General features: G+C 46.5%; 1 protein-coding gene, 1 long non-coding RNA gene and 1 pseudogene across 19 annotated transcripts, besides 33 other annotated features; 1 reads left to right on the plus strand and 2 right to left on the minus strand.

Moving 5' to 3' along the window:
- Positions 13,303-14,167: an enhancer, noted in NCBI's record as "H3K4me1 hESC enhancer chr15:100456801-100457665 (GRCh37/hg19 assembly coordinates)". NCBI's record gives its function as "activates a minimal SCP1, AML or CMV promoter by ChIP-STARR-seq in naive and primed H9 embryonic stem cells {active_cell/tissue: H9 hESC(naive and primed)}" and the evidence as "EXISTENCE:reporter gene assay evidence [ECO:0000049][PMID:30033119]".
- Positions 25,071-25,365: an enhancer, noted in NCBI's record as "tiled region #10020; HepG2 Activating DNase matched - State 4:PromP". NCBI's record gives its function as "activates a minimal TATA promoter and a strong SV40 promoter by Sharpr-MPRA in HepG2 cells {active_cell/tissue: HepG2}" and the evidence as "EXISTENCE:reporter gene assay evidence [ECO:0000049][PMID:27701403]".
- Positions 25,087-25,146: a silencer, noted in NCBI's record as "silent region_6875". NCBI's record gives its function as "represses an Ori minimal core promoter by ATAC-STARR-seq in GM12878 lymphoblastoid cells {active_cell/tissue: GM12878}" and the evidence as "EXISTENCE:reporter gene assay evidence [ECO:0000049][PMID:35858748]".
- ADAMTS17 (ADAM metallopeptidase with thrombospondin type 1 motif 17) lies at positions 68,144-438,682 on the minus strand. 18 transcript variants are annotated; one of them, XM_017021973.3, is made up of 25 exons: positions 438,528-438,682; positions 437,746-438,116; positions 427,596-427,761; positions 377,936-378,108; positions 359,059-359,142; positions 358,186-358,343; positions 350,843-350,886; positions 332,329-332,460; positions 296,025-296,130; positions 251,887-252,027; positions 249,319-249,469; positions 229,921-230,022; positions 228,714-228,859; positions 213,554-213,720; positions 205,696-205,823; positions 193,063-193,183; positions 189,137-189,205; positions 160,386-160,466; positions 150,604-150,761; positions 148,279-148,438; positions 145,564-145,699; positions 94,092-94,296; positions 89,755-89,907; positions 72,752-72,929; positions 68,144-71,269 (listed from the first exon to the last, which is right to left on the minus strand). In XM_017021973.3, the coding sequence occupies exons 1-25, from the start codon at positions 438,604-438,606 to the stop codon at positions 71,109-71,111; spliced, it is 3,570 nt and encodes a 1,189-aa protein (XP_016877462.1). In that variant the 5' UTR covers positions 438,607-438,682; the 3' UTR covers positions 68,144-71,108. The 18 variants fall into 18 exon arrangements, 15 of the variants coding, with proteins under 15 accessions (XP_016877462.1, XP_011519614.1, XP_016877464.1 ...); XM_011521312.3 differs by lacking the exon at positions 332,329-332,460; XM_017021975.2 differs by lacking the exon at positions 189,137-189,205.
- Positions 72,399-72,994: an enhancer, noted in NCBI's record as "H3K27ac-H3K4me1 hESC enhancer chr15:100515897-100516492 (GRCh37/hg19 assembly coordinates)". NCBI's record gives its function as "activates a minimal SCP1, AML or CMV promoter by ChIP-STARR-seq in naive H9 embryonic stem cells {active_cell/tissue: H9 hESC(naive)}" and the evidence as "EXISTENCE:reporter gene assay evidence [ECO:0000049][PMID:30033119]".
- On the plus strand, positions 72,930-77,481 carry LOC105371022 (uncharacterized). Its single transcript, XR_001751713.2, has 2 exons — positions 72,930-73,298; positions 75,217-77,481. It is a non-coding gene; the product is annotated as an uncharacterized LOC105371022 (long non-coding RNA).
- Positions 72,995-73,590: an enhancer, noted in NCBI's record as "H3K27ac-H3K4me1 hESC enhancer chr15:100516493-100517088 (GRCh37/hg19 assembly coordinates)". NCBI's record gives its function as "activates a minimal SCP1, AML or CMV promoter by ChIP-STARR-seq in naive H9 embryonic stem cells {active_cell/tissue: H9 hESC(naive)}" and the evidence as "EXISTENCE:reporter gene assay evidence [ECO:0000049][PMID:30033119]".
- Positions 78,400-79,378: an enhancer, noted in NCBI's record as "H3K27ac-H3K4me1 hESC enhancer chr15:100521898-100522876 (GRCh37/hg19 assembly coordinates)". NCBI's record gives its function as "activates a minimal SCP1, AML or CMV promoter by ChIP-STARR-seq in naive H9 embryonic stem cells {active_cell/tissue: H9 hESC(naive)}" and the evidence as "EXISTENCE:reporter gene assay evidence [ECO:0000049][PMID:30033119]".
- Positions 80,357-81,334: an enhancer, noted in NCBI's record as "H3K27ac-H3K4me1 hESC enhancer chr15:100523855-100524832 (GRCh37/hg19 assembly coordinates)". NCBI's record gives its function as "activates a minimal SCP1, AML or CMV promoter by ChIP-STARR-seq in naive H9 embryonic stem cells {active_cell/tissue: H9 hESC(naive)}" and the evidence as "EXISTENCE:reporter gene assay evidence [ECO:0000049][PMID:30033119]".
- Positions 88,951-89,465: an enhancer, noted in NCBI's record as "H3K4me1 hESC enhancer chr15:100532449-100532963 (GRCh37/hg19 assembly coordinates)". NCBI's record gives its function as "activates a minimal SCP1, AML or CMV promoter by ChIP-STARR-seq in naive H9 embryonic stem cells {active_cell/tissue: H9 hESC(naive)}" and the evidence as "EXISTENCE:reporter gene assay evidence [ECO:0000049][PMID:30033119]".
- Positions 89,466-89,979: an enhancer, noted in NCBI's record as "H3K4me1 hESC enhancer chr15:100532964-100533477 (GRCh37/hg19 assembly coordinates)". NCBI's record gives its function as "activates a minimal SCP1, AML or CMV promoter by ChIP-STARR-seq in naive H9 embryonic stem cells {active_cell/tissue: H9 hESC(naive)}" and the evidence as "EXISTENCE:reporter gene assay evidence [ECO:0000049][PMID:30033119]".
- Positions 94,287-94,914: an enhancer, noted in NCBI's record as "H3K27ac-H3K4me1 hESC enhancer chr15:100537785-100538412 (GRCh37/hg19 assembly coordinates)". NCBI's record gives its function as "activates a minimal SCP1, AML or CMV promoter by ChIP-STARR-seq in naive and primed H9 embryonic stem cells {active_cell/tissue: H9 hESC(naive and primed)}" and the evidence as "EXISTENCE:reporter gene assay evidence [ECO:0000049][PMID:30033119]".
- Positions 94,915-95,542: an enhancer, noted in NCBI's record as "H3K4me1 hESC enhancer chr15:100538413-100539040 (GRCh37/hg19 assembly coordinates)". NCBI's record gives its function as "activates a minimal SCP1, AML or CMV promoter by ChIP-STARR-seq in naive and primed H9 embryonic stem cells {active_cell/tissue: H9 hESC(naive and primed)}" and the evidence as "EXISTENCE:reporter gene assay evidence [ECO:0000049][PMID:30033119]".
- Positions 95,543-96,170: an enhancer, noted in NCBI's record as "H3K4me1 hESC enhancer chr15:100539041-100539668 (GRCh37/hg19 assembly coordinates)". NCBI's record gives its function as "activates a minimal SCP1, AML or CMV promoter by ChIP-STARR-seq in naive H9 embryonic stem cells {active_cell/tissue: H9 hESC(naive)}" and the evidence as "EXISTENCE:reporter gene assay evidence [ECO:0000049][PMID:30033119]".
- Positions 98,620-99,468: an enhancer, noted in NCBI's record as "H3K4me1 hESC enhancer chr15:100542118-100542966 (GRCh37/hg19 assembly coordinates)". NCBI's record gives its function as "activates a minimal SCP1, AML or CMV promoter by ChIP-STARR-seq in primed H9 embryonic stem cells {active_cell/tissue: H9 hESC(primed)}" and the evidence as "EXISTENCE:reporter gene assay evidence [ECO:0000049][PMID:30033119]".
- Positions 113,317-114,516: an enhancer, noted in NCBI's record as "MED14-independent group 3 enhancer chr15:100556815-100558014 (GRCh37/hg19 assembly coordinates)". NCBI's record gives its function as "activates an origin of replication core promoter dependent on BRD2, BRD4, P300/CBP and CDK7 cofactors, and independent of MED14, by STARR-seq in HCT116 cells {active_cell/tissue: HCT116}" and the evidence as "EXISTENCE:reporter gene assay evidence [ECO:0000049][PMID:35650434]".
- Positions 113,348-113,870: an enhancer, noted in NCBI's record as "H3K27ac-H3K4me1 hESC enhancer chr15:100556846-100557368 (GRCh37/hg19 assembly coordinates)". NCBI's record gives its function as "activates a minimal SCP1, AML or CMV promoter by ChIP-STARR-seq in primed H9 embryonic stem cells {active_cell/tissue: H9 hESC(primed)}" and the evidence as "EXISTENCE:reporter gene assay evidence [ECO:0000049][PMID:30033119]".
- Positions 113,871-114,391: an enhancer, noted in NCBI's record as "H3K27ac-H3K4me1 hESC enhancer chr15:100557369-100557889 (GRCh37/hg19 assembly coordinates)". NCBI's record gives its function as "activates a minimal SCP1, AML or CMV promoter by ChIP-STARR-seq in primed H9 embryonic stem cells {active_cell/tissue: H9 hESC(primed)}" and the evidence as "EXISTENCE:reporter gene assay evidence [ECO:0000049][PMID:30033119]".
- Positions 117,011-117,305: a silencer, noted in NCBI's record as "tiled region #8829; K562 Repressive non-DNase unmatched - State 23:Low". NCBI's record gives its function as "represses a minimal TATA promoter and a strong SV40 promoter by Sharpr-MPRA in K562 cells {active_cell/tissue: K562}" and the evidence as "EXISTENCE:reporter gene assay evidence [ECO:0000049][PMID:27701403]".
- Positions 170,788-170,897, minus strand: RNA5SP402 (RNA, 5S ribosomal pseudogene 402; annotated as a pseudogene).
- Positions 180,993-181,493: an enhancer, noted in NCBI's record as "H3K4me1 hESC enhancer chr15:100624491-100624991 (GRCh37/hg19 assembly coordinates)". NCBI's record gives its function as "activates a minimal SCP1, AML or CMV promoter by ChIP-STARR-seq in primed H9 embryonic stem cells {active_cell/tissue: H9 hESC(primed)}" and the evidence as "EXISTENCE:reporter gene assay evidence [ECO:0000049][PMID:30033119]".
- Positions 205,267-206,114: an enhancer, noted in NCBI's record as "H3K4me1 hESC enhancer chr15:100648765-100649612 (GRCh37/hg19 assembly coordinates)". NCBI's record gives its function as "activates a minimal SCP1, AML or CMV promoter by ChIP-STARR-seq in naive H9 embryonic stem cells {active_cell/tissue: H9 hESC(naive)}" and the evidence as "EXISTENCE:reporter gene assay evidence [ECO:0000049][PMID:30033119]".
- Positions 207,668-208,867: an enhancer, noted in NCBI's record as "CDK7 strongly-dependent group 2 enhancer chr15:100651166-100652365 (GRCh37/hg19 assembly coordinates)". NCBI's record gives its function as "activates an origin of replication core promoter dependent on BRD2, BRD4, P300/CBP, MED14 and CDK7 cofactors, with strong dependence on CDK7, by STARR-seq in HCT116 cells {active_cell/tissue: HCT116}" and the evidence as "EXISTENCE:reporter gene assay evidence [ECO:0000049][PMID:35650434]".
- Positions 219,971-221,170: an enhancer, noted in NCBI's record as "P300/CBP strongly-dependent group 1 enhancer chr15:100663469-100664668 (GRCh37/hg19 assembly coordinates)". NCBI's record gives its function as "activates an origin of replication core promoter dependent on BRD2, BRD4, P300/CBP, MED14 and CDK7 cofactors, with strong dependence on P300/CBP, by STARR-seq in HCT116 cells {active_cell/tissue: HCT116}" and the evidence as "EXISTENCE:reporter gene assay evidence [ECO:0000049][PMID:35650434]".
- Positions 228,571-228,660: an enhancer, noted in NCBI's record as "active region_10165". NCBI's record gives its function as "activates an Ori minimal core promoter by ATAC-STARR-seq in GM12878 lymphoblastoid cells {active_cell/tissue: GM12878}" and the evidence as "EXISTENCE:reporter gene assay evidence [ECO:0000049][PMID:35858748]".
- Positions 228,701-228,770: an enhancer, noted in NCBI's record as "active region_10166". NCBI's record gives its function as "activates an Ori minimal core promoter by ATAC-STARR-seq in GM12878 lymphoblastoid cells {active_cell/tissue: GM12878}" and the evidence as "EXISTENCE:reporter gene assay evidence [ECO:0000049][PMID:35858748]".
- Positions 288,057-288,126: a silencer, noted in NCBI's record as "silent region_6876". NCBI's record gives its function as "represses an Ori minimal core promoter by ATAC-STARR-seq in GM12878 lymphoblastoid cells {active_cell/tissue: GM12878}" and the evidence as "EXISTENCE:reporter gene assay evidence [ECO:0000049][PMID:35858748]".
- Positions 296,357-297,123: an enhancer, noted in NCBI's record as "H3K4me1 hESC enhancer chr15:100739855-100740621 (GRCh37/hg19 assembly coordinates)". NCBI's record gives its function as "activates a minimal SCP1, AML or CMV promoter by ChIP-STARR-seq in naive H9 embryonic stem cells {active_cell/tissue: H9 hESC(naive)}" and the evidence as "EXISTENCE:reporter gene assay evidence [ECO:0000049][PMID:30033119]".
- Positions 297,124-297,889: an enhancer, noted in NCBI's record as "H3K4me1 hESC enhancer chr15:100740622-100741387 (GRCh37/hg19 assembly coordinates)". NCBI's record gives its function as "activates a minimal SCP1, AML or CMV promoter by ChIP-STARR-seq in naive H9 embryonic stem cells {active_cell/tissue: H9 hESC(naive)}" and the evidence as "EXISTENCE:reporter gene assay evidence [ECO:0000049][PMID:30033119]".
- Positions 298,661-299,198: an enhancer, noted in NCBI's record as "H3K4me1 hESC enhancer chr15:100742159-100742696 (GRCh37/hg19 assembly coordinates)". NCBI's record gives its function as "activates a minimal SCP1, AML or CMV promoter by ChIP-STARR-seq in naive H9 embryonic stem cells {active_cell/tissue: H9 hESC(naive)}" and the evidence as "EXISTENCE:reporter gene assay evidence [ECO:0000049][PMID:30033119]".
- Positions 303,851-304,145: an enhancer, noted in NCBI's record as "tiled region #9518; K562 Activating non-DNase unmatched - State 21:Repr". NCBI's record gives its function as "activates a minimal TATA promoter and a strong SV40 promoter by Sharpr-MPRA in K562 cells {active_cell/tissue: K562}" and the evidence as "EXISTENCE:reporter gene assay evidence [ECO:0000049][PMID:27701403]".
- Positions 337,805-339,004: an enhancer, noted in NCBI's record as "MED14-independent group 3 enhancer chr15:100781303-100782502 (GRCh37/hg19 assembly coordinates)". NCBI's record gives its function as "activates an origin of replication core promoter dependent on BRD2, BRD4, P300/CBP and CDK7 cofactors, and independent of MED14, by STARR-seq in HCT116 cells {active_cell/tissue: HCT116}" and the evidence as "EXISTENCE:reporter gene assay evidence [ECO:0000049][PMID:35650434]".
- Positions 361,805-362,306: an enhancer, noted in NCBI's record as "H3K4me1 hESC enhancer chr15:100805303-100805804 (GRCh37/hg19 assembly coordinates)". NCBI's record gives its function as "activates a minimal SCP1, AML or CMV promoter by ChIP-STARR-seq in naive H9 embryonic stem cells {active_cell/tissue: H9 hESC(naive)}" and the evidence as "EXISTENCE:reporter gene assay evidence [ECO:0000049][PMID:30033119]".
- Positions 375,647-376,337: an enhancer, noted in NCBI's record as "H3K27ac-H3K4me1 hESC enhancer chr15:100819145-100819835 (GRCh37/hg19 assembly coordinates)". NCBI's record gives its function as "activates a minimal SCP1, AML or CMV promoter by ChIP-STARR-seq in naive H9 embryonic stem cells {active_cell/tissue: H9 hESC(naive)}" and the evidence as "EXISTENCE:reporter gene assay evidence [ECO:0000049][PMID:30033119]".
- Positions 406,325-406,824: an enhancer, noted in NCBI's record as "H3K4me1 hESC enhancer chr15:100849823-100850322 (GRCh37/hg19 assembly coordinates)". NCBI's record gives its function as "activates a minimal SCP1, AML or CMV promoter by ChIP-STARR-seq in naive H9 embryonic stem cells {active_cell/tissue: H9 hESC(naive)}" and the evidence as "EXISTENCE:reporter gene assay evidence [ECO:0000049][PMID:30033119]".
- Positions 437,016-437,534: an enhancer, noted in NCBI's record as "H3K27ac-H3K4me1 hESC enhancer chr15:100880514-100881032 (GRCh37/hg19 assembly coordinates)". NCBI's record gives its function as "activates a minimal SCP1, AML or CMV promoter by ChIP-STARR-seq in naive and primed H9 embryonic stem cells {active_cell/tissue: H9 hESC(naive and primed)}" and the evidence as "EXISTENCE:reporter gene assay evidence [ECO:0000049][PMID:30033119]".

A 439,839-nucleotide genomic window follows, 5' to 3' on the forward strand; every position in this document is an offset into this window, starting at 1 on the left:
TGGTTAATTTTAGTCATCACCTTGACTGGTTTCAAGGAATATACAGATAGCTGCTAAAACATTATTTCTGGGTATGTCTGTGAGGGTGTTTCTGGAAGAGATTAGCATTTGAATCAGTAGACTGAGTGAAGAAGATCTGCCCTTACCAATCCGTGTAGGGACTAGATAGAACAAAACAACAGAGGAAAGGTGAATTTGCTGTCTCTTCTGGAGCTGGGAGCTTCTCCAGCCCTCAGACAACAGAGCTCCAGGTTCTCAGGCCTTTGGACTCAGACTGCATTACACTACAGACTTCCCTGGTTCTCCTGCTTGCAGATGGTGTATCATACGATTTCTCAGTCTCCGTAACTGGGTGAGCCAATTTCCGTAGTGTATCTCCTCATGTATCTCTATCTCTTTCCATTCTTTACACCTATTTATCTAATCCATCTGTATCACATTAGTTCTGTTTCTCTGGAGAAGCCTGATTAATATGCCATCCTATTCAATTAAAGTAGTAGGGCTCAAATTTGGTTGCTCATTGGAATTACCTCAGGAGTTCTGGAAACCAAGTTGCCTGCTTTTAGTGCTGTCTGGGGGTAACATACATAAAAGGGTTTCAATTGAGCCATGTCCCTGTTCCTCTTACCTTGACTGCCATAAGCCCAACTGCACCATTCACAGCAAAAAATAAGAATGCTTGTCCACCTCTACTACGAAAGGAGCTAGGATGAAATTGGGAGCCAGTGGTCAATCTCATGGTAAGTACATTCAGGATTTTGCACAGTTCTACAGCATTTGCAACCACCAGCATTTTCACAAATAAACCTTCATTGCGTATCTGTCCTTCCTGATTCCCAACTGCACATATGTGCAAAATCTTTTTAAAAAGTCTAAAATAATGCATGTGCCGATATCATTTTGACTAAAAAATGACATAATAAGGCCATTTCTGTATTGCCAATGTTTTTTATTTTTTTCTGCTCCTTGTTTTATTTTTCTTGTAACCAGACCAATCTCTTGCATAGTCTCTGTTTCTTATGTTATTTACTTTTTCTTCTGTAAACTTGCTCTCACATGACTTTTATTCACTGCTTTTCATAAGATTTTGTACTTTGTGACTTGCAGGATATTACTTAAATAAATAAAAGCAAAACTTATAAACTCAGGAAATCAAAGAGCTTTTAGTCCATTCCAGTTTTAATTTATCTTTGTAGGATCTGACATATGAAGCTTTACTAGCAAGGGAGGTGACTTATTGTAAACCACATGGATTTTGGAAATTGAGGTTTGAATCTTGGTTTAGTTAGTCTACAACCTTGAGAAAGTTATTTATGTATCTGCAAAACAAGGCTAATAATACCAAACTTTCAAGGTCATTGACATACATACATACATACATTCATGTCTGTGTTTATCTATCTATCTATGTCGTATTTGGAAGCAAATGGTAGCTACTAATAGCTTGCCAACTCTGGGTGAAAGCGAGATTGATGGCTGGGGAGATGGGCTGGTGAAAAGTAGGTCTTGTCAATTATTTTTTAGACATAGTTTCACGATTATTCTAAGTAAAGGGCACCAAAATCTCCAAAAGGAGAATTCGAAAGGAAGCATGGCAGGCAGGATGTGGATTTGAATATAATATACCCACATGACTTATGACTAAAGGCAGGTGACCTTTTATAGCTTTTAATATTGCAGATAAAATTACGCAGCCTAGTATCTTGCAAATTTGTTAGCTAAAATCTTAATGTGTCTGAATGATCCATTTTATTTTGAAGATTACATCACTTCAACTTTTTGAAAAAGTACTTATTGCAGGATACAAAAGAAGATTAAGATGTGGTTCTTGGCCCCATTGAATTGTAATTGCAATAGGAAAACAAGCTATGTACAGGTGAAGTAGTTTAGATAGTGCTACAAGATGGTATCTGATTTCAAGTTTATGATTGACAGATAAGTACAGATAAAGTCTTTGGAGAAAGAGATCAATGTGGGCTGGAATTGTCTGAGAAATTTTGCTAAAAGTCAGGTGACTTGAGCTGGCTTTAACATTTTGAGGTTAAGGGACGGAGGGTATTTTCTGATGTCAAATGATTTGAACTATGGTTTCCTATCACATAGGGATTCATTAAATTGTATTTCACTTGCTCTCATTTTTCTTAGAGTTGCAGGGTTATTCATTTTTAATGTCTAATTTTCAGGCTCTCACATCAAAGGGAGCTATTTAAGGAATATTCTGTGGCTTTAGTCCTGAACACCTTGCTCTATCAGAAGCGCCACATAGCCTCTCATTTGTAAAACTTGATGCATGTACAGGGCACTTATTGCAGTGTCAAGGTACAAAAATTATTTCAATTTAAACTATCTTCACACTGAGAACCAAACTTTAAGATGTTTTAATGAAGAAAAACCCATGCGACCGCCCATCCATTCCTAGGTACCATCTGCCTTCAAATGCCCTCCTCCCATTTACATATCTAATTCTTCAATGGCAGTAACAGATCACTGCACGATTTTTGCTGGAGGAAAGAAATAGTAGGAGCTTTTCATAAAGCACATTTATGTCTCTGAAGGTTTGAAGTCAAAAACTAATGTTATGAAGAGAACTGATTTTATACTTACTCTGACTGAAATTAAAATGAATATTGGTTATATCTGGAGGGATTTTGTGAAACAATGCCAGTGGAAGAATGAGAAACTGAATATACACATACACATAACACTTTTATGACTGAGATGGCATGGGGGCCACTGAAGCCGAGTAAGAAGCTGCCACACCCATCATCTTGATTGGCTTTCGTCTTAAATGCACTTGGTCTGACACAATTTCGTCAGGGAAATGCATACTCTATGTGCCAGGGAACCAAAAATTAAATCTCCTTTCTTGTAGCGGAATGCTTTCTCTTCAATCTAGCCTGAATCTGAATCTGGCTTCTAGGGCAAGACTGAAGATACACTGGAGTTAAATATTAAATATTATTTTAAAAATTTCAATGCAGACTGAAACTACCTCACTTCTGTCCTAGTCAAGAGAAACAAAACGAAATAAATACACAGCAGTACTGAGAGTAATATGGGCCCAGGGTTTACATGAGCGGCTCAGAGATTTCTGGAGGACTTCTGAAAGACAGGAAGTTAATGAGATTCTATTTATATGAGTTTCCTAGGGCTGCCATAACAAATTACTACACGCTTGGTGACTTAAAACAACTGAAATGGATTCTCGTGCAGTTCTGGAGGCTGTTATACGAATAAAAGAGAACAGAGTTGCTAGTTGTCCAAAATTTGCCCAGAAGGGAGCAGAAGAAGTAGGGAAGATGGATACTATTGTCAAGGGTAGGGCCTCAGGAGGTTTTAAGCTTCATGTGATCAAATGAGTAAAGCAAAGTTGTAATGGAACAAAAATCAGGGAAATCATTGAGGTTTTGTGGATGAATAGTTCTATGTCTTTCCAACTTCCCTTTCTCTTCCCTCCTTTTGGCCCATTCTGAGATAAAAGCAGGCAGAGTTGCCTTTACGCCTGACCTTCTTGCTAGCTACGACCAGCAAATAACACTCTCATGTAATAACCATTCTTCCTGAGTAGGATTAGTCCTTTGATTTATTATGATTCTCTGGCATTTTAGGGCAATCTTAGCTGCTCTCCTGCTCATGTCAAGGTTGTCTTGACATGCCTGTCTGCACATAGAGTTCAGAGCCAGCCTGCCCACTCAGAAGACAGACCTGCTGATGATGAAATCATTCACAACTGAAACAAAATCTTACAGAAGCTACGTGTGTCAGTCATCTAGTTCTTTCACATGAATATAAACAGAGAATCAAGGATCATCAGACACATGCAGCTCTCACTCAGGATTTAGATAAAAGTCACTTCCTTGGGAAAAAAATGATTTCTACTTTATCTGTATCGCTCTTGAGTTCAATCAGTAGAACATTCATGAGAAATCCACCCCATGATCCAATCACCTCCCACCAGGCCCTACCTCCAACATTGGGGATTATTACAATTCCACATGAGATTTGGGTGGAGACACTGATCCAAACTGTATCACCTGCATACACATTAATTCTTTTATTACTCGGAGCTAGAGCACCAGGAATGAGATTGCTAGATTGAAGGGTATATCTAGTTTTAATTTTAATAACTGTTGCCAGGTTGCTTTCCAAAAATGCCATAACAATTTATGTTTCAGCAACAATGTATTAGAGAATGCTTTCCCTGAATCTTTGCCCACAAACATATTAACACATTTCGTTTTTAATCAGTTTGATGGGTATAAAGTGTTGTGTTGTTTAATTTGCATTTTTCTAATTACCGACAAACTTCAGCACCATTTTCTGTTGGTCATTTGGATTTGAGCCTCTGTGATTTGCTGTGTTAATTGGATTAGGTTTATTTGCATATGGCAGAAAAACCAAAAACAACAGAGGCTTAAATTGGATAGAAATTTGTTTTTGTCCCTTGTAAAAGTATTCTGGAGGAAGGGAGTGCGGGATTGGTATTGTGGCTTTGCAAACTAATCAGGGACCCAGGCGTCTTCTAGGGCTGCATTTTGCTCTCCTTAGGGAATGGCTGTGGTCCTCAGCCCCACGTTCCAAGATGGCTGCTAGAGTGCCAGGCATCACACCCTCATTCCAACCAGCAGGGGAGAGGCAGGCACAAAGGAGGACACACTCCTTCCCTTTAAGGAGTCTTCCTGGACATAACACACAACACTTCTGCTTGCATATATTGAATCAGAATTTAGTCACATGGCTATACCTATCTGCAAGGGAGGCTGGGAAACATGGTCTTTCAATTAGATAAATGGCAACTCTGAGTAACATCAGGATTCTATTACTGAGAAGGATGGGGGTTGGGGGGATGGCAATTGAAGTAAGTACCTAGAAATCTCTGCTAAAACTGCCTTCCTTTTGCCAGTTTTTTTTCCATTTGGCTATTTGCCTTTTTTTTTTTTTTTTTTGTCAATACAGATGGTCCCCAATTTACCATGGTTCAATTTAAGGATGTTTTGACTTTACAATGGTGTGAAAGTGATATGCATTCGATAGAAACTGAACTTAAATTTGGAATTTTAGTGTTTTCCTGTGCTAGCCATGTGTGGTACAAGACCGTCTTGCAATGCTGGCCAGCTGCAGTGGCTACAGCTCCCAGTCGGTCACTCAAGTAGGAGGGTAAAGAACTGATACTGCGGCCGGGCGGGATGGCTCATGCCTGTAGTCCCAGCACTTTGGGAGGCCGAGGCGGGTGGATCACGACGTCAAAAGATCAAGACCATCCTGTCCAACATGGTGAAACCCCATCTCTACTAAAGAAATACAAAAATTAGCTGGGCATGGTGGCATGTGCCTGTAGTCCCAGCTACTCGGGAGGCTGAGGCAGGAGAATCATTTGAACCTGGGAGGTGGAGGTTGCAGTAAGCCGAGATTGCGCCACTGCACTCCAGCCTGGAGACAGAGCAAGACTCCATCTCAAAAAAAAAAAAAAAAAAAGAACTGATACTCCACAGTGGACTGCCTTGCCAGATGATTTTGTCCAGCTGTAGGCTAATGTCAGTGTTCCGAGCGCGTTTAAGGTAGGCTAGGCTCAGCTATGATGTTTGGTAGGTTAGGTGTATTAAATTCATTTTCAACTTAACAATCATTTCAACTTACAATGAGTTTATGTGGATGTAACCCTATCTTAAGTTGAAGAGGCTGTGTATATGTATGTATGTGTGTGTTTATGTATCATTTCTTTGGAGCTTTTTGGATTTTGGAATTGTAAACAAGAAATTGCGACCCATATTTTCACCCCTATTTTACAGAGGAGGAAACTGAGACACAGAAAAGTGAAGTAACCCGCCTGGGGTCACACAGTAGAGGTCTAAGTCAGGATTCAAAGCCAGCAGTCTGGCCCAGAGCTCCAAATCTTTGGCCTTACAATACTTTGCCACCGCAACAGCGTGATCGGTGACAGGCCCGCTGTCTGTCCTGGGACGGGTCAGCTGAGCCCCCATTCTGAGAGTGAGCCCTCTGGCTGCTTGTTGCACACTGGGCTTGGGTTGCAGGGCTGCAGGCCCCCTCGCTGGCTGGCTCCTGGAAGCGCTGTGCTCCCACAAAAAGCCAGCCAGGCCTGAGGGCTCAGGGCTCACAGGTCCATGGAAATCAGCCCCAGGTGACTCCTTCCCACCTCTGCCCATGAAATGTGCCTCCCAGGCTCCAGGTTTCCCCTGGAATACAGGCCCCTGGTGTTCCCAGTGCTGTACCTGCAGTGTCTGCTTTGCTCTGAGGCCATGGCATTATTGACTTAAAATAAGCTGCTTGGGCTTTTAAAAAACAAAGAATCTGCAGACTCTGTAGCCCTTTTCCTTTCCACCTGTGCTGGGGAGCATGGCAGTGGAGAGGGTGGGCAGGCCGCTTCCTGTTGCGTAGGTCAGGCCCCCCCCAGCCCGCCCTGCTCCACGCTCTGGCCCCTCTATCAAGAGCTATTTCTCATTTTTTCCAAGCATGAGGTTCAGGTGTCTCCATCCTCCCAGGCCCCCGGCCCCCTGCCCAGGGATGCCTTTTATGGGACCATGTCTGCCCTCAACTGGGCCGCCCTCCGAGTTCTCTCCATTTTATTCCCCTGATGCCTGAAGTGGTGTTTGTTTGTTTGTTTGGTTGTTTCTGGAGATCCGAATACACAACACTTGGGGTTGAGGTTTTTTTTTACTTTGCTGGCTGGAGTCTGCTTCTCTAAGGGTGGAGGAGGGAATGAAGAAAAGTCCTGAGCACATTGCTTTAGAAACCTAATCTAGTGTGGTCAAGTGGAAACTCAAGGGCAGTCTGTCTTGGAGGAGAGCGAGAGGGACAGGCAGACAGGTCGTGGGGCTCCCTCTTCTGGGCCTGCCGAATACAACCTGCTCCGCCCATGCCTCACTTGGTCCTTGCAACCCAGGACTCGTGCTTTTCCTCCCCCTAGTTAATTTAGTCCATTATTTTTTCATTCTCCATAGAATATTGGTTTTGTAACACTCAATACAGTTTAATATATACCATTTAGACAAAAGTTCCACCTTACGAAAGATCAGCAAAAATACATCAGCAAAGATATAACTAGTGCATTTATAAAATACATCATAACAAGGAATCCAAACGATCACACACAATAATCTTCACGTTTGACATACTGGTTACAGCCTAGGAGAGCTCGCTAAATGCCAGTGTCTTTGGCAAGTGATTCACATCTGTAAGCTGTAAACCCAAAAATATCTGAGACAGGTCTCAATCAATTTAGAAGTTTATTTTGCCAAGTTAAGGACATGCTTGGAAAAAAGGCACACAAAACCACAGGAACAATCTGTGATCCGTGACTTTTTCCAAAGATGATTTTGAGGGCTTCAGTATTTAAAGGGGAAAAGCGGGCTGGAGGGGAACGAGGGAGGGGACAGTTGCATTACTGAATCCACATGTTGCAAGAAAGAAACAGGTAGGGGAATGGTCAAAAATGTGTTCAATTTTTCTTTCTTTTTATTTTTTTTGAGATGGAGTCTCACTCTGTCGCCCAGGCTGGAGTGCACTGGCGTAATCTCGGCTCACTGCAACCTCCGCTTCCCAGGTTCAAGCGATTCTCCTGTCTCTGCCTCCTGAGTAGCTGGGATTCCAAGCGAATGCCACCATGCCCTGCCAATTTTTTGTATTTTAGTAGAGACAGGGTTTCACTGTGTTGCCCAGGCTGGTCTCGAACTCCTGAGCTCAGGCAGTCCACCCGCCTTGGCCTCCCAAAGTGCTGGGACTACAGTTGTGAGCCACCACACCCGGCAACATGTATTCATTTTGTGGTCAGTAAATTAGCACTTTACCCAAGATAAAGTGAACATAGAGTAGCTACCTGTGGAGATATCTGGCCTTTCATCTGTAGCAATCTGCTTACGAACAGAAGGAAAGGCAGTTTCTTGCACGGCCCAGCCTTCAGCTTATTTTTTTTCCTTTCGGCTTAGTGAAATGGAATCCTGAGATGTTATTTTCCTTTCACAAAGCAGTAACACTGATCAATCCTAACACCTCTGAAATGTTAGTTCTTGATCAGATAAACCCAAAATAAATCAACAAGAGTACTGAAATATGACGAGGATGAAATCCAAAGTTTTTGAAAGGGGCAATGTTTAATAATAAGAAGAATGTTGAATTGGGAGCTAGTATATTTGGGTTCTTGTCTTTTTCCTGATCTTGGGCAAGTAATCTAGGATTTACTAATCCTTTACTTTTATTTATTTTTATTTTTATTTTTTATTTTTTGAGGCGGAGTCTCGCTCTGTCACCCAGGCTGGAGTGCAGTGGTGCGATCTCAGTTCACTGTAATCTCCGCCTCCCAGGCTCAAGCAATTCTCCTGCCTCAGCCTCCCAAGTAGCTGGGATTACAGGTGTGTGCCACCGTGCCCAGCTAAGTTTTGTATTTTAGTAGAGATGGGGTTTCACCATGTTGGCCAGGCTGGTCTCGAACTCCTGACCTCAAGTGATCTACCCGTCTCAGCTTCCCTGGGATTACAGGCATGAGCCACCATGCCCAGCCTAAATCCTTCACTTTTAAAATGGGAGAGTTGGCTGGATGTTTCCCTATGGTCTTTCTAGGTTTAATTTTCCATGCTTCTAAAATCTTCCACGCTGGTTCATTTTGGTGTTGCAAAATGCAATCTCTAACAATTCTAACTTGGTAGTTGGAGTGAATCCAGCTCTGCCCACACAAATCTGCTCAAATAGTCGTCTGTCTTCTGAGCCGCGAGAGAGCTCAGTCCTCAAATTAACGAACTGTGATGACAGGCTTCATGAGGCTCACAGCTGGTTCTCCACTAGACACAAACTCAAGATAAGTAGTTTTAAAGGTCTCAAAGTCATGGTTTGAACTTCCTCACAGCTGGGGCAAAAAGGGACACACCCTAAGTTTCTCAATTCTCACTATGTACCACCTCACAAATTCCATCCCCAGCCTCTTTCCTTACCCCTCACTAAGGTTCTCAAGGCTTCAATAAGCACCTACTGTATGCCAGGCTCAGGGCAAGGAAGAGATAGCCCTGTCCTCAGAGGGCTCTCAGTGGAGGGGACAGTTTTCTAAACCCTTGTGGATATTCCAATTCCTGGGGCATGAATTAGTTGAGGGAGCTGCCCCAGCATCCTACAAAATGGAATAGGATGGGGTAGAAAACAGCAAAGGTCAACATCATATGTGGCGAGGGCGGGCCTTTCTGCCTTTCTTCCTTTCTTCCTTCTTCCTTCCTTCCTTCCTTCCTTCCTTCCTTCCTTCCTTCCTTCTTCTTTCTTTTCTTTCTTTTCTTCAGATGGAGTTTCGCTGTTACTGCCCAGGCTAGAGTGCAATGGCGCGATCTCCGCTCACTGCAACCTCTGCCTCCCAGGTTCAAGCAATTCTCTTGCCTCAGCTTCCTGAGTAGCTGGGATTACAGGTGCCAGCCACCATGTCTGGCTACTTTTTTGCATTTTTAGTAGAGATGGGGTTTTGCCATGTTGGCCAGGCTGGTCTCAAACTCCTGATCTCAAGAGATCCACCCTCCTTAGTCTCCCAAAGTGCTGGGATTACAGGTGGGAGCCACTGCACCCAGCCGGCGTGGTTTCTTTAAAGATGATTCTACTCGTTGGTGTGGACATGAGTCCTGGGACATGAGTTCAGAGCAAAATTGAAAGCTTAACCCAGAGAGTTAAAGAGTTAAAGCTTAACCAGAGAGTTAAGTTTAACTCTCATAGTTTAAAAACAATTTTATTAACATATTATATGTCAATTTTGTGAGACCTCATGTCCTTTTTGAAAAAAAAAATAAAAAATAAAGAAAAGAAATGCATGTGGCTGCTGTTGCTGGGGGAGGTTGTGGCTCTGTGTCCTCCAGGGAAGGGGACCCAGCACAGAGCACTGAGGTGCAGGCTGGACAGGCCAGGACTGCACGGCACGCAGCCTGCTATGTCAGCTGGCCCCAGATGAGCCCCATGCATTACAGACACTTAGGAAGCAAAGCCTTCCACCAGGACGCTGGACAACTCAAGACACACAGACTATGCCTAAGGCCGACAGCTGTGGGAGGAGGCCTGGCCTGGAAGAGTAGGCTGTTACTTGTCCCTCCTTTGTGATGGGAGCTGACACTGACAGAGGAAGCCATGGCACCTTTTCCAGCTAGCAGGAGGGTGGCCCCATTTCAGGCCTGTTGTTCTTTTTTTTGAGGTGGAGTCTTGCTTTGTTGCCCAGGCTGGAGTGCAGTGGCATGATCCTTGGCTCACTGCAACCTCTGCCTCCTGGGTTCAAGTGATTCTCCTGCCTCAGCCTTCCGAGTAGCTGGGATTACAGGCACCCGCCACCAGGCCCAGCTAATTTTTGTATTTTTAGTAGGACAGGATTTCGCCATGTTGGCCAGGCTGGTCTCGAACTCGTGACTTCAGGTGATCCGCCTGCCTCAGCCTCCCAAAGTGCTGGGATGACAGGCATAAGCCGCCGCGCCTGGCCCTGAGCTGTTGTTCTTGGCATTCTGAACGCTCCATTTGTCATCTGCACAAAGCCCAAGTCAAAAATGTCAGGTATCATTACGGATGGCACCTAGACTAGGCAGATACTCCCTTTTAGTGTCCCTTCCAGAGGCCTGTGCTGTCCATCCGTCATGGCCTCAGCCACTACACCGTCTACAGTCACTTCCAGTACAACCCTCTGCTTTCCACTCTACATCTCCAGGGCTCAGCCTGGTGCCTCAAACATAAACACATGGAAAGTTTGTTGACCCACAACCGACTGACTGTCCAAGTGACTGAAAACAGAGTTTCAGAGCTTCCTGTTGCTTCAAGAAATTCCTACCAGGAAAAGCAGGCTTTAACACAGAATCCTCCCCTGTATGCAGTTGCCTTTTCAATTTTTTTTTTTTTTTTTTTGAGATGGAGTCTCGCTCTCTCACCCAGGCTGGAGTGCAGTGGCATGATCTCGTTTCACTGCAACCTCCACCTCCCGAGTTCGAGAAATTCTCCTGCCTCAGCCTCCCAAGTAGCTGGGATTACAGGTGCTCCCAGCTAATTTTTGTATTTTTAGTAAAGACGGGGTTTCACCATGTTGGCCAGGCTGGTCTTGAACTCCTGACCTTGTGATCCACCCGCCTCGACCTCCCAAAGTGCTGGGATTACAGGTGTGTGCCACCGTGCCTAGCTGCCTTCTCTATTCAGTCGTCTCAATTGCAGGGCCCTTCCCTGCTCCCCAGGTGGGCTGGGTTAAGAAGCCAGGACAGAGTCTTCAGTGAGCCCTGAAGTGGGTTCTTTGCTCCCAGGTCTGGGTTCTTCTATAGTGAATTCTCCTGGCTGTCAGCTCCACCTTCCTCCCTGAGAGGTACTCGGACAACCTTCTTTTCCTCTTGCCCTGGGAGAATATTTGCTTCATTTTTTTCCCCCCTGGAGACCTGAATTTATTCTTTAATGGAAATTTAAGCACTTTGAATTTCATCTGGCTTCTGCTTTATTATCTTAGGGTTAAATGCTAATTTCTGTTTTTAAGAAAAGCCTTTCGGTTTTTTTAAAGTCTTGAATCCAGTCCCAGTGCAATCCAAAAAGATGGGTTTATTACATCAGGATCACAGACAGACGAGACTTTTGCCTTAGAAGGAAGCTAAATAGCATCTGGTTCACCCTCTGCATTTTGTTAATTTTAAAAAATCTCAGTTCCTCTTATTTCCCATGCCCAGCATTCAGAACTGGATCCAAGTTTTGGGGACATGAAGCTTATTATACAATTTTGGGGATAGGTGTTGTCCTCTTGATGAGAAAGAGACAAAGTTACAGACAGAATTCAATGCAGGGCCTTGGACAGGGCGGCTCAGGTGAGGGACTGCAAGCTTAGGCTTTGTTGCCTTCACAGTAAACCCGCCTCTGCAACAAGCATGTTCTGTGGATGCCTTGGGTGCTTCCTGTACATTCCTGTGTCATTTTACCTTCAACACCCGAACAAGAAATATTTCCTGCGTAGGTACTTTACACATATTACCTTGTTATCTCCAGGTAGTGCTGCGTCCATTTTATCATGTCTGTACATAAGGTAGGTACTTCATTCCCCAACAGGGGAAAAAAAGAGCTTACTGTTCCCAGTAATTCCAGGAAAAGGCATGGGAAGGGCTTCCATTGTCTGCCTTGGGTGATGTCGAGCTGCCTTAAGCTGACGGCTTGACAGTGGGGGTGAAGGGCGGTGACTCCCCCAGGGAATAGCAGGACATTGGAATCAAAGTGGGTGGCTGCTGGCTGCAGAAACAGAGGCCTGTGGTCCCCAGGGTTCCAGGCCAGTATGCACTCCATGTGCCCTGAGGGTTGGATCATTAAAGTTGGTGAAAGGCATTTGGCTAGGCCAGGGGCGGTGGTTCACGCCTGTAATCCCAGCACTTTGGGAGGCCCAGGCGGGTGGATCACCTGAGGTCAGGAGTTCAAGACCAGCCTGGCCAACCTGGTGAAACCCTGTCTCTACTAAAAATACAAAAATTAGCTGGGTGTAGTGGTGCACGCTTGTAGTCCCAGCTACTTGGGAGGCTGGGGTGGGAGAATCACTTGAACCTGGGAGGCAGAGGTCGCAGTGAGCCAAGATCGTGTCATTGCACTCCTGTCTGGGCGACAAGAGGGAAGCTCCCTCTCAAAAGAAAAAAAAAAAGGAAGGCATTTGGCTGAGTCTTTGCTAGAATGTGGGAGGGCAGGGCAGGGGCAGGGCTAAGACAATAATTTCAAGATAACTTCACTTGAGGTGGGGTGGAAAGTGCACTGAATTCATCCAACAGCCTTAGTTGTACTTTCAAGGTCGGCATCATCCTCCCCGGCAGGCAGGTGAAGAGAGGCTCCGTGGCTTGTCCTGGCCCAGCCCTTCCGTGACAGTGCCTTTGGCCTCATGGACTGAGGTTTCAGGAAGTTTGCGACAGTGTCTGCGGGTCTGGACACTCATGTGACATGTGGAGGACGTCCTGCAACATGCTGTGGAAACACCCTCATTTGTCTCCAGCGCTGGGGATTGCCCAGGGAAGAGCCGCCTGTTGTCCATTCCCCAGGCCTTGTAATACTTTCTCTAACTGTGCTTGGGGGTCCTGGAATTTGTGTGAGAAAATCCATGGGTCCACATCTGGGCTGTCCGGGTAGAGGGGCCATCCGTACCCCTCCCTCACTGTGATGGGTGGCACTGCATCCTCTGAGGACTCGTATGTTGAAGCCCCGTCCCCTGTACCGCAGAACTGGTCCCATTTAGGTTGTTGCAGATGTAACGAGTTAAGACGAGGCCATACTGGAGTAGGGTGGGTCCCTAATGCGGTGCAACTGGTGTCCTTATAAAAAGGGGAAATTCGGACCCAGAGACAGGCTCGCACGTAGGGAGAACACCAAGTGAAGATGAGGGCAGGGATGGGGCGAGACCTACAGGCCAAGGAACACAGAAGATTGTGACAACCACCAGAAGTTAGACAAGAGGCCTGGAGCAGTCCCCAGTCAGGGCCCCCAGGAGGAACCAACCCTGCCTCACCTTGATCTCAGACTTCTCGACTCCAGAGCTGTGACAAGATAAATGTCTGCTGTTGAAGCCGCACAGTTTGTGGTACTTCATGGCAATCCCAGGAGATTAATATATGCACATCACGCAGCCCAGGACCCCAGCAGGCCTGCAGGCTCTGGCAGCGGCTGTTGGAAGTGGCCCGTGGTCTGCCCGGGGGAGACACTGACAAGGCCTCCCAGGCTGCCGTTAGCCTCCTCCGGTCTGCCCTGGCTGACTTTTCCCCCTTTCTCTTTTCCCAAAACAAACCCCAGCCCTCTTGGGACTCATTCATTTCTGTTTACCAGAAACTTAGCATGTAACTGTCTCAGAGCTGTTAAAAGTGCCGCCTCTTCACTGCAGGGTCCTTGCCTCAAGTTAATTAGCCTGAGGAAATTTCCAGACGCTCCCTTTCCAAAAGGCTGTTTGGAAAAAGCCCTCCCTGGGTGACCTCTGGCAGTGTGAGGGGCTGAGGGCTACCCTCCTCCCTGGGAGCAGACAGCTCTGCCACTTCCCCATGTGCATCCTCCAGTCAGTGACTGGACATCTCCAGGCCTCAGTTTCCCCGCCTGTGCAGCGGAGGGCTGTTAGGAGGATTAACTAGAACACTGCGGTGCTTGGTGTGTAGAGAGTCCTCTCCATGTGTTGGTTACTAGACCCTTTGTTCATGTTGTTTCCATAGAGAATAAAACAAAACAGGAACACTTGCTTGGGGGAGGGAGGGTGCAGGAAAGGTTGTCCAGTTGCAAGCGTGAGAGAGATTTATGTGTGTCATTTTGAGCCTCTGAAATGGCAGATCCCTCCCGGGAGGGACAGTCCCTGAGCCAGCATCCCCAGCACCCCCAAGGAGTTAGAAAGGCCAAACCTGGAGTGCCGCCCAGGAACACTGCAACAGAAAATGCATTTTAACACCCAGAGATTGGGGGTGCCCCATTACAGAGGCACTGCTTTACTGCTGGGGCCACCACCCATGCAAACCCTTTGCCTCGGAAAGACCAGCCCAGATGCCTCCCTCCAACAGAGCCAGCGTCCCTGGCTGCCCTCTGGTTCTTTCCCAGGGGCACTCCTTGCATTGCTGTGACACTGCCGTCACTTGCACCCCCATTCATTGCTCTTTGCAGACACTTCCCTCCCCCAGCAATGTGACTGAGGAAAGAAGGAGGGTTCCATGGTGAATATGAGGGATGTGGGCATGGCATATCTGGGAAGGAAAGGGGGACCCCCGACACCCCGTCCCAGTTCTCCAAAGCCCTCGGAGCCTGCAGAAGAGCTCTGCACGAAGGAATAGGATTGGCAGAGGGACAGAGCCTCTCTGTCAGGCAGAAGTCAAGTTGAGTGATGGGCACCCACCTGGACAGCTGAGACAGGGTCTCAATGTCTGACCAGGCTGAAGGGGAACTTGGGAGGGCTGGTTCTTAGCAATGGAAAGGTTGGCGTGACACTGAACTCTGCCTCTCGAAAGCCCGACCCCACCTATGGGAGACGGCAGCGGTAGAGGTCACCAGCATTGCTTAGAAGCAGCCCCCTGCAGACGTCTCCCCTACCCCCACCCTGGGCACCAGAAGGGGAAGCCCGCAAGAAAGGGCAAGGCCAGCGCAGGATCAAAGCTCAGCCTCCTCTCCAGCTCCAAGACTGTGGCTCTGGCTGGCATGGGAAGGGGAGATGAGTTTCAAATGGAGCTTGAGAGTGAAGATTTAACCAGTGAACGGGATGGAATCCTAACTCCTACAAGCAGTAACCAAAAGAAGTCGAAAGCTTATGGCTCCCTAATAAGGACTTAGGGAGCTGCTGCCCAGTGGGAAAGGGGGGTTCTGCAGTTAAGAGGTAGATGCTGGAGGAAACCAAACCATATTGTGTATAAACCGCAGGGGAGAGACTCCTCAACCATATGGCTCTGCTGACCCGTGGTGAGGATGGAATGGATGAGGATGCAGGCCCTGTAACTGGATCAGTAAAAGGCCCCACCACTTGGAGCAATGAACCTTCTGTTGAGCTCCTTCACCCCCTGTTCTTCCTGCTCAATCAATTCGTAGGCCTCCATATAGTCCTTTCTTTCAGCCTGAAGAAAGGTGTCCATTACCACCCCCAGTGCCCCTTGCATTAGTCAGGTCTTTCAGTGAAACAGAACCAATAGGAGATTCATATAATAAATAATTGGCTCCTGTGACTGTGGAGGCTGACAAGTCCCAAGATCTGCAGTTGGCCAGCTGGAGACCCAGGAGAGCCGGTGACGCGGTTCCAGTCTGAAGCCAGCAGACCCAAGACCCAGGAACAGCTAATGCTTAAGTTTGAGTCCAAAGGTTGGGGGGCTTGGAGAGGGTGACAAATGTCCCAGCTTGAAGGCAGTCAGGCAGGAGGCGTTCCCTCTTACTCATGGGAGATCAGCCTTTATGTTCTATTCAGACCTTCAGCTGATTGGCCACTTTCGCCCTCTCCTTGTGGTCCTGTCAAACTCCTGGGAAGGTGGGGAACACTTGCCCTCCTACTTCCTTGCCTGCCTCAGCTCCTCGGCCCACTCCACTTGAGCTTCTGCCTCCTGCACTGTCATTGGGTGAGTGGCTGATGGCTCACTGACTGCCAAGTCCAGTGGACATGGGCAGCCACACCTTACTTGACCTCTTTGGGACTCTCAGCCCTGCTGGCCTTGTCCCATCTTCGGTCCCTCCCAAGGGCTTCTGAGGTGCCACCGTGCACTGCTGGTGTTTTCACAGCACTGACTGCCACTTTCTGGCTGGCCCCTTCATCTTGTTTGCTGACTCCTGGTCTTGTGTTTCAGCCTCTAACCCTGGTGTTACCAGAGATGTTGTAGGTTCTCTTTCATCCTTGACCTTTTCCGTGGGGTGGGTCACATCCTTTCTGCCCACTCACCAATGGCCCTCAAACCTGCCCCACATCCTTGACTTCTGCCTGTGTTCCCAACCTGTCTCTCCCACTGTTTCTGGACATTTCTGTCCACATGCCTCAAGACACATTGACACACAACCTTCCCCAAACAGAACCCTTTATCTTCCCACTCACACTCCCTTGATATAGCCTATGGCCCCAACACCAGCCCCACACCGTCCTATACTCCTCCCTCTCCTCATGGTCAATGGCCCACAGACGCTTCCAAGTGGACCTCTTAATCCCCATCACATCCATTCCTTCTTCCTCATCCTTAACAACACATCAAGCTGTCCAGCACCACTTCTTGTTTCCTTTCTAGCCTCCCTTTCTCCCATTTTCTCACATTGCTGGAATGATCTTGCTAAAATACAGTTTAGTTGTATCTGCCCCCACCCCCAGCTCTGGGGGCTATTACACAGAGCTGCTTATCATTTGCTGTAATTGTCATGCCCTTTCACATATCTATGGCTTAGCTCATATCATTCCCCTAGCCCAGAATTATTCTTTACCCTTTCTGCCTTATCACAAACTGCCTGGAAATAATAAAGCTTAGAGCAGGGTGAAAAATATAGAGAACAGAAGAATGATAGAGAAAATTAATGAAACCAAAGTTGGTTCTTTGAAATGATAAAAAAAATTTGACAAACCTTTAACTAGACTGCCAAAGGAAAAGAAAGATTCAAATTACTAAAATCAAGAACGAAAGAGACAATTCCATCTGCATATTTTTCAAATATAGACAAGTTGATCTTATAATTCATATGGGATTAAAGGAGCCCAGAATAGCCCAAACAATCCTGGAAACAAGGTTGGAGGATGCACAGTTCTCTAATTCAAAACTTACTACAAAGCAACAGTAATCAAAATTGGCACGAGAATAACCATATATATCAGTGGACTAGAACTGACAGTCAAAAAAAGTCCTCACATTGAAGGTGTCAATGGATTTTTTACAAGAATTCTAAGACCATTAAACAGATGAAAGAATAGTCTTTTTTTTACAAATTATAAATGTTCATCTCTAACACATACCACATACTAAAAATTAACTCAAAGATCTCAATATAAAAGTTAAAATTATAAAAATCAGAAGAAAACATAGGTTTGAAAATTTGTAATCTTGGATTAGGCAACAGCTTTGTGGATATGACACCAAAAGCACAAGCAATCAAAGAAAAAACAGATAAGCTGAACTTCATCAAAATTAAAAAAATTGTGCATCAAATAACACTATCAAAGTCAAAAGACAGACCACATACTGGAAGAAAATATTGCAAGTCATATATCTGATAAGTGTCTAGTTTCTAGAACATATAAAGAATTCAAAGAATTCATACAACTTAATAATAAAAAGACAACTCCAATTAAAAATGGAGAAAGAAATGGAATAGGCATTTCTACAAAGAAGACATAGAAATTACCAATAAGCACATGAAAATATATTCAGTATCACTAGTCATTAGGGAACTGCAAATCAAAACTACAGTGAGGTACCACTTCACACTCACTAGTATGGCTATAATAAAAAATAATAACAAGTATCAACAAGGATGTGAAGAAATTGGAACCCTTATACATTTGTGGGTGGGAATGGAAAATTGTGCAGCAGCTGTGGAAAACAGCCTGGCAGTTCCTCAAAAAGTTAGATGTCCGGTTACCGTATGATCCAGCAATTCCACTACTAGGCATACATCCAAGAGAACTGAAAACATATGTTCACACAAAAATGTGTACGTGAATCTTCATGGTGGCATTCTTCGCAATAGCCAAAACAGAAACAACCCAAATGTCCTTTGACTGATGAATATATTAACAAAATGTGATAAATCCATACAATGGAATATTATTTAGCCTTAAAAAGATGTGAAGTATTGATACATGCTAAAACATGGATGAACCGTGAAAGTGTTAAAGAAATGTCAGTGAAGGAAGAAGCCAGATGTAAAAGACCACATATCGTATGGTTTCATTTATTTGGAATATCCAGAATAGGCAAACCTATAGAGGCAGCAAGTAGATTAGCGGTTGGCAGGAGCTGGGAGGAGTGCAGAAATGGAAGTGACACCTAATGGGTAGAAGGGATTTTGGGAGGCGATGAAAATGTCCTGGAATTAGATCATGGTGATGATTGCACAACTTGGTGAATATGTTAAAAATCACAGAAATGCGTCCGTTAAGATGGTGCATTTTATGCTACATAGATTGTATCTCAAGAAAACCTGGAATCTAATCTGGGATCACACATTGCACTCATTCTTCATGTCTCTTTAATCTCATTTAGAACACCGCACCTCCTTTCCTGCTCCCTCTTTTCATGATATTGGCATGTTTGAAAAGTCTAGGCCGGTCATTTTGTAGAATGTCCTGCAGTCTAGATTTGGCTTGTTTCCTTATGACTAGATTCAGGCTAAACAACTTTTTGGGGAGAAATTAATTTTCTTAATGTTTGTTGTTGGTGTGAAGAAACGCAAATGATTTTTCATAGTAACCTTTAGCCAGTAACCTTGATAAATTATTTCATGAGCTTTGATGTTTTACCTGTTTTCTTTTAATTTTTTATGCATGCAATCATGTTATCTGTAAATAATGACAGTTTACTTTTTCCTTTCTAATCTTCACCCTTTAGTTGCCTTTCCTTGCCTCACTGCACTGAACAGACGGTTATCTCCCAAACCTCCTAACGTTCATCTCGGGCAACCATTAGTCTATTTTCCAGCTCTGTAACTTCATTATTCCAAGAATAATGGAATCATATAGTGTGTAACCTTTTGAGATTGGCTTTAAAAAAAAAATACTTCCCTTGAAGTCTATTCAAGTTGTGTGTCAATGTCGACATGATTTTTAGAACCAGACTGCACAGATCTATTAGAGAACTGATATTTTTAAATATTGAATATTCCAGTCTATTGCATAGTACATTGCTTACTTTATTTATATCTTTAAATTTTTTCTCTAAATGTTCATCTTTTTATTCTTTTTTAAAAAAGGTGGTACATAATTTTAATTGTATTCCCCTTTTCCTATGCTTTGGAAGATTTTGTGTAGAAGCAGTGTTCTTTCTTTCTTAAATGTTTGTAAGCATTCACTTGCAAAATTGTCTGCACCTGGTTTTCTTTGTGAGCAGATTTTTAATTACAATATCTTTTTTAATTTTTTTTGATGGTAATGTGTTTCTCAATGCTGTTTGTCTTTCAGCCTCTATTTCTCCTTCACTTTTTGAAGGATATTTTCACTGGGTATAGACTTCCAGTCTGGCAAGATGGCATCAAGATGCTGTTCCTTTGTTTCCTGGAGTCCATTGTTTCTATTTTAAAATCAGTCATCAGTCTTAGTGTTGCTCCTTTGAAGATAATTTTCTTTTTTTTTTTCCAAATGCTTTCAGATTTTTCTCTGTTTTTGCTTTTCATCAGTTTGCTATAATGTCCCTAGATATGGTGTTGCTTCTCTCCTTCTTGGGAATTATAGTGTTGCTTGTATCTGTGGTATCCCATCTTTTATTCATTTTTGAAAATTCTCTTCTTTTCAAATAGTACTTCTCCACTCTGTCTTCTCCTTTCCTCTGTGACTCCTCATAACAAATATGCTAGATATTTTTACCATACTCTAGACGCCTCTTATATTCCTTCTGTATTTTCCAACATTTTGTCTTTCTGTGCCTCAGCATGTATTTTTTTTCTGATTCCATCTCCCAATTCACTTTTTCTTCAGTTGAATTCAAACTCCTGTTAAACCAATCTATTGATTTCCTAATTTCAGTTTGTTCTAAAGTTTTAAGATTTAGGATTTCTATTTTGAATGCTTTCTCATTCTCTGACAAAATACTTCTGTATTTCTTAAACCAATTAATTATAGCTGTATGAGGTTTGTTTCTGATAATTTCAAATCCTGGATGCTCCAAGGATATGTCCCTACTGTTCATTGATTATCTTGAGTTTTGTTAATATCTTAACCTCTACTATTCCTGGCTTTTTAAAAATTAAATGCCGGGCATTATATGTAAACATTTAAGAGGTAATTTGAGGTTCTGGATAATTGTATCTACATTTTAAGAGGATTACTTTTTCTCTAGGCAATGAGACTAGAAGCCCCAGTTACCCCAGGTCATCTTAATATCATCAGGGACTGACATAATTTTGCGGTTGGTCTTCAGTTCCTTTGAGGGCTGATCCCTTTTTAGTATCCCCAGGTCAAAATGATTTCAAATTCTGAGCTAACTTTTCTGGAATTCCGTCTCTTTTCCATAATTTCTCACTCACTTGTTTGCTTGCCAATGATGTCAAGATTTTCTGTTGTTCTTGAGGGAGAGCTGTTCTGATTCACTCAGTCTACCATTACCAAGCATGGAACCTATTTCATGACAGTTTGTTTCTTCATGTGTTTTGTGACTTTTGATTATAAAATCATGTTCCTAGTCACTATCTTTGAGAAATCGTTAAGGCCTCAGCTTAAACCTTTTGGAGAGAACTTATATTTGCTTATGCTAGATGCCAGGAAGCACAGTCAACTTCAGATCACTTTAAACTAAAATTTCTGGCTGAGAGCAGTGGCTCATGCCTGTAATCTCAGCACTTCGGGAGGCTGAGGCAGGTGGATCACCTGAAGTCAGGAGTTTGAGATTAGCCTGGCTAACATGGTGAAACCCCATCTCTACTAAAAATACAAAACTTAGCCGGGCATGTTGGTGGGTGGCAGTAATTCCAGCTACTTGGGAGACTGAGGCAGGAGAATTGCTTGAACCTGGGAGGTGGAGGTTGCAGTGAGCCAATGCGCTCTAGCCTGGGTGACAGAGCGAGACTCCGTCTCAGAAAACAAACAAACCCAGGCCGGGCACGGTGGCTTACACCTATAATCCCAGCACTTTGGGAGGCTGAGGCGGGGAGATCACGAGGTCAGGAGACTGAGACCATCCTGGCTAACATGGTGAAACCCCGTCTCTACTAAAAATACAAAAAAATTAGCCGGGCATGGTGGCGGGCGTCTGTAGTCCCAGCTACTCGGGAGGCTGAGGCAGGAGAATGGTGTGAACCCGGGAGGCAGAGCTTGCAGTGAGCCGAGATCACGCCACTGCACTCCAGCCTGGGTGACACAGTGAGACTCCATCTCAAAAAACAAACAAAAAACACCAAACCCAAAACTTTCTATTTGCGAGGGGGCTTCAATTTTCACAAAAAGTGTAGATTCTTGCCCTCTTCCTAGTCAAATAGGGACAGATGGTTAGGAATGTGTTAGGGGAATGTTTTATTTCTTTGCTTCTGTGCTCACCCACTGAAGGTATTGAGTTCTGGGATTTCTGACTTTATGCAGGGGTCTCTGGTCAGAACTCTTCCTCCAGCCCAGCTCCCCTCTTACTTTGGTCATTTGTACCCAGCATAGTTCAGTGTAACTGTGGTTCTAGGCGACTGGAAACCAGCAGAAGCCTTCAGGACAAAATTCAGCTCACTCATACAGGATTTTGATTCCAATGGAATTTCTGCCCTCTCATTGTTTTCCTTATTTTATTGCTATCTCAGTAGAACTTTAAATAAATAAATAAAGCTAAAATTATTTTATTTGCCATTTTTATATGTAATGATCTCGGAGGGATTCTTGAACAGATGTGGTCTACAGTCTACAGCTAACATGTAGCTGCCTGCTTTCACTGTGTTCACTCTTCAGATTAATAAAATGAAAAGCAATGCTGATAATAGTGGTTTCTTTTCTTTCTGCTTTCTCCAGTAATTAGCTTATGGGGGACACTCAGAGGACAGGATTTAGGATCAGCAGACCTGGGTCTGCCTCCCATCTCCACTGCTAAGAGTTGAATCAGTCCATGCAGGCCACTCCCCATCCTCAGCCTTTTCTTCTGTCAAATGAACAATATAATCCCCTAGTTTTAGGGAATTTTGAGGAATACATCAGATTACCAAATCGTGAGTTCCTTGAGCTGATAAAGAGTGAGCACTTACTGTGTGTAAGGCAACTTTCCTAAGTGCTAGGGATACAAAAGTGAACAAAACACACAAAAAATGTGTCTGTGTGTGTGTGGGGGTTGGTGTGGATGTCCACAGGCATACATGTGTGGTAGCAGACAATAATATAAGAAAAATAAAGTAAAATATATAGTGTTTTAGGTGGTAGTAATTCCTATGTCAAACAACAGCGCCGACGAAGTAGAGGGGATAGGAATGCGTGTGTATGCCTGTGTGGGCACGTTCGCTACCTCTGCATCCCAGGCACCTAGACACGATCTGGCTCAGAGGGGAAGCTCAAAGAATGTTTGATGGATGAATTAACACTCATAGGACACTTACTACCATGCCTGGCGAATAACAGTAGCTTTTGGTTTTAGAATGGATGCAGTTGCTATTGGGCTCCCCTCTTTATGTCCAGTTGATGCAAGTAGGTTAGGGGGTCTCTAGAGGCTCACAAAGCTGTGCTTGGCTCAGAAGTTATCCAGATAAAAACTAGTATAGGAATCCAACTCCCCTCCTCCCTCCATCTTTCACCCCTGCAAATCTGGTGAGCTCCATGAAGCTTTCCTCCCCAGGTGACGTTGTTGCTGCTGTACTTAAGGGACAGCACAGGCCACCTGGGTGTGGGACAGAGCTGACACCTTCCTGTCTGGGCTCTTCCAGCCTTCACTCTAGAACGAAGCGGGAAGCCTCAGGTCCAAGGGGAGAGCCGCCGCAAAGGCCGCGTTGAACGCCGAGGTGCACGCGCAGGTACTGGCTAAGTGCGCGCCAGGGTGCTCGGGAGGGGGCGGGTGCGGGCCGCACTGCCGGGCGGGGTGCGCGAGTGAGGAGGGCGGGGTGCGCGAGAGAGGAGGGCGGGGTGCGCGAGTGAGGAGGGCGGGGTGCGCGAGTGAGGAGGGCGGGGTGCGCGAGTGAGGAGGGCGGGGGAGTGCGCGAGTGAGGAGGGCGGGGTGCGCGAGTGAGGAGGGCGGGGTGCGCGAGTGAGGAGGGCGGGGTGCGCGAGTGAGGAGGGCGGGGTGCGCGAGTGAGGAGGGCGGGGGAGTGCGCGAGTGAGGAGGGCGGGGGAGTGCGCGAGTGAGGAGGGCGGGGTGCGCGAGTGAGGAGGGAGGGGTGCGCGAGTGAGGAGGGCGGGGGAGTGCGCGAGTGAGGAGGGCGGGGGAGTGCGCGAGTGAGGAGGGCGGGGGAGTGCGCGAGTGAGGAGGGCGGGGGAGTGCGCGAGTGAGGAGGGCGGGGGAGTGCGCGAGTGAGGAGGGCGGGGGAGTGCGCGAGTGAGGAGGGAGGGGTGCGCGAGTGAGGAGGGCGGGGGAGTGCGCGAGAGAGGAGGGCGGGGTGCGCGAGTGAGGAGGGCGGGGGAGTGCGCGAGTGAGGAGGGCGGGGTGCGCGAGTGAGGAGGGCGGGGGAGTGCGCGAGTGAGGAGGGCGGGGGAGTGCGCGAGTGAGGAGGGCGGGGGAGTGCGCGAGTGAGGAGGGCGGGGGAGTGCGCGAGTGAGGAGGGAGGGGTGCGCGAGTGAGGAGGGCGGGGGAGTGCGCGAGTGAGGAGGGCGGGGGAGTGCGCGAGTGAGGAGGGCGGGGTGCGCGAGAGAGGAGGGCGGGGTGCGCGAGTGAGGAGGGCGGGGGAGTGCGCGAGTGAGGAGGGCGGGGTGCGCGAGTGAGGAGGGCGGGGGAGTGCGCGAGTGAGGAGGGCGGGGGAGTGCGCGAGTGAGGAGGGCGGGGTGCGCGAGTGAGGAGGGCGGGGGAGTGCGCGAGTGAGGAGGGCGGGGGAGTGCGCGAGTGAGGAGGGCGGGGTGCGCGAGTGAGGAGGGCGGGGGAGTGCGCGAGTGAGGAGGGCGGGGGAGTGCGCGAGTGAGGAGGGCGGGGTGCGCGAGAGAGGAGGGCGGGGTGCGCGAGTGAGGAGGGCGGGGGAGTGCGCGAGTGAGGAGGGCGGGGTGCGCGAGAGAGGAGGGCGGGGTGCGCGAGTGAGGAGGGCGGGGGAGTGCGCGAGTGAGGAGGGCGGGGTGCGCGAGTGAGGAGGGCGGGGGAGTGCGCGAGTGAGGAGGGCGGGGTGCGCGAGTGAGGAGGGCGGGGTGCGCGAGTGAGGAGGGCGGGGGAGTGCGCGAGTGAGGAGGGCGGGGGAGTGCGCGAGTGAGGAGGGCGGGGGAGTGCGCGAGTGAGGAGGGCGGGGGAGTGCGCGAGTGAGGAGGGAGGGGTGCGCGAGTGAGGAGGGCGGGGGAGTGCGCGAGTGAGGAGGGCGGGGTGCGCGAGTGAGGAGGGCGGGGTGCGCGAGAGAGGAGGGCGGGGTGCGCGAGTGAGGAGGGCGGGGGAGTGCGCGAGTGAGGAGGGCGGGGTGCGCGAGAGAGGAGGGCGGGGTGCGCGAGTGAGGAGGGCGGGGGAGTGCGCGAGTGAGGAGGGCGGGGTGCGCGAGTGAGGAGGGCGGGGGAGTGCGCGAGTGAGGAGGGCGGGGGAGTGCGCGAGTGAGGAGGGCGGGGGAGTGCGCGAGTGAGGAGGGCGGGGGAGTGCGCGAGTGAGGAGGGAGGGGTGCGCGAGTGAGGAGGGCGGGGGAGTGCGCGAGTGAGGAGGGCGGGGGAGTGCGCGAGTGAGGAGGGCGGGGGAGTGCGCGAGTGAGGAGGGCGGGGGAGTGCGCGAGTGAGGAGGGCGGGGTGCGCGAGTGAGGAGGGCGGGGTGCGCGAGTGAGGAGGGCGGGGTGCGCGAGTGAGGAGGGCGGGGTGCGCGAGTGAGGAGGGCGGGGGAGTGCGCGAGTGAGGAGGGCGGGGGAGTGCGCGAGTGAGGAGGGCGGGGGAGTGCGCGAGTGAGGAGGGCGGGGTGCGCGAGTGAGGAGGGCGGGGTGCGCGAGTGAGGAGGGCGGGGTGCGCGAGTGAGGAGGGCGGGGTGCGCGAGCGAGGGCGTCCGGCCGGCAGGTGGCACTGTGGCGTCGCCGTGGGCCGAGCCTGGCGAAGCGCTGCTCGCCCGAGATCGCGCAGCTTGGTGAGTGGCAGCGCCTGGCTTTATACTCGCGTCTCGGACACCGATGGTCATCTTCCCACGTCCGTGACTCAGTGGCCTTCCAATGCAGGCTGCGGCCTCTCAGCCCAGAAGGCCCTGGGTTCTGGTACAGGCCTTCCTTGTGGCAGACGGAAGGAAGGCTGACAAAGGGAGTTCACCGGGTTTGCCTGACTTGCCACGCTCTTCTCTCTCCGTGCCAACTTTAACCTGGGAAGCCACACATACCTCTAGGGCCTCTGATATCTTCAGTGTCCCCAAGGCCCATGCTGCTCAGAGCCTCACGTGGCCGCAAACCCAGGTGCCAGTACTTGAGAGTTGCACCTTGAGCGGGAACTGCAGAGGGTTTTAATGGCACCAGCTCCAAACATTTCGCCCACAGCGTCTGCAGTCCTCCACTGCGGAAGGCAGAATAAACGCCCCAAGGGTGTCCACATCCTACTCCCCAGAGCCTGTGAATTTGTCCCCTTACATGGCAAAAGGGAATTACAGTTGCGGATGGAATTAAGGTAGATTAATTGCACACACAGACAGAAACACGCATTTTTGTGTGTTTTGTTCACTGTCGTATCCCTAGCACTTAGGAAAGTTGCCTTACACACAGTAAGTGCTCAGTTAATCTTTATTGACTCAAGGAACTCACAGTTTAGTAATCCGATTTATTCCTCAAAATTCCCTAAAACTAGGGGATTATATTCTCCATCTGACAGAAGAAAAGGCTGAGGATGGGGAGCTTAATGGGTAAGGAGATTAGCCTGGGTCACCCAGGTGGGCCCAATGCAATCACCTGTCCTTATAAGGAAGAGAGGCGAGAGAAAGAAAGAGAGAGAACAGAGAACAGAGAAGGCCGACAGCACCAGGAGGTCTCAGCCCGGTTTTTCTGGCTTTGGGGATGGAGGACGGGCCACGGAACAGGGCGGCCTCTGCCTAGCAGCTGGAAAAGGTAAGGGACTAGGTTCTCCCAACGAACCTCCGGAAAGAAACGCAGCCCTGCCAGCAGCTTCATTTCAGCTCAGTGAGACCTCTTTTTACTCTTTCGACCTCCAGGACTGTAAGATCATAAACGTGTGTTGTTGGAAGCCAGCAAGTTTGTGGTAATTTGTCACAGCAGTCGTGGGCCCACTAAGACACCTGTCGTGGGCCTCGTGTCCAGAGGCCTCAGCTGAAATGCACTGGGGGCCTGGTGGTGTGTGTTAGGTCCACTTGGCTTGCTGTGTTGTTCAAGTCCTCTCATTTCCTTTCTTATCTTCTGTCTGGTTGTTCTTTCCATTATTGAAAGTGGGGGACTGAGGTCTCCGACGATTATTGTAGAACTACTTTTCCCTCCAATTCGCTCCCTTTCTGCTTTGCATATTCTGTTAAGTGCTAAATGTTTATAACTACTTATTCTTGCTGTATTGAATCTCTTCTCAATATATAATGTTCTTTGTCTCTTGTAACCTTGGACAAGATACAGACTACTTAGACTATTGAAAATCCTGACAGTGTATTTGAAACATGCACGTGGACATGGTTTTATTTTTCTCAGTTACTGCTTTCAACTGTGTGCTGATTGAAACTCCTTTCCCCTGGATAGAAGACCTATTAAAATAACCCAACTTTATTCACTAACTTGTCAACTACTTTTGGTCAGTCAGAATTTTGTCTTTGGCCAGAGTTAATCAGCTAACCCGTTGTCCCCAGATCATCAGTGCAGCTTCACCTGGGTACTTCTTATAAATGCAAATTCTCAGGCCCTGCCCCAGAAACTCTGGAGGTGGCCCTGCAGTCTGTGTTTAAGAAGCCCTCCAGGGGATCCTCAGGTGTGATAAACTTTGAGAATCAGCGGTAACCCATCTGCAGAGGTATTTCTATTATTTCAGTAATTATATTTTTAAAATTTTACTTTCTGGAAATACTTTTTAAAATTTACCTATTTTTTCATGTATCTTGATTCTTTTTTTCTGTTTTTATTTCTCATTTTAGGTCTTTAGTAATTTTAAGCCAATTTATCTTGTAGGCTCTGTTTTGATCATTCTACTGGCTTTCCATCCCTGAAGTTTATTGACTTGGAGTTGCCAGTGTTTTGTAATTTGGGATTGTGAGCTGGTCTTAATGGGGACTTCATCTATTGGAATCTTCTGTACCTTACATGAGAGTGGGTGCCTCCAGAGTGCTTTTGGGTTTGCTTCAGCCAGGTGCTTGGCGTTATCACCAGCCCAGGACTGCTTTGCATACCAATGTTTTGACCTGGGGATTTTCTGGCCCATGCATGTCATATACAGCCTAATCCCATCACATGAGTATGGGCCTGTGATGACAAATTGATAGGAGAATCATTTTCCCTACTCAGAGCCCAGGCCAGGTCTAATATCCCTGACATAACTGCCAGTGGGGGAACTTTCTCTAGATGATGATTACTGAGAGTGCATCCTGCCCTTGAAGGACCCCTCATTTATGAGTGTTGTGGGGCAGGTCCAAGGCTTCCTCTCCAATTCCTCACAGCATTAAAACCCAAGTCCCTAGGCCAGGGATGGTGGCACACGCCTGTAATCCTGGCACTTTGGGAGGCCAAGTTGGGTGGATCACATGAGGCCAGGAGTTCAAGACCAGCCTGGTCAACATGGCAAAACCCCATTTCTACTAAAAATAAATATAAAAACTAGCCAGGCATAGTGATGCACATCTGTAATCCCAGCTACTCGGGAGGCTGAAGCATGAGAATCACTTGAACCCGGGAGGTGGAGGTTGCAGTGAGCTGAGATTGTGCCACTGCACTCCAACCTGGGTGGCAGAGTGAGACTCTGTCTCGAAAAGCAAAACAAAACAATCCAAGCCCCTGAGTTAGTGAGAGGATGCCAGCCCTGGTGGGTGGGGAGATCATGAAGTTGTATACCTAATTGTTGGTTCCCAGTTCATCTTTTGGCCTTTACTTTCTGTTGAACTCTGCATTTAGAGTCTGTTCTATTGCACCAAGCAATTCTGAGCATATTGCGGTGGGTGTTGCCTTTCAGGTTACCTAGTTTCTCATATTGCTGTAAATAGAAGTCCCCTGATAGCTCATTTTGAAACGTCAATCTCTCTTCCCTTCTCCACCTAGTGCAGGCTAAACCTAGTGTTTCCATAGATGGAGAGTGGGGTAGGGGCAGTTGCACATGACTCTCCTGCTTCTTGGCACTTGCTGTTCTAATGTTGGGGTCAGGAAGAGGGGCTGGCAAGGCATGACTGTGGTGAGCTCTCCTCTTGCTTTTCGGGTGGTAACTGCTGGTCCAGCTTATTGTCCACAGCTCTGCATAGGTAGGAGGTGACCAGAAACCCTAGGCATGATGAGGTTCAGCTGCCCCTGTGGACCCCCAGATGGTGGCCTCATGGTGCGTTCTGGTGCACAGGCCTTCTGCTCCATGACGTGACCCCGTAGCCCCGGTCTCCTCTGCCGTTCAGGGCCTTCAGCCTGGGCCCTAGACACGCATGCCACATCCATCTTCTCCCCTCTTGGAACCCGAGGACTCAAAGCTCTACTGGCATCCCCTCTCCTCTGTCCTCATTTCCTGTTTCCCTGGCTACAGGAACACCTGACGATGCCCATTTGCAGCAAACCAACCATGGCTCAGAATTCCTCCAAGCTCAGTCATGCTCTGAGGGCATGTGAAAAGAATGCCCTGCAGAGGAGGAGAGATTTGTTTGTGGCCTTGATGTCATTTGAGATTCTGAGTGTCCAACTGGGGAAATCAACGTTTCCAGGTGGAAACAAAGGGGGCTGCAGAAAGCTGCCCACCCAAGCCAAGGGTCCCTGTTTTGCTGAGTCTAGCGAGGGACTTCCTGTCCCCACTGCTCCACTCCCTCCTCCAGCCCAACTCTCCCTGAGGCAGATGGCAGCAGAGAGAGGAGCAGGGGTTTCCAGGTCAGGCGAGAGTCCTCAGTGGGAGCCTGCTGGGAGGTGGTTTTCTGCCTGAAAGCAGAAGTGGTGGTGTGACAGTCCGTGGACACCAGAGTAGGGACAGAAAAATTGTCTCAGACCCCATCTACAATAAAAATGTATACAAAGGCCTCCCATCCTAGGGGCAGGTATGTGCCTAGAAAGTACCCCTTCTGGCTCTGCCAACAGCTGTACCAGCTTCATTTGCTGGAGGTGAAGAGGCGGCCACATGACCCTGGACTGGCCGGCGTGGTGGGGTCGGCACGCAGGTCTTGACTGCAGCAAGTTCTATGTGTTTGTGCACAATTAGCCAGATAGCCTCTCCTCTGGGGAACCAGTTCATTCCAAGCCAAGAGTAGATGAGTGGGCCCTGTGCCAGGGAGACAAATGACTGGTGACACCGTGGTGTTTCACTGAAGCTCTGCTGGGGGACCCATCACAGCCTCTGCCTGAGCTGCTGGCTTTCAAGTGCCCTGGGGCTGAGCCCTGGGAATATCCTTGTTTATCTGCAGTTGCTGGCCTGGCTCCTCTTCCCCTTTCTCTATTCCTCCCTCTCTTCTCTGGGGAGCAAGCGGCCCACCCCCACCCCTGTACCACTGGGTCCTGAATGTCCAAAAAGCCAAGGAGGTTCTGGCCTCAACTCAGCCTCTCCTTGAGGCAAATCACCTCACTTGGGAGTGGGGGTTCTTCAACTTTACACATCCCGGTTACCCAGGGGGCGTGGTGAGCATCGGATGAAAAACTGGGAGGGGGAACTTGAATGCTGCTTCTGAACGCGTATCCGGGGTGAGAGCTCATCTCCCTCCTGGATCCTGTCTTCCTGCACCAAATTGCCAAGGCCAATGCTCTGCCCCTTGGGTAGGCCAGTCCACCCCCCTTCCTGTCCACCCACCCCAGATGCCAAGTCTGTGGTGGGGTGGCCCATGCTGGGGCATGAGAAGTTTGGGGGATGAGGAGGAGAACCATATCCACCAGGGAGGACCCGGGGTGAGGAAAAGATGAGACAGGATGACACTCAGGAGAGGCCGCCTTTCAGGAGATGGACCTCAGAACGATGGCTTTTCCTTGATAACTCTAGACCTTGAGCTACACTGGCCTCTCTCTGAGCCTGCGCCAGCCACAGGGATGTGAAGGTTGAGATATTCCATACGTGGTTGGCTGACAGGTAGCTGAGTACAGCCATTGTAGAGGGGGATCTCGCTCTGCTTAGTGACATTGATACCTGTATCATTCAAGTGCTAGACATTTTGTTCCTGGGCATATGTCCCAAAGACTTGCACACAAAGCGACCGAGAAGTGATTTACCACAGTATTGTTTGGGGACAGTGGAGTTAGAGGCTGGCATCCATCACTGGGGAATGGGTGAGTAAAATGAGATTGTCACATGGATGACCCACAGCCACAAACAGGGTGGACACCCATCACTGTGGCTACAGCCTTAAAAATAGCGTGAGTGAGAAAAGTAAGAAGCAGGACAAAATCTCTAACACTGCATCATTTGTAGGAACCTGAAAATACATACCTATCAATCAACTTGTCAGGTTTCTCAAGTGTGCGGAGAAAAAGAAAGATAAACATTAAATGCAACAGTAGGGATGAATGTGCAAAGGTGGGAGTGGAGAATTGGGATAAAGAGGAATAAAGTAAAGCACAGTAGGAGCAGGACCTCACATGGAGAAATTGTGCTAGCACACCATGAACTGAGCAACTGGTTGACTCTGCCCCTGAAGGAAAAGGAGCAGTTAAAGCCCTAAAGAAGTGAATGTCAGCTGCAGAGAAGGGATACGCACTATTCATCACTAAAGCATGGGCAAAACTGTGATCACAGGGCCAGCCCCTCCCTCTGCTCCCATCCACACCAACAGCACCAACTGTTGGCTAGGTCTAGAGCAGAACTCTTCCCCTTTGCCTTCTAAGAACAGACTCTGAGACGTGGTGACTGCTCCAGGGCAACCTCCCTCTTCCCAAATGACACCAGAGGATCTCTTTGAGTGGTGAAGGCTCAGCATCTTCATTAGCTCTCCGATTTAGAGATGGCCAAGCTAAAATCTACAGCACCTAGCTCAGTGCCTGGCAGAAAGTTGATCCTCAAATGATGGATGGATGAATGACCATACCTGCTTGGCAGCTGCTTAGCTTTGGTTGGGCCAGAGAAGAATCAGTCAAATGATCCCTATGGTGTGCTGAACACTGCAAAGTTGCCAGAATAAGACCCTGTGCTTGCTCTTGAGGTGTTTGCCTAGTGTTTCTCAACTAGGTTACATATGTCGTGGTCCCAAAACTTGTCTTGGCCATCTAGTATGTGCTGGGCTTTTGCTACCAGTTGGGGTAAAGAAATGAGTACAATGGGTCCTAGATACAGACATAAAACAGATAACCTGCAATATGAGGAGTGACTGAGATACGCCAAGAGTGTGGGGAGTGCAGGGAATGTAACTGGCAGGCAGTGGACCTAATGAGTGAGTCCTGAAGGTGTCAATAGCCCAAAAAACAAAATTATGAGTTAGGAAGATTTGTTCTTTTCAACTGCATATGAAAATATTTGCCAAAGAGGATCTCTACAAGTTTGAGCAGTAGCTGGTTTCTTTTTTCTTTTTCTTTCTCTCTCCCCTCGACCTTCCTTCATGGGTGATTTGGGACAGAGACAATGCCATGGGCTCACCAAATCATATTTCACTTTCCTCTCCCTGGGCACATTGGAAGACTTTTCCAGCATGACTTGTAATTAAATTGGAGCTATATGACCATAGTTTGGCCATTGTGGTGCAGGAGGAAGTAAGGTGTACAACTTTCAAGCCAGCTATAACCTCCCTTGAACCATCATCCATTCTCTCTTGCCTTTCCACAGTGACCTCAGTGGGTATATATTTACATGGCAATGTCACAAGATGAAGCTTGGATCCCAAAGTCACCACTCAGAGAAATTGCCCAGGAGAGCTAGTCAGCCAGCACTGGGTGTGATATGAGTCACTGAGATGTGGGTTTATTTGTTCCTGCAGCAAAGCCTGTTATATCCTTACTAATATGCTAGGTACACTGCTTTCCAAAGTAGCTATTTTGAGGAACCACAGCTCTTCTTAAAAAATTATGCCAATTTTATTTATTTATTTATTTGAGACAGGGTCTTGCTATGTTCCCAAGGCTGGGTTGCAGTAGCTATTCATGGATGTGATCATGGATCACTGCAGCCTGGAATTCCTGGGCTCAAGCAATCCTTTTGCCTCAGCCTCTTAAGTAGCTAGGACTGTAGGCATGTGCCACTAAATTTATTTTATTTCTTAACAGCTTTATTGAAATATAATTTACATACCATACTATTGACCCATTCAGAGTGTACAATTCAGTGGTTTTTGGCATATTCAAATTTATACCACCATTACCAGTCAATTTTATAACATTTTAGTCACCCCTAAAAGGAAACTCCATCCTTATTAGCACCCAATTCTATACCCTACTACTAGGCAACAACTAATCTTCTTTCTGTCTCTATAGATTTGCCTGTTCTGTATATTTCATATAAATGGAAGCATAAAACATATGGTCTTTGTGACTGGTTTCTTTCACTCTTATCATGTGAATGAACCTTAAAATGTTTTTCTTTCTTTCTCTCATTATTATTTTGAGACAAGGTCTCAGTCTGTCACACAGGCTGGAGTGCAATGGCGCAATCTCGGCTCACTACAACCTCTGCCTCCTGGGTTCAAGCAATTGCCTCATTCTCCCGAGTAGCTGGGATTACAGGTGCACACCACCCCACCTGGCTAATTTTTTGTTTTGTTTTGTTTTGTTTTTTGTAGAGATGGAGTTTCACCATGTTGGTCAGGCTGGTCTTGAACTCCTGATCTCATGTGATCCACCGGCCTCGGCCTCCCAAAGTGCTAGGATTACAGGCACGAGCCACCATGCCCGGCCTTGTTCTGTCATTATTATAAGCATCCTAGTGTGTGTGAAGTGGTATGTTATTGTAGTTTTGATTTGTTTTTCCCTGGTGACTAATGATTAGCATTTCCTCTACTTGTCATTTTAAAATCTTCATTGAAGAAATTCTATTTAAATCCTTTACCCATTTTTTAAATGTGGTTGTCTTTTTATTGTTGTGAGCGTTCTTTAGATGTTTTTGATGTTAGAACCTTATCAGAAATATGTCTTGCAAATACTATCAAGAAAGTTAAAATGGGAGAAAAGTATCTTTTGAAGTGAAAAGTTTTCAAGTTTTATGAAGTCCAATAGATTAATTTTTTCTTTGGTTGCTTGTGCTTCTGGTATAATAGCCAATAAACCATTATTTAATCCAAGGTCATGAAAAGGTACCTGTATTTTCAAGGAGTTTTATTACTTTGGTTCTTACATTTAAGTCTTTTTTCCATTTTGAGTTAATTTTTTGTATACGGTATAAGGTAAGGCTCTAATTCATTCTTTTGCGTGTGGATGTCCAGCTGTTCCAGCACAACATGTTGAAAACAGTATTCTTTCTCCTACTTAATGATCTTGCCACTCTTGTCAAAAATTAATTGACCATAGATGTGCAGGTTTATTTCTGGACTCTTAATTTTATGCCATTCATCTATATATGTATCCTTATGCCTGAACCACACTGTGTTGATTACTGTAACATAACCCCACTGACACTGGGAAGTACAAGTCCTCCCACCTTGTTTCTCTTTTTCAAGATTGTTTTGGCTATTTTGGGCCACTTACATATCCATATGAATTTTAGGATTTTTCTTTCCGTTGTTGCCCAGGCTGGAGTGTAGTGGTGCAATCATTGCTTACTGTAGAGTCAATCTCCTGGGCTCCCACCCCAGCCTCCTGAGGAGCTGTGATTACAGGTGCATGCCACTGCACTGGCTAATTTTATTATCTCTATTTTTATATACATGGGTTGAGGGGGGGGATCTCTCTTTGTTGCCCAGGCTGGTCTTGAACTGACTTCAAGTGATCTTCCCACCTCAGCCTCCCAAACTGCTGGGATTACAGGCATGAGCCACCATGCCTAGCCTGAATTTTAGAATTAGCTTTTATATTTCTGCGCAAAAAAAAAAGGCGGTTGGAATTTTGTTAGGAATTAGATTGAATCTGCAAATCAATTAGGGATACTCAGTGTCCTTTGACCTACATCTTCCCATTCCCCTGCCCCATAACTCTGGTCTTGGTAACCACTGTTTTATTCTCTATATATTTGACCTTTTAAAAAAGATTCCACATGTAAGTGAGACTATGCAATATGTTTTGTGTCTGACTTAATTCACTTAGTGTAATGTCCTCCAGGTCCATCCATGCAGGGACAAATGGCAGGAGTTCCTCTTTTTTAAGGCTGAATAAAATATTCCATTGTATATATACCACAGCTTCCTTATTCATTTGTCCATTGATGGACACCTAGATTGTTTCCATATCTTGGTTATTGTGACTAATTCTGCATTAAACATGGGAGTGCAGTATTTTTATGAGGTGGTCATTTCATTTCTGTTGGGTATGTACCCAGAAGAGGGATTGCTGGGCCATATGGTAGGTCTATTTTTTAATTTTCTGAAACTTCCATACGGTTTTTCATAATGGCTATACCAATCTACATTCCCACCAACAGAGTTGATACAAGGGGTACAAAGGGTTCTCTTTTCTCCACACTCTCACTAGCACCCGTTATCTCTTGTATTTTTTAATAATAGCCATCCTAACAGGTGCGAGATGGCATCTCATAGTGGTTTCATTTACACTTCTCTGATTGGTGTTGTTGAACTCCTTTTCATGTACTGTTGGCCATTTGTATGTCTCTTTGGAGAAATGTCTGTTCAAGTCCTTTGCCCATTTTTAAATTGGGTTATATGTTTTCTTGCTATTGAGTTGCATGAGTTCTTTATACATCTTGGATATTAACCCCTTATCTGATACATGGATTTTTCTAATCTGTAGGTTGCCTTTTCATTTTGTTGATTATTTTCTTTGCTGGGCAGAAGCTTTTTAGTTTGATGTAGTCCCATTTATTTATTTTTGTTTTTGTAGCCTGAGCTTTTGATGTGATATCTAAGAAATCATTGCCGAGGCCAATGTCAAAGAGCTTTACCCTTCTAGGAGTTTTAGAGTTCCAGGTCTTAGGTTTAGGTCTTTTCTTTTATCCTACACAAAAATCAACTCAAAATGGATAAGAATCCAGTGTAGGGTAACAGTCCAGTTTTATTCTTCTGCATGTGGAAATCAGTTTTCCCAGGACCATTTATTGAAGAGACCATCCTTTCCTCATTGTCTTTCTTGGTGCCCTTGTTGAAAATTAGTTCACTAATTATGACTGGATTTATTCCTGTACTCTATTCCACCGGTCAGTATGTCTGGTTTTATGCCAGTACCATAGTGTTTGATTACTATAGCTTTGTAATACAATTTTGAATTGGGAAGTGTGATGCCTCCACCTTTTTTTTCCTCAAAATTAATTTGGCTGTTTGGAGTCTTTTGTGGTTCCATGTGAGTTTTGGGATTCTTTTTGCTATTTCTATGAAGAATATCATTGGGGTTTTGGTATGGATTGCATTGAATCTATATATTGCTCTAGGCAGTACGGACGTTTTAAAAACATCAATTCTTCCAATTCATAAGCATGGAATATATTCACTTATTTGTGTCCTCTTCAATATCTTTCATCAGTGTTTTATAGTTTCAGTATACAGGTCTTTCACTTCCTTGGTTAAATTTATTCCTAAGTATTTTTTTTATGCTTCTGTAATTAGGATTGTTTTCTTGATTTCTTTTTCAGTTTGACCATTATTTGCATATAGAAATGCTACAGATTTTTGTATATTGATTTTGTATTTTGTAACTTTACATAATTCATTTATTAGATCTAACAGGTTTTTTTTTTTTGGTGGACTCTTTGGCATTTTCTACATATAGGATTATGCCATCTTCAAATAGAGATAAGTTTACTTCTTCCTTTTTGATTTGGGTATCTTTTTATTATTTTTTTCTTGTCTAATTGCTCTTGATAGAACTTCCAGTACTATGCTGAAAAGAAGTGGTGAGAGTGGGCTTCCTTGCCCTGTACCAGATTTGAGAGGAAAAAGCTTTGTTTCTCCCCATTGTTTATGATGTTAGCTGTGTCTTTTTGATGACTAGCTTTTATTATCTTGAAGAACTTTCCTTCTATACTTAAACTGTTAAGAGTTTTTTTTATTATGAAATAACGTTGAACTTTGTTGAGTGATTTTTGTGCATCAGTTGATATGATCATGTGGTTTTTGTCTTTCAGTCTGTTAATGTGATGTATAACACTGATTGGTTTGCATAAGTTAAAACAGCCTTGCATGACACTTGATCATGATGTGCAATATTTTTGATGTGTTATTGAACTCAATTTGCTCCTCAAATTTTATTGTGGATTTTCACATCAATGTTTATCAGAGATATTGGCTTGTAGTTTTCTTTTCTTGTGGTGTCTTAGTCTGGCTTAGGTATCAAGGTGATGTTGGTCTTATACAATGTGTTAGGGAGTATTTCTCCCAGTTCTATTTTTTGGAAGTGTTAAGGAAGCGTTGATATTAATTCTTTGAAAGTTTGGTAGAATTCATCTGTAAAGCCATTTGGTCCTGGGCTTTTCTTTGTTGGGAGATTTTAAATTACCACTTCAATCTCTGCTGTAATAGCTCCAATTTCATTTCTTATTTTATGTATTTGAGTCTATTCACCTTTTTACTTAGTCTAGCTAAGGGCTTTTTTTTTTTTTTTCAAAAAACCAACTCCTATTATTATTATTATTATTATTATTATTATTATTATTATTATTATTTTGAGGGGGAGTCTCACTCTGTTGCCCAGGCTGGAGTGCAGTGGTGCGATCTTTTTTTACTGCAACCTCCACCTTCTGGGTTCAAGCAATCCTGCTGACTCAGGCTCCCAAGTAACTGGGACTACAGGCATATGCCACTACACCCAGCTAATTTTTGTACTTGTAGTAGAGACGGGGTTTCACCACGTTGGCCAGACTGATCTCGAACTCCTGACCTCAAGTGATCCACCCTCCTAGGTCTCCCAGAGTGCTGGGATTATGGGCATGAGCCACTGTGCCCAGCCTACTCTTATTATTGAATTTTTCCCTATGGTTTTTCTGTTCTCTATTTGGCTTATTTCTGCTCAGATTATTATTTCCTGCCTTCTGCTAACTTTGGGTTTAATCTGTTCTTTCTCTAGTTCCTTGGGGCATAATATTAGGCTAAATGTTTAGTGTTTAGTTGGAATCTTTCTTCTCTCTCTTTTTTTTTTTTAATGAATTCTCTCACTCTGTCACCCAGGCTGGAGTGTAGTGGCGTGATCTTGGCTCACTGCAACCTCTGCCTCCTGGGTTCAAGTGATTCTCCTGCCTCAGCCTTCTGAGTAGCTGGGATTGCAGATGTGCAGCACCACACCCTGCTAATTTTTGCATTTTTAGTAGGTGCATTTTTCTTGTGGCAGTTCTTGACTTGAAGTCTATTTTATCTGCTGTGATTATAGCTGCACTGCTTTCTTTTGGTTATCATTTGCATGAAATATCTTTTAACCCTTCATTTTCAGTCAGTTTGTCCCTAAGGCTAGTGTGGGTCTCTTGTAGGCAGCATATCCTTAACCTTATTATTAAAAAAAAATCCATTTAGCCACTCTGTCTTTTGATTAAAGAATTTAATCCACTTACTACATTCAAAGTAATTATTGATGGGTAAGGACTTACTACTGCCACTTTTTTGTTTTCTGGTTGTTTTGTAGATCCTTTGTTCCTTTCTCTCTTGTTCATCTTTGATTTGATGAGTTTCTGTAGCACTATTATTATTTCTTTCTCTTTACTTTGTGTATCTGCTATACTTTTTTTTTCTTTGTGGTTACCATAAGGCTTACGTAAAACTATAGACTATTTCATACTGAAAACACCTTAATTTCAGTCACATACAAAAACATTAGACTTTTACCCTCCCTCATTTATATTTCTGATGTTGCAGTTTACATCATTTTATATTATGTATCTCTTAATATAGCTTTTTTTTCTTTGACTATTTTGGTCTTTAACCTTTATACTATCTGTATCTATATATACTTTATAGAACTATATATAACAATATTAGAATATTCTAGAGTTGACTATATATTTACCTTTACCAGTGAATTTTATACTTTCATATGTTTCCATGTTAGTTATTAGTGTCCTTTTATTTCCACTTAAAGAACTCCCTTAGACATCTCTTGTAAGGAAGGTCTAGTGGTAATAAATTCCTTCAACTTTTGTTTGTCTGGGAAAGATTATTTCTCATTTATTTCTGAAGGACAGCTTTGCTGAGTATAGCAGTATAGTTAGCAGTTTCTTTTCAGCACTTCGAATATGTCATTCCATTCTCTCCTGCCCTACAAGGTGTGTGCTGAGAAATGCACTGATGGTCTAATTGGCATTCCCTTATGTGACTTGACATTTTTCTGCTACTGCTTTTAAAATGTTGTCATTGACTTTTGATAGTTTAATTATAATGTGTCTTAGAGTGGACTTCTTTGGGTTGAATCTATTTGGGAAAAGTTGAGCTTTGTGTATCTGAATATCCATGTATCTTCCAAGGCTTATGAAGTTTTCAGCAATTTATTATATAAGCTTTCTTTCTCTATCTTTGTCTCTTCTCCTTCTGGAACTTTCATAATGCAAATATTTGTTCTTTTAATGGCATCCCACAGGTCCTATAAGCTGTCTTCACTCTTTTTCATTCTTTGTTTTCCCTCCTCTGACTAATTTTAAAAGACTCATCTTCAAGTTCAAAGATTCGTTCTTCTCCTTGATCTAGTTTGCTGTTTAAGCTTTCTATTGTATGTTTTATTTTGTTAACTAAATTTTTTAGCTCCAAGGTTTGATTAAATTTTTATGATATCTCTTTTGTTGAATTTCTCATTCAGATAATGAACTGTTTTCCTAATTTCATTGAATTGTCTATCTGTATTCTCTTATATCTGAGTTTTCTTAAGGTCACTATTTTGAATTCCTTTTTAGGCAATTTGTAAACTTCCCTTTCTGGGGAGGGGGGAAGGTCAGTTGCCTGAGAATTATTATGTTCCTTTGGTGGTATCATGTTTCCTGGCTTTTTCTTCTTCCTTTTTTTGGGGGAGGAGGGGAGTGGGGCAGTGTCCCATTGTCACCCAGGCTAGAGTGCAGTGCATGATCATGGCTCACTGCAGCCTTAACCTCTCAGGCTCAAGCAATCCTCCCACCTCAGCTTTCTGAGTGGCTGTGATCTCAGGCATGTGCCACCATGCCTGAGTAATTTTTTTATTTTACATTTTTTTTGTAGAGATAGGGTCTTCCTATGTTACCCAGAGTGGGTAACATAGGAAGTTATGGGGAACATATTCAAACTCCTGGGCTCAAGTAATCCTCCTGCCTCAGCCTCTCAATGTGTTTGTTGGGATTACAGGCATGAGCCACCATGTCTGGCCTTTTCTGGCTTTTTCATGTTTCTTGTGTTCCTGCATTGATGTCTGCACATCTGATGGAATGATTACCTTTTCCAAACTTTACAGAGTGGTTTTTGCAGGGAAAGTCTTAGTATACCAGTTGGGAAGAATATGGTGGTTCTACTCTGCATCTGAGTAGACACAGTAGTATAACCTCCATGCAGCTGCTTCAGCTACGATCAACATCAGCAATGACTGGGTGCCTCAGTAGCCTAGGCTATAGCAATATGTGGCAGCAGCAGTGGCAGTGTAGGTTGTTAGGATCCCAGGTGGCAACAGCTTTTGGGGTCCTCCTGTTTTTCTTTTCCCCACAATGAGAAGACTAGCTGAGAGGACCCCTTTTGATGTTCTGACACAGCCCACGAGCAGCTGCAGCAGCGTGGGGTTCCAGGTCACAGGTGACAAGAGCAAATGTGGAGCTTGGGCCCTGGACTCAGGGTCTTGAGAACGAACTGTGGCACCTGGGTCTTGGGGTACAGGTTCAATCTCTGAAGGAAGGGTTGCATGCAGACTGCCCACAGAGCCAGAGTCTATAATCTGAGGCAACTCCCAGCAGCTTGAACCCAGGCGGCCGGGTTGTAGCTGTGACTCCGACTCTAGGGGTTAGGGAATAGCACTGGCCTAGCTTCATAGAAGAAGGGGAGCTCTGGAGGTGTGAGCCTGGGCATCAGGGGTACAGCTGCAATTCAGGAACCAGAGCCAATAGGGTACAATGGCAACTCAGGCGTAGGGGGGATGAAACACCATGTAGTCATGACTCTGGACCCTGGGATGGTGGGAAATGGGAGGCTCGGTAAGGCAAGGTGAGGCTGCAACAAGGATCTCAGATTAGCAGAGTTCAGCTTTCACTTGGGTCCACAGCGCCAGTTGGGGAGGGGGAGGCAGGGAGAAGTACGACAATGGCACTATTCCTTGTGAGTGAAATGTCTCAGCAGCTCAGACTCTAGGGGTGAGTCCAGTTCCAGAGAAGCAAGGTACTACAGTTATTTGCCCAGTAGGATGGGGTGTCGCAGCTTAGCCACTGCCCTATTTCCCTGGGACACAGGGGACCATGTCAGTTCATCCCTGGGATGTGCCACTGCTTAGCTTGGCCAAGGCATTAATTACACCGGAGGTGATGCACCATTTCAGCTGAGGCCTGGGGAGTGTGGCTGCTCTGGGCAGTCAGGGCACCATTTGCTGGAATGCAGGGTGCCACTTCAGTTCTGGCCTGGAGAGTATGGATGCTCTAGACAGCCAATGTAGCATTTCCCCAGGATGCAGTGTGCCACTTCAGCTCAGGCCTGGAGGGGCAGGGCACAGTAGCAACTGGGAGTGGTAGATGAAGTAGTTCTACAGTAGCATGGCCGCATGGGGTAGGGTGTAGCAGCAGCTCTTCTCAGGGATGGCAGACCACCAGGCAGGGATGGCCCAGTGGTGTCAAGGCCTCAGGGATGGAAAGGTGCTGAGGGTGCTGTGATCACTCACTCCTGGAGCAGGACACACTCCAGCAGTGATTCTGGTTCCAAGATGTCATAGCACAGTAGCCAGGCCACTGGAGTGGGACACAATGTTGACTCCTTCTCTTGGGGGAGCACAGCTGTGTGAACTCCAGGCAACTCCCTAGGCTGGCCTTAGTGCCTGTGAGAACTACAGGTGTCCAAGGTGATAATGGAGGCTGATGAAGTTCTTACCTTTTCTCTGTAGGAAATAGTCCCTCCTAGTTTTTAGTTGATCCCAACTGGGAAATGGGGTGGCAGAGGTGAGCTGTGTTCCTTCCTTTCTCCGTGGGGCAATAGTGGGTTTCTTTGCTCTACAGGGTTTCTGCTACTCCTTTGATGTACTTTGGTGCCCTCCTTTAGTTATTTTCATCAAAAAGTGGTGGTTTGTTTGTTGTTTTGGCTGTCTTTGTGGGTGGATGAGTGCGAGGGTCTTCAGTCAGTCATCTTGCTGATGTTACTCTAAAACTTCGCTTCTGTTCCTAGTGTGTTGTGTTTTTATCATGAAAGAGTGTGGTGTTTTGTCAAGTACTTTTTCTGAATCTGTTGATGATTATGCTTTTCCCCCTCCTTTTTTTGGTTAATATTTAGTTTCTCTCACTTCTATTGGTATCTTATATTATTAAATTAACATTATCTGATTAATATGTGGTATGCAGAATAATGACAACTCAAAGAGGCCCAAGTCCTAATCTTCAGAACCTATAAATATATTATCTTATGTGGTAAAAGTAACCTGTAGATGTTAGGTTAAGGTTCTTGAGGTGGGGAGATTTTCTTGGATTATCTGGGTGGAACTAATGCAATCACAAGAGTACTTATAGAAAAGATATAGGAAAATCAGAATCAGAGAAGATGATGTAATGATAGAAACAGAGTTTTAAAGATGCTATCTAGTTTGTGTCACCAGATTTATGGTAACTTGTTACAGCAGCCATAGGAAACTAAAGCAATTACATTGGTTGATTTTTCATATGTTGAACCAAGGTTGCATTCCCAGGATAAATCCCACTTGGTCATAGTGTTTAATTCTTGTAATATACTGCTATATTCTGTTTGCTACTATTTTGTTGAGGACTTTTGAATCTATACTCATAGGGACATTTTTCTTTTTTTCTTTTTTTTTTTTGAGACAGGGTCTCATTCTGTAATGCAGGCTGGAGTGCAGTGGCATAATCATAGCTCACTGCAGCCTTGAACTCCTGGGCTCAAGGGATCCTCCCACCTCAGCCTCTAGAATAGCTAGGACTACAGACATGTACCACTACACCTGGCTAATTAAAAAAATTTTTTTGTAGCGATGGTGTCTTGCTATGTTGCCCAGGCTTGTCTCAAACTCTTGACCTCAAGCAATCTTCCTGCCTTGGCCTCCCAAAGTGCTGGGATTACAGGCATGAGTCACTGTGCCCAGCCTCATGAGGAATATTGACCCATAGTTTTCTTTTAATGACTTTGTCTGATTTTGGCGTCAAGGTAATATCGGCCTCATATAATGAGTTGAAAAATGTTCCCTTATTTTCTATTTTTGGGTAACTTGGTCAAAGATTAGTTAGCTCATAAATAGTTTGGTAGAACTCACTAGTGAAGCCGTTTGGTCCTAGCCTTTTTCTGTGTGTGTTGAAAGTGTTTTGATTACTGACTCAATCTCTTTACTTGTCATAATCGATTCATATTTTCTATTTTTTCTTGAAGTAGTTTTGGCAATTTTTACCTTTCTAAAAATTTGTCAACTTCATCTAGATTATCTAATTTTTTGGCATTCAGTTCATAATATTCCCTTATATCCTTTTTATTTCTGTAAGTTTGGTAGTAATATCATCTTCATTTCTGGTTTTAATACTTTGAGTCTTCTTTTCTTTTTTGGGCAACATAGCTAATAGTTTGTCATTTGTGTTGATTTTTTTAAAATAATTTTTATGGTCATTGATTTTTTTCTCTCATTTTTCTATTTCCACGCTTATTTTTATTATTCAATTTCTTATGCTTGCTTTCAGTTTAGTCTGTACTTCATGTCCAGTTTCTTAATGTTGAAGGGTAGGTTATTTACTTTTTTTGAAGTGAAAGCTTGTGTAGCTAAAAATATCTCTTTGAGCACCGTTCTAAGTGCATTCAATAAGTTTTGGAATGTGTCTTCATTTTCATTTATCTCAAAGTATGTTCTAATTTTCCTAACACTTTCTCCTTTGATTCATTGGTTATTTAGGAGTATGTTGTTTAATTTCACATATTTGTGCATTTCCCAAATTTCTCTCTATTATAGATTTCTAATTCCATTATAGTTGGAGAACATGCTTTGTATGATTTGAATCCTTTTAATTTACTGAGACTTGTTTTATGGCCTAGCATATGGATAATGTTCCCTATGCACTTGAGAAGAATGTGTATTCTGATATTGTTGGGTGGAGTTCTATAAATATCTGTTAAATATAGTAGATTGATGACATTGTTCAACTGTTGTATTTTATAAGTTTGTAATTGTTAGATTGTCTTGATGGATTGACCCTTTTATCATTATAAAATTATTTCCTTGTCTCTAGTAACAATTTTTGACTGAAAGTCAATTTTGTCTGAAATAATTATAGCCACTCCAACTCTCCTTTGGTTACTGTTTGTGTGGCACATCTTTTGCTATCCTTTTATTAATTCTTTCAACCTATATGCGTCTTTGAATCTAAAGTGAGTCTCTCATAGATAACAGTCGGATCATGTTTTTATTTTAAATCCATTCTGACAATCTATGCCTTTTAATTAGAGAGTTTAATACATTTATATTTAATTTAATTACTGATAGGGTAGAATTTATGTATGCCATTCTGCTGTTTGGTTTTCTATTAAGTCTTATATCTTTTTCTTCTTCAATTCCATCATTACTGCCTTTTCTGTTAAAAAGATATTTTCTATGTACAATCTCAATTCCCTTGTTTTTTCTTTAACAATATATTTTTGAGTTATTTTCTTAGTGGTTGCCCTGGGAGTTTACCATTAACGTCTTGATTTATAGTAATCCAGTATGTAATAATATCAACTTAATTTTAATAGTATACAAAAACTTTGTTACTATATAGCTTTGTTCCCTCCTCCATCTTCATGCTCTTTTTAAAAATAATGTATTATATCAACTAGTCATTATATATATATATATATATATATATATATATATATATATATACATTTTTTTTTTTTTTTTTTTTTTTTTTGTCTTGCTCTGTCGCCCAGGCTGGAGTGCAGTGGCACAATCTCAGCTCACTGTAACCTCTGCCTCCCGGGTTCAAGCAATTCTCATGCCTCAGCCTCCCAAGTAGCTGAGATTACAGGCTCCCACCACCGTGCCTGGCTAATTTTTGTATTTTTAATAGAGCCAGGGTTTCACCATGTTGGCCAGGCTGGTCTCAAACTGACCTCAAGTGACCCGCCTGCCTCAGCTTCCCAAAGTGTTGGTATTACAGGCGTAAGCCACCACACCTGGCCCATTATAGGTAATTCTTAAAACAACCTGAAAGTTAGGTATATTTATTCTCATTTTATAGATGATGAAATTGGCAGATAGTGTAGTTAAGTACCTTCTCTAAGGTATAAATGCTTAAAAAAGGGATGACTGAGATTCAAGCCCAGGTTTTCCTTACTCAGTTTATTTTTACTTTCAACCACAAGTATCTCTTCCTCTATTTCCCATCTCTATCATAATGACTTGGCAAACCTTACCTCTTCAACTTCTGCCAGGCTATGTAAGGTTAGAAGTTTCTTTCTTTTTTTTTTTTAACACCAAAGTTTCTCTCTCATGTAATAGTGAAATGCAGGGTGTCTATAGATGATACAGAGTTTCATGATATTGGGGTATAGATTTTTTCTCATTGCTCTGGTAGTTTCTTTTAAATCTCTTTCCTTTGATATCTACTGTAATAGGAATTTTTTTTTTTTTTTGAGATGGAGTCTTGCTCTGTCACCCAGGCTGGAGTGCAGTGGCACGATCTTGGCTCACTGCAAACTTCGCCTCCTGGGTTCAAGCAATTCTTTGCCTCAGCCTCGCAAGTAGCGCCCACTACCACACCTGGCTAATTTTTGTATTTTTAGTAGAGATGGGGTTTCACCATTTTGGCCAGGCTGGTCTTGAACTCCTGACCTCATGATCTACCCACTTCGGCCTCCCAAAGTGTTGGGATTGCAGGAGCGAGCCACCGTGCCTGGTCAATAGGACTTCTTAAAAATGAATTAATATTTTATGTTGAAAATTATAAATATTTATGGTATATAACATGATTTGAAATATATACACGTTGTAGAATGGCTAAATTTAGCTAATTAACATGCATTACCTCATGTATTTTTTTGTGGTGAAAACACTTAAAATCTATGTTCTTAGTGATTTTTGAATATACAGTACATTGTTAACTATAGTCACCATGCTGTACAACAGATCTCTTGAACTTATTCCTAATGTATATCTGAATTTTGCATGCTTTGACCAACATCTCCCCAACACCCCATACCCCAGCCCCTGGCAAGCACCATTATATTCTCTGCTTCTATGAGTTCAACTGTTTTAGTGTTTTTTTTTTTTTTTTTGAGACAGGGTCATGCTCTGTCACCCAGGCTGGAGTGCAGTGGCACGATCTTGGCTCACTGCAATCTCTGCCTCCCAGGTTTAAGCAATTCTCCTGCCTCAGCCTCCCTAATAGCCGGGAGTACAGGTGCTTACCACCACACCTGGCTAATTTTTGTATTTTTAGTAGAGACAGGGTTTCACCATGTTGGCCAGGCTGGTCTCGAACTCCTGATTTCAAGTGATCTGCCCTCCTTGGCCTCCCAAAGTGCTGGGATTACAGGCGTGAGCCACAGCACCTGGCCTAGATTTCATGTGTGAGATCATGTGGTATTTGTCTTTCTGTGTTTGGCTTATTTCACTTAACATATCTTCCAGGATCATCCATGTTTTTGCAAATGACAGAATTTCCTTCTTTTTAAGGTTAAATAGTATTCCATTTTGTATACACAGCCACATTTACTTTATTCATCTGTTGATGGACACTTGGGTTGTTTCTCTATCATGGTCTTTGTGAATAATGCTGCTGTGCACATGGAAGTGCAGATATCTCTTTGACATATCGATTTCCTTTGTATATATATCCAGTGGTAGGATTGTTGGGTCATATGGTAGTTCTATTTTTAAGAAGCCTTCATACTGTTTTCTGTAATGGTTGTACTGATTTACATTCCCACCAACTATGTACAAGGGTTTCATTTTCTCCACATTACCAACACTTGTTATTTTTCATCTTTTTGATAATAGCTATTCTAACAAGTGTGAGATCTCACTGTGGTTTTAATTTGCATTTCTCTAACGTTTAGTGATGTTGCAAATTTTTTCATATATCTGTTGGCCATTTGTATGTCTCCTTTTGAGAAATGTGTATTCAGGTCCTTTGCTCACTAAAAACAAATAAGGTTATTTGTTTTCTTGCTATTGAGTTGCTTGAGTTCTTCAGATATTTTTGATTTAAACCATTATCAGATGTATGGTTTGCAAATATTTTCTCCTGTAAATTGTCTCTTTATGCGGTTGGTTGTTTTCTTTACTGTGTAGAAACTTTTTAGTTTATATAATCCCATATGTGTATTTTTGCTTTTTTTGCCTGTGCTTTTTGGGTCATATCCAAAAAATAATTGCCCAGACCAATGTCATCAAACTTCCCCCTATGTTCTCCTCTAATAGTTTAACATTTTCAGGTCTTACATTTAAGTTTTTAATGCATTTTATTTTTGTATATGGTGTGAGATAAGGATCTAATTTCAATCTTCCATATGTGGCTATCCAGTCTTCCCAGCACCATTTAATTTACACTGTCCTTCCCCTCATCATGTATTTTTGCCATCATTGTGGAAAAAATCAATTGCAAATGTGTAGATTTATTTTGGGGCTCTCTAGTCTGCTTCCTTGATTTATATGTCTGTTTTGGGGCCAGTGCCATGCTCTTTTGATTACTATACCTTTGTAGTGTATTTTGAAGTCAGGTAGTGTGATGCCTCTGGCTTTGTTCTTTTTGCTCAAGACTGCTTGGGCTATTTGGGTCTTTTATGGTTCCATATGAGTTTTAGAATTGTTTCCTATTTCTGTGAAAAATGTCGTTGGAATTTTGATGGGAGTTGCATTGAATCCATAGGTCACTTTGGGTAGTATGAACATTTTAACAATATTATTTATTCCAATCCAGGAACACAGGATATCTTTTCACTTATTGAAGTCTTCCTCAATTTCTTTCATCAATGTTTTATAGTTTTCAGTGTATAGATCTTTGCCCTCCTTAATTATTTCTATTTTTTGATAGATATTATTAAGTGGGATTGTTTCTTGATATTAAGTGGGATTGTTTCTTGATTTTTTTTCTCATATAGGTCACAGTGTATTTCTTTTATGCTCTTATTATAAATTACATTTCTATACATTATGTGTCCATTGACAGAGGCTTGTTTCATATAGTTTTCTCCTATTTTAAAACAAATAGGAGAAAAGGAGTTACAAAAATTCCAGTTGTACTGTCTTTTATATCTACCTATGTAGTTACCTTTATCAGTGCTGTTTATTTCTTCATGTGGATTCACATTTCATTGCCACCTGTCCCCCCTGTCTTCACATTCATTCCCTCTCACTGTCTGATGTATCTTCCTTCCCTACAGTTTCAGACATCCTTCCATTCCACCTGGCAGGCCTGTAAGAGTTTCACTTCCTGCCCATGCAGCCAGTGACCCCTGCTGCCTTTGGAAATCACTGGTTACAGGTTGCCTTTTCTCCCTGCCCTCATCCAAAGCACAATGTGAAGGCATCTATTTCCCAGTCTGTGGGAATATGATCCACTTGAAGGCAAACTGACTTTTTAAAAAATCATATTTCCCATCCTCTCACTAGGAGGCTGAAGCAGTAACCTCTAAAGTGTCTGTTCTACTCTAGCTAATTGCACGTGGCTAGCAACCATTAAACAAAGCAGTTGCCCCCATAAGCAGATATTGGGCTCCAGTAGGGATGCTGTAAAACACAGGGTGGACTTAGTAATGGGTTTCTGGTAGGAACAGACCACCGGGGCTGGCCATTAACACTACGTTACTCAGGGCTATTGTTCATGGACTAATCAATTGTGAATTAGAGTTCTGAGCCATGTATAACTTATTTGTGGCATGGCGTCACCATTAATCATGTTCTGGAATGCCAAGAAAAGACTGAATTGAGTTATGCATTGAAGGTTTAAGGTTTCTTGAAACCAAGCTCACTTAACAGTATTCATGAGTAGATGACGTACTGTGGTAACCGGTCCTTGGTATTAGTCCAATTTCGCAGTGATCCCAGGGGCTAGATAGCTGAGCAGATGCTGAGGTTTCTGGAAAACAGTGACTAGTGTTCGGCATGAGTCTGGGGAGAAACCATATATGGCATATCTTATATTTTCAAAGCTCCAAGTGAGACCAAATGAGAAGGAGAGGTTTAAGATTTCCACATAAAATTCAAATGTTGTATTGGGCTTGGGGGAGAGAGAGAGGTCAGATTTCCTTGCAGTTTGGAACTTCCTTGGAATTCCATAGTACTAGAAACTGACCTTAACATGAGAGTCAACTTTGGAGGGAGAAGACACAAAGCAAGCTCGGAGTTGCAGAGACTTCTAACCTCTAGGTACTTCTTAATGCTCTTGCTACACTATCACCAACAACAATCACACTGGCTACCATGTCTTTGGACCTACTGAGTGCCAGGTGCTGTCCTAGGTGTCTTGCAGACATTAACATATGTAGTTTAACGTTCAGAGCAATATTCCATGGCAAGTTATATTATCCCTATTTTAAGATGGCAAACCATGTAGCATGTGTACCTGTGGCATTGAACACACACAAATTCCAGGTCGGGGGAGTCCCCATGAAGCATGTTCTTGCCACCTCTTCACTGTCTCTATAAATCTATTCTTGGGGCTGGTTCTTCCCCTGACCCTGGATGAAAGTTTTGGTCCATGAATTTTTTTGGTCTCTCCAAGGTAATAAAAATAGTTTCCCAGTCAACTTTCTCAAGTCAACTTAAGTTGCAAAATATGGTCTCGATTCAGTAATAAAACTATCCAGTTTCGTGGCATAATACAACTCTGAATTTCGTTTAAAGTTGAATCTATTCTTTCTCTTCTGGCTTCAGGAGGAAGATTGCCTGGGGGAAGAGTCCACAGTAAGCCTGTTAGAGCTTTCCCCACCTGGGAATTCTTTGTCTTCCATGGGCTGGGGGCAGGTGGAGGGGAAAGGGGACCAGGAAGGTTCCTTCTTGGCAGATACTGATGTGACTATCAAATATGATTGTTCTCTGGGCCTTGCAAGTGCTCAGAGCTAACTTTGCCTCCTAGAGCACGTTCATAGGTGGCCTGGAGATACACATCCATCACCCTGTTATCTGCTGACATCTCTCTCCTGCAGGCTGATGTAGAAGATGGGCTTTTCTCTACTTGCGGTTAGTACTCCTTCTTCAGCTCCAGGGACGCTGGTGGATCACAGCTGGTATTCTCCTATTGTCTCCTCACCACACAGTCCCCTTGGACAGGACCTAAGCCACCGCACATCAGCTGTCTCTCGTACATGGCCCCCCACTGTCTCTACTCTGACACACTCTGAAAGTGCAGGCTGATTCTGGTGCAGCTACCTCCCTTCCTCTGCCATCAAAGTAGCTAGGTTGCCTGCTATAGACTGAATTGTCCCCCTGCCCCCCATTCATATGTTGAACCTTAACCCCCAGTGTGACTGAATTTGGAAACAGGGCCTATAACAAGGTAATTAGGGTTAAATGAGGCCATAAGGGTGGGGCCCTCATCCGTAGGATTAGTATCCTTATGAGAAGGGACACCGAGAACTCTCCTTCACTCTTTCTCCAAGAGTGCTCAGAGGAAAGGCCATGGGAGGACACAGCAGCTGTCTGAGAGCCAGGAAGAGCACCCTCGCCAGAAACCAAGCCCTGCTGGATCTTGATCTGGGACTTCCAGCCTCCAGTACTATGAGAAATAGAGTTCTTTTGTTTAAGCCACTTCTGTGGCTTTCTGTCCTGGCAGCCCCAGCCAACAAAGGGCCAATCTCTTTCCATCTGGATTTCTCAGCTGTGAGCCAGGTACCCATCCACTATGCTGCCTAAACATCTGGGTACGTGTATGGTATGAAGTCCCTTTTGAGGTCTCCATGTAGCCCCTCTTCTTTTCTAGGCCCAAGATGGGTGGGAGGTACCATCTCCTCATTGGCAGGGCTGGAACGAGGCACACCAGTGGCTATCTCCAAAGAAATATTTTAATCACCAAAGCCCAGCTTTTTTACATCCATACCCATGGGTAAGGGGTTTTGGTTTGATGGTTTGGGGTCAGGTATTGTCTTGGGCACATGGTATCTCTGCATATTGATGTCAGTCCAAACTTCCATTTTCACATTGTTTAGTAACCAGTTGGTGAGAAGCTAGGCCCGTGTCTTGAATCCAGGTCTCTCTGACTAGGATTTGTAGTCTTTCCAAAACTATATTGCCCTGACTCTCTGAAATACAACGATTTCAGACTGTAAACTCACGAGGGCAGGGCTGTGTCTGTCATGTCTACCACTGTATCTCTTGACTTCTAACGTGTTTAACACAGAGCCCATGCTATTATGGATGTGGAAGTTGCCACGTGCATGGTGGCCAGTGCAGTGCCTGGCACGTATGAGAACTCACTCAATATTTGTTAAAACTGTGGAATGGAGCGGAGAGGCCAGCTTTCTGGTGCCGGAATGAGAATTGGGAATCATATAAGCATGCTGGAGCCTTCTGGAGGTCAAGGAGGTCTGCTGGGTGAGGAAGCTTTCTGGTTACTTCCCAAGGGGCTAGGCCAGGCTCTTCCATTTGGGTCCAGTTTCTACCTCCTTCCTGCTTTCTTTCAGGCATACATGAGTCATCTCCTTCTCCCCTCAGGGGCTTGAATCTTGCCTGGCCCCCAGAGGTGACAATCACTGCAGGACAGAGCCACACCGTAGTAAGCAAGTTACACTCCGCTGTGGGGAGCCGGCATCCCAGCCTGGAGGAGGAGACCCTGTCCTGGGCCTAACCCGCAGATAGGAGCTGAGTCATGATTTGGTAGGTCAGCCTTGGCCCCTGGCTGAAGCAAGGGGGAAAAGCATCAGAGAAGAACATGGTTAGGACAAGGGGCTGAGGGTCATTGCTGCTTTCAGTTTCACCCCTCATGTGCTGTGTGACCTTGACAAAAATCTTCACTCTCTAAACAAGCCAGAGCTGGGAAATCTGCCCGCTAATGCTTTGCATATGTATGTTGCAAGGAATAATGAGACAGGCTCCACGAAGCATGTTCTGTCCTTGGGGGACAAACAGTACAAGCTATTTATTTCAAGAGCATGGCTTAACCAGCTCATCCAGCTTAGCCCAGAAACACCCCTGGCTATCCTGGCATGATCTCTGTAGAAGCAAGAAGGTCTAATTAGGTGTCCTTTTCTGCCTGGAGCCCAGTTGGCCCACTCTGAGCAGAAGGCAAAATGCTGTTGGTCTGGCATTCAAGGTCCCACGTCTCTGTCCATGGCTGTGTCTTAAACTCATTCATTCATCAGGAAATCTTTATTGAATCCTTCATCTGCACGAGGCCCTGTGGTGGGCCCTGGAGGCGGGGGGCAAAACTGGAAACATGCTGGTCTTTGGACCTCCGGTTTCAATTGCTATCAACCCCACAATGCTGCACCTCATGTGCCACCGATTTCCCACTCTCCTCTGTCCCCTTGCACAGCCTGTCCCTTCTGTCCAGAAAGCCCTTCCTCTCCTCTGCCTGCCAGATCCTCACTTCTCCTTCAGGTGTCCTCTCCTCTGTGAGTCTCCATGGACTGCATGAAGCAGAGTGAATCACTCTTTGCTATGTGGCTCTGAGAGATGTGACAGCCTCTCTGGCTTTGGTCTTCCTGGTGTGGAATGTGGCTGCACCCACTCTGTAGAGTGGCCGACAGTCCTGGATTACTTTCAGGGGGCTTCATGACTCAAAGCCAAGCAGGATCTCATTTTGAGATGGGTTCACCCATCAATCTGCCTCAGGACCCAGACCCTGCAGCCAGCATTCCATCCAGCCTCTGGGAGGCAGTTTTGGTTCAGACAAGGCCATGTGTTACATAGCCTTACAGAGAGAGGGCTGGAGGGCAGGGTGCATGGATAGAAGGTACAGAAGACTCCAGGATGCTTGCATTAGAATAAAATGAGAAGAAGGCATACTTTGGTGTTTGATTTATTGGTGTGCTCTCCTTTAGAAGAGAGCCTGGAAGAGTCTGCCTTATTTTCCAACCTGAGGAGGAAGTGCAGTCCACGGGCAGGCCGAGGGTGGGTAGGTGGGGCGTGGCAGGGCAGGAGGTAGCTGCTGACCACCTGCCTTGACGTAACGCATGACCCATCTGTTCCCCTCCCTTAGAACCCACCCGTCCTGGCAAATAGGCCCCATGTTCCTGTCTCTAATCCTCCCAAGAGTCCTGACCACTTTCTTCTTTACCCTCTGTTTTAAAATATACATTAAGAGAGAATGTGAGGAACAGCAGGACCAACAGATCAGGAGGCAGCTGCCCTTGAAAAGATGGTTTGTTACTCACAGTTCCCAAGACAAGGGAGTGTGCCATGGGGGGTCGTGCCAGGAAGCACAGGACTGGGCGGGAGGCAGAGGCAGCAGGAATAAAACATGGACAAGAGCCTCTACTGTGGTTCCATGGGAAGGACTGGGCAAGGCAGGGTAGACAGGCCAGGGATTGGCCTGTTTGATTAATTTCTGCAGGCTTTGGGGTGTTGGGCCTGTCTCTAGTTGCCTGGTACTCGCCCTGGGGCAACGCGGGGAGGTGGGGGTGGCTGGAAGGATGGGGGTGTGGCCAGGGGTGTGGCCTCTGGATTGGTTGGCTCACATTTGAGGAGCACGCTGTGGGGGTGAGTTCTTTATTCTCTCTAGGAAATAGTCCTGGGAGGGGCCATCCCTTCAGGGTTGGCAAGGCCCCAGATGTCAAAGCATCAGGAAACAGAAAATAAAAGACATGGTTATATCTCCTCACACCCAGGAGCACAGCTCTCTGGCCTCCACGTGGCTCTGCACCTCAGCCCTGGATTCTCATCCCTGGTGGGGCTGGGGGTCCTTTGTGGATGGGCACGGGCCTCATGCCACTTGAGAGGGGGAACCTGGACCCAGCCTATGTCCTGCCTAGCACCCACCAGGGTGTGGCATGAAAGAGACTGTGGAGAATGGAAGGGGAAGCTCTGGTGCCCACCAGGAAGGCATGTGGGGAGGGGTGGTGTGGGCTGTGGTATGGGGGATGCACGGAAGAACAAGGGCTCCGGGAAGGACTGGAACAACACGCAAGGCCACAGGAAAGAGGCTTTGTCCTTGCCTGGAATTCCTATGCCTTTCTAAAGGATCAACTTATACAGAGGGGTAGAGCAGACTGGATGCGATTCTCAGAGTAGTCAGAAGTGTGGCACCCAGAGTTACCTGCAGGCTTTTGCTGAAAGCGATCATGTGGCACAGCTGGGAATGACCCCACAGCCAGGGACTGGGCAGAGGGGGTATCCAAACAGTGTGGCCGGTGAGCCCTGGTTTGTAGACCCCTGGCTTGGAACAATGGGGATCCCAGGCATGGGCAGGGGGCAACAGGGGGAGCACATTGCCTGAAGGGTGAGCTGGGAGAGCTTTGAGTAGGAAGCAGTAAAGGGAGCCCCTGTTAGCGGTCTGAAAAGAGTGACTTTGGTATTGGTGAGGTGGTAGGGAGCAAGGCGAGCCAGGCGGCTCCTGCAACAGGCCTGAGCCGGAGCAGTGCCCACAGGGATGGACATGTGGGAATTTAAGACAAAGGACATGGGCTGGGTACGGTGGCTCACGCCTGTAATCCCATCACTTAGGGAGGCCAAGGCAGGAGGATCCCTTGAGGCCAGAAGTTCGAGACCAGCATAGTGAGATCCCATCTCTACAAAAAAGGAAAAAAAACCAAAGTGACAGGACTTGGGGAGGTTCTGTCTATGGGCTGGCTCTCAGGTTTCTCACTTTTGTAAAAACGGAGCAAGGTGGAGCCACTCATTGAGACACACAGTCCCCGGGCGGGAGCCGGGATTCTGAGAAATGTCCGCTGTCAATTGTGGGAGACTCTGGAGAAGGAGGAAGTGGCGCTCCCCACAGTCTGTTCCATGGAATGCTAATAGCTGAACTAAACAGCCACGGCTACGACCGCTCTCAGCACTTTAAGATACTATTCCATTCCCTCTGGCACCTGCTGTCAGACTGTTATTCCTTCCAGGGTGCCTGTCTTTTCTCTGGTTGCTTTTAAGATTTCTTCTTCCTCCTTGATCTCTGTAGTTTCAATATGATGTATGAGGTGTGGATTCACTTCTGTGCATTGTCACTCTTGTCTTCAATTCTTGCACATCCCCAGCCATGATCTCAATACATTTCCTCTTCCATTTCTTTGATTCTCATCTCTGGAGTGGCGTTTAGACAGAAGTCAACACCTCTCAAACTCTTTGCCTAACTACTTTTTTTTGTGTGTGTGTGAGATGGAGTCTTGCTCTGTCACCCAGGCTGGAGTGCAATGGTGTGATCTTGGCTCACTGTAACCTCTGCCTCCTGGGTTCAAGCGATTCTCCTGCCTCAGCCTCCCGAGTAGCGGAGATTACAGGCACATGCCACCACGCCTGGCTAATTTTGGTATTTTTAGTAGAGATGGGGTTTCACCATATTGGCCAGGCTGGTCTTGAACTCCTGACCTCAGGTGATCCACCCATCTCATCCTCCCAAAGTGCTGGGATTACAGGCTTGAGCCAACGCGCCCTGCCTACACTTTAATTTTTAAAAAAGTTCCTTTGCCTCTCTACACTGCCTTCTGGGTACAACTCTTCCCTCTTCCAAGTAACTTTCCCATTCACGAGCCCTGTGTTGGATTCCTTTGTCTCTCGCATTTACCCAGGGCTTCGAGGTTTTCACTGTAACCACTTTGCTTGTCAATTAGAATTTTTTTTTCTTGTTGGTTCTTTTCTCTATCTACTTGATTTTGTTTCATGATTTCCTGCTCTTTGATCTTTTTGAACATCCTAAAACAGCTGTGTAAGTCTAGCTCACATAAGCCACCAGCCTTGTATAGATAGACATGGCCGTTCATCCTGACCAGCCAGCTTGGTCTGGACAGAGAGAGCCACGCAGGACTCCTCAGTGGTCTGACCCATCAACACACTCAGAAAGCACAGGTCATGCCATCAGGAAGTGATATTTGGGATGAGTGCAATGTCAGAGGCAAGAAGTGCATTTGAGGGTGCTTATGCGGGAGGAATTCAAACTCTGAGAACTTGGCTTTGCTGAGTTAGATCAGAAAGACAGCGGATCTGATTTCTCTTTGGGCAGAGGTTTGTTTATTCTGTATTCAGAGCCAACAGCCGTGTTAGTTTTGAACTCACTTAAATATTTTCCACATTTGGGCAGAGTCACTCATTTCCAAGAGAAGGGCACAGTAACATATTGTTATGACTCTCTGAGGACAGGGGACTGTGTGCATTCATCCTTCACCCCTACCCTGTATCTGCCACACTGCTCAATAGAAGTTTATTGACTTACATTGTAAAACGGTTGTTGAATATATGAGTCATGATATAAATTTTTATATACCATAACTTAACATTTTCAGATGGGTGTTGCAGCCGCTTTGGGAGCCTCTGTCTTAATTGAGTAATGGGGCCATTGCTCCAGAGGTTGCAGGAACCTCATTGAAATTGCTCTATGGCCATTAGATATGAACCACAGTAGATTGTCCCACGTCAACTCTGTGGCCACACTTCACATGTATGCACTGTGTGTATGTATATATGTGAGTGTAGGTATCTATAGAATAAACATACAATATTCTAATGTGACATAGATATATTACATTATTATTTTGTTAGAGAAAATATTGGCAAAACCCACTAACATCTCAAACTAACACCACTGCGACATTTGCAACACTCTTCCTTTCCTGTATCCCAATTTAATAAAATGGCATTTGGCTCCCACTGAGGTTTCAAAATATTTCAGTATTTGATAGGTCAACAGTTACAATCGTATGTTGACTTTGCAATATACTATTTTGATGATGTGTTAATACAGAGCAATCCTTGGATGGGATTTCCAGAATTGCTGTTTTATAACTATCAGCTGGCATGTTAAAACTAACCTCAGTGGCGAGAAAGCCAATTGCTGGGGATACATTGTGAGCCAAAGAATTGTTGAACGTGTGACTGGCACATACAGAAATAAGTTGGAAGTGAGCACGCAGAGACCTCTAAAACTTCTAAAGAACAGTCTGCAACGATACTGGGTGGGTAGTTTGCAAGTGAATTTTTAAAGGGTACTTGGTATTCTAAAGGCTCAGTAGAAACACAGCCCTTAGGGCAGCCCCCGAGTCCCCAGGGATCTACGAGCTGACCCTCTGTGGAAGCTTCTGCATCTATGATGGGGCCAAGTCAGAAGTGGATAACCCTCTTAAATTGGAGAAGGTGGGAAATAATGCAGGAAATGGAAAGGGAGGGAAGAGCGAAGGAGAGATGGATGTAGGGAGGGAGGAGAGAACAAATACACGAGAAAGAGGCAGAAAAGTGAGAGGGTAGGATCAGGTGCGTGGAAAGAGAAAACTTTGGAGACAGAGACAGGGTGGGTAGGAAAGAGCTTGTTGGAGACTTCAGGGACCCTGTTATTTTCCCTGAGCCTCATCACAGCAGTGCTGGGCTGTAGGTAAATATGGATAACGGTGGGGTCTGTGGCAGCCCCTGTTAAGGGCTGACATTTATCCTGATGGCTCTGCCAGGAAGGAGTTTTGTTTTGGCTCTACTGGGCTCTATTTAACAACGAACTCTGTTTTTTTTGTTTTTGTGTTTTTGAGACAGAGTCTTGTTCTGTCACCCAAGCTGGAGTGCAGTGGCACCATCTCTGCTCACTGCAAACTCCACCTCCCAGATTAAAGCGATTCTCCTGAGTAGCTGGGATTACAGGCACATACCACCACGCCTGGCTAATTTTTGTATTTTTAGAAGAGACAGGGTTTTGCCGTGTTGGCCTCAAGTGATCTGCCCGCCTCAGCCTCCCAAAGTGCTGGGATTACAGGTGTGAGCCACCACACCAGGCTTCCAACAAACTCTGATTCACTGGGTCCTTTACCTTCTTTTTGCCACAATGGGATGGATTCCCCCAGACATAAGTGTCTAGTCTTTTCCAGAGGAAATCCCAGTGTTCTCCTGAGCAATTCTAGGAGGAAAATATTCCTATTTCTTGGTCTCTTTTTATTTTCTAGACAGGGTCTCTATCATCCAAGCTGCAGGGCAGTGGCGTGATCATGGCTTACTGCAGCCTCAACCTCCTGGGCTCAAGCAATTGATCCTCCCACCTCAGCCTCCCAAGAAGCTGGGACTACAGGAGTATACCACTACACCTGGCTAATTGTTTATTTTTTTGTAGAGGCGAGGTCTTGTTATGTTGCCCAGGCTGGTCTTGAACTCCTGGCTTCAAGCGATCCTTCTTCCTCCATCCTTCTCCTGAAGTGCTAGGATTACAGGTGTGAGCCACCGTGTCTGGCCTTCTTGGTCATTTTTTATGTGGTCCCCTGAAATGCTGTGGCTGCTCAGGCTCTGAAAGGGGATGTCTTTCTGAGGAGGGCTTCCAAGCCACGGGGATGACAAGTTCACAGTGCACGAGGCATGACAGTGGTCCCTGGTTAAGGAAATCCCAGAGTGGGCGAGCCCCCATGTCATGCTGGGTCCCAGCCGGCGCGTGGGCTTGTCCCGAAGATACCATGAACCGCGCGGTTAGAACTTTTATTCTAGAGACACCAGATGGTGGCGCCACATCAGGCTTTTCAAAGATCCTCTCCAGACCATGAATGTTCTCTGCCTTCTGAGTCATCACTTTCCTATTCCACAGATCAAATGAAAAGACGAGAAAACAGCTTCTATCACCATGACAGCCACCTGGACACACCTATCTCTGTTGGCAAGGGGGAGCATTTGGAAAATGGTAAGCATCTTTTCCTTATTGATGTACATCTGGTTGTCCAAATGTCTGTATCACTTGAGGTATAAGCCAAAAAAATTACTAGAGTATGTTTGGCCAGGTGCGGTGGCTCACACCTGCAATCCCAGCACTTTGGAAAGCTGAGGCAGGTGGATCACTTGAGGTCAGGAGTTTCGAGACCAGCCTGGCCAACATGGTGAAACCCTGTCTCTACTTAAAATACAAAAATTAGCCAGGGATGGTGGCATGCACCTATAGTCCCAGCTACTTGGGAGGCTGAGGCAGGAGAATCGCTTGAACCTGGGAGGTGGAGGTTGCAGTGAGTCAATATGGTGCCACTGCCCTCCAGCCTGGGTGACAGAGCAAGACTCCGTTTCAAAAAAAAAAAAAAAAAAAAGTTAGAGTATGTTTTTATTACCCAGTATAAACATGTCCTGGTACAGTCTTTAGCTTATCTGAACATAATGTAAGCAATAGAATGGGAACTAACAAAGGTTAAGTGTATTCACTTAGGGGGTGCACATGCTGGGCACCAGGGCTCCAGCTATACAAAAGTGCCACATGAGTTCTGTGTGTGGGGAGCTTGCTTTCTAGATGGGAAAGTGACACTACACAAGCAAAAACGTTAATAATTCTGGGTTGTGACAAGGACCGAGCGGTGCTTCAGGACAGCAACCGTGACTGGGAGGCCATGTTAGCTGGATGCTTGGAACAGCTGTGTGAGGGGTCATGTGGGAGCTGAAACATGGCGGATGCAGAGATTTCAGCAGGGGAAAGACCCGCGGGATGTGAGATGGCAGCGTTACCTACGTGGGGAGCAGCACCTGCTGAGGCCCGGTGGGGAAGAGGGCAGAAGGCTCGCAGACAGAAGGGAGACTGGCTGGGCGTCCTGTGCGGGAAGGACAGGGTAGGAGAGGAGGGAACGGGGGTCTGAGAGGACCACAGGGGTGAGAAGCTATCAGAGGATGTTAAGCAGGGAATGCCACTTAAGTTTTTATTATGATTTACGTTTTTCCGATATTACCCTGGCTAGGGTGTGGAGAGTGTGTCGGAGGGAGACGGTCAGGAAGTGTGATAGTCTGAATGTTTGTGTCTTCCCAAAATTCAGATGTCGAACTTAATTCTCAGTGCAGTGGTGTTGGGAGGTAGGGCCTCTGGGAGGTGATCAGGCCACGAGGGTGGAGCTCTCATGAATGGGACTAGAGTCGTTACTAAGAGAACCCAGAGAGCATGTTCGCCCCTTCTACCACCATGTGGGGACTCAGTGAGAAGGCAGAATCTCTCAAGTAGGGGGGAGCCCTCACCAGACACTGATTCTTCTGGTACCTTGACCTTCCAGTCTCTGGAACTGGGAGCAGTATGTCTCTATTTATAAATTACCCAGGCTAAGGTGTTTGTTATAGCAGCCCTAATGGACTATGACAGGAAGCTACTGTGGGGTCCTGGTGAAATGTCTGCGACTTGGCGCACAGCCACCGCGTGGCAGTGAAGATAGGGAGAAGTGGGCAGATTAGAGATATCCTTTGGAGGTAGAACCAATGGTATCTGTGGCTGAATTGGGTTGAGGACAGGAAGGGAAACTGAGGAAAGAAAGGTGACTTTGATGTTTTGATATCAGACATTAGTTGGTTAGTGGTGCCATTTACTGATTTGGGGAAGCCGCAGTTAATTGGGCATTTAATTTGTAACAATCTAAGTTTAAGGCATGTGGTGTATGGTGTGGTATGCCACACAGATCCCCCTTCAGGACTGAGGGCTGTCCCCAGCTGCCAGGAGTGGTGGCTGCTCACAACTGAGTCTGTCCCCAGTACCCTCTCAGCAGAAGACAGTGAACCCTCAAGATGGCATTCGTCCTGTGATACACGAAGGCCTGCCACCTTGCCTCTGTTTGAGACAACCGTTCCACTCTACAGCTCCCCATGGTACCTGCCTGTGCCAAATCCTTTCTTCCTCATCACAGGATTCCCGAGGGTACCTCCCAATCAACCTCCCCACAAGCCTCCATCTCAGACTGGCTCTTGAGAACCCAAACTAAGGCAGCTGGTGCCAGGAGTGGTCCTATAGGAAGCAGACCCTAAAATAGGATTTTGGAGCTGCCATCACCTGCCAGCTGGATACAAGGGCTCCCCCGCACCCCCCCCCCCCCTCACCAACCTCCCAGGAGGGAAGCCTCTGGCATCTGTATGGGCAATGATTAAGCCTTCACTGATGGCGCAATAGCTCAGTCATTTGAAAGATACAGGGAAACAGAAATTCCAAGGCAAAGAAATGAAGTGGCTGTTGCCAGTGTTAGTGATGCATTGGAGAAAGACAATAAAAATGCTACAGATGATTAATCACTAATTTAAGGGGAAGTGTGAAACGAGGCCCTTATGTCTTAAGAGGGCAGAAAGCGTTGAGGATCAGGCCAGGCTTCAATGGTAATGACTACAGAAGCTTCAGAGAAGGCTGAATCCTCAACCCCAGGAAGTTGGCTACATGCAGGTCAGAATCCTGATTACGAAGGAGTGGGATTCTGGGATTGGAAGGGGGGATAACTCAGTAAATGTCCTAAAAACTGTGAAACCCCACATTCTCTAGACGCTTTCCAGCCTGCGGAAGTGGCCCTCTCTTCCCTATTAAAGCTATCTATCACTGCTCCCTTGCTTAAAGATGATACCGAGTCCTGTGCCTTGTAAGATAATACAAATGCTGTGTTAGAATCAGGATCTCCCCCACCTCCCCTCCTGGCCACCAGACAGATTCCTAAGTCACAATGTAACTCAGGTGGAGGGGGAAAGGAACTAGATCCCGAAGGAGCTGCAGGCCCTAGCAAGAACGGACATGCAGATGCCAGGAGAGTGTACCAGACCGGATCTGAAGTGCTGGATAAGGAACAGTGGACATGAAGGTAGAAGGGGGAATTCTACCTCTTGCAGCGGGAGTTCTCTGCATGGATTTAACTCCCTCCCAAGGACCCTGGGAGACAGATGGCTCACAGAACCTTGGGGACAGTGATGGTCTCGCAAAGTGCAGTAGAAGTGTTATGGTAGGGGCCGGGCATGGTGGCTCACACCTGTAATCCCAGCACTTTGGGAGGCTGAGGTAGGTGGATCACCTGAGGTCAGGAGGTCAAGACCAGCCTGGCCAACATGGCGAAACCCCATCTCTACTAAAAATACAAAAATTAACTAGGCGTGGTGGTGGGCGCCTGTAATCCCAGGTTCTCAGGAGGCTGAGGCAGGAGAATCGCTTGAACCCAGGAAATAGAGGTTACAGTGAGCTGAGATTGCACCACTGCACTCCAGCCTGGGTGACAGAGTGAGACTCAGTCTCAAAAAAAAAAAGAAGTGTTTTGGTAGGTAGAGATAGAGGGTTCAGAAGAGTCAGAGGCTGGGCCTGCTAGAGAGGATATTCTTTCTAAGGCTGGAACACCTTCCCAGCCCCCATCCGATGTTCCATAGGAGGGTCTGAGGGAAACTCCTCCATTTCCCAAAGCAGTGAGGAGGTCCTGCTGAAAGGGCAGCAGCATTGTGGAGAAGTTCCAGCAGAACGGTTCCCTGTAGGTCATGGCTGACAGCAGGGGATGCTGTGCAGAACTGGGCTCCCTGATAGCCATGAGGCTAATAGGATCACAAAATAAAGCCACATGGTAAGCCCTTCACAGTCAGAAAAAGGGTGGGCGTAAGATCATGAGGGGCAGCAAGGTCAGAGAAGCAGCAGGGGGCCTGACCTACAGACAGGGGTTGGAAATAGTTAATAGAGCCCTACTAGGGCCAGACAGAGGAGCAGCCAACTTCCCACCTATAACTCAATTCATTGTACATTTATAGTATTACTCAGTTTACACATTGACTAAAAAAGGGCGATCACAAGAGCAACCATCCTGTCAAACATGGCGTCTTGCTCAGTTTCCAGTCTGAGCCGGTTTTCATGCCCAGAATCCATTGACTGAAGGAGAGGTTGGGTCCCAGGGAGAAGGGTATCAATTAATTGCCCCCAATCTTTCCCCAAAGGAACCTACAGCCATTGACTTGTTGGAGAGAAAGATACGCAGGCATTTAGAGGACTTGCACACAGGATCCAAGTTGACACTGGTACCCCGGCTACTGAGTGTCATTGTGGTCCCCGTTTCAGAGTGACGAGGAATGGAGTTCACATAATAAATGGGGCCTGGTCCAGGTTTGGTTCACAGTGGGTCTGGTGGGTCCGTGAAGCCTCGCAGTGATGGTTTCCCCCTCCCTAAATGTGTACTGGTAATGGCTGGACTTGGTCCTTGGCCTGTAGGGTAAAAAACTACTGTAATGGGGAGGGCCAAGTGGAAGTCTGTGAAACTACCTCCCTCTCCCCGGGTGTATATAGCACCCTTGACATAACTAACTCCATCTTAGAAAAGGACTGCATTATATATTTCTTTTTTCTTTTCTTGAGATGGAGTCTCACTCTGTCCCAGGCTGGAGTGCAGTGGCGTGATCTCGGCTCACTGCAACCTCCACCTCCCAGGTTCAAGCTATTCTCCTGCCTCAGCTTCCTAAGTAGCTGGGATTACAGGCACGTGCCGCCATGCCCGGGTAATTTTTTTGTATCTTTAGTAGAGATGGGGTTTCACTATGTTGACCAGGTTGGTCTCGAACTCCTGACCTCGTGATCCACCCGCCTCGGCCTCCCTCAATTGTATATTTCATAGGGCACTTTGCCAACAAGGATGAGATGTTTTGCTTAGGAAACAAATAAAAAAATTAAGACAGCATCCAACCAGATAAGGTCACAAATAAGCATACTCTTCTATTTAGTACTATCAGTTCTCACCAGAGGACTCTGTGACCATAAAAGAACAGCCAGCCCTTCAGCAGCTTCAACTGGCCATCTTAATTGACATGGTCTTGCAGTCACTTATGATAAGAACTTCACATCTGCCTCCAAAGGCTCTGCTATATCAAAGGCTCTTCCTTGCAAGACCGATGGACTGGCCAACCCAGTCCAGGACTCATTTTGTCTTACTTCCCCTGGCCTGGTTGATTAATTCTTTCAATCTTTTTCTCTTGATGTTAAATGTTACTTTGTTTACTGTGGAATGTTTAATCTGTAACATTTATATAGTGACTATGTATATTATTATTGAGACTGAGTCTAGCTTTGGCACCCAGGCTGGAGTGCAGTGGCGTGATCTCGGCTCACTGCAACCTTCACCTCCCAGGTTCAAGCGATTCTCCTGCCTCGACCTCCTGAGTAGCTGGGACTACAGGCACCTGCCACCATGCCTGGCTAAGTTTTGTATTTTTAGCAGAGACAGGGTTTCACCATGTTGGCCAGGCTGGTCTTGAATTCCTAACCTCAGGTGATCCACCTGCCTTGGCCTCCCAAAGTGCTGGGATTATAGGCGTGAGTGACTATGTATACTATTATGCGTGGTTTGCAATATTGACTGACCCGTGGAGGGGCTTGAGCCTGGTGCCCATGGCTCTGACTACCAAGTGAATGGGTAGTACTAAGGAGAACTGCATACTTGGGAACCCCATCGAACTTTGGGCTTCTGTGATTGAAATGGCATCAATAAAAGTCTGACATTGTAGAAAGATACAAATGTTTGTGGACCTGGTTATCTCTAATCTTGCACCACTCATGACACCAGGCAAGACAGTAAATCAATAGCAATGTTGCAACCCAGTGAGAATAGCATTATGAATGTCATTCTTAAAGACCTAAAGGATGCTGCTGTGGTTGTCCCCATCATATTCCCATGCAATTCCTCAGTCTGGCATCTACGAAATTCACAGTGGATCCTCTCTGACCACAGTGGACTACTGCAATTGTATCCAAGAATGAGCCCCACACAAACTGCTGTGCCAGGTGTGATGTCTTTGCTAGAGCAAATTAACGTGATTCAGATGCAAGGATGATGGCCAGTGGCTGGGGAAGGCATTCATTTCCATCCATATCAGAAAGGAGGAGTGGGGCCAAAGAAGTGTGACAGACACAAGTTTCCACTTGTCCTCCCCGAGGCTGATGTTAATTCTCTGTTATGATACTGCCTGAGAGGGCCTGGATTGTAAAGACTCTCCCAAGAACTTGGACTGATCCACTGTATCTGTGACATCATGTTAATCAGACCAGATGCACAGGAGTGGTAAGTAGACTAGAGGCTGTGGGAGGACACATGGACTCTAGGCTGGGGGAGAAAAGCCCTATGAAAATTTGAGGGCACCCCCCTCTTTTTTTTTTTTTGAGACGGAGTCGCGTTCTCTCCCCCAGGCTGGAGTGCAGTGGCACCATCTCGGCTCACTGCAACCTCCGCATCCCGGATTCAAGCAGTTCTTCTGCCTCAGCCTCCCAAGTAGCTGGGACTACAGGCGCATGCCACTACACCCAGCTAATTTTTGTATTTTTAGTAGAGATGGGGTTTCACCATGTTGGCCAGGATGGTCTTGATCTCTTGATCTCCTGACCTCATTATCCGCCCGCCTTGGCCTCCCAATGTGCTGGGATTACAGGCATGAGCCACCGTGCCCAGCCCAAGGGCTCATTTTATCAGTGAAGTTCATAGGAGTCCAAGTAGCTGGGGGCGTGTCAGAACATGCTCTCCAAAAGGAAGGACACTTTATTGAATCATGCCTCCCCTATCATTAAGAATGAATCACAATATGCCAAAAGCCTCTTTGGCTTCTGGAGGCAGTCCAAGGAGAATCGTTCCCTGGCAGTAGGACTGAGCCTAATGGAATTGGCACCATGTGCCAGACTGGACGTCAGCTGCTGGATGGTGCCTGTCACGTGCCTTCTCTGTCCCTCCTTTTAAAATAGGGAGTGTCTGCAGTGGTTGTCTTATGCCGTTGCCACCATCTTCTCTTGAGCCTCTGGGTGGAGGGGAGAGGATGTGTCTCTTTAGTTCACGGAATTTTAGAACCAGTGCTCAAGGGCCCGTGCCTGGGGAACCATGCTGGAGGAGCCACATCGGCACCTGATTCAGGGGATGCAGTCCCGAGCCTGATGCTGAAAGGAGATGAGACTTTAGGGCTGGGGTGGGGGAGGGGTGAGTGTATTTTGCATGTGTGAATATGAAGGTTAATTTTATATGTCAACTTGCCTGGGTAAAGGGATGCCCAGTTGGCTGGTAAAACATGATTTCTGGAAGTGTCTGTGAGGCTATTTCTGGAAGACATGAGTGTCTGAATCCATAGACTGAGTAAAGAAGATCCACCTCCACCAAGGTGGGTGGGCACTGTCCAATCTGCTGAGGGCCCGAATAGAACAGGAAGGCTGACGAAGGGTAAATCTGCACTCTGCTGGAGCTGGACCATCCATCTTCTCCGGCCCCAGAACTCCAGGTTCTCCGGCCTTTGGACTGAGACTGAATTGCAGTGGCAGCTTTCCTGAGTCTCCCGCTGGCAGAGAGCAGGTGGCAGGACTTCTTGGCCTCCAATCATCATGTGAGCCAATTCCCTTAATAAATCTCATCTATTCTCTTGGTTCCATTTCCCTGGAGAACCCTGACTAATACAGGGGATGTGTGTGAATCTCCTAAAAATGGCCCTAACAGTATTTCCCAGTCCAGTTGTTCTTCCAGAACCCTGACACCACCCCCAGCAAGAGGTGGACTCTTTGTCCCCTCCCCTTAAACTCAGGTGAGCCTTTGTGCCTGCCTTGCTCTTAGGGTATGGTGGGAGTGATGCTGTGGAACTTCTGAGTTGTCACAAGAGGTTGTGCAGCTCACTCTTGGGATGTTTGCCACCAAAATCCCACCATCCCTTGGAGAGGCCCCTTGCAGGTGTCCCGGCTGATGGTCCTAGCGGAAGTTCTGACTGACAGCTGTCATCACCGGCCACAGGTGCAAGACTATAGCCCTTCTGACCCTTCCAGTCTCTACTTGACCTTTGAGCCACCCCAGCAGAGGTGAGCTGCCCTCACCAAACCCTCTGCTGAAATTGCAGATTTAGGACAACTATGAAGCGCCATCTTAGTCCCAAACTTCCCGGGGGATTGAGTATATGCACGTGGAGAGTCATGCGTGAGTACAGAGGTGGGCCGGGATGGCTGTCAGGGCCCAAAATGTTCACTTGGAAGATAACAGAATGTACATGGTGTAAAAACTCTTGAGTCCAGGTAATATGACCTAGGGAGAAAGTACATAGAAAAGGGTGGAGGACTGAGCTTGGGGCACTCCATCACTAGCTGGATGGTGGGGAGAGGCGAGGAAAGGCAGCAGTGTGTGGTGCTGCAGAGGGGCTGTGTCAAAGGGGAGGGCTGCTGGGAGCTGGGGAACAGGACACTAGGATGTCCACGCAACCTGATGCCATGAAGTCATTGGTGACCTGTCAAGAAGAGTGTTACTGCAGAGCAGAGGGCAAAAGCCAGGGGAGTTCATGACCAGAGGTGAGGTGGTGTGTGGAGCGCTGCTGGGGAAGGGGGGAGGTCAGTGATGGTGGGAGGGCTGGCTTTCCAGGAAGGCTGGGCACTGCTTCCTTGTCAGGCAGAGAAGGTGGACACACATGCAGGCAAGTTTGTACCTGGGAGCAGAAATGCAAAGGCTTTTGCTGAGACCTTTTACAGAGAGAGGGTGCTGCAGTAAAAGCTTCCAACCCCAGCCCTTCTAATCTGTGTCCAGAAGGTCAGTCAACAAACCCACAGAGGACATCCTGACCTTTCCCTCTTCCGAGCTCTGTTCCTCGGGCTCATTCCCAGCTGTGCGCGTCTCCAGGTTTCTCTGCCCCGTGGGGCTGTGGGCTCCTGAATAAGACTTCTGTTCCTTTGCATTCTCTTTGGTTCTAGGAAGTGCTTGGTCCCCAACAGATGCCTACTTGACACTTGCTGATGGACAGCTTGTCAATTTCATCTAACAAACCGGAATCACTGGGGCCATCCAGGAATCACAGCAGCTCATGAAGAAATTCCACATGAACAGGGCTGTTAAAAGCCAACCCGCCAGAAAGGGTAGAACGGAGGAAGGACAAGAGGGTTCTAACACCTCCTGGAGGCAGGTGGGCGACGGTTCTTGAGAATTTACACAAACCACAGGTTTTCCAGTGTCCAGGGGGCTGTGGGCAGTGTGTTGTCTGTCAAATTATTTTTTTAGTGAGATTTCTGGGTGCTACACCAGTTTTTTTTTTTTTTCTTAGATAGGGTCTTGCTGTGTTGTCCAGGCTGGAGTACAGTGGCACAATCACAGCTCACTGCAGCCTCCAACTCCTGGGCTCGGGTGACCTTCTTGCCTCAGCCTCCTGAGTAGCTGGGAGGGACTACAGGAGTATGCCACCACACCCGGCTAACTTTAGTAGACAGGGGTCTCACTATTTTGCCCAGGCTGGTCAACTCTTGGCCTCAAGCCTCCCATGTCAACTTCCCAAAGTTCTGGGATTACAGGTGTGAGCTGCTGCACCTGGCCTGCTTTAGTCTTCATAGAGGGTTCTAAGGTTGTGAGTGTAGGGGTTTCTCCTGACTCCAGGAGGAGATGGACTCCCCATCCCTGTAAGCTGTGACATGTGTGTTCCATGTCAGGCCCAGATGGGATCCAAATGGCTGTGGTTGTTCCCACTGTGGTGGTGTGGAACCCCTGTCCTGTCTGCAGTGCTGGGGGATGTGCAGGGCCGGGACTTGCCGTCACATCTGCTGGCAGAGGGAAGCTGTGAGGGCTGTTGGCAGGGTTGTGGGGGTGGGGGTAGCGGCTGGAGAGTTCAGCATGGCTCTCCAGCCAGCGTGGCCAGGGCGTGCACTCTGCAGCATGGGTCTTGGAGCATGGGCCACTCTGCCAGTGAGGTGGCTGCCCTACATCAGATGCGCAGGCTCACAGCACAACTGTCAGACCCTCAGGTCCCCACCCAGGGTTTTGCAACCACAACGGGATGAGGCCAGGACTGAAAGAAAGATTTGTTAGCACTCGCTCAGGGAGAGGCAGCCATCCCCCCGAACTGCATTTCCCAGTGACCTCTGACACCAACTCCAGCTGTGGCCAGCAGGCTCCCTGCAGCCAAGTCCCTGGCAAGCCAGGTGGCCACCACAGTGGGGAAGGAGACAGCCCTTGGGGACTGGCTTATGTCTTTTACTTCACAGACAGCTTTAAACTGTTATGGAAAAACATTTTATTACACATATTCAACTTGCTTCCAATGAAATGATTAATTTTTCTATATAATTTTCATGTATAATGGCGTCCAATGTTTGTCTTCCGTTTTTTTTCCTTTCAAAACCAGCCCCAAAAAGTAAAACAAAAATTCCATGGGTACAGTATGTAATGCAAGTTAACGAATGGAAAATAGATACATTTGACTCTGAAACGAAAAAAGGACAATCGTATTGCCATAGAGGCTCTTTTCCTGCATTCTGATCCTATCCAGCAACGGTCAGCTGAGAGGGTTTAATTTTGCACCAATAAAAATAGCACCGTAGGGTCGTGAGACTCTGGTAACACGTGCGTTAGTGACACGTGTGCAAGCACAAAGGTACAGTACTCGAGGGACAGTACAGGGTATTAACACAGAAACATCACTGCTGTGATCAGCATCTAGTGGAACAAGAATGTTTATGATGGTTTCACTGAAATCACTGCTCGTGCCATGAACAGAAGGTAGGCTGGTGGATTTCAAGATAAGCTAAAAGGCCGGGCGCGGTGGCTCACTCCTGTAATCCCAGCACTTTGGAAGGCTGAGGCGGGTGGATCATGAGGTCAGGAGATCGAGACCATCCTGGCTAACATGGTGAAACCCCGTCTCTAGTAAAAATACAAAAAAGTAGGTGGGCGTGGTGGTGGGCGCCTGTAGTCCCAGCTACTGGGGAGGGTGAGGCAGAAGAATGGCCTGAACCCGGGAGGCGGAGCTTTCAATGAGCTGAGATCGCGCCACTGCACTCCAGCCTGGGCAACAGAGGGAGACTCTGTCTCAAAAAACAACACCGACAACAAAAAGATGAGCTAAAAGAGCTCTGCAGATGCAGACTTTAGGGGAACTAATGGGGGTATCTGACAATAACCCAATCAATCCTTTTCATTCTGAGGGTGTGGGGCCCTTGCCAGGGTGACAGTGGGCATATCTGGAGGCCCCGGGGCCCATGCAGGAGACCAAGCTAAGGCTTCCTTAGTGAGCTTGCCCGGCTCTGCTCCTTGGCTGCAAAAGTCTAAATGTCTTTCAGTGAATTAACAGTTCATTTGGGGATGAAGAAAATTGAACCTCAGCGCCCCCAAAATTTTGAGGGCTTTGTGAAAATGGGAATTCATGGGAGTCTGCTGGTGGCCAGGCCTGAAGGGGAGGACAGCAGTCTGCGCAGGCCGCGGGGCGAGGGTGGGCCGCTCCATCCTGACACCCTCGGTTCTTTCCACAGAGCACCCACGGAAGTTTCTCAACACTTCTCGTTGATTCAAGTGGAAGTGAGTAAATTCCCTGACATCCCTACCGCTTCTCTGCCTCTAGGGTAGTAAAAACAAAAACACAGCTCGTAAGACAGGGTGGAGAAGGCAGAGAGGCTTCTTTCTGATTTAAGCTAACTCTACGGTTGTGACATGTAACAAAACAAAACACAGAAACACAGCACCAATAAATCAAGAAGCACAGGGAGATGATCCCATGGAAGTCCAAGTGAGACCTTCCGTCTGAAATCAGGGAGGAGGTGTTATTTACGGTAAAGTCCTAGAACATAAGCACCCATGAAATGCCCACCAAGTTGGTGAGCAAAACAGGCCTCCTGGCATCTAGGGTCCCTGCCCGGCCTCCTTGCAGGTAGGGTGCTACCATCCTCTGTGCTCTCAAAGAGGCCACTCTGCTTGTCTGCTGCCAGGCGTAAGGGGGCTGCAGGGGGGAAGGACCTTCCTTCATCATGCATCATCCTTGCCCCACCAAGAAGATGGGTCAATGATGACAGGCGTGATGATAATGGGTACCACAAAGTCTGGGGCTACAGGAAGGCTCGGCGGGTGTGCAGCAGTGCCAGCCAGATGGCGTTCCTCCCCTGGTCCTGGCACATCAGGCTGCTCCGTGCCAGGATAGAGCAGTCAGGCCTTGCTCTACAGATCCTAGGCCTGGGCTTGTGTCCTCAGAGGTCCCAAATGTCGTCTTACCTTCAGATAAATGGCCACGGTCGGTAGAAAGCCACTGGGATGTGGTACAGCATCTCTAAGGTACAAAGCTTTAGGAAGTGCAGGCCAGAGTGGATGTTCCCGGAAGGCGGGGCAGGTGCCCATCCGCCCCAGTGAAGCTGGCCCAAGCTTACCTTTGCCTTAGGAAGCAACCCCATCACCGCAATTACCGTTTCTTATGTCACAGCACCTTGAAGAGAGGCCCTTCTGTTTCCCTACACGGTGGACAGCAGAGCTCTGAAAATTAGATGCTTCCCCAAACCCAGACTCTCTTGGAACATTCTTCCCATGCGGGTGGTATGAACTGCGTGGCACTGCTGTCCTCGCTGGCATATATAGATTTACACTCCACGCACGAGACTTCCAAGGCAACACCTAGGATTTAGAGACTATGTTCTCAGAGACGGGCATGGAGGCAACGTCCTGGTTCTCATGTGGTCAAGAAGGTAGATGGAGAGAAACGTGTGCTAAGCAGCCCGGCCCTCCCCAGAGAAGCCACGGGCAGAGGCTCACCAACACCTGCCCCTCCCTCCATGGTGTCGCCGGCTTTCAGAATAAAGCCTTTTCTAGCATGTCTCGTTTTGGGGATGTTTCCTCCATGATATACCAAGCACTGGAAATTCAAATGTCAAAAGCGAGTCAAGACAAGAACACTAAATGATGTCTCTCTCTTGACGGTTGTCTGCCAGAGGTGCTTCCCTTCGAGGTACCTGAAATCCTAGAAATTGAAGTTACTTTGTGACTCATGCCTACTTTCTCCTCACTGTAGAAAGCCAGCCAGTGGCTGTTAACAATATATTAAGTACGGAAGCACTAATGGCAAACGCCAAGTCCACGCTCATGTTCTATGTAGTTGGATTCTTGTGGCAGCCGGGTGGGGGCGTGGCCACAAGGCTGGTAGGCTTGCGGGTGGGTGGGTTTCAGACCTGAGTCTGAGCTTTGAGCGACCCTTGGGACTGCGTGTCACGAGTTCGGCGGTGGCTGGCGCATCTTGTTTGCATAGAAGTCCCTGCAGGTCTGGCAGCAGCGCTGGTACCACCGCATGTCCTGGCAGAGGTTCTTTTCTCGGATGACCCGGCAATATACCGTCCACTGGTCTCGTGTGCATTTGTAGGTCAGAGCAGCTAAGGGGATAGGAGAGAGAATACCCAGGGTCAGGGATGGCCTAGGCATGTCCTGATGCAGGCACAGGGAGGGCTTGTGGTCTGACCGTCTGGGCTCCCTCACCCTCGTGCACACGTCAACCCTTTGCACTGATTAGGCCATGCCTCCTGCCAGGGCACTGGGGGTGCCACTTTCTGTCACAGGGATGCACCTTTGCATCCAAACCCAACCACATGACAGAGTGTGGTGGTCTGGCTGCCTCTTCAGGGAAGAGGGCACAGGCCACCTTGCTTCCGAGCTAAGTGGCACTTACTATTTTGTGGCCAAGGGTACCATTACTGTAGGCATTTATAAAACAGGACAACATGGAACAGTGGACATCAAAGGACCCCAAAAAGCATGAGGTCCAAGTACATACAAGTGGCCCAAATATCCTTCAGGGTCTTGATTGTACAGAGAGAAGGCCCTGCTCAAGGGAGGTCCTGAAGTTCCCAAGCAGGCCGGTGCTTGAAAAGACACAACTATACTTCTGCCAGCTCAAAGGCCTCCCCCGGAACAAAGATACTAGAAATCCCCTTCATTTTGGTGAGTTTCCAGCCTCAGGTAGGAAAATATTTCTCAGGGACTTGTATTTAGCAAAGCAGAAACTCTGTTAAAAGGAATCATCATATCATTGTTTTTTGTTGAGATGGAGTCTTACTCTGTTGCCCAGGCTGGAGTGCAGTGGCACGATCTCGGCTCACTACAACCTCTGCCTCCTGGGTTCAAGCGATTCTCCTGCCTCAGTCACCTGAGGCGTGGGGACTACAGGCACACGCCACCACGCCCGGCTGATTTTTGTATTTTTAGTAGAGAAGGGGTTTCACCATGTTGGTCAGGCTGGTCTCGAACTCCTGACCTCAGGTGATCCACCCATCTCGGCCTCCCAAAGTGCTGGGATTTACAGGCATGAGCCACCACAACCAGCCAGATCTTTAAGTGCTCTTCTTCTCCTTGTATCACCACTGACCTGGGGCATGAACTGGTAAGAGGCCAGGTTCCGAGCACCCAGGGCCAAACCACTCACACAGTCTGCAGCCCCTCCAACCACGCCTGTCTGCTGCTCAAGCATCAGCCTGGGGTGTGCCCCATGTGTGCATCCTCATGGCATCATGAAGGATGCCCCTGGAGCTTTCATTTCTAGAAAGAAGCACTTCCCTTCACATTCCTCATGCACAGGAAACCTACAGTGTCTGTGGAACATTCTCCTGTGTTGGGCAAAGGGGTGAGGGAGACGCTCAGGTGCCTGTGTTGGAGACAGCAGTAAGCAAACACCACTTCCATAACAAGGAATGGAATCCATCTCTGAAACCTCTTCTACAGAACTGACAAATGTCAGCCTTATGTGACAAGTGAGGCCCAAGAAGGGGCTTTCTGGCTGAAAGAACCTCACCGTCAGGGAGGACTTACTGGGCAGGAGACACAGCAGCCCCCTGGGAACCGGGGCCAGTGAAGACACTCACCAAGGCGGGGGGAGGTGATGGTGTTGGCGTTGATCCTGTCGTTGCAGACCTCCTGGTAGCACTGTCTGTAGGGGGCAGGCTTCGAGAGGGCGGGGCACTCGCTGCCGTGGCGCCCTGTGACCTTGTGCATGCACTGCACCACCCGGGACTGCAGGCCCTTCCCGCAGGTCGACGAGCACTGCAGAGACAGGACAGCCTGAGTGGGGCTGACATGAGGTCAAGGGACTGGGATGATGGCCTCACAATGTGGCACTGCGGAGACAGGACAGCCTGAGTGGGGGCCTACACGAGGTCAGGGGGCTGGGATGATGGCCTCACAATGTGGCACTGCGGAGACAGGACAGCCTGAGTGGGGCCTACACGAGGTCAGGGGGCTGGGACGATGGCCTCACAATGTGGCTGCCCCTGGGCTGGGCACTGTGTGTCATGCCCAGGCACTTGCAATCATTCAGGGCAAAAACAGCAGCTGCCTGATAGAAGACTGTTTCAAGATGTTATGGAATACATGTTTGTGTCTCTGCAAAATGCAGATGTTGGAGCCGTGGAGGTGGGTGGCTTTGGGAGGTGAGTAGGGTTAGATGTCATGAGGGTGGAGCCTCCATGCTGGGAATAGTGTGAGAAGGGAAAGAGACCCGAGCTTGCTGGCTCTCCACCGTGAGAGGATACCGTGGTCTGTAAATCGGGGAGGGTCTTCACCAGGCACTGGATTTGTTAGCACCTTGATTCTGATCCTCCACCTCCAGAACTGTAAGGAATAAATGTTTAAGCCACCAGGCTTCGGTACTTGGTGACAGCAGCCAGGGGAGACTAAGATGTTAAGACAACAGCTGAAATATTAACTCATGCTAGCTGCATTCCACCGCTCGCCTCTGCTCCAGGCTCTGACGTTTTTGAGATGGTGAGCAGCATGGCTTGGTGGCCCCCAGGAAGGACCGGGCCTGATGACCACAGAGGTCTCCCAAGCACTGTCTGCTGCCTGAGGCTCCGGGGCCTTTGCCCAGTCTTGGGCATGGAGAAGAGCCCAGTAATGACTGGGGTTGAATTTCCCACAAGCCTGGAGGATTGGGGCTTAGAATTAAGTAAAAGAAAACAAAGTACAACCTTTCTTGCATACCAGAGTCACGCACTAACATGTGGCTGACGGTGTTGATTTAGACATCCCTGGCTGCTGGCATCTCCAGCCCCAGCATGAGGAGGTGCCGTGTTTGCTAAAACCTGGTCAACATAGTTGAGCAGAGGCCCCCAAATTCCCAAGGAGTGGACCCGGTTAAGACTTCGTGGTTCTGTTCTCCGTCCCTCCTCTTCATATATATATATATATATATATATATATATATATATATATATATATATATAATTTTTTTTTTTTTTTTTTTTTTTTTTTTGAGATGGAGTCTCGCTTTATCACCCAGGCTGGAGTGCAGTGGCGCAATCTCGGCTCACTGTGCAACCTCCACCTCCCTGGTTGAAGTGATTCCCCTGCCTCAGCCTTCTGAGTAGCTGGGATTATAGGCACCTGCCACCACATCTGGCTAATTTTTTTGTATTTTTAGTAGAGACAGGGCTTCATCATATTGGCCAGACTGGTCTTGAACTCCTGACCTCAGGCAATCTGCCCGCCTTGGCCTCCCAAAGTGCTGGGATTACAGGAGTGAGCCACCGTGCCTGGTGTCTCTTCACACTCCTTAAAGCATTTCCCAGGTAGGAACTGGCCAGGTATCTGAGTCCTCTACTCAGATTCTGCTCTTGAGCTTTTCGGCCCCTGCTTTCTCCCAGGAGCCCTTGGAATGGTCTCTTCTCCCTTACATTGGCCTCTTCCCAGGAAGACAGCCAGGTCCATGAGTATACTTTGGTGTCCACCAGAGCCCACACAACCCCTGATTTACAGGGTTCTGAGAGCAGTCAGCAAAACCGGTACAGCAGCCGAGCTGGAGCTAGGAATGGCACCTGGGGTGGAGAGAGGGGAGCAGGGCGTGGAGGGTTTGGGCGCAGCCTTGTTCTCTGAATGCCACACGTGGTGAGGGAGGCAGGTGCCCCGCAGATCCTGTGCTTCCCGTGTCCTCACTCTTGGTCCTGACCCTGGCCTTGCTGGAGAAAGGACCTTCCTGGGGGTCATGCGGAGTCTCCAGACACAGGCTGCGTGGGAGGCGGTGGTGTCCCATCTGTGCCTGGGAGGGCTGTCTGCTCCCAGGGGGGCTTCTGCAAGCCAGGTGGATTCCTCAGCTTCCTTGCCTGACAAGCAGGTTCAGGTTTTGTGTGTCTTTTTTCACTTTAGAGTGATAAACATTCAGAGGGAATGTTGCTCTAAAGGGGCACTGCTTTTTTCAGCTCACAAAGGAGGTGTGAAAACTATAAGCAGCTCCCTAGTGGGCCCCCGGCACGTTCAAACTGGAACCCGGGCTCTGACCCGAGAGGCCAGGCCAACCCTAGGGCCTCCCCACTTCATGCCTTGTTCCTTTTCTTAGATAAACCCTTCGGAGGCAGCTCATGGCCTTTCAAATTCATGCATTACACATGCAGATTTCAGGGCTCCATCCCAGACCTCAGGAGTCGGCATCAGGCGCATGGAAGTTTGAGGAGTGCTGAGGTTGAGGGATGAAGTCACACAAGGAAGTTCCCGCCTTGAACACAAGACAGGTGCTACAGCAACGCGACTCCCGCCCTGCTGGTGTTGGGGGCACCTTGGAGGAAGCTGGCTGCACACTGGGATCTACTGCATGCAGCTACCTGGTGAGCTTTGAAAAATCCCACACCAATACAATCCGATGGTGGAGGGGGTCCCAAGACCCAGAGCTCAGTGTTTATAAAGCTCTCCAAGTGCTTGCAGTGGGCATTCAGAACCGAGGGCCTCCGACTTAACCTGAACCTCCTCTCAGGTCCCTGTGGAGAATGCAAAGAGCTCTCTTTTCTTCCTGTTAAGGAGTAGTTGTGTCTCTGCACACACAAATATGTATAATTAAGCAAGAACAACATCCAGGCGCAGCCCTGACTGCAGTCTATAGCCAGATGACAGGTGTGCCTAAAGGTAAGGGAGCAAAGGCTTTCAGTCAAAATTCTTTTTAGAGGCCAGGTGCGGTGGCTCACGCCTGTAATCCCAGCACATTGGGAGGCTGAGGCAGGCGGATCACGAGGTGAGGAGTTTGAGACCAGCCTGGCCAACATAGTGAAACCTTGTCTCTACTAAAAATACAAAAATTAGCCAGGCGTGGTGGCGTGCACCTGTAATCCTAGCTACTCGGGAGGCTGAGGCAGGAAAATGGCTTGAACCCAGGAGGTGGAGGTTGTGGTGAGCTGCGATCGTGCCACTGCACTCCAGCCTGGGCAACAGAGCAAGACTCCATCTCAAAAAAAAAAAAAATCACTTACAAAAGCAATCTGGTAAGTAGTTGTACCCAGAAACTGAGAGTCCACACAAATGTGGTAGATGAAGGGAAAAGCCAACGTTCCCAATGCGGAACAAAGCCACGGAGCCGAACGCTAAACGCAGAGCGAAGTCACGCCAATCCCCTGCAAAACCACGCGAGTGGTCCACTGGGAGCGGGACAGACTGAAAAAAGGGCAGCATTTGAGTGAAGTCAGATACAACCACGTGCCCTCTGGCAAACCGACAGGCGACTCAAAGTGGAGCTGGTGACGATGAGACCAACACTACAATCACCAGGTTGCACCACACAAAACTGCTTCTATTCAACTGTTTTGACCTCAAAGCATCCATTTCATAAGGCTCCATTTTATAACATACCAAGGAAAATAGCAACATTTCTAAATTTGAATGTTTATAATGCATAACTTTAAATATGAATGTATAACTACATCAATAAGTTACTTAATGGCAGGCATTTGATGAGTCCACTTACATCACTAGAGACTTTTATATCTAAATGTGTTATGTAATTCAAAAGAAACCCTGCTTCCTGGGAAAACGGGATTACCATATAATCAGGGTTAATTTCTGTGACTATTTGGCACGTATGAGGCCCACTTAAGAACAGAGGGCTGGGTGCGGTGGCTCACACCTGTAACCCCAGCATTTTGGGAGGCTGCAGTGGGCAGGTCACCTGAGGCCAGAAGTTCGAGACCAGCCTGGCCCACATGGCAAAACGCTGTCTCTACTAAAAATATAAAAATTAGCTGGGCATGGTGGTGAGCACCTGTAATCCCAGCTACTTGGGAGGCTGAGACAGGAGAATCACTTCAACCCAGGAGGCAGAGGTTGCAGTTAGCTGAGATTGCACCACTGCACTCCAGCTTGGGTGATAGAGCAAGACTCTGTTTCAAAAAAGTAAAAACTAAAAACAGAGAGATACACCTGCTGCCTGCCGACCTGCAGGCAACACCAACATCCCTTTTCTCTTCAGATCTTTTCTCGGGCCATTGGCCACAGTGCCGCCTCTACTGCAAAACATGTACCCAGGAGGGAAAGGCAGGCAGCCTCCTATTCCTTTCTGGAGAGAGGAGCATGGGGCAGGGGGCTGTTGGATTTCTGGGGAGGAAACTGCACAGATGGATGGAGGAACCCGCCTCACTCCCCTGCATCTCCTGAAGAGGTGTCCGTGCCCTGCCAGCTGGGGAGTCAGTCCCACTGAATCACTGCTGTTAAGGGGCTCAGCCCTGCAGGAGTGCCAGGAAGGGCTTCCGTTTCTTCTGCGAGTGTTGCTGATATGTATGTGAAAATCACACAAGGGCAAGGGCTTCACCCTGTGCGTCTATTAAAACCAAGTGCAGCATTGGCAAGGTTTCTGCCTGGAAATGATCAATGACCATCGTAAAACTCAGGCATTTGAGGTGACCTTGCAGACGTGTCCCCTCTGAAAGGTCTTAGTCTTGTGCAGCCTGCTCTGGGGCCGAGGGGAAAAGGCTGACATGTGGCACGTCTCCAGCATATGCAGATGGTATGCCTGCTCTTCCCAGTGGACCCCTCGTAGGCCTCCACGGCAGCACGGAACGTTCCACAACAATCCTCAGGGCTGATGCCGGCCACTGAGGTTGGCACGGGTCCACGTCTTGCTCAAAGTTGCAGAGGTAGGAGTGGCGAGTGGTCCAGGGACCCCATCTCATGGAATGAATTCCACCCTCCTATGTGAATAAGAGGTTGTACTGAATGGAGCTTTAATCGGAAGCGGGAATCAAAGAACCAGGTCACTGCCCATCTCCACCATTTACTCATTATCTTTCCTAGCATGGGTCACTGGCTTTTAATTTTCCAGTCTATAAATAGAACTGCTCCATGAGATCATGGAAGGGTGTCTCCAAAGTCCTTCAACAGGGACAGGTGTCTGTTCTCACTGTTCACTAGTGCCCCCATGAGGCAGGGCCAGGTGTGAGGCAGTTCTGAGGGCAGGTGGTCCCAAGGGCTCTGCCCCTTGTAGGCATTTTACTCTCATCAGAATTAGGGTTTGCTTAATTCTAGCTGGAGTCCTAGTGGGCACTGTTCACACAGCTGTGGGCTATGAGTGGCTCTGACTCACCTGGGAGAATTTTTGAGAATTTTGGGGTGTTTGCTTAACTGCCTGGAGCTGTGTCTGGGCCAGCCCCCTAGAGGATGCTTCCATGTGTTAGGTGAGAAGACAAGTTACAAAGTGGCATGTACAGAAACCACCCCGTTTTTGTTTAATATAGATGTGTGTATACCTATGTAACAGTTTGGAAGACAAACCGTTATAAAAATTTACCATGTCATCATATGGTTTCTGGGACTAATTTTCCTTTTAGTGTGTTCTATAGTAAGAGCTACTTATATAATTAAAAATAAAACTGGAGAATTCTGCCAATGAGTCTGGTGTAACCTGCTGGTGGCCCACCATCCTAACCAGCTGCATTTTCATTTGAGCTGAGGTGCTGCCAGGCCTGCCCTGGCCTAAAATCCACAGGTAATATACTCTCCTAAAGCAGAGTTTTGATGGAGAGGCCATGCAGTGCGGGGTGTCAGGCGGCAGGGGGAAGGGGTGCCTGTTGGCATGCTACGTCCCCACTTACTAGCTGTGTGACCTCAGGCAAATGACTTAACCTCTCTGAGCCTCAGTTTATTTGCAGCATGAGGATAACAAACTCTTGTTTGTAGAATTGTTTCCTGCAGTAGAGGCAGTGTGGAATAGGAGCCTAGCCGGGGGTCTCAGATAGAGTGGAGCTCCACAAATCCTGCTGTTATTATTCTCAACAGTGAATGCACGGCCAAGCGCCACAGCGAGCTGGGCAGGGAGCTCCTGCAGCCCAGCAAGGCACACTGCGTCACCTGGCCCACTCCCTTAGCACTCCTTGGGCTGCCCTTCGGTCACCAGGCCCTCCACAGGCAGGTGCACACAGCCCTGTCTGCCTGGCTCCCTGAGTTGATCAGGCAGCCAGACCTCAGGGAGCACAATTAGAGGCTGTTTTGGCCCTGAAGACAAACATGATTCCAGACAGGTCTGAAGGGGCTGCTGTTGAACGACACCCTCGTAACCTGAGCTGGGCCATGGTGGGCGCACGGGGTGAATTCCTTCTCTGTCGGCCTCCCCTAAGGCTTCAACGTTAATTGAACAGTGAGGAGACTGTAGTGTCTCCTGATAGCATCGAATTTGCCCCAAGCATTGCTGTGAAGCCATTTTTCAGGCTTTAATCATCCAAGCAAACAGATCTATAAAAAACATATCTGGTCTTGTTTGGTCCTTTTGTCAAGGGGCTCATCACATCCAATTTCATGTGGCTTCCCAAGATGCAGGTAACTGAGAGAAATGGGGGCAGCAATAAATTTAGCTGAAAAGCTCCTTGCCGGGAAACCTGAAGTGAGTGGAGCCCCCTCCCCAGCAGGTGCCCACAGCTGTGCGTCGGAGCTGGCTGCCCGGTGGAGAGGCAGCCTCTGCATCTGTCCACCACCCTTCCCAGGCAGGGAGGGGGTGTCACTGGAAAAAACAGGAACAAAATTGTTGATGCACAAAGGGCAAAAAGAGGTTCAATTTGGATTTACTCATGTGCTTTTTTTGTGTGCAAATTATTTCATGAAGTTACTGTGTAAAAGAGATTTTCCTTTAGGTAGAGTTTCCGGCAAAAAGAGAAAAGGTGTTAGGTTCCCCAGACCAGCGTGATACTGAGACATTGTGCAAGCGTTACTAGCTTCTTTAATAATAACAGTAACGGCAGTCACCGTCGCAGCAGGGCCCACCACCTGCCTGTCTGCTGTGTACGGGGGACCGGGCTTACGTACGAGCTTGTTAATCCTCACACTGACAGCTGCCGTGGCCAGAGCTCAGAACACAGTAGGTGCTCAATAAGTGGTGTCTGCTGGGGATGCGGCGCCACCTTTCAGAGAGGCAGAATGTGAGGTTTCAGAGCGTCCATGTAAGTCTTCCCAAGCCACACAGCTAGCCTGCCCCTGCCCCCCACCTGCCCGTACCACCCCCAACAGGGGAGGAACCAGGTCTCCATCACCCCTACCCTGATGACATCCTTCCCCACAGCGGGATTCCCTTCCCCTAGCTTCTCCCAGCTGTAAAATCACAACTGTAAATAACACCAGATCCCAACAGGATGTTTTGAGAATTAGCGAGAGGAGGCTGTAAAGCTCTCAGGAAGAGGAAAACACTCCAGGAATGTCAACTATACACGCCTGGGCTCTGCTTCCTGCAGAGTGGCCCAGGCAGGGCTGCCCCCCACTGTCTCCCCGCACTGGGTCTGGGGTGAGCACAAGCCCAAGATGGGGTGAAATCATGCAAGGCTGAACTCTCAAAGCACAATGAATCCACCCCCGTCCCCACTGAGTGAGTCTCTGAGGGGCCAGCCTGCCTCAGGCTGGTTTTGGATAGCAAAGAAAGAGACTGACGGAATCCTGACAGTAACTGCAGTTTCTACTGAAAAGGTGCTTGGCTGGTGAAATGTCAAAGCTCTTCAAAAGCATTTTGAGCAGGTTTCTCCCCGAGACTTGGCATGAGCGAGGAAAACCTCGGAAGCGGTTGAAACCTGAAACAGCAGAGTGTTAGACAACAGTGAAAACACCCACTCCCTGTGCCGTCGCTGGGAAACAGGAAATGCTTCCCAGACACCCCCTCCCACGCCCCCTGCGACGCCTGCTTTCTTCCCGGCAGTCTCAGCTTCAGGGGTCCCTCCTTCCTCTGAATTCGCGGCCTGCTGACCTGCATATTGTGGCTGGGACCTTCTAGCCAGGGAACCAGGAGGCTGAGGTGACCCCCGATGGCCTGCAGGGGCCGGGTCGCCTCCAGAGCTCTTGGGGACTGAAGCGCAGAGGAGACTGCGGGCAGCTCTCATCCTCTTTCCTGGGGCTGGAGCTGTTCCCTGTGGGTAACTTTGCTTCCCACCATCCACTGCAAAAGCTGCAGTGAGACAGCTGCCCCACGCCATGCCGCCATCACGTGTGGGTACCCAACCACGGAACGCACCATTTATGGGGACTGAAGCACACTCGAGGGACTGTTCTTCGAACACGTGAACACTTTACAGGCCCATATAAGAAATGAGATTCTGATGAGAGAAGAGGCTGATGACTGCCCCAGATGGTGATTGTGAAAATAACGATGATCAAAAGCCCCTACTGGGCATTTCCCCTGTGCCAGCACTGGGGTGAATGCTATGCTTGGATGCCATTCACTCCTCAATCAGCCCTATGAGGGCTACCCCTAAACTCATCTGATGGCGGATGATGCCCACACAAGGTGAGATGGGGACAGCAGTAGGGCTGGGTTGTGAACCTGTGTTGTCTTAACCACCTGCCCTGCTCTGAGGTCAATGACAAAAAAGCACTCCTTAGGGATGATGTCTTCTGACTTACCAGCCACATGCAGGCAGTGATTAGAACCTAGACTGTGGTGGAGACGGGGCATGGGATGACCAGGCTTCCCCGCTCTCTGATCTCTCACTCCCTGCAAAGGCGGCTGGTTTGACAAGGGACACTGAGCAAATGGAGGGACGGCAGGGGACCCAGGAGATGGAGGCACTGGCCTTTGGACCATTCGGCATGGCCCTGCGGCCCGCCTCACTTCCCCGCGGCCACCCCTCCTGGCAATTTCCTGGGACCTCGCTGCTCTTCAGCAAGCTCACTGCTCTCATGTGAGCATGGCCCAGGTCTCGGACTTCTCTCTGTAAAGCACGGATGGCCCAGCGGCGGGCTCTGTGGACTCACACACAGTGTTCCACACCAAAGAAGTGTCTGTCCCCGCTCCTTTTTGCCCCTGCCCAGAAAAGCACTGAATTTTGGTCACTGCCTTTCACGGGCTGCTCACATTCCTGGGAGTGATGGTGAATGGAGGATCTGCCTCTCTTGATCTGGATGCAGAGTGCTGGCTGCTGCCATGGCACAGTTTCATGTGTCCCAGAAAAGGGCCCCAGGGTCCCCAGTGCCTTGTGCACTTGATTTTTGATGGTCAAATATTCTTCAATAAGGACTCAACTTTTACTTTCACAATTAAGGGGAGGCTAAACATGCAGGATCTCCTAGAGAGATAAGAGATTTACACTAAAGTGTAAACGACTGACTCAAAGCCTTTGGGGGAGCAGATTGTGATGGACGTCATGGGCTGGGGAGAGAGCAGACAGATACTTGACTTAATAACGACCACATGAGCATCTTAGAGCTCAGCTCCTTCTTGTTTCAAATTCGGAATCTAAGCCTCTGACATGATCTTGCACTTGAAGCCAAGGTGGATTACCAGCTCTGCCATTTTCTAGTTGTATGACTGTGAAGAAAGCCATATCACCACTCTGAACCTCAGCTTGCTCATCTGTAAAATGGGGACAGATGGGTGAGGGTCCAATGAGATACCCTGAGGGAACGTGCTTTGTAAATTCTAAAGCAACGGCAAATGTCACGGGCCAATATCACTGATCCCAATAAAAGTAGTCTTACCCTCTACCTGCACCCACCCCCAGCTGTGGCTCCCCAGGCAGGGGCTGTCTGGATCCCACAGTGCTGACTTCATACCTGCCCAGTGGGACTCAGCATGGGCCACTATAGCCAGCTCCTTGTCTGTCTCCCTTTAGGCCAAGTCACTGTCCACTCTTGTACCACCAGCACAGGGTCTGGCATAGAACAGTAACTCCAGAAATGCCGGCTGAACTGAAGTGGCTTGGCCACATGCCCACAGCAAGTGGGGGCCACAGCCAGGCAGGCAGGCCTTGCAGGGTGGGGCAGGGGGGTTCAGGCCCCACCAAAGCAAGTGCAGGCCTCAGAGATGGTGTGTCCACATTGAAAACTGTCTGTAACTACCCTCTCGCGTGATACAAGGTTCGTTCATTGTTAAGGTCATGGAACTCAAGCCTGTATCTCCTTGCCTAGAACACAGAAAGGCATCTAACAGCTGGGTTTCTGGGGAGCACACAGACATAGCAAAATACACATGAACTTGACCTCAGACTGATTCTCCCTGACTTCCTCCTAGGGCTCAGAGCACACAGATCCTTGAACATGTATTGCATCATTTGATTCGAAAGGCCTCTGAGGCACTGCTATCTCCACATCACACACAGAAAGAAGGCTGGCTTGGGCTGTCAGGGTGCTCAGAGGCCTTGCAAGTCAGATCAGCCCCTTCCACTGGCACCAGGGGGTCAACGATCACTTTCTTCTTTTCAGTATAAGGGAACACTGTTCTCTTCCCTTGGTCTGTTAAGTCATGGTTTTCTTTAAAAACATCATCCATTATAATCCCTCCAGAATGTGTTTTTCATTGGAAACATCCCATCATTTCAGTGGTGATTAATGCTCAGAAATCATGCTATCTAGAAAGAAAGGAGATTTCCTCCTCCCCAATTTTAAGGGCCCGCCACCCCCAGAGTGGAATACATAGACCCGGCATTCAGTGGGTGAAAACAACGATCAGCATTGTTTTCTGGAAAGAGCTACTATCCCGGGTGGGAAGGCAGCTGCAGGTCATTTTTCAAACATACCAGAGTGATAGGAGTGCCCTAGGCAGAGATGGGAACGTGATGTGTGTCCCTCATACACGACCCTGGTTAGGGTTTGGCTGCTGGCCAAGGTCAGGATGAGGGCTAGGGGCAGGGAGAGAGGGGCTCCATCTTCCCTAGGGGCCTGCCCACCTCCCCAAGGCTCTGAGTGGCAGGAGTGCTCAGCCATGCCTGGGCGTCCTCCCCCAGCTAGCACCTGCAGCATGCTCTTGGACTGGCCCATTCCTCACCTCCTTGGAAACAGTCTCATCTTTCTCAACAGCACCTTGGGGTGAAGTGAGAGGAGACTGCTTGGATGGGGATATCGAAGCTTCCATCTGCTGGAAGATTGCCCCTTTAAGCTCCCTCTACTGCAACACAGTGAGCGGAACACCTGCTTAGCATGCTGCTGCTGCTGCTGCTGCTGCGGTGTTTGCCTCCCAAGACCTCGAAACTGGACAACTGGTTACATTAACAACCTTCCACAACTACAGTGATACACGGATAGTGTTCAGCCTTCTCTCTGCTTTCCTTTTGGGCACTTTGTCTGCTGCCTTCAAATGCCAGCACATGATGAGGTTTGGTGGCTGGTTACAGGAAGGAAGCCCTGGGTGACTGGTTTAAAAAGGCAGTGGAACCCATGGGTGCAACCATGGCACCATCTGCAAGCTGGACAGCAAAGATGACACATAAACCATACGGCAAACGTAAACAGTCCGAATCAGACAAAAACGCTCGGGAAGCCTCATCCCATGGAATCTAATTAGAGAGGTCTGGTCTCCAGGGAGTAAGGACATGGGGTCCCCACCACCACCCTAGGGAAATGTATTCTTCCCACTTCTCCAGAGAAGGCAGAGAGGGAAAACGGGCAAGTTTCTCTATCTGGGGAGAGGGTAGTGAGGGGCAGGTGGTGGTGGTGGGGAGGTGCCCAGCCCCCAACTCTCCTGGGTGATGGCAGCAGGAGGGTGGGTGGTGAGGTCCACAGTTGGGGTCGGGGTCTCTTGGTTCATGTCTATGCAGCCCCCACTGGCATGCTCCTGGTACACCATACACACACATGGTGCCAACTCCAGTTTAATGTCCCTGCAGGCCCTCTCTGCTTGGTAAAACCAACCTTCCCCCAGCTCAGCCTCAGGCTCAGGCTCTGGCTGGGGGCCCTTGCTAAGACCTCTCCATAACAGCTCGGTGCACACAATGGGATGCCATCTGATGCCAGCTCCAGACAGTGGCTGATACAGTTTGGGTGTTTGTCCCACCAAATCTCATGCCGAAATGTGTCCCCCAACGTTGGAGGTGGGGCCTGGTGGGAGGTGTCTGGGTCACGGGCACGAGTCCCTCAGGAATGCCTTGATGTCCTTCCCACGGTCATGAGTGGGTTCTTGCTCTGTTAGTTCACCAAGAGCTGGTTGTTTAAAAAAGTCTGGGGCCTCTGCCCTCTCTCTCCCTCTTTCACCATATGACATGCCAGCTCCACCTTCTACTGCAAGTAAAAGCCTCCTGAGGCCTCCCCAGAAGCAGATGCCAGCATGGTGCTTCCTATACAGTCTGCAGAACCATGAGCCAAATAAACCTCTTTATCAATGATCCAGTCTCAGGCATTCCTTCACAGCAATGCAAAGTAGATTAATATAGCAACCAAGATGTCACAGAGGCCCTCACATCCCACAAATCCCTTTTGTTCTTACTGCAGGGACAGCTTGTCAAACGGGCTGTGGCAAAAGTGGGCACAGTGACTCCAATACCTCACTCTTCTGAAAGCCTGGAAGTGTTCTTCACAGCATGGCTGGTGAAGAGAGGACGGCCAGGCAAAAGGCTCCATCTTACCTGACAGGCATTCCCGGAAGGCTGAAGGTCCTGTCTGGGGAAACCTGCACAGTGTCCTTGGCCAGGGAGGGACCCCAAACAGCAGAGGAGGGAAGGCTCATGGGCTGAGTGAGCCACGTGATGCATGAGCACCAGGTCTTGGGCAGGGCTGCTGAGTGTCCCACATGTTATTCCCATTCATGTTTTGGTTGTTTTGCAGCTCCTTGTACCAGGAAGGTCAAGGTATGTACAAAAGCAAAAGTGTCCAGCGAGTCCTCAGAACAGGAATGGTGATGCTGAGGACAGCCAGGCCTTGGAGCCCAAAGACCATCTACAGGACGCCCCTTAGCTCTCCTACCCAATCCCTTCTTGCTTGGTTTCCACCAAGTAGCCTGAGCACTGAACTGGGTCCAGGAGCTTGGACTCTGCCGGGGGGTGTGGGCGAGTCACGGAACTGCTCTGAGCCTCTGTTCCCTCTTCTGTGCAGCAGGGGTGACAACCTTGGCTGGAGGGGACCAGTGACATGACGCACAGGGGTACCCCACAAAAAGGAAAGCAGTGCTAGGTGCCCCGACCCCAGATGGGCAGATGTGGCCCAAGCCTAGAACTGACCACTTCTTGCCTCCACTCCTGCCCCGGACCCCTGTGGGCACAGGCGCCAACAATAGTACAGGCTGCATTTAGGGCGTGACCGCTAGGACCCTTCCAATTCCCTGATGACAATGACAGCTTTATTCCAGTTCACATCTGAACACTCAGTGTCCAAACAATGCTACCCTGCCTGTTACTGTGCTGGGCAGCTTCCCCTTCTACACCTTCTGGACTCTCCGTAACCATGCAGGCATGAGGTAATCATCAGTTCTTCAGATGATCCCGAACATCTGCCAGTGTGTTACTTATGGATCAGAACCTGGTCTGTTGGTAGCTCACCTACAGTCTTTGGGCTAGGATCAGTGACCGTTTTCAAGCTAGGTCTGGATGTGCTTGGACAGAGAATTTCTCAGTGTTGTCTATAAAAGGCCAGAAGCCCTACTGATAAGACAAGGTGAGGTCAGATCAGAATGGGTTATAACCCTGGGGACTGTGCCCCAGAACCGTGTGAACATTGGGTGGTGGATTTTGGGCAATGAAATGAAATGGGTTTAGTTGTCCAAGTACTTAGACATATATATTAGCATCTTGAAACCTCTAAGCATCTCTGAGAAACAGGCAGGGTCAGTGTTTATGATTCCCATTTCAGAGATAAAGAGAGGTTAAGGCACACAAGTAGAGAGTCAGAGCTGTAAATCAGCCCCTTAATGTCTCTATTGTGTGAGTTCAAGTTCTCATGGTTCGAAGTGCATCTTTCTTTTCGCTCTCTTGACTGAGCTGGAGTGCAGTGGTGCAATAATGGCTCACTGTAGCTTCGACTTCCCTGGCTCAAGTGATCCTCCCGCCTCAGCCTCCTAAGGAGCTAAGACTATGGGCATGTGCCACCACGCCCAGCTATTTTTTTGATTTTTTTTTGTAGAGACAGGGTATCCCTATGTTTCCCAGGCTGGTCTGGAACTTCTGGGCTCAAGCAATCCTGCCTTGGCCTCCCAAAGTGCTGGGACTACAGGTGTGAGCCACCACGCCCAGCCAAAGCACACATATCTTTTGTGGGAGCTCTGAAGTTAAGTTTCTCTGCCAGTGAAAGATACATCCTGGCAGCTCCATACTAAGCTTTATTAACATCCAAGTAACTGTGTGACGTCCCTGTTTGGTTTTGGGGAAACTGGACTGACAGCCTCAGTTCTATTGCCTTGGTCAGATGTTTTGACCAGGGAGTAAATAGGAAGGAGGTGTTTTAGGTCCTTCTCAAATTCACTGTTAATCCAGAATAATAGGGTACCTTAGCACTACCAGGCAAACTGGGAATTGGGAAATTTGGCTTTTTTTTTTTTTTTACTCAAAGGGTTTGGGGAACTTTGTGTTCTGACTTGGGCTGATGGGAAGGTGGTAGCATTTCTGCAGGGATCAGATTCTGATAAATTTTGCCTTCCAATGGAAAACCCATTTTTCCTTCCGTAAAGCACAGGCAGAAGCAAAATTACCTGCCTGAGCCATGTTGCCACATTTTCATAGCGAAGCCAAAACCTAAATTTTCAAATGAAATTTCAGAAATAATGCCACACATCTACAACCATCTGATCTTTGACAACCCTGACAAAAACAAGCAATGGGGAAAGGATTCCCTATTTAATACCCGGTGTTGGGAAAACTGGCTAGCCATGTGTAGAAAACTGAAACTGGACCCTTTCCTTACACCTTGTACAAAAATTAACTCAAGATGGATTAAAGACTTAAACCTAAGACCTAAAACCATGAAAACCCTAGAAGAAAACCTAGGCAATACCACTCAGGACATAGGCATGGTCAAAGACTTTGTGACTAAAACACCAAAAGCAATGGCAGCAAAAGCCAGAACTGACAAATGGGATCTAATTAAACTAAAGAGCTTCTGCACAGCAAAAGAAACTAGCATCAGAGTGAACAGGCAACCTACAGAATGGGAAAAAATTTTGCAATCTATCCATCTGACCAAAGGCTAATATCCAGAATCTACAAAGAACTTAAACAAATTTACAAGAAAAAACCAAACAACCCCATCAAAAAGTGGGTGAAGGATATGAACAGACACTTCTCAAAAGAAGACATTTATGCAGCCAATAAACATATGAAAAAAAGCTCATCATCACTGGTCATTAGAGAAATGCAAATCAAAACCACAATGAGATACCATCTCACGCCAGTTAGAATGGTGATCATTAAAAAGTCAGGAAACAACAGATGCTGGAGAGGATGTGGAAAAATAGGAATGCTTTTACACTGTTCATGGGGAATGTAAATTAGTTCAACCATTGTGAAAGACAGTGTGGCGATTCCTCAAGGATCTAGAACCAGAAATACCATTTGACCCAGCAATCCCTTTACTGAATATATACCCAAAGGATTATAAACCATTCCACTATAAAGACACATGCACACATACGTTTACTGCGGCACTGTTGACAATAGCAAAGACTTGGAACCAACCCAAATATCCATCAATGATAGACTGGATAAAGAAAATGTGGCACATATATACCACGGAATACTATGCAGCCACAAAAAAGGATGAGTTCATGTCCTTTGCAGGGACATGGATGAAGCTGGAAACCATCATTCTCAGCAAACTAACACAGGAACAGAAAATCAAACACTGCATGTTCTTACTCATAAGTGGGAGGTGAGCAATGAGAACATATGGACACAGGGAGGGGAACATCACACACCAGGGACTGTCGTAGGGTGGGGGGCTAGGGGAAGCAGTACATTAGGACAAATACCTAATGCATCTGGGGCTTAAAACCTAGATGATGGGTTGATGGGCGCAGCAAACCACCATGACACATGTATACCTGTGTAACAAACCTGCACTTTCTGCACATGTACCTCAGAACTTAAAAAAAAAATGCTAGCCACTAATTCCAACATGTTTAAGATATTCTGCAGGCTGAGCAAAAACCAATGGCTCTAGGTCAGCAGTTGGCAATCTTTGAGGGAAGAGCTATCAGGAGAAGCAAGCAGGAGTTTTTCAGTTGCTAAGACCATACAGAAGGACAAACACGGTCTATGCTTACAGGAGGAGTGGTACAGATTTTGTGAGAAGAGTCTAGAAAACCCACTAGAAGGTTCTTACAGGTGGCAGTGGGGCTCACCTTGGTCCCCAGAAAACAGGAATCATTCAAATATATCAGATGAATGAATAAAAGAGGAGTTAAACAACAAAGCATTTTCTTACCTGGAGAAACATTCAGTGGCCCTTTATTCACCCTTGCTCTCGGGAGTGCTGACCCGGCGGTTCTGTGATACTCCTCCCTGCTACCACCCCATGGCCCCCTGCCCTGTCTGTCCCTGCATCTCCAGGCCCTTGCCCAGGGGTCCCGGGAGTGAATGGAAGTGATGTTTGCCCCAAGTGTCCCCATGGCAGGAGGCTGGGGCCTGCCAGCACACCGCACAGCATGGCAAGCCTGGCATCCAGGGCACCCGCGTCCTGCCTTGGGCTGCGTTTCGGGTTCCTTCTGCATGCACGTGAAGCAGTGGGGTTCTCCCAGTGAGCCCCAAGGGGCAGTGCTGGTGCAGCCTGTGGGAGAAGCAGGGGAGGAAGCACACGGGGTCTTGGGTAGTTGCAGCGGGTGGAAGGAAAATGAATTTGCCTAGTTACGCTGGGACTGCCGCGTAGAATTGGGACCCGTCACAAGAGCTGAGTTCCCGACCCTCGAGCCCCCTGCACTGCGGCACGGAGAGAAATGCCAGCAGGCTGCTCTCACCGTAGACCAGTCCCCAGTTTTCCACTCGTAGCAGCCTGAGTAGTCCTCGCAGGCCTCCTCGGCTCTCGGCCTCGTGGATGCGTCGCATTTCCCTTGTGAGTTGGTGCACGCCACGGTCCGTTTCCACACCCCTTTACCACAGCTGGCAGAGCACTGCAAGACACCATTCAAATATTTAACCGAGTTCCAATTCGATTCAAGTCCATCAACAGCTATTAACTCCCTCCAATGTGCCAGGTGCGGTGTGGGGATGATACAAAGATGAAAACCCACACTTCTGTCCTCAAAAAGCTCCTGGTCTGCAGGGTCTTACGCACGTGGTCCCAGCTGGGGCCCCAGCCGAGTGGCCAGTGTTGTGGAAGGGACCTAGGAATCAGGAGTGGGAAGAACCTGGGGTACTCATAAGGTCACATGAGGGGAGTGGAATTCAGTGGCCACTTGTCGGGTCCAAAAGCTCAAGGCAATACGTGAGCTCGAAGGGCAGGTGTGTGATGGAGCCATGAGTGGGGCAGGGAACAGGGGCCAGCCGGAGCAAGGTGAGGCCCTAAAGCTGAGTCCCAGGCCCCAGATCTTTCCAGCTGGCCTCCAGGTGCACATGCTGTGCTTGGACCAGCCTGGGACAAACTCCTCGATCCAGCCGGGAGAAGGAGGAGGAGGCGGCAGAAGGAAGGAAAAGCCACAGATGACTTTCTCGTGAGGCAGGTGGAAAGCCTTTGCAGAGAGCTCCAGTGAATGTCTGAATGCAGACACCAAGAATGGTGACAGACGCATGGCCCCTGTGGTAGTTTACTTACTTGCAGGAGACCTGGCAAGGGGCAGTGGGGATGGGACCTGGGCAGGGCCTGGGGGTGATGAATGATGTGCCTGCCCTCAAGAGTTCAGGATTCCCAGCAGCAAGAAGGAGCGAAGAGGCAGGGGGCATGACAGGGTGTCAACACAGCAGACAGGCACTCTGGAGTGCGTCTGGAGCCTGCTCCTGACACGCCCACCACAGAACTTGGGGAGGGACGGTGCCCGGGCTGGCAGGAGAACTTACCATCTCCAAAAGCAAAGCAGAAGGAAGCCCAGGCCGAGCTGACCCACAGCCTCGGGAAGACAAAACTCACAAACAAGTTGGCCCTGGGAGCCCTGTCCCTGACACAGGCGTAAACATATAACTTGGAAAGATGGTGTGCAGGAGGCTGCAGTCTGCTAAGGCGGTTTCATACTTGCTCAGTTTACCACAAATATGGCAGGCGACAGCACTGACTTTCTTGAGTTATAACAAACTCAACTTTAAAAAGTTCTAGGCCAAATGCAGTAGTTCACACCCATAATCCCAGCACTTTGGGAGGCTGAGGTGGGAGGATCACTTGAGGCCAGGAGTTCAAGACCAGCCTGGGAAACATACAGACCCCAATCTCTTAAAAAAAAAAAAAAAATCCCACTGTGTCCACTGGAAAAAAGGTACATAAAGGACAAATGTTATTCCTGATATTTGTTATTAACATTTATCCCAAGATATGATCTAGCTTTCTCTTTTTTTATTTTTTATTTTGAGACGGAGTCTCGCTCTGTCACCCAGGCTGGAGTGCAGTGGTGCAATATCGGCTCACTGCAACCTCCGCCTCCCGGGTTCAAGCGATTCTCCTGCCTCAGCCTCCTGAGTAGCTGGGATTACAGGCGCCCATCACCATGCCTGGCTAATTTTTGTATTTTTAGTAGAGACAGGGTTTCACCATGTTAGCCAGGATGGTCTCAATCTCCTGACTCGTGATCCACCCGACTTGGCCTCCCAAAGTGCTGGGATTACAGGTGCGAGCCATTGCGCCTCGCAGCTCTTTCTTACGAATTCAATTCAGCTCTTTGTCTAAAGATCCCATGGGGTTTTCTTTCAAGGCTAATTAAGGCTGGTTGGAAATGCACATGCTTCAGAACTGGCTGCAATGTCCCCTGCAGGGAGTGGGGAGAGTAGCTGTGTGTGGAGTGTAGAGCTGGTTTAAAGGGTCCCCGGATGCCAGGGGTCCGTCCATGGTGGGCTTTGCATGCAGGAGCAGGGGTAGGAGGCTGATTGCAGTGGACTTTACATGCAGGAGCTTGGGCAGGAGGCCCGGGGCACTGCACTGCAGGGCTACCCCTTGCTTCTCTGTGTGGCAAGGTTTCCTGACCATTTCAGCAACTCTGTCCTCACTGTCTGACTTGTGGGCTACCCCTGGCACCAGCATCCACACAACTTGCTCCTCTGCAACCAGGAACCCATGCACCATTTCTGCCTAAGTTCACTCTTGCCTGGCCTCTATTTTGCATTGCTCACCTCCTCCCCTTGAATTTCAAGCTCTGAATGTCCAGCCTATTTCTTAACCAAACTCTGACCAGCAACCCATTCTCCTGAAGCCTTTGTCTGAGCAGTGCTGCAGGCTGCTGAGGACGGCTCCAGCTCCAAAGGGGCCTAGGAGGGTGCCCTTCGGTCTCTCTCTTTGCTTCCCATCAGGGGCGGGGCCTGCAAGCTGAGGACAGGAGAAACGCACTACCTTTTCCTTCCTTCTGGATATTTGATCCTTCTTCTAATAAAGTCGGGAAGAAGCTGGGGAGTAGGTAGTGAGAGCAATCAACACAGCTGGTTGGATAAAAGCGACCACGTCAATAAAAACTCTCCCTTAAGAAACTGAAACCCATCTGCTTCCAGCGGAAGACAGTCTCACTTTGGGACTTCAGCACGTGGGAAGCGGCAGAAGTACCAGCTTCGCGAGCTTCCCATGGGGAATGATTTGATTCCAGGTTAAATGTTCAGAAGGAAGCATTTTGCTCAAGCCTGGGCTAAGCCAGAGTTAGGCTGACTGGTGTGGTGCTCGTTCGGGATTAGGATTAGGTATGCACATAGATACAGACACAGAGAAATTTCTTTAAATCTTGCTCCCATTGTCTCACATTTTCCAAACGTAGAGATCTTCAGGGCTGTAATGATAATTGATGATGTCAGACTTGGTGGGGAAGCATTGTTTTCCCCCATAAAAAGAGTCTGAGTGGATTTTTTTTTTTTTTTTTGAGACAGAGTTTCGCTCTTGTTGCCCAGGCTGAAGTGCAATGGCGCAATCTCGGCTCACTGCAACCTCTACCTCCCAGGTTCAAGCAATTCTCCTGCCTCAACCGCCCAAGTAGCTGGGATTACAGGCATGCGCCACCATGCCCGGCTAATTTTTTGTATTTAGTAGAGACAGGATTTTACCACTGAGTGGAAAATTTATGGTTTTGATCTGATCAAAGCACAAGTCTTACTTCGATCAAGAGCCAGGCAATTAAAACCCAAAGGCTCACCTAGAGTACTGGAAAGGGGAGGGGACTGAACACCTGCCTCAACCCTTCCAGCAAGGGGCCAAAAAAAATCCCTCTAATGTTAAACTGACAAACGTAAGCATAGACAAAGACAAAAAAATCAAACAACAAAATCTCAAACTCTCTTTTCCTAAAATATCATAAAATGTAGGACTAAAAATCCTGATCTATAAACAAATACATGCCAAGATCTGTTTGAAAATTAACCTTTGTTTTAGAGCAGCCAATGGCAGACTTTTCCTTCATTAAAAATGGGCGGAATACTTTTTTATTCAAAATAATTCCAACTGTTTGGCAATAGAGGGAACTTTAAAAAATTTTCCACACTGAAGAGTGTCTTGGATGAGCGTCTCTGAGTTTTCTAGACTACGCTGGTGGAAGACCTGAGGGAAGCCTGCCCTTTATTCAGCTATTTTTTTTTTTGTAGTTTTATAGCCAAACAGTCAAAATCATTAACACAAAGTCAATGCAAAGCCCTGAAGGATGACATCACCAGAGATAAAATTGTACTCCCAGGACCAACCTTCAAAGTTAAGACTTAAGGCTTAATCCACTTCTTTCCAAAACATTTTATGGCATGAGATTTGTAACTCCAACTTGCACACTAAAAGCTGTCCCTCCTGGCATCTGACTCTCGTAATCTACAAAGACTGCTGGGGGATTAAAGGCAAACCTTTGAAACCACCTTCCCAGCCTGAGCACACCACAGTTAAATACACCCAAAGGAGAATTAAAAAGTCGGTCAGTATCTGTCTATCCTATCTTGATGTGAGAATTTTCATAGGAAATGGGATCAAACAGTCCTTCACTGTGGTGTTGACATGTACATCATCAGAGACATGGTATCTATGTTTCCGCAGCCAGGCTGTTATCTGAGATGGAAATTAAGAACACATGAGCTATAACACAACTTCAAGCTGACCTGGGGGCGAGCGAGGGCTGGGAGGCACCAGAATGTCACCAATACCATGGCACCGTGTTGGAGTCCCTGTGGCTGAGTCCTGGTGGCAAGCCCAGGCACCCACCTGTGACCACTCAGACGCCTCCCAGATGGACAGGCAGTCCTGGCCTTCACAGCTCTGCACTGCCGCCGGCCGGGGGCCCGGGCAGTAGAGGGGCCGCGTAGCGACGTGTGTGCCGTTCTGCAGCTGGTACACGCAGGTCACCTCCCGGTGCTGGAAGCCTTTCTCACAGGTCGCCGAGCAGGGGCTCCACGGGCCTGCCACCCACCTGCCAGACGGGAGGAAAGAGAGAGAGAACGACTGGGTGAGAGGCCAGCCTCTCCGGAGGGCCTTCCGGCCGGATCCTGGAATTGCTGCCCTGTGGTGGGAGAGAGGGAGGCAGACTCAGGAAGCTTTTCAGCCAACCCTGGACATAACTCAGAGTATCGGCACAGAGGGAGTGACTTGAGTGGTCCTCTGGTTGGATGGTCTCCTCAGCACAGACATCTTTCTGCAACCAACACCCCTACGGCAGACAGAATTATCTGGTCACGGCCTCCCTGTAGGGAATTACGTATCTGCTTGTCGTCATAGGACCTGCTTCTTTCGACAGGGTGTGAGTGAAGAGGATGCTGGCGGCGTCCCGGCAGAAGCTCTGAATGTGGTTATGTGGTTTGGCTCTGATTCTCTTTACTTCTTACCCTCTGCTGGGAGAACAGTCCCAGTACAGGGAATGTCCCTACAGACAGCCCGCACCACTACCGCCTGCGCTACTGTCAGTGATGGAGATGTTGCAGTTGTTTGTTGCTGCGGCAATAGGGGATTGATACAGCCACTGACAAAGAACCCCCCAGCCCACACCGGTCCCAGCTTGATTAACCAGAACTAGGCCCTCCCTGCTTTCCAGAGCCTGGGCCCTCCGGAGATGGCTGTGGTGCCTGAGAGTGGCACGTTGTGGGCCATGGGAAGACAGAGGCTGTTGAGGTTGGCGTCTGAAAGTGTTCTTCTAAAACTTCGGCTCAGGCTGGGCGGTGGCTGACGCCTGTAATCCCAGCACTTTGGGAGGCTGAGGCAGGTGGATCACTTGAGGTCAGGAGATCGAGACCAGCCTGGCCAACATGGTGAAACCCCGTCTCTACTAAAAATACACAAAATTATCCAGGCGTGGTGGTGCACGCCTGTAGTCCCAGCTACTCAGGAGGCTGAGGCAGGAGAATCGCTTGAACCCAGGGGGTGGAGGTTGCAGTGAGCCAAGATCGCGCCACTGCACTCCAGCCTGGGTGACAGAGTGAGACTGTATCCCCCAAAAAATAAAAACAAAAAATAAAACTTCAGGTCCCTGCCTGATAGCCTGATGATCCGATGCATTAGGCATCTCTGTTGGCCTCAGGGCGCTGGAAAGCAGCTGAGCAGCTTGGGAATCATGCTTCCTCATGACACACAAAGGGCTTCCAGTGCCCTTTTGCGAACACTAAGGGATCTCCCCTGCTTGCTTTCTGGATGAGCCAACTGGCTTTGCCCTTTCTTGTCCTGCCTCATAAACTCCTCGCTTCCAAGAGTTCGCCACCTGACAAAGCAGCTTGACCTGTGCACTGCCAGGTCTGACAGCCACTCAGTTCCTCCTCATTAGTCAAAAACAGTCCTGAATCCCGCCCCAAACCAAGTCTGATCATGCCATGCCGGGCCATCCCACTGTTGAGCAATGTCTACCGCTTTTGCCCACTGGCAGGATCCTTTGAACGGGTACTGGACGGTGCCAGCTGTCTCTCGCTTTCCGGTCCCAGCTGAGTGGCTCATCTGCCCATCCAGGCACTGCAGATTTATCGAGGGCCTCCCACGTGCCAGGCACCTTCTAGGTTCTGATGAGGAAGCAGTGAGTGAAGCAAAGTCCCTGCCCTCTGAAGCTTACATTCTGAGGGGGGCAGACCATATATAGCCACTGAACCATATATATCACCATAGCATCTATAACAAATATACTAAATGAGATTAGAGACCGTAACACACAGTCACAAGTGCTCTAGAGACAAGTCAAGCAGCGTGAGCAGAACAGGGAGTGGGTGGGGGTGTTATCTTACAGCAGGATGCAGGGAAGGCCTCGCTGGGAAGTGGACATCTCAGGAGAGCCTGGGAGGAAGTGAGCCCCGTGACTACGTGGGAAAAGGCTTCCAAGGCAGAGGTCACAGGGGTGCAAAGGCCCTGGTGGAGGGGCACGCTGGCGGGGTGGAGGCGGAGTGAGGAAGGGGAGAGCGAGGGGAAAGGATGGGATTTGGGGGGCAGAAGGGTGAGATACCTAGGGCCTGGCTGGCCCTGGTGGCTCTTGTTCAAATAAGATGGAATACTGGAGGGTTTTGAGAGAGGAGTGACATGTTCCTTTCGGCTCTGAGAGGACCACTGGCTCGGTGTGGATACCAGTTTATAGTGGGCAGAAGCAGCGGCAGGGAGACCAGAGAGGAGGCTCCTACGGCAGTCCCAGTGACGACGGCACTGGTCTGAACCAACTGGGGTGGCGCCGGCATCTCTGGCGCTGAGAAGACAGAGCCACCTGGGCTCCTCCCTCCACCCCAGGTTGTCCCTCCTTGTCCCAGAGCACCTCCTCTGGAGCTAAGTTCCAATCCTCTTGGCAGAATCATCACTCTATCCTCAGGCTTCTGGGGCCTAACTCCAGTGAAGCCCTTCTTGGATCCATGGCTCGCATGGCAGGGATGGGAGCCACAGTGACTCCCTTGGGGTGCAGTTGTGAGGACAAGTGGCACATTGTCCATAAACTGCTTACAACAGTGTCTGGCACACCTGAAGCCCGTGTAAATGTAACTCTTAGCTATCATTGCTGTCATTGTCTCCTTGGTAGGAGATGGAGAACTCCTGCAGGGTGGCCATGAGCCTCCCATCTCAGCACCTGGCCACACTCAGCACGAAGAGAATTGAGCTAAATTCTACACATTTCTCCTAGTTCATTTCTCCTAGTTCTGGTCTTTGGAGTAACCCAGAGGCCTTCTTAAATATGTGAAGACAGTTCTTTTGTTCCCCTTTAAGTTTTCTCTTCTTTTGGCCAAGAGTTTGTGTGGCAGATGTTCAATCCCTCCCATTCATTTTCTACTCAGTCACGACTTTTCTTCCAGAGGACAACATGGCCCAGATGTGGCCTGGAAGCAGCAAGAATGAATGTGATGGATAGGGACAATAAGCACACACATACTAAAAAACAGCCACTATCTTCTTTATTTTTTGAGATGGAGTTTCGCTCTTGTCACCCAGGCTGGAGCGCAATGGCACGATCTCGGCTCATTGCAACCTCCACCTCCCAGGTTCAAGCGATTTTCCTGCCTCAGCCTCCTGAGTAGTCGGGTTTACAGCCATGCGCCACCACGCCTGACTAATTTTTGTATTTTTAGTAGAGACGGGTTTCACCATGTTGGTCAGGCTGGTCTCGAACTCCTGACCTTAAGTGATCCACCTGCCTCAGCCTCCCAAAGTGCTGGGATTACAGGTGTGAGCCACTGTGCCCGGCCCCAACCATACTGCTCCCCAGAATACACCTTAACACTAAAAATACAGAAGAGACATAGTCTCAAATAAAGGAGACATCTTTAAAATGAATAAAAACGTATGCTTATTTCTCTCATTGCTCCTGAGAAATGGTGAAAGCTTTCAGAACAGACTGGTTTCTAGAATCATCACTGTAGAAGTATTGGCTCCAGGACATAGACCTTATGCCTGCTGGGGGCTATGGTCAAGAAAATAGAGGGAAGAACACCAGAAGGTGCTCTTGGATGGAGATATGGAAAATATTCAGCGGGGCAGACATTTACTGAGCATCAGCCAGGTTCACTAGACTTCTGGGCCTTCAGAGGACCCAAAGCTCTCCCCAGGGTGAGAATGATGAAGGCCATGATCCAGGCATGCCCATTACCCCTGAATCTAGAATCAGCCACATCTCTCCTGAAGGAAAACAATGTCTGTACTTGGGAAGAAGAGGCACAGAATAGGAGATTGGTAGCTGTGTCATTTCTTTCTTTGCTCACAATCACAAAATAAACTGGTCTCTTTTCCTTTTTTTTTTTTTTTTAAAGAAGGAAAGTGGTTGGAGCACAGAGAATTTTTAGGGCAGTGAAACTGCTTTGTATGATGCTATAACGGTGGAAACATGTCATAAATCTGTCCAAACCCACAAAATGTGCAACACTGAGAATGAAGCCTAAGATGAACCATAGATGTGGGTGACGATGATGTCGTGATGTGTCAGGGTAGGTCCCTCAGCGGTAACGAATGTAGCACTCTGGCGGGGAGACCATGCGTGCCTGCAGCAGGCAGTGTGTGAGAAATCTCTCTGTACCTTCCTCTCAATTTTGATGTGAACCTACAAGTACTCCACAGAATCAAGTCTAGGCCGGGCACAGTGGCTCACACCTATAATCCCAGCATTTTGGGAGGCCAAGGTGGGTGGATCTCCTGAGGTTAGGAGTTCGAGATCAGCCTGGCCGGTATGGTGAAACCCCATCTCTACTAAAATACAAAAATAGCCCCCCGTGGTGGTGTGCATCTGTGGTCCCAGCTACTTGGGAGGCTGAGGTGAGAGAACTGTCTGGACCGGGGAGGCAGAGGTTGTAGTGAGCCGAGATTGCACCACTGCACTCCAGCCTGCCAGCCTTGGGGACAGAGCGAGACTCAGTCTCAAAAAAAAGGCCAAACCCAAAAAAAAAAAAAAAAAAAAAAGAAAAAGAAATTTGAATGTGATGATTTTCTTTTCTAAAATAGAGACTCTGACTTCATCAATGTTGTCCAACTTGATACTATTTCTATATTTTTAAGCAGCCAGATTAAACATATTAACTTCCCCATCCTGGGCTGCTTTTTGTCTCTCATGAACTGACTCCCACAAGATCTCCTTTGTCCTGCCCTTTTGCAGTTGACTTTGTGAATAAAGACGTCAGGCTTTAGGGTGAGACCTGTTTGGCGCTATTGTGCTGACCCCAGCTGTGAAAACGGCTTTGAGTCTGCTCCCGCCTTTGCTTGTGCTGTGCTTCCAGGGCCAAGCCTGAGAAGTGGGGCCCCTCTGTCTTGCTCATGGGGATGCCACTTGGCATGCCGTAGGCCACAGGGTGCATGGCCATTCCCAGCACGTGACCACGGCAGGTGCTCTAGTGGACGTGAGCAGCGACTCTGGTTGACACAGAGGCCACATCCAGGACACACTGGGGGGACGAGGGAAGAGCTGGGCGAGGCTCAGCAGTCCTGCCCTGATGTCTCTACATCCGCCGTCACCTCGCTGACTTAAAAAGCCAGATCTGCGGGGAAACAGAGTCAAGAGGAACGTGGAAAAAGCAAAAATGTCATTCAAAAAGTTTTGTAGATTTAAGAGGCTTCCCACAAAAGTGATTTCTTGATTTGAGCAATTTGGAGAAATGGCCCTGGGAGGGGCACTGTTTTCACATGGGAGATTCCTGCAGAGCAGTGAGGGGCGGCTGGCTGTCCTGCCTCTTCTCTCCTTTGCTTCTTGTGCCAGAATGGAACATACCTCATGCATCCCTCCTTCCTGCTGTCCAGCCCTTTCCCGCGGAGTTCTTACAATCTCCCTCCTTGTCACAGCCCAGAGCCTCACAGGGGGAGGGTTACACAGCCCCCAGCACATGAGGTGTAGGTGCAGCCCACGGGTGCCGCCCTGCTCCTCAGCCAGGGATGCTCTGCCATTCACCCCTCCTCTGGGGCTGCCCCTGCCTCCCTCCTATGGTGCAATGGGCATCGCCAGATGGACTGATAAACTCTCATGTCCTGGGGCCCCTGGAATTCAAAAACAAGCTCCACCTGCCGAGAGCACAGCCTCCCAACCCCACCATGGGGGACCTCGAGTCTCCCCATAAGAGAGGAGCACAAATGCACTCACGACCATGGGTCCCACACCAGGCAGCTCAGGGCACAGCCCTTGCTCCACGCCCTTCCTTCTACTTCCCAGCTCCACCTGGGGTTCTAGATGTATAGTCAGAAATACGGCTCAGCCCACAGGAGCCACATAACCAGCCGGATCAGCAGTATACGAGGCTCACTGCTGCAGAGGAGGTGAACACGGGGCTGTGGGGGCCCAGGGAGGCGACTTGCTCTGCCTCAGGGTTGGGGAAGTGATGTCTGAGCTGAGTCTCAGTCAGCAGGGTTGGCCGCGAGTAAGCGAGGCCACTGTATCCTGTTTTACTCAGTTTTAAACTCTATCATCCAGTGTTAGAATGATGCATAGCCACTGAATGGCTATGTGGATAGATTAAAAAACGGTATGGTAAGATGTTTGCACACCTGTGTTCACAGCAGCATTATTCACAATAGCCAAAAGGTGGAAACGATGCAAGTGTCCATCAAAGGATGAATAAAGTGTAGTATATGCATACAAGGGAATATTATTTAGTTGTCAAAAAGGAGATTCTGATGCATGCTACAACATGGATGAGCTTCATGCCAAGAGAAAGAAGCCAATAACCAAAGGAGAAATCCTGTGCAATTCCACTTATGTGAGATCCCTGGAGCAGTCAGATTTATAGAGACAAAGTAGAATGATGGTTGCCAGGAGCTGAGGGGAAGGGGAATAGGGAGTGAGTGTTTAATGGGGGCAGACCTTCAGCTGAAGAAGATAGAAAAGTTCTGTGTTTGGATGGTGGTGATGGCTGCACAAGGTGAATGTACTTACTGCCACTGAACTGTACATTTACAAATGGTAAGATGGTAAATTTTATGTGTATTTTACCACAATTAAAAGAATGATGTCAGTGGGTGGTTAGAAGCAAGTTGTAAATCAGTGAAGAAAAGTCGCAGAAGCGAAGTGTTTCTTAAGCCGCAGGCAGCCGAAGGGGAGAGCAGAGCGCTGTGCCCGGGGTGCACACGTTCACACCTGCAGTGCAGGAGGAGCCGTCTACGGGGGTTGCTGTGTGGACTTTGTGTACAAGCACTCCGCAGCGTATTTTAGCTGTTTTTCAGCTAGACTTTTTGCTTCTGATCTTGACAAATCTCAATGAGGTATGGGCAGAAAATGACTTCCTTAAAACTTCTTTTTTTGGTGGCATAAAGAAATCATTTCACCCAACCCCCCCTGGCTCCAGGAGCCCACCTACGACACTTGAACGACACTGTGCAACTCACCACCACAGTCAAATCACGTTGACTTTAAATCCAGTAATTTGGGAAAGGAACTGTAGTTCCGTAAAACAATTTATATTCCAATTACATTGTAAGCCCTATTTTTTTCCACTAGTAAGCCCCAAAAAACTTTAACAGCAATATTTATTAGCCAAGTTTGAGGTAGCTGCTCTTCTTAAAAGCATGATACTGTAATTCTTTTTTTTTTTTTTTTTTTTTTGAGTGGAGTCTCACTCTGTTGCCCAGGCTGGAGTGCAATGGCGCAATCTCGGCGCACTGCAGCCTCCACCTCCCGAGTTCAAGGGATTCTGGTGCCTCAGCCTCCTGAGTAGCTGGCATTACAGGTGTGCTCCACCATACCTGGCTAATTTTTGTATTTTTAGTAGAGATGGGGTTTTCCCATGTTGGCCAGGCTGGTCTTGAACTGCTGACCTCCAGTGATCCGCCCGCCTTGGCCTCCCAAAGTGCCGGGATTATAGACATGAGCAACCACACCCCGCTCATTTTTGAAGTTTTAGTAGAGATGGAGTTTTGGCATGTATGCCAGGCTGGTCTTGAACTCCTGGCATCAAGTGATCTGCCTGCCTCGGCCTCCCAAAGTGCTGGGATTACAGGCATGAGCCACTACGCCTGGCTGAAACTGTAATTCTTTAGGAAGTCACAGTTAACGCTTCTCTAATTCAGGGCACCCCTTCTCCTGATCCTCCTGCGACTCTGCTTCCTTTCCTGCCTAGCACTGACTCAGTTCCTCTGCATATGCTTCAAGTTAAATCATCCTAATGAGATGCCTCAGGCAGCTCAGTGACCATATGAGACCCTGTATTCTTAGTGCTACTGTAACAAATTACCCCCAACTTAATGGCTCAAAATAACACAGATTTATTATCTTACAGTTCTGGAGGTCAGAAGTCTGGCATGAGTCTCTCAAATCTAAAACCAGGGTGCTGAGAGGGCTGGTTCCTCCTGGAGACTCCAGGGAAGAATCTGTCTCCTGCCTTTTCCAGCTCCATGCTGCCCCATTCCTTCTTTTCCAGCTCCACGCTGCCCCACTCCTTGGCTTGGGGCGTCTTCCTCCATCCTCAAGACCAGCAGTGGTGGGGGAGTGTTTCTCACACTGTGTCACTCCGACCTTCTCTTCTGCCTCATCTCCTACCTGGAAGGACCCTTGTGATGACCCCAGACTCACCCAGATAATCCAGAATAATCTACTTTAAGGCCAGCTGATTACCAACCCGATAATCAGTTGGCCTTAAAATTTGCCGATAAAAGGACTGCTAATAAAAGCATCACAACTGACTACCAACCTGTATTAGTTTGCTAGGATTGTCGATAAAAGTATCACGAATTGGGTGGCTTAAAACAACAGGAATCTATTCCCTCACAGTTTTGGAGGCCAGAAGTCCAAAACCATGGTGTCAGTGTGGCTGGTCCTCCCAAGGGCCCTGAAGGAGAACGTGTTCTGTGTCTCTCTCCTAGGTTCTGGTGGCGGCTGGGAAGCCTTGGTGTTCCCTGGCATGCAGAAGCATCACTCCAGCCCCAGCCCCAGCCCCAGCCCCAGCCTGCATCTTCCCACAGTGTCCTCTGTGTGTCTGTGTCCTTACATGACCCTCTTCTTATAAGGATACCTGTCATATCAGATCAGGGCCCAACCCTACTTCAGTATGATATCATTTTACCTAATTACATCTGCCACGACCCTGTTTCCAAATAAGGTCACATTCTGAGATACTGGGGGTTAGGACTTCAATAAAAGAATTTTGAAGAGGACACAATTCAATCCATACCACAACCTTAACACCATCTGCAACCTTAACTCCTCTTGGCCACACAGGAGGCCACATATTCTCAGGTTCTACGGATTAGAATGTGGACACCTGTGGGGCCGTTATTCTGCCAACCACACACTCACTGCATTCCCAATTCTGAAAAAACTCAGCTCCTATTTAAAATTCAATTTCTATTTACATCTTGATTTGGCTGAGATTTAAACTAGGTAAAGGCCTTGTGAGGTCTGCTGATGTGACAGTTGTTGCAAAGAAACAATGCCATCATCAGGGTCACACTTTTCTGACACAGTTATTTTATGTTGAATATAGAGGGAATCTCAAACGCAGGTAGCCAAAGAGAGAGCCCTGGTAGGTCGTTATTTTCAACAACTTTAAATTATCAAAAAACAGCATGAGATGTTGTATTCCAGCACAATCTGGGCTAACAAGTGGTTTGTCCAGGGGTCCAGTGTTAACTTTGTGCCTCCTCAGAATGGGCGCAAAAGAAGGCGCTGGTATCGACTGAGTGTCTAATCTGTGCCAATCTCTGTGCTAGGAATGTTCCCCACATTCACTCAGTTAATCAAAGTAAGGAAACAGGTGCCTGTATGTGATTCTCTGAGCATCTGTTAGAGACAGGCCAATTCCAGGCAGGGCATCAAGAAGTCAATCATACAACATGGCAGCATAAAAAGGGTGGCAAACACCGCCCAAGCTCCAGAAAATGCAGGCCAGGCCAAAGGAAGCAGCCACTGGCACGGTCAACCCGCTCAGTCTCAGCCTCTTTGTTCCCAGATACGTGAGTGTCAACCTCACGTTGAGTCCTGAACCAAGGGCTGGGACACCTGACTCAGTTTCCCCACCTTCACAAACCTCAGGCAAGTGTGTGGTCCTCAGGGGTGGGAGAAACATAAAAACAGACAATTTCTTTAACATCTGACAAGTGCTGTGAAGGAACTGGAGCTTGGGTTGGGTCCTGAAGGTCAAAGTGGAGCTGGTCAACCAAATAAGCGGGGCTCAGCATTCAGACGGAGGGAGCCTGCCCTCACAATGTCCAGGAGGTGGAGGGACTGTGGTGCAACTGACAAGTCTGGGATGTCTGGTCCACACCTTAAGGCTGGGGTGGGAGAGAGGTGGCCTTTGGTACACTCAGGAATCATGTGCCAGAGGGCAAGATGATGGCTTTCCCCAAGGCAGTGGTGGCAAGGGGACAACATGCCTTGGTAGAAGACTTTTTTTTTTTTTTGAGACGGAGATGGAGTTTCGCTGTTGTCACCCAGGCTGGAGTGCAATGGCACGATCTCGACTCACTGCAACCTTTGCCTCCTGGGTTCAACCGATTCTCCTGCCTCAGCCTCCCTGGTTGGAAGACTCTTAAAGGGTGGAGATGACAGCGTCTTTGGTATGTGGGGTCAAAGAGAGAAAGAAGGCAAGAAATGTCAGGCTCAGGACTCTGAGCCCAAGAATGTTGGTGGTACCTCCACTGAGAAGGAGCACCCGGGGAGGAGCTGGCCTGCGGTGGAAGGGTGGCGCTGCTTTAGAGGCCGGGTTGAGGGGCTACCGGGTGCAGTGTCAGGCAGGTCGGCAGGTGCAGTCTGCAGCTTGGGGTGCGGTCAGGTTGGAGACATAGGGCTGGAAAGTCATGAGCAAAGGAGGTCAAGGGGGAAACCAAAGGTAAGAAGGGATCATCCAGACAGCGCAGACACAGAGAAGACAGCTTGGAGGGCAGGGGCTTGGGGAGTGCAAGCACCTGGGGGGAATGACAGCCTCCAGAAGAGATGCAGAGGGGGTGACCGCCAGGTCAGGGATGCCGGGAAGGGACTGCACCTGTAGTGCTGGGGCCTGAAAGGCATCTTTGGATTTGGCAGCAGGGAAAGGCTGCTGGCCCAGAAGAGGCCTCAGGGGGAAGCAGGGATGGATGGGTGAAGGAGAGGGTGGTCCCAATGCCTCTTAAGAAACGTGGTCTGATGCTTGCTGAGTGGGCTCTGCAGACCCTCCCTCTTAGAGGGGCACTGAACTTTGGAAACCAGGCCTGCCCAGAGGTGCCTGGGAGTCGGAGGGGGTGTGTGGGGGCCTGTGAGCCTCTGGCCTAGTGTACTGTGTGAGGAAGAGGAGAGGACAAGGGGATTTCTGTGGCCAGGGGAAGCACCCAGGGTGACCAAGAGGTAGAAGCAGCCACTGAGAACAGGCTGCTGCAGACACATGGGAATGGGACCCTGCCCACAGGTGGTGCCTCATGGAAGAGTCATCGTGGGCCAAACAGTAGAGCCCGTGACTCATCAGAGGCAATATCCAAGATGGGGCAGCCAAGGGGAAGGAGGCCAGGGCCCGGGGGCCCAGGAGGACACCTGAGGGGAAGGCTTGGCCTTGGCCAGCGCTGGACTGCCATCTCCCCTTGGGGTCTGGTGACGAGCCTGGGCTGGTGGATTATGGCATCCTGACAAGGAGCCCAGCCTGAAGAGTGATCTCGTCCCTTCCTGTCCCAGGGAGACTTGGGCATCTGATCTGGAAAGCGAGATGGATCAGAGTTCTCACTTCTCATTTATTGTCTGCCCTGAGCCAGCCTGAAAAAACAGGCCCACACCTACCCCTGGTGGGTCAGCCCTGTGACTCTAACACACATGTGGTCACCCCTCCAGTTTGTGCCGTTTTTGTTTGTTCGTTTGTTTCTGAGACTGGATCTCACTCTGTCACTCAGTGTAGAGTGCAGTGGTGCAATCTTGGCTCACTGCAGCCTCGACCTCTTGGGGCTCAAGTGATCCTTCTACCTCAGCCTACTGCATAGCTGGGACGACAGGCGTGTGTCACCATGCCCGGCTAATTTTTTGATTTTCTGTAGAGACAAGGTCTCACTATATTGCCTAGCCTGGTCTTGAACTCCTGGGATCAAGCGATCCTCCCTTCTCAGCCTCCCAAAGTGCTAGGATTAGAGATGTGAGCCACTGCGCCTGGCATACCCTGTCCTTTTCTACCCGCTGTCTCATTCTCATGCCCACTGTAACTCCCAGAGGAAGAGGCATGAGACCTGCTGGTTTCCCTTTACAGAGGGAGAAAACAACTTGGAGAGGCAGCAAGACTGGCCTCGGGCTCCCCTATTCCTATGTAGGTGGGTCCTCTGTGCCTCAGTTCAGGGGCTTTCTTTTTTTATTCATATAATCCTACTTCCAGCACGGGTGCACCTGACTAGCCTCATCATGACCCTGAAAGTTCCAGGTGCCCACATACTGAAGTCAGACCTTCTCAAATTCTCAGAAGGACCTGGACAGACCCAGACTCAAGTCCTCACCCCACTGACTCCCCAGCTGTGCCACCTTGGGGGAGTCTGTGCTCAAGCCTCAGTTTCCTTCTTTGTGAGATGTTGCTCTCATGTCACAGGCTTGTTGGAGGCGTGACTCAGGTGACCTCTACCGAGCACTCAGCCCAGGCCTGACACTCCACAGGCCCGATCAACCCCAGCTTATTACAACTGTTGTGCCCGTTACTCTCCATCCAGACATCGGTCTTGTTAAGAGGAGTTGCTGTTCCCCCAAAGCCCTCTGGAATGGACAGTCTATGTGGACGGTCCGAACCAAAACAGAGATGGTCACATTCATCTTAATTTTTTTTTCTAACTTTCAACAGATTTACATGATTTAGACATGAGGGACAGAACACTCACAGCTGAAGGCCTCTGAGTACTGAATCCTATTTTGGATTTACCTGCTCTGAGCTTTGAGTTTGATATGGTTTGGCTGTGTCCTCACCTGAATCTCATCTTGAATTGTAGCTCCTATAATTCCCATGTGTCGTGGGAGGGACCTGGTGGGAGGTAACTGAATCATGAGGGTGGTTTTTTTCCCGTGCTGTTCTCAAGATAGCGAATAAGTCTTGAGATCTGATGGTTTTATAAAGGGCAGTTCCCCGGCACATGCCTTCTTGTCTGCCACCATGTAAGATGTGCCTTTGTTCTCTTTTGGCTTCTGCCATAACTGTGAGGCCTCCCCTGCCACGTGCAACTGCGAGTCCATTAAACCTCTTTCCTTTATAAATTGCCCACTCTCGGGTATGTCTTTATTAGCAGCATGAGAACAGACTAATACAGGGTTCCTCACCCATAAATCAGGGGCAAGAGCAGTGGGCGTGTGTGTGAGGACTGAATGATAAGTAAATATATTGGGCATGGGGAAATCAGGAGGTGCCTGCACAGGGGATGCTCCAGGCATGCACATCCCTTCCTTCTCTCCGTGGTGCAGGACCAGGGAGAAAGCAAGCACTCTGTTCTGCTTTGCTGTGGGAGGCAAGGCCCTTCCCAGTGCACCTGCAACACTGTTCTCCACGTGTGCTGCGAGCCTATGGGTGAGAGGCTGTGGCAGGAGCTGGCCAGCCAAGAGGCCATGCTCCCAGGCCCTTCCCAAAAAAGACCAGCGTCAGAGGTTCCTGTCTGCCTGAGACTGGGTCCCTCTCACAGCTCCTGGCAGATGACAGCCAGCAACTCTGTTACGAGAACAACCAAAACACAGCTTTAACATGTGCCATGCATAGTCCTGAAGACCTGTGGCTGCTTTTATTGAACAGATGTCTGCAAAGGAGTGAGGTGAGGAGGTACAACTGGGACTTTACTAGCTGGGCTGCAATGTTCTCCCAGGGGACCCAGAGGGACGCTTTACAGGCACACGTGAGGCTTCCATGCAGCCTTTCTCCATTTAAAACTCGAGAATTATGAGTTCTCATATACATTTCCCTGAAAAGTAATATTATTCCCATATTTGCTTTTTGAAAGAGGAAATGAAAATCTACAGCACACTGTGAGGAGCACGGCACCATCTGTGAATGTGCGCGTCTCCGGAAGCCGGCGGTTCTACGTGCAGAGAGGCCCCGCGACGCAGACAACGTTGTCTTTTGCTAACAGTGAGGACTACTGAGAAACCACTTTCAGCCTTAAATCCTGTATAAAAAACACTGATTTTGAGGCTTCAGTTAATTAGTTCAACCCCAAGAATCGAGATGGGTGATCAGCCAGGGTCTTTCCATGTTTTCCTGAAAAAATTCTTGGGCCATGATGGTTAGTTCTCATTTGCTGGGGAAAGAGACAGAAAGGAAGGAAGGAAGAAGGGAGGGAAGTAAAGGAGGAGGGAGGGGAGGGAAGGAAAGGAGGGATGGGAGGGAGGGAGGGAAGGAAAGGAGGAGGGACGGGAGGGAGAGAAGGAAAGGCAGTAAGGACAGAAGGGAGGGAAGGAAGGAGGAAAGGAAAGAAGAAAGGGAGGAATGAGGAAAGGAAAAGAAGGAAGGAAGGAAAGGAGAGAACAAAGGCAGGCAGGAAGATTTTCAACACTTTGCTATTATAAAATATGGTTTAAGGGAAAGTATTTCTAAAATAGATTCTCTAGTTATTATACCAGCTAAGCCTTTTTCAGAGCTTCCTATGTGCCAGGCAATGTTCTAAGCACTTTATATGATTCAACTTATTTGATCCTTGCATTGATCCTATAAAGATCCATTCTATAGGTGAGGAAACTGAGGCACAGTCTCCAATCTCACTCAGGTTGCTGCAAATGCCATTAATTCGTTCTTGTTTATGGCCAAGTAGTATTCCATCATATAAATATACCACAGTCTCTTTATCCACTTGTTGACTGATGGGCATTTGGGTAGGTTCCAAGATTTTGCAATTGTGAATTGTGCTGCTACAAACATGCAAGTATCTTTCTTGTATAATGACTTCTTTTCCTGTGGGTACATACCCAGTGGTGGGATTGCTGGGCCAAATGGTAGTTCTACTTTCAGTTCTTTAAGGAACCTATACACTGTTTTCCATAGTGGCTGTACTAGTTTACAGTCCCATCAGCAGTGTAGAAGTGTTCCCTGATCACGGCATCCATGTCAACATCTACTGTTTTTTGATTTTTTGGTTATGGTCATTCTTGCAGTAGTAATGGGGTATCGCATTGTGGTTTTGATTTGCATTTCCCTGATCATTAGTGATGCTGAGCATTGTTTTCATATGTTTGTTGGCCTTTTGTATATCTTCTTTTGAGAACTGTCTATTCATGTCCTTTGACCACTGTTTGATGCAATTGTTTTTATTCTTATTGTTTTGAGTTCATTGTAGATTTTGGATATTAGTCCTTTGTCAAATGTATACATCGTGAAGATTTTCTCCCACTCTGTGGGTTGTCTGTTTACTCTGCTGTTCCTTTCACCATGCAGAAGCTCTTTAGTTTAATTAAGTCCCAACTATTTATCTTTGTTTTTATTATGGTTGCTTTTTAGTTCTTGGTTATGAAATCCTTGCCTAAGCCAATTTCTAGAAGGGTTTTTCCAACGTTATCTTCTAGAATTTTTATAGTTTCAGGTCTTAGATTTAAGTCCTTAATCCGTCTTGAGTTGATTTCTGTTATTAGGTGAGAGATGAAGATCCAGTTTCATTCTCCTACATGTGTCTAGCCAATTATCCCAGCACCATTTGCTGAAAAGGGTGTCCTTTCCCCACTTTATGTTTTTGTTTGCTTTGTCGAAGATCAGTTGGCTGTAAGTATTTGGGTTTATTCTGGGTTCTCTATTCTGTTCCATTGATCTATGTGCCTATTTTTATACCAGTACCATGCTGTTTTGGTGACTACGGCCTTATAGTATAGTTTGAAATCAGGTAGTGTGATGCCTCCAGATTTGTTCTTTTTGCTTAGTCTTGCTTTGGCTATGCAGGCTCTTTTTTGGTTCCATATGAATTTTAGAATTGTTTTTTTCTAACTCTGTGAAGAATGATAGCAGTATTTTGATGGGAATTGCATTGAATTTGTAGATTGCTTTTGGCAGTATGGTCATTTTCACAATATTGATTCTACCCATATGTGAGCATGGGATGTGTTTCCATTTGTTTGTGTCATCTATGATTTCTTTCAGCGGTGTTTTATAGTTTTCCTTGTAAAGGTCTTTTGCCTTCTTGGTTAGGTATATTCCTAAGCATTTTATTTTTTTGCAGCTATTGTAAAAGGGGATGAGTTCTTGATTTGATTCTCTGCTTGGTCGCTTTTGGTATATGGTAGAGCTACCAATTTGTGTACATTAATCTTGTTTCTGGAAACTTTGCTGAATTCTTTGATCAGTTCTAGGAGCTTTCTGGAGGAGTCTTTAGGGTTTTCTAGGTAAACGACCATACTGTCAGCCAACAGTCACAGTTTGACTTCCTCTTTACCAATTTGGATGCCCTTTATTTCTTTCTCTTGTCTGATTGCTCTGGATAGGACTTCCAGTACTATGTTGAAGAGGAGTAGTGAGAGTGGGCATCCTTGTCTTGTTCCAGTTCTCAGACAGAAAGCTTTCAACTTTTCCCCATCAGTACTGTGTTGGCTGTGGGTTTGTCATAGATGGCTTTTACTACATTGAGGTATGTCCCTCGCATGCCGGTTTTGCTGAAAGTTTTAATCATAAAGCGATGCGGGATTTTGTCAAATGCTTTCTCTGCATCTATTGAGATGATCATGTGATTTTTGTTTTAAATTCTATTTATGTGGTGTATCACATTTATTGACTTGTGTATATTAAATCATCCCTGCATCCCTGGTATGAAATCCACTTGATCATGGTAGATTATCTTTTTGATATGTTGCTGGATTCAGTTAACTTGTATTTTGTTAAGGATTTTAGAATCTATGTTCATGAAGGATATCGGTCTGTAGTTTTCTTTTTTGGTTATGTCCTTTCCTGGTTTTGGCATTAGGGTGATGCTGGCTTCATAGAATGAATGAGGGAGGGTTCTTTCTTTCTCTATTTTGTGGAATAGTGTCACAAGGAATGGCACCAATTCTTCTTTGAATGTCTGGTAGAATTCTGCTGTGAATCTGTCTGGTCCTGGATTTTTTTTTGTTGGTAACTTTTAAATTACCATTTCAATCTCGCTGCTTGTTATTGGTCTGTTCAGGGTATGCAATTCTTCCTGATTTAAGCTAGAAGGGTTGTATTTTTCCAAGAATTTATCTATCTCTTCTAGGTTTTCTAGTTTATGTACATAAAGATGTTCACAGTAGCCTTGAATAATCTTTCACATTTCACTGGTATCAGTTGTAATATCTCCTATTTTATTTCTTAATGAGGTTATTTGGATTTTCTCTCTTCTTTTCTTGGTTACTCTTGCTAAAGGTCTACCAATTTTATTTATCTTTTCAAAGAACCAGCTTTTTGTTTATCTTTTTTTAAATTCAATTTCATTTAGTTCTGCTCTGATCTTGGTTATTTCCTTTCTTTTGCTGGGCTTGTTCTTGTTTCTCTAGTTCCTTGAGGTGTGACCTTAGAATATCAGTCTGTGCTCTTTCAGTCTTTCTGATGTAGATGTTTAGGGCTGAGAACTTTCCTCTTATCACTGCCTTTGCTGTATTCCAGAGATTTTGACAGGTTGTGTCATTACTGTCGTTCAGTTCTAAGAATTTTTAAATTTCCATCTTCATTTCCTTTTTGACCCGATGCTCATTCGGGAGCAGGTTATTTAATTTCCACGTATTTGCATGATTTTGAAGGTTCCTTTTGGAGTTGATTTCCAGTTTTATTCTACTGTGGTCTGAGAGAGTGCCTGATATAATTTCAATTTTCTTAAATTTATTGAGGCTCATTTTATGGCCTACCATACGGTCTATCTTGGAGAAAGTTCCACAAGCTGTTGAATAGAATGTGTATTCTGCAGTTGTTGGATGAAATCTTCTGTATATATCTTTTAAGTCCATTTGTTCCAAGGTATAGCTTAAATCTATTATTTCTTTGTTGACTTTCTGTTTTGATGAACTGTCTAGTGCTATCAGTGGAGTACTGAAGTCCCCCACTATTATTGTGTTGCTCTCTATCTCATTTCTTAGGTCTATTAGTAATTGTTTTATATATTTGGAAGCTCCAGTGTTAGGTGCATATATGTTTAGGATTGTGATATTTTCCTGTTGGACAAGACCTTTTACCATTATATGATGTCTCACTTTGTCTCTTTTAACTGCGGCTGCTTTAAAGTTTTTTTCGTCTGATACGAGAATAGCTACCCCTGCTCACTTTTGCTGTCTATTTGCATGAATTGCCTTTTTCCACCCCTTTACTTTAGTTTATGTGAGTCTCCTGAAGGTAGCAGATGGTTGGTTGGTGAGTTCTTACCCATTCTGTGGTTCTGTATCTTTTCAGTGGAGCATTTAGGCCATTTACATTCAATGTTCCTATTGGGATGTGAGGTACCGTTGCATTTGTCATGCTATTTGTTGCCTGTGTACCTTGCTTTTTTTTGTTTTTCTTTTTGTTTTTTAACTTGTATTTTTGTTTTAAAGGTCCTGTGTGATTTATGCTTTAAAGAGGTTCTGTTTTGATGTGTTTCCGGAATTTGTTTCAAGATTTAGAGCTCCTTTGAGCAGTCCTTGTAGTGGTGGCTTGGTAGTGGCGAATTCTCTCAGCATTTGTTTGTCTGAAAAAGACTGTATCTTTCCTTCATATATGATGCTTACTTTTGCTGGAAACAAAATACTTGGCTGATAATTGTTTTGTTTGAGGAGGCTGAAGATAGGGCCCCAATCTCTTCTAGCTTGTAGGTTTTCTGCTGAGAAATCTGCTGTTAATATGATAGGTTTTCTTTTATGGGTTACCTGGTGCTTCTGTCTCACAGCTCTTAAGATTCTTTCCTTCATCTTAACTTTAGATTACCTGATGACAATGTGCCTAAGTGATGATCTTTTTGCGATGCATTTCCCACGTGTTCCTTGTGCTTCTTGTATTTGGATGTCTAGGTCTCTAGCAAGGCTGGCGAAGTATTCCTCCATTATTCCCTCAAATATATTTTCCAAACTTTTAGATTTCTCTTCTTCCTCAGGAACACTGATTATTCTTAGGTTTGGTTGTTTAACATAATCCCAGACTTCTTGGAGGCTTTGTTCATACTTTCTCATTCTTGTCTTTGTTGGATTGGGTTAATTCAAAGACCTGTCTTCGAGCTCTGAGAATTACTTTCTTCTACTAGTTCAATCCTATTGCTGAGACTTTCCAGAGGATTTTGCATTTCTGTAAGTGTGTCCAATGTTTCCTGAAGTTTTGATTGTTTTTTCTTTATGCTATCTATTTCCTTGAATATTTCTCCCTTCACTTCTTGTATCGTTTTTTGGATTTCCTTGCAGTGGGCTTTGCCTTTCCCTGGTGCCTCCTTTATTAGCTTAATAATTAACCTCCTGAATATTTTTTCAGGTAAATCAGAGATTTCATCTTGGTTTGGATCCATTGCTGGTGAACAAGTGTGAGTTTTTTGGGGGTACTAAAGAGACTTGTTTTGTCATATTACCAGAGTTGGTTTTCTAGTTCCTTCTCATTTGGGCAGACTCTGTCAAAGGAAAGGTCTAGGGCTGAAGGCTGTTGTTCAGATTCTTTTGTCCCATGGGGTGTTCCCTTGATGGAGTACTCTGCCCCTTTTCCTATGGATATGGCTTCCTGTGAGCCGAACTGAAGTGATTGCTGTCTCTCTTCTGGGTCTAGCCACCCAGCAAGTCTACCCGGCTCCAGGATGGTATTGAGGCTTGTCTGCACAGAGTCCTGTGATGTGAACCATCTCTGGGTCTCTCAGCTGTAGATACCAGCACCTGTTCCAGTGTAGGTGGCAGGGGAGTGAAATGGACTCTGTGAGGGTTCTTAGCTTTGGTGGTTTAGTATTCTATTTTTGTGCTGGTTGGCCTCCTGCCAGGAGGTGATGCTTTCCAGAGAGCACCAGCTATGGTAGTATGGAGAGGGATCAGTGGCAGGTGGGGCCCTAGAACCCTCAAGATTATATGCCATTTGTCTTCAGTTACCAGGGTGGATAGGGAAGGCCCATTCAAGTGTGGGCAGGGGTGGACGCGTCTGAGCTCAGACTCTCCTTGGGCTGGTCTTGCTGTGGCTGCTATGGGGGATGGGGTTGAGGTTCCCAGGTCAATGGAGTTGTGTACCTAGGAGGGTTATGGCTGCCTCTGCTGAGTCATGCAGGTTGTCAGGGAAGTGGGGGAAAGCCGGCAGTCACAGGCCTCACCCAGCTCCCACGCAATCCAAAGGGCTGGTCTCACTCGCAACGTGCCCCCTCAACAGCCCCGAGTCTGTTTCCAGGCAGTGGGCAAGCTAGGCTTGAGAACTTGCCCCAGGCTATCTGCCTCCCAGCTGTGAAAGAAAAGGGCTTGTTTCTGCCCCCACCTGTGGAATCTGCACACTGGATTTGTGCCCTCCCCCCAAGTTCTGGCCAGGAGGCTTCTTGCCCGGTTCAAATTATTACATAGTTCAGCTGGAGACTTCCTTCTCCCTGTGGTGTTCAGCCTCTCCTCTGGCCTCCCTCCCGATGGATCCCTGTGGTGCCAGGCAGGAATGGCCTGCTTGGGGACCCAGGGAGCTCCCAGGGCCTTTCCCGCTGCTTCCTCTACTTCTGTATTTCACTCGACTCTGTAAACTAACTCAGCTCCAGGTAAGGATGGAAACTTCCCCCGAAAACAGACCTTCATTTTCTCCAGTGGGGGTGTATGTTTGGGAGAGGATGCTCTCCCTTTCCCACTTCCACAGTTTGGGCACTCACAGTATTTGGAGTGTCTCCTGGGTCCTGCAGGAGCAGTCTGCTTCCTTCAGTGGGTCTGTGAGTCCTCTTGGGGTTGCTGGCTTGTTCTTGCAGGTTCTAGATTATCACCATCATCACACAGACTTCCTATTATGTCTTTTTTGATTATAGTCATGCTAGTAGGTGTGAAGTGGTATTTCATTATGTGTGTTTTTTTGTCGTGGTAAAATATACATAATGAAATTTACCATCAAATCCATTTGTAAGCTGTACAGTTCAGTGACATTAAGTATATTTAAATTATTGTATAGACACCAACCCCATCCATCTCTAAAGCTTTTCATCTTCCTACACTGAAACTCGGTGCCCACTAAACAATAACTCCCTATTTCCTGCTCTCCCTAGCTCCTGGCAACCACCATGCTACTTTCTGTTTCTGTGAATTCACTACTCTAGATGCCTTATATAAGCGGAATCATACAGTATTGTCCTTCTGTGACGGGTTTTCACTTAGCGTAATGTCCTCAATGTGCATCTGTGTCGTAGCCTGTGTCAGCATTCTTTTCTTTTGTAAAGCTGAACATACAAATCAACTAAGAGAAGACAAATTGCCTAATCAGATAATGGGCAAACAATAAAAGAAAAAAATCACTTAAGAAGAAATATAAATATCTCCCGATATGGGTTGGCTCTGGGCCCTCACCCAAACCTCATGCTAAATTGTAATTCCTCGTGTTGGAGGAGGGGCCTGGTGGGAGGTGATTGGATCATAGGGAGGATTTCCCCTTTGCTGTTCTCATGATACTGAGTAAGTTCTCAGGAGATCTGGTTGCTTAGAAGTGTGAACCACCTCCCACTTCTCTCTCTTCCTCCTGCTCCAGCCAGGTAGGAAGTGCCTACTTCTCTTTTGCCTTCTGCCATGAGTGTAAGTTTCCTGAGGCCTCTCCAGCTGTGCTTCCTGTACAGCCTGCAGAATTGTGTGCCAATGAAGCCTCTTCTCTTTTACATTATCCAGTCTCAGGTAGTTCTTTGCAATGTGACAACAGACTAATACATCCCCCAAACATCTGAAAATATTCAACCTCACCACAGAGCAGGGGAATTTAAAAACCAAATGAGGACGTGCCCTTTCACATCTATCAGACTGACAACACTAAAAATATGTGACTAAGCCACATTTGGCCATGATGGGAGAAATGTTCTCACACGGTACTGGTGAGATGCTATCTACAGGTAACCCCTTTGGAGTAAAGCTCAAGTTATGTATAACCTATGCCTTATTCCACTTCTAGGGATACAGTTTCTTACACATGTGCCCAAGAAAACCAGAAAACGACATTCACTCCATAATTGTATAAACCTCAAATGGCAATCCACCTACGTGTCCATCGATGGCAGAATGAATAAATGTGTAAGACGAAATCATATAGAAAACGAATGCCAAAGAGCTACAGCAGCAACACGGCGAGTTCCCAGGGGCAAGACAGATGTACATACCCTAAGAGACTATTTAAGACACAACAAACAATACTCTCTTCTGTTTGTGGATATATACATATATAGTGCAAGTTTGAAAATTTGGGTGGGATGAGATGCATACATACCAACAGGGGAAAGGAGGAGAACGGGACTAGGGAGGGTCAAAAAGGACTTCCAACGTATCTGTAACATATTATGACTTAACGGATGTGAAATGAATACAGCGATTGTAAAGATTTGTTAAAACTGGGAAGTGGAGACGTGTTTATTAGTTAATCTCGGTACTTTTCTGTACCATGAAAATTTTTATAAGAAAAATACTTACAGAAGCTATAGTCAGGCTGGTATGTACTAACTGACCTTGGCTGCAGTGAGTGGTTGAGACCACGGGCAACTGAACATGTGCTACCCGGTGTATGACCACACCTGCGCTCCAGCCCACTGAGGCCAAATGTTGCCACGCCGTTCATTTTTAAAAGTAAGGCTGAAAATCCAGAGTCTTACTGCAATCTCCTGATTTAAAAATGTTGGAAATGAATCCTAAAACCTTAAGACGCCTGTGTGGGCCAAGCTACGTCTGCTGTGGAATTTGGCCCTGTGGCCTCTAGTCTAGGACTTTACACTTTCCTATCCTGAAGCAGCAGCTGCCGTGGTTCTGAGCCTAAGCTCCAACAGCCAGATGCCCATCTCCCTCCAGCTCACACTTGGAGATGATTCTGCACCACTGGCCTGCACACGGGTCCTTGTCATTGCTTTCTTTGTTTTGATCACCAAATTCCTACTACTCACACATGCTAACTTAACAGGTTAGCCCCAAGCCTCTTGTCCTAAGATTTGGAAAAAAAAGACTCCCAAAGCATAATGACGTGGCATAGTTTTCCCAGGACAGCAGCCGGAATCGTACCCATCAGAAATAAACACCAAAGTCCTGAACCAAGTAGGCTGCAGAAAACACCCAGGGGACGGATTAACACCAGTGGGAGGCCCTGCCCTGCTGGCCCAGCTGCCCGGCCCCACAAAATTATTCAATGTGAAAACACACAAGCAGACCTCCCCAGCATTCCACCCCCGCTGCTGCTCCACTTTGGACATGAAAATATTCAGAATTTGACAAGGATCTCAGAAAATGTCCTGGGGCAAGGTAGGGAGGTGCTCAGCAGTCTGAGTGAGGCAGCTCGCTTGTCCTGTAAGGGCGACACAGGGGAAGCGCTCCCTCAGCAACTGTGTTCGAAGGGGCAGAGGCAGGGCTCCAACAGGACTGAGCTGGCTGCCTGGGGCTCTGGCATGCAGCTTTACGAGCAAGGGAATTCACAGCTCTGCCTGAATCCCCACCCACAACTACCTTTAACTGCAAGCTGCAGGTTCACTCCCTGACTCCCCCAGAGCCATCAGGAGCCAGCCAGGCCCCTGACAACAAGCTGCAAGGTGACCCTCCGTGGGTCTATTTTGAGTTCCTGGTGCCTCTCAACATGCTGCTGCTAAGTTAGAAGCAGTGACCCTGGTAGTTATGGCTTATAAAGTCCATGTTCATGGTGAACTTGAAAAGAGGTTTCCCAGGGGCAACAGACATCCAGGCTAGAGCCATGTGGAGACGGCTGAGGCCCAGGGCGCCCATCCTGACCCAGTGGCTGGCGTTCGGCTGTGTCTATCTCCATGCACTGACTCAAGTGACTAAGGGTGTTTGGAGACCATGACGTGTCATAATCATCTTTAGTACAGATGACAGCTTTGTCACTGGCAGCCTCTCCTCCTCATTTTCTCCTGCTTCCTCCTGGGCTTCTCCAGTGCTGGGAGCTTCGCTGTTCTCCCCTCCACTTCTCTATCTCCTTCCTCCCCCATTTTCTAAGCTAGCTTGGCTCTTTCCTTGGTTCAGTCTGTGGCTTCTTCCCTCTCATGGCTCACTTACAAATAACTGTTTGAGGACCTTATCTATGCCATGTTCCTTCAGATACTAGGGAACAGGGCATAGGGGACCCCTGACTCTCCACCTGGGAGGCTTCAGGCCGATGTGTTCACCAGCCTAGAGGATAGCAGGGAGTCCCACCAGGCCTGTGGTTCTGGGTGGGTGTGCGTGTCACAGACCACTCTGCTAGTCCCCATCACTGAAGCCTAGTGGCCACTTCCTTTCCAAAGACCAGACATGCAGGGTTAGGATCTGGGCGTCATCTTGGACTGCTCTCTGTGCCACGTTCAAGCAACCACTAAGTCCCACCAAGCCAACCACCACGAAGGATCTCAAATCTGCCTTCCCCTCCCCATATCCATGGCCACCCTTCGCTAGGGTGCCATAACAGTCTCCTAACTGCACTGCCTCCCCAAAAACAAACATGTAATCTCTTTTCCCTTCCAAGTAACCTATGCTTCTCTGCCACAGCTCCAGTCTGAAACTTTCGACGGCTCCCTAGTACCTAATGCCTTCCATATCCTGAGCCCAGCATTCCGGTCCCAGCCAGTCTGATGATTTACTCATTCGTTCAGTCCACGCTCCTTCATAGTGCCACCCAAGGACTGCAGCTGTTTTCAGGAATATATGCAGAGAAACAAAAATAAGACTCTGGACTAAGAAAAAGAAGTACCAGGGTAGATGAAGGTAAGGGGAACAAGCCTTGTCGCCCTGGCCCTGGCCAGCCACATGTGCTCCTCCCTCCCAGGCTGTTGGCTGTTCCTTCACTCAGACATGCTGGCACCGGTCCCTCTGCCTGCACGCCCTCCTCATTTCTCGGTTGGCCAATGTCAAGCGCCTGCTCCTCCACAGGTCCTAGATGTTCTCTCTTCCACTGCTGGCTCATCTGAGGCTCTCCAAATGGCCTAAATGATACCGTTCCTGCCAAGACTATCCTGACCTTGCTATGGCTTGGGTGCTCCTAGGAGTCAAGAGGCTCAGATCTAGTTCGGGCTCCCAGGCTAAGTCTTTGTTGACCTTGGCTACTAAACTTCCCCGGGCTCAGTTTTTCCATCTGTGAAATGGGTTGAAACTCATTTGTTTCTCACGTGGATGTGCCAACGATTGATCCTATATGGTCAATCTGTTATCACCCAGTGTCCCCTTCTGGATGGATGCAGGCCCCCAGCAGGCATATCACAGAGCAGTCCAGGAGCTGCGTGCACCACAACCCCATGTGCTGACTTAGCCACAGCCCCCACCTCCTCCTCGGCGGTGGACCCCACTAAGGCAGCGTGTGCTGAGTCCACCCTAAACCTCGGCTCTGGCACACTGGAGAGAAAGTTCGTATTAATGTTGCTGGCCAATAAAACAACCAGCAGTTTCCTATAAAAAGTGACAGTGGGATAAGTCTACATTAAAATATTCATGCCCTTTATTTCACATCACAAAAAGATTCAAACACCCCAACCAAACGCAGTTACAGCAGCTGCCGGGCAGATGTTCTTCAGGCAGGCAAATGAGACACAGTAATTAGTCTCAATTAAGTTACCAGTAAATTATGTAACGGAGACCTTTAGCCACCCAGCCCTGACAGGTTTGCTGAGCCAAAGGCAGTGAACCCGGTCCAAAACTATTTAGAAACTCTGGATTGCTTTGGATAATTCATGTTCTGAGTAAATTACAGAGAGTCTTGGCATGGGAGGAATAATGAATACCGTAACCACTTTCAACTGAAAATAATAATTTGTTAATAATTTTAATAGCTAATGAGCTACAGAAACCACGTCCGTAAGCCTTCCAAGCAGAAAGGAAGGAGATTCATTTTATTTCTGGCTGTATGAAGCTGATGGCATTCACTCATCCATATGCTTTTGAGACTTTTGCTCAGCAAGTATCTTGTCACATGATCTGTTTTCACCGGAGCACTGCTTCTTCTTGAATTTTCAAAAACAGTTTCCTAAAGGTCTGCTCTGCAAAGATGTTTCTGTCTAATCGGGCTTTAAGGATTTCTCAGCAAGAGGCACACAGGAGACTGGCTGGCTGCCATTCTGCCTTCAAGACCCTGAGAAAAGAGACTCTTCCATCAAGTCTTGTTGAACCAAGTTGTGTGATGTTTTCCCTTGTCAACTTTTGTTTTTAGGTGAACAAAATAAAAAAATTTTTTTTTTTTTTGAGACGGAGTTTCACTTTTGTTGCCCAGGATAAAGTGCAGTGGTGTGATCTTGGCTCACTGCAACCTCTGTCTCCTGGGTTCAAGTGATTCTCTTGCTTCAGCCTCCTGAGTCGTTGGGATTACAGGTGCCTGCCACCACGCAGGGCTAATTTTTTTTTTTGTATTTTTAGTAGAGACGGCGTTTCACGTTGGTCAGGCTGGTCTCGAACCTCCTGACCTTAGGTGATCTGCCTGCCTCGGCCTCCCAAAGTGGTGGGATTACAGGGGTGAGCCACTTTGCCTGGCCAAGAAAATTTTATTCACAGAATTGTAGAGAATATCCCACTCCCTGGTGAAATAACTGTATTTGGGGCCACTCAGAGTCCAGATTTCCTCTCTTCATCCACAAAAGCCTGGTCACATCTTGCTGTGGATGGTCCTTGTCCAAGTCCTTGCCTTCTCCCTATCTCTTCTGAAAGTCAGACTCTAGCACAGAGCCTCGTGCTTCTTAAGGACCTCATGAATGTCTTCTAAATTTAATTAAATTCCATGGTTCTCTATGAAGAAAACTGACAAGTGACCTGGAGCTTACAAAAATGATCTTTGCGCTGATCTCCAGGGCATCTTGGGCTATTCTCACTCACTTTAGTTTATCTCTTCTATTGCCGTATTTTCTGCTTAGTAGAACTTATAAATTTAATTCATGCACATTGTAGAAAATCTGGAAAGTACAAAAAATAGCGAGAGAACCAAAGGACACACATGATCCTAGTCTTTCTTCCTAAACATCTTCCTTTGATGTTGATGTCATACCACAAATCTTTGTATACTGTGCATCGCTATTGATAGCGAAGCAATTCCTATGCAATCAAAAATCTTTTCTAAAGGTTGATTTTTTTTTGTTGTTGTTGTTGAGATGGGGTCTTGCTCTGTCACCCAGGCTGGAGGGCAGTGGTACAATTCAGCTCAGTACAGCCTCGAACTCCTGGGCTCAAGCAATTCTCCTGCGTCGGCCTCCCGAATAGCTGGGACTACAAGCACATGTCACTGTAACTGGCTAATTTAAAAAATTTTTTTTGTAGAGATGTTGTCTCATTTTGTTGCCCTGGCTGGTCTCAAACTCCTGGCTTCAAGCAGTCCTCCCACCTTGGCCTCCCAAAGTGCTAAAGATTAACTTTTTAATGCTTGCATATTACTCTGTCATATAGATAGAGCCATACATTACTGAACCAGTGCATACCTGGTCATTTGGGTAGGTGCCCATTTTGTCCATATTTTGGATGATTTCCACAGGGTACAAATGGAAGTCCTGGATCCAAAGTGTTGAGCAACATCATTCAGAGGGCCAGGGAGGAGTGCTTGGATCTCTCCGTGATGGGGATCTCATTACACTATGACCCGGCCATGCCTGACCCACTAGCCTGTTGGGTATGCTTGTTCTCTAGTGACGATGCTTTACATTTGTGAAGGCTTTACATTGTGAAGGGGCAAGGTTTCCAAAAGTCCTCCTATGTATCCCTTGTGTCTTCTTTCTGCCTATGCATGTAGCCCTTCAGCTGTTCCTTAAGAGGCAGCAGTGTCCAGGCTACAGTCCCTCCACCCCACTCCCCTGCTTTGGATGTTCCCTGCCGGTCAATGTTTCCTTAGCACGTGACCTTGACAAATACATGTCTAGTTGCAATGTGACCTGCTTCAAGTAAATAAACAATAAGAACCACACTAACTGGACCCTTCTATATGCCAGATGTTGTGTGCTTTAGTCTTCACTTGATTCCCAATTAGATAAGCGGGGAGCTCCTGTGAAGTAACCTGCTCAGGATCACACAGTCAGGGAGATCGGTCTTGGGTTGAGAGTGGTACGCTAATGTTGTCTCCTATAGCCAATACATTTCTCTCTGTATCTCCTGTAGTTTATACTTTATATAAATGGCTGCTGTGTTATTTGAAGCATAAATATTCATAACTGTTATATTTTCATTATAAATTAAGACTTTTAATGTAAGTTTCCTTGCCACATTTAATGCTTTTTGGCTTGAAGTCTATTTTGTCTAAAGTTAGGATTGCTACCTCTGCTCTCTTACTGTTTTTGCTTCCCTGGAATACCTTTATTTTTAGCCTTTTTGAATCGGTTTCTTTTAGGTGTGTTTTTTTGCATACAGCATATAGTTGGGTCTTTGTGAGCCAATTTGACAATCTTTTTCTCTTCTTTTCTTTTCTTTTTTTTTTTTTTTGAGACAGACTTTCACTCTTTTGCCCAGGCTGGAGTGAAGTGGCGTGATCTCGGCTCACTGCAACCTCCACCCCCAGGGTTCAAGCAATTCTCCTGCCTCAGCCTCCCCAGTAGCTGGGATTATAGGCACTCGCCACCACGCCCAGCTAATTTTTTTGTATTTTTAGTAGAGACAGGGTTTCACCACATTGGCCAGGCTGGTCTCGAACTCCTGACCTCAGGTGATCTGCCAGCCTCGGCCTCCCAAAGTGCTGGGATTACAGGCGTGAGCCACCACGCCTTTTCTTTCAGAAAAAGAAAATTTTTTTCTTTTAACCAGTAAGCTAGGCCAATTCCAATACACTTGATCTCAACTTTGTAGTAGTATTTAATTATAATTACTGTGTATATTTTATTGTGTTTTCTGTGTTTTTTAGATGTTATTTCTTTACTGTTTATTTATTTTTTGGTATCTATAGGTTTTTGTTTTTGTTTTACTCCAACCATTTTTGATAGTTTTATTCAAGTATCACATAAATACATAAAAGTATATAAATTATAAGTATACAGCTTGATGAAATTTTCACAAAGCAAGGCTTGTAACTACAACTCAGATCAAGAAAAGGAACATTACCAGAACCTCAGAAGGCCTCCTCATACTCAGTTATGAGCCTCCCCCAACAATTCTGACTCCTACCATCACAGGTTTGTTTGGCGTGTCCTTCAACTTTATATAAATGAACTCACAGAGCAGGCACTCTTGTCTTTTGTGTCTAGCTTCTTTATTTGTGAGACTGATCCAAGTTTTGTAGAACAATAGTTTATTTTCATCATTGTGTCGTATTTCATTGTATGACTAGACCACAATCCATCCATTGTACTGTGGATGTGCATTTGGGTTGTTTCAGGTTTTGGCCTCTTATGACTAGCACTGTGCTGAACATTCTTGTACATGTCTTGTACAACTTGCTGGCATACACCTATGTGGAAGCTAAAGCAACTGCATCTTAAATGGGAGGCTAAAGCAACTCCATCTTGAATGCTTATCCGCCATGTTGGCTTAACTGACTAACTGTAGTTCCAGGAAGGCCTCCGAGATTTCCAATTTATCTACTGTTGCTTGTGTAAAAGCAGGCACATACCATAAATTGTGCTCTTAGGTCAAACAACCTTATGCTATCACACTTCAGTTGTCCTACAAATTGCATCTGAACCATTCCTTGACCTGGGTCTGGGGGACAATGGCATGGGGATCCACCATCTTGTCTTGCTGCTGCCCGAGGCACAGGCATGGCTTCTGTTTTTAAGTCCCTATTAAATGTTTCTTTCTAAGAAATTGGATTTGTCAGCCTCTTTGGCCTCTCAGCTTCCTCAGACTTTGGGGAATGTCTGCATAGCTCTGCCCACCTTGAAACAATCTAGGAGTAGAATTTCTGGGTCATGAGAATTTGTATGTTTAGACAAATAGATTTCCAAAGTGGTTATGCCAATTTACACTCACACCAGCAATGACAGAGATTGCCAATGGCTCCACGTCCTTGCCAAAACATACTATCATCTGTCTTTTCTATTTCAATCAGTCTAGTGGGTGTGTCAGTGGTATCACATTGTGTTTTAATGTGTACAAGTGGAGAATACAGGTGAAGGCATTATGGGCAGGGAGAACAGGGTGAACAACAGTCGGGAGGTGCAGAAGTACTCATACCTTTGTAAAACGCACTTTGTCTCTCTTTCCTAATCTTTTACTACCTGGTTTATCAGTTTTTAATGATATCTCTTGACTTCCACCCACTCTCTAAACAACGACAAATGTTATTATTTGATTTTCCTGCTTTCTGTTTTTTCTTTCTTTTTATTCTTTTATTCTACTCTTTTTTCTATTGCTTTTAGTTGCATTCTTTTCATTTTGTCAGAGCATATAACATTTACATATTATTTTTCATTCCTGTATCTAACTTTGTGTTAGTCTTAGCTCCACAATTAAACATCCTAAGATGCTCACCATCAGCCCTTTTACCGCTGACCCTAGTCATCTCTTGGTTAGATGAAGGGCATCCTATGATAGTAGTGGGATTGACAAACTATGGCCTGAGGGCCAAATCCTCCCTGATACTTGTCTTGGTGAATACAGTTTTATTAGAATACAGCCCTGTCTATTTGTCTATACATTGTTTGTAGCTGCTTTTGTGCTACAATAGAATTGAGTAGTTAAGACAGAGACTATACAGCTTGTAAAGCCTAAAATATTTAATATCTGTCTTTCACTGGAAAAGTTTGCTGATTCCTGCTCCGGTAAATTCCTCAAGAAGGGCTCATGGATACAGCGTCCTCAGCTCTTGTCTACTTAAAATTGTTTTTCTAAAGCTTTGATACTCGAAGGATAGTTTAGCTAGTTATAAAATCTTGGTCTGATCTGTGAGGACATCATGCAGACCCTGAGAACTGGGAGTCTGAGTCTCATGAGTCAGAAGGAGTGGGCTGGGGAGTAGAATGAGTGCCCCGTTCTGAGACGAGTCCTACCACTTGATAGCCACACATTTCTGTGGAGTCTCCTGACCCCATGGCAGTCCCCACTGGGGAGCCCTACCCAGAGAAGTCACATGACAGGAGGCTGCTGACAAGCTGTACAGGCAGAGCCACAGACAGACCCTCTAGGAACTGTAGTGCCTGGGTGATGAGCCATCAGCTGCCATCTGTGTCCCTGCTTCATCCATAATAATATCATGGGAAGCTTACTAAGTGCTCTGCTGACCTGACCCACCACCCCAATAACACTGTCAGACAGGCGCAGAATGTTCTCATTAAACCCTCGCACATTTGGGGCACTCATGCAGCCTTCTTTTCAAAAATGCATGCAAACCATCTGCCTAAATCATCCCTCATCCTCTAGTTGTGCCAGGGGTTGACAGCACTCTGAAACGGCATTCTTCGGACCCGGCCATTTATCTGTTTGGGAAATTGAGACCCAGCCCTCAGACCACTGGCTCTGCTCTTGTCTGCTGTGATTTCTCAGAACCAGTCAGCAGAGCCTCAGAGATGACAGCTGTAAAGTTCTGTAGCATCTTGGATTGGATTTTGTCCTGGAATGGGGTTTTGGACACTTCTAGAAAATCATAACAGTGATCATAAAAATGACAAATTTAGCTCTTACTGTGTGCCAGGAACTGTCCTGAGCCATTTATTTCTCTTAGCTCGCATCATTCTCATGACAGCCCTCTGAGGTAGGAACTCTCTCAGTCCCCTGTCGTACAGACAGGTTGAGTGGCCTGCTGCAGGTCCCCTGCTGGCAGCAGCGGGGCTGAGATGGGAACCTGGCTGCTGGAGTCCTCACTCTACTGCTTCTGCTTCTCAGGGTTCCCTCCTTAGTTTTCTTGAGCTGCCATGCTCTTTGCCTGCTTTCTTCTACCTTTGCCTTCTACCTTTACCCTCCTTCTCCTTTTTGAAAAGCAGCAGTGAACCTGCACTTTGCCTTTTGTCACTTTTAGCCTTAACAGGCATCTCCTTCTCAGTTTTCCTTATTTCAAGGGCTAACTTAAAACAACCACAAAAAGTTATCTTTGTCAAACCTTTCTTAGCAAGGCTGTTTGCGGACATCTCGCTGTCTGGCCCGAGCTGCCTGCTAAGGCTCCAAACTGTTTCCTCCCTCCCATTGCTGCATGCCTCAGTGCACTTGGGTCTTTCCATCTGGTTCACCCTGAGCCACCAGGGTGAACCCCTAGTCCTGAGTATGTCTCCCATCTTATGTCTTGTTGGGTCAGTTGTGATTATGGAGTCAGAATGGAATCTTCCCAGATTTCCGCTTGGTGCTGAGCTGTATTGACTTTCTGTAGCTGTGGGAACAAAACTACCTCTACTCTGACCTTTACTTATTCTATTAATATCTTCTCAAAACATAGGGATCTAAATTTAACCCTGCTCGGTTTCCTTTCCTGACTGTGGCAAACTGCAAAACAAAATGGCCGTTGCTTCCCAGGTTGTCACAAACCTTCCTGCTTTGTAAGAAATAAAGTCAGGGTGATGAGTCCTTTCATTCATCCATTTATGCCAGAGAGAGGAGAAATGGGGAGTGCTTTGTCTGTCAATTAGGGCATCCGGCTGCCTCATTTCCATCCCCAGCTCCAGTCACCAGAGCTGCTGCCATGCAACGCCTGGAGCCTCCTGCAAAGTCCTGCCTTCAGTCTCCACTTGGTTAGGTCTCTGCTTTGTGGCTCTCTCCCCTCAGTGGCCTGGGCTCTGGGCCCTGAAGTCTTCAGGAGATGAGGTAACCGACTACCTTTCCCTCCTAGATAAGCCCCATACTCTATCTCTACTGAAGGATTTTTGCATCTGCTGTTAGATTCAAGTCATGGGACCCAATTCACCAAATCTGGTGATTTCCACCATGCTTTCTGAGTTAAAATGTCAAGGGACCTTCGTTACTATATGCTGGTGGTTCTCAATGCAGTCCCTGGACCAGCATCATGAGTGCTATCAGAGCCCTAGCTAGAAATGTAAGTTTCCAGGTCTCACTCTGGATGTACTGAATCAGAAGCTCTGGGAGTGGGGCCCAGCACTCTGTCAGTTACCCAGTCTCCTGGGGATTTCAGCACAGTAGAGCCACTAGACATATTGGGAAAATAATCACCCGAGGCCTGAGCCTTGCTTCGGATCAGCTCTCTGAGAGGTGCTGGCCCCCAGATCACCCTTTGTCCTCCCTGACAACTCACTGGGCAGGTGCAGCTGAAATGTTTTTCCCTCCCTGTTCTCATGATTCAGGGTAAAGCTCTCTCCCCCTGGCCAGGGAACATCCTCTTCCCAGGAAGCGGATTAAGAGTCGTGGAAGGAAAACACGACTGAGCCATGTGCACGGTGTGGGCCAGGGCACGTTCATTACCTCCTCAGTGCTAATTTCTGCCCTTAATGTCGTAAGGAATTCCTTTTGGAAATTATGTACTTCAATTTCATCAGGCTCCTTCCTTCAGTGGTATTTAAACCCAAATACAGGTTAGCAGACAGAAGTGCTGGCAGGAACCAGCCTTTCACATCCACCCACAAATGCAACCTCCTCACGCTCCCCCTACCAGGGCTCCAGTGGTCTGTAATGAGCCACCTGGGCATGGCACATCTGTGAAATCTCTAGTCACGCGCTGAGCCTGAAATCCAATCTTCGGGTTTGAATGATGCTGAGACCCTCCCATGATCCTTTTTCCTTCCCTAGTCTTACCCCCATCCTGCTGATGATACTATCTAAAGTTCACAAGTAGAGAGCTCAGAAGCATTCAAGAGGTTAGAAATGAACCACTCAAGACTTTTCTGCTGTTGCAATTTACTCTGAAATACGTATAAATTATATGATCTTGTTCTGACAAGAAGGGGAATGTTAGTATACTCTGGGACCTGCCCGCAATCTTTTACTATCTGGAAAATACCAGCATGGGTTTAGATTATGTAGTTATAACTGTATTAAAAATGTGTGTGTGCACGCTCACATGTGTATGTGTGAGGAGTGTCTTACGAAATAATGGATAACCCACAAAATGTTGGGGTCCAACAGCTGGCTGATGTTCATCATCGATATAGTTTTGTAGTTGAGCAGTGATGATAGTTTTGGCTGGCGTTCACGGAGTGCTGACTCGGGGTGAAGGAATTTATAGGCATTACTTCACTTCATCTCCTCAAGACTTCTATGACAGATGTTCTCATTTCCCATGTTTACAGATGGCAAGATCATGTAACTTGCCCGTGGGTTTGCATGCAGCTAGGGGTGAGGTGGGGACCTGAGGTCAGTCTCTCAATGCCCACCATGTGAAGCTGCCCCTGGGTGAAATGGATGGAGCATTTCATTCTTTTTCTGGCTAGCTACCGAACCTAACAAATTGCATGTCTTCCTGCCTCTACATGATAAGTAGATGATGATCTTGCTATTGCTTCCAACTTTAAACAAATCCATTTCAATAAAGGCTGCTGTAAAGCATGAGCAGGTAAAGGAAAGATTTAAAATATGTCTGCAGAAACTGCTGCTGAGAGTGGAATGAGTAGGACTAGAGGAAGAAGTCAAGGTGGGCTATGGGTAGGACACAGCATGGGTAAAGTCGACCACAGGCTCTACCTAGAGAGGGTGAATGATTTAACTAGAAGACAATCCAACATACACCAGGGTCCTAAACCAGCCTCTGATTTCCACCCCTTCATCAACGGAGCATCTGTCCAGACCAGACATCTGTCCCCTAATGGGTAAATGCTCATGCCACCGGAATGAAATCTCATTTTCGACATAATGCCGCTAACCATAGAGATGAGCAATTCTGGGATGACTGAGGCACATTCCCTCCACCAGTATCAAACAATCCATTTATCTGTTCAAATGACTTACTAAGACCTACTAAGCTCTAGGCGCTGCTGGGCACTGGAGACTAAGCTGCACACCCAGTGATTTCCATATTTGTAGAGTACTCACCGTGTGGCAGCTTGGTTCTACAAATAAGTTCCTGACAAATATTTGCTGAGTGAATTGAGCACTGATAAGGTCCTTGCCCTTACGGGGAAGAGGAACAAGAAAAAGAAAGGGAAGACTAAAGAAACAGAGTCACACAGACCATACAGGAATGACGGAGGTGTCCTGTCTATACGCGGCACTTGGTACAGGTAGATGCATTACTTACCCATAGAGGACAGCATGGAGGTTTCAGAAGCTGTGGGTTTGATTCCTGAACGGGTATCAAAGGTTTAGTTCCTTATCCAGAAAATCTCAGGCCTGGGACACAGACGCACCTCTCCTCCATTGCCTGCCAACTTGCATCACTGGTTACTTGGGGTCTGACTGAGAGTCCCTCCCAGCCCCTCCAAGCTCAAGGTCAGCTAGGCATGGGTAGAAAGTGTGCTTGTCTCAGAGGTCCAGGAAGGCACCCGTCAGCACCTCTCACTGCCTCAACCCCAAATCTCCCCAGGTCTCCTGGGAAACCACCTTCATATTGAACCCCTTATGTTAGATATGTCCTGAATTTTCATTTCTTTTCTAGTATGGGTGCAGATAACACTAACAACAAGCCAGAAAACCAACTAACTACAGCATTCTGAAAAATTGCTCTAGTGTTTAATCCCAGAGCTTTGGGCCTTTGGGCTGCGAGTTTCACTTCCAGGGAAAGGAACCACTCCAGCTTCCCCTTGATAGCACTCGGAGTTAAATGCCACTACAGTACTGTCTGATGACTCTCTTGCCCCGCTTTTGGATATCAATTTAGAGCTGCCTTGGTCAAAAGGGTTCTTTTTAATGCCATGGCAGAAGCAGGCTGTACTGTTTTTAAAATGAGAACGAGAAAGCAGAAAGTATGTAAGATTTAAAGGAGGAAAACATTGTTTTGCATTCTGTTACCAGAATGAGCTGGGAAAGCTACTTAATGACTAAGCGTCTCGAAGTCTTCATCTGTAAAATGAGGTGAATACGTCGACTTTCCAGAGGGACTGTGGGGCTACCTAACCCACGAGACAGCCAGCAGCCACTTCCTCCTTTCTCTCCTTACTGCTGATGAGCAACAGTGAACTGGCCCATTCCCAAAGAGCTTTGCCTTTCTGCTGCTTCTGTACTTTACGTCTTAGCAAGAATACAATTTCTGAGTTTTAAAATTCTCTACTTTTACAATAATCATTTTCAAGTATTGTTTTGAGAGAAAAAAAATGGTTCTCTGGAATTTATGGGTCCAAACTAAGCTCTCAACGGGAAGCAGAAGGCCCAGTGAACAGGGTTGAACCAGCAGCTGATGAGTCCACTGCACCCATTTTTATTTTTTTCCCAAGCCATCACACCTGATCAAATTACACTCTGGGGACTGAAGATTCTGTTGGTACAATCTTGAGGTTAAAATAACCAGGATAAGTCTGGATTTGGTAACAGGTTGTACCACACCCAGTCATGAAGGGTTTGGAAAAAAAACTCTCATGCTTTGAGAATCACACAGCTGCTGATGTTGAAAGTTCCCATCCAAGAGTAACATTCCAGTTGGGCTGGCTTTTCCCAGTACACAGGGATTTTCCAGTACAGTAGCCCTCTTGCTAACAGACTTGCCTGCTCTCATTCTAGCTGAGAGCAGAATGGGTTGGACAGTCTTCATTTCTCAGTCTTGGTTAGATCATGACCTTAGCCTGTCTATAGGACTTAATAGTTTCTGCCTGTCTCACGTCATCTTCCTTCTTCTGGTGAGAGGTGAGAACACCTCGGTTTTCTTTACCATGCTCCCGTTTGTTGGCCAACAGGAGAGCACATGAGCTGAGAAAGACTGATAAGACTTTGCAGGAACCTGGGTTCTGAGCAGAGTGACCTTTGGAGTGGATACAGGAGCTGCTCCAGCCAATTCGGGGATCTTCTCTCCCAGACCAACTTTTCGGTGTCTCTTCAATTTTGGGAGCTACTCCACATTCTTTCTATATTCTCTTATCTTTTTGGGGCAAGTTCAGATCTGGTTTCTGTGGCCCAGCAAGGCCCAATTGTGCTCTAGAAGCCAGTGGTGCCACGATCACCTCCTTCCATTTCCACACCACAGCCATGGCTTCAGAGCAGATTGGGAGACTGGTGGGGACAGCAGTTTGATTGGCAGTGATGCCATCAGCTTATTGGATGGTCTCCTTACCTTCCACTATACACTAGCTCTATCCAATGGAAGAAAGAGGTTGGCTGTGTTTACTTTTCTAGTGAAGGTATAGGGTCCTCCAAGCCCTTGTGAGCCCACAGTGCCTTGACCTTGCTGCTGAGAGCACCTCTTTCTGCAGAAGCTCCAGGAAAGGTAGACTCCAGGATTACAATTCTCCTGGGAAGAAGCACAAGGCTGGGATTCTCAAAGTGGTTCACAGCACACAGTGGCACACCAACAGTGCGTCTGCTGGCAAGAGACCATGGAGGATTCAGACCTGTGGGGCTGTCTGAGCCAGCACTTCCCTACCTGACATGCCCACGGAATCCCCTTTCCCTCTAATCTTGGCACAGGCCGTGCTGTGGGAGGCAGTGCTGTGACCGTGGTCACTGTGTACACAGTGCAGAGGCCTGGCCGGCCAACAAGGAGGCTGCAGAGCATGCAGTCTGCAGCCTGGGAAGCACCTGCCACTACCAGGCTGGATGCCTGGCCTCACCTGAAGAGCACAGTGAGCCCCTGCAGAAAGGGGATGCCACTGCTGGGCTTGGGAAGAAGGACCCCGCGTGTACACCATTGTTTCTATCAGAACTGGTGTTTGTGACCTTGGCCGACAAGCAGTCCCAGACAGTCCACTTGCAAACTCTTTCCTTTGACATTTAAGCCACTAAGTCCCTCTCGGAAAATGTCCCAAACAGAACTGGAGAAAGGGCCACTGGTGGCTTCAGATATCTCCATCCTGCTCCCTCGTGTGCCCGACACCTACTTGTTCTCCTTATTCCTCCAGCATTAAAACCTCTCTTGGAAAAGGACCTGATAAACTCATTCCCACATAAGAAAAAGTTAAAACAGGTTCAGCCTCTTCCTTCCCAGTGCAATGCCCTTAGCTTACTGATAAATGTTTCATTCTATTCTTTCCTTAATAATCCCCTTAGCATAAACATGCAGGCACACAGAGCTGGAAGGCCACCTTCCTTGGAAAAGGAGAACCTGCCTGTCTCCCAGCAAATGCCCCATCACCCCGGGGACCTAAGATTAATGTCATACTCCATGGGGAAAACTCAAGCACTTGGAACATTTGTAAAAAGGCAACCCTCAGGTACTCAGGGTGCTCAGCTTTCAAAAGAGCAATACCTTTGAACAGAGGCCAGGCATGCAGTTCCCCAGCAATGCTCTAGATGGTTAGAAATGACCCAGGTTTCACCATATTAGCTCTGACAGGCAGTCCTGAATGTTTATGAATCCAGCCTATGTGAGGTCTTTCTAGAAGGTCTCAAATGGTTTCTTAGAAAGGAACAGATGTAAAACGTGATCATAAGGGATGTGCTCAGTTATTTTTAAAACATTAATTTTAATTCTGGAGTATTTCCAGAGTACATATATTATCGAGGAAAGACTTACCCTGTCTGTGTGTGAAGGGATCCTGGCCACGACTTTGGTTACGTTCTTATTTTCACTGTCTCACCAGTGTGTAATGTTTGCTCATTCTTATCCTTATGTTTCTGTTTTGGGGTTTGAGGCAGAGGTGCAGGGGATGAGGAGAAAAGGAGGATGGCACTTTTTTCAGGGTAGGATTTCACTGACTGGGGTGAGCAAATCTAAGCATTGATCCTCAGGTGTGCCGAGTCTCGGGGCTAGCTTGGGGCCACCAGGAGGACAGGCGGGTCTGCGTGGTTCCAGAGGGACCCCCAGAGACTGGCCTCCCTGTACAGTTTACAACACCCTTTTTCATCTTGTCCAGTACTAAGGTAGGTGGGCTCAGGCCGATATTAAGCAATGTCAAATCCTGCAAGAACCTGGGAGTAAGTAGTATAAATATGAAAAAGAAATAACCTAGAAAATGAAGAGACGACTCACCAAGTTATTGCTGAAATAACATGCAGAGAATACTGTTATTCTCTGCATGTTATGAGTGTACAAGCTACTGCTCAGAGACATAGGGGGTCCCGTCCAGGCTCCCTTGCAAGTGAGAAGCACAGAGAACATGGGGAAAGAAAATCCTTGACTCTCAGTTCCAAACCCAACCAGCCTATGGGAGGGTGTCTCCAATGTGATGCTCGGGATGGCTTTTCTATGAGGCTGCAAAGATGATGGCTGGCCCAGGGAGAAGCAGTAGGGCTTCTTTGTCAGAGTCTTTGGGAATGGCAGCCATGGTGGGTGCATGACTTGCAGGAAAGCCCCTCCAGGGGAAAGGCAAGGAGGGTGCAGAGAGGCAGCAAGGGGAAGGTGCACTGTGAAAGGGCCTGCCGAAGGGCAACGGACCACACTGGGCAAATTCTCTGTCTTAGGACAGAGGCGCTGGGAGAAGCCGGCACTGCGTAATGGGAAAGGACAGAGGAAGGGGTGAGAGAAGCAGCCCAGCATGATAAAGGCAGCCACTAAACAAGGTCCACTGATTCCTGCTTGAGAAGTGACAATTAGGACCTTTCTAGCACAGGCTCCTGACTGTCCCCACTGCCCCAAGTCCCGAGATATCGTGAGCTCTGGGCTGGTGTGTCAGCCTCTGCACTCACGGGAGCCTGCGGGAGGCCTCTCCTTAGCTCGAGAGCCTGCAACCGTAAGTGCGCACTTTTTTGTGAGTTCATTTTTTAATAGCTTTGAGACATAACTCATATACCACAATGCAACCATCTGAAGCGCACAATTCAATGGTTTTCACTACAATCTAGGATCTTTTTATTACAACAAAAGAAATCCTGTAACCCTTTAGTTATCAACCCTCACTTCCATCCCTCTCCCTCCTCATTAGCACTAGGCACCCACCCATCTACCTTCCATCTCTACCGATTTTGTCTCATCTAGACATTGCATCTCGATGGAATTTCACATGTGACCTTTTGTGTCTGGCTTTTTCCACCTAGCATGTTTTCAGGGTTTCTCTGTGCCAGAACTTCATTCCTTTTTATGGCTGAATAATATTGCGCTGCCTGAATCTACTGCATTTTGTCTATTCTTCAGTGAATGAACATGTGCCATGTTTCTACCTGTTAGCCATTATAATACTATGAACATTTGTGTACAAGCTCTTGTGTGGACATGTTTTCATCATTCTTGGGTATATACATAGTACTGGAATTGCTGATTTGAATAATAACTCAAGCAGAACTTTTTGAGGAACTACCAGATTTTTTTTAAAAAGCGGTTGTGTCATTTAGTATTCCCATCCCAGAGTATGAAAGTCCTGACTTCTCGACATCCTCATCAACATTTGTTATCATCTGTCTTTTCGATCACAGCCACACTAGTGAGTGTGATCATATGGTTTGATTGGCATTTCCCTGCTAAGGATGCTGAATATACCTTCTTTAGAGGAATGTCTGTTCAGATCTTTTGTTCAGTTTTCAATTAGGTTCTGTGTCATCTTATTATTGAGCTGTAGTAGCTCTTTAGGTATTCCTTTTTTTTTTTTTTTCTTCTTTTTGAGACAGAGTCTCACTCTGTAGCCCAAGCTGGAGTGCAGTGGCGCAATTTCGGCTCACTGCAACCTTCGCCTCTGGGGCTCAAGCCATTCTCATGCCTGTCCCCTGAGTAGCTGAGACTACAGACATGCACCACCACACCCAAGTAATTTTTTGTATTTTAGTAGAGATGGGGTTTCACCATGTTGCCCAGGTTGGTCTTGAACTCCTGAGCTCAGGAGATCCGTCTGCCTCGGCCTCCCAAAGTGCTGGGATTACAGGCATAAGCCACCATGCTTGGCCTAGATGTTCTTCATATAAGTTCCTTATCAGATATATAATTTGAAAATATTTTTCCCATTCTTTGATTGTCCTTTATCTTTTTTTGAGACAAGGTCTCACTCTGTCACCCAGGCTGGAGTGCAGTGGTGCAATCTCAATCTAGATTCACTGCAGCCTCGACCTCCCATTTCAGCCTGCCCCCCACCACCCAAGTAGCTGGGACTACAGACACACACTACCATACCAGGCTAATTTTGTATTTTTTTTTTGTAGAGAAAGGGTTTCACCATGTTGCCCAGGCTGGTCTTGAACTCCTGGACTCAAGCAATCCTCTAAAGTGCTGGGAGTACAGGTGTGAGCCAATGCGCCCCACCTCCAACTGCATTCTCTTGCATGTGGATAGCTAGTTGTCACAGCACCATTTGTTTGAAAAGACTATTCTTTCTCCACTGATTGCTGTTGGCACCCTGGTGGAAAAGCAGTTGACAGTAACTGTGAAGATTTATTTCTGGACTGTCAGTTATACGCCATTGTTCTTTATGTCTATCCTTATGCCAGGGCCACACTGTCTGGATCACTATAGTTTACAGTAAGCTTTGAAATTGGGAAGCATGAGGACTCCAACTTTGTTATTCTTTTCTAAGATTGTTTTGATGATTTGAGGCCCTTTGCAATTCCATATGAATTTTAGCGACATGTCCCCATTTGTGGAAGAAAGATGGCTTAAATTTTGATAGAGATTGCACTAAATCTATAGATCAATTTGTAGAGTATTGTTATCTTAACAAGTCTTCTCATTCATGAAAATGAATGTCTATTTGAGATATTTTTGTAGTTTTCAGAATATGTTTTAAAATTCTTTTATTAAATTTATTCCAAAGTATTTTATTCTTTTTGATGTTATTATAGGTGGATTTTTTTCTTAATTTCACTTAATTGATACTATACAGAAATACAATTGATTTTTCCTTATTGATCTTACATCTGTAAACATCCAGACCTTGTTTATTAGTTCTAATAGTTTTTAGAGATTCCTTAGTATTATCTGTATACAAGATCATGTCATTTGTAAATACAGACAGTTTTACTTCTTCTATTCAAACATGGATGCATTTTATTTCATTTACTTGGGTAAATGCCTAGGCTGGAATCTTTAATAAAATGTTGGATAGAAATAGTAAGAGCAGATACTGTGTCTTGCTCCTGATCTTTGGAGAAAAGCATTCCGTCTTTCACTTTAAGTATGGTGTTGGCTGTGGGTTCTTGGCAGATGCTCTTTATTCGGTTTCAGTAGCCTGCTTATGTGTAGGACTTTGTCCACTTTCTGTAAGTTATCTAACTTAGGGCATACGGCTGTTCATAGTGTTCATTCCCAATCCTTTTTATTTCTGTAAGGTCAGTAGTCACATTCCTGCTTTCGTTCTTTAATTTAGTAATTTACGTCTTCTTTTATTCTTGGCCAATCTAGCTAAAGACTTGTCCATGTTGTTGATTTCTTCCTATAGTTAACTTTTGGTTTATTATTCTGCTGTACTATTTTCTACCCTTTATTTCATTTATTTCTGCATGAATGTTACTATTTCTTTCATTCTGCTTGCTTTAGGTTCTGTTGCTCCTCTTTCCAGTATCATTACATGGAAGGTTAGTTTACTGATTTGAAATCTTTCTTCTTTTTCAGTATAAGTGTTTACAGCCATAAATTTCCCCTTAAGGCCTGCTTTAGCCACATTCCCTAAGTTCTGTTATATTGTGCCTTCACCTCGATTCATCTCAAAATATGATTTAGTTTCCCTTGTGATTTCTATTTGACCCACTGGTTGTTTAGGAAGGGTACTGTTTAATTTCCATGTACTTATGAGTTTCTTAAACTTCTTTCTCTTACTGATTTCTAATGTCATTCCACGGTGGCCAGAAAACATACCTAGTATTATTTCTATTGTTTTGTGCTTGTTAGATTTATTTACTGGCCTAGTGTATGATCTATTCTGAATAGTGTTCCATGTGCAAATTCTGCTGTTGTTAGGTGGAGTGTTTTATAGATATCTATTGGGTTTGGTTGGTTTATACTGTTAAGTCTTCTATTTCCTTGTTGATACACCTTGTTTTTAAAATCCACTACTGAAAGTGAGGTATTGAAGTCTCCAGTTATTACTGTTAGGTATTTATTCCTTCATTTCTGTCAGTTTTGCTCCATGTATTTTAGGGTCTCATATGTTTATAATTGTTGTATCTTCCTGATGGATTGCCCTTTTATCATCATAAAATGTCTGTATTCTAGTAGTTTTTTTAAAAAAATCTTTTTGTCTGGTATTAGTATAGCACTCCTGCTTTCTGTCTGCATGATATAACTTTTTCCATCTTTTTACTTTCAATGTATTTGTATATAAGTATACACTCAGAAGGAGAAAAGAATCATTCTTATCTGTGGACTGTTCATTGCTGTAAGAGTCAGCCAGCAGAGGAGTCCGCCAAGAATGACCTTCATTAGACCCCAAGGGGAAAGGGCCGTTTTGAGACGCAGCCACCAACATATCCAAGCTCATTTCTGAAACCCTCAGCAATTCCACAAGCTAGGAACCCTTCCACTGTTGCCCTTACTGCACAGCCATTTCTTCTGTGGGCTGATGTTTCTTCCAGAACCTGGAGAATACACAGCTTCCCTTCATTTCTGAGAGATCGCTTTGTAATCTTTTTTGGGGCAGCGGCTGTTGTTGTTCTTTCAGTATTCCTCAGACTAAATCTCACCTTTTCCCTTTACTTGTCCTTTCTTGTAACTGTGACATAAAAAGTCAAATGGAAACATCAAGTGCTTGATGGTTTTCATATTTTATTACTCAGAAAAATCAGGAAGAGAGAAGGATCTCTTTTGATGGGTTGCAGAGCCTACATGCAAAGCATTTCCCAACAGGAGAAATCCTGTCACCTGTGAACCTGGTACCAGGGCATTCTCTCATCCTCTGTAATGATCAAACGAAGGGATGGTCAAATGACCAAAAAAAAAAAAAAACCTCTGAAAATGCTTTCTTGTCCTCCATCTTGAATGTTTCTTAATTTAGATAAATAAGGTAAGGCTTTAAAACTTAACATTTAATTTAAAGACAGGTGACATCCTGAAATTTGTGTCAGAAAAAGTTCCAGCATCTTGGCAATCTAAATTTCTCCTCCCCACTCACATACCATCAACAAGGCATGTAATACACCACAGGTATTAGTCACAATTAGATTTACCTATTTTATTTTAGAAAAAGACAGGAAAGAAAATGTTTATGTTTCAGACTAGCAAGAAATTGATTAAAAAACCATATCTTTTCAGATTGTGGCAATAGCTAAAGATCCACGTATTCCAGGCTTCATTCTTAAGTCATGGTCTCTCTCTCTGTCTCTCATACATGCACGCGTGCACACACACAAAATATGCTTTAATAAAAAGGGATTCCATTCCATTTTAACCCCAAATAAGGCCAGCCTGATTAAGATAATTGAGGAAGGAGAACACATTTAAAAACCAAATACGCTTCCTTGCAAATGACTATTCAATTCAATTGCCAGTAAGATGTTGAATGTTCTTTTCTGAATCACTCTAATTCAATGTACAGTACAGCATGTACTGCCTGGGAAGAAGTTCAAATCATAAATACCATAGGGAAATATCTAATAACTTGGAATGGCCTTTTTCAAGTGGCTAATAAGCTCTTAAAGACTGCAAAAATGTTAAATCTGGTAAAGCACAAGGTCTGTGCTCCGGGACGTGTCCACTTCATTGGCAGCCCCTGCCTCCTTGCTCCAGGACCACCTGAGGCTGGGTCTCAAGGGTCTCGTCACACAGTACTGCTCTTTGGATGCTGAATGATGGGGAGGCCTCTTCCCTGCAGACTGTGGTTAGCAAGGTGAAGGCTGCTGGCCATGGCCATAACAGCTGGGCTGATCTGTGATTTCTGCCATGCCTGCCAATGTCAGGGTCAGGTTTGTCAATGTTTTTGTGTTGGTGTGTGAGATGCTGGGGAGACGCCATCTGCCATGCGTGTCAGACTCCAGATTCCATATGGTTACAGCAGGGTTTGGGAGAAGTATCCACAGAGCTAGGATTAGAATAAAGTGGTGCTAATGGTGTGCAGTTGGGAAGGCAAAGGAAACTGTCAGGAACTCAATGGAAAAAGGGTTGAAGAAAATTAAAGGGAGATCAGGAGAAATAAAGGAAAGTATAAAGGAAAAAGACAAACATCTCTGCCACTTTAAAGGTCAAAGAGTAACAATAACATAGAAAGGCTCTTTCACCTTGCCAGGTTCAACAGTGGGTTGCATTCTGGCTTCTTTAATAAAGTTCACACCATGGGATTCTTGGGCGCTTCTTCCAGGTTCCAGGCTCTGTCCTCCACTCATGCCACCCCATCTGAAACAGCCATTTGTAATCCAGACCCTCCACATCTCCACCTTACCCTGTTGCCCAGGTGCAGTTTTTACTTGTGTGTCCAATCTCCCCGATTTTCTGGCACTCATTTCCTAAGGTCAGGTTTTCTACTTTTCTTCACTTACTAGCATGAATCCATGTAACCATAGGTTCTTATGAAAGACTCATGACAACTAGATCGTGCCATGCAATAATTCAAATTTTGTTGTCCAAATATTTGTGTGTGTATAATAGCTGTACAGAAGTCCTCCCTTATCTGTGGCAGATATGTTCTAAGACCCCCAGTGGATGCTTGAAAATAAGGCTAGTACTGAACCCTGTATATACTATGCACAGATTTCTTTCTTCTTTTTCTTCACAATTTCATGGGTAGAAGATTCATTTACTGTAGATCTGAGCAACCTCAGCATACATTTGTTTTTCTTTCCTTATTAAGTTGAAGACGTTTACCTTTTCACTTACAGGATGCATTTTATAGCTTCTTTTTAGTACATCTGAGTTGCCATCATCACCACTCTTGTGCTTTGAGACCAATATTAAGTAAAACGCAAGAACTACGACACCCTACAGTTGATCTAACTGAGATGGCTACTGAGTGACAACCAGCAGGGAGCAGAGACACTGTGGATCCCCTGGACAAGGGGATGATTCACGTCCTGGGCAGGACAGAGCGGGATGGTGTGAGATTTCATGACACTACTCAGAACAGCAAGCAACTTAAAACTGATGAACTGTTTCAGAAATTTTCCTTTTAATATTTTTGGGCAATGGTTGACCACGGGTAACTGAAACCACAGAAAGTGAAACTGCAAATAAGTGGGAACTACTGTACATAATACATATATATATGTATATGGTGCATGTAGATACATTTACATGTGTGTATGTATATATGTATGTGTATGTATGTACGCACGGATCTATCTTGTTAGGAATTGCAAGAGCTTCAAAATCTATTATCAGATCATACATTTCTTTAGCCAAACAATAAATCCTCTTTGATGAGTCATGGCACTCGCATATCCAGTTTAAGAAAAAGTACAAGGTCAGATGGTTCAGAATAAACAAATCAACAAATGAGCAAACAAAACCAGCCTGGGGCAGGGAGCCAGGCACTTGCTGTCTACAGTCTCTAAGGCAGATCTTAGGTGCTATTTTCTCCTGTTTTTCAATTTCATTTTCTTCTCTGCTCTAAGTAATTCCACTCATTCTTTAAGTCTGATTCACATGATTTTACAGTCAGGAAGGGAGTGTAAGGAAGTGGGAAAGAGAAGTGGTGGGGAGGCAGAAATCGAATATTTATCAAGTTACACAATAAAAAGAAATTCAGAATTCTAACACGTCCTCCTTTGTATAATAAGAAAATACATTCCCTGAGCTAATACCTGCAGAGCTCTGGCTCATGCTGAGAGCGTGGTGCCAATATCTCAGTGGGCAAAACGGGAGTAAGCAATAATCCAAAACACAGGCCAGCAAACTCTTACGTGTGGGCTATGTCTGGCCTGCGGGGTTATTTTTGGACAACCCAAGGGCGAATAACAAATTTTACATGTTTTAAAGGATTATGACTCAAAATACAGAAAAAAATATGCCAGAGACCACATGTGGCCTGCGAAGGCAAAAATATTTATTCTCTAGACCTATACAGATGAAGTTTGCTGACCCCTGTTCTACGGAGATACTAAGAACTTGCTTCTGAAATTGCTTTTAGTCTGAAGTGTATTTGGCTTGAACTTGGCTCAAACGTGGCAACACGGCAGGACTGTGGTCCATCAAGCCAGAATGACTCTGAACTTTCTGTAGCAATACACACACTTGATGTTATCTATCGTAGGCTTAGCACAGCTCTGTGGCACTCATTAATAGAGTCTGCACTCATGTTTGTTTATGTCACTTTGTTTTGTAGGTGTTTTCCTACATGATCTTCTGGTTTCAGTTTTGCAGTGCAGCATGGTTCTCTCTTAGAAGATACATGGGAGGCAAAATCACGAACTTGATATACTTGCCCACTTGTTGCAATGATCAGAGGGCTCTGTTATGGCACTTTGAATTAATCTGGAATCTAGTTGAAACATGAAGATGTGATCTGATTACCTCTCATCTGTCTTTCACAAACCTGGGAAATTTTTGATCACTGTTTCTTAAATGATTATTTTCTGCTCCATTTTCTCTCTCCTCTCCTTCTGTGACTCCAATTACCCTTATGCTAGAATGCTTGATACTATCCCACAGGTAACTGAGTCTTGCTCATTGTCAACAATTTTTTCCTTCCCATTTTCTAGACTGAATAATGTCTAATCCTCTATCTTCAAGTTCAGTAATCTTTCATCATCTTACTCTGTTGTTAGACCCATGGAGTGAATTTTTAAAATTTCAGATATTGTATTTATTTTTTAGTCCTAAAACTGTGTTTTTGTAGAGTATATCTTTGTTGCTTCTAAGATCTCCTATATGTTCCATGACCATGAGCATAGCTTTTCTTACGTTTCTGAGCATAGTTACAATAGCTGCTTTAACATTCTTTTCTTCTAATTCCAACATACATGTCATCTTCCAGTCAGTCTCCATTAATGGCCTTCTCTTTTGAGTATGGATCTGTTTCCCTATATGACTAGTAATTTTGGATTGTACCTGGAACACTGTGAATGATACACTAATCAACAGCAGCACTGCTCAACAGAAAGAAGATGAGAACTGGATATATAATTTGGATTTTTTTTTTTTTTTTTTGAGACGGAGTCTGGCTTAATCACCCAGGCTGGAGTACAGTGGCGTGATCTCAGCTCACTGCAACCTCTGTATCCCAGGTTCAAGCAATTCTTCTGCCTCAGCCTCCTGAGTAGTTGGGACTACAGGTGCACGCCACCATGCCTGGCTAATTTTTGTATTTTTAGTAGAGATGGGGTTTCATCATGTTGGCCAGGCTGGTCTTGAAATCTTGACCTCAGTGATCTGCCTGCCTTGGCCTCCCAAAGTGGTGGGATTACAGGTATGAGCCACCATGCCCAGCCTGTTAATTTGGATTTTTTTAGAAGCCACATTAAAATAACCTCAAATTTAATTTTAGTAATATATTTTGTTTGTCCTAATGCATCCCAAATATAATCATTTGGGACGATTATAATCAAAGTAATCACGTTAAAAATTAAGATATTTTATAATCTTAAATATTTTATAAAATAATTGAGACTTATAATCTCTTTTCATACTAAATCTTTGAAACCTCATGTATATTTTATATTTATAGCAGATTTCAATTTGGAGTGGCTAGTGACCACCATATTGAACTATGCAGCTCTAGAGTTTCATTTTAGAAGAATATTGAATTTTTGTTTTAGTAGGCAGCTAATTTGGCTGGAATAAAACTCCAGGCACTGTCTCTCTTGTGGTGGGCAGCAGCTACAGTCTCAGTTCAGGTCTTCTAGCTTTAGCTGTGCTATGTGGAGTCTGGCCGGCCTGTCTTATTCTTAGATTTGGCCCTAGTCTCTAAGAATTCCCAGAGATTCTTGAGATATATGCAGAATTTGGGAGTCACTCTCTGTGGCTCCCTCCTTTCTGGAGTTTTTCCTTCTCAGTTTCCAGCTGCTATGGGTTTCCCTGAATATTCTCCTCTGATGGCTTAACCAGTAAAAGATGGCGGGTAACTATCAGAGTTTTAGCTAGTCTCAATGCAACTAGGGCCTTCCTTTGGTTGAAGAGCTGTCAACATGGGTAATTCAATTCCATGCCATTCTATTCCTCCATTTCTCTATTTCTCTTCAGTTTCTAACTGCTTTCTAGATTTAATTAATTAATTAATTTTTGAGATGGAGTCTCACTCTGTCACCAAGGCTGGAGTGCAGTGGTGTGATCTCAGCTCACTGCAACCTCCACCTCCCAGGTTCAAGCAATTCTCCTGCCTCAGCCTCCTGAGTAGCTGAGACTACAGGCATCTGCCACCACACCCAGCTAATTTTTGTATTTTTAGTACAGACAGGGTTTCACTATGTTGGCCAGGCTGATCTCGTACTCCTGACCTTAAGTGATCTGCCCGCCTTTGCCTCCCAAAGTGCTGGGATTACAGGTGTGTGCCCCCTCACCTAGGCTGCTTTCTAGCTTTTAAACAATTGCTTTTTATACTGTCTCCAGAGTTCTTAATTGTTATCTGTAGGAGGGCTGGTCCAATATAAGCTACTCTATCGTTACAGGAAGCAGAATCCTTTATTTTAAAATCTTATCCCTGGAGTTCCACAGAGAAGCCAGGGCGTACTGTGAGAGGTGGAAAAGGCGGAGTAGACTGGCCCACTCTGCCACATCGTGTGTGTGTCTCAATTCAGTGGTAGCAGTTCTCATTTCATCTGTTTCATTTTACTGGTTTCTGTGCATAATTTTAAAAAGACTTGGGTATAAAATAGCTTGAAAACAGAACTAATTTTAAAACATGTTGTGGGAAGTCAGGAACCCCGAACGGAGGGACCGGCTGAAGCCATGGCAGAAGAACGTGGATTGTGAAGATTTCATGGACATTTATTAGTTCCCCAAATAAATACTTTTATAATTTCTTATGCCTGTCTTTACTGTAATCTCTAAACATAAATTGTGAAGATTTCATGGACACTTATCACTTCCCCAATCAATACCCTTGTGATTTCCTATGCCTGTCTTTACTTTAATCTCTTAATCCTGTCAATTTGTAAGCTGAGGAGGCTGTATATCGCCTCAGGACCCTGTGATGATTGCGTTAACTGCACAAATTGTTTGTAGAGCATGTGTGTTTGAACAATATGAAATCTGGGCACCTTGAAAAAAGAACAGGATAACAGCAACATTCAGGGAACAAGAGAGATAACCTTAAACTCTGACTGCCGGTGAGCCAGGCAGAACAGAGCCATATTTCTTTTCTTTCTAAAGCAAACGGGAGGAAATATCACTGAATTCTTTTTCTCAGCAAGGAACATCCCTGAGAAAGAGAATGAGCCCCTGAGGGTAGGCCTCTAAAATGGCCCCCCTGGGTGTGGCCGTCTTCTATGGTTGAGACAGTAGGCATGAAATGAGCCCCAGTCTCCCATAGCGCTCCCAGGCTTATTAGGATGAGGAAATTCCCGCCTAATAAATTTTGGTCAGACTGGTTGCTCTCAAACCCTATCTCCTGATAAGACGTTATCAATGACAATGGTGCCCGAAACTTCATTAGCAATTTTTCGCCCCGGTCCTGTGGTCCTGTGATCTCGCCCTGCCTCCATTTGCCTTGTGATATCTTATTACCTTGTGAAGTACGTGATCTCTGTGACCCACACCCTATTCACACACTCCCTCCCCTTTTGAAAATCCCTAATAAAAACTTGCTGGTTTTACGGCTTGGGGGCATCACGGAACCTGCTGACATGTGATGTCTCCCCCGGATGCCCAGCTTTAAAATTTCTCTCTTTTGTACTCTGTCCCTTTATTTCTCAAGCCAGCCGACGCTTAGGGAAAATAGAAAAGAACCTATGTGACTATTGGGGGCAGGTTCCCCAATAAAAACATGCTTCTCGAATGGAGCCCTAAGACCTTTTTGCTCAATCATGCCCTTGAGCTCATGCTGACCTCTCCTCCTCCATCGTCTCTTACCCTATTTTCTAATCACTTCACCAGGGCCAGGCCATCTTTAGTTTCCAGAGAAGAGGCTGTAGCCTGTTAGACTGCTGAGTCTTTACAGTGGCAAATCCTCCATTCTGTGGCCCCTGAATATGACCTGATGGACTGATCGATAGGTTCGTGGTACAGCTGCTCATACCGAGGTGCTCAAGCAGATTTCCTGCAGTGAGCTCTTCCTCCAGGCCTTCAGCATTAGGGTGGAATTTCATTCTTAATTTGGCAAGGAGCACAGAAAATCATCACAGCAAGCCTCACCTTCTTTTTTTCCTTCCTGTCTCCTCTCTTTCTCACTCAAACACATTTTAAGAGTTTGACAAAACAAAGGGGGTCGGTGCAAAAGCCAAATATGTTGTGAAGCTCTTGTACTAGGCAAGCGGCACAAATTGAGTTAAGAAACCTAGAAAATGGAAATACTAAACACCTAGCCTAGTTAGAAAAGGTCAATATGCCTCAAATGATACACAGAACCACAAAGCAAAAACCATTCACCTCAATTCACAGCAGGACGGAAGGCCAAAGGGTGACATGCCACAACGTAATGGATTCATTATTAAAGTCCCGCTAAAATGACTCAAAAAGAGGAGGCTTAGCTGATGAACGCATTTCACACAATTCATCTCCTGACAACCCAAGAGAGTCCACAAGGGTAACACGGCCATGAAAGCTGGGGCTGGGACAGAAGTTCTGATGGATCCCGAAGAATAAACACCAAGATCCACACTCACTGGCATGAATTTCAGCCACTGAAACAGGTCACCCACAACATTAGCCTGTGTGCACCTTTCTCCTGGGCACTCAGACTCCAATATTTGTTTCCTTCTCCACCAAGACAAAGTAATTTGGGGAAGCCAATGGTTAAAAGTGTGTGGTGATGGCCATTTTTTTTTTTTTTTTTTTTTTTTTTGCCATGAGATGTTACTAATGGTCTCCTACACAATGCCTTCCAGTGAAGGTTGTATTTCCATCAGAGTCCTGGCTTAGTAGCTGGAAATTTGGTAATTTGAGCAAGCGGAAATCTCTCATCAACAATAACGGAACACAGCATAGAGCAGTACTGTGGCATTAACTGCATATCACTCCCCACCACTGATGGTGCTGCCGCCCCAGACTCTGGTGGGTCCAAGCTACAGAACCCAGCTTCTTACCGTGACTGGCAGGGGTGCAAGTTGCACCTTCGGACCTGGGGCTCTGGGCGGCTTGCTTGAGGGCAGTCACTGTCGTTCACCAGAGTTGTGGTCTTGTTGACAATCCGTGTACACGAGACGATGGTTCTGCGCTCCCCTGGAAACCAAACCACAGGGAGCTGAGAGACTGTGGCTGCACCCACGTGGAAAGGCTGGGCTTGCATGCCCATGAAAGCATGTTTGGGTGCTGCTGATGGTCACTTGGTCATTTAAAGTGACTGCTGTAAATGTCATGTGGGTTTTTAGAGAGGAAGAACTATAATCGTAGGGAGGAGAGTACAAGACACAGAAGGCAGAGTGGGGCCCTGGAAGATTCTAGAACAAGATAAGAAAGCAGCAACACCTCAGATCAGCGGTGTCCTTGGACAGCTTGGGGTTCGTTGATTTGGGCCTTTGATTTCCAAAGATTGCTCATCTTTTTATCTGCTTGTTTGATGTTTAAAGTCTATGGAGATCTGATCTCAATTAAAGACCTGCACATCAGCCCTCAGCAGAGTCTGGCTACCTATTACAGAATTCCTGCTTGCTGGGGAGAAGTGGGAGATGAGGAGTCTGGTCTGGAAGACACACAGACCTGCATCCTCTAGACAGGCATTCCAGAGCCATTCTGACTTGTCTAGCCAGCCAGCTGGTACTTATGGCTGAGCCCCCACCTGCTCTTGGGAAGCTTTGCTAATTCATTATCCCAAATAGATGTAGCCCTTCTTATAGGTGTTCCCAGAGCACCCTAAACACTGCACGGCCATGCCTTTGTCACCCTAAATACTGCACGGCCATGCCTTTGTCAGGCAGGCTGAGTGACTGGGAGTTAGGAGGGTGGCCCTTGGAGCCAGGCTGTCTGGGTTCAAGTCTTGGCTGTATCACAAATAGCATCACAGTGGCCATAGTGTCAACAGTTGGCCACCATACTTCTGTGTCTCAGTTTCCTCAAGCAGCCTGGTTTGCTTAACTTCCCTGTGCCTCAGGGTGCCTCAGTGATGATTAAAATAAACAAATATATATGGTGTCCATAGAACAGAACCTGGCAGGTGGCTAACACTTCATCTTAGCTCTATTGCTGTCATTATTATTATTTGGGAAGAGTGACAATAAAAGATTAATAGGGAGTCAAGCACAACTATTTGGATCCTGGGCTCCCTGCTGGGTCTGTGTCCTGGGCAATTTGTCATGTAGGGATGACTCGAAATCATGGAGACCTGAACTCCACTGCCAGTTGCTGCTGCCCCACATGGCAGCCTCGCATGAGTACAGAAAGCACGGAACTGCTTTCAGCTTTGGTGGCAGGTCTGACCACTGTGTTAGGAAGCTGGAAGTCATCAGTGTCATAAAAGGATTGCCACCAAGCCAACAGCAACAGAACAGCCTGCCCCTGACCCCAGGAGAGCCTGACTATTCCATGTGGGCTATGCTTAGTTTGTAACAAGCTGCCCAAGAGGAAAACCTGGCTGGAATCAGAGGTAGATGTGTCAGCTGGATTTGGAGGTTGAAAGGCCATCGGCACAAGCGGCAGCTAAGGGCTGAGGGGGAGAAGGCCCCCCGGGGAGAGGTGCAGAGTGGAGGATGCAGGGCTGATGGTGGTATCCGGAGGCTATGCCAACTGCCGCAGGGCTGTTGCAGGAATAGGCTAAGCACAGACAGTGAGGGTGGTTGGCCAAGATGCCCAGGAAGAAACTCCTGTGTGTCTATAACTCCTACCCATGAAAAATGGGATGAATCCCTTAAATGGTAAGCAATGCTTTACATATTGGACATCTAACAAAAGTTATCCAAGCAGTCAATAGGTGCTCAGGACTAGGGATGGCGGGGGCTATGCCCGGGGTTCCACTCCATTATCCAACTCTCTGGGTTGGCCTACCAGAGTCCAGGTCAACCTTCTGTCCCAACTCTTTGTCCACTAAAATCCACCCACCCTGTGTTCCATCTCCCATGACCCTTCTATGTGCCCTGCTAGGGTGACAAACAGCACTGTACTAAGAAACTGCTGGCTCAGAGTTCAGAATGGCTTCCTATTGCCCCCTCTCAATGACACAACAATAAACACAATGCCTTTTGGTCATATTGATTCTTGCTGTACGACAGGCTCTTTGGCTCACCCTGTGGACCCTGCAGTGTGCATGAGAGACAACCATCCTATTTCAGAAGTGAAGAAACATGGGGTAGAGAGAGGAAGTCATTTGCTGAGGTCAAGCAGGAAGTTGTGCAGTCAGGACTCATGCTCAGAACGTTTCACCCGACTTGCAGGACTTTTTCTTTCCATTGTATCCTGGAGTGAGGTGACTGTGGCCAAGAGGGAAGGGAATTTGGGAGCGGGCAGAGACATGCTCTGGTGCCCCTCCAGCAAGCAGCAGCAGTTGAAGGTCTATTCTGTTTATTCCCAGGGTCCACCTGTCACACCCGAGATGTAATCATACATCAGCCAAACCCCGCTTCACCCATAGGTCAGAGCTGTGGGGCCCTGGGCCCCAGGCAAAGCAGAGGTATGGGCATGACCCTAGTGTGGGAGTTGGGAAGACTCTGTCCAAGTATTCTGCAGAGAGATTTTCGGTGGGATATGGTTAAATTCCCATGGAGCTACAGGTTGCAGATGTCTCACACTCTGCGTGCTGGCCACAGATGCCTTTCTCCTTCCTTCAGCAAAACCCCACACCCAACAGGTCATGGACCACGGCCACTCACCTCCGCCGCACTGCACACTGCACCCTTCCCAGCCGCTGTGGGTCCAGATGAACAAAGAGTCCTGCGGTTTTTCTGGTTCGCTTTGATTTTCCGCAGTGCGGTTTACAGGAACAGTGTATTCATAATGAATTCCATAATCTTGGTCGTGAAATAACAACACCTGGATCAGCCGCAAAACAAAAGGCCATTTTGAAAAGGAAGGAAGGCCCGTGGGAATGCCGAATCTGCACACACAGGCACACTGCGGCTGTTTCTTTATGAGGGGTAACCAGCTCTTTTCTGGGGCTGAAAACAGGTTCCACTGAGGGTGCTCCTTTATCTCAGCCCTGGATTCCTCAGGGACTCAACTGAGGAGTGGGGTGAATGCAAACCATCGTGAGGGAGTTCTGTTCTTTCCTACCCAAGAGAGAGACCAGCTTAGACTAGGAGCTTTAGGATAAGTGACTCTGAAACCTCTCACTGCACTTTTGATGGAGAGCTGCGTCACGCAGAGAACAGTCCACATTCCTGCATGCTCACCCACAAAGCTGCCCTTGCAGACAGGAAAGACACAGATAAACTTTTACCTAGAAAGGCATCAGAGCAATTGGGGTGACTCTATTTCTTTGGAAATGAACATCTTCCTTCACTCCCCATCATCAATCACTGCTGTGTCAGTTGGTCCAGAGTCAGGAGTAAGGCAAGCTCAAGGGCAAAATGCAGCTCACTGGTGATACTGATTCTGCAAACAATGTGTACACCCCAGTTTGGGGACCATGGCTTTCTATATAGAGGCAAAGGGGCACCTCTCATTTTCAGTTTTAAAATCTTGAAGTGACAATCACATTTTGAAAGAAAAGCCATCAATATTAAGCGAGGGCTGAAACTTCAGTTACGGTAGTAGTTGCTTTCTCCGAGTTTTGTTCATCCTGGTCTGAATGAATCCAGGCTGGGGACTTCACTTTAACGGGCTAACCACTTGCTCAGTTTACAAAGGCTTTTGGTGAAAAGGGAAATACATTCACATTGGTGTTTGCTAGAGAAAGCAAATTCTCATGCTAACAGGTGAAGTTTCAGTACAGGTTTTATGTTTTGCCTCCTCTCTTAGTCCCTCTGAATAACTGCTTTTAACTCAGAATAGGAGGATTTGTTCTGACTGTGACTAGGGAACAATCTTATCCCAGATAAATGACTTAGGTACACATTCTTGGGTCCCAGAAACCTACTTGCAGGAACGTATTTGCAGTGGACTTAGCGGGCTGAGAGGTGCGCTGGCAGATTTCTACATGGTTTGGTTGCACATGAAAACTGCCTTACCTTTGTCTCCCCAGAAATTTTAACGGGGTTAACACCACTACGGGGCAACGCCCACCCTGGGGGCCAGCGCTCCCCGGCAGAGCCAGCCTCCTCAGGAGATTCCCTGGGCAATGGCTAGAAAATCTTTTGGGTGTCAACTAACCTGGAACACTTACAGGCTGCCAGAGATCACAAATTAACGGGGAAGAAGAACTTCCACGGAGAGACTCTGGCAGGCACTGTGGACAAAGCGTGTTTTGATTACAGGGGCACAAGCTGCCACAAATCCTGTTTTTTGGAAGGAGACCCGGAATCGATAATGATGAGCCATCAGAAGTTAGCCATGAGAACTCCTGGATCTTGAGACGGAAGCAGGGCGCTCCATTCCCTGGAGATCTCTGACATGTTTAAAAGGAGGCATCACTGATGTTTCAGTGGCTTGCATGGAGGCCTCCCTGAGACAACAGGTAAGACGGCGCCCTGGCCTGGCCCAATGGCTCACAGGTTTCTGGAGGTCACCTGGGGAGTAGAATACCCACATCATCTGATCCCCCTCCCTGATTCCCAAATGCTCGTTGCAAGCTGGGTCTGTGAAACCTGAGGGATTCCAGTTCGGACCTGGAGTCATAGTTCATTTCCGAAAGGTAATGATATACACTCTGTGCAGGCAGATCTATGCATCTCACCAACCGATGCAAAAACAGACTTGGAGTGGGGCTGTCTGCTTAATGAGGCCAAGTCTCCCTGGCTGCCATCCACGTGGCTAAGCATTTCCTTCTTTGAGGCAGCTCCTTTTGAAAAAGATAGGAGCTCGGCCAGGGAAGAGCCAGGGGAAGCAATGAGAGAATTCTGAAGCAAGTTGTGCAAGGGACTGGAAAAGAAAGGACCCAGAGAGGGGAGAGGACTGAGCAGCAGGGGACGGCATAAACCCCTGGAAGCCAGATGCATTTCCTGCCCCCGAGGTCCCAGGCAGAAGTAAACTGGAAAGTAACCTAGTAGACCTCTCGGAGCCACACCCCCTAAGACAAGTGTGGAAGCCCAGCAAGTTACCATCAAGTGCAGCGGTAGTTTGGTTGGTCCCTTGGCAGAGATCTTCTCCCACAGCCCCCTTCTCACATAGCGAACAGTTGTGCCTGCAATCTGGAACTCTCCGGGGAGCTCTATCTTCCAGTCACTGTTGATGGACCCCTTACCCGAGTCTTTGAGAGCTAGAAAGCAAGTTGAAGACCAAAGAATCAAGGGGCTGGGGGTAGGGGGATCCAGCCTGTCTTTAAACGGAATCTACAGCCCCTGAGTGGGGCAGAGGTCTCCCTTCCACAGGGGGAAGGAGGGAGGCCTGAAGCGAGAGAAGGCGAGTGCTCTGTATACTGAGAACAAAAGCCTGGATCGCAGGGAGCACGGAGATGCAGACCCCTAGGATCCCCAGGGAGAGCTGTGGGATTGATGGGCACCTTTCAGCCTGGGCTTCTGTCTCAAAACCAACTCAGATAGCTGGGGTTAGGGGTGGAGGGGCAGGGAATGGAGAAGACCATGGTCTGATATCATTTCACTAAACTTATCCAGCAGATGGTTTTCTGCCTGATGAATTCATTCCATTTTAATGTGTCCCAGGCTACAAACCAGGTTTTGCTGCTTTAGCAAAACTCATCAGTTCCCTTTCCTATTACCTACCTGGGGTTCCAGAAGGAGAAGAGCCCATCTCCAGCACCTCTTAAGGATCTGATATCCCCCCATTACTAAAGTGGACGTCCCTTCAATCAATAACCATTACTCTGTTAAGTATGAAGGTTTGGAAACCCTAGCCACCCACAGATGTGGTGGTCACACTTGGCAGCTGTGGACGAGCAGTGGTTGGGGGCTGAGCGTAGCAGGGGAGAGGCACTCTCACACCCTAGCTCTGTGGGCTTCAGGTTCTCACGTTTGCTCACCCACATCTCTACCAGGGACAGCCTGTGCCAGGAGGGGCTGAGAATCAACATGCTGCTGACGGGCCATAAGCAGAAACTTGGTTTTCCACACAAGCCATGTATTTACTATTTTCTGAGTCGCTCACCAGGATTTTTCTTGTGTCTTCCCACTTCGGGGTGAAGATCATGTGGTTCTCATGAGGACAGCACTCTGCAGTGACATCCTATTTTGTTGCTGCTGTTATTTAGGGAAAAAAAAATCCCAACAACTAAAACCTATTCTGGCATTTTAGGAGAAGTCGGCAGATGACAAGAGGTGACAGTAAGTCTGTCATTTCCCAAAATGGGAACTCCAGGGCACCCTCAGTCCTATGCCCACACTCCCTGTACACACAACTGGAGCCCCAAGGACACCCCAAACTGATCTACATATATCTCATTGGGACCCTACTCAGTCCATATCAATGAAATCAGATTCTACTGCATTGACTGTTCTCTGCTTACTGAGGCCAGAAATAAAATGCCCACATTTAATACTGATTTTGGAAAATGAGAGTTGAAACCCAAAAGGGGTTTTGGTTACTGCTGAATTCATCAGCCCCAGGCTGGAGCAGGCCACAAGCAACAGAGGGTCGCTGGGTAGTCACTGGCCTCAGTTCTTGTCTCCAGGACATTATGGTCCCACTGCTCGCTCCCGGCAAACACACAGACGCAGGCTCAGGGCTTCTCGTGTTAGAGGGACTGCCAAGAGAAACAGGTTCCTCGCTTCTAGGAACTTTCCAGCAGAGTGGCTTCCAGTGGGGTCTCGTATCCAGGGTGGCTATGAGAGGCTGAGGATTATAGGACTCCAGGGACAGCTTAGGAAAGAGAAAGCCCTGCCACTTGGAGCCGAATCTGTTTCCCTTCAAGAAATCCAACCCACAACTGAACTGTCCTGGCTATGAAAAGGAGGTGAGAATGTTGGGACACCCACAGTTTCCTCTCCTTTTTCTCTTCTTCTGCCACCATCTGCAAACTGCCATTTAAGGTGCATATTCTCTAGGTTGGCTCTTTCATATACTCTGACCCATTTAATCTTCTCAACAACCCTCTGAATTATTGTCATCACTTCATGGGTGAGGCAATGGGGGCAGAGAGAAGTACCTTGCCCAAAATCACAAAGCTATTCAGTTGTAGAGTGGAGACCTGAATCCAACAGACCAACCCTACTGCACTTATCACTCTGACAACTTTCAATTCCCATTTCTTTAGCATCAGTCTAGATTTTATGACTAATGCTGAAATGTGCAAAGGTAAGGCCTGTTTTCAAAAAGGACAAATTCTACGCTCTGTTACAGGGTTTCATATTCTATATACCCTTACAACAGTGACTGATTTCACGGATTTCCAATGCTTCTAGTGAGCTAATAATGCAAATACATACTTGGTTATATTAACTATAGGCAAATATAGGCAAAGGGTGCATGGACGTTCATCATTCTTTCAAGCTTTCTGCAGGTTTAGAAAATTGTCTCTTGCATATGCATGTGTCTATTTGGTTTTAGGATCCAGTGTGGGCTGGTGGGAAGGAGCAGATAGAAAAAACCAAGGGGCCAGAGTCCTTTAAGACAGCAGTCCCCAGGACTGCTTTTTGGGACTAGGGACTGGTTTCGTGGAAGGCAATTTTTCCACAGACCAGGGGGTTGGGGGAAGTGGGGTGGCGGGGGATGGTTTTGGGATGAAACTTTCCACCTCAGATCATCAGCCATTAGATTCTCATAAGGCATGCACAACCCAGATCCCTTGCACGTGCCATTCACAATAGGGTTTGCGCTCCTATGAGAATCTAATGTCCCACTTCTGATCTGACAGGAGGCGCAGCTCAGGCGGTCATGCTCGCTCGCAGGGCACTCACCTGCTGCTGTGCAGCCTGGTTCCTAACAGACCATGGACTACTGCTGGTCCGCAACCTGGGGTCTGGGGACTTCTGCTTGAAGAAACACCTCAGAAAGCATAAGTTGGGGGAACAGCAGATGTACCCTGCCATTCCCTCAGCCTATTTTGAGGGCCTCCTCACTGCTGGCTAAAGACAGACACAGCTCTTGCTCCCAGGGAGCTCACAGTTTGGAAGGGAGAGAGAGAAAAGATGAACACAACACAATTTCACAAGCTTTATGGTAAGGTGCCTCCGGGGCCTGGGAATGTTGTGGGACGGGGCAGATGGGGAAGGCTTCCTGGGATAAGCCCGCTTTCAGCTGAGCGTGTAAGACAGGGAGAGGAGACAACGCCACCCGCAGTGTGTGGCTCAGTGGTGTGTGGCTGCCTGCAGTGTGTGAGGCAGGACGGTCATTCCTGATCCTCAGAGGCCAGGACTGCTAAGATCAGTTCTGGGCGGGGTGATGGAGGGAGGAAGGCACAGCACCCCATATGGAGAAGCAAGTGGAAGGTAAAGTTTTTTCCACTTTTCAGAGGTTTGGCTGGGAAAAGGAGGCAAGAGAGGGAGAGTGGCCTCAGAGGGTGGGAAGAAGGAAGGGGCTCACTGTGAGGATAGAGGACACCCAGGCATGCTGAGGTGCCCTGTACAAAGGAGACAGAGATGAGCAAATGATTTCTTTGAAGCTGTGTGCTGACCACAGCCACACCAGGGCCTGCTCCGTAGAACCCATTTCTCTCACAAAGACCAGAGGGAAGCCAGGCAGCTGCTCTCCTCCTTGCTGGGCCACCAGCACGGACCGGCTGAGTCCCATATCCACACCCTGCCAGTGACAGACTCCAACACGGGCTGCCCTGAGCTGGGGCCCCAGGCTCGTCCCTGGTTTGTTGCTTCTGTGAACACCCACTGTGCCCATGACACGGCATCTGTTTCTCCCTTTAAGCAATGGTACCCAGGGTTTCTCCTGGGAACATGTTTTCCCTCCCGTCACGTGGGATTGAACCCCACAGTTCCAGGCACAGGCCCATCACCCAACCCCAAACAGGGGGACTTTTGTTCACCTTAGGAAAAGGCAGCTTTCTTCCCACAGGGTTTCCCAGAGACTGGATGTGAGCCTGGATCTACCAGCCCACAGGAAGATGTCCACAGAGAGGACAGGCAGGAGTGCCAGTGCGGAGAGAAACCGTTTCTCCTGTGACATCATTTTAAGCCCCTGGATCCAGCAGTGCCTGAAGCTGGTGCTCAGCAACTGAGAGCTGGGTTTGGCATTCACACATGCTTTTTGGAGGTTGGGTTAAAAAAAAGCTAATCACGATGAGGGCAGAACAGGCGAGGAAAGAAAATTACTATTACAGCTTCCTATAAATAGGCCCCAGATGTTTACCACCCAGCTGAGTACCCCTGAGAGGCAGAAGGCCTGGCACACTCCACCCCTGCCTCAAACTCCCTCCAGGGCCTCTGCCCATATCCCAGCACTAACACCTCTATCCCAGCTCTAACCCTCCTATCCCGGCTCTAACACCCCTATCCCAGCTCCAACACCCCTATTCCGGCTCCAACACTCCTATCCCAGCTCTGACCCTCCTATCCCGGCTCTGACACCCCTATCCCGGCTCTAACCCTCCTATCCCGGCTCTAACACCCCTATCCCGGCTCTAACACCCCTATCCCGGCTCTAACACCCCTATCCCGGCTCTAACCCTCCTATCCCAGCTCTAACACTCCTGAGGAGGTGACTCTTTCTCCACTGGCCTTGTTTATGTATTCCTCGGGCCCTTTTTTTAAAGATGTTTTAAAGTGACTCTGAATGACAACCTACAAACTACCCCACTTCCATGCCAAAAGTAAAACATCTGGGAAGTCAAGAGTGAAAAGGCCCAAAAAAGGGCAGGAGGGCACACCTGGAGACGGTTATAAGACCATCCTCAGAAACGCTGCACAGAGGTGGCGGCTGGCCTGGGGAAGCCCTGCTTCTGCCATCGGAGGCCCGACACTGGGCGGCAGCAGCAGCAGCAACTACAGCACGAGGTGGAGATAGAGCCACTAGGGCCCTGGAGCCTGCCATCCTCTGATCACCGGAGCGGGGTCTTGCTTGTCTGTAGCGGAATGGGTGGGAGAGGTGTCAGGAAGAGGGCTACTGGAGGCCACGGAGGAGTCACTGGGTATGGTCAAGGAATTGTGGGATAGGAAAGCGAAAGAGGCTGCGGCTGACGGACAAACCCAGGCAAGCTCAACTGCTGATGGGAAGGAACATACTGGACAACAGAGTGCTAGCGGCAGCCGGTTCTCTGGGGAAAATAGCCTAGAGTCATGGCGTATTTGCTTCCCAAAGTGTAAATACCCTCACCATGACAGATTTTGCTATCCACCTGGCATCAGTGAACAAGGAGTGGGGAAGAGATGCCTCTAATTGGCTCTCACAAGCCACACACAGCTGTGGGGGCACTCCAACGAATTCTGAAGATGCTTGTCTTTGCTTTGGAGGTCCTGGTCTGGAGCCGATGAGTTGGAGAACTCCTGCACAATCACAACTTGTTTGAGGCCAGGCGTGGGTTTGGGGTCAGCTCTCACAGCCCCAGAAAGAATACACTTGGCATGCCCACGCACTGCCTGTGGCCATCGCCGCAGTGGCTGCAAGTTCTGGCGCACTGCAAATGCAGCTTTCCAGCTCAGAGCCTGCACGCCTCTCCTCGGGACAGCGTGCTCCTAGCCACGCATTTGTGTATCTCCCGGGGAGAGGAAAACACAGGCAGAGTTATTAGCAGGAGGTCAGCAGAGCCAGGAGGCATAGGGGTTACTTCCAACCTTTTCACTTTGGTGTCACTTAGCAAGATTCCAAATTTGCAATTTGCCGTGGTCCATCTGAAAAATCATAACTTCCTGCTAAAATCAGAAGTTCGCGCCTGACATCCCTCAAAAGAGATGTCAGCCTCAGAGATTCCTTTGGGACGTCAAGATCATTTTTAACAGTGAATAAATAGGTTCATTGTGGAGTCCCAAGAACAATGACTTCATGGGGCCATGTCAAATCCAGAGAGACAATGCAGGTCACCTCCTGGCCCCTTCTGTGGCAGCTTGGGTTGCTCTCCTGCCTTGCGTTAGCTGCAGAGTGGGGTCTGCAAAGGCCTATGAGGCCCATGAGGCTGCAGCTCCAGGCACCTCTGGAGGAGTCCTTTCCACAGCCCTATGCATAATGTATTTTTTTTCCTGAAAGACAACCTTCCAAATTAAATACATTTTGGGCTCTACAAGTTCCTGTCCCCTCAAACCTTGGGCATCAGTGAGTATCTCCAAGCCCCCTTTGTCTCTAAGTATTTTGAGATTAATTAGTGTGCACTTGAAATCAGGATATTGTTGGACCCAGAAAGCACTCCATGGGGCAATTAAAATGATTACGAATGCTTTGATTTTATGGGCAATTAACAGAGTGAAGAACAGGGGACTCCCCCAGTGATTTGATTTTATCTGTGAATTCTGAAGCTCTGGTTTGCTGGGGAGATTTTCCCTTGCTCATTTCGCCTGGGCCAGAGATTGGAAGTCTTAAATCACTACCCAAAACATAACTATGCTCACTTTTGTGGGTTTTGCTCAGAAGCTCTCAACAGTTAGACTTCTGTGGGGCACCACACGGGTGGGTACACTTTCCTTTGCCACCAGGGCAGAACAAAACCTTTGCAATGAGCTGGAGTGTGAGGTTACATGCAGAACGTCCATTTCGGTCTCTGGCCCTTCTTCCTCTCTGTGGACACTTACACACCATCCTGGTCTTCCAGGCACTGTGGGAAAGACCATGAGCCATTCCAGGGAGCGAGGTGGGGGCATTCCTGAGGGAAGGGCACTGCTCCTTTTCAGAGCTGGCTGGAGGCAGATGCGAGCTCTGACCCTGTCCACATGCCCCTCTCTGGCATGGAGCTGCACAGAAGCCCGAGTGGGGTTCTTTTAGTCTCTCTCCGTCCTAGCTTCACTGGAAGACCTGACCCACAGTCAACCTACTTCTAAACCTGGCAGCAAGTCAGCTCCTTTTATTTCCACTCGGAGTTCTGCCAGCTCTGTTCTTAGCTATGGATACAAACTGCCCAGGCATTTCCTGTTCCAGGTGGTTTTGAGCAGAAAGCCAGCCAGCGTGGGCTGAAGGTAGGTGGGGTGAAATTCTTCAGGAATTGCTCCCAGCAAATGTGAGAGTAATTCAAAGTAATTCAAAGTTACACTGGGTTGACTTCCAAAGCACCCAGCCCCGAGTGGAGACAAGGCCTTTTTGAACTAACTTTAGAAACATAATGAGTGTGGACCACCTTCAGGCTTGCCCGAATCCATCAGCCAGGCCCTGGAGTCCTGGGATTATGCCTTCTGGGTAAGATAAGGCAGGAAGCCGGCTCCAACCTCCCACGGAGGCCCACTGCTTCTGGAGAGCTGAGCAGTCACCCCAAGACGTTAAACCAATCTCCGTGGGATGCAGGTTTGTTCCGAAGTGCATACAACGTAGTGGCAACAACAGGCAGGTTTAACTTGTGTTCTCCAATGAAAAGTCTCCATCCGGCAGTCTCTGGCCATGATTGGACAGAGTAATTCTGAGAGGCTCCATGAACGGCAGCGAAATCAGAGGAGGTGGAGACCCTGGATGAGACACCAAGCCCCCTGAAGCTTCAGCTTGCCCCTCTAAGAAGGAAGCAGAGCAAGACCTTGCAGCCCATTTAGGGAGATTAGGGATCGGCTCTCCAAGGCACAGCCGAGCTCCGTGACTGGGAGCCACTATCGCGGATGCTATTGTTCTTTTTTTGTATACATGGCCCTCAGGCTTCAGGAGCTGAGGGACGATCACAAGAGCTGGTTCTCCTGGGTGGCACCTGCTAGTTAGCACCTGTTGGCCTTAAAGTGAATGTGAGTGAAAGGTCCATTTGTGCCACAGGAATGGGAAGTTGAGGAGTGATCCAAAGGATTCTAACATCCTCTGTCATTCTAAAATTACCATGCAAAAGTGGAGATTAGGAAGACACTCCTATCGCCAGACACTCAGGGCTGAGCCAGGCGGAGCAGCCATGCTGGGAAATCTCAGAAGCCGGGGTCGGAAGCCAAGGGACTTACTCGCAGGGACACCTTCTGGGCTTGATGGAAGAACCACTACTTCGACCTCCAAACTGAGTACCTCTTGGAATACCCAGACTGCGAATTTTGAATTAGGATGAAAGGTAACATCAGCATCCCACGGAGGGCCTCCAGTACATTCAAATGCATGGGTTGGGAAGGGGAAGGGTAACTTTTTGGCATGATACCAGCTGGTGGGGCTTCCAATGCAAATGCTGGTGAGGTTGACCCAATGTCCTTTGATGGGCAGGAGAGGGAGTGGGCTCTTTGCGAATTTAGTAAAAAGAGGCTGTCACTTTGAAGCTGCCAAAAGCAGCAAGAGGCCTTGTTTTAGAATGCATTTTTAAGTGTTGTTCTATTTGCAGAGTGACAGCTGGGACAGCTGAGGAGGAGAGTGCCAGGCGAGGCAGGGACACTGTCCATGCAGGGGAGGTGAAAAACCATGGGGCTGATGAAAATGCACATGGATGTCAACTCCAGGGATGTCAAGGTCTTACCCTGGCAGCAGAAGCACGAGCGGCCGTCACAGCCTCAAGGAGGCAGGGTGGATGGCAGGTGACCAAGCTAGGAGGAGGTGGCAGGGCAGCTTGGGACAGGGGGGGATCCACAGAGTGTGGTGCCAGTGATACCCCACGTGGGTGCTTGGAAATGGGCATGCCTGCCTTCCCCAAGGCAGGTGTGCGAGGAGCATCTTAGCGTCAAAGCATTTCCTAACTCTTCAACAGGACTGTGGTCTTCATTGTAAACTTGCCTATTAGAGATTTGTTTTGTGTCTGTCTCATTAGACTTTGAGTCTCTCAAGCAGAGACCATTTCAAAGAAAGACTCCGACTTTTGCATAGTCTATAAAGGCAGGAATGTAGACAAAGATGTCATTTTAAAAAATCAGTGATAAAAATGGAAATAAAAGGGTTTCATGGGTAACTTCGATTTAGCTAAAATCATTTTTGAAACTAGACAAATCATGTCTTACTTTTTCTTTCTTCAGTCTCAATCAGCACTTTGCAACACAGGCTGAGAGATGATGACATGAAAACAGCTCAGAAGAGGGGTGCCTGAGGAAGATCAGCCACCTTGAGTTTAAGTTTAACCCAAGACAGGAACATGGGATTAAAGCTGGCAGAAGGGCAGGGGCCACAGCATGTTCCAAGCCAGGAAGGTAGGAGCAGAGGCACCCTCTGGGCACCCTGCTGTCTCCACTTCTGTGTCCAACTGAGAACTCCAACCACCTTGGGGCTCAAGTCCTGGGCTGACCTTTGCTGGGGTCGTCTGGGAATTGGGCCAAGGATACCCTCAGAAGGTCTTCTCTGGCTAGGAAGGGATTTATCAGAATGGCTTTGCTCCTGCATAGTTAGGAAAACTAGTCCAGAATAGAACCCAAGTCTACGGAAAGATGCAGGTGTTTGTGCTTGAAGTCAATGGAGCTGGCCACTAGGAATTTGGGATACACAGACCTTAGTGAAATTGGTATCCTTCTGGGTTTCCATTAGACTTAAGATTGTTGTTCTTTTTCCAGCTAAGAAGTCATCCCCAGAGCCACTGGCAGCCCAATGGGGCTTCCTGCAAGTTGGCCAATGGCCTGCACTGCTCAGACTCAAGCTGCTCTCAGCTCTCCTGGGGTTACTTTGGGGGACTGGTAACCTGCCCCAATTCCTCACAACTTCCTTCACTCTTCTATGATCCTCCTTCCTGTCCCAAGCTTGTCTTCCATCATTTTCCTTCCTGTTCCCGCCCCTAATCCACCATGGGGGTGGCTGCATGTTAGTCAAATATGACAGCACTGTGTGGTCCCCTCTGGGTGCTCATGTCATTACAACACAGGCGTGAAACCAGCCATAACCCGGGAGGAATGACACTGAACCAATTTACCAGACTGATCATCAAAATCGATTCTCAACACATAAATGGTGAGTCAAGTCATTTGTGTTTTACCCAGAAAGCTGTGGGCAGGTTTATCCTCCACCACACGGATCCTCCGAGCTCCAGCAGGAATGACGGCAGCTTCGATATAACCTGTAGCAACAAACGACACAGAAGTAAACCACACCTCCACCCTGCACCAGAGGCCGTGCAGCATCCCCCGGCCAAAATCTAGCTACCAAGCCCCCCACAGTGGCTTCAGAAATGGAGGGCTGGCGCAGAAGAAGGAGGCTCTCCTAAGGCCAGGACCTCCCAGTGGCCCCATTTCCAGAGAGCAGGATTTGCACGTGTTTCAGGTTGAGTGGTGTCCCCCTCCTCCAAATTCGTATGTTGAAGTTCTAACTGGGCCCCCCCTTCAACCAGAACATCAGCATGTGACCACTGCAGACATATTAAGATGAGGTCATCCTGGAGTAGGTAGGCCTAATCCAAAATGACTGATGTCCTTATAAAAAGGGGAAGTTTGGAAACAGACATGCACATAGGGAGAATGTCGCGAGAACATGAAGGCAGAGATGAAGTGATGCTTCTACAAAGCAGCCAAGGAACGCCACAGACTGCCAGCAAACCACCAGAAGTTAGGCAAGAAGCATGGAACAGATCCTCCCTCGTGACCTGCAGAAGGAACCAACCCTGCTGACACCTTGATCTCAGATTTCTCAACTCCAGAACCAAAAGACAGTAAGTTTCTGGTGCTTATGCCACCTAGTTTGCGGCACTTTGTTACGGAAACCATAGCAAAAGAATATAGCCTGGTATTCTGCGAGAATGGCACCTCCCTGGTGCATCAGTGAATAGTGGCCCTGGTCTCATTCATCTGCTGGAGGGCCTTTTGCTCTTTGTTGTATTTTGAACTTTCCCTGAACATCCGTGGGATGACAGCAGAAACCAAGCAATTTACCCTATGACGAAACTACAGTATTGCCTTAACACACGGTGCACCGTTTCTTGCTTCCACCACCTTTGGCCATTTCACTTGTATAGTTTTGTCCATTTCCTTGCATGTTTTTAAGCAGAGTAGGGGGCCAGGACGGCAGGTAGGAAGTGAAGACTCAGGGAAAACATGACGGAAGCTGCCAGGGCAGAAGCTGGCAACTGGCTAATGCCTGGTTAATAGGGTGATTGCCAGTAAGTGAGCCTAACATGACGGTGAGATTCTGAAACGTAGGCTGGTAATAATTTTGGTTTGATTTTTATTTGGGATTTAGACAAGCGTATTAGGCGTTTGTTTCTGCGATTCAGATGAGGATCTCAACTTAGATTACAAATCCTAGCCCTGTTGTTCCCAATGTGATCACCAGAATCATGAGCGGAGCTGTAAAAAATTAGAGATTTCTAGGTTCAACTATGTGGAAATCATGGAAATACCTATTTTGAGGGGTTTATTTATTCATTCATTTTCTCACAATAAAATGGATTTATTTTTATAATAAAAATAGTATACAAAAGTTCAAACAACATACAGCAGAAAACCAGAATTGACCTATACCACATCACAATGAGAAAATTACCCCAAGAAAGTAATATTTTGGTGACCAGCCTTTTCAACACCTCTTAATGCATATAAACATACATATATCATTTTATGTGAAAAGAATATTATATGTACTTTTAAAAGATCAGTGACAACTTCAAAATAATTAGTTTTGCTAGGTAATGTATGTATAAGGTACAAAATTCAAAAATTATAAAAGGATCAAGCAAAAAGTATATTGATCTATAGGCTATATGAGGTGTTCTGTAGCCAGCTACATTTTTAAACTATAATAATTTCTATATTTTGGCTGAGTTTCTATGTAGCTAACTCTACATCTGCTAATATGACAGTTCTGTTTCTTCCTTTCTAGTCTTTATGCCTTTAGTTTCTTCTTTCACTATTCTGGTTGCAATTTACAAAACCACATTGTATGCAAAATGCTATTGCGGCATACTCGTGTAATTCATGATGTCATAGGAGTGCTTCCGAAGTTTTCCCACCGAAAAAGATTGTTACTGTGAGAACAGGATAGGTATCATTAATCTATCAGGTTAGGGACATTCTCTTGTTTAAATTTTACTTTAAGTTCTGGGATACATGTGCTGAATGTGCAGGTTTGTTACATATGTATACATGTGCCATGGTGGTTTGCTGCACCCGTCAACCCATCACCTCGGTTTTAAGCCCTGCATGCATTAGGTATTTGTCCTAATGCTCTCCCTCCCCTTTTCCCCCACCCCTCAACAGGCTGGGGGGTGTATGTGATGTTCCCCTCTCTGTATCCATGAATTCTCATTGTTCAACTCCCACTTATGAGTGAGAACATGCGGTGTTTGGTTTTCTGTTTTTGTGTTAGTTTGCTGAAAATGATGGTTTCCAGCTTCATCCATGTGACTGCAAAGGACATGAACTCATTCTTTTTTATGGCTGCATAGTATTCCATGGTGTACATGTGCCACATTTTCTTTATCCAGTCTATCATTGATGGGCATTTGGGTTGGTTCCAAGTCTTTGCTATTGTAAACAGTGCTGCAATAAACACACGTGGGGACATTCTCTTTTTGAATACTTAGTGTGCTAATAGCTTTTATCATGAAGAGGTATTAAAGTTAATAAAATGTTTTTGTGCATCTACTGAAATCATCATACTGTTTTTCTCCCAAACCATACCAAGAACTCAGAGTTGAACTGTGATCACGCTTGTCAGGGCTTAGATGGCATATGGATACACGTCTTAGATTTTTTTTTTTAAATTATTTCATACATGTGGTGTTTGCTTAGTTTTACATAAACATTTATCATTTTTTTCTCACCATTTCTTCCCCACATCAGACCATTCTTCTGATATCTTTTTTTCTTCCTTAAATCCATGTGAAGGTCCTTTAGTGTAGGTCTCTTGGTTGTTGTAAACTCTCTGGCTTTATCTATAAATGTCTTCATTGACATTCTCTTGGCTTTGAGAAATGGTGTTCTTGGGCATTTGATTCTAAATTGGTTGTTATTGTCCTTTAACACTTGAAATACATTTTTCCACTGTCTTCCCTTATGATACAGAGAAGGCAACCATCCTTCTACGTGTCGTTCCTTTCTAAGTGGCCCATCTGTCTCAGCAGTATTCCTTCAACACTTGAAATACACTTTTCCGCTGTCTTCCCTTATGATATTGAGAGGGCAGCCATCATTCTAAGTGTCCTTCCTTTCTGTCTCAGCAATATTCCTTCAACGCTTGAAATACACTTTTCCGCTGTCTTCCCTTATGATATTGAGAGGGCAGCCATCCTTCTAAGTGTCCTTCCTTTCTGTCTCAGCAATATTCCTTCAACGCTTGAAATACACTTTTCCGCTGTCTTCCCTTATGATATTGAGAGGGCAGCCATCCTTCTAAGTGTCGTTCCTTTCTGTCTCAGCAGTATTCCTTCAACGCTTGAAATACACTTTTCCGCTGTCTTCCCTTATGATATTGAGAAGGCAGCCATCCTTCTAAGTGTCGTTCCTTTCTAAGTGGCCCATCTGTCTCAGCAATATTCCTTCAACACTTGAAATACACTTTTCCACTGTCTTCCCTTATGATATTGAGAAGGCAGCCATCATTCTAAGTGTCGTTCCTTTCTAAGTGGCCCATCTGTCTCAGCAATATTCCTTCAACACTTGAAATACACTTTTCCACTGTCTTCCCTTATGATATTGAGAAGGCAGCCATCATTCTAAGTGTCGTTCCTTTCTAAGTAGCCTATCTGTCTCAGCAATATTCCTTGGTGTTCTGCAGTTTCACCATGACATTTCTAAGCACGGATAACAGGGAAATACCAGTTGTCAAATTTTTCCAGTCACATTTTACCTTTAACGTCTAAGAACTATTAGACTACTCATAGTTTTGTGTCAACCTTTCTTGGGACACAAAGCTATATTATTAGTACACATTTTTTTTTTCTGATCTATTTGGTTTTCTTTTGAACATCAGAGTACATATGTTTATCTCTTTTGTCTTCTGCAGCACTTATCTTTTATTTACCCTGCTTGGATGACTTTGTGCTTCCCAGGTCAGATCAGATCAATCCCTTGGATTGTTTCCTACCTTTTATCTTTTAACCGTTTATTAATTTGTACAAAAAATGCAACTGGAAAAAAAAGAGCCAAGATGGCCGAATAGGAACAGCTCCAGTCTACAGCTCCCAGTGTGAGTGACACAGAAGACAGGTGATTTCTGCATTTCCAACTGAGGTACCGGGTTCATCTCACTGGGGAGTGTCGGAAAGTGGGTGCAGGACAGTGGGTGCAGTGCACTGAGCGTGAGCTGAAGCAGGGCGAGGCATCCCATCACCCGGGAAGCGCAAGGGGTCAGGGAATTCCCTTTCCTAGTCAAAGAAAGGGGTGACAGATGGCACCTGGAAAATCGGGTCACTCCCACCCTAATACTGTGCTTTTCCAACGGTCTTAGCAAACGGCACGCCAGGAGATTATATCCTGCGCATGTCTCGGAGGGTCCTACACCCACGGAGCCTCGCTCATTGCTAGCACAGCAGTCTGAGATCAAACTGCAAGGCGGCAGTGAGGCTGGGGGAGGGGCGCCCGCCATTGTCCAGGCTTGAGTAGGTAAACAAAGCCACCGGGAAGCTCGAACTGGGTGGAGCCCACCGCAGCTCAAGGAGGCCTGCCTTCCTCTGTAGACTCCACCTCTCAGGGCAGGGCATAGCCAAACAAAAGGCAGCAGTAACCTCTGCAGACTTAAATGTCCCTTTCTGACAGCCTTGAAGAGAGTAGTGGTTCTCCCAGCACACAGCTGGACATCTGCGAACAGAGAGACTGCCTCCTCAAGTGGGTCCCTGACCCCTGAGTAGCCTAATTGGGAGGCACCCCCCAGTAGGGGCAGACTGACACCTCACACAGCTGGGTATCCCTCTGAGACAAAACTTCCAGAGGAACGATCAGGCAGCAACATCTGCTGTTCACCAATATCCGTTGTTCTGCAGCCTCTGCTGCTGATACCCAGGCCAACAGGGTCTGGAGTGGACCTCCAGCAAAATCCAACAGACCTGTAGCTGAGGGTCCTGACTGTTAGAAGGAAAACTAACAAACAGAAAGGATATCCACACCAAAACCCCATCTGTATGTCACCATCATCAAAGACCAAAGGTAGATAAAACCACAAACATGGGGAAAAACAGAGCAGAAAAACTGGAAACTCTAAAAATCAGAGCACCTCTCCTCCTCCAAAGGAACGCAGCTCCTCACCAGCAAGGGAACAAAGGGACAGAGAATGATAAGCTGAGAGAAGAAGGCTTCAGATGATCAAACTACTCCGAGCTAAAGGAGGAAGTTGAAACCTATGGCATAGAAGTTAAAAACCTTGAAAAAAGATTACATGAATGGCTAACTAGAATAACCAATGCAGAGAAGTCCTTAAAGGACCTGAGGGAGCTGAAAACCAAGCCATGAGAACTACGTGACGAATGCAGAAGCCTCAGTAGCTGATTCGGTCAACTGGAAGAAAGGGTATCAGCAATGGAAGATGAAATGAATAAAATGAAGCGAGAAGAGAAGTTTAGAGAAAAAAGAATAAAAAGAAATGAACAAAGCCTCCAAGAAATATGGGACTATGTGAAAAGACCAAATCTACTTCTGATTGGTGTACCTGAAAGTGACGGGGAGAATGGAGCCAAGTTGGAAAACACTCTGCAGGATATTATACAGGAGAACTTCCCCAATCTAGCAAGGCAGGCCAACACTCAAATTCAGGAAATACAGAGAAATCCACAAAGATACTCCTTGAGAAGAGTAACTCCAAGACACATAATTGTCAGATTCACCAAAGTTGAAATCAAGGAAAAAATGTTAAGGGCAGCCAGAGAGAAAGGTCAGGTTACCCACAAAGGGAAGCCCATCAGACTAACAGTGGATCTCTTGGCAGAAACTCTACAAGCCAGAAGAGAGTGGGGGCCAATATTCAACATTCTTAAAGAAAGGAATTTTCAACCCAGAATTTCATATCCAGCCAAACTAAGCTTCATAAGTGAAGGAGAAATAAAATACTATACAGACAAGCAAATGCTGAGAGATTTTGTCACCACCAGGCCTGCCCTACAAGAGCTCCTGAAGGAAGCACTAAACATGGAAAGGAACAACTGGTAACAGCCACTGCAAAAACAAGCCAAATTGTAAAGACCATCAAGGCTAGGAAGAAACTGCACCAACTAACGAGCAAAATATCCAGTTAACATCATAATGACAGGATCAAATTCACATATAACAATATTAACCTTAAATGTAAATGGGCTAAATGCTCCAATTAAAAGACACAGACTAGCAAACTGGATAAAGAGTCAAGACCCATCAGTGTGCTGTATTCAGGAAATCCATCTCATGTGCAGAGACACACATAGGCTCAAAATAAAAGGATGGAGGAAGATCTACCAAGCAAATGGAAAACAAAAAAAGGCAGGGGTTGCAATCCTAGTCTGATAAAACAGACTTTAATCCAACAAAGATCAAAAGAGACAAAGAAGGCCATTACATAATGGTAAAGGGATCAATTCAACAAGAAGAGCTAACTATACTAAATATATATGCACCCAATACAGGAGCACCCAGATTCATAAAGCAAGTCCTGAGTGACCTACAAAGAGACTTAGACTCCCACACAATAATAATGGGAGACTTTAACACCCCACTGTCAACATTAGACAGATCAACGAGTCAGAAAGTTAACAAGGATATCCAGGAATTGAACTCAGCTCTGCACCAAGTGGACCTAATAGACATCTATAGAACTCTCCACCCCAAATCAACAGAATATACATTCTTCTCAGCACCACACCACACTTATTCCAAAATTGACCACTTAGTTGGAAGTAAAGTACTCCTCAGCAAATGTAAAACAATAGAAATTATAACAAACTGTCTCTCAGACCACGGTGCAATCAAACTAGAACTCAGGATTAAGAAACTCACTCAAAACTGCTCAACTACATGGAAACTGAACAACCTGCTCCTGAATGACTACTGGGTACATAACGAAATGAAGGCAGAAATAAAGATGTTCTTTGACACCAACGAGAACAAAGACACAACATACCAGAATCTCTGGGACACATTTAAAGCAGTGTGTAGAGGGAAATTTATAGCACTAAATGCCCACAAGAGAAAGCAGGAAAGATCTAAAATTGACACCCTAACATCACAATTAAAAGAACTAGAGAAGCAAGAGCAAACACATTCAAAAGCTAGCAGAAGGCAAGAAATAACTAAGATCAGAGCAGAACTGAAGGAAATAGAGACACAAAAAACCCTTCAAAAAATCCATGAATCCAGGAGATGGATTTTTGAAAAGATCAACAAAATTGACAGACCACTAGCAAGACTAATAAAGAAGAAAAGAGACAAGAATCAAATAGATGCAATAAAAAATGATAAAGCAGATATCACCACTGATCCCACAGAAATACAAACTGCCATCAGAGATACCATAAACACCTCTATGCAAATAAACTAGAAAATCTAGAAGAAATGGATAAATTCCTTAACACATACTCCCTCCCAAGACTAAACCAGGAAGAAGTTGAATCTCTGAATAGACCAATAACAGGCTCAGAAATTGAGGCAATAATTAATAGCTTATCAACCAAAAAAAGTCCAGGACCAGATGGATTCACAGCCGAATTCTACCAGAGGTACAAGGAGGAGCTGGTACCATTCCTTCTGAAACTATTCCAATCAATAGAAAAAGAGGGAATCCTCCCTAACTCATTTTATGAGGCCAGCATCATCCTGATACCAAAGCCTGGCAGAGACACAACAAAAAAAGAGAATTTTAGACCAATATCCCTGATGAACATTGATGCAAAAATCCTCAATAAAATACTGGCAAACCGAATGCAGCAGCACATCAAGAAGCTTACCCATCAAAAAGCTTATCCACCACAATCAAGTTGGCTTCATCCCTAGGATGCAAGGCTGGTTCAACATATGCAAATCAATAAACGTAATCCATCATGAAAACAGAACCAAAGACAAAAACCACATGATTATCTCAATAGATGCAGAAAAGGCCTTTGACAAAATTCAACAACTCTTCATGCTAAAAACTCTCAATAAATTAGGTATTGATAGGTATCTCAAAATAATAAGAGCTATTTATGACAAACCCATAGCCAATATCATACCGAATGGGCAAAAACTGGAAGCATTCCCTTTGAAAACTGGCACAAGACAGGGATGCCCTCTCTCGCCACTCCTATTCAACATAGTGTTGGAAGTTCTGGCCAGGGCAGTCAGGCAGGAGAAGGAAATAAAGGGTATTCAATTAGGAAAAGAGGAAGTCAAATTGTCCCTGTTTGCAGATGACATGACTGTATATCTAGAAAACCCCACCATCTCAGCCCAAAATCTCCTTGAGCTGATAGGCAACTTCCGCAAAGTCTGAGGATACAAAATCAATGTGCAAAAATCACAGTCTTTCTTATACACCAGTAACAGATAAACAGAGAGCCAAATCATGAGTGAACTCCCATTCACAATTGCTTCAAAGAGAATAAAATACCTAGGAATCCAACTTACAAGGGATGTGAAGGACCTCTTCAAGGAGAACTACAAACCACTGCTCAATGAAATAAAAGAGGATACAAACAAATGGAAGAACATTCCATGCTCATGGGTAGGAAGAATCAATATCATGAAAATGGCCATACTGCCCAAGGTAATTTATAGATTCAATGCCATCCCCATCAAGCTACCAATGACTTTCTTCACAGAATTGGAAAAAACTACTTTAAAGTTCCTATGGAACCAAAAAAGAGCCCGCATTGCCAAGTCAATCCTAAGCCAAAAGAACAAAGCTGGAGGCATCACGCTACCTGACTTCAAACTATACTACAAGGCTACAGTAACCAAAACAGCATGGTACTGGTACCAAAACAGAGCTATAGACCAATGGAATAGAACAGAGCCCTCAGAAATAATACTGCACATCTACAGCCATCTGATCTTTGACAAACCTGACAAAAACAAGCAATGGGGAAAGGATTCCCTATTTAATAAATGGTGGCGGGAAAACTGGCTAGCCATATGTAGAAAGCTGAAACTGGATCCCCTCCTTACACCTTATACAAAAATTAATTCAAGATGGATTAAAGACTTAAATGTTAGATCTAAAACCATAAAAACCCTAGAAGAAAACCTAGGCAATACCATTCAGGACATAAGCATGGGGAAGGACTTCATGTCTAAAACACCAAAAGCAATGGCAACAAAAGCCAAAATTGACAAATGGGACAAAATTGACAAAATTAAAGTATAGGGCTTCTGCAAAGCAAAAGAAACTACCATCAGAGTGAACAGGCAACCTGCAGAATGGGAGAAAATTTTTGTAATCTACTCATCTGACAAAGGGCTAATATCCAGAATCTACAATGAACTCAAATCTACAAGAAAAAAACAAACAGCCCCATCAAAAAGTGGGCAAAGGATATGAACAGACACTTCTCAAAAGAAGACATTTATGCAGCCAACAGACACGTGAAAAAATGCTCACCATCAGTGGCCATCAGAGAAATGCAAATCAAAACCACAATGAGATACCATCTCACACCAGTTAGAATGGCAATCATTAAAAAGTCAGGAAACAACAGGTGCTGGAGAGGATGTGGAGAAATAGGAACACTTTTACACTGCTGGTAGGACTGTAAACTAGTTCAACCATTGTGGAAGTCAGTGTGGCGATTCCTCAGAGATCTTGAACTAGAAATACCATCTGACCCAGCCATCCCATTACTGGGTGTATACCCAAAGGATTATAAATCATGCTGTTATAAAGACACATGCACACGTATGTTTATTGCGGCACTATTCACAATAGCAAAGACTTGGAACCAACCCAAATGTCCAATAATGATAGACTGGATTAAAAAAATGTGGCACATATACACCATGGAATACTATGCAGCCATAAAAAATGATGAGTTCATGTCCTTTGTAGGGACATGGATGAAGCTGGAAACCATCATTCTCAACAAACTATCACAAGGACAAAAAACCAAACACCGCATGTTCTCACTCATAGGTGGGAATTGAACAATGAGAACACATGGATACAGGAAGGGGAACATCACACACTGGGGACTGTTGTGGGGTGGGGGGAGGGGGGGAGGGATAGCATTAGGAGATATACCTAATGTTAAATAACGAGTTGATGGGTGCAGCACACCAACATGGCACATGTATACATATGTAACAAACCTGCACGTTGTGCACATGTACCCTAAAACTTAAAGTATAATTAAAAAAAGGCAACTGATTTCTATGTATTAATTTTGTACCCAACTTCCTGAATCCTTTTATAATATGTCATATTTTCAAGGTTAATTCTCTTAGGTTTTCAAGATAAATAATAATATCACAATAATATCTACCACAGTAATAGTTTTACTCTTTTGAACTGTTTATGGTATAAACATATATATTTCTCACCCATCCAAGTACTAACCAGACCTGACCTTGCTTAGCTTCTGAGATCAGACAAGATCAGACACATTTGGGGCGGTGCGGCCGTAGTCATTTTTCTTTTCTAAATGCATTGGTGAGCACCATCAGAAAAATGTCAAATATTCCTGGAGAGAATGTACACCTTTGTTTTGTTTTTTATTACAACAAGAATGCTTACAGTGTTTTGCTGTTGAATATAATGCGGGCTTACGGTTATATAGAGTGTATAATAACATCTCATATATAACATATTTTATGCATAATATAATCATATTAAAGACATATACATTATTCTCATATGAAGAGTTTTGTTAGGAATAAAGGTTGAATTTTACTGCATGCTCTTTCAGCATCTAAGGGCATAGTTTCCTCTTGCTCTCACACCTTGTTCTATTAACAGTATAATTATATTAATATATTTTCTAATATAAAACCATCTTCCCATCTCAGAATAAACCTCACTTGGTGATAGCATATTATTTTAATATGCTGCTGAATTGTTTGCTAATATTATATTTAGAACTTTTGCAAAATTATTCCTAAGAATGCTCTGTAATTGTTCTTATGCTTCCTTTGTTGGATTCGGTTTTGGTATCAGTATTATTCTTGCTTTAATTAGGAGTATTTCTATGCTTCTATAATAACTTATCTGTGTTGATTTTATATAGAGGCACGATTGGGAAATTTTTTCAATCATTCATTTCAAACAGGTTTTAAACTTATTTACAGAACCGAGCAATGTAATCTCTTATGACTTATTAATTTCCTCTATACTTTATTTCCCTATTCTCTATTATTTTACATATTTGTACTTTCCTACCCCCATTTGGTTCATTAAATGAGAAAACAGTGGAGCTGTATACTATTTAGTTGGATTTCTTCATCCTGTCCCCTACCAATAAATTCTAGTTGTTATTTTTGTTTTATTTAATGTTCTTCCATAGGCCCGTATATTTATACTTCTATTGTGTAACTTATGAGATGCAATTTTGTCCCTGGATATTACAAAATAAGGAAATGAGAATAATTATGGTGCATCCTACTTTCTCACATCCCATTTCAACTTTTATTATATCATTTTGACATTGTATTAGTTTGTCATATTTACTTTTTACTCTCTAAGGTAATTCCTATAGTTGTTTTAGTTTTCATCCTAAAAAGGAATTTAATGTTTGTTATGCATTTTTCTGCCAGTTTCTCTAATAAATTCTTGCTGGTCTCAAATGTGTTCCCTTTGAGATGGGCTTATGGGAATTCCATTTTCTGAAATATGATACTGTACAGCAAAAAATAACTGTTCATTGTCCTTATCCTTGAATGTCAATTTGGCTGCTGTAACATGTTGAGGTCATACTTGCTTTCTCTGAGGCTGTTGTATGAGTGGCTCCATAAAATGTGACCGTGGAGAAGTCTGAGGACTGCTGGTTACTGCCCTATTATTAGGTTCTCTAAAATTTAGATGGGATGCTCAAAAGAGTCTTACCTTTAATGTCTAATAACTATTAGGCTATTCATAGCTTTGTGCCAACTTTTCCTGGGATACAAGGCTATATTATCTGTACACATATCTTTTTTCTGATCTATTTGCTTGGTTTTCTTTTGGGGGGGATATCAAAGTATATACATTTGTCTCCTTTGCCTTCTGCAGTGCTCATTTGATCTTTTATCCTGGGACTTTTTGTTTATTTCCATTTTCCACTGCTGTTTTTCTCAATCCTGTCCTCCAGGTTTCTTACTGCACTCTCATAGTGCTGATTTTCTCTGTCTGCTTCCACGTAGACCTGGTTTCTGTGATGGATTCAGTGACCTCTCCTACGTATGTCCTCAATTCTGCTAAGTCACGTTTCATCTCTCTTTCTTGCTTCATTGTATCACTGTTTCTTTCTTGAGGTTTTGTATCTTAGCTATGAATTCTTATTTTCTTTCTTTTTTTTTGTTTTCGAGATGGAGTTTTGCTCTGTTGCCTAGGCTGGAGCACAGTGCCGTGATCTCAGCTCAATGCAACCTCCACCTTCCGGGTTCAAGCAATTCTCCTACCTCAGCTTCCTTAGTAGCTGGGATTACAGGCGCCCACCACCATGCACAGCTAATTTTTGTATTTTTAGTAGAGATGGGGTTGCACTATGTTGGGCAGGCTGGTCTGGAACTCCTGACCTCAGGTGATCCACCTGCCCCGGCCTCCCAAAGTGCTGGGGTTACAGGCGTGAGCCATTGTGCCTGGCCTATGAGTTCCTATTTTATCAAGGCTACTGTTGATCAATTTCTGAAATTTATGGCAGTAACTCTGGGTCACAATTTTCATCTTTTCCTTGGTAAGATTTTGCCAAGATTTTTAAAAAGTCATATGTTTTCCTTGTCCCCTTTATCTTTTTCCTATTGCTGGATACTTGTATAGATCCTGTGCTGGTAAATTTATTTCAAATTTTAAAGTGAGACAAGTTCTAATCATACTGACTGCTTGCAGTAGGTGTGGTAGGGAGAAATAGCACAGTGTTGTAGGCTAACAGGACTTTCCTTGGTTTACAGTGAAATTCGTTAGGACATAGATTTATTGATATCAGTGTGTTCATTGTCATTTTCCTTTTAAAAAACAATTTATATATTTTGAATTTATACAAATACACTTGAGTATACTTTCTCACTGGAAGAAGTTTAATACTACACAAACAAAAACATAGCATAGTATTTTCATATTTACATTTGTCTCAATTCTATGTTAGGAGTAACTCAATATTATATCATACTACATTTGCAATTTTTAAAAACATGTCTCAGAGATCATGTATGTTATTATGTATAGCTCTATTTTTTTGCTTAAATCGCTATGAAGTTTATATATCTACTCACCTACTAATGGACATTTAGGTTGTTTCAAAATTTTCACTATAAGAAACAACACTGTATCATATATGAATATGCACAGAAAACCCCTCCACAAAATACTAGCAAGCCCAATCCAGCCACATATAAAAAGGATTCTACATTATGATCAAATATGATTTATGCTAGGACTCAAGCTTGGTTTAACATATGGAAAAATCAGACTGGGCACACTGGCTAACCCCTGTAATCCCAGCAGTTTGGGAGGCTGAGACAGGTGGAACACTTGAGGCCAGGAGTTTGCAACCAGCCTGGCCAACATGGTGAAACCCTATCTCTACCACAAAAAAAAAAAAAAAAAAAAAAAAAAAAATTAGCCTGGCATGGTGGTGCGTGCCTGTAATCCCAGCTACTCAGGAGGCTGAGGCACGAGAATCGCTTGAACCCGGTGGGCAAGGGTTGCAGTGATCCGAGATTGTGCAACTGCACTCCAGCCTGGGCAACAGAGTGAGACTCCCTCTCAAAAAAAAAAAAAAAATCAATCAATATAATCCTCCATGTTAATAAGGAGCAAAATCCACAAGATCATCTCAATAGGTGCAGGAAAAGCATTTGACAAATTTCAACACTCCTTCCTGATAAAAATACTCAACAAACTAGGAATAGAAGGGAGCATGCTCAACCTGATAAAGGGCATCTACAAAACTCCACAGCTAACAGCATATTTAATGGTGAAATACTAAATGCTTGTCCCCTAAGATAAGGAACAAGACAAGGACGTCCTGCTACTCCCATTCAACACTGTACTGGGAGTTCTATCTAGGGCAACTAGGCAAGGAAAAGAAATATAAAGCATACAGATTGGAAAGAAGAAGTAAAATTATCTCTATTTGCAGATGCTAAAATCTTATATACAGAAAATCCCAAGGAATCCATTAAAAAACCTATATGACAGATTCAGTAAGATTGCAGGATACAAGGCCAATATATAAAAATCAACTGCATTTCTATATGTTAGCAATGAACAGTTGGAAAATGAAATTTAAAAACAATTCAATTTAAGTAGCATCAAAAAGAAACACTTAGGAATACATTAAAAAAAGACCTGGAGGGTTTGTAAGATGAAGACTACAATACATTGCTGAAAGGTATTAACAAATATCTAAATAAATGGAAAGATATTTTATATTCTTGGATCAGATGACATTGTAAAAAATGTAACTGCTTCACAAATTGGTCTACAGATTCAACGTAATCCCTATAAAAAAATCCCAGCTTTTTTTTTTTTTTGCGAAAAATGACAAGCTGTTCCTAAAATTCAGATGAAAATGCAACAGACCCAGAATAGCCAAAGTAATACTTCAAAAGAAGTTGAAGAACTCAGATTTCCTGATTCCAAAACTTTCTAGCTATCTGTAGCAATCAAGACAGCAAGGTAATGGCATAAGGACAGTCGTTTCTAACAATGGAATATAGAGTCCAGAAAACAATTTTTTTTTAAACAAAGGTGCCAAGAATATTCATCGGGGAAAGAACAGTCTTCAACCAACAGTGTTGGGACAACTGGATATCCATATGCGAAAGGATGAAGTTGTACACCTATTTCAGACCATACAAAAAAATTAACTAAAAAATGGATCACAGATGTAAATATCAGAGCTAAAACTAGAAACCTCTTGGAAGAAAACATAGGGGTAAATCTTCATGACCTTGAATTAGGCAATAGTTTCTTAGACACAGCAGCAAAAGCACACGCAACAAAAGAAAAAATAGTTTAACTGGATTGCATCAAAACTGAAAACCTGTGTTTCAAAAGATACCATCAAGAGAGTGAAAAGCCAACTCATACACTGGGAGAAAATCTGTGCAAAGCATTTGTCTGATAAAGGAACTGCATCCAGAATATATAAAGAAAGCTTGCAGCTCGACAAGAAAATGACAATCCAATTTAAAAATGGGCAAAGGATTTTAACAGGCACTTCCGCAAAAAAGATATATGAACAATCCATAAGCAAATAAAAAGATGCTAATGATATATTAGTCATTAGGGAAGTGCAAACCAAAACCACAAGGACATACCACATTGTACCCACTAGGATGACTCTAACAAAAAACAGTAAGTTGGAGAGAACATGGAGAAACAGTAGCCTTCATTCACTGCTACCAGAAACGTAAAGTGGTGCCGCCACTTTGGAAAAGAGTTTGGCAGCTACTCCAAAAGTTAAACACAGAATTCTCACTCACCAATTCCATTCCCAGGTATATACACAAGGGAAATGAAAACATGTCCACATGGTAACTCGTACACAAAAGTTTATATCAGCATTATTCCTAACAGCCAAAAAAGTGGAAACAATCCAAATACCAATCAACCAATGACTGTATTTATACAATGTGATATCTCCAAACAATGGAATAGTATTTGGCAATAAAAAGAAACATTGATGTATGTGACAACATGCATGACTTGAAAATACTATGCTAAGGGAAAAAAGCCTGTCAGGAAGGACCACGTATTATACTACTCCATTTACATGAAATGTCCAGATAGGCAAATTTGTAGATACAGACATTAGATGAGTGGTTACCTAGGGCTTAAGAGGGAGATGGGGAATGACTGCTACCAAGCATGGGGTTTCTTTTGGGAATGACTGTGGTGATATGGCACCATTCCTTGGGGTGATCAGCCAGCAACCTGGTGGCAAGTTGATTATATTGTACCTTTTCCATCATGGAAACGGCAGTGGTTTGTCCTCACTGGAATAGACACTTACTCCGGATATGGGTTTGCCTATCCTGCACGAAATGCTTCTGCCAAGACTACCATCCGTGGAGTCTCGGAATGCCTTATCCACCATCATGGTATTCCACACAGCACTGCCTCTGACCAAGGCACTCACTTTACAGCTAAAGAGGTGTGGCAGTGGGCTTATGCTCATGGAATTCACTGGTCTTACCATGTTCTCCATCATCCTGAAGAGGCTGCAAAGAACGGTGGAATGGCCTTTTGAAGTCACAATTACAATGCCAACTAGGTGACAACACTTTGCAGGGCTGAGGCAAAGTTCTCCAGCAGGCCGTATATGTTCTGAATTAGCATCCAATATACGGTACTGTTTCTCCCATAGCCAGGATTCACGGTCCAGGAATCAAGGGGTGAAACTGAACTGACACCACTCACCATCACCCCTAGTGATCCCCTAGCAAAATTTTTGCTTCCTGTTCCCCCGACATTACATTCTGCTGGCCTGGAGATCTTAGTTCCAGAGGGAGAAATGCTGCCACCAGGAGACACAATGATTCCATTAAACTGGAAGATTGGTACCCACCTGGACACTTTGGGCTCCTCCCACCTTTAAGTCAACAGGCCAAGAAGGGAGTTACAGTGTTGACTGGGGTGACTGACCTGGACTATCAAGATGAAATCAGTCTACTACTCCACAAAGGAGGTAAGGAAGAGTATGCATGGAATACAGGAGATCCATTAGGGCGTCTCTTAGTATCACCATGCCCTGTGACTAAGGTCAATGGGAAACTACAACAGCCCAATCCAGGCAGGACTACAAATGACCCAGACCATTCAGGAATGAAGGTTTGGGTCACTCCACCAAGAAAAAACCCACGTCTTGCTGAGGTGCTTGCTGAAGGCAAAGGGAATACAGAACGGGTAGTAGAAAAAGGTAGTTATCGATACCAGCTACAACCATGTGACCAGCTGCAGAAATGAAGTCTGTAATTATTTCCTCCTTTTTTTGCTAAAAACATGTTTGTGCATGTATACACTTGTACTAAGAAAGTATATTTCCTTTTCCTTTATCATGTGACATAACATTTATTGACTTCATATCAGCATGTTAAGTATTGTTAACTTTATGTAATAGTATTTGGGTTGGGGATTGGTGTATTTCTGGTTGTACGAAGGATAGCTGTAGTATGTTAGGGGTAATTATGACCTTATTATTGTCTTTATTTGAAGACTATGTGTGTTCTCAGGAGATGTGTATGGGTTCAAGTTGACTTGGGGTGGACTTGTGATGGTTGATACTGAGTGTCAACTTGATTAGATTAAAGGATACAAAGTATTGATCCTGGATGTGTCTGTGAGGGTGTTGCCAAAAGAGTTTAACATTTGGGTCAGGGGGCTGGGGAAGGCAGATCCACCCTTAATCTGGTGGGCACAATCTAATCAGCTGCCAGCAAATACAAAGCAGGCAGAAAAACATGAAAAGGAGAGGTGGGCCTAGGCTCCCAGCCTACATCTTTCTCCTGTGCTAGATGCTTCCTGCCCTGGAACATCAGACCCCAAGTTCTTCAGTTTTGGGACTGGGACTGGCTCTCCTTGCTCCTCAGCTTGCGGACAGCCTATTGTGGGATGTTGTGATTACGTAAGTTAATACTTAATAAACTCCCCTATATATATATGCACACATACATACACACACACTACTTAATAAACTCCCATATATATGTATGTGTGTATCTCCTCTACAGAACCCTAATACATGGCTGCATGACCTTGTGCTAAAACTCATTCAATCGCACACTTTAAATGGGTGAATTATATGGCATGTGAATTCTATCTTTATAAAGCTGCTTAGAAAAGAAACAATACTTCTATGAATGGCTTTGTACATGTCTTCTTATGCATAGATATAATGTCCTACCAGGTCAGCTACTGTGAGAATCACTGAGACAAACACAGGTGCTGCTTAGTTGACCTTGGTTTAAATACTATTTAAGCCAACCAACACTATACGAGAGTAAACGTTTACTCAAAGATTTCTAAATACTTGACAAAATCAATCTTCTTAGTATTTGCTAATCCATTTGGTGAAAAGATGTTGTCATAAGTTGAATTTGCATTTCCCTGATAACCAACAAGGCTCAGCGTCCTATACACTTATTGACCATTTGTTTTCCCTTTTCAGTTAATGGCCTTGTTCTTAAGCTTTGCCCATTTTTCTACCATCTTTTATTTAGTTATGATGCAGTAGTTTAAAAAATGTCCATAACATATATTACTATAATTTGATAATATTTGGACTCAGACTCTTTACTTACTAGACATGTTGCAAAAATTGTCAGTCTATCAGTCTATCATCTGTTGTTTCTTTGCTTTTATTGATTTTTTTGTTTTCTTTGAGACCAAGAGTCTTGCTTCTGTTGCCCAGGCTGGAGTGCAGCGGTGCAATCTTGGCTCACTGCAACCTTCGCCTCCTGGGTTCAAGCGATTCTCCTGCCTCGGCCTCCCGAGTAGCTGGGACTACAGGCACGTGCCACCACGCCCAGCTAATTTTTGTATTTTTGGTAGAGATGGGGTTTTACCATGTTAGCCAGGATGGTCTCCATCTCTTGACCTCATGATCCACCCACCTTGGCCTCCCAAAGTGCTGGGATTACAGGCGTGAGCCACCGTGCCTGGCCTTATTGCATGGTTTTGATAGTCTTTTTTTTTTTTTGAGACAGGGTCTCAGTCTGTTGCCCAGGATGGAGTGCAGTGGCGTGATCTCAGCTAACTGTAACCTCTGCACCCCCACCCCAGCTCATGCAATCCTCCTGCCCCCGCTTCCTGAGTAGTGGGGACTTCAGGCACACACCACCGTGTCTACCTGATTTTTTTGTATTTTTTGTAGAGGCAGGGTTTCGCCATGTTGCTCAGGCTGGTCTGATAGTCATATTTTTAATTTTTGAGATCTCTTTTTTGTTTTCTGATTGTTCCTTCCCATGGCATTCTGTTCTTGTTTTGTGGCTACGATATCATCTTAAATCTTTCTACAAATAGTTATTAGAGAACTTATATTATTTGAGTTACTTTTTCTCGTTAGTCTTTTTTTTTTTTTTTTCAGTTCATCTTGGTTTTTCTCATTTGTGTTGCAGACTCTCCTTCAAGAACCAGGAGGCTGCAGCTGGGTGGTCTCCCGTGGGGATGCGCAGGGTTTGCTTACTCTCAGGATTGGCTTTCTGCTGGGTGCAGGGAGCTGTTGCTGTGTTGGCAACCAAAATACCAGAATGAAGAGGCGTTTCCTAGAGGTGCTGTGTTGTGGGAAAACTCCTAGAGCTGCTGTGTTATGGTGCTGGCCACAAATATTTCCAAGTCTTTCTCTGGAAATATGGAAGTAACACATTTCACCGGCCACTTAAACGTGTGTGACCATGTGACTTGAAGAGTAAAATGTAAGTGAAAATGAGGTGTGTCGCTTCCCCGCAGGAGCCTGAAGCACCTCAGGGCCTGGTTTGCCATACTCCCTTTCCTTGCCAAGGTGACTGTGGCAGCCTGTGAACAGATAAAGTCTCTGCCAGCCTAGTTCCAGGAGTGACCTCACTCTGCAGGGCCTCCTGCTGACCCACAGTGTGCAAGCAGCAGGGGCTGGAAGCAGACTTTTGTGTTAAGCCACTGAGATCTAGGAGGCACTTTTACTTTAGTTTTGTTTGCTTGTTTATTTCAGCAAAACCAAGTATATTCATTCTGTTCCATCCATAGAGGAACTTCCACCTGAGATGTCCTTCTTCTCCCTAAACCTTTCAAGAAGTTCCTTTTCATTCATTTTCAGGTTATCTTTTGAAGACCTGAAAACAACCACATGTTCAATCATCCAGAAAGAAAGTTTCTCAGTCAGAAAGTTTAGCAGTGTCCTTCAGCCTTGACAGCAAATGCCTTGGCATTGTTACCACAGACCTAGCCTTGGATGTTTACAAATAAATGTCCTGCAGGATGTTTGGAGAGACTTCACAAATGTAAACAAAGTCTAGTTTGAGGGCAGTTGGTGCCTTATTGTTGTGCCCTGATCCCCAGGCAGTTGTGTGGTCATCTAGTATGATGCTTTCCAACCACATGTGACTTGGGAATAGTGATGCTGGCATGCCAGAGCAGCTGGCACTTGGCCCTTCCCCCTCCAGTGGCTCTAGAGCAAGGGCAAGGTTTTTGAGCCAAGATGACCAAATAGGAACAGCTCCAGTCTACAGCTCCCAGTGTGAGCGATGAAGAAGACGGGTGATTTCTGCATTTCCAACTGAGGTACTAGGTTCATCTCACTGGGGAGTGCTGGACAGTGGGTGCAGGACAGTGGGTGCAGTGCACCGTGAGTGAGCCGAAGCAGGGTGAGGCATCACCTCACCCGGGAAGTGAAAGGGGTCAGGGAATTCCCCTTCCTAGTCAAAGAAAGGGGTGACAGACGGCACCTGGAAAATCGGGTCACTCCCACCCTAATACCACACTCTTACAATGGGCTTAACAAATGGCACACTGGGAGATTATATCCCGCGCATGGCTGGGAGGGTCCCATGCCCACAGAGCCTCGCTCATTGCTAGCACAGCAGTCTGAGATCAAACTGCAAGGTGGCAGCGAGGCTGGGGGTGGGGTGTCCGCCATTGCCGAGGCTTGAGTAGGTAAACAAAGCCGCCGGGAAGCTCGAACTGGGTGGAGCCCACCACAGCTCAAGGAGGCTTGCCTGCCTCTGTAGACTCCACCTCTGGGGGCAGGGCACAGACAAACAAAAGGCAGGAGAAACCTCTGCAGACTTAAATGTCCCTTTCTGACAGCCTTGAAGAGAGTAGTAGTTCTCCCAGCATGCAGCTTGAGATCTGAGAACAGGCAGACTGCCTCCTCAAGTTGGGTCCCTGACCCCCGAGTAGCCTAAATGGGAGGCACCCCCCTGTAGGGGCGGACTGACACCTCACACGACTGGGTACTCCTCCAAGACAGAACTTCCAGAGGAACGATCAGGCAGCAGCATTTGCAATTCACCAATAGGCGCTGTTCTGCAGCCACTGCTCCTGATACCCAGGCAAACAGGGTCTGCAGTGGAACTCCAGCAAAATCCAACAGACCTGTAGCTGAGGGTCCTCACTGTCAGAAGGAAAACTAGCAAACAGAAAGGACATCCACACCAAAAACCCATCTGTACATCACCATCATCAAAGACCAAAGGTAGATAAAACCACCAACATGGGGAAAAAACAGTGCAGAAAAACTGGAAACGCTAAAAATCGGAGCGCCTCTCCTCCTCCAAAGGAACACAGCTCCTCACCAGCAATGGAACAAAGCTGGATGGAGAATGACTTTGATGAGCTGACAGAAGAAGGCTTCAAAAGATCAAACTACTCCAAGCTAAAGGAGGAAGTTCGAACCCATGGCAAAGAAGTTAAAAACCTTGAAAAAATATTAGATGAATGGCTAACTAGAATAACCAATGCAGAGAAGTCCTTAAAGGACCTGAGGGAGCTGAAAGCCATGGCACAGGAACTACGTGACAAATGCACAAGGCCTCAGTAGCCGACGTGATCAACTGGAAGAAAGGGTATCAGCGATGGAAGATGAAAGAATGAAATGAAGTGAGAAGAGAAGTTTAGAGAAAAAAGAATACAAAGAAACGAACAAAGCCTCCAAGAAATATGGGACTATGTGAAAAGACCAAATCTACATCTGATTGGTGGACCTGAAAGTGACGAGGAGAACGCAACCAAGTTGGAAAACACTCTGCAGGATATTATCCAGGAGAACTTCCCCAATCTAGCAAGGCAGGCCAACACTCAAATTCAGGAAATATAGAGAACACCACAAAGATACTCCTCGAGAAGAGCGACTCCAAGACACATAATTGTCAGATTCACCAAAGTTGAAATCAAGGAAAAAATGTTAAGGGCAGCCAGAGAGAAAGGTCGGGTTACCCACAAAGGCAAGCCCATCATCAGACGAAGAGCTGATCTCTCGGCAGAAACTCTATAAGCCAGAAGAGAGTGGGGACCAATATTCAACATTCTTAAAGAAAAGAATTTTCAAGCCAGAATTTCATATCCAGCCAAACTAAGCTTCATAAGTGAAGGAGAAATAAAATATTATACAGACAAGCAAATGCTGAGAGATTTTGTCACCACCAGGCCTGCCCTACAAGAGCTCTTGAAGGAAGCACTAAACATGGAAAGGAACAACTGGTAACAGCCACTGCAAAAACAAGCCAAATTGTAAAGACCATCAAGGCTAGGAAGAAACTGCATCAACTAATGAGCAAAATAACCAGCTAATATCATAATGACAGGATCAAATTCACATATAACAATATTAACCTTAAATGTAAATGGGCTAAATGCTCCAATTAAAAGACACAGACTAGCAAACTGGATAAAGAGTCAAGACCCATCAGTGTGCTGTATTCAGGAAACCCACCTCATGTGCAGAGACACACATAGGCTCAAAATAAAGGGATGAAGGAAGACCTACCAAGCAGATGGAAAACAGAAAAAGGCAGAGGTTGCAATCCTAGTCTCTGATAAAACAGACTTTAAACCAACAAAGATTAAAAGAGACAAAGAAGGCCATTACATAATGGTAAAGGGATCAATTCAACAAGAAGAGCTAACTATCCTAAATATATATGCACCCAATACAGGAGCACCCAGATTCATAAAGCAAGTCCTTAGTGACTAGAAAGAGACTTAGACTCCCACACAATAATAATGGGAGACTTTAACACCCCACTGTCAACATTAGACAGATCAACGAGACAGACAGTTAACAAGGATATCCAGGAATTGAACTCAGCTCTGCACCAAGCAGACCTAATAGACATCTATAGAACTCTCCACCCCAAATCAACAGAATATACATTCTTCTCAGCACCACACCACACTTATTCCAAAATTGACCACTTAGTTGGAAGTGAAGTACTCCTCAGCAAATGTAAAACAACAGAAATTATAACAAATTGTTTCTCACAGTGCAATCAAACTAGAACTCAGGATTAAGAAACTCACTCAAAACCGCTCAACTACATGGAAACTGAAAAATATGCTCCTGAATGACTACTGGGTACATAACAAAATGAAGGCAGAAATAAAGAGGTTCTTTGAAACCAATGAGAACAAAGACACAACATACCAGAATCTCTGGGACACATTCAAAGCAGTGTGTAGAGGGAAATTTATAGCACTAAATGCCCACAAGAGAAAGCAGGAAAGATCTAAAATTGACACCCTAACATCACAATTGAAAGAACCAGAGAATCAAGAGCAAACACATTCAAAAGCATGCAGAAGGCAAGAAATAACTAAGATCAGAGCAGAACTGAAGGAAATAGAGACACAAAAAACCCTTCAAAAAATCAATGAATCCAGGAGCTGATTTTTTGAAAAGATCAACAAATTGATAGACCACTAGCAAGACTAATAAAGAAGAAAACAGAGAAGAATCAAATAGACACAATACAAAATGATAAAGGGGATATCACCACTGATCCCACAGAAATACAAACTACCATCATATCTTATAAACACCTCTACACAAATAAACTAGAAAATCTAGAAGAAATGGATAAATTCCTCAACACATACACCCTCCCAAGACGAAACCAGGAAGAAGTTGAATCTCTGAATAGACCAATAACAGGCTCAAAAATTTAGGCAATAATTAATAGCTTACCAACCAAAAAATGTCCAGGACCAGATGGATTCACAGCCGAATTCTACCAGAGGTACAAGGAGGAGCTGGTACCATTCCTTCTGAAACTATTCCAATCAATAGAAAAAGAGGGAATCCTCCCTAACTCATTTTATGAGGCCAGCATCATCCTGATACCAAAGCCAGGCAGAGACACAACCAAAAAAGAGAATTTTAGACCAATATCCTTGATGAACATTGAAGCAAAAATCCTCATTAAAATACTGGCAAACCGAATCCAGCAGCACATCAAAAAGCTTATGCACCATGATCAAGTGGGCTTCATTCCTGGGATGCAAGGCTGGTTCAACATACACAAATCAAGAAACGTAATCCAGCATATAAACAGAACCAAAGACAAAAACCACATGATTATCTCAATAGATGCAGAAAAGGCCTCTGACAAAATTCAGCAATGCTTCTTGCTAAAAACTCTCAATAAATTAGGTATTGATGGGACGTATCTCAAAATAATAAGAGCTATCTATGACAAACCCACAGCCAACATCATACTGAATGGGCAAAAACTGGAAGCATTCCCTTTGAAAAGTGGCACAAGACAGGGATGCCTTCTCTCACCACTCCTATTCAACACAATGTTTGAAGTTCTGGCCAGGGCAGTCAGGCAGGAGAAGGAAATAAAGGGTATTCAATTAGGAAAAGAGGAAGTCAAATTGTCCCTGTTTGCAGATGACATGACTGTATATCTAGAAAACCCCACCATCTCAGCCCAAAATCTCCTTGAGCTGATAGGCAACTTCCGCAAAGTCTCAGGATACAAAATCAATGTACAAAAATCACAAGCATTCTTATACACCAATAACAGACAAACAGAGAGCCAAATCATGAGTGAACTCCCATTCACAATTGCTTCAAAGAGAATAAAATACCTAGGAATCCAATTTACAAGGGATGTGAAGGACCTTTTAAGGAGAACTACAAACCACTGCTCAATGAAATAAAAGAGGATACAAACAAATGGAAGAACATTCCATGCTCATGGGTAGGAAGAATCAATATTGTGAAAATGGCCATACTGCCCAAGGTAATTTATAGATTCAATGACATCTCCATCAAGCTACCAATGACTTTCTTCACAGAATTGGAAAAAACTACTTTAAAGTTCATATGGAACCAAAAAAATAGCCCGCATCGCCAAGTCAATCCTAAGCCAAAAGAACAAAGCTGGAGGCATCACACTACCTGACTTCAAACTATACTACAAGGCTACAGTAACCAAAACAGCATGGTACTGGTACCAAAACAGAGATATAGACCAATGGAACAGAACAGAGCCCTCAGAAATAATACCACACATCTACAACTATCTGATCTTTGACAAACCTGACAAAAACAAGAAATGGGGAAAGGATTCCCTATTTAATTAATGGTGCTGGAAAAACTGGCTAGCCATATGTAGAAAGCTGAAACTGGATCCCTTCCTTACACCTTATACAAAAATTAATTCAAGATGGATTAAAAACTTACATGTGAGACCTAAACCAGAAAAACCCTAGAAGAAAACCTAGTCATTACCATTCAGGACATAGGCATGGGCAAGGACTTCATGTCTAAAACACCAAAAGCAATGGCAACAAAAGCCAAAATTGACAAATGGGATCTAATTCAACTGAAGAGCTTCTGCACAGCAAAAGAAACTACCATCAGAGTGAACAGGCAACCTACAGAATGAGAGAAAATTTTTGCAATCTACTCATCTGACAAAAGGCTAATATCCAGAATCTACAATGAACTCAAACAAATCTACAAGAAAAAAACAACCCCATCAAAAAGTGGGCAAAGGATATGAACAGACACTTCTCAAAAGAAGACATTTATGCAGCCAAAAAACACATGAAAAAATGCTCATCATCACTGGCCATCAGAGAAATGCAAATCAAAACCATAATGAGATACCATCTCACACCAGTTAGAATGGCAATCATTAAGTCAGGAAACAACAGGTGCTGGAGAGGATGTGGAGAAATAGAACACTTTTACACTGTTGGTGGGATTGTAAACTAGTTCAACCATTGTGGAAGACAGTGTGGCGATTCCTCAGGGATCTAGAACTAGAAATAACATTTGACCCAGCAATCCCATTACTGGGTATATACCCAAAGGATTATAAATCATGCTGCTATAAAGACACATGCACACATATGTTTATTGTGGCACTATTCACAATAGCAAAGACTTGGAACCAACCCAAATGTCCAACAGTGATTGACTGGATTAAGAAAATGTGGCACATATACACCATGGAATACTATGCAGCCATAAAAAATGATGAGTTCATGTCCTTTGTAGGGACATGGATGAAGCTGGAAACCATCATTCTCAACAAACTATCACAAGGACAAAAAACCAAACACCGCATGTTCTCACTCAAAGGTGGGAATTGAACAATGAGAACACATGGACACAGGAAGGGGAACATCACACACTGGGGACTGTTGTGGGGTTGGGGGAGGGGGGAGGGATAGCATTAGGAGATATACCTAATGTTAAATGACGAGTTAATGGGTGCAGCACACCAAGATGGCACTTGTATACATATGTAACAAACCTGCCTGTTGTGCACATGTACCCTAGAACTTAAAAGTATAATAATAAAATTAAAAAAAAAAAAAACAAAATAAAATTCAGAAATAAATTGGAAAAAAAATTGTGTTTGCTCTAGGATTCCTTCTCTACTGAAAAATTCTGGCCACAAGAAAACCAGCTTTTAGGATTGTGGCACAAAATATTCTACAGCAAATCTCTCTTAGAGAAATCCATTCCTTCTGGGGAGTTTCAACTGTGATTGGATTCCAGGCATATGGAATCCAAGGCAGTAAAATGTCAAAAACTGAGATAAAAGTTGTTCGGGGTCAAAGTGATTAGAATCTTTTTCAGAGGAATCTCCACTCAAACTACCAAACATACCTGCAAACAAGATCCGCTTGTGGGGGATGAGCTGTTCTTGAAGGAAGCTGCTGTTGTATGGAAACTTTTGCAACTAACAAACCTTGGCATTGGGATCACCGATCTGCAGAATCCGACAGAGCTGATGGGGCCCTGATCAATTCCTTTCCCTCATTCCACAGCAAGGTCCCTGTGCAGCTGATGCATGGTATCCACATCTATTCTTAAGCTTAACTTTGCCACAGGATGCATCAGTGAAAAGACATCCGTTTTCTGTCTTTTCTCATGTGCCCCTGGTGGAGGTGCTGATGAAAGGCAGTTCAGGGCGGACTCGGTACCCAAGTGAGCCCACCCTCAGGTGACCTCTCAACGCAGGGCAGTCCTTATGCATGCGCTCTGCTAACCGTCCTACGACAAGTTTCTCTGTTCATGATAAAAAGGAAACCAGCTGGGCGCAGTGGCTCACGCCTGTAATTCCAGCACTTTGGGAGGCTGAGGCGGGTGGATCATGAGGTCAGGAGTTCAAGACTAGCCTGAACGACACGGTGAAACCCCATCTCTACTAAATAATACAAAAAATTAGCCAGGTTTGGTGGTGCATGCCAGTAATCTCAGCTACTCAGGAGGCTGAGGCGGGGGAATAGCTTGAACCCGGGAGGCGGAGGTTGCAATGAGCCGAGATCGTGCCACTGCATTCCAGCCTGGGAGGCAGAGTGAGACTCCGTCTCAACAAAAAAAAAAAAAAAAAAGGGTAACCAATGAAAAAGACAGTCCCTGAACTGAAAGGCAGGCCCTCTGTCCACAAACCGGGGAAACTGCCTCGAGCTCACAGTCCTCCAACCCCTGCTCTGACCCAGAGCTCAAAGTCCACCTGAGGCAGGTGTGAAGAGCCACCAAGAAGGGAAAGAGTACCACCACCAAGTCCCAAAGCACCCTGGCGTCTCTCAGGCCAGATACCCCCGATGTGGATGCCAGATACCACCACACTGCCGAAGCATGAAGAATAATTATGAGGTAGGATTTACTCTCAGAATTTACAAGGTAGATTCACATTTTAGGTAAGGCTTTATCTTTGGAGTGATTTCCCATTCCAGCTTCAGCCACCAAGCAGGAGAAATCCAGTTACAGGAACATGATTTGGTTTCATGAGGAAGCCATGGATAAAATCCAATGCCTTTGCCGTGGTTCCAGGAGAACATGCCATTTCTGCCCTAAGGACCAGCAGTAAGAAGGAACTTCAAAGTGATGTTGACCTTTAACCTGTCTCAAATCTTCCAGAGTTACTATTACTAGGCTATGAGCAATTTCCCTGTGAAGTCATTTGTGTCTGAATTTCTCAAGTAGACTTGCTGTGAGATGTCTTGGGGCTCCCATTTTTCCTCATGTTTTCAGGAGCATTAACCATCTTTGGAAGAAAACCATCGGACTGAAAAGGTACCATGATGGACTAGAGGTAAAACTCTGGCTACGTGTACTTGGACTCTTTCCCCTGAAATCAGAGTTCTTTTTTTTTGTTTAGTAAATAGATCATAAAATATTTGGAGAGGCATTTGTTTTATTTTTCTCTTCTTACAAAAGTTATTCACAAGAATATTACTATCTTACGTTTCTCCCTAATGGTGGTTCCTGGGTCTAATGGAAAAGAACTCATTGTTTGGGAAACCCGTGAGGCTAGACTGTGCCTTGGTTCGCCCCTCAGAATGGGAGGTCAGTGTAGACAAACGAAGACCAGAAGGGTGTTACCAAATGCCCCTCTGCCTGTAGGGACACCAGTCCTGAAATATGAAAACTTTTCTATGGAAGAAGGTGCCAGCGAAGGCTAAATTCTCTGGCATGTCTAGGTATTTTCTGCCAGAGCACACGGTGTGCTTGAGGGGAAAGAAAACTTACCCCCAGCAGGCTAGGGTACGTTTCCATTTGACTCTGTCTTTTATAGCTTTAAAATTGGTTTCATCTTACAGTTTTTCTGATGGTAATCAGTCTTCAACGTCAGTTTATGTAAGCATTTAATGGCCTCTGAGTTTATCCATGGCTTCGCACACAACTTACTCCCATTGATTCTATTCAGAAAACACTCAGACGCGTGAGCCAGGCAAGAGCCACACCAAGCATGTCACTGCTGGGACGACACGTAACATCCAGCATCTTACATGAGAAACACTTGGGAACAGCCTCTGCCATCACACATGTGGATACCTTCGTACAGAGATCATTCTTAACTGAGAAAAAGAAATACGTTGTAATTGGTTTATGTGCACATTTTACGATTCTTCATCACAGTGTAAAGAAGCCTCATTTTGTACCATAAGCCCCAACAGTGAATTTCCGCCCCCACGAGATTCCACACCCCACACTACACAGAGCATGGAACCTGGCATGTGGCAGGGGCTCTAGAGGTAATTACTGAACAAATATGTGACACATGGATCTATCCACATTCAAAAGGGATCCTCACCCCACCCTTTCTTTTAAGGATTACGTGAAAAGGTTCTCGCAAGAACACAAAGCAAAGGGATCCGAAGCCCACAGGTATCCTTGGCTGGTTCTCAGTGAGGACTTCAGTCCAGGTGTGTCCTGGCTGTCCATGGGCTGGTCACCTGGAGACTGACCAGCCACCTTTTTAGTGCCAAGGAGCAGGGCGGAATAAAGATAATATTGTTAAAATGGCAATTTAATGAAATGAAAGCATCATACTCAAATTACTAGGTTCAGATAACTCAGCTGTCTTGAGCCAGCCCAAGGCATGAGCATTTTGAAGCCCATCCATCAGAAAAGCAATATGATAGCCAAGTTGAGTTGATTCCTTCCATAGATAAGTAGCTGAGGACCTCATTTGTTCAAAGTTTGGAAGCAACAGGCTGGAGGGCGATAAACGCCCTACACTCAGGATGCCACTTCCCCTGGTGCCACACTGGGACCTGTCATGACAGAGAGGGAGATTTGGCTCTGCTGGGCTGGACACTTCGCCACGTGTGGGTCTGCCCTGGATTCTCAGCTCAGGAACTTTGGTAAGAGGACCCACAGGAGTTCAGGCAGGGGTCAGGACTTCACAAAATTGGGCAAAAATCCAGCATTTGATTCCGCTTTATCTTTCTGGTGTGGAGTTTCTCTTTGATATTCACCGTTAAGGGTGATAAGGCACTCCTCCTTCCCTCATTCTTTAGGGGCAAGCAGAGATGAAAGTCAGCTTCCTATCTAAACTGATAGGCCTGGTGAATCCACCCACTCAGCTGCACTTGGCGTCACCAAGATGCCTCTTGACCTGGGGGCTTTCTACGATTTCCATGCTGGGTCTCGCAAGGATATGTTTCCCCTTCAGCCTGAAGTGTCCTCCCCCTACCCCCACTATCAGCTGATTTCTACTTGTCCTTTAGTGCTGGGGGCCACCCTCAGCTTTTGGAGGCCTAGGTCTGGTGCCCCACCAGAACCTGGGGTCTCACAACACGCCTGCTGGGCTGCCTCCACCTCATGCTCACATAGGCTGATGCTGTCTGTTTGCCCGGGGGTCCCCTCCCTCGACTGTACCTGGGGTGGGGACAATAACTTATTTCTGTATACCTAGCGGTTAAAATGTAGTCATGCTGCATAAATAACCATTGCGTGATTGGGCTTGGGGGTAACCATTTGTATCTCTAAAGTGCATTCCAGTATGTCAGACCATGATGACAAGTTTGTGCTGAATGAAACTATACTAGATAGGCAGCCAGTGACTCATTCTTGTGCAAATGAGTACTGCAGGCAGATTTTCAATATATACAATCCACATGGATGTGGGCTCGTGGTCACAGACTCCAGCTGTGAGGATTTGAAAAACAAAAAACTGCTGTGTACCTTAAAATGAATGTGTGACAATTGGCAATCACTCAGAATGACAGTCCAGGTAGGTGAAGCGAACGTGTGCTTATTTTTGCCTGAAGGTTTGCTGAGGCTTCTGTGCCTTGGCAGCTGGAAGGACACACACTAGGCTGCAAGCCAGGGTGGGAGCAGCTACCCAAGGAGGCTTCCAGTATGGTCCATCCTTCCATGGGGGACTCACTGTCATGGCCACAGGGGTCTGACCTCACATTCCAGACAGGGATGTGGCCCAGGCCGGAGTGGATGGAGAAGGGAAAGGGGTGAGCAGGAGAGGAGGACATTACTGTGGCCAGATGAACAGGTCTGCCTAGGTCAAATCAAGGGCTGGTATACAGATCAGAGTCTGGGTAAAGGAAGACCACTTTTGACCTTAATCTGGGTTATCTCAGAAGTGAGATCCTATGTTAGTTAGATGTGTGGTAGAACTTTCCTTAGTGTTCTACATACAGAGTTGCCCAGGGTTGGCGATGGGAGTGGGCCTGGCTGTACCTGACTTGTCTTCTACAGAATCACGCACTTGTAGTCAGTTCTCTTTATGGGAGCTCAGTACAATGTTCAATTTAATAAACAAAGGGTTCCAATGCTTCCATTAAAAAAGAAAAGCCAACAGTAAGTAGTAATCCTTTACCAACTGCAGGAGTTTTGCTCCTAAATGTTGCCTCAGCAGCAATAGGCAAGGTCAAATTCTCATGGGAGCCCAGGAGCTGGGGTACCAATAGAGAAAATGGCATTAAGTATGTCAAAACCAGTAGCAGAAATGGGCAACGCTCTGGAGCTGTGCTGTCCAATAGAACCTTCTGGAATGCTGGGAATATTGTCTGCCTGTGCTGCCCAACACAGGAGCCGCTGGCCGTGTGCAGCAACGGAGTACTCAAAATTTTCCCAGTGAGATGGAAAGATGAACTTTTAAGTTGGTTTCATTTTAATGAATTACAGTTTGGATCGTCTCCAGGGGCCAGTGGCTGCTGAACTGGACAGTGTAGCTACGGAGGCCACTTTCCCCCAAACCAACCTGCTCCTGCCTCTCCTTTCTCTGTTGACCTCAGGAGCCACGTGGCAGGCACAGCTTCTCACACTAAGCTCCGTGCCTCACTGACTAGGTACCCATCTTTAAAATCCACCTGAAATTTCATTTTTAAGTTTCATTTTGCATTTGCATTTCCTCTGGTTTTGCTTTCACAGGGTCCTGCAAAATGTTGGCGCAGTAGGCTGTCTTTCCCGCAGGCATCTAGAAGGAACGTTTCTTCCAGACCAGGTTTCCTATCCACACAGAGAAAAGTGGAGAGGAGAGCATGCCTCACCTTACGGGGCTGTTCTGTGAGACAGGGAGGCATAAATGTGCTTCTGTTCTCTTGTTGGGGGAAAATGAACTGAGAAGCTTCTATGCAGAGCAACTTGTGGAAATTAAAATAAGTTTCTCAGCTTCTTCCTCCCAACACAAGTTCTCCTGGTGATGGGGGGTGAGTGCACACTCGCTAAGGCTGCCAGAGCTCCCTCTCCAGCTGGCTTGCCTGCCTCGTGCTCCCCTCACTAGGTGTCAACTACAGACGCTTTCTTAAACATTGTCCTCCAGGACAGGAGATCAGAAAGTTGTGTCCCATGTAAGACAAAGCAGCCTGCAGCTGCAAAAACCATGCAAGCAGAAAGATGAAGCCGGCCCATCAACCGAATCCTGGCATCCCTCTCTAGGGACAGTGCTAAGGAATGTCTGCCCCTGGGGACCAGGAGGCTCAGGTACTCCGGAGTCACAGCTGGCAGTGGCACCTGAGACCTTCCAGACTGTACGGCTTCATGCACGTTTTAGAAATGTGTTATCCTACTTTTACTAACAGAAAATTCAAACACAGAGCAAACGTCTTCCATCGACAGGTAAAATGATTTGGCAGGTGTCTCTCCCACCTTCTCTGCCTGTGCATCAGAAGGCGAGATGCCAGGAAGTGCTGAGCTCCTGGCCCAGGGCAGCTACCAGTGATTCATGGACCTCAGGCTAAGTGGGGAGCTGTTTCCGTTCATGGCAAACTATTCACTACTAGCAACGTGAAGGCATCATTCTTGCTAAAATGTCCTTTCTTGCTTTTCAGAAATGAAACTGAAGTTCCAGGTCACCTATCCACTACCATCTAGCCCTTAAATATGAAATGTAGGGAAGACTGCAATCAATAGCTGTAGGCAAAGGACACAAAACACTGTAGCCACAGCAGCCCCATGGGCCAACACTCACCTGTCCCCCGGGCGTGGCTGAAGTCGCCCTTCACCAAGTGGCAGGTCTTGCCGTCCCCGCTGCAGACCCCGCATCTGTCCTCTTTGGCTGCAGACCCGATGATGCCGTCACAGCCGATTTTCTAAAGAACCAGAGGGCCTCATTATTCTGTGGTTAAGACTCAGAGGAGTTTTAAAGAGGCTGCCCTGCAAGGCTAACTTTTCCATGAGGTGCAGCATACATGGGGCCTGGGGCCCTGATCCATTCAGAGGCCCAAGAAAATATTTTAATTCAGGAGAGAAAAAAGATGCACAGAATCCAACCTAGATTATATTTGTCTTTATACCCGCATAGCTGTAAAGTCTATTTTTTGGTATTTGTTCTGGAGGGAGATCCATGAAGGCACAAGTGCCCATGGGGGTCACGCTGAGGCCTGACGCCCTGACTGCCTGGGGGCAGAGACCCTGGGGAGAGAGTGAAGCCTGAACCCTCACACCAGCAGGTGCAGCCACAATTTCTCATGATGGGGGTTCCCCTCTAGGCTGTGGGGGTCACCTGCAACTTGGCTGAAACAACCAGTAGTCTCAGAACATACAACAGAAACCACAGACTTTTCTAACAAGGTAGGGATGCCCACAGCTCATTCAGGCAGGGCTTGGCACGGGCCCCTCTTTTCTCAGGTAGGAAGACCTAGTCTATGAAGAGCCCCATCTCTCATACCTTTTCAACAAGGCACGTCTGAGAGCAGAGGAGAGGCTGCCTCTACCCTAGGTGGATCTGAGAAGCACAGCCTGTTTTCTAAAAAGCAGAAAAAGGTTTTGGACTCTTTTTTTCTTTTTTAAAAAAGTGAGAATTTTGTATCCTGCAAAATAACCTAAATTTATACTGAACATTGGGTAATTATTTACTAGCCACATTGCCTAAATGTCCCTCCACATTTTCCCCCTATAAAGCTAATGCTTCCAGAACAAGAACTGGGTTTTTCCTACTGCCCTGCACCCCAGATTACATATTGGCACTTCAGACTCCAAAGGGATCTACAGCCAGAACTCAAGAAATCAAGATGCAAGATAATCCTGGTGGAGGTGAGTTAGCCCCTTCCCGTGATGCCTGGACGAGAAGCAGCACCGTGCTTCCCCCTCACAGGTACTCCCACCTGCAGGCAGGGCTTAGAGCTAGCACAGCGCCTCGGGTGCCAGGCTGGCTGCACGCGCATCCCTGGAGGCAAGTGCCTGGCCCCACAACTCCCCAAAGACATCAGCATCCTCTGTTCATCATGGCAGCAGTTCTCCAACTTAAGTGTGCATCGGCCTCATGGGGAGGGCTGTTAAAACACAAACTGCTCTGTCCCAGCCCTAGAGTTTCTGACCCAGCAGGTCTGGGTGCACCTGAGAATGTGCATTTCTAATCGGCTCCCAGGAGATGCTGAGGCTGCTTGCCGGGGCCATGCGATGAGAACCGCTGCATCATGGCATGCTACTCAAAGGAATAGGTGAATGCTCTTCATATTTAGTAATCCTCAGGTCTCATCCTCGGAGCCTTTTATTTTTTTGAAAAAGATCTAATGGGAAATTACTATTGTTCTGTCCAAAAATGATAGCATAACTGGACAGATTCCAGAGAAGACTTTTAGATGTTCTAAAAGCTGAGCAAGTTGAGTCTAAAAATGACCATGATGAAATCTGAAAAAGGGCAGAGCTTGAATAAAAGATCAAACTTGTTCAAAGTTAGTATAAAAAGAGGAAAAGGGTAAAATTGAAGGCTTTAGTGGCCAGAGGACAGCAAGGAGCAAATGGATAACAGTGGGCTTGATGGTGGCTGGGGAGATGTAGGTAACACATCAAGACACATATGGTAACTGGCAACCAACTGCAATGCTTTGCCGGGGCTGACCATCCAGTAGTGACCTGGAGGGAAGCCAGCTGTGATGAGGCACCGTGAGCCTGGAGCGCAGTGCAGGGCTGCCTAGATTCTCGGTGTGGACTGCTAGCCAGCTGCTATCAAGTTGCTCAGTATAAAGATTACAGGGGCTGGCCCGGTGCGGTGGCTCACGCCTGTAATCCCAGCACTTTGGGAGGCTGAGGTGGGTGGATCATGAGGTCAGGAGTTCAAGACCAGCCTGGTCAACATGGTGAAACCCCGTCTCTACTAAAAATACAAAAATTAGCTAGGCATGGTGGCACGCACCTATGGTGACACGCACCTGTAGTCCCAGCTACTCAGGAGGCTGAGGCAGGAGAGTAGCTTGAACCTGGGAGGCGGAGGTTGCAGTGAGCTGAGATTGCGCCACTGCACTCCAGCCTGGGCAACAGAGCAAGAGTCCGTCTCAAAAAAAAAAAAAATTATAAGGGCTAAGAATAAAGAGTAGCCAAGATCAGAAAATGTCCCCCAGCAGTGTTTAGCAAACGCCGAGACCAAATCTGTGAGACCACGTGTCTGTTGCTTTGTTTCACTTCAGAGCTCCAGTGCATGGTCTCCAGACTTGCTTCTGCTGGGGCCACAGGGCCAATGCCCACAGAGCTGGTCTCTCCCACTGGCCTCTTTCCTGGCACCTGTTCCAGCTCCCACCTGGGCTTTCTCATCTCAGGTGCCCTCTGCTGTAGACATTCCTTACACTGGCTTCCTATAATTTTCAAACCACACCCTTGCTTGGTAGGAGTGAGTCTCTGGCTTCAGGCCTGGTTCCTTGTCCTGCACCTCAGTTAAGGTTTCCTGATTCAACAGCTTCTAGATGCCCCATTTGGTCCAGTTTCCTCCAGCCCCAAAGAAGGGGGCTTTTCAGGGCAGGTGCAAACAGGAATGCATACAGCGTTGCCCTTTCAGTTAATTCTGGAGACCATCCAGGGGCTGGGACAGGTCCATGGGTTCTGCCCACTCTACTTGGTGTTATTTTAGAGGCTGTCTGCATCTGGAGACAGGGAATGCAGGGCTGTCCATGTCTGAACAGCAGTGACTCTAAATGCTGACGGGTGACAGCCACAAAATCTGCGAACGGGGGCATTTTCTTCCATTGTTTCAGTCAGCGCAAGCAACTTATAATCTTGGCAGAAACTGGGATGGTTTTCAAATGGAAGCTGCCATAGGACACAACTGAAGTCATTAATTCTGAATATTAGGGGAGCTTTGATGATTGTATTTATGAGGCTTGGTGTTCCAAGAGAACAAGATGACCAAGCCTGAGGAAACTCCAGGCAATAAACTCTCTCAAGTCTTCCCATGTTATCCTGGTGATCCTTAGTTACTTTCCTAGGAATCTTCATCACCCATTTCTCAGCTTTCAAAGCAGGGCTTCAAGTTCCTGGCCAGCATTTGCTGGTCGCGCCCTGTGCCTCTGGCTAAGTCAGGGTGTATGTGACACCAAAGGACCAAGGAACAATGTCCCACGGCATAATTAAAGGCATGGGATGGTATGAGATGGTATGAGATGGGATGGAACGGGGGGAAAAGCACAAGTTCTTCATTGGTCAAGACAGCTCCTGAGAAACATGCAGAAAGTGCTTGGAAAAGCTTTAGTGCTCAGATCCGTGTGCTGAGGAGGGCACAGGATGGGCCGTGGACAGTGGCAAATGTCCATCTTTAGCTGTCTGAGTCCTGGATTCCACCCTGGAACTTTGCCCCTGTTGAAGATAACCAGGGACAACAGCCTCCTGGTCATCACACCTAGTGGACGTGTCTCCAGCCTCATCTTTCACCTCCTGCTCTACAGCGTCCGCTGTGTGTAACGCCCACCCTGTCTCTGTTGTGCATGTATTGATTCACCCGTGGTGCCTGTTATGTGCCTAACCTGGAAATAAAGACATGTAAGATGGAGGGAGACGCCAGTGCGGAAACAAGCAGACACCCCAGAGTGTGTGCTAAAGATGCCCTGGAAGCCAAGGATGGCTCCTGTCTGATTCTCCTCCCAGCCCCTGGATGACTCCTCCCTCCTCTTGCTTCTTCGACTCCGTGAAAGTGGGTAGCTCCCCCGGGGCTCCCTGCTTTTTCCGATTTTTCATTTTCTTGGTAATTTCGCCTTCTCCTTATTTCAGCCATCATCCTCATGCAAAGAGCTCTTAAGCCCACTTCTCCCCTCACTCCACCCTGGCTCTCACTACTAAGAGTCTGCTGAGCAATCTCTCCACTTTCAATGCGACAGCTTCTCCTCCAAAGCTGCCTGACCTCTTAATTCTAGTTGGACACCCCCTGCCACTGTCTTGGAACTGACAGACAGGCATCCTAGCCTGAAACCTCCAAGCCATTTCTGACTCTTCTATTTTGGGATGTACCCAGTTAGTTGGTGAGCTTGGGTTTTTTGTGCCCTGAAAACCTCTGTTGCCTACTTCTCCTCCATGTTCAGCTCCACTCCCTAGTTTACACCCTCCTTAATCAGGACATGAACTATGGGAGCATTTTTCTCCTGCCTGCTGCCAGACTAATCTCCACACAAAAAGAGAGATAAGATCTGTGGCCAAAGATCCCCACTGCCTATCAGAAACGTCCGCACATATGAATTTAAGACCCTCCATGATCTCATTCCAGCTGCTCACCAACTCAGCCTGCCTTCCTCCCCCACTCCAGATGCACAGTGAATCCAACCCCCTCCAGCCCACTCTTGTAAGCCCTCCCCCGGAATGACCCCTCAGCCAGGTGGGCAACCAGAATAGCCTCTTAACTTGTTTCCTGGGATCTACTTGAGTCAGTTATCCATAGCTAAGATCGCTTCACTCCTCTGCATCAATTCTGCCTGGGCCCTGGCTCCTTTGTGCCAGCCTCCGCCCTCGTCTGTTGCTGGAATGCACCCATCTCCCTCTTGCTTCCCTCTGCCTGGAGCTCTCTGCCCCCAACTCTCTGCCAGGCTGGCTCTTCCTCAAAGGCTGTCTCCTCTAAGAGAAATGCCATGCCACCTGCTCACTGTCCTCCTCAGCCACAGTCCCCCGCTGGGTCTCTCTATGGCACCATTTTCTTCTTCACACATACCAATCTCTGGAATGATCACGTTTGTGAGCTGACATGGCCTGTCTGTATGTTGGACAGGGACAGGGATCCTCTTGGTCCTGCTCCCTAATGAAAGCCCAGCACACAATACAGTGTGCAGCACTCGGAATGTGATCAACAAATACCTGATGCAGGAATAAACGAAATTCCACCCTATGGGTTTTCTGCTATGTCTAAGTGGAACCTCTTCTTGGTTGTTAAATCACGCCTTCGCCTCTGGTCGTTGGGTTTCCAAGTGAGTATGTGTCATCTCCCTAACGGACCATAAGCACATAGAGGACTGTGTCTGAGAATTCTTTGTATTCTTGGCCTTCCCCCATCCTCTGACACACACAGTGGCTGGTGTGGTATTAAGCACATGTGTGTTCAGTAAGAGCATACAAATGATGACCTCTTATCAAGCTGGGGAGTCTAGTTTTCTCATATTTGAATTGGGACTTCCTCGTACAAGTTTTGATGGTACTTGTTTTTTCTGGCTGGAATAAGCAGTACTTGCTTTCTTCAACTTATTAGCTATCTTCCAACTACTGCCTCATCCCATCTCTTCGGTTGGAGGGAGGCCACCGACTTCTTGAATGACTTTTAAGCGAGTGCAGATTTTAGGCCAGTTGCGCAGCCGTGACTCCAGGATTTACTGGGTTCCTGGGTGAGTGCCACCAGGGCCTGTAGTGCCCATCTTCCTCTTTCTTGACTTCATTCTTGTTTTGCTAAACTACATGTAACTTCTGCAGAACGCATGCATGGAAAATAGAATTTCTGAGTTCTTCTGTGTCTCAAAATTAGTTTCCCTGCATGCTTGCTTGATAGTTTGGCTGCACGGAGAACTCCATAATTATCTCAATTTTCTGCCAGGGTCAGTTTTTTCTGTTTGTTTTTCTTGGTCTTTCTCCTTCATGCTGCTGGTTTTCTTCAAATAGCAGATGATGTCTGGTTGCCCACTCGTATTTGAGAACAAGCAACAGGAAGCCCGACCGAAGGAGATCTACATTTGAGGGCCGACCGAAGGGGATCTACATTTGAGGGCCGACCGAAGGGGATCTACATTTGAGGGCCAACCGAAGGGGATCTACATTTGAGGGCCGACCGAAGGGGATCTACATTTGAGGGCCGACCGAAGGGGATCTACATTTGAGGGCCGACCAAAGGGGATCTACATTTGAGGGCCAACTGAAGGGGATCTACATTTGAGGGCCGACCGAAGGGGATCTACATTTGAGGGCCGACCGAAGGGGATCTACATTTGAAGGCCGACCGAAGGGGCTCTACATTTGAAGGCCTACTGAAGGAGATCTACATTTGAAGGCCGACTGAAAGGGATCCACATTTGAAGCTGGGCACTGCTGCATGGTAGGTTTCCTTTCGTAACTAGTGCGAGGGAAATTGACCTCTAACCCCAACGCAGAAGGCTGGGCACCGTCCTCAGCACAGAGACCTCCCTGCCTGCTCTGGGTTTCCTCAAACAGTTCATTCCATGACCCTGGAAAGCAGCTCCCTAACATTTTACTTGACAGCCCGTCAAGCTCTGAGTGTGGGATCAGACACCATGAGCATGCCGATGCACCCTCGGACTTGTTTTCAGCCCACTCTTCACTTCCGACCCTCCATTCTCAAGCCCACAGCTCTCGGTTTGGGCTGTCTTTTCAGTGGCGACTCTCCGCCTCTTCCAGCTCTGGCCTCTGCTGCTTTGTTCCTGCATGACACTTCCACCCACTTCTGTCATCCAGAAAGAGGTGGGATCTTTCACCTGGAAGCTCCTGCTTCCCTTCACTGTTTGTGCTGGTTTAGTGGAGTCCCGCATGGAAGAGGCAGGAACATGTGGCTTGGTCTGCTGGCTTCAACCAGAAGTTGTCATGGGAGGTTAATCAGAAAAAAGGGGTGCAGGGAATGACCTTCACGTTTCAGGCACTGCTATCCATAAAGGTTTGGCACCCACAGTAACACACGTTAGAGATGCCAGCTGCAGGGTCACGGTGCAGGGAAGGGCAGCATGTGGGGAGCATCGTGAAGATGCAAACCCAGGCTTAAGTGCCAGGCACGCTTTCCTGCAGGCTTGTTACCTCTGCTTTACCTGGGGGTCCTCTGAGACCAGGGTCTCTTTGAATTCTCCTAAACTTCCCCAGTAATTCTACCTGCCTCACAGATGATCTTTGGACAGGAAATAGGAGGCCAATAAATTCTTGGCAATGAAAGTCGTCCATTGAAATGGGCTCCAGATTCCAGAACCACTGAAATCCTAAGAACACATAATCCATCCATCCAGCCACTCTTTTTTTTTCTTTTCCTTTTTTGAGATGGAGTCTCTCTCTGTCGCCCAGGCTAGAGTGCACTGGTGCGATCTTGGCTCACTGCAACCTCCACTGCCCGGGTTCAAGCAATTCTCCTGCCTCAGCCTCCTTAGCTGGAATTATGGGCATGCACTACCATGCCCGGCTAATTTTTGTATTTTTGGTAGAGACGGGGTTTCACCATATCGGCCAGGCTGGTCTCGAACTCCTGACCTTAGATAATCCACCTACCTTGGCCTCTCAAAGTGTTGGGATTATAGGCATGAGCCACTGCACCTGACCCTTCTTTCAATATGCAATCAAAGGCTTTCCTCTGGGCCAGTGTATAGGGAAGCACAGGTTAATGAGACGTACTTCCTTCACTGAAGAAGGTCACAGGCCCTGAAGGTGTTTTGGCTTGGTATTCATCAAGCCCAGGATATGTATACAAATTATGGTACCAAGGAAGTAGGAACTGAATTGGAGAATGTTGGCTACAGGTGTGCACAAACCAGTAAGGCAAGCATAGCTGGGTCTCAGGTACATCTGGGTCTGTCCATCATCCAATGGGCAAAGCCGCGCGTCAGCTGGACTCGCTCATTGCATGTCAGCAGCTCCAGATGCAGTTGTGTATCAGAGGCTTATTAACCCGGTGTCTCTCCTTCTGGAGGCCAACAGTAGGAATCATTAATGATGGGACTCTTGATTTATAGGAGCTTGCTGAAAAATACACAATGTTTCTGTTACTTTCCCCAATTCCCTCCCAATTTTATGAGTGCTGTTAAGTTTAATTTCAGCATGTTAAATAATTTGTGACTCACTGAAATGAAACTTAATTCAGTCCTCATAAAAACAGAATAAAATGGCATTTCCATGTTTCATGTTATGGTTTGAATCAGCCTGCTATTTGGAGTGCAGTGGAATCTACTCAAAATGCCATTTTGAAGCCTCTCATCCCCTACCAACTAGTTACTATGTTCCTCGACATTTCCCAGAATGCCGTCTGCTACCCCAAAATAGCACAATTTATAGCTGAAGGGGAAAGAGAGGAAAACGCTAGTAGGCAAACCACGGCAATATTTCTGTGAGTGCTGTCTCATATAAAATGTGGGTGATTTGTATGTTTAATCGGTTGTAATTAGACAATTATTATCAATGAATAGATACAGACTTTCCACTCATTAGGCCCCTGAGGTTTTAACATTACAATTACTATTATTTTCCTTAACCATTTCTTTCTTGCTATACACATTCACAAATGCCACAGGAATCCAGAATGTTTCATCTTGACAATTACTGCAACAAGACATAAGTACTATATTTGAATTGAATTTGTGATCTTATTTAAGAATGCCTGATTTTTATAAAAGTTCATTAACTACGACTAACAATTTGGAGTTTTGTGAGCATCGATTTAAGAGTGGGCTGAGGTTAACCTTTACAGTATCTGTCTGAAGAAAGTACTGTTAGACAAATAGCAGATGGCTTTTTAACTTCCTTCAGAAAGCAAGTTGTTTCTCACAGTTTTAACCTGGAGAAGTACATGCAGGTAGGTGCTGTTGCCACCCACCAGGATGGTGGCTCTTTTGTAAAGACTGGTGGTCTGCCTGGAGGCAGCGGGTTACCAGGGTGCAGCCACCCGGGAGATGGTGCTTTCGAGAATTGGTAGGCAGGGTCTCTGCAGTGGCAGGGTGAGGCTCCCAAGGAGCAAAAGACCACCATCGAGCATCATGAAAGGTGCCTCCATCTGCACCTGCGCACCCTGGTGACTCTACTTGGTTAATGTGAGGTGCAGTGCAGGCACCAACCAATCCCTGCAATGATGATGACAATGGTGGAGGCACTGGAAATAGACAGGCTGGTCCTGGGGATGGAGTGACATCTGGGGATGGAGTGGCATCTGGGAACAGGAAGGCGTGCATCCCAATGTCACTCCCATCACATCTGCAATGGACTGGATGTTTGTGTCTTCTAGAGTTCATAAATTGAACCGTTCATACCAACGTGATAGTATTTGGGAGTGAAGCCTCTGGGAGGTGATTAGGTCAAGAGGGGGTAGAGCTCATGAATGTGCTGGTGCCTTTGTAAGAAGAGGCTAGAGAGCTAGCTAGCTCTCTTATTTTTATTTTTTTTGAGATGGAGTCTTACTCTGTCGCCCAGGCTGGAGTGCAATGGTGCAATCTCGGCTCACTGCATCCTCCACTTCCCAGGTTCAAGCGATTCTCCTGCTTTAGCCTCCTGAGTAGCTGGGATTACAGGCACCCATCACCACATCCAGCTAATTTTTTTGTATTTTTAGTACAGATGGAGTTTCACCATGTTAGCTGGGCTGGTCCTGGAACTCCTGACCTCCAGTGATCTGCCCGCCTTGGCCTCCCAAAGATCTGGGATTATAGGCGTGTGCCACCACACCTGGCCTCAAGAAAATGATTTTTTTTTTTCAAGACATGGTCTCACTCTGTCACGTAGGCTGGAGTGCAGTGGCAAAATCTCGATTCACTGCAAACTCTGCCTCTCAGGCTCAAGTGATCCTCCCACCTCAGCCTCTGGAGTAGCTGGAACTACAGGCCTCCACCACCATGCCTGGATACTAGCTCTCTTTATGCCATGGGAGGACACAGAGTGGCAGCAGTCTACAGCATGAAAGTGGGCCTTCACCAGAACCCATCTATGCCAGCCCCTGGATGTTGGATTTCCAGCCTCCAGAACGTTGAGAAATAAGTCTGTTGCTTATAAGCTACCCAGTCTAGGGTATTCGTTAGAGCAGCCTGAGTTGACTAAGACGACACCCAAGTGCAGAACAGGGTTGGGCTCAATGCTATCCTCATGACCACAGACTTAGGCCATTCAAATGTCTGGAGCAGCATTTTCTCTTTGATTCTACGACTAAAGGTTTCATTGTCATAGTATGGAACATCCTCTAGTTGAAAAGGCTGTGATTAAAACCAAGATCATGGATGGAGCCCATTGGCACAGATCGCACAGAGCATAAATTATGTCCAGCCAGTAACACAGACCCCACTGGCTAGACAATTTTAGGATTCTTAGAAATGCCTCCCCATTGGCAAGAACGCTGCAGAAGATGCTGGCAGAGGCTGGGGATGGCTCGGCTGGTGCTGCTCTAAAGGGTGTAAGAACTCTAACTTGGGAGGAACGTTAAGTCGTTGGGCAGGATGGTCTGTGGAAGTGTGTAATTTGGGTCGGACACCAGCCCTGCACTTGGCTGGTTAGAAGTTTACCAAGAACCATCGGCGATGCCTCATTTCAGTAACAATGATAAGGGCTTTGTTCATACTGCCCGACGGGCAGGGCCTTGGACATTCTTTGTTACAAGAAAGCAGCCAGGAGGGGCCAGCTCAACCACTCATCACTGCCTCCCTCCCCGTGAGGTTGCTGTGCCAAGACTCTTGGGCACCAGGCGCTTATCACCCACATTTATCTGTATTTGATAACAAAGCCAGGCAGTGCCAAAGGAGTCTGGGTCTTGTCAAGCTTTTCCCTGAAAAATCCCAGTTTCAGACTGATTTGGCCTTAGCAGGAAAAAGCATCTGTTTGGGTGGAAACGGTTTGCTGCAGCAATCACCCTGGAAGCTGTCTTTGTGTCTGTCTTTATGCCTTGCCTCCTCTTGTTCTGTTTGTCACGCACACTGAAATGTTGATGCCTATGCACTCTGCTAGGCACTGAGCAAGCAAAGAGCATAAGCAGATCTGCTGTCCGCATGGGCAAGTGGACCTGACGCCTGGAAGCCAGCATCTGGCTCACCACAGTTCTGTGAGGGCAACGCATGGTGATCCTGACACTGATCTGCCTGCTCCAGACATCAGGAGCTGCCATTGTCACTAGCTCTTGGTGGGCTCCCCTGTGGAGGACACAGTTGAGGGAACGTGGTCATAGGATGACAGGAACGCGTATGTGTGGCTGAGGGCAGAGCGCTCCCTGGGTGCTGTGGTCTGAATGTTTGTGTCTCCTCAAATCCACATGTTGAATCACCAGCCCTCAAGGTGATGGTGTTAGGAGGTGGATGTTTTGCGAGGTGACTGGGTCATGAGGGCAGAACTCTCATGAACAGGATCAGGGCCCCCATAAAAGAGACTCACAAGAGAGCTCACCAGCCCCTTCCACTATGCGAGGACACAGCAAGAAACACTGTCTATGATAAGCGACCCCTCATCAGATCCCAAATCTGCCTGTGCCTCAAGGCCTCAATCTTGGACTTCCCAGCTTCCAGAACTGTGAGTAATAAAGGTCAGTTGTTCATAAGCTGCCTGGTCTATGGTGTATCGTTACAGGTGCCCAAGCTGACTAAGATGCTGGGGCTCTCTCACAACATGCCCAGCTTGACCCGAGTCACCAGGGAGTATGGTACCTGTGGCATAAGCGAGGCACAGAAAATACAAAGCTTCGACACCCACTCCCCATCCCAGCTGCTGCGCCACCTCAGGAGGTGCTCGTTCTGAGGGACAAAATGGGAGCATGGAGTCACCTCTGCTACCCCAGGCTAGGAGCCCCACCTGGGGAGGGTAAGGGCTACAGGTGGCCCTCAGCTTGGGCAGGGTTAATGCAGGTGGAGGGTAAGCTTCCTTCCTTCTTCTCGCATTCCTTTTTTTTTTCCCCCCGAGACGGAGTCTTGCTTTGTTGCCCAGGCTGGAAGGCAGTGGCGTGATCTCAGCTCACCGCAACCTCCGTCTCCCAGGTTCAAGCAATTCTCCTGCCTCAGCCTCCCGAGTAGCTGGGATTACAAGCGCATGCCACCATGCCCGGCTAATTTATGTTTGTATTTTTAGTAGAGACTGAGTTTCACCCTGTTGGCCAGGCTGGTCTTGAACTCCTGGTCTTATGATCTTCCTGCCTCGGCCTCCCAAAGTGCTGGGATTATAGGCATGAGCCACCGCACCCGGCCTCTCTTTCTTCACTTAAATGGTTTTTATCACTGTTCTAACCAGTCATGGCCATCCAGCCCTCAATGCCTTTGGGACTATATACCAGTAGATGGATGCTCCCTGACAGCTGGGCGCACCTATCTGCCTGGCGTGACCTGCACAGGCATTGGCTCAGTTCTGCCGTCTCTTCTGCACTAAATGGGGCCTGGCTTGTGCAGACATCCTTTAGGCGCATCTTAGTACCCTGCCTACCTTCGTCTTGGTCATGATGTCTAAAGCAATTTTCAAAGTCTTAGAATACGTTGTGCCTGTTCTTTCCACCTCCACTCCTTGTTGGCCTAGCACTCAGTCATTACTGAGCTAGGGTTGGTGCACCAGGCAACACTGGCGGCAGGAGGCGGCATCACTGGGTGCCTTCCTAAGAAAATCCACTCCCCTAGGCCTCCTGAGACCTCTGCTCTACCCCACTCCCTGTCTGGGGAGAGTGAGTCTCCTCTCCAAAGCCCCACCAAGGACCGAAGGAGAAGTACGTCACCTGGCACTTGCCGTGCACGCAGAGATCAGTCTCGTAGGGCCCGCAGGGTGTACCGTCCAGGACCCTGTCGGCCACCAGCAGTGGGGACTCCTTCCCGAGGGGCGAGCAGTAGAGTTCACATGGCTTATCTGAGGAGGGAAAGGTTGGAGGACGTTGACACGGGAAGGTGTGCGTGGGCCATGCAGGGCACAGGTACATGTGGGCAGAGGGAAACCCTGAGGAAGAGAGGTCCGCACAGGTCAGTAAAGGTGCATGAGCTCAGGTACGCGCTCCAGGAAGCGGAAAAAGACCCACAGCCACAGGGGAAGACAGTGCAGGACTGAGCTCTGTGGGGATGCCTTCTCTCATCTCTCTATCCTTTGCAATGATACAGGAAGTTTCCTTTTCCTTAAGGCATCAACTATACCCGGTGAACAAAGGAAGAGTTGTGTGCTAATCTCTACGTTGAATACACATCAAGGGGGAGCTGGAGCCACTCTTATAGCGAGGGTGTGAAGGGAGGGGGAGGGGAAGGGGAACGAGAATGCCTCTGAGTGAGGGCAGCGGCCCCAAGGGTCACCATGACAGTAGCTTTGGTAAGAGCTTCAGTGCTCCCCTAGCTGCTGGGTGACAGTCGAGCTGTGCTTTGGGGTACGGAGATCCCAGAAGAAACTGAGTGGGAGTAAGGTACAAAGGGGACATGTGCGCCGCTAGGACAACTTATAAGAGCCGCATGTGCACCCAGGCAGGATGGAAACCTGGGTTTCCCCTACTCCTAAAAACACATGACCTCCCAGAACGCGCCCAGCTCCCCAGCCTTTGCCCGGTGTGCGCTCTCTGCCTGGAAATCCCTCGCAGCACTTTGCCTTCTACTGCCCTGGAAGCTTCCACCCTGCAGCTCTTCCCTCACGCCAGCTCTGAGGTGGGGCAGGAGCAGCATCTCCACATGCACTGTGCACACACCTCCATTAAAGCAACAGCATCTGCCTGTTGTCCTAGAATTGTTTGGGCACCTCCCATATCTGAAGGGATTTATTATAAGGCAGGTCCCATCGCTAAAAGAGTGTGAAAGGGATGACTTTTATTCATCTTCAGATTGAAGTAATGCTGGGTCTGTGAACTCTTAGAGGGCAGGGGACTTAAGCTTTCATTTTTTTGTCCCCACAGTGGGCCCAGGACCTGGCTCACAGAAAGACTCAGTATATATATATATATTTATATACTGATATATATATATCAGTATATATATATTTTTATATATTTATATAAATATATATATATATAAATACATATATACATATATATATATTTTTTTGAGACAGAGTCTCACTCTGTTGCCCAGGCTAGAGTGCAGTGGCGCGATCTCAGCTCAATGCAAACTCCGCCTCCCAGGTTCATGCCATTCTCCTGCCTCAGCCTCCCGAGTAGCTGGGACTACAGGCACCCGCCACCATGCCTGGCTAATTTTTTGTATTTTCAGTAGAGACACCGTTTCACCGTGTTAGCCAGGGTGGTCTCGATCTCCTGACCTCGTGACTTGCCTGCCTCGGCCTCCCAAAGTGCTGGGATTATAGAAGTGAGCCACCGCGCCCCGCAAGACTCAGTATATATTTTTGAACAAACAGGTTGAATAGATTTTGTTCTTCTGTAAGTAATTGAGCAAGAGGAATGCATTTTTCTCCTCTCTCTCTCTGTCACCTCACCCTAATGCCATCTATGTGGTTACTTTGCACAGGGCGAGAGTCAAAGACCTTCATCCTCCTTGCTGCTCTTTGTCTTCTCCACCAGGCCTCCTCAGTGGGTCCTTCTGGTGGCCCCGGGCCAGCAAGAGCAGGGACAGAGAGAGGCTTCTGAGCCGACCTGGCCTCGGACGACCTTGGCATCCCACCTGCAGAGTTCCTGTCAGAGCAGACGTGCTGTCTCGTGACTGGAGGACTAAACCACCCCTGTGTTCAGTCACCTTCCAGGCCTCCTGTCCCACGAAGTCTGCTTCTCACCAGGCTCCACAGGAAATCTTGTCTTACAGCGCTGGAAAGAAGCTCCAGGAGTGTGCTGGAAATGCTTCCCTCAGTTCTTCCGGTTAGCTGTGGGGGTAAACATCTGCCCACGAGAAGACTGGAGATCTGAAGCCTCCCAGGTAAGGGGAGTAATGATGCCTCACCATGCATCCATTCACCAAGCAGGGACTGACCCCTCCCTCACACAAGGCACTCTGGGGGGCACTTCCGGGGAAAGACAGACACGTGATGTTTGCTTCTGAAGGCCCCAGTGGGCTCATGGACAAGTGTACAGCAAACCCAGGGTGAGGCCACATGTTTCAGGTCTGATGGGAGCTGTCGGAGGGCTGGGTGCAGCCTGGAAGGAATGACTCATTTCCCGTGCTGGCAGGCTAGGGGCAGCTGTCCTTCCACTTGCAGGGAAGGACCTCAGGAGGTGGCTGGTGGAAGGAGAACTCTGGAAGATGGAGACATATACTGAGATTAGCTCGAGGGAGCTTGCTTGACAGGGTCACTGAGGTACCCTCTGGAGCCCTGAGGTTCCCCAAGCATCTTGTGGAGCTGGTGGGAGAAATACAGCAACACAGCCCCCAGCGTGGAGTCTACTCCACACACTGGGCTGCCTCTACTGTTTCGTTGAAAGCAAGGGTCCCTTGGCTGAAGTGGTTTGAAACTGGATTTTAATTACCTTTAGACTGAAATGTTGACTCAGTACTGGGAGTAATTGAGCTTTGAGGTGATTTGCTCAACAGCTGCAGTAGTAAGGATGATGAAATCATAAACGATATTTACTACTACTGTGTTCCAGGCAGCATGCTAAGTAGTTATCTATTCGTTTCAGGTGGGTGCTGTCACTGTTCCATTATACAGACATGCATACAGGGCTCACAGGAAGTGCTCGACTGTCTTCAGTTGGCAGGGTCACGCCCCGCCTCTTGGCTCCAGCCTGCTTCTTTTTCCATCATCGCAATTTCCTCTCTAAACTGAGAACTCCTAGGGCCAAAATTACCAAGAGCAAAGTGGCATTGCTAAAAACAAACCACCAGTTTCATGCATGTTTCTGGCTTCCGAGTGTATCCTCTGATTCGAGTAGAAGTGGAAGTGGGACTTGGGTAGAAAAGCAGAGGCTGTTTTGAGGCAAGTTAGAAAGGCCAGACTTCAAAGGGATGAAGGCTGTTTATCTGGACTCTTTAGGGTGAGCAGAGAAATGCGGACTCTGCAAAGCAGGAAGGCCAACCTCAGCTGGAGGGATGCTGGCCACGAGCCTTGCACGAAGGAACGCTCAGCTCCACCTGCATGCAGCTCTCACCTGCAGACACTGCCCTCCACAGCTTGGACAGCTGGGGACACTCAGGCTCCAGAACAGAGTCTAGAGGTGGGGCTTCCCTTCCCTGCTCAGCCAGAACTCTCCATTTGTCCGTCTCCCCTTTGAGGCCTCTGCTTGGAATTCAGGGCACCCACATCTCTAGCAAACTATATGGCATGATCTCCCAAAGGATAAGGTTTTTAAAATGTGAGGAGGAGGCTCAGAATCCCTCAAAATTCTCTATTTCCCTCCAGGTTGCCTTAGGTGGGAGATTAATCTCCAGGAACAAGACCCCAGTAAATAACATGAGGTGGTGGGATTCAGCTTTGCACCCAGCATCAACACTCTTACATCCCCAACAGCACAGAAGATCACATTTTCTTAAAAGTTATACAACCACACACTTGAAGGAAGGAAGCTTGGAACGTGCCACCTGCATGGCTGGTGTGTGCTGAGATGGAATTCTGACTGAAGCTGCAAAGCCTGGGGCCGGTCTGGCTTCTTGCTGGCCTGCCTGGCATCAGGACTTCTGCTTGGCTGGAGGTGGTCACAGGCAGGGCAGGGAAGATGGGCTCAGAAGCTTGGGAACCACGTGGTCACATGTGCCCGCTGGAGGTTTGGAACATTCCTCTGCAGTGAAGAAGACACTCGTGGCTCTCAGCAGTCTCTCTGCTCTCTCTCTAGGCCAGCAGTTAGAAGGTCTTAGTATGGTGGGGACATTGCTTTGAGTTCATCACAGCACTCATCCAAGTTCTCCCTGGTCCTCTGTGGGGGACACATGCTGACGAGGCTACTCAGACTCCTGTTCCCAAAGCTGCCCAACCCGGCCCCCTCATCAGTCCCCGGCGGACAGGCCTCTGCGGATTTTACCAGCAGTGAGCACCTGCCCATAGCTGGCCCATTCCTCGTCTCTTTCCTGGGAACTCGGTACTGAAATTCAGATGCAGAGAGGTCATGTCTGCTCGTGGTTGACGGATCCCAAAGAAGGCTACACTCCCTTATATGTAATTCAGAAATTCAAAAAGCTCTGAAAACTCTAAGTGTTCTCTTCCATTTGTGGCAAACACATTTGGCAGCAAAACCAGCCTGGACTGATGTGAGCTCTAGGTAGTGTCAGTATCCCCCTTAATGAGGTCACCTGGTGGACAGACCCACGTGACTGACTATGGGGTGCTCTCCTGGAGCCCACTAGCAATACAAATATTTGGTTGATGCACTGTCATTACCTTTTGAACACATAAAATGCTCTGAAGCTTGAACTGTATGTGGCCCAAAAGGATCTGGGTAAAGGATGTGGATTTACATAAGAGGTGCCGTGGGCTACCCTACCAGCTTCCACACGGACAAGTTCTGAGAAAGCCAGTCTGCAGTGGGTGCACGGGGTTGTGACTACCAAATGCAAGCTTCGGAGACCACAGAGCTAAGGTCCTGACATCTTCAGCTTTGCAACAGCTTCCCTCCTTTTCATTAAGCGGCCCCAGCTGGCTTGGCGGAGCTGTCGTCAGAGAGTCCTAACCATCACGCCCCTCATCCCCACGGAGGCTCAGACCTGGGGGGTTCTGCCGTGCCAGGCAGGAGGCGCTGGGAACGCACAGCCACGTCCAGACGCAGCCTTTGCCAAGCTCTCCGACACTTCAGTGGGCCCATGGCCTGCTGGCCTGGGCAAGGAGGACTGAACTCTTGAAGGTTTCCACTTCAATGAGATTCCATGAGAAAAGCAGAAATGGGGTGGGTTTGGCAGTGGGCCATCTCAATGGGTTTCTGTCTAAAGGCTTTTCCATTTAGAAATATTTTCTAAGGAGGATCTTTGTCTTCTTTTGGAGGTGGGATGGATTTGTGGTCCTGAATCCTCCCTTGGAAAATCTACCTCTGCAAGAATTCTTTCTTCTTTTTTTTTTTTTTTTTAAAAAAAGGAAGAGGAAAAAAAAGAACAAAAATACAGCTTCCCTTCTTTTGAACTGTGCGTCACTCGCCAAAGAATTCCGCAGCGATAGCACTGCTATGAATAGGGCAGTCATAATGGGCTTCAGAAGAGCCCGGAGCCCAACCACAGGAAACGTTCCTATCACGGCTCAGCTAGAACTGTGCCTCTTATAAATGGAGTTTTCAGAGGAACACTTATAATCCGTATTCCCCTCCTGCCTTCTAAATTGGCCATCTATTATTTTGTTTTTACCCTTGATGAAGTGCTCCTTTTAAAAATGCTGGCTTCTGTTGGTATTTGAGAGAAATGAAACTGCAGATGCAAGAAGTCAGGGCGATTCTACCCCAGAGCAGGACGTGTCGAGCTACCTGTGCAAAGCCCCGAGCGTGGGGTCTCTCCTTCAAACGCGAGATACTTACTGCCTGGTAGCTGTCCTCATCAAACAGGGCTGCTCTTTTCAGATCAAAGGCGGTGGCACTCTAGTGACAATAACTTAGGACTTAGGCAGAGAGAAACAGAAAGGAAGTGGGTGAAAGGTCACATTCCCAATCCAAGTGGCCCCCCAGAGAGCCACACCGCAAGGCTTCCTGGGTGGAGGATCTGGGCAGACTCAAGTCCCAACCACTGTGGTGATAAGGCAACGAAACAGTCCAGCCATCCAAAAGCGGTCAGAAGGAAAACAGAAGTTTAATCTGGACTTGGAGAAATCTGTGGAAACACAGACATTTCAGTGGGATTTCTGTGCTGAATAAATAAGACGGGAGCATTGAAAACTGAAGCAGGCAACCAAGGAAAGAACAACTTGGGGCACAAAGTTGAGTTGAAATTTGAAGAGCGTGAGTCTGTCCCAGACCTGACCTCTTCTTGCTCCTGCAAAGTGGGAGTGGGCAGTAAAGAGGTCTAAAAGTATCTTTATCTGGCATGCCGGGGAAAGCTGAAGGTTCGGATTCAAGGCTGCTTCTCATGAGAACCAAATGGCAGCTCTCTCGCTTCCAATTAGGGGTCTGCGTGTGCCTGACACAGCGGGAAGCCTCCTGCCACCTCCTGCATCCGACTCACAGCCAGGCGGAGGGAGGCAAAGGCCGGTGTGCAACTGCACGGCTCCAGCCGCACACGTTCCTTCTAGGAGGGCAGGTCTCCCCTCTCCCTCAACTGCAGGGAAAATTCAGGGTGCAAAGGCCGTGTTTCTCTTGAATTCTGCTGGCGAGCTGATGGCGCAGCTACATTACACGGTCCCCAAAGGTGGTGTTCTTTTTAAAAAAGGACAATGATGGGGCTCCCCAATACTTTCAAATGAGTCCTCATCTGAGTGGGCTGGTGTTATCTGCTACAATTTAGAGCATCACATGTTGCTCTACGAGTCAGCTCAAAGAGGATGGGTCAGGCTGTTAGACTAAAAGCTGCAGATCTGAGGCTGCTATTCCAGAGATGCCCGGGCCCACCTTCACACAGCTACGCACACCTGAACTTGCGACAGCAGAAGGCCAAATGCAGATTTCAAAGGCTCTTCCCATCACAGGGAAGAAACATAAGACCTGGCATCAGAACTTCATTCTTCTGCAAAACACTTTTGAGGCTGTCTAAAAATCAGGCCCAGTTTCCTGAGTTCTTCTTCAAGCTCCCTCACTCCACACCCATGAAGTCATGCGGTCTGTCTTCTTCAAGTGTTGGCAGCCAGGCAATAGCTGCTTATTTTCTGTGAGTCAACTGCTCTGGAAGTGAGGTCAGCTCCCGCCCTGGCCTCTTGTCAGCTGCAGGTGCTTAGAGGTGTCCTGTAACCTTATTCCCTCTCATCTTCTGCACAGCTTGTTTTGCGTATTAAATGAGACGATGTATGTAGAGCTAACTTGTGTCTTGTACATGACATACCGATAAACGGGTTCATATGTCATCATTATAGCACAAAGTCTTGTTTCCTAAAGAAGAACAGTTTTAGGTAAAAAAAAAAAAAAAAAAAAAAAAAACCCAACAACCCTGAAGCGGGTCCTGGGGTGTCCTCATCTATTAAGGACATTAATTAAGCAGACATTACAAATGTATACATGACACACCACCTAGAACTTCATCAGCTACTGGAAATGCTTGCAGTGGCCCGATGGGGCAGAGCCTCTTGATTCAGGAGAAAGCTCTTGGAAAGAAAATGGGACCTGTGCTTATTATCATCTTTCCTAAGTTGCAAACTATTCTCAAAATGTTCCCCAACATCCTAGCCAAGGATTAAGAGCCAATTCAAAATAAACCAAGAGAAGCAATACAGGGATCATCCACATTGGAAAGCCAGAGAGCAGCCGCACCAGCACACTGGGATGCCCCTGTAAAGCTCCTTGGTCTCCTCAGCTCGTCCTGGGTCCCTCCACACATGGCGCCAGGGGCAGGATGCCAGCACAGCCTCCTCGCTACAAATGGGGTTGCAGGATGCACCTGGCCTGCTGCCTGCTTCAACAGCTGCAGTTGGAACATCTCAGAGAGCTGGGTCATTCAAGGTCAACCCCACAACTTACAAAGTTGGGCCGCAGCTGAGCTGGGCAGAGGACTGGAGTGTCTTGCTGGGTTGGTTTGGGAAAGGGATGCCCCCCGGCTTCCCTAGGTGGTTTTTATATTCTTAGGGGAGGACAGGAGGCTGCCATGCAAGGACATGCCATATGCCTTTACCGTCAACCACCACGGCTGTCAGCAGGCCTTTCTTCTTGGGGCTCAGCCGGTCGTGTGCCTGGCACTGCTGGTCCCGGAAGCTGGGCAGACCCTTGGGGCAGGGCAGGTTCTCGCAGACCGCATGTTCTACACTGGCACCCGGGCAGTGTGTGCCTCCAGGCCCAGGGCTAGAAGGAAGAAGAAGGTCTGTGTTAACCAGGTGGTGCGACCAAAGGGCAGGAGAGCTGTTTCCGTCTCTCTTGCCAGGGGGAGGAGAGGAAGGGGGCAGGGCAAGGTTTCCAAAGCCACCCCCTCTCTGCTGTTACAGACCAAATGCCCACAATCCCAGACCCACACTGCCGGCATGTTTAAGTGAGCCCTCTGAAAGGTGCATGAGAGAACTGCAAATCAAGGTCATATGGAAAAAGAAGGCAGTGAGTATGAGTTTGGCAAGATCCACACATTGCGTCCTTCATCTGAACTTAAAATTTGGCCATGGGTAACACTGAAAACCCAAGGGACACTTCTGGAGAGGGTGTGTGTGTGTTCTGCAGGGGTCTTCTCTGAAATGAAGACCTTTAAATGCCCCCCCAGGTATACTCTGGAGGTTAAGTTTCAGGATGAGTAAATACATAGCTCATTTACTTTATAATGAAAAGAATAAGAACAACGAGTTCACTGCTCATGGGCTTTGACTGGAGACCAGTTAGATCCGGGCTGTGCTACCTTTACCTGGGCAGGTGTGAGACCACACATGGTCAATGCTATGGTCTTGGATCCTAGATGCTCTGTGCTGAGGCTGGGGTTTTAAGCCATTCCGGAGTTCCAGACTGTGTTCACTGGCCAAGTCCACATGTGTGAGGGCCTGGCTGGCAAAGCATGGCTCTGCCCTGTGCTTCTGCAAGGCCCCAGGGTGTCCTTGACAACCTGGGCAACCTCAGTGGTTCCATTCGTTTCCATGATGCCAAGGTCATCATGATGGAATAAGATTTCTTATCCACTCCCACCCCTCGCACTTTTTATTGAAATTCAGTCTATGAAAGAAAGAAAAGGGCACACATCCAAACAGTTCTGCTCAATGAATTTCCACAAATCACACACACCTGTTGGCCAAATGTCATCTGGACACATTAGCCATTTCGTGTTGTGTATTTCTTTTTCCTCCTTTGCCATTTTCCATGTTCAGAGAGCAAGACCACCCTGTGATTGGTGCTTTAGGGGAGAGATGTAACAGCAGAAGAGGGCAGAAGCCTTTGGGCTTTTGTGTCATAAAGGTCTACTCCAGGGGTTGAAAACATGTTTCTGTGAAGGGCCAGATAGTGAATATTTTTGGTTTTGTGGGCCAAATAGTCTCCAACCACTCAACTGCTACTGTGGCACAAAAGCAGCTAGAGATAACATGTAAAAGAACAGGCATGGCTGTGTCCCAATAAAACTTTATAAACACCTGGTGGTAAGCCAGATTTGGCCCACGGGCCTTACTTTTGCCAACTCCTGGTCTACCCAGTTGTCTTGGAGAAAATATCCTGAGGAGAAAGGCCCCTTTCATACTTCTGTCTACCTCATATACACTAGAAAACAGTTCCCTCCCCCAGGAGAAGAAGAGATCTAGAGAGATTAAACCTACTGGTGGCCCCATAGTGGGGCCTTGAGCTCTGCTGGTCTTCCAGTTAGGCAATGGCTAACCCTCTAGAAGGTTTATGGAATCTGAGAACAGAGGGGCCTTGTGTTCTGCTTCCTGTCTAGAAGGCAAGGGAGGCATCAGTTCCAGAGAAATGACTGCATGGTGTGTTTAGGCAGAAGGGGCCTCGGACAGCCTCCCCAGGCAGCCTGGGCCAGGTACCATTGGCAGACAGAATGAATCAAATCCTGTGCCACGGAACACGGCATGGAAGGAGCACAGAAGGGCTGGCCCCCAAAAGCCACATGGATCAGTAGGAGAAACATCACCCTGGCAATAAGTGAGTCCCCACGAGCGGGCACCGGAGAAGGAACGAGTGAGGCAGCAGATGCAGCATGGCACAACGTTTCAAGCTGAACTGGGCCCCCACAAAACTCTATGCAGAAGTCCTAACCTCTAGTGCCTCAGAGTGCAACCCGATTTGGAAACAGGGTCAACAGGGCACAGACAAAATTAGTTAAAATGAGGCTATACTAGAGTAGGTTGAGCCCCTAATCCAATATGAAGTGTCCTTATGAAAAGGGGACATCTGGAGATACACACACACACACACACAGAGACAGGCAGAGAGACACACAAAGAATGCCAAACATTGTCAGCAAGCCACCAGAAGCTGAGAGAGAGGCCTGGAACAGATTCTCCCTCACAGTGCTCAGGAGAAACCAACCCTGTCGACACCCTGATTTGGACTTCCAGCCTCCAGGACTGTACGACAATAACTTCTGGTTGTTGAAGCCGCCTGGTTGGGGGTCCTTTGTTATGGCAGCCCCAGGAAACTAAGGAACCGGACGACACAAGGACCAGATGCTCCTCGCGGAACTTACATGCAGACTAAGGGAAAGCAGGGCAGACATGAAGTCATGAGGAACAAAACACGGACTGGAAGGGAGTAAAGAAATACAAATTAGGTGGGTTCGTAGAAGAATAAAGAAAGCTACCTTTCCTACACACTTGAGTATAGACTCTGATTGGTGAACATCATGTGATTAACTTCCTGAGTGGTTATCGAGCTTCCTTTTACGCTTCAGTTTCCTCGCCTTTCCAGTAGCTGATTTCTCCAGTTTTACATCTGCCTAACCCGCACACAACAATTACCTTCACCTCTGACAGTGAGGAGGCGGAGAGGAGATATGATGTGATATGATGTAAGAGAACTGGATCCAGAAGCAAGTGGGTCTGGAGGCGGAGCACATGGGATACCACACGTGCCTTGGCACACCTCCCTCCACATCTGCTTCTGCTGCTGCTTCTCCCTGACAAATTCTCCAACAGGCAGTCTCTGTGTGGCCCCTTATCTAGCTCACAGGCCCCGTAATCCCCACTTCCCACCTCCTAACCCTCTGTCCATCTTTGAGGCCACCTCCACCCTATTTTTCCTTCCTACCTGGAGCATCTCCACATCTTGTTTGGGTATCTGCTATGCTGCTTACCACTAACCTTATGAAATGGAGGGCTGTCTTCCTCCTGTTCCTCTTATCTGGAAGGATCTTATCTCCCAAATATCTGGGTTCTGTGTTCTCAGCAGAGAGCATTGCACAGGAGGGTCTCCAATAAGCACTAGACTGACGTGAACTATATTATCAGAGCTGATCTTAAAATGACCAACAGAGGGAATGATGTCGGGAAGAGAGCTGAGGAGGAAGCACCAGGAATCCAGTTCTCCATCCAGACAATAATCACACTGGCAAAAACTACCTGAAGAAACTATTTTGAAACTCTGCAGTCTACTTGAAGGCTTGCAGCTTCCAGGGGAAAGCCAGGTCAATTTCAGTTAATTTTGCTCAATTTCAGCCTTTAGTGTGGTAACAGTTACTGCCCATCCTTCACCCACAAGGCAGGCAGCTATGTCTGTGCTCCTGTTGCAACTTTCTGGAGTCAGGGTGAGCAGTAAGAACCTTATCTTCCAAATATCTGGTTTCTGTGTTCTGACTGTTGATTGCTACTTTCAGTTGTTAAGGTGCAGATGCAGAAGATGGCTGACATTGCTGTAACCTCCACCAGGTGAAGTGGCTTCCAGGGGATTTCCCTCCTTTTTTCTTTTAGGAGCCAGACATTTAGGCACAAAGACATTTAAAAGCAACTTCATCTAGGAGAACTTAGAAAGCCACCAGCAATGGCTAGGAAAAGATACAGGTTCAAAAAAGACCTGATAAGACCTTCAGCTTTCACTTCAGGTTAATTCCTGATCCAGAGATACCACTAAATCATAAAACAAAACAAAACCAAACACCCTGGGGAAGGGGTACAATCTATTTCTAGAGTTACTGCATTCTAAGATTTGAATGTCTAGTTTTTAATGAAAACATCACAAGGCATACAAAGAAACAGAAAGTATGGTTCATTCAAAAGAACAAAATGTATTGGCGGAGCCTGTCCCTGAGGAAACCCAGATGTTGGCCTTGCTAGACAAATACTTTAAAACGACTGTCTTAAAAATGCTCAGGAACCAAATGAAGGCACAGATAAAGACAGGAAGACAATCTATAAACATAATGAGAATATCAATAAAGATATGGAAGTTAAGAAAACAAAGATAAATTTTGGAATTGAAAAGTATAAGAACTGAAATGAAAAATCCACCAGTTCAGAGAAGATTTTAGCAGGCAGAAGAAAGAATTAGCAAACTTGAATATAGGACAATTGAAATTGCTGAGTCTGAGAAGTAAAAAGAAAAAAATGTAGAAAAGTAAGCAGAGATATCTGTGGGACACCATCGAGTGGATCAATGTAGGTACTAAGCGAGTCTCAGGAGAAAAAAGAGAGAAAGGGTTAAGAGATTATTTGAAGAAATAATGGCTGAAGCTTACCAAATGTAAAGAAAGATGTGACTCTATAAATCCAAGAAGCTCGAGAAATTCCAAGTAGGATACAAGGACCCATACTAAGACACATTGTAATTAAACTGCCAAAAGACAAAGAGAGAATCTTGAAAGCACCAAGAGAGAAGTGACATATCCCATACAAGGGATCTTCAACAAGATTATTAGCCAGTTTCTCACCAGAAACCTTGAAGGCCAAAAAGAAGTGTGCTTATATACTTAAAGTGCCTAAGAACAGAACCGTCAAGCAAGAACTCTATATCCATGTAACTGTCCCTCAAAAATCAAGGTGAAAATTAACACATTCCCAGATAAACAAAAAATGGAGAAAGTTTGTTACCACTAGACCTGCATTACAATAAATGCTAAAGGGAGTCCTTCAAGTTCAAATGAAAGGATACTAGATGTAACCTGAATGCAGGAGGAACAGGCTTTTCTCCCTGGTCCTGGTATGTGGCTTCTCTCAGCATGCTTCTTCAGTGGCCTGTGATGCATTCCACCTCCCTGTGGACAGCATTCTCCTGTACTCCAGTGGGTAGCTTCCAAGCACACCAACTTTTTGGATAGATTCCTATCCTGGTTGGAGATGCAGTTTCTTCCCTTGGAACCTTTCCCTGACATCTTAAGTGTGGCTTCCCAGAGAGTTCCACCAGTACAGAACCTCTACAAGCCTCTCCCTCATTCAGTGGGCCCCAGTTGCACCCTCTCTAACAAGGTCCAAGGAATTTCATCCCTGGACAAAACTGTGGTAGCAGCTACTGTCTGTCCTTCACAGTAGCTGTGTGTGAGTCACTGTCATCAAGATTTGTTCCTTCCTTGGGTGCTCTGCCTCAGACCTAAAGACACAGGATGCTACCTGCTTCTGCTCTTCCTGTATTCTTTAGAGTTCTCTTTACCTCTTAGTAAGTTCCCATTACTCCAACCACCTGTTATAGCTAATATTTCCTTGAACTTTCCCTGATTTAAAAATATGACCACAGGAACTGATTTTCTTCAGTTTTAAGTCATTATTTTGAACGACATGAGAAAGGAGAGAAGTAATCCACTAGGTACACAATTTGCTACCTAAATAATCCCCAATTGCTATGCGGCAGGACCCCACATGTGGTCCTTCATTTTTTATGACTGTCTCTATAACACAGGGCCTCTACAGTAACATCAATGCGGGCCTCCTGCATGTGCAGCTGACCTCTGAACAATGTGGGGGTTAGAAATGCTGACCCCTCACATGTAGTAGAAAATCCACATATAACTTTTAACACCCCCAAAATTAACTATTAATAGCCTATTATCAAATGGAAGTCTTGCTGATCACATAATTAACATGTTTTGTAGGTTATATGTGTTTTATACTATATTCTTATAGTAAAGTCAGCTAGAGAAAAGGTTATTAAGAAAATCATAAGGAAGAGAAAATATATTTCCTACTCATTAAGTGGAAGTGGATCATCATAAAGGCCTTCCTCCTCATCATCTTCACATTGAGTTGGCTGAGAAAGAGGAGGAGTTGGTCTTGCTGTCTCAGGAGCAGCAGAGACAGAAAAAAACCCATGTATAAGTGGACCTGCACAGTTCAAACCCATGTTGTTCAAGAGTCAACTGTACCTTGGTCCTGAGACAACAGAAAGAGGCATCCTCCATCTGCGGCATAGAGAAGACAGAAGGAGAATCCTTGTGGGGGAGGGTGTGGCTGGCAGTTTCCACAGATGGCTACCTGACAGAAGTTCTGGGGGAGGACTCAAAGGAGGCCCCAACTTTCCCAAGGACCCCACACTGGGCTGGGTGGATGAAGCCTGAACTGTGTGGACACGGGGCTTCAGGAGACAGTGTGCGGGGCCAGCGAGTGCAGCAGGGACCAGATCCCCAAAAGCAACCGGAGAGACCACCCTCACACAGTCTCAGTAGTAGAGGGCAGGGCTCTTACTCACTCTGGAAGTTGCTCTGAGCTACGCAGTAAGGAGAAAAACAAAACACATCTAGGGAGACTAAAACGACAGAAAGACAGCTTGACAGGGCTAAAATAAAGAACAGTTAATATAAGAGATTCGTGATAGAGTTATCCCTTCCCAGGAGCTGAAGGTGGGTCCAGTCTTTCCCTCACCCTCTCCTGTGAGGGCAGGAAGGCGCAGCCCTACTGGGCTCCAAGGCTCCGAGGTCCCATGAGGCCTCCAGGGGAAAGCCAACAAGTTGCAATCTCATCCTGAAATGAGGACTGATCCCTGAGGACCGGGAAGAAACTTCAAGGCAAGAGGCACTTTCACATAAACAGTGATCATAAAACAGCCGACACGCCCAGAGGGCTCCCATTTTGCTGGCCCTTCTAACCATTACTTCATTAAATCCACATGCAGAATCAGAAGGTGCTCCTGACTGCACCCTTTGGGTGAGGAAATCAACGCTCCAACAGGTGACATAACCGCTTGGCTGACGAGCAAGAGGTGGAGAGAAGAAATGTAGCGTGCAAGAGCTCCTGGACCCAGCAGGAACAGGCGCCCTGCCCCTGCCTCTGCCTCTGGGAGGGGCTGCCCATCAGCCACCACGAGGCCTGAAGGACAGCCTGACTCACTGACCAGTCATCGGGGTGTGATGGGTTTTTTAATTTGAATTTTTACTATCAATCGTTTCTAGTTTTTCTGTTCTAGGACTTTTTTTTTTTTGGACAGAGTCTTGCTCTGTCATCCAGGCTGGAGTGCAGTGGTAAGATCTCGGCTCACTATAACCTCTGCCTCCTGGGTTCAGGTGATTCTTGTGGGTCAGCCTCCTGAGTAGCTAAGATTACAGGTGTGCGCCACCATGCCCGGCTAATTTTTTTGTATTTTTAGTAGAGATGGGGTCTCATCATGCTGGCCAGGCTAGTCATGAACTCCTGGCCTCAGGTGATCCATCCGCCTTGGCCTCCCAAAGCGCTGGGATTATAGGCATGAGCCACTCTGCCAGGCCTGTTCTAGGACTCCTAAACGTGAATAAAATAGAAGCTTAGATACAAAACCAAACGGCTTGCATGGCTACTTCACAAGAAAAGGATATCCAAATGGCAAATAAGGAAACAGAAGTTCGGCCTCACTGTTGATGAGGAAAGTACCAATTCCCCAGCCAGATACTGCTACACACGCATCCGAACGGCCAAAACCAGAGAGAATTACTGACAACACCGGTGTCAGTGAGGACATGGGGCAAGTAGAAAGCCACCCCAGCCACGGCAATGGAGATGGCACGGCCATTCTGCAAAGCTGGCAGCTGTTATGTGGTCACACATGCGCGCCCCAGGGGCCAGCAACTGCCCTCCTACTGTACTGACATATACCTGCACGTGCGCCCCAACACACATGCTCGACCGTGATGAGCAATACTGTGCACGGAGCTGTGCTTCTTTGTATATTCTACCTTCATAAGTTTGTTTAAAAATAAGCAAAAGAGTAAGGTAGAGAGGCTTTGGTGAGAAACCGAAAGCGTGGAGAGAAAGGTGAGCTCTACCCCAAAATTTCCCAAGCGCCTGCAGAACAAGGACCGTCTCCTGCTGAAGTGGAGTCCTCAGGGCCTTGATAGACACAAGCCCAGAGCAGAGAAGCAGCAAAGGTTTGCTGAGACCAACAGGATCATATGGCAGAACATCTGCCCCTTTCTTTGAGAGTGGATGGACAGGTAGAATCAAGAGAGGCTGGAAGAGAAAGATGCCACTTTTTATTTTCAGGTTTGCTGTATTAAATGAAGACAGACCAGAAGATAAAGTCACAACAGCAGTTCGGACCAGCTTCACCATCCAGAGACACAGGACGCTCAGTACAAACCTGGCAGTTCTGGTCCCTGCCCTGGCGGCCCCTGGCTCTGTGAGCTCTGAGAAGAGAGCAGGGCAAAGCCATAGGGTTTCAGAAGTGCTGCGAGCTGCTAACGCACCCTCAGGGCAGCAGACATCCCAGGTTTAAGGCCTCCTCTGAAAGGTGTCCAAGTAACACATGTAACTTATGCTTCAGTGTAGAATACTTAAATTTTTAAAAATTATCCATATGAATGCCAGATCGCTGGCACATGGAAAGCACATAGATGGGGTTTCACTGTGGAAGCAAAAACCAGTTACAGGCACATAACCTTACACCAGCCGTCCTCCCGCCGTCTTAGCAGGCTAGCCGCCTTCCTCTCCCTTTCTGGTGCATGTGGGCGGCACCTCATGATGACCCTGCTGTGTCCCAGCTCTGCACTCCACTCTCCTGCCCCTGCTGCACCTGCTGGGATGCAGCTGGCTTTTCATACAAGTGCATCTGAGCCTTCCTCTCCCCTCCCTCCCCAGCTCTTCCCCACACACAAACTGTCGAGGGGTAACAGAAGGTAAATTAGAGATGCATTTTCTACCCTGCAGTCTTCTGACGTAACTCCCACCAACAGCAACATAAATTATAGCAGGAAAGGACGGGCCTAGGGAGTCGCTTTGGAAACACCGATGGTCCCTAAGGCCTCCACGTCAGCTAGCAAAAAATAAAAATTCCAAGAGCTGTGAAGACCAAGACTAAAAAAAATAATTGTGTGTGGGGGGACTCTCTTGCCAGTATTTTTGGACAGTGAATAAACCAGCTGCAGAAGACAGGGAGCAGAGCCAGGAATATAAAGTGAAGGGGGTGAGAAGGGGGTCGTGGGAGCGTTCCAAGCCTGAGACCTACATAGCAGTGAATTTGGGACAACCTTGTGAAATCTCTAGGCAGCAGGCCTGGTGATTTAAGGAGTGAGACGGGGAGAGGACGTTGTTTTCGTCAGAGCTTGGCTCTGAGGCCCTGGTCAGCTGCGCTTTGTAACCATCACTACCATCAGGGCATCCTGCAGAAGCAGGCTGGAGGCTGCAGCCTGGACTTCATAAAACACGCCACATCCTGCGTCTCTTTGGGAAGCCCCGGAGATGGCTGGTAATCCACCCACCCAAGGCCTGTCCCGCCTCTTCCCATTCACCTGGGCTGGATCCATGGAGGCAAGAAACTCCATAGAAAACTACATGGGAAAAAGGAGCATGTTGTTTTCATTCACAACAGAAAACAGAGCTACGGTGCCACTGCGAAAGATCGAAGAGACTACCAAGGTGTAAATATTATAGGAGCAAAAAGGTATCACTTCTCTTACTGGGGAAAAACAAGGCTGGGTTCTGTGTTGAAGCTTGTTCTCAAGGTGATGCCGAGCACTCCAGACTGAGATGCCACCTTGCTGGAGAAGGGCAGGCACAACAGGTGACAGATAGGCCTCATGTGGCCGTTTATAGCATCTGGGCCTCAGTGAGGGGAGATGATACAAGGGCATGAGGTCTACCTGGTGGTCTGCCACTTTTGGCCTAATCGTTTATGATCAGCTTTGTGTTTCAGTGAAAAAATGATATTAGGGATGTGTTTTGGAGGCACTGGTATTGCAGAGAGATTGGTTTTCTGGGGCAAGTGCACATCCAGGCAGGAAGGCAGTCAGCACATTTTATGGAGTGGCCGCTCTGCTGTGGGCACGGAAGGCAGCATGGTGTCCAAACAGGTGTGGCCTGTCCCGGGCCTGCACAGAGCTCTCAGCTCAAAGGCCAGTGGGGAGGACACAGTCAAAACAAGTGAGCAAATACATAACAACAATATCAGCTGTTGTAACACGTGTAACGTAAGGAAGAGGTGCCGAGGGAGACTTAAGCAGCACCCCATTTGAAGCAGGCTGTCAGGGGCAGAGATCTCTTGAGAAGACATTTACACTAACACCCAAAGAAAGGAAAAGGGTAAGTTAAGGAAAGGGAAGACAGCACTGGGGAGGGTCCTGGGGTTAGAATGCTGTGGCCGAGAGCACAAAGGAGGCTTCGAGGCTGCAGGGGGCTGAACGGTGGGTCCCCTCGGCCTCAAAAGATAGTCCACTCGGAACCTGCAAATGAGACCTTATTTGGCAAAAGGGCCTTGGCAGATGTAATTAAGCTAAGGATCTGGAGATGAGACCATCCTGGATTTGGGTGGGCCCTAAATCCAATGACAAGCGTTCTTCCAAGGGAAGAAAAGGTGAGAGGACACACAGAGAAGAGACCACGTGAAGTCAGAGGCAGAGATGGAGGTGATGCACCTCCAAGCCAGGGGAGGCCAAGGGTTGCCGGGAGCCACGAAACGGATTCACCTTTGGAGTTTCAAGAAGGAAGCACTGTGCTGACACCTTGATTTTGGACTTCTGGTTTCTAGAACTGGGCTCCAAACGTGGCCTGCCGCTGCCTCGTGTGTGACGTTGGGCAAGTTACCAAACTTCAATGTGATTCTATTTTTTGTTTGTTTGTTTGTTTTGTTTTGAGATGGAGTCCCACTCTGTCACTCAGGCTGGAGTGCAGTGGTGTGATCGCAGCTCACTGCAAACTGCACCTCCCGGGTACAAGCGATTCTCCCGCCTCAGCCTCCCAAGTAGCTGGGATTACAGGCATGTGCCACCGCACCTGGCTAATTTTCGTACTTTTAGTAGAGACAGGGTTTCACCATGTTGGCCAGGCTGGTCTTGAACTCCTGACCTCAGGTGATCCACCTGCCTCAGAATCCCAAAGTGCTGGAATTACAGGCATCAGCCACTGGGCTCGGCCCCCTGATAAAGTTTTTTTTTTTTTCTGTACAATGAAGATAAAAATAATACCTCTCCCATGGGGCTGCATTCAATAATTTCCTACATAAATGCCTAAGGGAACCCAGTGCGTGGTGCAGGTCTGCTGCATTCACCACCCTCCTCATGACCAGACATGGAGGAGGCAGAAAGGATATAAGAGGAAACTGCATGGACTCAGTGGCTTTGGACTCAAGCAATGCAAGGATGGTGGTGCTATTTACTGAGAGGGGAGATGTGGGCTAGGAGTAGAGGTCCCAGTTTAGAAAGGGTCCTGTTTGAAGTGTCTGTGAGAGAACAAAGGGGAGCTGGTGGGACTGCATCCCTTGTGGGTAGGCAGGGATTTTATCTGTGTTTGCTTCTCACTGCAGGCCCACAGCTAGCAGAGTTCAGGCCCTGGCAAGGTTTACTGAAGGCTTCATGTTGGAAAGGCTTCATCAGGAAGGGGCCTGCGGCTGGGAGGAGTGGGAATGCTGCAGGCTCTTTCTGTTCCTTCTGCCATCGCCCTGCCCCACAGGACGATGCTGCTGGACAACAGAGATTGGACGTGAAGATGCATCAATGACTAACAATCCGACGTGCTGAGACCCACAAACCCTCAGCTGTCTGTGTACCGAGGCCCTGCAAATTCTCCCATTCCTCAATGATAAAATACAGGAAAAAGCAAGGGAGAGAACAGCCACGACTATCATGGCGAGGGAGAGGGAGGACCTGATGAAGAAGAAGAGTGAAAGATTTTCACAACTTTGTGATTTACAGAACAGCCTCTCTCCTGGGGCCATGGGACCTGGGGGAATGGGGTGAGAATCCCAATATAAGAAACCCCATGGCAGGCCAGGCCAGCGAGAGTACGAGAGTACACTAATGCCGCTGTCTGAACTGGGTGGTGTTTAGGATCCCCCCAGAGCAAAATGCCCCTGTGGTATCCCAGAGCAACCATGGGTGGGCAGGGCAGGAAGCAGTTCAGATGGTGACAGGGTTCCTGCCAAGACATGAAGGCAAAAAGCTCTGGAAAGCCTTGTCTTTGGGCTACCAATGCCAGGGAAGCCCTAGCTAATGTCATCCCGAGAAGGCAGACAACACCAGTTCCCTTCAAAGAGGCACCTATGGCATTTGCATAGCGTTGATAACGTCTTATTCTTGCAAATGTTGCCCTCGCCTAGAGACAACTTAAATGTTGACAGTCTCAGGACACTGGCTCCTTCAGACATTCAGAGGTTCTGATATCCTCCTGCTATGATGTTTACTGGGTGTCACCTGTTATGAGATAAGACACGTAACGTGCCAAGAAGACCAGTCTTCCACTAGGACCCACAAACTCCAATCACAAACGTGGAGCACCCATGACAACCACAATCCCTGCCAATTTCTCTCTGCACTTAACAAAGCCTTAGACAGGGAAGGGCAACTGGTACCATCCTCGTTCTTCTGTGAGTGCTAATAACAAGAGGGGCTGCTTATTAAATACACACCAAGGACTTTCTGTGCATTCCCATGAATTCTTCCAAGTTTCAGATGAAAAGACAAGTACCAGCCGTCGGCGCTATAAGAAGTCATGCTGGCAGCCAGGCACAGTGGCTCACACCTGTAATCCCAGCACTTTGGGAGGACAAGGTGGGCAGATCACCTCAGGTCAGGAGTTTGAGACCAGCCTGACCAACATGGAGAAACCCCATCTCTACTAAAATTACAAAATTAGCCGAGTGTGGTGGTGCATGGCTATAATCCCAGCTACTCGGGAGGCTGAGGCAGGAGAATCGCTTGAACCTGGGAGGTGGAGGCTGTGATGAGCCGAGATCGCGCCATTGCACTACAGCCTGGGCAACAAGAGCGAAACTCCGTCTCAAAAAAAAAAAAAAGTTGTCATGCTGGGATTTGAAGATTTGTCTGTCCTGGCTTTGAAGCCTGGCTCTTCCCACTCTACCATGTCCGCTCCCTCTAGTGGGCAGAACTAAGGCCAGGGAACAGAAGAGTCGTGAGGTCACATGACCATTAACCAACAGGGTCAGGCCCAATGCCATGACTCCAAACCCAGCCCTTTCTTCACGAGGCCAGAGGTCAAACTATTAACGTCAACACAGAGTAATGCAAAAACTGCAACCACCTATTAATTTCCCACCATTTAGCTAAACAGGGTTTCTAATCATCTACCCACCTATGCCCTTAATTAAGAAGTCATTCCTGGATTGGGCATGGTGGCTCACACCTGTAATCCCAGCATTTTGGGAGGCAGAGGTGAGCAGATCACATGAGGTCAGGAGTTCAAGACCAGCCTGGCAACATGGCGAAACCCCATCTCTACTAAAAATACAAAAAGTAGCTGGGAGTTGTGGTGCACTCCTGTAATCCCAGCTACTTGCGAGGCTGAGGCAGGAGAATCACTTGAAGCAGGGAGGCGGAGGTTGCAGTGAGCCGAGACTGGGCCACCGCACTCCAGCCTGGGGGACAGAGTGAGGCTCCATCTCAAAAAAAAAAAAAAAAAGTCATTCCTAACAGACTAAACACCTATGTGCCCCGCACTCTGCTGGGTGCTAGAGGGAAATGTTTTAATAAGACATAATTAATACATAATGCCAATTCTTATAGCATTGCTGGGAAAATGGTGCTCCTGTCACTGACCAGACTAGGAGCATAACCCTTCCTTTAATCCAGAGGTTCCAACATTGACTGCTGCTGGAGTCACCTGGGAAGATAAAATATCCAATTCCTGGGCCCCACCCTTAGTGTTCTGTGATTTGATCAGTCTGGGGTATGACCTGGGCATCAGGATTTTTAAACATAAGAGGCATTTGCTAATTATCCATCAACAGGACTTAATTGTGGAGATTTCTTTATAGTCACTATTTAGAACTTGCTCGTTTTCAAAATTGATGTGCTGCAACTGCTGACACACAAGGCATAAAACAGATCATTAAAAGAAATGGTAAGAAATGGGAAGCTTCATTTGACCCAGCAATCCCATTACTGAGTATATACCCAAGGATTATAAATCATTCTACCATAAAGACACACGCAGCCATATGTTTATTGTGGCACTATTCACAATAGCAAAGACTTGGAACCAACCCAAATGCCCATCAATGATAGACTGGATAAAGAAAATGTGGCACATATACACCATGGAATACTACGCAGCCATAAAAAAAGGATGGGTTCATGTCCTTTGCAGGGACATGGATGAAGCTGAAAAACATCATTCTCAGCAAACTAACACAGGAACAGAAAACCAAACACTGTATGTTCTCACTCAGAAATGGGAGCTGAACAATGAGAACACAGGGACACAGAGAGGGAAACATCACACACCGGGGCCTGTCGAGGGGGTTGAGGGGCAAGGGGAGGGACAGCATTAGGAGAAATACCTAATGTAGGTGACGAGTTGATGGGTGCAGCAAACCACCATGGCACGTGTATACCTATGGAACAAACCTGCACATTCTGCACATGTACCCCAGAACTTAAAGTATGAAAAAAAAAAAAAAAAGAAATGGGAAACTTCAAGAAGAAAAGGGAAAAATCTGGTGATGGAATTATCACCATCAAGCCCAAAATCGATCCCTGAGTTTCGTGGAACAAATGTACAAAGGTGAACAGGAAAGGTCATGGTGTCATTAGAGTCAATAAAAAGAAGCCAAAGAGAAAAAAACTAAATCACATTTTTTCTAACAGTTACAGGAGGACCCATGGCAAATATTAGGATGAGGAAGACAGCTGCACCCAGACACTCTGTGACTCATGAACCACCAGGCTGCTCCCACATCAGAGACAGCCAGTGTGGAATGACCCTGGACTTGCTAAACCACGGGCAGGCTGGAGGGACTGTCATACAGCTGTCTCCGAAAACCTTTCCACTGAGGCCCAGGGAAGGAATGAGGGAGTCAGCTCACCCCAGACTCTACTGTATCCATGTTCACAGAAAGAGCAATTTAAGCTGAGATGTCATTTGACACACACGAGGTCCCTGCACCCTGGACCTTGGCTGGGTTTCATTTTCCATATCTTCTAATGCTCAGCGGGAGACAGACCCTGCTTTGTGTGAGGCAGCGAGAGCTGCTGTTGGGAAACTCCAATCGTGGCACGTTGGGGTATGGCTGGTCAGGGGACTTACGGGGGGTTGTCACATTTCCTCTGCCTGAAGCGGGCTCCCGTCCCACATGTTCGGCTGCACATGCTCCAGGCGCCCCACGGGCTCCAGTCTCCGTCCACATGCTCCGGGATGGGCGTCTTGCTCACGCACTCCCCCGCGCGGCACCACTGAAACACAGCGGGGAGGGTCGGGGCCCAGGCACTCAGCAGAGCTGCTCACTCCAGCCCGCCAGGCCCCAAAATGCCGTGCTGCCAAAAACCCATTTGCTAAATTTACATAAAGGTACAGTCTATTTCAGGGTTTGCACGTTTGCTAATTTTAGAGACATGCCTTACTTACTCAAACTGACACTCATATCGCTGTAGGGTTTGGATTTTGCCCTCAACTTTCAGATGGATGTGCTCCATGGGGATTTTCTAAATCCCAGAAAAAGGATGAATCTACGTAGCTCTTGAAGAGACCTGGGCTTCTGCAAACTTTGTTTGACGTGAGTGCGTTTCTCGCTGGGAGGCGGCATGCCCCGGTTGAGGTTGTGAACCTGAGAGTTGTGTTTGCTGCTTGGCGATGGCACAGCCAGCTCCACGTGAGGGAACCTTGGTTCTTTCTGAGGATAACTCAAGGCCAGCCCTATAAAACAATTTCTCAAAGTGCACAGCACATACCCTGAGGTGCTAGGTGTGATTTCTGTGGTTCCCAATCACGGCATCAGAGCAAACCTTTACTCCTTTTTCAACTCTTTCAATTCTTGCAATAAGACTGGAGAGAGGTCCTGGGGCTGCAGATCCCGAACACCCCTTCTCTCCAACACCTCCCCATCTCTCCTGCACATGAGGAACAAGCTCATTCTCTCAACATTTAGCTAGAATTGGATAATACTGTTCTCACTGAATTATTTTTACGAGAGCCTACTGTGTATGGCAGGTGATGTTGTTTTTCCATTTGAAATATACTGGTGAAAGTGTTCCTTTTAAGTAAATTTCCTTACATGATGAAAGGAGTTAATCTAACAAAAATATTAAGTAAATGATACTTGTATCTTATAAGAAAAAGGAATGAGGTGATGTAGGCACCACTCTGTGCCCGGAGTGGCCTCCATGGGCATTTCTGTGCCGCCTGGGGGATGTTTCAGGGGCTCCTAAGTAGAGTACAGATTGTGTGTCAGAAGAGGTGCCAGTTGCCTGCAAGATGTGGAGCTGCCTGTTGGGGGCAGTGGGAAGTCAGAGGTTACCTTGTCTGCCCCACACTCGGTGCCATCCAGGGGAGGGTCCAGCTTGGTCTTGCAGGATGTGTCTCCTTCTACCAGGCACCACAGTCCAGCACACATTAGATGCTGCAGGACAAGGGAAGGAACCATAATTGTGGAGAACACCCACACTCACAGGTCACAGCTGGGGTCAGAGGTGTGGCCCAACCACTGTTTCAAATTTGGGATTCGAAACGTATGGGGAAGCCAGAGGGTCATAAGTCTGTATGTCCAAAATATCAGTGCATCACTTGAACTGGCTCATTTAGCTCAACAAAATTCTGTGCATCTACTCCTAGGAGGGCTTGTCTCACGGAGTTGAGTTCAACAGCTCCAACAACCACCGAGGGCCTAGGAGATATCAGAGGCACAGCCCTGGCCAGGAGCAGCAGCCCCTGCCTCCCAGGAGTGATGAGCAAACAGACATCTTCCATTTACAGCAGTGAGGGGCTGTCTAGGGGACACAGAAAGAGGATCTAACCAAACCTCATCAGGGAGGGCTTGCTGGAAGAGGCAACTCTGAAGTCAAGGCCAGATGGGTAGGCAACCACTGTGAGGCCAAGAAATGACAGCCCAAAGGGCCATGAAGGACTGGTACCCCGACAGGGTTACAGGGGCAACCTTCTGTTCTCCCTGCGGTCACCTGTTTCTAGCTCAGCTGAGCTGTGCACAATTTTTTATAGCATTTTACCTACAGAACTTCCAGAACATCTACAAATACACAATTAAAATAATTCCACTAAAACAGGAATTGGCATTTAAACACACAGACTCCCAACTGTATCATTAGGAAATCTGGGCATCGACAAAGTGCTCAGAAGGAGACAATTTATCAAAATCATGAAAGCAGACACAGCCAGTGTCCTCTCTGAAGGAACCACATGCAGACAGTGACCTCAACCATAAGAGACAGGAGCTGGTAACTCCCCACCCGCCCAGGGGACAGGGAGATGATACTGAGGCAAGTTCCACACGCCTCTCAGAGGGTCCTGGGGGGGATGGCCCCGCTGCCGACAGCAGTCACTTACTCAGGATTGCACCTTTCTTGACTGCTCTCTCCCTCACCCCCTCACAGTGCTTCCTGGGATCACTTCCCAGATAAACTACTTGCACCCAAATCCTGGCCTCACAGTCTGAAAATTGAGAACAGATGTACTTAAAGATCTTGTGAAGACGCAGTGATTCCAGGATGACAAACCCAATCATGGCTAAAAGGCCCAAGTTGGAGCAGGAAGACATCACCCTCCAGGGTGTGGCCAGGGACCTGCTGCTTCACACTGAGCAGGATGAAGGTCAAGGAGCTCCTGTAGCTGGTGCAGGGTGGTCACCGTGTGGTTTGCAAAGGGTGTCGAGTTCAGTTTAGAGGTCTGCTCTTCCAAGTAATCTCAAACATCTGCATAGAAGAGACGCACAACTGTGCTGTCTAAAATCAAACAGTTTTTAGAAGTTGAAGGGATAAAAATAAGAGAAAGGGAAGGAAGGCAGAGCTGGAGGGAGCTTTTAAAGAGAGCTAAGAAAAGCCCACAGCTCCTTCTCATTTTTCACGTATGTCGGAGCTGATCTGTGCCCTTTAGGAAGTGGATGGCTCAAGTGGAATACTGCACATGCGCTTCAGAAAAGCCTGCATGTTCCCATGATTGTTCACCCCTCAAAGGAATGGTAAAAAGATGAGAGCCCCAGTGCAGCACAGCTGGTCCTATAAAGACCAACTGCACCTCATCAAACATTTGATTCCATGCACTCTGACCTGCGAGCTCTTTGAGACTGTGGTGTCTGTGTGTGGACATGTGCTCACAAGACAAGGCTGACCCAGGGGGAGAATTTATGGGACAGGAGCGGTTGGGATTAGGAGAAATGACCACTCCATCAGGAGAAAGAGGAAGAAGGTGGTGTCAACTGTTCGTTATGGATTTTATAGACAGGGCTTTCTCATGAAACTTTTCTAACCATCAAAGAAAAGAAGAATGAGGTTAGACAAAGATTTCTTAAACAGAACACAAAAAGGACTAATGATAAAGTAAGAAAACTAATGAATTACACCATATTAAAATTAACAACTTTTTTTTTTTTTTTGAGACAGAGTCTCGCTCTGTCGCCCAGGCTGGAGTGCAGTAGCGTGATCTCGGCTCACTGCAAGCTCCGCCTCCCAGGTTCACGCCATTCTCCTGCCTCAGCCTTCCGAGTAGCTGGGACCACAGGCGCCCGCCACCACACCCGGCTAATTTTTTGTATTTTTAGTAGAGACGGGGTTTCAGCGTGTTAGCCAGGATGGTCTCAATCTCCTGACCTCGTGATCCACCCGTCTCAGTCTCCCAAAGTGCTGGGATTACAGGCATGAGCCACTGCGCCTGGCCAAAATTAACAACTTCTGTTTACCAAAAGGCAACTGTAAGAACACAAGAATATATTTGCAATACATAAGAGATTTGTAATGTGTATAACCAACAAAGTGTTTGTATCCAAAACATGATTTAAAACAACAAAAAACTCCTATAGATCAATTAAGAAAAAGACCCAGTAGAAAAATGGGCAAAAGTCTTGAACAGACACTTCATAAAAGAGAATGTTTAAATGGCTAGTAAACATATGAAAAGGTGCTCAACTTCTTTAGTCATCAGGGAAGGGAAATTACAACCACCATTAGATTAGATACCTTGACACAGCAGCCAGAATGGGTAGAATGAAGAAGATGGAGAGCACCGCTCATTGGGAACAATGGGGCACAATGGGTCCTTTTGGATGCTGAGAATGAGATTTTAACTTGGTTCAACAGCTTTGGAAAACTTTGGCAGTATTTGCTAAAGCTGAAGACACACACATTCTAATACCCAGCAATTCGAATCCTAAGTATATAACGCAAAAAATGTGTATGTGTTCACCAAAGACATTGTCAAGAAAGTTCACTGAAATACTACTTGCATTAGTTCCATGTTGGAAACAACCCAAATGCCCATCAAGAGCAGAACAGATGAATGCTGGTATATTAGAACAATGGAATACTGTATGATTTCATTTACATACAGTTTAACAACAATGTTGAACCACAGTGTTGGGAGTCAGGATAGTGGCTACCTTTGTCGTCAGCTTAAGAAAAAAGAAAACGGGAATGACAGCAAAGGAGAAGTTAGCACTGCAGCGTCTCATCCAAGCTTGGCCACCAGCACTGCTCTCTGCACCCAAGCCAAGTCCTCACCATTCTTGTGATACATTTTCACTACTGAACAGATGCGGTGACTACACGAATGCTTGTCATCACCTTGATGCCTTCTAGATCAACAGCCTGCATTCATGTCATGCATTGCAAATGACAAAGTGCTCAGGTTCCTGTCATCCTGAGCCTCATGGCAGCCCTGGGAGGCAGGCAGGAGGGGGCTTTCTCTATTTTTTCCACTTTTCCAAAGAGGAGGTCAATGTTTGTGAAGGTCACAGAGTCTGAGCTGGGTTAGAAGCACAAGACTCATAAAGAAGAGAACTAAAGTGATGTAAAAGAAAGGGCATTTGAATATAAATTCAAGACCCTCAACTGAAATGATGGAAGGTCTTATTCTCAGATTGCAAAGCAAAGCCCCAAGAAAAAATGGCGCAAAATAATGAGCCCAGAGGCGTGTCCTGATAAAGTCACTGGGTTTCAGAGATACACCAGAACACTCTTTGGGTAGCCAGCACAGATAATGGGAAAAGAGCTCGGGCTGTGCAGATGTCTTTGCAGCAGCCTCTCTCTACAGGCACTGGAGTGAGTGATGCTGATACAGACACAAGGAAAGGCAGAACATGTGGCCCAGGAAATTTATATCAACTAAACGTTTGCTCAAGTACTTAGGCAATGGAAAAAGATTTTTGAACTTACAAGTAGTTAAATCCTTTCTGGAGAAGTTACCACAGGACGACCCTTGGCCAACTAAGAAATGACTGAAGAACCCATAGAAAATGGGCCAGCAGTGAGCACTGATCAAAGTATTGATTGAAACCAACGTAGGAATGGGAGTTAGAGAACAGAATTCATGGGACGGAAACCCAGACAAGGCAGAAATGACAGAGAGAAGAACCGGCTGGGAAGAAGGTGCACTGGGGTGGGAGCTGTGGGAGGCTGTCTATATGTACATCAATGTCTTTATCTTTTCTAGCTGGGGAAAGAGTAAAATATAACAGATAAAATGTGAAAACTGAGATATAAGAACTTCCAAAGGTAAAATGTTAAGCACAAAGAAAAATAACAGAATTGGGTGGTGGAAGGAGTGAAAGGGTGGGGCTTGGAGGTGGAGATGCATTCATCATGCTCAGGAAGCCAGGCACCCTAAAGAGAAGGGTGACTGATGGATGAACCTTCTGCTTTCAGCGAATAGCAGACTTTGTGGCAGACAGGGCTGCTCTTCCAGTACACAACAGCTGGGTACCATAATAAAGGATAGTTCTTATAGCTGAGCTCACCCCCAAGTAAAGGAAATATTCGAGGAAGCAAATACAAAACCCATACCCAGCTGTCTTTATACATATACACTACTGTATAGCAATGTGTGATGAGCACATGCAAGGGTGGGTTCCCCAAAGGGCAGGCGTTGGTTGCCAACACCAACACCCACCCTTTCACTACCAACATCCACCCTTTCACTGCCAACACCAACACCCACCCTTTCACTACCAACACCCACCCTTTCACTGCCAACACCCACCCTTTCACTGCCAACACCAATGCCCACCCTTTCACTGCCAACACCAATGCCCGCCCTTTCATTCCTTCTACCACCCAATTGTGCTATTTTTTCTTTGTGGTTAACATTTTACCTTTGAAAGCTCTTATATCTCAGTTGGCACTGAAGTTGGGAGAAGTCATCTGGGGCTGGCCTATCTCAGATAGAACAAGGTCAGGAGATCTATCTGAGACACCCAGGTTAAACCAGGGAATCTGGAAGGGTGTTTACCAGTTCTGAAAAGGCTAGAAGCAGCCCCTTTTCAGAAAAAGGGGTTCTGGTTGAAACAAATTTAAGTTCTCCTAAAGAGAGCAATTTAGGATCTTAGAATTCCATGGTTATGTCCAATAAAGTATAAACCCATAATCAAACATGGTAATGTGAGTGATGGTCAGCAGCAACAACAAACAGAAGATTTAAACTGTCAAGGTGTTTAGGTAATAAAATTGTCAGATACAGAATTTATAGTAACTATCTATAAAGAAATAGAAGATGAGATTACATAAACAAGCTAGCAGCAAGATATTAACACTGTTGAATATAAGAAACTGGAAATAACATTTAAAAATGAAATATATAATTGTTGAAGAAAATCAATGGATTTTGACAGCCCCGAATGAGAGAATCTGTGACTAGAAAACAGACCTGAAGAAATTATCCAGAATGCAGCCTGCAGAGGAAAGGCGGTGGGGAATATAAAAGATGGGTTAAGAGATCCGAAGAACCAAGTGAGAAATACTGATGTATGTGTCTAATCAGACCCAGAAGGAGAGAATAGAAAGAGTTGGGCAGAGACAATATTTGAGAAGAAAACAGCTGGAACAGAACACATGCCATGTAGAATAAAGACATTCTCCACTTAGGGGCGGGAGGCAGTGTTCTACTATGGCCGCAATGATCTCTGTCTCTTAGGATTACACCCTCGTGTGACCCCCTCCTCTTAAACACGGGCTCAAACTACTAACTTGCCTTTTAAAAAAATTTAAAATGCTTTAATATACATTTTAAAAAACAAGAAGGACAAAAATTATCAGTGATTTCCCGGTAATAGGGGAAGAGACTAGCTTGAAGGCGCATGGGGGGTATTTTGGGCGATGGACCTGTTTTGCAAATTGATTGGTTATATAACTCTGCATTTGTCAAATTTCAAAGACTGGGCATTAAAAAGGGCGAAACAGAAAAGCCAACGAAAAATATAAGGGTTGGCTCTTTGGGGGGAAACTAGATGAACCTTTTGTTAAACAATACAAGAAAAAGGGGAGAAAAGTACAACAAAGAAGAAAAGAAAGGAGAAAATATCCAAAATGTAGAGAAATCTAAAAAAATTATCAGGGGCGACTTAGCTCAGTTTTATGTACATAAGCCTGAGATGAAATGATTTTCTAAGAATGTGTAAGTGAGCAAAGCCATCGCTCGGGAAAGACTAAAAGTGTATGTAGACTCATTGACATAAAAGACCCAGAGGATGTTTGGCAATGTCCGAAGGCATTTTTTGGTTGTCACAACCAGGGGGAGTGCCCCCGAGCTATAGGGGGCAGAGGCCAAGGATACTGCTAAAGATCTTCTATTGTACAAGACAGTGCCCTGCAACAAAGAATTATTCAGCCTAAGACACCAATAGCGCTGAGGTTGGGAAACGGCTACAGAAAAACTCAACAAAAGGAAAAACAGTAAGTTACGGTGGAGTATCCTGCCAGGTAACAGCTTAGCTAGGTGACCAAGGCTAGCATCACCAGTAACGAGACATAATGACCACATCACCTCTGTGGTATCCTTCCCAATAACGCGGAACCTCAATCTAGTCGTGAGAACACATCAGACAAACCCAAAGGCAAACTAATAGACTGGTACTCTTCAAAAGCGTCAAGGTCATGAAAGAAAAGGAAAGGCTGAGGAACTGTTATTGGAGGAGACCAGAGACATGACAACTAAACGTGAAATAGGATCCTGGTATACAGAAAGGACATTGATGGAAAAACTGGTGAAATCTAAATGTATTTTACCTAATAGTATTGTACCAAGCTTAATTTCCTGGTTTTCATTATGGTTCTACGGGCATGTAAGATTTTTTTATTTTTGTTTTTTATTTTTATTTTTGAGATCGAGCCTCACTCTGTCACCCAGGCTGGAGTGCAGTGGTGCAATCTCAGCTCACTGCAACCTCCGCCTCCTGGGTTCAAGCGATTCTCCTGCCTCAGCCTCCTAAGTAGCTGGGACTACAGGCATGCGCCACCATGCCTGGCTAATTTTTGTATTTTTGGTAGAGATGGGGTTTCACCATGTTGGCCAGGCTGGTCTCAAACCCCTAACCTCTGGTGATCCTCCTGCCTTGGCCCCCCAAAGTGCTGGGATTACAGGCATGAGCCACTGTGCCTGGCCGTGTAAGATGTTAACATAACAGGAAGTTGGCTGAAAGGCATATAGTATTTTTTGTAAGTTTTAAGAGTTACAATTGTCTTACAACAAAAAGTTAAAAAATAACACAATTTTTTAAAAATGACGGGACAACTCTACACTAGTCCTGACTAACTCCAAGACACACACACACACACAGACACACACACATACATACATATATATATATATATATATCCAGTAAAGACGTGTGGAATGTATGAATGGGATGAATACTTTCATCTGTAAACCAGTGCCTGGCAAGCTAAGCAGTCACCAAGTCCAGACATCATAGAAGTGCTTTATCAGGGTTGTCTCTTTCCTACCCACATCAACCTTGTGAGACAGACACTTCCTGTTCCCATTTTACAGATGAGGAAATGGGTGGACCTGTTCTAACCCAGAACACAGGCTCCTTCCCACTGGTTACACTACCTCTCCATCAGTCCCCAATTTCCTCTTCCCGCTTCCCCTGCAATCATGCATTCTCGGTGTGAGTGTCCATCCTCTCATCTGCAGTGAGATGGGGCGCTCTGTGCTCAGCGACATGCCGTTCCCTCCGCCTGCAGAGTTCTCCCTGGAAACACTGCTGGGCAGCACGTCCCTGGGCTTCAGCGACACGTGATGCACTAGAACAGGGTGGAAACACACAAAGGGCGGCTGCCCAGGCCAAATCAGGGGTGGGGGTACTAAGACCTCCTCTCCCACTCCCGCCCCCGGCGGCAGTGCTTGAGTTGCGGTGGAAAGTCACAGTCCGTGCACATGGCAAGGAAAATGAAACAGCTCTCTGGTTCTAGCATTTGTCACCTCACTGGCTACGCTTACGGTTTGTCAAGAGTCATCCCCAGCATGTTTTGCTGCATAGTTCCTCGAGCGGCTGCATGATGAGCCAGCAGCAAGCATGCATCCCTGGAGCGCTGTGAAAACGCGGGAAGGTTTGAGCTGCTCAGATGGCACCATTGCTCACGTACACGAGCCTTCGCCACTTTTCTTCAACTGGTGGTGTCCCTGTCAAGGACTGTGAAGGTCATGTTGCTGTTCTCTTGCCTCATCCTCTCTGGGCATCTGCTGAGGGTTTGGAGGGCGGCTCTAACTCAAAATGATACTGAATGAGATGCTTATATAAAGTCTCTCAAAAATGTGCTGCTGATAACACAAGCCAAAAGAGAGAGAAAATCAACGCTAAGAGCTGGATGAAAAAGTGACTCATCCAAATTTTCCACACATACTACTGCAGTGTGAAGTCTTCCCCGGGCCAGCATGCCAGCCCCACTCCTGGAAGGCTTCCTGAGTCCTGGGAGGGCCACTCCTTCCATGTTCCTGAGGGCTACAGAGACCGTCACCTGGCTGGGGTTGGGGGCTGCCGGGTGAGGGTGGGGCCCAGGACTTCAGCTGGCAGCAGGGACAAGAAAGACAACTCACAACTGGCATGGTGTGGAGAGCTCTCTGAAAAGGCAGTCTACTGTAAACTTTCAAACACTTCTGGAAAATTAGGACCATCTGCTGCCAAAGTCCAACGGCTCTGAGAGGCTGCAGATGCTGGGCAGGAAGCGGAGACTGAGACAGGCAGGACAGCTTTCAGCCTGGCATGCAAGTCCACGCACTACCGTACAGCCCTGAGAGGGGCAAGGCCAGGCTCCGGGACCCCGCCAGCCACCCATTCTGGCCAGGTCCACCAGCATTAAAGGGACAGACCTCATTTAGATGAGCAGTTTCCTAACTAAGCTGGATGGAAGAATCTCCAGGGAAGCTGTACGGAAAGACAGATACCTAAAACCCATCTTCCTGAAGACTTTTAAGACAGAAAATCTGGAGTAAGACACAGAAACTTCTAACAGTCTCTGGAGGACTCTAGCAATCCACCAGGTTTAAAAATAACTGGCATCAGAGGAACAAACTTTGTTGTCCCAAGGTAGAATTTTGTCACCCCAAGCATCTCTCTAGCCATCAGATGCCCATGTAAATCTGCAGGACGTGAGAAAGGAGAAAAGCCTGGAGACTGGGATTTTGCCCAGGTAGAGGTACTGGACACGGGAAAGCAATCCCTGGGGGTTCCAGGCTCCCAGAGTACCGGGAGGGATGGTGAGGACAGCACAGGGAAAGATATGGGAAGGGACAGGCCCATGTGATCTCAGCTAAACAGTGTTTCCTCCTGTCCCTCTGGCTCCAGGCGACAAGGAGGCACAGAATGGACACTACCTAACATTTATTGAGTGTGTGCTACATGCTAAGTGCTTTAATTCAGTTACTACTAACTCTCATGTCTTCACAATGATGGATAAGTAGAGTTTATATTCCCATTTTGCAGATGAGAAGACTGAGACATAGTGAGACTAGGCAACCTGTTCAAGAACAGAGGCAGAATGGGGCCCTGGGCAGCCTGACTAGAGAGTCCTTCTCAGGCACTGTGTGATCTAGAAAGCATCTCCACACTGTACCAAAAGGCAATTAACGAGAAAAGAGAAAGGAGGGAGTATTACGTAGAAACAATTGTCTAAGACCTTCCAATGCCTATAACCAGTCTAGATCCTGTCTTCCTGAAATGATTGGCTGACAGCTTTGTGCTCAATAACATTCTTAAACAGCGGCATAACATGCACACCTCGGGTCCTTGTGAATGCTATGACATACAGGCACATATATGCTCGTGGCAACTAACAAGAAGAGTGTACATCCCTTCCAAGCACTACTGTGTGGCAGCCATGCCTGGGCTTTGGAGCCACGATGGTGGAATGCATTCCTGGGAAGCAGTAGGGAAAGGGGTGGTGGTCATTAAACAGCACCTTTCAACTGAAAGCCTCCAGGACCAGGGTGGTGGTGATGGGGCAGATGAACACCTCTCTCATGTGAGAAAGCGGTGGGACTTTGTGAGGCAGGGATCTCACAGTCAGGACAGGACCCTAACTGCACCCCTTCTTGCTCCTTCTCTAGCAGCAATACACACTCTTCCTTGCAGCTGACAGCGCCTGCATTGGGCTTTCTCACCCTCTGCTTCACCTGGAAGAATATCTGAGCTTAAGTAGCTTGAAAGTGTTGTTAAATAGCAACTTTCTTTTGCAGTGACTTTGCTGACAGACAGGAGAAACTTGTAATCATAAAAAAGACTGATTGGGCTAATTGCATAAAGTTTATTTCCCCTTTCTAACAAATATTTACCATCCAATGTTTATAACTTTATGTTTGGACTTTCTTGAAATGCTTTATTGAATTAAAAACATCACATTACCATTGGCTAAAAGAGGAGACAGCTGTATTTGCCAATAACTTTTGCAACAAATGCCAGTTGTTGATGCCAATTTTTTTTCTAGTTCATATTTCCATAGACAGCTTTGAGCCTTACAATACTAGCATTCTGCAGACAGACATTCAGTGGTGATAGTGTGGGAGCCTCCAGAGTCCTAAGAATTAATATGGACTGTATTTTAATTTTTCTCAGTTCTCCGGTATGCAAATGTTTGAGAAACCAGCAACCTGGTTAATATTTGAAGCCTAGACTGCTCCTAAAGCAATTGCAGAAATGCTCTTCCAAGGTTATTTACCCACACCTTTGAGTAGGGAAATGATGTTTAAATTGATTGGTCTTAAAACAGCTATGAATTGCGAGTGGCAGAAGAACATACAGAGAGGACCAGTCAGAAAGAAGGTCCACATTTAAAATTCCACCCAGCACCTGGTCATTCTGTGCTTCTGGAGGCACCTGATGGAGCCTTCTCAGGGTATGTGGTGAATGCATAATTATAAAATACATAAGATAACCAAGAAAACAATTAAACTGGAAGTGTTTTCAAAATATAAAACATTCTAAATTTGTAATATAGTAATATATGCGTTTGTCAACACATAACAAGATCTGGCCCTGGGTCTACTAACCACCATCATTTTGAATTGGTGAAGAGTCTAAACAGTATTTTGAGATGTTGGCCACAATTTACATGGTATAAAAATATCTGTGATTCCGTGGCTGGGCGTGGTGGCTCACACCTGTAGTCCCAGCACTTTGGGAGGCTGAGGCGGGTGGATCACCTGAGGTCAGGAGTCTGACCAGCCTGGCCAACATGGCAAAACCCTGTCTCTACTAAAAATACAAAAATTAGCCGGGCGTGGTGGAAGGCACCTGTAATCCCAGCTTCTTGTGAGGCTGACGCAGGAGAATCGCTTGAATCTGGGAGGCGGATATCGCAGTGAGCCGAGACTGTGCCACTGCTCTCCAGCCTGGGTGACAGAGCAAGACTCCATCTCGAAAAAAAAAAAATCTGTGATTCCTAATCACAGTGGCAGTCACGGGTATGGCTAAGACTCCTGTGGTTTACCGGCAACATTCAGTATGGAAGAGAATACTAACTTCCACTAGAACTTGAAGAAAATGAAAAGTATAATCTCTTTCCTATCCTGGTTCACCAATTCTTTGAAATCTATCCAAGGACCCGAGGTGAGCAGTCCTGCTTTGGTACAATAACACACGCGTGTCGATGAGAAACGCCACCCCCGAGACCAGGGAGGCCTCTCCCTCCTGCCAGGGAACAGTGTGGGCTCATCTTGAGGCAGGCAAGCTATTTTCCTTCAGAAGAGGCAGCAGCAAAATGAAAACTGCCCATCACTAGTCATGATGGTATTTTTCTCAAAACATAATCTACCCAGTTTCTTTTCTTACTTCTCTATATTTCAGAAAAATAAAAAGCAAATGTTCAACTCCTCAGCACTGGTGTGGCTCACAGTTTTATTCCCTTGGCAGTGTCCAGCCTCTGTCATATTTCATCATTTTTTGTCTCATAATATACTTAAAGTTCTAGAAAATTTTAAGATAAAAGATAGACAAACATACACACACATCCCCCAAAACTGCTGCCCCATTAATGCTCAGGTGCTTTTCTAAGCTGCCCTCAGGCTCTGCACACAGCAACACCAGTGAGGGGCTTACCAGTTCTTAGCAACGGTCTTTGGGGGAGCCTAGGGCTTGGGAACATGAATGGTGTTCTCAATTCCTACATATGAATGGGGTTAAGAGAACAGAGTCCTCCAAATTTTTAGACTTTTAATTGCTTCACCCCTAAAACTCCTGACTATGAATATTTTTCTTTCGTTTTACAGCATCTAGCAAGTAGTAGTATTTTTCATATTAAAGAAGGCCAACATTGGTTTGAAGAATACTGCTGAGAATTTTGCATCAAAGTTCCCTCTGCAATAACTGCAGGCACCTTAAGATGTCACGACACCACTGGTGTGACTGCTAATGAGAAAACTGGACCATTAGTACTGTTTTTCTGGAGATATAGGATGGTCATGGGGCCTGCCTCACGAAGACACACATCTAAATTGAACATGTCAAGAACCCTAATGTAATGAGAATTGTATATGTTTATTAATAGAATGGAGTATAAATGGTTAATATGCATTTATGATCCATCCTGGCATGATCTGTTTCTAATGTGCTTAATCACAGGAATAAGCAATATATGAAGACATTTTCTTTTCTTTCTTGGCATATTAGCTAAAACTCTGTTGTTATTTATTGGTTGCTTTACTAAGTTGACATTCTAATCTTTAACGCATCACATTCTGCCTTTATGTAAGATTATTCCAGGCCGGGTACAGTGGCTCACACCTGTAATCCCAGCACTTTGGGAGGCCAAGGCAGGGGGATCACTTGAGGTCAGGAGTTCGTGACCAGCCTAGCCAACACGGTGGAACCCCATCTCTACTAAAAATACAAAAATTAGCTGGGTGTGGTGGCGCATGCCTGTAATCACAGCTACTCGGGAGGCTGAGACAGGAGAATCACTTGAACCTGGGAGGTGGAGGTTGCACTGAGCTGAGATCGAGCTACTGCACTGCAGCCTGGGCGACAAGAGTGAAACTCCATCTCCAAAAAAACAAAAATTATTCCACCTTGTATATAGTATAAAAACCGTATAATAGTATACAGTTATGTGTTGCAGGAAGTCAGGGACCCCAAATGGAGGGACCGGCTGAAGCCATGGCAGAAGAACGTGGATTGTGAAGATTTCATGGACATTTATTAGTTCCCCAAATTAATACTTTTATAATTTCTTATGCCTGTCTTTACTGCAATCTCTAAACATAAATTGTGAAGATTTCATGGACACTTATCACCTCCCCAATCAATACCCTTGTGATTTCCTATGCCTGTGTTTACTTTAATCTCTTAATCCTGTCAGCTGAGGAAGATGTATGTCGTCTCAGGACCCTGTGATAATTGTGTTAACTGCACAAATTGTACAGCATGTGTGTTTGAACAAATATGAAATCTGGGCACCTTGAAAAAAGAACAGGATAACAGCAATTGTTCAGGGAATAAGAGAGATAACCTTAAACTCTGACTGCCGGTGAGCCAGGCGGAACAGAGCCATATTTCTCTTCTTTCAAAAGCAAATGGGAGAAGTATCGCTGAATTATTTTTCTTAGCAAGGAACATCCCTGGGAAAGAGAATACGTGCCTGGGGGTATAGGTCTATAGATGGCCCCCCTGGGTGTGGTTGTCTCTTATGGTCGAGACTGCAGAGGTGAAATAGACCCCAGTCTCCCATAGCGCTCCCAGGCTTATTAGGAAGAGGAAATTCCCGCCTAATAAATTTTGGTCAGACTGGTTGCTCTCAAAACTCTGTCTCCTGATAAGATGTTATCAATGACAGTGGTGCCCGAAACTTCATTAGCCATTTTAATTTCACCCCGGTCCTGTGGTCCTGTGATCTCGCCCTGCCTCCACTTGCCTTGTGATATTCTATTACCTTCTGAAGTACTTGATGTCTGTGACCCACACCTATTCGCACACTCCCTCCCCTTTTGAAAATCCCTAATAAAAACTTGCTGGTTTTGTGGCTTGGGGGGCATCATGGAACCTACCGAGATGTGATGTCTCCCCTGGACGCCCAGCTTTAAAAATTTCTCTCTTTTGTACTCTGTCCCCTTATTTCTCAAACCAGCTGATGCTTAAGGAAAATAGAAAAGAACCTACGTGACTATCAGGGCAAATTCCCTGATAGTTATGCATCACTCAACAATGGGAATACGTTCTGAGAAATCCATCAGGCAGACCTTTCATTGTGTAAACATCATAGAGTGCACAAACCTAGACGGCATAACCTACTACACACCTAGGCTCTGTGGTGTAGCCTATTGCTCCTAGGCCACAAACCTGTATAGCGTGGTACTGTACTACTACTACTACACCACTGCCTGCTGTAGGCAACTGTAACACAATGGTATTTTGTGTATCTAAACATCGAAAAGGTATAAAAATACGGTATAAAAGGTTAAAAATGGTACACCTCTATGAGGCAGTTCCATCATAATCTCACAGGACCACCAGCACATATGCAGCTGATACTGACTGAAACCTCATGATGAGGCGTATGACTGTGCTTCCATTTCTCCCTTTCTGGCCTTTGTACGAATGTCATACCTTTTACTTTTATGTATGTGAAAAACCCTAAACTAATGTATTAGTTTCCTATGGCAAATCTGTATTAGTTTCCTATTGCTGCTACTACAAACTTAGTGGCTTAAAACAACACAATTCTCTTATAGTTCTGGATGTCAGAAGTCCAAAATCAGTCTCACTGAGCTAAAGCCAAGGTGTCAATAGGGCTGGTTCCTTCTGCGAGGCTGTGAGGTTTCCTCGCCTTTTCCAGCTTCTCATGGCTGTTGCATTCCTTGGCTCATAGCCCCTTCCTTGCATCACTCCGACTTCATGCTTCTATTGCTACATCTCTTATTACTCACCCTGATCTCCTGCCTCCTTCTTAGTAAGGACTCTTGAGTACACTGGGCCACCCAGATAACCCAAGAAAATCTCCCCATCTCAAGATACTTAGCCACACTGGCAAAGTCCTTTCACCATATAAAGTAACATTCATAGGTGCTGAGGATAGGACATAAAGATCTACCACAATTATATTCTTACTGTTTTTCATAAAACACAGTTGTTTAAATGATCAATGATCTTTTGAAGACTTTGAGTGTATCTAAATCTATCATATATTTGCCCACGAAATTACTACTTCCAGGGCTCTTCATTTCTTTGTGTAGATCCATATTTCCACCTAGTATCATTTTCTGCAGAAGATTTCCTTTAATATTTCTTATAATGTGGGCCTCTTGGTGATACATTTTTTTCAGTTTTCAGAAAAACTGCATTTCACATGTAATTTTGAAAGATATTTTTGCTGGGTATAGAATTGTAGGCTGACAGCCTTTTTTTTTTTAGTACTTTACAATGTTTCTCTGTTGTCCTTTCACTTACACTGCTTCTAATGAGAGGTGTACTGTCAGTTTTACCTTTATCTGTATATAACTTATCTGTTTTTCCTCTGGCTCCTTGAAGATTTTCTCTTTTTCACTACTTTCAAACAATTTCATTATATTGAGTATTTTTCTAGATTTCTTCATGTTTCTTGTGAATTAGGAGATGTGGATGCTGCACAGGTGGGCAGGGGAGGGTACCAGATTGTCATCTTAAAGAGGGTAGTCAGGGTAGGCCTCATTGAGAAGCTTATATTAAAAAAAAAAAAACAGAACTCAAAAAAGGTGACGGAATTAGTCATGTGGATAACTGGGAGAAGAGTGGCAGGGAGGAGGAAACAGCCAGCATGAAGCAACTGTGTCCCTGGTGGGGTCCGAGAAGAAAAGGAAAACCAGTACAGCTGGAATAGAGTAAGTGCAGGGGAGCATAGGGCAGGATGAGGCCCAGAAGGAAGAAAGGAGGCGGCACACGCCTGCACCAGGAAGGCTGCCTAGCAGGGAAGAATTGAGGGATAACAGCATATGTACGCTCTCCTGCCATACCCAACATCAACCACAACACAGTCCTACAAAAGCAGGGAAGGCGCAGACTGTTGATACAGCAGGGCCTGGAGCCCTGAAGTGTGGCACTGTCTTCACCTGGATTTGACTGATACATGTCCCAGGCCTAGGGCAGCATGCCCCAAATCCTTGGTTCTCAAAGGGTTCACAGGGAAGCATCTGGTCTTCTGCATTTTCTTCCCCAAAAGAGCGTGAGTGTGTTGGATAGAGTTCAAATAATCAGTATGTCAGTATGTTCAGTTCTTTGTCCTCCATTTTAAAGTTTAACTTCCTCGCAGTTTCCATAAACAACCTTTTCCACCAGTTTTAATCAGTAGTTCACATCTGTTCCCCTGGTCACCTGCTCCGTCCTGATTCATCCTGGTCACCTGCTTTGACCTGAGTCACCCCTGGTCACCTGCTCTGACCTAAGTCACCTTTAGTTCCCTGTTCCTCACCTTTTTTCCTGCCAAACTGCTCACCACACCACTCTGGCTTATACCCTTTCTCTCTTTGAAATAGCCAATCAGAATTAGCTTCGACTGTGTGGTCCAATCCTAGCCAAAAGGGGAATAACACAGCAGTAGGGGCTACCTGAGTCAGGAGTAAGAACCCCTTCCTCTCCCTTGTTCAGGTGTGCTCTCACCATTGCTCCATCCATGAGTCACACCTCCTATCTTTTGCTGAGAAAATTCTTTCAGTGCTAGTTCTTCTTTTCGGCACTGAGGAATAAGCATTTATTTCTAACAATCGTGACATTTTCTCCAGTGTGCACAGTCACTGCTACCCCACAGTCAGATTCCTCTAAAGAAAGTGTCACTAGCCTTGCAAGCAGGACAATCACCACTGACCAGCTGAGGCTGGTGGCCATGAAGGGGACTGTCATTCCATCACTCCCCTAAGAAATCCTTTCTGCTAGTTATTGGAGAGGAAAAAACACATTTATTTTATTGCTGGTGAAACTCTCGAGGCAAAAGCAAACAGGAAAACATATTTTGCAGTTCCTTGGGAGCCCAGGAATAAATGTTCAGCTTCAATGTAAAAGGCACGTGGGAAGATCTCACTTGATATGCATTTGGATTTTGAGCTTCTAGGGAGAAAGGAGTCACAAAGCTGAGGGAATCATTGCTTGTTGCCCTCTAACTGAATTCCTCTCATGAAAATATGATTCTGAAGGAAAATAAAATACCACATCCCCTGCCTCCTCTCTTTGGGGTCTATCTTTGAATGACAGTAGCTTTCCTTTCCTCCCTCAGTAACAGATACCCCTGGGCTCGCTTTCCAGCCCACCCCTTTCCAGCTGGGTGAGCCTGGCTTGTTTTCTAATCTCTCTTAGCTTCTATATTCTCATCTGTTAAAATGGGGTTAAAAGCCCTTGCCTTTGGGGTTGCAGTCAGGGTTGTGTGTGACAGTGCAAGGACAAAGTCCAGCCTGGGAGACTGTGAGTCCCCAGTACAAGTGCCTTCCTCCCTCTGTCCCTCCTCATCCAACCGGGATGCAAGTGCTTGGCTCCTAGAAGGGAAAATAGCTCCGGCTCTCATGGAGCAGGCAGTCTCTGCCCAGCCTCCACCACACTTAATCCTGCCCTGTAGGGCCAGCTCAGCCTGGCCCGCCACATCTCACTGGCCCTGCGGAGGACTCCACAGTGGGCAGAGTGACCACTCTGTCCCTTGGCTCAGCTGGGCACTACCCACTTCCCCAGCCCCAGTGTCTGGGGCCCTTTTCTCTGCCTGACATCCTCCCTGGTATCCCAACCACACAATCTCATGCTGTCTCCACATCAAGGGACTCCCTGAAACCTGCTCTTTACTGGCATCTCGGTGCCATCCGTGCACTGCAGGGACTGAGGAGGCAGACAGAATGCCTCTTGGCAGGCACTGTGCGTGTGCATAAGCCTTAACACTCAAGCCACACAGTGGCTGATGGTGAGTTTGGGCACCGCTGCAGGATGCTGGGGACGATCACATCCTAGGGCTCATCACATCTCCCCATGGAGGTGTCCTTCAACCCTGCTGCTGGGGGCAGGAGGTACAGGCATCCAGTGGGAGGCTGACATGGGTGACAGCTTCCCACTGGTCTCTGGAGGGGACCCTCGCAGGCGTGCTCCCCAGGGGAATGGCAGGGCAGAAGCAGCACTACAGTGTGGATAAACGTCCTTTGGGGAAACAGCCAGTAGGAGACAACAGCCTGGTTTTAAGGAGCTGCCCTTTTTAGCAACCCCAAAGGTGGCAGGCAATGCTCCAACTGCAGGTTGTGTCCCAATTTCCTAAACTAACTTATACTCAGACAGGAAGCACTCAAGAGGCAGCATCTGTCTCCAGGAGTCTGGGCTAATGGGCATTGGGACCGCATTCTGGAGGCAGCCTGCATGTGCCTGTGTGCTTTGGTGCTGCTCCCGAGTGCTTGCTCCAGGAACCTGCCCAGCCATCCACACATCCTCCTTGGGACCAGGTGTGCTTCTGAGTGCCAGTGCTGGAATAGCCCTCCCTCAGGCTGACCACCTGCTGCCTGGCTGCTGAGTTCCACATACCCCTGGCTGGTTCCCCTACTTCTGCCCTCCTTCTCCACAGGATGGTGCAGGTTCTGCTCCCCTAGCCCCGTCACTGCCAGGGCCAGGTGGACCACAGGCTCCTGGCCTTCCCCTGTGGCCAGGGCCTTCCCTGTCTGCTACACAGATGGCCACAGGCATGGAGACTGCCCTGCCCTGGGTACCCACATGCCCCTCTTGGCACCCCTCACCCATAAAACCAGCCAAGTCACAGACCTTGCTGTTTGCATCATGGTGAAAACGTGTGCAATCAGGGGTGAATGAGACTTGAGTTCAAATCCTCGCTCTACTACCTACTAACAAAGCCTTTTTCAATGTTTGCTTACTTTGACTTGGTGTTGTCATCTGTAAACCAGGGACAGGATCTCGGGAGCCATGGTGAAGACTAATTGGGATCACACATGTTGGAAGCGTTAGTACCAAACACTTAGGCATTGCTCAACAAGCGGTAACTGTTTAATGGGGTTATTATCATATAATCAATTTATTACTTGTTAAATTTTCCCAATTTGATACGCTCAAATGTTTAATAGTTTTAACCCTCTTGTTGATCCATGCAGTGTTTGAAGTCAGGCGACAGTGTCCTGCGTCTCTAGTGTCCTCAGGTTTCCATATTAAAATGTTAGGCTACCAGAGTCAGTAGTAACCCTGAAGGATTCCCCTGCAAAAGTGCCCGTGTGGGGGACTGTGTGTAGATGTGTGCCTGCAACTGCATGTGTAGGTGTGTATGTGTGTATGGCTATATGGGGTACACATGTGCAAATGCCTGTGAGAGTGTGTTTATGCATGTCTCTGTATGCAAACGTGTGTGTGCATATACATGTATACCTGTGCTTGTGTGTGTATGTGCCTGTGCTGAGTGTGAATGCCCATGTCCTCCAGCAGAAGCCAGACCTGCTGTGGGAGGGCTGGATCCATGCTCTGTCCCGAGCCAGCCCTCCCACGGCTGCTTACCTCCATGTTTCTGCAGAAGGTGGCATTCATGCCAAACAGGATCTGGCACTGCTCGTTGGCACTGTAGTGCATGCCCGGCAGCTTGTGCGGGAGGCGTACTGTGTGCTGGCTTCTGGGGTCCGTGACTAGCAAGCAGGTGCTGACTTTTGACCTGAAACAGCCGAGAGGCAAGTTGACTTGCAAATGTACTGCCTAGGTTTTTTTGTTTTCTTTTTCTTTTTTTTTTTGAGTTTTCAGTCACTGAGAAGAGGGCACCTCCACGTTCCTTATGGAAAAAGGACGCAGGCACTGGACACACAGACTGCGCTTTTTTGCTGTGCATTCCTCTTTTTCTACATGGCCAAATGTGAATCTTCGCTCTGAAGGTAGTAAGAACCTGGAGACTCGGGAGGGGCATAGGAACGACATCCACAAGGCTGATGGACTTTTACTGGGGAGTCTGAAAGCTTTCTTTGATGAAAATGATTTTGGAAGAGATTATCGTATTTTCTTAGACTATGGCTTTGAGCAAAAACTATCATGAATAAAGAACAAGTACAAGTTAGACTTGCTTTACTTTAAATAAAATCAAAGTGCTTATTTCCAACTCTTCAGGTTCTTTTCGAGTGCTTGTGGGACCTCGGTGTCTCACTTGACCACGCTATCCCTGAAAGCCACTGGCAACACTCGCCGAGGACTTCAGGATTTCAACTGGGGTGGGAGCATTCATTCACAGTGAGAGGCGCGTCTCTAAAAGAGTGAACTGGGGGCCGGGCTCGGGGGCTCACACCAGTAATCCCAGCACTTTGGGAGGCTGAGGTGGGTGGATCACTTGAGGTCAGGAGTTCAAGACCAGTCTGGCCAACATGGGGAAACTCCTGTCTCTACTAAAAACACACAAATTAGCCAGGCATGGTTGTAGTCCCACCTGTAGTCCCAGCTAATTGGAAGGCTGAAGCAGGAGAATTACTTGAACTCAGGAGGCTGAGGTTGCAGTGAGCCAAGATAGCGCCACTGCACTCCAGCCTGGGTGAGAGAGTGAGACTCTGACTCATAAATAACTAAATGAATAAGTGAACTGGGGATTGCGAGGCTCTGGCTCTAAAGGAGGTTACTTACTACAATGCTTTTATTTCTCAATTTCTAAAGGCAGATGGTTTAAGGCAGAAAACCCAGTCACTTGCCAAGATTCTTAAGGAAAGAGTTGCATGAACACAAGACACAGACTGATCCTGGTTTACTTCTGGGCTCACACACACTACTTGTCACCAGTGCTGTGTACATGAGCAAATAAAAACACCTGATCTTGGCCGGGCGCGGTAGCTCACACCTGTAATCCCAGCACTTTGGGAGGCCGAGGCAGGCAGATCACCTCGGATCAGGAGTTCGAGGCCAGCCTGGCCAACATGGCGAAACCCCATCTCTACTAAAAATACAAAAATTATCCGGGTGTGGTGGCACGTGCCGGTAATCCCAGCTACTGGGGAGGCTGAGGCAGGAGAATTGCTTGAACCTGGGAGACAGAGGTTGTGGTGAGCCAAGATCGCACCACTGCACTCCAGCCTGGGAGACAGAGTGAGACTCCATCTCAAGAAACAAACAAACAAACCCAACCCATCTCGTGGCCATGACCCTTCTGGGTGAAGTGAAATAACATCAAGGGGCTTACAGCATTTCCTAAGATCTGTGGTATCAAATACTCAGTGGGAAGTAGACTACATTAAAAGTAATGAGTGCATTGTTAAGCTGGTTTACCACTGAACAATTTCCCCATGAACAAGGAACGTCATGAAAAAAGACCCAGGATGGCACCTTTGCCACTACATCCTGAATTCGTCGGGTACTTGAATGTGCTACTGGACTGAGAAGCTCCATCTGCAGGTGAGACTCGCCGACTCACTGCTGTCTCCCAGGGTGCATGAATTCACACGGCTAAGTAGCTCAGTGACCAGGGCCTGCACAGTCACTCTGTAAACCCAACCCTGAGGTCTTGACACTAAGGGACAGGGACCGGCACCGTCCACAGGTACAGACTGTGACAAAGGTCTGAAATCAGATGGCAGATTCTTCCACAGAAATCTGAGAATGGAAGGGTGCAGACACCTTCTGGGAAGAAAGTAGCAGTGAGATAAACACAGCCCTCCCCTCCCCAGAGGTGAGGAAGCTGAGCAAACCCACCCCTCATCCCCCAGCAAATTCACTCCCTCTCTAGGCAAGCGGCCTTCATCTCCACACCAGGAAATGCTCCATTCCGCAGCGGCCCAGGGGCGCCCCAAGGTGACCACACGGTCACAACACTGCAGAGGAATGAAATGGGTTTCTTTTCAAGACAGGGTGACTATGTTGACATTTGAGTCGATCGGCAATTACGTAATGATCACCCACTGTGCGCCCATCGCTGGAGCAGATGCGCATGTGGGAGATGTCCTTGCCATTATAGGACACTCTGCGCTGACCGCCTCCTGAGGCTAGATGCAAATCCCAAAAGAGAGTCATTTCTCCACTTCACACTTGCTGAGACTCCAATACTTTTGTCTTTTGGAAGTACTTTTGATTGCATTCATCCTATAGAATAATTCCAGGACTTACTTGAGGAAGTTTTCAAGGTCATCTCGGCTGCAGGAGGACCAAGAGAGGTCACTTGGGTTCCGGCCTTTCACCCACTCTCCTGACATGATGTGGGACCTGCCAGCGCAAGATGAGTGGTCATCGTCGTGGTTCATGCCCAAGCTGTCCAAGAAGGAGGAGAGAGGGATGCTTATGCTACAAGCTTCTCATTTCCAGTTCCTGGTGCTAGCGGACCATGCTAAGGTAAATCAAGTCTTAAAAACAAAAACGGACGTAACGTGAAAGTGGTTCTCACACAGCAGACCCACAGTCATGTGTTTTCACAGAAATAGAGGGTGAGGATTTGCTTAGTGAATGAAGATAAATTGAGCAAATGACAGACACTAATAGCATTCACTAAATAACAATAAATCAACAAAGTATATTAACTCTGATAATTAACTGTGACATGATAATTCTTAAACTTTAAGCTTCTGATGGCTAGACTTGTTTTCTTACATTAAATATTCCAATGTTCATGGTTTTGGTGTTTCTGTTCCTTAGAGATAATCACTGTGCTAACGGGAATCACTGGGTACCATCCTAGACCTTGACTTACAGAATGATCTGAATCTAAGCCTTCCAACTCATTACAGAGTATGGCTTTTCTATCTTTCACATCTAACAAGATCACACCTGTCACCTTCCCTATTCAGCTATACCTGAGACATACCAGGATGCCTGTCTAGGCCTGGAGGGCTCATCACACTGTGAGCTGAACAGTGATCTTAGCTTATACACTTGCCCTCACTGGGGTGAGCCAAGACATGCAGCACGCAAGATCCAGTTGCCCAGTTTGCTGACCCAGAGTTCTTATGCCCCAACGTGTATAAGGATGACCATCTTTCAACAATCTCAGTGGAACAACGACAACAAAAAAGAACATGTACTTTCATTCATTCAAAAATATTAGACACTTTCCAAGTGCCAGGTAACGGACCACAAGGAAAAGACCTCAAATCACTGCCAGCTTGGGAGAAGAGATGAACACTGACACAGATAATGATAAAAGAGGTTTCTAAACTCTGCTCTAGAGCCATGTTTTCCTAGTTTGCTCATAGATATCTGACCATCTTCCGTCAGCAACCCTGCTTGTTGCCTAATGGTGGTGTCTCCCCAAAAGAAACCCATCCTGTCTTCTCTGCATGCCTGCAGGCCACCCCCACACCCTTTTGCCTACAGAGATGCTCCCTTGGCCAACTCCCACGTGGAGTTGGATCAGCTAAAGTCACCCATGTCCTTTGGAGGATCCGCTGCCTGGCGCTCATGTGTTCTGGAACTTTGGGCTAGCGGGGCCCTCTCTGATCACCCACATGTGACTTCCCCCGTCAGTGGAGGGGGGGCATCCTTACCAATCTTCCATTGTATTTATTCTTAAACCTACTGATGTCAGTGACACTTGTTATTTCAATTCATACATGTGGCTACATGTTGGGTTAACCAACGAAATATGGGGACAAACACCAAGTTGTTGTTCTCATGAAAACAGATTTAGCCAGTAGCTAAGATAGACTGCTGTCCAACTGGGTGTGGGCAAGACAACTGTGAAAGATGAATAAATCATAAAAATCTGCTCCAAGGCTGCTTCACAAGTCTTTTACAATCCTTTTTATGTGTATACAAACACACACACACACATGCACATATAAAAGAAACTAGATTCAAACTCTTATTATAGGCATGCTTTGTGTGAGGAAAGTGTATTAGTCCATTTTCACACTGCTATAAAGTGTTTCACACTTGAAACTGGGCAATTTTTAAAGGAAAGAGGTTTAACTGACTCACAGTTCTGCCAGGGAGACCTCAGGAAACTTACAATCATGGCAGAAGGTGAAGGGGAAGCAAAGACCTACTTCAAATGGTGGCAGGGGAGAGAAGCACAAGCAAGGAAAATGCCAGATGCTTACAAACCCATCAGATCTTGTGAGAACTCTCTCACTGTCACAAGAACAGGACAGAGGAAACCACCCTCATGATCCAATCACCTCCCAGCGGGTCCCTCCCTCGACACATTGGATTACAATTCAAAATGAGATTTGGGTGGGGACACAGCCAAACCATATCAGAAGGTGACATGGAAGTCCAATTGGCAGACACCCGTCCTCAAAGAAGAGGCTTTCCCTCTCCATTACAAAATTGTTGAAAAAAACTAATGTTTTTATAGCTTAAGTTAAAACAAAATGTCTAAGGCACTTACATATAATGTCTTGTTATTTCTCCACTTGAATCAATTTTTTGCTTAATTGCTCAAGTGACCAACTAGAGTCATTTCTGAAAAGGGAGTGTCTGCATCGCCACCTAGGTATAGATGGCCATATTTTCGCGTGGTCTGGACTGCTATCAACCTCAGACCCTCCTGACTGGAGGCCCACAGGCTCTTCCAACTCACCCTATTTTCTCAGGGCAGCAGAAACTGGTGCAAAGCGAGCATTTGGTAAAAATATTTATTGAACGAATTATCTGTTTAATAGCAAAGAAAGTGCCAAAAAAATACCGGACAACTCATATCCATGACAAGTGTGTTGATCTGGCGTGGTGGCAGACTGCTTGGCAGAATGGCAAAAGTCACCTCTCGTTAGATTCAGTCTCGTCCTCATGCCTCAGTGTCAGGTATCTATCCAATTAGGGTTAAAGGAAGACTGAAGAAATTATCAGACAAATATGGCCAGTGAGAACAGTTTAGCTATATTCTTTTTTTTTTTTTTTCCTGAGATGGAGTCTTGCTCAGTCACCCAGGCTGGAGTGCAGTGGCAGAATCTCGGATCACTGCAACCTCTGCCTCCCGCGTTCAAGCTATTCTCCTGCCTCAGCCTCCCGAATAGCTGGGACTAGAGGCACGCGCCAGCACGCCTGGCTAATTTTTGTATTTTTAGTAGAGACAGGGTTTCACCATGTTGGCCAGGATGGTCTCAACCTCTTGACCTTGTGATCCGCCCGCCTCGGCCTCCCAAAGTGCTGGGATTACAGGCGTCAGCCACTGCTTAATGGTCACTTTGTTGAATAAAGTGAGTTCTATTTTTTCAATGCAATTACTCAGCTTTTTACTTTACTTTTGGGTGAGCAACAGAAAATGTTTACTTATACACAAGTGCATGAGAAAGCAATCTCCATTCAGCTTTAAAAAAATCCTGTTACAAATAAAAAAGATTTTAAAAATATATTCATCCTTGGCACCAAAAAAATTCTTTTTACTTTCACTCTCAGTATGAATTCTTTTTTTGAGGTTCATTTTCTTTAACTGTATTTCACAGTGGTAAAAACACTTCACATGAGAGCTGCCCTCTGAAGTTTTTAAGCTTACAATACAGTATTGCGGACTACAATTGCAATGCTGTTCAGCAGCTCTCCTGAGCTCCACTGAAACTCGATGCTTACTGACGAGCAGCTCCCCCTTCCTCCTCCCTCCAGCCCCTGGCAATACAAGCCCACTCTTTGATTCTATGAATTTGACTATCTTAGATGCCTTATGTAAGTGGAATCCTGCAGTATTTTTCCTTCTGCAACTAGCTTATTTCATTTAGCATAAAGTAACGGATTAAGTTTTAAAATATATATGAAGCTCCTACAACTCAATAGCAAAAAAACTAACAACCCAGTTAAAAATGGGCTAAAGACTTGAGAAGACGTTTCTCTAAAGAAGACATACAAATGGCCAGCAGGCACGTGAAAAGATGCCCAACGTCACTAATCATCAGAGAAACACAAATCAAAACCCTGATGAGATACCACCTTACACCTCTCATGATGTTTACTATGAAAATACAAAACATGACAAATGTCTGTGAGAATGCAGAGAAATTAAAACCCCTGCATGGCGTTGGTAAGAATGCAAAATGGTATAGATGCTATGAAAAAAACAGTATGGAGGTTCCTCAAAAAATTAAAAATAAAACTACTGCATGATCCAACAATTCTATTTCAAAATATTTACGCAAAAAAATTGAAACCAGAATCTCCAAGAGACATCACTCCCACGTTCAGTTACAGCATTATTCACAATAGCCAAGATATGAACCCAACCTAAACAGCCACTGATAGATGGATCAATAAAATGTAGTCTATACATACAATGAAATATTATTCAGTCTTAAAAAAAGAAATTCTGCGATATGCAACAACATGGGTGAACCTTAAGGACTTTATGTTAGGTGAAATCAGCTTTTTATTTTCTTCTACCTGGTAGCTTTTTCTTTCTCTATTTCATGTTAACTGTTAAAGGAACTGACTGGTTTTTCAAGTATGCTTAGCAAAGGACATTAAAAGTCAACTATCTTAAATTTGACTTAGGGTTTGATTTTCTTTCTTTAAATAAAACTGGTGAGAGAGTTTTTAAATGAGCAGGTCTTCTGAAAGTTTTGATGGATTTCAATGAACTCCGCCAAATGTACAGAGGTTATAGAAATAAAATGTCTCATGAAAAAAGTGGCTCCAGCTGCCACCTCATGGTGTAACCATTGCATGTGGACCAGGTCAAATTGCTATCTCCAGCCTTGGCAGGCATGGTCTTAATCAGCATTAACAATGTCTCTTCATAAGGGTCACAACTCACAGACCCTGGAGTCCTAGTCTGAGTCACAGACTAGAGTCTCTACTTGGAACATGATCTTGCACTTGGAAGCAACGAGGCAAATGCAAGGCCTTCATTGTATCAACGATGTGAAACATTCAGGAATGTAAGCCTAAGAGAAAGGAACGTTTTGCCTCTTTAAGAACATGCATAGTTTCAGGAAGCCACAGGGTCTGGAACCATGAGCTGCGTTCTGGGGAAAATCATCTGGGAACTTACACAGAGGTTGCACTTGCCTGGGTCACTGCCCCTCAAATACCCCACTCAGAAAACCCGTTTCTCCTGGAATGGCCCCCCAGTAAAGAGGGTCTCATCAGCTGCAGTGTCAAACGTTACAAAATTTGCACATTCACCAAATGGATACAGCATTATCTTACTTTGAGAAATATTCAAGTCCCTTAAGAAAACAACTCTCCCTGTAGGCATTCTCTAAAACCTCTTTCCCTACCTTGGCCAGGATCAGAGGCATCTCCCACCTCAGGTAATGAGAACTTTTCAAACCTGGGGCACAAGTCGATGGAGGATCAACACATGAATTAAGTATTCTAACCGTGCACTTGGACAAGCTGCTCCCATTCTCCCTGGCTGGGATCTCCTGGGCAGCTACCAGAAGGGTTTTTCAAACATGGATGTTGCTTGGAAAACCACAATGGGAGGAGACTCAAGCCCTGGGAGGATGGTCTCCTCATTTATGGAAGAAAATTTCATGAGCTTTCTCAGTAGACAACTTGGTTATCAAATGAAAGGGGCTCCTTCTTCCCACAGGGCCTCTTCTCCTGGCCAGAGAACCTGGTGATTGAGGAGACACACAGGATGGTTACAAAAGCGCTTGGAAAAGATGGCTGTGCTGTTGGCAACTCCATATTCCTCACAGGGATGTGGCCAACCGAAGCACACCACGTCCAGTGAGCGTTTCACTCTGCCGGCCGAGAGGACTTCCCCAAGGAATGTTCCAGTCAGCAAAATCAGCCGAGTGGGATTCTTGGGTTTCTGGAGTTTGTCTCTAATATAGATCACGCTTGATCTCCTTTAAAATGTTTACATGCCAAGCGGCTCATCACTTTACAGTTTGATTAACCAGCATTAGACCGGGAGGAGCCTTGATACTTGAGGCTGACATCAACTACTGTCTAGGCTATTTTTAGTTTAAATTAAAGATTACTTTGACTGAGAAACTCATATTAGTTTAAGTTTATGTCCCAGGGCATTTATTATTTCTGGCAACATTATATTTAACGAAAACGTGTGGCATTAAGTATGCCCAGTAATTTTAACTTTCAGTGACTGTGGGGCTGAGGGCACAGATGGGCCTTGTGTCTCACGTGGCCCAGCTTTATCAGACACAGTCATAACTTCATGGCCTTGACTTGATTTTATCTTAAAATAACATGCTGCTCTGTATTTGTTTTGGGAGACACAAAGCACACCGTGCGGCGAGTTCTGAGAGGATTCCCACAGCACTCGACCCCTCCTGGCTTCCGAATCTCGCAGGACATGAGTAGGTGTTCTAGACGGAACCTCTGCCACTCTGGAAGCTTCAGCTTTACCTGGCTCTGACCGTACCTGTCTCTCAGAAGCTTTGGGATTTTGATGTCAGGTGTAGGCGTCAGGTCCGGCCTCACCTCAAAGTAGTCTTGGCTGAGTCTGTGGAATGAATCCCCGGAGTGGGATGAAGAGCTTGGGCTCCCGTGAACACAGCCTCTCCATGGAAGGCTGACTCCAGCCCTACTTTCATAGCCCTGTGGGGATACTGCCTGGCAATTCCTATTCAATAGATGCTTATTGACTTTGCAGTAACTGGAATGGCCCATGGCAGTTTCTAAGAAATAGTGGGCAGATGTGTATTTGTTATTGCTAATCAACATAACAATAATTAACAGGCCAGCTCTGCACCAGAGGGGAAATTCTCCAGTCAGTACTTCTTGCCAAGGACCAGATTGTGCCCCCAGTCTTGAGCTACTCAGAAATGCTACCTACAAGATTAAATGCCACTAGGGGATAACAGGCTGCACTCATTTACAGGTAGAAGAACAGGGTCAATTTCCATGATCATCAATAACCCCCTTTACGGAGAACAAAACAAATAGGCAGCAATAGCATCAAAAGCCTCTCACTGCGGAGAAGGTATTTGTTTGTGTTTTGTACAGAAAAATGAGCCCACCAGCTTTCAGGGATTCAGCAATAAGGCGAACCCCAGAGTAGACTGGGGGTCGCCATAGATTTAGCTGTACTTCAAATGCACATAGTACCATGTCAGTAAGAATCATCCTAAAACAGTACAAACTTCGGAATCACCAATGGATAAATAATGACCAATATAGTGTTGGTGTTCAGTGTATTTTTCTAGAATAGACAACATCATAGCAGGTAAATATGGATAACACTCATACAATACACACAGCCTCTCTAAGCTAACCAGAGGACTGAAGTGACAAGCAAGTACTCAATTCTTGAATCTATATACATGGGATTTTGATGTAAGGTGCATGAGTCAGGTACAGCCTTCAGTCAAAGTAGCCTTGCCTGGGTTTGTGTAGACATATATACGTACATGTAAGTGTAGGTATATACCTGTCCTATATACCTATATATAACTATATAGTTATATATATGTTATATATATAACTATCTATATGTGTATATATGTGTATATATAACTATATAGTTATATATACACATATAGTTATATATATGCACATATACACATTATATGTGTATATATATGCACATATACACATTATATGTGTATATATATGCACATATACACATTATATGTGTATATATATGCACATATACACATTATATGTGTATATATATGCACATATACACATTATATGTGTATATATATGCACATATACACATTATATGTGTATATATATGCACATATACACATTATATGTGTATATATATGCACATATACACATTATATGTGTATATATATGCACATATACACATTATATGTGTATATATATGCACATATACACATTATATATAGGCACATATACACATATATATACATATGCACATATACACAGTATATATGCACACATACACATTATATATATGTGTATAACTATATATAGTTATATATCTGTGTATATATATAACTATATGTATATATATGTGTATATAGAACTATATATGTATATGTGTATATATATAACTATATATGTATATATTTGTGTATATATATAACTATATATGTATATATATGTGTATATATAACTATATATGTATATATGTGTATATATAACTATATATGTATATATATGTGTATATATAACTATATATGTATATATATGTGTATACATATAACTATATAGTTCTATATAGTTCTCTATAGGTATATAGGACAGGTATATACCTACACTTACACGTACGTACATATATACACACATACATCTCCATACATTTACAAGATTCACATCAAGTAGGCTTTTAACTTTTACCAAAAATTCAACTTATTGAGACAGATAAAGAGAGACAGAGAGAATGAAGCACGGGAGATTCTGTCCCCTATTCCAGTCAGCAAGCGTGTGTTTGCTTGTGCACACTGACACCCTGAGAGTGTGTGAGATAAAGCCATGTATCCACCCTTCTCTTGGGGTTTCTTGCTGCAAGCACCACCCCATGCTGAGGGTGACTCTGGTGCTTCATGATCCACATTTTTTTTTATACAACATGGGCAGGAGGTGTGGAGTCTTAATATTTGAAATCTAAATTTTATAATTTTAATTAATAGACAGGGTCTCACTCTATCACCCAAGCTGGAGTGCAGTGGCATGATCACAGTTCACTGCAGCCTCAAACTCCTGGCCTCAAGTGATCCTCCTGTCTCAGCTTCCCAAGTAGCTGGGATTACAGGTGCACGCCACCACGCTTGGCTAGTGAAGTTTAAATTCTATCTGATGCTCTAAGAAATGGCTGCTGTTTCCAACAGTGGCAGGAAATCTGGGTATGAAGGATGTAGACAGACACAGTTGAATATGGTAGCTCCTAGGAAGTTTTCAAAGATCATTTGGACCATTCTATTTTCACCTTTCACCCTTACTTTAGACTCTCGCTCTGTCAAGGTGCAGTGCACTGGGCCACTACCACTTTGTCTGAGCATTTCACTTATTTTACCAGTGTGTCTTCACAGCCTCCAGATGTAACAGGGATAGAAGCGGCCATCATCTCCCCTATTCTTGCTGAGCACCTTTGAAGGCTGTAAGAGTAGAGTGATTTGCTCAAGTCATGCAGAAGAGCAGAATCTGCACTCCTAGCTGGCCTTCTTTCTCTGAAACCATCTTTCCCAGACAAGTTAACAGTATCAGGCACCAGGCGCTAGCTGCTTAGTCTCCCGTATTCAGCACACCCTCCTCCACCCCTGCACTCCAGGGACACGTGCATACACAGTGGCCAGCTCAAAGTCCCAGCCAGCCTCCAATGTCCTGATGGCTTTGATGAGAAGGTGTCAGCAGCCAGGGAGGATGATACAAAGTACTCCTTCCCATCTAGAAGCATCCCTGGCTTTGCAGTCAGACCAACCTAGAAGAAAATGTCAGCTCTGCCTCTTGAGAAAGAAACATACCTCTGAGCCTTAGTTTCCTCATCTATGACTAAACAGGGATAATAATACTGAATGTCATTCATTCATTCATTCAACAAGTATTTGTTGAACGCCTTCTGCATGCCAGATCCTGTTCTAGGCACTGAGAATACAGAGTTTACATTCTCTAAGGGAATAGGGGTCAGGGTCACATGCGAAAACAGCCACCAAAGTGCCTGGCAGTAGTAGGCACAGTGGAGAAGAATGGCCTTGCTTCTGCTAAGCACACACATTCGCTTGAGCAAAGCAAGTTGCAGCCCCTCGAGCTGAAAACTCAGGTGCTCTCAGAGAGCTGTGGCCTAAGGAGGGAAGTCATACTATAAGGCAGGTGGACTGGCGGGGAAAGGAAAAGTTCCCACCCCACTTCAACGCCTTTATTCCCGTTCTTTCTCTGCAATGAGCTAAGAGAACAACACGTCTGTTCTAGCAGATGTGGTTTAGGGACTGTGGTAAGACTCCTGGAGTAAAGCTTAAGTCTTAGAGGCCCACTGTTCTTGGTAAGTGGCTACCCCCATCCAGGACTGCAGATGCCCTCAGGACACCTCTGAAGGACAATCACTAATGACCACTCATCTATACCATGTGTTGCTCTCCATAGGAAGGGGATGAAGATGGTGGCCTAGGGCACAGCCTCCCATTCTTTTTGGCTCCCAACAGTAGATCTAGGTTTGAATGCGGCAGGTCACACTCCTCCTTGCTTCAGAGTGTATGCAGTAGCCTGGACTTGGTAAAAGCTCAAGGGACATTGGACTATAGGGCTGAAGCTCCTGCCATCTCTGTGAAATGCTGTTTTCTGGTCCTAATAGATTCCATGGGCTCACCAGCTCCTGCCACTCTGATCTTGCTCCCACTTGACAAAGACAGTCCTTAGGGAGTGAGCTGGTCTCACCTTTCTCCACTCCATCAGCTCTCAGAGCACAGCTGGACACAGGACTGGGATCAATCAATGGCTTGACATGAAAGCAGCATATGAGCACCTAGGTCTATGTAATGCACCATCAGCACATAGGACAGAGGATACCCACAGCGTGCCTCCCCCCAATGCCTCCTGGGCATGCCATGGCTTCATGATAGGATGGTCCCAATATGAACACGCAATGACACAGGCTCCCAAATGAGTGGCACCTGCTTGGGAGGCTCCCATTCTCCTTCCCACAATGTCCTCACTGCTTAGAGCATCCAAAAATGCATCTAGAGCCAATGCAGGCAAACGGCCTTATGACTTGAATAGACTCTGAGTTAAAGATTTGAAATATTTCACAGAAAAGAAACCCATGAAGTTATGTTAGTTTCTGACCTGAGAAACCATTCTACTGTGAGGGGCTGTGCTAAAGCTGATTCCAGTTAGAAATTGTGAAGATGTTTAGAATGATGCCATAATGATGGAATAAGAATATAGCCTCCCCAGGTGATATGAGGGAACAAAGCCAGTTCAGGTGAAAAGGCTGTAGGATGTTAAGAAGAACCTCTGCCCCCCCTCAGGACAAATAGAGGGAGTAGAAGCAATGAACCAATTCTTTTTCCTTTCTCTCTTTTTTGTTTTTTTTTCCAGAATGGCCTTGGGTATTTTGAGAATTTTATTCTTCCCTATGATTTTAGCTTGTCAAATTCTATAAAAAGTCATTCTAATTTGAGATTGCACTGAATACACTGATTACTTTGGGGAGAAATCACATCATTAGAAGTTTGAGTCTTGCCATCTTAGGACATAGGGCACCTCTTCATTTTGCCAGGCTTTTTTTGAATGACCTTGGCAAATGTTTTTAGTTTGCATCATGACGGTCTTACATTTCCTATTAGCATCATTCTTGGGTATTTCATATCTTTGGTTGAAACCGTGAATAAGATCTGCTTTTTATTCTATTGTAATGATTGCTTGTACTTAGGAAAACTACAGATTGCTGCATGTTGGTCTTATGATACAATACCATGATGAACATCTACTGCTTCCAATGGCTTTTCAGATGATTCTTTTACAATATACAGGCAATTCTCATTTTGCTTCATCCTTTTCTATATTCCTTATTTCTTGCCTTATGAAATTGAACAGGACTTCTAAAATAATATTAAATATCAGTTACAACATGGGCACCTTTGCCCTGTTCCCATATCGACTGGAAATGCTACTAATGTTTGCACACTGAATACATTTGCTCCAGATTACTCATAGGTAGGTAACCCTGATGAGGTTAAGGAAGGTTTCTTGTAAATAATCATTTGTAAAGCCTTCCTTGCTGCTACAGTGCAATAGTCCAAGGAGAAAGAGATCATGGTTAAAGACCTGACAATAATTATTATGGGGATGTTAAGCAAGGTTCCTAAACTCCTGGGCTTGTTTTCCTAGCTGAGAGATGAGGGGCATGAACCAGGTGGCTATTCAAAGGTTTCCAATCTAGAAGGGAATAACTTCATGATTCTTGATCTAGAAGGCTGGGCACAATTTAAGGCGTAGTTGTTCTTCATTCTTTCAAGAGTAGATTTTGCACCATCTTGCACCAGGCATTTTGCAGAGCACCAGGCCCATAGCAGTGAGTGACACACAGCCTCTGCAGGAAGCCCATGGCCTGGTGGGGATCACAGAGAAATCAGCAGGCTATTGGTATGTAGCCTAGGCCAGTGCTGTTCAATAAAACTTTCTGCGATGACGGGAAAGTCTCTATGTGGGCTGCCTGATATTGTGGCCACTGGCCACGTGTGGCTACTAAGAGTTTGAAATGTGCTAGTGTGACCGAGGAACTAATTTTTAATTAAGAGAAATTTAAATAGGCACAAGTGACTAACTGCTAGCACCCAGACCACACAAGCCTAAGTGAGAACCTGATTGGCTAACTTGAGGTGGGAGCCCTGGATATCACCTCATTGGATATCATCATAGCATATCTTTGCCCACAAATTACTCACAGATACTTGGAGAAATAACCCAATCTCATAACACAGCTGGAGAACAATTAGTGGCCAGGTGTAGACATCAGGAGCTGAAAGCGTGGGCATTCAGAAAAGGGAGCCCTTTGCCTGTTATCACGTACTGACTCTTCACGTGATCTTAATTTACACCCAGTTTACCCTCCCAGATGGTCGTGCGGATGCCGTCATCCGTGAAAACCCTCCCAATTCCAGGGCTGCTGTGGATTTCTTAGACTTGAAGAGTCAGAACCAAAAGCTCTTTGCATCCAAGTGAAGGAGAAACCACCGGGCTGCACTGTGTGCTGTGGACAGTGACAGGATGCTGGAGAGCAAATGTGACCTCAAGCAGGAAGGGGGACCCCCGAGGCACCTTCCTATGGATGGCATGCAGTGTAATTAAACCTGGGATCTTCTCAGTTTCTAATGAATTTAGTCAAAGAATGTGCTTTCATCTGCTACAAAAGCGCGTATGGCGAAATTCAATGCGGCAGAGCAAGGGAGATAATTATGGGAAAAGGTCTTGTGAGGCTCTCCTTAGGTTTTTAGAGGACGATAATTTATGCAGAAAACCTAATTTTTACTTAGGAAGACAAATTTATGAAAGCACTGAGCTCTTTTGAAACTACCCATGCACGTGATGAATGTCACAGGGCCCGAGCTGCTCTCCCTTCTGGGGCCTGCTCTGGCCCAGGACACAGAAATGCTCCTGGCAAAAAAACCCAGATGACCTGCCAGAAAGTGGCGAAGCCGTGTAAACCTCCCACTCTAAACACCGCAGGACGAACAAGGCGGGTACGTGTTGGCTTTCTGGGACTCCTGTTCCCCCTTCAAGTCTGCGGCGGGCCTTCCTCAGGCCCCACTGTATCTGTTAGAGGCAGGTGTGCAGACAGGGAGGGCTCCGAGGATGCAGCTCATGGCTCCATTCACCTCTCCTGGTCTGCCAAGGGTGCACTGCGAATGACGGGAGGAACCACCTCCTGGATTTTGGTTTCAGGGTGGCTCTATCAGAAGACCACGTGCACGGCTTATTAAGCAAGAACACAGCAGAGCTGAAGAGTACAAAGTGCTTCTCTTTAGAGAAATGTACTCCCAAGGCTCTGCCAAGGAAAGACTGCTGGAGCAGAGCGCTGTCAGTTATCATGGAACTTTGTTGAAGGAAACAGGGCGATTTGGTGAGAATAAGAATATGCTTTCTGCTTCTGAGCCTAGAGAGTAATTCATCTAATGGTGCTGCAGACACAGGGCTGGGACAGGGCAGGAAATGGAAAGATGGCTAAAAGCTCCTGAAGATGAAAACCCCAGGCTAACAGTCAACCCTCCAGGTGTCGAGGAGGAACTTGCTGCTAACAGTGCGTAGCAAAAATCATGTGTACGTGGAGAGCAATTCCTCAGTTTTAGGGAAGTCTACAGCCACTCCAAGTCTTCAGTATCTGTTTCTTGCGGAGTGCTACAAGGCAAGCACATCAGAAGGTCAAGGCAAATCTCCCCACTCAATGCATCCTCTGGGGTCTGCAACCCCAAGCTCTGCGGGTTGGGGGATGTGATTCTTTCCCTTCCCATCCCCAGCCCCGCAACAATGTCCTGCACCCAGGCTGTCTGCTCCTACCCTCCCGTTGATGTCCCTGATTCAGAGGACCCTCCCCTTGCCCCCCAGGTGCTTTGTATTTTAACATCATCTGCCTTAGCACATTCCCCGGAGGGGCGACTATAATGGCAGATGTGTTGGGCATCGTGGTGGCCAGCGCGGTGGTGGTGGGGGCAGGCACGGTAAAACTGACGGTGTATCACCACTGTGGGCTGTGTTCATCATATTCCCTTAGAGGTGGGGATTCATACACTCCTGGTCTGTGAAGGTTGCTACTCATTCAGGTCAGAGCCTCGGGAAGCCCAAGGCATTCAGAGAACCTGAACAGATACCCTAAATTTCTTCCATTCATGCTCTTATCCATCCACCAGCACAGCTTCCACTGCCCAACACATGCCAGGTATGACGCTAAGCACTTGTGTGTGCACATGGAACATGCCCCTGAGGTACAGGCAAAGGTGGAGCCACCCCTCAACACAGATGCTAAATGGGATGCTGAGAGTGGGAACAATATTGACAGAGCAGAGAAAGGAAAATACTCTACAAGGGGCACTCATGCCCACCAAGTGGGGAGTACCTGGGAAAGAGAACTGTTTTCAATGTGAAAATCACTACTCATTACATATATCATCTCATGAATTATTATTATTCCACTTCACAGATGAGGGAACTGAGGCCAGGAGAAGTTGGGAAGCTTGCCTGAGGTAACTGGCCAAGCACAGCTTGAGCCCGGGCAGCCCATGCATTGAACCTCCATACACGGTGCAGTCACTGAGGATGCAATTGCCCCCACACTCAATCGAGAGCAAAGAACCGGCACCTGCTAAGCTGTGCGGAAGTGGCCACGTGGAGGCTGGGAGCCCTCAGGTACTGTGAACTGCATGCTCGAAACCAGCAGGAAAATCCCTCTTGGGGTTAGAGGTGGAAAGCCGGGGGCATCTGGTCACGGGGCACTGGGACTCGCCTGCAACACAGCGTGGATGTGGCTTTGGGGAGAACAGGTGTTGAGAAGCAGCTAAAATCTTGGACCAGCTTGAAGCAATGACACCTCTGTTCTCCGGGGCCACTCCCGGGGGCACTCAGTGTTCCAGGGCATTCAGGAGGCGGGGTTCAGGGTTGGTTCCCTTCTTCCCGGACACCTCCTAGTCTCTTATCATAAGTACAGGTCCGAGACATTACCTGTGCCTACCCTCTGACTTTCCCACATACACCCGAGGCTAGAAGAGGAAGCGTGATGTGACTGGCACCATGAGATGTTACGTGGGCACCAAGTCCACATGGGCTTGGGAACGATGGCGGGGGGCATGGGGTGGGGGTAGAGAACTTTGAATTCTTTGTGACATTCATCCGTCCTCCCCTTTTAGTTACCTTAAACTTTTGTACATTAAAAACATATTGCCAGGAGACTGCTGCAGAATGGTAACTCCTTTCACAGTTGAGATACAGGCCTTAAAGAGCTGCAGGGTTTGAGACTTAAAGGGACCTTGTAGCTCCCTCATCTGAACCTATGTGGAAACTGAAGTCCAGAGAGAAGCAACCTGCCCACGGCCTCACAGCCAGCCGCGGAAAGTCCCTCAGCACGCAGGGACTCCTAAATGCTGGGCTGAAATCAGCCTTCTGGCCTACCTCAAAGTTTCTACCTTTGCATAATCCAGCCACAGAAACTTGAAAAGATACATCAAATTGGGAACCATTGAAAGTCCCTTCGCGGATTTCAAGATGAAATTTGGTTTGTTCTGGTAAACCTCACAGTCAGCTCTCAAAACAACATCTTTTAAAAGTGTTTATTCAGAGGAAATGCTCTAGGTCAATTGGTTTTCTATCAGCCTGTTTTTCTCCCACAAAGAAACAAAAGAACAGCAAGTACTTTTGTTTCCCTTTTAAACTGCTTATATCCCTGCACTAGACAAGATTTTTCCAATTCCACCTACACTTAGCAACTTGGATTCCTTGGAAGCTGAGATTGAATAAGCTTTCTACTGACAATTTTGACTGGCAGATTTCTCAGGGAGGGTTTACCTCAGCCAATAGCAGGAGAAGGCCTGGCTGGTGGCACCCGTTACTTTATTGAGTCACTAAAATAAGTACATGGTAGAAATTCAAAGGCTATCAAGGGTTGTGAGATGAAAATTGAGCCCATCCCCCACACCAGCTTCCTAGGTGCCTGCTGCCCCCCTTAGGGGCAGCCTCTGTCACTGGTTCTCCTAGGGGAAGCCATTTTAATGGGCAGTAGGAACCAGCCCCCAGCACTTCCTATACCCTTCAAAGGCCAGTTGGAGGAGGGGATTAGCCCACCTGCAGGAGGGGCTGCAGTTGAGAGAGCCTGCTGCCTCCAAAGTTCAAAGACCTCCCAGGGATGTCCGATGGGACAGATGCTCTGGGCAGCAGACAGTGCAAGGACAGACTGCTTCCTGCTCCTAATGGCCTTACCCCCTTCCTTCCTTCCTTCTTTAAGACCCAAATGCCATGAGGGGCTTTATGGCCTCATTATTTGGACGGCTGCCTTTCCACCCTGCCCAGGAGGCTGGGGTGGGAGCAGGGGCAGGAGTGCATCCTCCTCCATCCCACCTCGCAGGGCTATGAAATGCATGTCACAGGTTAGGGGGGCCTGAGGGAGCTGTCACTCAAGTGACACAAACCCTGACCCCTGCACGCTCCCACAACATCCCTGTACCCCAGTGCCTTTGCTCATGCCTTTGCCCCCATCTGGATGCCACTGTCCTCTGGCGGGCCCAGCTTGCAGGTCCCATCCTTCCTGCAGCAGCCCCAGTCCTCGCCAGCAGACAGCATCCCTCCAGCTGAGCTCCTGAGCACCCCAGTGGCCTTTCAAGGTCTTTGGAGAACCCCCAAAAGCAGGACTGGTCATGTTTCTCTACACCTCAATGGCCCAGAACCTCCCGGCAGCCTGGCTCAGTGCTCACCACATGGAAGGGGCTGGTAAATGTTCATAAATGAATGGAACCAACGGACCCAACAAAATAAAAACAGCTTCTCTGCTGCTAAGAACTTCTTTTAAAAGGTCTTAACCCCGTGGAACTATGGCCTCTCTGCCTGTGTTACTTAAGTGGCTGGGAGTGCCTGAGAGCACCCAGTCAGCACAGAATCCCCTTATCATCCCTCTCTGAAAAGCACATAAGAAATCAGAGGCAAGCAGACCCACTTCCCCCAGCAACAATGTAGACACTAATCCCTTCCAGGCTCTCAGACCATTCATGTTCTGCCTGAGGTAACTTAACACTAGGGAGACAGGACAGAATTTCAGAGGCAAAGTCTAGAACCTTAATACCAGGAAGGATCCAGCTCAATTTCCGCAAAGCATTGGTTCCCAAGTGTGGCTGCACAGTGGAATCCCCTGGAGAATACTAGAAAACACTGGTGCCTGGCTCCCTCAATCACAGGCTCTGATTTCATTGGGATGAGGCATGACCTGGGCATGTGGATTTTTTTAGAGGTTCCAGGTGATTCTCATGTCTATTGTTGGATGCAGTGAATTCTAAATTTTTCTTCAAAGAATCAGTACGTTAATATGTTCAGTTCTTTGTCCTCCATTTTAAAGTTTAACTTCCTCATAGTTTCAGTAAACAAAATTTTCCACCAGTTTTAATCAGTAGTTCACATCTGTTCCCCTGGTCACCTGCCCCATCCTGACTCATCCTGGTCACCTGCTCCATCCTGACTCACCTCTGGTCACCTCCTCTGTCCTGATTCATCCCAGTCACCTGCTCTGACCTAAGTCACCTTTAGTTACCTGTTCCTAACCATCCTTCCCACCAAACTATTCACCCCACCACTCTGGCTTAGACCCCTGCTCTCTTTAAAATAGCCAATCGGAATTAGCTTAGACTGTGCGGTCCCACCCTAGCCAATACGGGAACAACACAGCAGTAGGGGCTACCTGCATTAGGAATAAGATCCCGCACCCCTCCCTTGTTCTGGTGTGCTCTCACCATTGTTCCAACTGCGAGGAGCACCCTTTCTGCAGACAGTAAATTTGCCTTGCTGAGAAAACTTTTTGTCTGAATGCTAATTTTTCCTTGAGGTACCGAGGAACAAGTATTTCTAACAAAGGAACAAGCATTCTGTTTCCAACATCTATCAAAGTTTGAGAGCCATTGCTGCAGTGTAGAAGAGTGCTTCTCAAACTTCTGTGCACATTAGAATCTCCTGGAAGGCTTGGGAAAACTAAGCCCAAGCGGTCTAAGGGGTGGGGTGGGGAGATGGATGAGGATTTTCACACTTCTATTTAGTTCCAAGTGACGCTGATGCTGCTGGTCCACAACTGGTGAGGAACTCTTGCACTATTTTAACCCAGTACTCCATTTTTCTAAGATAGTTTAATTATTTTTTTTCTTTTCTTTTCTCTTTCCTCTTTTCCCCCACTCCCTACTTAGCTTTTTAGAAATGCAATTACAGTCTTTTACCTCCTCTTCACCAGACACTCCCTACAGGGCAAGTTCATCTATGTGCTTAGAAGCTCCAGAGCAGAACTCTCATCCACCAGGAGGTTGCCTTGAGAGAGAACAGTCGATTTACAACCCAAAGTATGCCTGCTAGAGTTTCTGGACACCCTCACAAACTATTTCTGCCCATGAGGACCCCAAGTCAACCACCTGGTAGACAAGGCACCAAGATAGCTTGCCAACCCCCACCTGCTCACTTACCTCCTCTCCTGCCTTTTAAAAGTGCTCACTTTCTGCTCCAAAAGGGAAGCAATACCCTTAAGGCAGGAAGCCTGTCCTTCCTCCACTAAGCTGAACTTTGGAATAAAAAGTCGCTTTCTTTATGCCAGACCTCTCTCTTATTCACTGGACTCTGCAAGTGGCAAGCTACTGAGCCTATGTCTCGATTACACTGTAAGCATCCCACTGTGGCTATTACTGCTGGCTGCATGTGAGCATCACTTGGGAAACTTTTAACACACCAATATCTGCGGCCCACCTCAGACCAAACACCAATATCAGGGGCCCACCTCAGACCAAGTAAACCAGGCTCTTTGGAGTACAGGCCAGGCATCTGAATTTTACAGGGACTCCCAGGTGAGTCTAGTGTACCACTGAGGCCAAACATCACCACTAGAAACAGGCTGTCTGTGAATAGCTCAGGCAGGACCAGAGCCGCAGCTTTCTCCTACTCTGAGCTGAGATCCACCTTCACACATCTTCCAGGCACAGTCCCCTACCTGCCTTACTGGAAAACACAGATCAAGCCCCCTCTTTACAATGTGACAGAGCTCTTGGTCCCATTTAAGCTTCTCTCCTTTTTCCCACAAAGTCCAGGGAGAAGCCGAGTTGATAACCAATGGCAACAATTCACAGACTTCTTAGCTAGGCAACACAACATTCAGGATAATCATTTCTTGGTTAAAGTCAACATTCTCACTGTTATTTCTGCTCAGATTCCCAATTTTGGGTGAGACAGAGGAGGGCAATAGTGTTGGCAGATTCTGGACACAACTAAAATACAAGGCCCCAATGTTTCATCTAGATAGTCTGCCCTGACAGGGAATATTCTAAGGAACAAAGTTCAGGAACTGTAATCACACTGCTGCTAGGTTACTAAACCCTAGTTTGTGCGACTCTGTACCAAGTATCCTGGGTATTGTACAGATTCACTGTTTTTCTAACACCAAGGGCTCGTTTTTGAAATTTCCATGCAGTTTCATCTTTGGGAGTATTGTTACTAGTATTTCGTTTACTTTTTAAATATACTTTTGAGGCTCTTCTAAAGCAATACTTTTTTACCTTAAACAAATATTCACTTCTCCTAGTATAAATTATAGCTTCTTGCAGTAATCACTGCTGCTCAACCGGCATTCATTTCACAGGATAAAAATATATTCTTTTGGCTGTCTTAATGACTGTGTACACAACTTGTCCTCAAACCCTCTCTGGATTTTGGCTCAAAGCAACGTTCATGTTAGGAGGATGGAATGTGGTTTCAAGCAAGGCACTGAAAGGATTGCATGAACGACAGTAGATATTTTTACTAGCAGCAACTTTGTAGTTGATAATGGGTCGTTAAGACAGGAAAAGGGGCTCTTTCCACAAAATCTCATCTGAAATGTAAAAGGAAAAGGTGTTCCATACAAAAAAGCCTCCCAGTGTCAATAAAGGGTGGTACCAGCAGGTTCCATGCCTCCCAGAATATGCAGCCCTGGGCAGAAAGCATCAGGGAAAAGAAGAAGCACCCACCTTCCAGCATCTCCCAGTCCTGCCCGCCAACTCACCCTCCCCTCGCAGCCTACTGCAACCCAGCTTTGAAGGGATTCGATCTCACATTTGGAGTGAAACAAGAATCAGAAAAAGCAAGGGTACTCAGCTGTTCCAGTTCCTATGCCTTTTTAAAAAAGTAACTCTGATATTGCCTTTTATTTAAATGTCTGCTTTCAACTTGTGTTTATGGAAGAAATTAGTGCCAAATTTGGCAACCAACAGAGCAGAGACTAATTGGTCTGGAACAGCAGCTGTCCAAGGAACAGCCTTCTGTCCTTATCCTTGGTCACCCGGCATGGCCTAAGGATTTTCCTTCTGCTTCAGGTAGGAGGTCGGCATGATTTCACCGGACTGAGGCAGTAGAGCGCTCATGCATCTACAAACGTCGTATGCCCCCCAGTCCCATGTTAAGGCCTTCAAGAGAATCCTAATTCTTTAGGAAAAGAAAACCAACATTTCAACTCTTAATGCATAAAGGGAGCCTGAACAGCAGCTGACTTCTAGGTGAAGGAATGCACCCCAGGGCGTGATGGAGACTCTGACCTCAGAGGTGAATTTATGTGGCTTGGTCATCTGTACTCTTTCTGGTCCCCTTTTGTCTCTTGGTTCTCAGTCCTAGGAGACCACCAGCTCGTTCTCAGCCTTCCTCAAATCTCACCCTTCCTCAAATCTCACCAGTGTCAACTCCAGCTTGTGGTGACCTCATTGTCTGTGTGAACGGTGCCCCCGAGAGTGCAACGGAGCCTGCCTGCTTGTTGCTTGGCAAGATTCCACGTCTTTCCTCTCTTCCACACCCTCCAGTCCCAAGGCAGATTCATCATTCTCAATGTCACAGGCATGTAAACATTTATTTTTGGCAGCCAAGTCTTTTCTTTTTAGGACATAAGAAATAATGAAATTATGAAACTTGGCAGCCGAAACAAGATAGGGGACCAACCCCTAGACCATGGCCTGCCCCGTGATCTGTCTTCCAGGCCCTGCTGCCCAGGCCACAGGCGCAAACTCCCTCATGAGGTGGATGGTAAAAGAATGAGGAAGGTCTGCATTTCTATGCTTTCAGAACCACCGGTCAGTGGCCAACCACTCTCCAATGGGAAAGGAGGCCTAACGACAGCAGTGAAGAAAGAAGAGTGGTTATTACTGACGGTGAGATGGGATGATGAATGCATGGTGCTTCAAACAGTACATGGCACAGAGGAAGGGCTCTATCAGTGCTGCTTTAACGAGGAGGAGGAAGATGACATTTATGACAACTGCTCACATTAAGGAGCACAGGTTCTCAAACTAGGCTACGTGTTGGAGTCGCCTAAGGAGTTAAAAAAAAATACAGATGCCTAAATCCCACCTGCAGAAATCATGACTTAATTGGTACGAAGTGTGACCCGGACATCTGGATTTTTTAAAGATGCTCAAGGCATTTTATCTTTTCTCTGTATAGCTATGGAAAGGAAAAACACAGGTAGGTTGCATGCACCCTTCCCCCAGCCTCCCACAATGGTAACATTTTGGATAACTACAGTATATCAAAATCAGGATTCTGACATTGGGTACGATCCACAAAACTTGTTCTGATTAAACCACTTATACATGCGTTCATTCATATGTGTAGAGCTCTATGCAATTATATCACGTGTGTATCTTTGTGTAACCACCACAATCAAGAAACTTAACTGTATCATCACCACAAGACTACCCTTTTATGACCATAACCACCGTCCTCCCTATCCTTCAAACCCTGGCCACCACTAGTCTGCTCTCCATCTCAATAACTGTTATTTCACAAATGTTATATAAATGGAACCATGCATTATGTATGCTTTTGAAACTAGCTTTTTAAAATTTGGTGTAATTTCCTTGAGGTTCATCCACATTGCTGTGTGTGCCCATAATTCATTCATTTTTATTGCTAGGTGGTATTGCATGATATGACTGTACCACAGATTAACTGCTCACCCATTGGAGCACATTTAGGTAGTTTCAAGTTTTGAGCTATTAAGAAGAATAGAGTTGTTATGAATATTCATGTGCAAGTTTTTGCATGAAAATGACTTTCCAATTCTCTGGGATAAATGCACAACAGTGCAATTGCTGGGCCATACGTTAAGTTTTAAAAGGAACTTTTCCAGAGCGGCTGTACCATTTTACGCGTGCCTTTCTAATTTCTTGAAGTAGGAACTTAGCAATTATTCATTCGCAATCTTTCGTCTTTTCTAATGTAAGCACTTAACAGCTATACATTCCCTCTCAGCACTGCTCTAGCTATATCCCACAAATTTTGATAAAATGGGTTTTCATTTTCATTCCGTTCTATGTATTTTTTATTTCCAATGAAGTTTCTTCTCTTATGGTTTATCCAGAAATGTGTTATTTAATTTTCAAGTGTTCGGAGATTTTCCTGTTGTCTTTTTGTTATTGATTTTCAGTTTGATTCCATTATAAGGTCAGAGAATATACCTTACACGATCTCAATTCTTTTAAACTTGTTACAGTTTGCTTTGTGCCTCAGGATATAGTCTATAATGCTGAATGTTCCATGACAGCTTGAAAAGAATGTGTATTTTGCTGTTGTTGGATGAAGTGTTCTATAAATGTCCGTCGGATCCTGTTGGTTGATGTTTGGTTCTATATCCTTGCTAATTTTCTGTCTAATATTTTTATCAATTGCTGAGAGGGAGGTTTTGAAAATAGCCTTTTAAAATTGTGGATTCATCTAGCTATAATTGTGGATTCATCTACTTTTTCTCTCAGGTTAGTTTTTGTTTCATGTATTTTGAATCTCTTTATTTTGGTACATATACGTTAAAGGTTGTTGTATCTTTTCTGGTGGGTTGACCTTTTTATCATTATACAATGTCCCTCTTTGCCCCAGTCATCAATCTTCTTTCCTCTGAAGTCTACTTTTTCTGATATTAATATAGCGATTCCTGTTTTTTTCCCACAATGAATGTTTTCATGATGTATTTTTTCAATTTTTAAAATTTTACATTCAATCTACCTATGTCATTATGTTTGAAATGAGTTTCTTTCAGGGAGCAGATAGTTAGGTCACATTTTTAAATCCATTCTGCCAGTGTTTGTCTTTTAGCTGAAGTATTTTTTTAGATCATTGAAAGCAATTACTGACATGTTAGGGATTAAGTGTGCCATTTTATTATTTGTTTTGTTTCTTTTGTTTCTTTTTTCTAGACATCCTGTGGGTTACTTGAACATCAATTAGAGTTTGATTTTGATTTATTCATGATTTTAAAAATATCACTCTGTATAGTTCTCTTAGTGGTTCTTCTAGGTATTGCCATATACACACATCACAGCCAACTGGTGTTGACATTTCACCACTCTGAGTTAAGCAGAGAAATGTGACATTTATTTAGATCCTCATACCCTCCCCATAATGCACTGCCTTAAGTGTTCTGTCTACATACATGAAATGTTATAACTTATGCTTCAAAGCTAGAATATGACTTAAAAAGTTTACGAAGTTAAGAATACTCTATAATATGTAGTTGTACTTTTACCCATTCTGTTGTTCTTTTACTATTGTTCTGTTGTTCTTTTACCCATTCTGTTGTTTTTTACTATTGTTCTGTTGTTCTTTTACCCATTCTGTTTTGAAGGATCCATATTCTTCTCCTACCATTTTCTTTGGAGAGCTTATTTCAGCCATTCTTTAAGGGTCCGTTTACTAGCAACAAATTCTATTAGATTTCCTTTTTCTGAGAATGTATTTTTTCTTCATTCCTGAAGGATAGTTTTATTTGATATAGGATTGAAAATTGAGAATTATTTCAACACTTAAAAAAAATTTTGTGCCACTTCATTCTGGCCTCTATGATTTCAGATGAGAAACCTATCGTCATCCAAATTGCTGTTCCTTTAGAGGCAATACATTGTTCCCAATTTTTTTTTCCTAATTTCTGTGGGTACATAGTAGCTGTATGTATTTATGGGGTGCATGAGATATTTTGATACAGACATACAATGTCTAATAATTATATCAGGGCAAACGGGGTATCATCATCTCCAACAATCCAAGTATACTTTTTTAGTTATTTAAAAATGTACATTTAAATTATAACTATAGCCCTGTTGTGGAACCAAATACTAGGTCTTATTCATTCCTTCTAACTAGTTTTTGTACCCATTAACTATCTTCACTTCCCTGCCAGCCTCCTATTACCCGTCTTAGCCTCTGGTAACCATCATTCTACTCTCTATGAGTTCAATTGTTTTAATTTTTAGCTCCAACAAATAAGTAGAACATGTGAAGTTCGTATTTCTGTGCCTGGCTTATTATGACCTCCAGTTCCATCCACGTTGTTGCAAGTGACAGGATCTCATTCTTTCTACTCCATTGTGGTAAGTACCATATTTTTTTAATCCATTCCTCTGTTGATGAACACTTTGGTTGCTTCCAAATCTTGGCTATTGTGACTAGTGCTACAATAAACATGCGAGTGCAGATATCTCTTTGATATACTGACTTCCTTTCTTTTGGGTATATACCTAGCAGAGAGATTGCTGGATCACAAAAATAGTTCTATTTTTAGTTTATTGAGGAACCTCCAAACTGTTCTCCATAGTGGTGGTACTAATTTACATTCCCACCAGTGTATGAGGGTTGCCTTTTTTCCACAACCTTGCCAGCATTTGTTATTGCCTGTCTTTTGGATAAAAGCCTTTATAACTGGGGTGAGATGATATCTCATGGTAGTTTTGATCTGCATTTCTCTGATGATCAATGATGAACACTTTTTCATTTGTATGTCTTCTTTTGAAAAATGTCTATTCAGATCTTTTGCGCGTTTTTAAATCAGATTATAAGATTTTTTCCTAAGAGTTGTTTGAGCTCCTTATGTATTCTGGTTATTAATCTCTTGTCAGATGGGTAGTTTGTAAATATTTTCTCCCATTCTGTGGGGTGTCTCTTCACTTTGCTGGTTGTTTTCTTTGTTGTGCAGAAGCTTCTTAACTTGATGTGATCCCATTTGTCCAATTTTCCTTTGGCTGCCTGTTCCTGTGGGGTATCACTCAAGAAATCTTTGCCCAGACCACTGTCCTGGAGTGTCTCCCCACTGTTTTATCAGTTTCATAGTTTGAGGTCTTAGATTTAAGTCTTTAATCTATTTTGGTTTTTGTACATCGCAAGAGAAAGGGATCTAGTTTCAGTTTTCTGCATATGGATATCTAGTTTTCCCAGCCCCACTTATTGAGGAGACTGTCCTTTCCCCAACGTATGTTCTTGGCACCTTCGTCAAAAATGAGTTCACTGTAGATGTATGAATTTGTTTCTGGGTTCTCCATTCTGTTCCATTGCTCTGTGTATCTGTTTTAAATGCCAATACCCATGCCATTTTGGTTACTATAGCTCTACAGTATAATCTGAAGTCAGGTAATGTGATTCCTCCAGTTTCGTTCTTTTTGCTCAGGATAGCTTTTGCTATTTTGGGTCTTTTATGGTTCCATATAAATTTTAGGATTTTTTTTCTATCTCTGTGAAGAATGTCATTGATATTTTGATAGGGATTGCACTGAATCTGTAGATTGCTTTGGGTAGTATGGATGTTTTAACAGTATTTATTCTTACAATTCATGAACGCTGAATATCTTTCCATTTTTTTTGAGTCCCCTTCAATAGCTTGCATCAGTGTTTTATAATTTTCATTACAGAGATCTTTTACTTCTTTGGTTAAGTTAATTCTTAGGTATTTTATTTGTAGCTATTATAAATGGGATTACCCAAGGCCTGCTGTAACCACTACCTAGATACTGCCTATGTTCTCTCAAAGTCCCAGGGTGCTACAATCAGCAGGTGGCAGAGCCAGCAAGGCTTGTCCTTCCCTTCAGGGCGGCAAGTTCCCCTAGGCCCCAGGTGGATCCAGAGACACTGTCCAAGAGCCAGGCACTGGAGTCAAAACCTTAGAAATCTACCTGGTGGTCTATTCTACTGCAGCTAAGCTGACACTCAAACTAGAGACAAAGTCCTGCCCTCTCCTCCCTCCTCTTTCACAGGCAGAGGAGCCTCTTCCTGTGGCCACCGCCACCACACAAGGCCCATGGGGAGTACTGCCAGGCTACCACAAGGTTCACTTAAGGCTCAAGCACTCTTCAGTTTGTGGTGAATGCTGCCAGACATCGGACTCACCATTTAGGGCAGTGGACTCCCCTCTGGCCCAGAACAGTCCAGAAATGCTGTCCAGAGCAAAGGCCTGGAACTGGGGACCCCAAGAGCCCACTTGGTGCTCCACCCCACTGTGGCCAAGCTGGTACCTAAGGTGCAAGACAAAGTCCCTTTTACTTTTCCCTCTGCTTTTCTCAAGCAGAAGGAGTCTCTTACCATAGCCACCACAGATGGAAAAGTGCTGGGTCTCACCTGAAGCCACCACATCTCAGAGTCTAAGCCAAGGCCCATGGCATACTACCTGGGTATACCTCTGATTATTCAGGGCTGACTAGGGGCTCTTTAGCCAGCAAGTTATGAATGATGCCAGGACTGGGTGCTTCCCTTCAAGGCAATGGGTTTCCTTCTGGCTAAGTGTGTGTCTAGAATTGTCATCTGGGAGATATGGCCTAGAACGGGGGCCTTATGAACCTGGCTGGTGCCCTATCTTCCTGTGGCTGAGCTGGTATTCAAGATGCAAGACAATGTTCTCTTTACGCTTCCCTCTTCTCTCCTGAAGGAGGAGGAAGGAGTTATTTTTGTTGCTGCAAGCAGCATAGCCTGGGGTTGGGAGAGGGGTGGCACAAGCACTCCCTTAGCCACCTCAGCTAGTGTCTAATTAAGTTGCATGCCCCCCAAGTCCACTGGCTCCAAGTCCAACACAGCACTAGGACTTAACTAGCAGTTTCAGTCCTTGTGGCCCAAACTGCCTTTCACGTTTATTTAGAACCCCAGAGCACTTTAGCCCACGAAGGCGAGGCCTGCCAAAACTCAAGTTCCAACCACTGGGATGGGTGATTCCTCTTCTAGCTAGGACATCCATGGGTGTCAGCTGAGCTCAGCCCGGTTTTGCTTTCCACTGTGCATTAGGCCATTTTTCACACTGCTACAAAGAAATACCCGAGTCTGGGTAATTTATAAAGGAAAGAGATTTAACATGTGGACTCACAGTTGCACATGGCTGGGGAGACCTCAGGAAACTTACAATCATGGCCAAAGGCAAAGGGGAAGCAAGGACCTTTTTCACATGGTGGCAAGAGAGAGAAGAGCGAAGGCGGACGAGCCCCTTATAAAATGATCAGATCTGGTGAGCACTCACTATCGCAAGAACAGCATGGGGAAACCACCCACCAGGTTCCTCCCTCAAGACTTGGGGATTACGCGATTACAATTTGAAATGAGATTTGGGTGGGGACACAGATCCAAACCATATCACACTGTGATAGGGCAGCATTGAGTTAAATGCAAAGTCTCACACTCGTTGTGCTATCCCTCCGCCAAGCACAGAGATTACCTCTCTGTGCTACACTGTGGCTGCTGTTGAAGGGTGGGGGAAGAGGTTGCACTGGCAATTCAAGACTGTCTTTCCTACCGACTTCAATGCCTCCTTCAGTGATATGAAGTTAAAACTAGGTACTGTGAGTGCTCACTTGATTTTTGATTCTTATGAAGGCACTTTTGGTGTAGATAGCTGTTAAATTTGGTGTTACTGTGGGGTGGTGGCAGGGGGTGACAACTGATGGAGGCTTCTGTTTTATTTGGCCATCTTGCTCCTCCCTCTGGTCTCTGGTTGTTTTGAAGAGTTTTTTCTTTAAGGAATTTAGTTTTGATGTGCCTTAGTGTGAATTTCTTAGAGCTTATCCTATTTGGGATTCACTCAGCTTCTTGAATCTGCAGGCATATGTCTTTCACTTAATTGGGATGTTTTCGGACTTTATTTCTTCAAATATTTTTTCCAGTGCCACAATCTTTATCCTTTGCTTCTGGGATTCTTTTTCTTTTTCTTTTTTTTTGAGACAGAGTCTCGCACTGTCACCCAGGCTGGAGTGCGGTGGCACGATCTCAGCTCACTGCAACTTCCACCTCCTGGGTTCAAGTGATTCTCCAGCCTCAGCCTCCTGAGTAGCTGGGATTACAGGCATGCACCACAAAACCTGACTAAGTTTTGTATTTTTAGTAAAGACGGGGTTCTTCTATGTTGACCAGGTTGGTCTGGAAGTCCTGACCTCAAGTAATCTGCCTGCCTTGGCCTCCCCCAAAGTGCTGGGATTACAGGTGTGAACCACCATGCTTCTGGGATTCCTGATACAAGCTTATATCTTCCACAGATCCCTAAGGCCCAGCTCATTTTTTTTCCAGTGTATTTTCTCTGTTCAGATTGAGTGAATTATATTCATCTAAGTTCACGGATTTTATTCCGTCATCTCCACTCTATCTAAATTCCATCCAATGAGAATTTTGTTGTTGTTCCTATATTTTTTCAGTTCTATAATTTTCATTGATTTATTTCTGTAAAATTTCAATTTCTTTGATGAAATTTTGTTTTTGTTTCAAGAAAATTTATAATTAATTTTTGGAAGCATTATTATGATTTATAATCGTCGTTAGACAATTCCAACATTTGTCACTGGTGCCAGCTGACTGATTTTTCTCAAATTGTGGCTTGCCTAGTCTTAGTATGACTAGTGATTTTCAACTACATCCTGAATACTTTGGTTATTATATTAGGAGTCTCTTGATCCTGTTTAAATATGCTATTGCAGCAAGCCATCACACTGTTTAGGTTTGCCAGGTAGGTCTGGCTTACTTTTGTGGGCTTTAATTCCAATGACAGTTTAGTTTTCAGAGGCCCTGCAATGTTATCCCAATCTGCTTTGTTTTTATGGTATCGTTGAGGCTCCTCTTCAGTCGCTGCTGGTGATATCTGTGGGGGTGAAAGGCACTTCCCTGTGTTACTGGGTGTCGCTGAGCCACCTCCTATAGGGGGGTCAGGGAGAGAGAAGCTTCTGGGTACAGAGACAGCAGGGAGACAAGGGGTTTCATTGCTGCTGCTGCTGCTGCTGGGAGCAGATCGAGCTGCCCACCAGTGTCCTGGTTGTGGAGCACAAGTTGAGTAGGCCTGGGGTTTGCTGCTGCTGCAGGTAGAGTAGCCAGCTCACTATGTCCTGTTTATGAAGCAGGTCTCAGGCTCCCCATGTGGTCTCTGTTGGGCTTTGTCTCCCCAGTCCATTGGCCAGGGAGAGCAGACTGTTCTTGGGTTTTATGTCTAAGACTGTGGAAAGCTCCAGACTGTGGAAAGCTCCAGGCTGCAGGCCTCCAGGTGCCCCAATCGGTGTATGTGGGGAGAGGAAAAGAAAATCCAGAGAATTCACCATGTTGTCGTTCTCAAGCCCTGGGGCCCCTGGCCAGTGAGCCTTCTTCTTTCCATCTTTCATTATCATTTTATTGTTGTTGTTGAATAATCTCTAGGATATCTGGTTACATTTAGAGAAGGTTACCTTTACGTTTTTCTGAGGCTGTCAGTGTCCCCATTATACAGACGAGGACACTGGGGCACATGGAGGGTAAATGATGTGTGGCAAAGCTACCTTCAGGAATTTTTCTTTGGGGACCAGACCCTGGCTACACATTTTGGCAGAACCTCTGAGATCCAGAGGCCCAGCGTAGGTTGTCTCTCCTCTGTGCCTCCTGACCAATGCTGCCACCTGGGAACTCCGCTCCTGTGTCTGGTCTGTCACCACCTTCCCTCCGTCCATCATGCTGCTGTGGCCATCACCAGATCAGACTTCCCGTAGCCCCCTGTCACAGCCCCTCTCTTCTGGGGGCCCTTCCAGAGCTCTGGGATCTGTATGTGGCAGGTATGATAGGGTCCTGTCCCACTGTGGCCTGGGCTCGCCACCTCTCCTCCTCCCGGCCCCATGGCTTTTGTTAATCACTCCTCTATTACATCAGGCTGATGTCTACTCCTCTGTCTCCAAATTCAGACATGCTCCTCAGTGACCATTCTATTTTCCTGGGCCAAGAGCGCCTGCCTCCTCCCTGAGGATGCCTAACATGGACAGTGCAATGAAAGCAATCTGAAAGCGCTACAGTCTGTGGCAGAGGCTATGGACATAGTGGTCAGCAGTGTGGACACTGAGACCTTACTTCAAATCCTGATTCCATCACTTACAAGCTCTGGGACCATGGCAAGTTGCTTAAGTTCCCTGTGCCTCAGTTTCCCTACCTGTAGAATGGAGAGAACGACAGGAATTACCCCATGGAGTAGCTGGGATGAATTAACAGACATAAAGCCCTGAGAACAAGCTCGTAGAAGAAACCTGTGAGATCTACCACTGCTCAACAGGGTACACATGTGTTTTAAGTTTTGTCTTACTACACCTGTGAACCCACAGTGTGCACTGCTCAGATCCTGGTCTCTTTTGCCCCCCATGTTGACCCCATGTCACAGAATCAAGAACATGAGGGTCTAAAGTGAGATCAGAGATCAATTCAAACCTCTTCAAACTCCAAAAATCTCCACTTCAACCCCTAAGCCAGAAGGCAGCATCTTTGTGCAAACTCGCCAGTGTGAGAAAATCAACACTTCCCATTGCTTCTAAAGAACTCTAATGTTAAGAACCCTCTTCCACTAAGTTGCAACCTCTTTTCCTGTAACTTGCAGCACACCAGTTCAGCTCTGCTGTCGGGGGCTGCGCAGAGATCCCTCATGCCCTGGCATCCTCCAAAGTATCCCCTGCACACCTCGTCCACATAAAGACACTCAGTCCTTCCAGCCGTTTCCTTCATCATCCCCTTCCCTTGCCTATGAACGTGCTTCTGGCTCCTGAAGTCCTTCTTAAAACAGACTTCCCACGCTGAACACAAGCCTCCTGGTGCCACTTAACCCCTGAAGGGCTTGGCAGGACTAACACCGCCTTCTTCATTTCCGAAGATGAGGCTGGTGTTAATACAGCTCAAGAACACACTGGTCGTGTGAGTGCAGCCGACAATTACTCCACACCTACGGGACGGTCAGTTTGTTTCATCTCTTATGCCAGCCCTAATCTACTGGCAGTGGCCGCCTAGAGTTGGGAAGGCCTGTGAGTTGCGATTCAGTGGAGAAGGGAAGGTCCTGGGATCAATGAGTAACATCAATGAAGTATGTGAAGGAAGTAGGGACAGATATACTCGCTGGCAGTGATACTGTCATTAAGCTGCATTTCCTCCATCCTGTACATTAGTTGATCTGAGACTTAGCCGATGTTAAATGCCATCTGGAAAGCTGTAAGGCACATGGCGAGTGCATGGACTTCAACATTGACAAAGGGCTTGAAGCCTGGCTCTGCCATTTACCAGTGGAGTGTCCTGGGCCTCATCTTCCTCTCTATAAAATGCAAATACTACTACTATTATAGGATGGGGTGAAAATGAAATGCAATCACGCATTGCTGCATTTGGCCACTTTTCAAGGTGACCAACAACTTCATGGACTCTGAATTGCCGCATACCCTTTTCCCTCCCATCTTGGCGCCATCTCAATGTCTGATGAGCATACTACCTATCTCCACAGCCAGGTCATGACTACAGCAGTCAAACAAGCAGTGATTCCAGCGCCCGGGGCAGGCAGGAAGCAACTCTCTCAGGTAGACATTCCTCTACTAATAAGCATCCATTGAGTAAGGTTATCCAACTGTTACAAACTCCTTTAACTGCAGCAGTATCCAGCTCACAGTTCTCCATATTTCCCCATCAGGAGGGCTGAGAGTTTTGCAGAAACCTGAGCAAAATTTTCCATCCCCTATCTCTGCACGATCCTTGGCTGACTTCTAGGATTGTCGCTTTTATTTCTGAGAGCTCACAAATTATGTTTGATGAGCCATTCTGGAATGTTTCCTATAAGCAATATTAATATCGTAAGTTGAAATGTATGCCATTTGTCTCATTTCCCTTTTGCAAGATGGCATCTGCCTATTTTTAGTCTTTGGCATTCCTTCCCTTCCTTCATTGCTCTTCCACAATTATCAATGTGGTCTGCCACTCCCATTTGCAAATAAGTTCTTTTCATCTGGACCGAGAGAGCCAGACTCATGTGAAGCAACTATTGACCTCTCCTCACCTCCTCCATCACCCAGGACCTCAGCTCCCACCGGTACAAGGTGCACTGCACATCCCTGGTGTGTAAGGTGAGACTTGCTGGGCCATTGAGACGGAGATAAGCATGCCCAGTGATAACGTTAGAGCAGGCAGTATCTGTCAGCGTGCCCACTGTGTTCAAATGGGGGCATCTTTACAACCCTTTGCAAATCCCTAAGGTTGAAAACATGATTGCTTTAGGGTGCTCTTCGACTTTCTTTCCCTTTGGTAACCAGCCCTCTTGGCTTTCCTTCCTGAGCCACCTTTCACAAGGAAATGAACTTTACAGTCACTTTGTAGGAGTTGCTATAAACACAAGGACCACTGAAGACTAATGCCAGGCAGGTACCAGGCTCAACCCGCAAGAGGTGAACCAGCTTCTCTGGACATATGATTCATGTTGCAGCAAGAAGTGATCTGGTTCCTGGACTTTATGGTTTACTCTGAACCCCCAGATTCCAGAAGTTTCCACCCAGCATTTGAACGTTGCTCTGGTCTTCCAGGCCATGGGTAATAATATAACAAATGTGGAAACAGAAAATGATGCTTTTCATACCTGACTCAAGACACCCCAACAGGCTGACCTGCCAACTCCCTATTTCACCAAAAGGGCAGCCACGGGACCAGCTCTTCACACATGGTCCCTGGCAGTGAGGGTGGGAAGAAGACACCCTCTAGGAAAAGCACAGTCGCTCACATCTCGGCTTCTGCCCCCAAACTGAAAATAAAAACTGAATGGGAGACCAAAAAAAGGCAAGAGAGCAAAGTCAGCATTTCACAGACAGGGACCCATAGTCTGCCTTTTTTGGCAAGTCAAAGAGCAGCAATAACCAGGCGGGATGGTGTGCGACTGTAGTCCAAGCAACGTAGGAGGCTAAGGTGGGAGGGGCACTTGAGTCCAGGGGTTTGAGGCTGCAATGAGTTGCGATCACACCACTGCATTCCAGCCTGGGTGACAGAGCGAGGTCCTCTTTTTTTTTTGTTTGAGGTGGAGTTTCACTCTTGTTGCCCAGGCTGGAATGCAATGGCGTGATTTCGGCTCACTGTAACCTCCACCTCCCGGGTTTAAGGGATTCTCCTGCCTCAGCCTCCCAAGTAGCTGGAATTACAGGCATGCACCACCATGCCCAGCTAATTTTGTATTTTTTAGTAGAGACGGGGTTTCTCCATGTTGGTCAGGCTGGTCTCAAACTCCTGACCTCAGGTGATCTGCCCGCCTCAGCCTCCCGAAATGCTGGGATTTTAGGCATGAGCTACCACGCCCGGCCACGAAGCCCTGTCTCTTAAAAAAAAAAAAACAAGAACACACACACAAAACCAGGTGCTTTGGGAATTTTTAGGGAGAGTCTGACATTCTTCTTCAGTGTTTCTGACAGTTTTGCGGCTTCCTTCCATATTCTACGTGGAAAACCCCCATTTCACGGGAAACCCCAATTCAAGTTGACCAGCATGTTTCCATACAAGTTTGTAAATATCCAAGAGTTTGATGTGCTCAAGTTTAGCCAAAAATGTACCAGGTTTTATAATGTGTCAAGTCACATGTCTGGACTAGAGTGAGGTCTCTTTGACAGGTAGGATCAGTGGTGGCTGTACCAAGCACACCTGCTAAGAAACCTGTCTCCAGGTGATAGAGGAGGCTGAACGGAAACCTAGCGTCAAATTCCAAAGCCAGCTGACAATCCCTGAAAGCCTTCTAGCACTGCACAGGCAGCAAACAAAGCATGGCCAAAGAGCAGGGACCAGAGAAGAGATTCCAAAGCCAGGGTATGAAAGCTATCCCGAAAACACCCCCGCAGAAACAAGATGGAAAAAAAAGTCTTTTGCTTTAACCCACCAAGTTATATATACCTGCAGCTGCAACACTGAGCATCGGACTGAGGAATGAGTTAAACCAAAAGGTCCACCCCTTGGATGTCCTTAGCTATAGTTGTCTCAAACTATCATGTTCTACACGAGTCCCCTGGCAGGCCTGAGCCCTGCATTTCCAACCAACAGTCTCCAGGGTGATGCAGACGCTGCTGGTCCAAGACTACACTGTGAAGTGCAAGGCACGAGTTGAAGTCCTAGGGTGCCTCTCCACTGTGTGCAGCACCAAATGTGGGGCTTCTTCCCTCTGCCAGATTCTGAACTAGGCATGGGATGTAGGAGTTTTAGGTGAAAATTGTTAAATCAGAAAGGACAGCTCAACTGGGGGACGGTATATGGAGCGGGGCTTTGCGAGCTTGTTCTGCTGAGTAAGCCGAGTGTGGACCAAGCAGCTGGCAGGAAGTTGGCTGCCTTTTTCTTTATAACTCTCCTCCTGCTGCTGGGAGCAGTTTCTGACATCCCTGGGTCATCACAGAGCATGTGCCACAAAGCTTCACAGGCCCTTTATTAATTCAGGTGCTCCCCAGATGCAGAGCCACCAACACAGCCAACCACAGACTCACTAGGTGTCATTTACCAAAGCAGCACATGCCTCTGTATGGAAGGAATAACAGGAACATGTGCTCCTGCTGAAGGCTCCCCTGACCAGAAACCAACCCATGCATGCCTTTGGGTCGTCAGCAGGCGTCTTGTCACTTGTCTTCAGTGTCTGAAGCTGCCTCACGGCAGGCGTCCTCCTGGATCTGCTATGTCCTTGGTATGGCGATAGTATTACCAAGTTTGACTTCTAAAAACTACCACTGTGGATGCCCTGTCTTTCTCTTTAGCAATCCACCCGAATGCAATCTGGGAAAGCCGTGGCCAAGGTGTGGGCACAAGTTCAGGCCCTGACATGATACACCCAGCACCACAGGGCCCAGCTTCTCCCAGTGGTTGCCTGCCTCAGTTGCCTGCATCAGCATCACCGGGGCCTTGGAAACCCTAAGACTCTTCCCCAGCTCAGTTCAACGCTGACCAGCCTGCCTTCCTCTCATTGGCTGCTGATACCAATCACAAGTGAGGTGTGAGTCACTGAGGCTTACTTAGCAGAGGCCCTCTCAACACTGCAGAAGTGAGGCTCTGCTTAACAAGAGGATGCCCTACTCATGCTTCCAGCGACTCGCTAAGAAAATGATAACCTCCCTCATTCTACATCCATCTACTGATGTATATTTTTTTCCAAGAAAGGCCATTCCCAGATCCTCATGCTGGCTCCTGGAAACCACCATCTGTGCTCTGCTCTGATGTCAGGAACAAAGTGCATGATTCCGTGGCTCTCCCAGACCCCCCAGCCCTTCTGCTGGCCCTCTCTGTCTGCCACTGCCATTTGGCAAAACTACCACCTTCGCACAAAGTGAGAGCAAGCCATCTGTGACCTCAAACAGATGGAGATGAGAAGCGCCCTTTCCCAGAACGTGCCATTGAGTGGGCTGGTGGCAAGGTCCCCAAAGGCATTCAGGTTTCTTCCAGAGGCCACAGGTTGGGTTTTCCAGAGGCCACAGGTTGGGCCTGTCCACTACAGGAGAGGTCATTTCCAGAATGAGAAGAGAATGGTTGACCGGAGCAAGGGCACAGGGACAGCAGGAGGAACCCCAAGAGGGGCAGGTCTGGAGAAGTCAGGTACTTGGTTTCAAGTTGTCCACTGGCAGTGGGCAGTAGGTGCACAAGGGTTTCAGGCAGGAAACCAAACACCTGGAAGAATGGGGACACTCCTTCTGCAGAGAAAGCTGCATCAGATCACACCCCTGCCACCTGAGCACGAAGGAAACCCTAGCTGTGTAAGCCAAAGGTGTCTTTTCAAGTAAAGGTGAAGTGAGTCCAGTTACCAAGAGAGCCACCTGGACAGGGCTCAGCGCTGGCCCTGGTTCTGTTCACGTGTGGAAAGAGCACTGTGCTGTGGCCTGAGCTTCTGGTCCGAGTCTCCACTGGGCCACATAGCGCCGTGGGAAGGGAGGTGGCTCACCGTCTGCAAAATGTCGACTCTGGACATCCCTTCCAGCTCCAAGAACCACTCAGTTGAGGCTGCCAGAAGCTCTGACACAAGAAAACTACATCTCAGCTAACTGCTGGAAGAGTCTGGAAGTTCTGAGGGGATTTCAGAATCTGGTTATTTAGCCAAACTCAACTTCCCTCCTGCCTCCTCAAACACCACCTTGGATGACATTATTTTAGGCAAGGGAATCTACCTGATAATTAAATGCAAAGGATTCCTGGGGCAGAGACAAACATCAGCACAGCGTGTGTAACCTGCCTTATTCAGTAACGAAACTCTGGGGGCAGAGGAAGCCTCTCCACGGCTGGACTTCCTACCGTGACGCTGAGCTCCAGCCAACAGCTGTTTGGACATGCTGCTCAGAATACAGGTAGGACTGCATGTGCCTGCTTGCTGACAGGCTTTTAATGGCTTTCTGTTTGAGTTTCCCTCCCTCCAAGCCAGGCATCAGGCCTGGCCTGGTGGGATTTGGGAAGGCTGTGGCTGAGATCCTCTTTGGAACAGAGGCTCTGGGTTTTCCAGACAACTGGAAGAAATGTCGTCGCCTCGCATGAGACTCCACATCAATGATGAGACTCCAAGGAAGAGCAATGCAGTTTCTCTGCAACCCGTGAATGCAGGACTGTGAGAATTGCTGCAGACAGCAGTAGGGCCATTTAGACAGAGCCCACAGTCACAAATGCTCCTTGCTGCTCTGGTCACTGCGGGGGCACCTCCCATCCAAGATTCTCTGCTGGGGAGGGGCCAGAAGGAAATTCTGCTTTTATTTGTGTGAGAGAAAGGGAGAGGGGAGGAAGCAAGAAATCAGGCAATGCTGAGTGGGGCAGAGCAACAGCTGCCCCGTGGGTCCTCCACAGTCGCAAGCTCATTCTATCACAGCCAAGGCACCAGGAGGTTTGTGGCTTGTCAAGGTGAAGAACCCTGCAAGTCTCACCAGCAAAACACCCTGATGTGACTTACGCATTGCATGCCTGTATCAAAGTATCTCATGTAACCTATAAATATATATACCTACTATATACCCATAAAAATTAAAAATAAATATAAATACATAAATAAAAGGAAATAAGGCCTGCACGTTTTGAACAACTCTGGAATTTGGGTAAGACTGCCGTGCCCAGTGGACGCTCACACACGGACTTTGATGCAGGGGCCAAGTGCAGAGGAAACGTATTCAGGAATCACTCCAAGCTCCGCTGAGGGAAACGTGAGAACCCTTCAATGCTTCAAGCACCACCAACCAATTACCCTTCAGTAGAGAAGGGAAGACTGCCTGAGGCCATGATTGCTAAGCAGGAACTGGGGATGAGGCCCAGGCAGGAACCTGCTGGGAAACCTGTCTGGAGCCTGTCCAAGGCTCCATCCCTTCCTGGGGGGAGGCACCCCCTTTTCTGTTCCTCCAGGAAGGCCAACCCCTATGTGAACACAACTGCCCTAATCCCAGCTAGAACAAAAGAATGCTCCCTCTCCCTCCAGGATTTCTAAACAGTTATGACATTCTCAGAAATTCTCTCTCTGCATACCTTCCTTTCAATGCCGGCCCATCTGATGTCTGTGCTGTGCCTACTAGGTGGAGCACTCAGGCCAAACATTTGAGGCAAGAGCAGCCACCACCCATGACTGTCTGCTGGTGGGTTGCCTGCTTGCCTAGATCTGTCCTGGGTCCATTCCGTGTCCCCACAGCACTGTGCCGGCTGGCTCGTTCTTAATACAAATCACAGACAAGCATTTCCATGCTTCACACATCTGGATAATGGCTTGCTTTCCTTCCTGTTCTGGGACTGAGACAATTTCTTTTCATTTGAACCATGTCAACTCCAGTTATGGGAACATTTCCCCCACATGGCTCTCCCCCAACCTTCCCTCCTCCCCATCACTCCCCCAGACATGTGTCCACCCACTGCCCATGGGCCACACTTTGCAGGGATCAGATTCCTTCACGTTCTGAGCTGCAGGCCAGGCAAGCACGTGCCTAGTCAATGTGGCATCCTTCCCGACGTCCACTGTCCCAAACTCACCTTGGCACAGCATCACATCTGGCTGGAAGCATCCAATGTAATGAAAATTAGAGAAGACTGAGCTTCACCTGCACCTGGTGGCAGCCCCACCTGCCCTCTGGCCTTGCAGGGCTCCACCTGTCCCTCTGCTGCTCGCTCTCCTGCCTCTTCTGGGTCCAGGCTTCTGCCCGGCCCATTATTCCAGTGGCTCCACCACAGGTCACTTTACGCTTTGCGCCATGTCCTCCTTGAGGTCTCCCGGGAGCTGACGGAGTAGAGAGAGGACTAAGCCTGTCTATGCTAGCAACATTCAGAATAGCTGGGTCCTGAGCGCTCACTCAGAAGTGGTGAGGTGCATGGAACTCAGGGTGACCGAGAGAGAGGTGAAGTGGGTGGGTTATTTTCAGCACAGCCGGGCTCAGCACTGGGGGAGACCCAGTGTTGGCTCCCCAGCACTGGGGCCTTGGAGGCATGGCGGAAAGAGATGGTGGCAGGAATGTGGGCAAGGCCAGAAAGAGCAACAACGAGACACCTCCAATGTTGCGTCTTCCGCGGTTCTCCACCTGGGATGTGCGGAATCTCCTGGAGAGCTTTCCTGAGCTTCCTCCCCGAGAGTGAGCGCATCGGTCAACAGTGGGTGACGCTGGGCCACTGCATTTCTAAACGCCCAGTGCTCCTGCTGCGCGTCACTGCCAGGCACCATCTACGCCAAGCTCCCAGCTTGTGTCAAGACAGTGTTTTCCAGAGGCCACGGGCTGAGCCTCCCCACTACAGGAGAGGTCAACTCCAGAATGGAAAGAGAATGGTTTTTTGACCGAAGCAAGGGTGCAGGGACGGCAGGGGAAACCCGAGGAGGGGCAGGTCTGGAGAAGCTCCTTCCCGAGGAGAGGCTGCAGGAGGCTGAGCACGTGCGTGGCGCTGGTGCCACTTGGGCTGGAGACCTCCCGTGGTTTGGGCCGGCTCCCAGGGCCAGGCATTTCTTGAACCCTGGTCTGGCTCAGGCTTATCTAACAGACACTCCTCACTCCAACAAAGGCAGAGGTTTATTTTCTGCAATGAGAAACCTTTTTATTTCTCTGTATAAAGATATATCCTCTTCGTTTTTCTGAGTGGGTGGCGGATAGTTCACAAAGCAGACTCCCTCCCTTCCACTGTCACCCCACCTAGAAGGTCCTGTCTCTAGACATCTCCCAGGAGTTTGCTGCCTTACCTGATTGAGACACAGGTGGGCACAGGGTCCTGGGTTTCCCTAGGCCCAGAACGACTAGTGGACACTTGGTTCTGTGCCCTCCTGCCAGCAGCTGCACTAGGACCAGCTCCTCCTACCAGGCACCTCCCCTGGACCTAGCTGCAGCATACCAGACACACTTCCCTCGAAACACAAGGCACTCAGCAGCCTTCACAGAGCTATGCACTTTCTTTTATACCGGAGCTTCCAAATCACAGCCAACAATAGATGCTACAATCCAAACAGCTGCATTACACCCACCTTAAAGTCACACTAAAGTTACTGCCAACTGCCTCCTTGATCTGGGTTTTATTTTTGCTTTTTCTCACGGGCAGTCAGCATAGAGCTGAGCTTCTACTCATCATCAGGGGTCAGTCCTTCCTAGGACCAACCAGAGTTGAGCCTGAAAAGCAGGGGCCTATCTGAGAGAAACAAATGCTTACTTCTGGATTTTCCTCTTTCTCTTTAAAACCAAATTGTGATCGGCATGTTGGATGCTGACATCCAGGACAAGGCACGCTGTCCTGGTTTCTTGAAGGAGAAAACCCTGGGGCGTGTCATCCCAGCTGGGCAGTTTCTCTCAAGGAACTGCCCCCCATTCCATGGTTCCTGTCTTAGCAAGGATCAGCGGGTAAAAGATGCCTGTTGTAGCCATCTTCCCATGTGCAGGGGCTGCTGCTTTCTAACGGCCACCGCAGGATGGAGAAAGGCAAAAGGAGACCCCGGCTAAAAACACTCACTTTACGGTGCATTTCTCAAGCTACCGCTATGGAAAGGGACACAGCTGCCTTCCTCACACTCAACGCTGCCAACATTTCTAATTACTAGCTGAACCCAAAGGTAGCACATGGCTGCCCATCAGAATAGCCTTTCACGGGCAAGAAGACAACCAAGGGCACGGGTGTACATTTAGGAGCCTCCAGGCTGTTGTTAGCGTGACCGCTGCTCAGCAGCTGACTCTGCCTCCAGGCAGCAGCAAGGGTGGCCCCTCTGCAGCTTCTCACACAGCACCTGCACCAGGACTTGCCATCCCCCAGCTCGTGTCCGCAGCAGGGCTGGGAAGTCTTCTGCAGCCTGCTCCTTTGTCAGGGCACAGAATCAGAAAGCTGTTAATCGAATGAATCCACAGCTTCAGCTCAGTGGTTACACGGGAGTTAATGATGATATAGGAGAGGCAGGATCTGTGAGAAGGCCCCGGGCAAGAAGCTTTTAAAATCTCAGATTCATTTATGTATTAATATGTAAATGGAGCCTGTTCCATGTTTCCGTAAGACCACAGAACTATTGATCATTTTCACATTTTCACATTTTCACCGGCATCACTTTCATCCTAATAGTCTCAGACTTACATTAATTAAATGACTGGCCCATTGTTTGGTCTCAAAAAAAAAAAAAAAAAAAAAAAGAAGCTGTCAATCTCATCTCAAAAAAAAAAATCTGTCAATCTCACCCACAGTACTCGAGTGTCCTAGGGAACCCCTCTCCATGATACGGTCATTGTCCTTGGTCAGCCAGCAGCAGCTATACACATGGACATTTACTTCCCTTAAACTGAAAGTACCTTGGTTTTTGACTCTACAAGTTCTCTTATTATTTATTTCATGTAATTTGTATCCTTATTTTAATGGGCCTATTGCAGCATGTATAATCATATAAGTGATCCCAAATCATATTAAGTAGTAACTATAAATTTTTAAAAAAGCAATACTAGTTTCCTAACCTGTAAAGTAAAACCTATATAATGCCTACCTCATAGGACTGACTCAATGGCGTGATAAACACACAGCATCTCACACAGTACCCTGCACATAGTAGGTGTTCAATAAACAAGAGCTCTGACCTGAGTTAAACATCACTAGTATGTTATTAATTCATGGCTGAAGCAGCAGTATTGACATTACCATGGCAAGAACTTTAAGTTTAATTACAACTTAGGACCTATTTGACTGCAAATTGGATTAGAGCCAGTTTATTGTACCAAATAAATTATGTTTGATTTAAAATAAAGCCATGCATACAAAGAGACACTAGAAAGAGAAGAGGGAGGAAAGTATAATTCCAGGATGTAGATGAGTTAATTGCTGAAAATAAGCCCTAAATCTAGCTTTGTGTTTTCTGACAGCCAATGCAGCAACAAAATCATGTGAATCTGTGCAACTCATTGTTTGATAAGTGGAACGTACAGCTCACACAGAAGTGGAATTTTTTTCCTGACAATCAGATTTTAGGGTAGCTGCTTACACCAATCGCCCTACGACGCACATTAGGTAACGAACAGGAGAGCCACACCTTTGCGTGCTGTGTGCAAAGGCACACACGCACATACCTTCCCTCCAGAAATGTTTCACTTTGTCAGCATTCCATGGTAAGGGACCGGTGGGTGAGCCACCTGGAGACTTTCTTCACATAAGCTAAGGAATATGGAGTTAAATGGCTCCACTGTATTCCAAAATAGGGATCAGCTTTCCGGTTTCGTGTCTGTGAAACAGCCTGGCCGGTGGCTTTGCTGAGAGTGCAGGTTGGTCTTGGCCTTTTCCAGCAGCCCATATAGCCTGCAACCACAGCCCAGCAACCAGAGGGGCCTGCTGACGGGGAGGACATAGCTTCATCCTCAGGGATCTGCTTCCCAACACTTGCGACTAATCAAAGACTTCCCTGGGAAACCTGTAATTACCCAAAGAGGGGGAGGGCCAAATGCTAGCAAGATTTATTGGCTTTGATTAACAATAAGGTGTTTGTTTTTGTCGGTAATTGGAGTTCAATAGCAAGCTATAAAGAGTCCTCCAAGAAATTCTACACAGTCTATAGCTAAAGGGTACTAAAGTGTGTTTGAATCTAACCATTCATCTTTGCAGACCTCCGCTGCAGGGAGGCCAGTGTTTGATCCGGCACACTCGAACAGGTCATCAGGGAGAAAATGGCCCTCTGTATTTTTAATGTCTGATGAGAAAAGACCTCCATGCGGCATGTGTGCGCCCACACGTATGTGCAAATGGCACTTAGCATGTGCCATGCTGCTGGATGCTGGCGTGGGACATTGCAGTTCATGTAACTATAGCTCAACCCACCTTATTTAAATTGACTATTCAAAGGCCCATAGCAACTCGGGTGTTGGTAAGTACTCTGACATCCTGCATTCTCATAATCATTAGGTAATTGATTCTTAGGTACTACGGCATGCTGGTTGGGTCCCTTGATGGTGGGAAGATGTTTGCCAAACCCATTCTGATTTATGCTTTTTTTCCCCAGCAAATCACTCTTGGATACAGGATTTTAAGAACTCAGAGGTATTAATACAAATGCAATTGAACTTCATTTAAAAAACAGTTCTGTGCAAAGAATTGTCGCCAGTATTTTTAAAAATAGTGTTGAGATGAGATAACTGTGCACTCAGAGACAACTTCTCATCTTGCTTCACCAGGTCCTGGGTCAGTATCATGGGATTTCCTCCCTACCCCAGGAATTGCACATAACATCATTTCCACTCTCTGTACCTACTCACATCATGACATACAATAGGTACGGAAAGGCCAACTACCAAACCCCTCTACAGGAATGGAAGAAATTAAAATGGCGCTAGATAAACCAAAACAACAACAAAAACATGCAGCCATAAAAATGGATGAGTTCATGTCCTTTGCAGGGACATGGATGAAGCTGGAAACCATCATCCTCAGCAAACTAACCCAGGAACAGAAAACCAAACACCGCATGTTCTCACTCATAAGTGGGAGTTGAACAATGAGAACACATGGACACAGGGAGGGAATACCACACACCAGGGCCTGTTAGGGGATGGAGGACTAGGGGAAGGACAGCATTAGGAGAAATACCTAATGTAGGCGACAGGTTGATGGGTGCAGCAAACCACCATGGCACGTATATACCTATGTAACAAACCTGCACATTCTGCACATGTATCCCAGAACTTAGAGTAGAATTAAAAACAAAAAACAGCAAAAACAAAACAAAAAGGTCATAAAATCAATTCAGTGGATATGGACCAGCATTTTAAAAAGTGAATTAATAGAATATAAACTCATTAAAAGGCATCACTCATAAAAAAACAAACAAACAAAAAGTAAAGCCACAGATATGGCAAATGCTTGAGAAAAACAATTGCTTTTATACTCCTTCTTAAACACTGACTTTACTCTCGTAAAAACTAGAGTTAACACTTGAGATTCCAGGCATCTTACTGTGTAGGTCATTAGGAAACCTTTACAATAATTTTTCCCCCAAGAACTAGATTTCCATTTACTTATGTTCTATTCAATCCAATATAAACCTTTCCACTGTTTGGCATGCTCTGGCCTCCTCAATTTAATTTTCTTTTAAGCTCTTAAGCAGTCATATCACAATCTTTCCTTCAGAGAAACATAAAACAGACACCTACTCTAGGAAAAAGAACAACCCTCAGGCCACAGTTTGAGCGTCGTCTGGCTTTCTGCCGCTTGAGGCTTCCTACAGATGGTCACAACCTGGGGCCAGCCACTCAACAACCCCTCTGACGCTCTGTTTCCTCATCTGAACAACCAGGAGGTTGCCTCGGACTCTCCTTAAGGCAAGCTCTAAGGTTCTATGGTTATTTCATCCTAAAGAGAAGAATCGCTGTGTGCAAAGACTCTCATCCACAGCTGTTAATTCTTCAAAACTAAGACACTAAATTCTACAATCAGAAAGTTGGACTTTAGAATTGGCAGAAAAAGACATGGAAAGTCAACAGTATAAAGATGCATCCCATTATGTGAATAATAGACTTAGAGTGAATCAAAGATCATGCTCGTCCCGGAAAGGAAGTACAATTAAATAAGGACATCCTGAGAGGAACCTCTTCTTTCTAGTCTGTTGGCTTTAAGAATAGATGTGCACATCAAATTAACATTTCAACTCTCCAAGCCAATCGGTGCAGTCATCTCGTGGGGTCTCTGAGGGTTTGGACCCTAGTGTACTGACCTGGGTCCTTTATTGCAGATGCAGCAAAGGCATAGAGCAGCACTGTTTTAGAACTTACAGAATTCAAGTGAAAAATCTGCACTCAAAAAGGACTGAAAGAAAACAGGACGACACAGAGTCTGATACTTACTTGTGGCCCAGCTCATGGGCGATGGTAAAGGCCAAATTGAGACCATTGTCTTCGGCAAGCACACACTTCCTCTTAGCACTGCACACACCTCCTAAGTAAGCAATTCCTGCAGCAGAGACACAAAACACATCCTCTTCAGAACGTGGGAGGCCCTGGTCTCACCGGGCAAGTCCGCACGGTCAACGTCATGCACAATCAAGGCAGGCACACGGCAACAATGGTGACTATGAGCCTCAGCCCACCTGGGAAGGGTTTGTGTATGATGCTTTTGTGTTCACCCAATAAAACAATAACCACCGCAAGCATCCATCAGGCATCTAATACGCGTCGGGGGTGTGCTGAGTAGAGTACCCATAGCACCTAACTTAATCCCCGTGACCCAGGATGAGGGAAACTGAGGTTTGGAAAGGAAAGGTAACTCTCCCAAGGTCACCTGGATGGGCACTCCATGCTGCGATCCTACGCCAGATCTGTCTAACTTCAGCGCCTAGGGCTGGGACCAGGTGAGCCAGCCAGGTAAGACACCGAGGGTGCAAGGTTTAAGAGGCCCTGACTCCCCTCAGGCGATGCCCCTGCACCCGCACACCCTGAGAGGGAGCGCCTCCTCACAATGCGCATCCCGGGCGTGAGCCGGGGTCTGTGCTGGGTCTCGTGGACAGCACGCCCCGGAAGGCTGCACAGAATGTTCTGAAAAATGCTTCAGGAGCCCTTGAGAGAGGAAGACCCAGAGGAAGCGGAGCCAGCGCTGGGAGAGCCAGGGTCTTGAAGTCCTCAGTGAGCACCAGCCCACAAGCCAAACGTGTGTCTCCACACACACATGCTCGCACCTAAGGATCTCACCCTAACACAGGAAACCTGAACCACACACACCAGGAGAAACGCAATGCAGGGCAGTGGAGGCCGCATCCCAAGGATGGGTGGTGTTGGTGGGACGGCAGGCCAGCCACTGCAGGAGGGGCAGGTGTTTTCCAGGGGAAGAATGTGGCTTTGGCAGAGGGACGCATAGGATGACATGGAGCCCTTGGGTGCCGGCCCCTCTGGGGAATGCTGGGAGGGCAGCCACAGCAGGGGTGGGGAGGGCGAGCCCATGCCGGCCGCACTTCTGGGGGCTGACTCTCCAGGGCTCCCCACCACAGTACTCCCCGCACCCAGGAAAGACATGTCTCGCCCCGCAGGGACCACAGGGCTTATCTCAACAGGGCTCGCTAGGAAACCTGACATCCGCCCTCCCGTGGGCGTTTAACCCCGAAGGCAGTTCCTCGATATGCCCCTGTGTGACACGCAAGCGGATGGTGGCATGGGGTGGCTATAGGAGCTCAGTGCTCCCCTGGCTGTGCAGTCACATTGGGGGTTGGTGGGCAGTGGCTCTGCTGGCATAGCGCCATGGGGCGGATGACGGCTAAATACAGCTGGACTCTGCCCGTCAACTCCATGCCCTGGATGGGCTGTGGCCACCAGGAAGGAGCACTTGCTCTCCCCCATGGGCTGTCCCTCTGTCGAGCTGCACCTGCTCTCCCCCATGGGCTGTCCCTCTGTCGAACTGCACCTGCTCTCCATGGGCTGTCCCTCTGTCGAGCTGCACCTGCTCTCCCCCATGGCTGTCCCTCTGTCGAGCTGCACATTGCTCCTTTCCAAGGGCTCCTTCCATGAACTTGCCTGAGGTGTCTCAGGAGGGAAGGAGTTGGCAGAGGGCAGGAGAGAATGGGACAGGGGAACCATTTCATTAAAAATGACCCCTCCTTCCTGCCCCCAAAGAGCTAAACCAACATCCTCTTTGCTGATGTCCAAATCAAACTGGTGCAGAGTTCAGCCATACACAGGGTGGTCCCTCTGATGTGGTGTGGCTCTGTGTCCCCACCCAAATCTCATCTCAAATTGTAATCCCCATGTGTCAGGGAGGGACCGGGTGGGAAGTGATTGGATCATGGGAACAGTTTCCCCCACGCCGTTCTTGGGACAGTGAGTTAGTTCTCATGAGAGCTGATGGTTTTAGGAGTGTTTGGTAGTTCTTCCCCTCCCCCCTCTCTCCTGCTGCACTGTGAAGAAGGTGTCTGCTTCCCTTTCCCCTTCAGCCATGATTATAAGTTTCCTGAGGCCTCCCCAGCCATGCAGAACTGAGAGTCAATTAAACCTCTTTCCTTTATAAACTACCCAGTCTCAGGTAGTATCTTTATAGCAGCATGAAAACAGACTAATACATCCTCCTTCCTCATCCGCTCCAAAAGGCGCAGAGGAAGCTCACATGGCCTGGCTCCGCAGAGGTGCGGCTCCAGGGCTCATGTTTCACACACTGGGCCCAGGTACCTCATTGTGGGTCTATTTTTATTTGGAAACATGCAATGTGCTTAGTTAAAAATAAATAAAGAACAAATTAAATGTTATTTTGCCTCAAGATGGTTTTGTGGCCACGTGGATGTCACAACCCAGCAATGCAGACTATTAAAAAAAACAACACGACAACCAGAAAGGATGTGATGTGGTTTCTCGGTGCCTTCAAGGTCATTATTCTGGGTTTTGTTTAAAAATGTTTTGTGGGTTGCTTTTACAAGTCTACCAGTGAGTAGATGGAATACTGCTACACAGCCCTGATGGTATGTGCACGCGGCCCACGTGGGTGCACGCACACGCTCAGACACACACCCAGCAGTGCCCGCCCAGCCCTGGCTGCAGCCCCTCTGGGTCAATGAATCAATTAGAAACAATCAGATCTGCACGCCCTGGAGAAGTTGCCTGGTGAGGGGGAAGGGAGACATAATAAGGCCAGATGTGCTGAGCTTCCTGTCCTGAGTGTGCCCACCACGGGCTCTGATGCAGAACCGGCAGACCTCAAATGCCACACAAACACATCCCCCCTGGCCTCAGCCACACTCAGCACTCGGAGAAGGCAGCCCTGACTTTCCACTCTAATTAGGTAACGTGCAATGCTAGTGGAACAGTGAAGCAAGGAGCCTTCCAATAATTGCATTTTAATTTTTCCAAGGTGCAGATGATTTTTTTTTAACTAGAAAACAAAGAATCAGTTTATTTACAAGAAATGCTCTTGCACAAAGGTGGATCAAGGTCGAGTGCTTTTAATGATTTATTCCAGTCGTGACCAGCCTGGTCATAAAACTGAGCAAGGAAAAACACATAAAAGAAACAGCTCCTGATAACAGAGCACAAGACCTGTGTGTTTATGAGAGATGAGGTGGAAATGCTTAGAATGCACAAAACAAAGTCTGGAGAAAATCCCAGGTTGTTGTAAAATAAGAGCTGTGGGGGGAGTAAACAGTAATTAAGCCATCCAGCTTCGCAGAAAACAAAGCCCACCACTATTCCATGTTTCTAAAAAGAAACTGCAGTCTAGGGAAGACAGAGCCCTGGAGACTCAGAGATACCCCCACCGTCTCAGGCTGCAGAAGGCACCAAGCTGGGAAAACCCGCCAAATCCCCATATGCTGGTGCTTGTCAAGAAATGAGGAAAAACCAGTTTTCTCTGTATTGATTTATTAAAAACTGAGGTCTGTGACAAAGCTCTGCTAATTTCAGTGCTGACACTGTGGAACCTTCTGAGTTAACTGGAATTGCCTTATGCTGGGGAGAGGCTTTTAGACCCTGCAGTGGTGCTTTCACATCCAGCCTTCTATGATTTAAAATTCTCCACAGATCACAGAACTTATTTAAAAATTTTTAAAAACATCAATTCCACATGTTTGCATAGTTTCTCGTAACAAAACGGAGGCAGAAAGGCAACTGGAATTTATTAGTCGTGCCTCTAATGGGCTTGACTGCTCTGAACACTCGACCCTCCCTTGCTTGGCAGGCATGACTGGTCCCATTTTATAGATGGGGAAACAGAGGCTCCACTACACCCCTGACAACAAGCGTGTGCTTGTGTCCTAAATGGTGGCTCACTCCAACTCTACTATACCCCTGACAACAAACACACTCTTGAAAAAATCTGAAACACAGAGGGTAAAAATGAAGGGGTGTGGGCCAGGTGCGGTGGCTCATGCCTGTAATCCCAGCACTTTGGGAGGCTGAGCTGGGAGGATCGCCTGAGGTCAGGAGTTCAAGACCAGCCTGGCCAACATGGTGAAACCCTGTCTCTACTAAAAATACAAAATTGGTTGGGTGTGGTGGCCCACGCCTGTAATCCCAGCACTTTGGGAGACCGAGCAGGCGGATCATGAGGTCAGGAGATCGAGACCATCCTGGCTAACATGGTGAAACCCCATCTCTACTAAAAATACAAAAAATTAGCCGGGTGTGGTGGCAGGTGCCTGTAGTCCCAGCTACTTGGGAGACTGAGGCAGGAGAATGGCATGAACCTGGGAGGTGGAGCTTGCAGTGAGCCGAGATCGCGCCACTGCACTCCAGCCTGAGAGACAGAGCAAGACTCTTTCTCAAACAAAACAAAACAAAACAAAAACAAAACAAAAAAACACCCAAATTAGCCAGGCATGGTGGCAGGTCCCTATGGTCCCAGCTACTCTGGAGGCTGAAGCAGGAGAATCACTTGAACGCGGGAGGTAGAGGTTGCAGTGAGCTGAGATCCATCACTGCACTGCAGCCTGGGTGACAGACCAAGACTCTGTCTCAAAAAAAAAAAAAGAAGGGGTGTAATGAATTCTTCTGACACCTGGAGAAGCTCATTTAATTTATCGAGAGAAGAGGCTCCCATCCACTAGCTCTGTGACCCATCTTCCCATCCATGCCAGCACAACACAGGTGCTCATTTGTCTTCTTTCCTTTCCTTTTCTCAGTAGAAGCATAATTTTGTAGACAAAATTGGGTGAAGAGACTTAATTAGTTCTTTTTCAGTAGAAAACTACATGATAGAAGCTCATAACTCTTTATCTAGGGGCTGACCACTCGACTCTCTCTAGACTTAAGGAATAAACAACAAACAACTGTATAAACTCTGGTTGATGCAGTAAGTTGTTGCATATAAGCCATCTGCAGCTGGTGGCCTTGCTGCCCATTAGTCCAACCTTACAGGGTCTGCCTTTGAGAGAGATGGCTCAGTTTTTCCCACCAACTGCTCAACTACCAAACACCGTCATAGTTATTTCTGGGACATCAAGCTGTCAGTCACAAGAGAGCATGTGGCATCTGCCATACACCAACCATAGTCATGGATATTGGATTGCAGATTCAGGCTCATTGACAAGTCCTTGTGTTCTTGCAAACCTAAGTGGATGTGGGTGTGATCTGAATGGCTGAACAGCATTTAGGAGCAAATGTCTTAGAGGCTAGGATGTGACAAAGGAAAACTAACTACAAAGGAATAAAAAAGTTGGACCCCTACCTCACACCACATTTAAAATATAAGTCAAAATGAATTGAAGAGATAAATGTGAGTGCTAAAACTATAAAAGTCTTAGAAGAAAACTAAGATGGAAATCTTCCTGACCTTGGTGTAGACAAAGCCTTCTTAGCTATAACATCAAAAGCACAAGTAGGGGTGGGAAAATCCTAACCTCTTACAACAGAAGAGTAGCTGAGGCGGAAGGGGCTGGGAGTGAGGTAAGGAGTCACCTTCATTTCCACTGCCAGCCCAAGCAATGAATGTGCTGGCACATTCTCTAAGGAAGCCTTCCAGACTTTCCCCTTGGCAATTATGGTTTTCTGTGGACCGGGAGTCATACAGCAGTTATGGCCTTGCAGGCTAATTCAGTTTGTTGGTTTGTGTGTTGTAACGCCATGTGAGCTGTTGCTTCATGATGGGGTTCTCAGTTATGGGTCAGAGTCAGGAAAGGCTACATATTCTTGGCCTTGCTCCCTAGGGTTAATGAGACCACAGCTTAGGACACAGATGTCCTTGGCTTCGGTTTCCCAGGTACCTCCAGGATCCTGGACTTCAGGAGGAGATGCTGTCTCTGGTAAGAGAATCACACGAGTCCCCACAGATGACTCGAGGGTCCCTGGGCTGGAGCAGTCACTCCTACAAGATAACATTTTCATGTGTTCTGTGAGTTAAGGGTAAGTGGAGGAATAAATTGGCCCTGGGATTTACAAGTTAGAAGCCACAAGTTTATGCCAACAGTTTGCTGCTAGAAACCAAAACATGCCGGGAGAGGGGAAGGAAAGAGAAACGAATAAGTGGTGATGTTCAAAAGGCCACAGCCAACTTGAGCCAAGTGCATGGAGATATCGTGCAGATTACCCACCTGCCAGAGAAGATGATGCTCGTGTCAGCAGGACCCATCACGTGGGAGGGGTTCTCCAGGGAGCAATGTAACGTTTGTCAAATCACAGTGTGCCTCTCTTCGGAGAACCCCAGAGAGGCTCAGGGGCTTCTGAAACAGGCCCTGATGCCCACCAGAAATGGTCCCAGGCAGGTTCACCTCAGGACATCAGAGGAGCCTTGAAAATCTCTTATTTTGACAAACACTTTGTCAAGTGTTTCCTGACTGCCTGTATGTGACACAGGCCTTGCGCCGGGCAGAGTCTAAGCTGAGCAGGCACACGCCTAGGGGAAGCAGCCTCCAGGCCATTTCAGCAAAGAGACAAAGGCGGTAGAAAGGTGAGCAGGGATGTTCCAAGCCAAGCCTCAGGGCCTGAAGGGTGGGCGCCGCGGTCTCTGAAAGACAGCTGTGCCAGGGACCGAGCCCAGGTCTGGCCCCTCCAGAGGGCAAACAAGTGGAGACTGGAGAGGAAGCTCCACACTGAGCCACGCACCCACTGATCCCTGCTCCTCCCTCTGGGTCACCTGTCACAGCTGAGGGCCCCTCAGTGAGCCACACCCTCATTCTGACCGCTCTCTCGGCAAACTTTCCCAGACCATGGGTGGCTCCCTGTGTGGGGAGCAACGGCGGGCGGCACCGTGAATGCAGCAGGTGATGAGTGCCTTGGAGTTCCCTTTCAGGAGACCTCTGGGCCTCTGCATGTACTCCCTGGCTACCAGAGAAAAGCCCTGTCTTCTAGCATTTGGCATTCAGGAAACACCATGCCCTGACCAGCCTGCCGGATGGCTGCACCTCAGCAGCACTGCACCGTCACCTGTGTGCAGGCTCCTGTGTGTGCACTTGAGTGTACGTCTGTAGACATGGGCATGCCCAGGACACCCCTCCCCTTACTGGCAGCATGAGGGTGATGCCCACACTCACTCCTACAGCAATGGACCCTGGTGAATTTTGAAAACTGTAACACACTCACATTCTCTATCGACTGCACTGCTTGGCGCCTATTTCGGTCAATAATTTTAAAATGAACTTGCCTTAGTCCCACTTCAGTGACAGCTTTCAGCCTCCTCTATCTTCTCTCACTGGAAATGTCTCCCCTTTGCTGGTGGGTTAGAATGCCCTCCCTCTCCCTGGGGAAAGCTGGGGTTTTAGGTGGGGGTGAGGCTGAGAAGAAGTGTGGTATGTTTTGGCTAAAAATAATCTCCTCCATGTGGGGAACGGGACAACTAAGTCTTCCATGGGGTCAGATATCCCCAAAGGGAATCTGGGAATGGATCGAATCTCCCTTCAGAGATTCAAATGCGACCTGGAAGGAGGGGCACATTCCTGACTCAGCCTTCCCAAGGCAGCTGTCTGAGGTGTGTGCCTAGAATCCTGATCTTTCTCAGCATTTCTGTTTGAATCACAGTTATTAGAGCAGCCACAGGCAGGGCCACGAGCGGAGGCTGCTCAACTGTGATGACAGCCGGAGCCAGGAAGAAGGCAGAGTAGGGGCTGGTAAGAGCAAATACGTGCATTTTAATCATGCTCACTGTTATGGGCTAAACTGTGTCCCCCTGAAATTCAGAGGTTGAAGCCCTAATCTCCAATGTCACTGTATTTGGAGACAGGGCCTTCAGGGAGGTGATGAAGGTTAAATGAGGTCAGCAAGGTGGGGCCCTGATCCAACAGGTCTGGGTCCTTATAAAAAGAAGAAGAGACACTAGAGGTATTTCTCCCTCCCTCCCTCTTTCCCTCTCTCCAAGTGAGCACAAGAGGGCAGGTGAGGACACAGTGAGAAGGCAGCTGTCGACAAGCCAGGAAAGAGATTCCTTATCCCAAACCAGTCCTACTGGCACTGCGGAGTTCCAGCTTCCAGACCCATAAGGAATAACTGTGTGCTGTGTAAGCCTCCCAGTCTGCAGTATTCTATAAGAGGAGCTCTAAACAAGCTAATACACCCAGAGTGCACCCTGGGTCCCCTTGCTCAAACATGGCTAACCCACGAGCATGGCGGCCACCGGAACTCACCATGCTCATTTGCCACACAGCACTGCAGCCACCTAATGCGCCATGGGCTTGGCCTTGATGTTCACGACATGGTTTAATAACAAGGAACTGATCTGGAAAGTTGTAGGAGCATCAGGTTGAACTAGTTACAAAAACGCTTGGTAGAGAAGAATAAAAAATATGGTGGAGTGGGGGTGTTCTGTATTTCAAATCATACAACACCTTAGCCAGCTGCATCTGTAGGCAGAGAAGTGCCATCCCTCAGTCGTTTGACAATGGGGTACACCTTGCAAGTTACAGCCAGGGATGTCCATCAGGAGAAACTAAGGCACCAGGGAGGGAGGTGAGAGAATCATGACAACATGCCAAACGTGGACCCATCACTCACGTCATTGGCCATTTCTATTTGCAGGAGACTCCCTGGAAATCCCCAGGCCCTAGGAGATGTTCTAAAAACACTCAAACACAGCCTTGGAGGGAGGAGTCAGTTTTAAAAGACTCTTATAAAAGTAATATACTGCTAGCTCTGAAGAATCGGAGGCTAAAATCATCTCTTCAAGTCCCCAGGGAATCCCAAAGAACTCCAGGGGAAGGTGGGATGGGCCAGAGAGCTCTGGAAGCTTCCAGGTCTGTTGCAAGCCTCACCTGGTACACAGTAGGCTCTTCCAGGTCTGTCAGGAACCCAGGAGCCTCCCCTAGCACACAGTAGGCTCACAAAAAGGGAGCACTGCTGCTGGTTCTGCTTAGCGAATCTCAATGAAAACCGAGCGGCAACAGGCATTCCGGGTGTGCAGAACCAAATGCAGCAAGCCAGAAACATGTGCTGCTTGTTCTTTTTACCTTGACTCATTCAAAAATCACAAATGCATAAGGCCAGAAGACAGAAGGTGCTCATCACTACAAAAGCCAAGGAAGTGGGTACCTGTGCAGAGGGAAGGGGCTGTGGCTGGGACGGGGCCCACCTGCAGGGCTGATAGACTCTACTGTTTGACCAGGATGCTGGTCACAAGGATGTTTGCCTTATAATAATTCATTTAGAGATCAAAAAGTCAGGTCAGTGTTACCCCAGAGGGACTAGTGACCAGAAGGGGCATGAAGAGGCCCTGCCCGGGGGCTGATATTGTCTTGTTTCTAGATCCAGGTCATCATTCATCATTACACAAAGCTCATGAGTTTACAAATATTCACTGAATAGTACACTTAGATACACTATCTATATGTAAATTATGCCTCAATTATAATTTAAAAGATAACAAAGGGATACACACATGCATGTGAAATAGAAGGAGAAGAGGCCTTGGTTTAAGAATCTGGGAAGAGTCAAGGTCACTGGACAATTTAGATAAGGGTATGTCTTTGGTATATCCAAGGGTCATGAGTTGATGAAGCTATAGTGATGTGTATTAGTCAAAGTCTGCTTTCACCTGCAACACCAGGCTTTACCTGTATCACTCGTATTTCTCGGACCATATGAGCCATTTCTAATTTACCTTTACTGCCTTCCAAGGGCTCTTCCAATGGTACGTTCTTGAGACTTGCCTGAAACAACCTTGAAAAACAGCTTCACTCCCTCTTATAGCCGTATTTCTAAAGGATGAATACAATGCAAGGCCATGCATGGAAATATTTGCCAAGTTAGCAAAAAAAAAAAAAAAAAAAAGGAAGAAAGAAAGAAAAGGATTCTCAAAACAAGTAACCGCATTTCTTGCTAAATGCTTAGCCCAGCAAAGCCCATTCTTTGGGGGATGAAATGTGGACTTTTAGTGAAACCTCGGGACAAGGGTAAGCTCTTTCAATCTACACGTTGTTCTAGACACCTCTCGGGGCCCTGCTCTTGGGCTGCGCACAAAGGTCAGCCCAGGCCTCAGAGCAGCTCTGGGCACCAGCTCCTGAACGCCAGCTCCTGAGTTCAAGTCCATAAATCACTCCCTGGCAGGGCATCACGGCCCCTCCACTAAAGAAGTAACCCAAACATGGGAAGCCAGCCATCATTTGGGTGTTGACTCAACAGTCATGAACTAAAGTCAAACTACCATGACAAGCCCTCCCTTCTGATGGCCCAGGGGAAGCCCTAGGACAATCTCCGCCTTTGCTGACAGGATATAAAAATGACGGCATTACATTTTATTAAAAAAAAAAAAAGCCTCTTAGAAAAGAATGTTGATGAGAGCCACACCACGAAGTCAAGTGGGCACTAAGATTACAAAGAGGAAACAGGTGACTCGTGGCAGAATCAGTGGCAGACAAGGAAGATGGCCAGCCTCAGAATCATCGCCAGCGTGGCAGAAAGTGGATGGTACCAAGTCTCAGGTCCCATCTTCAGGGTGAAGGTATGTCCCTGTTCCATGCTTATGGAGGCAGCTCATTACCAGTGGGTTACAATGGGTTTCAGAATCATCCCAGACTATGGAAATAGCATGCATGTCAATGTCTGTCTTTAAAATGTCAAAGGTCAAGAAAAACAAATGTTCTTCACCTTTCAAGCAATTTCATACATTTCCAGGTTGCCTCTATGCCTCTGTGGTGGTCCGCGGGCAGATCATGAGGTCAGGAGATCAAGACCATCCTGGCTAACACGGTGAAACCCCGTCTCTACTAAAAGTACAAAAAATTAGCCGGGCATAGTGGGCGCCTGTTGTCCCAGCCACTCAGGAGGCTGAGGCAGGAGAATGGCGTGAACCTGGGAGGAGGAGCTTGCAGTGAGCCGAGATCGTGCCACTGCACTCCAGCCTGGGAGACAAAGCGAGACTCCATCTCAAAAAAAAAAAAAAAAAAAAAAAAAAAAAGAAGTGAGCTGGAACAGGGAGGGGTAAGTAATGAGGCAGCGGCTGCTGATCAACACTAACATTTGTCAGACACTTACTATGTGTGTACCAGGTCCTGCACTAAAGAGTCCCATGCGGGATCTCATTTTATCCACACCACCACTTGGTGAGGTACATATTGTTATTATCCTTGCAGTACTACTGATGAGGAAATTAAGACTCTGAGAAGTCAACAACTCATCCGAGGTCAAACAGCAAATGAGGGGTGGAGCTGGGATTCAATCTCAGGTCTTCAGGGCCACAGGTCCTGTCCTAAAGCACTACATCAGAGACCGCAAGCTGGCAGCCACAGAAGGATTTCAACTGCAGGAATGTTTTATTTGGCCCATTTAGGATTGAAATGAAAATTCTAATCAGTCACCAACAATTGAAAATTAGAAGAGCTAGTCAGGCGCAGTGGCTCACGCCTGTAATCCCAGCACCATGGGAGGCCAAGGTGGGTGGATCACTTGAGGTCAGGAGTTTGAGGCCAGCCCAGCCAGCATGGCTGAAACCCCGTCTCTACTAAAAATACAAAAATTGGCCGGGCGCGGTGGCTCACGCCTGTAATCCCAGCACTTTGGGCAGCAGAGATGGGCGGATCACGAGGTCAGGAGATCGAGACCATCCTGGCTAACATGGTGAAACCTCGACTCTACTAAAAATACAAAAAATTAGCTGGGCGTGGTGGCAGGCACCTGTAGTCCCAGCTACTCGGGGGCTGAGGCAGGAGAATGGCGTGAATCTGGGAGGTGGAGCTTGCAGTGAGCCGAGATTGCGCCACTGCACTCCAGCCTGGGTGATAGAGCGAGACTCAGTCTCAAATAAATAAATAAATAAATAAATAAATAAATAAATAAATAAAAATACAAAAATTAGCAGGGCATGGTGGCCTGTGCCTGTAATCCCAGCTACTTGGGAAGCTGAAGAAACGGTTGCACCTGGGAGGTGGAGGTTGCAGTGAGTTGAGACTGTGCCACTTCACTCCAGCCCGGGCAATAGAGCAAGACAACTTCATCTCAAAAAAAAAAAAAAAAAAAAAAGTTAGAAGAGCTTACATAAAATGCAAATTGCCTGACTTTTAAAAATATTGAATAACTGGAAAATGATAGACTGTTCAATAAATGGCACTGGGACCACAGGTGTCCACAGGGAGATGAATGAATTAAACTCTCAACCTCATGCCAGACACAGAAACAAACTCAAAATGGATGAAATACACAAGAATGGAAACAACTTCGAATCTGTCAGAGGAAAATGTAGTGGAGGTCTTTATGTTCCTAGAGTAGCAAAGAATTTTTAAAACAAGAAACAGGAAGCAAAGATCATAAAAAAGATTGGGCTATCTAGCTAAATCCATACTGAAAACTTCTATGTCATAAAAGGTACCATAAACAAAGGTAAAGACGAAGAAAAGACATAATGAAGACATTTTCAATTCCTAAAACCAAAGATTTAAAAAGATATACAACCTACCTTGTCACCAGAGAAATGAGAAATAAAATCACAAGAAGATATCAATTCACACCCAGCATGTTGACAAAACAAAAAATTCTGACAATAACCGGCAAGGTTATCACAATTAAAGACTCCCAGATGTTATTAAAGAGAATATAAATTGGTATATTGGCCATTTTAGGAAGTAATTTGACCCACTGAGAAAGGCTGAAAGGTGTGTAGAAGTCAGGAAGTGGTTATATCCTGGGAAGTGGCAGGTCACCATCCAGGCTGCATTTCCATGCTGTTGTGCCCACCCACCTGTCCCTGCTGACAGGAATCTCGGTAGCCTCTTATGTGTATGCACACATATGTACACATGCATGTGCACGTACCACCACCCCACGAAGGGATACTATTATCATCCTCATTCACACATGGGGAAACTGAGGCACCAAGAGGGTAAGCAAATCCCCCAGGCTCATGCTGCAACCAAGTAGGAGAATTCACTGAACCCAGCCAGTCTGGCTGCAGATCCCCTGTAACCGCAGCAAAGGTAGAGAGGACTCTGCCCCCAGGGAATGTACAGCAAGCCTGGGAGACAGACTCACAGTCAGGCCCGTGCATAACGCATTCCAGGGAAGACAGGAGAAGCCTGCCAACTACGATTCAAAGTCCAGGGAGTTTCCTTTTAAAACACAAACTAACAAGGCTCACGTACAGATGTCTTTAACCCTTGAGACTGCAAAAGCTAATATGCATGTGTGTATTTCTTGCAAGAAGCTTTATAGCTTTCATCTAATTTCCAAAGGGATCCATAACCTCAGAAAGGTTAAAAACACTAAACACAGGAATCCCAGAATGTAATCAAAGACATTCCCTAGGAAAAAAAAAACCCTCTCTGATGAGCCAAGTCAGACCAAAAGATCCTGGGAAAATTATCCTCCAGCCCTTAGGGGTTACCCAAGCATTCCTCAGAAGGTGATAACCAAAAATGCTTTGTAGAATGTGCTTTTCGTTGCCAGATCTCAACTAACCGACACATAGAAAACATGAGGAAAGGTCTCACATTATTCACCAACAATGTCACTTGTAAAAGAGCAGCCAAATTGACTCTTTATTATGCCTGGGGCGGGGGTGGGGTGGAGTGGAGTGGGAATCAGCCAAGGTAATGCATAGGGTGACGCGTACCTTTTTGTCAATCAGGTGCACGCATTTAATTTAGAAAGCACCCTGAGTTAAGCATCCAATTTAAATTAGCCTGTAATTGTAAATAATATAAAAAAAGAAGAAAAACAGCTGAGGGATATGCACATATCCGTAGTTTAACATATATATGATTTACAAAGGTATAATCTTGAGTGTGTATATATAAAATACAAATTTTATATATACCACTCTATTCTGTTTGGACAAGGCCAATACCTGTTCCCTGGTCCCAACTGCAGGGCCTTTATTGTATCTTGGTATGTTTAACTGAATTGAACATGAATTGAACATCCATGGAGATGGACTTGGCACAGCAGAGTATATGCTTACAAATGTAACAAGCTCTCTCTGTTTTCTGAAAATTAGTATTTCTAAAAACTGGATTTGTTTTGGGTTGATAAGAGGAAAAACATGATATAAAAGCCATTTGTTGATGGTGTTCTCCATTTGATGGATACTGACAAATCACCATGATTGCTCAGAAAATCGATGTCAACATCCACTCTGTCAGGGTCTAAGACCAAAGAAGCATTTACGGCTTCCTCCCCGTCCACAGCACACACACCACACACACCCCGGGAACATCCCATGCCAGTGCCCGTCAGCATGGGAACAGAAAAGAGCTGTGTTATTTTCCTAAATCACTCTCTCTCGGTCTAACATAAACAACTCACCAAACAAAACTTGAAGACAAGGCAGGAGAATCATTTTAAAATGGGATCCAAGACCTGAGACGCAAAGCAAAAGCCTGCCTAGATCCTTCTATTCATCCTATCCCTTCCAAGGCTGATCCATGCCAACATAACCTTTGAGTATCAAACATCAGAAGGTCTGTGTGCCTCAGCCCTGTCAAGGGGCAGGTTTCTCCTTTGCCCTCTCCTGCACCTGGGAGCACACGCACTACCAGTAGAGAAGGGCCATCTGGCCCCGTCCCAGCCGGGACCCCTGAGGGTCAGATAGAGGTGCTGAGCCCCTATGTCAAAGTTATTAAATGTTTTTGTTTTGTTCCATGGTAGCTCTTTTTTTCTCCTTTCTGATGAATTTACAAAAGAAAGCAAGCTGCTGAGAAGGCCCTGAAAGTGAGGAGGGGCAAGAAAGATGACTAGTTACGGAGAGTGAGGGTTGTTTTTGTTTTTTGTTTGTTTGTTTTGCCAAAAAAGCCTGGATAGAGTTATCTCAGTTATCTGGCGCCCTCCTGAATGGAACCCCGGAGTAGCTCCCATGTGGAAGAGTCCCTGGATTTTCCCCAACCCCACCGTCTCCCCCTTCAGCCATGTCGACAGGGAAGATAGGAACTTAGAACCCATTTCTCACTGGAGAGGAAAACTTGTCATCTGGCTTTGTGAAGAAGGTTCTACCTTATGCTCATCGCACATTATCTTTGCTATGTGCTAAGATATCATATTTAAAAGGCCAAAAAAAGGGACAAAAGAAATGTAAAATACTTGAATGAGCTTGTATTATAACATTAATATTATTGGGAGTATCTGCTTTCCAGGCTGAAGTGATTCATTCATTATTCTAGTCTTGCTGTAGTCCTTTGTAATTTGTAGTAATTATGTAATTGTGGTAATTATGTTTTTTTAATTAAAAAAGTATAATAATAAAAAACTTGAAAAGGCAAAATAAATTTTTTAAAGGAATAAAATGGGATCCATCCTTCAAGACTATCTTCTGGAGGAGCATGGGATTGCATACGCACTTTTATTGGCCACTTCTTAATGGTACTGCTGACCTGGCCATGCTCTATTCTTCCGGGCACTGGAAATCACAGAATGTTCTAGGTTCACTTGCTCGGCCCACCATCCACGCAGGAGGCTGAAATCATTTCTTAATGGTATCTGTATTAGTTCCTTAGCTAGTCATCCCAATTCCAAATACGCACAAGCGACACGGCACACTTCCTGAGACGGTCCTCGATTATCACTATGAGCACAACGACACCATGAAAGAGTAAAGCTTTGCTGTTGCACTGTCCCGTGACAAGTTCATTACTGCCCTGCAGAGACAACTCTCTTTTAGGAGGAAACAACTGCCCATTCTGCTCTATTGTCCCATAGATCTTTTACACCTCCATTTGGTATCATGAAATAAAGACTAATTCCAACCCTCTCAATACAGAATCTCCCATCCAAAAACATAACAACCCAAGAATGTGGACTGCTGTTTCCTGACCCCTGCACTGTGCCTGGCAGGTTCCGGCTACAGCCAGAGGCAGCCCTCATGCCTGCGTTTGGAACGCAGTAGCAATACTAAATCAGACAGACTGGCGAGGCCAGCAATTAAACCAGAAGTTGGTGAAGCAAACTTCCCAAAGTGAAGCAAGATGTTGATGTGGAAGATCAGCTGCTTGTGAGATGAGCTGACGATTTTCCTGGACTCTTTGTTAGATTTCATGTCTGGATCTCGTCTGGAACATCTACCAGATGGATTAGGGCCCGAATGTCTGGCGTTCTTCTGATAGCTCCAGCCTTGTAACTGTCCCATTGTCATGGCAGAAGGAACCTCACTGCTAGCCTTGATTTCAGTATGACCGATTCTCCTTCATTATCTGAGCTTGTGCACTATAGACAACTCCACGTGGAGTCTTTGCATGGCCAACAGAGAAGTTGACAGCCCCTAAGATACCTGCCCTGGTCACTGCTGCCCTTGGGTAACAAGTTGGCCTTCTGGCTGATAGTCAGGGAAGTCTAGGGCTGGCCTGGCCTAAGTGACTCAGTCAGCAGACCCTGGAGTGCCCTTCTTGGTCCCTCCCCAGGTGTAAGGATGATGCACAAGGCCCCTGGGCTGCTCTGTAGGTAAGGGCAAATGGGCCTCTGCAAAGGGAGCTGCTAGTGTATTTCCCTTCTCCCGCTCGAAGACACAAGTATCAAAACATCCTGCTGCTGGCAGGATGGCCAGCGACCTCCAAGACACCATTTGCCTGAGGATGAATAACTCAAACTCAGAGTTTAGGTGTCGCTGACTCTCCCCAGGAGAACCAAGACTGTGCTTACAAGAGCAGAGCTGACTCGGGAGTCCCTGTTCCTAACATATCCTCAGCTCCCTTGGCCATTCTTGGGAATGTAAGCCACAGGGAGATTTCTCTTTGTGCCAGCAGAGTCTGAGCGGGGTGAGAAGGGCAGGCTCTGGACTGGGGTCTGCATTTGAGTCTCCCTCTGCCACTTCCCACCTGGGTGACTATGGCAATTGTTTCATCTCCCCAAGCCTTGTGCCCCCTTTTGTAAGATGAGATGAACACCTACCTCGTGGAATTGAGGATTAAATGAATAATGAGAGAAGAAGCAATGTTCAGAGTAAACCCTGAACAAATATTATCTAACACTGCAATTAGTTTGACCAAGTCCAAATTTTTTCTTAAAGTTTAACAGAAAGTATTTCTCAAGCCAAAACTCTGTGCCAAAAGGCACAGGACAATTTCACAATGATCGGCAGTTTAGTTGCCAGCGTAGAGGCTGTGAACCTCTAAATGCTTTTATCAACATGACATTTGGAAAGCTGAAGAACAGCAAAGAGCTGGGGACTGGGAAAACACCACCTTCACCGGCATCAGAGGCCACTCTCTTTATCTGCGCTGGGGGCCAGGACAAGGTTGGCCACGACAAGATACCAGCGTATTACAACGTCTGGAACCGCACTGTGCCTCCTTACCTTTGCTCTCCTTGCCTGACCTGGATTTTGCGCTGACTGCCTTTAAAGACAAGCTCACGGAACCCTTTTTCCCGATGCTGACACCTATCCTGACACAGTCTGCTGTCTACCAAGCTACCGGGATGCTTTATCCAGAGGCCTATGGCGCCCACCTTGGTTAGGTCCTGACGTTCCAGGCCCACCTAACAATTCACCCCTGCTCATCAAGGGGAAAGAGAACTCTTCACAAAACTTTTTCAGATTTTGAGATAGGTGAATTCATAATAATTAAGTAACAATATTTTACTAAGATTAGATTCGAAACACACATTGAATGCACTTCTTGGAAACATCACATGTTCTTCTGTTTTGTGAGGTCAGGGTGCCTTCCTGCTCTAGACTTCCCATGTATTTAATCAAACACAAGTCTAAAAATAATAAAATTAGTTTCCTGAAGCTGAAAATGCTGTTTTGAAGAGGAAGAGTTGATATTAAATTTATAACTAGACAACAGGGACATGAGACATGGGTTTGTGTTTCAGCAACATCTTTCTGATAGGAAAAATAAACAGGAGACTTCATGTTCCACAATATAAAATACCTGTGTTTCCCACCAAAATGTCATCTCGGACAAGGCAGGCAAGGAACAGTCTTTTCAATTAGTGGTACTAGGACAACTGGATATCCATATGCAAGAAAATGAATTTAGACCCCTACTTCGCATCATACACAAAAATTAACTCAGAGGGGATCACAGACCTAAACGTAAGACTGAAAATATAAAACTCTTAGAAGCAGTTTGGGAGGACAAGGCAGGCGGACCACCTGAGGTCCAGGAGTTCAAGACCAGCCTGGCCAACACGGGAAAACCCTGTCTCTACTAAAAATACAAAAAATTAGGTGGGCGTGGTGGTGGGTGCCTATATTCCCAGCTACTCGGGAGGCTGAGGCAGGAGAATCGCTTGAATCCGGGAGGCGGAGGCTGCAGTGAGCCGAGATCATGCCATTGCACTCCAGCCTGGGGCGTCAGAGCAAGACTCTTCTCAAAAACAAACAAAACAAAAAAGTAAATATTTGTGATCCTGGGTTAGGCAATGATTTCATAGGTATGATACCAAAAGTACAAGTGATAAAAAATGACTACATCAAAGTTGAAATTTTTTATGCTTCGGAAGATACCATCAAGAAAGTGAAAAGGTTCCCACAGTGGGAAATGATATTTGCCAATCATCTATCTGGTAAGTGACTTTTACCCAGAATACATGAAGAATCCTTACAAGTCTGTACACCATATATTTCAAAACAGCTAAAAGAGGAAGGAAAAAAGGAATGACTGAATGATTGACTGATTAACAGGGTCTCACTGTGAAGTGCTGGACTGCAGTGCTACAATCAGTGCTCACTGCCGCCTTGACCTCCCGGGCTCAGGGCATCCTCCCACCTCAGCCTCCCAAGTGGCTGGGACTACAGGTGCACACCACCATGCCCAGCTAATTTTCTGTAGATACAGGGTTTCACCATGTTGCCCAGGCTAGTCTCAAACTCCTGGGCTCAAGTGATCTGCCCACCTCAGCCTCCCAAAGGGCTGGGACTGCAGGCGTGAGCCACTGCACTCGGCCAAACAGACGATTTTAAATTTTCTCACCACAAGGAAATTATAAATATTTGAGATGACAGATATGCTAACTAGCCTGATTTGATCATTCCACAATGTAACATGTACTGAAACATACTGCACCCCATAAATACATACAATTATGGTTTGTCATTTAAAAATAAAATTCTTGGGAAGAATCCAACACCACCTCTCAGCAAAAAAAATTATTCCAACTCAATAAAAACCAAACACAATTTTTGAATGGGCAAATGATCTAAATAGACATTTTTCCAAAGCAGAAATATGTGTGGTCAATAAGCATGGGAAAATATGTTCAACATCAGCCATTAGAGAAAGGCAAATCAAAACCACAATAAGATACTACTTCACACCCACCAGAATGACTATAATCAAAAAGATGGGTGTTGGCAAGAATGCAGAGAAAACAGAATCTTCCTACACTGCTGACAGGAATGTAAAACGGTGTAGACACTCCCCATAGGAAAAGCGTTTGGCAGTGTCTCAAAATATTCAACCTAGAATTACCATCTGATTCAAGCAATTCCATTCCTAGTCACATATACGAAAGAACTGAAAACGTGTCCCCATAAAAACTCAAACATGAATATTTATGGAAACATTGTTCACAATATCAAAAAAATGGGAAGAACTCAAATACGCATCACTGAAAGATAAGCAAGTAAACACGCACACGTCCACCTGAACACGCAAACGTCCACCTGAACACGCACACGTCCACCTGAACATGCACACGTCCATCTACACATGCATATGTACCTCTAAACATGTATATGCAATGGAATATGATTTAACAAAAGGAGTGAAGTTCTGACACATGCTAGAACAAGTATGATGTTCTGATACAGGTTAAAGCGTAGATGACCCCTGAAAACATTATGCCAAAAATGAAAAGAGCCAGGCACAAAAGGCCACATATTGTATGATTCTGTTTAGATGAAATGTCCAGAACAGGCAAATCCATGGCAGCTTAGTGGGTGACTAGTGCTTGGGGACAAGAGTGTTGACAGGAAATGTGGAATGACTTCTAACGAGTACAGGGTTTATTTCTGGGGTGATAAAAATGTTCCTAAATCAAATTATGGTGATGGCTGTGTAATTCTATAAATATACTAAAAACCACTTTAGTACATAGCTTAGGTAAACTTTATGGTATGCAAATTGTACTTCAAAAAAGCAGTTTTAAAGATGTCATCCAGCATGCAAGGTCAAAATTTTCCTAAAAGCAATGTTTTTTCCTACTTATAAGAGTATAACATGGTAGATATTCTCAAGAACACTGAAGAACTTAAAACAGGAAAATCGCCACCACTCATAACCCCATCCCTATATAATCAGAGAGCGTTATCGTCCTCAGATAGGGCTTCTTCTATCTCAAACCCAGTGTTTGATCCCAGTTCGAGGCAAACTGCCTCCTAACGCATCCAGAGACCCTGGAATTTCACCTTCTAGTTGGCTCACTCAAAGTCTTCACATGGACAAGGAGAATCTATGGCAACTTCAAGGAGAAAGCACAACAGCAGGAAAGAATAATTCTGACTGTTCTGGGTAAAAGTAAAAGGCCCCTTCATCTGACCTGGGAATGCTAGAAACCTGGAAGCATTCAGAAGTCCCACATGCTCCCTTCATGCAAAAAGATACAAACCATTCATCCCTCTAGTTCCTTTTCTTCCTTTAATCCTTTCTACTTTCCACTGAGCATTCTTTATAACAAGTTTTAAAATAATATGTGCCAAAAACCGCAATAAGCACTTTACATCTGTTACCCCACAACAATTTTATGAGGCGGGTACAATTTTATTATTCCCATTTTGCAGAGAAGGAAAATGAGACCTCACATCCTAGGCTCATGTCTATTCCTAATGCATCGCCATGGTACCTTCTGATGCATGAAGTCTCATCACCAATCCATCCACTCATTTATTTATTGAACAAGGAGCATGAACCTGAAAGTCTGGCCTTAGACACTCCTCATAATGGACAGCAGACATGTCGATGTCAGGCGTCCCTACCAGCACACTCCCCAGCAAGGGTCAGACTAACCCTCGAAAAGTGGGAAACATTCAGTAGCCCGAGATGTCACCAGCGCCTCCTGTGTCTTTTTTGTTGAACTGAAATAAATCCATCCTAAGTGGGGTGGCAGCGGAAGCATATGCTTTTCTTGTCTTTGCCACCTTTCTTCTTTCCCCCGAACGCTTCACTGTGAAAATATTCAAACACAGAAAAGTAGAAATAACAGTAACATGATCAGCTCTAGTCCCTCCACTTAGATGTAACAACTGATAATATTTTCTCCCATCTGCTCTACCTCGCTATTTTTGTATTAGGATATAATTCACACACCATTAAGTTCACCCCTTTGAAGTATATGCTTCAGTGGTTTTAGTACTTTCTCAAAGTTGTGCAGCCATCATCATGACATAATTCGAGAAGATTTTCATCACTCTTATAGCTAGGGTGATGAAAGATGTGAGATCACAGCCCACTTCCTCCTCCCCGAGCCCCTGGCACCCACTAATCTACTTTGTCTCTGTGCACTCGCCTCTTCTGGACACTTCACCTAATGGAATCACACGATATGCGGCCTTTTGTGACTGGCTTCTTTCATTTAGCATAACGTTGTCAAGGGTCATCCATGTCACAGCATGTAATGTTAGTACTTCTTATTGCCAAATAACATTCCATTGCATGGATATTCCACAACTGAGGCATCCATTCATCAACTGATGGACACTTGGGTAGTTTCTACATTGGGACTATGACGGATAATGCGACTGTGATTATTCACGTACAAGTTTCTGCACGGACCTATGTTTCCAATTCTCTTGGGTACCTACCTAGGAGTGAAACAGCTGCCTATACAATAACTCTATGTTTAATTTCTTGAGGAACTGGGAACATGCTTCCTGATTTCCAATTTAATACCACCAGTTTGACGGGCAAACGCTTATGTGTTTTTTTTTTAAACAGTGACACCTACAAGATGCTCACAAATCTTCTCAATTAAATAACACAATTAGCCTCTTGAAATACACAAAAATATGCTGGAAATGTTTAATGCCCACTAAAGCTACGCCAATAAACTTCACTTTTTTTTTTTTTAACAGTGACAGAATTTGTCTCACTGCCTGTAGACTCTTGAGTCCCGCATAGCATATGTGTGTGTGTTTTAAGGAGAGAAAAAATTTTGCTACAGTAGTGGACAGCTCATACACTCATATAAGGTGGTAATCTGCACTATTTGTACAAACTATATGTGAATAAAGTTGTTCTGAATGGTCAGCCGTTGGGAAATTTTATGCTATAATACCTATTGTTCTTTTGGAGTAACAAACTCTGCCCTGAGATAACGGAAGTTCTAATATACTTCCACCTCCCTTTAATTACAATACATGAGTCTTCCCTTGCTCTAAAATCAGCCATACGCCAAGTCAGTCATGACCACTTGCTGAAGCCTTGGCACGTGTGCAAACTCCCACGTCATTCTCATGGGTCTCAAGTTCTTCCCGAAGGCTGTTTCTGTAAATGGATGAAGAGTGCCTCTGGGACAGGTTTGCCGGGTGGTCTGAGAGCTGGTGTGAAATTATCCAGAATTCCATTTACTTCCAAGAACTTCTGCTCCTCTTAACAGGGCCTGAAATAAGGCTGCTTGTTGACTTCTGCCTGTGCTCGGGGTTGGCCCGGCCTTGCACACTCCTTCTGCTCTCGGGCTGACACCTCTGCCGGAGGCCGCCTGGGGTCTCTGAGAAGCTGTGCAGGCATCACCTGAGGGCCTCGAGGCCATCATCACACAGAGGCACACAGTCTGTGACCCAGTCAACCAGGTGGATTTGTGCAAACCATTTTATTAAACGAAGTCACGCCTTAGCCTTAAGAGTGCTTTCATGGCAGTCTGATCTCACCACTGCAGGAGCGGGATCAGCTGCAACCCAGCAATTTGCAACGTGACTATTTCCTTGTAGCTACGGAAGACTCATCCACACAGAACAAGGTGGACTGTGGTACAGACACCAAAATAGATCCCAGAAAGGAAGCAGAGTGCCAGGTAAGCACCGAGGAGGTGCCGCTTCATGCAGACAGTTCTCTGCCTTAAGTCCTGGCATCCGGCTGTGGATGGCTCTTAATACCATGCTGGCGGGCAGACCAGATGCTCCTGCCAGCCCACGTAGATGAAAGGGGCCACAGCACGTCTGAACAGAAAGACATGATTCAAATAAGCGTGGCTTTGTTCTGCCGCATCTTCTGAAAACCCGGGCAGCCCTGCCTGGAATGAGGCAGATCTGACTGGCTCAGTGCTGCACTGGGAGAACACAGAACCTGGGCAACATGTGCACCTGGGTGGCCTCCGTGTCCCCCCTGAACCAAGCACACAGCTTGGGGCCAGGTCCTCTGGCCCAGTCCATCCTAGGACACAAACATCTACCATCCAACATCCCTGGAGGGCTGGACTTCTCCACCGGAAAAGTCTGGAAATATTGGGGGCAGGAGTTGTTACACGACTGAGGGGTCATGCCTGGACAGAGGCCAAAATGGCCAACGCTCTGCAGTATGGCAGACACTCCTGCACAACAAGAAACTGTTCCGCCCATGATGCCAACGTGGCTGCCATTAAGAAATGGCCTTTTCAGAGTAAGAGTGACCAACTCGAATGCTACGGACCAGGCAGGAAGCCTAAGGGGGAGGCAGGCACCCTTCCAATGGTCTTTTGAATTGTGTTCTTCTAACATGGACACACTTTGCTGGCATTCAAATCACAAAGGGGTGTTTCCTGGGATTTAATTCTACGAAGAAAGCTAGGCTTTCACATTTCTTCCCTTGAAACACTCAGCGCTCTCACCCTATTTTCCATTTTCCCACTTTTGATAAAGATGCGGGTGCAGGAACATTTCAGTTTTCTCTTACTGCACCACAAGGAAAGTCACAGCACAATGTGAGGACGAGAGGCACCTGTCACTTAGCATCAGGGGAGGGAGACAAAAGGACATGGTGGGGACTAAGGCAAACTGGAAACTGTCTAAAGGGGACAGCCACGCCTTAGCTCCAGCTCACTGCTGCCACGTGGGGATGTGCGCCTGGAGGTGCCAGATTTTTCCAAAGCCACCAAAGAGTCAGTTGTTTCCTTTCTTAGGAAAAAGCACTGACTCTTTTTTTTCAGTATTAGAAGACTAATAAGAAAATATTAAACAAAACATGTTTGAGACCAGATGCAGCCTGAGTAACTAGTTTGCTACTTCTGCATGAAGTATATAACCATGTTTCAAAGTGCTCTCTCTCTCTATACTGGCCCTGAGCTCATCTCACGGGGGCAGAAGCTGGATATTGCCTTCCCAGGAAGCCAGGAGCAGGGCAAAGAAGGCAGGGACTCACTCTGAGAAGAGGAGATGAATGAGAATCACAGTGACTCTTGTCCTGGTGGCCCACATATGTGCGTGTATTAGGGTTTTCTTAGAGAGATAGAACTTCACACACACACACCCACAGACACACACACATATATGTGTATATATACATGTATATATGTATATACATATAGTGTATATATACACATGTATGTGTATATATATATACACACACACATATATATATCCTGGGTGTGTCTGTGTGGGTGTATATATATGTGTGTGTGTGTATATATGTGTGTATATATATGGAGTTTATTAAGTATTAACTTATACATTCACAAGGTCCCCCAATAGGCTGTCTGCAAGCTGAGGAGCAAGGAGAAGCAGTCCGAGTCCCGAAGCTGAAGAACTTGGAGTCCAGTGTTCAATGGCAGGAAGCATCCAGCATGGGAGAAAGACGTAGGCTGGGAGGCTTGGCCCATCTCTCCTTTTCACGTTTTTCTTATTGCTTTATATTCACTGGAAGCTGATTAGATTGTGCCCACCAGATTAAGGGTGGATCTGCCTTCCCCAGCCCCCTGACCCAAATGTTAATCTCTTTTGCCAACACCCACACAGACACACCCAGGATTAATATTCTGTATCCTTCAATCCAGTCAAGTTGACACTCGGTATTAACCATCATGGTGGGGATGTCCACACTGCCCACCGCCTTTGGAGTGTACTTGGCGATTACAGAGCAGAGACAGAGCAAATGCAATTGTCTAAGTGCAGTGAGTACAGGAGGGTGGGGGGTACAGATATACCAGGGAGGGAGAGGGAACAGGATGGGGAGGCTTTGGTGGGCGGTAACTTCCTCCTTTGCAGCCAGCCATTTGTGATTTTTGCAGCAGATGTTTACAAGGGTAAAAGAATTGAGATACAGACAAGGTTACTACATCATAAATTACTCAGTCATCACAAGATTTCAAAGAGAAAACAAAAAAACCTCAAAAGGGATTTGGTTTGAGAGTGAAAACGCTTGCCATTGTGCAGAGGCAAAATATTCTCCTTTATTATAAGGTCCTCGTTCTTCACCCCCAGTGCAAAGGCGAGGAAAGGTCACTGCTTCCCCAGTACTCTCTCTGATCTGCTGTAACCTTCTCCTAGGATTACATCTCCCAAGCAGCCTTACAGAGACACAGAACACTCTTTGTCCTGCACTGACCGCACCAGGCATTGACATTCTAGGAAAGGGGAATCCCTCCACTTCCAGAGAGAGCCTCCGGGGCCAACCCCAAGGCTCTCAACAGTCCTACTCTTTGTCAAAACAGGGCCACCCACAGGTTTTAAGGGTAGAAGCAGCAAAGGAAGCTGCGAAGCTTGTCAGGCAACTTCAAGAACCCCACAGACTTAACCACCTGCATTCCATCTGGACCCATGAGCACCCAGAAGTAATGAGCCCCTGGATGTGTCATGGATCCACGAGGCTGCCTTGCTCATCACTGCCTTGCTAGAACCAAGTCCTCCCTGTTACTCACCACCAATTTCACGGCCATGGGGAACCTGCCTTTGTAGGCTGAATTCCACAAGAAATATACTTTCCTCCAGTTGCAGCAAAACATGCAGCTGCTATTGCTCCAAGATTGGAAACATACTTAACCATCTTGGTAAAAGCCTTCTGAGGAACATAGCAAAGATTTTATAAAAGGGCTAAAAGATCCTTTTTAATTCTTTTTTTAAGAGTTGGGGAAGAACATACAAATCATTCCTCTGTCATGTCAAAAATGTATATGGTTTCGTTAAAATAACTGAGTGCCAGCACATGGCTCAAACTAGGACCCAAGAGGGGACAAAGGGGACTTGGGGGAGCTTCCCCGATGGTTCAGAAAGAAACCCCAGCAGCAGCCATTCATGCAGTCCTTAAGCAGTCACGGCCTCTGTGCCCATTCATGCAGTCCTTACAGCAGTCACGGTCTCTGTGCCATTCAGTCCTTACAGCAGTCACGGCCTCTGTGCCATGCAGTCCTTATAGCAGTCACGGTCTCTGTGCCATTCAGTCCTCACAGCAGTCACGGTCTCTGTGCCATTCAGTCCTTACAGCAGTCACGGTCTCTGTGCCATTCAGTCCTTACAGCAGTCACGGTCTCTGTGCCCATTCAGTCCTTACAGCAGTCACGGTCTCTGTGCCCATTCAGTCCTTAGAGCAGTCATGGTCTCTGTGCCATTCAGTCCTTATAGCAGTCATAGCCTCTGTCCCATTCTGTCCTTACAGCAGTCACGGCCTCTGTGCCCACTCTGTCCTTACAGCAGTCACGGTCTCTGTGCCATTCAGTCCTTACAGCAGTCACGGCCTCTGCGCCATTCAGTCCTTACAGCAGTCACGGTCTCTGTGCCATTCAGTCCTTACAGCAGTCACGGTCTCTGTGCCATTCAGTCCTTATAGCAGTCATAGCCTCTGTGCCATTCAGTCCTTATAGCAGTCATAGCCTCTGTGCCATTCAGTCCTTATAGCAGTCACAGCCTCTGTGCCCATTCAGTCCTTACAGCAGTCACGGTCTCTGTGCCCATTCAGTCCTTACAGCAGTCACGGTCTCTGTGCCATTCAGTCCTTACAGCAGTCACGGCCTCTGTGCCCATTCAGTCCTTACAGCAGTCATGGCCTCTGTGCCATTCCGTCCTCAGAGCAGTCATGGTCTGTGTTCTGGGTGCTGCTCCAGGGTGATGTCAGCCCAGCCAGAGAGGTTCCAAGACAGTGGAGGATCTGGGTCCTTGGAGTTCCCAGGGAGGCCACAGACTACCCAGCAGTCATGACATGAGTTACGCCTCCAAAGATAAGCAGGAGTCAGCCGGGGGAAAAGGAGGCTTGGCCCTTCAGGCCTGAAACCCCAAATGTCCAGGCACATAATCAGATGTGGTTTTGAGGGACCATAATACAATCAGAAGCACAACTGTATACCATCCACATCCAGACCACGAAGTGAAGAGAGGCTTTTCCGTGAAACTGAACTCGTGATATGGACACATGCAGAGGCCAAGACTAGACACCGAGTGGAAATGGGATTCTGGAGAAATCCTGTAACTCTCTCACTGCATTTGCAGATCTGGGCTTGATATGCCTGGAAAGGAGAGTGCAGGGGCTTTCAGCAAACATGGGTGGAGATGGACCATAAAAGACCTCAGAGGATGATCTCGGTTGGCATTTTACCTTGTGGATGCAGAGAAACCAATGGTGAGTTTTATACATGGGAGTGATGGGATTAAATTTAAACAGAAAATAAGTGAGAATTCATTGGTTGGTTTGATCTAATACAGTATCTGGTACACAGTTGGTAACAACAGCTATTAGGTTGAGTCCTACACAATTGCTAATAATCAACTGTTCTGATCTAGAAAAATGACAATTTCATGTGAGTCAGCCTAATATTTGTGATTTGATGCAATTAAGTGACAAATATATGACGTCCATCATTTCAAAAGAGACTAAAATAAAGATCCTGGGCAGAATAAGAAAAGCAGTAGCTGTTCCCACCTGGGCCTCTCCTGGCTCTCCTCCCTCCCACCATGATGAAACCCTACCCACAGCCTCAGGCCCCACCTCTGAGCACTGATGAACCCCGAGTGCCCCCTCAGCCAGATCTCGCTGTTCAAATCCAGATCTGTGTTTCAACCATCTCCTGAACACTTCCACCTGGATTTCTCACAGGCTAAAGTCAAACCTCTGACTCAGGCCCAGCTCCAAATCAAAGTGGGTTCACCTCAACCCAAATAACCACTGTCTGTTCTGCTGGGAGCAAAACTGAGATCCTCTGTCTTTCCCACCCACATCAGAAATCCTCACTACCCCCTCCAATCCTCCCCATTCCACCTCCAATTCATTACTAAGTCATGTCAATATGGAGATCTCAGATCCACCCACTTTTCTTTATCTCCCCTAAATGACTGTACACTTGGCCGCAAGTAATAGAAAACAATGGTTTAATCAGAGACGAGACACCATTGCTCAACACAGAAGTCTGGAGAGGCAGGCGGCCCTGGATTGATCAGGCAGCCCAGTGATGGCACATCGCTGGATGGACAGATCTGTGGTCCTCCTGGCCTTTCCCTCATGGTCCCAAGACAGCTGCAGAAGCCCTAAGCACTGTCCTCACACAGTAGCTTCCCAGGGTGGAAAACCTTTCTCTGAGGCTGCCAGCAGGCCTTTGCTTAGATTTCCCTGGGCTACGTGGGATTGCACAGCCACTGCTGCAAGGGAGACCAGGTAAGTGATTATCCAGGAAAAGGAATGGACTGTCGTGACCGGCTTCATCACCTGAGGGTGGGCACACAGCCCAGCAATGTATAAGAGAGGGGCATGGCTGCTAAGTCCACAACTAGCAATACCTTCCAAACCCACTGTTATCTTAGAGCAACGGCTTTCATTCCTGACCTTGCTCCCACTGCAGTAAACATGGCCACGTCATCTGCCCATAGCTCTTTGATGATGAATCCCGACACTCAGATAAAATCCACGACGCTTTGTGGAGCCCTCAAGGCCCTGCAGATACAGCCCTGCCTTATTTCTCACTACTGGGCCTCCTTCATGTTCCTCAAATGCTCCAAACTCTTTCTTGCTTCAAGGCTTTCAGAAGGGGCCATCTCCTCACCTACACGCTCTTTCCCGAAATCTTTACATGGCTGACTCCTTCTCACAGTTCGGATCCTAGCCTTGATGTTACCATCTCCGAAAGGCCTCAGAACAGTCTACTTTGACACCATCCAGCGCGTGACCTCTGCATTCAAGAAACCTGGCCCAGTTTATCATCATATCTATTTGTATGACAAGTTCTTTTATGCCTGTCACTCTGATTAGACTGTAAGTGTTCTGAAGGCAGGAATCTCATCTGCTTTGCACATCACTATAATACTGGTACCATACGCAAAGCCTGACAGGTACAGAGGCTCATGAACACTGCTGAATTCATTATTGATCAATTAGTGCATTAATGAACTAACTGAAAGAGGGACTGGACCGAGGAGAAAAGGAAAACTCGAGGGTGAGAGTGAGCAGGTACATTTAGGGCAGGATGAGGACACAGACCCAGCCCAAGTGGACATGTGAGAGACCACGAGAGAGCGCTGAACAGACACAGGCAGGTGAGGGCATGAAACGTCAAATGCCACACTTGGCATGCTCTTGGAGAACTCCTATTCTCTACCCCTCGTGTTTCCATGCAGAGTGAGGTCTGCCACAGCAATGCTCTGCCTGGCAAGGGCAGGTGACTTGTCTGTCCAATGGTCTGGGGGAAGGAGCTGGCCTGCTCACTAGCCCCCCAACCCCAGCTCTCCCTGCCTACCTGTGGGAGGATGGGGCCCTGTGGTGGGCTCACCACCCACAGTGTCACCTGCCTCTACGAGGGGGCCATTGCCCTGCGGTCCTGTCTGTGACAGTTGCAGAAGAGAAGTTGGATAGTGCTTCCGTTAAATTTCAGGGAGCAAATTGGATCATTCTAAGGTGAAACATTCAGTGACATTTGGGCCCCCTTCTCCAATCAGCTTCCTTGGTAGTAATGCTCACAGACACTGTGACTACCACTGGTTCCAAGCCTGGGAGGGGAAGATGGTTCTTATGGAGTATCCCTGAAGACCCCAACAGAGTAGCTCACCACTGACACTGCAGGTGCTGAGGAGCCAGCACAGCTTTAAGTCCTGCACAACCCAACAGCTTGCAAATAGGACGCAAAGATGGTTTCAGGCTATGAATCACTCTCCCTCCTAGGTAGCTCTCCCCACCCCCTCCCCACATTGACAGAAGTGACCATTGACTGGACTCCCAGGCCTCTTATCTAATATCCTGCCCTGCAACTCTGACGTGAAACATGAGTGTTGCTGATGCCTTCCCTTGCAAATTCCTGCCTTACAAATCTCTGCTGATGTCTTGGTCCATGGGACAATCACTCTTATTTCAGTGGCTTCTGTTCTATGACGCACAGTGGTTCTGCCTGTTGACCTGGATGCTCACTTCACATTCAGGAAGTCTTCTCTCTGGACTGAGAACCACAGCAAGGCTGGTCCCGCTAAACTAAAAAGGACCCAGTCTCCTGGCTGCAGTCCAAAGGATCCACCCTCTGTTGACCTCAAAGAATCATATGATGTCCCAGAGGCAACCACTCAAAGGTCACATGATCCGTTGAAGATGCTGACACGCCTCCTCCCACAACAAAACACCCACAGAGCCTCAGGAGAACTAACTGCAAAGTTCCCTCTCCCTGACCAAATGCAAACATCTTCCTTTGAAGTGTAGACAGAGAACGCAAGGGCAACTCTCTTGCAGTGGTGAAGTATGGAGCTCCAGTGAGCAGGTGGACACAGAGCCAAGATGAAAGGCCACAGCACCTTCCCTGACCAGCAGGAAATTGCCACACAGTCACCTGAGATGATCAGTGCAGGGAAAGCCTGCCTGTGTTGGCCTCCCTCACAGCTAAGGAGGATGCACCCACAGCACATCAACTAGCTCCAACTCACTCTGCCCCCACTGCCAACCACCCATCCCATGCTGAAGTCCTAGAAGTTTCCTGGCCAAGCTGCACGAGCATAACCAACACCGGGCACTTAAACATAACCAGGGGCATATTAACTGAGAAGACAACTCAGAATAAGTGGTTTTCTCAGTTAAACTTTCTCCGCAGTTTGGGCTTGCAGAAGAGCACAAACACGTCACGAATGACACCCGCGGTGCACGAAAGCCACACTTGCAGACCCCTATCTTTGTGGTACCTTCAAAGAGAACTCCACATTCTACAGAGCGTCCAGTGGGTCTCCACATCAGATGCGCATCCAGGGCTGAGGGCAGGCTAGATAGTAACAGATTCCTGTGTATAACTCTTTCCAGATGCTGGCTGGTACAGAGTTGGAGGAGAAGTCATCCATGCCATAGACACACGAGCTAATTCCAAACCTCACAGCAGGGAGGGATCTGAGGCCAGCAATGGTGCAAGGAGAGCAAGGGGTGGAGGAAACGGGGTTAGACTGGGATGGTCTGCAAATTGCAATGGCATCATAGCCGAAAAGTTCCTGAAAAGTCTAATTGTCCTGAGGCATCTTCATAACAGCTATCTCAGGCCTGACCACTGGGTTGAGATGGGAGTGACTGGCATTTAACACTTTTTTCGGGTTTGATCACTCAGCAAAAGCTTAGGAAGTATTGCATTTTGAATGAAAGCATTTATTGTTTAAATGAAGGCACCAATAGTGGGTAACGACAATGCTTGGAAGAAACAAAATTATAAAAATGAATTTAAACACACACACACCTAGCTTCGGAAACATGTCCACTGTTGATACCAAACACCTCCTGAAACAGGTGTTGGGACTGCCTGGGGACCCAATTAGGAAGCCATCACTCTGTCTCCCAGCAGCCAGGGGACAAGAACAGCCCACGGGGGGAGGAGACAGAGGGATTAGCAATAAAGCAAGGTATGTCTTGGAAGGCAGCCACCCTTTCCACCTGGTGCTGAGAACTCTGTTGGCACCAAAAGGAATTGTGAAGTTGGCAACCCCATCAGAACACAGAGAGAGCGCCTGCACATCCTGGGAGGAAGATAATCCAAAGCAGTCTTTAAAATAAATACTTCCATCAGGGAATTTAAGTACTTTGTATCTAGCAATGGTGTGCCTCATTATTTTCAGGACCGTGTTATGTTATGGCCTACGTTGCTTCAAATTCTGAACTCATGCCATTTGTCAAAGACAATAAAATACCAAAGGCACAACTACTTATCAGATAATCCAGTGGAAATTTTAATTGAGGCTTCAGTGTTAATTCCTCTTGGCAATGACCCCTATGTCTAACTCTCTGGCTAATTCTCATTTCATTAAAGACAATTCCCAGTGTGCATAAGCTTCTTATTTCATAAACCAGCCACTGGAATCCACAGGGGATAACTGCCTTCCCACAGGAACATCAGCACCTCCCATTCGCTGGCCTGACAGGGACCATGAATGAGGAAGAAAAGAATCCTGGCCAGTTACTGATGGTGATCTGTTTCCTTCTCCACTGACCGCCTGTAATCAAATCCTTTTTCTAAGTGTTACAGAAGCTGATCAGACTTGGGATAAAAAGGCCTTCTCCCAAGCTGATGTCACACAATGTGTAATTTCCTGGTGTGTCCAAGGGTTCTCAGGGCAGGAGTGAGTTTGGAATCACCTACTTGGCTGGTCAGGTGCCGGTTTTTCTTGAACTCACTCAGTCTTGTCCAAAAGGGTCTCAATGGTCTGTTGCCTCCTTCTGAGCTTTGGGTATGCATTTTCTGGCCTCAGATTCGCCCCTGATTGTATTAGGTCATCTTACCGTCATCCTCAGGAGAAGCGAATAATGTGTAGTAATTCCTCATCCTTTTTCTTCCTTTTGAGCCCAATTTAGGCTGAGCACAGACATAGAATAAATCTTGGCATCGTCCTTAGTCTCCACATCTAATTCCTGAACCTTCATTTTACTTGTGAATTATACTTACTCTAGAACTCAACAGAGTAACAAAAATGAATCACGGCGACCTTGCCCCCACTTGAATTGTCTTAGTGTCAAGACCTGTTTTCCCTCAGCTGAAGTAATAAAGAAATTGACACTTCCAATGAGATAGGCAGAAAAATTGGGTTGGGTTGGGGATACCTGGCCAGAGGCAGCTCTAGATTTCATTACAAGGCTCAGAATGGAGAACTTTCCTCACCAGAACTAGGCTAACCCTGGCCTAGCAGCGGAAGCCAATCCACCCGGGCAGGACACCTGCCTGCAGCATGGAGCCAGGGTGGGAGGTGGGCTTCCCCCTGCCAGCACCTCCCCAACTCCTCTCCTTCCCCTCAAGGCAGATGTGAGGTTCAAGTCCCGGGTATCGACCCATCATCCCTGGGCTCTGAAAGCCTGATGGAGATGAAAATAGTGCCAGACATGGAATGAACACTTGGTGTTCCCAGACTCACATCAAGTCATGCAGAGAGGTGACACATCCTCCCAGTAAACCCACCTTCTTCTTAACATGAAACACGCTGGTGGGACGTAGATGCCCAATCGGCTATTCCCTTCCCCTCCTTTTGATGGCAACGAAGGTCTCACGCTGGGCAGCCACAAAGGGCTCTGGCGGTAAGTGCAGGACACCAAGTCACCAGAACTGAAGTCTTCCTGTGTCAGTGGACAAGTTATGTGACCCCACCAAGCCTGTTTCCTGAATAGCAGGAGTGACTTGGCCATTTGGCCCATGCGGGACACCCTGCCCAGGCCCTCCTCTCACTGCCTCCTCACAGTTCTTCACACTGACACCATGGAATTTGCGTCTTCAGGTCTCGGTTGGAGGCGGCGCAGATCGATTCCACTGCAGCAGGTCTCACAGGCAGAGGCCATCTCACACTCCACCCCAGAGGAGGGACGCCGTGAATCTCCAAGGTCCACTGCCCCATGTCAGTTTTTAAAGGGAGAGTATTGAGGTATTCAGTAAATATGGGTTGAATCTGAGGTTCCTCTACCTACTGCACAGATAAAAAAGGGTGTTAAATGGTACAGAAGAGGCCAGGCGCGGTGGCTCACGCCTATAATCCTAGCACTTTGGGAGGCTAAGGATGGTGGATCACCTGAGGTCAGGAGCTCCAGACTAGTCTGTCCAACATGGTGAAATCCCGTCTCTACTAAAAAGACAAAAAATGAGTCGGGCGTGGGGACGGACGCCTGTAACCCCAGGTACTCAGGATGCTGAGGCAGGAGAATCGCTTGAACCCAGGAGGCAGAGGTTGCAGTGAGCCAAGATTGCGCTATGGCACTCCAGCCTGGGCAACAAGAGTGAAACTCCATCTCAAAAAAAAAAAAAATACAGAAGATTAACTCACTGAAAAGTCATATAAGTCGCCGTTTTTTAAGATGGTCAACAGGAGTCACAAACGGAACTGGAAATTCCCTAGCACTGTGTCCTGAGTCCTTCATCTCTCCAAATACCATTACAGGGCAGATGGGCAAGTTTTATTAGCTCGAAAAATATGTTTAAATGTTTTGATTAGTGAAATCAGTTGTATTAATAAAACTCATTGCATCTCTCATGTGCAGTCGATGGGAACACAGTGGGGGCGTGAAGATGCTGGGTCTGTGTTCCCATCACACAGGCAAAGGACAGAGAAACACGCAATGTCCAGCAATAACTGAAAACTAAATGGAGAGGCCGCTTCTGTCTCTCTGAGGAGATGCTCTTGAACAGAGACCTAACGGTGGGAAGAGAGCGAGTTATGGAGATGTCAGGGGGAGAGTGTGCCGGGCCCAGGAAGATTATGGGTGCCAAGCTGGAGATGGAGGCGAGCCTGGCAAGGGAAGGAGGAGGCTGAGGCAGAGGTGGCTTCCCGGGAGTGAGCACCAGGAAGAGAGGTTGGCAGGAGAACCCTGGGCCACATGTCCTGGGCGCCCTACTGTTCTGTCAGTTCTATCTTAAGTGTCTTCAGAAGCTGTTAGAAGATTCTGAGCAGGGAACCCACAGGATCTGGTTTGGGGCTTAAAAGTAACCCTCTGCCTGTCATGTAAGAAAAAACTGTTGAAGAGGAAGCTCCGTGGCAGGGAGGAGACCCAGCAGGCAAGGGCAGCACAGGCCTGGACCGTGGGAGGAATGGCCGGTGTGGTTCAAAGAGGTCTGATCGGGAATATATTTTGAAGGTGGAGTGGACAGGCATTGCAGATGGATTAGAAGTGTGTATCGGGCACCTTCAGAAACAAAGACAGTACAACAGCCAGTCGACTACTAGAAAGAGCTAATAAAACTCGCAGCCACCGTTTTCCACGAGGCAGACAGGCACTGTGCCAAATGCTTTACGTTCGTTCCACATTTGATCCCCAGGACACCGCCTGGCATATGGTAGTCCAGTCCTGATGCTACCAGTAAGGAAGATGAAGGATACGGGCCCACAGTCATGTACTGGGAAGGAGCAGAGCCAGCTGCCTCTTCAAGCCCCTTCTTGCACTCTGTGACCTGTCTCATTGGCCCCATCCATAATCCCTGCTTTTCCAATTCCCTCCAACTTTCCCACACAGGGTGCGCAAAGCTGGGTTTGGGGGAAAACGACTCCTTGGTCCAACACGTGACTGTCTTATTGCTTCCTCTTCTAGGATGAAAACCTCCTGGGGTTTCCACTTTATCTCAAAACATATGTTTACCTTGGCATTCGCAGCTCTGTGGCAGAGGAAACGCTGCAACCAGCCCGTAAGGCAGCCCCAGGGACTCCCCGACCACTCCTCTGACTGCTGCCTCTCCGGGAAACCTTCCATTCCATCAGCAGCTGAGCCAGGGTGGAAAGGAAGGGGCCATCCCAGCTTCTCCCAAGGCGCCCCCTCCACAGCCTATGCACAGCTGTTTTGTCCTGTTTGATTTTGTAACCACGGGGTAGAGGAGACAATAGAAAATATCTGGAATATTGTGCAACCAAACAAGAGAAAGGCAGTGGGAACATGAGGGAAGAGGCATGAATAAGCTGAATTGGCTTAAGAAGAAAAACAAGGTAATTATGTTCACGGAATAAAACCCCAGAATGCCACTGGAAGAGGGAAAATAGTGCTGGGCCATGACTCCTGCCTCAGCGATTCGAGAACAGGAAGGCAGACGCGGGCCCACGATGAGATAGGATGCAGGAGGTGCTCGGGGAGAAACGGAAGGGAGAAATGGCCTTTATCAGAAGCCTCTTCTGTCAGCAGTGGTGTGACCAGGATTCCATGTGCTAGAAAAGCCATGCGTCATGCTTGTTCTAGGAAGAATGTCAGTAGGGCTGGTGGCAGGCAAGGGCCTGTGCAGTGCTGGCCCCCTGGTTACTTACACAGCTGCTGGGCACCTGGCTTTCCTGAGCATGCAAAGATCCTCCCCACACTGACCTCCCCGACCACCCCACACCATGCACACACATACGGCCAGTAGAGTTGAGCCCTCCCGTCTCTCAGGTGTCATCCATGCCCTCCTGTCTCAGGTGCTGCCCACCAAGACTCAGATCAGTGGTTCTCAAAATTAAGCGTGTGTCAGAATCTCCGGAAGGCTTGCCACATCACAGATGCTCGGCATCACCTCAGAGATTCTGACCCAGAAGGACCCCGAGGAAGCTGAGAATGTGCATTCCTCATACCTTCCCAGGTTTTGCTGATGCTGTGGTCTGGGATCACCCTTTGAGAACCATTCGCTTCGGGGAGCTCTCTTCCCAAACACCACCACGGAGGACTTCCAGGGCCCTCTCTGACATCAAAAGGTGCTGGGGGCACTGAAACAAGAACAACACAGCCAATGATGATGGGGCATTTATTATGAGTTCTGGGCCCTTTACCTCATTCTATTACCTTCAATCCACAGATCAGGAAATGGAAACATGAGGACAAGTAAATTGCCCAGGCTGTACTCAAGGTAGCAGAGCTGGGATCTGAACCAGGCAGAGGCCAGGCTCAAAACCACAACTCCTCCTGCCTCTCTTAAATACCAACATCAAGTTTATGGAAAATCTGATGAGGTGGCTGAACATTTGGGGTAAATTCGATTCCTTGCATGACAGTCAATATCCTAATGATCACAGACATCCACAGTCACCAGTGACTCAATTACCATCTCTAATTTGGGTCAGACGCCAGAGTCGCACAGACTCAGAGCAAGAGAACACAGGAAGTAACTCGGAAATTTCCATCATCACTGCTTTTTGTAAAAAAAGTAAATGTCTACGATATTTGCACAAGTAATCATGAAATGACAGTAAACATTACATTGAGAGAGGTGCCCTATATTCATGTCACCCACGACATTAAAAAAAAAAAAAAAAACCCTAACAAGAGAAGACCCCCAGCCACAATAAGGCAGGGCTTCTCAGAGTGTGGTCCCCACACCAGCACCACCAGCATCCATAGCCCTGCCCAGGCCCACCGAATGCAAACATCTGGGGTGAGGTCCAGCCGGCTATGTTTAAAGGAGTCCTCCATGTGATCCAGAGGCATGTAAATCTACAGAGCCCTCTTACTAACACTGAACAGCTAACATGGACCCTCTTTAAATCTTTACAAAAAACAAACAAACAAACAAAAAAACGGCAGTAGCTCACTCCTGTAATCCCAGCAGCTTGGGAGGCTGAGACAGGAGGATCACTAGAGGCCAGGAGGTTGAGACCAGCCTGGGAAACGCTGTAAGACCTTGTTTCTACATAAAATAAAAACATTAGCTGGGCATAGTGGTGCGTGCCTCTTGTCCCAGCTACTCAGGAGGCTGAAGTGGGAGGATTGCTTGAGCCCAGGAGGTCGAGGCTGCAGTGAGCTATGACTGCACCACTGCACTCCAGTCTGGGCAACAGAGTGAGACTCCTGACTCTAAAGAAAAAGAAAGAAATACCAACTACTTGTTCCATGCTCCCTCTCCTCTGCCCCCAAAACAGAGCCAGGAATGGGTCTGTCACAGGAGGGAACTCTACGGCTGAATCCCATGGTTCCCAGCTTCAATTCTCCTCTCATCTCTGCACAACATGAGATCAGCTCACTTGGAGTAGCTCCCACGATCCTCAGACTCCAATCTGAAGCTGCAAGCCAAATTCCTCAGGCCCCCACAACCCTGCCCCTGCAACATCTTACCCTTTCAGCACAAGCCTAACTGGGGTGTCGGGCCAGCCAGGTTCCTCCCAGCTCCACCATCGTGTCACTATGCAGCCCGGTGAGGAGCCCAGCCTCAGCACCTTCATCTGTGAACTGGCGCCTACAGGAGGCGACTCCATGTGAGGGCCGAGGTCTGAGGACGGCACCAGGCAAGCAGGAGGCTCTCCCTCAGTAAGCCTCAGGCCCCTGGGCTTCTGCTCTTTGCTTTAACTGCTTTTGGGGTCTCACTTCCCTGCCTTTACCTACATTAGGACTCACCCCTGGGAAGCCTCAGCCCTGCCCTGGCTGAGCAGCTCTGTCCTGGCACCCTCCCTAGGAGATCCACACGACGACAGGAAGAGGGTGGCTGGGCATGATGTCCTGGGGCAGGCTGAGCAGACACAAGGACAAGCTTCACAGAGCAGGCATTGTGCAGGAGGGACTCGATGGGCAAGCCTCACAGCAGTCCCGTGGGGAAGACACTGCTGTCTCAATACACAAGTAGGGAAAGGAGGAACGCTGAGGTTTTTTGTTTTTGTTTTTTTTGAGACAGAGTCTCGCTCTGTCACCCAGGCTGGAGTGCAATGGTGCAATCTCAGCTCAGTGCAACCTCCGCCTCCCAGGTTCAAGCAATTCTCCTGTCTCCGCCTCCCAAGTAGCTGGAATTATAGGCACATGCCACCACGCCTGGCCAATTTTTATATTTTTAGTAGAGACAGGGTTTCACGATGTTGGCCAGGCTGGTCTCAAACTCCTGACCTCAGGTGATCCACCCACCTCGGTCTCCCAAAGTGCTGGGATTACAGGTGTGAGCCCACTGTGCCCGGCCAACACTAAGTCTCTTAAGTGACTTGCCCAAGGTCAAGGAAATGGCAGAAGAAAGACTCAAATCCAGGTCTGATTAGGAGCCCTGCAAAAAAGAAGCAAAGACGGAGTGGGCCCAAGGGTACCCAGCTTGCTCCCACTGTGGGACAGCCACTCACCCTGCTGTCCATGGTGGGGACCCTGCCTTTGCTCACAGAAATTAATAGTGTTGGCATAGGCAACCTCAACACTTCTAATGGCCCTGGCCTGCAAACGGGTTGCACATGAGTGTAATGTCCAAATGTCACCTTCTCAGCAAAGCCTTTGGCCACTCCAGGTAAAATTTCAGGTCCCAGCCCCTCCACTTCCCACCCTTCTTATCTGCTTTCCATGTTCCCTTTATCGCCAGCCTCCATCCACACTCTAGAGTGTACTTACTGACTTCACATGAGTTGCATCCCCTCCAGTAAAACATCACCCCACAAGAGCAACGGCCTTTGTTTGGTGCCTTGAGTGTCCCCAGGGCTGGAGCCGGGCCTGGCACACAGTAGGCACTCAATAGAGTTTTACTGAGTATGAATGACGGAAAAGCAGAATGTCGGTGAGGACAAAGATCCGTCCTGAACACAGAATCTGTGATGGACACAGCAAAGGAGAAAACACAGGGTAAAAGCAACGATGGGAATTTAATACCTGCCAAGAACAAAATGAATGGGCACAGGTCTGGCAGACAAGACCAGAGTTAAGCCCTCAGGCTTTGCTGTGAGATAGTTTGATCCCAGCTCTGTCACTCGCGAGTGGCATAATTTCAGACAAGAAATGTATTCTTTTAGAGCCTCAGTTTCCCCATCTGCTCACAGGAATAATGACGCCTCACTTAAAATGCTATCGAAAAGCGAGAAAGGCAGGGCGTGGTGGCTCACACCTGTAATTCCAGCACTTTGGGAGGCCCAGGAGGGCAGAATACTTGAGGTCAGGAGTTCAAGACCAGCCTGGCCAACCTGAAACAGGTGAAACCCTGTTTCTACTAAAAATACAAAAGTTAGCCAGGCGTAGTGGCGTGTGCCTGTAACCCCAGGTACTCGGGAGACTGAGATGGGAGAATCACTTGAACCAGGAGATGGAGCTTGCAGTGAGCCGAGATCACGCCACTGCACTCCAGCCTGGGCAACAGAGCGAGACTCCGTCTCAAAAAAGAAAACGAAATGTGAGAAAGGAAAGACTGTAACCCAACCGCCTGGGGTCAGAGCCTAGCTTGGCTGCTTACAAGCTGTGTGCCTTCGGGCAAGACATCTCCCTCTCTGCACCTCGGTTTTCCCACATGCAGAATGGAGAGAACAGCAGCAGCTCCCGCACACTGTTGTGCAGATTAAATGACCCAAGACCATGACGTTCTCAGCAGATGGTAGCTGTTCTCAGTCTCACTTTCATCACTCCTGCAAGCACGGGATGAGGAGCGGCGCTGGTTGTGGTCTTTCCTACCTGTCAATAATGACTGGTGCAGGGATACCGCAGTCGACCCTGCTGAAAGCAACGCTCTTCAGCTCTCCAAGGCTAAGGGAAAAGAAGGTGCAGATCTCGGCACCGCTCCCAGGCCTGTGAGATGCTGGACTGTGTGGATGCCCCTGAGCGGGGCAGCAGCAAGAAGAGGCTACCCTTTGTGGAAGCAATGAGAAGGGGGTCTCTCTCCAGCGTTGCAGGAGGAAGTGTTGGAGACGGGCTCTGGAGCCACAGAGGCTGCCTCCTGCCATGCTTTGACGTCTAATGAGCCACCAGGCTCCCCTAGCTGCCTGGTGCTACTGGAGCACAGTCCAGGGCACTTCAGAGAGAAGGGACATGGTGTGGCCAGGAGGAAGGTGGACATGGACACATGCCACTCCTATGCAGTTGATTTGACGAAGAAGTCAGGTGGGAATTCCATCAGGGCCTTACAACCCCTGGAGTGGAGGGATGGTGAGCCCTCTGGGGAAAGATGTGCGCCACGCCCCACCTTCAGGATCACCCTCCACCCTCAGCCAGTGAAGGAGGAGGTGGTCTCCAGGTGAAAACCTTTACCTGATGTCCTGCTACCAGATGTCTGTCTCTCCCCCAGTCACAGCAAAGCCAGAATGTGCCCAACCCCAACAATCCAGGCTGTGCGGCAGATCAGTGAGCCTGCTCCACGTGTACCGGGATCAGCATGGGGGGATCCAATCATCACTGTACTCATTCCTGTAACCAGCTGCTGCTCAGGAGGGGCCCTGGGCCCCACCTCAAGCCTAAGGCTAGCTCTGGGCCCTTAATGGAGACTGGGAAGCTGCTGGTCAGCACCCAGACTGCCACCAGAGACCAGAGCTGCAGGCACCTTTCCAATCCCCAGGCCTAAGTGACTCCTGTTCTCAAGGAGCAGCAATCTCTCTGCTGCTTCTTCCTCCTCAGCCCCAGATGCCTTCAGCAACGTCAGGAATGTGTTCCAAGACCATAGCAAAGGCTGGAGGGTAGCAACATATGCCACTGTGGCCGAAGGATTATTTTGAGCTGAAAGCAATGGAGAAGAAGCAGGTACAAGAAAGCTTTGTCCTCCCACTCTCTGCCAAAGAGCAAGACATGAATTTGTAAAGGTGCTCCCCCCTCACTCCTCTACCAGGAAGAACAGAAGTTAATCACTGGAGAGAACCCCAGACCCTCATCAGTCCAGAGGGCACCCGAGGAATCTACATGACAAACTCAAGTAATGAGCCTTCATCTTCCAGCAGTTCCCCCACAGCTGACCTTCCCACAATCTGCCACCCAGAACTCAGTCCTTTTCTTTCATCTTGTCACTTCTAAGAATGTATTATTCTTTGTCAAGACGCGGTATAAGGCCAAGTTCTAATCACCCCTCTGTGTTCCTCATTGCTGAGAGCTCCCAGCTTATACTCAACTTCTGTTTGTTTTTCTCTTGTTAATCTGGCTTTTCTTTTTTGAGACAGAGTCTCGCTCTGTTGCCCAAGCTGGAGTGCAGTGACAGGATCTCAGCTCACTGCAACCTCCGCCTCCCGGGTTCAAGCGATTCTCCTGCCTCAACCTCCTGAGTAGCTGGGATTACAGGTGCCCGCCACCAAGCCCACCTATTTTTTGTATTTTTAGTAGAGATGGTGTTTCACCATGTTGGTCAGGCTGGTCTCGAACTCCTGACCTTGTGATCCATCCACATTGGTCTCCCAAAGTGCTGGGATTACAGAAGTGAGCCCCTACACCTGGCCTATCTGGCTTTTTTTGGTGTTGCTGTCAGTCTTATTTTCAGGGTCCTGGCCAATGAATCTAATATGGGTGGAGTAAAAAGTTAAATTTTCTTCCCCTACAACTCCAAGACTACTTTTTAATTCTTCAGTAAAAATCACTCAAGATTCTGGCTCTACCCCTCATTCCACCACACCCTGGCAGGTCACCTGCCAAAGTTGTTCTGTAAGCCTGAACGTAGAGATAGGGCCACTGTCCTCTTAGTCCCCACAGGGATGGAAGTCTTCAACGCTTTGAGACCTCGAAGTATTTCAAGGGCAGGATCTTGTAGAAACACACACTAGCACTTCTGATTGTTGCGGTAATTTCTTTAGCAAACAAAGCCTCAAATCTCAGTGTCTCAACACACTTTACTTCTCACTCATGTAACATCCAATGTTTCAGGGGCCATGGCTGCCAGTTCTGTGGACAACCTCAGCCAGTCGGCCAACGGAGAAAGAGCCCCTAGGTGCCATTCATGGATGCTGGGCCAGGCCTAGAAATAGCTCGTATCACTTCCACCCCATTCCACCAGGCAGAGGGCAGTCACTTGGCCCTCAGCCCTTTCCTAACCTTGACTCAGCTCACCTAACCATGACTCAGCCTTTCCTAACCATGATTCAGTTCTTGTCTAACCATGACTCAGCCCTTTTCTATATGTCAATCAAGCTCCCTCTCAGCACAACAGCACTTGTCAGGAATTTCTAATCCAAGTCGTCTATGCTAGTAACTCCGAAGGTTGCTTAAACTGAAGTCCTAAATAGTAGCCAGGCCCAGATTCGGTCTCTGGTAGAGCAGCCCAAAAGATCGCCCTGACATAACCTTCCTTCCCGTTCCTGAAGCACTTACGCTGCATATCTGTAGAAATTGAGGTTAAAAACTCAGAGCCAACCTGAGATTTCACAAGGGAGGGTTTAAGGTTCTTCAAATTAACGAACTCACAAAGAGCACAGGAGCCTGGGGGACTGCCTGAAACACGCAAGCTACAAACAAACATTCTCCCTCAAATTGCAGTTCTGACTCCGGAGGGTCACTCGCATCCTGCCCTTGTGGTTAATTCCAAGTGCTGCAATGGCTTCGGCATGACTGACCTTGCTCTTTACACCGTGAGTCCAGCGGCCGAGCAGTCACTGGGAAAACGAACTCTTGGCTCAACTCTAAAGCGGTGATTTTAATGCCAGATGCAAATGAGGACTGTCCGTTGTCCAAAAACATCAGTGGTAACTTGAGTAAGTCTCAGTGCCCACATGGTCCAATCTGGCCCTGGAGTTTAAGCCAAAGATGCATAGCCTAGCAACCAAAAAAGAAACTTGCAAAGGCACCCTAATCTCTACTGGCATGTCCTTAAGAACATTTCAAAGGGCTCTAATTCACTCCCTGGTGACACTTCTTAACATGCCCCCTCCTCTCTCCATCCTCTCCCACACACTGCAGCCTCTCCCATCCTAGGCGGTACCTCTCCTCCCCGTCCTGCACACACCACCCTCAAACCCTGCACTATTTGTGTCTCATCACTCCTCCCTCACCTCCCAGGGGAGAAGGCAGGAGGAGCTCCTTTGCTGGGCATTGTCCTTCTCCCATCCTGATCATTTTTCTTGGACAAAATCTCAAAGAAGTGCTAGAAAATAAAATTCACAACACTGCTCCCTCTGTCATCTTACTTCTTTAAAAAAATTATGTAAAGTATACATAACATAAAATGTACCATTTTACCTATTTTAAGTGTACGGTTCCGTGGCATTAAGTACCTTCACACTGTTGTACAACCATCACCACCGTCCACCTACAGAACTTTTCATCTTCCTCAACTAAAAAACTCTGCCCATTAAACACAAATTCCCCATGACCGCGTTCCTCAGCTCCTGGCAACTGCCATCCTGCTTTCTGTCTCCATGAATCTGACCACTTTAGGTGCCTCAAGTGAGTGGCTTCATTCACTATTCATCCTTTTGTGACTGGCTTATTTCATTCGGCATAATGTCCTCAAGGTTCATCCATATTATAGCATGTGTCACTATCTCCTTCCTTTTGAAGGCTGAGTAATACTCCACTGTGTGGATAGACCACATTTTTGTTTATCCACTCACCCCTCTATCAACACCTGGGATGTTTCCATATCCTGGCTATTGTAAATAGTGCTGCTATGAAGATGGATGTACAAATATCTGAGTCCCTGCTTTCAATTCTTTTGGGAGTGTATCAAGAAGTAGAGTTCCTGAATCATATTTTTTAATTTTTTGAGAAACTACCATACTGTTTTCCATAGCAGATGCACCATTTTGCATTCTCACCAGCAGTGCACAAGGGTTCCCATCTCTCTACATCCTCGCCAACATTTGTTATTTCTGGTTTTGAAAGTGGTCATTCTGGCTGGGTGCCATGGCTCACGCCAGTAATCCTAATACTTTGGGAGGCCAAGGAGGGTGGATCACCTGAGGTCAGGAGTTCCAGACCAGTGTGGCCAACACGGTCAAACACTATCTCTACTAAAAATACAAAAATTAGCCAGGCGTAATGGCGCATGCCTGTAATCCCAGCTACGTGGGAGGCTGAGGCAGGAGAACTGCTGGAACCCGGGAGGCAGAGGTTGTAGTGAGCGGAGATCCTGCCACTGCACTCCAGCCTGGGTGACAGAGCAAGACTCCATCTTAAAAAAAAAAAAAAGAAAGAAAAGAAAAAGAAATGAAATGAAACAAAACAAAATGAAAGTGGTCATCCTAATGAGTGTGATTAGTCATCCGCTTTAACCCTCACAACAACCCTAGATACTATTATCCCCATTTTCCAGATGAGAAAACAGAGCAGGGGATATTAGGTAAGTGTATCAGTCTATTCTCACACTGCTAATAAAGACATACCAGAGTCTGGGTATAAAGGAAAAGAGGTTTAATGGACTCACAGTTCCACATGGCTGAGGAGGCCTCACAGTCATGGCGGAAGGCAAAGGGGAGAAAAGTCACATCTTACATGGTGGCAGGCCAGAGAGAGCTTCTGCAGGGGAACTCCTCTTTATGAAACTATCAGATCTCATGAGACTTATTCCCTATCACCAGAACAGCACAGGAAAGACCTGCCCCCATAATTCAATTACCTCCCACCAGGTCCCTCCCATGACACGTGGGAATTATTGGAGCTAGATGAGATTTGGGTGGGGACACAGCCAAACCGTATCAGTAAGTCACTCAACGACAGTGGTGGACAAGCAAGATTCGAATGCAGGTTTAACTGCAGAGCCAATCTTGTCCACCACTGTCCTTGAGTGACTTACTGATACAGTTTGGCTGTGTCCCCACCCAAATCTCATCTAGCTCCAATAATTATCACGTGTCATGGGAGGGACCTGGTGGGAGGTAAATGAATTATGGGGGCAGTTCTTTCCTGTGCTGTTCTGGTGATAGCGAATAAGTCTCATGAGATCGGATGGTTTCATAAAGAAGAGTCATGCCTGTCCCCGCTTCTCATGGGTGGCACCTGGTGATGGGCTCAGCCTTCATCATGGAGAGGAAGGGCCCCTGCAGGTGGTAAACAGGACCTTGAGGGCCACTGTACAGGGAGCCCTTCCCTGGCTCTCAGCCTGCGATTTCCTCGGCTTGTTCCAACCGGAGCAGGACCCTTGTTTCAATGGCACTGGCTACAGATGGTACCTGCTCTCCTTGCCTCTCCTGCACCGCCGAGTGCAGGCTGTTTATGAACAGGCAGCACACAGGGTCTAAGAGCTCCTCAGGACTCACAGTGACAGAGGAAGCATCACTTCAAGGCCTAGTTTCCATTTATGATTCTACTCCCCCTCGTGTTTTCGGGGAGGGCTTTGTTGGTTTGTTTCTAACAAACCCAATAAAGGGTCAGGCTGACTCCGAATTGCATGACTAGAGTAAGAGCCGCACTGTAAGGCAATGGAGCATGCAACTGCATTCCAAGCTTGCCATGAGGCGTTCCTTGGCCATGAGGAACAGAAACACCGAGAGAACAAGAGACACTCCTTCTACTCTTGTCACACTGAAGCTGTGGAAGAATGACAGGGCAGTGGGCTTTGGACTGACACCAGTGTCACCAATATCTTGTGCAGGTTTGCAGCTGCCAACCTGGAAGGGAGGTCTGTTTCAGAATCCCCTCGCAGGCAGGGGCCTGGGAAAATACTCACCAGCCACCTCAAGGAAGGACACTCTTACAGGACACTTACTTTCCCAGTCAGAACAATGAAGGGGGCTCTGGGCCTGCATTTGAAAGGTCACGGCTGGAAACCCTGCAAGGGGAGCTGCTTTGCTTGCTCAGCCCTCTTGCTTTCCAGCCCAAAAGGCATTCATGCACAGCCCTGTGTTTTGTTGGTCTCTGTCTAGTTCCAAAGTAAATGTTGGTTCTACATCTCCAAAGGGCTGGTAGAAGCCCATCCCATGCAAAAACATACCTACATATTTTCACCATTTTCTAATGTATTTCAGCCATTATGTAACCTTAGACACAACCCTGGCAGGAAGAACAAGAAAAGTTGAACTTGGTCCCCTGGGGCAACTGGTTTCAGTGTGGACTTCCAGCCAAGTCTCAAACACAAACCTCCTGCAGTGGGATCTTATTTTGTTGTTCCCAGGGCAGACAGATCTTCTTGGAAGGATCTAACAAGCGCTGGTAGAGAACTTACAGATTTTGTAGGCATAGATGGAGCCTCGCCAGGCCTTAAGGTATGGGAAGCACACACACTGCACACTTCCATGGGTGTGCATGCACCCCAGGCATGCATGAGCGTAAAGGTGTGTGTGTACGTGTGTACATATGTGTCTGGTATTTGTGTGTAGGTAAGACACATGCATCACTTACATGTTTATTCACCCCAGTCACTATCTCTAAGTGGTGCACAGAGCAAGCACACAGAGGTCAAGGCAGGAATGTTCTCGGGATCGCCAGTCCTCGTCCTCTTCTGTTCTCTTAGGCATAACAGCTCCTACACACAGTCTTTCGCAGACGCTCTCCAACGATCAGACACAACCTAATTGGCATTCCGGAGGAAATACTCTACGGATGCTTAAAGCTAAACCTGTGAGAAAGGGAACTAGTTTCCTAAAGCCTCCACTTTTTTGTTTTCCAGGCAACTCAATCAGCCGAGAAATCCAAGCTGAATTTGTGGGATACGAAGCCCTAAAATGAATAGCATGCGACTTTCCTAAGTCTTTTAAGCAGATGGTCTATTTTTTAATACTATGATGAAAATGAACCTTGCCAAAAATTTCTTCACTCTTGATGGCTAGATGTAAGCATACTTGATTCCCAAAATTGAAACCTTTCATAAAACCTCTCAAAAAGCAAAGAACATGGTCAAAAGCATAATTATAAATACCAAGGTAGCCTCCGACAAACAGATGAATTTGCTAAAGACTGCAAGTTGTCTAATTTGGAACAACGAATATGTAATTAAGCCTTCCCCTTTGTAACCTTCTCAGAGTAGACACCAACGACATAGTGTGGATAAGCCCAGAACAGGGCCCAAAAGTGAGATGGGTCCTAGGTAAGGACAAAGCCACTTCAGAACTTACTCATTTGAAGGAGTCATTTGCCCTCGTAGGCAATGTCTGGAGACTACACTTTTTTTTTATTGTATTTTATCCATTCCATAGCCATATTTCATCATAGCTTTAATTTTGCATTTTGCTACAGGCTAGTGATATTATTTTTTCATAAGTTTATTTGCCATCCATGTATATGTAAAGTATCTGTTCAAGTGGTTTGCCCTTTTATTTTTATTTATTTATTTATTTATTTATTTATTTTTTGAGACAATGTCTCTCTCTGTCGCCCAGGCTGGAGTGCAATGGCACAATCTCGGCTCACTGCAACCTCCATCTCCCAGGTTCAAGCGATTCTCCTGCCTCAGCCTTCCGAGTAGCTGGGATTACAGACACCCACCACCACACCCGGATAATTTTTTGTATTTTTTTTGTAGGGACAGGGTTTTGCCATGTTGGCCGGGCTAGTCTCGAACTCCTGACCTCAAGTGATCCACCCACCTCGGCCTCCCAAAGTGCTGAGATTACTGGCATGAACCACCACACCTGGCCTGAAGACTATACTTCTAACACACAGTCTGGAAGCACAGTTGAAATTTGCCTTCTGTCAGCTTACAAGGAATAACAATACAGTGGAACAAACAGATAGGAGAGCCCCAAGAAGCAAAGAAACCCAAGAGCTGGTCTAGCCAGTAAAACTTGATTTGTATCTTTGTATCTCAAACACGACTTGCCAGCCTCACCCAGCAAAGAACACTTTTGACACCGCTTTTTGACAACCCAAAACCACCCTCACAGAATGAAGACATACCAACACCACTGTAACACAGAAAACGCTGGCTCACTTGTGACGGAAATTCCCCAGAGGGCTCTACACACCAACCAGTGAGGACGCCAGGGCTGGGATAAGTGAAGAGTCACAGGGTGACCAATGTGGAAGGGACGAAGCACAGTCAGACGGGCCCGTTTTCATATGTTTGTGTTTATGCATAAAAAGTGGCATTTCTTTCTTACCTAACTGATGACATCACAGGGTTCACAGCTTCTCTTCCTCTTTGACACATTCAATTAATAAAAACTCAACAGGTCCAGCACACAACACCGTCCATTACCCACACCCACTCCCCCTCACCTCTTGCCAGTTCCCCAGCTCCTCTTGGTTTCATGGCCTCATGGTGGGCTGGCCTGACACAGATTTCCAAAACCGATGCTTTGTTCCCAAACACCACCGTCCTGGCCAGCAATATCCCCCACCCGCACTTCCTCCACCCACACGCTCTTCCTCACACCGGAAGGGCAGTGGGCACGTCTACCAAGCTCCCCTCAGGCCACCCAAACCTATCAGAGACTGTGGTATCAGTGCCAGGGGTGACGCAAGGAGGGGGTCCTTCTCCCCAAGTTCAGGGAAAGCCATGGGACCCTCAAGCCACAGCCGCTGGGCCCCAGCGCACAGACCAGACTCCAAGCTCCTCCACAGCATCAACCCGGCCTTCAGCCTGCAACGGTGGAACATCTCCACTTCCTCCTGTAGGATCACCCCTCTCCCTCACTGGACAACGAAAAGGGAGGCCCTTCCATTAATTAAAAAATAGTAGGAGACCAAGCAAAGGGCAAAAAGAAGACTAGCTTGATTTAGGCTGGCACAAAAACCACCGTAGCTCAATTTGGAGGCACGGGTAGGAGAAAACCAATGCTCCACATCCACTGAGCAACACTCAGACACCTGCCTAGCCAGCCAGGCTTGGAGAGAAGCGGCTGCTGTCTTCAGCCACTGCCAGAGAGAGGCCCAGAGGGTATGCATCTGGAAGAGGAACGCAAAGGGCAGGCACGACCTCACCTCTGCCAAGTCCCCATCTTGTCACCTCCCTCTTCTCACCCAGGACAGCACCTATGTCACAACAGTGGCTGGAAAGCAGACAGCTCTGGATGAAGAATTCAACAGAGGAAATGTGCACACCCCACAAAGAGGTCTGACATGTGCAGAGTGGGGGCCACTCAGTGAGGGGATGGTGGCTTGTTCCAGATCCTCCTGCCTTACAGTGACTTCCTCCAACGTGGAGATCAGAATTCCCAAGGGGGTCATCCTTGCTATCCTTCCCATTCCAGCGAAGCCTAAGAAGTCCATATCGGTGCCAGGAGGGAAGGAGGAAGGGTCCTTCTGGTGTTAATTTTTTTTTTTTTTTTGAGACAGTCTCACTCTGTTGCCCAGGCTGGAGTGCAGTGGTGCGATCTCGGCTCACTGCAACCTCCACTTCCCAGGTTCTAATGATTGTCCTGTCGCAGCCTCCTGAGTAGCTGGCATTACAGGTGCCCGCCACCACGCCTGGCTAATTTTTGTATTTTTAGTAGAGACAGAGTTTCACCATGTTGATCAGGCTGGTCTCAAATTCTTGACCTCACGTGATCCGCCCACCTCGGCCTCCCAAAGTGATGGGATTACAGGCGTCAGCCACCACGCCTGGACCTGGTGTGACTTTTTGAAAGCATGCCCATTCATCTGCTCACTCAAATCCACCCAGTACAGAGGAGTGTGGTGAGGCCTCTGCACTGCAGGGCTCAGGAGAATCAGGGCCTTGGAAACGCCAACTTTGCCTACACCACTAGCACCCCTGTGAAGCCTAGAGATGCAAGCCTTGTGTTTCAATCTTCACCCGAAAGATCTGAAGGGTGCAGTGGGCATTGGTCATCTTGGGCTGTCTGGCATTCATCCTCCCGCCTGGCTGAAGCACAGTGATCCCCTTTGGGAAGCTTTACCCTCAACATGCATTCTTCGTGGGAGGTGCTGTTGCCTCTCCTATGGAAGCCCAAAGGCCAGAATCTCCCTCACTCCAGTGCAGGTGGGGTGGGGAGGGGCAGACCACAGGACCCTGGGCTGTTGGGGGGAGATGGAGGTCACTCCCCAGCCGTGGTGGCACATGGACCAGACAGGCCTTGCCACTAACTTCTATGTGATGTCAGTGGCCTCCCCACTTCCAGAGCTCCCCCAGGTGCTGCCTGTGTTCCAAGCCAGTCTCCCAGCCTGGCGGCAGCCCCCTTCCAGTAGGTGCCCTTGGCTCATTCCTCACAATCAGAAATGCAGACTGGGCAGTGGAGACAAATGGGCTGATGCAGAGGAGAGTATTTTTACGGAAGCCCCAAACCTCGCAGCGCCTCAGAGTTTATTCCAATGCTTCATTCAAACTGAGATCTGAAATCTATTTTAAACTATTTTAAAAACACTCATTAAAACACTTAACAATAACAGGTTACCCTGGGGGGACTACTGAGGGTGGGGGTTAGGCCATAAGGAACTGGAGGGCTGATCGCCTTCTTCACCTCAATCTGAGTTATGGTTTCAAGAGTAGAGGGATGGGACTGCACAGCTGTGTGGAAGTACTGGATGCCACTGAATTGCACACTTAAAAATGCTTCTGGTGGCAAATGTTATGTGTATTTTACCACAGTATAAAAAAGCACGATTTAAAACAGAACTCAAGATATTGCTTTAAAATGATTTCAATAAATACCAGATTGAGCCAAAAAAGATGAGTATAAGCATAAATTAAAAATCCATCAAGTTTTGCCCTCTTTACATATATGTGAGCTGCACCCTAATTAAAACAACAACAAAAAAACGCTGTTATATACCAAATTACACAACACTGGCAACCCAAAGCTTTCCTAGTTATCTCGAGGTACCAGACAGCTCCTTTCCTACAGAACTCAAGACACAGCATCTCACGCTCGAGCTGGATCCTGAGGTTTCAAGGCAGCTGTTCAAAATCTCTTAGCATTGGCAAGCATGCATCTACATGACTCAGATTATTTTTCCATTCTGCGCAATCAAAACAAAATTTGAAAAATAAACTGATATTGGGATGAGAAAATCATAAAGATGGAATACAGATAAATGGGTGCCAGTGGTTAGGGAAGGGGAGGGTGGCAGGGAGTGGCTCTCAAGAGGCAGTCCGAGGGGGCATCTCAGCCGCCGTGGACTTCTGTTCCTGATTGTCATGGTGGATGGACAAAGCTGCCCATGTAATAAGATGTCACAGAACTTTATACAAAAGCATACCAACAAATGAGTGCATGCAGAAACCAGTGAAGCCTGATTAAGAGCTGTAGTCTAGTTCACTCTATCGGGTCCGTCCATTTCCTGGTTCTGAGAGGGTACTGCAGTTATGTCAGATGTTACCACTGGACAAAGCTGGGTGATAGGTACAACAGACCTCTCTGTACTCTTTTGGCAATGATCATGACTGTATAATTACTCAAAATAAAAATATTTTAAAGTCCATAAATAAATTGGATGCTGAGATCAATATACGACTGCCATAACCCCAGTTTTTATATTTTTCTGTTCATCGAATCATCCCATTGTTCTGACTGGCTTAATCATTTGTACAAGCAAAATATGACACGTTAAGAGAAACATATACTAATAAAACACCATATACGTTTAATTTTTTTAAAAAAGAAAAAAAGGCATCAGCTCCCTTGGAGAAGCTGAAAATCACTGAGGTATTAGAAAGAACACGTACTGGGGATCAGGAGATAGGCTGGTTCTGCCCTCAGCTAACCAGCTGTCACGTGAAGAACAGTGACTCCACCCAGTCCCGACCATTAAAAGACTTTCTTGTTAAGGAAGTGAGACGCATGCACCTGGGAGGGGATATGAGGACATAAGATGCTCCCTAGTAACATGTGACAAAGTATCAAATGAGCGGTGCTATGGATTGACTTGTGTCCCCACAAAATTCTTATGTAGAAACCCTAACTCCCAATGTGACTATAGGTAGAGAGAGGACCTTCAAAAAGCTAATTAAGGTTGGCCGGGCGCAGTGGCTCATGCCTGTAATCCCAGCACTCTGGGAGGCCGAGGCGGATGGATCATGAGATCAGCAGATCGAGACCATCCTGGCTAACATGGTGAAAACCCATCTCTACTAAAAATACAAAAAATTAGCCAGGCTTGGTGGCAGGCACCTGTAGTCCCAGCTACTCAGGAGGCTGAGGCAGGAGAATGGCAGAACCCGGGAGCCAGAACCCGGGAGGCAGAGGTTGCAGTGAGCCCAGATCGTGCCACTGCACTCCAGCCTGGGCGACAGAGCGAGACTCTACCTCAACAACAAAAAAAGCTAATTAAGGTTATGTGAGGTCACAGAGTAGGGGCTCTAGGCCAGTATGACTGGCGTCCTTTATAAGGAGGAGAGAGAACAGGCAGGTGCGCACACAGAGGAAAGGCCACAAGAGGACACAGGAGAAGGCAGCCAGCTACGGCCAAGAGGAGAGGCCCTCAGGAGAGGCAAAGTCTGCCGACACCTGGATCTAGGACTTCCAGCCTCCGGATCTGTGAGACAACACATTTCTGTTGTTAAAGCCACTCAGTTTGTGTGGCATTTTGTTATGGCGCCCGAGCAAACCAATAAAAAGTAGTATGATGATGTGGCTTAGGAAATGAGATGATGCTTGATTCGAAGTAGCTGCCTGCTCTTCACCAGGGGCCTGAACACAGGATATAATCACAATTAATGGCATATTCCCATCAAAAGAGAAAGCTTTTATATATTCAAAAGAAACGGAAAGCTAGCCATAAATCCTATGGAAGAAAACCACACCACTGGATACATTGTTTTAATGAACACTGGCATTGGAGTCCCTTCACCTGCATTCATTCATTCATTCATTCATTCAGTTCTTCATTTAATCAACCAACCAACAGGAGTGACCAAACCTCTCAATCCAGTGCCAGGTGCTGAAGGACACACAGCCTGGAGGCCAGAGCTGGGCTCTGTTTTGCTCAGGGGCTGCCAGGGGAGAAGTACAGGCAAGCGCCACACGATTGAGAGATTATGTCTCCACGGGGCAAGCCAGGAAGCAGGAGGAGCACGGAGCAGAGGCGCCCCGGACATGGGTACTGTGGCCAAGCCTGACCCGTGAACCCCAGGAAAGAGCAGCCACTCCTAGAAACAGCACATGCCTGGCAGCCCTGTTGACAGACAGAGGTCAGCCGGTACAAGTATCCATGGCCCCAACCTGACCTGGGCCTGGGTCAGCCAGCACTCCAGGGAAGCATCCTTCACACGGCCTTTGTCTAGCAATTCCCTCATGGAGACAGCCCCCAAATAACAAAGCAGGAGGAGTTGGCTGGTTGCTTCTTGACATCTCGCTCTCAGATCTGGTTAGAGGACCGATGAAGTGTAATATATTAAAAATCATTTTGTAAACTCTAAAATGTGACATGAATGGTAGCTATCATTATATTAGATTTTGAAGGGTCTTGTGAGTCACCTAACCCAAAGTGATCATTTGATGGATTAAGAAACCAGAGTGGAGACACATCCAAGGCCACCCAGCTGGCACGTGGCAGAGCCAGAACAAAGGCTTAGGGCTACTCACTGCTGGGGCTCCCCCAGAAGCTCAGGTTTTCAACATGTGAATTTCATAACAGTATATATTTTTCACACCTATACTGTTTTCTTCGATTTTACTACAATTCTAAACATACACGATTCACAATTTTGATTCTGGCAATGCAATACTATATTTCAGCCTCCCGATGAACAAAGGTTCGCGTTATGGCAGGGAAAACTGGAAACACCCTTGGCATTGTGCCTGTATTAACCAAACACTGTGTGCAAAGAATGGTTTCCATTTGAAATCCATGAGAACTCAAGAGCAAACCAGACATAACTGAGGACGGGAGAGAAAGGAAAATGGCAGGTGAAGGGGAAGGTGAGGGAGGGGAAGGTAGAGGGGGAGGGGAAGGTAGAGGGGGAGGGGAAGGTAGAGGGGGAGGGGAAGGTAGAGGGGGAGGGGAAGGTAGAGGGGGAGGGGAAGGTAGAGGGGGAGGGGAAGGTAGAGGGGGAGGGGAACGTAGAGGGGGAGGGGAAGGTAGAGGGGGGAGGGGAAGATAAGGGAGGGGAAGGGAAGATGAGGGAGGGAAAGGGAGAGGAGGAGGGGACGGTGAAGAAGGAAAGGGTGTTTTCTCAGCACTGCATGCCACTTTCAGTGCTGTCTTTAGTCACTAAAAAGCAAGTAGCCTGGCACCAAGGCAGGTGGAAGAGATTGCATGTCTTATAATCTACAGTCACACTTCACCCCTTAGGGTAAAGCTCAATAAAGGTCATGTGCATGCATGAGAACAAACTGCTAAGCTTTCATCTCATGACCACAACTGTGTAACTTAGCAGGCTGCCTCTCCTGCCTGGGTGACCAAAATGCTCAGAGCCAAATGCACCCCCAACTGCAGACCCCTTGGAACGGCCTGGTGGCTTTTCCCCTTGGTGTCACTCTTCATAGCTTCCTTAATGACCCTTCATCTAGATGCCTTCTGCCATCAATAACTTCAAATCATTTCAGGAAAATAAAAAAAGGAAAGTCAAAGACCAACTTACAGGAAGGAAGGCAACAGAATGTGCAGTGCTTGTTTGAGGACAGCTCCTCCACTGTGACCAGGAAGTCTCCAGATTCTCCCAGGGTGTATCAGCCCCTTAGATTATTATTTCAACTCTAAACTTACCAACAGTGTCACACGGTTCATCCTTGTGTACACAGAAATCTGTCCTAAAAAATAAAAAAGCCATCATCAGGTATATGCAGTATCCCCAAGAATGGGAGAAGAAAACACTGTGAATTAACCTCAAGTAGTCATCCTGCAATGTTATTTTTCCAGTGGACACAGGCCACAGCGAATGATAACAAACAGCAGCGTTTGGCAACAGTAATCCATCCACATTTCCCGGGGTAGGTCCACTTACCCCACATGAGAACCTTCTTTTACAGATGAACTATTCTATACGTAACAGTTGCTGGAAGGACTCCTTTCAGCAGCTGAAAATGTTTTGGAAGATGTTTGCCAAGTCACTGATCCGAGACAATTCTCAGACAATAGCATCCAACTGCAGTGGCCTCCCCAAGCTACTCTACTTCCCCAAGCTACTCTATTTGGGCAGCAACTGGTTTTTGATGCTGTAATGACCATGTATTGCTTTCACAAGAAGACAACAAAAAGTCATTTCTAAAAACTGTATTCCTCTACTATGCAGCCATAAAAAGGAATGAGATCATGTTCTTTGCAGGGACATGGATGGAGCTGGAGCCTATTATCCTCAGAAAACTAATGCAGAAACAGAAAAGCAAACACCACATGTCCTCACTTGTAAGTGGGAGCTGAATGATGAGAACACATGGACACATGGTGGGGAACAACACACACCAGGGCCAGCCGGGGGAGGCGGGGTGAAGGAGAGGGACAGCATGAGGAAGAATAGCTAACGGATGCTGGGCTTAATACCTAGGTGACGGGTTGATCTGTGCTACAAACCACCATGGCACATGTTTACCTATGTAATGAACCTGCACATCCTGCACATGTGCCCCAGAACTTAAAAGGTGAAGGAAAAAAAAAAACTGTCTTCCTTAAAGCTCCCCAGGATCCCCTGGGTGGGTGGTATCTGTGGACCAGTGAGACAGCAAAGATGCTTGAAACCTGGTCCAGCCCTGGTTCTGCAAGTACAAGGGGTTCATCTGGCCTGCTGTGGGGAAACCAGGGGTCTAGGCTCTTCTTTTCTAATACTGGATCATTCCTATGCTTCTTTATAAGTTTCCATGGTCAGGGATCAACCACAGAGGGTTGGCTGGGGCAGGACTCAGCCGGCTGAGGAGCCACAACCTGGCCCAGACACGGCCCCTCCCAGGCCCCACACCCATCTTCTCTCAGGGCCCAAAGAACGCTTGAGATCCACACTTTTCATAACCTCACTCCAAAACCAAGGTAACCTTCAGGGAAATGGAGAAGGAATATCATAAAGAGATGAAAAGGCCTAGAGACTTGATTTTTCCATCAGACTCCCTTTTAGAAGATGAAGCAATAGGCGATAGAAGCAGCACTGGCAGAGGGGAAAGCAAATAAAATTAGAGCCATGGGTGTGCTCACTGGCCCCATACCTACCTAGCCCCAGCCCAACATTCAGCACCCTTCCCAATTCTCGTGTTTTGAGCAACACACACACACACACACACACACAGCTGGCCCAGGACCTTGCTCCAGGGTTTCTCAGAGTTGTGAACAGGACATATTTAAAGCTTTGCCCCATCATCTAAGCTGGGCAAAGGGAGAAAGGGACCAAGGCCTCAGTCTGACAGAAGAGAAGTGAAGCCGCAGGCCAAGGCAGGCGCCATTTTGCAGAGAGCCAGCCCTGTTGGCTGAGGAGGACTCCACCTCCCTGCGTTCTCCCATCCAATGGCTGCCCTGAGGGGAAACAGTCAGTCTCAAATGACAGACCCCGAGGTACCACCCACTGCTTCACTGGAGGAAGAGGTGTGTTCAGCTCAGGGAGGGAGAGCCACACTCAGTTAGAGGCCTGTCTTGAAAAGGTCAGCCGAATCTGAATCTCGATCCTTCCTGTTCAAGGTCCTTTCTCAGAAGAGAAGCAGCAAGCCACCTGCCTGCAGGGGCTGCTTTATCTCCAGGGAACCTGGCTCTGTTCCATTCATTATCAGGGGCACTCACTTTTTAGGTCATCCCACTGCCAACTCATGACAAACCCCCAGGCAGGGACTGTAGGGTTCACTTCAGGAATGAAAAGAGGGCTAGACTTGGCTCCCAGCGCCTACATCCATTGAAACCCCAAGGTGCGTTCCTCGAGGCTGACTTGGATCTGCATGACAGGGCTGGCTTTGTGGGTGTCTGACCCATGCCCTGGGCTAACACTCTGCTGTCGCGGGGTCCATATTTTCATTTTGCATGGGGCACCACAAGTTACACAGCTGATCCTGTGCGTAACTCACAGCCAGGCATACAGTTGGGACTTAATACATTCGTTTATTAATTGACTGACGTTTCCAGACCCTTTCAAGGGGCCCTGCAAGCTACCCAGCAGCCATGGCCTCACGAGCGTGGGAAGCCTGGGAGCGTAACATCAAGTTCCATGGATACTTGCTGAGGCTTCACCACGCGCAAAGCCTGGCAAGAGGGTCCCCTGGCAGAAGGTAAAGGGAAGGGTGCCCCGAGGAGTTAGATGGTATTATGCTGGAGGGGAAGGTCTGGCCAGAGGGATCCTGGTGGTGCAGCTTCGGGCCAGCTGTGTCTGCTATGGTGTCTCCCAGGCACTCTCACCCAGAGCACAGGCCCAGGCTCGAGGAGGAGTTCTCGACTTCAGGGAGGAGTTCTCTGCGTTCTCAGCTTTCTGGGTCAGATGTGGAGGCCAAGGTGAAGCCCCCCCAGGTGCTGAAGCCCCCTAAGCCCTGGCTTCTGTGTGGGCTCCGTGTGACCCCAGGCCCAGTCCACTCAGGGGTCCTTCCAAGTCCCAGACACAGCTGCAGAAAACCCAGCTTCAACCGCTTCTGGCTCAGCAGCTCCTGCTAGACATGTCATGCTCACGTCCTCCATGGCAGCCACCTAGCCACCTGTTTGTCAGGGAACGTCTTGGAGAATACACTGTCCGGCTTGACCACAGCCTGGAAGGTGAAAAAAGAACCTTAAACGGGAGGAAATTCTCACGTTGGCCCGTCCTAGCTCAGGACCTGGAAGCTGGCCCCTGAGCGCAGCCAGGCCCGTGCAGCCTCAGCTCGGGTTACGGTGGGAGGAAAGGACAGTTTCTCCAGGGCAGAAGCTGCCTCTCACCCAATCTCCCTGTGAAAACATCAGCCCATTATTATCCCAACCTAGGGAATTGCAGCTCTCTACCTCTAGTTATTATACAAGGCTTCCTGGCCAACTCAGCTTCCTGCCCGACTCCACTGCGGCCTCCCCCGTCCTTCAAGGAGATCTTCAATTTAACATCTGCGAGGACCCAGAAGACGGGACGTGCACTGATCTGTTCAGTCCAGCAGCTCCACAGCAGCAGGTGAGAGGGACTGTGATTGCTCATGTAGCTTCAAGGCGTCAGCCCAAAATGCAGAAGAAAGCTCAGGCTCCCGGGCTGGCAACAGCTAATAGCTATGCAAGACGCCAAATGCATCCTTCATCCAGAGCCCAGCAGCCTGTGGCTGACAAAACCTTGTTTTCTCTGTACCTGGATGAGGACATTGCCCATGCCCCCAGCATCCTCATCCAGAACCACTCCCATGCAATTAGGATCCCTCTCCTATGTGTTTAGTTAAAACAGAACATTTTTACTACTAATTTTTTTATTGTGCTAATACATGAACATAAAATTTACTATCTTAACCATTGAGTGTAAAGCTCAGTAATGTTAACTAAATTCACTGTCATGCAACCATCACCGCTATCCACCTCCAAAACCTTTCCATCACCCCACACCGAAACTCTGTACCCATGAAATAACAACTCCCCATTCTCCCTTCTCCCCAGCCTCTGACAACCACCATTCTTTATCTCTACGAATCTGACTACTGTAGGTACCTCACATAAGTGGAATCACGCAGTATTTGTCCTTGAGGTTCATCCATGTTGTAGCGCGTGTCACAATCTCCTTCCTTTTTAAGGCTGAGTAATATTCCCTTGTACATATACAGCATATCTGTTTACCCATTCATCCATCAATGGACATATAGGTCACTCCCACCTCTTGGCTGTCATGAATAATGTTGCTGTGAACATGAGTGTTCAAATATCAGAGTCTCTGCTTTCAATTATCTTGAATTTCAGTTCTTCTGGGTTCAGAAGTGGGATCACGTGGTAACTCTAGTTTTGAGTTTTTGAGGTACCATCATCTGGTTTTCTATTGTGGCTGTACCATTTTACATTCCCATCGATGGTGCACAGAAGAGTTCAAATTTCTCCACAGTCTTCCAACACTTGTTATTTTCCATTGTTTTGCGTATTAGTCCATTTTCACACCACTGATAAAGACATACTCAAGACTGGGAAATTTACAGAAGAAAGAGGTTTAATGCACTTATAGTTCCACATGGCTGGGGAGGCCTCACAATCATGGTGGAAGGCGAAAGGCACGTCTCACATGGCAGCAGGCAGGGGAAGAGAGCTTGTGCAGGGAAACACCCCCTTATATAATCAGATCTTGTGAGACTTCTTCACGATCCCGAGAACAGCACAAGAAAGACCTGCCCCCACGATTCTATTGGTCCCTCCCACAACATGTGGGAATTCAAGATGAGATTTGGGTGGGGACACAGCAAAACCGTATCATTTTGTTTTACAGTAGCCATTGTAAAAAGTTTGAGGTATAGAAAAGAAGATTTTTACAGAAAATATTTCCTTTGTGGTAAGTTAGGAGGGTGAAAAATGAAAAGAAAGTCTAACTCATAGCATCTTTGCATTGAGGGTGCGTCATGACTGCTGATGTCTCCTTGTAAAAGGGCTAATACAGACGTCCTGTCAACAGTCATCTTGGTGACATTTATTGCCTCTGGAAAAAAAATGCCATTCATCCCCAAATGCAGACCACTTACAAGTGCTTTCTCCACTCAATGAAACAGCAGGAAAGAGAGAAAACTTTTTCCAATGTAGGGAAAATTACCATAAGCCATTAATTATTTCTTAGCAAAACACCAGAAACTATAGATTTTCCACAGTATTTATGAAAACTCTTCTCAAAGTAGAAACCTTGGGAGTTTAGCTGCATATTCCACAGATGACGTTGTTTAGAGTTCCTCTCTAGGAAAGTCTTTCAGACCAAATATAATTACCATTTGGAAAATCAGCTCCATTTACTTATGATCATGCACAGACACGGTTCCCAAGGACTCTTGCTTGCTCCCTAAATCGAATCCACTCTCAAATCATGGTACCCTTAACCTGAATGCTGCGGCACCCAGGGTATTCTACAGAAAGCCTCACAGTCGCCAAATGCCATTGCAAAGTGCCTTGAGCAACAGCGGCCTCTGGCCAGTGAGTGTGGGCAGCCACTGCTCTTGGGGAGGGCGGTGCCTGAAGGCTCCCAGTGCTCACTGGAGTGGGCAAGTCCAGGTCAAAAGCATGGGCCAGGTCATGTTCATCCCTTGGTCCCTGGTGCCTGCTACTACATCAGCCATGTCATAGACGATCAGAATTATTAGACAGACTTTTTCTAAAATGTCTCTTCAATAACTGATTGTCTATGATAGAGCTTATATATGGATTATATATTTAATCATATCCTGTAGAAGCAGCAAGTGTTCTCCTAAGGGATTGGCACGCTACAAAGCACACTGTGAAATGTGTAACAAAGCATACTCAGGGCTGGCAATCGACGAACCATCCACAAGAGTGAGCAGGCATCCATTTGGCAATGGGTGGTGGCATTGTGTCTATTCTAGGATTTTGGTTTTTGTTTTTCTTTTGAGACAGAGTTTCACTCTTGTCACCCAGGCTGGAGTGCAATGGCATGATCTCAGTTCACTGTAACCTCTGCCTCCCCGGTTCAAGCAATTCTCCTGCCTCAGCCTCCCAAGTAGCTGGGATTACAAGTGTGCACCACCACGCCCAGCTAATTTTTCTATTTTTAGTAGAGACGGGGTTTCATAATGTTGGCCAAGCTGGTCTCGAACTCCTGACCTCAGGTGATCCGCCCGCCTCAGCCTCCCAAAGTGCTGGGATTACAGGCATGAGCCATCGCTCCCGGCTTATTCTGGGATTTTTGAAAGGAACGAAAGCTGCACTGTCCGGTGTCTGGGGCTGGGGTCACAGAACTTCCCCAGATGACTGAGACGTCATGGGGCTCAGAGTTTGCAGCACATGGCCTGAGAAATGCAACCAAAAGCCTTTCTTGACTCAAAACCAAATGTTAAGTGAGATTTAACTCTTTGTGGATGGCCAGGCGTGGTGGCTCACACCTGTAATCCTAGCATTTTGGGAGGCCAAGGCGGGCAGATTACCTGAGGTCAGGGGTTCCAGACCAGCCTGGCCAATGTGGTGAAACCCCATCTCTACTAAAAATACAAAAATTAGCCAGGTGTGGTGGCACACGCCTGTAATCCCAGCTACTCAGGAGGCTGAGGCAGGAGAATCACTTGAACCCAGGACGCAGAGGTTGCAGTGAGCCAGGATTGCGTCATACTGCACTTGAGCCTGGGCAACAGAGGAGACTCCATCTCAAAAAAAAAAAAACCAAAAAACAAAAAACAAAACAAAACAAAAAACCTTTTTGTGGAGAAACAAACTGTCCCCAAGCTAAAGATACGATAAAGTTCTCCCTTCCACAACTTTACTTCCAAATTCACAGAGTTGGAAAAGCAAGCACGCAATTTGGGAAGTAGTTTCTTTAAATTAAAAAAAGTCATTAAAATTCAAAGTTGACATATTCTTAGCAACTCTAATAAAAAGCTGGTATTTTTAATCTAATGCATTAAGTTATTTAGGAATATTTCTGTGTATTTTATAAAGGGAGAGTTTTGGTATGAACATGTAACACATTTTGTTTAAGTTATTAAAGTAAAGCAACCAAAGAAAAATCAGTGTTCTCAAAGAGGGTTGAAAACATAAGAAAAAAATGATATAGCCACATCGACATCAATGACATACAACAGTTGTATCCCCCAAAAAAGAAATGTCCAAGTCCTGACCCTCAGTACCTGTGAATGTGACCCTATGTGGAAAAAGGGTCACTGCAGGTAGAATCAAGGTAAGATGTGGTCACACTGGAGTAAGGTGAGCCCAAATCCCATGACTGTTATATTTATAGGAAGAGGGAAGTCTGGACAGAGTCACAGGCAGGGAAAATGCCATGTGACAATGGAGGAGGGACAAAGAGGGACACAGCTACATGCCCAGGCATCGTACCTACCTCAGAGGTGGATACCACCGTTAACCCCCACTTACTAATGAGGAAACCAAAACCCAGACAGGTGGCCCAAGGTCTGATTTCCAAGCCTGAGTTCTTAACAACATGCCTATTTCCTCTCTGAAGGGAAACATCTTTTCCCTCTCACATGTCAGCTACAGGCCAAATCCCATCTTACCTGGTCACAAACACGGCAGCATCCACCAGGGGCGGGTCGTCCTTCCCGCCGGGAACCTGGTTATTGCCGAGGTATCGCGCTCCTCCATACTCCTCGTTCTGCCAGTGACAGAAGCTCTCCAGGGACCGCTCACCATGGTGCCCAATGGACAACTTAGCCTAAAAAAAGTCAGAGGACAGTTAGAGAAACAAACGCCTGGGAGGCCAGAGTTTATTTCCAGACTATGACAAGGACGTTAAGGTGGAGGCAGTCACTCACTGAGACATCATTTGATGACTCACGGCCCTCGAAGAAAAGCCTGATGCTAGTGGGTACGTGGCATAGATCCAGAGAGACCATCAGGGGCCTTACATATAGGTGCAAGTGAAGACTATGCTGTTTTTAAAAAAGCATCTTCTTTTCTGCAAACAGAACAGTATCCCAAACCAAGCGATGCTCCCTCAGTCTCATGGTGGTGGCTTGACCCGGCAGGTAACATCAGCATGTGGGAAGGCGCTCCATTGAAAGACCAGAAAATGATGCTGCCATGAACCCAAACTGGGGTCGAAGCTCTAATGTAGTTTCAGAAGGGGAGCCACAATGCCAGAGACCTTGCCATCAAGCTTTGCACTATCCTAGAGACTCCATCCGAGACCCTCCGGGAGAGGTGGATGTGTGTGGGCTCACTGCTTAGGGTTCCCTGAGATTCTCAACAGCCCCCCCTCACACCATGCTTCCGGTACTGATGCCGGCTTTCCTCTCACGCTGGCAAAGCCACAGAGAGTGACGGAGACTGGCAACTCCCTGGAGCCCCGCTTAGCATTCAACAGCAGTTGAGAAGCTCCAGCCCAGCCACATTTTCTGCTTGCTTGAAAGGTGCCTGTGGGGACTTACGGGACGTTGTCGTAGCAGGACAAGCTTGGTCACTTGAATGTTAATTTTAATCCCCAGGCTCTGGTGCTGAAACATATTGTATACCTATCAAGACAGAAAAAAGAAATAAAGATATAAAGATAAAAAATTTTAAAAATACAGTAGTATCCTAGATGGGAACTTGGGACACAGAAAAGAGATTATGTAAAAATAAGGAAATAGAAATAAAGCGTAGACTTTAGTTTATAACACTGTATCAGTATTGGTGCATTAATTACAAGAAACATGCCATTCTAATATGAGAGGCTCATGATGGGGAAACTATGTATGGCAGCTCTCTGTACTAACTGATCAACTTTTCTGTACATCTAAAATTGTTCTAAAATACAAATTCCATTCATAACAAATTTAAAAATCAATATTAAAAATATAGGTTGTACTCTTCCAGTACTAAAAAAAAAAAAAAACAAAAAACCTAAAGAATAATTATGTGAAATTCAAATGTCAGTGTCCATACATCAAGTCTTATTGGAACAAAAAATACATACGTGAGAAACATAACCCAGATTTTATTTAAAAGGTTGTCCAGGAAAGACAAAAATGTCCTTAAAAATGGATTTGCCAAAAGAAAAATGTATATAAGAGAAACCTCTAGAATCATACACACGTGTGCAAACATACATATACAGTATGCTTATGTATATAGATAAAGCTAAGCTGGAAATAGTTGGTTAAAAAAAACCACGCATACGAAAGGTGGTTTTGAAAAAAAGAAGGGGCAGAAGGTTGAAAACTTCCATTCTGGGCTTTCATGCTTGGGGTTTAAGGCGACCTTCATGAAGGGGCTGGGGGAGACAGATGCCTGCTGCTGAACGCCAGCCTGTGTCATTGCTAACCCTTGCCACACCCCACCAAGGCTGGCATCTCCACTACTCTCAGCTGGGAAACACAGAAACCAGTTCATCGAGGTAAAGCCACCTGCATGAGACCCACAGCCAGTCACAATGGCTTGATTCAAACTCAGCCCTGTCCAGCCAAAAGGTCCACATTCCTTCTTTATTCCCTCAAGTCCCATTGTAACCAAAGTTTGTCACTGAAATAAATTGCAATAACAGAAAAGGACCTATCTTTCTCAATTTTGCATGTCTTGTTGCAGAACTTAATTGTAAGGACCTCAACATCAAGCAGTCACAGCAAAGTGATTCAAGAGGAAGAGAAGGAAAACCTGGAATAAGGCGAAGGAGTCAAAGTTGACATGGATGGAAAAAGCCCACTGCAGCTGACGAGCCCCAGGTCATTATGACTCTGCCGAGTTCCTTTGCCATAACGCAGAGAAAACAGGATTGCGAGAGGTACGCGGAGAGCATAGTAAAGGTAGTGGCAGATGGAAGGTTGGAGGGAACAAGAATGAGAATCTTTTAAATATTCTACTTGGTTTTTACCTATAGACATAACCCAGGAGGGAGAATTTTCCAGCAGGAACATTAAAACTTTCTCCAGCAGGTGCTGTGTTCACGCTATCAATACATCAGCATCAGCAGCAAGCGTTAAGCACGGTAGACAGCATCACCAGGGTCAACTCAGGCCGAGTGGAGCCGCTCAACACGGCTGCACCCAGCCCACAAGCGCTAGAAGCCAGGCACGCAGTGTTTGAGCATCTCCGTGACAAAGGAATCAGCCGTGTCACTGCTCGAATTTTACTCTTTGAAAACCATTATTACAGTTAAAAAAAACCTATCTTTGTGTGACGTAATATTCTTTCACACAAGGAAAAATAGAACACATTCAGTTGTTCTGTTCTCACTTCTGCGATTTCCAAAATCTCCTTTCCTCAGGAACAACTAGCTGTTGTTTTCTTAATACTGGACCATCCACAAGCCAGTTCTGAAGTCACATATTCATGTCCTATCCCCAAGCCTGGGGGAGGAGGGGGGAGGCACCCAACTTGTTCCTGTTTTGATAGTTCGAGAACCATCCAATGGCTGTAATTCAAATTTTCCTTAAAATATTCAGCATCAGAATTGGATCTAAACTGGTAAATTTCAGTTCAAAACATGAAAATTAGGAAGAATGAAAACTTGAAGTTATGAGGGAGAAAATTCAAGTTGCACAGTGTTCACTGAGATTGCACAGCACAATCTAAACACTGCCTGTCACGCCAAGCCCAGTCAAAACCAGAAACATTAAGGAATACTACAGATTTAAAGAAGTAACACGAGAAAGCAATCCTCAGTCATATTCTGATATGCCACAAAAGGAAAGACTGCAAGGAACAGTGCAAGTTTCAGGAAGAACAAAACTGTAGGAACAAGCTCCCTTGTCAAAATCACCCATTTTCTCCTTGGCTGGCTGATGACAGTTCAGAGCCACATGCACCCCATACACCATTAGCCCAAAGCTCAGTCGCCTCCCTTGGAACAAATGCCACTAAAAAGGTGAGAGATGGAAGGGGGATGGGAAAGTTTCGTGTTCCAGGGGCTGGGGGGAGGCAAAAATGGGAAGGTGTTTAATGGGTACAGAGTTTCCGTTTTGCAAGATAAAAAAGCTGTAGAGATTGATTGCACAGCAATGCGAACCTAAGAATACCGAACCACACAGTTAAAAATGGCTAAGGTGGTAAATTTCATGTTAAGTGTATTTTACTACAATTAAAAGTACAAAGTTAACGAATTAAAAAAATAAAGCTTCATGCTCTAAATAATGTTCTCTAGCAAGCCTTGTAAGAAGAAATTTCCCCTTGACATGTAACTAGGGCACTGACGTCCAAGAGAGCAGGTACCAAGGCCTGAACACAGCTCAAGCACTTTGTCACCTGCCAGGTGCCGACCACAGGCTCTGACAAGGCTCAGAGCACAGGGCAAGGCGCACGTTCAGAATCAACTGAGGTCCCGTGCCAAGCCAGGCGAGCCAGGTGACAATCCGACGACAGCCACAAAACACAAGGCACAAGCCTCAAAGACATGTAACAAAGTCTCGTCTTCTTTTTTTTCCCATGGAAACTCATGCTCAGGAGAAGTCTTGGAGGCAACGGCTATATGTTTAGGGAGACACCTGGTTGGGGAGGGAACAGCGCAGCCAAGCGTCTGGAAATTCCGTCTCCGGCGTCCAGCTCTGGCGGCATCCCAGCAAGTGTTCAGTCCTGGCTGCGTTTGTCACATTTCCTTGGCAGCCTAGGGGCCTAGCAGGGTGGACCTGCCGCCTGCAGCACACTACGGCTTCTCTGGCTAGGCAATGTAGGGACACAGCAAGGGAGGGGCAGACAGGTACCAGAGAAGGAGCCGTGGTTGGAGGCACAAGGAGTGGAGCTGCTCACCACGCCAGGCTGGGCTTCACAAGGGCACCACCTACCTGTGTGACCCAAGGCCTCCCCCCAGAGCCACACAGGGACCTGTGGGTGACACTCTCAGGTTGCATACACTGCTATTAAGACCCCCAAACAGGAGAAAGCTATGCTCTGTAGCACAGTGTCTGAGTGGGGTCCCCAAAGCAGCAGCACCAACATGACCTGGGCACTTGTTGGAAATGCACATTCTGGAGTCCACCCCAGCCCCCACTGAATCAGAGACCCTGGGTGTGGGCAGGTCATCTGTGTTGAACAGTGCTCCTTCCCCACCCTGCTCCACACCCACCGGAGTGTGGGAACCAGCCAGTGCTCTAGCACTATGCTAGTCTTGCTGGTCACCAGAGAGAGGCTTGTCTCTTCCACATGGTAACTGAGTAAAATTCATGTCATTTTCCCTCCAAACAGAACTTGCCTGGAACAGCTCAGGTTTTTCATTCCACTCCACGGTCGTTAAGGAAGCTAAGAACAACCAAAGCTCTGTTAAACTGCCCCATTTTCCAATTTGGCTGCCCACACCCACGGTTTCTGGTATCAGCACCACCTGCTTCCGTCTGCAATTTGTTCTTTAAAATATTCCTGCTCCCGTGTCACCGCCACCCCAACCAAAGGAGAATCACATGATGTACACACAAAACCAGCACAGCACATCTGGAAAACCCACAACTGCAGGGCCAGAGTGCTGCTGGGCGCCTGGCCCGATGGAGCCTTCGCCCTCTACATGTACCTGCACAGGTGAGCGGTTTGCCAGGGACACAGAGCCAGGAGCCGAACTCCATTCCCCCAGGTAAGGGCAGGCAGAAGCATATTTTAAAACACTAACTGGAGCCCATCCCTCTTCTGCTTAAGCCCGTGCAGCAGCTTCCCACTGCCTGGAATGAGGCTGCTCTCCACACCCTGGCCTCCCCGCCTGCAAGGTCGGCCTGCCCGCTTCTCACTGTGCCCCCATCACCCTCCCCATCACCCACAAGCAACCAGCTATTTCTGTGCTTCTCCAATGCCAGCCTGACCACCACTGGCTGGTTGCTTATGTTGGCTTAACACCTTCCCCTCTAAGGCCACCTCACTCCTCTCAGAGAGGTGGCCCTGATACCTGTCACTGCTGTCCCCTGGTTCTCTGCAGGGCACTTACCACGCTCTGGTTTTCCTTCTCACTGATTTGCATGTTGAATGCTGTCTGTCGTTCCTACTGCATGAGCTCCGGAGGATGAGACCTCCGGTGGTCCCTACTCTATCCCAGCAGAGGATGCAAGGGTCCCTAGCACACACTAAGTACCCAGTAAATCAATCTGAGTAGAATCAGTCAATTGTTTTTGTATTTCTGGTGAAACAAACAGAACATAAAATTTACCATCTCACCCACTAGTGCACAACCGTGTACTTACCTGTAGTGTTAATTACGTTCACGTTATTGTACAATTAACCTCCAGGACTCTTTTCATCCTCCAATACCGAAGCTCTATACTCATGAAACACTAACTCCCACTGCCCCCCACCCAACCCCCATTCTACTTTGTTTCTATGACTTGGACACTGCAGTTACCTCATGTAAGCAGAGTCATTTAGCACTTGTGTTTTTGTGTCACTTGGCATACTGTCCTCAAAGTTCATCCATGCTGTGGCGTGTGTGGGAATTTCCTTCCTTTTTAAGGCTGGATAATATTCCATTGTATGGACACCCCACGTTTTGTTTATCTGCCCATCTGCCAATGGACACCTTGGCTGTTTTTGCCATCGTTCGGCCATTGTGAGTAATGCTGCTGTGAACACGGGTGTACAGATACCTCTTCCAGGCTCTGCTTTTAATTCATTTCTTTTTTTATTTTCGTGGTAAGTCTAAATGAATATATATTTATAATGTCAACATTTACTTTAGATTCAGGGGTATGTGTGCAGGTTGGTTACGTGAGTATATTGCGTGATGCTGAAGTTTGGGATACGAATCACCCCATCACCCAGGTACTGAGCATAGTACCCAGAGGTAGTTCCTCAGCCCTTGCCCCCCTCCCTGTCTCCCTTCTCTAGTAGTCCGCAGTGTCTGCTGCCACCTTTTAAAAAATTTTATTTCTAATCTTTGTGGGTTCATAGTAGGTGTATACATTTATGGGGTACATGAAATATTTTGATACAGGCATACAATGCATAATTATCACATCAGGGTAAACAGAGTACCTATCACCTTAAGCATTTATCCTTTGTCTTACAGACAATACATTTACACTTTTAGTTATTTTAAAATATACAATTACTGACTATAGTCACCCTGTTGTGCTATCAAATACTGTAACTTATCCATTTTTGTAACTATTTTATTGTTGCCATCTTTATATCCACATGTACCCAGTGTTTAGCTCCCACTTATGAGTGAGAATATGCAGCATTTGGTTTTCTGATCCCGCATTAATTCACTTAGGATAATGGCCTTTAGCTGTATCCATGTTGCTGCAAAGGACGTGAGTTGTTCTTTTTTACAGCTGTGTAGTATTCTATGGTGTATATGTACCACATTTTCTTTTATCTAGTTTACCACTGATGGGCATCTAGGTTGATTCCATGTCTTTGCTATTGTGAACGGTGCTGTAATGAACATATGCATGCATGTGTTTTTATGGCAGAATGATCTATACGCCTTTGGGTGTATACTCAGTAATGGGATTGCTGGGTCAAAGGGTAGTTCTGTCTTGAGTTCTCTGAGAAATCTCCAAACTGCCCTGCACAGTGACTGAACTAATTTACCTTCCCACCAACAGCGTATGAGCATTTTTCTCTGCACCTTGCCAGCATCTGTTATTTTTCTGACTTTTTAATAATGACCATTCTCACTGGTGTGAGATGGTATCTTGTGGTATTGATTTGCGTTGCTCTGATGATTGCTGATGTGGAGCATCTTTTCACATGTTTGTTGGCCGTGTGTATGTCTTCTTTTGAGAAGTGTCAGTTCATGTTTTTTGCACACTTTTTAATGGGGTTGCTTTTGCACTGTTTAAATTCCTTATAGATTCTGGATGTTAGACCTTTGTCAGATAGTTTGCAAATATTTTCTCCCATCCTGTAGCTTGTATTCTTATTAAACTACCAACATCATTTTCACAGAATTAGAAAAAACTATTCTAAACTTCATATAGAACCAAAAAAGGGGCAGAACAGCCAAAGCAATCCTAAGCAAAAATAATAAAGCCAGAAGTATCACATTACCTGACTTCAAACTATACTAGAAGGTTACAGTAACCAAAAAACATAGCACTTATACAAAAACAAGACACACAGACCAATGGAACAGAAACAGGAACCCAGAAATAATGCCACATCATACCTACAACCATCTAATCTTTGACAAAGTTAACAAAAATAAGCAATAGGGAAAAGACTCCCCACTCAATAAATGGTGCTGGGATAGCTAGCTATATGCAGAAGAATGAAACTGGACCCCTATTTTTCACCATATACAAAAATGAACTCAAGATGGATTAAAGATTAAATGCGAGTCCTCAAACTATAAAAACCTTAAAAGAAAACATCGGAAATACCTTTCTGGACAGCAGCCTTGGTAAAGGATTCATGACTAAGTCCTAAAAGCAATTGTAACAAAAACAAAAATTGACAAGTGAGATCTATTAAACTAAAGAGCTTCTGTACAGCAAAAGAAACTATCAGTTCATTTCTTTATGTACCCAGGAGTAGAGGTGTTGGGTCATATGTCATATGAATAAGCTTCTTTTATACTCTAGCCTCTGTGGTAACTAGACACATTGCTGGGATTTTGATTGATTGACTGATCTTTAATTTTTACTTTTTTAGGGGCCAAACAGCATCTATTGCTGTATTCATTGAGGAAAACTGCTCCCAGGAGGTGAGCTCTAGAGAATGGCAAGGACCTTCTTCCCACCATTGAAACCTCAGTGGATAGAGACTCACTCTGCCCGCCCTCGCAGCCCCAGAGCAGTCCTGTTCCCTGGATTCCCTTCGGGGCTCTGATTCCTGGAGGAGGGACAGTAGACAGTCAGGAGATGTTCTTGGGACAGAGAAGCGGCAGCAGGAATCCAGCCTGAGAGGTCAAGCCTGCATGACCAGCCCTCACTCCTCACCTGACCTTAGCCTTCATCTCTCCTGCTTCCTGGCCTCCCAAGTTCCCTCCAAACTTTCCCCAAACTCTGAGCTTGGAGACTCGGTCTTCATTTTGATTCTGGATGCCTCCCTCTATACCTCCAAAACTGGGATTCCTTTTCTACTTCAGCCAGCCCAGATCCAGCCCCTGTTGCTTGTAATCAAAATCCCCAACCAATACAAGAAGGGCCAAATGCATTGCTCTAGGGTTTACAAGACTCCTTTCTTCCTTGTTCAAAAATGAGACCACTTTGCATGACGCCAGTTTTCTCTGGGACCTCTTCCAGGCTTCATAAGCTCTTAAAAACGGCCAAGGTGGATCTGCTCTGACTGCAGCCATTTCTTCTGTGACTCTGGAGCCATTTCTTCTGTGACTCTGGAGCCATTTCTTCTGTGGCTCTGGAGCCATTTCTTCTGTGACTCTGGAGCCATTTCTTCAATAGGGTGTGGATGAGAAGCCATTTGTAGCCGCCAGGCATTCTTTCTTGGTGCAGTTTTTCTTTTTAACCATGCTTGTTTTATCTTCTCCATCTTGTACCACCCTCGGTAAAAGACAAGACCTAGAGGAGATGGCCCATAGTTCAGCAGCCTACCTCAGGGGCTGTGTAGGAAGTATAAGTGTATTATTATATTTATGCATAAACACTTTCAAACAGAGTTTAATACACCATATCCGTGGGATGTGCTTAGAATACAAAAGGCTCTCCAGAAGCAAATTTGCCTAGGAATTAAAAAAGTAAAGCCAGTGTTTGTTTCTGTGACTTCAGCACTGAATCCTTCGCAAAGGATGCTGGTATATGGCATCAGTCATTCATTTATGCATTCACTGACTACACAAATATTTCTGGATCATCTCCTGCATGCGTACCAGGCACTGACAAAATGTTGATGGTGTAGACATAGGCCTACCTTGATGAGCTTATGGATACTGCAAAGGCAGGTGATATGTAGGATGTTTTTAAAAATTGTGGTAAAATATGCATAACATAAAATTTTACCATTTTAAACATTTTTAAGCTTACAATTAAGTGACATTAAATATATTCACACTGTTATACACTAACACTACTACCTATCCCCAAAACTTTCTTCATCTTGTAAAGCTGAAACTCTGTACCCATTAGACAACTCTTCATTCCCTCCTCCCTCTCAGCCATCTGGCCAGCGCTATTCGACTTTCCGTCTCTGTGAATTCACTACCCTACGTAAGTGGAATCACAGTATTTGTTCTTTGGTGACTGGCTCATTTCACGTAGCATAATGTCTTCACAGCTCATCTATGTTACAGCATGTGTCAGAATTGTTTTCCTTTTTAAGGCTGAATAATATTCCATTATACCTATACGCTATATTTATTTACCTACGCATCCATCTGTGGACACTTTGGGTTGCTTCCACCATTTAGTTATGGTGAATAATCCTGCTATGAACATTGGTGTATAAATATCTGTTCTTGTCCCTGCTTTGGGATAAACATTTTTGGGTGTTTACTCAAAAGTGAAATTGCTAGATCATATGGTAATTCTGTTTCATTGAGGAATCATACCATTTTCTATATATTCCCACTAATAATGTACAAAATTTCCCATTTTTCCGCATCACTGTCAACACTTCTGTTTTGTTTTGGTGTTTTATTTTTTTGTTTTATAATAGCCATGGGAATGGATGTGAAGTGGTACTTTATTATAGTTTTAATTTCCATTTCCCTGATGATTGATGCCAAGTATCTTTCCATGTACTTATTGGCTATTTGTACATCTTCTTCGTAAAAATGTCTACCTAAGTCCTTTCCCATTTTTTAAATTGAATTGTTTTTTTTTTTCCTTCCTGGGTTTTAGAAGCTTTCTATATATTCTGGATATTATAAAATATTTGATTTGCAAGTATTTCCTCCTATTCCGTGGGTTGCCATTTTACTTTGTTGATAGTATCCTTTGAGGCACAAGAGTTTTTAATTTTGATGAATTCCAATTTGTCTATTTTTCCTTTTGCTGCCTGTGCTTTTGGTGTTGTATCCAAGAAATCACTGCCAAATCAAATCTCACAAAACTTTTCCGTTTTTTCTTCTAAGAGTTTTACCTCTTCTGTTTAGGACTTTGATCCATTTTGAGTTAATTTTTGTATGTTAGGTAAGGATCCAACTTTGTTCTTTTGCATACAGATACCCAGCTTTCCCAGCACCAGTTCTTGAAAAGACTGTCACTTCTCTATTGAAGGTCTCGGCATCCTTACCAAAAATTATTTGACCATATATATGTGTTAATTGCTGAGCTCTACTTCATTTTACTGATCTTTGGGTTTGTCTTTATGTCAGTAAAGTGTTTTGATTATTACAGCTTTTGAGTAAATTTTGAAATGAGGAAGTGTGAGTCTTACTGTGTTCTTTTGTTCAAGATGGTTTTGGTTATTCAATGTCCTTTGAGATTTCATATTAATTTTAGAATGGATTTCTCTATCTCTGCAAAAAAGTCATTGGGATTTTGATAGAAATTGCATTGAATCTGTAAACTGCTTTGGATAACATTGATATCTTAACAATAAGTCTTCCACTCCATGAACATGATGGCTTTCCATTTATGTCTTCTTTAATTTCCTTCATTGATGTTTTACAGCTTTCCATGTAAAACTCTATCCCTTATTTGGTTAATTCCTAAGTATTTTATTCTTTTTGATGCTGCTGAAGACAGAACTGTTTTCTTAATTTTCTTTTCAGATTATTGTTAGCATATAGAAATGCAACTGATTTTTGTGGTTGGTTTAGTACGTGGCTACTTTGCAAAGAATTTATTAGCATTCTCTCTGTCTCTCTCTCTGTGTGTGTAAGATTTAGGGTTTTCTACATGTAATAAATATGTCATCTGTGAACAGAGATCATTTTACTACTTCTTTTCTTATTTGGAGGCCTTCAATTTCTTTTTCTTGCCTAACTGCTCTAGCTAGAACTTCCAGTGTTATGTTGAACAGAAGTAGCAAAAGCAGGCACTCTTGCCTTGTTCCAGATTTTAAAGAAAAAGCTTTCAGTCTTTCACCACGGAGTGTATTATTAGCTGTGAGTTTTTCATATATGACCTTTATAATGTTGAGGTAGTTTCCTTCTATTCCTAGTCTATTGAGTGCTTTTATCATGAAAGGCTGCTCAATTTTATCAAATTCTTTTCCTGTATAAATTGGGATGATCATTTTCTCTTTTCATTTTGTTAATCAAGTATATCACTTTTTTTATTGATTTGCCTATGTTGAGCCATCCTTGCATTCCAGGAATAAAGCCCACTTGATCATGATGTATAATCATTTTAATATGCTATTGAATTTGGTTTCCTAGTATTTTATTGAGGACTTTTACGTCAATGAATATTTGAACTATTGTTTTCTTATTTATAAGGGACTGTAGTTTTGTTTCTTTTCTTTGGCTTTGTTATCAGGGAATGCCAGTCTCACAGAATGAGTTAGGAAGTGTTCTCTCCTCTTCAGCTTTTTTGGAAGAATTTGAGGAGGACTAGTGTTAGCTCTCCTTTAAATGTTTGGTATAGTTTACCAATGAAGTCATAATGTCCAGGGCTATTCTTTATTAGGAGGTTTTTGATTACTGATTCAGTTACCTTACTAATTATGACTCTTCAAATTTTCTATTTCTTTGTGATTAAGTGTTGGTAGATTTTGTGTGTCTAGGAATTTGTCCACTTCATCTAGGTTATCCATTTGTTAACATGCAATGGTCCATAGTACTCTCTTATAATCCTTTTTATTTCTGTAGAATGGGTCGTAATGTCCCTGTTTTCATTTGTGTTATTAGTAATTTGAGGCTTTTTTATCAGTCGATCTAGCTAAGGTTTGTCAATTTTCTTAATCTTTCCAAAGAACTAACTCTTGGTTTCATTGGCTCTATTGTTTTTCTGTCCTTTTCTCTCTGCTTTAATCCATAGCAATCCAAAGCTAAATTCAAAGCTAGCAGAAGGAATAAAATAGCTTGTTCTTCTTCTAGTTCCTTAAGTTGTAAAGTCAGATTGTTTGAGATTTTTCTTTTTAAGTGTTTACCGCTATACATGCTATACATTTCCCCCTAAGCAGTGCTTTGTCCTTGTCCCATAAGTTTTGACATGTGTTTTTGTTTTCATTTATCTCTAAGTATTTTCCAATGTCACTTGTGATTTCTTCTTTGACTCTTTGGTTATTTAATAGTATGTGGTTTAATTTCTACAAATTTGTGAATTTTCCAGTTTTCCTTCTGTTACTGATTTCTAACTTCACCCCATTGTTGTCAGTGATGGTACTTTGTATAATATCAACCTTTTCAATCTGTTGAGACTTAATTTGTGACCTAACACATGGTCTATCCTGCAGAATGTCCCATGTTCCCTTGAGGAAAAAAAAGTCTTCCATTGTTGTTGGGTAGAGTGTTCTGTGTATGTCTGCTAGATCCAGTTGACTTATTGTGTTAAGTCTTCTATTTCCTTTTCTTCTGTCTGGTTGTTCTATCTACTAATGAGAGTGGGGATTGAAATCTCCAACTATTATTGTACAACTGTGTATTTCTCTCAGTTCTATCAATTTTATTTCATATATTTTGATGATCTGTTATCAGATGTGTAAATATTTATAACTGTTATATCTTCTTATATATTGGAACTTTTATTAATATATAACATCCCCTTTGCCTCTTGGAAGCTTTTTGATTTAAAGTGTCTGTTGTGTGATGTTAGTATAGCTACTCCTGCTCTCTTTTGGTTACAATTAGCATGGAATTTCTTTTTCTATCCTTTCACTTTCAACCTCTGTGTCTGATCTACAGTAAGTCTCTTATAGACCGCATATAGTTGGATCTATGATTTAAAAAACAAATTCATTCTGCCATCAATTTCTGTCTTTGATTGAAGTTTAATTAATTTACACTTCAAGTAATTACTGATAAGGAGGGACTTACTTTTCCATTTTGTTATTTGTTTCCTATATGGCTTGTAATAGCTTTGGTTCCTCATTTCCTGCATTACTGACTTCTTTTGTGTTTAGCTGATTTGATTTTCTTTTATATGTATACATATATTTTTTTTTGGTAGTGAAACTTTTAATTCCCTTTTCATTTGCTTTTGTATGTATTCTCTAGTTATTTTCTTTGGGGTTACTGTGGGGATTATATTTAATTAGGATTAAAGTTATAACACTCTAATCTGACTTTACACCAGCTTAACTTCAGTGGCATTAAAAACCTCAGCAGAATGGTTTTTTGAAAGCAAATAAATATGGAATTGTAAATTCAGATGAGGACTACCCAGGAAAGAGCAGGCTTTTATGTTGAGGAAAACAGGGTGGGCCTCATCAGAGGGATCAGCAAAGAGGGACCCTCTGAGGGGACATTTGCACAGAGTCCTAAAAGGCAGAGGAACTCGTTCCACAAGGCACGTAAGCAGAGCATTCCTGACAAAGACAGTAAGTCAAGTTCGGGCTGCCTAGTGAAAGTCAGTGTTGATGGCAAAAAGAATGGAAAAGCAGATGGGTCCTGGCCACACAGGCTGGAGGGCCACATGAAAGGCAGGGGGTGGGGGGCCTTCCCCATCCAATGCAAGGGGAAGCCACAGAGGAGCCCAATGCTGCCTAGTGACAAAGTTCCAATTCTGCAGGAAGAGGATCTTGCTGGTTATTCTGTAGCAAGGATTCAAGGGGGAAGAAAATGGAAGTGAGAAGCCTGGCAAAGAAGCTCCAGCAGCTGTCAAGGCCAGAAATAATGGCAGTCAGTCCAGGGTGGAGACAGAAAGAAAGGATGGGTTCCAGACATGCCTGTCACCTTCAACAAGGTGACATGGGGTCCCTCAGTCCCGGACTGGAGTCCTTGCCCTACTGTGTACTCACAGGCTCTGCACCCTGGCTGTGTCACGTCCCCAAGCCTCCATTTCCTTCTCTGTAAAATGGGAATGACGAAATCCACCAGGTATGAGAAGGCAGTAAGGTGGAAGCACTTTGCCATCTGGGACAGCTGGTGCATCATAAGCAGTCACATCTTCCCTTGGGGCCAGTGGCTGACGCTAATCTAATACATCAAAACCATGAGATGCTATGAAACCCGGAGCAAACGCTTGATGCCAAATTCTCCCAGCTTTGGCCATGCTATCAGCTCTCTGAGGCACTGTTAGGCCCCAGTCTGCCCTGGGGACAGGGTACTGTCTGGGTTATGCCTTGGCAGGCAGGTCAGCACACATGGGCGGGCCAGGCCTCTGACCACAGAGACCTAAGTGGGAGGGTGGGAGGGAGTAGGTGCCTGGTGGGAGGGAGTGGGTGCCTGGTGGGAGGGTGGGAGGGAGGGAGTGGGTGCCTGGTGGGAGGGTAGGAGGGAGGGAGTGGGTGCCTGGTGGGAGGGTAGGAGGGAGGGAGTGGGTGCCTGGTGGGAGGGTAGGAGGGAGGGAGTGGGTGCCTGGTGGGAGGGTGGGAGGGAGTGGGTGCCTGGTGGGAGGGTGGGAGGGAGTGGGTGCCTGGTGGGAAGGTGGGAGGGTGTGGGTACCTGGTGGGAGGGTGGGAGGGAGTGGGTGCCTGGTGGGAGGGTGGAAGGGAGTGGGTGCCTGGTGGGAGGGTGGGAGGGTGTGGGTGCCTGGTGGGAGGGAGTGGGTGCCTGGTGGGAGAGTGGGAGGGAGTGGGTGCCTGGTGGGAGGGTGGGAGGGTGTGGGTGCCTGGTGGGAGGGTGGGAGGGGGTGGGTGCCTGGTGGGAGGGAGTGGGTGCCTGGTGGGAGGGTGGGAGGGAGTGGGTGCCTGGTGGGAGGGTGGGAGGGAGTGGGTGCCTGGCCATCAGCACGAATCATGCTATTTCCCACAACTCGGAGAGAAATGTGTTGGAATGAAGGTGGCAACCAACTCTAGCAGATTTCCTTCCAAATCTGGAGGGCTTAAGGAGACAGAGCCACTCCCATCCCACAGCCCCACAGAAAACATGCTCTGGAGGGAAACAGATGGGCTCGCTGGCATCACGTTCTGCTCTATGTTCCAGGGGGCTTGTCTAATGACAGCCCAGCCACAATCCTTTCCCGTCCTCCCGGCTTAAAGGTTATCTCACTTGCTAACGGAAAGCCCTTTTCTAAAACAGCCGCAGGCAGGAAAGAACTCTTTGGATTTCCTAAACTAGGATTTGAGGGATTGAGAAAGGGGGGTGCTGGTGGAGGTGGTCTTGTTTAAACAAGGTGTCATCTCTGAACGGAACTTGTTTTTCAATTTACTTAATGGTGGTCCAGGGCTAGAGCGGCAAGAAAGGGCTGCTGCGGTGTGAGCCCCCCTGTGCAAGGGGGCTGACGACTCTGCTTCCATTCGCCTTCTGGCTTGGATCAAAAGGCCCCGGAAACCCCAAGTATAGACGACAGAAGGGCTCAGAGTCATCGCACCCAGCCCTTCTCACAGTGGGATCACCCTTATTAGGCAGGCCTCCTCAGGAAACATCTCAATCCAAACTTCACGTGTTAGCCCCGGGTCTGCCCTCAGCCCCGGGCTCTTGAGCCACCAGTGTCTTAGTACAAGCAGCTGAAGAGGGGTGCAGGGTGTTTAATCAAAGGCAAAAAACAGAGCCCTTCAGTCTTTACGGCCCATGAGGGGTGCAGGGTGGGAGTGTCTGTCTCCATGTACCAACCCCATTCCCTTCCCACTCCCTGCCTGGGATCAAACAGCCACCCCTGCCTGGATGATAAATTATGAAAGCAAATATCAAAGTCGAAGCTCTGCCTTATTACTACCTTAGCTGTTGTAATGAATGTTTATTCCTTGCACTTGTGCCCTGGATAATTAAAAAAAGAGAGAGAGATAAAATAATCTGCAGATGAAAACATCTGGTGCAGAGCCAAGCCCCTCCAGCCCTCCTCTCAGGCGTGCTCCGGGCAGACTGCAGCAATGCAGCCCGTCATTAACCGGCCACCGGGGAGACGTGGGTTTGTGCACACGAGGAACACGGAACTATTTCTCAGAAATGAGCATCATCAAAAGTTAACACTGAACTATTTCTGAGAGCTGAGCACCATCAAAAGTTAAGCAATTCCATTTCCAGGTGTATGCCCAAAAGAATTGAAAGCAGGGACTTGAACAGAGATTTGCACACCCACGTTCATAGCAACATTATTCACAGTAGCAAAAGGTAGAAACAACCCAGGCATATGCTGACAGACGAATGGAAAAGAAAAAGGTGATGCACGTACGTGCAATGGGATACTACTCATCCTTAAAAAGGAAAGCCATCCTGACACATGTCACAACATGAATGAACTCTGTGGACATTATGGTGACTGAAATAAGCCATTTGTCCACAAAAGGATAAATACTGCATGATTCCACTTATATGAGGTATCTAGAGTCATCAGATTCACACAGATAGAAAGTAGAATGGAGGTTGGCAGGGGCTGGGGGAGAGGGAAAGGGGGAAGATAGTGTTTAATGGGCAGGAAGTTTCCATTTTGTGGACAGTGAAAAAGTTCTGGAGGTGGATGGTGGTGGTGGTTGCATTAACAAGGTGAATGTGCTTTAGGCCACTGAGCTGGTCCACATAAAAATGGTTCAGACGGTGAATTTCGTATTACATATGCATTCTACCACAAAAAAAAAAAAAAAACCCAGAAAAAGAAACTTGCAAAAAAATAATGTTTAAGTTAACGGAACTTCCAGAGTTGATGACTTTGAAGGAGGGGTGGGAGCAGCATGGCACCCTCACATGCCCACTGAGGCCACGTCGGAAAGCAGATCCCTGGCCCAGGTCCCAGGGGCCTCCTTGGCAAGTGTACCTTGCAGAAGAGCCTGGCATATGAGGAAACATGTGGGTCCAGCGGCTCGACATGAGGCCTCTACTCTGAGTGCTGCCGAAGCAGCCTCCCTTCAGAGCACAATAGGGGTGAGGGGCATGGCGGAGATAGAGGGAGTTTCCTGCAGAGAGAGGCATGTCCCGAAAGCCAGTCCTGGAAAGTCTTCAACGAAATGGAAGACAAAGTACCAGAGATTTGTCCTCCTAACAAGCAGGATTGCCGTGGGGTTCCCCACACCCAGTGGGCCCAGGATTGGGGTCCTCAACATTGATTTCCCTGTGGCTGGTTAGGGGAAAGAAAGGCTTGACATGGTGGTCATAGCTCTGCCAGTGACTTCCTGTGTGACCCTGGCAATGTCCCTGAGCCTCCCTGCTCTCGGGCCTCCTTCAGCCTCTGGGAAACAAGCTGTGGGATCCCATCCCCACAAGGGGAGAATCAGTCCTGGTCTCCTTTGTCCAGGCCACCACATGCCACCAGGCCTCCCAGCCACCACAGCCCCAGCTACACAACTACCAGAGCCGAGATCCCAGTGGGAACGGTGCATTGGGGGTTCATCCAGCTTTGTGTCCTTGCCCAGCCACAGCCCCGCCCAATCCGCCTCTAAAACACCGGAGGTCCCAGCAACATAACATCCACACATGGGCAAAGAGTCACCTGCAGACCCTGTCCAGCCATGAGGACCACCACCCTCTGCTATCCTACCCGCACTCTGAGCCCCTCCCTTGGGCTTCATGTCAGAGCCAACTTCCTCCCCAGCACTTACCCCTGAGCTCCAGCGCTCATCACACCAAGCAAACAAAGGCGCCTGTGGCCTGGGCCAGCCCAGGCTCTGCACCTTCGCTAGACCTCAAGACCTTGGCTGCAGCTGGCCCAAAGGCCCTGCAGATTCCGGGAATAGGCATGTCATCTCCCTACCCCACAACCCACGGCTGCTGTGTCCCCACTGAAAACTCAGGCCCTGGGTCATTCCCCACTGCACCCATTTCGTTTAACCTTGCCCTGTCCTCTCGCGTCACTCCCTTCCATAAGCGGCCTGACCATTTGTGGCCAGGCACTGTGCACTCACTGTGGCCAGAGCTAAATTCCTGACCTGCTGATAAGCAGCAGACTGAAAGAGGTTCTTCTGTTATGGCTGGGCAGGAGTCTGGCCCAGGCCTGAGGCTAAACCTCACACTCGGAACCTTCGCACCCCTTTCCCTCTACAAAGTTCCCCTTGACCCAGATTCCACCTGACTAGGCTTCTCTCTCCTCTCCTTTAGCCAAGATCAGCAACTTGGCTGTTTCTACAGCTGAGTTGTAGCTGTTTCTGCTTCTCATTTCCCATTCACTTTTCAGTTTGTCCTCATCAAGCATCTACAGACAACACTCCCTAATGCCATTCCATCTGGCATTGTTAACCAGGCTCCTCCTGCACCTGTCACCCCTTCTTCAGGACAACCTCCTCCCAGGTCGTTGCCCCATCCCCCCCAGGGCTGGTGCTCCATGGGCTGTCTTTGGACAGCTTCTCTACTCACTGACACATTTCAGCCAGGCAGTGCTACTCACTCCGCTACTTCAGCTGCTGCTGTAGGCTGAAAAGCCCAGGTCCCTCTTTCCCACCAAGACATCTGTCCTGATTTCCCACCTTGAATTCAGCTTGTCCAGAATGGAAACTCTTTGCTGTGGCCCCATATTCATTGCTCCTCCTTTTCTCAGACAATGGCTCCACCACCCACCCAGAGGCCCAGCTTGAAGCCTGGGTGTAGTAGCCTGGATTTCTCTTGCCTCCTCTTCCTGACTCTCCAACCCCCACATCCTGCCAGTCACCAATTCCTGCAGCTCCTTCCTTTTACCCCAGGCCCTCCTCCATTCCCACTCCAACCTCTCCCACACTCACGCCAGCCCCAATGCTCCACAACACTGCTTCCCATTCCAATCCATCCTGCATGCAGCTGCTGGGCTGTTCTTCCTAACATCAACCTCGGCACACTGCTCCCCTCCCCTTCAGTGGTCCCACTTCTCAGGGTGGAGCCCCTGCTCCTCAAGATGCCTGGCCCGCCCTCCCTCACCAGGCCCTGTCCACAACTTCCACACCCTTATGGCTCCCCGTTCCCGCCATGTCAAATGACTTGGTCCTTAAAAACACCTGGGAAAATGAATGGGTGGGTAAAGCTAGGATGCCCTTGAAGGTCCTTCAGTGTCTAACATTTGAGGAGTCAGCCTCACCACCCATCCATCCCCATTTGACAAATCGGACATAGACAGACGTGGGCATCCTGACTCCTTCCTTGGTTCTCTCAACTAGGCAGCCTCTCTAAGTCAACACAGTAAGCTCTTTTTCCCATAGAGGTTGGAATTTGTTCCCCCCGCTAGACTATGGACTCCTTGGAGCAGGGTCTGGGATTCACAGGACTTTGCCGCTTGGAGTGGGTCTTATACTTTTGGGAAGGAAGCCTTCTGGTAACAAGTGGCCCCATCACTGAGCAGATCTGGGCACTTCAACACTACGCCAGTGTGGAGCCGAGGGCAGGTGCTCTTCCATCGGGATGTCCCCCAGTTACTTGCCCTCCTCAATGCCCAGAATTACCAGGCTATGTTCCCGTATCCCCAACCCAGCGTCTTCCTCACTTGAGGAGATGAGGACACAGCACCTGCTTCCAGATCTCTCATCAAGGAGAAAACAGAGCCCCCCACATCAGGACCCCGGCTCCGGACTCACCATGTTCATGACGGTCAGGATGAACCTCTGGGCGGCCTCGGCCCCGTGGTACTGCACCATGTCGGCGTCGGCCACCACCAGGGTCTCCACCGTGTGCTCGCTGGTGAGCCGGATAGCGTTCCTCCGCTCCCGCCAGTCCCGCGAAGGCCTGCCCCACGTCGGCTTCTTCTTTTCTAGAAAATGATGGAAACATTTGTGCGGTCCTTGGCTTACTGACTTCCAAAACCATGCAGTGAACAGGCCTTCTGTCAAGCCTGCCCGAGAGAGTGGTCAGTCTCGACAGGCCTAGAGGGGCCCAGCACCCAGCAATCTCCACCGTCATGTGGGTGCCCCGAGTTCACTCACGTAGGGGGGTGCTGGCCCAAAAGAAGGGTAACAGCTATGAGGCCAGATGAGGGGCCCACACCCAACTCCCACCACAGCTGGGGAGGCCAATGGGGCTGAGGGGAACAGAGGAGAAAACCCACCCCTTTAGAGAAGCACGGAGAGCTGCCAAGTACGCACAGAAAAGGAGGCCTGGACCCAGCGGGCAGGGGTCTGAAAGGCCACACCCAAGGTGGATAACTGGACCAAGGAAGCTGGGCAGAGGGGACAGGACACTCCCCTGGGGGCTGGCATCCCAGTAACTCTTCTTGGACTCAGGAATCAGGAGCCATAAATGTTGGTAGACATAAAAACACTATGTTTTTTAAAAAAATACATAATCAGAAGGAAAATCATACGACCCACATCCAGGCTAAAATGAAAATCTTCCCTTTCCTCACAATAGGGAAGGATTAGTAGTAGATGTGTGAGTAATTCTCCATTGATTCTCTAGATAACCTATATCCCTGTAAAATCTTACTTTGATAAACAGCTACTGTTATCAAAGAGCCCACACCTACAGGTCCAAATCTGCCATAGTCTTTGTACATGGAAACATCTCTGACCAACACAACAGGTTGATATGAACAGCATGCATTTTCAGAATCCGAATATAAACAGGAAGTCTCTCTCATTTGATAGTTATTTCCATGTTAGCACTAGCCTATATGGACACATCTCTGCTACACACAGTCTACATATGCACCAACCGGCTTCATAAAGTGACCCAATCATTCCAGGACCAAAACTGGATACAGCAGGCCCTCTTTATCTGCAGGGGCTATGTTCCAAGACTCCCAGTGGATCCCTGAAACCACAGACAGTACCGAGCCCTACATCTACTAGACTATGTTACGTCCTATGCATACATACCTACGATGACGTGTCATTTATAAATTAGGCATAGTAAGAGATTTACATTAACGAATGGAATCATAACAATATACTGTACTAAAAGTTATGTGAATGAGGTCTCTCTCTCAAAATCGCTCATTGTACTGTACTCACCTATTTTTGATGCCTGGTTGACCGTGAATAAATGAAACTACGGAAAGTGAAACCACAGATAAGAGGTAACCACTGTATTATGAAATAATCTGAGATATGGGTCGTAATTTACAAACAAAAATGGCTATACAACACAATTACAATCACAAAAAAGTGGCAAAAAAATGGAAATATACAACTATAGATAAAGCCAACAACAGTAAAAAGGTATACAGCCATTAAAATCATACCACGAAGATGACTTAGAGATCTAGAGAAGCCGATATAAATCTGCATGTATAGTTAGATCATGATTTTGCAAAAATCTTACATACAAGTATCTTCAGGCCCCAAAGGAAAATAAATACTAAAACACCTAGGAAGAACCAAAATATGAATAGTGGTATGTGATCTTCGTTTTCCTATTTTCCTCTGTATTTTCCAGATTTATATAATATGCAGGTATTACTGTATTTTAAAGAAATATCATTGAGTTTGAGAAAAACACAGGCATCACTTTTAAACTCTAAACGATAAAACAGAAGCTCTCGAGGGAGAAAAGTATGCCATCTGATTTATCACAAAACTGCAAAATGAAGTCTTCTCAGCCCTGCAGGATGGGCCTCCTCCCTCAGAGCCAGGCCCATCTCCCCTGAAGCCTTCCGGGCCTCAGTGATGGAATAAGGGAAGAAAGCATCCATTCTAACACAAAATCAAGGTCCTAGGTGGCTGTGCCTTTGCACATTGGCAGAAGGAAAGAGGCCGCTGGTGGAAAATCTAGTGACCTACCCCCACACTCACCAGCCAGGTTATCTCTCACCTGACCAGCCTGGAATCTATGAAGATTCCTTCCTTGTTTCCATTTTAAAGGTGCAGAGCTGATGGGCCACCCAAGCAGGAGCTCTGTTGTAACCAGCACACCCTCGTTCTCCCAGGCGATCAGGTATGAGCCAAATGGCAGCCGCCGCCCTTCTCAAAGTCAGTGTTGATAATCCATTTCTTTGAGTCACCATCTGCAGATGCTCCCCACGTTGGTTATTCGGTACTTGTTTTCACACCTTGTCGTATATTTTTAAGTTCTAGTACAGAAAGAGCTGCATTCCTAGCAGGGCCCACAGGACACATTAGGAGCCAGCTAGCATCAACATGTAAGAGCTGAGAGCTCTCTAAGAAAAGTAGCCTGTCACTCCCAGACCAGAGGGACAGGTTGTTCCTGGACACTTAACATTTCAAAATCCTGCACTGCACTGGGTACAGTGGCTCACGCCTGTAATCCCAGCACTTTGGAAGGCCAAGGAGGGCAGATCACTTGCGGTCAGGAGTTTGAGACCACCCTAGCCAACCTGGTGAAACCCCGTCTCTACTAAAATTACAAAAATTAGCCAGGCATGGTGGTGCGTGCCTGTAATCCCAGCCACTCGGGAGGCGAGGCAGGATAATTGCTTGAACCTGGGTAGCAGAGGTTGCAGTGAGCCAAGATCACACCACTGCAATCCAGCCTGGGCGACAGAGCAAGATTCCATCTTAAACAAACAAACAAACAAACAAACAAACAAAAAATCCTGTACTGGGTATGTGTCTTTCAAGTTTACAAAGAAAAACTTATAAGACCTGTGCCTCCCTAGGCCTTGGAGAGCTAACCTAACAGGGTGCCGTAAAGAGTGACACACTCTGAGTTAACACATACCCAGAATACTGAGTAACAGGTAAACGGGCAGGTGCGCTGTGGTTTTCACAAGCTTCCACTAATGACTGTCATTGGCTCCTTTCCCCCATTCCCTAGCACACAGGTGGGGGGAAATAAATGCTCACCCAAGGAATGCATGCAGTGGGTAAAGGGATGAATAATGACACTTGCTCAACAGCCCCATGTGAGTGCAGGGCAGAGCTTGCCACAAAATGAGTGTTGAAACCCCTGGATTTTGGAACTGCAGGCAAGAGACCGTGGACTTGCATTCCTTTCCAACGCAAGTGTCCTTCCTGGGGTGCTGGCAAGTGAGAACAGGAGCACTGAGGGGTGGGAGGCTAGAGGGCACCTTAGCCTTCTCCTCCCTCCCTGATCTCAACCACTCCCTCAGCAGAGACCCACAGCATCATTTTTGATGGTCATTCCTTTTCCTACAGGGAGAAAAGAACCCTAATAAACTTTTACCTTTAATTCCCTAAACTGCAAAAATATGCTTGATAATGCTGCACAGATGCCAATATTCACAGATGATAGCAACTTCAAAAGTAAGAAGAAAAACACTAATTTCAGAATAACACATGTGCTGGATTCTGACCTCACCAGAGAGGTCAAAGTGCAGGTGGGTGGGCGTGTGGCCAGCCGGGGAGTGCTCCAAGCTCTGCTCGTGACCAGCTGTCTCCAGCTGCTGTGGGAATGAAGGGTGGCTCTCGCCCCGCTGATGAGGACATCGCAGTCAGGTCAGGCCTCAAGCCTTCTCCTGTTGTCACAGACACCAGGAAGCATTCTTGAAGGCAAGCCCAGCAGTTTCTTTTGCCAGCACCTTGCTGGAGGTGGTACTGACTTGGAAAATTTTCAGTCTCTGGCTTCATACTATTTTTCTTACATCTCTTTCCCTTTGCCTCAGTTATCCATTAGAAAAGAAAATTTTATGTATTTATGTAAGATACCTCAAATCCTTCTGGAACAAGATGAAGAGAAAAAGACAGAAATGGACTTTTAGAATCTTCAAATTACAATTTACTCTAGACGTTTGGGGACTGCCAAAAATGTTGAGCAAATATATAAACTGTCATTGTAGTTACTAGTTCTCCACTTTGAAAACTGAAAAAATAAAAACAACAACTATCTCAACTGTGAATTATCAAAGCTCTGTATGGAACAGATACTCTTTAGTTTAGAAAGGATACAGTATCCAGGTATTTATTAGGGAAAAACAATACGTAGATCAAAAAATATTTGGCATGAAAATTCAAAACCACAACCCCTCTCAGAATTCCTTTACTTTCTGCTACACAAGAAGAATCTCTGCATCTCAAATTCTACCAACGCCATTTCCAAGGAAGACCTGGGGAAGAGTTGAGTTGAATAGGCAAGGAGTAGCCTGCTCCTGCCACAGACTTCTGAAATCCTAGCTGCAGGAGATCCCATGACCCGCACGAATGCTTGAGCCGGCAGGGAGAGCTGCTGAGAGAGGTGGCAGGGGCAGGACTCCAGCCTGTGTGGAGCCCAGAGGGTTTTGCGTGGGAACAGGTACAGTGGAGCATGGCCATGGATGCCCAGCCCCCAAGTCTTACCAAGATCTTCTAGGTGGCTTCAGCCTTTGGGTGACTGCTGGACCTGCACAGACCAGGGTGGTCTTGCCCATAGGATGAGGACAGTCTGATCTGAGCACCACCCACCATGTGCCAGCCTCTCCTAGGGCCCCAGCATGGTCACACCAGCTTCCAGCACAGCCTTCAATGCCCGAACAGGGTGCTTCCCAGGGGCGGCCCATCATAGCTCCTTCATGGGCAGATGGCAGCTAACCACTGGAGAGCTCCAGCAGACCAGCCTCCACCGACGCGACCAGCCCACAAGCAGCCTCTCCCACCACTTTGTCAGCAAACACTCACCCACAGATCTCTCCCACTGCTTTGCCGGCACACACGTATTGGCAGACTTCACCCTCCCTCCCCGCAAAACGTGAATGTGCATGTGCACCCTGCTGCCCTACCACTGATGGCAGAGCCCATCCCACCGCCCTACGCACCTCCACTGGGACTCCACTGCTGCTGAGGCACAGGCAGTCTGACATGCCACCGTGGCTGCTGGCACATATGAGCAAGCACAGATCCCACTTCCACCGCTCCTATGAAGTACTGTGGCCAGCACCCCACATCGAAGTGTTGGGGCCAGCAGACCGGGAACACCTCAGCCTCTCCAGTGCATCAGGTTACTAACTGCAGGGGACCAGAAAACAAAGCTGGGAAACTCATACCGGCACCTCAGAGTTAAAGCACAGAGCCCATGGGTGCTGAGCTGAGCCTTAGCCCTCTGAAATCTTCCAGAATAGAAGCCAGTCAGCTGAGTTCACCTTATACCACAATCAAATGCCTAAGGGCATCAAAAAAAACCCATCCAAAGGACAGCAACTTCAAAGAGTAAAGGAACATCAGCCCATGCAGACGGGAAAAATACAGTATAAACACACTGGCAACTCAAAAAGCCAGAGTGTCTTACCTCCAAATGACCACACTAGATGGTTCTTAACCAGGCTGAAATGACAGACACAGAATTCAGAATATGGAGAGCAATAAAGATCACTGAGATTCAGGAGAAAGTTGAAACCCAATCTAAGGAATACAAAATGATACAGGAGCTAAAAGATGAAACGGCCATTATAAGAAAGATCTGATGGACTTTGCAAGGCCGAAGTGGGCGGATCACAAGGTCAAGAGATCGAGACCATCCTGGCCAACCTGGTTAAACCCCGTCTCTACTAAAAATACAAAAATTAGCTGGGTGTGGTGGCACACACCTGTAGTCCCAGCTACTCAGGAGGCTGAGGTGGGAGAATCACTTGAACCCAGGAGGCAGAGGTTGCAGTGAGCCAAGATCACGCCACCACACTCCAGCCTGGTGACACAGCAAGACTCCATCTCAAAAGAAAAAACAAAAAAGATCTGATGGAGCTGAAAATCTCACTACAAGAATTTCATAATGCAATCGCAAGTACTAACAGCAGGATACACCAAGTTGAGGAAGGAATCACAGAGTTCGAAGACTGGTTCTCTGAATTAACTCAGGCAGACAAGCTAAAGAAAAAAAGAATGAATAAAACCTCAAGAAATATGGAATTATGTAAAGAGACCAAATCGATCAGCCGTTGGCATCCTTGAAAGAGAAGGAGAGAAAGCAAGCAACAGGGAAAACATATTTGAGGATATCATCCATGAAAATTCCCCCAACCTCACTAGAGAGGACAACATTCAAATTCAGGAAATAGAGAACCCCTGAAAGATCCTATACAAGATGACCATCCCCAAGACACACAGTCATCAGATTCTCCAAGGTTGACATAAAATAAAGAATATTAAAGGCAACTAGGGAGAAGAGGTAGGTCACCTACGAAGGGAACCCCATCAGGCTAACAGCAGACCTTTCAGCAGAAATTCTATAAGCCAGGAGAAATTACAGGCCTGTACTCCAATCAAGAACTTGATATCCAGCCAAATTAAGCTTCATACGTGAAAGAGAAATAAGATCCTTTTCACCAAAGCAAATGCTAAGGGAATTTAATACCACCAGACCTGCCTTACAAGATGTCCTTAAGGGACTGTTAAATATGGAAAGGAATGACTGTTAATGGCCACCACAAAAACGCACTTAAGTAGATAGCCATTGACACTATAAAGCAACTACACAATCAAGTCTATGTAATAACCAGCTAGCAACATGATGACAGGAAGAAATCTGTATATATCGATATTAGCTTTGAATATAAACAAACTAAAGGCCCCAGTCAAAAGTCACAAAGTGACAAGTTGGATAAAGAAGCAAGAAACAACTGTATGCTGTCTTCAAGAGACCCATCTCACATGCAGTGACACCCACAGGATCAGAGTAAAGGGATGGAGAAACATCTACCAAGTAAATGGAAAACAAAACAAAACAAAAAAGCAAGAGTTGCTATTCTAATTTCAGACAAAACAGGCTTTAAGCCAACAATAATTTTTTAAAAAGACAAAGAAGGGCATTACATAATGGTAAAGGGTTCAATTCAACAAGAACACTTAACTATTCCAAATATATATGCACCCAACACAGAAGCAGATTCATAAAACAATTTCTTAGAGACCTACAAAGAGACACAGATAATACATAGTAACAGCTGGAGACTTCAACACCCTACTGACAGTATTACATAGATCATCAAGGCAGAAAACTAATAAAGATATTCAGGACGTGAACTCAACACTTGACCAAATGGATCTAACAGACAACTACAAAACTCTCCGCCCAAAAGCAACAGAGTATACATTCTTCTCATCTGCACATGCCACATACTCTAAAATCTACCACACAATCAGCCATAAGACAATTCTCAGCACATTCACAAAAAACCCAAAATTATATCAGTCACACTGTCAGAACAGTGCAATAAAAATAGAAATCAATACTAAGAAGATCACTCAAAACCATACAATTACATGGAAATTAAACAAGCTGCACCTGGAAACAGTGAAATTAAGGCAGAAATCAATGAATTTTTTGAAACTAATGAGAAAAAAGATACAACATACCAAAATCTTTGAGAGACAGCTAAAGCAGAAAATGAAGTTATTTAAATGCCAAATGCTCTCATCAAAAAAGTCAGAAAGATATGAAATTAATGATCTGACATCACACCTTGAGGAACTAGAAAAACAAGAGTAAACCAACCTCAATGCTAGCAGAAGACAAGAAATAACCAAAATCACAGCTGAACTGAATAAAATTGAGACATGAAAAACAAAAGATCAACAAAACCGGAGCTTTGTTCTTTGAAAGAGTAAATAAGATTGGTAGACCTCTAGCTAGACCAATAAAAAAAGAGAAGATCCAAATAAACCCAATCATAAATGACAAAGGGGACATTACCACTAACTCCACAGAAATACAAAAAACTTTTAAAGACTACTATGAACACCTCTATGCACACAAACTAGAAAACCTGGAAGAAACTGATGAATTCCTGGAAACATCCATTCTCCCAAAATTGAATCAGGAAGAAACTGAATCCCTGAAAAAACCAAGTTCCAAAATTGAATCAGTAATAAAAAGCCTACCAACCAGAAAAAGCCCAGGACCAGACAGATTCACAGCCAGATTCTACCAGATGTATAAAGAAGAGCTGGTACCATTCCTACTAAAAGCATTATGAAATATGAAGGAGGAGGGACTCCTCCCTAACTCATTCTATATGGTCAGCATCATTCTGATGCCAAAACCTTGCAGACACACACATACACACATACACACACTCACACACACACACACACACACACTCTTAAGGCCAATGTCCTTGATGAACACAGATGCAAAAATCTTCAACAAAATACTAGCAAACTGAATCCAGCAACACATCAAAACCTAATTCACCATGATCAACCAGGCTTTATTCCTGGGATGCAAGGTTGGTTCAACATATGCAAATCAATAATTGTGATTCATCGCATAAACAGAAATAAAACCCAAAGCCATATAATCATCTCAATAGATGCAGAAAAAGGCTTGTGATAAAACTCCACATCCCTTTATGTTAAAAACCCTCCACAAACTACATATTGAAGGAGCATACCTCAAAATAGTAAGAGCCATCTATGACAAACCCACCGCCCATCATACTCAATGGGCAGAAGCTGAAAGCATTCCGCTTGAGAACTGTAACAAGACAAGGATGCCCACTCTCATGGCTCCTACTCAACCTAGTACTGGAAGTCCTAGCCAGAGCATTCAGGCAAGAGAAAGAAATAAAAGACATCATACAGGAAGAGAGTAAGTCAAACCATCTCTGCTTGCAGACGTTATGATTTTACAACTAGAAATCCCATAATCTCTACCCCCAAAAGCTCCTAGATCTGATAACTCCAGCAAAGTTTCAGATATATAATCAATGCACAAAAATCAGTAGCATTTCTATATACCAATGACATCCAAGATGAGTGCAAATCAATGCAATCCCACTAACAATAACAACAACAAAAAATAAAATACCCAGGAATAAGGCTAACCAAGGACACGCAAAATCTCTACAGTGAGAACTACAAAACACTTCTCAAAGAAATCAGAGATGACACAAACAAATGGAAAATCATTCCATGGTCTTGGATAGGAAGAAACAATATTGTTAAAATAGCCATAGTGTCCAAAGCAATTTATAGATTCAATGTTATTCCTATCAAACTACCAAAGACATTCTTCACAGGATTAGAAAAAAACTATTCTAAAATTCATATGGAACCAGGAAAGAGCCTGAATAGCTAAAGCAATTCTAAGCAAAAAGAACAAAGAAGGAGGCATGACATTACCGGACTTTACATACTACAAGGCTAGAGTAACCAAAACAGCATGGCACTTGTACAAAAACAGACACATAGACCAATGGAACAGAATAGAGAGCCCAGAAATAAAGCTGCACACCTACAACTACCTGATCTCTGAAAAAGACAACAAAAACAAGCACTAGGGAAAGGACTTTCTATTCAATAAATGGTGCTGAAATAACTTATTTGCAGAAGATTAAAATTGGACCCCTTCCTCTCACCATATACAAAAATTAACTCGGGATGGATTAAATGCTTAAATGTAAAACCTAAAACTATAAAAACTCTGGAAAAAAACCTAGGAAATACCATTCTATACATAGGCCCTCCTTACCAAAGATTTCATGACAAAGATGCCAAAAGCAATTGCAACAAAAACAAAAATTGACAAATGGGGCCTAATTAAACCAAAGAGCCCTTGCACAGCAAAAGAACCTATCAACAGAATAAACACACAACCCACAGACTGAGAGGAAATATTTGCAAACTATGTATCTGACACAGATCTAATATACAGAATCTATAAGGAATGCAAATTAACAAGCACAAAACAAATCCCATTAAAAAGTGGGCAAAGGACAGGAACAGATACTTTTCAAAAGAAGACATACACGTGGCCAATAACCATATGAAAAGTTACTCAACATCACTAATCATCAGAGGAATGCAAACCAAAACCACAATGAGATACCATCTCATACCAGTTAGAATGGCTATTGTTAAAAAGTAAAAAACTAGCAGATGCTGGCGAGGTTGTAGAGAAAAGGAAATGCTTTATACACTGCTGGTGGAAATGTAAATTAGTTTCAGCTACTATGAAAATAAATTTGGAAATTTCTCAAAGAATTTTAACACAGAACTACCATTCAACCCATTATTGAGTATATACCCAAAGGAATATAAATCATTCTAACAGGATGACCCATGCACGTGTATGTTCATCACAGCACGATTCACAATAGCAAAAACCTGGAATCAATCTAGATGCCTATCAATGGTAGACTGGTAAACAAAATGTGGTACATATACACCAGGAAATACTATACAGCCATAAAAAAGAATGAGATCATGTCCTCTGCAGCACATGGATGGAGCGAAAGGCCATCATCCTAAGCGAACTAACACCAGAACAGAAAACCAAATACTGCAAGTTCTCATTTATAAGTGGGAGTTAAACACTCAGTACACATGGCCACAAAGAAGTGAACGACCTATCGGGTACTATGCTTATTTACCTAGGTGATGAAATAATATGTACACCAAACCCCCACGATGCGATTTATTTGTGTAACAAACCTGCACATGTACCCCTGAAACTAAAATAAAAGTTAAAAAAGAAAAGAAAATACAAATATACCAACTAAAGGTCAACACGGTAGCTCTCGTGATAAAAATTATGAGACACTCACCCCGTGTGGAATCACGAGAGACGCTCAGCCCGTGGGGAGTCACGAGAGACGCTCAGCCCGTGGGGAGTCATGAGAGACGCTCAGCCCGTGGGGAGTCACGAGAGACGCTCAGCCCGTGGGGAGTCACGAGACACGCTCACCCCGTGGGAAACTACGAGACACGCTCACCCCGTGGGGAATCACGAGACACGCTCACCCCGTGGGGAATCACGAGAGACGCTCACCCCGTGAGAAACTATGAGAGACGCTCAGCCCGTGAGAATCTACGAGAGACACTCAGCCCGTGTGAAACTACGAGAGACACTCAGCCCGTGTGGAATTACGAGAGACACTCACCCCGTGTGAAATTACGAGAGATGCTCACCCCGTGTGAAATTACGAGAGACACTCACCCCGTTAGAGACACTCACCCCGTGTTAGAGACACTCACCCCGTGTGAAATTATGAGAGATACTCACCCCGTGTGAAATTATGAGAGACACTCACCCCGTGTGAAATTATGAGAGACACTCACCCCGTGAGAAATTATGAGAGACACTCACCCCGTGTGAAATTATGAGAGACACTAACCCCGTGTGAAATTATGAGAGATACTAACCCCATGTGCACAGAACTGCCCACCAAGCACTGAGTCAGGACTACATCCCATTCTACAGATGTGCAAACTGAGGCACAAGGAGATTTGTTAACTATCTTGCCCAACACCACTAACCTAGTTGACTGGGATTCCAGCCCAGGCATCCTTATCACCATTCATTCTGCCCTGAAATTTGGTTCTGAGTTTCCTAAAACCAGAGGGGGAAAAAAAGAATCATGCTGGATTATAGGTTTGTCATTCTCTTCCAGCAGGACGAAGGATACCATTCCTTAGGGACAGATAATATTCTCCAAACACCAACTTCCCAAATAAAAACACCAAGGAAGACCCCACAGAGGGACCATCTGGTGATACAATAGGCAGTATTGTCGACATCATTTTATGGCAAATGCGATCATGAATTTTGTTTAATTATATCTTATAGGAACCTTCGAAAATGCCAAAGGGCCTAAAATTAAAATACTCATCAAAGGGAATTCCAGAAAGTGTTCAATCTGTGTGTTCCAAGTCGGTAGCCTCAGGGGTCCCTTGGTCCAGGGAGAGTTATTATCGCACCCAGAAGAGGGGCCAAGAAAAAGTGGGGAGGATGGGAGTGGGGGGAACAGAACTCCAAGAAAGGCCAATGACAGAGGTGGCCCAAGCTGGCAGGAAGAGGTGAGGTGGTGACTTTTGTTTCCTGAATCAGAATGGCACTGGTCGGCAGGTGGTCCTGTTTTTTACTGGGTGGCATGACCTAGGAAGGGCCCCAATGGGCAGCCCACTTTAAGTACAAAGAGTCTGTGGTCCCCAGGGCTTGGCTGTTACATAGAACGTGTGGATGGAGATAATGCTTTTTTTTCTGTACCTGCCCCATCAAAAACAAATTCAAACTTATAAATTAGAAGTAACCGTGGGAATGGCAAAACCTCTCAGAACAGACTGGACAGAAGACTGGAACTCTGGAGGTCACCCAGTGTGCCCCAGGATCCCCCAGCCATCCCACCACTGATGGGGGTCTAGACAGCCAACCTCAAGGGGCCTTGGAACGCCTCCTGGCCACCTACCCCCAGCTCTCCTCCTCCAGGCTACACAGCTATTACTGTGCACTTTGAGAGTCTACACTTGCCTTCTTGACTAGACTACGGGGACCCAAACATTAACCTTTGGACCTATCCCAACACCTAGCACTGTGTGGTTTACAGTAGTAATTCAATAGGCATAGTTATTGAACGATTTGTTTAAAACTCTTTGAAATTCCTAATAACAAGATCAGTTTTAGGAAACTTAACATAAATGTCCTGAAATGAAATACGAGTCACTTCCTCCACCTAAAAGGGAGGGGGCAACACTAGTCGTAAGGTGCCCAACTTTGACATCTGACAGAGCTGGTTAGAATCTGCCCATGGACTTCCAGGGTGACAGTGGGTGAGTTTCCTTGTCTATAAGGCAAGATGATAATCGTTCTGCCCTCTTAAGGTAGATGTGGGATTAAGAGGCCCACGCTCAGCCTCTAACATAGGGTCAGATATATAACAACACAACCAAATCATGCCACTCGTCTTATTTCTATCATCTGCATGGCACTGTCATTATTGCTGTTAATTATTAGGGTCTAAGTACTGATTTGAAAATTTTGCATGTCCCCAGAACCACATAGCAAACTTGGATTGCTTTTATGAACACTACAGGTCTGAATGGTCATATTCTCCAGCTGCCAAGAGCTCCAGTCTGAACACTCACCAAAAACTTGCCTTCCGTATTTCCTACTCTGCAGGAGGCATGAAATAACTTCTCTCCTAGGGCCACCCTCCATCACAAAAAAAATGAATTGGAACTGATACAAAAATAACAGTTTTGGACCAGATGCAGTGGCTCATACCTGTAACCCCAGAGCTATGTGAGGCCAAGGTAGAAGGATCCCCCAAGCCTAGGAGTTTGAGACCAGCGTGGGCAAAAAAAAAAAAAAGCTGGGGATGGTGGCACGTGCTTGTAGTCCCGGCGACTCAGGAGGCTGAGGTCGGAGGATCACTTGAGCCCAGAGACTGATGATGCATTGAGCCATGACCGTGCCACTGCACTCCAGCATGGGCGACAGAGCAAGACCCTACCTCAAAATACCAGTTGTAAGAGGGGCTCCCCAACATCCCACTCTAACATCTCAACATTCCAGGGGGAGTGGAGGTTGTAATCATCAGAAACATGATAAAACAAAATGTGGCCGTCCGTGAAAACCACCTATTTGAACCGTGAAACGTTAGCGACATTTTACATAGGTGGGGAAAATGAAAATCAAATGTCTCTCACCAAGGTGGGAAGCAGAGTGCATGAGTCCTTCTCCTTGGGAGAGAGACCAATGGCCGCAACAACTGGGCTTTCTGTGTATCAGCCTTCTGTCCCTCTGCCTCCTGCCCCCAGCCACACCAGTGCTTTCTCAGGACACCAAAGTCACCACAATTGCAGCATGAAAAATAGTAAGACATGTGGATTACCCTGCATGTCCAACTGTCTTGTGTCATTGACCTTCTTAAAAAGCATGGGATATAATCAAAATATCTTCAGACTGAGGTTCAGGAGCCCTAGATATTCACCCAGGCCTCAACTTGGTGCCCTTGAAGTTTTACTGAACAGAAAGGTCTCCATTTCCCATTCTGCCTCTTGTCTCCCAGCCCCTCTTCTGCACGCTGCTCTATAACTCTGGGGCTGGCAGCCTAACTATTAATATATTTCCCAGACCACCTTGCCAGCTGGCTTCCTGCTGAGCTCTGTCAATAGGGGGCACTAGAGGGAGAATGAAAGGCAGGAGGTGAGGAGATGGGGTTCCTTGTGTTTTCAGCTCAGTAGGGACAACCATACAGGACAACTATGGTTCCAGCCTCCAGCTCTTGGGCTATTACAGGACCCAGCCTCCCCATGCTCCCTCAGAGGTGCAGCCATCTAGGCACCAACTTGGGTATACTCCCTCCATGGTCTGTCCCTTCAAAGGTATAAGCCACAGCCCCACAGCCCCCTCCTTCACGCTCTGTGATCCTGGAAATTCACCTTTTATTTCTCTAGCCCTAGGATGATACCTATCTCCTGGGTTATATCAGCTTCCCTCTTTGCTCGTGCAGACACTGACACTGACATAACCAATTCCCTGTGTTAAATCCCTCTGTTAGAAATACCTAGCATGGTTCCAGCTTTCCTGGCTAGACACAAGCTGACATAGAGAAGGTCAGACCTTAAACTAGTGCCTATATGTCATTGAAGCTTCAAAGACTCCTCCCAGGTGTGGAACTAAGGATTGACTTCCTTTCACCATAGAAATATCAGGATATTGAATATGTACTTCCACACTACAGAATGCTGCCATAGACAGGAAAGTTGGCCTATATTCTGAGTCACCATTTAACAAAAACCAGTCAATAGGGTGTCCTGTGATGGGAATTAAGAGTATCAAAGCGTACCACAGATTTCTCAACAACCTACCACCCACATCTAAGAACCTGGGGACAGTGCTTAACAGATTCGGGGTCAATGTGGGAAACGTACTCGAGAAGGAAACCCAAGCCAAGCAGTGAGCCGGCAGCAGGTTTTCAGGTGTCGTACCGAGTTTGAACACACGCACTTGCAAACAACATGTTTTCCAATGAAATTGCCAGGTCCAAGAAAACTGCTTTGTGACCACTTTTTTTTTTTAACAAAAGCAAAAGATCTGTTTATAGAAAAATCACCTTCTTAACTGGAAATGATGGCTCCACATGTGCAGAACTCCTAGCCAGGTGAAGTTTTCCACAGCTGCATAAATCCAACATCCTTGAAGCATAATGGCCTTCTCTTTCTTTTTTTTTCCAAAAGGCAAAAAATAAGTTTTGCTCTCCAAGTTTGCATTCTTTAAATAACTTCCAAGACCAAGTCATTTTTATAAAAGGCATCTTTTTCATGTAAATTCCTTACAAAGAAAGGTGGAAAATAAGGGTTTTTTGTTTGGAGGGGGTGAGGGGGGGTGTGTGTGTGTGTGTGTGTGTGTATGTGTGTGTGTGCGCATGCACGCGCACGTGCATTTACGATATATGATTAAGATCCCAAATGAAAACAGACCTGATGAAATTTGGAGTCTAAAATCAGTCCCCATACTAGAAAGGAGGTATGACCCATGCCTGCATTCTTGAATACAGCAGGCCAGGGTAGGGAAGCCGGGCTGGACCTTCCTATCCATGGTTACAGCCATGTAGATACCAAGCAGGGCACCTCTGCCTATAGATGAAGTTGAAAGATATTCATTCAGTTAAATATTTATTGAGAACCCATGTGTGCTAGGTACTGCCACAATGTAGGTGCCCATCTAGAAGGAGCAGACATTAACCAAATGAACAGAAGAATTAAACATTCTACATGTGACAGGTACTATCAAGAAAGAGTGGACAATGCTATGAGAAAATATAAGGAGGGGCCCTAATTTACCCTGGGGGTTCAAGAAAGCCTTCCCCAAGGCAGTGATGCAAGGGCCAAGGTTGGAAAGATAAGTAGGAGTTAACAGATAGGGGTGGGGGAGAGGAGCTAGGAGGAGTCCAGAGAGTGGGAACAGCATATACACAGGGCCCAGGGGTGGAAGAAAGCACGGTATGTTCTAGAAACTGCAAGGAGGCAAGAGCAAGAGAGAACGTAGGCACCAAGGAGGCCGGAGCAATGGGCAGGGCAAACAGGCAGGGTCATGTGGGATGTGTTAAGAGCTTTCTTCTTTAATTCTGGGAGCAGGGGGATGCCACCTAGGGCTTGTGTTCTGAATGTGTCCTTATGGCTTCTGTGGGCAGAAGAGATTCCAGGGCACACTGGTTGGATAACTACTCCATGGGCCAAGGTGAAAACGGACAATATCTGGACAAGGAAGGCAACTGCAGGTGGGAAGAAGCAAATAGATTCAGGAGGGACTTCGAAGATGGAACAATACTGGGGCTATTTGGATAAAGAAGAGGCACCATCAAGGATAATTCCTCACTGACCTGGATGAATGGGGGGACCAGTCACTGAATTGGGGACCACTGGAATAGGGCCAGGTAGGAAGAAAGCACTGTGAGTTCTGGCCTAATTGAGTTTCAGGTGCTTTAGAAGCATCCAGGTGGAGATGTCAGGCTGGCTGCTGGCTGTGCGGATTTGGGAGCTCAAGAAGCAAGGGAATACTTCATTCCAATGCCTCAGAGCTCACAGCATTCAGGAATCATCAGTTCCAGACGAATCCTTTAGAGACCTCAAAACCACATGGCTAGATAGAAGAGATGGAAATAACACTACAGAGACAGAGACAAAGAAGGCCAAGCTACGACAAGAGCAGAGCATGACATCCCAAGAACCAGGGAAAGTGAAGTCCTGAGAGGCAGGGCTGCGTGGCGTCTCCAACACAGCAGAGTGCCCAGGAAGGAAGGAAGGAGGGGCTGACTGAACAACAGGGAGTCACGGTGTGGGGGTGGGGGGTCTCAGTGAGAGTGCTCGTGGGGACAGATGCAGGCGAAAACCAGACTAGAGAGGGTTGAATGCATGTTTGGCCCGCGAGGAAATGGCGCAAACTTTGGAGAAGTCTGGGGAGGAGAGAGACAGGAATGCAGCTAGAAGGTCCTAGAGTCAAGGGAAGATTTCCTTGAAATGAGAAAAAATTGAAACATAAAATGAAGAAACCCAGGCCCACTGAAGACTGCCTCCCTCAGTTTCTACTGCTGTCCCCTTCCAGCCACATTTGAGGATGTCAGCTCCAGACTCCCAGCCAGGAAGAACGAGGCTTCTACTGCACTCATACCAACTGGGAAAGGACAACTGTCGCTCTGCAAGCCCTCATCAAGCCCCGACTCTGTGGTCGACCCTGCGCTGGGTGCTCTCCCAGAGGGAGGGAGAAACTCATCTGAGTGTTTACATGTTTTTGCATGCAAAAACTCATCAGTCCCATAAACACACCCCAGATGGCAGAACCGTGTTGGGCACACACATCCAGGAACCGGTACAGAACTTCCAGGGAAAGCTGGCTTCCAAATGGAGGGAGAAAGAAAGGGAAATCATATACATTGCATTAGGGAAGAACAAAGCTGGACCACCAAGTACATGCACAAAGAAAGAGAGAAAATGCCAGGCAGCATCATGCAGGAGAAGCTGAGTCTAGTCCAGTAAAAATGCTTCAGACTGGCTGTCACAGGATACCCCGAAAATAAAGGAGACCACCACATTTTCTGGTTAATTTTGCATCACCCTTAAACCTTTGTCTCAACCTCTAATAAATATTCAATGCACTTAAATGAAAGAAATTTACTTCTCACAGTCCCAGAGGCTGGAAGTCCAAGATCAAAGAGTCAGTGGGGTTGGTTTCTTCAGAGGGCCACGAGGGAAGGACTTGTTCCAGGCCTCTCTCCTTTGCTTGTAGGTGGCTGTCACCTTCCTGTCCTCACAGGGTTGTCCCTCTGTACATGTCTGTGTCCAAATTTCCTTTTTGTCTAAGGACACCGGTCATATCAGATTAGGGGACCCACCTTCATCACCTTATTTTAACTTAATTACCTCTTTAAAGACCCCATCTGCAAAAACAGTCACATTCTAAGGTACTGGGCTAGTTAGTACTTCAACCTATGAACTTGGGGGAGACACAATTTAGCCCATAAGATACTCAGATACTCATCTTCCCTGCCTCAAGAAGTGTGGATGAGGCAGGCCACCTTTGCACGCCCGGACGTCAGGGTGTGTGTGTGTGTAACCGCCGTCAGGACAGTCGGGGGACTCGCAGGCAGGACAGTCATCTCACAGCCCCACCAAGACACATTCAGCAAATCCGCAAAAAACAAACGCCAGTACTTAGAATTATCATGATTCTCACCACCACTTTTCAGCAAAGTCTACTGCTGAAAGATTACACTAGCCTATAGCAGCTTGACAGTTTTACCTTCTAAATTGATGGAAAAGAAAAAAAAAAAAAAAGAACATTCCCCAAACACACAGCTTGGGGGAAGAAATTAATTAATGTGTTCACGTTTCAACCAGAGCAAGACAGGGCAAACAAAAGCCTGAAAAGAAATCGACGGCTTCTCTGCACCTGGAATCCCCCATCGGGATCCTGGGAATGGTTTCTTTTGACAGATGGTCTTTCATCTTTGACAAGGATGTAAGAGAAACTTCAGACACCTCAGAAATTCCTCCACCTATGCAAAGGGGCCAGGCCATTGTGTGACTAGCAACCCACACTCTTCACCTTCATCACTTTAACACAAAGCCACCTCTCCCCCAGTCCCCAAAATCACCAAGCACACCCTACGGGGGCCTGAGGTTGTGTCCCCACGCTGCTAGGTTTGAGGATGGGAACAGCCCTCTCTCCTCTGTACCTCTTGTGCTGAGAAGGGCACCAGGAACACAGGTGGTGTTCAGTCATTGTTTCTGAATGAATAAGTTAATGACAGAATGAAGTAAATGAACAAATTAAGAAAAGAATAAAGCAATCCTTCAGTCCTCTTTTCAGAGGATTAGCAAGCAACAACAAATCCTTGGCCCTGTAGGGCTCTGGAGTCAGGGTTTCTTCCAAATGTGTCAAATACCTCCAACATGCCCAGGGCTGTTTACAGTCAGGTGTCCTTCACTCCTCCAGAGGCCTCTGGAGTGTCACAGAAGCCCCAGATGTCCCTCAAGATAGAAGAGGGAGAGACACCACAAGAGAGAGTGCTCAACCAACCAACCATAGGCTTAGGGGTGAGAAAAAAGTCAAAATATTTCCCTTTTGGCCTAGACCCATCATCAGAATGGCATTCTTTCCCAAAGAATCCCTTCCCAAATGCCAAGGACCCTTCAGAGCAAAACGACCTGCCCAGAAAATGCAGTCACCTGAGCCATGGTCCTTCTGACCCACAGTGATATGGAGCTCACTGGACTCCTACTCCCAACTTTCCAATGCCCCCACTGGATTACCAAGAGGACAGTGCTTCCTTGACAGCCAGGTCAGCCATTTCTTGAAGTGCTTCCACGTGCAAAGGAGCCTTGGGCTCCACCAGGGTGAGCAAACCAGCCAAGAGTAGAGAGGCGGAATTCCTTGTTAGGCAACTCACAAATGCACTAGAACCCCTCATTCTTGATTTCCTAGAGCTTCCTGTGGCTTCCTCTAAAATCCAACTAGGAGGGCACCACATCATCACATGGGCTTTCATGAGTTCCAGCATCTCATCTCTTGTCCACACCCTGGCCTCTGGAACATGCTGCAGCTCCACCTGGAAAGTTATTATCCCCAGCAGTCACATAACTTGTATGTACACCCCAAGTGCCACTTCCTCAAAGAAGCTTTTGTGGGTCCCTTAATCTAAACCACAATAGCACATTTTTCTTTTCCTTGGAGCACTCACTATTTGTCATCATTTAATTGTTCTGTGTTTAATGTTAGCCTCTTCCACCACACAGGAAGCTCAAGAGCAAGGATCACCACTCCAAACCTAGTGCCTAGCATGCAGTGGATATTCAAGGAATAGTTTTAAAATAAGTGAAAGAGCAAATAAAAGAATACTAGACTTTTGGAGCACTATGGTAAATATTATTCCCAGTTTTACCACCTTTTAAGTTGTGTTTAATGCTTAAATCTTTACCTGTGCTTTTACATTAACTTTTTAACTCATTTCTAAGTCCTTGTATTTCAACTGGGGATTTTAACACTTTTATATTTATTGTAAAAGTTGATAATGGTTGATCTTCTGTCATGTTTTTAGTTCCTTTTCTCTCTCTACTGTTCTATGTGAGTTATATATATATATATATTTTTCTGAGACGGAGTCTCTGTTGCCCAGGCTGAAGTGCAGTGGTGTAATCTCAGCTCACTGCAAGCTCCACCTCCCAGGTTCACACCATTCTCCTGCCTCAGCCTCCCAAGTAGCTGGGACTACAGGCGCCCACCACCACACCGGGCTAATTTTTTTTTTTTTTTTTTTGTATATTTAGTAGAGACGGGGTTTCACTGTGTTAGCCAGGATGGTTGATCTCCTGATGTTGTGATCCACCTCAGCCTCCCAAAGCGCTGGGATTACAGGCGTGAGTCACCACGCCCAGCTTATGTAAGTTATATTTCATTAGGCTTATCATCTTTAGTAATTGGGTAGGCTATTCTACTAGTAAATTATCTTTACCATCTTAAGAAACAACCTTTACTCTACAGTTTTCTGATTATCGAAGTCAAGAACAATTTGATTTTCCCTTTTGAATAAGAATTTAGCATCTTTTTTTCTCCCACATCCCTTTCCACTTCTGATTTGTCAACATTTCATAAACTTGAGATACAAATTACTATTAAAGCATCCTAATTTATGTTTTACATCTTCCCTTAATTTTTATAACAGCTTTATTGCTATCATCCATATATTATACAATTCACCCATTTAGCATATACAGTTGTTTTCAGTGTATTCACAGAACTATATGCACTCAGCACATTTTTAGAACAGTTGCATCACCTAAATAGAAACCCCATAACCCCCTGCAATCACTTTCCATTTTCCTCTGTCCTTCCCCACCCTCAGGCCTAAGAAACCATTAATCTTTCTGTCTCCAGATTTGCCTATTCTGGGTATTTCACATTAACAGAATCATATAATATGTGATCTTCTGTGTCTGGTTTCTTTCACTTTCATGTTCAAGGTTCATCCATGCTGCAGCAGGCATCAGTGCTTCATTCCTTTTTATTGCCAAATAAAATTCTATTGTATGACTATACACATTTTATTTAATTCGCAAATTGACAGTCATTTGAGTTGTTTCCACTTTGAAGCTATTATCAACAATGCTGCTATGGACGTTCTTACTCAAGTTTCTGTGTGGATAAATGTTTTAATTTCTTTTGGATATGTATGAGGTGGAGTGGCTAAGTCATACAGTAATTCTATGCTTAAACTTTTAAAGAACTTCCAGACTGTTTTCTTCAACAACTGCACCATTTTACATTCTCAACAGCAGTCTATGAGAATTCGAAATCCTTGCCAACATTTGCTATCTTTTTTACTATAACCATCCAAGCAGGAGTGAGGTGGTACCTCATTGTAATTTTGATTTGCATTTCCCTGATGGCTGATGATGCTGAGCATCTCTGCAGGTGCTTATTGTCTATTTGTATACCTTCTTTAGAGAACTATCTGCGATGGTTAATACTGAGTGTCAATTTGACTGGATTGAAGAATACAAAGTATTGATCCTGGGTGTGTCTGTGAGAGTATTGCCACAGGACATTCACATTTGAATCAGTGGGCTGCGAAAGGCAGGCCCACCCTTAATCTAGGTGGGCATAATCCTAACCCTGCCAGGGAGGTTAGGATACAAAGCAGGCAGAAAAATGTGAGAAGAGAAACTGGCCTGGCCTCCCAGCCTACATTTTTTCCCATGCTGGATGCTTCCTGTCCTCAAACATCGGACTCCAAGTTCTTCAGTTTTGGAACTTGGACTGGCTCTCCTTACTCCATAGCCTGCAGATGGCCTATTGTGGGACCTTATGATCATGTGAGTTAATACTTAATAAACTTCCCTTTATATATATAAAATATATAATATATATTATAAATATATATTTATATTTATATATAAACTATATATAAAAATATAAAAATTTATATATATAAACTTACCTTTATAAAATATATAATATATATGTAACATATATATTATATATATATTCCATTAGTTCTGTCCCTCGAGAGAACCCTGATACACTGTTCAAGTCCTTTATCCATTAATTGAAGTCAATGTCATTCTATCACTGAGTTACAAGAATTCTTTATATATTTTAAATACAAGTCTCTTACCGGACATATGATTTAAAGAACTCTTCTCCCATCATATGAGTTGTATTTTTACTTTTTTGATGGTATCCTTTAAGACACAAAAGTTTTTAATTTTCATGAGGTCCAATTTATCTATATTTTCTTTGGTTGCTTGTGCTTTGGGTACCGTATGTAAGAAACCATCGCCTAAACCTAGACCACAAATACTCACATCTATGTTTGCTTCTAAGACTCTGATAGTTTTAGCTCTTAAATTTAGGTCTTTGATCTCCCCTTAATTCTTAATTCTATTCCATATGTGATTATATTTGTATCAGTTAGGCTTCACTCTGCTCAACAGTTTTAATCAGCTTTTTTAAAATTTATTTTATTTTATTTTATTTATTTTTTGAGAAGGAGTTTCTCTCTTGTCGCCCAGGCTGGAGTGCAGTGGTGTGATCTCAGCTCATTGCAACCTCTGCCTCCTGGGAGGTTCAAGCGATTCTTCTGCCTCAACCTCCCGAGTAGTTGGGACTACAGGTGCATGCCGCCACGCCCGGCTAATTTTTTGTATTTTTAGTAGAGACGGCGTTTCGCCACGTTGGGCAGGCTGGTCTCCAACTCCTGACCTCAGGTGATCCACCCGCTTCGGCCTCCCAAAGCGCTGGGATTACAGGCATGAGCCGCCGCACCCGGCCTTAATCAGCTCTTTATGTCATGACTTCCCTATTCCCAATCTCTTAATTTTACTTCAGCTCAGAATCAACTGCAGTGATGTCTTCAGACAATCCTTCCCAGAACAAAGGCAACCAGGCTATATCATCTCGAACCTCTCAGGTAGCTAAAAGCACCCCTCAGTTGCCTGTACTCTTGAACAACAACTTGTCTGAGTGTCACATCCTTAGGGCACAACCCCTTCTCCTCCAAGCACTGGACTCCTGGCTCCACTGTCTTCTGGGACCCCGTAACATGGATAACTCTGTGGCCTGCTGGATTTTCATTTCTTTTGAGTAGCCCGTTTTGTCTGTTTGAATGCTAGTATAATTTTTTTAACCTTATAATTCGCAAATTTTGCCAGAATAAATCTGTGAGTCCATGTAAATTCATTCTGACTACAACACAGTAAGCCTTTTATCCTGAAAACTGAGATTTGTTTCAAACTTCCCGAAGTCTTCATTCATTATAAATCTTTGATCAATGCTCCTATTCTGTCTTGGGGGAAGGGTTCCATCTGCAGGGATTACTGGATTGGATTTCCATTCTCTGTAATCCATTCCTAGCACTTTCTTTCTCACCACTGTCTTCTTTCCTTTGCCTCCTGAGGGACTACCTCACAGTTATTCTCATCGCTAATTCAAATGTACAAAGCCATTTCTGCTCTGTACTGCCGCCTTTGTGCATTTTGGTCTGCTGTAGCAGACTGTAGTACAGTTGACCCTTGAATATCACAGGTTTGAACTGTGCGGGCCCACTTATACATGGATTTTCACCTCTGCCACCCAAGACAGCAAGACCAACCTCTCCTCTCCCTCTTCCACCTACTCAGCATGAAGATGACAAGGATGAAGATCTTTGTAATGATCTACTTCCACTTAATAAATAGTGAATATATTTTCTCTTATGATTTTCTTAGTAACATTTTCTTTTCTCTAGCTTACTATATTGAAAGAATACAGTATACAATACCCATTGTTTATGTTAACAGTAAGACTTCCAGTCAAGCGCAGCCTATAAGCAGTTAAGTTTCTGGAGAGTCAAAAGTTATACTGAAATTTTCAACTGCATGTTGTGGTGCAGGAGCAGAGGGGGAGGGTCAGTACCCTTCATCCTCAACCCTGCACATTGTTCAAAGGTCAACTATAGAAAAAAAAAACACCTTATAAAGCTTATCTCATCCAGGTCTCATTTATTTTAAGCTTGTTTTAACATCTCAACCTGGTCTTTATGGCTCTTTGTTTCTTAGAAGCCCTAGCTTCTTGCCAGATTTGTTTATTTGTTTACCTATTTAGGATGCCAGATTCCTCAAACTGTTTCTGGTCCCTGAAATAAATCCGTCTCAAAGGCTGTGGTATTTGTACTCAGGTCTTCAGATGGGTTTGCTGTATTTACTCAAATTCCAACGACAAGAGCGCTGGCAAAAGCCAGTGCCAAGACCTGTGTGCACAAGGCCCCCTAGATGGCCCTGGTTCACGTCCCATCTCAGATCAGCTGCTAGAGGGCAGGCAGGTGCACCCAGGGGCTCACAGGCATCTGCCTACTCCATTCTGCTGGGCCATGGTGGGGTCTTACACTTGCCCCAGAGACTGAGACTGTACATTCTGAGGACACTTAGATCTGGATCTACCGGATATGTTATCTTATCGTGAGGGTGGTTTTACTGATGCATTCACATGTCAAAACTCATCACATTAGGCCAGTCATGGTGGCTCACACCTGTAATCCCAGCACTTTGGGAAGCCAAGGCAGGAGGACTGCTTGGGCCCAGTTCAAGACCAGCCTAGGCAACATGGCAAGACACCATCTCTAAAAATATATATAAATTTAAACAAACTCATCACATTGTACATTTGAATATATTCAGTTTATTGCATGTTAATTTTATCTCCGTAAAGCTATAATCAATTAACTGACCAAGGACACTCAGAGTGACTACACCACAGCTCTGACACCAAAGCCTTCTCTAGGCCCAATGCCCACAGTTGATGCACACCAATGTCCAAAGCTGGGCTGAAGAGCCCCATACCCGGTATGCTGTCTCTGAACTATGGAATATGCTCTCTCCTCGAGCTGTCTCTGATCCCTCTGCACAGTAGCCCTTTGTCACTAGCGGTGTCACCTACCTACAGTTATAGAGGTGTGAAGAGGTTTTAAATAAGGCCCCCAAATTCTTTGACATTGAGCGGTGGGGTCTATCTCTCTGCCCTTGAACCTGGGTAGGTTTCTAACCGCTTCAGCCAACAGAGTACCTTCAGAGTGATGCTCTAGGATTTCTGAGGCTGATCCTCAAAGGCAGCACAGCTCCTGCTGGGCTTGCGGGAACTCTTGCATTGGGAGCCCTGGTGGCCATAGAAGAAGTATGTCTGCCACCAAGGTATGGACGCCAAGCTGCAGAGGCCACAGGTAGACGCTCCACGTTGTTGTCCTTGTCTTCAAGTCATCCACCTCCAGGCCAGACACATGAATGAGGCACCTCCAGATCACTCCAGCCTCCAGATTTCAAGTCCTCCCAGGTGAGGCCCAGACACTGTGGAACTGAGAAAAGCTATGTCCACCGTGCCTTGTCAAATCCCTGACCCACAGAATCTATGAACTTATTAAAATGGCAATTTCAAACGACTCAGCTTTGGGGTAGCTCATCGTGCAGCAACAGGGACTGAGACAGCAGTCAGCGCCATAACTTGTTCGTTTCTCCCATGCTCGAACTCGGTAGAAACCCTTATGCCCTGCTGTGCTTCCAAAGCCCAAAGCGGGGATGCAGCACCCCCTTGAAATACCTGAGCCAACCCAGACTTGGGCAACTGGGCATCCTGCAAGAACACAGGCCCAAAGAATTGCTCTTAGAAGGGCCTTTCACCTAAGCATAGCCCACAGCTTGAACATGACTTCCTTCCTCTGCTGACCCTGACAGAAAGGAGAACGAGGCTGAGAGAGGACCATGGCAGGGACTGAGGAGCACTTCATGAATGCCTGTGAGCAAACGCCATCCCAAAAGTCTGGGTTCAGGAGAAAAAGGCAAAGATTGACAAAATTATCTAGGCCACCTAAGAGGGCTTCTAGAGTTTTGCCCCATCCTGCAACAGAACACCTCTTTGCTTCTGAGGACCACACCAAACCAATGAAGCTGTCTATCACCAGCCCTACCCCAATGCTGTGTGATGACCACGTTATAGGACAGGAAAAAAGACTCTGCTTCTTGGACAGAGGGATGAGTCCAGGGCTGGGCACGTGACCCAAGCAGGGCCACTCAAATCCTTTCACAAAGTTTGGTGTGACGGGGTTCACAGGCACCAAGGACCACAAAAGCTGCAGCTGCCAGGGGCCCCCTGTGCTGCCATCAGGAAAGACCTGCCTGAGACTTAAGTAAACCCAGAGTGAAACAAAAGAAAGAGATGGCAAGAGCAAGCAAGGAAGCCCCAGCCACACTGCTGTAAACCCTGGGTCCAGCCATGACTAAAGCTCATATTACCTGATGGGCTTTTCACACGAGTCAATAAATTCCCTTTTATTTATTTTTCTGGCTTAGCTTGAGATGGAGAGAGGGCTAAGCAATGCAGACCTCCTGCCTCTGGTCCCTAAATGCCCCTTCATGTTTATCCAGCTGTAATGGGAACCATGCCGTTTTACTGTGATGAAAACAGCTGAGCATTTGAGGAGGAGAAAATGAGATAGCCGATGTCACGTGCCGCGTGCAGTGCCAGGTGTGGCTGGCGTCCTCCACAAGCTTCTGAAAGAGCACAACAGTGTGGGTTCCCACAGACCCCCTGCTGGGACCTGCCACCCACCACACAGCCCCAACACTGCCACACCTGGACGACAGTCTTGCTCATCTATAATGGTGCCCTGCAGAAAGAGTCCAATCATCACAAATCTGCCCTAGACAAGCAATTATGTTTTTTCTATGAAAAATACAAAATTCAACCTACGAGTACGTTCTAAGCAGCTGGTGCATATCCTGCCAAAAACGTCTCCACTTTACAGAATTTACTCCAGCTTCCTTTAAAACGGTAAGCTCATCTACTTCATTTAAAATTTGACCCACTTTACAGAAGTCTCACTTTTTAAAACAACTTTTCAATGACATCTATTACCAAAACATCATACCCCTGGAGCAAAACGGTCTCCGCTTTTTCTCCCACATACACAGACAACTCACACACACCCCACAAAAGGCTTGATCGTCCAGCCTTGTCAAAAAGTTATTATAAAACATTTTATTTTATCTGGCAGCCAGAAATTATGTTCAGTTGTCTGGAACACAGGCTGCTAGCGGCTGCTTGCCACAGACAACTGGAAGGAAAAAAGCAAAAGACGACAGTTGTAAATCTCAGAATCCCCAAAGATAAAGCAAGCAGGGAACACCATCGTTCACTCGCTGGTAGAATCCTCAGGCTTCCTGAGCAAAGTGCCCACGTCATTCACGCTGGAAGCAATTATAACAAGATTCTTGCTACAACTTGAACAGCTTCCTTTTTTTGCTATTGCTAAATGCTTTCCCTTTTTAGGTAGTTACTGATGTATCATAACTCCAAGTAACTACTCTTTAATATGGTTGAAACTGGAATGTCTTCAAGAAATCTGTACTGTCAGTGTTGGATTCATGAAAAAAGAAAAAAAAGTAATGGGAAAGGAAAACAGAATCCCGGGCTTAGCCATCCAAGTTTGCCCTGGCTTCTTCTGCCGGCTACTTTCTCCACGAGACAACCCAGTGTACATCACCAGGGGAGTCTGACTAAGCAGCAGGAAAGGCCACCCCAGGGGACACAGAGGGACACAACTCATGCACAACTGGGCATATCTTGGGGTTTCGTGCCCTGGTCAGATGAGGTGAGAAAGCCACACCAGATTCACAACCATCAATCCCTGTTCCTGTTTCTTCCCAAACTTCTGGGTCCCCAAATACAGCAAAATGGGCAGCTTGCTCAGGGAAAACTCTGATTTTCACAACTTAGATGTCCCAAAGAAAGCTACGTTCTCAACAACATGGTCCTCATTCTTACAGAGGCTGGACGCTGCATGCCCACAGAATGGCCATGTGGCCAGGGGCAATGGCTCAAGCCTGTGATCCCAGCACTTTGGGAGGCAGAGGTGGCAGGATTGAGCCCAGGAGTTCACGAAAATCCTGGGCAGCACAGTGAGACCTCATCTCCACAAAAAAATAATCAGCTGGGCGTGGTGGCACACACCTCTGAACCCAGGTACTCGGAGGCATGTGGGGGCGAGTGTGGGAGGATCGCTCGAGGAAGGTCGAGGCTGCAGTGAGCTGTGATTGTGCCACTGCACTCCAGACTGGGTGACAGGGCGACACCCTGTCTCAAAAACGCACAAAAAATGGAATGGCTATTCCCCACAGCTGTGATGGTGGTCGGCGCTGGGATGGAACCCACTGCAACCTCGGGGGTGCCCCCTGCCCAAGCCCCCTCAGTGAGGATGGATTTCGAGACAGGACTCAAGCTCTGGCCTGCCTCAGTCTGGTGCCTGTCTCACCACCCTGGCTGCCGCAGAGTCCTCTCTAATCCCAAACCCATTCCCATGGGCTTCTTGAGATTTCTGAAGCCTACAACGTGCCAGGCATGTGGACAACGTACAAAGGCACAGATGACACAAGCCATGCCCTTTCTCTGGAATCCACGTGAAGCCCAGCAGTTTCAATGCCTGGCTCATATCTTGCTTCCCCAGGGAGCATCCCCAAATCGCCATCATGACCTCTTTCCTCCTCTCCTCCAGAACTCTGGGCCCACCCCAACTGCCTGGGGGTCTGTGTGGCCAAGCCTGTTCTGGGCACTCTCTCTCCCTGCTGCCCCCGACCACAGTAGCCAACGCCTGTACACACGTGATGAAGCAAACACAGCAGAGACCCCAGGACCCTTGCAGGGGCAGCTTCAGGGAAAGGCGTCAGGGATAGGAAACAGGAAGATTTGAGGCAGATCACCTGCCGGCAAGGGACAATGTGCCCCGAGGGATGCACAGATGCTCTTGTCACTGCAACAGCCGAGCCGTCCTCGAGGCTGGGAAATGCATATTTATACTAAGGCAGGCAGCTTTTCAAACTCAGAGGCGAGCCAAGCAGGCCCGTGACAGAAATTCACGGATGTGCCGCTGAACACTCTGCACCAACAAGATGATTAACTGCCTCCCAGAAAGGAAACCAACAGGCCAAACACCATTCAGATGATACCCCCAGGGACAAAGCAGGCAGGAGACTCCGAACCTAAGCTGTGCCCGCTGTCGACCATCAGCCCCACACAGGGAGAGGAGGGGTAATAAAGCATCCCCCAAAAGCACAGTGAGAGAAGCAGCCACATCCCTGGCAGCAGTGGAAACAGTTTATCTTCTAGGAGTGTGTTGTATTTCTTTAAATATTGACACAAAGAATGGCTCATTCCCTTCGCAGGGGCCCAGCAGGCCAAGCACTGGCTTCCTAAGAAATCCACGGGACCCCAACCTATAAGCTGTGTCTCTTCGCTTACAGAGAAGAAAGGTCCCTTTCTGCTCCCCAATTCTGGAGCACGCCTAAGCACAGGGTGCAGTGTGGACACCAGAGCAGAAGGTCCCCTGCAGCAGATGTGAGCGAGACCTCTGTCCCTTCACAGCTGGTCCCAGGTTGCATCCACACCACCACCAAAGCCGACCACCAGTGACGCCTGACGTTTTCTGCTCCACTGGGTGGGAACACTCCCGGCTTTACTGGGCTTTTCCCCTAAGCTTCATTGTCCAGCTCCATCCAAACGCCACGGCAGGGGGTTTGATCTACGACTTGCTAATGGATTGAGAAAGGTACCAGCTCCTTCAGCCCAAAGCCAGTTTGTGCAACCCCATACAGGTTCCAGCAGGCAAATTCTCTGTCTGGTCGTGCACATGAAATTGCCTGTTGCTTTGGAAAGCAGGCTTTGCAAAAGGACCCACTGCATCTGCAGCTGGAAAACGCTCAACAAAACTGGGCAGCAGCTGTCCCGGTGAGACTTTCTGCTAGGCTTTTCCATGAGAAATTCATGTACTGAGAAGGCTAGACCTTTTTGCAGAGGAAAAAATGTAACCCGAAAGCCATTTCTTAAAAAGACCAGAGTGTCTGTTCTCCTTCCCTTGCCTCGGGTGGACTTTTTGGCCAGAGGCCTCCTGCCGGGAGGGAAGCCGGGTGTGCACTCTCAGTCACACATTCTCCCGGCTCTCTCCCTTGGAGGGAACATGAACGCCGCTGATTCAAAAATCAGACACTACTGCGGGAGCTGGCAGGGACCTCTCTCTCCACCCCCACCGCCCCCTGCAACACCAAGCCAGCACCGAGGCCATGCGCTCACTCAGCCGCCTGGCCCATGGCCTTCTGGGGGCCACCATCCCTCCTCCAGCCTCAGGGCTGGACCAGCTGCCAGGAGCTTCCCTGAGCCACCTGGACAGCCCCAGCCAGTGTGCACTTTAAATAATAAACTATGAATTCTTGATCCGTCTGCAGCTCGAGGCAGATTTTCCTATTTAAGCTGGAGGCCTTCTCTGCTTTGAGTTACTAAAGTGGGGCGGGCGTGTGTTGCATAAGAGTCCAGGGGAGAACTGGGAAGAGCCGACACCACTTCTTGTCCAATTCCTCTGTTTGGTGGAGCTGCATGTGGGAAAAAGGATTCAGACACATATGCGCACACACAAAAAATGGCATCATACCCTTTTATTTTTTGTTTCAATGTTTAGATTTTAGCTTTTCTTTCTTAATCAAGTAATATTCAAGAAGAGGTGCCTGCCCTAGCCTCACATCTGGGTTCTCAGAGAGAACATGTCCAACAGATAAGTGAAAAAGGAAAAAAAAAAAATACTTAATATTGACTGTGATTGCCATGCTTAGACTCGTGGGAGAAAAAAGGAAACTTCTTTATGTGTTGCAGTAGACGGATCAAGAATGCATGGTTTATTATTTAAAGTGCATGCTGGCTGGGGCTGTCCAGGTGGCTCAGGGAAGCTCCTGGCAGCTGGCCCAGCCCTGAGGCTGCAGGAGGGATGGTCGTCCCCAGAAGGCCATGGGCCAGACGGCTGAGTGAGCTCATGGCCTCCCAACACCCCAAGGATGTCCACATCCTAATCCCCAGAACCTACGAAAATGTGAACTTACATGGTAAACGGGGCTTTGCAAATGTGATCCAGCTAAGGTTTTGAGATGCACACGTTATCCTGGATTATCTGGGTGGCTTTGATGGGTCTTTAGATGAGGGAGGCAGAGGGAAATCTGACTACAGAAGAGAATTGTCAGAGTGACGCAGTGTGAAAAAGACTCAACAGCCACTGCTGACTTTGAAGGAGGGGGAAGAGGCCATGAGCCAAGGAATGCAGGCAGCCTCTGGGAGCTGGAAAAAATGAGGAAACAGATTCTCCCCTGGAACCTCCAGAAGGAATGAAGGCCTGCTGACACTTTGATTTTACCCCAGTGAAACTGATTGCAGACTTCTGACCTCCAGAGCCGTAAGATAATATATTTGTGTTATTTTACAACACTAAGTTTGTGGTAATTTGTTAGAGCGGTAATAAGAAAGTAATGCCTGAGTCTTGCCTTCCTGCCAGAATGCCTTGGATACAATGAAGACAATGAACTGCAGATACAGTGTGATGCTCAGCCCTTCAGGAGTCAGCAAAGCACTTCAGGATTACAGAAAACCAAATGAGGCAATCAGGGTGGACTTTCTGGAGAAGGTGACATCCAAATTGGGCCTCCAAAACCAAGAGAGATTTTCAAGAGCAGTACAAAGATAGACACAAAAAGGTCACTCCATACAGTCCCATGAGCCTAAGTATAACTTTAATGTACCAAAGGCCCTGTGACCTAGGGATGTGCAATCTAGGGTGACCTCCATTAAGTAATAATACATAAATAAAGGGAGGCCCTTACACATTTAAATTGGAAAATCTAGATACAATTTTCTAGGAAAATACAATTTACCAAAATTGATCCCATAAGCATACAAAGCTTAAACAGATCAATTTTCACGGAAGAAAGGGAGAAAGTTATGAAGCAACTATAGTCACAAAAAAGCATTAATCTGAGATGGCTCCACGGGGGATTCTACTAAACCTCTACAAAACCAATAGCTTCCATGGTTCATAAATTGTTTCAGAGCACCAAAAATAAATGAAAGCTTCCATACTTCTTTTCATGGAGCTATAATACTAATATCTAAACTGAAAATAACACACACACACAAAACAATATTATAGGGCAATATCACATATGAATATGGATGCAAAGAGCCTAAATAAAACACTAGCAAACAGAATGCAATAACACTCTGAGGAAAGAATACACCACAACCAAATGAGATTTATTCCAGAATTTAAGGTTGTCATAACATTAGAAAACTATTTACATAATATGCCACATTAATATATCTATGCAGAAAAATTATATGCAAGCCTCCATGATGTTGCAAAAGTGTTTGGAAGATTTGATACCCATGTCCAATTTTAAAAAATACACCCACACGGGCCAAATCTGAGACCGTTTGGGCATCTAAATAAATAAATGTAGAATGAATATTCATGAGGTAAAATAAGAATCTACAACTCCATGCAGCTAAACACAACCTTGGCCAAGTAACAGAAGTTGACATCCCCAATAATGGGACAGACATACAGCATGTGCCTCCTGATAAGATGCACTGAGCAGAACACAACATCACTGCTTTCTTGCTGGACACGTACACCCCAAATGTCACCATGAAGAAACGTCAGACAAAACCACCCCAAACGTCACCATGAAGAAACGTCAGACAAAACCACCCCAAACGTCACCATGAAGAAACGTCAGACAAAACCATCCCAAACGTCACCATGAAGAAACGTCAGACAAAACCACCCCAAACGTCACCATGAAGAAACGTCAGACAAAACCACCCCAAACGTCACCATGAAGAAACGTCAGACAAAACCACCCCAAACGTCACCATGAAGAAACGTCAGACAAAACCACCCCAAACGTCACCATGAAGAAACGTCAGACAAAACCACCCCAAACGTCACCATGAAGAAACGTCAGACAAAACCACCCCAAATGTCACCATGAAGAAACGTCAGACAAAACCAAATTTAAAGACATCCTACAAAATAACTAGTCTATACTAATATTTTGGGGAAAAAATGTGAAGATCAGGAAAGACAAATACAAAGGAATTAACCCAGATTGGAGAAGACTCGGAAGACATGACAGCTAAATGCAATATGTGAGTCTAGACTGGATTCTGTACCAAGAAAAGAAAGCTATAAAAGACATTACTGTGACAACTGGAAAAATGGAAATGCAAATGGCGTATTAGATAACAGTATTGTATCCCCTAAGTCTATCCTTACGTTAAATAAGGGTTCTAAGAAAATTTGTATGTATAGATAAAGGGACATGATGTCAGCAAATTAGTCTCAAGTGGTTCAGAACAAAATATGTGTGGAGGGAGAAAGGGTTGGAATACGAAAGAGAGGGTTGAAAGAGGGAAGAGAGAGAGAACACCATAAAGAGAGAAAAATGCTCATCAGTGAATTCGGGTGACAGATATACCAAAGCTCTTTGCTACTACAGTATACCAAAATAAGAAGCAAACCAAAAGTATGGGAGAATATTGTACAAGTAAAGGGGACAAGGATAACAGAGCAAAGAGTTATTTTTGAGTCTGGGTGACTGGAAAAAAAACTGGTGAGAACATGGACAGGCATCGTCAGACAAGACTTTGGTTCAGAAACACCAAGTTATTGGGAATGGACAGTGCCTGCAGCCAGCCACAAAGACAGGAGGCTGGGGACAGAGTGGGAGATATGCCGAGTGGGACTGCTCCCAGCTGGAGCCAGGAAGGATCCCAAGGCAGTGAGAAAAAGAGCAGCAGAGACCTGGGACACCCTGTTTGGAAGAAGGTGCAGAAGAGGAGCCGACCGTCCCTGGAGAGTGCATTTTATAAACCGGGAACTGAAGGAGGCACAAGGAGTGAGGGGTCCTTATTGTCAAATGCCTCTGAGGGACAAGGGGGCAAACCCCGCCGGCTCTGTTGTAATGGCATGACCTGGGGCAGGTCCCAGGTGGGAGACATCAGTCCACAGAACCCACCTGATCTCAGAGGTAAAAGCAAGGATGCTAGGAATGCTGGGCTGGAGGCCGGGAGGCAGGCAGGCAGCGTGGCAGGTGGGCGGGACCTTCGTCCTCTGCCCCAGGTATCCACTGCAGGGATAAGGAGTCCACCGTGCAGGGGCACTGCTGCTTCCTGCGGCAGCCTCGGCTGCCAGCCTGCTGACTCGGTTCACCCCTCTTTTCTCTCCCCCCACCCTTCCCAGGGAACACTGCAGGGAAATCAGAAACTGATCAGGGGACAGAACAACACTGGTGATCGGCCGATCTCAAGGAGGGTGGCTGTGTGAGGGCAGGGACATCTGTCTCTTAGGATCTCCAGTGCTCAGAACAGGGCTTAACACAGCATAAAGGAACATTAGTCAAGCAAATACATCACTGCATCACTGCCCTAGATAAGAGGGCACGTTACAAGTGTAAATGCAGAAGCCTGCCAGCTGTGATGGCTCACACCTATAATCCCAGCATTCTGGGAGGCTGAGGTGGGTGGACCAATCCAGTCCAGGAGTTTGCCACCAGCCTAGGCAACACAATGAGACCCCTGCGTCCACAAAAAATTTTAAAAAAAATTACAGAGGCCTAAAAATACACTAAAAGACAACTTTAAAGACACACACACTCACACACAGTCACTGAAAGCTTAAAAGTATACAGAATTTAACTCATACTTACATGAAGCCTCATTTAAACACTGCCCCAGGCCTGGCTTATCCATTTCCAATTGTCTCCAGATCAGCCCAGAAAGCAGGGACCACTGGAGGGAACCACGGGGGCAGAGGGTGTCCCTCCAAGGCGAGAGGCCCTTGCAGAGCCTAAGAGGCTCACTTTGGCCAAGCCTTGAACACTCCCGAGGAAATCTCCAAGCTGCTTTGTGGAATGACTCTATTTTTACAAAGTAGGAAGGATGGAAGGAATATGGCATAGATCAACAGGTTGTTCATGCAGGAAGAAATTTTTTTAACTGACTACACAAGGTTTTTTAGAAAGTAACAAACTTTCTTAAGTTACTAGCATTTTGAGAGGGTTAGGGCCCCAGCACTGTGCATTGATGGAATCTGCCACTGGCTGCCTCCCCAGGATGCCCTCCTGAGGTACCATGCCACCCCAACTTCTGCCATAGCTGTGGTGGCAGTGCAGCTGGCCCAGCCCCTCCTCAAGCATGTGACGCTGGCCTTTGATTTTTTACAGGTTTTCTTGCCTAGAAGCCCACTCCCTTGGCCTGCACAGGAGCATCTCAGAAATTTGGGAGCCAAGAACCCCCGGATCACACTTCCATTCTCGCCATCCGTGGGTCACGTCTGGGGAGCCTTCTGTGCACACTCCAGTGTTCCCTTCGGAATCAAGCCCATTGCCTGCAGCAACAATCTTGACACACACTCACTCCCCTTCCGGTGGATTTTCCACTGGATGCCAGTGGATTTTCCTCTGCCCTGTCTCTCTCTCCTGCTTCCTGGAACCCCCTCCCTCCCTGACACTGACCACCTGCACCCAAGTCCTCATCCCAGGCTTGGCTTTTGGGAAACCCACTCTATGGAAGTTTTCCATAGAGAGATGACACCTTACATTTTAATAATACTTTCTACTTCATGAAATTGCATTTGCATGAGTTCATTTAACTCAATTTAACTTGCAACCTGGAGAAGCAAATATATCAAGACATGCATTCCCTCTCTCTCAGAGATGAGGAAAGGTAGGAATAGGAGAAACAGGCTGACTTGTCCCAGCCTCTACGTGCTGGGAAGTAGGGGCAGGCCCTGCCCAAGGCCACTAGGCCCATCCATGGCTGTGTCCATTCCCAGTCACACAGGTGGGCAGCAGGAAATGTCCCTTTTACAGTATCTGACAGGCTCCACACGGTCATACAGCCTCCGGGGAATAATAACAGCAATCATCATAGTTTTTAGAGTGATATGGTTGGGTTTTAGCTTTATTCTCCCCAAAGGGTAATTACGAATTATCAGCACAACACCCCTTCCTAAAGGGTAAGTGTCCACTCACCCGACACCTCAAAAAAAAATCCTAAGATTTCCTCAGTCGTTTGTCTAAAAAACACATAAAAATGGGATGGAGGGACTTGGATAAAGACATAGTTCATATCAACCAAACGGCAGGGTCTGAGCTTCTCCTCAAAGCTTGTGAGGCACAAGCTTGGAAGACAATGGCAAACGTAGTAATGATGACGACTGAACACTCAGGGTGTAAAAGGGGCCCCATGGGCTTCTCTGGAAAGCACTGAAGTCCCAGAAACAATTATCTGGTGACTTCCACAGTGCCTCTGCCCCATGAGCACCAGGGAGACAGGAAATGAGGACCCAGGTTCCCAGCCTCAAAGGAGCAGAGGGTCTGCTTGACCCTCTGTTCTTCCAGGATGGACCCTCGCTCAGCTGACCCCTAACATCAGCTCCAGATCCCTCCAGATGAGCCGGTGGGGACACATCAGAAATGCCACAGGGCTGTGCTCTCGCAGGGCACGCAAGAAACACCATGCGAGGTGTGTGGCCCCAGGGAACAAATGTTGAGCATTTTGGGGGGGACAACACTGAGAAAAAGAGACAATGCTTGGACTTGAGGTCAGCAAAAGAAATAGTAAGTGCTTGCTCTGCTGACTTACGAGGCATGCATGTGGTTTTCTTCTCATGTTATGGTGACAAGGTAGCCTTTCTGTTCCTCTGCCATGGGTGCCTTGCTGGGCATAAAGCTGGGCACAGCCACCATTCCTGGTTTAGTTTCTGAAACCTGAGCTCCCAAAAGAGTAACACCAGGGGCAGGGGGCAGCCGTGAGTTGAGGGGCCAAGGCTGAAGCGGCCAAGAGCAGAGCATAGGACAGCGTCCTGTGAATGGGACATGTGCTTTTCAGTAGCGACCCGAATGCCAGAGGGACTGAGGGCCTGTCTTGAAAGTCCTGCCATTACAAAGCCCCAGGGACATTTGCAGGACATGGAAGGGAAGGCCTCCATCAATGACTGAGGTGACGGGTCAGAGTGCATGATCTGACTTTCAGATGATGAGACGATGACATTTCTGACACGCCTGAGTCCAAGGAATGAAACAGTCACACTGTTTCATGAGGGGTAAATCATTCATGAATAATTCATGAAACAGAGTCAGACAACAAGAAGGACCTAGATTTACCAGACAAAATCTAACACCCGCCCCCCCTTATAGTTTTTTAATACCAGGTATGGTCTGAGTGTTTATGTCCCCCTCAAATTCAGACATTGAGACCTAACCTACAATGTGATGGTGTTGGAAGGTGAAGCCTTTGGGAGGTGATTAGGTCATGAGGGTGGGGCCCTCATGAATGGTATTAGTGCCCTTATAAGAGAGTCTCCAGAGAGCCAGCTAGCCCCTTCCCCCAGGTGAGGACACAGAGAGAAGGCACCATCTGTGAAGCAGAGAGCAGGCCCCTCACCAGACACTGAGGCTGCTAGTACCTTGATCTTGGGCTTCCCAGACTGTAGAACTGTAAGAAATAAATTTCTGTTGTTTATGAACTATCTAGCTGACAGTTTTTGTTATAGCAGCCCAAACAGACTAAGACCATTCCTTAGGCAAATGCAAAATAAACAAACGGGAAAATCTCCTGTTCCAGAAAGGTGAAGAAATCTCACGCCTGTAAGTGAGTGAATGATCTGAGACCTCAACAATCCAGCAGTTGTTGGGCTCAAATATTGGCCTACTGGGTGAAGGGCCAATGTTAACCTACAACACGGAGATGGGGGAATCTGGCCAGGACCCCAGAGTGGCTGGACAACCCCGCCCATGGCACAGGGGTGCAGGGAAGTCTGTCTGCATTCAGAGTTCAGGATACCAGCGGGACATGGGCAGGGTCCCCAGTACAAATCCCCAAGCCTGTGCTACACACACAAGTAGATCATCCTGTGCTTCCGATGGCCTAAGGATAAGCACTGAAGGAGAGATGACATGTGCACTTGTGGAAGAGCCCTGGGGCATCTGGCAGAAGTGCATATGAAATGACTCAGTGAAGACTTTTCCATAATGCAGGGCATAGGGGACTCCCAAAGAGGGTAGAATAGCACTGGGGGCAGGGGGTGGCCTTGAGCCAAGGCTGAAGCAGCCAAGAGCAGAGCAAAGGACAGTGTCCTGTAAATGGGACGTGTGCTTTTCAGCAGTGACCCAAAAGCCAGAGGGGCTGAGGGCCTACCTTGAAAGTCCTGCCATTAGAAATTCCCAGGGAAGCAGGGCAGGAGGGAGAACACATCAGCAGAATTTGAGCTCACGGTATAAAATTACAATCCACATGTGAAAGGGAGTGTGAGCTGACACTCCTCAAGAAATTCAGAAGCTGGCTGGGCAGTGGCTCACGCCTGTAATCCCAGCACTTAGGGAGGCCGACGCAAGCAGATCTCAAGGTCAGGAGTTTGAGAACAGCCTGGCCAACATGGCGAAACCCCGTCTCTACTAAAAATACAAAAAAATTAGCTGGGCATGGTGGCACGCACCTGTAGTCCCGGCTACTCGGAGGCTGAGGCAAGAGAATCGCTTGAACCCAGGAAGTGGAGGTTACAGTGAGTCAAGACCGTACCACTGCACTCCAACCTGGGCGACAGAGAGAGACTCCATCTCGAGAAAAAGAAAAGAAATTCAGAAGGTGGAATCACTCAAAAAAGACTTCAAATAATTATACTAAGAAGATCTAGGTGGGGCGCGGTGGCTCACACCTATAATCCCAGCCACTCAGGAGGCTGAGGCAGGAGAATTGCTTGAACCCAGGAAGCAGAGGTTGCGGTGAGCTGAGATCCTGCCACTGCACTCCAGCCTGGGCAGCAAGAGCGAAACTCTGTCTCAAAAAAATAAATACATAAAAGATCTAAAGTGATAAAGGAAAGGTAACAGCATCATGAAAGAATAGGACACTATAAAAAAGACAGCAGTGGAAAAGAATCAGATATAACTTCTAAAAGTATTGAATATAATTGCGAAAATTAAAAACTCAGTAGAAGATTAAATGGAGATCAGACGTAGTTTAAGAAAAATCTGGTGAACTGAGAAACCGATGACAGGAAATTCTCTAGAACAGAGAACACAGAGATGGAGACCAAAAACGCAAAAAGATGACACAAAACATGGAGGAAAAAATAGTAAGATCCACATATATCAACTAGGAATTCCAGGAGAAGACGTAGGTAATGGGAAGAGGCACGTCTCCACGAGAGGGAGGCTGGGAAAATCACGACAAGTCCCAAACAGAATAAACATGGGAAGTCCACGGGAAATGCTGCAGAACCCAACAACAGTCCTGCACAGAGAGAAGGCAGAGCATTACACAGAATCTAAAATCAGAGGGGCAGAGGACCTTTTGTAACAAAAATAGCAGTCTGAACACAGTACAATAGTATCTTTAAAGTGTGAAGACTCAACCTAGGATTCCACATTTGGATAAATCGTCACTAAGAATAAGGGCGGAGGCTGAACACCATGGCCCACACCTGTAGTCCCAGCACTTTGGGAGGCCGAGGCGGGCCAATTGCTTAGTTCCAGGAGATGGCGACCAGCCTGGGCTACATGGTGAAACCCTGTCTCTAAAAATATACTAAAAATTAGCCGGGTGTGGTGGCGCATGCCTGTAGTCCCAGCTACTCGAAAGGTTAAGGTAGGAGGATCCCTTAAGCCTGGGAGGCAGAGGTTGCAGTGAACCAAGATCGCGCCACTGCACTCCAGCATGGGAGACAGAGCAAGACTCTGTCTCAAAAGAAGAAAAAAAGAGTAAAGGTAAAATAAAGACAGTTTGGACAAAGCAAAAATAATAATTTAGCCATTTGCAAACCCTCATTTAAAAATGTTCTTCAAGGACATTAAGCCCAGGGAAGAGGGTTGCAAGAAACAATACTGAGCAAGCTGACAAAGATATCAGTAAATCTAAATAATTCTAACTGCAAAAACATGATTACCATTCATTGGGAAGAGACAAAGACAAAATGTGGTTAAATTAACAGATAAAAATAACGTGTAAAATCAAGATAAAGCATTTGAAGGCTTTTATATTATCAATGAAGGAAACCTGATGCCTCAGACTTCCTTTATATATTTTTAAGGCAACAACAACAAAATTTTAATAGATTATCAAATTTCCACACCAGTGGAAGAGAGAAGGGGAAATTTTTTTTAAAAGTTGGTCAAGCCAATAGAAACAAACAAACAACAACAAAGAGAAACAGAAGCAAAGAAAAAGCATGGTATAGTAAACAGATAAAATAAATAAAATGAATTCTAGCAATACTAGAAACATGAAAACACTAACTCTGCCAATGAAAAAACATATTCCCAAATTTGACATTTTTTAAAAAATTCAAATATATCTTACTTTTAAGAAACATACGTACATCATCATGACAGAGAATGACTGAAAATAAAACTAAGGGAAAAGAAACATCAAGCAAACATTTACCAAAATAAAACCTGACTGGCAATACTAACGTTAGCTGAAAACATCTGGAAGGACAAAAGTATTGGCAGGGATAAAAATGGCCCATTACATGATGATAAAAGGAATGGCTCACCAGCCGTACAGCTCATACACCTGTGTGCACCAAACAATACTGCCTCACAACTTACAAAGCAGAGATCAATAGAATTAAAAGGTAAAACTGGCCAAGCCACAATAAGTTATGAGATTTTTAATATATCTCTAAAACAAATCAAGCAGGTCCAAAATAATGAGACTATAAATGATTCTGACATCACACTAACTTCAGTAAATGGGCATATAGAACACAACAATTAGAAAATATATAATCTGTTTGCAGTAATTTGAGATTATGTACTCTTTTCATTTATACATAAAACATTTATTAAAACAAAAACATCTATGTTCTAGGCCACGATGCAAATCTCTACCACTACCAGTAAATCAATGACATACGGAATTCAGTATGCTCAAAAGCTTCTAATAAACCTAATCCTCCTACAGATAGCAACTGTAAACTTGAAAAAAATACAAAAATCCAAACACCTGAAGGTTGGAAGATGTGGGTGGAGTCAACACTTGGAAGACAGGAACAGCACAGGAGACTGAGGGAAGGCCTGGTCAGTGCCATGCAGAAGGGGTAACGCTCCAACAGAAAGCTTGCAGCCCCTGTGATCTGAAGAACCAGAGGACAGAGTGCAGGGCAACAAGGTGACTGGAAAGTATGGGGGAGGCATGCTGGAAAGGAGAGATCCACAAAGGGGAAGCCGAAAATTCTGTATATAAATTCTACCCAACTCTCAGGATGATGCCTACATGGAAAAGAGTCTAGTTAAGAATAAAAGAACTGAGATTTGAGTTGCCACCCAAGATACAAATTCTGCAGTCTGAGTCCAACAAAATTAATTGCCAGCTAAAATACTCTCCAGAGTAATAGAATTCAGAATCTCCACGTTACATTTACAATATCCAGAACACAATCCAAAATTACTTGACACATGAATAACTTGGAAAATGTGACCCCTTTTTAAGAGAAAAGACAATCAATGTAGACCAAACCCGAAGATGACCCAGATGTTAGAATAGCAGACAAGAATTTTGAAGCAATTATTACCATAATGCTCAAGGACTTAAAGGAAAATGTGCTCATGATGGATGAAAAGACAGGAAATTGCAGCAGAAATACTGACACTACTTAAAAAATGGAAATATCATATGCACCACATTCTCCATTGTTATACACAGAATTATAAATTGGCCAGGCGTGGTGGCTCACACCTGTAATCCCAGCACTTTGGGAGGCTGAGGCAGACAGATCACGAGGTCAGGAGATCAAGACCATCCTGGTCAACATGGTGAAAGCCCATCTCTACTAAAAATACAAAAAATTAGCCAGGCGTGGTGGCGGGCACCTGTAGTCCCAGCTACTCAGGAGGCTGAGGCAGGAGAATGGCATGGACCCGGGAGGCGGAGCTTGCAGTGAGCTGAGATTGTGCCACTGAACTCCAGCCCGGGAGACAGCGAGACTCCGTCTCAAAAAAAAAAAAAAAAAAAAGAATTATAAATCATGTTGTAAAGATACCAAAAAAATTATATGAAAAAATAAAAATTCAATTAATTTATAGCATAATATTTACTTTCTGCCACATGCTGTGTTTACATATATTAACTTAATCATCTTAATTTTATAAAATACATGCAAGCATTATCACCCTTTTACAAATAAAGAAATTGAGACACTTTAAAGGGGTTAAATAAATAACCCAAGGTCACTCAAGCTAGTGGTAGAGACAGGAAATCAAATCCAGTAAACTTGTGTCTAAATTCTTACCACTATACTGTACTGCCTCTTTAGGGAAAAGGTATGTGGAAATTACAGACTATTTAGAAGTGGGTACTAGAAATATTACATATGAAAATTTGTATGCCCCTACAGGTGTGCTTACAGGGAAATGAGTAGCCTTAAATACAGAAATTAAATATGAAGATAGTAAAATTTACTGAGCTAGGTATTCTACTCAAGAAGTTAGGGAAAAAGCAATAGGAATAAACCTAGAGAACATTTAAAAAAGGAATAAAGGAAAAAAAATAAAGATACAAATAGAAATTCAAAAATAAAAACAAAACCAAGCCAGTTCTTCGAAAAGGTTAATAGACAAAACTCTGCAATAAAGATAAATGAACTAGATTTGCATTTATTAAGATGGATAAATCTAGAAGACATGACTGTGAGTGATAAATGCAAGCTGCACAGCATAAAATCATTTATGTGAATTTTAAAACATACAAAACAATACAGTATGCAGTTTATGACTATATATCATAATCGCTATAAAAGTACAAAAAAACATGGAAAGGAAGGGGTCCCCTATGTCAGGTCAGTCTGGTGGTTGCTTCCGGGGAATAAGCCAGAGCCATGATAGTGGGTGGAGGGGAGAACGCCATCAGTCACATCCGTAAACGTTCCTTTCTCTCAAAAAAAAAAAAAAAAGAAGAAAGCATCCCAGCACTTTGGGAGGCCGAGGCAGGCAGATCACCTGAGGTCAGGAGTTCAAGACCACCCTGGCCAACATGGCGAAACCCCATCTCTACTAAAAGTACAGAAATCAGTCGGGCGTGCTGGTGGGCACCTGTGGTCCCAGCTACTTGGGAGGCTGAGGCAGGAGAATCACTTGAACCCGGGAGACAGATTTTGCAGTGAGCCGAGATCACGCCACTACACTCTAGCCAGGGTGACAGAGTGAGACTCCGTCTCAAATAAATAAATAAATAGAAAAAAAAAGCTCTGAAGCAAATCTGACCACATGTTAACATAGGGTAGGTCTGAATACTGGATACGCAGGTTTCTTTTTTGTGTTTTGCCTGTTGTAAATTATTTCATAATTCAAAATAATTTACACCTGCTACATTCATTTATGTCTTTACTGCCTATCTCCCCCACCAAACCCTAAGTTCTCTGGAGGCAAGGACCATACTATGTCATGTTCGCCATAGTATGCAAATCTCACCAGAGTCCGGAGGGTCAGTGAGAAGGGAAGCATAACTTCCTGTCTACAAATACTAAGATTCCTTGATTTCTTGTGGATTTGCTCAAGAGGCAAGGATGGCAGATTCAAGAATACTAATGAGAGTCTCTAGCTCCCAGCTTAGTGCTCTGCAGGCCCTCTCTCTCCCTGACTTAATACAGAAAAAGGGCATTGAAGTGGTCTCCTCAATAGTCAAAAATGAGCAGGTGAATTATAACCACAGCAGCTGCAGCAATAGCCAACATGGACTGGCCCTAAGTGGCAAGTCTGCATTAACTCATTTAATACTCACAAAAGCCCTAAGAGGTAGATGACATTACAAGGAAACTGAAGCTCAGAGAGGGTGGCACCATTCTAACTTGCCTGAGCTTACACAGCCCCTCAAATTGTTATCAAGAGTGTAACTGAATAGCTGACCAGCCAACGATGGTGTCTATTGTTACAGACAGGGTCCCTTTGTGTGGCCCACTTCTAGTTTCCTGTAAATGTGATTTTTACCTTTTAGACATTTATGACGGTTCGCTTGAACATGCCCTCCAGAGTGGCTGGAGGTGGTTACAGCACCCCTGGTTCTCAGTGTTCCTCCGCAATTATCCTACAACAGACATCACCACCCCATGGTGCAGGTAAGAAAACAGAGGCTGTGTGGCTTGAACTATGCACCACACCCCTGCCCACCACTCCAGAACCCTGCCAGATTCCTATGTTGAAGTCCTAACCCCCAGGACCTTAGAATGTGGTTGCATTTGCAGATAGGGTTTTTACAGAGGTAACTAAGTTAAAATAAAGCACAACAGTGGGCCCTAATCCAATGACTGGGATCCTCCTAAGAGGAAATTTGGACGGAGACATGCAGAGAGATAAGACCATGTGAAGACACAGGGAGAGGACGGCCAATACGGTTTGGATGTGTGTCCCCTCCAGATCTCATAATGAAACATGCTGCCCAATGCTGGAGGTGGAGCCTAGTGGGAGGTGGCGGATCCCTCATGAATGGCTTAGTGCCATCCCCGTGGTGATGAGTGAGTTCTCACTCCATTAGTTCATGCAAGAGTTGGCTGTTTAAAACGACCCTCACCTCTTCGCTCTCTCTCGTTCCCTTCTCTCTTGCTCCCTTCTCTCCCCATGTGACACGCTGGCTCCCCTTCATCTTCCACCAGAAACAGACACTGACACTATGCTTTATGTAGACGCTGCAGAACTCTGAGCCAAAATAAACCTCTTTTCTGTATAAATTACCCAGCCTCAGGTATTCCTTCAGGCAACACAAATCGACTAACACAATAGCCATCTGCAAGCCAAGGAGAGAAGCCTGGAACAGATCCTTTCCTCATAGCCTCAGAAGGAACCAACCCTGTCAACGCCTTGATCCCACACTTTTGGCCTCCAGAACTATGAATAATAAATACCAACAAAACAATAAATTTCGGTTAAGCCCCTGGGTCTGTGCAGCTTTGGAGCAGCCTCTTCGCTCCACACACAGAAGCACAGAGACATCAAGGGACTCTTTTTCTGGGGTTACAGCAAAGGGAACAGAATTGCGCCTCTACCATGGTTCTTTTTTCTCTTTGCGGAATAATAATTCTTAAACTATTGATGTCTACTTATAGAGTTAACATTTATATGCAAATAAATGTTTAAAATATTAACTTAAAGAAACTCAAAGTAGCAATTTAATGCCATTCCTTTTAGGTTCTGCTTCCAGTTAAGATGTAGAAGGACAGGAAAGACTCCAACTACCACTTTTACAGCAAAGAACACTGGATACACTACAAAATCATATTTTATTTTATCCACTGGGAGAGCTACGGTCTCAAAGAAGTGTAGAGGAACCAAATTTCAGAGGGATTGGCCCTTGCTGAGCAAAGATCAGCTACAGTTATCCCTGGGGCACAGGTGGAATGAGGAGCTCATTAGCATCTAAGCTGTGGAAATAAGGAGGAAACAGCCAATTGTTAACTGTGTGGGCTGTAATAATGGATTACACCTGGATTTGAGATGTCCTAAATCTACTCCAGACTTTTACCAAGTGTGTGATGGCTGGCAAAAGTCAGGACAGGGATGGAAACAGAGTGGTATCTGCATAGTCACATGAGTACTGGCACCTACGCTCTTTATGGGGAGAGACCTAAGCCTGCCATAAACCTTTGCAGCTAGTGGCAAACCCAATCCAAGCCAACCCACTTCAAATCCCAATTAAACAGAACGTTTGACCCCCTCATCCTAATTAAAAAGAAGGGTTGACCTCATCCTAGCTGCCTCTTGGTCACCCTAAGCGGAGCCAGGTGAGGACAGAGGGTGTCATACAAAGAAGTGACCGCAGAGAAGTGAAGCTTGGGTAAGTGTTACCTGATGTCCAACCTCCTGCTTTACTCATCAGCTCCATGAACTCATGTCAATGATGTCTTTAGTGTTTAAGTCAGTTTCATTTCTGTCATTTCCAACCGAATGAATCTTAACCCATTTATGCCAGAGGTTGCACATTTTTTTTGTGAAAACTCAGACCTTGGCGATGACCTTGAGCAGTAGGGTATAAATAACTCCCACAAGCTTAGCGTTCCAATAATGGAACACTAGGCATAATTGGTACAAAGCACAAGACCTGACCAACTGTGCACTACAGAGGATATACACGTATTATACGTGCAAATTCTTGCATAAATTAGCAATGCGCAGTTTCTACAGAGTTATAGTATCCACCAAATACTCATTGACATTACCTTTATAATGCTATAAATGAACAAACAATACTAAAAAATAACCACAATGATTTTTTGAAACAATGATAACAGAACTTAACCTATAAAGTAGACATCAGTGCTTCACAGAAACCACAGCTGGAGGCATAATCACGTTCCAGTGAGCTCACCACCACTCAGCATGTTGCAGGATTCCTATACTGCAAAGGCCAAGGGAAAATCACTCTTCTATTTCACCATCTACTTCTACCACACACATGTGAAATACACCATGGGGGAGGAGAGGAAGATTCATAGTTACTTAAGAGTATGAAAATGCTGGGAGGAAGATTCTAAACTGAATCATAATGGAGAAATTAAAACAAGCACAGAAGGAAGATTAGAACGTTTGAAGTCAAAGTAACTTTTTAAAAATCAAGGAACATTTCAAAATATCCAAGGTACCATTTTAGTTTGCCAAGTTCCAACCTGGAGTGCTATTTTATGGATCAGTTTATCAGGCCCCCAAAATAAGGAGCAATGTAGGAAACAGGATCAGCCTGTCCCCTCGCCTGAAGCCCCAAAGACCATTAGAAATGCAACCTCAGTAGTATCCAAGGGAAAGAAACAGTTCCCAGATGGCCTTTGCCGTGTCAGTCCTTCTAGCCACCAACCCTGCTCAGACATAAAACCCTACTCAGCACAGCGGCTCACCTAGGTTCACCTTTCAAGTACACTGAGTGCTTCATGGAGGAAGTTTCTTAGACTTCTCCTCACCTACAAGAGCCGGCAAGGCTACTCTCAGACCATGTCCAAGGCTATCATAACACAGGGTCACCAACAGGGCACGAAACCTATGGCTGCCATGTTCAGCCAGGAAGAGCATGTTCCCATGGGAAAGCTTGGATTAATCTGATTAATCTTTCTAGGAAAGATTAGGAAACTTCTAGGAAACTTAAAGAATGTACTTTGCAGATGTCCCAGTAAATTAATTTTCCCGATTTCTAAACTCCTGATGTTTGAAAGCTAATCCAAACTAGATAGGGCCTAACTGACTGCTCATTAGCTCAGCCTATTAAAAGGCCCATTGTCATTCTCAGGACAGCCACATTTACTGAATATTTCATGCAATGCAAGAAGGACCAGAAGCAAAATATGTAACTCTCCTCTGTGTCTGTGTTCCTGACTAGTGCAGAGCCTGAGTCTGGCACAACCTTAAATCCGCACATTACTCCCGCACCAAAAAGCAAGCTGATGCAAGGTTTGAGAGCAGGGAAGGAGAGATTGTATTTTTAAGCAAGTTCAGAAATTTCTCCCTACAGTCTTGCGTGGCTGCTCTTGTTTTAACTTGTTCCATCACACCCACCCCACCCTGATTTTGTTAATTTTATTTCCTCATTAAAGGCTAAACAGTCTATCAAAAGAATGCCTCAAAACTCTCCTTAGGGACAAAAATGCAAACACAAGCACCATTTATCATGTCAGTGATCCTCAGTATCACACCACTAAAGGGGATGGAAGGCGGCCATTAGACAAACATCCCATTATCTCATCTACAAGCACGCTGAGTTCTGACCATGGACTAGAGTCTGATGAACGGTGGCGTGAGCAGAGAGAACAGTGAGAAGAAGACACATCTGTCCTTTGTTTCGTTGCATGGCCCTGCTTGAAGGTGCTCAAATGGGAAAATCCACTCCCGATGGCCCACAGGTGCTATTCCTCAGGTTTAACAGTCCTTAGCGATGTGGTTTTCAACACCAGCTGAACATCAGAACCACCTGGGAGTCTTTACTTTGCCAGATGTCCCCAGGATGTCTAATTAAAGTGGTTCTCTGTGGGTGGGACCCAGGCGTGAGTAGCTGTTAAAGCTTCCCAGGTGATGCTAAGGTACAGCCAGGACTGAGAACCACTGCCGTAGAGAAATCCCTCTGCCTCTGTGCCGGTACGTCAAGACAGAACTAGGTAGGGTCAGGGGCTCAGGTTAAAAATAGCACACTGCAGGGGGCCAGGCATAGTGGCTCATGCCTATAATCCCAGGACTTTGGCAGGCCAAGGCGAGAGGATCACTTGAGCCCAGGGGTTCAAGACCAGCCTGGGCAACACAGTGAAACCCATCTCTACCAAAACAAAAATTAGCCAGGTGTGGTGGTGCACGCCTGTGGTCCCAGCTACTCAGGAGCGAGGATCACCTGAGCGCAGGAGGTCAAGGCTGTGGCAAGCCATGATCACACCACTGCACTCCAGCCTGGGTGACAGAGTGAGATCGTGTCTCCAAAAAAAAAAAAAAAGCCATACTGACATCAAATCCACACACAACCAACTGTCAGACCAAAGACCCTGTTTCCTATTAAAAGGTATTTTTTAGGTGCTAGTAATTGTACGGGGTCTTCCTCACTTTTGTAAGGAGGCAGAAAGAACAGAAAAACCCTAATGTCTCCATTTGAGACTCAAAGCTCTCTTGAGGTTTCAGAGATGCCCTCTATCCAGCACAATCACCTCTAATACTCACCTTGCCCACACAGACTAGGCTAAGGAGAAAGTCAATGTACTGCCATCCAGTCCACACACAGCAGCTGAGCTCAACTGCAAAACTTGTTTACAAATAACAAGGTAATTCTAAAGCAGTCACATAATTTATTCCCAATGTCACCGGGATACTAAACCAAGACACATTGTTTCCAATGTCACCAGAATACTAAACCAAGACACACTGCATTTTCATACAAAGATAAGTCTTTAAACTACAGAAGCACAACCCCCAGAAGTCAGCAGTGGGGTCCCACGATCTCCTGGGAGGAAATGCCACCTGTGCTCCAACTTCATCTGGGGACATTTGTAGCCCCATGAAATGTCCTTAAACAGGTGACAGGTCATCCACATTAGGGTTGTTCAAAGAGAGACCCAGAGTATAAGAGCCCCAGGTTCTCCCCCCACACTGCATCTTAAAATCACTTTTAAAAACCCTGGCACCCAAATCATACCCCAGACTAAAACAGATCAGGATGTTGGGGGACAGGCCAGTGCATGGCAAGTTTTAAAGCAGTGGTTCTCACACTTTAGCACGTATCTAAATCCCCTGGAGGACCCGTGAAACTACAGATGACTGGACCCTCCCCCAGGGTTTCTGATTCACAGCTCTGGCCTGAAAATGTGCATGTCTAACAAGTTCCCACGTGATGCTGATGCTGCTGGCCCGGGGGCCACACTGTAAGAATCGAGAATCGAATCACAGCTTCAGAGGCGCCCCAGGTGGCTTTAGTTACTGCGGCCAGAACTCGGGAGCACTGTATTATTAAGAGTGAGCTCCTGGCCAGGGCACCAGGAGGAGGGAATTCTTATCCAAGCTCGGCTACAAGGTTTTTTGGACCTCAACTTGCTCTTGATATATAAAATTGAGGGACTGCATGAAAGAGATCCTAGGTTCCTTGCAGAAACAAAACGATGACTTTTTCAAAGGACTGCCGACACTAAGACACATAGAAAGGAAAAGGAAGTGGTCTCAGGGCAATAAAACAGCTTTTGAAATATAGGGGAAGGTAAGTTCTCACTCATGTGGCTTCAGTGCACTTGGAGACACACAAAGGATGTGGGCTGTGCGTGTGTTCTAAGCTGGTCATGCTGCTGCCCCGACTCACCTGTTAGAACCTTGCAGAGCTGCTCAGGTCTCTGGGCCTCAGCAGAAGGGCTGGGGGTCAAGGACCATTTGCGCCTGATCAGATGTTCTCGTCCACTGAATGGGCCCTGGGAGTTGTTGAGGGGCTGGATTAGCACCTGCTCCTGCCCAAGCTGAATGAGGCCAACCTGTCCAGAAAGGAGAAGGAAACGCGATGTCGGTCATCCTCACTCACACACGCCCATGGCCCCCCGGAGGGGCAGGCAAGACCACCTTGCTGTGATTTGGTTTTCCAGGTCTGGGCTCGTTTCTTTGCAGATTGGTCAGATTTACCTGAGCCCAAGAGTGAGCTTGTGTGTGACTTACAAACATACCACAGAGCAGCTGCGTTGGGGGTAGGGGTACAGAGACAGATACAACAGCATCCATTTTCCATGTTGGCTTTCAGAGAAGATGAACTACTTCATTATCAAATTTTTAATTTTAAAATTATTTTTTAAGTTACTTCAAAAATCATCCCCCCAAAAGTCCACCTGGGAGGCAACACTGAAATTGTTGGGAATGACATTTGTATCCCTAATGGAAAAATGTATCTTATCCCTGGGTATATTAAGAGTAACATTAGTATTGTTTTGACAGCATCAAAACAATTTGCCCTCCTTCAGCAGGCACCTGCTGCTAGTTTCCCTTCTTATGCAGAGTCAAAATGGTAAATCTCTCAAGGAAATCGAACCCAGGCAGGGCCAGGGGAGGACCTGGTTTGAACACTGATCGATGCAGTCAACATCCCCTTCTCCTGGGAACAATCCCGAACTGCCTTTGATCGCAGATTCAGGAGATCTGGCGGATGAGTCTCAGGGGGCCATGGCATCCTTTCTTGTCTCCCTCTTCCACCCTCACTTTTCAAAAGCCATGACACACTACACCCCTGGTTCTCAAAGCCTAGCGTGTGCCCAAATCACCTGGAGGTCCTGCTGGAGCCCAAGAATGTGCATTTCTAAGAAGTTTCCATGTAATACAGGGACCACACTTGGAGAAACAGCACTCCCCACCACACGCAGAGCTAACTCCAGTCTCAAGTATAAAACTCACTTAAGCCAAATGAGATAGACCCCAGCTCTACGTTCTGAAAGGATGCACCAGTACCAAGATTCCTGGAAAGTAAATCAGATCAACTAATAAGATCGCCTACAATCTTGCGTCCCCAAGATACAGGGTGAGGCCATACTTACCGCTCTAAGCATATTTCAAGGTTTCCATTTCATTAGAACTTTTGCCAAGAAAAACTCAAAGATTTTACTGCCCAAATAAAACTGTCTCAAAGTGGCACTGCATGACCTGCAGGAGAGCACAGCTTTCCTCCCTCTCCTTCAAAGTGAAAACTTGAGTTTGTTCACTAGGAAACTTTGGGGAAACTGAAGAAATGGAAGACGGTGGCCACAGTGGGATCTGCAGAGCTCCATCACAGCTGTGCGCGATGCGGCCTCGGTGCAGAACACCCGAAAACTGCCGCAGTCAAGAAAGAGTGGGCAGGGTACGGCACAGTGCCTGGGATGGAGCCCCGCGTGGGAGGACCCCCCACCTGCTCCCCAGAGGATACGCTTCACTCTAATGAGGGGCTGCACTCATTTGGAAACACCCTGGCTGTGGGTCAAAGCCCCCCCAGGATCTAGCACTTTCAAAGCTAGTTATTATTCGTTCAGTCTAGAGTTTGCATTCACAAACCCCGGCATAAAAAGCAGTCAGCTGTTAGTTCTAAGCTGATACAAATTTTTAAAGACAGGGAGATCTCACCTTGGTGAGAAATCCTACACATACACACTCATATACACATGCAAAGCATCACTTAGCACCTTAGGGAAGGTTTTTCTTTACAATTCTCAGGGCCCCCATGTGCTGGTTTCTATAAACTTAAGGAAGAAAACAGCAATGCTGGGGAAAGATGGATGAATGGACTAGTGGGTACTCGCCCCGGCAGCCACTTGCCCTCTTGGGCCCCGACCTCGAACAGGGATGTGGCCAGGCTAGCACCAGGAAGGAGGGGTTGTACAGGGCCCTCACCCTGGGAACCTGCGTGAGGAAGGGCCCTGCCTCCTCCTCCCTCACTGTCTCACTGTCCCCAGGTTCCTTCAAGCCTAACACTGCCATTGTCAGCATGCCACCAGTGGTCAAACGTCCTGTTGAGAAGTGCCACCTATGCATTACACACAGTCTCACCCCAAATACCCACCAGCCTTCCTTCTCTCTCCCTGACCTCTCTTCCCTAAATAAACCCCCTTCCCCGCAGCCCCCTGCACTCTTACATTCCAGCCCACTACCCCATGTTATAGGACCTTTTCACGACCTAACGGTTTGTTCCACTGAGGCAAGATCAGAATTATTCCTCCTGTTTTTGCCAATGTCTGCCACATAACAGTTACTCAGAAAGAAAAAATTCGACTGAAAATGCAGTTACGTGCACAGACTGCCTGCAGCCCCCTGGCTCAGGGCTTCTCATCCCCGGCTACCTATTGTTATGATCTGGGGAGCTTCGAAAACTCCTGATGCCTCAGCCCCTACTCCAGGCCAAGTGAATCGGAATCTCTGGGGTGGAGCCCAGGCACTGATATTTTTTCAAAGGTGACCAGGAAAATTCAATGTGTAGCCAGGGTTGAGAAGCGCCGTCCTAGCTTTTCACTGGGTGCTGGAGACCCTGGACACCTACTGCCTTGATTCCATGTGGAGAGGTCCTTGGATTTGGAACCTGGGACTTCCTCTGTGGAGCTCTGCCCACTGCCCTTGCTTCTGGCCCACGACTGCGCGTGGCCCCAAAAGCTGAGCAGGGCTTCTTGGATCTGTGTGACTCCCGTGTCACCATCTATGCGGGGAAGGGAGACTCAGGGAAATGTTTGTCCAAGGCCTCTTCTGTCCCATTGATGGCGATGAAGAAACACTAGCTATGAGCCTGTGCCTTAGACACAAGAGGCCTGCAACCGTCCTCCAAAGAGACAAACTTTGTAGAAATAAATGCCTATGGCAGACAGAACTGGCAGCCCTGAAGCCCCTTGGTTTTAAGGCATATAATAAAGCCCCCAATGAAATGGTGCTCTTAAAAGAGAAATCTTCAGTTTTGCAGGATTTGGTATGCTATACTATAAGTGTGGCTCAAATAAAATGGATCAGGCAATAACTTGATATTTCAGCAGTTGTGAGTGGTTACCTTTCAACTCTCTTTGTTGTGGGTACTTGCTTTGAAGGGTTCTATTAAGACAGAGTTGTAAATCAGGCATTGTTCACGCCACACCACCTCGTGCCTGAAGCAGGACGAGCTCTCACTGCAGTGTGGAAAGTGTGAAAGACATAGAGGTTTTTATCACCTAACGTTAGCACATGTTCTCGGCATAGCTTAGAAAATGCAGTTAAGATAACAGAGAACGTCTGTCCTGTGTGCTTCAAAGCAGCATGCCTCTGTGGGAGGGGACAAAGTCACACGATTCCACAAAGACCGCAATGGAATTCCCTTTCTTCAGGAGTCTGCAGCTCCTCAGTTAACATGAGTGGGTCTCAGGTCTCCTTCTCTAGGTCAAGATGGGTTGAGAGGATAGGGCCAACGGGGTGGTGAGTTTGCTTCCTGTAGGGACCAACCAGCTTCCAAGAAGAAAAAGCCACCCTGTAACTGCAGATCCTCCCGTCCTGCCTCTGACTCTCCGGCGGGCACACACCTCTTTCGATCCTCCCGTCCTGCCCCCCGACTCTCGGGTGGGCACGCACCTCTTTCCGTGGAAGGAGGCTCCCCCACGCAACACGGCCACGCGGGGCTTCCCAACCTGCACCCCTTCTGAGGCACCACCTGGAGGGCCCCTCCCCCGGTCCCGCCGCCTCCTCGAATGTGAAATGCCTGAGCACAGACGCTTGGTCTTCTTCCCAAAGCAAGCCTCTCCTTGGTAATGTGGGGGTCCCTCACTTCAGTGTCAGCCCTTTCAGACCACTAGTCAGTGCCAGCCAGCCAAAAAGGACTGCCAGCCTGCCCTTCAGAGTCCCTCTCGTGTGGTCTTCCTTCCTTTCTGAGGCTTGCCATGGTCGGAGGCTTGAGCCTGGTCACCTCCCTGCTCTAAGTGCTCCCCTCGTTCAGTCCTCCCCATACGGCTAGCCCCAGGATTCCCCAACTACCCATCCTCCATCGCCTCTCAGCCAGTGACCCTCAGAGTGCCCTCCCAGGACGGCAGCATCAGCACCCCCGGGGGAACTTGTGAGAAATGCAAGCTCTCAGGCCCACCCCAGACCTGCTACATCAAAAACTCCTGGATGGGGCCCAGCAGTCAGTTTAACGGGCCCTCCAGGGGACTGTAACGCCGGCTCAAGGTTGAGAACCACTGCTCTAGGATCAAGTCCAAATGCCTTCGGTTGGCACCCAGAGACCTGCCCCATTTAATCCACACGCCTGCCAGTTCAGTTCCTCTACCCCCATCTCTCCCGTAAAACCACCACCCCACAAATCCACTCATGGGTCCCTTATCTCAGGACAATGGGGCCTCGGTGACTTTTCAGTCACTCACTTCTCCCTCCTGGAATCTGAAGGCTACCCTCCTCCCTCCCCAGAGCCCCGCCCTGCCCAGTTCCAGGCTCCAGCACACCTACCTCCAGGAGGCTGGGACTGCCTTCCCAGACAGGGCCTGCATTGTCTTTCTCTCTGAGCCTTGCTGGGCGCCTACCAGAGCATCCTGCACGTGGCAGGTGCGTGATAATGATCTGCTCATTCAGGCAACAGCGATGACTGATCAGCTGATGTATAACTAGAAAAGTCTGGGAACAGCCTGCAGGGCAGGAGAAGCGGCCTGTTTTTAATGCCTTAATGTGCCAGGCTCTCACTAAATGATTTCACAGACTTTATCTTCTTCCATTCTACCAACAGCCTTGCAGGGCTATGTTATTTACCCCTGTATGGCTGCAGGCAGAAAGGTTCAAAGGAGTTAAGTGACTCGCTCAAGATCACAGCTCCAAATGGCCAAACAGTTTCATTTCCTAAGAAGCAAGAATGTGACTATGCATCTGGGGACCTGTGCACAGAAGCGGGTCCAGGGAAAAGTTAACCAACCACTCTGCATGGTTCCCTCAGATGTACTGGCTGCAAAAAACATCTTCCCCATCACACACATCCAAGATCAGGCAGCTGCAGTATTTCAGAGTTCAGGAAGTAAGCTCCAAGAATGCAATCAGTCAAAGAAGACTGCTTCACTTCATCGTCCCATCTTTTACTTCTTTTTCGTTTGTTTTTAAATGTTGTCAACAAAAGTTCAAAGTGGGAAAATCTAACGTGTGTCCTAGACGATGCTGGTGGGCAGCCTGGTGCAGGAGCAGTCAGTGCCTGGCAGCCTAAGAGGAGTCAGCCCAGCCCTGGAGAGCTGCAGCTGGATGAAGCCCTGAGTAATCAGGAGGAAAACAAGAGTATGCAGGGCTGGAGAGGACAAAGGCGGACAAAGAGAAGCCACCATGAGGCCACAGGAATGTTGTTCCAGAGGTGGCAGCCAGAGGCCTTAGAACTTTCTGAGTTCTTCCCTCCAATACTTCCGTGCCTCTCAACTCCACAAAACTGTCTTTGCCCTTCTTCCATTCCTGCCAAAGTGCCCCTTAACATCCACTCAATTGTTTCTTTTTACAAAGTTCTATATATGTGCTTTGTATTCTCCAAACATATTTATTCTGCACACGATCAAGTCCTCAGCAATAATAAGTAATCACTTAGGACTACGTACCTTCCTCAGACCTGTCTCAATATAATGATGTATTATAATGCAGACCCTTCCAATGGGTCTCCACACCATATAATTTTTGACAAGACTAACTCCTACTCAGCTGTTCTCCATCGAGTAGGCTGCATTATAAAGCTGGGCAATTTTGTAAATCAATCAATCGAAAGGGTTTGAAAACTCTTTTCTAAAGAAAGAAGTAGTAACATCCCAAACCTGCTTTCTCATCACAGGAGTCGTACACGTGCAGGCTGCCCTCTTAAAAGTGGGGTCCCCAACACTTCTAACCTAAGCTGCCTACTCATCAGCTGGCTGAGCTCACCCAGGCTGGAGTGCATTGGCGGGATCTCACCTCACTGCAAGCTCCACCTCCCAGGTTCAAGCGATTCTCCTGCCTCAGCCTCCCGAGTAGCTGGGATTACAGGCGCCCACCACCATGCCCAGCTAATTTTTTGTATCTTTAGTAGAGACGAGGTTTCACCATGTTGGCCAAGACTGGTCTTGAGCTCCTGACCTGCTGGTCCACCCACCTCGGCCTTCCAAAGTGCTGGGATTACAGGCGTAAGCCACCGCACCTGGCTGCCCCCATCTATTCTTATCTGGACTACACTTGCTCCCCTATAAATTAGAGGTATGCATTCTCTAAAGTTCTCAAGTGGACTGGAATAGCTGTACGGAACTATGAATGTCCCATGTGCCACAAATGACGTGCTACCAACATGGACACGTGGTCTGCAGTCAGGCTGACCAGTCAGAGTGAGGTGGGCTGGGCCACCAGACTGACCCCAGTGATTCCAAATAAGAGTCCTACAGCATGTGGCTGTGGCAACAGAAGAGCTATGGTAGGAGGATCCCCGACCTTCTCACAGTCCTTCAAGGTGGCCTGGAACGTGGATCCCTGACCTTCTCACAGTCCTTCAAGGTGACCTGGAACGCGGTTATGGCTTAATGTTTTGCAGCCCAGAGCTCCTTGGTGGTCTGTCTGGTCCCACCATCTCACAGTGTGCCCCTGGCAGGCCACAGCTTTTTCCAAGAAGGGGTGGACACATTCCAGTGGGTGGCCTTCCCAAGCTTTGTGAGTATCATCCAAGAAAGGATGGCCACTGCTTGGCAGACCAAACCCGACAGCAGGGGGCCTCCAGCCCTCCCCTCCTCTCGTTCACTCTTCCTAAAACAAGTCCTCCAGCCACTCACTTCAGACAAGCTGCAAAGATTCTTTTCAGAGCCTGACGCTCATGCTGTTCTTGAAGTGCCCTCTCCGCTATCCTGTCTACCTATGAAGTTCAGCCTGATTCCAATTCCACTGGCCTTCCACGATCCAGTCCTGATCACAGAGGCAGCTGATCCGAACTTACATAAATTCACGAAGAGTGTAAAGGCCTTCCTCAGACACCTGAAGTTCATGCTTTGAAATGATATGCTCATAGAAACACTTCCAAAAAACCCATGCTCTAAAGACTCTTGGAAATGTAAATACAATGAAGAAGCATAAACAGAAAACAATTAATACTTAAGTCTATGGCCTTTGAAGATCCAAAAGGCGCAGCTGGCCCAGCTTTTCAGGATAAGACACCAAGAAAGGAATGCGGCAGGCCCATGCCTCTATCTGCTGTCAAAAGGAAAAGGAGCAAAAATGGAACAGGTGCTTTACTCTCCATGGCCCCTAAACAGCTACGGAATGATCTATTCTAATAATTCGTCTCCTTTAAACAGACAGCAAACATCTCTGGAGACAAACAGCACAGATTCCATGCAACATGGAATAGAACGTGTGTGCCCCCAGCCCAGGCACTCAACACTCTCTACTGAGCCCTTTAGGAGATGTTCAATACAGTGGGACTTACCAGCAATTAACATGATACTCAACATCCGGAACGAAGTTTTGTTGAACGTGGCCACATCCATTCGCTCGTATGCCATCCGTAGCTGTAGCTGCTTTCACACTGAAAGGGCAGCTTTGAGCAGCTGCAACAAAGGCTATGTGGCCCCCAAAGCCTAAACTATTTATTTTCTGGTCCTTAAGAGAAGAAGTTTGCCCGACTCTTGCTCATTTTTAGATACAAGGACACTTCGAAATGCCCCTCCTCCATGGCCACCAAAAATCATCTACTTATAGCCTCCCTTCCCACACCTTATAGCCGAGCCTGTCGTAGCAAATACACACACACACAACTCCACATCTCCACTCACAGAGCTTCTACCACAGTACCACAGTCAAGAGGGACTAACACAACATCATCAGCCACCTGAACTGAGAACCAAAGTCAAAGCTAGTCTGCAATGCAAACTTGGTTAGCCCAAATTCCTGTTGCTTTCTTTTCTTTACGCTTTCAGGACCACCTTGCAAACAAAGGGTCCACCTCCAAGTCACCCCACTGTCTCTTCCCTCCGGCCTTCAGTACGTACAGAGGGGGAAGTGTCCAATGTCCAGCTCACACGAACGGGATGAACAAGGCAGACTAAACAACAGAAGTGTCTGCTCCGGCAGGAATTTAAAAGCTGAAGTCTTAGAGGTACAACCGCCACTGGCACACACTGAACTCAGCCTGTTGGCCAGGTTCCTTTATCTAAAGCACAGCACCCTCACATGGTGCTAAAGGGAAGGACAGTCTTGCCGAGAAGCTGGCTGAGATGCCATCTATGACAGGGCCCAGCCCTCATTCTGCAAGGATTTTAAATCAATGTTATCCAGCTTTCCACCTCGGCGCCTTCACAGATAGCTCCTTGCTGGAAACTTTACACCAAGAAGTATAAACTCTGACCTCTACAGAAACTCACTAAACCGCAGCAAATGGGATTCAGATGTTTCCATGTACAGTACAATGATGTGACTTAGACTTTAAACACTTTGGCAAAAACAGGAAAAATGATGTGGCCCTTCCAGTCCCTCCCAGAACATGATACAGCCTTGACCCGAGCCCTACAGTGATCTGAGCCTTTCTCACTCCTACTTAAGCCTCCTTGCCTACAACCCACATTCCCCGCCCCAGGTCCACATTCCCCGCCCCAGGTCCACATTCCCCGCCCCAGGTCCACATTCCCCGCCCCAGGTCCACATTCCCCGCCCCAGGTCCACATTCCCCGCCCCAGGTCCACATTAGCTCCTTCCTACCAGGCCCCCTCCAAGGGTCTATATCACTTTCCTTGTTTCACCAAAGTTGCCTATTTTTCCCAGCTGAGCAAAAGTCTATCATACCCTAATCAGAACTCAGAAAATTCCTGAAAGGAGAGCCAGACTGATCTAGGAAACTACACACAGAGATACCCGCAGGACTGGGAAGAAAGAGAGGTCTCACATAAGACCTTGCACCCCCAGCCTTCTAGCTTCGTAGATTCTCGAGGACTCGCCACAGACTCTGTGAGTAAGGGCTGGAGAATTCTAGATGGTGGCACAAGAAAAGGTGGAGGTGTGGGGAGCAGTTTCTTGTGCCTGGGAAGGACAGACACAAACTAATATCAGAAACTGCCTCCCCAGAGGCCAGTCATGACAGAAGACAGAGAACCCCTGCGGTTCATGCTCTGGGTCCATACCAAGCTTCGCTGGGGGCAGCCCATCTGCCGGCCATGTGTGCGGCTTTCGGGGCACGATGGAGAAGCTGAGTGCTCGTCTGGGCGCCAGTGTAGCCACATGATCAAGTGTGCGCGCAGGCAGGGCAAGTGCACACAAGAACCCCCCCTCCCCCTGGGAGCACCTGTTCCGGGTGCCTCAAATGCAACAGGCCAGGAACTTCGGGGCAGGGAAGTTACTGCCACAGCAAGGGAGCTCCTGGGGGCAGGAATAGGGTTTATCACCAATGTAAACACCCCTCAGGCCTGGTTGGGGGTGGGCACCAGATAAATGCCTACTAATAGTATAAGGAAGCAAAGACAAACACCCTTTCTCTCCTGTTTCTTACGTTTCAGCTAGGAAGAGTGGGGTGAGCCGTGGCCTGTCTGGGTACCTCTCCAAACTTCCTGTTCCAGGTACAGAGAGAAGACTCAAAAGGAAGGGAGGTGAATGCCCACTCCCCCACCTCCAAGTCCAAGAACATAACACCTACACGTACACAGGTACTCCCGTGACATACACTTTGACACGGCGGTGCAGATGCAGTGTTCTCTACATTGGGGCCAAGGCGCCTCTGTCCAGGGCCCTGACAGTTTCATCCCTGCCAGATCTGCGCTCCCTAGAGCGGGCGGCGTATACCCCACGCAACCCCAGCTCCGCGCGGGTTCCACGGGCTGCAGAGGCGCTGGACTGGGATGCTGCCCCTCCCACCCCCTTTGCCTATAGAGGGTACCGAAGGCCGGGGTGGGGGATGGGGAGAGGTGGAAAGGCAGGGGGTTCCCTCCGGTTCCCCTGGAGGCTGGACTTCCAGCAGAGGCGCCCCACCCCCACCCTCCACGGCGACCACTCTGCGTCGCAACAGACCGGACGGGCCGACCCGGAGGTGGCGCGGGCAGTACCAGGCCGCCGGCGGCGCCGCAGGCGCTGAGCGAGACGAGGGAGCCGGGGTGGCCGAGCACACGGCCCGAGTAGAAGCACAGCTCGGCGGGGCGGCCGCGGCGCCGGGCCGCGCCCGCCTCCTCCACCTCGAAGCCTCGGGACAGGAAGCGCAGGTCGCGGCGCAGCTGAAGGTACAGGTCGCGCCCGAAGGCCGGCAGGTGCAGCAGCAGGGCGCGCTCTCCGGGCCGGGCGCGCGGGGCGGCTGGGGGCGTGCGGGGGCGTCGCCGCCGTCGGGGCCCGGGGGCTGCGGGCAGCGGCGGCAGGTGCACGTCGTCGGGGCGCACCCGCCACGGGAGCACCACCTCCACGTCGGCCGCCGCGTCGCCGACAGCTGCGGGGAGAGAGGAGACGCGTCAGCGCGGCGGGGCCCGCCCGGACGCCCGCCCTCCCGCTGGCCGCCAGCCGCGCCAGCGCGGGGACAGCGCGACCCGGAGCCGGCGCTGCCTTCCCTTCCCTCGCCCGGCACCTCCACGCTGGCCCGCGCCACCCGGGGAGGGTCTCCGGCGCAGCCGCGCGAGCACCTCCCGGAACGGCGCCGCGCATCGGCGAGCGGAGACCCGGCGGCGGCGCGCCTGCCACGGAGCCACCCGATTCCCGTACTCCGGCCGCGGCCCGCGCCTCCTCCGCTCGGGCGCCGTCAGCGGTCCCGCCGCCGCCCCCGGGCCGCCAGGACGCCGCGAGAACGCAGAGGGAAGGTAGCCGCAGGACGCGGGGTGAAGAGGGCTGTGGGAGGGGGCGCTACCTGTGCCCGGGTCCAGTCCCCAAACCAGCAGCAGCAGCACGGGCAGGACGAGCGGAGGCAGCAGGGCGCCGTCACACATGGTACCCGGGACCGGCAGCCCCCCCGGACCGTGGCGGCGAAGCAGGAGCGCGCTAGGCGGCGGCGCCAGCCGGAGTGAAGCCCTCCAGCCTTTGGAAAAAGTAATTAGCGCTGCGGACAAACCCAACGTGGTAAACCCCAAGCCCCGCCTTCCCCTCGGAAGGCGGGAGGGGATTGGGCCCTCGCTTTCCTCCGCCCCGCCTCCTCCTTCCCTACTGGTTGGGATGGGTCGAAACCACAGTGCGTAGTTAGGTTGTCAGCGCTTTCTTACACGTGGTTTCTGGGCAGTGGCGGGGACACGGCACCAGGTGGCGCGCGGGAGCCGACCGGAGCCGTGGGACCCTGGAAGAGCTGGAGGATGCGGGGCTGGTCTTCAGAGCTTGTCCTCATTTTGGAACTCTCTCAGCCTGCTGCCCAGTTTCCCGGGAAGGTAGGGCGGAAATCGCCCCGGCCAAGCGGTTTCATCCAAAACTGCATATAATCTTTACATCTGAAGTTAGGTTTTAGTTGTTTGTGGCCGCAAAGACTCCCAGTCCACTTTCCCGCACACCTGAGTTAGCACCTGAAGGCTATATCCGCGGCGTTTATCCAAACTCTTCACACCTCCTGTCTTCTTTAATCCCACAGGAGCCAGTGCAACACGCATGCTCACACCCTCTTACAGACTGAAAAACTGAGGAAGAGAGAGAGCTTAAGGAAAAACGCTGAAGTTACCCAGAGAGTTCCTGTTGGAGCAGAGGCTAGAATTTGTGATCCTGATTTCTGGCTTGGTGCTTCTTATTAACAGCAGGATCCCCCCGCCCCGAGGGAAGCAGGACTCAGTGTTACAGGTTAGGAAACGGAGGCACAAAGTCCCAAAGCCTAGCCTTGAACGTGAGTCTCCCAGAAACAGAATGAGTTGATCCTTTCCTGCCACAATATAACTGAGGTCTGCAGGGAAGGTGACTCCATTAGCTTGCTGAATAGCATCTTGTAGAGGCTCATGCCTGTAATCCCAGCACTTTGGGAGGCCAAGGCGGGCGGGTCACGAAGTCAGGGGTTCCAGACTAGCCTGGCCAATATGGTGAAACCCTGTCTCTACTAAAAATACAAAAATTAGCCAGGCGTGATGGCGCACACCTGTAGTCCCAGCTACTCGGGAGGCTAAGGCAGAAGAATCGCTTGAACCCGGGGGGTGGAGGTTGCAGTGAGCCGAGATTGTGCCACTGCACTCCAGCCTGGGCAACAGAGCAAG

Source organism: Homo sapiens, chromosome 15, assembly GCF_000001405.40.
Source record: "Homo sapiens chromosome 15, GRCh38.p14 Primary Assembly".
In the NCBI taxonomy this organism is placed as follows: domain Eukaryota; kingdom Metazoa; phylum Chordata; class Mammalia; order Primates; family Hominidae; genus Homo; species Homo sapiens.

Coding starts and splice junctions, on each gene's coding strand:
- ADAMTS17 (XM_017021973.3), bottom strand. CDS start 438,606: ATGTGTGACGGCGCCCTGCTGCCTCCGCTCGTCCTGCCCGTGCTGCTG. Junction 252,028..296,024: donor GCCCATGAGCTGGGCCACAA/GTAAGTATCAGA, acceptor CTTCTTGGACAG/CTTGGGCATGAACCACGACG. Junction 205,824..213,553: donor GACAGCCGTGGTGGTTGACG/GTAAAGGCATAT, acceptor TTCCCTCCTCAG/ATAAGCCATGTGAACTCTAC.